Source organism: Emys orbicularis, chromosome 9, assembly GCF_028017835.1.
Source record: "Emys orbicularis isolate rEmyOrb1 chromosome 9, rEmyOrb1.hap1, whole genome shotgun sequence".
Taxonomy (NCBI): domain Eukaryota; kingdom Metazoa; phylum Chordata; order Testudines; family Emydidae; genus Emys; species Emys orbicularis.
Genome location: NC_088691.1, coordinates 58,477,210 through 59,053,925, shown reverse-complemented (window position 1 = coordinate 59,053,925; position 576,716 = coordinate 58,477,210). Strand labels below are relative to the sequence as shown.

Sequence of the window (576,716 nt, the reverse complement as noted above, 5' to 3'; positions counted from 1 at the left end):
ACCCCAAAACCCTCATCCCCAGCCAGAGCCCTCATCCCCCCACACCCTAACCCTCTGCCCCAGCCCTGGGGCCCCTCCTGCATCGTGAACCCTTCATCGCTGGCCCCACCCCACAACCCTCACCCCTGCACCCCAACCCTCTGCCTGAGCTGCTCCCGCACCCCAAACCCCTCATTACCAGCCCCACCGAAGCCCTCACATTTTTACATTATTTTTAAAAATATCGGCTTACAAGGCGGAGGCGGGGCAGGACTTGGACCTGTTCTGGGCATCACCAAAAATTATACAAACCTGCCGCCCCTGTGCCCGGGGACACTGCAAAATGGGAAGTGAATTTGATCTAGAGGGTAGAACTTTGCTTTGTAGGGTGTTGTGGCGGGATGAGGACTCACCGGCGTGGCGCCTCCTGCTGGTCATCTTGGGAATTAGCTCTTCCAGCCCAGCGCGCCCTCTGCAAGCCAGTGTCTCGCCTGCCGCTGGCCCCATGTCCCTCCCAGATCCCGGTGCCTTTTTGCCCAGGGGTTCTGCCCACCACAATACCCCCTTGCTCTGGGTCTCCCCTCCCAGGGGAAACCCCAACCCACTATCCCCACCTTGCCTCATTGGCTACTGCCAGTCATCATCTAGCCCCTGCTCCCTGGGGTGGACTGCAGTCTATAAACCACTCATCATCTGCAAGGGGGGTTGGACCAGCTGCCTCTGCCTATATCTGAGCTGCCCCCTGCAGCCCTAGTACCCTTTTGTGGGCCCTTAGCTTGGCCTGCAGCCTGGGGCTTTGCTAGGCTGGAGCTCCCCAGCTCTCTCTGCCCTTCCCCAGCACTGCTCCACCCTAGATACCCTTCTCAGCTTCCCAGGCAGCCAAGTCCTTCTCTCTCAAGAGGCTACAGAGAGAATCTGTCTCCTAGCCTCTGGCCCTTAGCGCTCTTATAGGATCAGCTGTGGCCTGATTGGGGCATGGCCCCACCTGTGGCTGCTTCCCCCAATCAGCCTGGCTTTTCCCTGCTACAGCCCTCTCCCAGGGCTGTTTTATGCCCTTCAGGGCAGGAGCAGGGTGACCACCCCGCTACAGGTGTATATTAGTATTGTGATGTAAAAGTATAGTTCTAGGTCCCTGTGGTTTACTGAGGGCTAGACCGTGTCCTGGACTGCACAGCTGGGGAAGAAGGTGTCAGAACACCCCTGATGCCTCATGGCAGTCTTGCTGGACCTCGGCGTTGGGCCTTCAGTAGCGCACAGGCCCATGCACATACTATTCCCCCTTGTACTCTACAGTCAGTGGGTAGACTGGGCAAGGCAGTGGGCAGTGGGCAAGGCAGAGCTAAGCCTGTGCAGAGGGGAAGTTAATTTGCTACTGGTCTATAACAGCAGCAAGTTAGCTACTTTCCCGTGGAGCAAAGTGGGGGGATGATCAGGGAGGGATTTTTGTCTGAGGAACAATTCCCTCATGCACAGCGCTTGTGGCAAAGCCATAGCTGTTTACATATAGCATAAGGGGTAGACTGTGCAGTCCTTGAATGTTGGTAAGCGCTTGGACACATGAGTAGTCCCACTGTGGGTTTACTCTTGTGGTCACATGCTCACCAGATCGAGTCAACACCGCACTATCTAGGCCTAAGAAACCATAGGCAGTGAACATCCAGACTATTTGGCCTGGGAACATAGGAAAGGGGAACTCACTTCAGATATCACAGGGGCTCAGTCATCTCCTAAAGATCCATTGCCTGGAGAATCTTGTTGTAATTATTGACTTAAAAGGTACTTAAATAAAAAGCAGCATCGTGTATTTGTTGGGCATTGACATAGGCACATGATCAATGAGACCCCACAGGAAATCCAGTCTATGTCTTCTATCATCTACAGGTCTTTTGACATCAGCGGGAATTGTGAGTGCACTGTGCCTCGTAGGGCCTGATCCTATAAACATCAAAGCACAAGTCACTTTACTCACACGAGTACAGTGTTTGTAGAACTGGGGTCAAAGGGCTTAACGGGTGGGCAGATTAAAGAGCCACAGGCATATAGTCATGCCCACATGGCTATTAATTCTAGAGTTCAGTATGTTGAAAGGAAGCGTGCTGTCATTTTGATGTACAGGGATAGTCATATTTTACCTCCATTTTAATACCAACAGGATCTGGTCTGATTAAATAAACTCCTTAAATCGAGGGGGAGACATACTGCAAGGTCTATCCTGCTGAGGACTGTGTTGGAGTAAAAATCCCAACCTGCCAGGGTTTTAACTTATCGCTTTGTCCAACTGCTTGAGTTGGATCTTCTTCTGAAATGTGCTGCTGAATTACTGGCAGTGTGATCAATTACAGGCAGACTCCATGTGCTTGTGATTTGATTAGGAGGGTTTAAGTAGTGTGGGGTTTACTACCAGAGGCTCTCTTGTCAAACTTTAAGCCCATTAAAAGCACTCGAAAATTATCTTTGCATTCTTACCAAATGGCAAATTAGATTTTATTTAGCTGCTTTTAAATCACTTTCAACTTCTTGATTTAATAAAAACTGGAGTGCTGCCATGTTCATAAACACGGTGGGAAAGAAATCAGAGCAAACGGCCAAATCCCTACAAATGTGCGGCAATTATTCCTTTTGGAGAGTTAGCAGCACCTCTTAAGTTTCACTTCACTGCTAACGCTAAAATTCTGCCTGATTTACGGCTGAAAAAACATGAAGCAGGTCCTGTCTCTACTAGGTCGTTTGTGTACAAAGAAATTTCCAGTCATTGCTAAACACGAGTTCAGGTCCACCAGGATTAGTAGCGGGGAGAGCCCTAGAACAGACAAAGTTCCCATCACTGCCAGCACAGTGTCATTTAGACCGGCTCTGAGCAGCATTACTAGCAATAGTAAGGGCACATTTTAGACATCGCCGCTGGAATTTCAAAACTGTACCACAGTCTGCAACTCTGGGACATTTTTATTAGTGCTAGGGAACACAGTGCTGTGGCAAGTGCAGTTTCAAAAAAAAAAAAATCAGAAACTGTGGTCCTCACCAGCATGATCATAAAATACTATTGCATGTTTCACAAGGGTAGGCAAGTCCTGGCCAGTGTCTAATGTGAGCCATTGCATCCTGCTTACCTAAGTCCCCCTGCAATTGCCATTGGCTACTTCAGTTCCTGACCTAAACTCTAATAATGCTGTAGCATTCAACTCCACATACAGTGACACTTCAATGGCCGGGGAAGCACTTACTGTATGTCCAATTGGTATCAATTACTTTGGGAAGAGAGGCATAATGGCAGGTAAGAGGATTCAGACTTTCTGAATAGATAAAAGTGTAGAACTACTGGATTATAAGGAGTTTAATCGCAACCCATCATTTAAAATTCACTTTCCCTCAAGTTTGCATTATGTTTTTCACTAATCAGGAGATATTATTGATCTCCTTAAATATCACTGATAACCTAGTCACAATGTAGTTTGTGATTCCATGGCAGGAACTTGCCCTTTGTTAGACAACTGTGCTGCAGGATCTCAGCAGGGCCGGATTAACCTCTTGTGGGCCTGGCGCCAAACATATTTGTGGGCCCCCATTGAGGCAATGGAACATGGCGCAGCGAGGTCAGTCCCCAGACCGAGGGGCCAGCCAGGGGCATGGCATAGAATCATAGAATATCAGGGTTGGAAGAGACCTCAGGAGGGCATCTAGTCCAACCCCCTGCTCAAAGCAGGACCAATCCCCAACTAAATCATCCCAGCCAGGGGCATGGCATGGCGTGGCAGGAGCGGCCCTGCTCCACCCAGCCCAGGCACTATTTACAAACCGGCAGTTGCCAGACGCACAGTGACCCTGTGATGCCAGCATGCCCCTTCCCCTCGGGGGGCAGGCCCATGCCACACCACAAAGCCCCCCCACCCAACTCTCCCCCGGACTCCCTATGACCAGAGGCCCCCCCCAGACCCACTATGCCCAGCGCCCCCCCAGACCTCCTCCAGAAATGCACAGCTCCCTGTACAACACCACAACTGCCCAGGACCTCCCACAGAACCCTCATTATCTATTGCCCCAACACACACATCTTCCCAGCCCCCCTCACAGCCCAGCACCCCCCCCAGACTCCCCAGAGACCCACTCCCCCACGCCCTGCCTCCTGGCTGCACTCACCGGCTCTGCTGAGAGGTGACTGTGTCTACCGGACTGAGCCGGCAGCGCAGCCAGGGCTGATCCCAGGGCCGGGAATTGCTCTGGCCCCTCAGGAGTGGTGCGATCAGCCAGGTTAAGGCCTGCCCCGGCCGGGGACCCTCAAAACGCACTTGCCTGGAGGAGCCCAGCCCAGCCCCCCACACTGTGCCCCTCCTCTCCTCCCCCCAGGCTGATACTGGCCAGGTTTCTACACCAGTCCCAGGTGGCTCAGCTCCGGGGAGACAGGTGGGGCCCCACCCCTCCCGCACCCTGAAATCCTCATTTCTGGCCCCACCCTGAAGCCCTCACGCCAACCTGGAGCCCTCACCCCCTCCTGCACCCCAACTGCGGTGAAAATGAGCGAGTGAGTGAGGGTAGGGAGAGTGAGCCACAGAGGGAGGGGCGGGATGGAGTGAGTGGGGGGGTCAAGACCTCGGAGGAGGGCCAGGGCAGGGAGTGGGGCAAGGGTGTTCAGTTTTATGTGAGTAGAAAGTTGCCAGCCCTAGTACTATATCCCTTGCATTTGAAAGTTACTTAGGACTCTGGGGAAGTTAGAGACTTGATCATCAACCTAAAGGGCCACTTGGGTGCCTGAAGAGCTTCAAAAATTCTGGCCCCAGTTTTCAGTGGTCTAGGCATATTTTTTGAATGTCTTCATTTGCATCAGCAGTATTTTACTTTTCACTGCAATGTGATCTTGCATACATTCAGACCACTGATTATAACTTAGAGTCGCCTGGCTTTCAGTATCACTCTTGCCAAGTGGCTGAACTGTAATTTAATCATTTTGCAAATTGCAGACAAATATTAGTTTTGCCTTTGGTGGGATTGCAAGATACATGTTTCATTTTGAGAGAGTTCAAGAGCAAGACTGACATATAGAAACAAAGCAAGATAACTAAGCATGCTGCAAGGGCACATGTGAGTCTCCAAGAGCTCAGGCTGTCCCTTGCAAAGAGTCTATTGATAGATAACACACTGTGGCTGCACAGAATGCCTAATTCTCATGCTAATAAGTTACTTAAGCTGGTACTACAATGAAAGGTTAAAAATAGTTGAAATACCAGAGATGTCTCAGTGCAACTTAATCATTTCACAAATGAGGTGCAGAATGGACTTAATAGACATGCTGGTATTAAAAAAATATTAGCGATCTGTCTAATGTGGTAGAATGCACCTTTGATGGTATGTTCCTAGTTAGTATTTATGCCCATGGCACATGATAAGTGATAATGTATGACATTTGTGGTATCAGTGTATGTCACCTTTGCACTGGACCTTGAAGGATACTATTGAAGTGATTAGATAGAGAAATAGTAAGATGAGATAAGTTTCCACATTTATTTTCTTAATTCTTGCCTTGACAGTGACTATCACAAATGGATTAATGACTTCCAATGGTTTAAGTGCATAAACTTATTTACTAGTACAAATATGGCAACGCATTTTAATAAGATACTGTAATAAGATACAGAGAACAGGGGGAAAGATAGATTCCTGAACATGTTCACTAAATCCAGTTCGTAATCTGACCAGATACTGCTTCTATTTTGCTTTTCTATAGCTGTTTGGGGAAGAGCTTGTGTTTGCACAAATATAGGTGTTTTCATATGTGAACAGTGTATTCAAGCTGGGAGTGCTCATCTGGTCACCTCCGTACACTAGCTATATCTGATCAGGAGTGAGATCTTGTCTTTGTCTTCACTGCATGCTAACCTTGAGCTCAACCCCAGTTTTGCCCCTCAACACAGTACACAGTCACATATCCACACACCGCTATCAGTGCTGCCTGGTGAGGCAGCCACCACATTCTGAGTCATAGGGCAGACCATGAGTGTTGTTACCATGACGTTAATGCAGTTAGGGGCACCCACAACAATCAAGATATCATGGTCCCACAATCCCTTCCCAGGAACCCCCTCGGCACCCATTCGTGTCTACTACCTTGCCCTCTACCTGTGTTCTAGCGCCTGACCAGAAATGGTCTACCTTCATCTCTGTCTGGTCATCATACTTGCAGTTTTTCCAACTTCACCCATCTCTGGTATTCAAAATAGCAGAACAGCCCTTGATAAAGCCATGTATCAGTTATAGCCACTGGCTGAATGAAGACACCAGAATCTTGGTGCAGCTTTGGGCTGACCCCATGACTGGAAGAGTACAAAACGAGGACCGTTCAACTATACAAAGATATATCTGAGCAGCTGCTGGCTGGTCGCTTGGTCCAGTGGACTGGACAGCAGTGCAGTGAGAAGACAAAGGGGATCAAGACAAGCTACCAGTAGGGCAGGGATAAGAATAAGAAATCCAGTGGTATCACAACAACCTGTTTTATGATTAAATGGGCCATGTTCTGAGCAGCCACACACAATAATTTCAGGAAAATTTCCAACTTTGACAAGTCTCAGGAACAGCACTGCATTAGTTACCTTGCAAACCTCAGTGACCACTGCACCAATCATTTCTCAAGCCCAAAGTGACTGCTAGCAGATCTGCAACAGTCTGGGGTTGCCGGTTTCCACAAGGTGATAGCAATACATTTCTGGTTTGCTATTTGGTCTCTCCTCCAGGTGCTCTGCCGCTCAAGTGCCAGGGCAAGCTCCACACACAGCTCCAGGAACATCTGTCTCTTCACGTGAAAGTTCTGAGTCCTGCAGCGTGGTCCCACCAGGGTGTGGATGTGTTCCTGGTTCAGAAGCAGTGATCTGTGTAGGGATCATCTGCCATTAGAAACAGCATCATCTCAGTCCTTCCCTCCACGTCCACATGATTCCCTTCCACTGCTGTTGTTGTGCTACTCCTAACTACAGACCACTGGCCCCAAAACAGATTCTGAAACCACTGCCAATGTCCCAGGCAGCAGCATCTTGCAGAGGCCTGAAAAAGAAACCGTGCCACCATAAAAAGCAGCAGCCTGCAGTCCTGGTAATTAGGGAGTGCAGGATCTTTGGCAGGCAACAGCACACACCACCATACACCAACAGCATGGCTACTACCAGGAAGTGAATTTTGCTGGCTGGATCACCACAACCCCCACCCCCCATATCAAGAGCAAACAGACAAATTGCCCCACAACACCCTGCACATGTGAGCCTAGATCAGGGGTGGGCAAACTTTTTGCGCTGAGGGCCACATCTGGGTGGGGAAATTGTATGCAGGGCTGGGACAGGGGGTTGGGGTGTGGGGTGTGGGAGGGGGTGCAGTGTGCAGGAAGGGGCTCAGGGCAAGGGATTGGGGCAGAGGAGGAGTGCGGGGTGTATGAGGGGGCTGAGGGCAGGCAGTTGGAGTGCAGGAGGAGTGCAGAGTGCAGGAGGGGGCTCAGGGCAGGGGTGCAGGAGGGGTGCGGACTGCAGCAGGGGGCTCAGGGCAGGGGGTTGGGGTGCACAGGGGTGCAGGGTGCAGCAGGGGGCTCAGGGCAGGGGGTTGGGGTGCAGGAGGGGTGCGCAATACAGGCAGGGGGCTTAGGGCAGGGAGTTGTGGGGTGGGGTGCAGGAGGGGTTCGGGCGCAGGAGGGGTTCGGGCTCTGGGGTGGCAGCGGCATGCACCGGGGCCAGGGCAGGCTCCCTGCATGCCTGCCCTGTCCCCGGTCCCGCACCACTCCAGGAAGCGCTGCGGCTCCTGGGAGAGGGAGGCTGAGGGATCTGCGTGCACTGCCCTTGCCGCGCCTGCAGGTAGCTCCCCCGAAGTGCCCATTGGCCGTGGTTCCCCGTTCCCGGCCAATGGGAGCTGCGGGGGGCAGTGCCTGGAGGCAAGGGCCTGGGGGCCGCAGGGACGTTGGGCCAGCCGCTTCTGAGAGCGGCGCGGGGCCCGCAGCACCACGGGGGGCAATCCCGTGGGCCGGATCCAAAGCTCTGAGGGGCCGAATCCGGCCCGCAGGCCGTAGTTTGTCCACCCCTGGCCTAGAGCAACGCAGAGAGTTGTGGCACTATGAATCTTGGACTACGAGCTCAGATAGCTAGTCATGGCTACAAACAATACCAGTGCAGACATAGAGCATGACAGCAGCATGCTAACACCGACAATGCAGTCGCACAGTGCGGGGTAGGCTACCACACGCTGACAAGCAGCAATTACTTACCCTGCAGTTAGCATTCAGTGAAAACAAGGCCTTACAGGCAGGAAAATGACAGGAGAACAAGACAGTGAAAAGCTAAACACAACTCAGCATGAGTAGCAGTGAGGGAACGAGAAAGGGCAGAGATGCTGGATCAGCAAGTGATTTTTTTCCTGGAGACTCTGAACATGTTCTAGCCCCAGAACATGGCAAAATGTGGCAGCCATGTGACCAAATACCAAGGCAGGGCGGAACAATGCTAGGAGGCAAATACCCCATGCAACATCCTTTATACATGGCACAGGGCTACATATGGTTCTTTGGCCATTCAGCATAGCATTCGAGGGCTGATTGGAGAGAAAGGAGCAATAAGAAGCGGGATGGCATCAAGTAATAGCGATAGTGAGGGAGGAGGGGAGATAGCACAGCAACAACCGCCTTTGCTACTAGACAGACATGACAAGAGGTCACAGAAGCGAGAGCCATTGACTGTCTAGCCAACTCTACATTCAATTTTTCTCTACTCCCTTAGTCAGAAAGGAGGACTGCAGATTTTTAAGTCTGGGGTCCATAGATATATAGCCAAAGCAGTCTGTCATGCAGTAAAGCAGTGGTTCTCAAACTACGGCTGCCACTTATGCTGGGCGCCCTTCCTGCAGCCCCCATTGGCCTGGAGCAGTGAACCGCGGCCAGTGGGAGCCACGATCGGCCGAACCTGTGGACGCAGCAGGTAAACAAACCTGCCTGGCTTGCCGGGGGCTTTCCCTGAATAAGCAGCGGCCCTAGTTTGAGAACCACTGCAGTAAAGGAGAGGAAGAGTATTTAAGTGTCTTAACATTTCAGAGATCTCCCCCTCTTCTCCATTAGAGATTCAGTGGCCCAGTGATTTCTTTAGGCATTCTTCCTGTTTATGAATAGTAAATCATCAAATAAGAGGTGGGGGAAAACATACCATATGTCATAGGTAACTAGAGACCCCATATCAAAAATTCCGAATAGTCACTGTTAACAGTTCAGGAAAGTGACAGGGCCAAGTATTGTTTGTAAAGGTATTAATTGAAGATATAAAAATATTGGACTCCTATAGGTATAGTTTGAAGAAAATTCACAGGCAGAATAAGAGGACCATATCCAATGAATAAATTAGGGCAGTCGATTAATCGCAGTTAACTCACAGGATTAACTCAAAAAAATTAATCATGATTTTAAAAATTAATCGCCATTTTAACCACACTGTTAACAATAGAATACCAATTGAAATTTATTAACTATTTTGGATGTTTTTCTACATTTTCAAATATATTGACTTCAATTACAACACAGAATACAAAGTATACAGTGCTCACTTCATATTTTTTATTACAAATATTTGCACTATAAAAATGATAAACAAAAGAAATAGTATTTTTCAATTCACCTCATACAAGTATTGTAGTGCAATCTCTTTATCAAGAAAGTGCAACTTACAAATGTAGATTTTTTTTTGTTACACAACTGCACTCAAAAACAAAACAATGTAAAACTTTAGTGCCTACAAGTCCACTCAGTCCTATTTCTTGTTCAGCCAATCGCTAAGACAAACAAGTTGGTTTACATTTATGGGAGATAATGCTGCCCGCCTCTTATTTACAATATCACCCGAAAGTGAGAACAAGCATTCTCATGGCACTTTTGTAGCTGGCATTGCAAAGTATTTATGTGCCAGATATACTAAACATTTGTATGCCTCTTAATGCTTCGGCCACCATTTCAGAGGACATGCTTCCATACTGATGACGCTCATTAAAAAAAAATGTGTTAATTACATTTGTGACTGAACTCCTTGGCAGAGAATTGTATGTCTCCTACTCTGTTTTACCAGCATTCTGCCATATATTTCATGTTATAGCAATCTCGGGTGATGACCCACCACATGTTGTTCATCTTAAGAACACTTTCACTGCAGATTTGACAAAATACAAAGAAGGTACGAATGTGAAATTTCTAAAGGTAGCTACAGCACTTGGCCCAAGGTTTAAGAATCTGAAGTGCCTTCCAAAATCAGAGAGGGAGGAGGTGTGGAGCATGCTTTCAAAGTCTTAAAAGAGAAACACTCAAATGCGGAACCTACAGAATCTGAAACACCAAAAAAGAAAAATCAATCTTCTGCTGATGGTATCTGACTCAGATGATTAAAGTGAACATGCATCAGTTTGCACAGAACCCGTTGTCAGCATGGATGCATGTCCTCTGGAATGGTGGTTGAAGCATGAAAGGATAAATGAATCTTTAGCGCATCTGGCATGTAAATATCTTGCAACGCCAGCTTCAACAGTGCCATGCGAACTCCTGTTCTCACTTTCAGGTGACATTGTAAATAAGAAGTGGGCAGCATTATCTCCCATAACTGTAACCAAGCTTGTTTGTCTGAGCAATTGGTTGAACAAGAAGTAGGATTGAGTGGACTTGCAGGCTCTAAAGTTTTACATTGTTTTGTTTTTGAATGCAGTTATTTTTTGTACATAATTCTACATTTGTAAGTTCAACTTTCACGATAAAGAGATTGCACTACAGTACGTGTATTAGGTGAAATGAAAAATACTCTTGTTTTTTACAGTACAAATATTTGTAATCAAATATAAAGTGAGCACTGTACACTTTGTATTCTGTGTTGTAATTGAAATCAATATATTTCAAAATGTAGAAAATGTCTAAAATATTTCAATAAATGGAATTCTATTATTGTTTAACAGTGCCATTAATTGCGCGATTAATCATGATTCATTTTTTTAATCACTTGACAGCCCTAGAATAAATCCTTCTGTTGTCAGTTGGCTTGCTTGCGTGTGTGTGCGCATGTGTGTGTATATGTTCTTTCTGTGTGCTGTCCCAGCTCTGTGCAGATAGCTGGTTCAGCAAACCTTGATAGTGCTACACAATGTGGTAGAGTGCTGAAGTATCACTGCCTCGGTAGCACTGTTTAGGCTGCTCAGAGCTTCTGTCCTTGAAGCTTCAATGTTCTTAGTACATAGTGCAGTGTGTTAGTTCAGCCGACCTTGATGTTACTCAAGAAAAACCACAGGCACGGTTCGGTGGTGAAGGTGCTCACACAGATTTATTGTCAACGAAGCATGGTGCTAGCTCCCTGGATCAATGTCTACAGTTACACTAACATGTGTTGGCTCATTACAATGGACTCAGCTCAGTCAACGGTGGGACTTTCCGCTTCCCCCTAGGCTGGACAAAGTGTTAAGATGAAATACCCTGACATTTATAGGCTGAGGCAAACAACTGGGATACACAACTTACACACCACCTTACGTATTTTAAACATCTATTTCTTATCTCCCCTTGTTCCGGATATCTGGGACAAAACATCCCTATGCATTACTTTGTCAAACCATCTTATCTTGTACTAGATTGGAATGTATCTGTACTAGCTAAAATATATTTATGTAAATATCTAATACACTAGCAACAACTTCGCCAAGTTCATATACCAGACAGTGAATTTGTAAGCATCTACTTTACTACATGGCCTGACTTTGGTTCACAGCCTCTGGTTCAGGCCTCAAATCTTGCACCAGGCCCAGTGCTCCAGGCTCTCTCTACTAAACCTTCAAGCAGCTCTACACCAGTGGATTAACAATAAAGTCTACGTTCTCCATCTACCAATTGCAAACTATAAGAATAAAGAAACATAGCTCATCATCTTACTGCAAAACCTCTTTTCTTACACATTCTGCAGTGTCCATCTAACAACAAAAATCTAGGTACAGGTAGTTATGTTGTCAACATTTTCTCCAGTTGTTTATCTGCAAGGACCTGGATTCATGAATTCTAACTTCAAGTCTTACATATACTGCTGCAGTTGACCTTTTGTCACAACTAAGAATCTCATGACAAGCGTCTCTGATGTTAGACTGACGACCAAGTGTCAGTGAAAGGTGAGTGAGTGGCAGGAAGAGCTGATATGGTAAAAAGCAGCACATAAGGAAAATGAAATGTTGACAAGGATTAAAGCCACTTGCTTCATCTCATTCTGAGGCCAAGTGCATGTGTTTAGCTTTGAAGCAGTTGCGTGATATAGTTCTATATTGTTGGGTTTGATGCTGCCCGGCACAGATGTGGAGCATTGTGCGTGTATAAACACAAGATAAAAAGCAAAGAGCAGACAGGGGGTGAAGGGGGAAATGGATCCAGCATTAATTAGCGTATTGCTAGGGAGCTCCTCAGCTACAGCTACATATAGGAAGACTTGGCCAAAGGAGTACCTGTCACTAAGAACCTCATCTACATTATTAGTTACAGGTTGACAGGAACACCCACAACGTGCATAGTGAAGAGATAATCCCTGCAAGAAGGAGCTATGCCAAGGATCATGTTAGCCTCTGGCTCCTTAGATACTTTTTCTCCACCCACACCCTATCCCCCCCCTTTTTTTTTTTAAAATGCACTCTACTTGTGTAAGGTGCTAGAGGCTTCCTACCATGTGCATCAAAGCTGACTGCATACCTTTAGTTTTGCCTTAGGCAACAGCCAACTTTCACTCCCTACTGTGCACAACACAAGGAGTTGCAAAAGCAAGGTGTTTGGGGGGGTGGTGTGTCTACTCTCTAATGTATATATGTAGTAGCCATTACTGTTCACAGGAGACAGGTGTGTATACGGACTGGGGAAGAAACCTCTCTTGCAGATGGGCAGTGAATTTTAATGAAAAGAAGTTTAGCCCAGATGACACTGGGGAGGGCAGCTCTCAAATTCTCTGGAGCCATTCTCCTTTTTTTGTGTACAAGTCACAAACCCCTGGATAGTGTAAGTGATCCCAAGTTTGTGTAAATACACAAGTTTTACAGTGAAAATCCAGCACGGTACATTCCCCAGCAGAAAGTTTTCCATGGATTCCTTAGTGGTCATGAACCACATTTTGAATTTTTAATCTAAAATAACATTTTCCTTCTAACTTCCAATTTCTGCAGCACTTTCCATGGTGGAAAAACACTTACTGGCTAAATTCTATCTTGATTACTCACCACCCTAACATGGCATTTAAATACTCCAGTGTCACAACAGCTATTTGCCTTTTCATAGTGGTTCCAAGTGTGGATAGTGGCTCAGTGTTGCCAGTTCAGAGGGTTATTCAGTCAGAGACACTGCAAGCAAAGTTCTGCAGTTCAAAGGAATATTTATCACTCTCAATAGCAGGTATGAATTTGTTAATTCCATTACCTAGTAATGGAATGATGTCAGATTGGAGGGAGGTCTCAAGTGGAGCTCCACAGGGATCTGTTCTGGGTCCGGTGTTATTTAACATCTTTATTAATGATCTGGATGTAAGATTAGAGAGCCTACTCATCAGATCTGCAGATGACACAAAGCTGTGGGTGGGAGATGCCAATACTTTGGAGGATAGAACTAAAATTCAAAGGGATCTTGATAAATTGGAGAACTGGGCTATAGACAAAAAAATGAAATTCAACAAAGACAAATGTAAGGTGCTACACTTGGGGAAGAAAAACCAAATACACAAATACAAAATGGAGGATAACCGGTTTGGCAGCAGCACTGCTGAGAAGGATCTGGGAGTTGTGGTGGATCAGCAATGCGATGCTGTTGCAAAAAAAGCAAATGCAATTTCAGGTTGCATTAACAGAGGCATAGCATGCAAGTCATAGGAGGTAATAGGATCACTCTACTCAGTGCTGGGTAGGCCTCAGCTGGAGTACTGTGTCCAATTTCGGTCACCAATGTATAGAAAGGATAGAGAGAAATTGGAAAGGATCCAGAGGCGAGTGACAAAGATGATCAAAAGGATGAAATCCAAGCCATATGAGCAAAGGCTGAAGGAACTGGGTATGTTTAGTTTTGAAAAGAAGAAATTAAGGGGGGGGGACATGATAATGGTCTTCAAACACTTGAAAGGCTGCCATAAAAAACGTGGGGGAAAGTTGTTCTCTCTTGCCACAGACGGCAGGACAAGAGGCAATGGGTTCCAACTACAGCATAGCAGCTTTAGATTAAATCTCAGGAAAAACTTCCAAACTGTAAGAACAGTAGGACAATGGAAGTGACTGCCAAGAGGTTGTGGAAGCTCCTTCACTGGAGGTTTTCAAAAGGAGGCTGGATAGCCATTGTTCCTGGATGGTTTAGACACAACAAATCCTGCATCTTGGCAGGGGGTTAGACTAGAAGACCTTTGTGGTTTCTTCTAACCCTGTGGTTCTATGATCTCTTTTGGAATGAGTCACAGCTTTGATGGATGCCCTTCCAGAGCATCTGTCAATCAGCAGGTCTACTTCTCGGAAACTTCACTTTTTACTCTTTCGCTTATCAACTAACAGGAGAACACAAGCCCAACAGGCACCATGGCCTAACAGACTTGGTGCAGGATTTGGAGTCAGGGAATTTCTGAGTTCTAATCCCAGCCCTTCCAATGGCTCACTGAGGGCCTTGAAGACAATCACTTACCCAGTCTGTTTTCCCATCTATAAAATGGAAATAATAAACATGATTCCGTAGGCAGTTGAGTAGTATCATGCATAAAACTCTATATACCAGTAAGTACCTGTCCACTCCCAGGACCGTACTTGGGGAGTTTCTCTGGGAGATTAAGCCCAAAATGAAACCCTCCTCCTCTCAGCCCTGTGTGGCTCTAACTCCCTAGTCACTTTCTGTATGTAGAGGGCCCTTGGAGAAAGGAGACAGCAGCGGGGGAAGCCAGCATGGTGGGGGGATTGGCCCAGGCAGGGCCTACACTCATCCTATCCACCCTCCTCAAAGACACTAATAGACTTAGGTCCCAGAGCCATTCTCTAGGCCCTCCCCAAGAACTTCAAGAGGTTGGACCTCCTTAGTCACCAGTGTGGTGAGCAATGAACTTTCACAGCCCAATGGAAGTTCCCTGTGATGGCAGATGAAACTTCCTGAATGGCTGATATTTGCAATGGTGACTTGGAGTGGGGGAAGGATGTGGCAAGGTGACTAGAAGAGTGGCTAGGGTGTTGTGAGGGGAATACAGGCACAGGAATTTGGGGTGAAAGGAAACCTGGGGCTATGTTGTAGGGGGGGACACTTTCACTAGGGTATGATGAGTGTTTAATAAAGAGTAGTTGCAGACTAAAAACAAGGCTTTTGAGTAATAGGTAAATGGCAGAGGGCTGGGAGTTAGGATTAGGCCATGGTTGAGAGCTGGCAGGAATATTACAAAAGCAAATGGACTAGGGAGGGAAAGCATGTGAAATATTATCTCTCCTGTCTCTCTCTGCCTGCCTGCCAATGACCTCCATATTTTTGGGCCTGCAGTGGGGGCAGACAGCCCCCTCCCCCCTGCCGCCCAGCAGCCAGACCAGGGATAAATAACTCCTGGGATTGCAATCAGCCCCCACCTAGGTACTAGTGAGGCTTGTAAGGGAGCCCTTATAAAAAAAAAAAAAAAAAAAAAAAAAAAAAAAAAAAAAAAAAAAAAAGGAGGAAAACAGTGCTGTTGGAGTGGCACTCAGAAGCAAGCCGACCCGGGCTCAGAGCTCCCAGACTGGGGGCCCTATGGCACTAACTGACCTGTGGCTGCCCAAGCCCTCTGAGTAGGAGCATGGGATGGGCTGGTTTCCTTTGCTGAAATACCCCCCTAATTAAGCCCCAAGCTGTACTCATACGGAGGAGCAGGAACTGATGCTGCCTGTGGGGCCAGAGAGAGACTGCTCCCTCTCCCTTGCACAGGGAAGGGGCTCAGGGAAGTATTTTCCTTTGGTTGGACTGCTTTATATCCCCCCACAGGGTGTGGCCTCACTAAGAGGCCCAGCCAGAGGGCTCTATCCCAGGTCCCAGAATCATATCACAGGGTTGCAGCTGCCCAGAGAATGACATGGGCTAAGAACAGGCATCTTGCTGACCTTAAGGGGGCGACCTCGAGACATTAGTCTTTGACAAGGTGATTTTTAGATATAATTGTAATAATCAAATGCCACATCTTTAAATTGCCTTATTTCTATATAAACTCTCTCTGGGAACCTTCTGTGGCTAATACTGCCCAGGTTCAGGAGAACCTAGCTAATAGCAACATGGCATCTGCTGGAGCACAGGTGATTTTTTCAGATCTGGAGCATGGGGGTGAGGAACCCCTCCCCCTCGTATATCCCTAAATCTTTCCCCCTTCAGGGGATACTTCATGGAAGTGCCAGCATCTCAACTTCTGAGATTTCCCAACCTCTGGCCCCTTCTTATCTTCATGGGAGGGGCCATTTGCAACCAATGCAGAAGCAGGGCAGAAAGAGCAAAGGCCTCTCTCTCCAGACCCAACTCTATTTGTAATTAAGGTTTTGTATTTTTTCTTTCCAAAAGTGGAAGTGAGGAGATAAAGCTATCTTCTACCCAGAGCCGGTGCTTCCATTTAGGCAACCTAGGCGGTCGCCTAGGGCACCAGGATTTGGGGAGGCGGCAATTCGGCAGCGGGGGGTCCTTCCGCGCTCCGGATCTTCAGCGGCAATTCTGCGGCGGGTCACTGTCTCAATTCTCCGGGACCCGCCGCCGAAGTGCCCCGAAGACCGGGAGCGCGGAAGGACCCCCCTGCCGCAGAATTGCCGCCGACGACCGGGAGCACGGAAGGACCCCCGCCTAGGGCGCCAAAAACCTTGGCGCCAAAAACCCTGGCTCCGCTTATGCTTCTACCAAGGTCCGTTTGTGCAAATAACAGTTACCCAACCTCTGAAATGCTTGTAGAAACTATACAAGGTAATAAAGAGTTCAGAAGTGATGCAGTGGGTAACTAAGGGTATGTCTACACTACGAGAGTAGTTCGATTTTAGTTAAATCGAATATGTGGAATCGATATTACAAAGTCGAACGTGTGTGTCCACACTAAGGACAGTAATTCGACTTTGTCAGTCCACACTAACGGGGCAAGCGTCGACATTGGAAGCGGTGCACTGTGGGCAGCTATCCCACAGTTCCCGCAGTCCCCGCTGCCCATTGGAATTCTGGGTCGAGCCGCCATTGCCTTCTGGGTAAAAAAATGTGTCGAGGGTGCTTTTGGGTAACTGTCGTCATCCAACCGTCACTCCCGCCCTCCCTCCCTGAAAGCGCCGGCGGGAAATCAGTTCGCGCACTTTTCTGGTCAGTGACAGCGCGGACGCCACAGCACTGCGAGCATGGATCCCGCTGTGACCATCGCTGCAGTTGTGGCCGTTGTCAACGCATCGCAGCTCATCATCGACCTTTCACTGAGGCAGATAGAGAGAAATCAGGCGAGGAGGCTACGGCACCGGGGTCAGGACCTGAACTCCGAGAGTAGCACACGCCTGTCTGAAACCACGACACCCAGTGCCGAGGACATCACGGTGGCAATGGGTCTTGTGGATACTGTGGAACGGCGATTCTGGGCCCGTGAAACAAGCACGGACTGGTGGGACCGCATAGTGCTTCAGGTCTGGGATGAATCCCAGTGGCTGCGAAACTTTCGCATGCGGAAGGGGACTTTCCTCGAACTTTGTGAGTTGCTGTCCCCTGCCCTGAAGCGCAAGGACACCCGGATGCGAGCAGCCCTGACTGTCCAGAAGCGAGTGGCCATAGCCCTCTGGAAGCTCGCAACGCCGGACAGCTACCGGTCAGTCGCGAACCAGTTTGGCGTGGGCAAGTCTACCGTGGGGGTTGTTGTCATGCAAGTAGCCAAGGCAATCGTGAAGGTACTGCTGTCAAAGGTAGTGACCCTGGGAAACGCGCAGGCCATCATAGATGGCTTCGCCGCGATGGGATTCCCAAACTGCGGTGGGGCTATAGATGGGACTCACATCCCTATCCTGGGACCGGACCACCAGGCCAGCCAGTACATCAACCGAAAGGGCTACTTTTCAATGGTGCTGCAAGCACTGGTGGACCATAAGGGACGTTTTACTAACATCAACGTCGGATGGCCGGGCAAGGTTCATGACGCTCGCGTGTTCAGGAACTCTGGTCTGTTTAGAAGGCTGCAGGAAGGTATTTACTTCCCGGACCACAAAATAACTCTTGGGGATGTGGAGATGCCTACAGTGATCCTCGGGGACCCAGCATACCCGCTAATGCCCTGGCTCATGAAGCCCTATACTGGCGCCCTGGACACAGAAAAAGAACTGTTCAACTACCGGCTCAGCAAGTGCAGAATGGTGGTGGAGTGTGCTTTTGGCCGTCTCAAGGGGAGATGGAGAAGCTTACTGACTCGCTGTGATCTCAGCGAAACCAATATCCCCATTGTTATTGCAGCTTGCTGTGTGCTCCACAATCTGTGTGAGAGCAAGGGGGAGACCTTTATGGCGGGGTGGGAGGTTGAGGCAAATCGCCTGGCTGCTGATTACTCCCAGCCAGACAGCCGGGAGATTAGAAGAGCCCAGCGGGACGCACTGTGCATCCGGGAGGCTTTGAAAGACAGTTTCCAGACTGAGCAGGGTCACCAGTGAATTTTAAGTTTGTGGACTCAGAACCTGAACTTGCCACCGTTTCTTTACCCAGTTACCGTTGACTATCCTCTCCAGTTACATACCCCCTTCACCCCCTTCCCAAAAAATAAAATCTGTTCTGTTTTGTTAATGAACACCGTTGTCTTTATTACTGTTTTCGCGGGAATGTTTTAAACCTGGGACGCAGACTGTGGCGGGGTGCGGGTTTACTGTTGTGATGCAAATGATGCTTCTAAACTCCAGGAATGACGGGTTCCGCAGTGGTGGACTGGTTGTTTCAACAGAGCCTGCCAGCCCTCCTGGGCGGGACAGCGTGTATGTGTCGGCTATGTGACTGTCTGGCAGGGGGAGGAGGGTTACAGCTCCCCTGCTGCGGGGCTCTGTGATGCATTAGATCTGTAACTGCCCTCCCCCGCCACAAAGTCACAGAGCAACACCCCCCCCCCCCCCCACAGAACATGAAAACCACCTCCCAGGTTGAACAGGGTCACTAGTCACTGCACTGGGTATGTGTCCTGATCCTGGACCTGACCCCGCCTCTGTACCCTGGTAAAGGTGACTGTCCTGTCCAATTACCATGCCCCTTCCCCTCGTTCAGACAGACTCTCCTCCAAAATAAAATCATGGAAACAGTAATTAACAGAAACGAATATTTTATTATGAACCAGACATGAAACGTGGGGGTTGAAACTTGCACGGGGGCTTCTGTGAGGTGTGTAGGAAAGGACTTTTAAAATTTTGGGGAATGAGAGCCTTCTAGTGCTAGAGCAGTCTGCAGGGGTTGACTGAAAGTTTTAACGGCCCTTGCCGCCCCTCCTTCTTTGTACTTTGGGTGAGGGGGGTGTGGGACTTGGTGGCGGGGGAGGGCGGTTAGAGATAGACTGCAGCGGGGCTCTGTCCTCCTGCCTCCGGTCTTGCAGAACATCCACAAGGCGCCGGAGCGTGTCCGTTTGCTCCCTCAGAAGTCCAAGCAGCTTTTCAGTAGCCTGCTGGTCCTCCTGACGCCACCTCTCCTCCCGTTCCATGACTGCTCGGTGCATTTGGGACAAGTTCTCCCTCCACTGTGTCTGCTGGGCTGCCTGGGCTCGGGAACAGCTCATTAGTTCTGAGAACATGTCCTCCCGCGTCTTCTTCTTCCTCCTCCTAATCTGCGCTAGCCTCTGGGACTGTGCTGACAGGCTGGGTTGGGAGACAGTCGCAGATGTGTCTGTGTGAATGGGAAAAATGGAGTGAATTCCTGAGACAGATAAATGAAGTTGTGTACAAAGAACCTAGTCTTTCTCTGTGAACAAGACCATGCACTGCACCTCTCACATGCGCACTCAGGACAAGGTCGAATTTTCGGCCATCGCCTTCAGTGCCTGGGGTCCTGCAGTGGTCTTGCAGTTATCTGAGAAGCGTGGCAGGACACCTGAACTTCTGTAGCGTGCAATCATGGTAAGCCGTAGACTTCTGGCTGCTTAAAACTGTACTAGTAGCACTGGCCTCCTTTCACATTGAAAGCAATGCCAGTCTCTGCTGCCAGCAATCAGGACAGCATGAACTATGCCCCTGTCCCACCCCCTCGCGGCTGTTCCAGGGAAAGATCCCTGTATGCTGCCCCTCTCCCTCCACCGCGTGGCTGTAAAGCAGTCCCAATACTAACATTCCCCTCCCTAATTCAAAGCAGGGCGTAATGAGCGACATCACCCTGCTGAGGATCTCGGAGTCCCAGAGGGAAAGGATGTTTCGAGAAAGCCTTCAGAAACCAGGGCCGTTTGCCGCTATGCTCTGCAGGGCGATGATACCAGAGTATCTGATGGTGTCGTGGCGCGGTAACGTGTCCTACCACGGAGGGCCCACTAAGATCGCCCTACCCAGGAACCTGATGAACAGGCTGGAAATTTACCTTCATGAGACCTACGAGGAGTTCTCCTATGAGGATTTCGCCTCCATCCCCAGCCATATTGACCGGATTTTCGCGTAGGTGCACTGGGACTAAAGAGTGGAGCGTCTTGGGCAGCATAATCATGACTTACCGGACATTGTAAAAAAAATTTTAAATACTTGGGACTAAATTGTGAAGAGCCTAAGGCAGACAAATCATGAAAAACCCTTTGTTACTATTGTAAATATTCCAGTTTTTTTGCAGATAATTGTTTACATGTTTAAGCACTTTAATAAACAGCCATTGTTAATATTATAAATATTCCAGTTCTTGTAAAAATAAATGTTTAGATATTTAAAGCACTCACTGCTTGATCCTTCCCCTGATTCTGTCTCCGGGGTAAGGGATGGGGACGGTTGGTAGGGGATCTCGGTAAGGGTGATGAAGAGCTCCTGGCTGTCGGGGAAATCAGCGGTGCCAGCGCTGTCGACTGCCTCGTCCTCCTCATCTCCTTCTTCATCTTCCCCGTCCGCTAACATGTCCGACGAGGAACCTGCCGCGGACAATATCCCATCCTCAGAGTCCACGGTCAGTGGTGGGGTAGTGGTGGCGGCCGCACCTAGGATGGAATGCAGTGCCTCGTAGAAACGGGATGTGTGGGGATGGGATCCGGAGCGTCCGTTTGCCTCTTTGGTTTTTTGGTAGCCTTGTCTCAGCTCCTTGATTTTCACGCGGCACTGCGTTGCATCCCGGCTGTATCCTCTCTCTGCCATGGCTTTAGAGATCTTCTCGTAGATCTTTGCATTCCGTCTTTTGGAGCGCAGCTCTGAAAGCACGGACTCATCGCCCCACACAGCGATGAGATCCAAGACTTCCCGATCAGTCCATGCTGGGGCCCTCCTTCTATTAGATTGCACGGCCATCTCTGCTGGAGAGCTCTGCATCGTTGCCAGTGCTGCTGAGCTCGCCACGCTGTCCAAACAGGGAATGAGATTCAAACTGCTCAGACAGGAAAAGGAATTCAAATTTTCCCGGGGCTTTTCCTGTGTGGCTGATCAGAGCATCCGAGCTCGGACTGCTGTCCAGAGCGTCAACAGAGTGGTGCACTGTGGGATAGCTCCCGGAGCTATTACCGTCGATTTCCATCCACACCTAGCCTAATTCGATATGGCCATTTCGAATTTAGCGCTACTCCTCTCGTTTTGGAGGAGTACAGAAGTCGAATTTAAGAGAGCTCTATGTCGAACTAAATAGCTTCGTGGTGTGGACGGGTGCAGGGTTAATTCGATGTAACGGCGCTAAATTCGACATAAAAGCCTAGTGTAGACCAGGCCTAAGGTTATTCTACCACTCTTATCAATGGTCTGCAAAGGCAGGGAAAATGGCTCATATATCACAAATGGCTCATACTAAAACTACTTTGGTGGTATGATACCACCAGTGCAAGCCATTAATTGCCACTGCAATATCACTATGTTCCCATTACGAATATTTTTATAATGGAAGCTGGCATTTAGAATCCTCTATCTATTTGTAACCTTGTGTCTTCTGCATACAGATATCCCTTGTTTGGTACATACAGAACTGAGACCCGACTCTACAGCTCACAATGTTAACTGAAAGCTTTACCCAAGACCTAACTATAGTTCTTGACAAAAAAGTTTCTAAAGGAGAACGAATAAGTAAAATTAACAACATCTAAACTCTGAGTATAACCCAATTTAATTCAATGGCTTTGTTTCAGAACGCACATTAAGTCACTTTCAAGAGGATAACATACCGACAACCAATTTTATTTAGTTAGATTAATTCCATTTTAATATTTCCATTAGCCACTTAATTCATTTTAAACTTGGCATTGCAAAGTAATAAAATCCTTCAAATATTGACAGATAGAAAAGTAAATGTCACCCAGCCATGGCAATCTGTTTTTCAGCCTACCTCCTGGAGACAGAATGGCCACTATCATAATTTATTTATATATTAATAAAAGGCCGGGTTTTATCACCAGTTTTTCCTTCTAGCAATTAAGGCAAAAATGATAAAATTTCCACTAAGTCAACATCTTTGTTTGTTAACTTTTTAAAATTAATAGCTAAAATCTTGATCCTCTTCTTTCTAGTTAGCAGACCATAAAATTTCTCTTGTAGAACATGAGAAGGAAGCAAAAAGGCAAACAAAAGAAATGGATTTATTTTAAGTTACCCCAGAGCATTAACACTGGTGTAGAGCTCCACTCAATTACTGGAAGTACTTACAGGGACAGCCCACACTTTGGGGACTGTATTCTCTTTGCATCGCTGAATTAAAAGCGCCCCGTTTGAAGTGCTAGTGTAAAGCCCTGGAACAAGCCACAAAGTAACGCATGCTTTATCCCTCCCTCCCAATTAGACTTTGTTGTACCTCCTTGTCTCAGCTGATAGAGGCACTCCCAACTACAATTCCAAGAACTCTTGCTGGGATTTAACCCCCCAAAATGTAAGTCATTGTCAGGGAGTAATGGGACAGAGCTTCAGAACACACTCCATGGAGCACCAACTGGCCACACTTCCTCACATCCAGCATGGCCTTTTCAATAAGCTTAATTGACAAGGGGCAATAGTTAGTGAGAATGCCAGTGTCAAGTAGTAGTAGGGACTACACCACTCGTCACCCAGACAGTGGGAATATTGTATCCTGCACTGTAAAAGGTTGGCACTGATAATGACCCCAATCAACTAATAATGGCCCCAACATCTGGCTCCTAGAGCTTCTGTCGGTGCATCGAATTTAAATATCTACTATTTTAATATTTTTTGTATTTCTTACAATTGTAGAGATTTTATTAATCATACATATTTGAAATATGGAACATGCTCCTGAATGCCTAACACTTCCCTGGAATTGCCCAACTATCCATTTAGGACCAGATCCTCAGCAGGTGTAAGTCAGTTTATCAACTGATGCCAGTGAAGCTACACCAATTTACACCAGCTAAATATCTACTTTTATGATGCTTGCACCCAAGTATTGTAAAGTAAAATGATTGTTACTGCATGTGAATCCAGAGAAAAACAGCTGCTCCTTGGTGTAGGTACACCTACCCCAGACCTACCTAGACAGCCTACACCTATAAAGCACTCAGTTCTGGGATTCCTAGCCTGTGCCATTCGCCCTTTCAGCAGCCCTATGAATGCAACCAGTCATTTTTAATGTTTACATATACAGTACTGCTCAATACATGGCTCTTTGCTCACAACATGCCATTGTCTGCAGAAGTAGATATGCCATTATTCTTAATGATTGCAAAGACAGCAGATGCAGCAAGATATACGTATCTAACCTTGTGCTAATAAAATATCCTGGTGAAGCATTTAAAACCTGCTAGTCATTATTGGTAAAACTCAAAAATTCAGTATGATTTGGATGAGCATCCAAAGGAAAAGATACTTTTCCGAAGCTCTTGAGTCTGCAAAATTGGGCCATAAACCTTATGGGAATAGGGTTCCCTGAGAGATTTCTGGGATTGTGGCTTCCACTCACTCTGGTACATCCCAAATGCTCCTGTTCTTACGGCACCACCGGATAAGACACGTCTTTGTGGTATTTCAGTTTCTGGTCCAGACTCGAAACAAAAGGCACATAAATGCATCATCATGAAATCTAAGGGTGGGGACAAAAGACTTAACCAAAATGTATTGAAAAGTTTTGTTTGAATTTGGGAAAAGACTCAGGGTAGTTCTTGTTTTGTTGGAACTAGTTCACCCACAAACACAATACACTTTTGCTGAACCCATGTTAGATTTGGGTAGTAATGGCAGTGTGCCAGATTATGTTTTTTTTAATTGGGCTCAGATATCAAGCATTGCCAACCCTTTTGATTACAAGTCCTGTTATCATATTTCCCATTGGAGGTGTATTTATTTTGAAGCTGCTTTTTTGTATATTTGTTCTTTAGAAGGCTTACATACTTAAGGTCTGTCTACAGTTTGAGCTGGGGTTGAGATTCCCAGGAGACACTCGTGTTACCTCTCATTGAGCTAACATGCTAAAAATAGTAGTGTAGAGGTAGTGGCACAGGCAGCGGTGAGCTGTGGGAGGGACTAGCCAAATACAAACCTGTCCAGACCCTGGGGGCTAACAGAAGTGTGTCTCCCCAAACTGGGAATCAAACCCCCACCTCCAAGTGTACACATACTATTAACAGCTAGCTGTTAAGGGTCCAGTGGATTCATGTACACTGTGAAGGAAAGGCATTAAAGTGCAGACTCATTGCTCTAATAGCAATTTTCTAGATTTGTTATCTACACATTGGGTCCTTAAATTATCTCAACAGGCCCTGCTGACATCATCTTCAGAATTAATGTGGCTCTGTTTAACCTGCAAGAGTTGCAACTAGCAAAAAAAGTAGAGATTTTTTTAGCCAAAAAAGAAGTTCATAAATTTTCATTAAACTACTCCATGGTTGTAATTTATGATTAAGCCACAATGGTTCAAGCTGCTGTAGAACTATGAAATACCGTGTGGAATAGGCTCAATAAAACAAAGAGTGACTAAAGTGTTACTTTGATAATTGTGTGATTCATCTGAGCACTAAGACAATAGGGCTTGCATTATTCCATCATAATAGGCTACCTCTGGGGTGTTATGATGGCCTTGTGCTTTCAACCACCCAAGCAGCACATTAATGGTACAATAAAGCATGCCCTGAAGGACACTGCTTCAATTGTAATGTGGGTTTTTGTTGGGATTGTTTTCATTTTGAGATACACTATGTTACTTTAGTGAAAACATTGCTCAGGGAACAATTAGGCACAAATATCATTAAATACAGCCTTATATGAAGCCAGCCTTAAGAAAGGCCATGGGAGAAATAAAAAAAGTAGAAATGTTTTACTCATCTCTGACATGTATACCTTTTTAAAAACTGATTTATTCAATTGCAAAACCAAAAAAATACTGTGCAAGTCATTTACATTAACCCCAATATCAGGATAAAAGAATTATGCATGTAAAAATGTGCTAGGCATTTGACAAACATTTCATCATAGAAGTCCCAAAGAACTTAACCTATATGTGGGGTTTTTGCACCAGTGTGGCTATACCAGAATAGCTACACTTGTGCACATTTCCCTAGTAGGTAGGCTCTGAAGCCCTGATCCTCCAAGGACACCCATGTGGGCAGATACCTGCATCCACACAGTTTCATTGACCTCTGTGGGGCTCCATGCAAACTGTATTGTAGGATAGGGCCCCAAGGCCCATTGGGTTAAATAGGTCTTCCTGCATGCATAATATTAGATGTGTTTGTAGGATCAGGGCCTGATCAGTTATCATCTACTTTGCACCTGCCAACATCTGTCCCCACTTTCTGTTCATTTTACATTGTCAGTATCAGTTTGTGATTTAACGTTCTATTTTCCACTTTCTTGTTCCCCTCCTCAAGTGTTCACCATCCCCCAGGCCTTTCACATAGCGAATCCATAGCCCTTGGCTCTTCCCTTTCTGCAGGTGAAACCCTCAAAGTCAGCTTCTACCTTTCCTTCTCTACTGATTCCCTTTCCCTGTGGAGATGAGCTAACAGCAATCGGCTGTGGAGGCAAACTGCTGCTCCTACTAACCCCCAGGGAGTCTGTCTCCCACATGACAGCGTTCACCCCAAGGGGAAGGCTAGTGTGGCTCCTGCTCCACACAGTGCCAGCCATGGGGGAAGGCAGAAGGCTATTAGGGACACCAGCATCTTGCAGCTCTCTCTGGGATCCAGAATGGTGGCTGTTATCCCAAGGGCAGGAAAGGAGTGGCTGGCCTGCTCTCACCTCTCCAACACTGCAGTTTCTACCAGGAAATCCTTTCCTTCCATCAGTATTTCTGGGGCCAGACCCAAGGAGATATGTTGGGCAACTCTCCCGAGGCTGTGTGTACTATTTAAATCTGTAGCAGGAAGTCTGGGAAGATTCTAGGCTGATGCTCTGCAGTGAAGCAGAGTGAGCATCAGACAGTTTTAGGGTTGATACGGTTTCCATAGTCCAACAAAGTTCCTTGTGTTAGAAGAAACTGATATTGAGTCTACCATTATCACATGACACCTCCCTCACCTGATGCTGGGGAGGGAGGGGAGCCTGATGTTCCAAAGCTGTGCCCAACTCCAGCTAGGATTTGAGTGGTGGTGGCTGGCAGAGAGCTTGTTTGGAATGCAAACATACATATCTGTTGCTCTGTGCAACTGGTATTCCATAGGCTTCAGCACAATGCTGGAATCTAAAGCATGCAGCAGCCTTATGGTTTCAGGACCTCTCTCCCCAGTATCGGTGTTGCTGTTGGCAGCATTTCACTTATAGCTGCCCCAAAGATTTTTTAATTTATGGTGCTAAATTTGGAAGTTGGCCTATTATGACATAACAGTATGATTGCTGTACCATAATTGCACAGCTATTACTTGCCATCAGCCATGCATATTGCTCAGCTTTGCTAATGGCATTTTATAATTGAATAACAAGGTACAGCAAAGTTAGTCATGTGCTCTTGAGCTATAAAAGCTATGATCTCATGATCATCATAATCTCATGATAAACACTCCTTTAGAAGTTCTTACTGTTATAAAAAAAAAAAGACATAATTGTGGGGAAAAGACTCCTGGCAAGAGATGAATTTGCAGTTCACGCTGCTGAACAGTGAAATCAGCAGGCAATTGCATAGATTAATCTCTCTTGAGAAATCTGTTTCCTACCAAGATTTTGTGGTGATAAAAAAAAGTGACATTTTGGGGGGATTTTAGGGAGGGAGCAATGGTGGAACTGCAGACTGGTCGTTGGTGCTCCATCAATTGGTGGTTGACTTCAAAAATTCATGCTCAACTTGTAGGAGGAGATTTACCAGGATACATGAGGTCTTCAGTGCACTGGGGACAGAGTCCCTGATCTTGCTAATGACTCCAGATGGGTGGATCTCTCTGCCATTCCTGGAGCCCCACTGACTTTAGTGGGGGGAGCCCCACACACAAACAGCTGAGCACAGATAAGTAGTAATTTATACACCCCTCCACCCCCCCCCAACACCATCTGGCAGCAAGGAGCCAACATGAGAAGAACTGTGTATGAGAGGGATGTCTTGAGGCAGAATGCCTGCTACATGATCCTCTCCACAGCCCACCTGGGCCGCCTTCTTGCTGCCCAGCCCCATTCTGCCCTCATCTCTTCTTCCCTCAAGCCCACCTCCAATTCTGCTGCCTCTCCTGTCATCATACCCAGTTCTACCACCTCCTTTTGCATAGCACACAAACTGAGCCCAGGACTCTAAATACGGCTGCTAGCTCTGAGCTGTGAGCCAACATAGGCTGGGCCCAAGTTTTGCCCACTTCTGCTCACTTTTGGAAACAGGGGATATCAGGACATCCCAGAGCTCTGCTCCCTTCCATTCAGGGGTAGGAAAAGGCAAGCTGAGAACCAGCCTCTCAAACCCCCAAACAGTTTGAAGCCAGCTACCCTGCTTGCAGGCCACCTTCTGAAATAGTAGTACTGTGGTTACCCCTGGAGGCCCCTACAAAGGATCAGGGTCTCATTGCACTAGATACTGTAAAAACACAATGATGAGATGCTCCCTGCCCCAAGTCTGATAATACGAGACAATAGGAGGATACTGAGATGGGGGAGCACAAAATAGACAGTCCTGACTGAGGTAGTAAGCAGCAGCCAGTGTGTACTAATCATTAATAGCATTAGATTGAAGAATCTGTGCCTTGGTAGCACAGAGGTGGAGCAATGAATCCCAAGAGTCCTCAGAGCCCCCTCGAGACTCCACGTTGAGGACACACCCTGAGTTAAGCCTTCAGTTGACTTTTATTTTTATGCAGGCTAAGGCTTCCATTCCGACACACTGGAAAAATCCAAGTGTCATTAAAATAATCTAAAACAGAAAATCCTAAAGACTCAGAAACAATCTGGAACTACAGTAAACCTGGCCAGGCCTTTATTTTTTATCACTGTACATCATTAACTAAAACTGTTTGCTGTCCCAAAACTCCCATGCAGCTATCCAATTGCATTACATTTGAGCTCCCTGAAAGCTTTTTGCAAAGTGAAGTCTTTTCTAAACAGACATTTCAGAAGACTTAATCAGGCAGTTTAGAAGGCCTAAATCAAGAGTGTTTTATGACAAAGATGGATCTGAGCAGCATGTTCTCAAGTGTTCCCCATAAATCATCCCAATGGAAAGTCGCAGTTATTCTTGAGAGAGAGGGAGAGGGATTTACAGTGCTGGGGGTGGGGGTGGGGGATCACAATACTTGGCCTTTCCATTGCTGTGCTTTTGATATGATTCTCAATCTAGGCCATTCATTATCAATGCTGGATTATTCCTTTAGAAATATTGTCTTCTAGGTAAGTGGCTTCTCAGTTTCTCAATTGCCTATAGATTATAGCAAGTGCCTTACAGGACATTGTGAATCAGTGGAATTATTATCCAGGAACAAGTTGTGCCTGGCACTGGGTGGGTGCACAAAGGAGGAGGGGTCTCAAGGAGCCACCCCTCGCACCCTCCGCAGTACAAGCCTGCCCAAGGCTACTGGTGCTGCTGTGACACTTGCCTTAGCTATTGTCTGCCTGAGTCTGCAGACAACTTGATACATCCATTTGTGCTATGTTCCTGTGTGTGGAACAGTTTCTTCCTAACAAGAAGAGCTACAAAAATGGAATCTTAGATTCTGGAGCATAATTCTATGGCAAGAGAGAGTCATGCAGTAAAACCTGCAGCCATGGCATCAGTGACAAGACTCCAATTGTTAAATTATTAGTGTCGTGCACCGTATTGGAATTTTGCTCTCATGAGAGTGAGGAGGCCTCATAACTCTCATTGTGAGACGTATTTGCAGCCTTCTTGGACTAGAAGGGGTCAGAACTAGAATAATTCCTATCCCACTAGTTCCTCTTGGAGGTGGACAGTAAAACTGTAGCCACAGTGGCTAAGTAGACTTCCATGGCTATCACCGACACCTGGGACAAGACAGGAATGCCAAGTATAGAGAAGTGAACTCATTGCTTTTCCGACTGAAAAAAAAATCAAACTCCTTTTCAAGATTTCCATTACAATAATCTGTTTAGTGTGAGAGTTAGCTTAACCTTGGGTAGACTACTTTGGAATTACTCCTGGAGTGAGTTTGGTCTCTTCACTGTATATCAGTGTTTTCTAGAAATATTTGTGTGTCATCAGTTATGGAGAAAAAATCCTTTTAAAATAAAAAGGATAAAATAAGGGACATGTGGATTCATTTCTCCTCTCTTCTTCTCACCAGAAACTCCAAGTCATATTCCAGTGGCAGCTATCAAGTTACTCTACAACCTCACATACTGCTCTAGTCCAGGAAAATGAAGATTGAATCCAACTTCACTTACACCAGCGAACACCAAGATTAATTCTATTGATAGTATAAAACCAGCATAACTGAACAGAACCAAGCCCCAGGTGTCAATACCATCCAGTTGGCACTGCAGCACTCTTACTTCTTAACCAGAAGAACAGAAGATTGATGGTAAGACCTCAGCTCATATTGAATGCCAGTGTCCCAGTGCATTACTGGAGGCAGGTGTGGGCTGCACAGTTAGAGACACTGTCTGGGAGAGATTCTAAGCCAGGATCTGTCTGGACAGCCACCCCAGATGTCAGAATAGACATCAACAAATAAATCCTCCTTGACCATTTTGAAAGATGTAAAGAATAACTCTAGTGAGCTGGTCAGCTTTGCCTCTCTCGCTAAAACAAGAGCTAGTGTCCAAGACCGTGCGTGAGCTATTACTACGTGCACAATGGCTGCATGCATGACTTGTCTCCAGTGTTACTGCTCTGCCAGTATTTAAATTCTTTGCTTTATAAAAAGCCTTGACCACCCAAGTACGGAAGGTCCCATGTGAAACATTATTTTAGCATTGCCACTGTAAACAGCTGATAATTTGACTGAAAGATTTTCGTTTAGATTGTTTCTCTCACTTATCACCCTGGCACATTCCTTTGTTCTGTTTTAGATATGCAAACAGCCTTCCAGAGGTTATAAACTTAGCATGGTTCCCACTGGCTTGGCCAAAGGAAGGCTCCTTTTAGGATTCTAGTCCCTACTAACTGGTTAAGCCTGCCCTAGGGTTGGGCCCCCAGTTAGTAGAAACAATAGGCAGGATATTAAAGGAACACAGTCAAAACAAACATTGTATTAGAAAAGAAAATCCTCATCCTGCTAGTCTGTTCAAGGGGTTTAAAAGAGTGCTGTGTACATGATGTTTATTGCAGGAGCACGTAGGAGTATTGGTGAGGGATCAGGGTCCCATTATGACAGGCACTGTACAGACAGACGTTACAAAAGAGAAACGCCACACAAACGGGGACCAGGGTAAGAGCAAGACAACTAACACTGGTGTAGTAAGCAGCAGGCAGTGCACTAAATGCCTAGTCAGTGTTGCAAGCAGTAATGAGACCTGTTCCTAACACCACCTTGCAACATTAAAAGTGAAATTTGAAAAGATATTTATGCTGTTTATGTTTTCACTCAGCTTAAACAACAAAGCTAGCCAAGGGACATAGGAATTGATATACCAGAGTGGACCAATGGAACATCTAAATCCAGTATCTGTTTGGCAGTAGCCAGAATCAGTTGCTTTAAAGGAAAGTGCAAGAAGCCACATCATGGACAATTATTGAAAAATTTGCCCACAAGGAAAGCTTTTTCCAAACCCTCAGGCAGTTAGTGGTTGGCTTATGTCCTCGAGCATAAGGATTTAGATCTCTTATAAATGTTTTATCCTGTCCAATATAACTGGATGTCCTGATTTCTCATAAACTGTTTCTTTTTTTAATCCTGCTAAGGTCTTGGCATCAGTAATTTAGCCACAAATCCCTAAGAGAGGTGGGGGTGGTTTCTGGTCCCTGACTGAATAAGCACATCTCCTAGAACCAAGTTTCTGGTTCACCTACTTGCACCAACAAGTTCATAGTTAACTTTAAAACTGATAAAAGTTATTACCTGTCTATAGTTTGTTGCCTTTTCATCGGGTCTTAGTTGTAACGTTATTGGGATGCCCTTGTGTTCTGGTTTCCAGCACTTAAGAAGAATAATTAAATCAAACAAGCCCTCTTTTCCTAAAAAGTTTAAATATTAAGAGAAAAATTCTATTATTTTATATTAAGTTTTGTAAGCCTCTAAGTGAGATTTTTCAAAGCCACCTTGGATGACCAATTCCTATTCAAATTAGTAAAAAGTGGGTGTCTAATTCCCTTAGGCAGTTTTAAGTGCTACAGGGATTACTACCTGGGTAGAAGCACAAAGGTGACTTTAATCTCGTGAGACCAGCATGAAATTACTACTAATGCATTTTCCTAGCAGAAATCTCCATGGCTAAGGGGAGAAGGCCACAGAGCAGCTGTGCTCCAGTGTTAGCCCACTACAGAACTAGACTGTATCCCAGACCCACAAGATAGCTTCTGCAGACACCTGGGATGGGCAGGAGAGCACACCATGAGGTCACTGCTCTCCCTCATCATGAGTTTTAGGAACTTCCTTCTCCCCTCTATGGTGCAGAACAGAACAAAACATTGGGTCCTATCTCACTAAACTTAAAGAAATAAATCTAGCTGCCAGAGGGACTGTATATTAAAGGGTAGCCAATCACTAAAGTTGCATTGAGGCAGAGATGACCCATAGCTGCCGATAGTCACGGGGCGGGGGAGGGGGGGGCACAGTGAGGACAGCTGCTTCAGCAGATGTTACTGAGCATGTTCAGGACAAGCCAAGCGCAATGCTCAGGAGGGCACATAATCCAGCATGGGACACACACACACACACACACACAACCTCTGCCCTGAGGTATGAATAGCATCTCATTATAACACTTCAGTAAGGGCTTGACTAAGGCCTTGTCTACACTGGCAAGTTTCTGAACAGTAAATCAGTTTTCTACATTGTAACTCCTGAGGTGTACACACTGCCAAGCCACTTAGTGCGCAGAAACTGCACAGTTGTAGAGCTCTAAAAAACCCACCACGATGAGAGGCGTAGAGCTTTCTGCACCAGGGCTACAGCACTGTGGTGCTAGTGTAGACACCGGGGTGATTACAGCACTGCGGTTGGCCTCTGGGAGGTGTCCCACAATGCCTGTTCTTACACCTCTGGCCATCGGTTTGAACTCTACAGCCTTGCCCTCAGGTGATCAACTGTCAGCCCCACCCCTTAAATTCCTTGGGAATTTTGAAAGTCCCCTTCCTGTTTGCTCGCTGATGTGCGCTGTGGTCTCAGCACATCTTTCCAGGTGACCATGCCTGCTCCACGCACCAGGCAATCCCCCGCTTGGAGCAATGCTGAGCCGCTGGACCTCATCAGCATTTGGGGAGAGGAGGTTGTCCAGTCCCAGCTGCGCTCCAGCCGTAGGAATTATGATACCTACGGACAGATTTCACAATGCATGACAGAAAGAGGCCATGACCAGGACACACTGCAGTGCAGGGTCAAAGTGAAGGAGCTGAGAACACCTACCACAAGGCGCGGGAGGCAAACCGCCACTCCGGTGCTGTGCCCACAAGCTGCCGGTTCTACCAAGAGCTGGACGCGATACTCGGCGGCAATCCCACCTCCACTGTGAAGACCACTGTGGATACTTCAGTGGCTTGCGTGCCAGTCTAGAGTGGACCAAGCCAGGAGGAGGAAATCTTGGACAAGGATGTGGAGGGGGAGGGGGACCCAGAGGCAGAGGATGACTCGGAGGTCAGAGATGCATGCAGCCAGGAGCTCTTCTCTACCCCAGAGGAGGCTAGCCAGTCACAGCTGTCGGAGCTTGGCAAAGCGCAAATAGGACAGGAGGCCCCTGGTAAGTGGCTCTGATTTTGGGAATCACTGAAGCGAGTTGTTGGGGCATGAGCATTGCAGAAAGCAGGTTTGCGGTATGATGCGCATACCACCACATGCCTAGTCTGAGCGGTGGAACAGGGTGTTGACTCCCTCACTTCATGGGAATCTGCCTCAGATTTCCAGGAAACTCTCATGGAGACACTGGACAATCCGCTGCCACAGGTTCTTTGGCAGAGCTGCTTTGTTTCTTGCCCCATTAAGGGTAACTTTCCTGCGCAACTCTGCAGTTACTGGTGGAGGGGGACCATTGCTGCACACAGGTAAGCCGCATAAGGGCCATGGCAGAAACTGCAGTCTTGGAGAAGACCCTCCCATGATTCACTGCTCACCCTCAGCGGCGAGATATCTTCCATAATGAACACAGCCTGTGGAAATGTGGAGATAGGAATGATTATAAGGCCCACCCTACAGTGCTGGCTCTCCCCAAGAGCCATGTGCCCAGTGTACAGTAGGGTCTGGGAACACTGATTTCCCCTGCCCCTGTGGCTACTCACCATTTTGGGGGTCTTATGGCTCATGTGTGCTTGCCTGGGGTCAGCCAGTTAGTGACAAGTATGTGAATAGTGGCTGTGTTTTAAATCACTGAATCAGTGGTCTGTGTGTTGTAAACAATATTGCTTCTGTAAAATGCTGCATTTTGGCTTCACAGATATGATCTTGGGAGCCCAGCCTCCCTCTTTATTGCCAGCTGAATGGCTGCACAGAATTAGAAAGCAGCCACGAAGAACTAAAGAGGACTTTCTGTGTGAGGTTTGATGCACTCCGCCACCAAGAAACAGGAATTGAAGGAGTGGTGGAACAGCAAGAAGAGGGACTGAAAGGAGAACGCGGTGCGCCAGAACGAAGTGACTCTTAAAGGTTATGGAGCACCAAGCAGACACGTTCCTAGCACTGCAAACTGAGCAGCTCCATGCCTGCCCTCCCCGGCAGCTGCTGTCACAAAACTCTTTCCCATGCGCCCCCCAGATATCACCAATACACTCTTATCAACCTCCTGGCTCCAGTCTGTACCCGATGCATTCCACACCTGTCCCGTCACAGTCCAGCACTGCAGACTCCCAGTACCCACTGCACCCAACACCCGTCCCTCTGCAGTTTAGCCCTGCTGAAGAACAGTACACGCTGCACTGTACTTCAAAGGAGAAGGTTGGATATGATACCTGGACATACACAAATCTTTAACCATCCCAGGACCCCACCTCCTCCTGGGACCCTCCCTTCCCCCATCCCCCTCAGTGCTGATGTGTTTTTTTGTTTGTCTCTCTCTGGTTGTTTTTTAATAAAAGAATTGTTTTGGTTTGAAAGCAATCTTTATTCCATTAATTGAAAAGAAACAGAGCCCTGCAAAGCAACAGGCAATTTTCTTACACCTTCATAATGCATCATCTGCACCAATCACAATCGCCTCCTAGCATTATAAGCACTGCACTCCCGAGCATAGCAACAAATATTAGTGTCTTTCAGGTTCAAATTGCTGCCTCAAGGCATCCCTGATCCTTATGGCCCCGCACTGCGCCCCTCTAATAGCTCTGGTCTATGGCTGTTCAAATTCAGCTTCCAGGCGCTGAGCCTCAACGGTCCAGCCCTGAGTGAAGCTTTCACCCTTCCCTTCACAAATATTATGGAGCGTACAGCACGCAGCTATAAGCATAGGAATATTGTCATCAGCCATGTCCAGCTTCCCATACAGGTATCGCCAGTGGGCTTTTAAACGGCCAAATGCACACAAAGCAATTATTCTGCACTTGCTCAGCCTGTTGTTGAACCGCTCCTTGCTGCTGTCAAGGTGCCCCATGTATGGCTTCATAAGCCATGGCATTAAGGGGTAGGCGGGGTCTCCCAGGATCACAATGGGCATTTCGACTTCCCCTACGGTGATCTTCTGGTCCGGGAAGAAAGTCCCTGCTTGCAGCTTCTTGAACAGGCCAGTGTTCCGAAAGATGCGTTCGTCATGCACCCTTCCGGACCAGCCTGCGTTAATGTCAGTGAAACGCCCACGGTGATCCACAAGCATTTGGAGAATCATTGAGAAATACCACTTCAGATAAATGTACTTGGTGGCTAGATGGTCTGTGTTGCAGGAGCACCTGTGATCTGTATGCTATGTATAACCTGTATGCTCAAAAGGTCTGTTACACTTTCCTCCCCTTTTGTCTCCTCTCCCTCTCTGAATACCTGTGAAGTGGCTTTCCCCCTTCCCCCTCCCTCCTGGAATGCTTGTGGGATGAATGGGCTGGTTGAACAGATGGAAGATCAGAAGAGCTTCCAGGTAGACAAGGTGTCTGGGACTCTAATTAGGCAGCACTCACACACCCAATGCATGGACGCTGCATGGACACTGCCCGAGGTGGAGTGTGACCAACCATATGCGGCCAAGTCATCTCTAGTCACAGGCCATGAGAAGCAGGTCCTTAAAAGGGGAAGGGGCCATGTACTCAGGAGTGCACTCACAAGCTTGTACCTCCCGTGAAGGCCCTTTGCCTGGACCGCCTGGCCAGTGGTTCTCTGCATTGCATTTCATCTTGCCTCGGGAAGACTTACCTTCATCACACCGTCCATCACTGCACTGTGGGACACTTACCTTCAAGGATCCTGACATCTTCAGTGCCGTGCCTGTCCTGGGAGCGTGAGTATACGGGTGTGAGTGTTACCCCCCCCCCTTCTTTTGAGCTTAGCTATCAGTATAATAAACATGCTGCCTTCTGCCAAACTCTGGTGGGTCATTAGTCCTCCCTAAGCTTACTAGCTGGCCCAATTTTGGGTAACAGTCTGGTGCCAGAATTGGAATATGCGTGCCATCTATCGCCCCTCCGCAGTTAGGGAAGCCCATTTGCGCAAAGCCATCCACAATGTCACGCACATTGCCCAGAGTCACGGTCTTTTGGAACAGGATGCCATTAATGGCCCTGCACACTTCCATCAACACGACTCCAACAGTCGACTTTACCACTCCAAACTGGTTAGCAACCGATCGGTAGCAGTCTGGAGTAGCCTGCTTCCACAGTGCAACTGCCACATGCTTCTCCAACGACAGGGCAGCTCTCATTCTCATGTCCTTGCACAGTAGGGCTGGGGCAAGCTCATCACACAGTCCCATGAATGTGGCTTTCCTCATCTGAAAGTTCTGCACCCACTGCTCGTCATCCCAGATGTGCATGATCATGTGATCCCACCACTCAGTGCTTGTTTCCCCGAGCCCAGTAGCAGCGTTCCACTGTGGTCAGCACCTCCGTGAATGCCACAAGCAATCTCCTGTCATAGCTAGTACGTGTGGTGAGATCAGTGTCCAACTCCTCTTGCCTTTGTAGTTTAAGGAATAACTCCACTGCCACTCGTGATGTTTTAGTGAGAGCGAGCAGCATATTGGTCAACAGTGCAGGATCCAGTCCTGCAGACCGAAGAGGCAGAGCACGCAGTACACAAACCATTGAAAGATGGCGCCAAATGCGGACAGAAGCACAGGGATTGCTGGGATGCGAAGCAATGCATCACTGGGCATTGAGACAGGACCCAGGATGCCCCATAACCCCCTCTGCCTTCCCACAACTCTTAGCAGCAGAAGAAGAGATGCTGTGGGATAGCTGCCCAGAGTGCACCGCTCTGAATACCACTGCAAGTGCCGCAAGTGTGAACACACTGTTGCGTAGGCACCTGACAGTGTGAACACACAACAGCGGTTTCCCTGCAGCGCTCTCTGAGTGGCGCTGTAACTGCTGGCTCTGTAACTCTGTCAGCATAGACATACCCTGCCTAAGCCATATTCAGTGGTAGTGCTTCATTTATATAGTGCTTTCACCCAAGCCTTCCAAATAACCTGACCAACATTAATTAAGCCTCAGAATTCCCCTGAGGTAGGTAGGTATTTTATAATCATTTTAGGCAAGAGTGAACTAAGAGCACACAGTAAGGGTATGTCTACACTACGAAATTAGGTAGATTTAATAGAAGTCGATTTTTTAGAAATCGATTTGATACAGTCGATTGTGTGTGTCCCCACTAAGCGCATTAAGTCGGTGGTGTGCATCCACAGTATCGAGGCTAGCGTTGACTTTCGGAGCGTTGCACTGTGGTAGCTATCCCACAGTTCCCGCAGTCTCCGCAACCTATTGGAATTCTGGGTTGAGCTCCCAATGCCTGATGGGGCAAAAACATTGTCGCGGGTGGTTCTGGGTACATGTCGTCAGGCCCCCCCTCCCTCCCTCCATGAAACCAACGGCAAAAAATCATTTCTCACCTTTTTTCCTGGGTTACCCGTGCAGACGACATACCACGGCAAGCATGGAGCCCACTCAGCTCACTGTATGTCTCCTGGGTGCTGCTGGCAGATGCGGTACTGCAGTGCTATACAGCAGCATCCCCTTGCCTTGCGGACGGCAGATGGTGCAATACGACTGCTAACCGTTGTCGTCATCCCGTGGGTGCTCCTGGCCAACCTCGGTTAGGTTGGTCGGGGGCACCTGGACAAAAATGGGAATGACTCCAGGTCATTCTCTTCTTTAAGTTTCATCTAATGGAGATTCAATCCTGCCTGGAGTATCATGCCAGCTGGAGGCTTCTGCCTCAGGCTGCTCTCCCAGTCGGCAGCACCACGCGGTCGCACCTACCCCAGCCTACCCCTTGTTCCCATGGCTCATGAAGCCTGGACAGTAGTAAGAAGCAGTTCAACTATAAGCTGAGCAAGTGCATAATGGTGGTAGAATGTGCCTTTGGACCTTTAAGAGCTCACTGGCGCAGTTTACTGACTCGGTTAGACCTCAGCAAAACCAATATTACCATCGTTATTACTGCTTGCTGTGTGCTCCACAATATCTGTGAGAGTAAGGGGGAGACGTTTATGGCGGGGTGGGAGGTTGAGGCAAATCACCTGGCCGCTGATTATGCGCAGCCAGACACCAGGGTGGTTAGAAGAGCACAGCAGGGCACACTGTGCATCAGAGAAGCTTTGAAAACCAGTTTCATGACTGGCCAGGCTACGGTGTGAAAGTTCTGTTTGTTTCTCCTTGATGAAAACCCACTCCCTTGGTTCACTCTACTTCCCTGTAAGCCAACTGCCCTCCCCTCCCCCCTTTGATCTCCACTTGCAGAGGCAATAAAGTCATTGTTGTTTCAAATTCATGCATTCTTTATTAATTCGTCACACAAATGGGGGGATAACTGCCAAGGTAGCCCAGGAGGGGTGGGGGAGGAGGGAAGCACAGGGGTGGGGTAGTTGTAGGGGCACCCCCTAGAATGGCATGCAGCTCATCATAGAAGCGGCATGTCTGGGGCTCTGACCCGGAGCGTCCGTTTGCCTCTCTGGTTCTTTGGTAGGCTTCACGCGGCACTGCTGCAGGTCCTGTTATAACCTCTGTCCTTCATGCCCTTGGAGATTTTTTCAAATATTCCGGCATTTCGTCTTTTGGAACAGAGTTCGGATAGCACGGATTCGTCTCCCCATACAGCGATCAGATGCAGTACCTCCCGTTTGCTCCATGCTGGAGCTCTTTTGCGATTCTGGGACTCCATGGTCACCTGTGCTGATCAGCTCGCCACGCTAGCCAAACAGGAAATTAAATTCAAAAGTTTGTGGGACTTTTCCTGTCTACCTGGTCAGTGCATCTGAGTTGAGTGCTGTCCAGAGCGTCACAATGGAGCACTCTGGGATAGCTCCCGGAGGCCAATACCGTCGAATTGCATCCACAATACCCTAAATTCGACCCAGCAGGGTCGATTTCAGTGCTAATCCCCTCATCAGGGAGGAGTACAGAAATCGATTTTAAGAGCCCTTTAAGTCAACAAAAATGCCTTCGTCGTGTGGACTGGTGCAGGGTTAAATCTATCTAACGCTGCTAAATTTGACCTAAACTCGTAGTGTAAACCAGGGCTAAGTCAGTGGCAGAGCTGGGAACAGCACTCGGGATTCCTGGCTCCCCATCTAACCATTAATCAACATCACCTTTTTATGTGTTCTATGAAGAGGCAAGTTTTCAATCAGCCTCCAAAAATGCACATACAAGACATTAAAACTAACAGCTTACATTGCACCTGGAAGCCAGGGTAGGTCATGGAACTTTGCTGAAGCAGGCTTCCTAAGAGAAGCACCGCATGTCAAAGGGGCTGCAGTTTCCAGGTGGTTGTAAGGTTTTACCCCACATAGAGCAGACTGCAATAATCTAGTCTTAAGGTGAAATAGGCATAGAAAACCTCTTAGCCAAGCACAGATAACAGAACACTTGTAGCCACTGTTACTACTTGGATTTCCAGGATCAGCTGTGAATACAAGAGTTACACAGATTTGTAACTGGTTGGAGAGCTGAGAAGGGTAATGAAAGAAAAACACATCCTTCCCCTAAACTGAGAGCGCATATTTCCCACAGCCTACCAGGATATCTTCAGACTTGTCTCCAATGAGTTGCAGCCAGTCTGCCTCCATCGCAACACTGATCTTGACAAAGCACTGAGTAAGTCCAGCATTACGACCAGATCCTCATCTGGTGTAAATCAATGTAGCTCCAATGAAGTCAGTAGAGCTCCACTGATTTATACCAGCTGAGGATCTCTCTCATCTGGGGTAAATATTTATTCTAGCAGGGAGGGGGAAAAGCTGACACAATAGTGATCAGTAATTGCAGGCAGGGAAAACGTGAGAAGGGACATTAAACTGGAGAATTCATCCATCCACAGAAGGATAGGACAACCTATTTCTCTACTCTCCAGGGTCCAGGCAGACCCACCAGCTAGCACAATTTTTAAAAAGTGATTTTTAAACACACATTGGGCTACGTTCATCCTTGGCATAACTCCTTGACCTCAGTGGAGTTACAATAGCGATACTTTTCACCCATTTTTCTACTGATTAGATGCTTCTAAAATCTGCTGACTCTAGCTATATCCTAACTGGCAACCACAGAGTAAAACAGTGTATACCACCACCCTGCAATGCTAGCCAACAAATTCCATGAAACCCTACTGCATCAGCTAGCCATAAGAACAACTGTGCTACCACTATATGGTGACTTCTCCCCCTGCCCTTCCCCTCCCCCACCCCACCCCCTTTTTTTTTTTTTGGAAGGGAGAAGACCCATTTAGCTACCTCAGTGGCCATTTTAACTAATTGCACTAGTCAATGGCTGCAGTACTGCTGCAGAACAGAGTGATAAGCGGAGCTGAGAAATCCCAACACAAGCAGAGTAACTCGGCTAGAAATAATTGTTATTGCATTCCTAGTACATTTGGGGGAAGGAAACGATAACCCAGATGTGTGTAGTTCTCTAGTATCTATAGAATGAAGCTGTAACTCCTGAGCTGAACAGCTTCTTTTTTTTTTCTGATGAGATCCTTGCCTGCCAAATGTTTGTAACTTGTTTCCTACTGTATTCAAAATGATTGGTGTGAAACTATTTTCATAGCAACGAAGTCATTTGCTTGTCACACATCCAGCCTTTCAACTAGAGACTTATGACTCTAGGGGCATCTCAGTGTGACTATAACTGCCACCAGGAATCCTGGTTGCAAATAATTTTGGCAGCAACTGTTCAAGCATTAAGCTCTCACGTGACAACAAACCCCTCAGTGTCATTGTCAGAGCTCCTTCCAATCACTGAAGCACCAAGAATACAGTCTGTCTTTGTGATAAATTGCATTCTATTCATAACACATGAGCCAGTGTCTGCCTCCAAATTTTGCATTTCAACAGTTAAGGTTTGTCCAGCATCAATCCAGCCCAATCTGATGAAGTGGTCTTGTGTTTAACGCACTGGATAGAGATTCAAGTGAACTGGAATCAATTCCCACCTCTGCCACCCTCTTCCAGGGCAAATTCCTCATCTGCAAAATGGCGATCATTGCTTCTCTCACCCCCTTTGCTTTCAGTATTTGGATTGTGAACACTCTGAGGAGGCACTTCCTCTTTCTGTGCTTTCCATTGCCTAGCACAATGGGGACCCAGTCTTTAGTTGGGGTTTCCGAGAACTACTGTAATACAGATGGTGTGCTACTACAAGCCATCCACCCGCTTCTTAAAAACAGCAACACTGGACTGTCTCTTTCTTTTTGGTTTAGTTCAATTTATTGTTCATGCAAGTGGAGACTAACAGTGGCTACAAGCAGAAAATGACTGCTGAGTTTTATTATTATTACTTTTGGAAAGACATCATTGGGAACACTTTAACACCTATCAGTGGAATATCAGATTCTAATATAAACACTAGGAACTTTGTCTCTAGATTTTCAGTTGCACCTAACCCAATTCCACTTCCCCCCAAAAATGGATTGTTCATGCCATTTTGCATGTTAGTCACTATCAGGTGCAGAATAGGAATAATTTTGATTCTAGAGCATATTAGCAGTGTCCTATTGAACTAAAAAACAATAAAATAAAAATGGGGAAATAGCCCTGAAAGCGCAGGGGAAAGGTGTTAAACTCCAGTTTCAAAACTATCCCAGGTCTGAGAGTCTTATTAACTTAGTATCCAAAAAAAACCCAAACCAAACTCTTTTACAAGCCCTATTGCCACTTAGTCCTTTTGGAGCACACCAAACTCTGTTGCTGCACCCCGTCCCCCTCCCACCCGCTGTCCCCTTTGACCTCCTCAGTAGACCTTCACTCCTTAAAAGCACAGGTAAATAACACCTTGGCATTCCCTTATGAGTGCTACAAAGGCGCTAACATTGAAGAGAATTAGTTGAATATTGGCCAGCCTATGAGACTGGTGCTATTTCCTCCCATCCTCTCTGCTCCTGTAAGGAGCGAGGACAGAGACATGAAGCACTCCTGCAATTCCTTCCTTACGACACTTCTCAGCAGGGTGGATAAAAAAAATCAATGATTTTTAAAAAAATAAAATAAAATAAATCAGATTTTTTTTTATTTAAATCGGATTTTTTTGATAAAATGCTTTTTGAGGAAAAAACCTATCTAAAGATAGTTTTAATTAAGATCCATGATGAGATATTTTTGAGCTATAATATAATAGGGATTATACATTCTAATTCTATAGTATGAGACAACATATTCATGTAATGTTTAAGAAAAGTTTTGTAAATGAGTTCCAATAGTTCATGGATTAGGGACCCAATCTTATGGGGTTCCACAGGCTTCTGTATAGATTATTTAGGTTAATCTTTCTATCTACCCAATGGGACTCTGTATCTTCTAGACTGAGCACCATCAGAGATGCTTAGTTTTGCAGTTCTCAAACTGTGGATTTGTGTCTCCATAGGTAACATTCCTGTTAACAGCAAAAATGTTTTAAATAAATAAATAATATATAGAGGAGAGAAATATCAGACCTCAACTCTATTGTCCCTCTGCAAATTTGTGTACACAGAGTCAATCCCTTACCTCTCTCTAAAAGTGCAAAGTTTCAAAAAGTTCAATGAATAGAAGATTGGGGGGGCGCAGAATAGAACTGGACAAGGAGAAGAAGTCTGGAGATAAATGTGAGAAGCGAGGGACATATGCTTTTTTGTTAAAATATTATATGTTTGCGGTTGAAGAAAAAAATCCAGAATACTTAACGTTGTTGTTTTAGTTAAATAAAACAATTTAAATGTCTATCTGGTGATGTTCCCCTCCTAATACAGCATGGCAAGAAAATCCTCCAAATATTAATGATTAACCTGTTGAATTGGAGATAGTTCACCTCCCAATGACTTCATAAATATCTGCTTCAATTACTTTTGGTAAATGATATAACCAAACAATCATTCATTTGCTGATATAGCTGTAAAACTAATCTGAAAAGTTTTCAAAATAAATCACTGTTTAAAAATGTATAGTGTGTACCTTCTAAAAATGAAACCTACATCTCTGAGTTGTGAAGAATATGTATTAAGTTTATAACAACCAACAAGAATGCACTTTTATGTAGAAAACCATGATTAAATCGAGTCTTCCTGACTAGTGATTTAAATCAAAGCCACCCTGCTTCTCAGGCTCTGCCAATGAGCGAGGTCAGTCTCTCTAACGGTGCAAACTCACTGATCTCACATTTGACTTATGCCAGCAGATAATCCAAGCCAACACAATTTTGTAACAGAGTCCCTCATGCTATTAGGCCCCCATCCAAACCCCATTGAAGACACTGGGACACTTTCCATTGAAGTGAATGGGTTTTGGATTGGGGCCCTGATGGGAAGTATTTTTAAAGAGTATATTTCCATGCAACCTGCAGGATTGTGCTATGCTATAGACTGTGGCACTAGCCCAACACTGCAGTTATTAACTCCTCTTCAGAACTACTTGGTGTACTATTTAACAAGGGGGGAAATCTTTCGTATGCTAGTTGCATTATTGTTAGATGCTAAGGGCCTGATCAAAAGCCTGTGGAAGTTAATGGGAGTCTTTCCACCAGCAAATGAGTTTTGGATCAGGCTGTAGAAGTACTTAAATATAACTCAGTATGGAGAAAGACGATGACAAAAGGGAGGGCATGAGAGATCTGGATCCTGATATTTCATTCCTGATGGGATACACACCCATCTAGAAAAAGTTCTGCAAGGAGCTCTGCCCACAAAAACACACCAAGGACTCAGGCCAACCAGTGAGAGATGTACCAGGTGTAAGCCAGCCATAAATAGTCTCTGCAAAATATGTTCCCTCTTTGCCATCTGCTTTTCATATCTTTGTAAGGAAAATGTTCCGCAGAGGCTAAGCATAAGTATCAAACAGAGTGCACAGGGATGTAGTATTTTACTGCAAGCATTGGCAAGTTTGCCCCATGTTTTATAAATAATCTAGTTCCCAGCGTGTTGTGATAGTTCAGAAAGACACCAAGGGCTAAATCCTGCTCTCCATAATGCGTGCAAATCCCACCACAGTCCAGGGGAATTGCACCTATATAACAGAGTACCCAAGTCTGGAAAGTAATTCAAACCCTTTGACACTTGCGCTCAAAACCTGGCCAATACTCCACACCTCACAGTAGATGCAGACACAGATCTGGCATTACTGCTGCTAAAAGAATCATTAGCATTTTTGTGAGTATCCACCTGGCCTCATGAAGAGCAGTTGTTCCCCAGCCAAACCATCAGAACACTCTCATTGCCTAAGTAGATTGTATGGAGCTGCAGTGGTGGGGGGGTTGTGGCCTCCTCCCACTTTTTCGTGCTTTAAACTTTTTCTGCATGCTTTTAGCTCCCCTCTAGCCAAGTAAGGCAGGCATCAGGCGTTTATAATGGAAAGCACTCACAGCTGCATGCCCTATATTGCCTCCCACCCTGAATGTAAATTCTAATGCAGATCTCACACTCCTCCTGCTTAGTTTAGGGTATTAGGTGTACTGAACAGTGTTTCACTGAAGAGGCTGCTTCCCTTCCCACTGAAGACCTACATTCCTGTATGAAGTTACACATACCTCATTTCCATAATACACAGTGTGTAAGGGTACGTCTTCACTTACATCCAGGTCCGGATGTAAGCAATCGGTTTTCTGAGTTCGATTTATCGCGTCTGGTTAAGACGCGATAAATCGATCCCGGAAGTGCCCCGGATCGATCCCGGAAGTGCTCGCCTTCGACGCTGTTACTCCAGCTCGGCGAGCGGAGTACGCAGCATCGACGGGGGAGCCTTCCTGCCGCGTCTGGACCGCGGTAACTTCGGACTAAGGTACTTCGAATTCAGCTACGTTATTAACGTAGCTGAATTTGCGTACCTTAGTCCGAAGTGGGGGGGTTAGTGTAGACCTGGCCTAGGTTTCACAGGTCCACTCACCACTAGGGCAGCATCTAGGGATTAGCTTCACTCCGGTTCAACACACCCTACTACTGCCTGCTGTATGGTCTGCCGCCGCTCTCTCTCTCAGACTCAGGCTGCTTGCTCTGTCTTCATGGCTTGATCCACCAGCCAGGTCACTGTGTCTTCCCCCCATTTGGCATATCACAGTCTCTTTCTCCAAGAGGGCACTGCTGCCCAAACCATGCCACTTCCCCAGCAACTGGTAGGGGAACCCAAGCCCACCCTCTACTCTGGGTTCCAACTCAGGGACCCTCTAATAAGCAGCCAAGGCTTGTATCACCTTAAACCTTGCCACCTTTTCCTTAAGCCTTTTCCTACACCCTCTCTACCTAGTTTCCCTTCTTTCCCGCTCTACTGTCCAGAGAGTAGCGACAGGCTCCCTCGCTCCAGTCCCATTCTTCTGCCAGCTTCCTGGCTTGATCCTAGCTCCGCCTATTCCTTCTCAGCGGGTTTTATCATTATCCAGGGGTTTCTTAGGCTAATTCCCCTTAACTGCAGCCTATCCAGTTAATTGGCCTCTCCTCCGCCTCATTAACCCCTTCTACGCTGGTGCGAGGTGAACACCCCTATCACAATAAACTATGTATAAAAGAAAGGGGTTGGTCTTTTTTATCTTGATTTAGGCAGAATAATGGGTAAGAAAGTGTTGTGATAGAATAAAGTATTGCATGCATCAAAAGTGCTTGGTATTGCAGTAGTCTGGATTCTAAGAGGGGTTTGAAGAACATGCCCATGTTTACTTAACCAGTTAATTTAGCAATTACATGGAGAAACATGGAAAAAGGCAACTTTTGCTGTGTTACATAATTTTGCACAAACTTCTGGCAAATACACTTGGAGGTAACACGCCTTTGAGAGAAGAGGTTAAATTGTGTATTCCTTCAACTGGCTTTCTATAGATACATCAGGCACATCTGCTATGGAATCTCACTGTTCACCTGAGATGTTATCACAGTTCCATGGCTTGATATCAGTTCTGCTGGTTCTTAAGATTTGCATAGGCTAGCACTGGATCTCAACATCTTAATACAATGATATTCTTTCTCTTATTTGTTGCTCCTATAGGGGTTTGTTGTGGTTTTGATGGCCAATATAGTGTGTGGGTTCAAATTGGTTCTAGTTACAAAAGACTCTTTGCACACAATGCTCTTGCAAATTGGTATAATACTTTTTTCAAATGTTAACACTTTCCTTAGCACTAATGGAAAAGTGTTGAGATGAGGTCATCAATACAGTTCAGTACATGAGCAGTTTGGTGCACAGATCATTCATTAGCAGATCTTTCCTTGCCTAAGTATTACATTATACTTAAATATTATACTTTGCCTCCCTTAGGGAAGGAGTGTTTTCATCATAAGTTCCAAATAATGACAACCTTGGAACCCACAGAAGAGTTAGTACCAACACTAGTTTCTAAACAAATCTAGTGAAATACAGTATCAGCTTTCCGCTGCGGCACCTCTCCCAGGGCTATGCCATTGATTTCAGAGCAAATAGTTTACAGTATACTGTGGATGCACTTTGTGCAGATGTAGAAAGCCATTTGTACTGTGTCAAAGAGTTTGCACTGCACTGCTATATACTTCTTATTAGTAAAATCAGCTTCAATGCATGCTGGGATATATGGTGAAATATGGCCAGCCCCCAATCCAGCCAGAGTAAATGGGCTTTTTACAGATGTTCTGCAGAGGGCCTCAGGGAGACAAAATCCACTTTCACATCCTGGTGCATACCATACAGTTGCAGCACAGACTACATTCTACTCCAGCCTATAAACTAGAGAAGGAGCTGCTGTACTTCCAAAGCCACTGTGCAAGTGTCCCCTCACAGTCTAGATCTGCTTAAGTGCAGAGGCTCCCTACACTGCCACGCCAACCCATCCCCATACAAGTGGGGTTACTGCAGGGCTTCTTCCACAGCACAATTCTACAGGGGAGTGAATTTCACCCAGTATAACATTCCGCCCTGTTCAGACAGCTTTGCACCACTTAAGCCCTCAAAATAGTCCTTGAGCTGACCCCTCTGCAGACGGGCAATTTTCACCCATAGGTAGCACAGTGTGAGGCCCAAGCCTCTTTAACACCATGCACTTCACATCAAGAGAACTCAGGCCCAGGCTTTTCACAGTGGTGTTTTGTTGGATGCTGTACAAATCATAAGGCTCAGAAAAGGTTAAACATTCTCCTGTTCCTCGACTAAATTCTCTGGCTGAAATGAAAGATTTTTTCTTAATTTCTATTCCTTCTTCTCCATCACTAATTGAGTCATAATTTTATGGCTGTGGCCTTTAAATTGACCACAATATTTAAATTAATCAAGATAAGGAACAGAAAAAAATTAACACAACATTGAAGCTTTTCGTATTTCTGCTATGAACATATTCCTTAGGACATGAATTATAGGATGTGATGAGAATCATAACAAGATCCCATTTTAAGGCTACAAGTGACCAGATATTTCATAAAACTATGAAAAATGCATCACAGACAGTCAAGATTTTTAACCTACACAGCGGGCAGAATTACTGCTGCGTCAAGAAAAATGCAAGTGGCTTGAAATATGCAGATTTATTTTGAATTAGTGTTACAAAAACTGCCGATCAGATAAAAAGTAGAATAGACTGTAAAATTAGAGATAGCAGGTGTACAGCATAGACAGCTCTTATTGTGAGAGCAGGTGTGCAGTAGATCTATTGTGAGGATAGTGTTTGAAATCACACTGAATGGCGATTTGCAACACATTAGAAAAACTGAAACAATTAAGTATAATCATTTTTGCTAATAATGTGTGGGAGCTGGGACACTCAGTCTTACACATTTAACTCAGTCTGTTTTATGTCTTAATTCTTGTATAGAAATTAAGGATCTAAGCGTGAGGTTTCCAAAAACGACTAAAGGATTTAGAAGCATAAGTCCATGGAAAGTCAATGAAACTGTGGAAATCTCACTATAGGATCTAGGAACAGGAGGAGCTGGCCAAGCACTACACCTCACCAGGTCTGATCCAAAGTACACTGAAGTCAACAGAAAGATTCCCATTAACTTCAATGGGCTTTGGATCAGTCCCATAGCAACACACTGGAAGCCTAATGCAACACCCTGTCTCACAAGACTTGCACAAGTGCAGAGCTCAGCTCTGACACAGAATCTGGGAGTGCACAGCTTAGAACAATGGCAGAAATCCCCAGGGTAACAACAATAGTCATTAGAAACCCATTTGTGCACTTCACAAAGGTCATAATGCTTTGTAGCACCCAGTGAAGCTTTCAGCTCTATTTGTGAAATATATTCAGGGCCAAATCTTGATCCTTCATCTGAAGCTGAGTATCCCGGCCTTTCAGCCAACAGCTATGCAGGGACACAGACAGGGTTGCCAAGCCTCCCGGATTGGCCAAGAGTCTCCCGGATTCAGAATCAATCTCCCACTATTGAAAGCAATCCAGGAGATTTTAATAGGCCGCTAAAAGTCCGGCCGGCAGCACACCGGGGCTAAGGCAGGCTCCAGACCTGCCCTGGCTCCGCGTGGCTCCTGGAAGTGGCCGGCATGTCCGGTTCCTAGGCACATGGGTGGCCAGGGGGTCTCTGTGTGCTGGCCCAGCACCAACTCCGGAGCTCCCATTGGTGGGAATCATGGCCAATGGGAGCTGCGTAGGCGGTGCCTGCAGGCAGAGCGCAGAGCCGCCTGGCTGCCTGTGAGTCTAGGAGCTGGACATGCCGGCCACTTCTGGAAGCTGCCCAAGGTAAGCGCCACCTGGCAGGCTCCTGCACCCCTCACCCCCTCCTGCACCCCAACCCCCTGCTCCAGCCCTGAGCCCCATCCTGCACCAAAACTTCCTCCGAGAGCCCGCACCCTGAGCCTCCTTCTGCACCCCAACCCCCTGCCCCAGGCTCAGCCTGGAGCCCCTCCCACATTCTGAACCCCTCAGCACCCCCCCCCCCAGCCCAGAGCCCACACCCCCTCCCGCACTCCAACCCCCTGACCCAGCCTGGTGAAAGTGAGTGAGGGTGGGAGAGAACGAGCAACAGAGGGAGGGGGAATAGAGTGAGCAGAGGGCGGGGCCTTGGAGAAGGGGCAGGGAAGGGCCTCGGAAGGGGCGGGGCAAGGGTGTTTGTGTTTGTGCGATTAGACAGTTGGCAACTCTAGACATGGATGGGGGACAGAATCCTCACTCCAAACCAGCAGGGCACATAAAACACATGCAGCTCCTCTGCAGAATCTAGTGCAGCCTATAGAATACAGTTGTTGCTGCAACTCTCTCATAAATAGGTTTTGTCAGTGAATCTGCATAGTCCATTCAGACCCCATCCCTCACTCTAAGCCCCCCTTGATGCACCAACACCACGGAGGTCAGTTGTATATGTCCGGGGAGTGCAATCTACCTATACAGTCTTTCCATGTCCTGCTCCCTACATTCAGCAGATGTGTGGCATGTCCACTGCATCTCAGGCCCTGTGCAGCTGCAGAGGTGGGGAGAAGAACTAGGTCCTGTGTTGCAATGTTGCCAACTCACGATTTTATCATGAGTATTGCAACACATGGAGTTTGTCTTAAAGGCCCAGCTCCTGGAGTCATGTGATTACATTTCATTTTAAATGAGTTTCTAACCTTTGTGGCTGCAGAGAAAAGCTTGAAACCACGAACCCTCCTAAGGACTCAAAAACCAGAAGGCAAGTAAGAACCCAATATTATTTAAAGTCTCATGATTTTTAAGCTAATCTCATGACTTTTGGGGGGCGGTCTCATGATTTTTTTCAACACTGGCAATAGTGTGTTGCCAGTCAGGATTATTTTAGCCAACATTGACTCTCTTTGCCATAATAGGTTAAGAAGAGAAAGATTAAATAAACCAAAATAACTTTGAAATAAAAAAAAGATTTAATAAAAGATTTGAAGATCCAGGATGAGTACTAATCTATTGCTCTGTTACTAAAGCCTTGTCTACACTACCCGGCTAAATCGGCACCACTGCAATTGATACAGCAGTGTCAATTTAGGAGGTCTCGTGAAGACATGCTAAGTTGATAGGAGAGTGCTCTCCCATCAATGTCTGTAATCTACCTCAATAAGAGGTGGAAGCAATCTTGCCGGCAGCACATCTCCTGTCGACATAGCGTAGTGTGGACACAGCTGTAAGTCAATCGAAGGTACATCGATTTAAGTTACGTTACTTACGTAACTTAACTAGCATAATTTACATCAATTTACAGCGTTAGCATAGACCAGATCTAACTGGCTAATTTAATAGGAGGAAGAGTTTATCTAATGTTTGCTGGAGCCTGTGTGCATTATAGGCTCAAACAATGAGGAGGTTAGGATCCTGTGAACTGGAAAGAGATATTAGCACTATGTAAAAAGGTCTTAGAGCATGTGCAGTAGACACTGTACTCTCCACTGAAAAGCCATATGTTACTCTAGAGGATCAAGCAACGTATTTGGTATCTCAGGGACAAGAGCAATCTAACTAGGAATTTGTGAGCAGACTTAAGAAGAGCTTCTGGAATCTACAACTCAGATCTAGATCTAGAGTCAGCAAAAATACACCTCCAAGTTCTGTGCAGAGACACAAACATCCTGGAAAAAGACCTGTCGCTCCAACCCTGCAGACACTTAAGCACTTTACTCATCTGAATAGACCCGTTAAATGTGACTCAGTGCAACTGCTTATGTAACTACATGTGTGCTGTGAGCCCCAGTCTTACAACTAGATCTGTACAGTTGGGTTCCTGCGTTGGGTGCTGCCAGTCACAGGATCAGGACCTACATACATGCTAGACTCGGGCCTATTTGCGTAGTAGTCTATAGTCTGGACTGGGTTTCCACAGCATGGAAGGGGGGCATACTATATTGTATTTGTTAGTAGTAGTAGTTTTCCTTTGATTGGATATTAGTTTTTCCATTATCAGATATAGTGTTACATGTATTCCAGGCAAAGCCCACTTGATATCTAACTCACACATATTTCTAACATTTCTATAGAAGTGTTTCCACAATAAATCCAGAACAAACCTTCAGGGGGAAAAAATTTATAACCAAAGTCATAGCCAACAATATCTCAGACAGGATATTAATCAGATATTAATCAGGTTGGAGAAGCAGAAAAATAAACTAAGCATCATCTCAGTGCCTGGAAGTTGTTAAAGCAAAGAAGACACTGTGAACATGAAGTCTTGACAGACTAGATCACAAACGGAGAGATGATACACAAAGGCTCCTGTACAGTGGCTGCTAAAACCTTATTGAGGGAATGATGCACATGCAGTGTATTTGATTAGTTGTGAAGTGGAAGACCAGGACTCCCTGAGGAGGGATAAGCCAGACAAAAATTGTGCGTATGTTTGCATGAAATGTGAAAATGACAGCTATTGCAACCATGCACAGCAACTTTGGGAACTATATTGTATTTTATGTTTAAAGCATGAAAACCTCAAAAAGCTATTATATTGAGATGGGACAGATTGTATGAGTTGTAGAATAGTCACAGTCCTTTGTATCGATACAGGTGATGTGTATTTGTCTGTTCCTGGCTTGGGCTGGGTGGGTGGGTGATCCTGCAGAATCTGGAATCCTTAGGGGGTGATTAATGTAAAATCCCATGGGCTGCTGTGTAAATTCCCAGCTTGATCTCCTGGGGAATAGGAGGAGGGACTGGTTTTACCAGTTTTCAGGAGGCTGAGGCTGGGAGACAAAGAACTTTTGATAGAAAAGGCTCAGTTTAAACAGACCTGGGGTTCTTCCTTCGGATCAGCAAATGGACAGGGCATTGGTCCTTAAGAGACCCCGTCTCTTGCTGAAGAGTCGGAAGGGATGTTTGCTTACCAGACTCCCCATGGGAGATTGCTGTGTGCATGTATGAATGATTATTGTTTTTATAGGTTTTCTCTGGGATGCTTTTGCCCTAAGAATAAATGAACTTTGCTTTGTGAAGGTTGGTTGGAAACTGGTGTGCACTGTTGTAGCCCCTGGAGAAAGAGCAACCCAGGCGTGCTGGCCCCCAGCAGACCTGTTGTAGAAATCAGGTGCAGATCTCCACCCAAGAGAGGTGGTGGCTGGAAGCCTGAAACTTTAAGTGAGTGCCCTGGAAGGAGACCAAGTGGGGGAATGGGGGAGGAGAGGGGAAGGTCAAAACTGCAGCTAACCATGTAACTGTGACAGACAGATCTTATCATCACACCATTCTGATTAGCATCTTGCCTTTCCCTCACTTATTTTAGTGCTGCCAGTGCTACAATTGTTAGAGTCAGTGCTGTCCACTATGTGAAAGCTTCAGTTTACATTGTATAAAGCATTAGACACAAGATTAATGCTAAGATTTCGGCAGAGCTCTTGGGTTGGCACAAGGATCACCGCTGTGCTTGGATGGGGAGGTCCCAGGCACCTGCACAGGGATGAGCAACAGTTCCTCCCCCTCCCCTCCCAATATGCTGTGACCAGTGACTTCCACACCCATTTCCTATTTACTGCTTTCCTGGTTACTCCCTCCCATTGAGTAACCCATTGTTTCAGATTATTTTCCTCACAAGTATTAACTTGTATTTTCCCCAAGCTGAATGCCATTTGCCTATTTCCTGGTTGTATTTCCAACCTTTCTAGGACCCTTCATATTCCTCTCTCATTGGAGGTCAAAACAAAACTGACTTTTGTATTGTCAAGCTGTCCTGCAGTGGCTCAAGAGTGAGGGTACCAAGCTCAGGGAACACTGTTAGGAACCAGGGCACAAACCCCAAATTGGTAGTGAGTTCTATACTTAGATTTCACCAACCAATTATCAAGTGTAAATTTCTCAGGCACTATAACAGCCTAGCCATGGAGTCACAGACAGTCCACTTGGGTACTCTGATCTGTCTTGTCACCTAGGCAAGCTTGCCTTTGTGACAGATGGCCCCTTACACCAAAGATCACAGCAATATTCACATTTCTCCCAGTCGCAAGGGACCAGTCACTTACCCCAAGTCATTCAGATCTCACACCAAAGACAATACTTCTAGCCAATCCTGTATATATATAAAAAAGAGAGAGTTATTTACTAGGTTAAAACAGGTAAACACAGAAACACAAAAATGAGTTCTAGTCTTAAATTGCAAAAAGTACTAGAAGCTTCTGTAATATGCAAGTTCTATATGTCTTTTAAGCCTAACCCAGGATAAGGACTGGGAATCTTTTGCTTATGCTTAGTAATCCTTACTCCTCGGAGTCTAAGCAGCTAAAAGTTACAGTTCCTCCTTGATAGGGCTTTTTATTCCCTTCTCCCCTTGTGCTTTGAGCTGCAAACTCTGCTCATGGAAGGAATTCACTTACACAGCTTCTCTTCATGGAGGGGAGGGAGAGAACAATCAGCAAAGGCCTTTGGCATCTTTGATGTTCCACAATAGTTCATCTGGTGCCAATGGGCCTTCCCTGTGGCGCAGGATGTGACACCTTCTGTTGGAGATCAGCACTTTACACTAATTAATGTCTCTTTCCTGTCTGATGATTTACACAGTCACAGAGGTGTATAATCCAAACGCTTAAATATTACCTTTCAATATGGGATACAGATGTTATAAATGAGATTAATGCTCAATTTACAAGCATTCAACAAAGTCTGAACACTAAGCACATTTTTATAATTCTAATACCTATTTTAACAATGCTAACACTCAGGTGAGCCAGACTGGTTCCATCTGTGTATTTGTAAGTGTTCTACTGAGGCATGGGGTCCTTGGTATGAGCTGGCACCTGGTCTGCCAGCATCACATGTATCATCTGCAAATTTCATTATGGTGAAGAAAAGCAGAGAGCCTTCTACTACATATGTTGTATGCAGTGCAGCTATAGCCATGTCTGTCCCAGAATACTAGAGTGACAAGCTGGGTGTGGTAATATTTTTTATTGGACCAACTTCTGTTGTCTCTCTCACCAACAGAAGTTGGTCCAATAAAAGATAGCCTCACCCACCTTGAGACTACATATGTCAATTCATTTAGTGCTCTGCCTTCTCTCCCAAGCTGTTTTGGGGCTCCTCCCCTCCCTTTAACCTAACAACATTCTCATTGGGGGCAAAAATGCTTCTCTGCATTTTTTGTACCTCAAGGCAAAATTAAACCCAGCACTATACCGTAGTTTTTGCACACTTCTGTAGAAAAAGATTTTGTGTCCCTACCTATCAACATTATTTTTGCTGTGTGTGTCTCCACCCACTACAGTATTCTGTTTTATTTAGATAATATTTATTTATGCTCATTGACAGAGTATCAAAATTACAGTAATATTCAGTGTCTTTTAATCTATGTGGTTGCTACCCTAACAACACACACAAATCTTGGTTATACTGGGGTAAATAAACCCTTCATATACAGTCAGTTTCTACTGCTGCCGACAGACCGAGCACAACGGCAGTGGCGTGGGCTGACTGGTGAAAGCTCTATCAAAGGAACTGCAACATTTGACAGGAAAAACTTTACCTATCCTTTTCCAGGGCCTTTAAACCACCCTTTTAAACATCAGCTTCTCTCTTAATTGGTTTGACCTCTGATTCACCTGTTCATTAAGGGAGTTCATCTCTTTGCACAATCTGAAGAGTAAAAAGCTATATGGTATGATGCCTGAGCTCTCACTTGGGGATGGTTTTACTCTATGTGAATTGGGCTTCGTTTTAATTCCTGGACAGCATGCTGTTATAGCCAATGCAAAAGCCTCTACAATACCATTATTAAAGGGGTTTTTTAGATCCTTACAAATTAGAAATAGAATTTGACTTTCTACAATATTTAAGGGCAAGTCAAAGATATTAAAGCATCACAGAAGATAACTATTAAAAAAAAAGAAAGAAAGTACTGTGCTAGATAATCCATTTAAAGACGTTCAGAAAGGATTGATAATTATCCTGGCATTATAATAGCTTAGTTTCTACAAGCTTTGCAGCTCTTAATTTTACATTACCTTTGCAGCTACTACTTTGCGGTATTTATTTTAGAGTACTTTTTCTACAAGACTTCAAAGTCTTGTGCCTGATAACCAGCCTCTGTGAATCTACATGGGGATGCAATTCCCAATGAGAGGCTTATTCTAACAGACTCCGCATAGTACTGTCTTAGCCAGGATGTTTCACTTCATCTGCATAAAAATCTGGGAGTATCAAGCCTGTACCTCACTTTAACCAGTTCACTGGCCTGGCGAGTGAAGGAATTAACTATTGAGCGATAAATACCTTTTTCAGGAAGATCTACATTGGGTAGTGTGAGCCAAAGGGCTACCTGTTGAGTGAATCAAAAGCTGCTTTGATGTCAATATATGTCACATGAAGTGGGTGGTTAAATTCTTGGTGCAGCTCAGTCAGAAGCTGGAGGGTAAGGACATTGTCCATTGTTGACCACCCATCAGTGAAACCTGATTGCTGTGTATAATGAAGTCCGTTAAGGAGTATCCTACCAAATGGAATATGAGCAAAGACCTTTAAAGGGACCGATGATAATGAGATCATCCTGTAGTTGCCACACTCACCCCTCTTCCTGGATGCAGTAATAGTAGAAGCTTTAATCCTGGTGCTGTTGTCTCACTCCAGATGTTCTGCTAACTCTGGTGCATAATCTTCACACCGGTACCGATGCAAGTGGGCATACTGGTTCAAAGCTTTTGCTGCATTTCTACACAACCTCAGGTGCGCAGCAGGGATGCATTCTTGCTCCAGCATTTTTCTGTTGAGCTATTGACTGGATATTAGGACTTGCCTCTCCACACATCAGAATCCAGGTTGATCAAGAAGTGTTCACCGACCAAGATGATGCCAACAATGCTGCCTTGCTTGTAGAGAAATCAGAGAATTTCAGCCCCGCCCTCCAAGATGCTGCCCACTCAATGGAGTTGAATGTCTCATGGCAGAAGACCAAGGTCCAGAACCCTGGAGTTGGGCCACAAGAACCCCCACTGCAAGTGGACTTGAGTACCGTGGAGAGTACTGACAAGTTCATCTACCTAGGCTGCAAGCGGAGTTCAAACAGTCACAGGAAACCAGATGTTCTTCAACAAAAAGGTTTTGCCATCTCATGCATTAAGTCCATGTCTCACTGATGGACACAAAAACATCTTCGTGCTGAGACAAAGTTCAGGAGCTATCAAATCTGTGTACTAGCTCTATTGCTATATGGGTCAGAAACCTGGACCCTCTCACAGGCAGACTTGGAGTTGCTAGTGGCATTCTATATGCACCATCAGCACCAAATCCTGATCATATAGTGGTTTGACTTTGTACAAAACGTCATAATCTCTCAGATCTGGCCTTCCTCCAATCGCTCATTATATTCAAAAGTGGCATTGCATGCTTTTTGGCCATGTCACCAGGATGGACAAAAACACCCCAGCACACTGTGCTCACAAGCTCTCCATTGATGCTCAAGGGGTTCACAACCTGACCCTTCCTGGGGCTGCACATGGGAGCACCCTAGAGATCTGTGGATTCACAGGATTGAGCCAGATCTGGTAACTTCACAACACAATGCCTGGTGTGATGCCATCAACCGTGGCCACTCTGGCTGTCATAATGGTCCTCAGTAGGCTGTGTTTGAGATGCATGTTTGATATATTGGCTAGGACAGCAATACAATTTGACACTAAGCTTGCAAGAGCAGACCTTGGATATGATGAAAGGTCAATGTCTTGCAACACTGGAGTGTGACTGTTGGATTAAGAGTCATGTGTGTGAGCTCATAAAATGGAATCAAAATGAAAAGTGTGCTAGATGGTCTGGAAACAGGGTCCCAATGCTATTTTTCATTTTCCATTCTCCCTCAATGGTACAATTGTGCAGAGAAACTATACACTTATTTCACGCAGGGGTAAACAAAGTAAAGTTTGCCTTATCTTTCCAGACCCAGAGTTAAGGACTAATAAATGCAGGATTAGTTTGTGTGCAGCCTACAATATCAAAAACTGGAAAGGTATGGAGGAGAGCAATAGAGATTCAAAAGGTGGCAAATCTGTGGGCCTGACACTTTCGTACAGCTTTTCAGCTTAAAATTCATTTTATTTGACCTTTGGTAGGCCTAAAAGTTCCCAAGGCCCAATTACGTTTCTTTGCCACTCAAAAAGAAATGAAAAGCCCCTTCTTGTCTCCTAGCTCACTTCTAATGGGACTGGATAGCTCAGGGAATGGTAACAAAGATAGCCTTTTATCGCCTGTTTTTCATTTCCAATATAAAACAGGTCACTGCCATTTGTACCTTTGGAAATCTCACCCATTATTAAATGTTTATATTACAGGAAAGCCACATCAAGGCCCCATTGTGCTCGGCACTGTACAAATGTAGTAAATTACTGCCTCCCCCAGGGAGCTTGCGGTAGTAATCACAAGTGGCTTATCTGATGGTTCGCCCATAGCAAGTCCCTTTCCTAGTGGACAAGTGCTAACAACACAAAAGTCCCAAACACAAGGACATTTTTCTGGGCTGCTTGAGAGGAGAGGGAAAGGGCTGAGTGTGTACAAAAAGGGGAAAGATGCTCTGTGGCATTAATACACTAAACTGGACTCTTCCCACCCCTGCTGTTGGTCCAATATGGAATAGCCTCTGAACAGAGTTCCACACCACCACTAGCATGACTGGAACAAAGAACTCTGATAGTGGCTGTCAGGAGTAGGACTATATAAACTGGTATCAGGGTTCTGCTCATGTTATGCCAGGGATCCCTTATCACATTTGCTCTGATTATAGGAAAAGTGGCTCTAACAGCCAGATCTGCAGACTCAAGCTGGGATCTGAAAGTCAAGATAGGGCGTTTCCTCCTTATGCATCATCCCCAGTAAGGAAGATTGGGCAGCCCAAGTAGAACTTGAGCTACGCCCACTATCGAAGCTATGTCCTCAATTTCACCTATGCCATAGTTTACACCCTAGGGCATAATTTATAGACATTAAAGCAGGGGTCGGCAAAGTTCGGCACGCGGCTCGCCAGGGTAAGCACCCTAGCGGGCCGGGCCAGTTTATTTACCTGCTGACGCAGCAGGTTTGGCCGATCGCGGCCCCCACTGGCCGCGGTTCGCCGTCCCGGGCCAATGGGGGCGGCGGGAAGCCGCAGCCAGCACATCCCTCAGCCCGCGCCGCTTCCCGCCACCCTCATTGGCCCGGGATGGCGAACCGCGGCGAGTGGGGGCCGCGATCGGCCGAACCTGCCGCGTCAGCAGGTAAATAAACTGGCCCGGCCCGCCAGGGTGCTTACCCTGGCGAGCCACATGCCGAACGTTGCCGACCCCTGCATTAAAGTGTAATTGAGGACATACTGTAATCTCCAGGCTCTCCGATCGCATACAAGAACCACCCTGATTCACTGTTAGATCCCAGGCAGAGTTTGCACAGTTGCAGTTAGGGATTAAAACTGGGTTATTAGTAAACTGCACAGGGCATTCAACTGACATTACTTCAAGACCCACTCTGAGATCAGGGCCCCCCTTGTGCTGTAAACTGTACAGACACCACATAAGAGAGATTTCCTGGCCTGAAGTGCCTTAAGTGTTAACATAGCACTGGTCTTATTGAATTGAAACACCATCCCATTAGGGTGGTAATTCATGACCACCATCGCTCGTAAGATGCTCTGGACATTAACTTATTCAACGCTGAAGAAGTTTTGTCCATTATCATTCATTCAATGACTCCAAAAGCAGCAGAAAGCCAGTAGGGTGCAGCATTTCAATGAGGGCCTTATTCACTTGGAGAATCTTAGCTAAGTGAATGTATAGTTAGTTTGACATGATAGTAGTTCATGAGTGCTCTGTGATAAAAGCATGATAGCTATTTTCATTCCCTTTCAGGGCTGGCCTTACCATGAGGCGAACTGAGGCGGCCGCCTCAGGTGCCAGACTGTGGCTGGGGGAGGGGGGGGGGGCGGGGAGGGGGGGACACCACTAGGGACCCAGAGTGTAGAAAATTGTGTCTTCTGCTGGTGCATCTGCATTCTCTCGGCTCCAGATGCACAGAGATGGTGGAGTGCTGTGCTGGGGGAAGGAGAGCACAAGAGACATAACAGGCAGGCAGAAGAAAAGGTGAGAGGGAATAACAGAAAGCAGCAGGAGCTGCAGGGAGAGAGAGGAGAAGGAGCCTCTTACGTACCTCTCTAGCACCCCCAGGAGATTGGACCGATTAACAACAGCTTCTCAGGGAGCTTCCTGTTTCCTGCTGCTTCCCTGAACCCACTTGAGGAGAACAGGTAGTCAGCTGAAGTAGTAGGAGCCAGTTAGGCCCTTAAGACACTGATATCTTCCCTCACTCAGGCCCTGCTACCAGCCTGCTTATTTGTCCCCTTAAATTGAGAGTTGAGAGCCACTATAGCTGGCACAGAACAGCAGTCATAAGTGAAAGAAGAAAACGCCCCTCTGGGGCAGCATTCAGAAAAAGCAAGCAAGCAAAGGAAGCTTTTCTATCTAAGCAGGAAGGAGCTCTCCTGAGATACATAGACACAAATGTTCACGGTGAGCCTTCCTGCCCCAGTGAGGATGTGAGTGGTGAGGAGATGCCTGATCTTCCAGTTAGTCAGAGTGTAGGTGACCTGGCAGCTACTGCAGCATCCATATCTCCATCTCAAATGGATGTAACCATGCACATTCCTGAAGAAAAGTGTAGATCAGAGAAGAGTGTGGTGGAGGCGCAAGAAATAGCTGCTGCTGAGTTTAGTTCCTTAAGTCTAGATGATCCAGGACTGTGGAGCCATTTGAGCAGTAGCCTGAGGAACTTCCTTGTACTGCATGGGCCACAGCAAGTGAAAAATTTCATGTTCCCCAAAGACAATGAAAATAGAAGTTTCCATCCAACACATTACTGGCGTGACAACCCCAATGGGGACAAAGTGGAGAGGCCATGGCTTATGTACTCAAAAACCCAGAATGCTGCATACTATTTTTGTTGCAAACTCTTCCAGTCTAATGTTCCAGCCACATTGGGTTCTACAGGAACAAAGGACTGGAAAAATCTGGCTAGAAATCTGGCTTGCCATGAGAAGGCAGCAAATCACCAGAGAGCATTCCATAGGTGGAAAGAGCTTGAGATGAGACTAAGGTTAAAGGCCACTATAGATGATCAGCATCAAGAGAAGATTGCATCAGAGTCTCTTTACTGGCAAAATGTTCTGAAAAGGCTCATTGGCATTGTGAGAATGCTTGCTACCCAAAACCTAGCACTGCGTGGCACTTCAGATCAGCTGTATGTACCAAACAATGGAAACTTCGTTAAAATTGTGGCGTTAACGGCTGAGTTTGATGCTGTACTCCAGGAGCATCTAAGAAGAGTCACCACCCAAGAAATGTACACACACCACCACTACCTTGGAAAAACAATTCAAAATGAGATCATACAGTTACTGGCAACAAAAGTCAAACAGAAGATTGTGGCAGATCTGAAGTCAGCAAGATATTACTCTGTTATTCTCGACTGCACACCTGACATCAGCCTTACGGAACAAATGACTTTAATGGTGCATTTTGTAACAACAACAGTACCTAGTGAAAATGTCCCTGCAATGGTGACTGTCAGAGAGCATTTTCTAGAATTTATTGACATTGATGATACTGCAGGAGCTGGTATGACAAATGTGCTTGTAATAGTCCGGTGAGGGGGTTTGCGCCCTCTTAAGGGCCGTCGGGCACCAGGCCGCTTCACTGTACGGCCAAGTCAGACCTCGTATCCGGGAGGTCTAAGGGTTCCGCCCCTTAGGCAGGGGCTAAACAAAAGGCTCCCTGCGGCTGCAAGGAGCTCCAGCCCTCAGACAGGGCTGGGCAGTATACCGGTCCTAAGCTCTGGTTCAGGCAGCCGGAGCTGAACACTTGCCCGGTCAAATAAGCCCGTGTGCTAGCTCAGGGCGGGGTGATACCCCTGGGGTTCAAGGGGCTCCGGTCCTGGTCGCGGGAGCGGAGCACTCACAAAGTCTGTAAGCCCAGTCCCTTAGTCAGGGAGTGAGCAGGCCGGTAACCGCAACCCAGGCCCTGGGTCAGGGTGGGCTGCAAACAATCAGTCTCTCTCTGGGGCCCAGGCCCTTAACCAGGGACTGGGTCAGTTGGGGTCAGCCCAGGCCCTAAGTCAGGGCGGGGCAGCAACCAGCAGTGCTAGACTCAGGCCCTCAGGTAGGGGCTGAGCAAACACACAGGAACAAAGTCAGTAAGTTACGCCCAGGCCCTCAATCAGGGCGGGGCAGCAAACAGCAGTTCTAGGCTCAGGCCCTCAGGTAGGGGCTGAGCAAACACACAGGACCAAGGTCAGTGAATTAAGCCCAGGCCCTCAATCAGGGCGGGGCAGCAAGTAGCAGTCCTAGGCTCAGGCCCTCAGGTAGGGGCTGAGCAAACACACAGTACCAAAGTCAGTAAATTAAGCCCAGGCCCTCAATCAGGGCGGGGCAGCAAACACACAGTACTTCAGGGCTCAGGCCCTCATGCAGGGAGGAGGAGAGACTGCCACCCAGCGTGGGGTGGCAGGGGGGAACACAGGCCCACCCACTCCACTGTGTTCCAGCCCGGGGCCCTATCCGCAGCAGTCCGTCTGCCGCGGGGTCAGTGGGGATCCTGCCCGCAACACACTGACATAGGCTCGGGGTCTGCTATCCCCGGGCTACTTCCCATCTCCTCCTCCATGGGTACCTGCTCCTCGCTGGGCTCGGCAGCGGGGTCCCACACCATGGGCTCCTCGGGTTGCTGGGGGTCGTCTAGGTCGGGCCGCTCCTCCGGTCTCGGGTCCGGCTCAGGTCCGGGTGGCCCCTCGGGGTACCGTGCTCGGGGCAGGCTCGGCCAGTCCACCTCAGGGTACCTTCCTCGGGGCAATCTCGGCCGGTCCCCCTCGGGGTACCGCGCTCGGGGCAGGTTGGGCCAGTCCACCTCGGGGTACCTTCCTCGGGGCAATCTCGGCCGGTCCACCTCGGGGTACCGCGCTCGGGGCAGGCTGGGCCGGTCCACCTCGGGGTACCTGCCGAGCGGGAGGTTGGAGCGGCGCTGGGTGGTTGGGTGCCTGGCTCTGGGGAGGCTCGGTCCGTCGGCGTCCAAGTACCGGGCTCGGGGCAGGCTCCGTCTCGCAGGAGCCCGAGCAGGAGCGTCTGTCCTCTCCGGCCGCTCGGCTCCAACTGAGTGTTGGGGCCGGGCTTTTATACTTCCTGTCCCGCCCCTTGACTTCCGGGGGGCGGGAACAGGGGGTGGTGGCTCCGCCCCTTGAGTGGCGGTTCTAATTCCTCCCTCTCTGGGGTTGGCTCCGCCCACGGGGGTGGCTGTTCTGGCTCCTCTCCCTCTGGGGCCGTCGGGAGCCAGGCCGCTTCACTACAGTGCTTCTTAAAAAGTTGGAAGATACGGGAATTGCGATAGCTGACATGAGAGGTCAGGGCTACAATAATGGTGCCAACATGAGAGGAAAGAACAGAGGAGTGCAGACATGAATCCGAGAGTTAAGCCCTTGAGCTTTTTTTGTCCCGTGCAGTTCTCATTCATTGAACTTGGTGGTCAGTGATGCAGCATCAGCTTCTAGTGAGACTGCTGAATTTTTTAATGTAATTCAAAGAATCTATGTATTTTTCTCTGCATCAACTCATCGATGGCAAATTTTGAAGCAACATTTGGGAACATCCTCTCTGACACTGAAACCAATGAGTGCTACACAATGGGAAAGTCGAGTGGAGGCAATAAAGCCTATCAAACACCAAATTGGGAAGATAGATGATGCCATAGTTGTCATTATGGAGGATAATGCTATGACAGGAACTGTTCGTGGGAGAACAGTGGCAGAGGGAAATGGAATTAACAGAAACATACATAACTTCAAATCTCTGTGTGGCTTAGTGTTGTGGCATGACATACTGTTTGAAATAAATGTTGTAAGCAAGAGACTCCAAGGTGTTGACCTTGATATATCTGGAGCAATGGAACAACTGGACAAAGCAAAGTCATACCTACAGTCTTACCGGTCAGATGAGGGATTTCAAAATGTTCTGAAGAGTGCACAAAAGTTGGCAGAGGAACTTCACACTGAAGCTATTTTCCCACCCATTCAAGAATACAAGAGTCACTGAAGAAGAAGACATTTTGATTACGAGGCACAGGATAATCCCGTAAGAGACCCCAAACAACAATTCAAAGTTGAATTCTTTAACCAGTTGCTAGATTGTGCAACACAGTCAGTTGAAGAACGTTTCATGCAGCTCAAGGAACACAGCAGTATATTTGGGATGTTGTATGATATTCCAAAACTCCTCACTATACCTGAAGAAGACCTACACCAGCAATGCAGGGCACTAGAGACAGTGTTGACACATGATGACATGCGCGATATTGATGTGAGTGATTTAGGTGATGAACTGAAAGCCCTTTCAAGATACATTTCAGCAGGATCAACTCCAAAGGCTGTTCTGGAATATATGTGCACAAATAAGATGACCACCCTCTTTCCAAATGCTTTTGTAACTCTGCACATACTTCTAACACTTCCTGTAACAGTTGCCAGTGGAGAACGCAGCTTCTCCAAGCTGAAGTTAATAAAAACACATCTACACTCCACAATGACACAGGAGAGGTTGGTCGGCCTTGCAACCATTTCAATAGAGCATGAGCTGGCCCAGGCTGTGGACCTTCAGGAAGCAGTTCAAATCTTTGCAACCAAGAAGGCACAGAAAGCACCACTTTGATTATTCAAACAGATAAAAATGCCAGTGTTTACTATGCAGACAAAAAAAGTTACATTTGCTGTTCAGGCATTTAAAAATTAAGTGTTACTTAAAATTTTTGAACAAGGCATTTTAAGTTGTTAGTTCTCCTTTATTGGGGTAGGTAGCAGAGCAGTACCATGAGAGAAGTAGAACAGGAAGAAGGCAAAATTGAGACCTTTCAAAGTTTTGGCCCAAGCGAGGGGGCATGGGGGCGTCATTTGAGCTCCCTGCCTCAGGTGCCAAAATGTTGTGGGCCGGCCCTGCCTTCTTTCCTCCCTTCACAGGCGGCCTAAAGTCCTTGTCGCTTGGTTGTATCAGCACTGAAATTAAAGTTCAAAGTTTTCCTGGGGAGGCCAGGTCCTTTCCTTTTAGATAAACCAGATTTTGCTATTTTAAATATATCGCATGAGTAGAGAAGGAGCGGAAGATGCTGGTCATATGCCATCTGAGGCACGTTGTGCATACGCAAAGAAGTAGAAAAGGCAGAAGTTTCTCCCCCCTCCCCAACATCTGGAATTATCATTTTTTGTAAACCACTCTTATTAAATATTGCCTCTGCCTTTTTATGGGTGGCAAATAATCTTCATCCAATAACTTAATGGAATTAATGGATACTATTTTTACTAGGGGAATACAGCTCACCTGAGCTGAAGCATTTCAGGATTCAATCAGATATTTTCGAAAGCAGGCAAAGGTTTATGTGTAAAGAAGAGACCCTATCATTTCAGTGTTTGCAGGAGCCACTATGCATTAAAAGCTCAGAGGCCTTCAACTCAGGGCAGAATTAATAAGTGGCTGCAGTAATGGGCTTGCAAATGTAGATGAGACTCATGTTGATTTATGGGTTAAAAAAGAAAAAGAGAAGTAAAAGGAATGTTGGCAAAAGCCCAAGGAAATAGTCAAGCACAAGATGCATTTAGAAGCACATTTTCATTCTGCCGACTTGCAAACTCTCTCTCTAAACATGTGTTCAGTCACTTTTTACACAGAGTAATTAAAGGATAAATTTACCATGCAGCAATGCCACTTGATTTTAAGCCAATTACTGCAGTCTTCATCACAATCACCTCACTCTGCTTTCTCTCTCTGCATGAGAAATCCATCTAAAGTTGGGCACAAGTCTGAAGTCAGGAACTTAGCTTATTAATAGTCATCTGTGTGAAAGTCCCAGGTAAGCCACAAACTTGCTTTTCTATCTGACCACTAAAGGAATGTTCCTGGGTATTTTGTCTGGCACCAGCAAGAAAGGAACCTGAGCTAGGTTCCTGGTCCTGCCTGCCCCAGCTGAAGGGTGGTGCGCCCTCTCAATGCATATAACTCTCTCTCTCTCTCTCCTCTTAAGGCCTTCTGATAGCCATCCTTTTACGGAATGGTTTTCCTCCACGCCTCCCAAGTTTACCACCCCAGTAATCTGGGCCCATAGTGCTCTGTGCTTATGCACTTGCAGGTAATCTTGCTTCATTGTCTGCCACAGAATATAGTCCCACAACACAATTCATCCATGGGGCCAGCTCCTCCATTGAGAGAAGCAAGGTCACCAGGAAGCTTAGGGCAGCCAGCTCCTTGCTCTTCCTTGGAAGCAGCACAATGTTAGGGCTAGGAAAGCCAGTTGTACACCACTGCCTTCTCTCCAGTCACTTTAATGCCATCTCCAGGGGAGCTGATGGTGGCTTGCTGCCTCCTTTCTCTGGAGGTGGGGAGGGGTCTATGGTAGGGTTTCCAGATAGAAACTGTGAAAAAACGGGACAGAGGGTGGGGTGTAATAGGCGCCTATATAAGGAAAAAGTCCCCCAAAACGACTGTCCCTTTAAAAATGGGACGGATGGTCACCCTAGTCTATGGGAGACTGCTCCCTCCCTCTCACTCAAGTGGCAGCATGTTTGCAGGTAGTGGGTGATGGTGGGCTGCTTCTCCACTCCATCTGTAGAGCACACGGATGTTTGGGCAAAGCCTATTCCCATAGTACTCTCCAGAGAAGGAGATAAGGGAAGGAGAGGCTGTCAGTCTTCTCTCGCTTCCTGAGGCTCCTGCTGCTAGAGAAGGGGGTGACTGGCCGATGGGCAACCTCAACCCCTTCCCTCCTCCAGAGCAGTGAGATCTTTAAGAAGGACCAAGCCTCTTCTCTTGCTGTTTGAAACGGGGTAGGCCCATGGCAGCATCCTCTGTCGGCAGTAGCAAGATCATTGAGAGGGGTCTGGCTGACAGCCGCTGGATCCTGACTTCCTTCCTGAACACCACTTTTTTGCAAAGGGGTGGCTTTATAGCAACATGCAACCCATTCACTCCCTTCATTGCTGTGGAATTCACTGGTGTATGCAGTAAACTTGATCTCAACCTCAATAAGCCCAGAGATGCCGTGCAGCACTATGAACCCTAGTATATAGAGCATGACAATAGAGAAGAGATATCAAGGTATTAATAGGAGAGTTGGAGAAGAAGCCCTTCTCCATCACCTTTTCCAGTCTAGCCAGCTCATCCATTCCCCCTGCCTCATGCAGCTCCGTACTCTGCAAAGAGTCCATGGAGGTTTATTTTGATTCAAGTATTCACTTTGCTGTGCTCTGGCTGCTCATCCAGTTTTGTATGCACTTGGGGTTTCCCCAGAATCCATTGCCCTGACCCCACAAGAGATGAAACTCACCAAATCTGAGGGAAGCAGCTGGTCTAGAAGAGATCCCCAGACCTGCTGAGAGGGAAGATCTATTAGGGTAAAGGGAGTTGGGCACTTACCTGAATCTTTTCCAACTCTTAAGAAGAGGGTATTTTTCTGCATCCCTATGGAAATGCAGTGCCCGAGTAGTGACACAGACAGCGTGCTATTCATCCATTGAACAAACTGCTGAAGTGCACATAACCAAGATGAAGACAGCTGTGGTAACGCTTCAGACAGCAAGAGCTTGGCAGATGGCACTTGGTTTCACACCTAACTCCAGTTCAAACACTTTCAGCACTAGCTGTGGATAAGACTGAAGAATGTAACAGTGACTTTCATGTGCTGGATGCAGGGAGTAAACGTAGAAGCTTTTTCCTAAATGACTGAGATAGTTCAAATGCTCTGTGCCACCCACAGCTATGTGCCAGTGCTTGTAGCCAGTCTCCCTTTTTCTACCTGAAGGAACTTGCATGAAACTACTGCCCAAAATGTATTAGCCAACAAGTTTAGGCTCCTCTGTGCCAGGTATGGAGAGCCACTTTGCACGGCATGTCATAGGCCTGTTGACTGCCATGGGAGGGCTTCAGAAGAGGATTTTTTATAACGAGACAATTCCCCATCGAGTAAAGCACTTCTAACTCCCCATTGCTCTCCTTATCTCTGCCCCAGCATTTTAATTATGCATCATCCATCTACTGACACCAATGGAGCCATACCAGGGATGAATTTGGTCACAAAACCTTAACTACCACCTGTCAAAGTCATCTTCTATTAAAGGGCTACATTTGCTAATGTAAGCCCACTCCGTTGGTTTCAGATAGTTTGGCCCAGTAAGTCCTTATATATTTCACACAGACAATGGGAAGTAATTTGGGTTACCCGATTACTTGGACAGTATTTTAAAATATACCAAGTGTGGGCTGACTCTTACTATCCATTTACTATTGCTCCATATCAGCTTATTTCTTATGATCGCCTTCCCCCTCCTCTCTCTGGCAGTGAGATAATAGATTTGCTAGCATGACAGGTTGAGTTAATGGGAAGCTTTTCAAAACACTGTAAAGAGAAAAAATTTCCTCTCTTGTAAGTTTATAACCCCCCTCAGAGGTCATCTCCAGCGGAATTAAATGATGTCACCTCCTAAGCAGTTCAGACGTTGGGTTATAGACAGGCTGCAAAGCAAGAGTGAATGGCATTCTCCTGTTGTCTGAACTGTCAATGAGGCTGCCAGTGACCCAGATGGAGCTGAATAGCAGCATAGTTTATAAACTTATTATGAAGTTCACCAAGAAGAACCAACTTTTGAAGAAGTTTTTCATGGTGAATAACAACATTCCACTGTGCAAGGCCCCCCTCTGACATCTGAGGGCATCAAGCCCAATAGGAGAGTCGACTGGCTGAATGCTCCTTCATGATTTATACTTTGATTTATTATAGGCTGTGGCTACCCTTTAACTTGTGACCACTAAAGCCATCATCCAGGATACAGGCTGTGTTTGTGTTGTTGTGCTGCCAAATGTGGTAGCCAAGTGAAGCCTAAGCACACTGAATTTGGCAATGCCTTTAACCACACATCCATCCCTGGTGTTTGTAATTGGATTACTGTTCCTTCACAAACACTCTCCGGAAATATTTACCTCTGCCATTCATAAGAACTTTCACTTTGGCATCTGCAACAATGAAGAAGAATGGGCTTGCAGGAAAATCCATTTTTATAATGAGAGGAAGGATACCTATGCACAGGAAACTGCAGGGTCTATGGTGTTCACTTTGGACTTCCCTAACCCGCAAAACCTGGCAGCAATGAAGTGGGAAGATTTTGCACCTGGGCAGCTTTAGGTTGTTTGTTTGGGGCCCAGGTCACTACTATGATGACAGACTACCAAGAAAAGCTAGAGGAAGTGGTGTTGGTGGATCAGTAGCTAGGATTCTTCTCTCAGAGAGACAGTTCAATTTAACCCCAGGGAACAGCAGACAGAATGGGAACCCTAAGAACCTCAAGTCACTGCACTCTTGGCTTTTTCTTAGGCCAGCCTGGGTCTGTGGTGCCCTAGGAAATGCCAGTCTGTTTCCATATATTCAGGCTAAGAGGCAATTTCCTGTGTGCAACCCCGTATGCATGCTGCCTTCTCAGTACTTTAGTGTAAGGAAAGCAGAAGAGTGAGACTGACTTTTTAAGCTCAAGGTCACACATTGTACTGGGCAGAATGCAGTAGACTAGCCAGAATCCAATCTATATGGAGTGATTTATAAATATCAGAGACCTGTCAAACCTATCCAAAAACAAAACTCAGGCTCCAGCCAAGAGTGAAATGCATGCACAGGCCTCCAAGCTGTGCAGATGCTTATCCCAGTCTCCCTGCTTCAGCTAACAGCCCCCATCACTCACACCAAAGGGTATTCTGTGGCAGATGGGAGAACATTTTTGATGTTTGTCACACCCCATCCCAAATACCAGGCACTGTTCCCCCACATTCTCTCATTGGAAATCTAGGTAACAAATGGTTACTCCAAGAACAGATAAACTGAGGATGGCGCTGGTGAAGAGGGAGGAGGTCTGATAAGGACCACTCCCTCTAAAGGGCAAGAATGAAGGGACTTGTTGACAGTTTAATGCCACTCTAGATGTCCCTCCCCTCCCAGCTTCCCTCTTTGCAGGCAAGCAGACTTCACTTTTGTGCAAGATATATTATGCACATACATAGCAACTTTCATCCAAGAAGCTCAAAGTGCTGTGAAGCAGGCAAGGTTTATATAAGCCACCTGCGGAATGCAGCACAGCAGCTGTGTAATTGTTGCATAGTATTGCTGTGCGCTGTTCATTGTAGGATATGAAGGATACTGTAGCCATCTGAATTGCAAGGGAGATTTAGTAGGCAGAAAGATTTCCTAAGCTAGAAGTGGACCACGACACCATGGCATCATACTGTTACTAAAGGTACCATGGCACTTCTGTAACCTCAGGTGGTCAGGACCTAAGTTCCTACTTCTCATGACAGCAGAGGCCCTCAATAACATGCTGGGGCATGGGTTCACTATTGAACCAAGAGGAGGAATGCCGCATACTATACTACCAACACTACTTCCTGCATCACTTAAAGGTTCCTCCCCCAAGTACCTAGAAGCCCAAGGCTGCTTACCTTGCAAAAATCTATTGGATGCACAAAATAGCCAATTTCCAGGCAACATATAGCTATGCAGTAGTAAGATGTATTTAATGTTCCTTACATGTGCTACAACTTTGAAAGGCTATAATTAGAGCAGCCTATGGACTTCCATCTCTGCTTAGATGATTGTGGACAGCTGCATGGGTTGCCTTAATGAAACTACGTAAGCCACAGGGTGTGTTTCATATGCATGTCAGGTATGATCAGCTAATCAAGTAGTACAATGATCTGAACCCCCCCCCCACAGTTTTGTTTTGGTTTTTTTAAACATACAGTGGACACTGGAAGACTTCTTTGGAGAGGGAAGAGCACATAAGCAGTTTGTTGAATATTTTACCTCTCAGCCCAAGGATTGGGGATTTCCAGCTAATCACTTACACTGTAGAGTTCACAAAGTCCCTGGGAAGCTTTAAGAGGAGGGAAAAAATAGTTTTGGAAAGTTGTGTAGCATTTAGAGTCTCAGATCATCAGGAACTGTCTGCTGCCAATTTTCACTGCACTGCCCACACAGAGCTATTTGTTTTGTAGGGCTAAATCCCATGCTGGGATACATAAACATTCCTTCTGTATCTCTGTAGGGATAAGGCAGATACAGCACTTCCAGCAAAGAACCTATGTACTCCCATGAGCAAACTCCAGTTCACGTTCCATACCAGCCTGTGCATCCATTGCCAGACCCAGGCACAGCCTAAGCCAGCAGTAACAGCTGCAGCATGGGAGTGGGTGTTTGGGGAGAGAGGGATTGTGTCTGGGCTCAAGGGCGCCCACTCTGCATCCTGAGCAGGACCAAGCACCTGCGTACTAGCCATATTGAGTGACTGAAGATATTCCTGTGCTGATGCTGGGAGTATGTCTGGAGACATACCACCTGTAACGAGGGATCCAACAGATCCAAAAACCCCTCAGAGCCCAAAGATGAGGCAAACCTACCTGGTGGAAGCCCTATTTGGGACTACACCTCAAGTAGGGCTCAACCCTCTGGCAAACTAGAGACACTCTCTGAGAGAGAGCTCACCCTCCTAGACCCAAGAGCCTCCTCTTCCAGGGTCAGAAGTGTCCTGTTCTACTCTGCAAGAGGGAATAGACTGACAGGAGGCATTTGGGGGACTCTGTCAGAGATCCTGGGCATCACTTTCAGGGGAGACAGTGTAGGGGGCGTGATAGGAGGGAGGTAATAGACACTGGATAGGGAAGAGTGGATAGGGTTGCAGGCGTAGTTAGCTCGGACGGCATGCCTGAGCTGTACACCATTATTCCAAAGGTAGCCCTGTTCTGGGACTCGCACTCAAAGGAGTCCAGGTTTGTTTGGTGGAGCACCTCTGACATCTGAAGTCAGATGTAACCAGTACAGCTATACTACCACCAACCTACTTTGGCTCCTACTCAATGCAGACTCATCTGGAGAAAGTGGCGCTAGTAAAACACACACGCACAGAGCTGGTCTCAGTAGTACAAGCAAAATCAGTGTCCTCATCCATGAGGAAGTCATGGGTGCTGGCAGCCTTACAGCTTGTCAGATTTATTCCCTGCAAACGGTTGGTCTGATGATTTTCTCTCATGTTTTCCATTAGTTGTTCATAGTATTTGCAAGTGTGTCAAAGTTATTCAGTTAGTTTTTACAAGTGTATTTGAGTTACAGATGATTTTTGTAAATTGTGCATAATGAATATTCAGCCAACATTAGGGGTTTGAAATTTGGTATTCAAGTTTTGCATGTTCTTGTTTAAGTTGCTTGATTGGATGACCTAATTTCATAAAGCTACTTCTACTTCCACCTGAAGATAGTTTAGTTTCACCATGAAATGAATTGAACTTCTTAATTAAATTGATCTCGGTTACAGGCCTGAAGTTTGAACACCCAGTACATGTGAGCAAAATATCAGTTTTATGAGTGTTTACAAACAGCAAATAAAAGGATACAAACAAGCCAACTTAAACCCAGTTCCAAATGTGATGCAAGCGGTTCACATTATCCTAACAACTCCATTAGGGACTGGTAATAAAGATCAGTTGGCAAACAACCAACATTAAGTTTGCAGCAGGGCACACTCAATCCACCCCAAACCTTGAAAGCATGGAAATAAGGTAGGGGAAAGACCTGTGCATTTCTTTTCACCTTTAGATTGCCTGCAACCACGTCAGTATCATTCCAGTGCTCCATAATGCTCTCTCTTCCATCTCCTACCTATAAGCAGTACATATCCCAACTTCAGACTTGCACTCTAACATGAAACCTTGACAGTGACGTTGTATGCTTTTATATCAATTATATCAACAGATCAGCACAAATGACTGTCACAAATTCCAGATATTTGTGAAGTTATGTACCACAAAGGTCATAGTTAAGGTTAAGCCTCTCAGAAGTGCATGATGGCATTCACACAACAGCAGATTTGTCATCAAATTAATGTTTGTTAGGATGGGTTTGCTTTGGCACACACTTCATAATGGCTAAAAAGATAGTTCTATAGATGACCACCACCTATAATATTCTAGGAATTAGCATGTGAGGAGCAACAATGTGCCCAAAAGATAAGTCCCAAACGTTTTAAGTCTGGCAAATGCAGTTCAAAGAAAAGTAAGATCACACAGAGGAGAAAAACAAAAAACAAACACCAAAAGGAGTGATTTTTTAATTTTTATTTATTTATTTATTTATTTATTTATTTATTTATTTATTTTTGGAACTTACAAAGAATAAATAAGTTCATATTTCATCAAGCCATCACAAAAAACTCAATCAGTGCTTAACATTTACATTCTTTATGTTTCAACTTTTGCCATTTCAATGAGCTTTTTACAAAATAAAAAGTGCCTTTTAAAGTTGAACTCTAAAAACCCTAATTATGGTGAAGTTATTGCTTCACCATAATTATCAGAGTTATGTTTGAAAAATACTCTTCCTGCCTGAATGCTTTAGGAAAGTTACAACTGGGATAGAAGAATTCCCATTCTTACACCTATTCTTGCTCTTCCACTAGTGCATCTCAAATCCAGAATGGAGTATCTACCATTGAGAATCAGATACGTCTATGACAGGGGTAGAATTTTTCAGCCGAGTTTGGATTGAGTCAGACAAGCAGTCGGTTATGACACATTTAGATACAGGGGACAAATTCTCAAAGTCAAACTTATCATTTGATTCTGTTGTGTTTGTTTGTATTTTATCTGTTAGGACAGGCTTCTATATTCTCTTATCTGCTCCCTGCTCTATGTGTGGTGGCAGAAGACAGAGAAAAGGTGGTTTTACTGCGTAGATTTAAATTTGTCTATTTAAACTGTATGAAATCCTTTTGTCATGGGAGACAAACTGAACTTGCAGTGCTCACATTAGCTTTTTTATTAATCAAGTGTGTGTAGTTTGTATTGTTTCAGTCAGGGCAGCCAGCATTTTTCCCACAATCCAGGGGCATTATGGTATTCTGCAAGGGAATGGCTCAACACACTTAACACATGAACAGTTTTTCAATATTTCCCTTTTGCATGAGCTGCAGTCACAAGATGCTCACAGCAGACAGGAATGCTATTTTCTTGGCTGCACTCTGCTTTCTTTTTTTGAGCTGCATGCCCTGCAAGAACTGAAGCGCAGGTTTGGGGAAATTAGCAGATGGTGGCTTCAAATATTGTGAATTCAAAACATGTTGGCCCCCTGTTCACTAAGCAAGCTTCCAGTACTTTTTCCATTCAATATTGGCTCTCTGCTCACTTCTCCATTAGTTAGGAAGAGTAGTGTTACAGGAAAATTGGCTCACTCTTACTTCAAGAGGGACTGAACTTTGCTCTGTAAGTCAATGTCTGATTAAGATTCTCTCTCCCACCCCCTGACAGCTGTTTAGTATTTCAGTTGGAAAGTACAACTTAGGCCCTTCTTCAGAAGTCATTTTCAATATGCCATACTATTAGCATTTTACAAGTCATTAAAACTGCCTTTTAGAACTCTTGAACAAAGTCTAGCCACAGAAGTTTGCATTAGTAGTAGTAGTAGTAGTAAACTGTAGCATCTAGAGGTCCCCATGGAGCTCAGGGCCTCCATTGTGCTAGGCATTAGATAAACACATTAAAGACAGTCTCTGCTCCCAAAGAAGTGTGTGTGAGTCTAAGTGGACAAGACAGACAAGACTAGGGTTACCGTATTTTAAGTTCCCAAATAAAGAACACTGCCAGGGGGAGGAAGAACTGGGGGGGTTTCAATGAGGGGTGCTGGAGGGAGTATTTGGAGGGTGCTGGAGGGGGGGTGTACTGGGATGGGAGGGGCCATTTGGGGGATGCTGGAGGGGATACCTGCAGCCTCACACTCAAGGTGGGGGGCAGTGACGCATTCCCTGTCAGAATGGCAGGGCGACTAGTGCTGGCTGGGGTGACAGCAACAGCCCATCAGTCACTGCCTCCCTGTGGGCCTTTCCCCTTCCCCAGGGCTGGGAGTCAGGACCTGGCCCTGTGATCCCTCCCGAACAGGCTCTGAGGCTCCACAGCAGGGCAGGCGGCCCAGCCGAGAGGTGCTTGGCAGGTCCGCTTACCTGGCAGGCCGGGCGGGGGGATCTGGCAGTTGTGGATGCAGGGGAGGATGGAGATGCACAGCCGTAATCAGGATGGGGCAAGCGAGGCATCTGCCCAGGGCACAAAGCCACAGGGGCAAAGAAATGACGGGGACTCAACCGCAGGGGGCACAAGTATGCTTGCTCGACCCAGGTGCTGAAGAGCCTAGTTACGCCTCTGTGTAGACGGCTCTTTCTGATTTGCAACAAGCAAGGAAAAATCCCAGACATGTCTTCACATTTCAAAAATCCACCCTGGTGGAGATCAGAGAACCAAAAAAAGAGGTCATGTCTGGGAAAACCTGGACGTATAGTAACCCTAACGGAAACACAGGTTAAGTGATTTCCTCAAGGTCCCAGGAAGTATGTGGCAGAGCCAGGTACTGAATTCCAGTATGCCACGTCCCAGTCTTAACCACAAGACTTCACTTCCATTAAGCTACTGGATCCCTCTAAACTTGGCCTTGTGTTTCTAAAGATGCCAGTCAGATGCTCCGAAATCACACAGCTCATGTTCCATGACTAGGATTCATGCCACAGGAGCATGAAGAAGTTAGATCAAATACACAAAATAAATTTGTACGAACGAATACAACTTTGTAGCTGAAGACACAAATAGGGCCCTAAGAGGGGAGTGTGTGGCTAAGGGCCTTCTGTGCACATTGAAAATAGGATTTACATCTATATTACTGTGTCTGTTGATGCAATAGAAACCCTTGTTTTTAAGATATTGCTCTCTCTTTCCTTCTTTATCCAATTTGTATCACCCTATTTCTGTGGAGGCCAGGGCATCCTGACTTATTGCTGTGGCCAATAATGGTATCAGAGGACCTGTGAAAATATTTTGTACTGACCAGTCAAAGTATGCATAGATAACTTTGGACTCTGCTCTAAACTCCCACCTACTTCAGTGGCATTGCACCGGCTGATACTTAAGTTTGGCCCTATTGGGCAGATTCACCAGTACACTCTGACTTCTTCCTGCCAGAGCAGCTGTAAACCCCGCTTTTAACTGGCCATTTATGATGATTTTATGGCTGTTGTGTTACAAGAGCCGCATAAAGTGGCAGACTCCTACGGGTGTGTCTAGTGCTATGTTTTAATGTCTGTATGATAATTATATTTTCCTTCTAATTTGACCTGTGTAACCATGAGATTTTTTCATATAGTATGCGCTAACTCTGAGTGGCATGATAACTGAGCGTTGGTAACCGATGCTAAAATGTAGTCCTTGTCGTTATTAGAATCTCTCTCTGGTCCTCCAAGAAGTCAAAATCCATGGCAACTACACACTGCATCTCAACATCTTTGGCCTTCTTGTTAGATTAACTGGTACTTTGGTATATAAGCAAGTGATTAAAGAGACAACTAGAGAATTCATTATGTTCTGCAGCTACTGCAAGAGCGTGTCCAAAGGTCAGATGTAAAACGGGAGCTCTCTCACGAGAATTCTCATCTATGTTTGCTATTTTGATGTGATGCCTGTGCATCTCTAATTGTTAAGGTAACAAGGTGGTGGATATTTTCATGCTTGTGAAAGAAAATCTTTTCTAAAAGTGTTCAGACATCCAGGGCCGGCACTAGTCACCAGCAAACCAAGCACGTGCTTGGGGCGGCACAATTTCAGGGGCGGCATTCGGCCACCTTTTTTTTGTTGTTGTTTCGGCAGTTGCGCTCCCGGAGGTGGGGGTTTTTTGCTTCGGCAGTTGCGCTCCCGAAGGTTTTTTTTTTTTTTTTTTTGCTTGGGGCAGCAAAAAACCTAGAGCCGGCCCTGCAGCCATCAATAAAACTTTATATAAAAGCGGACTGATCCTGAAAGTCAGTGGCAGGGCTACAATCAACTTCATTCATGCAGGATCGAGTTTTAACTGGCAAAAGTAAAAAAAAAAAATGTTACCATATAAGTTTGCCATAAGTGTCCCCTTCACTTTGGGCTACATCTAGAGAAGCCAAAGCAACATTAAACTATTCTACCAAACAACCATAAAGATATCTGACAGGTAGCTATTAATACATGCTATGAAGATGAGAGTAGTGTTGAAATGATTTTTTCCAAGCCAGTTAATCCTTCCCTCCCTAATTCTGAATGTGAAAAATATCAGATGTTTAAAGGGTTATGACCTCTCCAATATACAAAGCTCTCTGTATAAACTATATTGAAGCTTTGATTCATGATTGCCAGGATGTTATTTCAGTCCCCTGCTGTGTGAATGTTCTGACAAGCATGCAAAGACTGGTATCTTAGTTAGCTCAATAAACTGCTAGCCTTTTTTTTTTCATTGTACTTCACATCTCCAAAGTAGATAGGAAGGATTAATATTTGTAACATCCTTGTGAGGTAAGTTATTACCATTTTATGGATGGAAAAATGAGAGGTCATGTGACTTGCCCAAGACAACAGGAGTTGGGTAGTAGAATCAAGGAGTCTTTGCTCATAGTTCTGTGCTCAGACCACAAGCATTCCCCTCTCTTTTTGTTATGTTGAAGAATTAATGGCAAAAGTGCATATCTTTTAATGGCATTGAAAATATTTCTATTGCAGTTTCCAAACAGACATTTTCTATGTGTATGTACTGTAGAATAGATCTGAATATGAGTTTTGGAAAAAACTTTGTCCATGTTGGACAGTTAGTCCTTGGTAATATTTAAAATGGCAAATCTTCTGCCAAAAGACAGAGAAATAACACTCAAAGCAGTAATACTAAAGTAGCAGTTCCTCAGGCTTCGGGATGTATTCAAGCTTCCAAATCCTTTGCTATTTTCCTGTGCTTGCCAGCAGAACTAGAATCTGTCTTGCAGCCCAGAATTGGAGATGGGCTCCAGCTGTAGAATTCTGATCTTTATCTGGATTTTTGACAAACCAGAGTGCTGGGGTGTCTGTGTTCAGCCCAGGGCTTCCCACAATAGGTGTTCTTTCCTGACATATTTGTTCAGCATAGTACAGAATTTGTGCTTTCATTTGTAAATCCATAAACATCTGCCAGGTGGATGAAAACCTGACATGGGTCAGTATCTGGCAAGAAGGCAATCCAGTTGTTGTATAGGTTCCCTTTTATTTCCTTGCAGCATTAAGGGTACTACACCTCTACCTCGATATAACGCTGTCCTCGGGAGCCAAAAAATCTTACCACATTATAGGTGAAACCGCGTTATATCGAACTTGCTTTGATCCACCGGAGTGCGCAGCCCCACCCCCCTGGTGCACTGCTTTACCGCGTTATCTCCGAATTCGTGTCATATCGGGTAGCGTTATATCAAGGGAGAGGTGCACCTTTTTTTTGTACAGATCAAAGACTTTGGAAGGAGGTGAATGTTGCCATCTGAGTTTGCAGCCTGAAAAGGATGCAGTGTGTTAGCATGATCTTATGTTCTCATGAGGGTCGCTGGTAGCATCTATCTCTAGCACTCGAAGCATATGTTACTCAAGAATGCAGTCAGATCTGACCTCCAGCATTCCTAAAAGCTGAGCACTGTAGTTGTGTACCTGATTTTGATGCATTCCTTGCACACTGCTTGGCGACTGATTCATTGACCTTGGTAACTACTGTAGGGATAGTGAAGCCTGCTAACCCAGTGTGTTTTCATGGGCAGTTGCAATCTGTTCCCACTTGAGCAGCACCCTGCTCAGAAGCATTATTTTTTGCCTTTCAAGACATGTATGCAAGGTGGCAGTCAATCTAGATTTCTCATTCACCCATGAGCCACTCCTTAAGGAGCGGACTTTTTCTTATAAAGTTTCCCCATAAGGAAAGAACTACTAGAAGGCTAGAGCCTTAGCTACTGTAATTTGACACTATGACACTGCTTTTGTTGGTGCTCTAATGACTTGCATCAGCTGAGGCTCTGACCCATAAAACCCTGAAAGATTTTCAGAGGAGAGGATGAGCAAGTCACAAAGATCAATAGCATCCCTGTGTGCAGGAGGATTTTGGCTTTAGTTCCTTGTCAAATAACATTGTAAAGAGTCCTTGCATGAGGACCTAGGACACTGTCAAAGTCACCTATGTACCTTCACAGCTACTGCAGTCTTCTAGGAACAGTAAACTGGCCTATTTCATAATGAAAAATGGACTAACAGCTGAGTTCACTTAGGAGCTTTGAGTGAGTCTGTTCATCTTGCCAGCTCCACAGGTCTGAATAGTGTGCACTACATATGGCACAGCTTCACACACTGAGCAATGAGGTTAAAACAAGATATTGAATAGCTGCTCACTCAGTGAGCACCATCCATTCTGTGCAGGAGTCCTGTGGAAAGACTGTGATGTAATTACTGTGTCACAGCGCATATGCACAAGGGGGCCAAATTAAGGTTGTATAGGCAACCTGAATTCTGGAATTTCCTAACTTGTGAGTGCTTGACTTTCCCACCTTGGTGTTTTTTTAATGTTATCTTGGGTGTGTAATTTCCTAGGTTTTAAAAAAGCAAAATGAAAACACAGAAATTCCATCACGTGACATTGACACATGGGTCATCAGCAGGGTTGGAACCTTTAGGCCCAATGCAGAGACCTCAGCCACTGAGGTACCGGGGTATCTGACAGCAATAGGAGGTGGTCATCCTCTTTGTGAATTTGTGCTAGAGGAGGGTGAGGTACACACTTGAACAGAGGGTTCCACAGACATTTGCTGACAGCACACTATAGGCGCTACAGCAGCACAGCTCCAGTGCTGATGGGGTGCCGCGCTGGTGCCATAGTGTGGATGCTTGCTAGAGCGACAGAAGGGGTTTCAGTGTTGCTGTAGGCAATCCACCTCTCTGAACAGCAGCAGCTAGGTCGACAGCAGAATTCTTCCATTGACCTAGCCATGTACCCGGTCCCAGAATGGGTTAGGTCAGCATAGCTACAGCTCTCAGAGGTGTGTAAAATTTGTGCTATAGCTACGTCAACCTAACTTTTAAGTGTAGGCCAGGCCTCAGAGACCTTCGGTTCCATTCAAGGCTCTGGAGGGGAGTATTCTCTAGTGGTCATAAGTTCTTCTGCCCATTCCCCCTCACTAACCTTGACCCTTTCTGCCCCATCCCCTCCAACCTGTCCTGTCTCTTCCCCATCCTAGGTTCCTCATCCCAGTCTCCTGGTTTACCCTGTCCCAGTCTCCACTCCTCAGGCTTATCCCAGTGCCAGCCTCCTTGCCCAGCCAGTCCCTGTTCCCCAAACACACACCTCTCTCCCCTGGAACTCCTTGTCCCCAGTCTTTGCCCAGCCAGCCTCAATTATGCCCCTAGCTCCTCATCTAATCTGTCTCTCCCCTCTTTATCCACTGGTTTCCACTCCCAATCTCCCCCTTCCAAGCTCCTTGTTTCCAGTCTATTTCTCCCCTGGCACTCCAGGTCATTGCCAGCTCTGTCTTTCATTCCCCACAACTGGTCCTAGTCCCAGTCTGTTTGTCCAGTAAGTCCTAGTCTACCCCTTCCTTCCAGCTCATCTGATCTCAGTGCTCCCCTCCAGCTCCTAACATACAGGACAGTTTCTCTGGAGGAGCACTATCTAAGCAGGGGCCCCTAGGGGCATTATGCCTATATAGGGGATGTGTACACTGGGGTGTTGGGACAAACACATTTGGGAGACAAAGTAACACTATCTGTCCCACAGGTGCAGCCTGTTTTCACCCCAGCTGTGAAGAGAATGAAACCTTTATCGGCATTTGGGCCTTACTATAAAAGTCATCAAGAAAACGCTACCTTTTTTAGAACTCAGATGTTATGTAACTTTTCTCCATCTAGACTGATATTTCAGAAGTCAAGCTGCAAGAACACAGTTCTGAAGTAGAAAGGCTACTGTCATTGTTTGCCAAAAGAATAAGAACATTTCTGTGCGCTTAGAATAAGAAGGGGGACTGGTCAAATCTATTGTAGGGGGAATGTTTGATGGGTCTAGTTGTTAGCCATCTTCTTGTGCTTCTAGAATTCATATTAGAACTGACAGAACCACAGTCACCCCTGTGCTAACTAAACACATCCCTTTGGGGACCTGGAGAGCTGCAGTGGAAGCCATAGTGCAGGCAAGGCAAACTAAAGAAAAGGGGTTCCCGTTCCCTCTCTAGCACACCCCTGCACAGAAACCATCATTCAGCCTTCAGTAAGTAGACATATGAATGCAAGTAAACAACTATATAACGGCCATTATTAAATAGTCAGCCAGGATAACTCTGTGGTACCATTAAATAAGGACTTTTTACCCATGTTACACACTCAGCACCATTAATCTGTAAGTGTGGGTGCACTGTTTCAGGAATGACAGTTCATCCCCACCAGAAGATCTTCCTCTGGGTAATTCACATAGTAACATAATCCATTGTACAAATAAGGAAGTTAAACTAGCCCATGAGCCGTTTGTTTGCAATGGGAGGTAACATCCTATTACTAATATAACTTAAGGAAGTTCAGTATATACAAAAACTTTACTAGGAAAAACACCTCCCAAAATGGTTTCACCCAGGGCATCCTTATTCAAAGAGGGCATTAAATAGGGATGGTGAAAAGTGGTGAGCTTTCTCCTGCCACATCTGCAGCAATTTATGCTTGTAAAGTGTTGTACATTGGTCTTATTTCTTCTCTTCTAGCAACCTTCCAGCTGCAGCTTTATTGGATTGTCTCCCATTATTAGTACTTGATAACATAACTCAAAATCCCTAGTGCTAAAATGCAGTGTTACAGACCACTGTACTGTGAGCTGGTCCAAATTATGCAAACGCAACAGCTGTTGCTGAACAGTTAGCTTGGCATTGGAGCCCAATTAAATACTTATGCCCATGTAAAACACCTCCCAAAATTCTGACTTTTGTGTACAAAAAAGGCTTTCATTTAAACCAGAAATACTCTTGGAAGGGAAGGCTGATGTGGGATGAGGGAAAAGACTTGCATGCAGATGCTGGCTTGAGCCTAAGGAAACCCTTTGCTCTTAAAATTGCCACTAAGTTCTGAGCACTCCCACTGATGGGGACTTCATCACCTTTTTTGTGGTAACATTATCTAATGTTAGGGAAGTGGCAGCGTGGAAGGGTTGACTCACCACTGATGCACCCTCTCATGACTTGGTGTGGCAGCTCTTTCCTCATCGAGTGGCCCCTGCCAACAGTCTTTCCAGCCCTGCAAACGGTCTCTTTTTCCCATGACTTGGCCCTCTGGCCAGATTACTTTAAAGTCTCTTCCCTTCTGGGGCATCAGTGTCCCCAACAGACAGCTTCCTATGCACCCCTGGTCATCAATATGACATCTTCCACCCCTCCAGGGCTCCTCTTCCATTCCACTCTTCTCTCAGAGTAGCAGCCCCAGGGCTTCTCCCTGAAGTCTTTAAACCAAACTCAAAGCAGAACACGAACTACAGCAAACGCAATTTCTGCCCCCTCCCGGAGGCAGAAACTTTGAATCAATCCTGAGGGTTCCCCTCCAGCTTTCTCATCTTCTGCAGAACGCTGGCTCTCATGAGTTACCTCCTTAGAGTCTTGCCTGTACTCCGCCTGCTCCACTCCAGTCTACCCCAGAGGCCACCTGCCTGCGGGTTGCTCTTCTCTCAGGTCTGCTGCCTTTTCCCATCAAGCCCCAGAGAGCAAACTACCTGCTGAAGCACCTCTTTAGAACACTTCCATGGGCTTCCTCCCTGGAGGCCCATGTCCTGCCCTTTTGTCAGGGCTTATAGCCAGAGCATGCTCCAACCCCTCGAGTAGTTGTCCAGGTTCACTACTGAGCGAGGGGCAGCTGAATTATTTTCTTCTCACCCTACAGCCATATTCTACTTTGCTTCCCTTTTTTATAATCACCACCCAGCTCCTTCCCCAGCTGGGGCTCATCTTTATTTAGGCCTGGCCCACTCTCCAAGTGCCTTAAGTAAGCCCTCCAGTTAACCCTTTTCATGCCAGTGTCTGACAGCCACTTACCAACCAGAAAGGATTGCTGGTGCTGGAAGGTTCCCTGCAGGTTGGGCATGATAACTGGGAGAAAGTCCCTGGAAAAACGAAGGAGAAGACAAAAGATGGAGTGATAGCAATGCGGCTTCCTTGAATGGAGAAAAACAGCGATCAATGGCATTGAATGTCTCTGTGCTTTGGTCCCCTATTTGTAAAATCGGAATAGCACTCACTTTGTTTTCTCTACTGAGTGTGTAAGTGCTTTGTGGCCTGGAACAATAGAGCCCTTGATCTCAGCTAAGGCCTCAAAATGATACTGTCATCCTACTAATACATGAGGAAAAGTGAATATGACAGCAATATGTAAGAATACAAGGGAAAGAGTGAGTTAAAGAAGAGACGGAGTAGACAAGTAGAGAGAGGAATTGAGAGAGAAACTAAATGATAAGTGTTATATCTGGAAGCAGGGGACTAATCTGAACCATTGCATCCTACCTTTGTGTAAACTACTTCTCCAGGATGGAGGCAGGGCAAGGGAACCCAGAGAAGTGGGGGGACAGTGTAATCAAAGATTGTAGCATAACATGAATTGTTTTAGGTGACAAAATGCAATTAAAGAAAGGATACTGGATTTTCTCTTATTATTGTAGTGTTTAGGAATTTTGTGGTATCCCTTTAAGCAGCTTGTGAGTCCTCTAGTGCCCTTACCAAGGGTTGTCTACATGGGAAAGGTATACCAATATAAAGGTAAAGTGTGAATTTAAACTGATATTGTGATACTGGTATAACCCCCATGTGGATATTCTTACTACAGTATAAGAACAGATTTTTTCAATTTAGTTTATATCACTTGAGATGAGATTTAAACTAAACTGAAAAAAGTTATTCTTACATGAGAGTAAGTGTCCACATGGAAGTTTATACCAGTATGACAATATCACTTTAACTATACTTCTATAATTATACCCGTAGATCTGATCAAACTTTTTTCTGTAGGCAAGCCCTCAGAAGCCGCCAGAGCAGCAGCGTAGATGTAAAAGGAGACCTTGCATGTTGTGCATATTTAGTAAAAACACTGTTATTTGGAGCCCACCATGCCTGTGTAGGTGCTTCGTGCTACTATTGTTATATAAAGGGCAAAAGACATAACACGTGTCTTCATTTAAGCATTGAGTTATTATTGGTCAGCTCTTAAATACTAGTTTAATATAAACTTAACTACATGGCTTTAGTGAAGTGCTGATGAAAGTTGGTCTTATGGATAAGGTGTTGGACTTAGAGTCTGAAAATCTGCATTCAATTTCTCATTCTGCCAAAGACTCAATAATGCGTTGTCTCTGCACCTTCTGTAAGATAGGGAATGCTCCCTTTCTTCCCACCCTTTGTCCATCTTTTCTATTTAGATAGTGAGCTCTACAGGACAGGGACTCACTTACCAGGAGTTTGTATAGTATCTAGCACAACTGAGCCCCAATCTCAGGGCCTCTAGGTGCTTCTAGAATACAAGTAGCTACAGCTTTTCTACTTTTGAAAGTGAGGAGAGCGATCAGTTTCTTCTATGTGGGTAGATGAAGACAGCCAGTCTGTAAATCCTGTAGCTGTGACACTTTTTCACTAATGGGGAGGTACCTGGTTGACTCACGTAACCCAATTCACGGCACCAGAATTCACCTTCCTTAGAAGCTAAACTGAGGATCATGTATATTTTGAGGTAATTGCCATTAGTGGCTGCCACTGAAGAAAGGTCTCAATCTTGAGAGGAAACAGTGAAGTCTTCAAATGCATACTGAGCAGAGCAATGCATGCTGAGGAATGTCTAGTGAGAGGGAGCCTCTCTACAGTATTTGAAGGGTGCGAATGTGGAGGGAGAGGACTGGATTGCCTTTTTCCCCCAAAAGGTTATAACTAGGAGTAATGGGATGTCATTCAGGGAAGAATATTGGGTATTTCAAACACTATACTTGAACCACTCAGCCACTGCTAACTGGCATCTTATTGCCATGTTAGCCAATATCCCAAACTGCTACCTCCTAAATTACCTCCACTGTGGAATTCAAGTCATATTCCACTGGCAACCTGGCCAATCCACCACTAAAACATAAGCTTAAAATTAGAGCTGGTCAGAAAAGTTCTAAAGAAACAAAGTTTCATCAGAACTTGCTGATTCAGTGAAATCAACATGTTTTTCGGAGCCTGTCCAATGTTCACTGAAATTCCAATGGAACCTAGCTGGGGGGGGGGGGGGGGGGGAGGAGGTTAGGGTTGGTATTCTGGCTGGTATTCTGCCAGCTCACCTACTTGACTCCTCAGAAGCCCTCCCGGTCAGCTGTGGGGGTCCCCAGGACTTCCAGAGTCCATGGCAGCCAGACAGTCCGGCTGCCCCAGGGCCAGGGTCCCCAGGGCTTCCAGGATCCACCTAACCCACTAGGCAGGCTATGTTGGAGCTCTGTTCACTTTCATGGATAATTTCAAAACTTTTTGTTTTCATTCCTAATGGAACAAAACCAATTTTGAAATATCATAATCTGTGAAATGGCATTATCTTTCCCCACCCAGCTCTACTGAAAATAATGAAGTACTCCCTTGCGTGACAATTTCACAATACTGCTAGTTCACTTTTTGTGATGTTCAGCCTACATTTTCCCTTGCTTAATTTCATCCTGTACACCTAGTTTAAACTTGGGTTACCCTGATACATTCATCACTCTGTTTACACCCTTCAAATACTTGTCAGATAGTTAACATATCCACCGAGCTCAGAAATTACATAGCTCTACAAACTTGACATTAAACTCTACCATCCATGGCAAAGAGCAGTGCAGAGGCAAACTACCCCAGCAGGAGCTCCTTTCTCTAATTCCAGCAGGATTTGGTGCCATATGTAACAGTTGTTTTCTCAGTATATTAATGTGTATATTATCATTATTTTTGACAGTCATGGGCTAGTCATATATTCCACAATCATATGGGCTTTGTCAGGCCCTTTAAAACATCAATAGGCAGACTGAAAATGTTAAGAATCAAAATATACTGTCATCTTGTTTATGCTAAAATGCTACTGAGTTGGCAGGTGATATCTGTTGTTTTCAGGAATGGTGGTCTGACTTTTTCTTCTAGAGGAGTGCGACTCTTTGAGGAAGCGAGGAGCTACATGAGAAATGAGTCACAAGAGAAACAAGCAAAAGAGAAAGCAAGAGTGACACCCACAAGTAACCAGGTTGCAACTAAACTTATATTTGTCTCATACCTAGGTTAATTAAACCTAGGGCTTGTCTACACTTAAAATGCTGCAGCAGCGCAGTGATAGTGCTTCAGTGAAGATGCTACCTACACTGATACCTACGGAGAATTCTTCTGTCGACCTAGTGCCGTCTACACTGGGGTTTAGGTCGGCATAGCTACATCTCGTAGGGGCGTGGATTTCTCTCACCCTTGAGACATAGCTATACTGATGTAAAAGTCTAGTATAGACCACGCTACAGCTAAATACAAGGTGGAACAGATTGTTTAGCATAAGAAGTGAACATATATTTCAAGGGACCATTCTGATGGTGAAGTGGCCAGTTAACACCTCTCCACTCATGGGGAGAATAGTCTATAACCCCCTCACACTTTCCCTCCCCAAACCCTGATACTTATGTGAGTAGAGACTACTGACTGGGGTTGCAGGATCAGGCTGGAAGTGGCGTAAATAACATTCTCTTTGATTTTGTGTTTCTAGTACAGACACACCACTGAGGTTTTCCCCCTTTCATTTCAGTGGCTGAAGGGCCGTCCCATAATGCACTCATTTGAGGCCTAGTTACTATCTTTCCTTGTAATTTATTAGTTAAATGGTCTGAATATCTAATTACCAAAAAATGCTCCTTTTTAAAAAGGGTTTTACTGATCATCTGGGTGGGTGGGGAAGAGGACCCACATCTTCTGGTATAGTAACGATCTTCTTGGATGTGTAAATTGCCCATCACAGGCTAGATTTTCAGCATTACATTGAACAGTATGTAATGGAAAGAAAAGGAAGAGACACCTACTGTAGAAATATGTTATTCAGCCAAATCGCAAACTAGGAGCATGTTCCATTGAGAAACTCAGGGCTAAATGTTCAAATGATGTCAATCTGCCTATTTTCCTTTTTTTAAATAGCTATGTCTGTTTCCACCAGTTGAGAATTTAGCTCTAAATCTTATCTATAGTATGTGGGAATTAAAACAATTTCACACATTCACTTCCAATTCTAGAGTGTCATTCCTTACTGAGGACTGTAGTAGAAAAATCTAAAAATTTCTTAACTTCAGGCAAAACATGGTTAAAAAAAATACATTCAAGAGGCTGATCACAGAACAGTGACTTTTGAGGTGTCCTCAGATCTATCATCCAAATCAGCCAAGTTGATAAAGACATTAGATGGAAAATTAACTGACTTTGTCATGAGCTGAATTTAATCTGCAAACAGTATGTATCTTCAAAAGTTAATTACGATAAAAAAAATCAAGATAACAAAAGAGAATTATCTGTTTTTCTAAGGGCATATTGTTGAAAGATAAAACAGAACAAGATCAAAACGTGAAGAGATCTTAAGAAATGAAATGTTAATACTTGAAAGGAGGTATAATACAAAATAAACTTACTACCAATCCATGTTACAGAAACAGCCAAAAAATGTAACAGTCAAGCAATCTAGTACTGAAATGCATGTGCTTTCCTTATTTCAGTGGCCATAATCACTAAAGATCTCTTAACCAGAATTGCCATGGATTTCTTTTTGGAAAGGGAAAACAATGATTAATGAGGCTTTACCAAAACACAATTGCCTTAGACCATTTCTGTTCTATTACAAGAATTAAACAGAGGATACTAGAATGAACATCGGTTAGCCAGTTTACCAGGAGATCCCACAGTCAGTTATTTGGGCCCTGCATCTATTAATACAGAGGGAAATACTGACCTTTGTAGACAGGCAGATGCAAGGAGCACATCTAGTGACAACTGACGAGTAGAGTTGTACCATCTTCAGGGGTAATGAAGCCTATAGGACCAGTGTAAGGATGACAATTTACCTTACTTCTTAAAGTAACAATCCCCCCTCCCCCCAGCACTTAAGGCTTAATCCATTTCAATTCCTCCAAGCCACAAAGTTCAAAGCCCAGATCTGGTCTCAAACATGCAAGGTCTGGAGCTGTTTGGCTCCAAGGCTTTGGTTCAGCACATTACACAGATAAAAACCATTTACAAAACTCTCATCTGGACTGAGCATCCCAAATTTCAGGAATGTTTGGATCAAATTTGGCTCAGGCTCATCTCTAATTTTAATGGAGTTAAGAGGTGTGGCCATATTTTTCTCCACAAATGCCCCTGTGTATAGTTTTCGAGTTAGCTGGCAAGTATGGACTGTCACCTTCAGGATATTTCAGTAGAGTCTACACTTAAATTAAGCCGACATACAGACATTGCAGTAATTAATTTGATTTTTAACGTCCACACTATGCTCCTTCTGTCAACAGTGTGAATCCTCAGCAGGAACGCTTGCACTAATTTAACTGACAGCGTGGGGCACTGTGGGGTGCTGACAGCTGGAGCCCCGCCACCTGGGCTCGGGCTCTCCTCCCTGCCTCAATCCCTCACCATGAGGAACCCTGGCTCTCCTACCCCCCACCAAATCCCTCACTCAGCAGAGCTCCGGTTGTCAGCCCCAGGTGGCAACAGGTGATGTAACAATGCAGTGTCTACACAGTCACTGTGTCGACCTAACTACATTGACTGAAGCACTACCCCTCTCACAGAGGTGGAGTTATTAAGTCAGTGTAATGGACAACTTACATCAGTGGGAGCGACATTGTAGTGTAGACACTTAGAGTCAGGTCGACGTGAGCTGCCTTAGGTCGACCTAACTTGGTAGCTTTAACCAGGCCTATGTCTCAGTTCACTTGGTTATAGAAGCTCCCTTGTCAAATCAGGCTGCAGGTGAGTTGGTGGGGGGAAGTACTTCTTGACCACTTTGGTAACTAACTGGCACGCTGAAATATGAGAGCTGGCTCATGGCTCACCTCCATGGGCTCTTGTACTTCCACAGGCTTATGTCCAACTCATGCTTGGCCTTAAAATTCTCCAGCCTCTCTTTTAAACCTAGCTACAGTGTTTGATTCAATGACCAGCTGCAGGAGTGAGTTCCACAGGCTGGAAATGTAGGTGTCTAAATATGGCAAAGTACCTAACTTCAGGTACCCGAGTTTGAAATTTTTGAAGAGTGAAGAAATTTCCTCTTATTTAGTTTAAATGCACTTGTCACAAATGTCAAGTGGCTACCTATTCTAACATTCTAGGAGAGGTTAAACGGGAGAGTCTGATCAGTTCTTGCGGTAGCTCTCCAAACACCAGTTCCTGCCAGCTGAGTGACTGAACCCATCACAATTCCACTAGAATGCAATTGCATCGCACTGAAGGCTGGACTTGAGATGGTTTTTAGATATTTGTCTGTGTGGTGTATAGCTGGTGTGAAGAGTGGTAGGATGAACCATAACCTTCCAACCCATCAGCTGTGCTAGTGAATTAGTATGCAATAATGTAGCTCTACATACCACAAGACCTTGTATTCTTCCAGTACTTTTTCTTGCCTTCCCTGTTACTATGGGCACGTCTAGACTTGCAAAGTTACAGTGCCAGCAGTTACAGCGCTGCTCAGACAGCGCCAAAAGAAAACTGGTGTTGTGTGTTCATACTGACAGCTGCCTGCACAATAGCGTGTTCACACTTGCAGCACAATTCAGAGCGGTGCGCTCTGGGCAGCTATCCCACAGAACACCTCTTTCTCTTTTGCCGCTAAGACTTGTGGGAAGGCGGAGGGGGTCGCGGGGCATCCTGGGTCCTGTCCCAATGCCCCGTGGTGCATCGCTTTGCATCCCAGCAATCCCTGTGCTTCCGTCCACATTTGGCGCCATCTTTCAACAGTTTGTATACTGCGCACCCTACTCTGCCTCTTTCTGGCTGCAGGAATGGATCCTGAGCTGTTGACCAGAATGCTGCTCGCACTGACCAACACGTCACGAGTGGCAGTGGAATTATTCCTTAAACTACAAAGGCAAGAGGAGTGCAACATTGATCTTGCCACACATACTAGCTATGACACGAGAATGCTTATGGCATTCATGGAGGTGCTGACCACAGTGGAAAGCCACTTTTGGGCTTGGAAAACAAGCACTGAGTGGTGGGATCACATCATGATGCACATCTGGGATGACGAGCAGTGGCTGCAGAACTTTCGGATGAGGAAAGCCACATTCATGGGACTGTGTGATGAGCTCGCCCCAGCCCTGCGGCGCAAGGACACAATAATGAGAGCTGCCCTGTCACTGGAGAAGCGCGTGGCGATTGCACTGTGGAAGCTGGCTACTCCAAACTGCTACCGATCGGTCACTAACCAGTTCAGAGTGGGAAAGTCGAAGGTTGGAGCCGTGTTGATGGAAGTGTGCAGGGCCATTAATTGCACCCTGCTCCAAAAGACGGTGACTTTGGACAACGTGCATGAGATTGTGGATGGCTTGGCACAGATGGGCTCCCTAATTGTGGAGGGGCGATCGATGGCACACACATTCCAATTCTGGCACCAGACCACCTAGCCACCGAGTACATTAATAGCAAGGGGTATTTCTCAATGGTTCTCCAGGCGCTTGTGGATCAACGTGGGCGTTTCACAGACATTAACACAGGCTGGTCCGGAAAGGTGAATGACGCATGCATGTTTCGGAACACTGGCCTGTTCAAGAAGCTGCAAGCAGGGACTTTCTTCCTGGACCAGAAGATCACCGTAGGGGAAATTGAAATGCCCATTGTGATCATGGGAGACCCCGCCTACCCCTTAATGCCCTGGCTCGTGAAGCCATACCTGGGGCAACTTGACAGCAGCAAGGACTTTGGGGAAGGGCTGGAATGGGGGCGGGGCAAGGGCGGTGCAGGGGCGGGAAGAAGCGGAGAAGGGGCGGGGCCAGGGAAGGGGGGGGTCGAGCACCCACCAGGCAGAGGGGAAGTTGGCACCTATGCTCCGGGGTAGAAAAGAGCTCCTGACTGCATGCATCTCTGCCCTCCGAGCCATCCTCTGCCTCTGGGTCCCTCTCCCCCTCTTTGGCCAAGATTTCCTCCTCCTGACTCGGTCCACTCTTGACTGGCACGTGAGCCAACGAAATATCCACAGGGGCCTTCACAGTGGAGGTGGGGTCGCCGCCGAGTATCGCATCCAGCTCTTTGTTGAACCAGCAGCTTGTGGGCGCAGCACCGGAGCGGCGGTTTGCCTCCCGCGCCTTGTCGTAGGTATTCCGCAGCTCCTTCACTTTTACCCTACACTGTAATGTGTCCCGGTCATGGCCCCTTTCTGTCATGCATCATGAAATCTGTCCATAGGTATCATAATTCCTATGGCTGGAGAGCAGCTGGGACAGGACAGCTTCCTCTCCCCAAATGCCGATGAGGTCCAGCAGCTCGGCATTGCTCCAAGCAGGGGATCACCTGGTGTGTGGAGCAGGCATGGCCACTTGGAAAGATGCACTGAGACCACTGCACGCGTCACCGAGAAAACAGGAAGGGGATTTTCAAATTTGCAATGGAATGTACGGGGTGGGGATGACGATTGGTCACCTGAGGGCAAGGCAGTAGAGTTCAAACTGATGGGCAGAGGGGTAAGAACAGGCATTGTGGGACACCTCCCAGAGGCCAATCGCAGCACTGTAATCACCCCGGTGTCTACACTAGCACCGCAGCACTGCAGCCCTGGCACAGAAAGCTCTACACCTCTCGTCGGGTGGCTGTTTTAGAATGCTACAACTGCGCAGTTTCTGCACACTAAGTGGCTTGGCAGTGTGTACACCTCAGGAGTTACAGCGCAGAAAGCCGCTTTATTGCTCAGAAACTTGCCAGTGTAGACGGGGCCTAAGGGCTAGTCTACACTGGCAACGTTAAAGTGCTGCCACTTTTGTTCACTACTCAAAGCACAGAGAACTGGAGGAGGATCATATTATGAAGATATGTTAAATCTACTGTGAATGTCTAATTCTGGCACCATGAGTAGGTATGTGACAAATCCTCTGCCCGCCCCTCTTCCTGGGGCCCACTGGCTGCCCCAATAAAGCTCAGAGAGGCTTCTAGTTATGCAGCACCCGTGGCTTTATTGACACAACGTTCTCCCACACCAGTGTTATGCTATATACAGAGCTTGCAGGCCTGATAATCTCCTCTCCTAAACAGAGTCTGCCCTCAGCCTGGAGACGGACCTTCAAGGTAGACAAGGAAATACCACCCAGGAAAGGGGGAATCAATGCCAAAGAGACTAGTGGAGCTTGGAGAGGTATCCAGACTCCACCAAAGAGGGAGCATAACCCAAGGAGTTTGGTAGAGCCCATTCTAACTCCACAGAGGAGCCAACCTCAAGGAGCCTACTGGAGCATATACTGAACATCTGCACAGTCTGCTGTGAGAGGAGTCTCCTTTTGGTATCTTGAGTGGGGACAGGTTGGAAGAGTAATACGACCATTGTCATTCCCCAATCTGGCCTCTCCTCTGTCAACAGCTTATAGCTTCAGCGATGCGAGATAACCAAAACCCACGTTTGTTGTCCATTCTCTGGCTGACGCCAGAAAGTGTTGCTAGACAATGTGCATTTACACTGCCTATCAACTGCTACTGGGTCTGCCTCTGACTGGAAATTAGCCTTGCATAGCTGTTTTCAACACAATTTCTATTTAAATCTGCTCAAGATTGAAAATGGCTACCAAAAACCAGAGAGACTTCTATGTTCTGGCTCCCAAAGTTGCTAACACCAATGCTTACAATGGCAGGTACACCTCTACCTCGATATAACACTGTCCTCGGGAGCCATAAAATCTTTCCGCGTTATAGGTGAAACCGCGTTATATCGAACTTGCTTTGATCTGCCGGAGTGCGCAGCCCCGCCCCCCCCGGAGCACTGCTTTACCACGTTATATCAGAATTCGTGTTATATCGGGTCGCGTTATATCGGGGTAGAGGTGTATTTCCTAGTGCAGAAAGGAACCTGTCTGCCCACTGTCTCTGCTATCCAGTCTGGTACTGGGTGATAGAGCCATCCCGTCCATAGGATGGACCAGGGCAACCGCGCTTTGTGGGGGGGCCATGCTTCGGGATGCAGGGTCCAGGGTGGCCAGGGAGGGGTTAGCGGGAGGCCTGGTGATGGCAGCAACGAGCGACCCGGCCCCAGCCTGCCCGGCCCTGCCCCGCTCCGCCAGCTCCTGGCGTCGCTCGGGGGAGGGGGCGGAAGCCGGAAAGAGGTGGGGCGGCGATGGGGTGGAATGGGGGCGGGAAGGGGGCAGAGCAGGGGGGAGAGGTGGGGCAGGGCAGGGCCCAGAGCGGGGAAGGGGGGTGTCCCAGACCCCACACCCTCCTAGGGACGGCCCTGTTGGGTGATAAGCGTTTCTAGAATGCTTTGCTGAATTTTTCCTGTGGAATATTTGACATTCCTCAAACAAATTGAGAATAATTATCTAAAACAATTTTTTGCTAACCCTTGATCGTTTTGTCTGCAGAAGTTTGTGTGCTACTTTGGGCCACAAAGAATAAGCATCAACCACAACTTGCTCACTCTCTTCTGAAAAATCAATATGTAGTCTTTGCCAAGATTTAGTGGCTCATTTCCATCGATGACGTGGAGCATTTTATAGCATGTTTTGATAGCTGTATGGACATAGTTCACCTTTTCTAATTTCGCTTTCTATATCATGGGCTGTCTGGCCACTAAACCCAATTTGTCCAAAAATAACTTTCACTATGGCTTGGAATTCAACTAGCATCTTTGCATGTAAGTTTTAGTATTACTACTCTTATACACCATAGTAAGTAATCCTTAACTGCTGGAAATTCCAATTTCAGTCCATAGAGAACTAAGGACAAAGAGTCAGATCCTCTGCTGGTGTAAACTGGCACAGCTCCAAATCTGGCACCACCTCTTTAACTTAAAAAAAAATCATTTTACTCTCACAGTAACCAGTTTTCATGACACTTATTTAGCCCTGATGCCTCTGTCTCTATTTGAGAGGAACTTTTCATAATGTTCTGCAAGAAATCAGTATATTTTCACTTATCAGTCTTTACATACACCTCTACCTCGATATAACGCTGTCCTCGAGAGCCAAAAAATCTTATCGCGTTATAGGTGAAACCGCGTTATATCGAACCTGCTTTGATCCGCCGGAGTGCGCAGCCCCGCCCCCCCGGAGCACTGCTTTACCGCGTTATATCAGAATTCATGTTATATCAGGTCGCATTATATCGGGGTAGAGGTGTACATGTTAAATGATGACTCTCACCTCTAGCAATGAGGCATTACAAATCAACAGCAGGGGAAGAGAAAGCTATGAATTAAAATGCACCAACACACAACAATTTCCAAGCTTTGCTTTTGCTTCCATAAAAGTCCTAATTTTGCCTGGTTTGAATTTTAATGTTTAGTAATGCTAGCATCTAGCTGATTGACAATCTGTTGGCATTTAACTTCTGTAATAGTTTGACATTAGCAAAAAGCCCTAACTCGGACACATGCTTAAAAACAGAAAACAGGCACCATCAAAGATGTGGCTCTCTTCCAAAAGTAGCTCCCCCTCTACATCTCTGCTATTCCCCAGATAAACTAAGGGCTTGTCTACACAGGGTAATTGACCTGAATAGCAAGAGGTATTCCAGAATAGTGCCCTGTATGGACATTCTGTCTGGGAATTAGCCTTGCATAGCTGTTTTCCGAATAAAACTGATTTTATTCCAGAATAACTATTCTGCTTTGGAAGTGCACTAATTATTCTGGAATAGCGTCCATCTGGGGTTATTCTGAAATAGCCATTATGGATTAAGAGATTCCACAATAGCTATTCCACCATACTAAATTCTGCAATGGCTAGTCCAATCAATATCCCATTTAAATGAGCCCTAATTCCACCTGGAAAGAAGAATGCTTCTGTTTAAAACCATATCCCATATTTCTGCAGCTTTTGTGGACCTGAATAAAAGTAGTTTCTGGGGTCACTTTAGTTGTAAGAATAGCACTAAACAGTCTTTCTCAATTCAGGGATTCTTGTCCTAGACATCTCCAAAGTCTTCTTGAAGCCAGTTACTAAAATAACAGATAATTGGAAAGTATTAGTCATCAGTAGAAACAGAGGTATCTCCTCTCAGTTCTTTAGAAGTGTACCTTTCAACTAAGTTTGTGTTTGGTGCATAACAGAATCTTAAGCATCTCTCACAAGTCCTAGCTTTCCTGCTTGACTAGTTCCTCTGGAAAACACAGGTCTATAAATATCCATTTCAAGCAGGTAGGAAAACTGATCTCTTACCACTGGCTTCAATCGTATTTGTATGAAAATTCTGATCAAGTCTATGAACCTAAGTTGAAACTTATCATATTTTCCATTCAAATGGACACATTCCATAAGTGACTGTTCAACCTTTTCTCTTATTTTAAGCAGGACATTTCTTTTCTGCCTTTTCCACTTTCGTGTTTGTAAAAACATCTGTGTCACCAGAACTCCTGTGACACTTTTCCATATACAAGGGCAACCACATCCTTTTAGTCGAAAGTTGTTTCATTTTAGATGAAGGAAAACAACAAAACAGAGTTATGTCTGTGGTAGAGAGCACTGCATGTGCATCAGCTCCCCCTCACAAAATGCTGCCTCCACAGACAACAAATTTAAAAGTCTAGCATACAGACCAGAACTACATACTCCATAACATGAATGAGGAAAGATGCTAGAGCAAAGACTCAGTAAGCATGGCACTACTGGCCCTTGTTTGTTCTGTTACTGAGTAATAGATCAGACCGATATGAAAATGAACGATAATTAATATCTTGTATTGCTGCAGGATCTAGAACATCCCCTCCTCCCCCAGTCATTGATCAGGACCCCACTGTGCTGGACACTGTGCAAAGCGAAAACAAAGAGGCTGTCCTTTCCCTAAAGAGTTTACAAGCTAAGTAGGGAAGTTTATTTGCAATGGAGTAAATTGCTACCAATAATGATGTAAGCAGAGTCAGGATGGGCTCTACCCTGACGTCTGGTGGTGAACTGTGGTGAGTTGTGGAAAAGAACTTCAGGGGCTGATCTTGTTTGCATAGGCACACCCATCCCACCTAGCATGAACCCCAGCAGCCCAAATGGTCACTTTGGCTGCTGTGGGATCCCCAGTTTCTCTGTTATTGGGGCAGGAAGAATAAAGTGTTGTTACCCTGATTATGTGAATCAAGGACAATGAAACTTTTTATGACAGAGGGACTCGCCGTCAACTAAGTAGCACTTGCTAGACAAGGGACGTGGGTTCCAAAATGTAGTGAATTGAGAGAGGCTGGGGACAGGCATTTGTACCTGATGGTATGGGCCCCTTTTGAGGGCCTGAAATGCTAATTACACCTCTTGCTCTCTCTACTGTGGAATATCAGAGCTAATTTTAATTCTATTAGGAGTCTCGTTACAGGCTGCTGGGCTGAATTCATGTTGAGCTAATGGTGCCTCAGCATTGAGACTCCCCTACTATGAGCTTAAAATCACTAAGAGCTGAAATCACTGAGTGCTGCGGGAGGGCCTGAAGCTATGTTAGGACAGCTGGTGGAGCGGCTGGCGGAGTGGAGCAGTTTGTAGAATGGCTGGAGCGGCTCATGGGATAGCTGGTGGAGCGGAGCGGCTGGTGGAGTGGGTCGTGGTGAAGGCTGCAGCAGAACCCCCTGGAGAGGTGGGGCAGTTGGCCTTGGATCACATAAGGTGCCCCTTAACACCGTTGTGCGCCCCCCCCCCCCCCAGGCTGGGAGGTAAAACTCTGCAGGTAAACTTTTGAACTCTGGGGCTGCACTGACCAGGGACAGAGACTTTTGGGTTGTTGGACTTTTGGGTGATTTTTGGGTTGCTGGACTCAAGAGACTTTTGGGGTATTGGACTTTTGAGACTTTGGGTGATCTTTTGGGTGGCTGGACTTAAAACCCTGAGGGGAAAAGGATACTGCAAACTTACTAGGGGGTGGGTCTTTTGCTCATGGTTTGTGTTATGAATCCTGTTTGTGGTATTTCCCCAACATAATGCCGCATTGTTTCCCTCCTTTATTAAAAGGATTTTGCTACACTCAGACTCCGTGCGTGCGAGAGGGGAAGTATTGCCTCTTAGAGGCGCCCAGGGGGGTGGTATGTAATTGTCCCAGGTCACTGGGTGGGGACTCGAGCCAATTTTGCATTGTGTTATTGACACGGAACCCCTAGATACTGAACCCAGCCCTTGTTGCTGCCAACTCAGACTGGCAGAAGGGTTACAATGAGGAAACTCAAGGGACAGACCTGTTAAAGGGTTAATGTAAAAAAGTATTTTAGTTGTATTAAAGCCCTTTATTGTACAATCAAAGTCTCAAAGGGGATGGTGGAGACTTGATTACCTCAGTCACAAGGTGAAAACTCTAGAGCTAGTTTATTATTCACTAGCTGTCCACATTAGAGGAAATAAACCTGGGTCCTTTTACTTCAGGGTACTATTGTTTTTCTTTAAAAACAGGATTAGTCAGCGCTAATTACTGGTGATTGTTGGGCTCCATTTTGCACCACATGACAGGCTGGGGTTTGGAAATTTGGAAGGGCTACTGTTTACATTTTTATACAGCACCATCTAGTGCTAGGAATACAGTTCTTCAAGAAAGGTTGCACAGCAATTTCCCAATGGGGAATGAGTGGGAAACTACTCAGTGTTATGTGATATATATAATAGTGGCTTCTTAGTTTATGCTCATATGAAATAGCTGTTGATTGTGTCCCTACCTTCCTCCTGTGCTAGCAGAGTAAGATGGGAAAGTGTCTTACTATAACAAAAACATCAAAGAAGGGGAAAAGTGAAAGCAGCTGGTGGAATGAAGCCAAAAGGAGGATGGAGCCAAAGGGTTAAAGTGTGTCCTAGCCCGTAGGAACTTAGTCCAGGTCAGGATTCAGCAGCTTAGGTTTTCTAAGCAGATGCTTTCATACATGTCAAACTAAGGCTTACAAGGGGGTGATTTTCACTTGTTAGTGGGAAGTTCATAGGTCAAATGAAGGTATTTTATGGTGTTTTAAAATAAAGCCCACTATTTCTCATATTTACAGTGCACTCAATACTTCTTTCTGTCTCTCCTCTCCTCAGTGTTCTCATGAGTCTTCAACCTCTGTCTCTCAGGCTACAATTGTAGTGTGACACTAATACATATTATCTTATTTCTAGAACTTTTTTTAAAAAGCAAGAGGTGGAAGTCCATGTCACAACATATCACTGATGTCAAGAACATGGTACATATCAAAAAAAGAATTAGCCACTTGCACAGTATAGATAGTGCCTACAGTTACATAAACCAGGTAAAATGTCTGAGGGTTGTAAAGTGTTATGCTTCAGTTAGAAGCCAGCCACCTGGGGCAAGGATGTAATTTACCCTTATGTGGGAGGATTGCAGAACTGTTCATTGTGGGGTTTCTTGCACCTTCACTTGAAACAATTACCATTCGGCACTCTCAAAGACATGATATTGGATTTACATAGGCCACTGAACGGATCTGGTTAGGCAGTTACTATGCAAAGTTCAAAAAGCAAGACTGAAATAATAGCAAGGTTCAAACAACCCGCAAAACCAAATAAATTTGGAGTGCACTTTGAAAAGCAATCTAATGGTACAACCTTAACTCACTCCACTGGACTCTCTCTCATCCCCTTTTGAATTCCAATCAAAGTTAGCTAGTCAGCCTGCGTTTCCTGCCTTCTCTCTTCATTTCCTTGCTTGTGTGGCTTTAAACTAAACTCTTAAGGCTCCTTTAAGGTAGCTTTCTTGGGTTAATTTAATTATGAATTATCAGGATTTAATTTTGATCTTGCAATCCTCTTAAAATTCCTTTTTCCTAGTGTCACTTTCTTAATCCTCACGTTTTGATTTTACATCTTTTATAAAGAATGTTGTGATAAGATGCTGACAATCACAATCACCCTGAGAAAACAAAGTGTGGAAAATCCCATAATTTCGTAATGTCAACTGGGTTGTAAATGTATCTGTGCTACTATTGACAGTGCTGCCCCCACGCTCCCTAAACTAACATTACACACCTTTTTGAAGTTTGAGGAAGCCTCTGAGATTGATCTTCTGTTTCTCAGACAGGCAGTTTTTATTACAAAGAGGAAGCTGGCAGTCAGATTTTTTTCAGTCTTTTTCCATGAGGTACTTTTAGGGGTCATACTAAAGATACAACACACAGATTTTATTACTGAGGCTTCTATCATTTATAGGAACATCTATATCTTAAATCCAAGTAAGCAGGGTATATTTGTTCTTGAAATAACCCAAGATTCTAAACTGCTCTTAAATATCAAGGCTGCAGCCTCTATGCTAAAATGCACATAGAATGAGCATTGTTGAAAGGACTCTGATCAGGACACAAAGGCAGAGATGTTACAGGCTGCTGGTTTCCTAAGTTGGGATGCACTAGTCAATTGTTATTGCAGCTAAACTGGATATTAGCACAGTTCAGGTGACTTACTGCATATTCATGACTTATTGCATCTGAGCTGTACTGATATCCAGTTTAGCTGCACACCTAGTAATGTGCAATTGCTTATATAGTCAAAGTTTATTATACTGCTTTCAGGTTAATTTCATTACATATTTTCCTAGCTTTTAGTAAATAAAGAGAAAACCTCCTGAGTAGCTCTCTAACCTGCAACTCCAGTGGTCCTCTGCTCACTCAGTTCACTCTTTTCAGCTTACCATTAAAAGCCACAAACAAGGGTGAGTGCTTTTCTAATTAGCTTTTATTTCAGAGAGTCAGATGTACAAGTCAAAATCCTGTGAATGCATCTACCTTAGTATACAAGCCCTGAGCCAGTTCTTCTGTCAGGACCAAGAAGTTCATTGGGTAAAACACTAAGACCTACTGTACACAGCAATGAGCACTCCTGGTCCCAAATAGCCATTATAGCCTCACCACCTGCATGGGTCACCAGCATTCTCTAAACACAGTTGAAAAGGAAGGCAGCAGACTGGAGTCACCAGTGGAAAAAGACCCTTTCTAATCTGACCAGCTGGCAAAAGGACTCTATGAACCTATGCTTCAGAAGTGAAGAGGACAATAATCCTTCTCAAAGATTATGTCATCTTCCGAACACAATTAAAGGAACTTCCTCAGTTGCAAGTCACCTACAAAACTTGGAATGATTCATCTCTGCCACAGATGGCACTCGATATCAGCAACTTTGACTATCGCCCACCTCTAACCTCGCTTCCTAGGCAAGGTTACCAAGCAGTTGGTAGTGAATTGTCACCAGCAACATTTCCTGACATTCTAGAACTTACTGAATATGGCTGCAGACCAGATCGAGGCACAGAAATGATGCTAGCTACAGTGATCCCTTCCAGAGGCTGGACAGAAATGAAATTACTATACTGATGTTTTTAGATTCTTCACCCACCTATGATACCATCAGTTAAGAGGTACTGCTGATCCCTCCTTTATGTCATAACTAGATATTACTGAACTGTGATGGTTACACTCATTCCTTTCTAATGGCTCTGTCATATTAGGCAGCTGCTTCTCTGTGCCTAAGAAGACTTGGGGAGGAGTCCTACACAGCACAATCCTCTCACTGCTCTTACTTAATCTCCATGTACAAATGGGTGATAATGCCAGCAATATGCTGATGACACACAGCTCTGTCCTTTTCATCAAGCCCAGACAGCATGGACTCGCAGCTGTTGCAATGCATGAGCTTGGATGAAGAACAGCTGGCCCCCTGCCCTCTCTGTGGACTAACAAACCCCTCCCCTAAAAGGGGTACCGCCTCAGGATCTCCACATGTTTCAACCACAATCCCAAACCATGTTAAAACCTGTAAGATTTTGCATGCTTCAAGAGCTCAGTTATCCACTACAAAACAAATCAGTGTTGTAACTGGGTTGAGAGATACCCGTGTTTTATCTGTCCCCTGACTTGGTTATAACTGTAGTATAGACTGGCCCTTATAAAACTAGGAAATAAAGGACTGAGTCCTGACCATAATCTTTTTTTTTTTCTGCTTTGCGGCATGATGTCATTACACAGAAGCCCATAAATGCTGCTTTGGTGAGCTGAACTTTGTGCAAGTGTATAGATTTATGTGTATCTGCAGGATGCCCCGGGGGATTAACTAAGGTGGTTTTCCTCTGTTTGAATCCTGCCTAGACTTGCAGTGCTTGAAAGATAACAAGGACACACCTAGCACTTCCTAGTGGCCCTGTGAAACTGTTTCAGGGCAAAAGCCTAAAAATGTAGCTGCAGCCTATCCATGGGGCTGGCCTAACCTTGTAGGCTTTAGCATGGTTCTAGACATGGCTCAAGTGTTGTCTGCACTACAAATGGAACCATGCTGTAACAAGGTCAGGGAACAACAGGGTTAATTATGTCAATTGGCCCTTAGACATGGGCCATTCCAAAGCTAGCTGCTGAATGCCAGGCCTTGTGACTCAGTACCACTCCCTTGTCATGTGTTAATACAGTTACGTAGATAGTAGCAGCAAGAGACTGAGAAACAAAATTCCAAATATGAATAAGCAGAAAAAAGTCTCCTGCCAGCCTAGGTAGAAAATTCCACTCTGAAGAACAGGTAAACAAACAGCTCCTTCCCAAAATGGGGGGCAGAAGAACTTTTTTAAAAGTGCCTTTCCTGATGCTGAGGATATTTTAGGACTTGTCAAAATACAAAGTTGCATCAGTTTAACTAAAATTATGATTTAAAATCAATATAAATAACTGGTGCAAAAGGCTGTGGATGCTCTTCAACTGATCTGGCTAAAGTGTGTTAGGAACAGAAACAAGCCAGTCTTAAACCAAAATGTATGTTCACAGATGACTTTGTGCTGGCTCAGCTAAATAGTTAACTGATTTTGGTGCAACTTCTGCGTGGTAGACAAATCTTTAGAATACCCTGCTTAATAAAGCTAATATTTAAATGATCCCAATTAAGCTTTGAAATTAACACCTCACTGAGGAGTGCGCGTTTCAGGGGGTGATGCGGTATAGTTCACACATCTCCTTTTGCTGTCTGACTGCTGTTTTCTCAAGGGCAGGTTAGTAGGATTGCAATGATGTACATTGTATTCTGCTGGCATCTTTGGCTTTTTCTTCACTGCAGAGTTCACTTGAGCTTCCATCACAAGAACCTCTCACCTGAGTATGGTGGTGCTTTACACCCGAACTAGCTGGCCTGACCTGGGCCATAGGCTTAAGTTTGAGTGCTACTTGCACTCAGGCCAGTAACCCACCCATTTCGCAGTGGGGATGCAGACTAACAGTCCTCCAATGCATTCCCACAATACCCCCTATGTACCCCCGAAGGACAAATTCCCCCACAATTCACTGGGAAAGAATCATAGAGTGGCTCATCTTACTGCAGTGCTAAGAACCATGGGATATGGCCCCAAAAGTCCTAGCACCTCACATGGATGGGTGCAGCACCAATATGGCTGCTCTCACTCTCACTCACTCATGCCCATCACCCCAATCGGGGTATGGGCCGCCAACCACAGATCTCCAGAGTCCTTTATCCTGGGCCATTTGCTCTAGCTGGTTCCAGGTATAGCCCATTTTTATGCTATCAGCCTGAAGGTCGCGTCGCCAGGTGTTTCTTGGACGGCCTCTTTTCTGCGACCTGCGCCGTCTTTCTTGACTCGTACATGGTCCTCACGTTCCATGTACTGATGGTAATCCTCCTGGTTGCAAGAAGGGTAATCGGCTTAGTGGCTTCCTCACGACTTTCACCACCCAGCGTCATGCGTCTTCGAGTTGAAGACCCTTCTTTTTCCAGGCTAAAAGTCTCTGTTATCTCTATTGGAGTTTCTGTAGCAAGTTAATTTTTTACGGGTGGAGTTGCTAGCCCCACGCCCAACCCTCCTCCTTTATCCTGACTTGGGACAGGCAGATGGCCCCAAAGGACCTCTCTGGTGGAGTTAATATGGCTGCACTTGAGTATAACTCTGTAGTGTGGCTGCTCACACCCACGCTAGGCCAACCTAGATGCTTGCGGTCACGTGCCGATCACTTGAGTTAACTCTGCAGCAAAGCCCTACCCTCACTGGTGGGAAAAGCAAAACATGCAATTGCTTTTTTAAAAATAACAACTAAGAATTTGCAGACGGCAGCAAGAAATGATGAAGTGCTTTCCCACTGCATTTGGGAACATTTTATTACTCCTTGCTGTCATCTGCAAAAAGATCTCTCCTCTTCCTGGTTTGACCCCACCACTGTCTTTTATCCTGAATAACTCATGAGAGGCTTACCCTCCTTGGTGTATCCTGAGTAATTAAAGTGGTTGAGTTTAAGTCAAAATTAGGTAACACTTGATCTAAACTCAACCATTCTTCCTAGTCAAGAGAACCCCCCGATCTCCTTACTGATGAAAACCAACAGCATATCACACTTAAGGGGACACTATTGATTTTAAGACGCTATGTCTGTCTGAAAATCTTGCCCAGTTTAGGGCCACTGACCAGGGCCAGTGCAACCCATTAGGCGACCTAGGCGGTTGCCTAGGGCACTACAATTTGGGGGGCAGCGACCGCGGCAGTATTTCAGCGGTGGGACCTTCCGCTGCCTCTGTGGGGGGCAGCATTTCGGGGCGGGACCTTCCGCCGCCTAGGGCGGCAGAAAAGCTGGCAGTGCTCCTGCCACTGACCTTGTACTTGTGTCAGATTTGATGGCATAATATAGCTCATCATAAGAAGTAACACCTAAAATCTCAAACTGAAAAACACTGGAAGAAAACATTTTTCTCTTGCAGTTCACTTTGTACATTTGAAAGCACTTTGATTTTACAGTGAAACTACATGTCCAGTCAGCCACTTTCCCCCAGTCTGCGTGTCTCTTTTGCAGCAATAGGGAGGAAACTTTTTTTTTTTTTTAATGGGAAAAATTTTGCAAAACCCAGAAAAAATGGGCAAAAAATGTGTTTTGTAAAATTGACTAGATGTCAGTATTGCCAACCTGAAGCATTCAAAAATCATGAAATTTGCAGAAAAACACCAAACGTAGCAAGATTCAGGATACAATATACAATTTTGAGTTTTTCCTGTATTTGTCAGTTATTTTTCTTTTCTTTTTATCACTTTTATGATTAAACAAGGAATAAATACATCTTGCCCTCTGTGAAATGGAATACCTCTTGGATGTTGTGAGGCTTAATTTTGGTGAGGGATGTGCCCATGGGACAGAGCTGGAAATAACACTCAATAAAATGCTTAGTCCTTACTCATTCAAAGCACTGCGCAAGCGCCCCATGCATATGTTCCAAGGTCACCTAATTTCCAGTCATGTGCTTTATCAGCTTAGACCACGCGTTCTCGTGCCGTATGCCTTGAGACCATGAAGTTTTGGTACCTGTTACAATTTGATTTATACTATGTCATATACATGCTGCTGGCTTAAATGTGTTTGTGGCAAACGATAACATGTAATTATAGTAAACAAAACAGATTAATTACATCAATGATCACAAATATGGGTTTATATGAGGAAAGCTACAAAAAAGGATAGACTTTTCAACTGTGATTCAGAAACTCAAGTCTCATTGAAAAATCAATGGAATTTTTGTTCCTAAGTCAACTGGGTTCTTTTGAAAATCCCAACTACAATCTCTGTGCTTGCATGGATTGGGCCAAATTCTTCTCTGTTACACTGGCATAAATCAGGAGTGACAAATAATTAGATATTCCAGATTCACACCATGTAACTGATAACAGTTTGGCCCAGTGCTTAGCCTGTTCATGCTGTCCTAGTTATGAGGACACCGTCAATGTAGTTCTTCTTTTCAAACAAAAATTATACCCTCGTCCCATGTGCAAGATTTAACCTCCCAGAATCCAAGGATGTGGTGGGTTTTGTGTGTTTTTTCCCCTCCAGCCAATATACAATCCTGGCCAAATGTGCTGCAGATTTAACCCAGTATATGATCCTTGCTTGGGGAAACTCCCATTGATGTTGGGGCTTTTGGCCCAGGCCCGCCAAGATATTTAAGTGCCTAACTCACATTGATTTCAATGCAGTGTAGTTGAGTGTCAGTCCCAGGATATTAGAGAGACAAGGTGGGTAAGGTAATATCTTTTATTGGACCAACTTCTGTTGGTGAGAGAGACAAGCTTTCGAGCTCTTCTTCAGGTACTCTTCTCACCAACAGAAGTTGGTCCAATAAAAGATAATACCTCACCCACCTTGCCCATTGATTTCAATGGAAGTTAGGCACCTAAATACCTTTGAGGATTTCAGCCTCTGTGCTTCACTGGGTCCCATCTTTGGCATGAGACTTAAAACTAAGATCTTGAATACATGTGATGATTAACTTTCTACATGATTCATAACACATCTGTGACAGAGATGGAGCTGATATGTAATATTATGAATACTGAGATGTGACCATTTTACGATACCATGTGACCTGATTAGCAAGGGGAAGTTATGGTATATTGGGGTGATTAGAATTTCCTGAGCTATCTGAATAGGGGGCTGTGGGAAGAGGTAACAGAGAAGCAACACAACAGATGTAGATAAGGACTCCCCAATGCACACTTGGAAGATAAACAGTCAAGTTGTTAGTTTCAATGTCTCCTTATTTTACCAAAGCTAGGAAGCTAGAGATCAAAGAACATTAAAGAGTTAAAAAAGCCTTTCTTAAGGGGAGAAGGGGAGTCACTGGTCAGAAGCTGTCTAGGGAGACAGGCTCTCTGAGAGGAGAGACAGAGAGAGAAATGCACTCTGTGGAGGGAGTGTAAAGAAGCGGGCCTCCCAGATCCAGGGCATGGTAAACCTTAGGGAAAAGCTAGCTATGCATACAATCTGGTGTATTGTTTTTTAAGACATGTTTTCTCTGAAATGCTGTTGTTCTAAATAAATACTTTGCTTTAAGGAAGTATTTGGCCACTGATTACCACAGTCATTGTAACAGAGAGAATAGCAGGGTCTGGACTTAAGTCAGAGCTGCTGAAGTAATCACACAGGGGATTGCAGACCAGGCCTGGTCTGAGAATGAGAGAATCATATGATTCAACCTGGAAAAACAGGTGATTATTCAAGGATGGAGTGCTAAAGGGGGTGTACTTGGAAAGACCAGGAGGGGTCAGATGTGCAGTTCACTAGGTCACTGTGACAATCTGTATCGCCCCTAGATTTCTTTTCTCAACACTTCTGACTGTTGTTATCAATGGTGCACCTCCAAAGGAAGTAACAGTGAATATAGTATTGACTAACCAATGGTGCTGACAAGCCAATGGTGTTCTAACTCTGCTCAGAGCAGGTCTAGATCAGTGGCTCTCAATCTTTCCAGGCTACTTTCAGGAGTCTGATTTGTCTTGCATATCCTAAGTTTCACCTCACTTAAAACTACTTGCTTACAAAATCAGACATAAGAATACAAAAGTGTCACAGCACACTATTACTGAAAAATTGCTGACTTTCTCAATATTACCATATAATTACAAAACAAATCAATTAGAATATAAATATTGTACTTACGTTTCTGTCTATAGTATATAGAGCAGTATAAACAAGTCATTGTCCGTAAAAAAATTTAGTTTGTACTGACTTTGCTAGTGCTTTTTATGTAGCCTGTTGTAAAACGAGGCAAATATCTAGATGAGTTGATGTACCCCGTGGAAGACCTCTGTATACCCCTGGTTGAGAACCACTGGTCTAGAAGACTACAGTGGTTAAAATGCTCTGGCCTGTCTACACTAGCACTCCCACTGTTGTTTAGTGTATACAAAGCCACAGTACTTCCTCCCTTGGATCCTAGTTCAGCAAGGTAGTTAAGCATGTGCTTAATTATCATTGACTTTAGCAGGAATTTAAACTTTAACATAAATAGAGATGGATTTAAGCATGTGTTGAAGTGTTCTGAGGAAGTGGGGCCATACCTGTACTCAGCTTTGAAATATCAGCATTTCAGGGCAAGATTCCAAGGCACGGGAAAAAAAATAAGGGTGTTGATCCAGAGCTTTGGTCATACAGGGTAGTGACATACACGCAGAATATCTTACATCTTCCACTCCAGAGGTGACTGCGTATTCATAAATGATCTGGAAAAACAAGTGAACAGTGAGGTGGCAAAGTTTGCAGGCGACACAAAATTATTCAAGATAGTTAAGTCCAAAGCTGACTGTGAAAAGTTACTGAGAGATCTCACTAAACTGAGTGATTGGGCAACAAAATGACAGATGAAATTCAATGTTGATAAATGCAAAATAATGTACACTGGAAAACATAATTCCAACTATACATACAAAATGATGGGGTCTAAATTAGTTGTTACCTCTCAAAAAAGAGATCTTGGAGTCATCGTGGATAGTTCTCTGAAAACATCCACTCAATGTGCAGTGGCACTGCGGCAGTCAAAAAAGCTAACAAAATGTTAGGAACGATTAGGAAAGGAATAGATAATAAGACAGAAAATAGCATAATGCCACTATATAAATTCATAGTACACCCACACCTTGAATACTGCATGCAGTTCTGGTTGCCCCATCTCAAAAAAGATGTATTAGAATTGGAAAAAATACAGAGAAGGGCAACAAAAATGATTAGGGGAATGGAACAGCTTCCATATGAGGAGAGATTAAAAAGACTTTGAATGTTCAGTTTAGAAAAGAGACAACTAAGGGGATTATGACAGAGGTCTATAAAATCATGAATGGGGTGGAGAAAGTGAATAGGGATGTGTTATTTATCGCTATACATAACACAAGAACCAGAGGTCACCCAATGAATAATAGGCAGCAGGTTTAGAACAAACATAAGGAAGTACTTCTTCACACAACATACAGTCAAACTCTGGAACTTGTGCATGAGGATGTTGTGAAGGCCAAAAGTATGACTGGGTTCAAACAAGAATCAGATAAGTTCATGGAAGACAGATCCATCAATGGCTATTAGCCAAGATGGTCAGGGACACAACTGCATGCTCTGGGTGTCCTTAAACCTCTGACTGCCAGAAGCTGGGACTGGAGGACAGGGGTAAATCACTTGTTAATTGCCTTGTTCTATTCATTCCCTCTGAAGCATCTGGCACCATCCACTGTCAGAAGGCAGGACACTGGGCTAGATAGACCATTGGTCTGACCCAGCATGGTTAGTTTTATGTTCTTATGCATTTGAGAAGTGTACAATAATTCCTTATACTTCCAATATGTTAACCATTCTGCAATCCTTCTGGATGAAAGGTGCTATAGTACAGAAAACATTAGATTTTCAACTGTATTTCTGAATTTTCTTCTGTGGTTGGGTTTATGTTCTGTAAATTATATTTTAGTGTATTCTATCACAAAATAACATATGGTATGCTCACCACAAATAAAAACTAGTAATGGAATCTAACGGAACATCTCCACCTTTACAACTTTTCATGAATCTATCATAGCTAAACAAAAATTCTAAAATATTCTCTATCTTGGAGTTACCATCAAGTCATTAACAATAAATAACCCATGTAACTGGAATTAACACAATCGGCTATTTCTACTGGTTATAGTCTTTTACAACCAGAGACAAACATCAATACCAAGAACTGCTTTGTAGTTTTTATGATACAGCATATAGTCCAACCACTTATATAAACCATCACATAAATGCCCATACTTCCAAATCAAAATATAAATTTCAGACCTTAAACTGATTTTATACCTCATTTGCAGATGCTGCTAAGCACTGCATATAACAATGACATCATTGTTTCTGGAGTTTCTAACATACATGAAAAGGGAAAAATCAGAAGCAGATTTTTAAAAGGAATATATCAAACAAAATAAATGCATAAACACAATATATGAAGCATTGGGGTGCTATAAAGATTTTATTGTTACTTGTTTGGGAAGAGCTACATAACTCACTGTGGCTCTGCAACTAGTGAGTAATGCAGTCATCTCAAAATCCAGCAGATTTATTGGTAATACTGTTCAGGCTAAGTTTTTGTATCTCATTTTCTCCTAACCCCTTATAAATAGGACTCAGCTCTTTGCAAGAGGTAACCTACATTTTATTTCTTTACACTTTATATAAATGTGGTGACTATTTTTGGTGGAGGAAAAGAACTAGTGACTCTTTGAAATTTAGTCACAACATAGTTAAATTAAATGATCAGTGGAAATGCATGAAAACGGTAGAGCATAGAAATAATTACAGAAAATAAAATATTTAGGAGAGGTAGATCTGGTAGACTTGAGGCATTTGCTCATATCCTGGACTCTGCTTAGAGAATAACCTATTCCTAGGTTGGGTACTTACATGATTCCCATCACATTAGTATCTAAGTGTCTTACAATCGTTGATGTATTTATCCACACAACACCCCCTGAGTTGAGGAAGTACTTTCATCCCCATTTTACAGATGGGAAACTGAGGCACTGATACTAACTGCATGAGGTCATCCAGGAAGTCTGTGGCACAGGAGGGAATTAAACCTGGGTCTCCCAAGCAAACACCCTAACCACTGGACCATCCTTCCTCTGGGATGGGAAGGAACTCCAAAGGTTTTCAAGTAGTTTATTTTATTTACTTAGACCCTGCTTTAGTAAGGTGTTTAAGCATTTGCCTAGCTATAAACACAATCCTACTTTAGTCACTGAAGATTATTTGCTTATTGAGGAGCTTCCTGCATCTTCCTCTCGAGCATCTAGTGCTGCCCACTGTCATATACAGAATTTTGCACTAGGTGGGCCACGTGTTTGATCCAGCATAGCAATTCCTATGTTCCCTGAGCATCTTTTAACCATGCTGGGAACTATTATGTTGTAACTGGACTCCCTGGCAGGGTTAATTTTGAGCAGAAGTCTTTGCTGATAACTTTGCAAAAGCATTCTCCTTAGAAATGCTTTTCTGTCGATATCACATCCACTGACCTTGTTTTTAGGCCAACCACCTGTTCCCTTATTTTTAAAATTACACAGCTCACACATGAAAACATCTTTTTTTCCCCTATAAAGTTTATCACACATGCTTGCTCTTTCCTTCCCACCCACAGCCATCATAAGCCTCATTGTGTCATCAGAATAAAGTCTGCGGCACCCAGTTGTGTGTAGAGTGACCAGATGTCCCGATTTTATAGGGATAGTCCAGATATTTGGGGCTTTTTCTTATATAGACACTGATTACCCCCTACCCCCTGTCCCGATTTTTCACATTTGCCATCTTGTGTGACATCAGAACAAGAGGCATACAGTGTCCCCTGGGGAACGAGCAGATATATTTGGAAAGCACTACTCTGTTTTCATGCAAATGCCCTACGGTGCTAATAATTTTGCAGGGGTGCTGGGAACCACTGAACCAAAGTTTAATCCCTGTATATGATGGAATCCACTTTAAGCCAGGGCACCCCCGTTCCAGCAGCACCTGTGTAATTTTGTTTCAAAAAGGGAGGAGAAATAAACTCAGCTGTGCCGAAGCTCTCTCATTGCAGGTGATTTTCAAGGCTGCATGCAAAGACTCTCCCTGAAGGGATGGTTGCATTGCAGAGTGTTTCCACGAGACCTTTACGGCGTCCCCCAATTTTTCCCTCCTGGCTTTGAAATCTTCCTTATTTAAATGGCCACAGCTTAGCAGCTCTGCACCTTGGCAACCTGGGGGGGGGGGGCGGGGGCAAAGGGGTCCGTCCTGCTGCTCTCTGAGGACAACTGTAAAAGTCTGGGAGCCTGGAGAGCTCCCCAAGCGGAGCCAGCGGCTGTGAGTAGGAAGTGGGAAAGGGGAGGGGGAAAAAAAGGCTGCGGGCGGGTGCTTGCAACCTCAGAGCTGAAAGGGCTGCGGGGCTTTGCCGTCTCTCTCTCTCTCTGTCTCTCTCTGCCTCGCGCTGCTGCTGTCGGCGCGAGGCTGCCGCCGAGAGCGGAGCAGAGCGAGCGGCGCCGGCGCTGTGCATGCTGGGCTCCGATCATGGTGGGCTCGCGCTAGAGGCAGGAAGGGCTCGAGCCAGTCCCCCCCGCCCCCGGCAGCCGCGCGCCTCCCGGTCGGCGAGTCCCGGGGAGAGAAGACACCGACCGGGAAGGGGGCTGGTACCCGCCGGGCGCTCGCTCTGTCCCGCACCGCAGCGCCCCGGGACCGCTCGCCGGAGGAGGAGGAGGAAGGGGGGATTGCCCCGGGTGCCAGCCGCTGTGGGGGGACGGGACCGGACCGTGCCCCCCGCCGCTGCCCCCCGCGTGCCCAGCCCCGGGAGATGGTGACACATGAGGCGCGCTGGCAGGAGCATGGTTGAAAGGACCAGCAAGTTCTTGCTGATCGTGGCCGGCTCGGTGTGCTTCATGCTCATCCTGTACCAGTACGTGGGGCCGGGGCTGAGCCTGGGGGCGCCCAGCGGCCGCGCCCCGGCTGAGGAGCTGGACCTCTTCCCCACGCCGGACCCGCACTATGTCAAGAAGTACTACTTCCCCGTGCGGGCGCTGGAGCGGGCGCTCGCCTTCGACATGAAGGGCGAGGACGTGATCGTCTTCCTGCACATCCAGAAGACGGGCGGCACCACCTTCGGCCGCCACCTGGTGCAGAACGTGCGGCTCGAGGTGCCCTGCGACTGCCGGCCCGGGCAGAAGAAGTGCACCTGCTACCGGCCCAACCGCCGGGAGACCTGGCTCTTCTCGCGCTTCTCCACCGGCTGGAGCTGCGGGCTGCACGCCGACTGGACCGAGCTCACCAGCTGCGTGCCCGGCGTGCTGGACAAGAGGGAGAGCGCCGCGCTCAAAGCCCCCAGGTGAGCGGCATCCCTAACCCACCCCGCGGGCATGCCTGGCATCCCCAGCAAGGGAAACAACCCCCCCGCACCCTCATGGTGTGCACTGCACTCCCCTGCACCCCCAGCCCGGGAACTCCCCTCTTCACCCTCACAGCGTGCAGTGTATTTCCTTCTGCATCCCCAGCCCGTAGCATGCTCTGCACCCCCAGCATGGGAATGCCCCCTGCACCCTCATGGCGTGCACTGCATCCCTCTGGGCATCCCCCTCTGCATCCCCAGCCCATGGGTATGCACTGCACTCCCCTGCACCCCCAGCCTGGGAACCCCCTCTGCACACCCATGGCTTGCACTGTACTCCTCTCTGCATCCGCAGCCCAGCCCACAGCATTCTTTGCACTTCTCTACACCCTCAGCACCCCCTCTTCACTTCCACAGCATGCACTGCACCCCCTCGCCACCTCTCTCTTCATTCCCACTGCACTTCTCTGCACCCTGAGCCTGGGCACCTCATCTGTGCCTCCACGGTGTGCATTGCACCCCCAGTCCAGGTACTCCCTTTGCATGCACTGGACTCCTCTCTACCCCCAACCTGGGCACCCCTCACTACACCCCCATCTGCACGCTCACTCAGGGCACTGGACTCTGCACCACCAGCCCAGGCACCTCCTCTGCACCTCCACAGTGTGTGTTGCACCCCTAGCTCAGGCACTCCCTTTTCATGTGCTGCACCCCTCTCTCTACTCTCAGCCCAGGCACCCTCTTCTGTACCCCCACAGCATACACTGCACTTCTCTAGGCACCCCCAGCCCATGGCATGCACTGCAGTTCTCTCAGCACCTCCAGCCTACCACACTGCATACACTGCAATCTTGTCTGCACCCCCAGCTCACCCTACTGCATGCATGCCCCTGCCCTCTGCACCCCAGCCTGGCCACCCACTTCTGCACCCCACAGCATACACTGGGTTGAGGGGGCAGAGGAGAGTGCAAACATCCCCTCTGCCACCCCCATGGCGTGCACTGCATCTTCTCTCTGTACCCCCAGCTCAGATGACCTGCCCTCTGTACCCCCACAGCATTCATCCATCTGCACCCCCAGCCCTCGCCACAACATACACTGCACCTGCCCTCTGCATCCCTAGCCCAGGCACCCCCTCTGTCCACACCATTACAGGCACTGCACCTCTTTTCTGCACTCTAGCTCACCCCATTGCATTCATTGAACCTCCCCTCTGCACCCCCACATCCCATCTTGTGCACCCTCCACTCCTCAGCCCAGCCTTATTCTTGCCTGTGTAGCCTATATGCCTACCCTACTCTGTGCATCCCTAATCCTCCTGTATCCCAGCTAAACCTGTACACCCTCAATCGCAGGCAAGAGAGACCCAAGACAACCAATCCCCTGCACACTTAAACCCCCCCCCCCCGCACGTACGTGCACAATTGCCCCATATTCCACTTTGCATACCCCTATACAGCCCTACACCCACTCTATATCCCCCCTTCAGTTCCTATCCTTTTCCGTGCACAGTGAGTGGTGCTTCGAAAGCCTTAGCTGAAAACTGTACGTTTCTCCTGCAAACCTCAACCTACATCCCCTTTATCTCTCTGTCTTCCACTTGGGCAAGAGAGAGAGCATCACCCCAAAATCCCAGGCAAGACAACTCACTCAAAATTTCATCCTTACACACGCCCAGTCCGACCCCCAGTCCCTCTCACACAGACACCAAATCCCACTGCATTCCTGTCTTGCATCCTATCCTTCATTCCACTGCCCCAATCTTAACTTGCTCTCAAACTAATAATTTACAATAATCTATGTAAATTTAAATTGGCTTGTTTAAAAGCATCTCCAGTTGTTCTTATTCCTGCTTCCCTAATTTAACATATTTTTATGTCTTTGAGTCCAAGAGGTCTGGTAGGGATCAGCTAAAAAACTATGATTGGAAATACCATGCACAATCTCTTTAGTGAATGTAAATCACTGTTGTTGTTATTACTATCCCTTGTATCATTTTTTTCGGTAAGTTTCATTCTCAGAGCTATGCAACATTTTATGCAATCATTTGTTAATGCCATGTGCTGTATATATCTCGTTAATAGCATACGTAATAATCCCTTTAGTGAACGGCAGCTTTAGAGCAAGTCTATGTTTTAGCATCGCTGTTCTTCTTTCTTCCGTATTTTAAACCATTTTAGTTGGTCTTGTCCTAGGAACAGTATGCAGTTATTAGTGTATTAGTTATTAGTATTCTTTATTGCCTCTGTTATGATTACTGCTCTTTTCAACGGAACTCAGTGGGTTTCAGTGTTAGTCATCCTAATACTATACTTGAGTCACTGTCATGCTGGCTGACCCGGGAGCAGCAAACCAGGCTTTCCTTGTGATCTTTTATTTTTAAGGCACTTGTAAACATTTTATAAACAAAATACCCTTCACCTGTCCTGTTGCTGATGTGGTTTAGTGAAGTGCTGCAATGAAAACTGCTCAAAGTTCAAATCCGGTAAAAACCCAGTCTGTGAACCTTGGCACCCAGCTAGCAAACTCTTAACCTGCCATAAAGGCAGATTTATGGATAGATCCAGACCCCCACGTGCTCAGGATCCTCAGTTGTACTTAAACCTACTCTACCTTCAGTATTTAACCCTACCCTCCTTGTTTTTTTCATACAGTTACTACAGAATAGCATAATGCTGTTGTAATGAAGCTCCAGATTGTGAACCTATAGCAAGAGTCCTGTTACATAGTTGCTCAGTTACCTTTAACCTTAAAGGCTTAATAATTAGTTCTTTCCACTTTGGGGAATGGATTCTGTGTGTATTTGTAGGCATTTCAGAACCAGCTACTAAGTATTGCACCTTTTCAATAATTTTTAAATGAGGTTGTTTTCTCTCTAGTATTTGTTTTTTGGGATTTAAGGCATTTGACACTTTTTAAACTATCTATCTGTGCTCAAAATATATTGAAAAAATAATCTAGTCCCCCAGTGCATCCAGGAGCAGATTTATCGTGAAACAAACCATGTGGTGGCACGGGACCCCCATTGACGGACAAATCCCCAAAATGCAGGACAAATCTCATCTGACAACCTGCCCCTGATTCCCAGCCGGCAGCACAGAAGGGCTCAGGCAGGAAGGCTGCCTGCCTGCCGTGGCCGGTGGCCCCACGCTGCTCTTGGAAGTGGCTGGCTGCTGGCATGTCTCTGCGTGCCTCGGGGGGGGGGGGGGGGAGAGGCGGCTCTGTGTGCTACCCCCTCCCTGGGCAGTTCATGGAGACCCGATGCCTCTCTCCCCCCAAGGGGTGCGCAGAGACGTGCCAGCAGCAGGGTTAAGGCGGCTCCCTGCCCGCTCTGCCTCCCTCCGCGCCGCCTGGGGGTGTGTGTTTCTCCGCACGCTGCCCCTGCCATGAGTGCCGACTCCACAGCTCCCATTGGCTGGAAACTGTGGCCAATGGGAGCTGTGGGGGCGGCGCCTGCAGTCAGCGGTGTGCGGAGACCTCTTGCGCCCCCCCCGCCTAGGAGCTGCTGCCGGGGGTGTATGTGTGTGCTGATCGCTTTGGGAGCCGTGCCGCCCGAGGTAAGTGCTGCCCCCCCCCACACACAACCCCCAGCCCAGAGCCCACACCCAGCACCGAAACTCCGTCCCAGAGCCTGACCCCCGCACTCCCTCCCACATCCCTGCCCCAGCTCAGCACCCACACCCAGCGCCCAACTCCCTGCCTCAGCCCAGAGCCCACGTCCAGCACCCAAACTCTCCCAGAGCCTGACCCCCGCATCCCCTCCTGTACCCCAACCCCCTGCCCCAATCAAGGTACCTCACTTTATTTTCATTTACTTCCCATTACTTATAGGAGGAGGATGAAGGAAAAAAAGAATGAAAAATGTGGGGGAGATAAGAGAGAATGTTCTTTTTCTTGGCTGGGTCCCGGGGGGGTCGGGGCGGGAGGGGTGGCCTGAAAATGAAGCTGCGCACAGGGCCCACTAACTCTAAATCCGCCACTGTGTGTATCCTAATATTAGTTTTGCTAATATTAGTGCTGTGGTCTCTTTGTTTCTGTTACCCCACAGATTAGGTTGGATTAGGACTTGATTTTCAGAAATGTGGGGGCTCTGATGTGGAGGTTTAGGTAATCTGATTATAGTAATCTCGGTTTGTTTACACACACTGTGCTTGGCCTTTCATTAATTTTGAACTGGGGATGATTTTGTACAATAAACAGCTGCCAGTTGACTTTGTAATATTGTCCTAGCACAGTGCTCTCTCTATTGTAACAAAGTACAGTTCATTGTGTTCGTAAGGCATCTTCACAAAAAGATAACATTGCTCTGGCTTGTAATGAAATCAGGATTCATAAATGAGAGATGTTTGTTTAAAATCAGTGATGTAGTGAATTTCATTTGTTCAGATGAAAAAGGATACCTTCTTGCATTATTTCCAGTACACTAGCAATCATATCACTTCATTTCCCCGCTCTGAATAATGTATCTTGGTCATCAAAACAGTGCTTGTTTTTTATGCGACCTGTGCATTTGAGAGAGGCTAGTGTTGAAATAGGATTTGACTACGAAATTCTCATTTGAACAAGCTCCAGACAGAACCATCTGGGTCTCCTTGAACCCAGTAAGACTTCAGAATTCTGAAGTTACTTTTACAGCTCTTCTGCAGTGGAGACATGAAATCCACCTTTCAGAACATTCAGTTCCTTCCTTTATATTCAGTACGTACAGTGACGGGGCTGGATTAATGCAGGTGTTTTAGGGGCTGCAGCCCAGGGCCTCAGTCTAAGGGCAGCCCCGTGGGTGGGATGCGGCCTGCGGCAATTCTCCCTGCCGCAGGCCGGACAAGTGTTCCTGAGCCTCCGCACCGCTGCCCCCGCCCCCCTGCGTCTGGAGCCGCTAGTGCCAGCTTGCCAATGTGACCCTGCGGCCCCTACGCAAGGGGCATTCAGGGAATATCTGTGCACTGCTCCCACCCCCAGCGCCAGCTCCGCAGCTCCCATTGGCTGGGTACATGCCGGCCACCTCAGGGAGCAGAGCAGCTTGGAGCCAGGGCTGGCATGGATCCTGCCTTAGCCCTGCTGCGCCGCTGACCAGGAGCCGCCTGAGGTAAGTGCCTCCCGGCTGGAGCCTGCACCTCACACCCCCTCCTGCACCCCAACCCCCTGTCCCATCTCTGTGTCTACCCGAAAGCCCACCCCCCTAGCTGGAGCTGCACCCCCTCCTGCATCACAGTCCCAGCCCTGAGCCCACTCCAAACCCCCAAGGGCCCCACAAAATCTAAGAGCCCTGGGCCCACAGGAGAGTTAATCTGGCCCTGTACAGTGAAGTTTGACAATGTTGCTCTTTCCAGCTATTGCATCAGCATTAGAAGAGTGGGAAAGCGATGTTTGTTGCCCAAAACACAACTTCTTTCATCTGATTAAAAATCTAACATTGTGCCTTCCAGTAGGTCTTGGAAAGCGAAGGTCATTCAGAAATGCCCACATGTACAAATCATGAGTTAAAAGCTTTTAACCTTGAAAAGAATGCAGCTTTATCACTGCATAGTGCCCTATTGCTCTACATTCCGTAACCTAGGCATGGTACATAAATTTACAAGGCACTTGGCTCTTTTTATTGTTCTGCTGCTCTGAGTTGGCCTTAATGATGGGGAGTGCTAGAATGTCCAAAGACTGCAAATTCCTGGGGTTTTGTTTTTGTTTTGTTTGGGTTTTTTGCATTGATACGGTAAACAAGAGAGACATTTTTAGCTCTAGTGGGTCAGTGTGCTTAAAGTTTATGCTGTTTTGTTGTCTTTGAGTGATGTTTACCATGCTTTGTATATAGAAGACACTTGTAAATTATTTTTGGGCAAGCATTTCTTGAAGTAAATGTTATGTTTTGTTCACATGCAATAAAAGGAATAGATTGTCGTCTTCTGTGCTTGTAACATTTGGAACTAAAGCGAGCTCCATTGTGAACCAAAAGCGTACATTATCTACAATCTCTGCAGGATGATTCTGTTAGGTGATAGACTGCAAGTCTTTTGAGAACAGAACCCTGTTCTCTGTTTTTCACAGTTAGTACTTAATACATATTGATCAAGATTTTCAAAACTGGCTAGTGATTTTGGGTGCCCTATTTAAGACCCCTTAAAGGGGCCTGATTTTCAGAAGGCAGGAGCTCAGTGCTTTCTATAAATTTGAGTTTCTTTCATTTGTCTCAAGTTAAGCATCTAAAATTGAGATGCCCAAAATCTTGAGTTGCTTTTCAAAATCTTCACACCATTATATTTTGCATCAACTCAGTTCTTTAGCTTAATTGTCACTATTAATAGATTGTGCAAAGTAAGCCAGTCTTACTTTGGCTTTCTCCACTCAGGGCTTGATCTAAATCAGTGGTTTTCAACCAGTGGTCCGCGGACCACTGGGAGGCTACAGACTATGTCTAAGATTTCCAAAGGGGTCTGCACCTCCATTTGAAATTATTTTAGGGCCTGCAAATGGGAAAAAAAGGTTGAAAACCACTGATCTAAAGCCCTTGAAGTGAATGGAAAGGTTCTTGGACCAGCCCTTAATGCAGTGGCGCCCAAACTTTTCCTGTCACACCCCCCCTTACCAGTAATGGAATCTGTCTGTGGCTCTCCCTTCCCCCTCTCCCTCATTACTGCACAGTTGGATCAGCAGAGGAGCTGGGGGCAGAACTGGGGATGGGGCAGAGGCGGAGCTGGCCTGGGGACGGAGAGGGAATGAGGGCAGAGCAGGGGGCGGAGCTGCGTTGGGGCAGAGTGGAGCTGGGTGGCGTTCCGTCCCCACCCCCATTGGAGGCTGGCCTGCCCCCTCCCGCCCCCACTGCGTGCCCTGCCAGATGTTCCTCCGTGCCTCCCTTGAGAGGCGTGTCCCACAGTTTGGGGACCACTGCCCTAATGACACTGTGGTGTTTCACTCTGCCTGCTGCGCCTATCACCCTCTGGGCCAAGGACTGTGAAGAGCTAGAAGCTCTCAAGACCTTCTTATAGGGCACTTCACTTATGAGCCCGATGCCTCCCCCTTTTAATTGTGTTCTGTGGGAACAATAAGGACATAAATAAATTTAAGCTAAGGGAGATCCATTCCCTTATTCTCCCCACTTCTCCTCACTGAAAACAATCTTTATAGCTAGCCCTACTGGTTCATTCTTCTTTGTATCAAAACAAGAGCATGTAAACTGGTTATTTTCCTGAAGATTGATTGTTCACATGGAGATAGTTCATAAGGCATGTAGCAGTTTTAAATATCCATTCGGCTCAAGCTGCTAGTTGCTTTAGGATAGGCTGCATATTTGGCAGAACACTGGAACTGTGTTGCTCTCCACCCCCATTTAATTTCTGTTTCAAACTCTGTGTAGCTTGCTTCTTTTATTTTCTTTTTTAATGAGCCTCCTCAAGAGGCTAACTTAATCTTGGCTTTGTGTATGTGTTTATATGCGAGTCTGTCACAGAAGTTCACCTGCTGAGCTTTTAATCTACATTTAACATGATGCTCAAGAAACTGACAGGAACATTTTTTTTCTGATCACAAATACAAAAACAAAACAAAAAAAACCCTCCCAACCCTCATCTGGACTTGAATTCTTTATAAACAATAAAATACCATATATGAACATTAAAAGGCAAAATCTCAGATGTCTGTTTTAGGTTTTCAGTAACACCCATAGTTAAGCAAATCCGTTTGCCTGGATTCTGGAGTCTCTCTGGCGTGCTATTTACAGTGTTTGTTTTGTGCAGGTTTTTATTTTATTAAAAGGAAACAATTAGCAGAGCCCAGCAATATGGAGGGTTTTTGCCAGTTTGATTTTTCTAAAGCGTGAACTTTCACAGTTTCATATGGGAAGTGTGTGTGCAGAGAGCTAAGGGCATTGTTCACAAGTCAGCTACACCAGTGTGGCTCTGGAGTAATTCTGCTGAAGGCAGTTGAATGGTAACAGGGTAAAACTATGGAAAGTGAGAGGAGAGTTAAGGCCTTTGGGATGTGGAAAACTGAATTCCTTTTGCCCCCCAGGTATGTTACAGCCAGTTGGCCATATATGGAACCCCCTACACATTGCATCCAGTTGCCCTGATTTCTACAGCCAAGAGTAAGGTGACCATATATCCTGTTTTGCCAGGGACAGTCCCTTATTTAAGCCCTGTCCCAGCCATCCTGACTTTTTGGCAAAGCTAGGCATTTGTCCCGTTTGCTCTTGCCAATTTGATCAGTTGGCAAGAGCAAATGGGACAAATGCCCACTTTTGTCAAAAAATGGGGTATGGAGGAATATGCAGGGGGGGTGAATGGAGATGCCAGCCCTGTGCAGGGGGGAGGAGGAGATCGGATTGGTGGGGGAGGCAGCGTTCCAGCATGCGGGAGATGGCACAGGGTTCCAGCAACCGGGCAACAGCCTCGCGGATGGTGGTGGTGGGGCTCGGGTGAGTGACTGGGGATGTCCCATTTTCCCTTTGGGAAATATGGTCGCCCTAGCCAAGATAGAAGGATCTTAAATATAGTCAGTTCTCCACAGCTGAGACCGTTTTTTTTTTAGTTTGGTGGATTGTAAATCATTGAATTAGGTTAGTCATTGAGGTCAGGCTTTTTGGCTAATTTAAAAAAAAAACAAACAGCTGTCTTAGAATTAAGGTGTTCACCTGAGTCACCTAGGGCCCTTCTAATGTTATATATCAGGCTTAATTACTATTGAAATGTCTGTCCTTTGCTGGCAAAGTGGGAAAGATGACTCCTTAGGTTTGTCCCTGCTTTAGCGTCTACTTGTGTTTAACCTGATTTTGAAACACTTTAGTCCTTTAATTAAAACTTGTGTAAGAGCTATGATTTCTCCCCCCACCCCCATTACATTATTAGTTTATTTCGATTCTGCCCCTCACCTTTTCAGAGCCAGCAAGCGGTACAACCTGTAGGCATGTGATATTAGAAACAAGACACCGGGCAATCTCAAATCTTTTAACATGAAAAAGGAGTGACAAATCCTGCAATATATACTACCACCCAAAATGATGCATGCATACCTATTGCAAGCTAGTGCGGATCTGATCAATACTAGCTTCAGATCTTCCTATGCACGCTTGGGGGGGATCTATGACTAAGAAGCTTTGTGAGCCACCAGCCCTTCAGAGGGATGCTGCAGTGGCTTCAGGTTAACCTTTAATAAACAAAGTGCATGCGCCCAAAGTGACTAAGGCCTGGTAAGGCAGCTACACACTTACCTGGCATGACCAAGCAGGGCATGTTTGCTGTGTATCCTGAGGAGTCTCTCCCTGAAGGGGAAGAATGAAGGATTTTTGTTGTATGCTAGCATGGGAGCTGGAAGCATTCGTAATTACCTTCGTTCTTCTCTTTAGGAAAGCATTGCTGGAGAAGTCTCCCCTTGTAACCTAGAGGTTCCTGTGACTCCCTCTTTGGGCAATCCAATCACCCCCATCCCAAACTCAGGAGAGACTGGACACCTTTTCCTGTGAAACTTCCACTGATTTGCAGGATTGGGCTCTTGCAGGCTCTGTACAAGTGCACTGGGGACAGTTTAAAGCCTTTGCTGGCACACATACAACGTAATGCAGGATTTCTGCGATTCGCTCTGGAAGGATGTTTGTAGCCGAACAAAGCTGAGTGGAGACCCAGTCCTCTAAAAACATAGTTTTGTGTTCTCTGTGAGTTTGACTTATCGCTTTGATCACTTCGCTTTCTGTGATAGGGCAAATGGTCAGCAGAATGGGACTATCTGAACCTTGTTTGTGGCTGCCGCACATGGTCATGGGTGATTGCTTGTTAATCTGTTTCTAATACATTTGTTCACAACGGTGACTAGGTTTGTGATATTAGAGAGACAAGGTGGGGGAGGTAATGTCTTTTATTGGACCAACTTCTGTTGGTGAGAGAGACAACCTTTTGAGCTTACACAGAGGTTTGTGATAGATGTTAGTCAATAGTTGTGTGGTTGTGGTATGACAGCTGTTTTGGCCTGGAAGCAGTTTGACTGTACACCTGTGGTTTGATGAATAAACAGGAAATAGCTGGTTCAAGTTTAGGTAGGCATATCTGTTTGGTTTAGTGCAGTGGTTTTCAAACTTTTTTTCTGGCAACCCAGTTGAAGAAAATTGTTGATGCCTGCAACCCAGTGGGGCTGGGGATAAGGGGTTTGGAGTGTGGGAGGGGCTTAGGGCTGGGGCAAAGGGTTGGGGTGTGGGGGTGAGGCCGGTGATGAGGGGTTTTGGGTGCAGGAGGGGCTCTGGCTTGGGGGAGGGGGGCTCAGTGCTGGGGCAGGGGGTTGGTTGCGGGAGGGGGTCAGCACTCTGGGCTGGGCGTGCGGGATGAGGGGTTGGGGGTTCAGGAAGGGGTTCCAGGCCAATGGGAGTGCGGAGCCAGTGCTCGGGGTGGGGACAGCGCGCAGAGCCCCGTGCGCCCCCCCCCCCCCCCCCGCCTAGGAGCAGGAGCTGCTGCTGGCCGCTTCTGGGGCACAACGCAGTGTCGAACTAGCCTGCCTTAGCTGGGCAGCACTGCCGAAGGGACTTTTTTACAGCCGTATTGGCAGTGCTGACCAGAGCCGCCAAGACCCAGTGCCTTACGTTCTGCGACCCGGTACTGTTGCGACCCGCAGTTTGAAAACCACTGTTTTACTGTGTCCTATCCATTGTGTTTGGTGTGTTTGCCTGCTATACATCTTACTATTGGATTACCTTTAATGGGGACTGTGGTGCTTGTGGAATGGCATCATAAGGCCATTGGCTTCAAACGCTTGCAGAATCAGGGCTGTTTGTCTCTTCTTCCATTTCCCATGGGAGGTCACTTGTTTCAAAGTACTAGTAATATTACCATACTCATGGCAAAAATTGTAGTTGAATGTTCTAGGAGTAAATAGAACTCCATAGGGTGTGTGTGGTTACTTCAAAAAGCCAAATGGCATATTTCTCTTGCCCCAAACTTTGTGTTTCCATAAAATTGAGCCCTGGTTGCACTTAAATTCGTTAGAAATATTAGGATTCAGGGAGGGGGATTTTCCTTAGTTAATTTAGAATTGTTGTTCATGGAGCAAGGCTACTTGTCATGTTTTCCACTGTTAATAGTCGCAGTGGATATAGCTGTTGAGTCAGGATTCTTTAGTGGAATTTTGTTTGGGGTTGGGATGGAAGGAAATGATACTGATGTTTTTGATTCAATAGAAAAGTGTGTGTGTGGGGGGGGGGGGTATAGAAATGAAGGAATCCATTGCAGATTGTGTTGGCTCTAAGATGGTGGCTGTCTGTAAGGGCTTTTTTGTTTTGTTTTCCATCATTCCTAATGAACTTAGAACTATTGATTGATCAGTGGAATTTCTGATTAGTGCAGTTCTAAGGTGACACAGACCCTGTAATTGCATTTTATTGCTTTTTGTGCATTTCTCCCTTCCCGCTATCCCCTCAGTACAGAAATTGGATTCTATACAGAGTGCTCTCTATCCCTGTGCATAATCCTTAGGGAATTATTGCCATCAAGAGACCAGGGCCTTAATCAGTCTATTCTGCAGCACTTCAGGTTTCGGGTGTGAATTGATGCTGCACTTGGTCTGTTTATGATATCGCCAAAGGAGGGAGCACTCAGCAGCTCCTAGTCCTTGTCATTTGTCTCCTAACAATCTAGGGTACGTCTACACTTACCGGAGGGTCCGGCGGCAGGCAATCGATGTTCTGGGATCGATTTATCGTGTCTGGTTTAGATGCGATAAATCGATCCCGGATCGATCCCGGAAGTGCTCGCCGTCGACGCCGGTACTCCAGCTCGGCGAGAGGAGTACGCGGCATCGACGGGGGAGCCTGCCTGCCGCGTCTGGACCCGCGGTAAGTTCGGACTAAGGTACTTCGAATTCAGCTACGTTATTAACGTAGCTGAATTTGCGTACCTTAGTCCGAAGTGGGGGGTTAGTGGGGACCAGGCCCTAGTCTCTGCTGAAAATAAACAGCCTATGTTAAGAAATGGTGGTGCACACTAAACATGAATTTTAAAAAATCCACCCTTAATGGGGTTTGGTTGTGATTATTTGCATTATATGCTGCACATAAGGGGTAGGGCATGAGGTTGTGCTCTGTATGCTGTCCTGCTGCTGGGAACTTCTGATTAGAGGTGTGAGACAGGCAGACTTTCTAGCCCTTACCCTAAAAAGAAGTTAGAGGGCTTCTGTCTTACATCTCTAGCCCTAAGGTGAAGTCATTGATCATAGCAATTGTATAGTGCTTTCACTATACACAAGGCACCCACAAAGGTTGGTCAGCATTATCCTGTGGAGGGTCAGACAGCTGCTGGTATTAACCTGAAATAAGTCTTGAGTGGGAACTGTCTGACACCTCTACCCTAAATCTCAAGATTATATTTTTCATATATATTCCCTACCTGTGCAGCCATTCTGTTGCCTCCAGAATCGGCTGATGTGTCTTTATACAGATGATTTCTTAAATGCATCTGAACATATTTTTCCTGCTGCTTTGTCCTCTACCCTTGGTTAATGATAAGCCTTTCATAATACTTGTCTGCCTTTTTATAGAGGAAATATTTGGCAATTTACTGCCATTTTAAACAAGAAATTGGTGATTTGCAATTAATTTTTTTTTTTTTTGTGGTCTGATGCTACATTTTGTTGCATAACTCTTCTCCGGCTTATTAACTGGAAAGTCTTTGATTACACTTCATCGCAGAGTACAGCATTAGCATTTCTTTTGCTGCACAGTGATTTATTAAAAAACCCTGTCGTATTTTGGGTTAGATTTTACTAGAACTTTTTGGGCCTTCTTTGTGTTTTTGTTTTTATAGTCTTTTCAGGAAAATTAGTAATGCTAATTTTGAAGTATTAACTAAAACTTCTAAACTCTTCTGCCAAATAAAATAGACAGTATGGTCTACATTTTCAAAAGTGACTAGTGATCTTTGGATGCCTAACTTGAGACCCCTTTCGAGGGTCTGATTTTCAGAAAGTGCTGAACACCCACCCTCCTTTTTGGAAATCAACTTTGTCTCAAGTTAGGCACTTAATATCATTGGTTACTCTTGTTAATTTAAGGCCTATAGCTCTAACATCATTAGGAGTAAACAGGTGTAAGACAGGTGACTCCAGTAAAATCCTCAAAAATATTTGTTGCAAGTTTCCTTGTAAAACCTGCAAGATTCTTTTTTTAAGTCTGTGTTCCATTGTGTCTGTTCTCTGTGCAGTCTCGCTCACTCTCTCAAAAGAGAGTCATTTTTGTGTTTTCCCCTCATGCCTCTTGGGAGGTGGGGGGAGGGATAGCTCAGTGGTTTGAGCATTAGCCTGCTAAACCCAGGGTTGTGAGTTCAATCCTTGAGGGGGCCATTTAGGGATCTGGGGCAAAAAATTGGTCCTGCTAGTGACAGCAGGGGACTGGACTCAATGACCTTTCAAGGTCCCTTCCAGTTCTATGAGATAGGATATCTCCATATATTATATTATATTAAATACTATAAAAGTTGAATTGACTTTTTTTTATGTTTAAACTAGAAGCTCTTGCTGTGTGACCCTCTCACTTTCAGTAAAGATTTCAGTTAGGGTAACAACAACCCTGTACTGCAAGTATTCGGGGGGAAAAAATCAATGCTCCCTAGGGCAGACCAACAGCAGTAGCTTGCTGACTCATCAATTCCCTGAGATCCTTTGCTTTACATGTGGAGATGCTGGAAGAATTAGAAGCACAAGAATCATAAACTGTAATCATAATCGGTAAACCATCCCTCCTGTTAACATGCTTTAAATTGGAAAAGACAGGATTACTCTTGTGCTACTTTTTTTTTCATCTCCCTTAACTAGGTCTCTCCAAAGCAAAGAGACAGATGTAACTCATGTTGCTGCACAAGAGGTAAAAATGAATAGATTTATCCTGTCTACTTTGGCTTAATCAAGTATAGTACAGTCTACTTAAATGAAAATCTGTGTAAAGGAAAATACTCCACACTCCAGGCCCCATACCAAAGCTCATACGCAAATGCAGAGAAGCCCTTTCAGAGTAGATGGCCTTCATGTAGGTCTTTGAAACCTCTCCTTTCCCACTCCATCCAAACAGTGATGACTCCACTACACTGAGCGCACATCACTGTGCACATGGTTGACTGTAGGATATTTAGGGTGGTGTCAGCGAGTTCTTTGCAGTATCCCCAAAATGAGCTGCCTCAGGCTTGTCTACATTGAAGGTTTGCCCCAATTTTACTGGAGTTTGTACCGATTTCAGCCAGTTACGACCAGCTACTAGTATAGGTTTAAAAATACACTTTTTTTCCTAGTGTAGATATGGCCTAAGGCAGTGTCTGCACTAAGCTTTTTTGCCGCAAAATCCTCACTCTTGCTACCACCAGTTCAACCCCACCTGTGGTAGCAATGGTGGAGCACTAGTACAAGTGGTATTTGCAACAGAGGTGGGGTGAGGAACTGCTGGAGTTTAAACAGCCGTGTTGTCTGACCGGCTCAGAGTCGGTGTATCTGGGGTGATTACAATGCCAGCAGCACCTTGGCTATAACAGGGCTCTTGCTGAACCAGTGTTGCTGAACAAGTGGTAGGGATGGTAATACCCTCTCTGATCCAGATTCAACCCTGGCACTCCATGGAGACCGTTCTCACCAAAGCATCTAAAGATTCGTTCCTAGCCATTCCTCTGAACCAGTCCTACATCCTCCTCGTCCTCAAGCTGTCAGCTGCATTTGATACTGGGTACCATGCTTTCCTCCTTCTTACCTTGTCCATCCTTGGCTTTTGTGACTCTGGTTCTCTTCTTACCTCTCCAACTGCTCCTCCAGCATGTTCACCCCCCCACACACACTCCATCTTTCTGGTGGGGCAGGGTTCCCCTCAGGGTTCTGTCTGTGGTTCCCTTTTCTTCTCCCTCTGCACTTTGTCTCTGGGTAATCATCTCTGTAAACACAAATTCAACAACCATTGCTGTGCTGGCAAATCACAGATCTACCTCTCTTCTCCAGATCTGTCTCCATCTGTCCAAACTATAATCTCGGCCTGTAACTCTGACATCTCCTCATGGTTGTCCAGCCATCAGCTTTAGCTCAACATGGCCAAAACAGAGCTCCTAATGTTTCCCCCTCAAACCTCTCCCCCACCTCCTTCTCCATCACTGTGGACAACACCAGCATCCTGCCTGTCACTCGGGTCCATAACCTGGACATTACCTTCAATGCTGACTTCTTTCTAGGGCCTCACACCCAGGCTGTGTCTAAATCTTGCCAGTTCTTTCTGCATAACATCTCTATGAGCTGCCTGAGGCCTTGTCTTTCCTTTCCATCCACAGAGCTAAAACTCTTGTCCAGGTTTTCGTCATCTTGTGTCTCAGATACTGCAACATCTGCTTCTCTGGCCTTGACAAATGCAATCTTGCTTTCCTCATGTCTATGCAGAATACTGCTGCAAAGAGTTTTTCTTAGCTTATTGTTTTGACCACATCACCCGCTCTTTGCATCCTTCCACTGGTTCCCCATTCTCCGTTGCATTAAACAATAAGCAACTAGTCTTCAATTTCACGGTTCTTCATGACCAAACCTAACCCCGCCTATCTCTCATAAATTATTGAGGTATCGACTTCCACCTCTGGTCCACCAACAAGGCCAACTTCCATCACCCACTGATTTGAAAATTTAACAAGCACCAACATACTTTGTCCCAGGCTTCTACTTATGTATAGGAGACGCTTCCCTTAAACATCTGCAAAGCTACCTCGTTGTCCTTCATCTCCCTCCTTAAAACTTGTCTTTGCTGTGATGCCTAAAAAACAATCTGACGGTTAGGCCGCTGGTGCGCTGAGATCTCTGCCTAGCATGCTGACCAGTAGTGTCTCATTGTTTCCTTATCCTCTCCCATCTGTATCCATCTGGTTCTCTTCTCCTATACTTAGCTTGTAAGCGCCTTAGGGCAGGGATCCTCTTTTTATCCTGCTCCATGACTAGGGCTCTTATGTAATAAAAATGATTAATAGTAATGGTGGAAATGTTTGGCAAAGAAGCTTAATATAGGTAAAATAAGTAACTTGACTCAGCCTTCAGAAAGAGTCAGTGTCAGAGCTGGGATTAGAATACAGGAATCCTACTCTCTGCCCAGTGCTTAGTCCACTAGAGTAGGCTGCCTCTCATGTTTGCTGAGCTGCCTGCCCCCTCATTGCAATGGATCTGGGCCAGATTCAAACTAGTCACCTAGAGGTGACAATTTCTACAACTCATTAGAGGTACTAAGCACCTGAACCGTTCAGCCCCCCTCTAGGGGCTTGTACAGCAAATGCGTATTTGAGAGAGTTCTTGGGGGAAATATTGTGCCACAAGATTCGGCAATGAGCCGTGTGAGACGGTGAATCCTTTATTCCCTCTCAAGAAAGTCAGGTGCCTTGTTAATTTGGGTTAAGCCAGGAATCGAACACCAAGAAGCAATTTATGAGAGGAGAGCCAGGTGATTACTTCTCTCCCCGCCTCTCTTGTCTGTTCAGCTTTCATGTGAATTGTTTTTAAAAGCTGCCAGACAAGCAGCCTGGGGGCCTGACGTGCTATAGGTAACTAAACAAGGGGTGTGGGGGGAAGACAGCAGTGCCAACTTTCCCCACCCTCACTCACTGTTGGGCTGGTCTTGGAAGGGGTCGCCTTATCCCAGTATTATCAACCCAAAGGGATCAAAAATCATGAGTCCGAACCTATTACATTTAAAAAAATAAATAGATCTGGGGTTGGTTTTAGTTGTCATCTGTGTTTTAAGCTTTTGGGGTGCATGTTTTCAATATTTGCTTCACTGCCATGAGGGCTAGAATCTTTTTTTTTTTTTTCCCCCTTTTAAATGAAAGCTGATGTTTTTTTTTTCTCATGTAATCCCCCAACCCAGGAGCTAGGGCTTTAAGAAGACCACCAAACATTGTAAGACTCGTGATTTTAAAAAAAATAAAATCCTGTGTTGTAATCCACTTTGTGCTAGCTGTGGTGATGGAGTTTTATGTGTGGTGGGTGGCTCTTGACTTGAGACCGTCAAACTAATAACCGTTGGGTTTTTAAAAACAAAATCTGCAATGGATTTCTAATAGTGGGCTAAACCTGGCTTGTGATCCTGTGTCATAACATGTGGTGTGGCCTTCATCAGAAAGGGAAAGACAGGAGGAATTTTAATATGAAGCCGGGGCAGAGCTTAACTGCTGTTTGTTATAAGCAGAGCTTTTGAAAATGGGGCCAGGAAAGGAGCGATTTGATCTGTCCATCGTTTGGAGGACAATGCATACGTGAGCACATACATGCATCTTGGATTGGGTTATAAACACTATAGTTAGCATTTTGCCAAGTTGCTTGCGTAAGTGTAAGTTTCTGTGGTCTTATTAGGGAGAAAAGAGTATTTTGAATGTGTTAGCTAATACGTGTTATAATCCTGTTCATAATGCAAGTTATGGCTTTAACACATTAACCAGTTGAGATAAACGTTAGCTCCCTTGACCCGCTAACCAGTGTTAAAACCATACACTAGGCTTTTGACACCTGCTCACGTGTATTTTAACACGTTAGTCAACACCTTTCTTCCTAATGTAGACCTGGCCTGAGTTTCTTGTCCTGAACATAGCAAGACTTGAGCTTTTCACAGTTTCCTTTCCTTGGGAGTTCTGTAGCTCAGGACTTGCCTTTGAGGCCTTGCCTATTTACTATTTAAAGGTTGGTATTATAGCAGGGGTGGGCAAACTTTTTGGCCCAAGGGCCACATCTGGGTATGGAAATTGTATGGCAGGCCATGAATGCTCACGAAATTGGGGTGGGGGTGAGGACTCTCTCTGGGGGTGGGGCCAGAAATTAGGAGTTCAGGGTGCAGGAGGGGTCTCCAGGCTGGGCAGAGGGTTGGGGTGTGAGTGGGGGGGTGAGGGCTCTGGGGTTGAGGGATTTGGGGTGTAGGAGAGTGCTCCGGGTTGGGACCGAGGTGTTTGGAGGGCAGGAGGGGGATCAGGGTTGGGGCATGGAGAGAGGGGGGGTGAGGGCTATGGGGTGGGGCCAGAAATGAGGAGTTCAGGGTGCAGGAGGGGGATCAGGGCTGGGATCGAAGGGTTCGGAGGGCGGGAGAGGTATCAGGGCTGGGGCAGGAGGTTGGGGTGCAGGCTCTGGGCGGCGCTTACCTCAAGCAGCTCCCGGAAGCAGAGGCATGTTCCCCATCCTGGTCCTATGCGGAGGCATGGCCTGGCGGCTCTCCGCTGCCCCATCCACAGGCAGCTCCCATTGGTCGCAGCTCCCATTGGTCGCAGCTCCCATTGGTCGCAGCTCCCATTGGTCGCAGCTCCCATTGGTCGCAGCTCCCATTGGTCGCAGCTCCCATTGGTCGCAGCTCCCGGCCGATGGGACCTGTGAGAGCGGCACTTGGGGTGGGGGCAGCTTGCGGAGCCCCCTGGCTGCCCCTAAACGTAGGAGCCGGAGGGGGGACATGCTGCTGCTTCCGGGAGCTGTGCGGAGCAGCCGCCGACCCTGCTCCCCGGCTGGAGCATGGGAGCGGGGCAAGCCCCAGACTCCACTCCCCAGCGGGAGCTCAAGAGCTGGATTAAATCGGCTGGTTGGCCGGATGTGGCCCACAGGCCGTAGTTTGCCCACCCCTGTACGGAACTAACATGTTTGAAAAGTCTTTAGTATGGACTAGGCAGTTTAATGTCAAGTATCAGAGGAGTAGCCATGTTAGTCTGGATCTGTAAAAAGCGACAGTCCTTTGGCACCTTATAGACTAACAGACGTATTGGAGCATAACCTTTCGTGGGTGAATACCCACTTCGTCAGACGCAGTCTACAGGTTAATGTGTAGACTTTAACTGGACCAGCTTAACGTGTCAGAGGCAGGGTGTCTTATCTGCATTTGACTTCTAAAATGTGTTAGCTAACAACATACTTCTAAATCCGAGCTTACGCAGAATGAGCCCAAGGTGTAAACCACAAATGTCTGTATCTTGGAACAAACATTGAGGAGTGTCAGGCCTTGTCTACACTGGCACTTTACAGCGCTGTAACTTTCTCGCTCAGGGGTATGAAAAAAACACGCCCTGAGCGCTGCAAGTTTCAGTACTGTAAAGTGCCATTGTAGACCGTGCACCAGCGCTGGGAGCCGTGATCCCAGCACTGGTAGCTATTCCCCTCGTGGAGGTGGTGTGTGGTATTTTTTGTTTTTTGTTTTTGTTTGTTTGTTTTTTACCAGCAGCACTTTAATGTTGCTAGTGAAGACATGCCTTATGTCTACACTTAAAATGCTACAGTGGCACAGGTGCACAGCTGTAATGCTTTAGTGTAGACACTGCCCTTGCTGTAGTTAATACATATACCTGAGAAGAGGTAGCTAAGTCGACTGAAGAAGTCTTCTGTCTGCCTAGTGCTGTCTGCACCAAGGATGAGGTCAGTGTAGTTATGCCGATGTAAATTTTTAGCATGGACTGGCTTTGAGTATTGTGGCAGGGTCAGTTTCTACAGCTCCCTTCTGGCCAGCTCCCTCATAGAATGCTGATCCTCTGGACTTTGTCCCTGGAAGCCCAGTTCCTACCTGTGCCACTGACCTGGAGTCAGAGGGACTATCAAACCTGTGCTAAATAGCTGGATGCAGTGCCGGCTGGATGCAGTGCCGGCTTTAGCAGGTGCGGGGCCCCACGCCAGGACGCGAATTGTCTCGCGCCCTCCGCCCCCTCCCTGCCCCATTGGATCCCTCCCCAAATCCCTGCCCTGGCCCCGCCTCTTCCCCAAGTATGCCACATTCCTCCTCCTCCTCTTCACCCCTCCCTCCCAGGCTTGCGCTGATCAGCTGTATGGCGGCGCAAGCGCTGGAGGGAGGGGGGAGAAGCAGGACGCGGCGCCTTTTTTTTTTTCCCGCTCCGCCAACAGCCCCGGTCGTTGCGGGGCCCTCTTAGGCGCGGGGCCCCATTCCGGGGAATCGGCCGACTCGGCTTAAAGCTGGCCCTGGCTGGATGTTAAATGGCAGCTGCTGGCAGGATAAGAGCCTTTGGGGAGGAAGAGCAGTTGTCCTGCATGAGCCTTTGAGGTCTGGTGTGTAAAGCAACCCTGTCTATGCTGGCAGGTCTCTCAGCTCAGCATAAATGTTCCACCTTTCTCTCTGACCAAGAGTACGTGGTTCAGTGCACCTCTCCCTGTTTCTATCTCATGACCTTCTATAGAGCCCAACCATGAAGTGCCTAGAATATCTATGGATTTCTGGGGTTGCAGAAGTTCGATTGCTGCCCTCATTGACTACGTGAGAGAGGTGAAGACAAAATCCTGTTAACCAGCAGTCTGTCCTGACTTGCTCATCCAGGTTGCTAGGGTGCTGTATTTTGAGTGTGGTGAGGCTGGGTTGTTCATGCTATTTGCGCAGCCAGCTCTTGTGTTCCTAAAACAATGCCAGGTAATATGTGAGTGGGTGCTTGTTTTCTTTAGCTGTTTAGTGCAAATTTTATAAACTGTCTGAACTGCCGTTCTGTGGAGTGTAGGGACTGCTTCAGGCCTCGGGAACACAGCACACCCCAAAGAGAGGGAGCAGGAGGAGTAGGGTGACCAAATGTCCTGATTTTATAGGGACAGTCCCGATTTTTGGGTCTTTTTCTTATATAGCCTCCTATTACCCCCCGCCCCCTGTCCCGATTTTTCACATTTGCTGTCTGGTCCCCTAAGGAGGAGCCCCAGTCTTCTGTGTACCAGGCAGCATGGACTTGGAATGGAACAGCCCTTCTTTTGTGTGACTGGCAGGTGTGGAGGGGAAGCAGGGCTGTAGCTCTGCTCATTTCCCACCCCTTTTCAGTGCACCAAGGGAAGAGGCCATGCATCCCAAGAGTGCAGGCACTGCAGATGTTACAGGCCTGTGCATCAGCTGTGCAAAGCCTCTTGGGTGCATCCCACCTGAGGGCTTCTTGCAGTCTGACCTTAAATGCTATGAGTAGAATTCTCTTTGCTTGCATCATCGGTAAGATGTATTGTCTTAGAGCTCCTGCAGATGTGTTGCCTGCACAGTAGGGACAAAACTTTTCTGACCCTATTAGCTTGACAGCGTGTGAGCCACAGATTTCAAAGCAGATACTTAGTGTGCATGAGTGTGCACTGTATGTCACGTGTGTATACATCTGCCATATATTTTTCATATAATAATCCTCATGTAGGATAGTAAGTATTCTTTTTATAGATAAGGAAACCAAGGCAGAGGTTCAACAATTTGCCTGAGGTCACAGAGGGGGCAATGTGATTAGAAATCAGGACTGCTTGGCTCCAAGTCCAGTGCCCCATCTGCTAGATTATGCTTCATCCCCAAACCAATTGGGTGGTAACGGGAGGGCAGGACTGTACCTTAGGGAGCAACAAGGTGTCCTTTATTGCCTCTGGCTCTGTCACGTGGGTGAGCCTTGAATGGGCCCTGTAGTGAGGGGACTGGGAGAAGAATCACTCTGATACTATAAATAGTTTTCCCAATCAGTTTTCCAAGTATCCTCAAACAAATGCAGAATTAAATCCCTTGGTGCAAGCTGCTGTCCACTGTGACACCATTTCTATTTGGAAATGCCTCCCCGCCCCCCCGGCTTTCCAGTGTGTGTGTTTCCTGATCCGAGTCATTTTCCTTATTGTCCTCTTGCTGCTGGTACAGGAGGGGTTGACACTTGAGGTGTAGTTGGGCAGTAATGACATCATAAATCACAATAGAAAAGAATACAGCTGTAATTTATAAAACTCTAGCACCTTTCTGAATGATGAATAGTTCCTCCCTTCTACTGCAGAATGCTGTGTTTGGACAGTAGTTGGCTGTGAAGAAAGAACACTGACAACAGATGCAACACTTCAATGGAAACCTTTATAGACTTTGAAGGATGGAATCCTTAAACATTACGGAGTTGTAAGTGAGACGCTTGCTCCTCCAAACATTTCAGGCAGCTTGGATCCCCTCACCCTTCCCTCCTAGGATATTTCCTAGTTCTATAGACTATTAGGGATTGTCATGAGAGGTCTCTTTTCTGGCTGAGTGTCTAGGCAGTCCTAAACCTGCAAGTGAGTGCTGATGGAAGCAGGGGGAAAAGGGGCTACTGTACTGGGCTGTGCATGTTGATTTTGGGATTTGGTGGACTACTGCCTACTGCTGGCAGGACCAGAGAGCGCCTCTTTTTTTCCTATGGAAGTCAGTGGAGCTACTCAGGTACTGAGCTATTCAAGTATCTGAGGACATCTGACCTTTTTGCTATATTTAAAATGTTGCTCACTGGGCTAGCTTCATAAGCATTGCCTCATTTTCATGGGGAACCTGTAAGGTGTTTTGTGCTAATATTTAAACGGTTTGACACTGTTTGATGCATTAAATCCAAACAGATTTCCATGCTATTGTTAGTAATAGCACCTGGTTTATTCTGAAATTGACTTTACATGGTCCCTTTAAAGCCACAAGTACCCTCACATAAAATAGTTATATGGTTCAAAACAACTAAGGATTCCAAAGGTATCTTCTGTTAAATCCTCATGAGCATCAGGATCTGCTGCATAGATTCTGCAGAGAAGCATTTGTATAAACAAACTCCTCTTCGGTTCCTAGAGGAAAGGGAAACTTCTCTAAATGATATGGTCTCTGTGATGCCACTGGGCAGGTCATATGGGTGGGAGAGAGCATTAATCGCCGGTGGATTGGAGAGCAAACAAACCCAGCTGCAGGGTTTCAGCAGTGTCTCCAAGTTCGAATCCTGGTGGATTTCTGCAGATAAGGATACAGACTTGCTGCTTAAGGAGATGCTCTGCATTTCAGCAAGTTTTTAAAAGAAGTCTGTTCAGAACAGGAGCTGGTTACTCCAGTTAACACTGGTTATTGGCCTTCCCCCACCCCTTCCCATTCATAACCCTCTTAAATGCGTGACTAACAACAAAAGCCAAAACTACAGTGCAAGGAAGTACAGTATTTTACACCCTGGAGGATGATGCAAGTCGAAACAAAGTTGTTTTGGCTCCCCTTGAATGCCATAAAAGCTCACTTGCTTCGAAGCCATGCTTTTAAATCACACCTCTGAGCCTGGAGGGGTGTGTGTGTGGGGGGGAAGTTATGGGCAAGTTTTGAAAAGTTTGTTCCCTAATTCTTCTCAGCATGGGGCTGGTGAGACTCAATGGGGGGTGGGGGGAATACAAACAAGTGGTAGTTGAAGATGAGTGCTACATATAGGTAGGGGGTGGAGAAGCTAGGGTAGCTGAAGATGAGTGCTACACAAAGCCAGGACTGGTGCCTCAGTGGATATGGAGCATTTCACCCCCCAGGTCATTGGATCTAGGCAGACCAAGTTAGTAGTGACTGAAAGCTTTTAACCATCTGGTGGGTAATATCAGTCCCATTCTCAGAGGACGGATGTCCGTTCCACAAGTGTAACCATCCAATATGGCACTTACTGGCATCCCTATTTTTTTTTCTCACTCTCAACAGAGTGCCTGAAGGTTGAATAGTTACGGAGAATGAGCCACCTGATGGCACACTGCTTTATGATATAATACAGATCCCTTGACTGAGTTCTGATTTGATCAGCCAGCCCCTGTATCTGTGTCCAACATACTCTCTTGCTCTTTATAGATAAAGCAGTGGAGGTGGTGGGAGGACATGTACAGGATGCATAATCTCCATTGTGACACTTCCTATTTTAGATAGCAGTGTGGGAAAATAATGGTCTGCAATTCTGGTTTCCACTAATCAAACCCCTCTGGCTCTATAACAGAAGACATGTAAAATGCTGCTGCTCAGCTTCTTGTCACTTATAATCGGTGTCTCAATCAGACACAGAGTGGCAGTAGTGTGACCTGACTTTCAAAGTGAAAATTCAGGACACAGGTAGCAGGGGACAGCTGTGTGTTGTTACCTGGCCTTCCCTTCCCCTCCCAGGAGCAGCCTAGTAGGGCTAGTAGTATCTATGAAGAGAGTTTACAAAGACAGTTGTTTTTGTAAACCAGTCCAGGGAGCTAGAGCAGCCCTCAAAACCTGTGAGATTCTTGTATTTCTGGGTCATCTTGCTACCATCTTCCTATTCCTAGTGGGGAAGGTTTCAGAAGTTCTGGGAGTCTTTCTAGTTAAAACCAGAACTCTACAGTGTGGCATGAGATGTATTGTCAGAGCAACAGAGGAAGAGCAGGTGAAAACTTTGTATGGAGCCTAAACCAATATTCATCAACTTGGTTTCCTTTCTCGTAGAGCAGAGAACTTTTTTGGACTAGTTTCCCTCTTCCCCTCCCCAGTTCTTCACACCAATAATAATAAGAATTGCTAATACAGACGCAATCTTGTAAAATCAGCCTGACTCACAACCTGCGAGAGAGAGAATTGGTTTACTTGGCTTAAAGCCACGGACGCTAAGTGAACCTATCATAGGATTCTTAGCCACATAGGAGGAAAGTCTGGTTTAGTTTCAGTGTTTTATTAATAAAACCCAAGCATGAATAACAGTTGCAGCATCTGCTCTCAGGAGAGGCCAACTAAAGGACTTTCTTTTCTAGTCCTCTCTTCCCAGCTCAGGCAGTGTTAGAGCTGCTCAAAGCCAAGACAGTTAATTGTCTCTCTCTCAGCCAGCTGTCCAAGAGATCAGATGTCAAACTGAACATGGCTATTGTAACATTGATCTGATTCCGGGTGGCCAGAAGCACTCCTATCGCTGCAGTGGAAAAGAGGGTTGGCAACCCACAATATGGAACAGCTGGCTCCACTGGTAAAGGATGGATGTTCCTGTGCAATCTTTGTCTGACCTTGTGTGAGTATGTCAGGTTTATGTCATGCATCAGGTTGCATCCTAGTAATAAAGAACCACTGAGAGGGCACCAGCCACGTGGCACGTAGCTCAGTGCCTTGGTTGAGAGTCTCCATTGTCCTTGGACTTGCTGTGGATTAGTGTTGCATGTTTCCAGTAAAGTTGCAGTGTTTTTCAATTACATTTTTGTGATGCAACCTCAGACATGTTATTTCCTGGATTTTGCTGGTCTGTGTCCAACTTTCACGCTATTTATTTAAACAAAGAGGTGCCAGAAGTTTGGTATTTGTGAAATTCTGATGGATGCTGTTCACATGCCAAAAGTTTGGAGGAAATAAAAATCTGAATTAAGTGTGAGCATCGTTTTGAGCAAAACCCTCTTGGTTGCAGCCGAGCTAGAATCTTTCTGTTCTGAGAGGCAGCTGGGAAAGACCTTGCAAGGCACTGAGCTCCTATCACTTGGTAATGGAGAGGGGTGGCTCAACATTTTGCAGAATCTAGTCCAGAAGGCCCTGGTGATAGACAGATAACTATGTAATTGCTAGCAAGAAGCAGAAAATGTACCCTTGAGTGCTTTAAGAGTCAGTGTAGGTTTTGAATAGCGAATGAGGCAGGTGCATGACAAGCAGGTAGTGACGACACATTCATAAACGCAGCAAAGAGTCCTGTGGCACCTTATAGACTAACAAACGTATAGGAGCATAAGCTTTCGTGGGTGAATACCCACTTCTGACATGCATCCGAAGAAGTGGGTATTCACCCACGAAAGCTCATGCTCCTATACGTCTGTTAGTCTATAAGAGCCACAGGACTCTTTGCTGCTTTTACAGATCCAGACTAACACGGCTACCCCTTTGATACTTGACATTCATAAACGAGATTTTTTTGCTTTCTTTTTTAAATGGAAACTGGGGAGGAGGGAAAGAGTTTGTGGGTTTTTTGCTTCAAAACACGTAAGCTGGAGTCATGTTTATGTGATTCAAATAGCTAGATACTTCATTTAAGCAATAGTATTATGCAAAGAAGGGCTGTATCCCATTTAAAAAAGTGTATTAATTACTGGAGAATGCTGACTTGAATTTCTAAACTTTGGTGGCAAATGAGGCATGAAATGTATTGTTATAAATGTGTTGTCCAAAGTATCTGTAATAGCAGCATTTAATTATGCTGGTAGAATGCTCTGAAAGGTTTCTGAAGATTCAGTCAAACACAGACAGCAGATCTATTGGATTGTCAAATGTGAACATAGTTGCTCTCCTGCACAAACTGACGTTTTGGGAAAATACGGAGTGTGTTGGATGGGGGCGAGTGGGTGGAATTGAAATGAACAGCAGTTTATAGACACCATCTAAGTCTATTTCAGGGTGTAGCATGCCACCTTTTTCATAGGGATTTGCTTATGGCATAATGTGAGAGGGTATCACATATTGACAGAAACTAAGCGGATACAGAAGTATTGTTAAAAGGTGTGTGTGTGTGTGTGTGTGTGTGTGTGTGTGTGTGTGTGTGTGATGACTGAGATGGGTTTAAATGTGATCTGTGTGCTGCTGCCTACGAACAATTCAAATAGGCAGTTGTCTACATAGAGCAGCTGTCCACGCAGGGTTAGTGGACACATTCTTCTGTTTAGTGACTCCCTGTATCATCTGCTCTTTCAAAAGCTTGATGGGATAAAGTGCTTCAAAGAAACCTCAGCTGAGATTGGCAGGGGTCTGGTAGATTGGGAGCTCAATGCTGACTGCTACCACAGTATAAAGACTTTTTTTTATTTCTGTTGGTGTTAGATTTTAGTAAACCCAAATTTGGCGCCTAATTTCAACAAGCAGCCTCTTTCCACACTGCATACAAGCCCTAGGTATGAAGCCTACTATGCCAGGACTTCCCGATGGGATAAGCAAAAGTCCGATGTGTATTCCCCACACAGGTGTCACTCCACTTGTGCATGAATGCACCACATTCTCCTTTCTGCAGGGAGCTCATCGGTCTGGAATCTGGGCCTCTGCTCCCTGTTCCCTTCTTAAAGGTTGCTCCCCTCCTTGCCTGGTTTCTAGGATTTTGTCAGTCAACATTGCCCTCCTACCTGCAGTCATTTCTCTTGCTCTGGTTGGTTGTTACCTCATGCTGCGACAGAAGCTCTGCTGAAGCACACCTGTGGTGACGGCAAAGGCAGTGGGGTTAGAGTGGAGCATATGTCACAAAAGAGCAGGCCTGATCCATTCTGTGACTGTCCCCTCCTGCTTAGCTAATCCCATGGGACCTGAGAGGGATCCCTCAAAGCAAACCCTAAGACACCTGCACTAAAGGCAGGTAAGGAGATCCCTGCTTTCCTCCAAGCTATAGTGCCCTTGGTGGACCTTCTCAAATGCATGTTTAAGGAGTCTAGATGGGAGGTGACCCATGCTCTAGTTCACCAGTTGGCTTCACCACATCTGGCTAGGGCCTAGGTAGATAGACTGGCCAACATGGGAAGCACCTATCCGGGACAAAACCTGAAGCAAGGCACTGTTGGGGGTAGCGGCCTGAAAGCCCCCTGTTTTGCTATGGCTTTAGCATTCCCTCATTACTCTCTGAAAGGGAGAGTGCCTCCTCCATCTCATGAATGAGCTAGAGAGTTCTAGAAAACTGAGGGAAAGTACTGCCTTTGGCCAGAGAAGACACAAAGGAGGCGTACAGGTCTGAGGTCCGAGATCATGCTTACTCTTACAATCCAGCACTCCCTCCTCTGCAAGTCTGTGGTGGTTGGGAACTCGTTTGGTCTCCTGGGCTGATTCCCTGGTGAACTTGCACATCCAAGTGTGCAAGTGGTGGAAGGTATCATTGGCCCTCACAGCCTCCAGATCATGGTCCTCCAGCAGTGTTGGACCATTCAGACAACACAGTGGTGTCTGAAACACACAAGCAGGATGATGCCAGGAGCAAGAAGCTAGCATGAGAAGCCATGATGATGATGGACTGGCCAGAAGACTACTTACTATCCCTCAGGACTCCCCTGGCTGGCATGCTCAATCCTCAAGCAGACAGCCTAAGTCCAAAGGCCCTCCCAGAGGAATGGGAGGTGAATGGAGAAGTGTTACATCAAGTCTACAAACCTTGGGGCAAATTGTCATTGAATCTGTTTGCGACAGCCAAGAGTGCTAAGTGCAATGACTAGAAAGCCAGAGAAAAGAGGACCTGATGACCACTATGTTCCTTGTTCCTCTATTATGGTAGCTTATAGAGCCCTAAGCTGAGATCAGGTTCCCATCGTACTGCGCACTTTACAAGCACAGGGCAAGTCCCTAACAGACAAGAAGTAGAGAATATATACTCGGGATCCAAAGAAATTCAAGGCAAAGCTGACGTGCTAGGAAGCTCCAGAACTGGTACAAACGGTTAATGTTACCTCTGCCTTTCTGTAGACTTATAATGTCTGTTTGCAAACAATCACCAGTACTTTGTATTTAAAAATAATTGTCCTCAGTCAGCACTGGCACATTTATGATTCTAATCTAGCGTACAGCAGTGCAAATGAGGCATGGGTCTATTGAAGCGAATGGAGTAACATCTCTATAAGTGAGGAAAATCAGGCCCAATGTAAGTGGAGTTCATCTTTCTCAGACATTTAATCATGCTAACCTTCTTTGCCCTATTTAAATTTCATGGCATTCAGTCCTGTTTCAGTCCCTTTCTGTGCACCTAGTTTAAAAGGCAATAAGGAGCTTGACTGCCCAGCTCGAAACAGTCAAACAGCTGCCACTCGTTTATTTAGCATTTTTGGTCACCGTGTCCAACAAAGTAATTTGATATTCAGTGATCAGTGCAAGTACATAGTAAAAGTGCACTAAATTTGTTTTTACTTCTGAGTGTATATTACAGGTGTTCTATAAAAACACAGATGATATACCTATTTTTCTTTTTATGACTCCTGCTGTAGGTCTTGTATTTAAATGGAACAGCAGCTGCTCCTTCCTTCCCCTCCTGCCCAGCATTATTTTACAATCATTTTGCTCCTTGCTGGCAGAAAGATGACAGTCCTGAAATGGAAGGGGGTGGGAGGACATAGTCCAAGCTAACAGAAGCAGCAGCAGCATTTGGTGCCTGCAGCCATGTCTTGTTTTAAATTAAATCCATTCATTGGTGTTGGAACAAAATTATCGTATCACCCTTGGCTCATATTCAAAAGGTTAGAATTTTCTTTCAGTATCCAGATGAGTGGAGATATGCAAACTATGTAATGCGTGGAAAAACATACACTCTTATCATGAGATATTGGAAACGAGGGTCCTGATCCAAAGCCCATTAAAAAAAACAATGGTAATCTTGGGTGGGTGGGTTGGTTGGTTGGTTGGTTTTTAACCAGAACTATTGTTGATAATAGGTCCTGTCTTGTTCCATTGAAGTCATTGGGAGTTTATGGCACCTCGCTGCTTAGTCATCGAAAAAGCTGCATACCTTGGTGATCTTTTTCCTTCTTTGCTTTCATTTTCTTTTTTTCCCTATGAGAACTTGCAGTGTGAGGTTGTTGCTATTTCTGATTTCTTCGCCTCTCTCACTTATTAATTTCCCATCCAAAATAGGAGAGAAACTGACTCCCAGAGGCAGAAGAATCAAGAGCAGCAGGGCTAGCTGACAAATTACCTTCCTACCCCAAACAAAACTCTCTGTGGCAAGTGTTGAATGCTTTACTGGATCCCTGCTAGGCTGAATGTATTAGTCAATGGTTAATACAAAATGTTAAGGTGAAGGAGCAGTGCTAGAAACCTAGCACCATGCTCCCAGCTCTGACGGGCAGCTCATGCTTGATCCCTACTTGAGCAATATATCCTTCCTATAGGCTTCTGTGTTAGTAGGAATCTGCTCACATTGATCCCTCAGTCTCTGGAAGAGGGAATCTCTCTAGCCCTACCTTCTATTTCTGCACCTCCTGGCTTCTGTGATGGAGGTGGGCACACCCATCTTTCCCAAGCCTCTGTTTTTTTTGGTTCATCTCCTTCATGCCCAACTGCAGTGCTTACCTGTGCTCCTACTCATAGTTTCCCCAAAGCAGCAGCACGAATCCGTAGTTCTTAGGCATTGTCTACATGATTACGGGTGAGGAGAGATTGACTGGCATAGCAGTATAATTTAGCTATTCTGGAAAAACTCCATCACATGGACACTCTATTCTGGAATAACAGTGATCTTATTCTGGAACAACTAGTCTGCTTTGTGAATTGAGTAATTATTCTGTAATAAAGTCCCTCTTCTTGGTGACTTATTCCCCTTCAATAAGGGGAACTATTCTAGAATAGCTATCATGGAATAGCTTTGTCTAGGATTGGGCATTTCACCAGTCCAAAAATAATTAGTCAATTGACTGGTTAAATATTGTCAAAAATGGTCCAATAGTTCAAAGCAGTTACTTATTAGAAAAGTAAAAAGAGTAAAACAGTAAATGTTTGATTTCTAGTAGGTTTAGTCTGAGATACTTGTGCCTAATTTAAAAAAAAAAAAGTCAATTAACGTGTGTTTTTTGCATTTTTTCTTACGTTCTAAAAAATGAAAGAATGGCACCATGATGCAATTAAAATGGTAGGCTGCTGCTTACATCAGGGCATTCTTGCTGGAATATTTGACAATGGTCAAATAATAAGCTGTCACTTCAGTGGTCAGTTGACATTATTTGATTTGTCAATTGATTGGCTTACCAAGTCTAGCTTAGGCTTTGTCTACACTGGAACTCCGTCGGCAACACTTTTGTCATTCAGGTGTGTTAACCCCCCACCCCCCCCAAACAACAAAAGTTTTACTGACGAAAAGCACTGGTGGCTGACACAGCTGCTGCCATTGGGGGTGGAAGTTTTTTGTCAGCAGGAGAGCTTTCTCCTGCTGACAAACAGCAGCTACACTGCACGCCTTTTTGCAGCACGGCTATAGCGGCACAGCCGTGTCGCCAAAAGCTGCATAGTATAGACAAAGCCTTAGTCTGCAGCAGGGGTAGGCAACCACTGATTTTCAGTGGCACTCTCACTGCCCGGGTCCTGGCCACTGGTCTGGGGGGCTCTGCATTTTAATTTAATTTTAAATGAAGCTTCTTAAACATTTTAAAAACCTTATTTACTTTACATACAATAATAGTTTAGTTATATATTATAGACTTATAGAAAGAGACCTTCTGAAAACGTTAAAATGTATTACTGGCACACGAAACCTTAAATTAGAGTGAATAAATGAAGACTTGGCACACCACTTCTGAAAGGTTGCCGACCCCTGGTCTACAGTAATTATGCTGGTCAATTTCCTCATATAGAGAAGCCCCTAGTAACTTGGTTCTGAACAGTAGCGATTAAAACTGACCAGAGGCTTGTTACTTTCATTCTGCATCTTTTCAGGAAATCTGTGAGCAGCAGCAAGGTCATTGGAGGATCAGCAGACTCAGAAAGGCAACACTGCATTGATCTGCATTGGGTTCACATTTAGACAGTTACTGTGGGAATTATAAGGGCTAGAAACTGAAACTTTGTTTGTAAATTAAAGTTTCACTTCCGCAGAAACTTGTTGCTTGAGTTCTTATGCTCACTGAGGAAAGCTTTCTGCTTGCTCCTGGTAAATGGAGTATTCAAGCCCTGCTTTGAGGAAAGATGCTGAGAAATCGCTTTTGGTTATTTATGGGAGTCGTGTATCGAATGTTAATATTTCTGAATGTGTCCCTTTTTAAAATAAGATTAGAGTTGCAGTAAGGGAGTTCTGCCAATAGGGTTGCAAGGGGTGGGAGGAGGGAAATGTGTGGAATTGAAAAGTAAAGCAAGGGGAGGGGGAGAAAGGACTGAATCACTAAATGTGGGTGTCTCATATCTCACATACCAAATGTTCTCAGACCTTCATCCCGCATGGCAGCAACCTGTGTGTCTGACTCTTTTATTTCTTCTTAGCAACTGTTACCAGGGAAGTCTGCATACTGAAAAGAAGTTCCAAGAACTTTTAATCACAACATTTTAAAGCAATGGATAAAGTTCATGTAAACACCGTCAAAACACTGCATCTATTGTAGTTAGGTGGGAAAAAAGGAAGCACATTAGAGCAATTTTGCTTCACTGCTGCAGCTGACTATAAAATTATACATAAGTATGGATATACAGTTACACTCCAAAAATAAATCCATGGTAATTCACGTTTGTTCTAATTAAAGAATTATAAAAGCAATATATGTATTACCAAATACGTAGTTACTTGATTCAAAATTCTGTACTAAATTCTTTACAGTTGTTGTAGATTCCACAGGCCAGACTCGTGAAGCTGCTTTCTAAACTGTGCCCACAAAATGTGTGCACATCCGCTTAGAGGACATGAGGACAGGCCTGGCTATGCTGGTGTCAAATTATATATTCCAAAATAGGGGCACGGACCCATTTTACAGGCATTTTTTATGTTGCTTTGAAAATTTGGTCTCTAAGCTCCTATTTTGAGTTAAAAGTTGCCTACTCTATGGGCCAGACGCTCAACTGTGTCTAGTGTCAGCTGGGTGCAGCTGAGAAGGGAAAATGCAAAGGCACCACTTGTGATTCCTTAATTTGGGGGGCAGGTCTCCTCCCCTAGACTGGAGGCTAGTACACCAGCAGAGCATAACTGGAGTGCAGTAGTGCTCTGTTCACATCTCTTTTCCTCAACACAACCCCTGTGCCGGGATAATATGGGGGAAGTGCAACAGCTATGTTTGCATTTCCTAACTTTTGGATGTTTCACTGTAATATCATTGTTCTCATGATGTTGTAGTTTGCATATAGAATGTAGCGTGCAATATAATCATTATGTATTTGTTTTGGTCTCTCTCAAACGTTTTCCAGCATTAGTCACAACTCTAGTTCTATGCGTTAAGTTCAGCTGCAACTATGAAGTCAAAACCACTGGTTGAATGGTCTTCATGACAGATGTTGGAGATTGGCACAAAGTTAGGGAAAGTAACATTCATTGCCACTCAAGGTAGCTAATATATCTGCTCTGCACACACAAAGCAGCTGGTTAGGGAATTGCAAAGGGACAGCATCAGACCCACATTCACTAAATTGGAGGAGGCGATTATTACAACAAAATAACCACAAGTATATAGCGAGTTTACTGTGTGCTTGCAACCTCTCAGGAAGTGTGGTTTATCTTCTATAACCGCATGACTGCGAATGATTAAAAAATATAAACAAGAAAGGAAACACCCCTTTGGCTTAAACATTATTTACTTCTGCACAGTACGTATTTTCCAAGTGTAATGAAAACTTTGAAAAGGTTCTGACGCACTGTAATCTGCACTATCCCATCTGCTCTTTTGCTCCATTGCTGCGTGTCTCTCTGTTAAAGCAGCATGAAACGAGCTTCTCCATATTTTCCCAGTGTTTTCCAAAGAACGGTTTCGTTAACAAGGTGATGCTTTGTTTCCCAGCTTCTCTTATGGAATGCTTGATTATTTTTTTTTGGAGAGAAGAAAAGCAGGTTTGCTTGGTGAAAACTGGCTTTCACTTATGGTCCATGCATACAAAACTACTGGCAAAAAATCTTAGGGCCAAATCCTTGGCAGGTGTAAATTGGCATAGCTCCAATGGATGGAGCTGTGCTGACTTACACCAGCTGAGGATCTGGCACTGTGTGTGGGCTGTGAATATTACCTAAAAAAAAAAACGATTTTTAGAACTATGCATCATATAACATGGTAGAATCTATAGATTTGTTGGGAGTTGAGGCTTTGTTTACAGTGTGGTGAAAATTACATGTTTCCCGGCTAAGTGCCCTTTCCAGCCAAAAATACCCACAGCCTGCTGGGCTGTTCTACCCCCAAAGGGAACAGATGCTGACTAAGAAGTGTGCTAATCTATCTAGAGGAAAGGTCAGGGCACTGCACAGGGCTAAAAAAAGGTGAGGGGGAGAAATATTTACAACGGAGAATTGAAGAGCGGAGCTCATGAAAACTAACTTCCAGCTTTCCCATGCCTTGCAGCACAACTAATCACAATATTCAGTATAGTTGTGGGGAGATGCATAGATCCTGGATCTAACTTCCATACATCCATATCGATCACTTCTGGGGACTGGGGGATGGACATCCTCCCTCTTCTCTGTGAGGGGAGCAGGTGGGGTGCCCCCTTTTGCAAATACTGTATAGTGGGACCCCCATTTCTGTTAGTCTTCATTCTTTCCTCCTCCATCACTGTTGGTGTGCTAGTGAATCATTGGCCAGTGGGCTACTTCACTTCTCCTGAGTTGAGCTCCAGAATGGGAGTTCTTAGCCAACATGACTTTGCTCTTTGGAGTTCTACAGCCTCTTTAAAACTTGGTGGCTATTTTGTCTCTTAGTCAAGGAGAACTCACTCCTGCTTTCAGCTATTGGGGACACATTGAACAGGACTAAAGACAATGAAATTTCCTGGTTTTAATTAACTTGTGTCCCTAGAGACATGTGATTTATAAGTTCAGGTAGCAAGGAAACTGAGAGTGGCTAAGGTGAAACAATTATCTGTGCTGTGACTCTTGTCCGCCAATTAAAATCTCTCGCTCTCTCCACTTTTGTTTGCAGTACTGTGTGAATGCAGTGCACTCCTGTTGTGAAATCTACGAGTAGAAGAACAGGCGACCTCTCGCTGTAAGGCAGCTTCCTGTTTACAGCGCACAACACTTTGATGAAATGATTAGTGGACCCTTAAGCAGCCTGTTCATCTGAGTTTAGAATAAAGTTGGAGGAAAGGCAGAAAATAATCAACCTAAGTCTAAATGAAAACAAACCATTATTTCTTTAATCATGGTGGCAGTGCGGGAGCCATAAATCAGGGAGACAGGTAACAGAGCGGCTACAGGAAACACAGATGAATAGAAAAGGTTAGATTTTTCTTTAATGATATTTTAGCTGCTCAGTGACCCTGAATGTGCTAAACTTTCACACAGGAGGGATAAAAATCAAAAAGATTACCCAAGAAGGAAATCACCATCTTATAAAACCACACACAGAGATTCTTCTAACTGTGTGCAGGACACTCCGTCTCAGCTGCTTCCTTCTCCTCCATGCATGCCCTCCCCTTGCTACCTCTCAGGAATTGAAAACAGACTGTCTGAAGTGTTAATGGAGCAGAGTTCTTGTTCCATAGGAGATGTCAATGGAGTTTGGAGAGAGACAGAGACGAGTAGCTTTTATGTTCGTAGTAGATACAGTGTAGGTACCTTTTCGTTTCTTACGTGGGCAAGTAGGATCAAAGAAAAAATCAGAAACCTGATTGTTGAATTCCCAGATACTTTTCTTTAGACACAGATTTGAGCTCAGCAGCCACGTCCAAGAGATAATTGGTGGGAGAGGACTGAACCACAAAAATGTTTTTAAATGTAGGAAGAACACTCTCAATGCTTTTTTACAATCACTTTTTTTTTTTTTATTGTTAGAGAGGGAAATGTGATCTGGAATTATTACAGTAGGCAGCTGGGAGTTGATGATTCCTAGGTTCTATTCTCTGCTCTGTCACATCTGTCTGTGTGAGATCTTGGGCCACTAACAGAGCCGTGTATTTTCAAGTGTCCTCATTCTGGGCGTGTCCATTTTTGAGTGCTCTGCTTGGGACACCTAGGGCCTTGTTTGCAGGGATGTTAAATACTCAGAGTTCTCAGAGATCACTGGGAGCAGTGTCTGCTCAGCGCTTTCAGATCCAAGGCATGTCTCCTTTAGAGCATCCGGAAAGGGAACATTCTAAATGTTGGCCTTAATTTCTGTCTGCCTCAATTCCGCAGTCTGTAAAATATGGACAATAATACTGTTGTTCCCAATTTCCAGAGTTGTTGATGAGAGGCTTTTAAGGTCTTTGGAGGGTAAGTGCTATAAAAGGGCAATGTATTATTAATGATTAATTTTTAAAAATTCAAATCTTTCATTACCAAGTGGGTTGATTACCATGCCCCCACCTTCCCCAAGCTTGTCCATTACATGCATATAATTGTGGGTGAGCTGTCGGTGCTGGGCTGCAGTGTGTATGTTTTGGCCCTTTCTTTTTGAAAAAGTATTGAAGCAAAAGGGTGATGTGATTAGCATTTTTTTAATTAAATAAAAGAATTGTCTGGAATCTGGGCTTGATCCAAAACCTACTGACTTCTGGGCTTTGAATTAGGCCATTTGTGAACAAATAGAAGAAGGAGAGTTGTCCAAATTTAGGGCCTACCAACCATGGCAGTGAAATGCTTGGTATTTGGATCCAGTCCCTAGATTTTAATCCAGCAGCTATCATGTGTTGAATTATGTTAGAATCCATTTTGATTAACTCGGGGGTTCTCAAACTGGGGGTTGGGGCCCCACTGGGGATCGTGAGGTTATTACGGGGGGGTCATGAGTTGTCAGCCTCCACCCCAAACCCCGCTTTGCCTCCAGCATTTATAATGGTGTTAAATTAAAAACACTTTTTTATATATTTATAAGGGGGGGTCGCCCTCGGAGACTTGCTATGTTAAAGGGGTCACCAGTACAAAAGTTTGAGAACCACTGGATTAACTAAACTAACTTTATTCTGTCTGATTCCTGTATTCAGAAAGAGTTGGAAGCAGTTGGGTTTTTCATTCTTTCTGCCTTTCTATTCATAAATCTGGTGAGTAGGTGAAAAAGTTAACTTACAATAAAAGAAAAGCGGGCAAAACGTTAACACAAGGAAACCTTTGAGGAGTTCTAGCTGTTAGGCCTTGTCTACATGGGAAAGTTGCACCAGTGTAACCTAATGTGTGAATTTAATTTGACATAGTTAAACTGGCACAAACCCCTGTGTGGACACTCCTCCCTCTGTATAAGTGGGGGTTTTGGTTTAGTTTGTTGATTAGCAACAGGTTTATATTAAACCTAAATATTCCACTCTTAAAATTGTCCACACGGATGTGCACCAGTTAACGCTGTTAAAAAACTGCTAAACCCGTGCAACTTTCTTTTGTAGACAAGGCCTTGGAGAATGTGCTCTCTGTATGTACATTTACACTGCAGTTAGACACCTGCGGCTGGCCCTTGCTAGCAGACTTGGCCTTTTGGGGTTGGGTGAAGGGGGCTGTTTAATTGCGGAGTAGACGTTCGGTATTGGGCTGGAGCCCAAGCTCTGGGATCCTTCCACTTCACGGGGTCTCTCAGCCCAAACTCCAGACCGAGACCAAACCTCTACACTGCAATTTTATAGTCCAACAGCCCTGCCCCGTGAGCCTGAGTTAGCTGACACGGGCCAGCTGCATGAGTTTTATTGCAGTGTAGACGTACCCTTAAGCTTTTATGAAATCCAGCTGTGGATCTCAGCAGATCTGATAATCCTTTTGGCTGTCGTCTTCAAATCTCATAAGTTCCATTGCTTCCCCAGGAGTAGGGAGGAATGCATTTTAGAGGTGCTCTGACCCCCAAAGAAGCCCTGGAACGTGTGAGATTCTGAACAGAGCAGCAGGCCATCCTGTTGGAGTGTGCCAAAACTAGGGAGTGCCTTCCTATTCCAGTGAAATCTCATCCTGTGGTGGGAGATGGAGGAAATGGAGTGGGGAAGGAAATAGTCCAGTGTGTGCGCGCACGTGTGCATGGGAAAATTTCAGTAAGTTCAAATAAGCACTATGGAACTGAACTTCCACTGAGACACAGGCATGAAATCAGTGTAACTTCACTGAAATCCATAGGAGTTAGTTATACCAGGTAAAACTGATAGAGCGGAGAATCAGGCTTCAACCCTGCCAACAGTTACGCATTTACTTATTTTTAAGCATATGAGTAGCCCCATTAAAGCCGATGCACTGGTCTGCAGAATTGGGATCTAACCTTTGAGGGGGGTTGAACCAACCCTTTGTCCATCAGTAGCTCCAGTGAGAAGTTTGGAATCTGGTGAGTACAGGGTTGCAATCATAAGGTTTCTCCAGTCTTTTTTTCTCAGTACATTTCCTCTGTAAACATCATATAAGTGCTGCTTGAGTGAAGGTTGTATTTTTTCCTTTAAAGCCATTTGATTTCCTGTCTTCTGTTTCAAAGATTCTGCCTTAATGCTGGCAGGTGACCTGTTAATATTCTGAAAACTGGATTTTTTATTTTATTATTTTATTTTTTTAAGGATTGATGCTTTCAACATTTTTTTTAAAAATTCCTTCACATTAGTCCGTTTTAACGGCCAAGGCAATTTTCCACATGGTGGCTTTATGGAAATGGGCTGCAGCTCTTGCCAACCATGACCAGAACATTATAGGAAATGTATTTTCATGGAAGATTTGCTGCAACTGCCAAATGGGAAAAGGGGGAGGGGGTTTGTTCTGTTAATGGACAACTGCATGTCATGATGTGAATCCCTTCTATTAAATTAAATTGGCTGCATTTCCCATCATTGCCAACTCCTTGCTGAAGCAAATGGTCACTGACACACTGTTCCCCGCTATAAAGGCCCTGTGGATTGACATGGCAAGACATCCTATGCTGGCACGGAGTGAGCAGCAAGCATACGTTTAGCTTGCTGGCTGAGATAAACTTATCAGGTACAAACAATTGGAATATTTCTGTGGGGTGCCTTGTTCAAACATGGAGCTAATGGAAATCAGCTTTTCAGATTGAAAACATGTGAGCAGTGATATTTTATATAATACATAAATAAAAATACAGATTAAGGCCCTGATTCTGTAAACATTTTTGCATGTACCTAGCTTTAAGCCACGATTTAAAGAGAAGAATATGCGTAAGTCATGGCCAGTTCAGGTGCCTTTCATGCATGAAGGTATATTCTGGGTTTACATCCTCCACGGCAGTATTACTACAGATCAAGGTCTAATATTCCTTCACTATAAATAGCAGTGTTCAGTGCCTCACCTGTGAAAATGTGATCCATGTTGAGACTTTGCCTCCCTCACAGAACCATACCACTGCATGACTATTATTCTACAGTGGCAGAATACCTCCTTGCCAATAGATAGATACACCAGATATGATATTTGGTGTTCAAATTCCACTGTTTAGTGGCAATGAGAATAGGGTAGTGAGCAGCATGAGGGTGCCAAGATGAGAAAAGCAAACACATTATCCCACCTCCCCCTCAACAGACCCCAGGCTCCTATCCTGCAAAAAGATCCTTCAATATAGATTCTTAATTCCCATGCAGAGTCCCACTGACTTCAGTGGACCTACAGCTGCTATAATTTAGTTTGCCTGCAACTCGACTGCAAATCTCTGTTTTCAGGAATTTAAAGCTGGACTATACAGATTTACATTGGCCTGACACTAGCCATGTGCAATTTTTTTTTTTTTTTTTTTTTTTTTACTGTGTCGGCAAATATGACTGAATTATTTAGGGGGAGAAAATAGAAGGTGGAATCTTCAGAAGCACTTAGCGTTGGCCTGGCACTGCTCTCATTGAAGTCGATGAGTTTTGGGAATCCCACCCCAAATGTGTAAATCGTTGTTTGTGTTTTTTAAATGATTTTTGGAGTTTAGCTTAGAAAAGTGATAATTAAGGGGGGAAATGATAGCAGTCTGTAAAATCCTGAAAAAAACAGGGTCACGCAATGAAATTAGTAAGTAGAATGTTTAATGCAAACAAACAAAATGACTTTTTCTCACAACACACAAGTAACCTGTGGAACTCTTTGCCAGGGGATGTTGTGATGGCCAAAAGTATAACTGGGTTTAAAAAAAGAACTGGGTAAGTTCATGGAGGCTAGGTCCTGAATGGCTATTTGCCAAAATGGTCAGGTCGGTGTAACCCTATGCCCCGTGGTGACCCTAAACCTCTGACTGCCAGATGCCAGGAGGGGAAGATGGGTATATCACACCGGAATTGCCCTGTTCTGTACACTCCCCCTGAAGTGCTGGTATGGGCCGCTGTTGGAGACAGGATGTTGGGCAAGATGAACCATGGTCTGAACCAGTATGGCAGCTTTTGTGTTCTTACAGAGTTCTGTTTTTTGGTTTAATTTCATTCTAATAACCAGCCTGCTAGTTTTTAATTGGACCTAGGTAATGCTGATAAGTAACTGAGTATAGGAGAGAGGGGAATAGGAATGGCTAAGTAATACTAATTTAATACAATTAGCTCTGAGTGTACCATAGATGCAACACTTGACAAGTTGCCAAACTATTTCTCTAAGAAAAGTCTCTCTTTATGAGTCCCTTAATTCCTCACGCTGTACAGGAAAAGATTGTCCTAGTCCTGTTTGCTTACCAAGCAGAAAAACTGAGATGATCAATTAAAGTTGCACACTTTTGGACAGATGGCTGCATCATTTTTGATTAAGTGTGAATATTGGACTAATGGAGTTGGTATAGCTGATCGGGTATTATGTTGTGTCTAAAATGTATTTGTTTTTTAATCTTGCTCTTAGCATCATTCTGACAATGTTGCAATCTGGTACTGAGTACTCTCCTAGCCATCTCCTATTTTAATGTGAGGCTCACCATGTTAGATACATATTACAATAAAATCGGCAAACTACCATGAAGGGCTCTCTGCCTCAGGGGATAGGGCACCTGACTGGCACTCAGAAGAGCTGGGTTCTATTTTGGGTGGCTTTGGGCAAATTGTTTCACTCCTGTAACTCAGTTTGTAAAATGGTGATGAAGATACCTATTTCCTTTGTAAAGTACTTGGTGATTTGAACTTGAGAAGTGCTATATGTGCTGGTGACATAATTATTTTATGTGGCACTCTTTTCAACAGCTGGCCTTCACCTGGGAATTTGGAGACTGGTGGCAAAATCCTGACCCTGTTGAAGTCAGTGGCAAAATTTCAATTGCTGTCAGTGGAGCCACAATTTAGAAACTCAGGAACAACGTTCTGTCATGGCCTTTTATTGATAGTTATGTCCCGAAGGGGTGTGGTGAGACTGTCTATTTGCAGTGGGATAAAAACAAGCAAACAGGTAAACAAAAAACCCATGTGCCCTTTAAGGGTTGTGTACAGTAACTCCTCGCTTAACGTTGTAGTTATGTTCCTGAAAAATGCAACTTTAAGCAAAACGATGTTAAGCGAATCCAATTTCCCCATAAGAATTAATGTAAATAGGGGGGGTTAGGTTCCAGGGAAACTTTTTTCACCAGACAAAAAACTACGTATTATATAGATATACACACAGTATACGTTTTAAACAAACAATTTAATACTGCTCACAGCTATGATAATTGTGAAGCTTGGTTGAGGTGGTGAAGTTAGAGGGTGGAAGAGGGAGGGATATTTCCCAGGGAATGCCTTGCTGCTAAATGATGAACTAGCACTCGGCTGAGCCCTCAAGGGTTAACACGTTGTTAATGTAGCCTCTCACACAAGGCAGCACGAACACGAGGGAAGGGAAACAGCACAGCAGACAGAGACAGACACACAACTTGTGTGTGGGAGAGAGAGAGAGAGATGCACACTACCCCTTTAAGAAAGCTGCCCCACTCTTAAATGCATTGTCTTTTTAAGTGGATCAGGAAGTTGAGGCAGCAGCTGCTGCCCCAGGCGTGCGCGCTCGCGCTCGCTCTCTCTCTCTCTCTCTCTGTCCGTGTCCCCTCCCTGCTCTCTATGGAGAAGAGAGTGGGGTGCAGGAGCAGGGGGGAGGGGGACACCCTGACATTAGCCTCCCCCATTCCCGCCCCCTGCACAGCAAGCAGGAGTCTCTGGGAGCAGCTCCATGGCAGTGGGGGGAGGGACAGCTGAACTGCCTGGCAATTGATACCTGCTGGGTGGCTGCAGCACAGGGAATTTAGGGGAGCGGGGAGCTGATTGATAGGGGGGCTGCCGGTCCATCCTGGTTACAAGCCCCCACCAGCTAGCTGCAACAGGCTGCTCTTCCTGCAAGCAGTGGACAAAGCAGGCGGCTGCCAAATGACGTTAGAAGGGAGCATTGCACAACTTTAAACGAGCATGTTCCCTAATTGATCAGCAACGTAACAATGAAACGACGTTAACTGGGACGACTTTAAGTGAGGAGTTACTGAATTTAGTAAATATTTGCAATGAATGACACCACCAAATGTATGCTATGTGATTTCCCACCAGTGCTTTGACTTTTTTCTTATTGATGGGTAGCCACTCTCCTCAGTATAGATGTTTAGAGTCCAAACCACTTGCTTTAAAACCAGGAGCTCGATAAAGCAGTCATTTGAGAGACAGTGAAATTGTGCAGTCATTTTACAAATCACCCTTCCTATTGATGAGTGTGTCCATCTGACTGAAGAGACCAGTTTGCTAGATTGAGTATGACAGACCAGCTTGTAACCCAAAGACAGTCATCAAACAAACTTAGCACACCTGCTATTTGTCCTGAGTTTTTAAGAAGTTATTGCCAGAGTCACTAGATATTGACTAGGACAGGAAAAAATACAGACATTTGTTAAAAGTCCTGCCTTTCTGTGCAGGGTGGCTATTAAACACCTGTTAAATGTCACCTTCTTAAAATTATGATTCAGCACAATCACATCATAATACTTACTGTGCACTGTCAAGCAACTATAGATCTCTCCTTTCTAAATCCTGTTCTGTTGGGGACTGGAGCTGCCAGTGAAAGGCCTTGGCTAACTTGCGAGTTACAGCGCAATAAAGCTGCTCAGAGCGCTGTACCTCACTCCCTGTCCACACTGGCTACAGCGCTGCAGGTACTCCACCTCCCCGAGAGGAATAAGAGATGCAGCGTAGTGACTACAACTCCCAGGTGTCAGTGTGAACGAGGAGTTAACTTGCTGCCCTGTGATTATCCCCTTATCAAGTGGCCACTCTTCTCATTGTTGTGATCCGCTCCAGGAATGCGGAAGTGCCGTTTCAAAGCTCTGTACCAGAGAGAAAAAGCAAACATTTTGCTGTTTGCTTTGAGTGAGTGAATGAGAAGCAGGGAGGGCAGGGGGGTCAGAACTTGCAAGGCAGGGTGCTGACACACTCTCAGCACCCCAAAAACCATCCGAAGAAGTGGGATGTAGCCCATGAAAGCTTATGCTCAAATAAATTTGTTAGTCTCTAAGGTGCCACAAGTACTCCTGTTCTTTTCTCTCTCCCCCCACACTCCCTGTCACACTCCACCCCACCCTTTTTGAAAAGCACGTTGCAGCCACATGAATGCTGGGATAGCTGCCCATAATGCACCGCTCCCAATGCAGCTGCAAATGTGGCCACGCCAGTGCGCTGTCAGCTGTCAGTGTGGACAGACTGCAGCGCTTTCCCTATTCAGCTGTATGAAGGCGGGTTTAACTCACAGCGCTGTACAGCTGCAAGAGTAGCCATACCCAAAGAGAGAATATTCCATCCAACAAGACTAAAATGATGTATTCCTTTGTCCTGTGATAGACTAAGGCCATTTTCCTCTAAGCATCTTAATCACATGGTCAATGCCCCGCCTTGAGTAACTCTGTCAGAGGTAAGTGAGCAACATGCATCTGATGTTTGAGACAGTGATCAAAATGACAGGACAGAAATCCTCCCAGCCAGCAGCTCATTCAGGTGATGACTGACTGTGTTTATACATGTCTAGGGAGGTTGTGGAATCTCCATCTCTGGAGATATTTAAGAGTAGGTTAGATAAATGTCTATCAGGGATGGTCTAGACAGTATTTGGTCCTGCCGTGCGGGCAGGGGACTGGACTGGACCCTTCCAGTCCTAGAATCTATGAATCTATGTCGACATACTTTTTGTGGGCGACAGTCTTGCAACCCATGTTCTGGGACTAAATAAATTTGAGACTTAGTAAACCTCGCATAACATAACAGAAATGACATCAAAAGCTTGATGTAAGCTCACAAGCAGGAAATTCAGAGTTAAAGGTGGAGTCTCAGGTTATCCCTTTGCCTCAGATAGTACAATATCTAAAATGTATAGAATATTCTCACTTTGTAAGAGAGATGCATTCACATGTAACAGAAGCCATGAAAATCGCAGCTACGGAGTAAATCTCCATACTTGACTTGTGTGGATATTGCAGGTCTTCAAAGAGTGGGATACACTGATATTTTGCATGTGTGACACACTCTAAGATTACCCCCACTGAGAGACCAATAATACACGGACAAAAGGGATGATCAAGAATGGAGCTGTACCATGTATCCTGAAATGCCCTGGCTCTTGTGGCTTATACTAGATATTTACTGTATAGTATTGTTGCCTTGTCTTACTTTCTTGTTTATTCACTCCGTCTGCCATGTAGATGGGGCATCTAACCATAGACCTAACATGCTTTGTTGATAGGCTTGCTAATGGGACTTTACAATGAGGCTTTTTCAGTGGGTTGGGATTTGCTATCATTGGACCCACCCTCTTGGGAGGGAGGGCGGGTAAATAATAGTAAGAGCTGTAATAGAAAAGTTACTGAGTTGGGCTTCCTGTTTATTGGCATGTCACAAAGAATGTAAGCTATAAAATAAACCTGCATTGATTCAAAAAAATCCCTGCTTGCTCCTTGCCTCTTAAATTATAAGAAATAATTCAACAAGCGGATTCTTTAGGTATAAAGTAGCCAGCCCATGTGTCTGGTGTGAACGGACCTCAAACACCCTTAAAGTGGTTTGCGAAGGATCAATAATGGTTCTGACTTGTGCACAGAGTCTCTATGGTGAGTTATTAGCGGACGTGGCTGTATTTTATCCTGTGTGTCTGGTTGATTTTGTGTTTTGTGATTAACTCTGTCGATAAGGAATCTTGCTAAGGCCACTGAGAAGAGGCTGCTGTGAAGAGGAAATCTTTCATGCTGGTGGTCTTTGAAATCTTGACAGCTGTAAAATCCCATGGTTTATAGTGTTGCTGTTCAGTCCTTCTGCAGGCAATGGAGAAATCTGGAGATGAGCCTTTGCAGTTTATGACTTCTCATAAAATAAAACAAACAAAAAAATCTCCAGTAAGAGGGAGTGTGGCACTTTCTCAGGGATAAGTGTTAGCTGATGCTGGAAAATAAGGCCATGGAATGATCATGTGATATTGGGCAGGTACGCTTTCAGACCTGTCAGATACTAAATTGAATTGAGTGCACAGAAAAGCTGGTTCCCTTTAGCCACATTTGGTCTGTTGCATGGTCACAGATGGTCTTTAGTCAGCTGTTGTGTAGGAGGAGAGAAGCATCACACTTCCCTGAAGCGGCTGAATGTCATTGGAAGCTAGAAGAACAGGAGTACTTGTGGCACCTTAGAGACCAACAAATTTATTAGAGCATAAGCTTTCGTGGGCTACAACCCACTTCTTCGGATGCATCCGAAGAAGTGGGTTGTAGCCCACGAAAGCTTATGCTCTAATAAATTTGTTAGTCTCTAAGGTGCCACAAGTACTCCTGTTCTTTTTGCGGATACAGACTAACACGGCTGCTACTCTGAAACCTGTCATTGGAAGCTAGGTTGAAGTGGGGCTATTTCAAAGGTCTATTGGTTTTTCCCTTTGCTCATAGTCACCATGCTTTTTGAGCTGGGTACGTGTGATGGCAGCTGAAAAGGAGCTGGTTCTGCTGCTTTGACTTTATAGGAAATCCAATGTGCAGTATCTCAGGCGGGAACGATGTTTGGCACAAGAGCAGGATGCAATCTGCTGAGACATAAATTCAGCCTTCCTCTGCCTGTGTCAGTAGAAGAGGTTTAAACTGATCAGCTACAGATTAATGAAAGGTGCTGCACACGCCTATGACTAGAGTGTGCACCCAGGGAATTTTTTTTTAAAGGCGAACATCATAAAGGTTGGGGTGTGGGAGGGAGTGCGGGGTGTGGAAGGGGTGTGTGGTGTGCAGGAAGGGGCTCAGGGCAGGGGATTGGGGCAGAGGAGGGGTACGGGGTGTATGAGGGGGCTCAGGGCAGGGGGTTGGGGTGCAGGAGGGGTGCGGAGTGCAGGAGGGGGCTCAGGGCAGAGGGTTGGGGTGCAGGAGGGGTGCAGGGTGCAGCAGGGGGCTCAGGGCTGGGGGTTGGGGTGCAGGAGGGGTACAAGGTGCAGGCAGGGGGCTTAGGGCAGGGAGTTGGGGTGCATGGTGCAGCAGGGGGCTCAGGGCAGGGGGCTGGGGTGCAAGGTGCAGGCAGGAGGCTTAGGGCAGGGAGTTGGGGGGCGGGGTGCAGGAGGGGGCTAAGGGCAGGGGGTTGGGGTGCAGGAGGGGTGCAGCAGGGGGCTCAGGACGGAGTTGGGGTGCAGGAGGGGTATGGGGTGCAGTGCAGGGGGCTCAGGGCAGGGAGTTGGGGGGCAGGGTGCAAGAGGGGTTCGGGCTCCGGCCCGGTGCCGCTTACCTGCAGCGGCGCACTCACTGCCCGCCTGCTGGCCCTGGCCCCACACTGTGCCACTGACCACATCCCTGTGCGGCCCCGGGGGGTGGGGGGCACAGGGTTCCGCGCGCTGCCCTTGCCTTGCCTTGCCTTGCCTTGCCTTGCCTCCAGGTACCTCCCCCGAAGCTCCCATTGGCCGCGGTTCCCCGTTCCCGGCCAATGGGAGCTGCGGGGGGCGGTGCCTGGGGGAGGGATAGCTCAGTGGTTTGAGCATTGGCCTGCTAAACCCAGGGTTGTGAGTTCCAATCCTTGAGGGGGCCGTTTGGGGATTTAGTTGGGGATTGGTCCTGCTTTGAGCAGGGGGTTGGACTAGATGACCTCCTGAGGTCCCTTCCAACCCTGATATTCTATGAACGCACGGAGCCCTCTACCCTCTCCTCCCCCGGGGCTGCAGGGATGTGGTGCCGGCCGCTTCTGAGAGCGGCGCGGGGCCTGCGGCACCACGGGGGGCAAATCCTGTGGCCCGGATCCAAATCCCTGAGGAGCCGGATCTGGCCCGCGGGCGTTAGGGTGTGCCTGGGCACACCCTGTGCGCACGCCTATGAGATTAGTATTGTGGCTGAACAAACCTGATCATCGGTAAAGGCAGGTAGAAGGATGAATGTGTTTTGCTTTGGGTGCTTCAGAGTAAAAGGGCTAGTTCCTCATCTGTTGTAAATTGGAGTCGTTCCATTGCCATCAGCAGCTATGCCAGTTTACACCAGCTCAGGATCAAGCCCATTCATTTTATAATCAAATTAGGTGCTACTCTTGGCAAGAGGCAACGTTCCAAAAGTAACTCTCATTACTGCAAAGGTTGAGCATTCCTGTACTACATATTCAATGGCTACTTTGGGCGGCATATTGCATGAATGAAGACTAGCATGGGTCATTTGTATGTATATGATTATTAGCATGAGAGTAGGCAGTAATTTTTGCTTTAGCACACATTTATTGTTGCAACTCAAATATGAACAGAAAGTGGCAGGTTCCATATTAGAAGTACAGGGGGTTACAGTCTGTCCCCTGTAAATAATGCTTTCAGCGCTACTTAGCGGGATGCAATGCAGCCTTGACTTATTCTGCCTACTTATGCTAATGTAAATAAAATAGTGGGAAATAGCACTTGCGTATCTTGCAATTTCAGTAGCTGCTACTGTTTTAAGGAAATGTCAATTATGGTTCAGTGAAGCTGCTTTGGTGCTAGGGTTGTAGTGACTTGGAGCTAAAGTCAGATTTCACAAAATCCCCACCTCCTTCTGTTTCAATAACTGTTACCTTTGCAGCTGTTGAAGGGTATTAAACTAGTGTTCGCAACAACTGCAGGGGATATTGGTAAAGAGATAGGCGTGGTCAGGTTTATCATACTGAGCAATATCCTTTCTCTTTGAAACTGCTTATAGGCATTTGATTACTGACCAAGATACCTATTCTACCCAGAACCCTACTGAGGCAGTTGGAACCAAAGTTCTCAGCGGGGTGTCTGTATTTCATGGTTCTGAATCCACATGCCAAGTAGGGCAGGCTTCAGGGAAACAGGACTGGTGAATCAGACTCTACCATTATTGCAGTGACCCCTCCGAACTGGGCACTTTCCCTTGGTAGGGCAGAGAAACATGGATGGACCAACTGCCGCTTCTTATGGGAGAACCCTTTTTATCTCTTTCCCCAAACAATAAATACAATAAAAAACTTCATTGGTTGTTTTTCTTCCTCCGGGCAGCAGTTGAATGCAATGACTTTTACTTTTTTCATTAGAAAGGGGGGGGGAAGCATTCCCCCCCCCCCATTTCGATGTTACTGATTTCATGCATGTAAATTACGATGTTTGTTTACTTTTGTTATAAGGGCCTGTGCCTAATCCTGTTCCCACTGAAGTCAGTGGCAAAGCTCTCACTGTTTTAAAATGGGAACAGGGCTGTTCGCTAGAAGTGAACAGCAGCTCCTGTAACACTGTTCTACAGCCAAAATGCTTCTGAAATAAATGTAGTCAAACTTTACTAATTCTGGGTCACTGAGAACGAAAATGATGCTTAAAATTGTTGATTGGCTCTAGTTTTCAAGATATGCTATTGGGTCAGTATATACGACCCTTGACTTGCGAATGGCGGAGGATAAGTGAGTTATAAAGGGAAGTGATCTCAATTTAAACCAGAAATGACTAAAATACATCTTGGACTGGATCTATGAATAAATCTATGACTGGGTTTGGACAGTACTTGCTTTTTAGGGAAAACAATGAATGATGCAGTCTGAAGCTGGTATTGCATCATACATGATATGAATTGCATCATGTTATTCCTAGAAGTCATGGATGATGCAATCATAACGAAGCTTGCATCACTGTGCTGAACAATTTGCCCTATATCAGCTCTAGAAATCATACAGTGTCGTGCTCTCTTATTTGTCAGTGTTTGATTTTGCAAAGGGACACATTTCTGTTTAGCCAAAGTGAGCAGAGATGCCTCGTACTTGTGTGAACAGTGCAGATAACTTCTGCTATGTTTGTGGTGAAGTGACTTTTGCATCACAAAAGCGCAGTATAACCACTATGGTTAAGAAAGCCTATCACCTTTATTTTGGCTGCAAAATTGGAGATCAGGACAAGAGGTGGGCCCCACACATATGCTGCAACACTTGTGCAACAAATCTTCGCCAGTGGTTGAAGAGGAAAAGGAAATCTATGCCTTTTGCAGTGCCAATGATTTGGAGAGAGCCAACAGATCATACCAGCAATTGTTACTTCTGCATGGTGCCTCCAGTTGGGAAAGGTGTGTCAAAGAAGAAAAAGTGGACTGTGCATTATCCAAACATTCCATCAGCTATACGCCCAGTACCCCACGGAGAAGGACTGCCGGTTCCTGATGCACCAGAATCATTCTCACTTGAGTCAGACGAGGAAGAGGATGAAACTTCTGGTCCTGAACCATCAATGTCACAGGACCCACATTTTCTCCCATCCTCCTCCTCTGAACCACACCTCATAACACAAGGTGAACTGAATGACCTTGTCAGGGATTTGGAACTACCTAAGACTAAGGCAGAGCTGTTGGGCTCCAGACTACAGCAGTGGAATCTCCTGGCAGGTGATGTTAGGGTTTCCATGTTCCGTGACCGTCAAAAGGATCTTGTCCCATTCTTCTTCATGGAAGGTGATCTTGTAGCCTGCAACATGGATGGTGTGATGGCAGCCCTCAACATCGTTCACGATCCAGATGAGTGGAGACTGTTCATTGATTCATCGAAGACGAGTCTTAAAGCTGTTTTACTGCATAATGGCAATGTTTTGCCATCAATTCCAGTTGGTCATGCAGTCCATATGAAGGAAACCTTTGACAACATGAAACAACTTTTGAGGAGCATAAACTATGACCAACATCAGTGGCAGCTTTGTGGCGATTTGAAGGTTGTTGCTCTCTTGCTTGGTCTGCAGACTGGATACACAAAGTACTGCTGTTTTCTCTGAGAATGGGATAGTTGTGCAAGAGATTCCCACTACATCAAGAAAGATTGGCCACTCCGACAGTCATTGGAGCCTGGGAGGAAAAGTGTTCAGCATCCACCACTTGTTGAATCAAGGAAGATTGTGTTACCACCCTTACACATCAAGCTGGGTCTGATGAAGAACTTTGTCAAGGCCATTGACAAAACACAAGCAGCTTTCAAGTACCTCCGTGGAAAATTTCCAAGGTAAAGTGAAGCTAAGATAAAGGAAGGTGTCTTTGTTGGTCCTCAGATTCGTGAACTTCTTTGAGATGATGCATTTGACCATGCACTGCGTGGCAAGGAAAAGACGGCATGGAAAGCCTTCCAGTTAGTGGCAATAAATTTTCTCGGAAACAACAAGGCAGACAACTACAGGTTGTTGGTGGAAAACCTCCTCAAGGCATACAAAAGCCTTGGTTGCAACATGTCACTAAAGATACATTTTTTGCACTCTCATCTAGATTTTTTTCCACCGAACTGCGGAGCAGTGAGTGATGAGCACAGCGAGCGATTTCACCAGGACATTGCAACAATGGAGAAACGCTATCAGGGCAAATGGAGCCCATCAATGCTTGCAGACTATTGCTGGACAGTGACAAGAGATGCTCCATTTAATGAATACAAGAGACAAGCCAAGAAGCGCCGAGTAGACACTGAATAGGACTAAACTATGTACATAATAATAGTTTTTTGCCTTTTGTTTCATAATAAATTTTATTTATATAACCCTTTTGCTGATTTTTAAAGTGTTGCATAAACAGGACAGGTGAAATATTATCATGTAAAGCAACCATAAACACATGAAAAGACCTAGGTTTACAATTTATGATTAAAACTCTACTATCTACACAATATACATAGATTCATAGATTCTAGGACTGGAAGGGACCTCGAGAGGTCATCGAGTCCAGTCCCCTGCCCACATGGCAGGACCAAATACTGTCTAGACCATCCCTGATAGACATTTATCTAACCTACTCTTAAATATCTCCAGAGATGGAGATTCCACAACCTCCCTAGGCAATTTATTCCAGTGTTTAACCACCCTGACAGTTAGGAACTTTTTCCTAATGTCCAACCTAGACCTCCCTTGCTGCAGTTTAAGCCCATTGCTTCTTGTTCTATCCTCAGAGGCTAAGGTGAACAAGTTTTCTCCCTCCTCCTTATGACACCCTTTTAGATACCTGAAAACTGCTATCATGTCCCCTCTCAGTCTTCTCTTTTCCAAACTAAACAAACCCAATTCTTTCAGCCTTCCTTCATAGGTCATGTTCTCAAGACCTTTCATAGAATCATAGAATATCAGGGTTGGAAGGGACCTCAGGAGGTCATCTAGTCCAACCCCCTGCTCAAAGCAGGACCAATTCCCAACTAAATCATCCCAGCCAGGGCTGTCAAGCCGGGCCTTAAAAACCTCCAAGGAAGGAGACTCCACCACCTCCCTAGGTAAAGCATTCCAGTGCTTCACCACCCTCCTAGTGAAATAGTGTTTCCTAATATCCAACCTAGACCTCCCCCACTGCAACTTGAGACCATTGCTCCTTGTTCTGTCATCTGCCACCTCTGAGAACAGCCGAGCTCCATCCTCTTTGGAACCCCCCTTCAGGTAGTTGAAGGTTGCTATCAAATCCCCCCTCATTCTTCTCTTCTGGAGACTAAACAATCCCAGTTCCCTCAGCCTCTCCTCATAAGTCATGCGCTCCAGACCCCTAATCATTTTTGTTGCCCTCCGCTGGACTCTTTCCAATTTTTCCACATCCTTCTTGTAGTGTGGGGCCCAAAACTGGACACAGTACTCCAGATGAGGCCTCACCAATGTCGAATAAAGGGGAACGATCACGTCCCTCGATCTGCTGGCAATGCCCCTACTTATACAGCCCAAAATGCCGTTAGCCTTCTTGGCAACAAGGGCACACTGTTGACTCATATCCAGCTTCTCGTCCACTGTGACCCCTAGGTCCTTTTCTGCAGAACTGCTACCTAGCCATTCGGTCCCTAGTCTGTAGCTGTGCATGGGATTCTTCCGTCCTAAGTGCAGGACTCTGCACTTGTTCTTGTTGAACCTCATCAGGTTTCTTTTGGCCCAATCCTCTAATTTGTCTAGGTCCCTCTGTATCCGATCCCTACCCTCTAGTGTATCTACCACACCTCCTAGTTTAGTGTCATCGGCAAACTTGCTGAGAGTGCAGTCCACACCATCCTCCAGATCATTAATAAAGATATTAAACAAAACCGGCCCCAGGACCGACCCTTGGGGCACTCCGCTTGAAACCGACTGCCAACTAGACATGGAGCCATTGATCACTACCCGTTGAGCCCGACGATCTAGCCAGCTTTCTATCCACCTTACAGTCCATTCATCCAGCCCATACTTCTTTAACTTGGCAGCAAGAATACTGTGGGAGACCGTATCAAAAGCTTTGCTAAAGTCAAGGAATAACACATCCACTGCTTTCCCCTCATCCACAGAGCCAGTTATCTCATCATAGAAGGCAATTAGGTTAGTCAGGCACGACTTCCCCTTGGTGAATCCATGCTGACTGTTCCTGATCACTTTCCTCTCCTCTAAGTGTTTCATAATTGATTCCTTGAGGACCTGCTCCATGATTTTTCCAGGGACTTTAATCATTCTTGTTGCTCTTCTCTGGACCCTTTCCAATTTCTCCACATCTTTCTTGAAATGCGGTGCCCAGAACTGGACACAATACTCCAGCTGAGGCCTAACCAGAGCAGAGTAGAGCGGAATAGACATAAAATGTAAAAACTTAAATATCTTAGAAACAGTAGCCAGTTGTTTTAATTGTCATATTTGAATTCAGCACATCAAAATACATAATAAATAGCACATTTTATCTCTGAAGCAGATGACTTCTCAAAAATTGTAGACCAGTGTAATCAGACTGGTCTGTGACAGTGAAAAGAATGCACACAGCCAAGGAAGTAAAAACAACCCACAGGAGTGTGGAAAAGCAGATTACAAAAGCACCCTAATATTAGAGCAGTGCTGCCTGGAAATAATTTTAAGGGGAAGTAACAATAGTAGTTGACTTTCAAAACACGTAGCAATCAGTGAAAAATACCAAAGGCCATGAAAATATCCCTCACTGTGGAAGGAACAACTTCCTTTAAAATAATAACAACCCCAACCCCCAAATTTGACAAGCATCTTGAAACCTTCTAGTGTGATCTGAGAAATGATACAAGCACAGGCGCTCGACCCACACTCCACCCCTTCCCCCAGGACCCCATCCCTTCTCCGCCCCCTCCCTGAGCACGCCCTGCCCTTGCTCCGCCCCCTCCCCCAAGCACTGGGCAGGAGACACTGGGAAGGAGGGGGAGGAGCTGATCAGCGGGGCTGCCAGCGTGCGGGAGGTGCTGGAGGGGAGAGGGTGGAGCTGACTGGTAGGGCCCACCGGGGTTTTTTTACATGGGTGCTCCAGCCCCACAGAGTCCCCAGAGTCCTTGCCTATGGATACAAGTGCTGCAGCATCAGCATGATGTAAATGGGAGGAGGTGTGGTCTCTAGATCAGTTGCATTTTCTTGGAGGAGAACGTTCTTTTCCCTTCCCATCTGCTCATTTGTGTGTCAAGATCAGTAGCTGCCCAATTGGGCAAAGCTGGCTGTCTTTAGGTGGCTGCAGTCCTGCAGTGTGTCTCTGAAGTCAACACAGCTCCAGGCAGGCACAGGAGACCACATGTTTGGCCCAGATCCTGCAAACACACACGTGTACATGCTTAGCTTTACTCGTGCAAATAGTCCTATTGATGTCAATGGGACTACTCACCTGAGTAAAGTTAAGATGTGTTCAAGTGTCTGCAGGATTTGGGCCTAAGTCCCTCCACACCCCTCCCCCCAAAATCCCTCCCCCCAAATTTATATGTTTCTTTAAAAGCAAAACAATAGCCATTGTGAGTAATAACACATGAGGTTGTATGTACGTTAGGGGACAATGTTGGTAAATTTCAAAAATTCAAAGCGGTTGTGCTATATGGTAGTGAGTTGAAAGGAAAGGTTAAAAAAAATTATGAAAAATAACTGAAACGTGCCCTGTATTCTAAAGCTTTTGATACATTCACTTACCCTTGGGAATAACCTGAGCACAGAAAAGAAGAACGACAGCTCCACTGGAGCATAACTCATATTTCATGCCTAAAGTCTAGACTTACAAATCCAAACCCTTGGTGCTTCCTCGAGATTGGACTAGAGCAGCCCCACTTGCGTGTTATCAGTACATTAGCACGTTGAGGAAGGGATTTGTTTTATTAAGGCTGTAAACAGGCTGCTTGCTTGGCCGAGCAATGGCTATTGGAGCACTAAGCGCCCCCAGGAAGGGAAAGCTTATGAATCCCATGTGGGCTGCAATTTCTTTCTGTATCTGGCTGGAGCCCAGTGGAAGTATTAGTTCCGCAAATCTGAGAGACTTCCCACTCTTGTACCAGAAGAATAAACAGAAGGAAACGAGAGGTGAAGTGACACTCTGGGCCGAGGATGGTGGACTGTGAAAGGGGAACTAATGGTATAAGTCAGGGGTAGGCAACCTATGGCACGCATGCCGAAGGCAGCACGCAAACTGATTTTCAGTGGCACTCACATTGCCCGGGTCCTGGCCACCGGTCCAGGGGGCTCTGCATTTTAATTTAATTTTAAACGAAGCTTCTTAAACATTTTAAAAATCTTATTTACTTTACATACAACAATAGTTTAGTTATATATTATAGACTTATAGAAAGAGACCTTCTAAAAAGGTTAAAATGCATTACTGGCAAGCGAAACCTTAAATTAGAGTGAATAAATGAAGACTTGGCACCCCACTTCTGAAAAGTTGCCGACCCCTTCTATAAGTGGTATCCCTTTCTGTATGAGGGCGGGGATATGTGGGAGTGCTGGGAAGAAAACAATTGACCTGGGTCAGAGTTACAAAATTCTATGCCCAGTCCACATGGCAAGGGCCAGTGTCCACAGACTCCAGTGGGTGCGGTAACTGTTTCCTTGAAGGCGGCCAAGATTCTTGTCCCTTCCACGACATGAAGTTCCAAACTATTGAGCAGTTGGGGGTTCCTTGCTACTTGATTCATCACACTGAGCTGTCTGCACTCCTGTGCAAGTGGGAGTGCAGTGGCTCTCTGCCTACCCCATTCCTGGAGCAGAAGGGGAGAGGTGGAGGAAGAGGAGGAGGAAGGTTGTTAGAACAGAAATTCTCAAACCAGCTTCTGATGCCTGCTAGGATGATGTGGCCCTTAGATTTATGGAAACGTCTGTTTTGATTTTAAGGGCTGATACTGGAGCCTTTTATATATTTTTTCCACACACTGGGACTCTGGGTCCTGGACACTCTGTCTTGAGGAATTGATTATGGTGGCAGGAAACACAGCCACAGCACCTTAATCCAGATTCAGGATCTTACTCAGTTTCTCAAATGGCAGAGCCCTATAAGAGAGCTGTATTTATATAGTTAAGTCATATGCCATGTAATTTGGGCTGTGTTTTTGCCAGTAGACACTGGAATAAATCTGCTTCTGATCTGAATGCATTTTGTTGCTTGTGTGCACAGGATTTCTTTTTTAGATGCTTGATGGCCTCTAACATTAGGAGATTAGGCTTTTGCCCAGCTCTTCATTCTTGAATGTTTGTGCATGGAATTTGTACAGATGGAAAAAGACCTATGGGATCATCCGGTTGAGATCCCTGGCAATGTAGGATTGTTCCCAGACTGATTCTTAAAGTCCTAGGCTATGCCACAAGTTGATACATGATCAGGAGTTTGCTTCCTCATATTCTGTCTAAATTTCTCCTTAGTTTCACCCTATTCATCTTGGTTATATCCCTACGTATCACACTACATAATTCTTCTCCCCACAATATTTGGCTCATTCCTTCCCCCCTTCCTTCCATTACCACAGCTGTGTGGGGAAGAGAAGAACCTGTATCAGCCCACATAACTACTGGTTGTATTGTGGACTGATTGGAAAAGAAAGGTGATACCAGAGAAGAGAGCAATTGGCATTCTTCCCAGCGGTGGAGACAAAGATCATCACTTCTGCATTGCACGCAGTCATGTCCTCGCTCTTTCTTTTCTCCCCATCTCATGTGGTAGTAGGACTTCCACAGGTCACTCCGTTGACATGGGAGCACCATGGCTACATAGAACTTAAAGCCCTCAAATTGCCAGTTAAGTTTCTTTAGAGAAAAACATACCCATTGCAGTTGACAACCTAGATAGTTTTATCTTCACCTGACCATTCACAGTATCATGTTGAGGAGTGTCTCTGACTGCCCACCCCGCCTGTGGTCTTGTTCCACAAACCTGGTTCGGTTCTGGTCTCATCAAGGTCTGGTTGGAAGAATTCAGAAAGCAAAGTGGGTTGCTTGGCATGTTGTTTCCCTGGAATGTTTTTCTGCCTTACAGCTCTTTTGTCTTTCTGCTGGTTGAAAGTGCTGGTGGAGGAGGGGAATAACCTGGAAGTTTTGTCCTTGGCTTCGACAAGTGAGAAATGGCACCAAATATTTGCCTTATTTTAATTTGCTTTTTACAGGAACATTTCTAGAAACAGAACGGATCTTCAGCTCTTAGATTTGTGCTTCTGCAATGTTCAAATGAAATCATCCGGCCCTGACATCTGTAATTGAATTTAGAGGGTCAGGGAATTTCAGACTCCCATCCCTTTCCCCCCACCCTTATTATAGTTGTTATTTTTAAAAGATGTGTATTGTCCAATTATTGCATTAAGTCTGTAAAAACTAACGTGATTAATGCTGAAGTCTTTCCTTTGCTTCCTTCACTTCCTTTCGGTCTAATTACATGCTCTCATACCCTTGGAGTGAGGGCAAGTTAATATCTGGGTGAGTTAGTCCTTAAGACGCCAAGGATGAGCCATTATGCACTGTGTGGAAGACAAGGCAGTAAGGACCAGGGAATCGAGGAGTTTTGCAAGCTCCAATCAATTTTTCCCCCCAGAATGATTTTTATGTAACAGTGAGCTGGATGCTGTAAGCCGAGGATTAGAAATCACATGCACAGTGTGTGAGTTTTTGTCTTGGGGAGTTTTGATATATTTTCTTCTTTAAGGGGCAAATCCAGCCTTCCATTGAGGGCCCCTGTGCCGTGCAACTGTTGTCCTTCTGCTACACTGGGAGACCATGTTGGGGTTGCATAAGCCGTATGAAGTGCAGGCCCCATGCAGCTGGGGTTGGGAGCAGACTGAGAGAAGGGATGGGAGCAGGGCTGCTAGTAGCCTATTGGCTGTTTCGCTTTGCAGATGTAGGGGTTCATGTTGCATTGGAACTATTGCTCACTTGAGGCTCCCATAGTAATTTATAGAGTGACACCTGAGCTACTCTGTTGGCTTGATGGGAAGGATTCCTTCCTTCTGGTGCCCTTTGGCAATCATGATTGCCTAGCCCACTACTTGGACGATGGGTACTAATTCCCAGGGTTCAGGTCTGATCCCCAGTGCTACACTGATAGCTCTGAAGATTTAAAGCCTCTCTTTTTATCCACTAAGCCAGGGCATCAGCAAAACAAGCTTCCTTAGCAATGTTTTGGAGGAACCACTTGTATAGGTGAGAGGATTTCCTTTTATGTGCCCATTCAGTCCCTGGAGCCTCTAGTCATTTGGGGTGCTGTTGTAAACAAAGAACTAGCCTGAGCCCACAAACTGAGCAATTGTTGTTAATGACTACTACAGTGTGGGGGAGCTGTATGCAATAGAAAAGCACAGTTCTGCAAGGCTGCACCTTACCATGTCCCAGAAAAGCTGAATTTGCACGGTATGTTCTTGGATTTGCACTTTCCTGTTCTCAGCCCTCATTAGAAATTGGCTGAACCAGATCTCTGAGTTCAGCGATGCCTGGCAAGCTGTTGGTGCCCTAGATGGGTATTTTGTCTATCTTTCCAACCTCCATATAATCTGCCTTTGCAACAGCAGGTAGTACCATGATGGTGGCTGTCATTCCTGGAAATACTGCTTTTTCTTTTATCCGTCTCCCCATGCGATTTGAAATTGATTCACACTGGCCAATGTGTTGTGTTCTCTCTCCTTCCCCCCCGCCTGCAGCGTGATCCATAACCTCCCAAGGTAAATCTGTCGTTGCATACAATGTGATCATTAGCACAGCAAGTGAAATTAAATAGTGATTTTTCACAGTGTGGTAACATAAAGGGGCTGATGAACAACATCCCAAAGTTGCCAGTGCACCAGAAGGAACATTGACTTCCAGAATTGTGTTAAATCTGCATGTTGTTATGTAGATGGCATATCTGCCTACAACAGTCACGCTGTTCCAAGCAAAAAATGAGTAGATTGGTTTCTATAGAGTTCTTTCTTTAGAAGGAGCTCCCATGTAACATTGCATGTATTCTTTCTTCCTTTGCAAGCAGAAAGAGTCACGAATTCTGACTTGTATGAAGCACTATAGTACGGAAGATCACTGTATTCCATGGCTTTGTGTTCTGTAAATGAAAGATATAAAATATTGGCTGAAGTCCTGTTTGAAACCAGACATTTTTCTTATTGACCCTGTAAACTCTTTCTAACCTTTCCTTGAGTAGCCCTGAGATGTCCTGTCATTTGAGAGCTATTTATTTAAAATTTAATGTGTTAGGTTTTATCCATTCTGGCATGTTTTCATCTTCAGTGTCCATCTCTGTTGAGACTAAATTCAGTGGTGTACGTACTGCCCATTCCAGTGTTAAAGGAGAGCTGGAATGATCAATGGTGCTGTAAAAGAATAATTAGTCATCTTTTCCCTCTTACCTTAAATTGAATTTTCATTCTGTGTAATATTGACTTTAAACAGTTTATTGAGAGAGAGATTTGAGAAAGTCTGACTCTGGTCAGACAGGCTAATCAGTCAATTGCTAATAGACCTGTGATGCTCCACAGCCACTAGCTGATAGATTTTCTATTGTTGTTTCATTCCTGTTGATCAGATAAGATCTTTTGGTGGCTGAGCTAAGGCATGGACAAATGGGGGCTCACAGCTCATCAAGATTCTACTGTCTTCTCACAGGATGTGTTCACTTCATTCCTGTGTTCACTCTTGTAGCACTCTGCTCCCCACTTGCCTTAAAACTAGTGCTTAGGGAGCATAGTGATCATGGAAGGTGCTGATCTGACTGCAGATTGAACTCCTCTCTTACCCATAAAACAGTTTAGAGGTTGGGAAATAATAGGGCATGTTTCCTCACCCCATCGCACCAGTGTGCCTCAACCCTGACCTGAGAGGAACGTTATGGGGATGAGAGTCCACTTCTCTGCCAACCTTCACCCTAGATATGGCTGCATTTTCAGTGACGGCTGAAAGGATTCATGCCTATTCCTTCCTATTTAGGACCCAAAGATACAAAAAGATTTGTTCTTGTGGATGCTTGCTCCTGTTCAGGGTGCTGTTGACTTCGATAGGACTCTGAACAGGAGTAAGGGTCCATATAGGCAGATCTTTTTGCAATATTGGGCCCATAGTTTGTAAAGCATTTTGAGATCCTGTAATGTGGCAGGTACCATATGACCATAAAAATAGTCTGTTCATCGATGGATGTTATTAACAAATGAGTTACTGTTAGTAGGGCATGAAAGCAAAGCAAAAAGGGAGTGGTTGGTAATGCCTCCCAATAAATAGGCCTCTGAAAATAAGTGTGTGTGTTTAAGAAGGTAATAGTTAAAAGTATCTTGTTGGGGGTTCTTTCTCCTAAAATATTGAGAGAAAAATGACTTTTCTTCCTTTTTCTGAGTTACAGACAATTTTCTATCAAAACCCACAGTTTTTTCTTTGGGGAATGAAAGTTTTTAAAGGGGTTATGAATGCTACATTCCCTTTGATCTTTTGGTGCTATTCACATGTGTCTGTGAAAGCAGGTTTTGCATAGTAATTAACTGGTGCTTACTTCACATATTCCTGAAATGTGGCAAAATGTGATTTTTTTTTTACCTTAATTTCCAGTGCATATATTATAAGAAAGAAAATATGCCACTTTTCCAAATAATGTTTTCAGTTACCTACATAAGGGGAGCAAAGCTTGCTATTTTTCATAATTATAAAAATCTAAACAAAATAATAATAAAGGGCATTAAAAGAATGTGAAAATTGTCAAGTGAAGCATTAATGACAGTTAAGGTTACCTGCCCACTCTTAATTCTGCCCTCTGTGTGTATGAATTATGATAGTCTTTAATTGCTATACATGATCACATATACACCTCTACCTCGATATAACGCGACCCGATATAACACGAATTCGGATATAACGCGGTAAAGCAGTGCTCCGGGCGGGTGGGGCTGTGTACTTGGTGGATCAAAGCAACTTCAATATAACACGGTTTCACCTATAACGCGGTAAGATTTTTTTGGCTCCCGAGGACAGCGTTATATCGAGGTAGAGGTGTAATACTCTTCCTCATCTGCTCTTTCGTAGATTTCTACCCCAATAACCCCCCTGTTTTCACCCAGCCTGAGGCTGAGTACCCCAAACCTAACTGTTTATTCTCTATGGACCTGATCCAGTTCCCAATGAAGTCCATGGTTTTAACCATTGAGTTATGGTGCAGTGAAGCTGTGGGCCACCAGGAAAGCATTTGAGAACCAAGCGACTGTGAGTTGGGATATTGAGAAGGGTCATGAGCCCATGAGGTGATTGTTCTCTTAACTAACATGAGAGAGTTGGAGAAACACTGCTCTAGGTGAGGAACCTTCCCCTGCTGGAGTCTAGTCTCATTACAACGAGGACTGCAGAGATGAAATGAGGACCAAACCCTCCTTAAGAAGATAGATATAACCTCCCAATATATGAAGGGGAGGGAGGCAGCTTATATACCATATCAAGATCTTTTTCAAACTGATATCACCACACAACTTTGCACAGAGGTGCTGTTGGGAATTGAGATTGATCAAGTTTGGAGCATTACTAATCCTGGAATGTTGAAGGCTTTATTACCACTTCACTCTCCTGAAGAATGAAATTTGCAGGTGGGCTTTGTTGAGATGCTAGCTCTTTGGAGAGTGGTATCTCCCACTTGCCCTGCAGCTGGGCTTTCTCTTTCTATTGTTATTTGAGTTAATAACTTGAAATGGATACATAAGAACATAATTCTCCCTCAATAAAGTATTTGGGCGTGAGGGTAAGGGGGAGGCGGGGACTTCTTCCAAAGGGCTGTTACTTTTAAAAGCAGGAAAATCGCTGAAATCTGATGGAGACGTTTATGTGCAATGTTCAGTGCACATGATTGATCTTGTTAATTTGGGGATTGTGATATTATTTAAACATCTGGTCCGGGATTCTTTGGTGTTAGTAGAAATCCATTATTCTTCTGTAGTTAAAAAGTGGAGGATTCTCATGCACTCTTGTAGCACTTCTGATGGAATGCGTTACCTGAGGGGGACATACCAAAAAAGACACTGGGAAAGGAACCTGATCTAAAGGAAAGGTGCTATGGTGCAGTGAGGGGAGTGGAGATAGTCACTCAGGATTAGAAACCTCTTAATGTTACTCCTAATCCTCTTCTTTGCTCACTTCCCTTTCATATTTTAAAATGTTCTTTTCTTAAAGGCGTTCAGACAGTTTAGTTTTGTATATTAGAGAGCATGTGATATGGGGTCATCATGTAATATGGACCCTTTATTACCACATTTTATGAAGCCTTGTGTTAACCAAATATTGAGGAAGAAAAAACCTTTTGTAACCAACTATCATCTTTCCTACTTATTTGGAATCCATTGTGTGTGTTTAAAGTCTTGTTGATACCTCATGAGAAAATGTTGAAAAACATTCCAGTCAGAGATAATTGTGTTACTTTTATCATATTTCTCTCCTTTCTCTGTGTCTCTGCACCTCCCCTTCAAGTTATTGGACAGATTTTTTTTTGAAAGTCATCCTCTGTTGCTGACATCACAGCTGTGTTTTGGTGATTATTATCGTTGTCAAAAAGAATATGAGCTTATGTAGGGAGAAAAAAAATCTGCAAGGAGCAACCTTTTTTTATGGAAATGTTCCTGATAATGAAAAAAGGGAGCTGGCAAAGGTGAAAACCAGAGAGATGTCAAAAGAACTGTCTTTAAATAGGATGTTTTTCCAAAGTGTTCTTTAAGATATCAACAGCCTTGTGAGGCCATAGGCATACAATGTACAGGCTGTTCTGCCCAGTCTGACCCTTGAAAAATCATCACAGCACACCTCAAGTGAGTGAAGAGAGGAGAATTTTAGTGTGAAACTCCCAATGCTGTGCATATGCAATTCATGAATGTTTCCTAATGCAATGTGCCTAAACATGGATTCACATTTTTAATGTTTGAGGGTTGTTTTGAGTGTCTGTACATCTTTCTACTTAAGAAGACCAGGATAGTTTTGTGCTTAAGACACAGAACTGGTTGTGTAGAGATCTGGATTCTATTTCCAGCTGTGCCCACACTTAGCCCCAGATTTCCAAAACACGGATGCTTAAAAGATTTTGAAAACTCCTGAGCACTAGTATGTCTCATTCTTGTCAGTGGTACTCAGCACCTTTGAAACTCAAGCCACTTATTTAGTTGCCTAAATATTGTTTTAGGTGCCTTTTATTAAAAAAAAAAAAAAGCTCTGTTCCTCAGTTGAATCCCTATTGTTCTAATGGGGACTGTGAGGATTCCTTCATTCATGGTTTTAAATCACTTTGAGATCTCCAGGTGGAAAGCACTATGTTTAAGTGCAAAGTATTTTTTATCTATTACTAAGCCAGGCTAGGTTGTTGTAAACTGTACTGATGGACTGTACCAAGCAAAATCCAGGTTGCACATCTGGGCCTCAGTCTTTTTTCCCTATTGAGCTCAATGGGACTACTGGTGTGTGTAAATTTATCCAGGTATGTGAATATTTTCTGGGTGTGCCCAAAGTCTGGGAACTCTGTTGTGTTTAAACAAATCTCTTTGTTGTGGCACAGTAGATCTGGGAGCTCAGAAGAATTTATATGTTCACTTCTGACCTGAGAGATGGCTGTTGTGCCAGAAACCTGCATTTGCAAACGCCCCCTGTGTGTGTGATTGACGCTACCGGCTCCTGACATAGGCTCTTACTGTTGGCTGTGTAGATGTGGTAGTCTGAACTCTAAGGGCAAATCCGAAGCCTGTTGAAGTCCAAAGGGAATCATTCCATTGACTTCAGTGGACTTTGGATCAGGTGCAGAGGGTATGGCTACAACACAATTGGAGGTGTGATTTCACTATTTGTAGACATAGCCAAGTTAGCTTAAATCTAGCTAGTTCAAGTACCAATAGCAATGTAGCCACAGCAGCATGGGCTTAAGTGCTGGTTGTACACAAGCTCACCTGAGCTGGGTTGGGCAGTTAGCCCACAATTGAAATCTGGGCTGCTACTGCTCTTGGTACACACAGTAGCTAGATTAAAGCTAGCTGAGGTTTGTCTACGCCTGCTGAAATCATACCTCCAGTTTCAGTGCAGACATACCCTAAGTGTGTGGGGGGGACGGTCTTTTCTTTTTCTTCCAACACATTGCTTTTTTTTTTTTTTTAAACTGCATTTCTTTTCTCCTGTTGAACCCAGTGATAACCTGGCACTTTTGATACATGAAGGAGAAAGAAACGTGTTGATTAGTTAATACCCAGTCTTTCAAAAGCCTGCAAATCAAATGCGATCGCTCATTTTCACTGCTTGTAGGTATTTGTTTGGTCATTTTTGTAGTGTAGTTTAAAAAGAAAAGTTTACTTCGAGCTTAGCTTTATTGAAAAGAGAAAACACTTCAGAGACCAGTACTTCATAGCACCTGATGATAAATCAGCTTCAACCACAAGATGTTGACATAAGTTAGATAAGACCCACTCCATGGTCAGAGCCTGGAGTCAAAAGGAAGAGAAAATAAAGGGATTCCGATAGGCCTGCTCCCAGAAAGATGACTGATAAGGGGAAAATAAGAAGCAAAAGCTTCTAGGGATCTTGGAGAGAAACAGTTTTATGGCTAAGGGATGCCTCAAAGAGGCTCTAAAAGTTCAGGAAGGAAAAATAGCTGTGTCCCTGGGTGTGCATTCTCTGGATATGTTATAAGGCAAAGATCTGTAACAAGTAAACCCAGATGTTAGGTAGCAGTGCAGATATAGGACTAGAAAACAAAGGTCAAAAAGAGCCAAAGGGTTGGCTCTGATTTTATTTTTTATTTTTATCATTGTTTTCATGGGTCAGACTTGCAAAAGAGCTTGGCACCTACCAGCTCCCATTGTGACACTTTTATGAAAATCTAGCCACTTAACTTGGCACCACAATGCCACAGTGGGAGCTGTGTTTTCTTGAAAATCTGGCCATATGTGCTCTGGATAGAAAATAAAGCCCTTTGACTTCTTCAGTCAGACTGCTCCGTGTTTAAAGTTAAGCACCAGCACAAATCGTTTTGCAGGACTGAGTTGTTTCTTAGCTAAGTATTATTGCTATCCTATCTGAGAATAGGGATTGTAACCACTTCGATGAGTGACCAGAAAAGTAATCCAGTTTCACTGTACCTTCTCACGTTTCTTCTGTAGAGCCTGCTGCAGGGGTCCTTATGGCTCTTACAGCCAGAGTAGGAGGTCAGTGCCTGCCCTGCTCAAGTGTTGAAAGTGAACTATGGATCCAAGCGGTGGGACAAAGCCCTAATTCTGCAGCTGCCTGGATAGGTGCAGATGAAGCTCTGTGCTGAGCTGTGGGACTCTGTCTGGGCTCAGGAGTCTGCCTGTGTAGATCCGATTGGAGCCCAAGTGACTAAGAGGCAGGAATTCACAGAGGGAAACCCTTCATTGCCCCTTCAGGCTCAGTAGTAAGCTAGCTTGCTTTCTCAGCTCTTTCTTCAACCCCCTGAGGGGAATGTCTGAGCTACAAACCTAATTTATGATTGGGCAAATGAAAAATATTAAGAAAATGGTTGGTGTGTGGGGGAAATCAATTAGAAAATGTTACAAAATATACCCGCACCCTGGAAACAGGCAGTTGCATTTTATATGTCAGCCATAATCTTTTCCTGAAAGCTTTTTTTGTAGTCTGAGAATTTCCTTTGTAAACCTCACTTTTTGGACACAGTTGAACTCCTATTGAAATGAATGGAAAGGCTCCAGTAGCACCGAGATGGCTTTTGTATAAGAACCTAAATAGAGGGGAGTAGGATCGGGCCCTTTATATTATGATGACTGTTGTCACTAGAGGCAAGAGCAGAAAAGGAAATACAAATGTACAGATAGATCATAATAAAGGCAGGTTTTGTGCCAAACAGACAAATGTTGCCAGATTAATGAAAGAGGAAGGGGCTCCCAGCCTATGGCACAAAGCAGTTCATGAGGGCTCCAGCAACTGCTAATATTCAGGTTGGTGCTGTCCCATCAAACACTGAATGTGGTCTTGAGGGCACCTAAATCTTTATGGCCCCAGCCTCCTTGCTCTGTCTTTCTACACAGCAACTGGTTGAAGGAGTGAGGGGTGGGAAGTGAAAACAGAGAGCTTATTGTTAAAATTCTGATCAGAGGACTCTTAGCCATGGTAGGAAAGATAAGAAAGTTAGCAGCATGGGAAAATCATTGGAACAGTGTTTTCAAGGTTATTGGCTTGTAAGGAAATGACTAATTTGAACCTAAGTATATATACACATATTTTTATTCCGAAAAGACCATCTGGAGAAAGGATAGTATTGATCTGTGTACAGGTTTATTGTCTACCTCCAGATAATGTCAGCGTCATGAGCTGCACATTGGTAAATTACATTGGAAAGTCTTAAAGCTACATTTTTAGAGATTTTATTGCAGGGTCTTTTTACGTATTTATTTATTTGCATGAGAAGCACTGAAATATTTTTAATAGTAGCTGACCTATGATAATGTGTATCAGTTCTTCTAAGGTGTGTAGTTGTATAGCATGTGTATGTGTGCTTATGTAGTAGTAATAGGTCAGATTTTCATAAGAACATAAATGGCCATACTGGGTCACAAAAAGTGGTCCATCTAACCCAGTATCCTGTCTTCTGACAGTGGATGGTGCCAGATGCTTCAGAGGGAATGAACAGAACAGGGCAATTATTGAGTGATCCATCCCCTGTTGTCCAGTCCAAGTTTATGGCAGAGGTTTAAGGACACATAGAGCACGGGGTTGCATCCCTGACCATCTTACCTAATAGCCATTGATGACCTATCCTCCATAAATTTGCCTAATTCTTTTTTGAATCTAGTTATACTTTTGGCCTTCACATCATCCCCTGGCAATGAGTTCCATAGGTTGACTGTGCATTGTGAGAAGATATATTTCCTTATGTTTGTTTGTTTTGTTTTAAACCTGCTGCATATTAATTTCATTGGGTGACCCTCTTGTTACGAGAAAGGGTTAAATAACGCTTCCTTACTCACTTTGTGCACACCATTCATGATTTGATTGACCTCTTATCGTATCCTCCCTTAGTCATCTCCTTTTCCAAGTTGAACATTCCCAGTCTTTTTAATCTGTCCTCATATGGAAGCTGTTCCAGAACCTTAATAATTTTTGTTGCCCTTCGTCATACCTTTTTCCAATTTTATTACGTCTTTTTTTTAGAGATGAGGTGACCAGAACTGCTCACATTCAAAGTGTGGGCATACCATGGATTTAGATAGTGACATTATATTTTTTTGTTTTATTATCTATCCCTTTCCTAATGTTTCCTAACGTTCTGTTAGCTTTTTTGACTGCCACTGTACATTGAGCAGATGTTCTCAGAGAACTATCCACAATGACCCAAGGTATAGTTGGGATTATTTTTCCAATGTGCATTACTTTGCATTTATCAACATTGAATTTATCTGTCATTTTGTGACCCTGTCCCCCAGTTTTGTGAGATCCTATGTAACTTTTCACAGTCAGCTTTGGACTTAACTATTGTGAGTAATTTTGCCAACTTTACCCCCTTCTCCAGATCATTTATGAATATGTTGACTAGCGCTGGTCCCAGTACAGATCCTTGGGGGACCCTGCTGTATGCCACTTTCCTTTGTGAAAACTGACCATTTGTTCCTACCCTTTGTTTTCTATCTTTTAACCAGTTACTGATCCATGAGAGGACCTTCCCTCTTATCCTATGACTGCTTACTTTGCTTAAGAGCTTTTGGTGTGGGACATTGTGAAAGGCTTTCTGAAAGTCCAGGTATACTGTATCAACTGAATCACCCTTATCTACATGGTTGTTGACACTATCAAAGAATTCTAATAGATTGGTGAGGTGTGATTTCCCTTTACAAAAGCTGTGTTGACTCTTCCCCAACATATTGTGTTTGTCTATGTGTCTGATGCTTCTGTTCTTTTCTGTAGTTTCAACCAGTTTGCCTGGTACTGCAGTTAGGGCTTATTGGCCTGTAATTGCCAGGATCACCTCTGGATCCTTTCTTTAAAAATCAGCATTACGATAGCTATCCTCCAGTCACCTGGTACAGAGGCTGATTTAAGCGATAGTTACATACCGCAATTAATAGTTCTGCAGTTTCATATTTGATTTCCTTCAGAACTCTTGGGTAAATACTATCTAGTCCTGATGAGGTATTACTGTTTAATTTATCCGTTTGTTCCAAAAATCTTCTCTATTGACACCGCCATCTGGTACAGTGCCTCAGATTTGTCACCTAGATTCCAACACCTTAGCCATTCTTTTTAACTCCTATCTTCTGCAGTGTTAAGACCAATGCAAAGAATTCATTTAACTTCTCTGCAACAACCTCATTCCACGAGTGCTCCTTTAGCACCTCAGTCGTCCAGTGGCATCACTGGTTGTTTGGCAGGCTTACTGCTTCTGATGAACTTAAGGAAAAATATGCTGTTAGTTTTTGTGTGTTTTGCTACTTGCTCTTCAAATTCATTTTTTGGCGTGACTTTTTATACTTTTACACGTGACTTGCCAGAGTTTATTCTGCTTTCTATTTTCCTCAGTAGGGTTTGACTTCCAATTTTTAAAGGATGCCTTTTTGCTTTTAACTGCCTTTGTTACTCTGCGGTTTTGCTGTGGCCGCTTTTTCTTTTGTTCCTCTTACTGTTGTGTGTATATACATTTAGTTTGAGCCGATTACTCACAACATGAGCTTAAGTGTCACAACGAAAGCTGTTGGGTACTGAGCCCTTTTTAAATATCTGGTCCATAATGTATAGAAGTGAGGTCTGCATCTATATTTGTAGATATAGTTCTGATCTTAGGGGAGGTAATGGAACAAAGAGATGTGAAAAATTCAAGGTCAAAAAAGGATAATTTTAAGTACAAATAGGGAGTGATTTGCGTGAAGAGGGAATGGGGTGGGAAGTATACTTTGTCCACTAGGAGGCTTTAGGACACACTACCTACCCCTCAAACAGAAATACAGGTGAGTCTCATCTTACGTGGGGGTTCCGTTCCGTGGTTAGCGCGTAAAGCGAAAACCGCATATAGTCAAAATTACATTGAGTTGAATGGTGGGCAAAATCGCCCGCACTACAGGTACAGTATTAAAATTGTGGTTTTTTTTTTTCCTTTTTGCCGACCACGTAAAGCTGAAATCGCGCATGTTAAATGCGCGTAAGATGCGACAGACCTGTACCACCCTCTTTCCATCATGTCTGGCCCAATTCAGAAGCATTAGTGATGGGAGCTAGTGTGCGTGCAGCACTGTTCTTCTCCTCCCCGCCCACTCGACAGCTTCTATAAATTTAGAATCCACAGGAAAGCGTCAGGGCTGAACATCCCATTTCCTTTCTATCTTGGAAAAACTTCCCCCTCCACAATATCTGGAAATAATGCCTTTTTAAAAAAAAGTGTTCTGGGTAGGTCTGGGTTTTGGCAGTGTGGAAATGTGAAGTTTAAGTCGGGAATTCTTGTTTGTGTGCGTGCCGAATGCATTCTTGCTTTTGGGAAGATGAGCTGGAGTCTTAAACTTCATTAAGGAATAAGAAAAGTGAGGCTAAATAGACTCATAGTAGGCAAAATTTAATGCAGGTTTTTTAAAATAAGAAAACACCAGAATTATTGCTACGTTCTTCTTTCACAGCATGTCAGCATTAAATAATAATTATGCAACGGTGGCCTCAAACCCATTGATCTGAAATTTCACATGCCACGTTTTATCCCAGGGTACAGCTGTCTTAAGGTTTGACCTAATCAGAAAAGGCATTTTGAAGATAAGGGTGTTCATTTCAGAACTGTTTCCCTAAGCGGTTTTTTTGGTTCTCTGTGGGCCTAATCCACATCTTGTTAAGATCAATAGAAAGGTTCCCGTTGACTTCAGTGAGCACCGGATCAGGCCCATTTCTCCAAAATTGCTTCAGTGACTCTCTTCAAAATGCACCACTCTTAAGTAGGGACCTTTAAAAATGGAAGAGGAAAGAATTTCAGAAAGATGACAGAGTGGGAGCAGAGCATCTACCTGTAACCCCACTTGAGAGATGATGACAAAACAGGGGGAGCCAGGGCTAACTGGACACAGGGTTGGTTGTCTGAGTCGCAGGGCCTAGGAGGACCCCTCCTTAGATACAGACAGGCATCCAGACTTCAGGATGCTTCCTTGAAACAATGCCATACTCGGACCCAAGTTGGGAGATTTGACTGCTTTGCTTTGTTTTTTTTGCAATACTACATTGTGATGAGACACCACCATGTATTGTTACAATGGTATGATGCAGTACATTGGGCAGAGAATGCAGGTGTTTGTAGGGATTTGGTCTGGTAGGAGAGCAGACTTCTAAGAATAAACTGAAAACTTTCTGTTTTGAGATCCCGATTGTCATAAAAATATAAGCTGAAACTCCGCAGATACACACAACCCTTCAGCAGCTTGTCCGTGATCATTACCCTCTTTAGACACCGGCAGAGTTGTCAGATGTTCACATGGAGTGACCAGGGAGTACTATCTGTGCCTCTGTGTTTGAGATCAACCACCCGCTTTATCCCAGTGCAAAGAGATGATGCATGTGTTGTAGTGGATGGAGTTCTGGACTAGGACCCAGTACAAATAAATTTGGCTAACTCTGGGCAAGTCACTTCCTATCTCTGAACGTGACTTCCCTCCCACCATTTGTCTCTCTGTCTTGTTTATTTTGACTGTAAGCTCTTCAGGGGCTCTCTTTTACTGCGTCTCTAGTTTAGTGGGGTCCTGATCTTGACTGGTGCCCCTATGTATTACTGTAATAAAAATTATTAATAATATTTAAGGTGTGATTGGAGAAGGTGAGAAATGTTTAGCTCTGAATGTAAGTAGGAATCATTTTAGCATTCTGTAGCTATATAAAAATCTATATGCTCTGTTAGAACATAAAAGTAGCTTTTTATGAGCTTTTTGTTAATAACTTTGTTTTTTAAGACCGATCAGACAAGATATTTCACTGATGTTGGACTTTGAAAAATGAGTTGTAATTGTCTTTTGTAGAAGTCCAATGCTCTTGAAAGTTGTATCGCAAGAAGTTTGTCATTGAAACTTGTTTTATTCTGGTCTCTGACATTATCTAATGGATAGGGCTGTTTTTCAAAAGGGAAGATGAAGACAATCGTATAGTTATACCGAAGGATTTTTGAATCTCAAAATGCTCTGTTAGGTCCTGGCAGGCTTTATGAAGTTTGACAGATGGAACTTACTTATGAATGCCACCAGTGGTACATCAGCCAAACCCTTAGAGTTGTAGAAGATACAAATTCTGCTGCGAGACTATTTGATTTTAATATTCCGGTGTCTTTTTTGTTCAATTAAACAGCATATATCATCTTTACTCCCCATAATTATAACAAAAATAGTACTATTGAAAAGACGTTCGTGAAACTTTGCCATAAGTTGTAATGCACGTGTTTCTAAATTGTTTCTAACAAAACGAAGAAAATTCCTCCTAAAAAACTCAAAACGTAAAGATACAGTTCAACAGGTAGACTTAATTATTCTTTCCTTATTGTATACTCTTCCATAATCAGTCTTAGTTTTTGATCCCTTATTAATGCCCGTCCACTAACAATCCCTTCTCGTGTGATCGCTATATTGCCAAATTCCTGTCCCTCATCTGTAGTTCCAACAGAAGCCCCAAAGTGCTAAACTATCTTACTCTAATTACAACAAAGATGCAAAGAAAACAGGGGGAGTGCACTTTCAAAGGCACAATTGGGATTTAGATGCCCAATTCTTTTAGTGGGGGGCTGTTGTTGCATAATTAGGGCCATAATTCAGGCTGTCTACACTAGCATTTTTGTTGGTATAACTTATGTCGCTCAGGGGTGTGAAAACACCCCTCTGAGCGACATAAGTTACATCGACAGAAGCGCCTATCAGAGCTACTGCCGCTTGTTTAGGTGGCTTTATTATGTTGATGAGAGCCCGTTCGCACAGCGCTGCTGTATGAGTGATCTTGCAGCAGCACAGCTGCATCGATACAGCTGTGCCGCTGTAAGCTTGCTAGTGTAAACATGGTCTCAGATGTCTCCCCATCATGCTAGCGGACAGTAGGCTGTTGTAAAGACTGAATGCTGATGCTGTCTGAGAAACCTCAGCTGTGAACTTCTTAACTTTGAGCTTCCATGTTTTCAGATATTTACAAGTTTAGGGTTACATTTGAAAAACACTTAAAGAAGACAATATCTTAGTAGGATTTAATTTGTCCATAAGGTTCAGCCTGGCATGGCAATATTGCAGGTCTGTGCTGCCCTGGGGAAGCATTAAAGAGGCATTCTGCCTTGGTATGGAGAATGCCTCCTGGAGCTCCCAGAGGTATGGGATAAGTGCACCTGGTGCAATACCCCTTTCAGAGATGTATCTTCTTTATCCCTCCCTCTGAGAGGCCAGCTAGCTCTGTTGCCCAGTGCTGGGGGGAGCCATTACCCCGCCTCCTCCATGTCCCTATGGAGGAACTGGGCATCCTCAAAATATAGAGAAGGAAACAGGGACTGAAATTGTGCCTGATCCTTATGTGGACTGCACAAGGCCAGGGAGAAAAGGCTCCTTGCAACTTTTTAAGATCCAGACGCAATCAGTCTCATTATGTTTTAATAGACCTGATATCTGTTTCCAACTTTAACTGCATCTTAACGACATTATTTTTCTGGCTTGAGAATAAAACTGTGCTGAAACCCGGTAAATAAACACATAGAAAGCCCATGCATTGCAAGACCTTGTTTGCAGCAGAGAGAAATGTTTCTTTAAATAAACTCTTTTGTGATATTATTGTGGTGTTCACTGATCAGCCTAGCCCCTTAAGCTTAAAATTGATTTTTTTTTTCTTTACAGTTCCCTGCCTCCCCTTTTCTGCACATACATTGGTTTGTTACTGTAGGGTTGTTGATTTATCAATCTAAATCTAATCTATGGAGGCACTTATACCACACTCAGCACCATGGTATCTGAGTGCCGTTGAATACTGGAATGTGTTAGTTCTTATTTCATTTTGAAAATTTGAATTAAAGCCTTTGGTTGTGGGTCCCCCCCCCCCCCCCCAAGAACAAAAGAACTATATGGACTCTGCAGACAGATTAAAGCTAAAGTAGGTCAACATTTGACTCCTCAAATCTTGGACAGCGCCCCTTTTTATTAACTATGAGTATTCAAACCCTGTAAGAGACACCCAGAATGGGAACATAGTATGTTTGAGCACTTATTTCATTTTAAACCTGTGGAACTGAAGAACTAGTTTTTGATAACAGTCTTTACCCAGATTGCATTATTCCATATCAATGTAGTCACAGTAACTGGTTTCAGCAGCTAACATGTCACATGACCACATCCCAAAATGCAAAGCTGCCCATCTGCCTTTCATTTTACCTGCCCTCTCCGTACATCATCAAACCACATCCATGAGGATGGCACCCTATGTAATAACCAAGTTGGTGATGGTAAATCTAAAATTTCTCACAGAAGAGAGGCAGAATTTTAAGCTAGTTTGGAAGCTTGGCTTCAAGTTCCTTTGGTTCAGTGTTTAGAAAACGGATTTCTAGAGAACTCTCATTGACATTTCTCTGTACAGGGAAAACTGCTGCAGGAAATTGTTGGATAGGGTAAACTGGACATGGGGAAATGTTTTATGGAAGAAATTCCTTGGAGTTTTCCAGGTCAGCCCATTGGGGAAAAGTTAAGAAAGGTCCCTAGACCCATATGTCAGAGGCTTCTGGTGAAGTCATCAGTTTGCTAATACTTGTTTATGAGCAGGGGTCAATCAAAGAAGCTGCTGGCTGACACTCGGAATAGCACTGCTGTGAAGGCTAAGGGATTCTTTATTTTTATCAGGGAAGGGTGGACTACTCTCATATTCCAGCCCTCCTCCTTATGGTAGTTGAGAGAGGTTGGCTCTTCTGGGAACCACGGTTTTAGATTTCATCCCTTAGTCTGGGAAACAAGGAAACTATTATTTCATTAATCATCTATCCAGATATTTCTGCACATTATATGGATGCCATTGTTTATAAAAGGAAATTACCCACTAAATGGGTAATAGCAAAAAAGGGGATGGGAATCAACACTCCTGTGTCCATTAAAGTAGATTTTCTTTTAAAAAATAAAATAATAATAATAATAATAATAATAAAAAGCTTTCATTTTCCTTAATGAGTTTCTCTACAAAGAAAAATGAATACTGAGTGCTCCTGCTGTGCTTCTGTTGGGGGATGTGTGTGTTGGAAGGGGAGTTGTGGGCAATGCAACTTTGAGATAGTTCATTAGTTCTTTCTCATCTGGAATGTGGGAAAAGTCTAGCACAGAAGACGTTTGTCACCTGAACCTTAGTTAATTTGGTCAGATTTGGTACAAGGCCCTCATGGAGTCTGACAATTCCCTTTATTTCTGGCCCTCTTATTCTTTAAACAAATTAGCTTCTCTAACTCAATTATTTCTAATTGCTATGAACCCAGCTATGAGCATGCTGGCCCTTTAAAGTGTGAGATAACTAAATGTGAAAAAGCAAGACTCTCTATGTGAAGGGCCAGTCTGGTTTTCTGAAAAGGCAATGTTTGCCTTTTCTTACTGTTGTAATCAACAACACTAAATAGATACACATAGTAACGCGCTTGGACCCAGAATGTGGTGCGTGCCTTCATATGCCGATTAATTGTTGAAAATCAGAGGGCTATGTTTCTTAAAACAACAAGGTTTGTTTCTTCAAAGCAGGGGCTGTGAGCCATTCCATTAATGCTGTGGTTCTCAAACTGTGGGTTGGGACCCCAAAGTGGGTCACGCCCAATGGTACCTCTAATTTTTTACATCCATGTGCAGAATGAATTTTGTTGTGTGTGCCAATATGGAGGTGATGTATGGCGGGGGTGGGACTGAGGGGGTTGGAGTGTGGGAGGGGGGTCAGGGCTGGGGCAGAGGGTTGGGATGCGGGGGGGGTTTGAGGGCTCTGGCTGAGGGTGTGGGCTCTGGGTGGGGATGTGGGGTGCAGGAGGGGGCTCAAAGCTAGGGCAGAGGGTTGGGGGGAAGGACTCTGGGGATGCGGGCTCTGGGGTGGGGCTGGGGATGAGGGATTTGGGATACAGGCTAACCCAGGGCTGCGGTGGGGAGAGAGGACTCCCCACCCACCCTCTCTCCCCACCGCAGACCAGGGCTGGGGGAGAGGTGCCTTTCCCCCAGCCCCAGCGGAGCTGCCCCATCCGGGGGGAGAGAGACACCTGCACAGCCCTTAATTGCCTGCTGCGCAGCTGTGTGGCCTCACAGCTTAGAGGGAACTTAAGTCACGACCCTGTTTTAATTAGGTTGCGAGGATTGGGTTAGACTTGCTGGGGCCCGGGGCCAAAGCCCAAGGACTTCAGACCTAGGCTGCGAGGCTGAGGTTGGGCTTTGGCTTTGGTCCCCCTACCTGAGGCAGTGGGGCTCAGGCTTTGGCTTCCCTTCCCACCCCCCACCTGGGGCAGCAGTGCTTGAGTGGGCTCAGGCTTTGGTCCCCCCTCCTGGGGTCGTGTAGTAATTTTTATTGTCAGAAGGGGGTCACGGTGCAATAACGTTTGAGAACCCCTGCATTAATGGATCCTGGTGTACTTGTGGCTGGCTCTTGTACACCCTTTTGAAAATGTAAGCCAACATGTCCAACTAACACATCCCATTGTGGCTTGTAAGGCTTTGTCTTCACTACCCGCCGATCCGGCGGGTAGCAATCGGTCTATCGGGGATCGACTTACCGCGTCTAGTGAAGACGCGGTAAAATCGATCCCTGATCGCTCTGCCGTCGACTCCGGAAATCCACCTCGGCAGGAGGCGGCAGCGGAGTCAGCGGCAGCGCGGCAGCGGTCGACTTTCCCGCGTCCTCACCGCTAGGTAAGCCGACCTAAAATACGCAACTTCAGCTACGGTATTCACGTAGCTGAAGTTGCGTATCTTAGGTCGGACCCCCGCTGCAGTGTAGACCTAGCCTAAGAAAAATATACCATTTCCCACTGTCCAATTCTGTTATGAATGTGCCTTATGGATCCCTTGAATAACTGTTATCCACACGATCCAGAATCTTTTCTAGAGAAGGAAGGGATTGAGGGATAAAGTGAGACAGAAAACAGAAAGGGACTTGGAATGGACCAAAGTGACACAAACATATTGGACCTTGTATGCTTTTTGTAGTTCTTCAAATGTATTTTCATTGCATTGCCTGACTGTAACATGCAAACCACTTTCCTCCCAAGCCGAGGATCACAGAAGCCCTGTATTGGCAGAGAGCTGCCTTGAATTTTTGTATGGTCCCTTGAGACCAAGCCTTTTGTGGTTTGTACTTCCTGCACATTCACCTGTGGGTAATTAGGCCAGAGATCACTTAGGGGAATTTTGCCTACTGAAGAAATGATGAAATGCAACCTGCTGGGAAAGTACTGTTTATGTTGGATAGTCTTAAAAACTCACCACTTGGCTGTCAGGGCCACAGCTGCATGGTGAGGAAAATCTGAGGCGCCTCAGTGATTTGTGGAATATACTTTCAAGTGATTTAATTGGTTGATCTCTTATTTTAGCCCTTTTGACTCTACTGCAATTGTTACATGTATCCTCCAATTGTAGATTACTTTAGAATCAAGTCTGTCATTTTAATTACAACCAGAAGCTCCAGTGTTGACTTGGAGTTTGTTCTAAAACTTTGGAAGTGGCAGAGAGGAGAGAAGAGGGCTTTTTAAAATAACTCCAGTTGGCTTAATTGGATTTGGACACAAATTTAGCACTCACTGGGTTTTTTTCCCACACCAGCCCCCAATGTTAATGGAGTTTTGTTATGTTCCAGCATTGGAGAATAGAAAGCATTGCTTAAGAGAGGAGGCACTTGGTCAATTACATTTTTACAGAATTACCAAAAAGTACTGGTCCAAACTGAGGACCAAGTTTTAACAAGCATTGTAAATTGACTGTCTCTCTTGTTATATTCGTTCTGTGTAGTCTGTGCATTTATATTCATGTATATTCAGTAAAGTTACATGCTGACATGATACTTTGTAATGGCCTTTTAATGAGCAAAAACAAGTGGCTATGCTTCAGAACTTCATATGTATTGCTCATTCTATGTATAACAGCTCCAGAGTCATCTTGTTAGGATTTATCAGGTTCTGGCTAAGGACTGTTACAAAGCAAACTGAATAAACTCTGAGGAAAGGAACAGCTCTTTTTGTTCTGTGTACGGTGCCTAGCTTCAAACTAAAGGTTTGAAATTGCATCAGGAGGTTGCTCTGTTGTACATCACATTTTATCCCAGCTTTTCTCTCATTTTGTCTCTGTCTCTGACCTTGCTCTATGGCATTGGGTGAGACTACTCCACCTGCAGGCCTCTTCCCCCCACCCCGCCCCCGTTGTCTTGTCTGTTTAGACTATAAGCTCTTTGGAGGCAGGGAAGTGTGTGTGTGTGTGTGTGTGTGTGTACGGGTCCCAGCCCAATGTGGAGCCAGTCTTGGGTTGGGGCCTCTAGGGGCTACTGTAATACCAATAATAAATAATAATCCTGTAAATGTTCACTGGCTTCCCATGAGGTGGCTTTTGTTCTTAATGTAAAACCTTTTCTATGAATTGAAACATGTAAAACCAAGATACAAATACAAGAGTACTCAGATACAAATAAAAGAAATTAGCTCTCTGTAAGGAATGCTGAACATTTGAGTTACTGTAAAGAAAAAAGAGGCTAGAATTAGATTAGGTTCCCTGAAATCACTGTCTAGATAGAAAACATGTCGAATATGCACAAAAAGCTCTCAGCCTAGGGGTCGGGGGAGGTTGGGAATTGGAATGCATTTTTTTTTTTTTTACCAACTAGGAGAGACCATTTGCTTTCAGCCTCACCTCTAATCCTCATACAAGAGTTTATTGAACTCAGATGCTTTTCAAAGTGAATTGAAGGGCATGCTCTAATTTTATTTCTCGGAGAAAGTCAAAATGATGATGGTGCCTTCACGATCTCAATTTCCTCCTCAGAGTTTCAAAAAAGCCCCCCAAAACCAAGTGACAGGGTATTTTTATTAGCTGTGTTTGTACTTCCATGCCCTCTAGTAAAGTAACAAGGAATTCAACACAAGTCTGTTATATGTCTACAGTTGCTCAAAAGCATGAGGGAAGGACATATTCTGCTCCCCCCTCGCATCTCATGCAGAAATTAGAGCCAAAGGGCCGGTGAAAGGTGTAAGTGTGAAAGGGAGTAATAGAGACCGAAAGCTGCACATTTATTCACTGGATTGTGAATAATGAAATTGATTTAAAACAAAAATACAGCTGTTTTTTAAATGCTTACATTTATCCTTTGGTTGTTTCTTCTTTTATAATCACAGGCTGCTAATGAGCAACAAATACCAGAACCAGGAGAAACAATCAGAATTTTGGGACACTAAAAAACAACAACAAAAAATGGTTACATCCCATCACAGGGATGGAGTAGGGGTGTGGGTCTGCCTGGACAGTGTAGTGCAGGGTAGAACCTTATCTCCTTGCTCCCACACACCCCTTTCGATGAATGCCTGCTGACTGGGTTCAGCAGTGGCCTAAAAGAACTGCATCGCGCCACTGAAAATGCCATCTCTTAGCTAGACCACTATGCACGCACTAAATAAATAAACCCCTTTCAGCACCCCATGAAAACCAAATAAGACAGAATGGGATTTGGGCATGGCTATAGCTCTTAGTTTGCTGAATTTGTTTATTAACCAGCTCTGTAAGGTAAGCGGTGTGTGATTTTGGGGGAGATAAGTGGGGGCATTAGCACATTTTTTGCTGCTGCCACTTCAGGCAAGAAAAGAGTCATTTTCTCCCTCCTCTGGAACTTGTATGGAAAAGCTTTGCCATGAATATGATTTTTTTTCTTTTAACGTGCTGGGAATGCTTTTATTTATATTTGTTCTTCCTTCCCATAACCATCCCCATAAAAACTCAGTGGAGGATTCAAGGAAGTGTCACCACAAAACTCAGATTTGTTGCCTTGGTCAAACCAAGGGGGTACGTTCTTTGTTGTGTTAGCTTATTGTTTGAAATAACACTGGTGGAAATAGAATTACAAATAATTACATGCATGCAGTAAAGTGGCCTGTGTGTGTTACGGTCGTGTAGAGGATTTTAACGATTGGAAGTCCTATGCCCCTTTCTCTTTAACCTTTACAGACAGCACTGAACACACACTCGCTTTGCCAGTCACCCCGTACATACTGCAGTATTTTTGTTTTAATAGAGGAAAGGGGTCAGGAGAGAGAAGAGGCTGTGATATCAGCTGTCCTTGGTAGCAGAGTCTATTTTTGTGTAGACAGGAACAAGAACACAGGTCTGTGGGTTTGGTTTGTTTTTTCCCTCCGTTTCTCTGCCTGTCACTTCTGAAGGAAATCGTGCTGCTTCCATGTTTACTCTCCCTGCCTTACACTCAGCTGCCTATTGACAAAGCTGACCAAAGGGCTTGTCTACACAGAAACCGCTACAGTGGTACCACCGCAGCTACCCGACTGTAGTGCTTCAGTGAAGATGCTACCTACGCCAATGGGAGGGGGTTCTCCTGTCAGCAAAGGCAATCTACCTCCCCGAGAGGGAGTAGCTAGGTCGATGGGAGAATTTTCCTGTTGACCTAGCGCTGTCTACACCAGATATTAGGTTTGCTTAACTGCATTGCTCAGAGGTGTGGATTTTTCATACCCCTGAGACACATACAGTAACTCCTCACTTTAAGTCGTCCCGGTTAATGTTGTTTCGTTGTTATGTTGCTGATCAATTAGTGAACCTGCTCATTTAAAGTTGTGCAATGCTCACTCTTACGTTGTTTGGCTGCCTGCTTTCTCCACAGCTGGCAGCCTCCCTATGGCCCCTCCCCCCCCAGCGCCTCCCGCCCGCCTGCAGACCCCGCGGATCAGCGCTGCCCCCCCCCCCGCCCGCCCGCAGCAATCAGCTGGCTTAGGGCGTTTTGGGGGCAGGAGGGAGGGGGGAGGAGCGAGGACTCGGCGCACAGGCTCCCCCTGCCGCCCCAACGCTGCAAGCCAGCTGATTGCCCTGGGCAGGAGGTGGAGGGGGAGCCTGCGCGCTGAGTCCTTGCTCCTCCCTCCTGCCCCCTAAACACCGCAAGCCAGCTGATTGCACCAGGGAGGGGGGAGGAGCGGGGACTCTGCGTGCAGGCTCCTCCTCCCTCCCCTGCCTCCCGCCGGTGGCAATCAGCTGGCTTGCGGCGTTTAGAAGGGAGGGGAGGGAGGAGGGAGGAGCGAGGACGCAGCATGGGAAGTAAAGTGGGAGGAGGTGGGGGGGAGAAGAGGCTGGTCAAGGATGGGGACTTGGGGGAAGGGGGGAGTGGGCGGGCTGAGGGTTGAGCCCCCCCCTCCCATCCCACCCCTGGTGCTTGCAGAGTAGGGGAAGCTGCCGCTGCTGCGCAATGTGCTTCTCCTAGCCTACAGCACCTTCAGCCTCCTTGCCTGCCTCCTCTCCAGTGCCAGTGTGCTGTGCCTGTGTAGGGTAAGGCAGGGGCATCTCCCAACTATAGTATTGTACTGTATGTTTGTAAACACACAGCACGTGCACACTACTCCCCCCCCCCCCCCCGTAGTATTAAATTGCTTGTTTAAAATGTATATAATGCCTTTTGTCTGGCACAAAAAAAATTTCCCTGGAACCTAACCCCCCCTATTTACGTTAATTCTTATGGGGAAATTGGATTTGCTTAACGTTGTAGTTATGTTCCTGAAAAATGTGACTTAACGATGTTAAGTGAGGAGTTACTGTAGTTATACTGACCTAATTTCCTAGTGTAGACCAGGCCTAAGTGGTAAACTTGTTATGTGTAATGCTAAATATGGATTAGTTCTTTTCATTGGCTGACTGAAGTAGGAAATGTAGAAATGACCTGGGTGTTGGAGGTGTTTTTTGTTTTTTTTTGTTTTTTTTTGTTTTTTGGAGTGTAGGGGGAGTGCGGGGGCCCTGCCCCACCCCACCCCCTTTCCCAAGGCCCTGCCTCTTCTCCGCCTCCTCCCCTGAGCGTGCTGCGGCTCCGCTCCTCCCCCTCCCTCCAGGAGCGCTGGCAAACAGCTGTTCGGCAGCAGGGGAAGCGCTGGGAGGGGAAGGGGCGGGAAAGCGGCATGCTTGGGGGAGGAGGCGGGGAAGAGGTGGGGGGGTGGAGAAGAGCTGGCGGGGCATTGGACTGCAGCTCAAGCAGAGCGGGCCGGGCTGGGGCCCCTTTGGAGCCTGGGCCCGATGCCATGGTGCCATTGTAAACCCGGTATTGGGCATGAGTGATTTCTGGGTGGTCTTTTACTCTGAACAATTATTGCTGGTCCATCTTTCTTTGTTCACTGGCTAAACTTTAAGAATTGCTGCTTGCTTCTCTGTAGAGTTACTTCTGATTATTATTTTTTTAGTTCCTGCAGGAGAGGATGGCGCAGTTCAAGTTTCTGCCAGTGAGAAAAGGGTAATTTAATTAATCAGCTAATAATTGGCAATAGAAAATGTCATTACCCCACTTTAATGTATTTAGGTTACCTACCCTAACATTTGTCTCCCATCCGGTATTCGTGACTTGTGAATCATCCCTTTTCTCCTAATGGGTTTTCTGCCTCACAGTTCAGTTGGCCTATGCAGTAAATTCCTCTTTTGCACTGCAAGTTCCCTTTCTGTATTATGCATGAATCTTCCTTCTTTTCAAGGCCTTGAGGTCTCCAGCTCCATAAATATTCCATGAATCGAAAGGCCTTGATTCTGTCCCCTTGGAATAGAAGTGATTGGGGAGGGGAGGTGACAGAAGGAAAGAGATGGGCCAAACACTCAACGAATGATCAATAAAATATCAATCCGATCCTAGTGTCCTTTCCGCCTCCATCCTGCTTCATTTATTTCATGGCCAGAGCAGTTTTCAAACTGTGTTTTGGGGTGGAGTGGGAGTTATCTAGTTGCTTACACTTCTGATTTCCTTGGAACAATTTTGGGGACAGTTGCCCAGGAATGGAACAAGGAGATGGAGTGAAGTATGATCTTGTTTTTAATGTAACACTATTGTTTGTGTAATTAGCCAATGGAGATTTGTTAATGAGATGACAAAGAAAATGATCTCACAATGATAGAGCATCAGCGATAGTAGGGGTGAAATGTTTATGCCTTATCCTTCCCTAGTTGGTGGTTGTGGTTTTAAGTGTTTTTACATGTCCGCATGTTATTTGGTTGATAATTTTTAAGTGGCTCAGTTGTTTTCTCGCAGCCTTTATAACTCGTAATCTCTGTTCCTATTGCCAGAGCAGCACCTGCTGGCTAAAATTGATATAATTGGCTTCTTTAGCTGGCAGATAAATTCTGATTGGCTTGTTTTCTTTCAGTTCATCACTCTACCTTTTCTTTCTCTTCAGTTTAAGTTGATGTGTCAGTTGCCAAAGCAGATGCACATCACCATACCCTTCAGAGTGAACCTTACCTCCCTATATCAGTTGTAAACCAGGCTACAGATATGGGGACACATCTTACACTGTTATCTGCTCTGAATTACAAGTGTTCACTACTCCACCCTTAGGTTCAGATTCTGTCTTGGGTCTTAAGTGAAAAAATGACTTCGGTGTCCATTTGTAGTCCTAAATGAAAATGAGCCCATGTCTCCAAACCGATGCACAGTTTGACACTGATGTTGGTGTCTGCTCAAGAGTTGCCACTGGAAACAAAGGGATGGGGCTGCTGGAAAGTTGTTCAATGGGAAAGGTGTGTGCAGGGAATTTGGACAGCTGTTGGCTACGTCATTGTGCAATCAAGCTTCTAACAAGGGGCTTGCACTAAAATTTCCCTCAGCATACTTGCTGGCAGAGAAGAGGAGTGAGGGACTTCAGACTGTTCATTTTTCATATATAAACAAAAAACAGGGAAGGCGGCAATGCCACTTTTTCAAGCAAACTTTTATTGAGCTCTGTTTGCTGGAAATATGAATACTTGACAACATTTGCAGAGTATATTGATAGGGCAGTGTCCAGCTGGAGTTTTAAATGGTGAGCGTGAGTGTGAACGTTTTGTTGCAGGGTAGGGTATAGACTCCCTACAGACACTTGAAATAAAGCAACAACAAAAAGCCCCAAACCCAACCTGTCACTTGGTGCGATCCAACACATTGCAAAAGAGAAAAATGCTCTTCAGGAGTAGTTTTATAAGCCACAGGGAAAAGTCTTTTATGGCAGGAATGATTTAACAGTTTCCACAGAGAGAGAATGAACTCCATTAGAGGCCAGAAATCACCCCAGCCCTCCCTTAACCTGGGCAGTGGAATTTTAACAAGAGGCTAAGATTAGGCCTCAAGGGACCCCTCCAGCACATCATTCCATTACCTCCACAGTGCCCTGTTCAACCCAGGGCAATTGCTCACTAAATTGACTCAACAATTAAAGATTAATAAAACAATGATTTACAGGCTGCTGCTTTAGTGAGCTTGGCACTCACTATTGAATCATCATTTGTACTGCCTAGAGATTGGGACCCCATCATGCTGGACATTATGCAGATGTAGCGAGACACAGCCCTTACCCCAAAGGGCTTCCTATTTAATTAGACCAGACAGGATGGGAAACTGAGGCAGCAGTATAGTGGCTTGCTCAAGGTCACACAGCAGGTCAGCAGCAGAGCTGAGACTGGAACCAGGGTCTCCTGACTGTCAGTCCAATGTGCTATCCAGTGTAGACCACATTCACTGCCTCTCTCAAATCACAGGTGGCTGCACTACAGCTGTTAAACACTGGCAGCATTTGAATGGATGGTTAATAGTTTTCAAATAAAAACTAGATATTAGAAACAACTCTGCTCACAATCCCCATCGTGAGATTATTGGCCAGGGTATTGTGGGTGGACAGGAATTGAATCTTGCGCAGAGAGATGGGTCTTTACTTGTAGAGACTCCAAATCTTTGCCTTGCTCTTCCTCTCCCAAAAGTCTCCTTTGTTTTCAAGTGAGCTTAAGGTAACCACTTCCTGTTACTCTTGAGTCTAAAACATCAAATCTCTACAACGCGGCTTTTCACATTTTAGAGTTGTGTGGGTTTGAACCCGCAGTGACTGAAAAGTGGCGCCTGAGAGTCTAGAAATGAGTTTGTCATTCCACATCGGGGTCTGGCAAATTTGCTGTTCAGCTGTTTAACAGCCTGGAATTAAAACAAACAAAGCAAAGTAATGTATTATTATTCATCTATATCACTTTAAGAACAAAAAGAAGCAGTGCTATGAGTAAACTAAAAACTCCCTCTCCCATGAATTAAACAAATATTCTTTAACTTCCTTGGCATACGAGTTGATTTGTTTAAAGTGATGCTTAACAATTTGTGGACATAACTGCACTCTACAATATATGTATTGTATTTTGCAACATAGGTGCCTGTTCACAGAATGGGAAGGAAGGGTCTGACACTGGGTTTTTACAGTTCATATCTTGTTACTCTTTAATTTTAAATTATTCTGTCCATCTGCACTCTGGGGACAGGGAGCTTCTTCAGAGGCGAGCTGTGGAGTAAGGGAGGGGGAGAGGAAGGAGAAAAGTATTCTTCGTTAGGAATGCAGGGTTAAAACCTCTTTCTTCCCAGCTTTGTCTGGCATGGCCCAGACCTCTGTAAATTCTAGTGGCGTTCAGGAATGTTGCGGAATTTGCTCCATTTGAAAATTCAGATTTTGAGTTGGGAATAATTTGCTTGTGCACGCGCCATCTGCCAGCTGAGCAACCTTCAGGAACCGTTTGTGGCATTTAAAATAGAATTAAAGGGGAGATTTTAATACGGCTGTGAGCAGGCTCATTTGCTTTGGAATTCATACGTCCAGCAGCTATGTACACACATATGAGGGCTGTTAGGTCTCATGAACAGGATACAACAGGCTGTCCTGGGTAACTAAATCATTCAATTAAGCTGTCATAGCTGGAATGCTAGTGATAGCTATAGGTTGTGTGAATGTTTTCATTATAGCCCCCTGTTTTCAGTTCCTTGTAACTTTCTGAATGTTTTACCTGCAAGGATGCAGTTTTCTAGTGCTGTTACCTATCTGTAGCTAACATTTATTTGGAAAATCTAAGCAAAATACAGTTGTTCTTTTTGAGTGAGGAATTAACTTTTCCCTGTGGGAAGAGGAGAATTGCAACTTATTCTAATACCTTTTAAGCATTCTGGTTCTAATTAGCTGTGAATTGGCTGAGTTACGAGGATTTGAAAGTTACATTCCCTGTCCACAGTATGATTTTTTTATATCATTTCTTTTCAGTGTCGACAGTGCAGGTAGGCTATGATGTGCATGCCTATGTGGCTAATATAGCAGCACAGTTGCTCACTTTGTACAGTGTGGTACATACTTTTACATTAAAACAAAGTAAAGATTGCATGGTGAGTCACTTGGAAATCGGGAAATGCCAAAGTTCAGTTGCAATGTGCACATTCATTCTGCATACAATCCTGGTTGACATGCTAACCTACTATTTCTCAATTGATATGAGAGATACTTTCTATGACATTGCATGGTGAAGGACGCAGGATTCTCTGCGCTCCTCAGTGAATGAGGCAAACAAGGCCTCTGCAGAACAAAAGCTCTGTTTAAAAAAAAAAAAAAAAAAAAAAAAAGCCTATTGAGCATGCTCAGATGTCATTTCCCCCAGTATCTTTCACCTTGCTCTTTCCAATGTGACCATAGGCGTCTTCCAAAAGGAGCACTTGATTTATATGCCCAGTTTCAAATCAGAGTTATATGTATCTGGCCTTGCATAATTCAGAAAAGGCTGAACAGATTGTCCTCAAAATTTAACATGCCCCCCCAAAATCCTCCTTTCAGCTGAGACCAAGTATAGAAAATTTCAGCCCAAATGGAGAATTTTAAGACATGAGAGAGAAGAAATAGGGATTTATAACTGGAACTCGTTTGCAACCTGATACATTTGCTCCTATGCAACCACAGTAGTATTGTGCACAGTACAAAAATAAACAATAAAATAATGGCAACTACTACTTTTAAAAAAAGGTCTAAATGTTACTTGTCATAAATAGCACTGCGCTGAGCCAAGCACAGTGTACACATGTAGATTATAAAATCTCCTCTCCCACGGCTCTGGCAGAACACCTTCATCCTGACCTGCTGCACTCTTCTTGGTCCCTCTCGGAGCAGAGATTGCCAATTGTGCCAAACTGGTGTGGTTTTGTAGGAGCTAGGAAGCGAGAGGGACTCGTCAAATTCTTTTATGCTTGTGACTGAAGCCAGAACTAATACTTCTAAAACACAGAAGCTGTGTCCTTGTTATGGAAAACATTGCTTTTGTAGACTTTTCTTCTTCTCTTTTGTTTTGATTTCCCCATCCTAAACAGCAGCCTCTAGCTGTCCAGATACCTGCAGACTTTTTGTGTTCTACAGTCTATAGTAGAAAGCAAGTTTTATTGATGCAGAAATCCAAACTCTTTTTTTCTTTAGTGGAAGGGGAAAGCCATGTTAAAGATTTGTCAGTCTTAGGAATTTTATGCTCTCTGCCATTTCCTTTGGGATATCAGCAAGGAGAGCATTTGGCTTCTAGGACTACATAATTTCACTCCTGCTTTTGAGCTGTCCCCTTTAATTTTAAGCAGAGTGCGGAAAGAATCTGATTAAATTAGTACAACATCAATCTCCTGTGTTTTCTTCACTCTCTCGCTTTCCTTTCCTGGTTTTTAGTTCTGGTTTTTTCCTTGGATTCCTATTGACTGGCTTCTTTAATATTTCTTTGCATACAAGCAATGCTGTGGCTGGCAACTTGGGACCAAGTGCAATAATAAATCACACCCACTGCTGTGAACTGTGAAGAAGGCTGCTTTCAGTGAGCTTGGGGCTTGTGATGCAGATTAACAGTTTCAGGGTCTCTTGGGAATGCTGGAGAGAAAAGGGGGGAGGGAGGGAGAGCTGTCTCTCCATTCAGGAGCCCTCTAGCTGTTTGTAGCTCTCTTTTGTTAAGTTTCAGCGTGTTGATTAGGTCACACATTTGCACTTGTTCTGAATAATGTAGAAGCACCCTTGAGAAATTCCATTACCAGAAAGGGGGTGGGGGGTGGAGGAGAACTTGGGGGAAGAAGTGTTCTGGGTTTTAGGAAAGCAGAGAGAGTAAAAACTATAGCTCACTGAGTATGGAAATTGAAGGTCAAAGGTCTCCTGTGACCTTGGTCTGCCTGATTGACCTTTTAAACCAGTTGACTGTGATGATTTCGCTGCCTGCTGCTGCCACCAGTGGATCACTAGCATCGGAGAACATTCCAAGAGCAGTTAGGCACCTGTTCATTTGCTACTGACATTTCATTAGACAGTTTGTAGATTGAGGCCAAACAGCATGGCTAGTGTACTAAATGGCTTCCTCCCATTTCCAGTCCTCCTCCTGATTGGTCCAGGGAGAAAGCAGTGGTGGGAAGTTGTGGACTGTCTCCTGGCTAGCCTCATCCACATACAATGAAATAACTCTCTCTTCCTTCAGCCTCCTTGAGAACGGAACAGGAACAAAACACAGTTCTCTACTTACTTTGCTGCTGGCAGTGTGGTGATCAACTGCAAGCTGTTGTTTAATGTTTCCAGCCTCATTCTGCACACTGCGTGGCCGCAGTCTCACCATGCTGTTGCCAAGCATAATCCTGACCTGGGTCATACCCTGTGACCATCCAGCCTTCTAAACGTTTGTGGTTACACCTCCTACTACCATCTCTGATCCTTTCTGGCTCTAAGAAGCAGGTTCTTTGGGGGATAATATGAAGTCAAGAAAAGGTCCCTTTTGATGAATTCACCATCTAGCTTGGTGCTGACTGTCAAAAAAGCATTACTTTGTTCTACTGTCTCACGCCATGGCAGATATAAAAGAGGGAAAGGATTGGCTCAAGAGAATGGCTGGCTGTGTGGCAGTCCAGGCTAGAAGTGAAAGTTGACACCTATGCCGGGGACATGGCTGCCCTCATCCAGGAGACAAGGGTGCCATACTGGGTAGATTTTTGTGGACTGGCAGTACATAACAATCTCCTGTCTCCAAAATCCTCTAGAACCCAGTTAAATTCAAATGGGTAAATATCCCTCCGCTTTAGTGTTATTTGTCTAGGGTTTGTATGCCTTTCACATTTTCTTACATAAGTGGGGGGGAAACGTCAGAAACGTAGTCTGCTTCAACCCCTAGTAAATATCAGAACTCAATGAAAAAATAGGCTCACTTTACTTAGGAAGTTTGTAAGGTGTAAAAAAAAAAATGTCTGTACAGGGCCAGATGACAGTCGTAGTATCTTATGATTCAGGTTTTCTGGGGATTCCTCCTTCATATATAGGGGTTTCTACTGACTTTTAGATTCTGTAAGAAACTGGGATACCAAATCTAGATCTCACTGTATTCCTAAAAGAGCAAGTGGGATTATCGGAATGGCAGCTGAAGAGACAGGAGCAAAGGAGCTCCTGGCCACCTATATCTTGTATTTAACTGATGAAAAGCACCTCTAGTTGGATGCCTTTGACAACCTCTTCCAAACAAAAAATCAAAATGTTATCAATTTAGAGTTTTGCTGGAAGATGAGCTGCTGAGTTGCATCTTGCGTTTAGAGAAGCGTGACCTTTTTGTATATATAATGGCATAGGCGTACCCTGTGCTTTTCAGCCAATGAATAAATGACCGGTCTCTGCACTGAGGAGTTGAGTCCAAGACATTTCAAACATGCTTAGTGATTTTGGGTGGCCAGTTTGAGACACCTTAAAGGGGCCTGAATTTCTAAAGGTGCTGAGCTCTAGCCCTCTGAAAACCAAGACCCTTTTAGACCTCTGAAGTTTGGTACCAAAATCACAAGTAACTTCTGAAAATGTTGGCTTTCCAGTGTAAAAGGCTGACTGAAAGCCCACTGAAATGAATAGGTCTCTTTATATTAACTTCAATGGGTTTGGGATAAGGCCCTAAAAGACCTGCTTGTCACTGATAGAAAATGGAGAGCAAAGTCTGTGCCCCTTGACCCTGCGTTGTTCGATTGTATTGGTGTAGCGTGTTCAAAAAGAGTTTAAAACAAAATGAAAAGGCCCTTGGCTGGAAAACTATTTCAGCCCTAGGGAAACAGTTGTAAGAAGCTATTATTCCTTTCATCCCTGATACAAAGGGCAGTATTTTTATATGAGCAGCATTTTCATTTCTGTCTGTGACTGGACCATAAATCACTTTGACATAAAAATGGTATTTGGTCTGTTACCAGATTTGCCTGTTACTTTGGGGTACATTCATTTATTAGGGTTACTCTTCGTGGGGTGGGGTGGGGGGGTGTTTCTGTAATTCTATCAATGTACTCCTTGTGTTTCCATACACAGCTCTACTTCTCCCTTTTGCAAGTTCCCTCCCAATGGAACTATCCTGCAGGACCTGGTCAATCAGCACTCCCAAGCTGACCCCTTATATGCCCCTGGACTCAGTAGTCTGGGTCGAGCAGCACTTCCAAGCTGCCACTCTCCTATGCCACAGGTTCAGCACGTCCCTAATCCCACTTTCACATTACAATTGTTCGAGTAGTAACCCACATGATGAGCAAACCCCACAGGATTTTTGGGTGCTACAGGGATCTTTAGCTTAGGTAAGAGGAGTGTTGCTGCAGAGCAAATGGGGAAGCCAAAATCACGAGAGGGAGGGAGGGAAGCAACCATCTTAACCATAGAAGTTATTTATTGCCAGGTAATAACCATACAAGGAGAGCCAAACAAAATAGTTACAGTATTAAATCTATCTTAAATTTGATTACAAAAGTCAGGTTTAGAAAACTATAACTGATCACATTGGTCAGGGTTAGAAAGCTATACCTAGAGTGGTGGGGAGGGGAGGAGAGGGGGGGGGAGGGAGAGTTGGGTTCTCACCACTCCGTGAAGCTTGAACCGGTCGGGGTTCCCAGGTAGTGGTGGTAGCTGGGGGTCCGGAGTGCTGGAGACAGGCAGAGCCCCCCAGAATGATCAGTCAGGAGAAGATGAAGTCCCAATGGAACTGATGCAGATTTTGGATCCAGGCATCAGAACACTTACTTGAGCATGAGTAGGCGTTTTTTGTAGGGAAAGAACAATGGTTCAAGGGAGAACACTAGATTTGTTTTATGGGTAAACTGATGGCTCAAGGAAGTAGTTTTGTTGGCTGAGTTGTTTTGTTCAGGTTAGACAATAGGAACTCATCATTCCTGGGGTGTGAAAAAGCCGTCCCTCTGAGTGACGTAAGTTACTTTGACCTAAGCGCCAGCGTGGACAGTGCTATGTCAGTGGGAGAAGCTCTCCCACTGACACAGCTACCGCCACTCAGGGCGGTGGAGTAATTATGCCGACGGGAGAGCTCTCTCCCATGGGCATAGAGCGTCAGCACTACAGCGGCACAGCTACATCGGTACAGCTGCACCGCTGAAGCGATTCAAGTGTAGACTAGCCCTTAGTTGCATTAACATGATGCTGACCCTTTAGCGAAACGGGAAAACTATAGCCTTAAATGAAGTTGTTCTGTATTTTACAGCCAACCACCAGAGGCTGTTAGATAGTAACTTTCACAGAACTAGCCTCCCTCCTTCCCTGAGTCGATTATGATTATTTCCTATCCTCAGAGCTCCTGCTGTCTTGTGGTTCAAGCAGGAGGCAGGCTTACTGTGCTACTCATGGTTCAAGTTTCCTTTTTTCTGAAGATACCCATTTCCCCCCTGTAAAAATAGTGAGCCAAACTCAGAATACTACAAAGATCTGTGATCGCATTTGAGACACAAGAAGAAGTGAACTGCTCGTCTGCCATAGGTCTCCTTTGGGGATGACTTTCTGCTCATTACCATGAGAGAACATTCAGAGATTGTTTCCAACAAACTCTTTCCCACTGAGTGATCAAATGACCAAGTCAAAAAATATCATAGCAGACTAATACTGTTATATGATGACAGCGTGCATTGAACACAAGCTCCTCCTTTCCCAATAAATAGCCTTTGGAGCAGCTTACCCAGTGTTGTGGTAGATTCTCCATTAATAGGGGATCTTTAAGTTGAGGGTGTACGTCTAAGGCCTGGTCTACGCTAGGTGGGGGGATGTACTTAGATCTACTCACCGCGGTGTCTTCACTGCGGTGAGTCGACTGCTGACGCTCTCCCATCGACTCCACCTGCGCCTCTCGCTCCGGTGGAGTACAGGAGTCGACGGGAGAGCGCTGGGGGTCGATTTATCGCATCTAGATTAGACACAATAAATTGACCCCCGCTGGATCAATTGCTGCCCACCGATCCGGCGGGTAGTATAGACATATCCTAAAATGGGTATTAGTTCATGGAGTCTCAATCTGATCGTATCAAGTAGGTATCAGGGTCGCAAGTACCTTGCCTTTCCTATATGGCTAAATAGGAATGGGTCCCAGCGAGATTTGAGGAAGGGGTCCAGTGTTGAAATAATAATTGAGCCTCATTGCTCTAGTTCAAGTACAAGTTATGGAGCTGGATGCAAAAATCACAGGCTGAAAGTGTGTGGTCAGGCTAGATTATTATAGCTGGTACCATCTGCCCTTAAAAACTGTCAAGCTACTTTATTCTTGATATGCTAGTAAGTATAGGGGAGTTAGCTTAATTGTTGTCTGTGTCTGACTGGCAATTAGTTACATCACTGAAGTGTTTTCAGAAGTGAAGACAGGAGGAGGAGGAGAACCTGGGATAAAGCTTTTGAGGAAGTGTGGCAAGAGTTTGATAACTTCAGACTCCAGAGATTGAACTTGGAATTGCATTTTTTAATTTATATATATTTTGTTAGAGCTGGGGTAGCCTTTGTTGTTAAAAGGATCTTAATACTCTTACTCTTTTGGGGGTGGGGGAGGAAAGGGGGAAGGAGACGGTTAAGGTTGCTTCATTGCATGAATAACAGGAGTACTTGTGGCACCTTAGAGACTAACAAATTTATTAGAGCATAAGCTTTCGTGGGCTACAACCCACTTCTTCGGATGCATTGCATGAGTTTCTGTGGGGAAATCCAGAGCGGGAATCGAGCTGCTCTGGTGAATGGGAGGCCTGTGAGAACAGTCAGAGTTATTCTGTGCTCAGCCCATGAGTGAAGAGCTATATTTTAGGATGTTTTTTCCCTGCCCTTGTGGCTGTAATGAATGTATCCATGTGTGTATTCTTTGTGCATTATTTTAAGAAAGATCTGTTTGATGTACAAGTCAGTGCTCCCAGGGGCTCTCTATGGCCCTTTTGTTGTGTTGGTGTGGTTTTTTTTTTTGGTGGTTGCTGTTCCTCAATGGGTTTTTATGTCTTGTTACATGTTGGCAAGTCTGTCACCAAAATTTGGATTCAGCACAGAGAACTGAGGGAAAGAAAATGCAGCCTGTCGGCTTTGAACATTGACCGTGTTGACCTCTTGAATTTGTAACAGCAGACAGCAAGTCGCTCTAGTTGGACCACAGCAGAGAAGCTTTTTTTTTTCCTCTCTGAAAGTTCACCTTCATCCTTTCTATCAACATCAATGGTCTTTCCAAGCCACAGAGGAGCATATGTAGGGCAGAAGCATTTACTTCCATTTGAAATAAGAGCTGCTATTGACAGCTTTTGTGTGGAACAGTGACTGATTCTCAGGAAAAGGCAGCTCTATGGGCATTAAGACAGTCTTACCTCATTTTAATTTTGCCGGTCCAAGGCTGTCACCTCAATCATAGAGATTCCAGGAAGAAATATATGGTGATGATCCCATAAATTGTATTAGTGGCATAAAGAGGCCATAACCAAGATCAGGGTCCTTTTGTGCTAAGCATGTACAAAACATATATTGGGAGACAGTCCCTGCACTGAAAAGAGCAGAGGGGACAAGAGGACACTGAGGCACAGAGAGGTGTCTGGTGTCATAGGTGTCGACTTCCTCTCTACCCAGGGGTGCTCGCCCCCACTCCACCTCTTCCCGCAAGTCCCCATCCCCGCTCGACCTCTTCCCACCCCCACTCCACCCCTTTCTCCCAGGCCTCTTTCCACCCCCTCCCCCAAGTGTGCCCTGTCCCCACTCCTCCCCCTCCCTTCCAGCGCTTCCTGCATGCTGTGGAACAGCTGATCGCAGCAGGCAAGAGGTGCTGGGAGGGGGAGGAGTTAATCAGTGGGGGCTGCTGGTGGGTGAGAGGCACTGGGAGGAGGGGGGAAGCTTGACTGCCAGTGGGTGCTAAGCACCCGCTAATTTTTTTTCGTGGGTGCTCCAGCCCTGGAGCACTCATGGAGTCGGCGCCTATGTCCGGTGTCACACAACAGGACAATGGCAGAACTGGCAACAGAACCATGGTCTCTTGATTCCCAGTCCAGTGTCCTATCCACTAAGCTATGCTGCTTCTTCATACATGTCACTTTGTTTTCATTCAAAACGATTGCATTGGCCACGGTTCCCATCACAGTGGCATTGCTGTAACATTTTAAGTGTAGACAAGCCCTTAGTTTCAGAGACCTCATGGAATAGCTGGAATATCAGAGGGCTGAGTTTTTGGAGACCTGAGTTCTGCTCCCAGTTCTCAAGAACAAACTTTGTGTTCCACTATATAAATAAACTAACAACAAAAACCTAACAAAAATTCTTTAGTGTAGAAGGTGCTATGCTAACTAGTTAAAGCCAAAAATATGTGCTGTGATTACAGATCAAAAAAGGGGCTTGGTAGTAGCACACCTATATAGAATTACTCCATCTAGAAAACTATGGGTAAAGACAAAACAATATATCCTTAATTTATTGCCCTGACATTTTGGGAGGAAAATCTGATTTTTTTTGCAGCTTACAAAATATCCTAAAGTTTTGATAAGTCTCAAAGCCTAACACCAAATGCCTTTTAAATGTGTAGGAGAGAGGAAACTGTGATTATCACAACAGCCTATAAAAAGAAAATGTGAACCTAATTAGCTTCATACAATAAGGGAGAATGAAGACTCTTTAGTGATAATTAGCATCAGTACTGTTTCATTCTACGCAATCCTTTTTATGGGGTATACAGAAGAATGTAAGATCTACCATATGGATTAGTCTCACTAAAATGTTAGTTGCTTTTGGAAGCTGTGAAAGTCATCAACGCTTTTGTAAAATGTCATTTTTTAGGAACAAAAAGTAAGAATGTTATTTCTTTCTCTCTTCCTATTCTGAATATAAAATGGATTGTTTGAAATAATGCTTCTGAGGTGTACTTCTGTGATCCATCATTTATTGGTTTATATTCCTGGCTTTGTTTTTGGTGCACTGCGGGGCTTTGAACAAATCACTTAATCGCATTCTGCACCAGTTTTTGCCATCTATAAAATGGGGATAATACCTCTGCAAAGTGCTTTAAGTTGTGAGAAAAAGCACTGCCTAAAAGCAAAGTGGTGGTATTCTTTCCCAAAACAATTTAAACTAAAATAATTATTCTAGTTGTATTTCTGCGTCAGCCAGTGCCCCAAGGCGTCTAATTAAAAATATGTTGTTTAAAAGCCAAAACAGTGAACTGTCATCTCGCCACACGCAACTAATCCCTGAACACAGAAAATAGTAGGTTGCCTGTTGCTAGATTCCAAAAGAAGTACTTTGGACTATCACATTCATACCCAGTGAGATGATTCACACTAATACTTAATGAATCAATCAAACTAAGAAGTTGGCCAGATCTCAAAAGACTTTTTGGAAATTCCAGGTTCAGCAAAAAGGAGTTTCTTACTCACTGCAAATGCTGTCACATCCCACATGGCCTCACATAGAACTTGGATAAGCCTATCAGCTGTGCGGTCAAAACTGAGGTTACAGAGGAGTGGCAGGCTCCTAGTGTGGATTCAAACCTGATGGCCCTTTTATCAGGGAAGGAGCTGGGCCAGGCCATAAAGCGTATGAAAACAGGAAAGGCTCCAGGCCTGGATTATACACACACATGAACTTCCTACTTCACCTAGGCCCAAAGGCAAAAAGTTGGGTGCTTCGGTTCCTCAATTGACTTTTTACAGGACAACTGTATCCCAAAAATCTGGTGCAGGGCAAAGATTGTACCAATTACAAAACCAGGAAAATGCCTGGCAGATCCCAAGAACTATCTGCCCAACTCTCTCCGTTCTATCACAAAAAAGCTTGCAGAGAGGCTGATTCTGATGGGTATCTACAAGGTTCTCAAGCCACAGTTCCCCTTTCTTCAGGCTGGCTTCCGATGAGGTTGATGTATCCAAGATGAAGTCAGTTAATCAGGCTGAATGTGCGTAAATAATAGTGTAGCTAATGAGTGGCATAGTCTTACTTTCCTTAATTTGGGATGGATTTAATATCCATTGTATTAGGCTGGCGGTGGTTGCCTGAAACCCCAACATTTTGAGCAGGTGTTGAACCTATGGGGGAGTGTTAAGAGGGAGCATTTGCTATGTACTAGAACAGTTAACGCACAGTTGGCTCATCTGGATGTGAGGTGTGGGTAGCTCTTCAGCAGAGGGAATGCAGAGTGGGGCAGATAAGAGGAGATGGTTTAGGCTGACATTTCAGGTAGTACTATTTGGGGGACTACGTTTTTGTTAATAAGCCAGGTGCTAGGAGGGAGGATTTCTTTTTATTGGAGGTGTATGGTTTTCTTTAGCTCTGGGTGAGGATTCCACCCACTGACACCTATCCAAATGAGTGACCCAACACAGGCCCCTTAGCTCCGCCAAGACACCCTAATCTTAACTAATGGTATCCCCTGCTATCCAGTGCTGGGATCCTACAGAGTTTTGTCGAATGCACCTAAATCCCGGCCATCAACAATCCCAGGCTGTTCCATTCCTGAAACCCTTCACTGCACTGGTGGTGCACAGTCCTGACTTAGGAAGATTGAGCTGCATCGACAATCTTTATGGGGACCCAGGTCCAGAATAGCTGCAGTGCCAGAGGTCAATACGGAGGTATAGTAGCAAAGCTGTTTAGGGTGTCAGGACTGAAACAGCTAGGGATATTGCTGGTCAAGAGTAAGGTACCTTGGCAGAACCAAGTGAGGGGACATTTGTGAGTAACTTGCCTGCACTGCTGTGTTCTGGCCTGTGCTCAAGAGTCGCTCATTTTATCTGGTATTAAATTATTTCAAAGTTATGAAAAAGTAAAGAAAACATTGTTGCGCTGCATGCAGCTTGAGGCAGAGATTGCTTTCCATGATCCTTCATAGCTTCCTGTCCCACATTTTTCTCCTTCCCCTAATGTTCTCCTTCTCTGCTATACCACATACCGCTGCCCCTCTCCTCAGTCTGCCTCCTGCTTCCCACCTATCCCTACTGCAGGTCCTCAGCTACCTATAGTCCCCTGTCTAGCCCTCTAACCATAGAGTGGCAGCCATTTTCTCTGAGTGCAGCTTGACTTCAGTCACACTGAAAACAGTGAGAGTTGGGGGCCATTTTGAATAGGGAAATTTCACTGGATATTTCACTCCCAGGTATAGGGAGATAATGTGAAAGTATTATATATATTGTGAGATTGATGATAAAATCGTGGTCTGATTTGGCATGCAGTGGAGGCATGGTGTAAACACAGCATGTCCACTTCCATTCACCATTGATTGCAATGGAAATGGTGGGATCTAAGTGACCATGGCTGGTGCTGCCAAGCACTAATTATTCACTGAAAAAGGCTTTAAGTTTGCTGCCATGCAACAACATTAATGAATGGGGCTCCATTATATTAAGTGAATCACTTCATGCTGCAGGAACCTGGCTAAGAAGGAACCAGTGCAAAATAAACAAGGTATTTTGAAGATTTCCACTTTTTTAAAGACCTAGGTTTTTTCCCCCTTTGTGATTGTCTCCTCTTGAAATTTGCTTCTGCCTTAGCATATCCCAAAACCAAGGGGCCCAGCAGGGAATCAAGTTGTGAAAACTGCTCAGTTGAAATCAATGGGCATTGAGGGCACTTAGTATCTGGCATGGTCAAACCTTTAGCAGTTTCACCACAGATTTTATATTGAACCCCTCACCTCAGGCAAGCAACTCCACAGAACCCTGCAGGAATGATTATATTTTGCCCCCAATGCGTTGTTTTCTTTACATGCCATTCTCCCTTCAGGTTGACAAGCCCTCTCCACCTTCCTCCTCCTCATCTACTCACCATGTTGCTAAAGGTAGAAAGCAACAACGCTGACAAAGGCAGTGCGGAATGGAATTCACATTGTTAAATCCACAACACAGCTTTTAAGATCCCTGGGTCCTACACATGCCTCTCAGAACATGTGATGTACCTCATCCAGTGCATTAAATGCTCTAATAACCACTATGTGGGTGAAACTCAGACAACTGCTACACTCTGGAATGAACTCTTACAGAAAAATAAGACAAAAAACCCCTACCATATAACCTGTGGGTGAACACTTTTCACAAAACCATCACTCCTCTGATCTCTGTCTTCATTCTCAAAGGAAATCTGCACAACACCTTCAAAAGACGAGCCTGGGAGTTTAAGTTCATAACTTTGCTAGATGCTAAACATCATGGACTGAATAGAATGATGCTGGATTTATGGTTTATTACAATAGTCTGTAATGCACTCATCACCCTTCTTTGACCCATAGCTGCAGAGGTGTTGATTGGCCAACTTCACCTTGAGTGGTCTCTTACAATATGTGTGTGTTGCTTATGCTAAACAATCTTTCCCCTTGGTTTTTAGCTGTGACACTGAGTACCTTTCCCAAACCTGAAGAAGAGCTCTGTGTAGCTCAAAAGCTTGTCTCTCTCACCAACAGAGGTTGGTCTGATAAAAGATATCACCTCACCCACCTTATGTGAAACCCAGCTCATATGCATTATATAGTAAAGATAGTGGCTGACCAGTTTGCCATACAAAAAGCAAGCAGTACAGCTACTTATCCAACAGTCCCTAAGGGAGCTTTAGCCCTTTATCTTTTTTTTCTTTTTAGCTAATTGGAATTACATATCTTTGAACTAATGTATTTCTTCTTTCTTTTCCTTTTCATGTTTTCTTGATGACTTCCCCCCGAACTTGTCTTACCATTTGATGCATTTAGGTAAGTCTGTATGCTCTGTTGTTGTCCCTTTTTGTTTATCATTCAGTGTTCCCAAGATGTTTTCCCCAGTGGTTAGAAAGCAGTTGTTACAATCTGTCACTTCAGTGGTCATGGGCTTTGATGCTGAGCCCTCTGGGTCCCTTCAGCTCCTGCTTGGAAACAGATGATCTCATACTCTTCTGCGACTATGTTATCATCAGTTGTCCAGGCTCACTGGGGTTATCAGTTCTTCGCTAGGGACTTACTAAATGCGACATTCAGTATAGTTGCAAAGTGATATCCTGTGGGGCTGACACATTTACAGTATATAAGAGAAACTCCGCTTGGGTTGTTACCAAAGTGACAGTCTTCAAGGTCCAAATTTTCTTAACTGAGCCTCAGTTTTTAATTTGCACCTATAAAATCAGGGACCACAATCTATGGTGGGGTTTTCAGAAGTACTCAGCATGGATGTCAATGGGAGCACAGTTAAATGGGTGCTGTGGAGCGCCTTTGAAAATCCCAGCCATGGGCCTACATTTGTAAGAAATTACTTGTGATTTTTATTGCCACAATTTGATGCCTAATTCAAGACCGGTTTAAAAAAAAAAATCCTTATTTTTGAGAGGTTGGATTCTCCGCTCTTTCTGAAAATCAGGCCCCTTTATGATGACTCAATTTGGCCACCAAAATCCATTAATCACTTCTGAAAGGCCTATGTGATCTAAGCCAGCATTTCTCAATGACTGGTCCGTGGACCGCCAGTCCCTGAGATCTCCCTGACTCAGTTTCGGAAGGCAGCAAGCCAGTCCCTGCTATCAAGAAGGTTGAATTACACTGATCTAAGCTGCTGGTAAAAACCATCACCCTATCTAAGAAACTGTCTATCAAACATTTTTATATAGATATAAGGGCTGTTAAGCGATTAAAAAAATTGATCGCATGATTAATCGCACTGTTAAACAATCATAGACTACCATTTATTTAAATATTTGTGGATGTTTTCTACATTTTCAAAGATTGATTTCAATTACAACACAGAATACAAAGTGTACAGTGCTCACTTTGTTTATTTTTGATTACAAGTATTTGCACTGTAAAAAAAAGAAATAGTATTTTTCAATTCATCTGATACAAGTACTGTAGAGCAATCTCCTTATCATGAAAGTTGATCTTACAAATGTAGAATTTAAAAAAAAATACTGCATTCAAAAAATAAAACAATGTAAAATTTTAGAGCCTGCAAGTCCACTCAGTCCTACTTCTTGTTCAGCCAATCACTCAGACAAACAAGTTTGTTTACATTTGCTGGAGATAATGCTGCCCACTTCTTGTTTACAATGACACCTGAAAGTGAGAACAGGTGTTCTCATGGCACCGTTGTAAATATCTTGCGACGCCAGCTACGTGCCCGATGTGCTAAAGATTCACATGTCCCTTTGTGCTTCAACCACCATTCCAGGGGACATGCGTCCGTGCTGAGAACTGGTTCTGCTTGATAATGATCCAAAGCAGTGCAGATCAACGCATGTTCATTTTCATTATCTGAGTAAGATGCCACCAGCAGAAGGTTGATTTTCTTTTTTGGTGGTTCGGGTTCTGCGGTTTCCTCATCGGAGTGTTGCTCTTTTAAGACTTCTGAAAGCATGCTCCACACCTCATTCCTCTCAGATTTTGGAAGGTACTTCAGATCCTTAAACCTTGAGTCAAGTGCTGTAGCTATCTTTAGAAATCTCATATTGGTACCTTCTTTGCATTTTGTCAAATCTGCAGTGAAAGTGTTCTTAAAACGAACAACATGTGCTGGGTCATCATCCGAGACTGCTATAACATGAAATATATGGCAGAATGTGGGTAAAACAGAGCAGGGGACATACTATTCTCCCCCTAGGATTTCAGTCACAAACTGAATTAACGCGCTTTTTTTTTTTTTTTTTTTTTTTTTTTAAAATGAGCAACATTAGCATGGAAGCATGTCCTCTGGAATGGCAGCCAAAGTATGAAGGGGCATACAAATGTCTAGCATATCTGGCATGTAAGTACCTTGCAATGCCAGCTACAAAAGTGCCATGTAGATGCTTGTTCTCACTTTATAATGACACTATAAATAAGAAGAGGGCAGCATTATCTCCTGTAAATATTAAACAAACTTGTTTGTCTTAGCGATTGGCTGTACAAGAAGTAGGACTGAGTGGATTTGTAGGCGCTGAAGTTTTACATTGTTTTATTTTTGAGTGCAGTTATGTAACAAAAAAAATGACATTTGTAAATTGCACTTTCACGCCAAAGCGATTGCACTATTTCTTTTATTTGTCATTTTTACAGTGCACATATTTATAATAAAAAATAATATACACTTTGATTTCAATTATAACACAGAATACAATATATATGAAAATTAGAAAACATCCAAAAATATTTAATAAATTTCAATTGATATTCAGTTGTTTACTAGCACGATTAATCACGATTAATTTTTTTGAGTTAATTGTATGAGTTAACTGCGATTGACAGCCCTTTTATATATATATATATATATAAAACAAAATTCATCTTTTGTTTTTATTAACCCACTAAGATTTTTCTTTATGGATGCAAGTATATTCCTCGTTTATATATGCTTTGTGTGTAAATATGTTTGTGTATTTATGATGATTGGGGAACACTGAGCTCTTGGAATGTATGGGGCTTGAATCCTTCAGAGACTTTAACCTTTTAGAATGTGGGAGTTTTTCACCAGTGAAATAACAGATATGTGTTTTTTTTAACCTAGAAGAAAACAGAATACAGAAATATATCCATATAAAGGGAAACATTTTGCTCCATTACACTGAGCTCCAAATTTTGCTTCAGTTCCAGTGTAAATCCAAATTAACTCCAGTGAATTCACTGCTCTAGACTTTCACTAATGTATGTGAAACAGAATCTTCCTGCATATATACATTGGAAAGATATCACCTTACTTTATATAGAGTTTTAGAGAGACTGCACGCGTATTATGGGATTTAAAGTACAATCCCACATATTTATAAAGAGGAATGTATAAAGTATGGCCCACTTGTTAAGTTTGCTGTTTAGGTAACAGACACTTGTGGATTTAAAGTTGGGACCTTCTGCAGACTCCAAAGATCAGTAATTATCCAGTTTGCTCATGGTAGGCTGAGAGTGAAAAGCAAGTAGGAAAAGAAAGCATTCCCATGTGGGCTAGCCCCCAGACAGTCAGATGCTTTCTTTGTGGGATAGACTAGTTTGGAATACACTCCTGAGAAATCCCAGCCTATCAACAGAGTCGCTGCTCACAAAAACAGATGGCAGAGCTGCCCCAAACCTGCAGCTCAAGGCATTTCCCACTCCAGTGCTGCAGTCTCATCAGTGCTGTTCCCTGATGTGCACGTCTGGAGAAGTGTGTATGTGTTCTGGCAGAGGCAACCAACAATGTGTTCATGCTCTCCTCACCCTTTCTGCAATCTTCCATTTAGCACCTTGGCCAGCGCCAAACCTCTGGGCTCCATTGGAAGGATGTGTCAGTGTCAGTGCCAGTGCACTTGCAGAAGAAAGGAAGTAGCGTAGTCTGCTTTCCTGCACAGACTAAGCTGGGAAACCAAAAACGAACTAGCAGACCAGCTGCCTCTAAACAAACAGATAAATCTTTAATCAGCTGGGTGTTCATAGTGTCTCAGGGAAGAACCAAGACTAATTCCAATTACATAGAACATTTTTGCACAGACTATGCCACTTAAACACTTACATTTTATCTTGCATCTGTGCTCAAATTAAAACAAGGAAAGGAGAATGGCCTTGTCTTCACTAGATAAATTTTGCATCCTAGCTGCCATTTGGACCCTAACATGTCTGACACATCACGCATCCATGCATAAAAGTTCCCCTAGTTACACAGATGGATCATAGTTCCGTGGGGATTGCACTTGCTTTGAATAAGGCTAACCTTTGTATCATACATCACCATGTCACACTCCACCAGTACAGACGCAGCCAGGGCTGGTATGCTAACCCTGATGATTCAGATAGTCCGCTGTCTCATTGGCACACCAATCACAGCGTAGATGACCAGGTTTGTCTAGATTCTGTACTCTACTGGTCCGGAAGCCTCTTGCCTGGACACGCAGTATTGCGCACACAGAATATCTCATTACATGCTTTTTGTGCCCATAGCCACTTTTTAGTCATCACTGTGTACTTTTTAGCAAGCCTGTTTTGGGGAGTGTGTTTCTCAGAAGCCATCTTACAAGCATGCTGCCAGGTAGCCCGAGGTAGTTATGTTGAATGCTTGTGGATAACGTCTGAGGAGAAGGCGATTCAGTCACAGCTGAGCTCTGTAATTGGCAAAACCCTGGTCTACAACAGGAAGTCTGGACGCCCATCTAATTATCACCCGTCCCAGGAAGCAGGGCCAGCAGGAAATAAAAGGGCTGAAGCGCCATTACAATGGGGCCGGGAACAGAAGCCACTCCGGGGCATGGAGGAGAATCTCTTTATAGGTTAACTGGATCATATTTTTGGTGCTTGGTCGTCTGTGGAGCCCAGCATACTCTTGAGCAGTACTGAGGTACCCAGCACCCAGCTGGTGAGGGACCAGAAAGAAAACACTGACCACACTGTCTAGTCCAAGACCCACTGTGCCAGGATCCAACATCACCATTCAGGAATTCCAAGCTCCAGAGACAGAAGCAGGGGACTCTAGGCAGAGAATGCCTTTGGAGAAGTTTATTCTTATTACTTATTTTTATTGTGGTAATACCTGAAGAGCTCACCCAGATTGGATACCATTGTGCTAGGTGCCTAACAAACATATAATAAATAACAGTCCAGGCAGCTCACCTTCTAAAAGACAAGATGTAACAGGTAGATGAGACAAACAAGCAGGAAGGGGTTTGGTTGGGGAGACAGAAGAGCAAATACAATAAGATTCTTGGCAGTCAGTAGTAGTGATCCGCCCTCTACCAGTGACTGGCCCTCTACCCAAGGGATATAGCTTCTTGTTGTTGGTGCTCTGGTGGGATGGTTTTGCATGCCTATATGTGGGAACAGCCTCTTCCCTGCACACCCTTTGCCAAATTCCACACCCGTCCCCTTATCTCCAGCTCTGAATCCACAGCACAACCCTTCCCTGCCTGCCTAGGAAAGCCAACTCCACCATGTTTGTCAGTCCCCGCTGAAAAGACAAGACCAATTAAGGAAGCAAAGAAACATTGTTTAGCATAACAAATGTTGTCTTGGGGCAGGAGGAAGAGTTGAGTAGGACTATCTGAGAGAACATATGTAGGAGCAGACACCTAGCCCTCTTATACCATCAACAAACCCCCTGCACCCGTTCAGGGTGTACCACCTCTTCAGTAGACTGCCATGGTACAGATCTATAGCTGTTCTTATTGAACTTCCTCATAGTCACCTCCTCCCTCCTGTGCATTTCCATGGTGCTCCGCCCCCACTCCCCACCCCGATCCATGAGGGAAGCCAGGAGAACTGGAACCCCAGGATGTGTATTTCACATCCCTGTAGTCTGCAAACAAAATTTGTTTCATGTTTTGTTATTTTGCAGCTGGCCAGCATGTTTGTATGTTTAATAAAGTTGATTTGCAGCATTTATCTCTGGGTTAAGAGCCCATTCGCCAGCTTTAATGTACTCTCAATACATCACCACTTCACTACTCCATAAACTCCCGCACCCCACCAGACTCGTATACATTGAAATAAATTATCATACAAAGAAAATCACACCTGTTTCTACCCTGCTGAAACCCAACACCAGCACGGGAAACAGCTACACTTAACAGAAGCAAATGCTAACATTTAATACTCCCCATTTCAGACCGTGGTTTCTTCTATTCCCCCCCCCAAGCACCCATGCATTGACAGAATATGCACACTAAGCATAGCCAGTTTGGCTCACACACCTAATGCAGGCTGCGTTCACATAGGTCACAGCCTTAGGTGGCATTGCTTGTAATTCTAGCTCTACATTACCTAGCTTGCTACAAGGCCCAGGGCCACAGTCCAGAGTCTATTAGATACCTCATCCTTGCTTCCATAAATGTTGCGCAGAAAACAGGCAGAGATTATGACACATACACCCCTGGCTGATTGTGGGTCATTAAGTACCTTCCCCTTGCTTTGAGCCTTCCAAATGCACACTTCATTGCCATTCCGCACCTGCCAGACCATAGACAAATCACCATCTGTTGTGTGATCAGAATATAGTTTTGTGACCCAGAGAAATAGTACGTGTTCTGGATCTCTGAGAATCCTGAAGGGTGTAGAGGCCTATTGATCCCTCTATCCACTGTGGAGTTCCCAGCTGCCCAGTAATTACCCTGAGTAACCAGCTTTTCTACAGGGTGATTCAGTCTGTCTTTTTCCCCGTGGGGCAGTCACCACTCCCTTTCTTAGTGTGAGCAGACTCTCATCCTGGATTGAACGGTCGAGCAAGTGATGCTATATCTTCATAGCACCACATGGGGCTGGTTACTCCAGGAATGGGGAGGCATTTGAATGCCTCTTGCAGACCTGAAGCATGAGTTCCAATACCTGTATTCCCCCTCAGTGCTCCTTCAAGGGTACCCATGTAGGGTTTCTGGCTCCCAGCAGTCACCTCTCTTGGGCAGAAACCTGCATCTCTCCCGCTCCTGACTAGGTTTTTTTTTTTTTAAGGCTGCACAGCTCCCTGCCTTACACTTTGGTATCCCTAGCAAGCCAGATTACCTAAAGGCCAATGCCTGTACTTTGCTTTCTCCCCAAGGACCATGAACAGTATATTGCCAGAAGGCCCAAGTTACCACACAGCTTTTTCTAAGCAAGCACATTTTTCTTAAAGGAAAAGCATTACAGAAAAAAAAAAATACAAACAATAAACAGATTTAAACGTGCACTAAACACACCAGGAGTCACCCATCAGTCTTATGGGGCCCTGGTAGGCCAGCGTCTTTCCAGCGCTTTCACAAGGGTGGTTGTCCTCTTGGACAGACGGTTCTGCCTGTTGCATCAGAAGGAAACCACTGCATCAGTTTAAACTCAGTCTTTTTCCATCAAAAGCCCTTTCTTTGATCTTTGAAACCCCAGTTTGAACCACTATATGCAAGTCTCCCCAAGGGGTGGTGTCTTTGTGGTGGTGTTTACTACTTGAGTGATTCACTTTAATCACCCTCCACTGTTTTTAGTTCCTGGAGGAGTTGTGGGAATCTTCCCCACTGGCATTGCATTCCATTCCTGGCCCATAGTGGTACATACATTTAATATTATGTGGTCCCCAATGATATTGGACGGGATTACAGTATAGGCATTGGTTGCTTTCTGTCTGTGTGTACTGCCAGCATACCCTCAACCAGTTCTCCTAGGCTATCTGAGATCCTTGGTGATTACCCTTCAGAAGCTTCAGCAGAAAATGTTTGAGACCAGTGAAGGCCCTCTAGCTGCTTCGTTTTGGCCTTCATTTTCAATGAAGAATGTCATGCAAGTGGGTGTAGATACTAGGCAATTGTAGGAGTTTGACCCCTTCTTGCATGATCTCCTTGTGCTACTAGAAGGCCATGCTAAATATTCCACAAGGCACAGCTTCAAGGAGCAGTGCTGGGAACTGTTGGGTATATACCTAGAAGACAATGCCAGTCCAATGGATGAGTTAAGAGCTGTGTATGGAGGCAGGGCAGAACAGCATCAGAAACTGGCTGGCTAGTGAGGACAGACAGCATCATTGCTATTTACATTGCTGTTGTCCAGAGGGTGCAGTTCTTTAGTATAGACTCACCTTGAGAGAACTTACAAAGAGGTGTCCAAGGGAATGATGAATGTGCAAGAGCAGGTCCAAAACAGACTTTGAACCAACAGTTTTTTGGAATAATTTTTCTATCTCCCTCTCTAATTTTTTGTTTTTACTAGTTATGTTCTCCTGTCTCTCAGTGGAACAATTAAGAAAATCTTGTATTTGTAACAGAGGTGAAAGGGGCTGTTTGTTCAGCTCATGCTGCTATAGTAATACCGGGTCTGCCCTCTCCAGCCTCCCAGATAATGTGTTCTTTCCTACTACAGTCACTGCCGGAATGTTTGAGTCAAGTACCGATACAAAATCGATAAAAGCTCATTGCTGCACATGTAATCACATTGAGATGCTGGTGGAAAAGATCTCTATGTAGTTTTATATCTAGGTACCCTCTTCAGTGATTTGGTTTGGGGGCTCGCACCCCAAGACACAATGAAAAGTAGTGTTCTGTTAGCAGCCATGGAATTAAAATTGTTAAAAATATATATATATAGATGCTCCCTTTGAGTCATAATAGAATATTAATCTTACTGTTATATAGGCAAATCTGTCCTTTAAAAATCAAGCAAGCCAGGCTTTGGAAATCTCAGCATTAGTGTTCCAGTTGGCTAGTCATGCTGCATGCTAATGGCAATAAATGAGTGATCCCGTCAAATGCACTACATGTGTATAGTGTAAAGAGAAGACCATTTCCCCTGTCTGCTGTATCCTACCCTTTATCCTGCAGATTGTCAAGTGGTTGTCAGGCACTGTCACAATTCTTCAGGTACCCAGGACTGTGAGTTATCTTGTTACCCTCCAGCCTAGCACCCTAACACCACCAGCCTGTTAGCCAGTCAAGCACTTGTCTCTGGGCTATGCCATGTCTTTGCCTTGCAGGTTAACAATAGGTGCACCCCAGACCAGTGTTCCCTCTAATTTTTTACATCCATGTGCGGAATGAATTTTGTTATGTGCATCAATATGGAGGTGATGTGTGACACATCAGCTTCATATTGGTGCACATAACAAAATTCATATGGTGGGGGTGGGGCCGAGGGGTTCGGAGTGTGGTAGGGGCTCAGGGCTGGGGCAGAGGGTTGGGGTGCCGGGGGGTGTGGGCTCTGGGATGGGGCTGGGGATCAGGGGTTTGGGGTGCAGGCTGCCCTGGGGCTGTGGTGAGTAGAGGGGACTCCCCCCACCCCTCCCCCCCAGTCCTCTCTCACTGCAGCAGGTGCCTCTCCCCGGCCATGGCAGCTCTGGTGGGGCTGGGCTGGGCCCTTGATTTGTTCCCCTGTGGTATCCAGCTGCTGACGCTGGCTACTCAGAGGAATCCTGGATCTTCTGACCCCGAAGGTGGGGTGTGCCCAGTGATGAGCTCCCAAAATCCTAAGAACCGGTTCCCTACCGGGTCCACTCACTCCGGGTTTTTGGCGGCAGGTCCTTCACCGGGAGCAAATGAAGGACCTGCTGCGGAAGACCCGGTAGGGAACCGCGCGGTAAGTACAAGCCCCACGTGCCTGTCTCACCACCACCACCACCACCCATCCAACCCCAACCCACGTCCTGCCCCCGACTGCCCCCCCCCAGAACCCGCAAGTTTCTTCCCCCCCCCCCCCCCCACCGCCGGGGTAGCAGCAGCAGCCCGGGGCTCCGGCGGTTATTTAAAGGACCGGGGCAACAGAGGCAGCCAGAGCCTCCCGCTACCCCAAGGCTCTGGGGGCTATTTAAAGGGCCGGGGCTCCCCTGCTTCTACCGCCCCGGTCCTTTAAATAGCCGCCGGAGCTCTGGGGAAGCAGCACGGTTCCAGCCCCCAGAGCCCCACAGCCCTACCCCAGGGCTCCAGCAGTGGGGCTCTGGTGGCAATTTAAAGGGCCTGGGGCTCCAGCCCCTAGTGGGAGCCCCAGGCCCTTTAAATTGCCCCCCTGGGGAAGCCGGGCCGCCCCGGTACGGTGCACTGGCTCTCCCCTTTAAGTCTGACCCTATGAAAAAGTCCACATGCATTTGGGTGAAATTAGAAGCAAAATAAATATAATACTGATTCTACAATGCCTACTCCTGGCCCCCTTTTCAGCTTTTGTGTAAGAGAAAAGAAAAATGTTATAAATAAAAAGTAAGATCATTTATTTGTTTTTTCAGAAAGGACTGAAGGAAAGAGAATGACTCCCAGCCCCCAAATAAACTCAGTCACCTTTTAATGTTTTGGTTTTGCTGGAAGGGGAAGGGGGTTTCCCTGTAAAAGAGTTCAGAGCCCTCAATGCTGATCACTTAAGACCTGTGCCTGTGACAAAAAGGCCCCTTTGCAAAGGGTCCCCTGTTCTTTGCAAACTACTCATCTCAGACCTGACAAACTCATTACACCAAACGAGTCTTGCAGGGTATTTATCTCTAAGGGGTAACATGTCACCAGGCAGCCAATGAGTGCAGCTGGGCCACAGCAGAACCACCTGACTGGCTATGGCAGTCAGTGGCTGGCCCTTAAGCCCAGCAGCTGCAGAGGACCAGAGGCTGCTCAACACACACGGCCACAGATTCTCTGCCTCCCTGTGCTCACCTCACTCGAAGCCTTGCTCCTGCCTTACTTCTGCACTGCTCCAGCCTAGACCCTACCTTGTGCCCAGCCTTGTTCAGTCCTGTCCCAGCCCTGTTGCTGCCTTACCTGACTCCACATAATCTGGTTCTGACGCTTGGCTTCAATCCCTGACTCTGACTTGACTCTGGGAGTCGGACTCCAACCACTAGGCATGACCACCTACAACCCAGTCTCCTGCCACCAGGGGATAATGTGTCAGGGTGTGACAGATTTATGTTACCAATTTGCCTGGGGCTTCAGGTGATTAGGCTGAGGCCGCAGGATTTTTAGGAGCACACCAAGTGACTAAGTTTAAAGCTTTTTTAACCAAATAACAGTGGTGAATGCTGGGTGCCCCCTACGTTACTTAGAGGGAAGAAGAAAGCGTTAGTACCCAAGCCCTAACCCACTTTTATACTTACACACGCACAACCAAAGGCTGGCCAAGCCTGGGTGTAACGTACGGAGAAGAGGGGGAGGGGTAGACGAGAGTTCTGGCCGGTGCACAGGTTATTTAGCCTTTGCTGTAAATTTTTGACTTGCTTTAGCTTTTGGGAGGGTTTTAAGCCCTGGGTTTTTTGGAGGGCATTTTTGTTTAGGGATCTTTGCCCCCCGTGCTTTTGGTACCAGTTTGAACCTTTTTTTGCGGCTTCCTTAGTTTTTTTAAAACATACCGGTTTTAGGGTTGCAAAACTGTTGTTTTTTAACTTACTGGCCTTTGCAATTTTACTGGTTTTGCACCCCTTTAGTTTTGTTTGGCTTAGTTTTTTTTTACGGCTGGCTGGGGTTGAGATTTAGGCTTTTGGCTGTTTGGCAGCAGAGAGCTTGTTTGTGTGCGCTGGTCTTGGGCTGCAGTTTTGTTTTTTATTTTTGGGCCCAGCTGGATTGTCGAGTTAACCCGTTCCTTTCTCCCTTCCTCCCCCTTCGGCCTCCTATAACCTGCAAAGGAATCTTCCATTCCACACTCACACCTTCAACCCTTCCCAAGATACTTTCTTGGATATAAAGGCGTTAGCAATATACAATGCTGGTGCTTACCCAGGGGACCCCATGGAGGGAGGGGGACATTTTATTGTGAGAAGGATAAGGGCCCATTCAAACAGGAGGGAGTTGTCACCCTCCCACGTTAGCCAGCAATGCAATGCAAGGCTCAGTTGTCTAGCCTTGCTCCATCCCTATATCCAAACTATATCATCTGTTTTTTCCCCCACACAACAGAAATATTTATTAAACACTTCTGCCTTTTCTGTATTATTCATAATACCATCTAGCAATGGACTAATACCATTGTCAGGATTATGTTTGTCCCTAATATATTTTAAGGACAATAAGGAGCAGTTTCTTACTCTGTTGGCCATAGATTTCTCCTTGTCCCCCTCTTCCTCCCTTCTCAATTTTCTACAATTCCTAACTTCTGATTTATATTCCTCACTATCAAATTCACACAATTGGAATGTTACAATCACTGTTATAACCTGTTTAGGAAGGATCGAGTGGGCAAAGGGGGAGGGGGAATGGCATGCTAATATCTGTTTCCAAGTCACTGATAACTTCAAAGAAATTGATCTTGAATGCTTGTGGATCAGTGTCCTAACAGACACAGCACAAGATGGGGTATTAGTTGGTACCTGCTACAGACCACCAAATCACGCTAGGGAACAGGATGACTGCCTCCTTACGCAACTGTCTACAATCTATAGGAAAAAAGTTGCATGATCATGGGGGACTTTAGCTTGAGTGACATATGCTGGAGGTTCTCATGCTGCCAGTACTAAAACATCCTTGGAATTCCTAAACATACTACTTGACCATTTGCTAACTCAAAAGTATTGCAACCAACACGGGACAATTCTATATTCGGCCTTGTCTGAACAGATCAAGAGGAACTGATCACACAACTAAAATTAATGGTAGTTTAGGTACAAGTGATCTTGACTTGATCACATTTACAATGTGCAAGCAAAATAAAATCCATACCAGAATTATATATATACTTGGTGCTTTTAATAGGCCTGTTTCAACAGCTGAAAACAATTACGAGCCAAATCAGTTCAGAGGAAAAATGTATTAAAAAATGTGAATGATAATTGGGAATCATTTAAAAACATCTTACTAGATGCCCAAAAAGCCACAGTCAAGAAAGAAAACTGACCTTGTTTAGAGGGGAAGTGAAGGCAGCCCTAAAAAATAAAAACAACCTTAAATAACTAATGAATCGGCGGTTAGAAATCGATCTCTCGGGGATCGAATTATCGCGTCTCGTCGGGACGCGACAATCGATCCCCGAATCGACGCTTCTACTCCACCAGCGGAGGTAGAAGTAAGCGCCGTCGACGGGGGAGCCGCGGAGGTCGATTTGCTGCCGTCCTCACAGCGGGGTAAGTCGTCTCCGATACGTCGAATTCAGCTACGCTATTCGCGTAGCTGAATTTGCATATCTTACATCGCCCCCCCCCCCCCCCGTAGTGAGGACGTAGCCTTAAACAGGGAAGATTTCCTCATTGGAAGGCTTTGTTTCGATGTATATTTCCTAGAAGAATGCCCCAGACACCTATCTTTCAAATGCACCCGTTGCAGGAGGCTCTTCCCATGACCAGCATTTCAGATGTCCAGTGCCCCAGACTGAGATCTGCGGGATTCTGTATTGCCTAGAAAATGGTAAATAAAGAAGGAATGCTGATTACACAACAGAAGTTGAATAAATAGGATAGGTGGGGGAGGCATTTTTGTGAGACCATCTGCTACTGTGATCTGGAGTCTCAATATAAAACTGTGGCCCAAGCTCCTACTACAGTTTAACAAAAGCCTTTAAATAGGGTAACTAATGGGTCAAACGTATCCTTGTAAGGTTAAGATCCACAAGTCTTCATTTGTAAGAAGCTGGGGGGTGAATTGGTCACTGGAAGGGAGAGACATTAAATCAAATGTGATGTAGTTGCCACATGGGACCCCTTAACTGTGCCTCAGTATTATTTTTTCTTAATGAAATGCAAGTTAATGCAGTCCCACCCCTTCCCGCTAGCAAACCTTGACTGTGGCTTTTTGAAGGTCTGTCATGTCTCCACTGCCTTATAAATGATTCCCCGCATCTTCTGCTCTCTGCAGCTTTCTTGTCATTGAATGCCCATGATTTTTGACATAAACAAGGGAGCGTGTCAGTGGGAAGCAGGGGCTGTCATGGGCTTCACTTCTGGTTCTCACTTCATTGCTTTTCTACGACCAAAAAATGGTGTATATGAGGTGGGGAGGGAGCCAGCAGTGCATTAAAAATGGAGATGGCAGAAGTGGAAAAATCTGTGGAGTATAAAATATGAATGGGGATCTGGGCTGCTGGAGTTCACGCTCGGATGGTTAGGGTTGTACTTGGGGAACTTGATTGAGCTTCGCCCTGGGTTCATCTACTGGTCAAGAACCACTTATCCTGAGAGAGAAGGCTGCTATTTTGGGAGCAATAAGAAGAAGTAGGTCAAATACAGGGTACCTCGGTTGTCTTACAATGCCATACTGGGGTGACTGGAAGGGTTCGGAGTTTAATTATGGCTCTTTTGTGAGACTGAAAACCGCAGAGCATCCTAATAATCTTTGTAGGGATGTATGTTTTAAGCATTGTGGAAGCAGTGAGTGTCACAAATACCCATCTATGACTTCTGACAGTGAAGCCCTACTTACTTTCTGTGGTGTGAGCAGTTGATACCGTTATCCTGACTGCTTTGTTTCAGACTTAGTCTCAGTTTCTATTAAAACTGTCTCATTTATGTTTAATCAGACTCTTTTTTTTTTTTAAAGCCCTCCCCACCTGATAGCTTCCCTCTCTTTCTCTCCCTCTACTCTTTCTATCCTAGAGATCCTCCATTTCCCCCATTCTGTCCTGTTGAGGGGGAAAAAGCTGTTCCCCTTCCCATCCCCTCCTATTCATCAAACCAAGAGATAAAACAGAGCATAAAGAGAAGCCGTGAACCAGTAAGTAGTCCCTTCCCCAGATCTGCCCAACTTTTGGGAGGCATTTACATGCGGCTTTTAATATTGCCAGAGCTGCTGCCCCTACTGGTTGGAGAGATCCCGTGGCTATTGTCAGTTCTCTTCAGCTAGGCCCTTATCTGTAGGAGCTGACTATATAATCTATCTATGGCCCCCCATCACTGTAATATCTAGGCACCTAAGCTCCTCCCACTTCCACCATCATTCTCTCTTCACACAAGCCACACGTGTTTTCTTTATGCTGCTGTTGGAGCTGCCCCTTGTGCAGCCCTGTGAATGGTTCCTTCTCCTAGGTGGAGGAGCTTGTGCCGTAACCTTAAAAAGATTCAAAATAGAGAGAGAAAAATTAAACCCAAGAAATGGTGTGATTAATACAGCTAGTTTGTTTACTTGGCAAAAGTGAAGCTAGGCCGGCACACCTTGTAGCTGCAGCACCGAAGCAAAGTCTTGCATTCCTAGAGAGCGTTTTCTTTCCCCCCCCCATTACTTGTTCCGATCACCAGTCTGTGAGTCTGTGTAGCTGGCAGCATGTCAGACATAGCCTCTGGTTTCTGGACTAAGCAGCCTCTGCTTCTGCCTTTCTAAGTGTCATGTGTTCTCCCAATTATAGTCTCAGATCCTTTTGATCTTAAAAGTGAATAGCTTGCTGAATAAGATACCTGGAATCTCCCTCCCCTCCCCCTGAGGTGTTTGCATAGATGGCCTCTCTGAGATTCAGTGTTTTATGAAACGTCATCATTATCTGCATTATAATAGCAACTACAGGCACTAACCTAGATCAGGGCCCCATTGTGCTAGATGAAGTACATGTACATAGGGAGAACCTCAAAGGACTAAGAATCAAATGGACAAAGGGCAGAAGAAAAGAAGTAGTATCATCCCCATTTTACTGGTAGGAAACTGAGGCACAGAGATTGAGTGACTTGCCCAGGATCACATGTGAAGTCTGTGGCATAATAGCACTTGTTTTGAACACCCTTTATTGTTTCATTTTCTTTCTCTATTCTTATTCTCTTTAATTAGACTATGTGAATGTTAGATTGTTTTGAGGCAAAGTGCCTTTAGTTTGAATGTTCTTTTAAAGGAAAGAGAACAATATTTACCTCTAGTCGGAAGCATTCTGGGAGAAAATAGTATCTAAGCTGTGTCACCCAGAGAGTGGTTGTACTCATAGGAGCATGAGGAAAGTTGGTTGGCAAGGGGGAGTGCCAAGAAGAGAGGAGCAGAGCTGACACCATAGCTTGAAAGATTTTTTTTTTGTTTTTTTTTTGTTACCACATAAGTATGTGTGGAGGAAAGTCAAGGAATCTGACACTTAAACAAAAGGAAAAATGTCTCAATGTGAATACTACTAAATGTCCCATTATATAGAAGTCTACATTGCCACCTGTACTGCTGTCTTGCTGGACTACTTTGCTTCTCTGCTGATCACATGCACTCATTTTGCATGCACATAACATGTTTAATTAGGTGAGCACCTGACAGACCATAAATTGGGGAAACTATCATCATAGTAGTGGAGAGCACGGCAGAAGATATGGAAAAGATGTGAGACTTTAAATAGGTCTCGGATTCTTTCACATATCTCACATGCTATGTATGTTTAAGTCTTAAGAAAACATCTGGAAGTTTCCCCCCTCTTCACTGAGACTTTAAAGTAACAAGTAGCTTCTGAGGACTAGTCATTTAATTTGTATGTCCATATCCAACACTGGAACTGATTTTTTTTACCCTAGCTGGCACCTTAGCAGATTGAATGGAGATGAAGATCTTCTTAGCCGTGAAGGTGGTCCTTTCACACCATGATTGAGGCGTGGGGGATAAGGAGGGTTGCACGGTCGCTGTTCTGGGGATAGGGTATATCAATGTGGCACCATTCACAAGCAGTGAATTCATGTGAATAGTGGCCTGCACGCTAAAATAGTAAAGGGAGTCCAATTAAATCGTTTGGAATGCTAAAGGGTTATATGCCAGTCATCGAAAGAATTAAATAGCCACCAGACATACGATATGGAACAATAAAACTGTTTATGGGGGCTGTGTGTGTGTGTTAAATGAAAATATCTTTTATAGTTAGCGGAATGATCAGGCATGAATATCTATTCCTGGAGCCCTGATTAAGTAGTGGAAGAAAAGTGAATTTTTTTGTCACTTTGTCAATTTGGACAATTCCTTCCAGTGGTTTTGGTAGGGTTTTGTTTTTATTTCCGCCAGCAAGGGTACTTGGAACAGCTGCAAAATGTGAATTTCCATGTTTCACCGGCAGCCTCAGCTGCGTCCTTTAAAGATCTATCTCCATAGCTCTCCTTAGGGGAAGTTGTTTTTAGGCTCCATGTGGGGTCCCACTAAATGGAGGCTCCTGCTTATGGCAGTTAATAATAAATTGATTTCTCTGGAGAGACCCCTGAGGCTGTGGACCCTCTGGTCGGTCCTATATTGGTAACTTAAAGGTGAAAGGGCAGTGAATTAATCCATTTAAGCATCCTCTCTCAGGAAACAGAATGTGTCATATGTGATTAAATAACAGTCCCATTCAAGGTTTCCAAGGATAACGAGCAGCAGTTAAAAGAGGAAGCTTCAATAAAGATTAATAATCCACCTTGCTTCACTCATAATGTAGCATGTTAAAGAAGGGCAAAAGTCCTCAAGGTTACGGTGAACATGTTTTAACTCCAACATCTCTTTGCTGAAAGGTGGCTGTTAGTCTAGGTCAGTGGTCCCCAACCTTTCAGTGTGGCGGGCGCCAGACGACTAGCCGTCGAAATGCCGCCGAGGAGCATCATCATCAAGAGGCGTCGCCGCCGAAATGCTGCTGAGAAGCAGTGGCATTTCGGCGGCGACACTTCTTGACGTTGCCGCTTCTCGGCGGCATTTTGGCGGCTGCTTGTCCGGCGAACGCGTTCCTCGGCGGCGGGGCGCTCCCTTGTCAGTAGGCGGGCGCACATAGATGCCCCGGCGGGCGCCATGGCGCTCACGGGCACCATGTTGGGGACCACTCGTCTAGGTGGTAGTGATAGGTCTTGAGTGCAATAGCCCTAGAGTACAGATAGAAAACATATTGCAACCTTATACATGAGCTTTTTTTTTAAAGCTAACCCATTTGTGCATAACTTACAAGCAGCCTAAAGGGGGATTTTCATACTAGGGTAAACAAGAAGATAATTTATACAAAAAGTAAACTAATTTGCAACAAATTCTCTGTACTATCTGTTTGCATTAGATCTTAACTTCCTCAACCCAAAACTAATCCTTGTTGAATGGGTAGTGAAGTCATGATCGGGTGTTTGATGTCACCATCTGTTGCCATGGAAGCAGCTGTGATGTTGCAAATTAGAGATCATGACTTTGGTGCTAGATAAAAACATGCATCTCTGACCACTGCAAAAATAGTAAGGAAAATTCCAAACAAAGGGCATAACAGGTAATTGGTTTTATATTTTGTCTAAAACTAATATTAGAAATGTTTTGTTCAGAGTAAATGTGCCTCCTTCATGGATGGAAAGGAGAGTTTAGTAAAAAGAGTGGTGTTGCATCAGCCGACTGTATGAAAGGTAAAAGAATCAAAAGGTGGATATCAAATATGAACTGAAAATAGAACAGAAGCTTAGCAATGACATTTTTATTTGGCAGGAACTCTTTATGAAAAGGTTAGTATGGTTATGGACAAGATTGATGTACAGTGGAAACCATTTAAAAATTAACCATTGGCCAGCTATTACTATTCTATTAGCATAGATATCTCCTATTCTGAAAGTAGGAGAAGCTGTTGTAATCTCAGATAGCAATCTGTGATAATGATTGACAATGACTGTTAATAGTGGCAGTTGTTTCGATTGCAGTAGCACTGACGGATTGCAGTCAGGAATTAGAGACACTCATACTGGGCCTTTTGGGTAAAGTGACTTAGCTGCTTTTCAAAAATCTTCCCCTTCCCAGACAGGTAGAATGCTCCCTGCCTCAGTGAGCTTGCAATCTGGATTTTGGCTCCATAACAGGAGAATAAACACACACATGTGGGGGCATGGGAGGAAAGGTAATGCAAAAACAGATGCATTTGCACAAGTTAGCCACCCTGGTCTCAGGACTTACAAATAGCTTCTAATACAATAGTGGTGACTGCAGTATCACACCAGCAGAAAGAGGTTTTACGGAACGCTAGTCAGGAAGCAGGAAGGGGTTTATCTTCCTCTGATAGTGCAGGGCAAATACGTAGATTTAGGTACATAATTTCCATGTGCACCAGTAGGGAAAATAGCTGCACAGAGTCTTAAACTAGGAAAATATTTTTTTAAATTGGTCCCATTGGCCCCAATGGGTTTCCTGTCCCACTGTCAATCATTTCTTTAAGATATGCTCTTCTAGTTGTTTGTTTGCTGTTTATTCCCCTCCTCCTTAAAAAAATACATTGAATTTCAATGCAGTGTTCTGTCCCCTCCATCTCTGAGTGCCCTAGACCCCTCATTTCACCTTCACATGGAACTTTTGGCTGTTGCAAGCAAATCTTTTTACCAGATCAGTCCTGAGTGACCTAGCGATGCTAAAGAGGACTCTGAAAAGTACTGATAATCTGATCCAACAAAACCCTCCTCGTAGGAAAAGTAAAGGTTCCAAGCTGACTTTCAAATATCAGAAAACTCAGGCTTCTTGAAGCTTTTCATTCCTAAAGCCACCCTAAACTGGTTCCCTTCCTCTTTGGTGTGAGGTGTCTTCTACATCTCTGTTGGAGCCTTGACAATCCTTTCTCTTCCATATTTAATAGACAGGTGCAGGCCAGAGTGACTACAGGTCCCAGCCTGCAGTGCTCCCTGAGCTGAGCAGGCTGCATTGGGACTGTCTCCATGGAGAACACTGACATGTATTCTGCAAGGCATCCCCCTCAACTTCAACACAGAGTTCCCAACTGTGGCCTACAGGCCAAATGCATCCCTGTTGTGATGGTTGGTCCCTTGTGTGATATATTGCAACCCCATGCAATAATTTTGGGAATCATATTGTATTAAGTTTGTGTGTCACTTTGGGCCAGGCATTGTGTGCAACTTCAGTGAGCAGGGTTACCGCAGCTCTAGGAACCAAAACCAGTGAGGAGTGACTACCCCCAGAGAGGTACTAACTACTCCCAGAGAGGTACCACCCGTAGGAAGGCTTGTGTATACTGACTCAGAGACCGATAGACAAAGAAAGGGCTTTTGGTATAAAAAGGCTGGGTTTAAATTGACTCAGGGCCTTACTGATCCAGAAAACAGACAGGACCTTCTGTCCGGGCGGTACCCCAACCCTTATGAAAGGGTTGGAAAGTCTTTCTCATTTGGCCTACTAGGGCCCCATGAGACTGATGGGTGTCTCTTGGTGTATTTAGTGTGTGTTTAAATATGTTTCTTGTGTTTTGTATGTTTTCTCTCTAGTGCTTTTCCCTTAAGGATAAATGTGCTTGGTTAGAAAGACCTGGGTGGTTCTGATTGCTGGCACTACACTGTGCCTAGCCCTCGTGGAGAAAGCAAAGCACAGGCTGGCTTGCTGGGGATATCACCGTGTAAGGGCTTGTCTACGCTGGCACTTAACAGCACTGCAACTTTCTCACTCAGGGGTGTGAAAAAACACCCCCCTGAGCGTTGCAAGTTTCAGCGCTGTAATGTGGCAGTGTAGATAGTGCACCAGCGCTGGGAGCCGCACTCCCAGTGCTGGTGGCTACACCCCTCGTGGAGGTGGTTTTTTTAGAACGCTGGGGGAGCTCTCTCCCAGCGCTGTGCCGCGACTACACAAGCCATGGCAGCACTTTAACGTTGCCAGTGAAGACATGTCCTAAGGCAGGGAGATGTGCAGCCTTAAACCCCCATTCAGAAGGAGTGGCACAGGATCCTTACCCAGGGACAGATGGTGGCTGCAATCCTACTGGGAACTCCTGGAGCAGACCATGGAGCAGGAGGATACAGGTGCAGTTAGCCTGAAACTGTGACATGCAGTGTGGAGCAATATTCTAGACTTAGTGTAACCGTTAGGCATACTGGTGATGGCAGCTTTCATAGCAGTGTTTGTGTTTGAATGAGTGCATGGCACCATTCTGCACCCCAGCTAGCCTGAATATGTCAGGGAGACAAGCATTGGGGGGGTGGGTACCTACACCCCCCAGAGACTATTAGGATATCAGTGGATCACAGCTGGCTTTTCCCAAATACACACTTTTCAGAGTTTTGGAAGCAGTATGAGCAGACATTGTGGTGTTTAGGGTGAAAACAACAGTCTATTGCAGTTTTTTCAATAGAGCCCTCTCAAAAAAGTCCCAGAATCATGGGAAAGAATAAACTATTAGTCTACCTATTTCAGTGGTTCTCAACCGGGGTACGCGTCCCCCTGGGGTATGCAGAGGTCTTCAAACTCATCTGGGTATTTGCCTAGTTTTACAACAGGCTACATAAAAAGCACTAGCGAAGTCAGTACAAACTAAAATTTCGTAGACGATGACTAGTGTACGCTGCTCTGTATGCTATACACTGAAATGTAAACAGTGTTTATATTCCAGTCAATTTATTTTATAATTATATGGTACAAATGAGAAAATCAGCAATTTTTCAGTAATAGTGTGCTGTGAATTTTTTGTATTTTTACTTCTGATTTTGTAAGCAAGTAGTTTTGAAGTGAGGTGAAACTTAGGGGTATACAAGACAAATCAGACTCCTGAAAGGGGTACAATAGTCTGGAAAGGTTGAGAGCCACTGATCTAGTTCACCTCACTCAGCCAGTGCAGGATTGTTCCCCCCAGTGTATTTGTCACGAAGGTATTTAGCAAACACATTTCTGGGTGATAAATGTTGTGCTCGGATAAATGATCATATAGGCAACTGGACTTATTTTAACATAAGAATGGGGTGATCTTTTCATTAAGGCACTAATTTTGGATTCCCCTGCCACCTCCTCTCGCACCTCCACCTCTGAATATCTCTATAGGTGCTTAAAGTCAAAAATGTCATCCCTGGCTCCCAAGTGGAATTAGATTCACTCTAAATGTGACACATGCTGTATTTCCCTGGAGCAGGTCCCTAATTTTGCAGCTTTTTCAGACTTTTATGTCACAGTGATTGATTTGGTGGAGGTGGAGCTGCCTCAGTCATTATTTAAAAGGCCTGATAAAGCTGCACAAACATATTAAGCTGATATCAATCATCCGTGTCTTTCTCCCCCAGGCCCCATGTAAAAAAAGGAGGCTGCGTCTCGCCTGCAGTCTGTCAGTGTTTTAGGGCCCCACTCCTCTGTCAGGGCTACTGTCGGTACCCGAATTCTGACCAGATGATTAATGGGGAGAAGCATCCCATCTGGCTGAAATGTCCATCCTATGCTTTGACTCTCGAGTCTCAAACCAAAATCACCGTAGCCCTTATGGAGGCACGGTTGGGTCAAAAAGTAGCTCCTTTGCTTTTCCGTACGAGCGGCACAGCACATTGTCCCTTCTCACCTTCCCTTGTCTATTTTTAGTGGCTGTCTCCACAGATCCATCATTTCACACTGTTCACATTGATGGCAGAGTTTCAGGGTGTTAGTTTCCCCTACTTCTCCAACCTGTTCTTCTCCTTTCCCTCTGGTAGGACTTAATTGGTTTTTGGAAATCGCTTCGGTGTATGAATGGCAGTTCAAATCCCTGTGTCATTCAGTGAGTCTGCCAGAAGCAGGCACAAATGTCTCTTGCCTTGATTGCTTCAGGTTCTCCCAATATTTTTTATTTTATTTTTAAAAAAATTAACACAGGCCCTTTTCCAGCTTTCTAGTGCTCGCTTTCCTGCATGGCTTCCACGGGCTGCATACTGATTTAGTGCTCTGGGCTCATTTTTTATCCTTATCATTCACAGCTAAAGAATGGGCTCTGAAATACTCTCTCACTAAAAAACTGTAGCGATACCAGTAGATTGATCCTATGGTATCGAGTTCTGAAGCCTCTTTCAGCCAAACTCTGAAACCTTGGAGGGTATCCTAACACCACAGTAAGTAAAGGGGAACTGCAAAACATTTATGACTAATATCTCCATGTAGGTGATGACAAATTGGAGTTCTATATTATATCTACCCTATATACATATCACAACAAGAAGAAGATTGTTGCGCAACGTCATGGGGTGCTCGTGCTCCAGCTTTGCGGATGTCAGCTCTTGCCACCTCGTATTCGGTGGCAGAGTACTGCGCACCAGTTTGGAGTCGATTGTCACACACCAAACTGGTGGATACATAGTTACATGCCGCTATACGTATCATCTCCGGTACCCTGCATCTGACTCCACTCCCGTGGCTTCTAGTTCTGAGCTATATTGCTGCTCCTCATATCAGATGAGAGGTTGCCATTGGCAAGTTATTGGAGAAAGTACACGCCAACCCAAGCCTGCTGCTGCACAATGACCTTTTTAAACCACCAGCTGCACATTTGCTGTCACGTTGCCCATTACGGTCTCATCCGCCATACCAGGATGTTAGGGCGGAAACCTTCTGGCGAGAGGAATGGATATCTATTATAATCCCCAACCAGTCCCTCATCGCCAACCCCAGAATTTGCCCGCCTGGTTTTGACCTGCCCGTCGCCAATGGTCCTTGTTGAACAGGTTCCAGACCATGCAAGGTCTCTGTGCAGCCAACCAGTATTGCTGGGGCCTTCGTGACAGCCCTTTGTGCAGCTGCGGCGCAACACAGACGATGACGCACATTGTCGATGAATGCCTGCTGACTAGGTTCAGTGGTGGCCTAGAAGAACTGTATCATGCCACTGAAGATGCCATCGCTAGATGACTATGCACTCGCTAAATAAATAAATCATAAACATGATTGTCTTCCAATTTGGCTGTCGCTAAGCTGCTATTCACAGTACTGTGCTGATGTGTACTAGTTCCATTAATATGGAGTGGCCCTTGTCTTAACTAAGCTTTCCTGGTTTTCTGAGGTTTGAATTTTGCCTTTTGTAGTGTATAGGAATAGGGTAGTACCCCATTAAATAATCTGAGCCCTCTAGGGGTGTTCACTGTGTTCTATATTTTACAAACTATTTTACAAGCCAGTATGTATGGAGCCAGGCCTTGCATATTTGGCCCATGTGGTTTCTTCTCCTCCTTTTTGCAAAAAAATGAAAAAACCACTCCTTTGCTGCCCCAAAACGGGGCTAATTGAAGGGCATGTGGGTGTGGTTGAAAGCTCTACCTTAGCTGTGTATTTGCTGGTTTTTAGAGATTTTGGTTTCAGGCTGTCCACGTTCACATTCTGGAGGGGGATGGTGAGACAAGGCATCTGCAAGCAACCAGAACTCCTGCTTGACAAAATTTTTGGTTTGAGTACTGTTCTTATGTCTGTCTTGGGGTCAGACTCTCCCCTAGATCCATAGCCCATACTTGGGAAGGTGTTGAGATACTCGGTGAAATGGGGCTGAAAGCACAAAGGGTCTAAGAATTCAGATGTGCTGGCAGAGTAAGGGTTAATTTTGTTCCTCACACAAGACCTAGATATTAAAGGAATCTCAGTTTTCAAATAGCCTGCTGTTTAGTTTTATTCTATACAGGTTATTAAGGGCGCAAACAAACTGATGTGTTGGAATAAGATACCTCTGTACATCTCCTACTCCTTTGTCCTGCTGGGGTTTTTTTGTACCGCATTCACGGTTTCACAGTCATGTACCATTTTAGTCATGGATTGGAAAATGTGAACAGCCTATGTCAAGGTGCTGTACTAAATTTAATTTAAAAATTCCCTTGAATTGGTTACTGTTAGTTAAACTGCTATAGAACAGCAAATATTTCCAGGGATGACATTGTCAAGGTTTTTTTTTTTTCAAATTTCTCAATCTATTTTATAATCTTCTTGCAGTTGAAAACTGAAATTTGAATGCTTTTTTCACAAGATTCACATGCACACTGGCTAGTTTATTGTAGGGTTGCTCAGGAGTAGGTCTGGCCCAGCTACTTGTTGCTAATCATATGAATTCTTGTTGTAAATTTCACCCTTTTTAGAGTTTATCAATCAGTCATTAACTGATCCTGACTTCTGCAAACATATTCCTTATTCACAATATAGTTTGGACAGTTTTCATCCTATGGGTTGTATGAGAATTGTTCATTTTGATTCTTTTCTGCTCAGTATTCATCATGGGTGATTGGTCTCTCTAAATCATATGGTATTGTTTAAATCATCCAGTCAGGGAGAAGGATCTTTTAAAGAGGAGAATGAGCAATAGCGAACAATGAATGACTGACCAATAATGAATAGTCTTGTTTGTGCACGTATACCCTATCAACTCTGGGAAAAGCAGCCATTCCCCAAACATTTGTGCAAACAAAAAAAACCCTGTTCACTTAAAAGTTAATGAATAATAAGGGGTCATGAACATCGTTGTATCGAAGAGCTGTTTGGTGTGAGGAATTGTTTGCAGATGCTGTTCTGCAATGTTTCCCCAAGAGAAAGGAACATTGAAACGCTTCTGACTGGGAATATACAATCCATTAAAAAAAAATTACAAAGGCTTTGGGCACAGAGATAAGGTGGGAGATGTAGGCTAAGTATTTAAATATCCGTATTTAACTGCTTATATTCTAACACACACGCACAATGTAGTGCTTAATTCAGTAGAGCACAGATCTCTTAACAATTCCTGTTTGGTGAAGTTCTTAGAACAAAAAGGGGAGGCTTCATAAAATGTCAGTGTAGTTAAAGCAATTCATGATAGGCTAGTGAGATAATCCTTAGGACATGACTGTCAGGTGCTTGCAAAACAGCCCAAAGACTGTGTAGATGAGTGAGACAAAGTAACAGCTGGTTGAGACATTAGAAATAGTACTCACAAATGCCCCTAAGTTTAAGAAAATCTTTAGGCAGCCCACATGGGATGTGGTAACTGATGTTGGAGCAAATATTTGCAAATCTTTACATTAAGCAGCTGTGGAGCATATCACTGGGTCTTTGGTGGAATTTTGATTAATAGAATTGGATGTGGTTTCTTGGGTAACAAATGAGAGCCACCTGAAATGAGTAATGAGCAAGTGGACTATTGGGAAAACATGGCTGAGTGAGTGTTAGAAATGCCAGTGGACAGTGCTTTAAATGTTGACATTTGTGTGTGTGTAACAAATCTGACTATTTCAATGACCCATTACTTATTCCTCAAAATACCTATTCCCAGGATGGCCAAAGTGTGACCCAGATAGTTCTGCAGTGAAACCCATCGCCACCCTCATCTTGAACACAGAGGTGCGAACCGCAGAAACTTCAGGTCCCACCATGCAATGCTCCATCTTGACCTGAATGGTCCTTCAGATCAAGGTTGAGCTTTGCATAATGGGATCTGTAGTCTCCTCGCCTCTCTATTTAAGTTGAGGGAAGAAGCTGTCTGCTTCATTTTTTGCAAATTGCCCCTCTGTTTCCTGGCACGTTGCCAGTGCAGTGTTTGATTTGGCAAAGTAAGACTGTCCCTGGCCTAGTGTAATAATAGTAGAGTATCTGCATATAGGTAGCTTCTCTTGGAAAGGTTAATTCAGAAGTTTCGTCACTGGCCGATAACTTGGAACTCCTTCCCCATTCATTACTCTGTGCAGTTAAAGTTTGTTACCTCACCATGTAATCTGCTCATTTTGCCTTGTCGGGAGGTGCTCGCAAGTCTGTGTTTATAGCAAGGGGATTAGGTTGGCAGCTCTCCAGTGATGCTGAAAACCGCCACAGCGAGCCTTGTTTCAGCTGGGGTTGTCAGTGCTGATTGATTTTCACGGTCGACAGAATTCTAAATGCTTTCAGATCGCGATTTCTCACAGAGGCTGATTGGGAAGGGCGAGAGATTTTTTTTTATCATTGTTAATAGCATAAGTAGTATTTTCTGGTTACTAATGCAGATCTAGATTATGGGTGCAGAGTGCTATGAGCAGTGGGCGTCAATCGTAACGCCTGGCAGGGAATAATCCCATTAGGAGTTGCTTTGCAAAATGTAACCTGTCCGTGGCCCTTCTGTAGGCTAGATGAAAATTCTGCAGAGGGGATTTTTTTTGATAGACATTGAGTCTTTTTATTAAAAAAAAAAAAAAAACAGCACTCCAAAGTAGGCACTCTTTTGGGGGGACTCACTGCCTTTTGTAAATGTATTTTATAAAATTGATATGTCCTGGTTCTGATGGGGCAGGTGCAGCGCCATTAGGAGATGGGTGTTTTATTGCGGTGTTTGCAGGGAGGAGGGTTGGTTTGGCATTTGAGCTCAATAGCTTGTGTTGCCCAGGTTGGGTAGCTGGGGTCTGAAGGACAGCGTCACTCTTGGCAGGTGTAGCACCTTTGCCTGTTTTCTTCTGCAGGTGAAGGGAGTGGATGGAAAGTTCAAATGCTCTCTCCGCAGGGCAGACACTGCTGCTTGATTGTGTGTGTTCATTGTAGGGCTTCTTTTAAAATTGTATATTTTTGCTGAGATCAGTCCCGCCCTGAGCACCGCTGGGTGGGTTTGACCCTGCTTTATTCACTTACCCGGAGGTGAACCAGATAGATGGCCTTTCTCCCACTGTGCTTGAGGGTAGGATTTACTGTCATGCCTGCCAACCACCAAATGAGACCAGAACGGCAGATGCCAGGTTAGCCTTCATCTTTCCAGTACATATTCATTTAGCCCTTCATGCACAAGAGAAGCCTCCTGAGTCCAACTCATTGACACAACTGAGGTCATGTGCATATATTGTTGGGGTAGAGGAGGACATGTCCTACATCTAGGACTAGGGATTCTCTCTGACTCAGCCAACAGTCTTTCACTGAGCTCCCAAGCAGTCCACACTGCCATACTTGCCGTGTGCCTTTTGGAAAAAGTACAGCATACTCTGTCTTATGCATGCAGCCAGACCACTAGATGGCAAAGTGGAATGGGCAGGAGCCATGACCCTGCCCTTAGCCTAACTCTTTACAGGCACCTAGCACCGCTAGGACCACTAAGAGGGAGCAGAGACCATGCTCCCTGCTGTGTTTTTGGCCAGAGACTATAGGGAAGCAAGGGAGAACCTTGCACTTTCCCTGTCCCCTTCCACACCAGTGCAGGGACTGGCCAGAGTCTAACCCATAGAGAGAGCAGCATTCCAACCTCCACCTTGCCAGACCTGACTGAGTGATTGTCTTCAATAAAACACCCAGAAAGGGCCTTACTAGTACCTGTATTCTTAAGTTAGACCATCTTGAGCCCCAGCAATATGTTGATAGGTTGCTGTGTATGGCATGTCTCTCAGTTCTTTCAAAGGTGACAATCCCAGGTGGGAGACGTTTTTGTAACAGCAAAGATAGAAGCATTTGACTCATGATGTTGTCTGCAGCATTGTGTTGTATGGTATCCTGCTGCCCCGCCAGATATCACAAGGGGTAAAACAGCATATTATCTGCCACTTTGAGCCTACTGCATTATCTGTTGCATCTTTCCGAACACATAGGCAAGCTTTCTGTACATGCTGATGTACTCACTCTTGAGAACAGGCAACTCTTTTACTATCATGTTTCACTTTCATATTTCAATTTCTGAGATTTCAATTCACTTGACAGATGTTTGTCTAGCTCCCTCTTCAGTGAGTCACTAATACATTGCTCCTCAAGCATTCCTAGCTCAAAAGCATATCCAGACAAGATTTATATAGAGTATGAAAAGAAGCGATGACAACTCCTCCAACTGCTGAGTGCGCTGAAGCTGCCCAATGACCCAGCTTTGTTCCCTGCCACACGAAAAACCCTACTTATCCTAGTTTATTTCTTCCATAAATACTGTAACCTCAATTAAATAGAAAAAATCCACCACACGCTCTAGTGTGATACAAAAGCATAGAGTTAAGGTTTTATTTAACACATGAACATCTGTTAGCTTTGTGCTATAAAAGACAGCATATACTAATGCTTTGAAATGAGCTCGGTTTCTGTTAGGTATAACAATAAAAAAAACAAAGGATGTCTGATAATAGCACTGATCTCAAAAACAGTCTGGTGTCTGTGGGAAATAGATAACTCATGGAAGTAGGAAATCACAACTGCTAATGAGAGGAAATCTTAGAGTTGAAGGTGGCTTGGCTGATCCACTTAAACAGATCACTTCCTTTATTTGTCAGAAGGTCCTTTTGAGTTCAAGGCTGAACTAGGCTACCATTCATACTACAGGGATGTTTTTCTGCTGTACAAGCAGTAAGGAAAAATAATTGCTTATGGACCTTTTAATTTAGAGCTGCAGCCTTGCAAACACACACAAAGTATGCACTGTATTCCCCCTGAGGTCAACTGGTGACATCTGTGAATTTACTACACTCACAGGTGTAGCTAGATGGGTATTAAAATCCAAGGCAAAATTTTACCTGTGATGGTCACGAGTGACTAGTGTTTGCTAACAAAGTCCGTACTAATGCCAGACAGTTTTGTCAGCCCCTTTAGAGCATTTTGTGTGGGGAGACACACAATCAACCTTATAAAAACGATTTCTAAACAACCGACTTCTATAAATTCAACCTAATTTCGTAGTGTAGGCATACCCTCAGACACCAGGCTCCAGCCCAAGCGGGAACATCTACACTGCTATTTTTAGCCCCGTAGTGCGAGCTACACTCCATTATAAACCAGGGTCTGTGGGTCCATGCCATGATCAGGCTCTGACCCACCCCCCTCACAGGGTCTACACTGCATTATAAACCAGGGTCTGTGGGTCCATGCCATGATTAGGCTCTGACCCACCCCCCTCACAGGGTCCTAGGACCAGGATCCTGAGTGCTTGCTGACCTGAGTCAGGCTGATTTGTGCGTGGACAGAAAGAGGGCTTGGGCTGGAGACTGGGGTTAGTGTGCAACATAGAGAGTATGGGTACACCTGTGCTGAAAGAAAACCACCTGCAGCAGTGAGTCTGAGTCGACTGACTCAGGCTCGCACTACGGGGCTAAAAATAGCAGTGTAGATGTTCCCGCTTGGGCTGGAGCCTGGTGTCTGAGGGTATGTCTACACTACGAAATTAGGTTGAATTTATAGAAGTCGGTTGTTTAGAAATCGTTTTTATAAGGTTGATTGTGTGTGTCCTCACACAAAATGCTCTAAGTGCATTAAGTCGGCGGACTGCGTCCACAGTACCGAGGCTAGCGTCGACTTCCGGAGCGTTGCACTGTGGTAGCTATCCCACAGTTCCCGCAGTCTCTGCCGCCCATTGGAATTCTGGGTTGAGATCCCAATGCCTGATGGGGCAAAAACAGTGTCGCGGGTGATTCTGGGTACATGTCGTCAGGCCCCACCCTCCCTCCCTCCCTGCCGTGTCTGCCGTTGCTTTCAATCGTTTTGCGCCTTTTTTCAGCCCAGACGCCATAGCACTGGGATCATGGAGCCCGCTGAGATCACCGCGGCAATTATGAGCACTTTAAACACCACGCGCATTATCCTGGAGTATATGCAGGACCAGAACCTGCCAAGGCAAAACCAGGCGAGGAGGCGACGGCAGCACGGCGAGGAGAGTGATGAGGAAATAGACATGGACATAGACCTTGTTGGGTCCCCAAGTTATCCTTGGGGACCCAACCTACCCCTTAATGCCATGGCTCATGAAGCCATACACAGGCAGCCTGGACAGTAGTCAGGACCTGTTCAACATCTCTGAAGATGTTTAAGAGTAGGTTAGATAAATGTCTATCAGGGATGGTCTAGACAGTATTTGGTCCTGCCATGCGGGCAGGGGACTGGACTCGATGACCTCTCGAGGTCTCTTCCAGTCCTAGAATCTATGAATCTATGAACTATAGGCTGAGCAAGTGCAGAATGGTGGTAGAATGTGCATTTGGACGTTTAAAAGCGCGTTGGCACAGTTTACTGACTCGGATAGACTTCAGCGAAACCAATATTCCCTTTGTTATTACTGCTTGCTGTGTGCTCCACAATATCTGTGAGAGTAAGGGGGAGACATTTATGGTAGGGTGGGAGGTTGAGGCAAATCGCCTGGCCGCTGATTAGGCGCAGCCAGACACCAGGGCAGTTAGAAGAGCACAGCAGGGCGCGGTGTGCATCAGAGAAGCTTTGAAAACCAGTTTCATGACTGGCCAGGCTACAGTGTGAAAGTTCTGTTTGTTTCTCCTTGATTGAAACCCCCCCCCCCCCGGTTCACTCTACTTCCCTGTAAGCTAACCACCCTCCCCTCCCCCCTTCGATCACCGCTTGCAGAGGCAATAAAGTCATTGTTACTTCACATTCATGCATTCTTTATTAATTCATCACACAAATAGGGGGATAACTGCCAAGGTAGCCCGGGAGGGGTGGAGGAGGAGGGAAGCGCCGGGTGGGGTGGGGGAGGAGATAAGGACAAGGACACATTGCACTTTAAAACTTATTGAAGGCCAGCCTTCTGTTGTTTGGGCAATCCTCTGGGGTGGAGTGGCTGGTTGGCCGGAGGCCCCCCCACCGCGTTCTTGGGCGCCTGGGTGAGGAGGCAATGGAACTTGGGGAGGAGGGCTGTTGGTTACACAGGGGCTGTAGCGACGGTCTGTGCTCCTGCTGCCTTTCCTGCAGCTCAACCATACGCTGGAGCATATCAGTTTGATGCTCCAGCAGCCAGAGCATCGACTCTTGCCTTCTGTCAGCAAGCTGACGCCACCTATCAACTTCAGCCCGCCACTTGCTCTGTTCATCCCGCGATTCAGCCTGCCACCTCTCCTCGCGTTCATATTGTGCTTTTCTGCACTCTGACATTGTCTGCCTCCACGCATTCTGCTGTGCTCTGTCAGCGTGGGAGGACATCTGGAGCTCCGAGAACATGTCATCCCGAGTGCGCCTTTTTCGCCTTCTAATCTTCACTAGCCTCTTCGAAGGAGAAACATTTGCAGCAGGTGGAGGAGAAGGGAGAGGTGGTAGTTAAAAAGACACATTTTAGAGAACAATGGGTACACTCTTTCACGTTAAATCTTGCTGTTCACATTACACAGCATATGTGCTTTCGTTAGAAGATCGCATTTTTCCTCTTATATTGAGGGCCTGCCAGTTTGGTGTGAGAGATCACTCACGCAGTGCCAGGCAACAGAATTCAGCTTGCAGGCAGCCATGGTAAGCCACAGTCTTTTGGCTTTTTTAACCTTCATAACGTGGGAATGGTTTCAAACAGCAGCACCCTCATTTCCCATACCAAGCGGCCGTTGGGTTGGCCATTTAAAATGGGTTTGCAATTTAAAAGGAGGGACTGCGGTTTCCGGATTAACGTGCAGCACAAACCCAACTAACCCCCCTCCCCTCCACCCCACACCCAATTCTCTGGGATGATCACTAACAGCGGGGAACATTTCTGTTCAGCAGAGCAGGAACGGGCACCTCTGAACGTCCCCTTAATAAAATCACCCTATTTCAACCAGGTGACCGTGAATGATATCACTCTCCTGAGGATAACAAAGAGCGATAAGGAATGGATGTTGTCTGCATGCCAGCAAACACCGGGACCATATGCTGCCATGCTTTGTTATGCAATGATTCCAGACTACATGCTACTGGCCTGGCGTGGTAAAGTGTCCTACCATGGAGGACGGAATAAGGCAGCCCTCCCCAGAAACCTTTTGCAAAGGCTTTGGGAGTGCATCAAGGAGAGCTTTTTGGAGATGTCCCTGAAGGATTTCCGCTCCATCTCCATACACATTAACAGACTTTTCCAGTAGCTGTACTGGCCGCAAATGCCAGGGCAAATTAATCATTAAACATGCTTGCTTTTAAACCATGTGTAATATTTATAAAGGTACACTCATCAGAGGTGCCTTGTGTGCCCTCGGGGTCTGGGAGCATGCCTTGGGTGGGTTCGGGGGTTACTGGTTCCAGGTCCAGGGTGAAAAATGTATCCTGGCTGTTGGGGAAACCGGTTTCTCCGCTTCCTTGCTGTGAGCTATCTTCCATGTCTTCATCATCATCTTCCTTGTCCCCAAAACCCGCTTCCGTGTTTCGTGATTCTCCATTGACGGAGTCAAAGCACAGGGTTGGGGTAGTGGTGGCTGCACCCCCTAGCATGGCATGCAGTTCAGTGTAGAAGCAGCATGTCTGCAGCTCTGCCCTGGACCTTCCGTTTGCCTCTCTGGCTTTGTGGTAGGCTTGCCTTAGCTCCTTAATTTTCACGCGGCACTGCTGTGCGTCCCTGTTATGGCCTCTGTCCTTCATGCCCTTTGAGACTTTTTCTAATGTTTTGGCATTTCGTTTACTGCTATGAAGTTCAGCTAGCACTGATTCGTCTCCCCATATGGCGAGCAGATCCCGTACCTCCCATTCGGTCCATGCTGGAGCTCTTTTGCGATCCTGGGACTCCATCATGGTTACCTGTACTGATGAGCTCTGCGTGGTCACCTGTGCTCTCCACGCTGGGCAAACAGGAAATTCAAAATTTTGCAGGCCTTTTCCTGTCTACCTGGCCAGTGCATCTGAGTTGAGAGTGCTGTCCAAAGCGGTCACAATGGAGCACTCTGGGATAGCTCTCGGAGGCCAATACCGTCGAATTGCGTCCCCACTACCCCAAATCCGACCCAGAAAGGCTGGTTTCAGCGCTAATCCCCTCGTCGGAGGTGGATTAAAGAAATCGATTTAAAGAACCCTTTAAGTCGAAAAAAAGGGCTTCGTCGTGTGGACGGGTCCAGACTTAAATCGAGGTGACGCTGCTAAATTCGACCTAAAATCGTAGTGTAGACCAGGCCTTAGGCATGCACCCACATCCACCCACAAGCTCCCCCCCAGGTTTCAGAGCGCAGCCTCCAGCCTGAGGGGAACATCTGCACCATCTGCACTACTATTTTAGTCCCATAATGTGAGCCCAAGTCAGGTAACCCAGGCGCTGAGATTCGCTGCTCTGTTGGTGGTGGTGGTGTTTTTTTCCAGTGTAGACGTACCCCCATTCTACACAACATATGAAGCCCAGGCTCTGACTTAGGTTTGAGCCCAAGTTCCCCTTCCATCCACACACAAATCACTCTGACTCAGGTCAGCAAGTACTCCTAAGACCCTGCTAGGAGCCCAAGTCCTGCTGTAACTCGGGTCCAGTCCCTGTCATTTTGCAGTATAGATGCAGCTCAAGCCATAGACCTGAGTCAGAAGGTCTGTGCAGGACACACTAGAAGTGGTGAGACCTGGGTACAGCAATTGTAAGCCCAGATTTACAGTGCAGTGTGGCTGCTTAAATGCAGGCTAGGAAACCATGTCTGCAAGCACAGACCCAGGTTTACAATGCAGCGTAGACATACCTTTAGTCTACTTGAAATAAAAAGGAGATGATCCATGACTTGGATTTCTGTTCTCTGCCTTCATGAAACTGACTTTGTCTAATCCCTTGGCTATATTTTTTTCAGTTTAACATTGTTGTTGATACCATATCATGCTGGGTTTATGGGGGACTTTGTTAAAATATCCATCAGCCACTCTTTGGCTGCAAGTGGAATGCTGACCTATAGTAATAGCAGTTAATGATGGAGAATATTTCATTGGTTATCTATAAGGCTATGTTTTAGTCCTGGGTATTTTTTAGTAAAAGCCATGGACAAATCACAGGCTATAAACAAAAATTCATGGCCCGTGACTTGTCCATAACTTGTACTATTTACCCCTGACTAAATCTTAGCTGAAAGGTGGGGGAGGGGGCGCTGCTCTAGGGGTGTGGAGGGGGCCCAGGGACCAGAGGCATGGGTTGCTGGAGGCCACCAAGGCCAGCAGCACCAGCTGCCAGGGGCCACTGAGACCAGCAGCTGCTCCAGCCGCCCCCATGGCTGCCCGCTGCCTGGGCGGTCCCCGGGGCCAACTGAGCAGCTGGCTGTGCAGCTGCTCCAGCAGCAGCCGGTGTGGCTGGCCCTGGGGTTCCCTGAGCAGCCAGCTCCCAGGGCTAGCTGCTTGGGCAGCCCTGGTGTCAGCCACACCCGCCACTGCAGAAGTCACGGAAAGTCACGGACTCCATGACTTCTGCAACATCAGACACGGAGCCCTAGTTATCTAGTCCATCTCCCTGAAACAGACATAGTCATCAGACAATCCAGAGGTGGAAAAAGGTGTTAGTATTATCACTGCTTGATTATCAAGGAATAGTGATGACTGTCATATCCCAAGGCTATACAGTGTATACTCTTTTGACAAATGGCGGTAAATGCCTTCAGTGCAGCTTCAGGTTCTTAGTTAACTTCTTGAAATGTTTCCTTCTTCGTGCCGGAACAACTTCTGTCTTCCCTGGGTTGAACTTCAGCCAACTTTTTCATACTAGTACCCATCTTTCGCAAGGGATGGGTGTAGTTGCATCATCATGCTGTAGTTGCAGAGCTGAATGCTGTAACCATGATGGAATCAGAGATGGGGTGGTAGTTTGCCAGATCATAACCACCTGGTGTTCATTTCTTGAAACCTTTGGACTTTTGCATGCTTCAAAGAGATAGGTAGGTTGCCTTCTTCAAAGGAAATATTTATGGATTCTGGTCTGTTTGGTTTTCACCAAGCATATTTGGCAGGACTCTGAATTGTAGAGCTTGGCCAAGATGTCCGTCAGACCTTCTGCTTTTGTGGTTGGTCTAAACTCTGTCAGGGAAGGCAAGTTGGTTCTTGATCTTTCCTCTAGCTTAGAATTTTCTCCTTGAGAGACTTGCTTGTAGTGGGTTAATGTGTTCGGCAAAGTAATCAGTTCTTTGTGATAAATGGTGGTCGTCTCTGAGATTTGGATAATACAGTTTGGGTTTGTTAATCAGCTGACTATTCAGGATAGTTCAACTAGTCATGACTTAGTAGAGTTCTTAATGAAGGAATAGAGGGCTCTCATGGCTTCCTTCACTGCTCTAGCCTATTTCTGTATTCTCTATTGTTGCGCTGCTGCTGTAGGGGATGATGCCATCAACGTTCTGCATTATTATTCTGATATGTCCGCATAGCTATTCATAGGACCTAACCACATCAGGGACTCGTTCACCTGCACAGCTACCAATGTGATATATGCCATCATGTGCCAGCAATGCCCCTCTGCCATGTACATTGGCCAAACCGGACCGTCTCTACGCAAAAGAATAAATGGACACAAATCCGACATCAGGAATTATAACATTCAAAAAACACGAGGAGAGCACTTCAATCTCCCTGGTCACTCAATAACAGATTTAAAAGTGGCAATTCTTCAACAAAAAAACTTCAAAAACAGACTCCAATGAGAAACTGCAGAACTGGAATTAATTTGCAAACTGGACACCATCAAATTAGGCCTGAATAGAGACTGGGAGTGGATGGGACACTACAGAAATTAAATCAATATGTTAGTCAACAACTCCTTGTTGTTTTTACAAAAACTAATTTCCCCTTGCTAAATACTCACACCTTCTTGTCAACGACCACCTTGTTTACCCTGGCCTCATTAACACTACAAAAGTGATTTCACTCCTTCTTGTCAACTGTTGAGAATTGCCTACTTCCAACTTAAATTGAATTGGCTTGTTAGCACTGACCCCCCCCCCCCACTTGGTAAGGCAACTCCCATCTTTTCATATGCTGTGTGTTTATACCTCCCTACTGTATGTTGCACTCCATGCATCTGATGAAGTGGGTTTTAGCCCACGAAAGCTTATGCCCAAATAAATTTGTTAGTCTCTAAAGGACTCCTCGTTGTTTTTGCTGATACATACTAACACGGCTACCACTCTGAAACCTGCCACCTTTACAGTTTATTGGATGTAATTCAGTGAACAAGTGTGATTGGTGCAGAAGCTGCAGGGGGTCTTGATTGCAAGTGATTGTTTTGTTCCATTAGGTCATGGGGCTCTGGTCTTTTTAGTTATATTGTCTGTAGACTTCTAAGGGAGATACAGTTTCATAAGTATTTGGGAGGTGATTGAATCTGTATCTGGGACTGGCTACCCACAATGTGTGACCATGTCTTATTGCATCATGACTGACTGGAAACGCACAAATCAGAGGGACTGGGGAACAGAAGTCCCATCTGTCAGGGAGACAACATTATTTTTTCTAGAAATAAATATCAAAATGTATTTTTGACAGAGTAGGGTGTACGGTAAATGTTTTAACAAAAAAAGGTGGTCACATCACATGTAGGAGAGCCTCTTTCATCTCTGAGGCTAGCAGTTGTCTTTCTTTCATGGAGCAGTCTGTGAATATAGGTATTGCCATGTAGGCACAGAACAGTGCTCATTGTGGTCATGTATCCTGTCTCAAACTGTGGGAAATGCTGAATGTTTCGGACAAAGGAATAAACCCACATTATGTACTTACTTGTGCAGTGCTTTGGAGTGGGAGATATTTAAGACCCCAGAGAGTCATGAGTTCATGCTCTGAACCAAAGGCGATGCGTGGGGAAGGGGGGCATGTGGGGTCACATCCCTCCCCCCAATTTGCTGCTTGGCTTGTACTGAGCATGCTCACTAACATCTGCTGAAGCCACTGCCCTCACTCTGCCCCCCCCCCCCCCACTATGGGCAGGTACGGGTTGTCTCTGCTCTGAACCAAGCAGATCGATATCCTCTATAATTGAATTCTTACTAGAACAGCAGCAAATATTAATTCATCTAAGAGAAGTCCCTCAATAATATCCCTATGGCAGTGAGTTCCACAAGTTAATTATATTGCATAAGAAAATATTTACCTTTTTTGTAAGCCTGTTGCCTTTTAATTTAATCAAATGCCCTCTTTGTCCTCTTTTGAGATGGTAAAGTGTCTAGTTAGTTTTTTCTACACCATTCATTAATTCATGTAACTATTGAGTCTCCTTTTACTCTTCTCTTCCAAATTAATTAGTCTTTTAATTAATCTCTCCTCGTATGGAAGCCCCTCTCTAGTGTCCCTTGCACTAGAGAAGAGACAGGAGTCAGGGGTGGTGAACTATATTCATTCTTGAAACGCGCGGCACTCTCAGATTCTGTAGCTCTCCCTGGATCTCTGGCTTGCCTATTAAACTGCACAGCCTTTTTGCACACTTGTTACCACAGGGCCTGCCTAAGTCCTGGGGTGGATCCAGTAACCATGGAATGGATTGTTGACTACACTTACTCACATGCCTCTAAATAATTTTATTTTTTTTTGCTTTTCTCCAGGACCTTTTCTACTATGCTTTTTTAGATGAGGAGACCAAACTAGATGGCAATATTCATGTATAGGAAATATCACTGATTTACCCAATAAAAATATAATACATTCTATATTATTCTTTATCCACTTCTTAGTACAAGCTGATACTTTAATTGCATTTTGCCTGTCTCTGCACGCTGGCCAGTAAGCTGCCCATAATGATGCCTAGATCTTTTTTCTGAGAGATTACAAGAAAGAACCCATCAGATCATAAGATAATCTTAATTCCTTCCCATTACCTTATACTTTTCTATGTTGAAATTCATCTACTAGCGTTTTGTCTAATGACCTATTTTTGTTAGGTTCTTCTGGAGTTCCTCAAAATCCCTCCCAGTTTGGGATACCACCTAAATAAATTGAGCATCAGCAAACTATCTCACTATTCACTCTTCCTTTCAAATCCTTAAAGGCCTGATGCTATATCATAAGTGGCAAAGTTCCCAATGACTTCTGCTTCAAAGAATGCGCTGCTACAATAAATATACTCAACTGTACTAGTCCTGTTCAACAGCACTGATCTCTCAGACATCACATTATTAATCTCTTCCAACACTGAGAAATGAACATGTAATGCTTGGCTTCCAGTTTATTAACCATTCTTTAATCCATGACAAAACTTTACCTCTTAACTCCTGTTTTCCTTTATAGCCTTTTGTGAGGGTACTTCAATTTTATTTGCACTTTCAGAAGTGTCTTCATATAGTCTCTGGTGGCTCTTCATCTATTGTTGGGTATACAAAAATATTGTAGTATAAATATATACAGAGAATACTCACATATTGCAACTGAAAATACAAGCAGAGTATTACACAGAGACATTTCATAACAAATTATTATCCAAGAACTCTCACTTGCTGTTACTGATCGATAGAGGTACCAATTTGGTGCTCTGATACCATTAATGAATAGAGAGGAAAGCAGAGGAAGAGTTTTGTCTCTGTACACTATTGCAATTCCACAAGTACGAAAGTGACAAGATCAGTAGAATAAAACCCACTTCAAAACAATTGCTCACAGTATAAGGCTTGAAAATAACCTCCATATTAGATTAAATCTGTCAATTTTGTCCTAACGTCCAAAGGGAACTTCCGCACATTGTGCAATGTCCAGTAAAGCGTATATCCACATTTCCTCACGTGGTATAGATTTCCGTTTCTAGTTCCTCAGGATTATTGTTTTGGCAGCACTTGTAACCATGAAGAACCAATTATTTTTCCTACTGGCTCAGAGAATATAGAGATAGGAATGGAGATAAGCTGGTGTCTGTGGTGGTCTCCAGCGGCAAAGCAATTTATCTTATCTTTGCACTCCAGAAGACCAGTCTCAAATTTTATGCGGGATTATTGCAAATCTACTCTACATCTCCAACATCTATGCAGATAATGCGTAAAGGTGGCATACCAATGCATCTTGTGAGCCAGCTTGTACTGAATTACCCTGATCAAAGCGTGATCCATTGGGCAACACTAGCTATTATGACTGTCTTTACACAAACCTCCTGGGTACTTGCATTATAAGGCAAAATTCTTGGGATATCTTTAAACCAACATTTGGATTCTGTTGTCTTTTCAACAATTTATAAATCTGAGGCTAAATACAGAAGTTTTGAAAATCCGTGGAACATTCATTTCCCTCAAAAACACTACGTAGCAACTCTGCAGTTGCAAAACATAATGTAAAATAAAATCATTGTTGAGAATTTAAATGCATTAAAGGCAGGATATTTTAAATAGGTGGTTTCTATATTACCCTTACTATTACCAGGCTTCCTTGAGCATGTTGTATGTTGTGTTGCTGCATATGGTGTTAACTTAGTTAGATTGCACATACATTGAAGTTGGAATAACCAAAAGAAATGTGTCTACTTTTTTGGATGAAAAATGCCTTTTTGAACTATACGGTTTTTTTGCATAATTACATTTCCCAATTTTCAACAATGACTCAAAACTTTTTGTTTGTGTTCTGTCGAAAAATCTGAATGTCGGGAAAATTTTTGATACAGAAAGGCTGTTCTAGAGAGAGATTTTTGAAATGCTGCTTTCTTCCTAACATTGTCAGTTCAGTCTTGCCAGGGTGCAGCTTCAGCCGACTACTCTTCATCCAGATTCTGATTTTGGCTAGATATTGAGAAAGCTGGGAGATGGTGCTGGATGTTGTCTGGGTACTGCTAGCACATCAGCCCATGTTGTCTCACAAGCTCTCCCAGTGGTTTCATATGGATGTTGGATAGAAGAGTCTTGTGGGGCTCCCAATACCCCTAGAGAGCAGCAGGAATCATGAGCAGCCAACAGCAGGAGTTCACGTAGAATAAACCTTGCCAGACCAATCCTATTGCTTTGTTTGCTAGAATTACAGAATCAGTGGATGAGGAAAATGCAGTTAGATGTAAGGGTGTAAAATGACAAGGAAGGAGAGTAATTATTTAGAGTGGAGCCAGGGGCTAATGAGATGAAACTAAGAAAAGAAAAATTCTGATAGAATATCAGGAAAAATATCCTGATGATGGGATGGTTTCAGCTGTGGAGCAGTCAGTCTCCCAAGAGAAGTGGGAGACTTAAATTGGGACTTAAAGGGAAGACTGTACAAATCATAGTGAATGTACTGTAAAGAACAGTCCTACAGAGGCAGAGAGATGGACAGAATGACCTAACAGGCCTGTTTCATCTGTAGTTAATCACAGAAAAATAGAAGCTAATTTTCCAAACACATTTGCAGGCCATCTTTTAAGGCTGTGAGAGTCCAGTTATGGACCTAACGAATGTTATCTACTTTTCCTTCTGATGATCATGACTTTTAGCTTTCATCTTGCCAAATCAAGCACCTGTAACTTGAAGGGGTACCTCTGAAGGACTATTGCATTCCTGTGTTGCTGGATTAGCTGTGTGTGTGTCTTAGTACTGTCCACTTTTAAAAGCAGTGTAAAATGGGGGGCAGGGGAGTGTTATGTTTTAATCCAAGGCGGTATTGCTATAATAACCAGAGCAGTCTTCCAAAATGCTGAGAGGAAAGCACTACAAAGCTCACATGAGGAAACTTAGATTGACAGCTGCCTGGTCTGGCTTTGAACCTAGCAAGTTCAAACCTTGCAATCTCCCAAACTGCAGCCAGAGGCATTTACTAATAAGCCTCAGGTGTGCATCATCCTGTTACAGCATAAATGTGTGACTTCTAAAGGCCATGATAAATATGAGTCCGTATTTCATTCTTCCCCTAGTGCACTGTTAGAGTGATACATCTGTATTATTAATTGGGCGGTATGATTTTTTGTTACTAGTAGTTTGAGTGATATTTAAGTGTGTGAATGTATGATCCTTAAAGACATACACACATCTTAAGGAGTAATTTTTTTTAAACCTGGGTCAGATTTTCAAAAGCTCTTGGCACCCAAGAGCTCCCGTAGTTTTGTCTTTGTAAATTTGGTCCTCTCTAAATTAATGTATATGATATGTCAGATTTACTGTGTTTTTTATTACATAGGGGCACACACATTTCTGTTTTGGGTGGTGGTGGTTGTTTTTGTACTACATAGGGACATACATTAAGAACAGATTTATAATTTCTGTAAAGTTCATTAGCCTCGGATGCTTATTTCCTACATGATGACATAATCTGTTTGACATCACAGTTGGTTGACACAGAAACGTATTCTGATGTCATGGAGAATTCTGACTGCAGCTGAGGAATAAGCAGATGAGCTTTTCAGTTATTGTAGGTTCATGCTGATGTCATTCATTGTACAGCAGGAAGACAGTACACTGAAACACATTCTCTTTAGAATTTACTTAATCTATGCAGTGTATAGATAATCTTTCCATGTATTCTGTGAGGTGTCAGGAGCTCTTAAATACCTCTGTTAGAATGTGTTTAAAGTGGCAAATGAGAGTGATGATTCATCAGTGCTCTTGCCACAAGAAAAGTTGGTGAGCATTATTCTAGACTTGTTCATGCATCTGGGAGACGGGTTTGAAAGGCTGCTCCTGTGATCACTCACCATTATGCTCATTTTTGTCTGAGTGTTGGGTTCAGAACCTCGTTGGAACTTTCCGATCGTCCTGGAGCCTGTATCTGGACATTTGAATCCTGGCTGTGGACATTTACAATCCTCCTGGCATGATGTGGACATTTGAAATTGATGGATAGACCCACCAGGAACATGGTATTTTATATATATGCAAGCAATTGCCCTCCCCAGCCACAGATCCCCACAATGCCCTCCTATGTTTGGCCTGTCCCTTACTATCATGCAGTATGTGGTATGAGTCAGCTGCCAAATGCATTTCCCCAGTGTGACAACAGGATGCATAGTGTGTTCCTGGCTAGGGAATTTACTTGGCTGTATTTCTGTGTTATTACAAGGGCTCCTGCTGTGGAGTCTATGGCAGGAGAGCGGCAAAGTCTCTCAGGGAAGACTGTTTAGCATCTGATAAACAATGGCATGATTAGTAACAACTTATAACATACAGGTGATGCTTTTTCCTCTCCTCAAATGTAGTTCGTCCTAAATAGAAAATTTGAGAGACCTTGTTTTTTGTGGGTTTTTCCCCCTAAATAATCAGCCCAGTATCAATGAGGGGATGTTTCACTGAATACACGGGCCTTGTTTTAGATTTCCACATTTGTGCAACATATGAGTATTCAATCCCAGAAGGTCCTTTAGCTTGGAAATTGTGCTGACCTGTTGTCATTAAGATTAGAATGACAATAGGGAAAGTGATTTTTATTAACTTGAAGTGGGACATTTTGAGCTCATCGAAATCCCTAAGCTCCTCACTCTTCACCTTGACATCTTAAATGGACACAGCCAATGCGGAATTTAGTCAGCTTCAAAAACTGTGTTTTAAAAACAGGTTTCAAATACTACCTCTCCCTCTCTCTGCTAGTATTTGCAGTCCATTTCCTATTTTAAACCAACTTTTTTCTCTCACCTATTTTTGTGTGAAAGACCTGCACAAACAAAGGAAACTGACTGTGCACAAAGAGCTGCCCAGGGGAGACAGGTTGAAAATCAGCCCTGTGCAGAGGCTCTGCAAAAGGCCTGCGCACCACTTAACTTCCTCTTACATTCTCTCAGTAGTATGTAGTGTAGATGTAGCCATGTCGGTCCAGAGTATTAACAAGACAAGATGGGTGAGGTGATATCTTTTATTGGACCAACTTCGTCTGGTGAGAGAGAAAAGTTTTCAAGCTAGACAAAGCTATTTTTCAAGTCTGGGAAAGGTACTCATAGTGTCACAGCTGGATCACCTTCATAGATCCAGTAACCATCCCTGAAAAACACCAAGCAGTCTGTTATCTACAGCCAGGCATTCAGGTACCACAGAATATGCTCCAAGGAGAAAGTCTGGGATATACACCTTAACGCACTCAAAACCACCTTCACCAAACAAGGACACTCCACCAGAGAAATAGATGGCATCATGGAACGGGCCACCCAAATACCCCGAGAGAACTTGCTTCAATACAGAAATAAAGACTCCTCTGGCCGCACAGCCCTACTTGTCACCTACCATCCCACACTGGAGCCCATACAGGGTATCATCAAACAACTACAACCCATACTCAATGGGGACCCCGTCCTGAAAGAAATTTCATCAGAAGTAAGTTCCCCACAGACCAGGATGCACCAACACAAAGCAGCACCAGGCCCTGCCAGAACAACAGATGCAAAACCTGCAGACATATCTCTGCTGCTACAATGATCAAAACACCTCACAACACACCTTTCAAGATCCATGAGTTCTCCACATGCCTATCATAACATGTGGTGTACCTCATCCGGTGCACTGAATGCCCCAGTAACACCTATGTGGGTGAAACCAGACAATCACTGCACTTTCGAATGAACTCACACAGGACAAATAAGACAAAAACACCACATCACCTGTGGGTGAACACTTTTCACAAAGCAATCACTCTGTCTAATCTATCAGTCCTCATCCTCAATGGAAACCTGCACAACACTTTCAAAAGACGAGCCTGGGAGCTTAAATTCATAACTTTGCTAGACACTAAAAATCATGGTCTTAATAAAGACATTGGATTTATGGCTTATTACGATAATCTGTAACCCACTGATCCCCCTTTTTGTCCTATGACTGCAGAGTTGTTAACGGCCATTTTACCTTGAATGTTCTGTTAGAATGTGCGCTAACTACTTATGCTAAACTCTCTGTTCAGATTTGTACTTAGCTGTGACACTCTGAGGGCAGGTCTGCACTTAAAACGCTGCATCAGCGCAGCTGCAGTGCTTAAGTGAAGACGCTCCCATGCTGATGGGAGAGCTGCTCCTATCGGCATAGTTAATCCACCTCCTCAAGAGGCGTTAGCTATGTTGACAGGAGAAGCTCTCCCACTGACACAGTGCTGTCTACACCAGGGGTTAGGTTGGTGTACCTATGTCACTCAGGGTACGTCTATACTTACCCGCTGGTTCGGCGGCAAGCAATCGATCTTCTGGGATCGATTTATCGCGTCTTGTCTAGACGCGATAAATCGATCCCGGAAGTGCTCGCCATCGACACCGGTAATCCTGCTCCGCGAGAGGAGTAGGCGGAGTTGACGGGGGAGCCTGCCTGCCGTGTGTGGACCCGCGGTAAGTACCTTTAAGTTCGAACTAAGATACTTCGACTTCAGCTACGTTATTCACGTAGCTGAAGTTGCGTATCTTAGTTCGAACTGGGGGCTTAGTGTGGACCAGCCCTCAGGAGTGTGAACAATCCACAGCCTGAGCGACCGTAGTTATACCAATATGTCTGTAGTGTAGACCTGGGCTGAGTGCCTTTCCCAGATCTGAAGAAGAGCTCTGTGTAGCTTGAAAGCTTGTCTCTCTCACCAAGTTGGCCCAATAAAAAATATTACCTCATACACCTTGTCTGTCTAATCCTCTCAGTAGGGTGTAAGTGGGACTTCATTAATGGATTGGCCTTGTGCTAATGGGCATCAGTACACTGGTGAATTTCACCCAACATAAACAAACCAGAGAAAATGCAGAAAAAATCTTTGTTTCCCTCTGCTCTTTCACTTACAGCAGTCCTAAGCAGTTGTTGTAATTGTAGGTTAAAAGAAAAGAAGTTGTGGTATTTTTAGCTGATGTCCTTTTTAAATCTGCGTACAATTTGCCATGGAGTTGCTTTGTTGCTATGATATCCATTACCCCCTAGAGGATAAACTAAAAACTACCAGCACTGAAAAATAAATTAACTTCCTGTATTTGCATAATTCGTGTGATCTGTGGATGACGGGATAGAGAAAAAGGGAGGGAAGAGGTCCCCTTCTCATCTCACTGGATTTTAGCCAATATGACTGGCAGGGAAAGGATTGCTCACCAACCTGAGAGCCCAACAGGCCCAACCTCTGTGAAAAATGGTGGTTGGCCAAAATTGCCAGCATTTCCCCAATCTGTGGTGCTAATGAGGGTGAAAGACAACAGCATCCCCCTATAGTTTTCATCGTTTCTCGGTCTCATAAAGCAAAAGTAATGCTCTATAAACTAACGAGAATTTGTCTTTAACCTCAGCAGATGCCTACTTAGAATGCACTGGGGTCTCTTTGGCCCTTTCCGCACTATTGCTTGTAATCATGTTTGAAACATTTTTAAAATACGGTTACTACCAAATACAATTGTAACACGGTTTGTGTTCCACACTTAACATAATTGGAGAGTTACAACCATGTTCTCAAGCTTGTAGACATGCTAGGAGGGGAATTTAGAGTATGCTAGCTTTGTTGTTTCAAAATAATAATTTCCCTGCCCACAATAGGCAGCAGAACCAATTTATCTTGCAGAACTGCCCTATGCAATTGCTTTTGAATCCAGTTATAATGTGGTTCTGTTCTCATGGTTTCTGGTTCTGTCACTTTCTTGTCTCACTCTGCACAGAGAGATGATTTTCTCTCCCTAGTTAGTTGTTGCATCCCACCATGTACTTTTCTTTCTGAACTTTAATACAGTTGAACAGACAAAGGGCGTAGTTCTGATACTAACATTATCTTCCGAGCTTTAACTGTCCCAGTTTCCTTTTATTTTCCAAAGACCAGATCTTGATGTTAGGAATTCATCTCTCTCTAAAACTAGGGATGAATCTTGCCAATTGTCTCACTGTTCATCTCCTCCCCACCCCTCACTCCCATTCTTGGTTTACTGTTGTCAGCTGCTATTGTGTAATATTTCCATTCTAAACTAGCTCTTTATATAACTCTATCTTTCACATTCACAATTTCCATGAAAGATGATATTGAATTGGAACAACTTTCAGTTATAGGCACAGTAGAGGGATTTTCCCTTGGGCTACTTATGTTTTTCTAAATTAAATTGAATTATATCAAATTAATTAAGGACAGTCACTCCTAAGCCTGAGCTGATCCAGCTGCTTAATGGAAAGGCAAGTTACTTTTGTTATACCAAAAAGCAAAAAAGCAATGAGTGCAGAGGTTAATGATTTGGGTGGTGCTGATATGAGGGGGCAGTTCAAGTCCCTCTGTAGTACAGTGTTCAGAAATGAAGTCCATAAGGTAAAAATTGTCGAGGGGAGTTGAACAGAGAGGACCAGCCAGATGGCGATGTAAGGTTGCAAACTTTCTAATCGCACAAAACCGAACACCCTGTCCCGCCCCTTCCCCAAGGCCCCACCCATGCTCATTCCACCCCCACCCCCCCGTCGCTCACTCTCCCCCACCCTCACTCATTTTCACCAGGCTGGGGCAGGGGTTTGGGGTGCAGGAGGGGGTGAGGGTGCGGGCTCTGGGGTGGGGCCAGAACTGAGGGGTTCAGGGTGTGGGAGGGGGCTCTGGGCTGGGGCAGGGTTTGGGGTGCCGCCTCTGGGGTGGGCCTGGGAATGAGGGGTTTGGGGTGCAGGAGAGGGCTCCGGGCTCAGGAGTGGAGCCGAGGGTTTTAGAGTGTGGGAGGGGGCTCCAGGCTGAGGCAGGGGGTTGAGGTGTGGGAGGGGGTGTGGGCTCTGGGCTGGGGTTGCAGGTTCCAGGGTGGGGCCATAAATGAGGGGTTCGGGGTGCACGATGGGTCTCCAGGCTGGGGCAGGGGGTTGGAGTACGGGAGGGGGTGTAGGGAACAGGCTCTGGGCAGCGTTTACCTCTGGGGGGCTCCCTGGAAGCGGCAACATGTTCCCGGACAGTGGGAGCTGTGGAGCTGGCACATGGGGCAGGGGCAGCGCATGGAGCCCCTCTGGCCACCCCTATGGCTTAGAGCCAAAGGGACATGTCTCTGCTTCCGGGAGCTGCGTGGAGCCAGGTAGGGAGCCTGCCAGCCCCGCCAACTGGACTTTTAATGGCCCGGTCAGTGGTGCTGACCGGAGCCACCAGGGTCCCTTTTCGACTGGACATTCCAGTCGAAAACCAGACCTCTGGCAACCCTATCATGATGAGTAGTAGGCTGGCTGGAGTTGGAAATAACTGAGAGTCAGCATCTGACAGCTGTTTCGTAGGATGCCTGAAATTTGGTGAGTGATTTCAAGCCAATTCATAGGAGACAGGTGTCCACATCCCAAAGTCCACCTCCACATTTGGGATTTATGACCTCCTCAGGCCTCAGTTTCATTGCAAAAAATGGCCAAGTTTAAACACAGTTGTGAAATGTGATTGTGAGTGGGGTTTTTTAGGGCACTGCATTTTTACCCATGGTTCCTTAATATAGTTATTACGTGTTTTCTTCCTGCCCACACATGGGCAAGGAAAAAAAACCTGATTAGTCCAACTGTCTGTCTATATTGTAAAAACAGCCTTTGACCTCATGACTCTTAAGTCACCGTTGTCCCCTGAGAGGGCTAAAATGCAGTTACATCTCACAGCCTGGAATTGGGACCCTAACTGGAGTTTAATCATGTCTCTGAAATATGCTTCAGCCCTGGTCTGTCCAAGGCTACAGCATGGTTCTGGGGCAGGTTTGAAGCATGGTAATAGTCCCAGGCTGTACTCCATAAAGCACAGCACTGCTTTAGCCATGTTTGGGAAAGGTGTGTGGTAACCAGCTCCCCCAGCACAGGTTTTTTTGAGGTGTAGTTAAGTCTCGTGCTTCACAACTGTGTTCAGGGCCGGTGCAAGGAAGTTTCACGCCCTAAGCGAAACTTCCACCTTGCGCCACCCCCACCCCCAGCTAACCCCGCCCCCCTCGTGGCAGCTAACCCAGCCCCCCGCCCGGGGAGCCCGCCACCCCCCCCCCCTCGCGGCAGCTAACCCCGCCTGGGGAGCCCGCCCCAGCTCACCTCAGCTCCGCCTCCTCCGCTGAGCACTTCGGTGCCGCTCTAATTCTCCTCCCCTCGCAGGCTTGTGGCGCCGATTGGAGGAGACAGAGTGGAGGTGATCTGGGGCAGGGAGCAGTTCCCCTGTATGCCCCCGCCACCGTTACTGCGGGCGGCCCTCCCCGCGCCCCCCCGCCTCAGCTCACCTCCACTCCACCTCCTCGCCTGAGCAGGCTTTTAGGCGCCCCCAACCACTAGGCGCCCTAGGCAGCCGCCTAGTTTGCCTAAATGGTTGCACCGGCCCTGAGTGTGTTTAAATGCAGTTATTTAGACTTGAAGCTCTGTGGGGCAGGGGCAGTCTTTTGTTACGTCTGTGCAGTGCTTAACTATGAGGGTCTCTGAGGCGTTGGGCTTTAATCTCGGCAAAGAGGCCAACAACTGAGCCTCAACTGAACATGGTGACTGTGGTAATCTCATTTGAATGGTGGCCCCTGGCAGATGGCATCAAAGCACTTCGGGGCATTTTGAAGACGTCTGCTGCTGCTGTAGTCTTTACTGAATCTGTCCTGTGGATGAACAGGGGACTTTAGCCTACAGAGCTATCAATCCAGCACCTTTCATAACCACTCCACTTGAATTTAAGCTTTAAAAGTGACTTTCTGTAAAAATGTTAAGGTTGTTAAAAGAGAATCCAAAATAAAATGACACGTTGGGTGCTGCAGGAGTAGCTTATTCTCTCATGTAAGAATTATATCACTTATCAGACCAATTGATCCACTGTACATCAGTATGTCTCAGGCCTGGTCCACACTAACCCCCCACTTCGGACTAAGGTACGCAAATTCAGCTACGTTAATAACGTAGCTGAATTCGAAGTACCTTTGTCCGAACTTACCGCGGGTCCAGACGCGGCAGGCAGGCTCCCCCGTCGATGCCGCGTACTCCTCTCGCTGAGCTGGAGTACCGGCGTCGACGGCGAGCACTTCCGGGATCGATTTATCGCGTCTAGACAAGACGCGATAAATCGATCCCAGAAGATCGATTGCCTGCCGCCGAACCAGGAAGTAAGTGTAGACGTACCCTTATTATTATTGATAAATTGAAATCTCTTTGAAGGTTGGTGGCTTTGGAAGCTCTCCCTAGGCTGTCGGGGTGCTAGTGCTGTGGAGATAATCTGCCATGATTGCAGGAGTCAGGGCGTGGTGTGACATAAAGACAGAATCCTTTTGAGAGTCATTGGGCACATCAGGGATCCACTAAGGGGGAGTGGGAGGAGTCTTTTATAAATGGTCTCCTAGCTGTATATTAGGAAAATATTCTCTACCAGGTGTTTTACAGATGAATATCTACAGTAGACGGGATCAGTCATTCTTAAGGCCCTACCAAATTCATGGCCATGAAAAATGCATCACAGACAATGAAATCTGGTCTCCCCCGTGAAATCTTCATGGGGGAGACCAGCGTTTCTCAAACTGGGGGTCCCAAACCAAAAGAGGCTTGGGGGTGGGGTCGTGAGGTTATTGTAGAGGGGGTGCAGTATTGCTACCCTTCTGCACGGCTGCCTTCAGAGCTGGGTGGCTGGAGAGTGGTGGCTGCTGGCTGTTCTGAAGGAAGTGCCCACCTATGCCACCCTTACTTCTGTGCTGCTGCTTTCAGAGTTGGGTCAGGACCCCTACAGTTACCAACACATGAAATTTCCAATTTAAATATCTGAAATCATGAAATTTACTATTTTAAAAATCCTATGACTGTGAAATTGACCAAAATGGGCCGTGAATTTGGTAGGGCCCTAGTTGTTCTGTATAGGCAATGTTCAGATTCCATTGCAATGGGCAAGTATATGAAAATAGATCATGAAGCAAAGGGACCGGGGGGGGGGGGGGGGGGGAAGGGTAGGATGCAGCCATAAGCAAGGATTTGATTAGTGAAAGTGAGCACACAATGTTTCCTCCTAGCTGCCCCCTCCTATTTTTCTCGTCTCCTGTTTAACACTTCTTTAAAGTTAGGAATCTGTCTGTATAGGCCTCCTGGCTGAAACAAGAGTGTTCTAAGTAGGGAGTGAAGGTAAGTTGTGTGGGGACTGAGAGGTAGAAGAAGGAAGCATCCCCATTGGTAAAGTAGTCAGAAGGAAGGATTAAACTTCAACAAATCAAACTGTTCTCATTCCCTCGACCTAATAGAATAGGGTATTTCATGCAGGGTTATGTTTTCATCTGCGAATACCATGTAAGAGCTATGACTGGGTACTACTTTATGGGACAAAATAAGTGTCAGTCTCTTGTTTGTAAGCTTCAGCAGTTAACACCTCTGCATTAAGCCTGGAAGCCATGTCACACTTCACAGTTGCTAAACAAGGGAGGCTTTCACTGTCCAGTGGCAGTGGGATGCCTGAGGCAGGAGGATGGGAAGCTGCTGTGAAGAGAGCTCCTGGCAGGAATAGAAGAGCTTATGGGTAGCCTGCACTGAAGAATGGAGAAGGCTCTTGGGTCAGTGAGTAGCATATCATGGAGGCTTTGCAGTGTAGAAGGGGCTGAGGCTGTCTGACTGGGAATGCTTGAACTAGCAGTAGGAGACAGCTGTAAAGGGGAGAGGGAATCCAAAGGCAGCAATCTGACAAAATTTTGCTGATGGAACAGTATAGTTGTGGGCGATCTGCGTGTTTTCCCAGCTGACTGGGAGGAGTGCATCCAGCCCCCCCTAGAATCCTTGTTAGAAGTCCACACACACACAGAGTCAAGGGTCAACTGAAATCAGGGACCTGGGGGACAGCACCATGGATTCATGGAATGCTTGTAGGAAGGTCTGAAATATGATGCATGATTTTTCATTAAGAAAAGTAACTAGCAGCCCCCCCCCCCATTCCTCCCCATCCTTTCCTCTTGCACTTCAAGGCAAGACTAAAATAGAGATACCAGCCCATGCTTCTTCAAACTGTTATTTCATTCACATTTCATCCTGCCCTACTCAGCTTTTGTTATCCATGCTATCATATAGAGAGGACAGAAATTTTCTGTGTGTTCTGTCTGCATTGCAACACAGATTCTTAAAGGGCAGTTTTGTTTACCCTTCCAATAACAGCTACTGAAAGTGCTCTCTTTAAAATCATTCTCGGAGGTTTTGAAGGTGGTGATAGGGTGCTCAGGAGAGTGAGGAGAGGAGAAAAGAAGGCACTGGCATCTGTTGCCTGGTAAGCCAATTAATTGAAAACAAAATACTGCTGGTGCCAGAATGAACAGCCCTGCTCCTAATTAAACTTGGGGAAGCAATGGGCTGGTTTTAATTGAGAACAGCGTCCCTCTTAATGGGGCCAGCAGCTAAAAAACGCAAATAGATTCAAAGCATGAAGAACATGCAAGACAGTAGTGACTCTTCATTATGGGGTTAGAGTCATCGCGCCACATCTCAAAATCCCAACATGTAGCTTTGAGGAATAATTGGATCCCCATTACAGGCAGAGTCTGTATGTCCTGAGTTTAGGAAGCTGGCTATTGAGACAGATTAACAGCCATGCCTTCCAGGAATGGTCCAGGGGGAAAAAGAGGTTCCCAGTGCCTTTAGGGGCAAGAGGAAGAGCTGGAGTGCTTTGCCTATGGCAGTATGGTTCCAATTAGCCTGGCTTTCATATTTGAAATGCTTTCTGTCCAGGTTGCACAGAAGTTCAGATTTCTGGTGTGGGCAGGTTATTTCAATCCCAGTTCCATTAATTATCCATACTTCTCAAAATAATAAAGAAGAAATCTTTGCATTGAAATGCTCAGAAACCACAAGGCTTTGGGCAAAAAAACCCAACAAACCCTACACCACAGTGTTTCTGCATCAAATTTTGTCTTGTTCACGCTGAAAAAAATCATTTAATTTCCCCAAACTTGTAGTCACGAGGTTTGTCATCTGCCCAGCCTTCTATTTCTGCACCAAGGGGGGGTTGGATGGGGCAGGAGTCCCGGGGGAGGGGAGCAGATAGAAGGTGGGGGCCAGGCCACAAGCACCTCCCCTAACCGGCCCTCCATACAATTTACGAAATCCGATGCGGCCCTCGGGCCAAAAAGTTTGCCTGCCCCTGCTCTAGAGCCTAGCTCTTTACCTCAGGCTGTAGACAGATTCCTGCTTTCTGCTCTGGAGGTCCCTGGTTCAATCCCTGGTGTTAGTCAGAAAAGTAGTTGTCACAGTTCCAGGTGTAACTTCATTTCTTCACCCTCCATGGTCTGCTCAAGGGTGCTTCTTTAGGTCGCAGGCCTCCAGCTATTAATGTCCCTCTCCCTACAGACTACGAATCGAGGCTTGCTGTCCCCCTGCAATTTGCAGCACAAGGCAGTGCTCACCTAGTACTGCTTTCCAGCAGTGTAGTGTAGGGGGCAGCCCTACGTACCTGACGTGAGCCTACACTGATCTGCTACTGGTAAAGAATCATCAGGTAACTGGGTGACCCCATACTCTGCTGGCTGAATCATTCTTGTAAGTTTGTAATGCATAGCAGTGCCTTGTTTGGGATTACATTTGATTTTTTTTGTTGGAGTGAAGCACTCTGGGATGCTCACAGGGAAGGGTGCTGGAAAGAGTGGAAATGATTCATTAAATAATGAAATGAATTAAAATGAAATTAGCGCCTCTGGTAACATTGACTTTTAATTTTCAGCATTATCTAAATTACCTCCCTAAACACACAACCATTGACAGGCTTTAAAGTGAGGAAAAAAGTAAGCATGGGCATTGACTGATGGAGAATTTTCCCTTCTTTATGTGTATATATATTCTTTATATTCCTTCTTTATCTGTAAAATAAAAATAAATTCGGGGGAGGTGGTGTGATCTATGAATAGAGCAAAGGACTGGCACTCAAGAGATAGGACTCCTGTTCCTTGCTCTGCCACTGACCTGCTGAGTGACCTTGGTAAATCACTTCACTTCTCTGTGCCTCAGTTTCCTCTCCCACACTTTGTCTGTCTTGTCTAATTAGAATGAAAGCTCTGTGGGAGAGGGACTGTCTCTTACTCTGAACAGTGGCTAGCACAGTGGGGCCCTGATCTCAGTTGGAGCTTCTAGGTTCTACTGAAATCACAATAATTGTAAAACATAATATAAAAAATCTTTGGCGTGCTTTCAAGCCTATGACTGGCATTGTAGCGAGCAACATTGCAAGGTGTAACCATTCTGTATGTGAGAAGCTAGATTGCACAGCATCGCCCTTTCAGTCGCATTCTGTTTATTTCTAGTTGACCTAGAGCAACACTCTCTTTTAAGACAGGCCATGATGCTGAATTGAAAATCTGCTAGCCCATAATCGTTTGGTATGCTGCAACAAGAGCAGGGCAGTCCCTTTGTTGTCTGTTCTCATTTTTCTTCTCTTCTCCAGGGCAAAACCACACCTCTCTCCTCCTCAACCTTTCTCTCCTCCCTTCCCCAGCTAATACACCTGAGCTGTTTGTTCAGATGCACTGTATGAAATGACTATAACCCAATCACCACCACTGCCAAATCTCCCAGCCCTCCAGTGTGCTTTTTAATGGAGTTCTCAGAAAGTGAATTCTTTCTATTTGGGGCTTCGATGGACAATAGGCTTTCTGCACTCTCCTCAAGGGGACAAGCTTGTCAGTCACATTGTCACAGACAATAATTACCCCTGCTTTATTCACTCTGTCTGTCTTCAGAGCAGTCAATTAGGGCTATTGATACAGACAAGCTATTCTTACCAAGTTAGTTTTCAACCTAATTAAAAGAACCCTGTCACTGCTTTTCCCCTACCCCTCAGGCCTCTAATGGCTTCTTTTTGTTTACAGAATGTGAGGGACTAAAATTCAGACTCAGCCTTGGAGAGAGAGTGCTCCGTTAAAGAGGATTCTTTCATCATGTAGACATTGTTCCAGAGTTACGTTGAAGTGGAGTGGTAGAAGTGGGGCTTCTAGTACAGATATTCCCTACAGTGGTTTTAACCGGTGTTTAAAGTGAATGCCATTTGGGGAAATGCAGCAGGTGTTACACATGGTTCTTTCCTTGGGACGATGGATGCTCTAGCGACACCGAAAGTTATTTTTATCCCAGTACCACACAGCATTCACGACGGCTTAAACATCAATTTTGTTCCCCCACCACTGGGGTGGTGCTCCAAAGGCGGTCTCACTGCTGCCTTCGTTATCACTGCTCACAGTACCACTGTTTCTATTAGTCACGATTACTTAAAAGGTGAATTCCATCTCCTTTTATCTTGTTTGAGTTAAAATATCTGGTTAACAAAATGCTGTAAAACCGAACAGTAGCCCAAACATTGAAAAATTCTGGTTTTAACAGCTCTTTAGCCACTTAAGTGAGGAACTGTGCAAAGGTTAAATACACATGTAAAATGCATTTATGTAAACTCTCATTACATTGTGTGTGTTACCGTTTTTAAAAGCACAAAGGTTAACAAAATACAATCAGTACATCATATAAAGCATGTTACAGGTCCAACTATCCCAGCTATAACTCTGAAGTATTCCTGTACACTGTATTGGGATCCTATAATGGCAGGATTTGTATTGCTCCGTGGGGGTGGGGGGGGGGCATAGTCTTAGATTAAAAACTACATTAAACTGGTGTTGCGGTTGAGTACTTATCAGCAACATAAAGGTACACGGATGTGGTAACTATCCCAGAAACAAGCATTACAAAGGCTAAGGTTAAATGTAAAAGAAATGTAGACATGCTATGATCTGAAGATGCAGAGCTAAGGCACCTAAGTAACCCTAGCTCTGCCTTCTAGTGATCACCTCTAATTGCTTCGTTCCCCAGCTGCTTCATCCAGCCACGTGGTTCATAAAGGCTCCCTTTCTGCATATCTCCTTAGCCTCTCAGCAGCAGTACTCCTGGGCTAGAGTGAAATAAACATGCATTGGTTATATAGGTTCACTTTATGGAGTACATTTAGAATTACTTCCACGTCACCAAAGGTTATCGAAAGAATTTGTAATCATTGCTGCATAATTCAAAGCAGCTCTGCCCCCACCAAGCTTGGAGGCTTTCTCCTGCCTCATAGAGCTATCCGAGGGCTCTTGCTGTAAGGTCGCTGCTTCCCCTTTCTGCTGGTTGTCAAATGTGATATTTCTAACTTAGCTCTTGCAGTATCTTTTGAAGGTTAATGAGATCTGTATCCTTTTTTTCCTAGGTTATATGGATCAGTTGATTTCTCTATCTATATCAAAGTCTTGGTGGCTACAAATTACTTATGTAACTTCAGAAGTGAATCTCATTGGAATGTCCCCTGGAGGTCCTTTCCCATGCAGCAGGGGTGTTGTAAGCCCTAGTTTGGTCATACCATGCCAGTAGTTATCAAACACATAGCCCATGTGAACAGCTGTCTTTAGCTGCTATGCCAACCATGCCATCGCTTTTTCTTATAAAAAAAGCTGTAATCGTTTTGAAATAACTTATTTCAGACTGACCCTATTGCCCTGACACTTTATATACCACATCCCCTCTTGTTACAAATTGTAACATTGCAAAACATGGTTAAAGGCAGATATTCAGTAAGTCTCAATGGTAGAGTGGAAATTCCAGTATAAGGACTTCTGAGAGAGTGGAAGAATTGGGCAAGTAAAGTCAGAAATCTATCTCGCCCTCTCCTTCTCTATAAGAGTCTTATCTCACACGGGCTTTGCCTTCCCTCTGCCAGGTCACAGTGGAGATTGCTGATTTACATAGAACTTCCTGAAAAGCAGGTATTTTTTCTTTCAACTTAATTCTGCTTGAAAATGGAAAGGACAGTGTTTCAGATGGAGTCGTTTAGAGACTTACTCTTGTACAGGCAGGGTTCACTTAATGGTGAGTGCAGGAAGGCTTCCCTCAGGGAAGAAGAAAAGAGAAACTCAAATGAATCCTTTGGTGTGGGAGAAGTGAGGTAATGTTGATGGTACCATACTTCCCCTTATACAACACACGCACACATTGAAACCCGGGGAGGTAATCCTTTAGAAAGGAAAAGCCAAATTCTAGTTGACATTTGAATTCAAATTTATTATGTCAAGTTCTATAATGAGATATGAACTCTTTATTGTCCAGCCTGGCCTAATGTACTGCTCAAAGGACTTCCAGAATTCTGTATGCCATTTTTGGCAAACTCTGCCTTTGTGATCTTAGTAGTCACGCCCTGTCATATACAATAATTGTCCTATTTGGAATGGAAAGTCCACATTTTTAGCAAAAATGTGCACAGTTTTCCCTATTCTGCCTCACCAAAAATCCATTTGCTCCTCCATATTTTTAAGGATTTTAAAGGCGTCTCCTCTCTGTCTTCTCCTTCATTTGTCGCTCTTCAGCCTTCAGCAGCTGGCACCCAACACACATGAAGCCAAATTTAATTGAAGCAAACTTTCCTGTGCCTCTGTAAGGTAGTACCCTATGCAATAGAGCAGTAGTTCTCAAACTTTTGTACTGGTGACCCCTTTCACATAGCAAGCTTCTGAGTGCGACCCCCCCTTATATAAAAAAGTGTTTTTAATTTATATTTAATACCATTATAAATGCTGGATGCAAAGCGGGGTTTGGGGTGGAGGCTGACAGCTCATGACCCCCCATGTAATAATCTTGTGACCCCCTGATGGGTCCCAACCCCCAGTTTGAGAACCCCTGCAATAGAGGGACTATGGTCCTTCAGATGTGTAAAAGCCACAGATGCTGACGCACACTGGGGTGGGTAGGGGTGGGGAAGGTGGGTGGTGGGGGGAATTAAGTCAGATTTAGCAAGATGAGCTGAGCAAGGCCTGTCTGAATCCTGTGGATCTGAGTTAAATTTAGCATAAAAGACAGGGATAAAATAGATCAAAGATGTTTACTCCCTGCTTTATTTATTTAACTTTTCATTTTTCTTCTTTTGTTCTAAGCAATTCTAGTCTCCCCCCTCTAGCATCTTACTTTATTGAGATTTAGAGTGCATTTGCTACAGTAATACAGGAGCACAGTATCATCTGTCTTGGTTTCAAGGCATATCAAAAGGTACTGACATCTCTTTGAAGTGAAATACTTGACTTGCCAACTCAGATGCTAAACTATGTGTGTCTGTGTGTGTTAAGTACCTCAAAAAATTAGTTTATAACTTTTCACATGAAAATTTATTGAGTTACAGTTTTCTTTATATTCCCTTGTATATGTCTGATGTTAAACCTGGTTGATGATAAACTTGAAAGATAAACTGAATATTCTGCGGCTTGTCAAGTTATTTTAGCATAGCTGCTTTAAGTTTCTGGGTAGATGTAAGATAGTAAGGGGAAAGAGTATGACAATTAAAGAGGAACATCAGATTCTCTTCAATTCCTGGTTTGTTTCTTTTTCTTTTTCCTCCCCCTTTACTCAAAAGCTATATATAAGTTCCGCATACAACATTCCATACTGATTTGGGGGGTGACCAGTCAAGCCATCTTTACGCTTTCTAATTTATTTTTTTCACTCTGATTGGAATTACCGTTTCCATGTTCAGTAATTAAGGCTGAGCTTTTCAAAAATGCCAAAGGGTTTTAAACACACAGTTCCCATTAAATTAATGCAAACTGAGCATCCAGACGCTGAGTCTTTGAAAATCTCTGCATACAACAATTTGGAATTTTAATTTTGCTTCACTAGAAACCACATGTCACTGTATCAGAGGAATTCACTTTAAGTGGGTTCCACTATACTCTGTCTCAATGCCTCAGGATTTGTGTCTAATTCCTTTTAAGTTTGAGATGACAATATATCATTAATAATAGGTTTTCTTCTGAGCTTAGTCCAGTGTGCTTATCTGCTGATTATATATCCTAAATTCAGAATGCTGAAATGTGTGTGGTGAGTGGTCTGTAGGAGAGAAATATGTTTCTACAATGGTTACATTCTAAGTTTCAGTGCAGCAGAATATTGCTTTGTGTGCACCAACTAGCTGAATTGGCATATTTTTACTTGAAGATGTCAGTCATCTCCATGTCAGAAGTAATGGGTTTCTCCCTGATGTCTTGGTTCTATATAGCATTCTTGTGACAAGCAACTTAAGGGTTCTGCTTTTAGTCACTTGAATGAAAATAAAATTGCCAGTGTTTGGCTCCTTGGAAAACAAACTTAGGTAGAAGTTAACTTTCTTCCTCTTTTTGTTTTTAAAGAAGATGAATGGGTCATAAGCCTCCTCATGCCTGCTTAAGACTGAAAGACACAAATGGGTCAGCTTCATTTGAGAGGTTATCTGACCATAAAAAAAGGAAACCCTATAAATTAATGGTTCCTATTATTTTCAGGCAACTTGCACCCATTGGAACAATCAGGAAATAAAAAGAGAAGAAAAAAACAATAAAATGATGATCTGTATACAGTATTTGCAGGGAAGCTGAGGCAGGATATCTTTAGTTTCTCTGCAGTTGTTCCATGAATTCAAATGATAAAGGAATTGGAGGATTGGTTTCCCTTTCACACTGTTATCCCCTTCCTTGTCCCCTTCCCCATAGGGAAATATCGGAGACTTTCCATTGATTTCCTTGTGCTTTGGATCAGGCCCCTGATGACTGTAGCTTAGACACACTTCCCCCTAGCTTAGTTTTTTTTTCTCAATGGTAAATAAATTGTAGCCCTTTTTGAAATAAAATGTAACACTGGGGAAAACGTGTGAGGGACAGAAATGTAGGGCACTGGGGCCATAGGATGGAGAACGGCTGTTCTGCATTAGAGAGACAGGGACCATATTCTCCCCATTTCTTAATCCTTTCTTCCAGTGTTTGCTGTGGCTACAAGCTGCAGAGATGATAACACACACAGGAGCAAACAGCCTTGCAGTTTGTGTTGCTTGAGAAGTGGGGGAAAGGGAGATAATTAAATCTGTTGAACAGATGCTTAAATAAACAGAATAAGCTTTCTTTATAAGCCTATTTCCCTTAGGAGCTGAGTGGCTCAATATGGCTCCAGAGACACCGGGCAAATCACCCCTCCCATTTTGCTAGCAGACAAGGTGTTTAGCTGGAGGACTTTGGTCCTTTCATCCTCATAATGTAGTAGCAGAGGGGAAGTAGGAAGGGTTGCATCCCCTCTGAATGTTTTGGCATATGTTTGAAATATACAGTGTAAAAACAGCATGGTGTTTTTGGCTTTGTAATTACATAACACAAATGCTTTATTAGGTCAAATGAAAATTGTGACACTGCAAAGTAACTAGTATCAGAGTAGCAGCCGTGTTAGTCTGTATCCGCAAAAAGAACAGGAGTACTTCTGGCACCTTAGAGACTAACACATTTATTAGAGCATAAGCTTTCGTGGGCTACAGCCCACTTCTTCGGCTGCATATAGAATGGAACATACATTGAGGAGATATATATACACACACACATACAGAGAGCATGAACAGGTGGGAGTTGTCTTACCAACTCTGAGAGGCCAATTAAGTAAGAGAAAAGAAAAAAAAAACTTTTGAAGTGATATCAAAATAGCCCAGTACAGACAGTTTGATAAGAAGTGTGAGAATACTTACAAGGGGAGATAGATTCAATGTTTGTAATGACTCAGCCATTCCCAGTCCTTATTCAATCCTAAGTTGATTGTATCTAGTTTGCATATCAATTCCAGCTCAGCAGTCTCTCGTTGGAGTCTGTTTTTGAAGTTTTTCTGTTGTAAAATAGCCACCTGCAGGCCTGTCATTGAATGACCAGACTGGTTAAAGTGTTCTCCCACTGGTTTTTGGCTTTTTTTTTTTCTCCTCTTACTTAATTGGCTTCTCAGAGTTGGTAAGACAACTCCCACCTGTTCATGCTCTCTGTATGTGTGTATATATATATCTCCTCAATATATGTTCCATTCTATATGCATCTGAAGAAGTGGGCTGTAGCCCACGAAAGCTTATGCTCTAATAAATTTGTTAGTCTCTAAGGTGCCACAAGTACTCCTGTTTTTTTAGTAACGAGTAGTAGTTACTGCTAGACAACTCTAGCTTCTGTTTCGTTTTTCTAGGCTGCCCTACTTTTAGTTCAGTGCTTGTAGCCCTTGCATAGAGTAGCACTTCGTCCCTCTTGCTGGAGACCAGTGCATGCCCACACAGTAGCATAAAAGGAGAGAACCATGTGCTCTGTGTCCTGGGTTATCTCTTTGCCTCTCCAAAATGAGGCTTCTCTGTTTCCACAAACCTCATTGTGGAAAGTTTTAAAACCAGAGAAAGTGCAAGCTGAGTAAAGTTGCCTAGTTATAGATCGATGTGGTTCTGCTCTTCTTCCACGAGCACTTCCTGGTGAAGATAATGTCATGCAAAGCCTTGAAAGTTCAACTCCTGGAGGGTTTTGTACTGTCTTGGAAGGCCCAGTTTAAAAATAAAGCACTGATCCATCAGCCAAAACCCCAGGATATCCCAATGCTAAGGTAACTTTGTCTTTGGGAATATTTATTTTGTGAACCAAAAGTGCTGCCCACGAGCCAGGTTAAGTCTCAGTGGATGCAGGATTGGACAACACACAGCACTCTGGTTACCATGCTGTGTTATTTTTCAGTACTTAAAGACATTGCCCTTGGTAAAGAAGAAGGGAAAGGATGTAGTTTATCCTGTTTTCTTTCTCCTCATTTCTCCTCAGATCCCAAACTCAACAAAAGGAGACTTGAGGCTCACCCTAGGTCAGAGAAATTAAATGTATCCATGGACAAAAATACAAAATGACTTCAGACTTCCATCAATGAATTTAGTAGTCCTTAATAACAGATGAAAGAGCAATGGGCTTAAATGACTCTGGTTTACATTTACATTTACCTCCTAGAGAGAAACTTGCAGAACCAGAATCTCATTTCCAATTTAAATTGGAATCGTCCCCATTCTATGTTTTTGTGGTCCTAAAGGTGGTGACTGAGATCAGGAAGCTCCTGGCAGAGTAGTGGCTAGAAGAGAAAATCCACATCTGGTCATATTTAAACTATTCCTGTTACTTCTGGAATAATTTTTTTTTTTTGCACAAATCGATGTTCCAAGCCTAAATTAGGGCAATCAAATGGGTGTATTTTCATGCAACAGATTCAATACTTTGTTCAGCTGTTTATAGTATTTCTTCCAAAGTGCTAATGACTGGCAAGCGTCCTCTTCAGATTTAGGACTCTACTGTCTCAGCAAGTGCACAAGCAAAATTATTACACACAGATGTGCAGTTCACCAATATGGAATGCAGTCTCCCAAAATTGCAAATGGCTGATCCCACTGGGCAGCCAAGTAGTGGCCAATCTTTCCCCGTCACTTTCTCTTGCTCCAAAAACATATAACAGAGTCTGGAGTTTCTGCCCAGATTTGTTGGCAGCTCAAAAAATGTCCAGAACAGAAGTGGGGATCAATATAAACCATCCACATTAAAATCAATGGGCCTGATTCTCTGCTCATTACCCCAGTGTAACTCCATTGACTTCAACTGAGTTATACTGGTGTAAAGCTGTTGTAACACAGTGGAGAATCACACCCATTACTTTTAATTTTTGAAGACTTATATTGGTCTTATATTTGATGTTTCTAGCACATGCATTCTCCCTCTGGAGATCGTGACTCCCAGAGGGTGCCAAGCAGATGTCAGGAGGTCACTCACCCTACCCGTTCCATACTGCTAAATGAAAGGAGATGCCCAGCTGTTTAGGAAATGTTGAGCACCACTGCTCTAAGCACCAGTGCATTATTACAGTTCTCACACTGATCAGATTCTAAAAACATATGCTTTTTCAATCATGTGATCCTCTAGTCTCTTGTAAAGCCTCCTTTTCTCTTCCTATTGCAGCCACCATAATCAAGCAAATAAAACCAAGCCATGTTTTTGCAATTTTCATAGCCCCGTACAGGAAGAAGATCGTAATTTGACCTGGTTCTCCTTGCTCCAGAGACCCAGGATCACCTCCTCTCTTCTCCCCATCCTCTTTCCTGAAGTGTTTACTGCCTTGGGGTGGATGGCTTGTCTTCCAGGGCTAATGTGAATTAATGAAAAGAGGAGTGCTATAACTTACCAACTGTCACCAGGGTCCTTAGTAGCAAACATGGCTGACACGACAGTGAGTCTTTATGGTTCTATTTAGCTGTATTCTACAGTGGTTAGGTCTATCAGTAAAGACTGGAAGTTTGAAAATGAGTAAAACCATCCAGTGAGTTACTCTGTTGAATTTTACTGTGTGTTGCAGTTCCATGCAGGCTGGTAATTATAAGCTTCCCTGGGTGAAACGGGCACAGATAAAGATAATCTGGAAGATACAGAAGTCCATTCAGTGCAGAGGGAGATTTACTATGTGGCCTGAAATTGTTCTGGTAGCCGTTACCACACTTCATAGACTAGTACAATTGACTGATATTAAAATAAATTGTTTGTTTTTTTTAAAGGAAGGAAAACCTGATTAGCTAGACCTTTTTACATCTTTGGCAGAAGTAGAATTTGGCAGTGTTGCCAGCGGTTCCTGTTTTGCAGGGAATTTCTATTTAATGACTTAATTAAGACACTACTGAATTTGGGTGCAGACGGCCTTTCCTGCAGCACTTATTTCTGCAATTTTTATATCCTTTTATTGAACCTTGACTTTTTTTTATGATAAAAGTCAAATAGTTTCTTGCATCCAATCTGTTCTGTTCTCCTGGGCAACTCCTAACTTAAGCATATTTCATAGATGATCTAACCAGGTATAAGCCTATTTCAGCACTTACTAACTAGAAGACAATAACAGTGTCAGTTCACAGCATATTTGTCAGGGGTCTGGCTCCAGAGTTTAAATCAGGCTACATTTACAATGAGTCTAAAGCCGAGCTGTATTTTGTTCAGGTCACCATTTTGGCCTTAGGAGAATAGCTCCATGCCCACTGAAAGCATGAGCATTTCCTCTTTAAAAATTACAAATCAGTGTGGACCAAATCTTATCTGACAAAAAGAGAGAATTATGAAACTTAATTCCTATGGCTGATTGGGTGAAAGATTCTCTGCTTTGTACTGAATTGCTTTCTGTTCTCTGAGGTGCAAAACTGTTGCACTGGTACTATCTATAGCAAAACCAGGATAACTCCAATCATAGTTTGCAGCACCTCTTTTCAAAATTACAAATGTTGGTTGCTATACAGCATTACTGTGAGACTTGGGTTGTCATGATTAGGTGACAGAAGCTTGCAATCAGGTCAGTGCATTCATCCAAAGCAAGTCTCTGTCCATAGTTTCAGCCAGTAAGGGCTGAGAAGTGACATGGGAAGGAATAAAGGGAATGAAAAGCTGAAATCTCCCAAACAGAAGTTTGGGAGGATTCCCCTTTTAAAAGTCAAGTCACTGTGCATTTTTATTTCCTAAACAAACTTAATCAACTTTACAGATGAAACTTAGAAGGTAACAGATAAGAAAAGATATTTCTTCCTGAATGTCTCTTGAATTGGTATTTAAAGAATAGCAAGTTTTCTCTTTTAATTGGGAGGTGATTGGACTAAGTTAGAAGAATGGTGGAGGATAAAGGTGAAAGACAATTTCAACTGGCTCTTTCAGTTAGATTCAACTGCCAGTTAAATAAGGTACAACTGTCATGGAAATCACAATGTCTACTTGAGAGAGAGAGACGCACAGACACTCACTTTTGGGGTTTGGGGCCATTCTGTTCAGCATAGGGTAACATTTACAAGGGACACACATTTTCTGTAATTTCCTTACCGTTCTTAGAATAGATTCGGAGATATTGTCAGACTCTGCATTTCCTTTGTATCTGGTTCTGAAAAGCCACCAGAGAAAATGTTCTGAATGGAGCAAGGACAGAGGTCAATGATTAAAATAAGCTCTGAGGAAAATCTATTTTATTAAAAAAAAAAAAAATACAGCATTTTTTCTTTCAAAAGTACTATTTTTCTACCTGATGGGCACTGGATTTAGTATTTTGGTGTAACTCCACTGTCCTTATCCCAGTGGTGAATTGGGCTCTGCATTGTGAGAGAATTTGCCATGAAATTTTCTTTCCAGAACACTGTGTAAGTTAGCTACATCCGGTCATTCAATACACAGGTAGAAACTGCAGTGTTCTGACAGGGTTTGCTTGTTAGCTATTCCAATTTAGTTTTAATCAGACATACTAAAGAAGGTTTAGGTTCCACAGGTGCTGTGGTGGAGGGAAAGAAAAGAGAATACACATTGCTAAGAGACTATATTAGAATTAGTGATAGACCCAAAATATGCTGTAGACCTTTTATTTTAGTTACAGGATTCATTAATGGAAGAAATTTTGTGGCCTCAGCACTGTTCCCATACTCAGAATCTGAAAAGATTTTGAGGAGCGTGAGAACAGCTGCTGAGTAAAGTTTTTGGTAAGACCACGAACTGAGGGGAAATGTGGAAGGACTTTTTTTTGTCCCAGTGACTAGACTATTTACTTTATCTTGGGATTCTAGGCAGCGTATGTATGGTGTGACAAAGTTCCTCCTCTATCTTGCTGGGTCCTGCGCTTATTGGCGGATTTTCTTGCCTCAGAGATTCACCATGTGGGTTGGGGAACAGCCCAGAGACCTTCCCCTCTGGAAGAACCCACAGTCCAGGTCAATTGGGAGGTTTGGGGGGAACCCGGGCCCGCCCTCTACTCCAGGTTCCAGCCCAGGGCCCTGTGGACTGCAGCTGTCTATAGTGCCTCCTGTAACAGCTGCATGACAGCTACAACTCCCTGGGCTACTTCCCCATGGCCTCCTCCAAACACCTTCCTTATTCTCACCACAGGACCTTCCTCCTGGTGTCTGATAATGCTTGTGCTCCTCAGTCCTCCAGCAGCACACCCTCTCAGCTCCTTGCGCCTCTTGCTCCCAGCTCCTCACACTCACACCGTAAACTGAAGTGAGCTCCTTTTAAAACCCAGGTGCCCTGATTAGCCTGCCTTAATTGATTCTAGCAGCTTCTTCTTAATTGGCTCCAGGTGTCCTAATTAGCCTGCCTGCCTTAACTGGTTCTAGCGGGTTCCTGATTACTCTAGTGCAGCCCCTGCTCTGGTCACTCAGGGAACAGAAAACTACTCATCCAGTGACCAGTATATTTGCCCTCTACCAGACTCCTGTACCCCACTGGTCTGGGTCTGTCACAATGGTTATGTACGGTCAGTTTGAGCTACTTTCCTTTCCTCCAAAGTGCACTGCTACTTTTATCCAGCAGAAAAGCCTATCCCCCTGCCAGCCTGATCACACCCAAAATCTGCTGCTGTGTACAAAGGTGCGGAATTTGTCTGCAGCAAAGAACTTCAGGTTGCACTTCAAACCAGATAGTTCATCCTGGGATTAGTCCAGGCTCAGTTTTCAAGAGAACAGCTAATCCCTGCTGGGTGAGTTCTTGTTGCTAGAAGTGGAGAGAAACTGGGTCACCCTCTGTGAGGATTTCCAATGACTTTTTAAAAACCAAATAAACTGTGTTTTAAAACAACCAGGGGTTGGAAGATCCTAAAATGTCAAGCTAGCAGCAAGAAGCAGTAATAATCTAAGACTGCAAGATGGTGTCCATTAATGTTACTTTTGGGATCTTCCAAATAAGCCACTGTGTTCTGCTGATGAACAAACTCCTTTTACAAGTGGGCATAGGAAGAGTTCACTGCATGGCTTGAAACTAGACCTTCACCACCTTTGTGCTGGATACACAAAGAAGAAAGAAGACGCATTTTGGGGCACACAATGGGGTTTCAGTCTGTGAGAGCTGAAGCCTGCAGGGTTGGTACATTGTGTAAATTGGAGTACTAATGCGTTGGACGCCATGTGGGCTAACACTTAGAGCACAGGTACTCAAACTTTCTTCAGTCCCGCTGGCAGCTTTCTAGGAGCCTGACCACTGTGCCGGACTTCGGTCAAATGGAGTAGAAATTGCAGCCCCACACCAATGTTGAACATTCAGGTGTGGCCCTAATAGACTGCAGATTGGGCACTTTAACTTGTGAATTTAGGCAAGTCAGTTGATCTTGAGCAATCAGAGACTAGCACCAGATCTACAAATAGGTTATTTGCCCTTTCCTTTTCTCGGTGGATTTTTTTTTCCTGTTTGGTGGTTGTTTTGATTATTTGTTAACACAATATGGCTTAGTTCAGATGCAGTATCTCTTTCTAACTGAGGCATGCCAAATGTTTACCCACTATTTGCCTCAGCTGATTATCTGTTACTACTTTGGTAGCATTGTGTACTTACAAACCTCAGAAACACAATTGTTCCCCAAGAGTTCCAGCCCATTTCAACCGGTACCAACATGAGAAATGAGCTGGTGGAAACAAATGTATTTGGGGAGTGGGGTTGCTGAAGAGGGGAACAGGCCAGTCACCTGTTAGGACCCAAGTATCTTAAATTCTCATGAGTAATTTGCTGTATTGGAGATTTTGATGTCTTTCCCCATCCACACACACACACACTCCTGCAAGTCCAGTACAAATTAGCAGGTGATTTTCATCCAGGATACTCTAGTGCTTTTTCCTGTCTGACATGTAACAAAGGCAGCCAGATAGGTACATCACAGAGAATGGAGAGGTACTCTAGTAGGAGGGGGAAATTTTTATTGATCTGCCTGTAAACTGTGCACTGGAGCAAGATTGCGGTACTAATAATGCTAACACTAGCATACAGTAACATCTGTTTTGAGGGCAGCAAAACATGCAGTATGGAGGGTCCCTTAACAGTACCACAGTTTTAGGTGTATTTTTATGTACATATTTCTAAATCCTTTACAGATATTGCTTTAGGATGTTTTTTTTTTTTAAATTACTTTTTACATAACTGTGTAACTACTAAACCGATATCTAATAGGCCTCTATTTCATTTACAGTGGATTTCCGTGTATAACAACATTAAAAATTGGTGCATATAATTGCTTATATTATGGCAGTGCCTAGAAGTCCAAAACAATTTCCAGTGTAAATAGAGAGATGACAGATAAGTAGGAGGGGAAACAAAGAGGTGAAGTGATTTCCACAAGGCCCTACAGTAAATCAGGAGCAGAGTTGGGAATAGATCCCAGGTCTCCTGACTCCCAGTCAGTCATCAAACCACTAGACCATTCTGCCTATTCTCAATGTTTCATGTGCCTATTCTCAGTGTTCAGCTAAAGTTCTTACAGCACTGAAAATGTATGCAATTGCTGGCCTATACAATGCTTTGCTTACGGTGGAATGTAACAGAAGAAAGACCATGTAATTTGAAAGTTCTGTGAAACTGAAGCACTCTGCTCACAGGTAGCGAGGCTGGGTAAAACTGGAGATATGTCTGTGCTGCAGGGTTGGGGTATGATTCTCAATTCAAGGAAACATACCTGCACTAACTTTGATCTAGCTAGCATGCTATAGAGAGAGCCTCTCCTGTGCTGCCGTGGCTCAAGTACACTGTGTGCCTCAAGTATGTGCCTATAGCCTCGGACAGGTGTGTACTTGGGGTGGCTATCCCCACCCACTGCTGAAGCTGCCTCAGCTATGCTGTTTTTAGTGCACTAGCTCAATCAGAGCTATCAGGAGGATGTCTCCTTGAGTTGGGAATCATACCCCTAGCTCAGAGAGTGAGGACTGAGCTGCTGTCTGCCCTCCATTGAATTTGCCTATTCATTGATTACTGCTTGTGTTGCATCCTAGAGTTCTTCCAAAAGGAACCAGCTAATTGTTCGCTTGAAACATGACTACACGGAATGATGGAGGGACTGGGTCTATTTTTGGCTCTCTGTTGGAATGATTTTGGACTTCCTTCTAAGGATTTAAAAGGTCCAGGAAGAGGAACTAGTCTAGATCTCAACAGTTGTTTGCTTGGGTCTTTATTATTTGAACCATCTTAACTTTCTGTTCTTGCAGCATTTTCCCCATCATCCTCTTCAATGCCTCCTTTACCCCACCCCTACTGCTTCCCCATGCTTATCATGAAGAGCCTCTCATCATGTAGATTTGTTTCCTTAAGGATGCTGACTGTGCCATGCCTTCAAGCATTGTTACTCTCAGACCGGCCAAAAGGAAAGACTGTTATAAATCTGAAAACTTCCCTCCAGACTAACTTCTTAGAGTAGCTGGAGCCACAAAACGTGTTTTGTTTTTGTTCCCCCTCCCTGCTTTTTGCTACAATTCAACCCATCAACGTTGGGATTTTTTCCTTCTCGATTGAGTGTCAGATAGTAAATTCACCGTGAAGATGGTGTAGCTTTTCTAAAACACTTTCCTCTTCACATACTTACTGCTACTTTTATGGAGGAGGAGGCAAAAGAAACCAATAAGCTTTTTTTTTTTTTTTTTTTTTTTTACCCTCCTGAGCCTTCATCCCAGGCAGCTGTCATTCACTCCCATTCACTGTGAGCACACTGGCAGAGAACGGATAGTAATTATGAACACTTAAACTACAGTACCTTTCTTGTGTTGAAGCTAGAACACCTGATGCACTTAGACAAGCTTCACATATTCTCCCAAAACCCCAGGCAAACTATTTACCTTTCTTTTTCTCTCATTGTTGATTACAGAAATACTCATGTCTAAATAAAACTCTCCTTTCTGCTGTTTTCTCCTCCCGCTTGGCTCATACGCATGGCTGTGATGTTGGTGAGTTCTTAAGCAAGTAGGCATGGGGGAAGTGACCTACCCCTGAGATAATAATACTTAACTATCTTTGTAAAGGCCTGTGCAAACCTGTGGATGGGCTGAGTGTTATAATTAGCAAAGATGAGAAGAGAAATATAGGAAAGATACATGACGGTTCCGATAAAGTTTAGGAAGTGACTTGACTATAATGGGAAATCTGTAAGGTGTGGCTATTAGAACAGTATCCAGGAACTTCCAATAGATTTGTGGGGCTATCCTATAGGGGTTGAATCATCCCACGAAAGATTCCCAGGAACGTATTTTACCTAAACTGGAAATTGGGATTGAAAAGTGTAATTTAAAGATAATGGACCCAAACATTAGTGGAGCTCTGTGATTTACATAAGCTGAGAATCTGGCCCACAGTAGTTAAAAATGTCATCTCTTATGACCTTCTACCACTCTGAGTGGAGGTCTTGAGGATATCAGAGTGGTTGAGGTCATGGAATGGACCCATGTGAAGAAAACAAGGCTCTATTTTTATGTATTTTTAATATACATGTGCTTTTCCAAAGATGCATTTATTTGGGACATTGTATAAAACTGAATTTATCTTAATTTTACCTGATTTGATTGCCTTGTGCAGAGCTGTTAGTTCCCTCATTTAGTCTGCCACAAAGCATTTGGACTCATTAATTGATAACTAGCTACCAAGCAACAGGAATAGATCTCTTGCAAGGCTGGAGTCTGAAAAGCCCATTTGACCCTTTACAAAACTCTGTTAACTCATTTAATGAGTTAACAATAAATTGAGATTTCTTCAGGTTCAGTGGGAGCTCTTTCTAATGAATAGTCAGCTATGGTGGTGCCCCTCCCCATTCGGGGAATGTAGCGAGACGGGTTGGGGGGTGGGAGAGAATCTGTGTTAGTGGGCTTCATTAGTCCATAGATACAGATCCTTTATAAACCATTTTCACTCATGCTGTATCATGAGGCTAGATTGAGGCTCACACCCAAATTTCAAAGGGCCAGCAGCTGAAACACATTATTCAGAGTTCCTGTAATTTTATTTACAAGAGGATTGGGGTCCAAATGGCAAAGTATTAAATTTCAGCAAAGGCTTTAATTTATTCTCTGGCTTTAAAAACAATAAGGTAGTTGCTGTGTTGGGGGGAGGGGGGCAGGAGAAGACAGAAACATGACTGTAATTAGCTATGGACAAGAGGTTGGCTGATTGGGTTTGATGCCTACCCAAATCTCTCTGATCGGCAAATTGGGCTGGTAATCTTGACAGCCGCCTTTCTTTTGTGATATCCAATGGACCTTGAGTGATTTCTTGCCTCTTTCGTGGAATCTTGGTATTTCCACGTCCAACAGGAAGTGCATATTTTAGATTTAAGTTTAAGATTTAAAACTTTTAGATTTAAGTTGCTTTCATCTGCAGTTTCTCACCTGTAGAATGGTGGCAATAAAACATCACATGGCAGTAGAGGATTAATTAGTCAATATTTGTAAAGCATTTCAAAGATTTAAAATGCAACTCAAATGGGAAATGTTTGTTTTGTTTTTGTTGTCGTTAAACAAACTTAGTCAAACCTTTAAAGAAAAATTCTAGCTCTGAGTATTGGGTGATGGTGTTGGGATCAGTTCTTATTTTATCTATGCTTGTTTACTCATCCCTCTCTGTGTTAGCCCTCGTGATCGTGAGTACAGTGCAGAGCTGGTCACGAAAAGCCCAAGCTCTGTGTCACCCTGTCTATTAATCCTTTTTAAACCTATTAAACTCTGCCTTTTAATACACTTTCCACCTTGTTTTGTATTGCATGATGTTAGAGACAAAGCAGGAGTTGAGCCCAGCAAAATTTTCAAAAGTGCCTAAGTCACTTTGGAACCTAACTCACATGGGTACTTTTGAAAATTTTTCCCATTGTAACTACTAGTGGTTGTTTTAAAATTCTACAGTCTAGCACTTTTACCTGTATAACTGAGCAATAGGTACGTAATGATAAGGAATCCTCATTGCTTTCCTTGAAAATACTGTGGGACGGCTCCTCACCTGATGAAAATCAGCATAGCCCCATTGACTTCAATGGCACTAGTTGAGGATTTGGCGCTGTAGGAGTGGAATGATGAATAAGGAAATTTGGGGTGGGGGAGAGTTCCAGGTTATATATATATATATGCCCTGTATATCAAGAATGACCCTGTTTAGAAGGTCTGTTCCTGTGGGGTTATGTCCCATTTTATGTATAGCACAGACAGCCCCAGGAGACTTCCTTCATTCTGCAGAAGTTTCTTTATATATGTAACACATCTGAATTACAAACAACACCATGATACCCACATATATATAGATGTGTGCCATGGTGCTGTTTTGTAATTCAGATGCATACATGAAGACATAGCTGCATTTGAATTACAAACAGCACAAAGTGGGGCTGACTTGCTTACTTTTCAGTCACCCACAGGAATAGATGTCTCTTCTACTTTGAGAGGGAAGTTGCAGACTCTAGCCTTGAAATATCCCCCTCCCATCTCAATAGCGGCACAAGATTAATTTGCCTGACTCACTGAAACCAGTTATGTATCTTTTCCCTTTTTTCAGCCTCCTATGGGCACAAAATCTTATAAAGGACTTTAGTTTAAAAATAGCATCTTTGTGCTGACATCTGTTCTGAATGCAAAGAGGATATTCCACCTTGTCTTAGACTTTAGCATTAGGTTGACCAATATAATCAGAGCATTTCCAGCAGGACCTCTTCTGTGCATAGCAAAGGCTTTGTCACGCTGTCTGCAGAAAGCTGTACTATTCCATGCCAGCGCTGAGTCCTTGTCTCTGATGTGTGTATTACATTTTTAGACTAGGTGGAGGAATATGCTGTGCTGAGGTCTCTGCAAATGTCACATCTTGCCATTGTCATGGGAAACTTGTCAAAAATCATAATCTTAAGAAAGTAGAGAAATCCAGTCTGGGATTTATCTGGGATTTGTCGGAGACAATGATACTTTGCATAAATGTCAGACAGGTGCTGGGGGTGGGTGGATGACTAAGGCCTTGTCTACACTGCCACTTAACAGCGCTGCGACATTCTCGCTCAGGGGTTTGAAAAAACACACCCCTGAGCGCTTCAAGTTTCCGTGCTGTAAAGTGGCAGTGTAGACAGTGCACCAGCACTGGGAGCAGCTACTCCCCTCATGGGGGTGATTTTTTCACAGTGCTGGGAGACCTCTCTCCCAGCGCTGGTGCCGTGACTACACAGCCACGTTAAAGTGCTGCTGGGGCAGAGCTAGTGAAGATATACCCTAAGTCTCTTCCACTTGGACTAATGTATTAGCGAACATTTGATCTGTGACTCAGCGGTAAAACCCAGGATGATTTTTTTTGTCCTGGTCCCACTTTCTCCACCATTTCCCTTCCACCCCCAACCCACCTCCTGAATGGACTCTGCCACCTCCTGTGAACAGAGTCAGAAAAACTCAGCTACCGCTGTTAAAATTCTGAGTCAGATTCAGTGATTGGGGGTCGCTCTCTTCCTTACCTGAGCATGAAAGGGAAGGGCTCATTTCATTTGAGGGGGGGAGTTAAGAAATGGTTACTGGTCCGCAGCTTTCAGAATAAGTTCTCTGCCTTCCTTACAGTCATAAAAAGATTTTCAGAACACCAAACAATGTCCTTTCCTTGCACAGTCTTATGTAGTCTTTCAATGCTTGAAGAAATGAGGCACTTTCACACGCAGCTGTGCTACTGCCCTTCGAGGGGGCAATGCCTTTGGACACAAGTGCTACCATCCATACTCCATAACAAGTTCTGGTAACATTAACATGATCGCTGTAGACAGGGCCGGCTTTAGGAAGTGCGGGGCCCAATTCAAACATTTTCGGCGGGGCCCCGGCAGGGATGACTAAAAACAAACAAAAAACACGTAAAAAAAACCCCTTTCATTTCTTCCATGTATTATTTACTTTCCATAACTATATAAATAATAATAAAATTATCTATTACGTACATTGCTGGCTGGAGGCAGGGCAGGGGCAGGGCAGGGGCTGACTGGAGGTAGGATTTGGCTGGAGGCAGGGCAAGGGGTGCAGGGCTGGCTGCGGGCAGGACAGGGGGTGCGGGGCTGGCTGGAGATGGGCTAGCTGCAGGCAGGGGATGCAGGGCTGGCTGCTTGCAGGGGCTGGCTGCAGGCAGGGCAGTGGGTGCGGGGCTGGCTGGAGACGGGCTGGTGCGGGCAGGGCAGGGGGTGCGGGGCTGGCTGGAGACGGGCTGGTGCGGGCAGGGCAGGGGGTGCAGGGCTGGCTGTAGGCAGGGCAGGGGGTGCGGGGCTGGTGCGGGCAGGGGGTGCAGCAGGGGCTGGCTGCGGGCAGGGGGTGCAGGGCTGCCTGGAGACAGGGGCTGGCTGCGGGCAGGGCAAGGGGTGCAGGGCTGGTGCGGGCAGGGGCTCCCCTGCTTCTACCGCCCTGGCCCTTTAAATAGCTGCCGGAGCCCTGGGGAAGCAGCAGGGCTCCCGCGGCTATTTAAAGGACCGGGGCGGCAGAGGCAGCTGGAGCCCCGGCCCTTTAAATAGCCGCCGGAGCCCCCCGCTAGCCCAGGGCTCTGGGGGCTATTTAAAGGGCCCCGGGCTCCCCTGCTTCTACTGCCCCGTCCCTTTAAATAGCCGAGGGAGCCCTGGGGAAGTGGTGGGGCTCCAGCGGCTATTTAAAGGGCCGGGGCGGTAGAAGAAACGGGAGCCCTGGACTTTTTAAATAGCCCCCAGAGCCCCGCAGCCCTACCCCAGGGCTCCAGAAGTGGGGCTCTGGTGGCAATTTAAAGGGCCTGGGGCTCTAGCCCCTGCTGGGAATCCCAGGCGATTTAAATTGCCCCCTGGGGAAGCCGGGCCGCCCCGGTATGGCGTACCAGCAGCGGCAAGGGCGCGGGGCCCTCTTAGGCGCGGGGCCCGATTCAGGGGAATCGGCCTAAAGCCGGCCCTGGCTGTAGATAGACGTGGTGTGGTCCAGTTATAAGGGTGCAAGGCTGAGACTCAGGAGACCCGGCCACCCAGCTTCTGTTTGCAGCTCTGCTACTGACTAGCTTGCTATGACCTTGGGTAGATCATGCCACCTCCCTGTGCTGCTGTTTCCCCTCCCATTCTCTGTCTGTCTTGCCTCTTTAGACTAGAAGCTCTTCAGGGCAGGGACTGTCTTACTCTGTCTGTACAGTGCCCAGAACATTGTGGCCTCGATCTTGTGAGGGACTTGGAGGTGCTGCCCTAGTACAAATAAGCAATAATAATAAATGAGGGTGCCCAGCGTGAACTTGGTAGCCAGAGGCTCTGAGTTCTACCAGCCGTTCCCAGTGATTTCATTTGGAGTTGCAACTGCTCAGCACTCCAGAAAATCAGGTCTAAGGTGTCTCCAGTTGGGCACCAAAAAATGATATCCTCAAAATTAGTGGGCTCTTTATAAAAAGGGCCCTGCTTTCTTATCCTCTCAATGCAGTAGAGCCCGAGGGGAGGGCACGTGGACAAGAGAGTTGAAAACCCCAAACATGATCAAGTACATTGAGAATTGTAACAAGACAGGCTACCGGGCATCAAGATACACCTGTCAGGCAGAATGACAGATTGAACGCACTCTGTGAAATGCAGGGGAGAGTTTTAAATATGTAAAAAAGGTTTTTTTCAACCCAGTTTTTATGCGGCAGGAGCAGAGCAAAAAGGGCCCGTTTCAGCGTGAAATGGTCATGAAAATACGTTCATTCAGATGTGAAGAATTTTTAATTGTGGGGGGAGGGATTTGAATAGCTCGCCTTTCAGAAAACACAGGAGTGAAGCAGCCCAGAGAGTGAGGAGGTGTGAGAGAGAGAGAGAGAGAACACAAGTGATGTAATGACAGCCCTTAAAGATGCATTAAACTGCAGGGATTCTAAAGTAGGCTTAAAGATGAGCCTAAGTAACTGGGACAAAGTCTGCTCAGCAGCCACAGATGGGCCATGGCTTTCACTATTATCTGCTTGGAATCACAAAGGGGGGGAGTTTAAGGTGCTTTTCTGCCCCCTCCCCATTTGCAGCGAGAGAAAACTATTGTTCATTTCCACTTCCACAGGAGAGGTAAGGGGGGCGGGGGAATAAGAGAACAGCCGCTGTGGGGATCAGCCTGTACTGCATTCTTCTATTCTGCCTTTGCCAGGCAGGGTGTTAATGTGGCGTGAAAGCAGTTTAAAGCCCTGGGCCTCTCTCTGAGCCAGCAGGGTGTCCCTTGCAGGCCAAAGTCCCCAGTGGGTGGCTGTCAGCGGAAGTTTGGTCGGTTAGGCAGAAATTTATTAGTATTATATTTTCCCCCCTTTTTGTTCGAGCGGCAGAGAGAGTGCAAGTGACAGCTGTATTAGGAGCTGAAATGCCTCCGAATGGGATCAGAAGACCTCAGCAGAGGGGTTTCTGACAAACCCTTTTTGATGTGCTTTAGTAGCTTCTAAAGATATCATGGGGGAAAATAAAAGAAGGGAGGCCTTACTGTTTCTGTGGGGTTTAGTCTCTTACATCTTTTTATTTGTCTGTTTGTTTATACAGCTCTCGTTCTTTTCCATCCCGCAAACAATTCAGGGAGCCCTTTTAGTTGGAGCCACAACCCAAGTGAGCGGAGTGACCCCTGTTCTCCCTTTTGTGGCTGCGCCCCTACCCCTTTTGTCTAATTTCCAAACAGCATGGAGTGGAGGCTTGGAGGGGAAAAGAGTCTGAGTCATGTCTCAAGGCAAATCTCCCACATGGCATTGCTTAGCTCTGCTGCCACCAATGCTATCAGGCCAGCCAGAGATACTTTAAGAAGCCAAAATGTCTTTGTATTTTTTAATCTCTGCCTCCCCTGACCATCCGTCCCCCAGATCCCATCGTGTTCAGCTGCGTGGCTTGGGAGAAAAATAATGCAATAGCTTTTATCATTAACCTGCTCGGCTTCAAATCCTCGCCCGCCCCCCCAGCAAATTCGCACATATATTTGCATATGCAATAGACTGTATTCTTTATTTCTATAGTACCTTTCTTGTTAGCATCTCTCAAAGGGGCTTTCCAGGAAATAAAATCAATAGAGATTAAACATGAAAGGTCTGCCTTCCATGTTAGAATACTACATTTTTGGGAGGGCTGGGGAGCTAAGTTAGCATTTTGTCTCATCACTAAAGCTGCTAGTTTTCACATCTGCTACCCCTTTGAGATGGGGCATTTGAAGACAACTCATCGGGTTCTGTGTGAGTAGCTGCAGGCAGCCACGGTGTATTCCTGATCCTAATCCTTCATTATCTTAAAGGGTTTTACTATCTCAGACTTCTGATTTTTTTTTCAGGCTTTGAAGTAATGTAAAGGCCGAAATATATCCATATATTTTAAATAAATGTTTCAGGAGGCTTCACCCCCCCTCCCTCCAGTTCTATTTATTTTATTTCTTAAAGGAACCAGCACATAGAGCCCTGCCGTACCTGACAGTATAAGAGTGATGCCTGCTGGTAGGTTACTCATCTACATATATGTTTCTTGTTGCCAAATTTGGCAGCTGTTCCATCACTTGCACAGTCAGCCTGGGATGGATGATGTGTTTATCTGTATCTGTAATGTATACTACTTTGACTTAAAACACAGACTTTTTGAGAATTTGGATAAAAAAGAAAAGGTCTGGAATGAATGATAGGGCTAAAATCGGCTCCCATTTTCACCTGTCCTGTCCCAGCAGAAATTGGCCTATTTGGCTAAAAACATTTTTCATACTCATTAGTCCCTGTGTTGCATTGTCCTGGATACACACCTTCATTTGCTGATATTCTGTTTTCAAATCTGTGCTGATTAAATTTGGAGCTTTAAGTGAAATCTTATAACAGAAAAATTCTGAGCTATAAAGGCTTTTGTATCCGTTACAAGTGAATTTATACCAAGTTTTAATGAAATGGAGAAGCAAGAACTACCTTTCCACAGGAGCATAGGTAGGTGGAACCGATTGTATTTCATATTCCGTAATCTGCATCCAGTATATTGAACATAATGTATGCCAAATGTTTACAAAGTGGGCAAGTGGAATTCAAAATTGTGATTGGCCTGTAAAAAACGTCAGTGATCTCAAAGTGCATATACAAGGAACTGGCCAGAAAGATCACTGCTCTCAAATAATTTCTCATTTAAATTCCAAACCTCAGTGTTCAACTGCAAAATCAAATGGCATGATTTTGTGCCTAATCAATACTGGGCTACAATCATGTACTACGGTAAGAGCTCACTGTGATGCCAACAAGAAACTCAGCACTAATCTTTATTCACTTTCTCTGTAAACTAAAATAAGCTGTGTGCATAAACACATGCAGTGATCTGCTGAGGCAAACTCCTCAGACCCTAGAAGGCATTAGGAATTTGTTTAAAATTGCCCTGTGCATATTTTGAAGATTTAAATTGCAGTAAAAATCACAAGACCTCAAAATGGTTTGGAAAGTTTATGGAATTAAGGGTTAAGAAAAGTTAAAGATGAATGAAAAGGGGTATTGTGAAGAAGTCCACTCTTTCTCTTGGGCTGTTTTTGTAACCTAGTATGTACTGTGCCTACCAGTTTATTTCTCTGTAATCTGCATCTAAGAATAAACTAATGCCCGTTAGTCGGTCCCAGTGAGAGTTAATACTGAAACAGTGAGAGAGTGAATACCAGGTTCTTAGTAGTAATGAGATGAAAGTTAAATAGTTCACTATTTTAAATTAGTCAATTTAAATTAAAACATAAAAAGATTAAGATTTGAGAGTGTATATTTAAATAAAAACTGTTTCGTGCTATCATCAGACACAGGAGCGGCGTCAGGGTTTTTCCCGTCCTAGGCGGCATCGCTCCTCCTCTGAGCATTCGGCGGCGGGGGTCCTTCCGCTCCGTGTCTTTGGGGTACTTTGGCGGCGGGTCCTGGAGCGAGTGAAGGACCCGCCACCGAATTTCCGCTGAAGACCCGGAGCGAAAGGACCCCCCGCCGCCGAATTTCCGCCGAGGACGGCAAAATGCCGCCCCCCCAAATCCGGTCGCCTAGTGGAAGCGCCGGCCCTGATCAGACACAACTGAGCAAGTTACAATCTTCTGTTTACTTTGGGTCCATCTGTTCTCTTACTTATTGCAACACGTTTTATGATGGGGGGGTTGTTTGTTTGGTAAAGGGAGGTATTTACATTTGAATTTTATGGCAAAAGTGATAAAGAAATCAGCTAAATTAATTTGAAATAAAATAGTTGAAATGGGATTAGCAGAAGTCAGCAACCCCTGTAGCTACTCCTTCACTGGTCGTTTAGGTACCTTGACAGCCCTTGCTACCTACTCTTCCAAGGGCAAAGGCCTTTTTGGATTCTAGGTCTCTGACAGCCTTTCAACACAAAGGCTCTTTAATGTGTTCAGAGGTAAGAGGTAGACAAACCACAGGTTTGGGAATGATGATTAGGGGAGGCAGCAAAAGGAGCAACTGCGACTGGCTGGAGGGAGGTGTTTAAACACAGCTGCTTTTGCTGGAGTGCTAAAAGTGGGGCTGCATCAGTGAACTGTAATCTTTGCACTTGCATTTGTCATCAAAATCTTTCTTTCACAAGTATAAAGACCAGTGAGGAATACAGTATTCTGAATCTCCATCCACTCCTTTCTCTCCCTGCAACTGAATAATCCATCATTAGTGTCCATTCTTTCGCAACCACTCAGCGCCATGACAATATTATTGTCTGCAGACTATTTTTCAGTCTTTACAAATTACCAAGTGCAGGCAATCCCAGCCGTATGGAGCTTACAATGTAAATCAATTATAGGGAAGGTGGCTGCAACATGTGCCTTTGATTTTGGTGATGGGATAGTAAAGAGGGGAATCCCTATGACCTCTGCCATGCTCCACCCCAAATGATGATTTCATCATTAAAGAAGATGGTTCTCTGATCAGGTAGCCTTCAGTTTTGTAACAAACATGGGAATTGCATGTAATTCCCTCCCCACCTGCCATTATCACCATTGCTGCTGTCATTTGAGAGATCAAGGACTGAATAGATCTGGAGCCTGGACTACTGTCTCCTCCTTAAATAGGATCCCTCTAGGTCAAGCTAGGGTACATCAGCAGGGCAGTGCTGTGGAGACTGTTCTGCAGTTGCCCGTGTTGTACCTGTTCAGTGGATGAACAGAGGAGCACAGACTTCAGGGCTGTCAGTCTGGGACTTTTTACAAGCACTAAATTCAATTAAAAAAACCAAGATGATGTCCTTTCTCATGCTTTCCCTGGAGTATGATAAGCAGCCTATGGCTGGATCTGCTCCAAAAAGGTCAGAAGAGAGAGTGAGAGAGAGAGAGAGAGAGAGAGAGTGTGTGTGTGTGTGTGTGTGTGTGTGTGTGTGTGTGTGTGTGTGTGTGTGTGTGTGTGTGTGTGTGTGTTTAAAAAAAAAAAAAGTCTCAGACTACTGAAAGCTAAGCATCATTATTTTGATACCTTCTTTTAAGCCCTTCTAAATTTTAACTGGTACACACTATTTCTTATAATTTACAGACTCAGGCTGTGTCTGAAGAACAGCTTATGTGGATATAACTTATGTCACGCCGGGGTGTGAGTAAACCACCCCTCTGAGCAACATAAGTTACACCGACATAAGTGCCGATGTGGACAGCGCGATGTTGGTGGGAGAGCTTCTCCTGCCGACATAGCTACCGCCTCTCACGGAGGTGGTTTTATTATGCCAACAGGAGAAAGCTCTCTCCCATCAGCATAGAGCGTCTTTACCAGATGCGCTGCAACAGCGCTGCTACATCGGTGCAGCTACAGTGCTGTATGTGTACACAAGCCCTGAAGCTGCACCATTATACCATCCAAGGAAGCTAATTATATTGATTGTTTAAAAAGGGGGCGAGGTAGGGGAGTTATTATGAAAGTTGCTATAAGTAGGGCTTAGCTGTAGCAGTGCTTTTAGTACAGAGTGTTTGAGCAGAGTCCCCTAACAAAGAGGTAGTAGATTTATTTTTCAAGACTGTCGGCCTTTCTCTGGAAGATTAGTTGATGCTGTGCCAATATGTTCAGTTTAATTCTCTAATGCTTCTGCAAGTCCTTTTTGCCTAAGACTTCCTATATTCATAAATCATTCTTTGCATTTCAATACAGAGAGTGCCAGGTATTCTCTAGCCGCGCAGGCGTTCTCAGGACAAATTTTTGGTGGCCTTAGAGTGTGGCCACCAACTCTAGCGGGTGGTCGCTCTCACACTTTTCCCTAAAATACTTAATTAGCTTTAGGGAAAAATAAATATGCACATATACACATCCAAATCATTGTAATTTATTTATTGCTAGCTAATAAGCCTCTTGTGAAAAGTGATATTAACAAACATACAAGTATCACTTCACAGCAGACTTACTCAGCCCCAGGCAAGCCTGGGGACAAATTAAGCACTGTATTCATAGAATCATAGAATCATAGAATATCAGGGTTGGAAGGGACCTCAAGAGGTCATCTAGTCCAACCCCCTGCTCAAAGCAGGACCAATTCCCAACTAAATCATCCCAGCCAGGGCTTTGTCAAGCCGGGCCTTAAAAACCTCCAAGGAAGGAGACTCCACCACCTCCCTAGGTAACGCATTCCAGTGCTTCACCACCCTCCTAGTGAAATAGTGTTTCCTAATATCCAACCTGGACCTCCCCCACTGCAACTTGAGACCATTTCTCCTTGTTCTGTCATCTGCCACCACTGAGAACAGCCGAACTCCATCCTCTTTGGAACCTCCCTTCAGGTAGTTGAAGGCTGCTATCAAATCCCCCCTCATTCTTCTCTTCTGGAGACTAAACAATCCCAGTTCCCTCAGCCTCTCCTCATAAGTCATGTGCTCCAGACCCCTAATCATTTTTGTTGCCCTCTGCTGGACTCTTTCCAATTTTTCCACATCCTTCTTGTAGTGTGGGGCCCAAAATTGGACACAGTATTCCAGATGAGGCCTCACCAATGTCGAATAAAGGGGAACGATCACGTTCCTCGATCTGCTGGCAATGCCCCTACTTATACAGCCCAAAATGCCGTTAGCCTTCTTGGCAACAAGAGCACACTGTTGACTCATATCCAGCTTCTCGTCCACTTTGACCCCTAGGTCCTTTTCTGCAGAACTGCTACCTAGCCATTCGGTCCCTAGTCTGTAGCAGTGCATGGGATTCTTCCGTCCTAAGTGCAGGACTCTGCACTTATCCTTGTTGAACCTCATCAGGTTTTTTTTGGCCCAATCCTCTAATTTGTCTAGGTCCCTCTGTATCCGATCCCTACCCTCTAGTGTATCTACCACGCCTCCTAGTTTAGTGTCATCTGCAAACTTGCTGAGAGTGCAGTCCACACCATCCTCCAGATCATTAATAAAGATATTAAACAAAACCGGCCCCAGGACCGACCCTTGGGGCACTCCGCTTGAAACCGGCTGCCAACTAGACATGGAGCCATTGATCACTACCCGTTGAGCCCGACGATCTAGCCAGCTTTCTATCCACCTTACAGTCCATTCATCCAGCCCATATTTCTTTAACTTGGCGGCAAGAATACTGTGGGAGACTGTGTCAAAAGCTTTGCTAAAGTCAAGGAATAACACATCCACTGCTTTCCCCTCATCCACAGAGCCAGTTATCTCATCATAGAAGGCAATTAGGTTAGTCAGGCACGACTTCCCTTTGGTGAATCCATGCTGACTGTTCCTGATCACTTTCCTCTCCTCTAAGGCCTTGTCTACACTACGAGAGTACTTCGATTTTAGTTAATTCGACTATGTGGAATCGATATTACTAAGTCGAACGTGTGTGTCCACACTAAGGACAGTAATTCGACTTTGTGAGACTTTGTGAGTCCACACTAACGGGGCAAGCGTCGACATTGGAAGCGGTGCACTGTGGGCAGCTATCCCACAGTTCCCGCAGTCCCCGCTGCCCATTGGAATTCTGGGTCGAGCCCCAAATGCCTTCTGGGTAAAAAAATGTGTCGAGGGTGCTTTTGGGCGCCTGTCGTCATCCGTCCGTCACTCACGCCCTCCCTCCCTCCCTCCCTGAAAGCGCCGGTGGGAAATCAGTTCGCGCGCTTTTCTGATTACTGACAGCGCGGACGCCACAGCAGTGCGAGCATGGATCCCGCTGCGACCATCGCTGCAGTTGTGGCAGTTCTCAACGCCTCGCAGCTTCTCCTCCACCTGTACCAGAGGCAGCTGCAGATCAATCATGAGAGGAGGCTACGGCACCACCGTGACGGCATGAAGTCGGACACTAGCTCCGACCTCTCTGAGAACATGAGACCCAGCGCCCAGGACATCTCGCTGTCACTGGGTCTTGTTGATACTGTTGAACGGCGATTCTGGGCCCGTGAAACAAGCACAGAATGGTGGGACCACATAGTGCTGCAGGTCTGGGATGAATCCCAGTGGCTGCGCAACTTTCGCATGCGGAAGGGGACTTTCCTCGAACTGTGTGAGTTGCTGTCCCCTGCCCTGAAGCGAAAGGACACCCGGATGCGGGCAGCCCTGACTGTCCAGAAGCGAGTGGCCATAGCCCTCTGGAAGCTCGCAACGCCAGACAGCTACCGGTCCGTCGCTAACCACTTTGGTGTGGGCAAGTCTACCGTGGGGGTTGCTGTTATGCAAGTAGCCAGGGCAATCGTCAAGCTACTGCTATCTAAGGTAGTGACCCTGGGAAACGTGGAGCTCATCAGAGATGGCTTTGCCGAGATGGGATTCCCAAACTGCGGTGGGGCTATAGATGGGACTCACATCCCTATCCTGGCACCGGACCAACAGGCCAGCCAGTACATCAACAGAAAGGGGTACTTTTCCATGGTGCTGCAAGCACTGGTGGACCATCGGGGACGTTTTACCAATATCTACGTTGGATGGCCTGGCAAGGTTCATGACGCTAGGGTGTTCAGGAACTCTGGTCTGTATAGACGGCTGCAGGAAGGTCTTTACTTCCCGGACCACAAAGTAACTGTTGGGGATGTGGAGATGCCTACAGTCATCCTCGGGGACCCTGCATACCCGCTAATGCCCTGGCTCATGAAGCCCTACACTGGCGCACTGGACTCAGGGAAAGAACTATTCAACTACCGGCTCAGCAAGTGCAGAATGGTGGTGGAGTGTGCTTTTGGCCGTCTCAAGGGGAGATGGAGAAGCCTACTCACTCGCTGTGATCTCAGCGAGACCAATATCCCCATTGTGATAGCTGCTTGCTGTGTGCTCCACAATTTGTGTGAGAGCAAGGGGGAGACCTTTATGGCGGGGTGGGAGCTTGAGGCAAATAGCCTGGCTTCTGATTACGTCCAGCCAGACAGCCGGGCGATTAGAAGATCCCAGCGGGACGCGCTGTGCATCAGGGAGGCTTTGAAAGCCAGGTTCCTGACTGAGCAGGGTCTCCAGTGACTGTTCACTTTGTGGACACAGATACTGAACCTGCCCCCGTTTCTTTACCCAGTTACTGTTGACTATCCTTCCAAGTTACATACCCCCTTCCCCACCTTCCCAACAAATAAAATCTGTTCCGTTTTGTTACTGAACAAGGTTCTCTTTCTTACTGTTTTCGCGGGAATGTTTTAAACCGGGGACGCAGACTGTGGCGGGGGGCTGGTTTATTGTTTTGATGCAAATGATGCTTCTAAACTCCGGGAATGACAGGCTCCGCAGTGCTGGATTGGTTGTTTCAACGCAGCCTGCCAGCAGTCCTGGGCGGGACTGCATGTATGTGTCGGCCAAGTGACTTTCTGGCAGGGGGCGGAGGGTAACAGATCCCCTGCTGCGTGGCTCTGTGATCCAGGATAAGGACCGCGGCAGAAGATCTGTAACTGCCCTCCCCCGCCACAAAGTCACAGATCAACCCCCTCGCACCCCAGAACATGAAAACCGCCTCCCAGACTGACCAGGGTAACTGGTGACTGTACTGTGTATGTGTCCTGATGCTGGACCTGCCCCCGCCTCTGTAGCCTGCTACAGGTGACTGTCCTGTCCAAGTAACAAACCCCTTCCCCCCCTTCAGACAGAATCCCCTCTAAAAGACACTCTCGGAAACAGTACTTAACAGAAACAGATGTTTTATTATGAACCGCACATGAAAAGGGGGGGAGGAAACTTGGACGTGGGCTATTGTGAGATGGGTAGGAAAGGGCTTTTCAAACTTTGGAACGAGAGCCTTCCATTGCTGCAGCAGTGTGCAGGGGCCGACTGAAAGTTTTAACGGCCCTTGCCGCCCCTCCTTCTTTGGACTTTTGGTGAGGGGGGTGTGGGACTTGGTGGCGGGGGAGGGCGGTTAGAGATAGACAGCAGCAGGGCTCTGTCCTCCTGCCTCCGGTCTTGCAGAACATCCACTAGGCGCCGGAGCGTCTCCGTTTGCTCCCTCATTAGTCCAAGCAGGGTTCGAGTAGCCTGCTGGTCCTCCTGGCGCCACCTCTCCTCCCGTTCCATGACTGCTCTGTGCATTTGTGACAAGTTCTCCCTCCACTGTGTCGTCTGGGCTGCCTGCTCTCGTGAGCACTCCATAAGTTCATAAAACATGTCTTCACGCGTCTTTCTCTTCCTTCTCCTAATCTGCGCTAGCCTCTGGGAGTGTGATGCCAGGCTGGGTTGGGAGACAGTCGCAGATGTGTCTGTGGGAATGGGAAAAAGGGAGTAAATTCCTGAGACAGATAAATGAAGTTGCTAACAAAGAACATAGTCTTTCTCTGTGAACAACACCATGCACTGGACCTTTCACATGCGCACACAGGACAAGGTCGAATTTTCGGCCCTCGCCTTCAGTGCCTGGGGTCTTGCAGTTGCGATCAGAGAAGCGTGGCAGGACACCTCTACTTTTGTTGCAGGAAAACATGGTAAGCCGTAGACTTGTGGCAGCTTAAAAATGTAATAGTAGCACTGGGCTCCTTTCGCACTGAATGCAAGGCCACTCTCTGCTGGCAGCAATCAGGGAAGCATGAGCTCTGCCCCTGTCCCACCACCTCGCGGCTGTCCCCGGGAAAGATCACTGTATGCTGCCCCTCTGCCGCCTCCACCGCGTGGCTGTAAAGCAGTCCCAATACTAACATTCCCCTCCCTAATTTAAAGCAGGGCGTCATGTGCGATATAACTCTAATGAGGATCTCGGAGAGCGAGAGGGGAAGAATGCTTCGGGAGACCATGCAGAGGCCAGGGCCGTATGCCGCCATGCTGTGCCGTGCCATGATCCCAGACTACTTACTGGACTCATGGCGTGGGAACGTGTGTTACCACGGTGGACCAGTTATGTTAAAATTACATGTTTAGATGTTTAAAGCACTCACTGCTTGATCCTTCCCCTGATTCGGTGTCCGGGGTAACGGCTGTGGATGGTTGGTAGGGGATCTCGGTAAGGGTGATGAAGAGCTCCTGGCTGTCGGGGAAATCAGTGGTGCAAGCGCTGTCGACTGCCTCGTCCTCCTCATCTCCTTCCTCATCTTCCCCGTCCGCTAACATTTCCGACGAGGAACCGGCCGTGGACAGTATCCCATCCTCTGAGTCCACGGTCACTGGTGGGGTAGTGGTGGCGGCCGCACCTAGGATGGAATGCAGTGCCTCGTAGAAACGTGATGTGTGGGGCTGGGATCCGGAGCGTCGGTTTGCCTCTTTGGTTTTTTGGTAGCCTTGTCTCAGCTCCTTGATTTTCACGCGGCACTGCGTTGCATCCCGGCTGTATCCTCTCTCTGCCATGGCTTTAGAGATCTTCTCGTAGATCTTTGCATTCCTTCTTTTGGAGCGCAGCTCTGAAAGCACGGACTCATCGCCCCACACAGCGATGAGATCCAAGACTTCCCGATCAGTCCATGCTGGGGCCCTCTTTCTATTAGATTGCACGGCCATCTCTGCTGGAGAGCTCTGCATCGTTGCCAGTGCTGCTGAGCTCTCCACGCTGTCCAAACAGAAAATGAGATTCAAACTGCCCAGACAGGAAAAGGAATTCAAATTTTCCCGGGGCTTTTCCTGTGTGGCTGGTCAGAGCATCCGAGCTCGAAGTGCTGTCCAGAGCGTCAACAGAGTGGTGCACTGTGGGATAGCTCCCGGAGCTATTACCGTCGATTTCCATCCACACCTAGCCTAATTCGATATTGCCATTTCGAATTTAGCGCTACTCCTCTCGTTTTCGAGGAGTACAGAAGTCGAATTTAAGACAGCTCTATGTCGAATTAAATAGCTTCGTGGTGTGGACGGGTGCGGGGTTAATTCGATGTAACGGCGCTAAATTCGATATAAACTCCTAGTGTAGACCAGGCCTAAGTGTTTCATAATTGATTCCTTGAGGACCTGTTCCATGATTTTTCCAGGGACTGAGGTGAGGCTGACTGGCCTGTAGTTCCCCGGATCCTCCTTCTTCCCTTTTTTAAAGATGGGCACTACATTAGCCTTTTTCCAGTCATCCGGGACCTCCCCCGATCGCCATGAGTTTTCAAAAATAATGGCTAATGGCTCTGCAATCTCATCCGCCAACTCCTTTAGCACCCTCGGATGCAGCGCATCCGGCCCCATGGACTTGTGCACATCCAGTTTTTCTAAATAGTCCCGAACCACTTCTTTCTCCACATAGGGCTGGTCACCTTCTCCCCATATTGTGCTGCCCAGTGCAGCAGTCTGGGAGCTGACCTTGTTTGTGAAGACAGAGGCAAAAAAATCATTGAGTACATTAGCTTTTTCCACATCCTCGGTCACTAGGTTGCCTCCCACATTCAGTAAGGGGCCCACACTTTCCTTGACTTTCTTCTTGTTGCTAACATACCTGAAGAAACCTTTCTTGTTACTCTTAACATCTCTTGCTAGCTGCAACTCCAAGTGTGATTTGGCCTTCCTGATTTCATTCCTGCATGCCTGAGCAATAGTTTTATACTCCTCCCTGGTCATTTGTCCAATCTTCCACTTCTTGTAAGCTTCTTTTTTGCGTTTAAGTTCAGCAAGGATTTCACTGTTTAGCCAAGCTGGTCGCCTGCCATATTTACTATTCTTTCTACACATCGGGATGTTTTTTTCCTGCAACCGCAATAAGGATTCTTTAAAATACAGCCAGCTCTCCTGGACCCCTTTGCCCTTCATGTTATTCTCCCAGGGGATCCTGCCCATCTGTTCCCTGAGGGAGTCAAAGTCTGCTTTTCTGAAGTCCAGGGTCCGTATTCTGCTGCTCTCCTTTCTTCCTTGTGTCAGGATCCTGAACTCGACCATCTCATGGTCACTGCCTCCCAGGTTCCCATCCACTTTTGCTTCCCCTACTAATTCTTCCCTGTTTGTGAGCAGCAGGTCAAGAAAAGCTCTGCCCCTAGTTGGTTCCTCCAGGACTTGCACCAGGAAATTGTCCCCTACACTTTCCAAAAACTTCCTGGATTGTCTGTGCACCGCTGTATTGCTCTCCCAGCAGATATCAGGGTGATTAAAGTCTCCCATGAGAACCAGGGCCTGCGATCTAGCAACTTCTGCTAGTTGCCAGAAGAAAGCCTCATCCACCTCATCCCCCTGGTCTGGTGGTCTATAGCAGACTCCAACCACGACATCACCCTTGTTGCTCACACTTCTCAACTTTATCCAGAGACTCTCAGGTTTTTCTGCAGTTTCATATCGGAGCTCTGAGCAGTCATACTTCTCTCTTACATACAACGCAACTCCCCCACCTTTTCTGCCCTGCCTGTCCTTCCTGAACAGTTTATATCCATCCATGACAGTACTCCAGTCATGTGAGTTATCCCACCAAGTCTCTGTTATTCCAATCGCATCATAGTTCCCTGATTGTGCCAGGACTTCCAGTTCTCCCTGCTTGTTTCCCAGGCTTCTTGCATTTGTGTATAGGCACTTAAGATAACTCATCGATCGTCCCTCTTTCTCAGCATGAGACAGGAGTCCTCCCCTCTTGCGCTCTCCTGCTTGTGCTTCCTCCCAGGATCCCATTTCCCCACTTACCTCAGGGCTTTGGTCTCCTTCCCCCGGTGAACCTAGTTTAAAGCCCTCCTCACTAGGTTAGCCAGCCTGCTGGCGAAGATGCTCTTCCCTCTCTTCGTTAGGTGGAGCCCGTCTCTGCCCAGCACTCCTCCTTCTTGGAACACCATCCCATGGTCGAAGAATCCAAAGCCTTCTCTCCGACACCACCTGCGTAGCCATTCATTGACTTCCACGATTCGACGGTCTCTACCCAGGCCTTTTCCTTGCACAGGGAGGATGGACGAGAACACCACTTGCGCCTCAAACTCCTTTATCCTTCTTCCCAGAGCCATGTAGTCTGCAGTGATCCGCTCAAGGTCATTCTTGGCAGTATCATTGTATTGGGGCGGGAGGGCGGAGAAAGGCCAAAGGAGGCGGCAGGGGGCTACAGCTTGAAGCCCAGTGGACGAAGGATGGAGTCTGAAGCTCCACAGCTGGAGCCCAAAGCCCTGTGACCAGAGCCTGCCACTCCGCCACCCCAGGGCTGAAGTCCAAAGCCTGAGCCCCACCGCCCCTGGGAAGGCGGGGAACTCGCCGGCTGCCTGGTTCTCCAGCATTGTGCCCCAGGTGTCTCCGGGGAGGGGAGGCAGGGTCCAACCCTTATTCGTAGCCCCAGCAACCAACACCAAGGCAATGTATCCAGGAGCACCAGGGTGGGGAAGGGGGCGCTGCTTTGCTCCCCCTCCCTGCCTCCATAACAGCCCAGGAGGATGTGGCCACAAGAAAAGCCCCTGGTGGCCACATGTGGCCATGGTGACCACATTTGAGAAATGCTTAGTGGAGCTCAGCAATTCAATTTGGGGAAATGGTGCACCCGAATTGTGGGTCAACTTATCTCTTGATCATAAACTCTGTGTGAACCAAAGCCTAGTCTAAGCGTGTCCATCCCCACTGCCCATCAGATTGTCTTGTGGGAATGGCGGTAAAGAGGAATGAACATGGTACAGGTAGAACCGGGTAAAGAAACACATGGCAAAGATCTTACTTCCATCATTTGAGAAATCACGTTTGATCTAATTGTTTCTGGGTTAGCTGTTGCAAACAGTAACAAAGCACTGAATTATAGAGCCTGGAATGTCATAGTGTATGATCTGTCTGATCATCCTCTCTTCCCCATTTCCCTCTCTCTCTCTCTCTTTCTCCATTTCTATGGGGCAGTCATTTGGGGTCTGATCACTAGTCAGTGGAAAGGCTCCATTAACTTCAGTGGGCTTTGGATTAGGCCCTGGGAGGATAAATAGCACAGATACAGTAACAGACATACATAAATGAGCAGAGGTAGGGTTTTTTTGTTTGTTTTTTCTTGCTTCAGGTGCATTTGCACCAAAACCTAACTCTCTCTCTCTGGATTTATGAAGCCCCTTTCTCACATTCCTTTTGTCAGAAAGGAGCCAGGATTAGATTACTAATGCTCCTTTTTGTTTTCCCCTGCAGCAGAAGGAAGAGCCTGAAGGTCAGCATTGAACAACACTAATAGGGCAGAATCCCAAAGGTCCCACTCTAAAGCTCCCATTAGCCTCATCCCTGAAGGTCAGAGTGAAGAGTGCTAAAAAGGCAGTCTTGAAAGAGGGCCATTGTTAACATCCCTTCCTCCTCAGCATCCCATGCCCCCAGTACACAAACCACAATCCCAAAGACAGTTTGAGATCCTCACACATCCCTTTTTAAGAGTAAAATTACTCACGACTGTGTCAAATATGTTGCTGGCAGATGCCGCGACTATTTGCACTCAAAGTAGATTCATGTCACAGGCCGTCTCTAACCATGAGGAATATAAAAGTGATTCCATTTTAAAATTAGGATGGATGGCAGCAGTTCAAATATCCCTTGAATAAATGTTATTGTACAGAGCAGCCATAAATCTCATCAACACGTTGGTCCTGAAAGGCCCCACTTACACAGAGAGAAACCAGTTGCGCTTCTTGTTTTGAATGTAAAAGGCAAACAGTTCAAAGGTGTTTTTCAAGAGAAAACAACCATAATGCAACAGCAGGAGTGTGTGTGGGGGGGGCGTTTGTTGGCATTCCCTCTGTGTGAAATGCTGTTAAGGGGTGCTCAGTGGAAAGCAAAAATATGCCCTCTACTGCTAGAGCCCAGCCATATGTGACAAATGACACTCTGGGCACCAAAGCCAGGGGTGCCAGAAAATAAGAGAGGGAATCCTAATGAATTACAGATATTGGAAGGCATGTTCCATTTTTTTTAACTGGTGTGAGGAGGGAGAAGAGAATTTTATTTCCTTTGTTTATTTTTAGGGCTGTCAAGCTATTAAAAAGATTAATCGCGATAAATTGTGCTGTTAATAATGGAATACCATTTATTTAAATATTTTTGGATGTTTTCTACATTTTCAAATATATTGATTTCAATTACAAAACAGAATACAAAGGCCTGGTCTACACTAGGAGTTTATGTCGAATTTAGCACCGTTACATCGAATTAACTCTGCACCCGTCCACACAACGAAGCTATTTAGTTCGACATAGAGGTCTCTTAAATTCGACTTCTGTACTCCTCCCCAATGAGGGGAGTAGCGCTAAATTCGACATGGCCATGTCGAATTAGGCTAGGTGTGGATGGAAATCGACGGTAATAGCTCCGGGAGCTATCCCACAGTGCACCACTCTGTTGACGCTCTGGACAGCAGTCCGAGCTCGGATGCTATGACCAGCCACACAGGAAATGCCCCGGGAAAATTTGAATTCCTTTTCCTGTCTGGGCAGTTTGAATCTCATTTCCTGTTTGGACATCGTGGCGAGCTCAGCAGCACTGGCAACGATGCAGAGCTCTCCAGCAGAGATGGCCATGCAATCTCAGAATAGAAAGAGGGCCCCAGCATGGACTGATCGGGAAGTCTTGGATCTGATCGCTGTGTGGGGCGATGAGTCCCTGCTTTCCGAGCTGCGATCGAAAAGACAGAATGCAAAGATCTATGAGAAGATCTCTAAAGCCATGGCAGAGAGAGGATACAGCCGGGATGCAACGCAGTGCCGCGTGAAAATCAAGGAGCTGAGACAAGGCTACCAGAAGACCAAAGAGGCAAACGGACGCTCCGGATCCCAGCCCCAGACATCCCGTTTCTACGAGGCACTGCATTCCATCCTAGGTGCGGCCGCCACCACTACCCCACCACTGACCGTGGACTCTGAGGATGGGATATTGTCGACGGCCGGTTCCTCGGAGATGTTAGCGGACGGGGAAGATGAGGAAGGAGATGAGGAGGACGAGGCAGTCGACAGCGCTTACAACGCTGATTTCCCTGACAGCCAGGATCTCTTCATCACCCTTACAGAGATCCCCTACCAACCGTCCCCAGACGTTAACCCGGACACAGAATCAGGGGAAGGATCAGTCAGTAAGTGTTTTAAACATGTAAACATTTATTTTTAACAGAACAGGAATATTAACAATATTAACAATGGGTTTTTCATGATTAGTTTGCCCTAGGCGCTTAACATTTCAGTCCTTGGCAGTGCAACTACTGAAAAAAAATCTAACAATGTCCGGTTTAGCCTGATTGTTTTGCCCTAGGCGCTCTACTGTTTAGTCCCTGCCAGTGCAGCTACAGTAAAATCTGGTCTATATATCCGGGGATAGAGCAGAAATCCTCCTGGGACATCTCCACGAAGCTCTCCTGGAGGTAATTGGAAAGCCTTTGCATCAGGTTCCTGGGGAGAGTGGCCTTATTGGGTCCTCCGTGGTAGGAAACGTTTCCGCGCCAGGAGACAATCAAGTACTCGGGTATCATTGCCTTGCAGAGCATGGCGGCATACGGCCCTGGTCTTTGCAGGCTTTCCCGAAGCATCCTTTCTTTCTCCGTCTCTGAAATCCTCATCAGAGTGATGTCGCTCATGGTGACCTGCTTTGAATTAGGTAGGGGAATGTTAGTATTGGGACTGCTTGCCTGTTCCTTTACAGAACTGCAACCGGCGGTTTACAGCCATGCGGTGGAGGCGGGAGAGGAGCAGCATACAGGGATCTTCCCCTGGTACAGCCGCGAGGGGGTGGGACAGGGGCAGAGTTCATGCTTGCCGGATTGCTGGCAGCAGGGACTGGCATTGCTTTGAACGTGAAAGGAGGCCAGTGCTATTATTAAAGTTTTAAGCAGCCACAAGTCTACAGCTTACCATGTCAGCCTGTTACCCAAATTCCGCTGTCCTGTCCCGCTTGTCTGATCTGCACTGCAAGACCCCAGGCACTGAATGCGAAGGCCGAAAATTTGACCTTGTCCTGAGTGCGCATGTGATAGGTGCTGTGCATGGTCTTGTTCACAGAGAAAGACTATGTTCTTTGTTCACAAAAAAATTTATCTTTCTGAGGAATTCACTCCCTTTTTCCCATCCCACAGCTGCGACTGTCTCCCGACCTACCCTGGCATCACACTCCCAGAGGCTAGCGCAGATTAGGCGTAGGAAGAAGAGGACACGGGAGGACATGTTCTCGGAACTTATGGGCTGCTCCCGAGCCCAGGCAGCCCAGCAGACCCAGTGGAGGGAGAACTTGTCCCAAATCCACCGATCACACATGGAACGGGAGGAGAGGTGGCGGCAGGAAGACCAGCAGGCGACTCAAACGCTGCTTGGACTAATGAGGGAGCAAACGGACACGCTCCGGCGCCTTGTGGATGTTCTGCAGGACCGGAGGCAGGAGGACAGAGCCCCGCTACAGTCTATCTCTAACCGCCCTCCCCCGCCACAAAGTCCCATACCCCCCTCACCCAAAGTCCCAAGAAGGAGGGGCGGCAGAGTCCGTGAAAACTCTCACTCCACCCCTGCAGACTGCTCAAGTACCAGAAGGCTCTCATTCCCCCAAATTTGATAAGTCCTTTCCTTCCCGCCTCACCCAAGCCCCTGTCCCAGTTTCATCCCCCAGTTTCATGTGTAGTTGCTAATAAAAAATACGTTTCTGTTAATTACTGTTTCCATCATGTTCTTTTAGAGGAGAGTCTGTTTGAAGGGGGGGAAGGGGGTTGGTAATTGGACAGGTCAGTCACCTTTACCAGGGTACAGACGCGGGGGCAGGTTCAGCAGCAGGGCACACACACATTGCAGTCACTAGTTACCCTGGTCAGTCTGGGAGGTGGTTTTCATGTTCTGTGGGGGGGGGGGGGGGGCTATGTGACTTTGTGGCGGGGGAGGGCGGTTAGAGATCTTATGCAGCGGTCCTTATCCTGGATCACAGAGCCACGCAGCAAGGGATCTGTAACCGTCCTCCCCCTGCCACAAAGTCACATAGCCCCCACACACAGAGTCCCGAACAGGAGGGGTGGCAGGCTCCGTTGAAACAACCAGTCCACCAGTGCGGAGCCTGTCATTCCTGGAGTTTAGAAGCGTCCTTTGCATCACTACACTACACCCGCTCCCCACCACAGTCTGCGTCCCAGGTTCAACACTTTACCGCGAAAACAGTAATAAAGAAAACGGTGTTCATTAACAAATTTCAAGTGATTTTATTTTTAAACGTGTGTTGGAAGGGGGGGAACGGGGTGAACGGGGTATGTAACTGGAGAGGATAGTGAACATTTACTGGGTAATGAAACGGGGGCAGGTTCAGCTTCTCTGTAAACAAACTTAATAGTCACAGGTTACCCTGCTCACTCAGGAACCTAGCTTTCAAAGCATCCCGCTGGGCTCTTCTAATCGCCCGGCTGTCTGGCTGGGCGTAATCAGCAGCCGGGCTATTTGCCTCAACCTCCCACCCCGCCATAAAGGTCTCCCCCTTGCTCTCACACAGATTGTGGAGCACACAGCAAGCTGCAATAACAATGGGGATATTGGTTTCGCTGAGATCAGAGCGAGTCAGTAAGGTTCTCCATCTCCCCTTGAGACGTCCAAAAGCACACTCCACCACCATTCTGCACTTGCTCAGCCGTAGTTGAAGAGTTCTTTTTCAGTGTCCAGGGCGCCTGTATAGGGCTTCATGAGCCAGGGCATTAGCGGGTAGGCTGGGTCCCCGAGGATCACTATAGGCATCTCCACATCCCCAACAGTTATTTTGTGGTCCTGGAAGTAAATACCTTCCTGCAGCCATCTAAACAGACCAGAGTTCCTGAAAACACGAGCGTCATGAACCTTGCCCGGCCATCCGACGTTGATGTTTGTAAAACGTCCCCTATGGTCCACCAGTGCTTGCAGCACCATTGAAAAGTAGCCCTTTCGGTTAATGTACTGGCTGGCCTGGTGGTCCGGTCCCAGGATAGGGATGTGAGTTCCATCTATAGCCCCACCGCAGTTTGGGAATCCCATCGCGGCGAAGCCATCTATGATGACCTGCATGTTTCCCAGGGTCACTACCTTTGACAGCAGTACCTCAACGATTGCGTTGGCTACTTGCATCACAACAACCCCCACGGTAGATTTGCCCACGCCAAAGTGGTTTGCGACTGACTGGCGTTGCAAGCTTCCAGAGGGCTATGGCCACTCGCTTCTGGACAGTCAGGGCTGCTCGCATCCGGGTGTCCTTGCGCTTCAGGGCAGGGGACAGCAACTCACAAAGTTCCAGGAAAGTCCCCTTCCGCATGCGAAAGTTTCGCAGCCACTGTGATTCATCCCAGACCTGCAGCACTATGCGGTCCCACCAGTCCGTGCTTGTTTCCCGGGCCCAGAATCGCCGTTCCACAGCATCAACATGACCAATTGCCACCATGATGTCCTCGGCGCGGGTCCCGTGCTTTGTGACAGGTCTGTGCCACTCTCAGACTTCAGGTCCTCACCGCGCTGCCGTAGCCTCCTCGCCCGATTTCTCAGCATCTGCCTCTGGGAAAGGTGGATGATAAGGTGCGAGGTGTTGACAACGGCCATAACTGCAGCGATGGTCGCAGCGGGCTCCATGCTCGCAGTGCTGTGGCGTCCGCGCTGTCACTGACCAGAAAAGTGCGCGAACTGATTTCCCGCCGGCGCTTTCAGGGAGGGAGGGCGGGAGTGCCGGTTGGATGACGACAGTTACCCAAAACCACCCTCGACACATTTTTTTCCCCAGAAGGCATTGGGGGCTCGACCCAGAATTCCAATGGGCAGCGGGGACTGCGGGAACTGTGGGATAGCTGCCCACAGTGCACTGCTTCCAATATCGACGCTTGCCCCGTTAGTGTGGACTCACAAAGTCGAATTACTGTCCTTAGTCTGGACACACACGTTCGACTTTGTAATATCGATTCCACATATTCGATTTAAGTAAAATCGAACTACTCTCGTAGTGTAGACATACCCAAAGTGTACTGTGCTCACTTTATATTTTTATTACAAATATTTGCACTATAAAAAACAAAAGAAATAGTATTTTTCAGTTAACCTAATACAAATACTGTAGTGCAGGCTCTTTATCCTGAAAGTTGAACTTACAAATGTAGAATTATGTACCAAAAATAACTGCATTCAAAAATAAAACAATGTAAAACTTTAAAGCCTGCAAGTCTACTCTGTCCTACTTCAGCCAATCGCTCAGACAAACAAGTTTGTTTATATTTGCAGGAGATAATGCTGCCGGCTTCTCTTTTACAATGTTACCTGAAAGTGAGAACAGGCATTCGCATGGCACTGTTGTAGCCGGCGTCGCAAGATATTTACGTGCCAGATGCGCTAAAGATTCATATGTCCCTTCATGCTTCAACCACCATTCCAGAGAACATGTGTCCATGCTGATGATGGGTTCTACTCGATAACGATCCAAAGCAGAGCGGACCGACGCATGTTTATTTTCATCATCTGAGTCAGATGCCACCAGCAGAAGGTTGATTTTCTTTTTTGGTAGCGTGGGTTCTGTAGTTTCTACATTTGAGTGTTGCTCTTTTAAGACTTCTGAAAGCAGCTCCACACTTTGTCCCTCTCAGATTTTGGACGGCACTTCAGATTCTTAAACCTTGGGTCGAGTGCTGTAGCTACTTTTAGAAATCTCACATTGGTACCTTCTTTGCGTTTTGTCAAATCTGCTGTGAAAGTGTTCTTAAAGCAAACATGTGCTAGGTCATCATCCAAGACTGCTATAACATGAAATATATGGCAGAATGCAGGTAAAACAGAACAGGAGACATACAATTCTCCCCCAAGGAATTCAGTCACAAATTTAATTAATGCATTATTTTTATTAACGAGCATCATCAGCATGGATGCATGTCCTCTGGAATGGTGGCTGAAGCATGAAGGGGCATACGAATGTTTAGTATATCTGGCACGTAAATACCTTGCAACGCCGGTTACAAAAGTGCCATGCAAACTCCTGTTCTCAATTTCAGGTGACACTGTAAATAAGAAGCAGGCAGCAGTATCTGCCGTAAATGTAAACAAACTTGTTTCTCGTAGCGATTGGCTGAACAAGAAGTAGGACTGAGTGGACTTGTAGGCTCTAAAGTTTTACATTGTTTTGTTTTTGAGTGCAGTTATGTAACAAAATATCTACATTTGTAAGTTACACTTGTTTGAGGTGAATTGAAAAATACTATTTCTTTTGTTTATCATTTTTACAGTGCAAATATTTGTAATAAAAATAATATAAGGTAAGCACTGTACACTTTGTATTCTCTGTTGTAATAGAAATCAATATATTTGAAAATGTAGAAAAAATCCAAAAATGTTTAATAAATTTCAATTGGTATTCTATTGTTTAACAGTGTGATTAATCGTGATTAATTTTTTTAATCGTGATTAATTTTTTTGAGTTAATCGTATGAGTTAACTGCAGTTAATCAACAGCTCTATTTATTTTTCTATTGTTTTCTTTTTAGCGTATTTCCCAACAGCAGCATCCAGGAAAGATGCAAATGCTTCTCTTTGGCTTGCTGCATTAGGCTAATTGGGAGGGGGAGACAGCTGTGTATTACTTCAGTAGATATGGGGAGAAAATCAGAAGTTCATCCTAGAGCAGACACTGCCGTCAATCATAACGCATCAGTGAGCAAGATGAAACCCCCCTCCTCCTGCTGGCAAACATCGTAGTGGGGTTCATTGTTACAAAACCTGTTATCAGAACAGACATGCTGCAAAGACGTACTTAATCCACAGGAAGCTTTAACAACACTGTATGTATTGATCACACCAGCTTAATCGAGGAATAATTATGGATGAATGTGCTGGTAATAGTAAAGAGAGACTGCCTACGAAGACCTAGAAGTATTTTGTTTTATTTAGATTTCTAGAACGTTTGCCAATCATATTTGCTGGGTGCATTTACAAAATGTTACAGATATAATTGAATATAGTTGACATATCATGCAAAGAAAAGAGCTCTCCCGTCTTCTTAATATTGACTTGCCTTGACAGTCCAGTGGGCCATGCCATTTTGGGTTGTAATCTCATCAGATTTTACAAGTTTAAGCAAAGTCAACCCATATCAGATCTGCCAAGAAACCAGACTGCTCCAAGAATGTGGTGGTGATGATTCTGTAGGGGGCAGTCTTTCTGAGTAAGTATTAAATCAATGCATTAGCACAGTGCAATGTGGTACTGAGCTATTCGAGGTGTCATTTTTTCAGATCAAGTCTTGAGATGGAGTTCCTGACCACTTGTGGTCATTAATGTTTCTGTGGCACTTTTTTGCAAGTGTGTCCTGGCGAAATTCTAGGAAGATGCGATAACTGGTCTAGACCCTGGAAGCTTTGCCTACAATGGGACTCCCACTGTTTTAACTGAATGGTGGTTATATTAATGAGAATTTCTTTAATAAACAGTTTTCCTGTCTACATGGACAGGGGATGGGGCCCTTAGCTCTGAGTTTATAGTCTAATTTTTTTTTAATTCAATCTCTATAATAATTGAAGCCACCAAAATTCTCTTGTACCAGTGGCATGGAGGGGCTGCAGGGGACTGCCTCACAGTTGTCATGTAAGCTGCAGCAGGTTGATTACCACAGCTATATTCCCCCTCCTTCTTCTTTTCTAGGAATACCATCTGTTTAGTCATTAGCCCCATCAGCTCTCATTAATTGTGTCATGTCTCATTTAGGCTGCTGTATTAGCTTCTCATTGTTCCCCAGATAGGGAGTCACAAGCTTTTTGCAGATGTCTTGCTTCCTGTTGAGCTCTGTCCAAAGTCAGGTGTCAGCTGGAGAACAAGCATTGGATCCAGATCCAGATTCAGTTTATCTTTCAAACCCTCATGCCAAAATGCCAGCCTGTTCCTTCAGGGCACCAAGTGCCAACTTGTCTATGCTGGCCCAGCTTTGGAGAGTCATGTGGAATATACAATTGCCTTGACTAAAGAGAGGAAGCCTTCTGTCTCTGCTACTCCCTTCCCTTTTATTTCTCCACTTTTCATCATCTGTTTCAGCTAATCTTCCCCCACCCCGACCCCTCCAAAGGGTACATCTAAGTACCAAAACCCTGATGCAGAACTGATATTAAGAAGAAATTGCCTGGAAGGGAATAACCAGGTTGCATTTCACTTAGTGCACTTTGGTTACACACAATTAGTCCTGTGACAAAACTGTATCAAGAAAGCCTTTAGAAAAAGAGGGATGGCACGTGAGGGAGAAAAGGAGCCCTCCAGTGATGTTAAATTTGAACATGGGAGAGTTTAGGGTTTGTTTTAAAATCTTCTGTTTCACTCTGTTGTTCCAGACTTACAGTTACTACTGTTAATTTTGTGGCACTTGCTGAGAGTTTTTAAGGGTGAATGGACGGGTCATAGTGCAACCCTTTAATTTTTTTTTAAAGCCATGTTTGAGTGGGAGGATGTGTTGGAGATTAGCTGGCTCTCTGTGAGATGAATGATTGTTCAGACAACAAAATGTGGGTGTGAGTTTGCAAAAGCTGCCTTCCAGCGGTATTAGGAAGGTGCTGAAATAATGAAGGCTATTCGGACTGATTTATAGAGAAATGAATTAATTAGAGCAAGTGGTGAGCTCACACTTCTCCCCCGTGACCTGCTTGAGTTATGCACTTTGGGGGCTTTACATAGTATTCCATCCTTAGCCATTTTAAAATCCTTCTGCCCTACAGAGGAAGGGGAGGAAGGAGAACAGCAGGAGGAGGAGCTTTACACAAGCTTCTGATTGCATCTGTTTATTTTACAGAAATATTTTGATGAATTACCTCTGAGCATTTTTCCCATCTAACTTAGCTCCAAATAATTAAAAACCAACAGCAAATTCTGCTTCCATCCCTTAACATCTCTTCTTTCTCCCACCTTCTTTCATTTCATTTTCAGTTTGCTGCAGTGATATGCATGCAGTCCCTAGGACTTCCCCTACATCCCATCTGGGGCTCATGTCTGCCTCCAGCTCCCCAGCTAAATAAGTGTATGTTTTGCAGTAGAAAACCTTCGGGAAATTTTAGCTTCTGCCTGTGTATTATTGACCTCCAGTGGTGGATAAATATGGATTTGATTGGTTAATTCTGGTATGACTTAGGCCAGGGCTGAATTTGGCCCAAGGCTGGGAAAACCAAATGAATTTCACTGGAGACCTAAACCAGCTTTGGACCCGTTGCACCGCCACATCCCCTTTCCCCTACACGCCTAGCTAAGTACAGTGTTTGCTTTGTCCTGACATCGTATGCATTCTTGGCCAAATCTAGAGGAGGGTTTACTAAGCAATAGGAAGTTTTAAGCCTAGACAGTGTGACGTAAGCGATATAGCCCTTCAGTTTACTTGTTACTCCTTGCTTCCTGACCCGCATGCTATAGCTGGGATAGAAAAGCTATGCCTTTTCCCTCCCAGTTGCTTCTCCCTGTTTCCTGCCACAACCTCTTTATACTGCTGCCCTAGTTAACCTGCCTACCCTAATGTGGAACAGTCACAACTTATTACAAGCTGTTCGTATTCTGTATCTTTGTACCACCTCCCTTCCGACATCAGGAGGAAAAACACACAGAAAGTCACTCTTCCTCAGCAATGACAAAATATGATTGGCATTCTGTATAGTGGCGAAGGGTCCCATTGTGGTAGGCATTGTATAGATATGTAACAAGAAGATAGTCCCTGCCCCAAAGAGTTTACAGCCTAAATCAGGGGTGGGCAAACTACGGCCTGGGGGCCAGATCTGCCCCCCCCCCAGATGTTTTAATTTGTTTCTCGAGCTCCCGCTGGGAAGTGGGGTCCGGGGCTTGCCCCGCTCTGGCGCTCCAGCCGGGGAGTGGGGTCGGGGGGTTGCCCCACTCCACACGGCTCCTGGAAGCAGCAGCATGTCCCCGCCCCAAGCGTCGCCCCCGCAGCTCCCATTGGCCGGGAACCACGGCCAATGGGAGCTGCAGGAGCAGAGCCTGCAGATGGGGCAGCACGGAGAGTTGCCTGGCCGCGTTTCTGCATAGGAGCCGGATGGGGGACATACCACTGCTTCTGGGAGCTGCCTGAGGTAAGCGCCACCTGGAGCCTGCACCCATGACCCCCTCCCGTGCCCCAACCCCCTGCCCCAGCCCTAATCCCCCCTCCTACCCTCCGAACCCCTCAGTCCCAGCCTGGAGCACCCTCCCGCACCCCCAACCCCGCATCCCCAGCCCCACCCCAGAGCCCGCACCCCAAGCCGGAACCCTCACCCCCTCCCGCACCCCAACCCCCAATTTTGTGAGCATTCATGCCCTGCCATACAATTTCCATACCCAGATGTGGCCCTCGGGCCAAAAAGTTTGCCCACCCCTGGCCTAAATAAAGAAAACAAATATGGAGTTTGTAAGCCAAGATTGAGTTTGGAGACATGAGCCGCTAAAAAATGGGGGGAGGGGGTTAAAAAGTCTTCATTGATGACATTCAACCTGTGTAATAAGGAAGCTAGCTTCAGACTTAATGGTGGAGAGGGTACTGGCTCCCCGTAATACAAGACACCCAGAGCATAGGATGGCCATCTATGTGCAGCTTTACAAATAAAATAAAGAAATTAATAATTGACATACTGAAGTGGTGGTGGACAGCACATGTTATTCCCCAGGGAGGGAAAGGAGCTGAGGCCCAGAACCGCAAAGGTATTTAGGCTCCTAACTCCCAAGCATCAAAATACCTTTAAGGATCTAGGCCTGAGTGACCATGTAAGGTCCTTATATGGCTGGCTCAGGGGCCCCGCATGAAGTCTGCAGGTGCCCATGGAGCCCTAGTATGGTGTGGGAAGTGCTCAAGATTTGCTCCTTTGAGCCGTGCACGTTAGCCCCTCTGCGTAGGTCCTGCTGTGTTTTTCCCGCCTAGTGATGACATTTGAAAGCAGTGAGGCTGGCAGCAGTTATCCAGGGAGCCAGCAAAGCTCATGCTCCATCCGAGGTTTAAAATCAGCTTGTCAGAGTGAGCCAGATACAGGCATTTTTGCAAGAATCGTTTGAGAAGGAGAATGACTTAGGCTGGGCGTTTGCCTCTGAGTATCATTTCTGGGAGCTGAGCGGCTTAGTGGATTAATCTTCCTTCTGGTACTGTGGATCAAGCCGAAGTGCAGGGCAGGATGATTATTAAGACTGAAATTCTCTGTCAGTTTGTTGGCAGAGATGGTTCCTCTGCATCAAAGCGGTGGCGATCAGAGTGTCTGTGGCAGTGCCTGGCCTCGGAGGGGGCAGAGGGAGTGGGATTGTCTGTGGTGGAAGCAGGCATGCGAACGTGTGTGACACGCTGCATTCTCGAGGCACAGGGCCGGCTCTAGGTTTTTTGCTGCCCCAAGCAACTGCCGAAGGGGGGAGGAAAAAAAAAAGGTGGCCAGAGTGCCGCCCCTGGAATTGTGCCACCCCAAGCACGTGCTTGGTTTGCTGGTGCCTAGAGCCGGTCCTATCGAGGCGTCTGTAGTGTGCCATCGCATCCAGTCTTCCCTATTATGTTTTCACTTTGTTCTTCTTCATAAGATCTCTGAGCAAATCCCTTGTCAGATACCCCTTGTAACAAGGAGTTGTGTTGGATGGATCATGTCTGACATGTTTGAAGGCCTGAATCTTTTGTTTTTGTTTTTCCTGAAGCCTGGGAGAGGGAGGAGAGTCCTCTGTATTCCTGTTGGGAGCCCTGAGATTCTGTCTCTGTTAAGGCTCCATATCAGAATGGTACTAGCAATTAGCTATTGAGCAATTCAAGGTATCTTCTCTTCTTCCTCAGGGACATGAGCACAGCCTGACTACCATTCTGATTCCTGGCCTCTCTTCAGCAGGGAGACCAAGGAATCAGGCCTGAGAGTTGAATGTGGGTCTCCCACATAGCAAGTGCAGAGGATATAAACTGGCCCAGGACTTGAATTTTTGATTTTATGTTTGCCATAGTTAGTTTTCATACCAACTGAGGCCCTGAGTCAGGGGGTCACTTGAGTATGTGCTTAAGTCCATTCCTATTTAGCAACATTTACTTAAGTGCTTTGCTGAATAAGGATGTTTTCCTTATTTATGATTTGTATTATCATAGCGCCTAGGAACCCCAGTCATGGACCTGGACCCCATTGGGCTAGGTGCTGTACAAACACAACAGAAAGATGTTTCCTGCCCTGAAGAGCTTACAGTGTAAATGTAAGACAAAAGGTGGTTACTGACATACAGGGGAGCCCAAAGAGACAATATTGGTTATTATGATAACCACAAATTGCATTAACTCTTGATTTGGGGCCTGAGTTGCTAACAGAATTAAATTAAAACAGACCTTCCTGCTTCTGTGATGCTATAAAAATGCCCCTTTGATTGTGTTTAGACTTTCATTGTGATTGCAATGGGCCACATTCATTTTTTACTACTTTTATTCTTGAAACAAGTGGCCTGCTGAATTCTCGGCTGCGTGGAATATTTTTAAAAAGGATCTTTTCAAACATGAATTCACGATGGATCAAACAGGCTGAAGGTGTGAGTCTCTTGACAGGCCGGGGAGATCTGCATAGCAGCTTGTCAGTAGGTATGTTTGTGTCTTCGGGCAAAAAAAATTCTTTGTGTGAAAAATTTAAAAAAAAAAAAAGTTGTAAAGATAAATATTTTTTTAAAAAATGAAGCCACAGGCATTTATTTTCAGAAATGTCTTTGCCAGGCCGGGCCTGTTTCTACGTGTTTGTCTTCTTTTAATAAGGGTAAATTAAGCTTCTCAATGGGGCTGGTCTTTCTTTTATTTTGAAGCACATGATCAGCAGATTGCCAATGCTCCAGGGGTGCATCTGTTTTGCATGCATTTTTAATGCAAGTTTTGTTTTGAGGGATTTTTTTTATTGATTAATCAGTTCTGTCTGCTGCTTCTGTTCACCCTCAGCTAGGTCTTCTCCGTTGGGCACTGTGGGGAAGAGAGATGTGTGTCTGAGTGACCTTGGATGAGCCCTACTACAAAGCTTTTTTAGTCAGGGGATGTAATCCTTTTTATGCCTCACCTCTGTGTAATCAGGGCCAGCCTTTTGGAAGGGGGTATAAGTAATTATTTACAGGCAAAAAAAAGGGCCTCTATTTAAATTGACATGTTCTGGGGGGTTGCTTGGGTTCCCCGCATCCATAGGCTCCTTAATATAATTTGAGCAGTCCCTTGAAATTTTTCTGGGGATGATAGTTGGGGGTGCCACCTATGGATGGACGTGACACAGAAGTCTGCAGATACTCAGTGCCAGATTTAAAAAAAAACAGTGGTTGAAAACACTGATGCTGACTGTGGCTCCAGACGATGCATTTAAATGGCCATGTGGCACTGAAAGTGTGAAACTGGGGACCCTTTCTGCAGTTTCCTTGTGTTCCCCATTTAAGCTGTTCTTCGTATTTTTGATTTCCCCGACAGTTTTTTTTTTTTTAATCTTAGTAGCCAGTTTTGAAAATGTAAGTAACTAACACACAAATTCACCTCAGAATCCTTTGTGCCAGTTCCTTTGGCACTTCAAAGGAGGCACCAGTCTCCTCCCCCCCCCCAACCCCCCCAGCACTTTATAAGAGGACTCAAGGGAATGGACACAATGGTTTATGGGGTGTTTATATCATCTAAGGAAGACTGGTTGCAAGCAGATGAGCAAATCCACTTCAGTAAGGCACAGGGAATGAGAACAGCAGGTTTGCAACCCTCCAGTCAGCTACTCTCTTTCTACCTTAATAGATTTATCTTCCAACTCTTGGTTTTTCCTGGTGATGAGAGTCAGGTATTTTAAATCTTTCGGTGCTGAAGGAGCTAGCCAAAATAAGGGAGAATTGGCTGAAATCCATGTTGTTTTTGTTCAGAGTGCACCAAGTCTTTGGGCCGTGGAGTGCCCTGCTAAGCATTTTGGTGAGGACTCCCTTGGGCGAAGAGTTGCTGAAGATCCCAGCACTTACCAGTGAACTGTAACCTGGCAAACCCTGGGGCGCAAGCCCTCGCACATAAAGCAGAAAATGATTAAAATTTTAGGCCGAGGCGTGTGTCACATCTCAAATGTTTTCAGCCTCAGCCATTAAACCCTTAACATTGGGCTTTGGAATGTGGCCACAAGTCATAAAATGTCTGAACAGGCAAGAGTGTTAGTAATGTCATAAATAATAATGACACTGCTCTCAAAACATGCATGAGGGAAGAGAGAGAGAGAGAGAGAGAAATAAGGAGCAGAACAGACACAGTGAGATTTATTAACCTTAGCAGATGTAAGACTGGAAATTTCCTGACAAAAGAAAAGCAAATATGGTAGGGTCTCCTGAAAGTGGAAGAGAAAAGAGAAGGCTCTGGTAAAGATATTTGATGTTGCAGGCATAAAAAAGAACAACAGTGATGCAGAAAGAATTATGCTGTGTGTCAAAACAAAACATTACGGTATGTTGTTATAGTTTAAAGTTTATATTTTTAAAGTGCAATGTTAGGCAGAGCAGTTGCACCATTTTTGTGAAGTTCAGCTCCAAGGAAAAGATGCTGCAGTGAAGGTCCATTCATTAATTTTCTTTCTTTGTCACAAAGATGCACTGAAACGTTGTTCTATTCAGAAGGATCCATGGGTATCATCATTAGAAGATGTTGTGTTGTTGTATATAAAAAAGATCCATTCCCAACCTCTATATCCTTTTGCCATAAATTAAAAATAAAGCAGCAAAAAAGATAAGATTAGTGTCCCAAACAAAAAGAAAATCAGTGATGAAATCAGACCTGAGCAATACTACAGCCATGCCCACAATCACCAGTCCTTATGCTCCTTCCTCCACAACAGCCTGAGTAAATAGGTATGCCGCAAGGCATATCCTGTAGGCAAAAATCTGGATTATTTCAGATGCAGGTGGGGAGTAAACTCCAAAGTTGAGGACCATTCATGGAAGCTGACCTACTGGTAGCCCTCTTTCTGTTATGCTGAGGGAGCATTAGCTTGAATGCCTGTGCAAGACTTTGGGGGTTTTCTAGGACAAAACCAGTGCCTTAAATTCCACTTGAAAACCAATAGGCAGCCAGTGTTGACTATGCTGCACTAGTGTTATGTGCTGCTAGTGAGATGTACAGTTTAGTAAGTGAGGCGCTGCAGTCTGCATCAGGAGTTTCATTATAAAAACAACAAAGGCATGGATGGATTTTATGGTAGTGAGGATCTGCATCCAAAGAAGGAGGTCACACTCTCCAGACAAGACAAAGATGGGGGGATGGGGAAAAGCCTTCCTGGTCACTATTACCTATTATCCAATAGCATCTGAGGATGCCAGATTGAAAGCTCTAGTAAGCAATGATGGGCACACACCCTCAGGAAGAGGAGGAGGTGGTATTTTTGCTATATCCTCCATTTGCTTTCCCCAAACTACCAATATTATCTCAGTCCTACCCAGGATTAAGCTTCTGCCAGCTAGTTCTCATTCATGCCCCAATTTCACCCAGCCACCGGATAAAGCATTCAACTACACTGGCTGGATTAGATGAGAGAGAAAGCTACGTCACCAACATACTGCATGCCATACTTCTTCATTAACCCTCCTTATAGCACCATCCAAAACCAACCTCTGGGAAGGCTCAGCAAAGAAGGAACAGAGCCACCCAGGAATGACCCTCTCATGTCCCACTACAGCCCTCCAGAAGCGTCACCAACACCTCATGATCCAGGGCCGCCCAGAGGGGGGGGACAAGTGGGGCAATTTGCCCCAGGCCCCGCAGGGGCCCCCACGAGAATATAGTATTCTATAGTATTGCAACTTTTTTTTATGGAAGGGGCCCCCAAAATTGCTTTGTCCCAGGCCCCCTGAATCCTCTGGGCGGCCCTGTCATGATCAGTGGTAATGAAGGCAGCTGATAGATCTATCAGTATCTGCATGGACATCTGATCTTCATCTATAGCTAGAAGATTGTCATTTAACATCATCAGGGCATTCTCTGTGCTATATCTAGGTCTGTACTTGGATTGGGGTGGACCAAGGAGGCTTTTGGATTGCTACATCACTTTGGGATGTCCCATCTCTCCAGGCTTAGGTATTAAGACCAAGAGAGGGTTTAGTGTGATGCCTGTATCACTGTGACCAGGGTCCCAATGGGGAGCCAGCTGTGGTCACTCAATTAAGGTGAACTGCAAAGAATGGGGCAGACAATCCCCATAAAGCTGGTGGATATTCCAATACTTAGATTCACCAAGACAGCATAAAACAGCTTCTTTATTACCTCACTGGTTACTCAGAAGTCCAAACAACACAGTTCCCTTAAAGTGATCCAGCCTCAGGCCTCCAACCAGGTACCCACGTCAAATATGATGAACATTTCTGTAAATCTTATTTTATCACCTAAAAGAACAAGTTCTACCAATCCCAAAGGATCAGACACATTACCTCCCAGGTTAATGAATGTTTCAGATCTTACCCAAATACACGCTACAGCCAATTCTTATTAACTACACTAAAATTTATTAAAAAACAAAAGAGAGAGTATGGTTAAAAGATCATTATCCATACAGACGTGAGTTCAGTTCATTGAGTTTCAGATTCATAGCAGAGATGGTGAGCTTCGTAGTTGCAAAGAGTTCCTTTAGAATTCAGTTCATAGGTCATAGTCCAATGTCCAAATCTCATATTCCGGGGATACCAGCATAACTGGGACCTCAGTCTTGCGACTCAAACTTCCCCTGATGAAGTCTAAGCAGATCTGAGATAACAGAATCAGGAGCCAATGATCTTTTATACAATTTCATGTCCTCTTTGACAAGTTGGGATTTCCTTGGGGAACAAAAGGTAATTAGGATGACTTTGAAGGAGGTCCATCACCTGTACTTAGCTATAGGAATTAACATAAAGGTCATTTGCTTGTTCCTCCACCATTCACAGTACCTTTCAAAGAGAGATGAATACCAAGATATCCCGTGTTTACAATTCATTTAAATGATAGGATGTTCTTTTGACCTCTGAATTATCAGAATACAGCATAAACAGGGAGTGTTGATTACATTGTCCACCCTACTCATACATATGTAAATACACAAAAACACAAACATTATCTCCCCACGTGTCTTTTGAGGGTATTTATTTTGCAGGATGTTTAACCCTTTCTAGCCATGCATCACAATCACTCAGCAACACTGAACTATCTGAATCTTAGGGTGCTCTTTGCTAAGGATATAGTTTGTCTTTCAGGCTGAGATGACCACATACCACGTTCACGGCATGTGTGTGTAGTGAGAGAGTGCACAGCAAGCTGAGGCGTACATCTACAGGGTGCTGCCCAGAGGAATAGGTCAAGGGGCTCTAGGGAACTTTTAGTGTGCAGCAGCAGGGTCCACATGGCCAGTTAGTGTGCAGCACCTTGGAGCATTGTAGATTTACACCACAGCTTGCTGTGCACTATCTCACCACATAGACAAGCTCTAAGAAAGGTTGGACTTGCAGAATGCTGATGTTTTGTTTAACTCGTTTATGTCAAACAACATGCCAGATGTACCCATGAATCCATTGCTCGAGTTGTGCTGTCTGTCATTTTTGATAGTGTTCTGGCTGTTCACTGGAATGAATGATCAGTGGAAAACTGAGCTGTACATGTAAGCAGGCAGCAGCAAAGAACACAAAGAAAGCTAATCCAAGGAGTATGGTCCCAAATGGGTCACTGTGGAATACATTGCAATGCCTGTTATACCGAACATTGGGAACTGTTTTGAAAGATGCATACTTCCACGGAGGGAGATGTAGCTCTGGACTTAAATTGAAGAGAGCTTGGACTTCTTTGCATTACAGTATTGATAAAAGCCACTTCCCTTCCCAGAGCTGTAGCAAACAAAGTGGAGCTTCTTGGCTCCCTCTCTGGAATAGAAATGGACAGCAGAAGCAGCATGTAGAATAACCAAACCAATATACAATTGCAAACTCAGATAATCTCTTTAGCCTGGTTTCCTCCAGGAAGCATTGGCTCTTTGAATCACTACTGAGAGATATAGAAAGCACCCCCCGGAGCTATGCTGCAGGAAGCTCGCTTTTCCTGACTTCCAGGCTGCATTTCTTTTTGGGGGGGTTTATTCTTCTCTCCCCCACATTCTCCCCTCCCCCCGTCTTTGCCTCTTTCACTATTTTTGTCCATGCAAACATTATAAAAGGCCTAATAGTGGATATATGTCTGCTTCTAGTGTAGTTAAGTGGGAATACCATGCAGAGAATCCCCCAAGACAGCTGCTTTGGTGACAGGCCAAGCCTGCATTAGTATTAGAGAGAATTAATTATAATATATTAATATATAATTAACTATATATATTGATTTATTCCCATTCATTGATGTTATGTTTACTAATCATAATGCTTTGCACTTAAAACACTTTCATGTGAGGATCTTAAAGCACTTTGGCTACCTTAATTAATTTATGTACAAAATACCCTGTGAGGAAGGGAAGCTTTATGATGCCCATTTTATAACACCCACTACAAGAGTACTTACTTGGGAACCTACTATACAGTGTATCCTGATCTGACTGTGAGTACAGAACATTCAGAAAGATGGTTAGTGCTTGTAAGCTTCAGGAATTACTTCTTGGTAAGCATTTCATTCTGGCATTCTGATGAGAAGATAGGAAAGTGGAGTGGCAGAAACTTTATCCTATAACATCAGAATACAGGATAGAACGGATACCTTACTGGGAAAATAGAACAAATGGATATAAACTGGCCATCAGGAAGTTTACACCTGAAATTAGACGAAGGTTTCTAACCATCAGAGGAGTGAAGTTCTGGAACAGCCTTCCAAGGGGAGTAATGGGGGCAAAAGACATATCTGGCTTCAAGACTAAGCTTGATAAGTTTATGGAGAGGATAATATGATGGGATCTTTGACTATTAGCGGTAAATATGCCCAATGGTCTGTGATGGGATGTTAGATGGGGTGGGATCTGAGTCACTACAGAGAATTCCTTCCTGGGTGTCTGGCTGGTGAGTCTTGCCCACATGCTCAGGGTTTAGCTGATTGCCATATTTGGGGTCGGGAAGGAATTTTCCTCCAGGGTAGATTGGCTGAGGCCCTGGGGGGTTTTCGCCTTCCTCTGCAGCATGGGGCACGGGTCACTTGCTGGAGGATTCTCTGCACCTTGAAGTCTTTAAACCATGATTTGAGGACTTCAGTGGCTCAGACATAGGTTAGGGGTTTGTTGCAGGAGTGGGTGGGTGAGATTCTGTGGCCAGTGTTGTGCAGGAGGTCAGACTAGACAATCATAATGGTCCCTTCTGACCTTAAAGTCTATGATTCTAATATGGAAATGGTTTAGGGAGTCTCTTAATCCTTAATGTAATAAAAAAGAGAGGAAATTTAGACCAACCCCTTTTATTCTCTTTTTCTGTTATCTGATTATGGAAATTAATTTTAATACAACAGATCGTCTAAGATTCTAACAGTGTACCTTCCTCTTCAATTGAATCTGCTAATTAAGGGCCATCTCAACCCCTGCATTGGAAATAACAGTGTAAGCTCCCGAACCTTCCAGTTTTCTGTTCAGTTTCCTGCAGTTTCGTTTCTTGAGAGCTGCGGTGTTTGTGTAACCCACCATGCCCCTGGATACAGTGAGATCCACAAATTTCAGAATGCTTACAGATGCCTAGTGCTTCTGCCACCACCTCTCGCATTGCAGCATGGGAGTCCTTCCTTTTCTACCAGCAGCCCCTTCAAAATACTGTCCTAGATTGAGGAATGCACACTCCCTTGATAATTTATTACTCATTTAATGCACAGTCTGTCGTGGCCGCCCCCTAGCTTGCTGAACTCTCTCTCAGATCTTCATTGATAGACCTATGTCTTCATGCAGCAGTTGAAATTAGATTGCTGGCAAAGTGTTAGATAAAACTGCTCTGCTAGAGAAGCTGTTTGGAGATGCCTATTCATTCATATAATAACCTCTAGGAAATATTTATGGCTGGATAGGCAGCGCTCTAATCTACATAAGAAAGGAATGTATTTGAGTCCCACCTCAGAATTTAGGCTAATATTCAGTGATGACACTGCAGTATGGTGCTATTGGAAGGCATTACAGGTAAGCCAAGTTCCCTATGGCACATCTCTGATGGAAGATTAAGATCCTTCCCCTACCTATCATTCCTACTTGCATCCCTCTTCCAATTATAACCGCTAATACCAATGGCTCTATGTGAAGAGTTTTTGAGTTCATAAGTACAGCTTTATTGGCCTCAAATACTTGCATTGCCCCTATTTAAGCCATTGCTTTATAAAATGCTGATTCACCCACATTATGTAAACTGCTACATAAAACCAAATTCTGTTCCATCTTGAACTCACGTGGGCTGTTGGTGATTGGAAACTCCATTATAACTATCCTAGTTATAACAAACCCTCTTTGGTAGCGCTCAAAACAGCTGGGATTCGAGGAAGAATGAGAATTTGCACTTTCCAGTACCTGTGAAATCCAACCATTGTTCAAGCAGTTGAATTATGCAGATTTTTTTTCATTAAAAAAAACCTCAAAATAGTCCAAAATTCAGCCCTGCTATATTCCCAGCTCCCACTCTCTGTGCAAGGAAAATTGTTGCCACAGTATCTTCTAGGTAGTCACTCTTTCTAATGGATGGCATTATTATGGGATTCTTTTCATTGCAGGCAAAAAGAGCAGACTCTTCCCCTAACTCCAAATAAATAAAATCTAAGACCCCAGGCAAGTCAATTAAGCATTGTGTGGGCATGTCAGACAGATAAGAAAAAGGCTCTTAAGCCAAGATGAAGCTAAAAGAAGGGAATGAATCCCAGAAAGTCTCTTAAGTGGACTTTATCTGGAAGGTGTGTCTGTGTGTGTGTTTTTAAGGAGATGATGGCAACCTCCCAGACTTGCAATCTTTGGACAATCACTCAGTTTAATTAAAAACAGCCTCAAAAGGAATGTTAATTGGCATAGGGTAAAAATGGATCCGTACTACATCATCTTTTCCTACCCACGTATATGCACACACGTGTGCACAAATACACACAATTTCTTCTACAGAGTGGAAAGGAAGCAACAGCTTCTTTGCTGCCAAGGCCTTGTTCGCCCAAGGTGGCTCTATTTGCATGTCACAGTCTGGCAAAGGAACAACAAATAAACGTGGTGCTTTGTTTTGTTCTTTTTGTGGAGGAGAGAGGGGAAGACCAGCCAGATACTTGTAAATTTTGTTACACTGGCCTGCTGTGTGAGAACCCTGCAGTCCTTTCCTTTGCTTCGCCAATCATCAGACCCTTGGAGGTGGGGTGGAACTAAAAGCAAGTCCAACAAAAATGGCTTCTTTTTACAAGCATGGGGGGAACTCAAATCTATTTGACAAATACAACCTCATTTTCTCAGCTTTCTTCCTTTGACCGCTCTGTTTTCCATTGCTTCATTTTACTGAACTCAATAATTTTGACCCAAACTTAGATGTTTGAAAACTGACAGATAACTACCCAGTCTGAGTGGGCTGGTGCCTCCCTAGTCCAAAAAAACTTTTGCTTATTTTTTTTCTTCTTTGCAGAGGTTCCAGGATGAATGGCAAACAGCCCTTGCCACTTCCATATTTGTTTGTTGTGTTATCACAGTGTAAAGTAATATCTTCTCATTATGTCCTATTTTCTACTTTACATTGTCACTCAGAGAAATAACTTCACATTCACAAGACCACACTTTATTGAAGACAATTGTTTGATTGTTTTCTGATTGTCCTGGCCTGAGAAAACCATTTCTCTGTTGCAGAAATATAATTTTCTGAAAGCCTTAAAATCTTCTTTCTAAACGCAGAGAGATCAGGTTGCAGCCAATCATTCTTGTCTGAGGACTTGCTGTATGGCTTTAAACTGCTTTGGGTCTTTCCGCCCTCATCCTCTTAAGTTATCTGCTCTGATAGTTTATAGAGGCAAACCCCAAAATGCAGATAATAGTTTATGTGAAGATAAACTACCCCACCCAAACCCCCAATATCACAAATTGGATTTCTCCCTAACCGTCACCCTTTTAATAATTCTGGAGCAGAGAAGTAAATAGCAGCTCTTGAACTACTGTTATTTTTTTATTATTTATTTTATTTTATTAATGTATTGAGTTAAACAAGATGTCAAGTGTTGGGGTGGGGGGGGGTAATAAGTAACAAGGAAACACTTTTGCCTGGAGTAGGCATTATTAAAATCAAAATAAACAAAATATTTGCAGTAGCAGCTAGGATCTTACTTACTAAAGAGGGGGAAAATATAATTTGCATAAAGCCTTTCCTGCTGCCCACAGAAATATTAGCAACCATGTTAACATTTTGTCAGGAATTAAAAAAAAATATTTGGGGGGGAAAAAAGCTAAGTCAAGAGCTCAATAGACTTGGGCTCTGGGAGATTGTCAAGGTGAGTGAATGCCAGAGGCAGGCGCTCACAGCTGATAGCCCTGCACCAGTCCTAGACAGTTTATAACCAGTGCTAGTTCCTGGAGTTGACACATGAGAGGTGGTCCCTCAGATACAGAGCCGTTCCTTAGGTAGGGCGAATCGGGGCAACCGCTCTGGGCCCCGCGCTTCAACATCACGGTGTCAGATGCAATACTTCACACGCACCCATCAGAGTGTGCGTGTGTGTTGCTCGGAGGGGCGAGGGATCTGGGGATTGGTGGTTATCCATGGGGGTATCCTGGCGGTGGTTCTCAGGTTCGCCCCGCATTGCTGGAGGCAGCAGCGATTGTCCCTGCATGGGCCCCGTGGCCGGGCTGCAGCGGTTGTAGGATCAGAGGCAGGAGGCGGCGCGGAGGGGAGCGCGCGCTGAGTGCGGGGGGGAGGGAGTGCAGCTGGGTGGGGACGTCCCATAGGCTGGGACCTCCCAACCCCATCTCGCAAGAGTCAATGCTGCACTCCCGGCGTCCCCAGCCCAGCCCGCTGGCAGCAGAGTCGCAGGAAGGCCCCGGCTCCGGGAGCCTGAGAGGCCCCTTCGTGGCTGGTTATTTCTGTGCGGGGCAGGGGGCTGGTCTGGCATGCCGGGCCCTGGCCCATGAACTCCCCGTAGGGGTGCGGAGCAGCTCGGACACTGGCCCCCAGCTAGAGGGTCCATGCACCGCTCAGTCTTGGGACAGGGCTGCCTCACGGTGAGTTTTTTTTTTTTTAATTATATGAACTTCATTATAATTATACATAAGAACTACAATATAATATAACTACATTATAATTATACAACTGGGCGCTATCAATATTTAACCTGCAGCCTGCAGCTGTCCTTGAAGTTCACTGCAACCAGTTTTCACCTGTATAAAAAATGTTAAGGGGGGGGGCCCATACAGGTTTATTTGTCCCAGGCCCCGCATCCAGCTAGCGACAACCCTGCTCAGATAACTAAGTCCGAAGCTGCCCGGGGCTTTTCAAAATCACCACCAACACCTTAAATTGCATTCACACACAAACGAGACAATGAAGGGATCACAGGTATTGTTTTTAAAAAAATCACGTAAATAATACCCTAATATATGTAAATACTTTATAAAATGCCCCCATCTTGCAAACACTTGAATTCAGTGAGATTAGTTGAATACATAAAGTTACTCACATGAGTAAGTGTCTGCAGGATTGGGGTCCTTTGCGCCCAAAAGCACATAGAACAGGAGTTGTGACATGCTGGGCACTGGGGGAAGATGAACAGTTGCCATGCATTATTCTCGCTGATGTCTATTGGAAGTGACCTTCAAAGGATTTTTTTAAATTGGGTTTGTGCCCATTTTTGTTTCTTTATGAGGAATAAAGAAAAGATTATTTTAAAAAAATTGGTTTTACTTCACCTTAGACATGTCAGGTATTTTATATTCTGGTCTTCCCAGGTTTCATTGAAGGACCTCCAAGGTATCTCAGCAATGAGTATTGTGAGCTCCCATGAATTCATTGAAAGAGTGGGGCTGCTGAATCTTCAACAAAGACGTCCTTTCTCAAAAATGCTCAATAAGCATTGAAGTTAAAGAAAAGTACCAAAGAGTTTTAATTAGTTTGACTTACAGGTATCTTCTCCTCTCAGTTGCTCAGCATTCATTCTCTTGGCTCTTTTGATGTCATAATTTCATTGGTTTTCCAATCACCATAGTCTTCCAGGCTAGCCAAAAGCTGAATTTCTAATGTAAAAAAGCAGGAAAGAAAACCTTAAACAAAATCCTTCCCATATACTCACCCTTTCAGGCTTTATTTATAAAATTTAAAAGGTCTAAAGAAAGCACAAGCCCAATGTTTTCTCTTTACAAATCACCTGTAAAACAAAGAACACAACCTCTGGCAGGGTGAGCCAGCCAGCCAGCCCTGTAAATTCCTCACTGACACAAGTATAAAATAAATAGGATTGGGTCCCTCAATTCCAGTTATTTACCAAAGTTACATTGTCATGAGGCAGAGGACAAAGCAATACTGAAGAGAGATTAAAGAAACTACTAAAACATTCTAACCAGAAAACAGGCCTAGCTAAACTTAGCCTTAGAAATTAATTATCAGCAATATTTTGAAATTATTTTATATTGATTGGGTACGTGGGGCATCTCTGTGTGCTCTAGCAGTGTCTTATGGATGCCTCTGATTCTTGTCTGTCAGACTGCAAAGTTACAGCAAGCAATTCTGTCCCAGAGAAACAGGGTATCAATTAAAAGTGAAAGCATATTTAAGACTGTCTGGTTATACAGCATAAGGAACAGTGCAGAATTATAGGGTGACGAAAGTTCAGCCAATTGAGCATCTTGATCTGCTGATAGATGGTGTGGTGTAATGCAATGGGGTACTAGTCTCTTCTCCAATAAACAACAGAGGTAAAATCCTTTAGCTCACAAGTCAGATTGACTGGATAGATCTTGGTTCCCATTGGATAGTTATCCACCTGGCACAACTTACCACTCATTTTGGCACAATTAGGCGTCCTTAACTCAATGGAGGCCCAGAGTTAGAACAGCAGAGGGTCTTGCAGGTTGAGACTGAGGTATGTTGGCAGGTGTTGCATGAGGAAAGTTTGCACAGAACCAATTGTCTGTGTGATGATTTCAAGCCAGTGATGTTAGTCCTTACCTCATGTAAACTCAAGGCTGGTCTACACTAGAAGCGCTACATTGGCACAGCTGCATTGGCTGTAGCCCATCTGGTGAAGAGAGCTCTTCCATCAGCATAATAAATCCACCTCCGCAAGAGGTGGGAGAAGCTCTTCCTCCAACATAGTGCTGCTCACACCAACACTTAGGTTGGTGTAACTTAGGTTGGTACACCCCTGAGCGATGTATGTTATACCGAAGTAAGTGGTAGTGTAGACCTGGCCTCAGTACAATTACAATACTTGCAAGGGAGGAGGAGCTTGCCTAGTGTTACATTATTGCTGTTTTCCCACCAATAACTAGATGTTGACTGTTCATGTGGCAGGACAAATAAGACAATCTGTCAAATGAGACCTTCAGCATGTATGTCAGTGTAACTAAAAAGGAACACCAGTAAATTGGAGGGGTGCAGCTTGAGCGCATACTTAGTAAAAGTGAAAATGGCCTGGAATCATTCTAGGGACTTGTTAGACAATCTGTAGTCTACTTGTGCTTTCAAAAGTATATTTTTGTAAAATACAAGAGTTAACAGAAAATGATCCTAATGACTTAAATCTGCCATTTTCCCTTTCATATTCCTTTCAGGAGAAGCCATCATACACCAATAATTCTAATCTTTTACAAGTGCCTAATGGCTCCCAGCCAAGAAGGGTTTTAAGAAATAAATAGGAGCTCTTAATACAATGAATTTCAGTTTTTCATAATCTGTGCAAATTGATGACTTAAATCCCTTTGCATCTCAAACCCACTTTGGTGATTTGCATGGCAATTACTTCAGTTTTCATAATTTCCCCTCCACCCCCAATTTCCTGTCATTTCTGAGGAACAAAAGCCTAATCTCTCCAGCTGCTGTCCAAAGTGTGTATGTGTGATAGGTGTTGCAGTTTTAAAAACTTATGTCATTACATATTTAGATATTTCACCATCACAGATAATTTATGTAGATGAACACAGGAGACCAAACTTTTCAACTGGCCTTGATGAGTCTCCTCTTATATTTGTGGACACATCCACTTCCAGGAGCAAAAATCCACAAGCCTGATTCAACAAGCAAATGTGAGATTTGCTCCCTTGAATTTTGCAGACGTCTTAATTGAGGCTGGTTGAAAATTTGAGCAATACTGTATTTATTTTTATATGTTCATATGTAAATTGCATGTTTCTAAAAATAGATTTTAGCTATAAGATGCACACAGCGTATATACTATTATATTTTATAGGTTAAGACTCTGTGTGTGTAGTATAGTTATGTATTAGCGTGGTGCATACTGTAGTGAAACCTGAATGGAGAAACAGTTTCAGTAAACATCTTTCTGTCTTAAAACAACTACTTCAGAGTGTGTCCAAGGCTCACTGTTCAGACTTTAAGTTAAAGACCATCTTCTAAGAGGCAACTTTTTTCCCCCTGATCTCTTATGTGGCTGAGTAATTGAGGTTTTGGTGTATAGATCTCTCTCCCAAACACACTCACGATATGATAGGACATATGTAATATTCATTTATTTTTGAGTTTACACTGGCCACATTAGTTATGAGAGTTAAGCACTTGGAATGTACATTAATAACCTAAAATTTCCAGGAAAGAGCATACTGTTTTGGAATGCTACACTGTACCACACTCTCTAGTTATGTGGTTTTGGCTTCGTGAGGTTTAATCACTCATTTGTGTTATGTATATGATTTTGACTAGTGTAACATTCAGTACTATCCCTGCTTTAAAAATAGCAGCGATGACTAGCAACTGTGGAGCTGCTCTCGTTACTATATCTTAAGCCTTAATGCAGTTTTTTAATTTTCATTTTCATCTACTTTTTCATCATAGCTTTGTACTAGGCTAGTAGATAGACATATGTACTATGAGTACCCATGTACATAATATGAATAAATGGTTATTTATATAGGCTCTTTACAAATAGTTATGAATTAGGTAAATACCTTAATCCCTATGCTACAGAAAGAAAAGCTGTCTGAAAGACTAAATTCAGTGGTAGCCGTGTTAGTCTGTATCAGCAAAAAGAACGAGGGGTACTCGTGGCACCTTAGAGACTAACAAATTTATTTGGGCATAAGCTTTCGTGGGCTAAAAGAAGTGGGTTTTAGCCCACAGAAGCTTATGCCCAAATAAATTTTAGTCTCTAAGGTGCCACAAGTACTCCTTGTTCTTTTTGAAAGACTAAACAAATTGCACAAGGACAAATAACAAGTCGTTGTCAGAGCCAGGATTAGAACTCCCTATGATATGTTTACTCACAGTGTATTGTTCGGTCACTACATGTCTGTGTGTATAGAATTCTATATAAGGTCCCTAGGAACCAATAGACAATGCAGGAACTCAAGCTCTATGGAAATCTGTTGTTTGTGCCTGTGTTTGTAGCTGTTTTCTTTAATAAACTTCTCCTAAGAGGAACTATGATACCATATATTGTGACAATTCCACTTGTCTACTTGACCAGAATGCTTCCTGGGGAGCCACTTAACATTTCTGAGCCTCAGTGTATGAATCTGGAAAAGGGGCATAATACTGTGACAAGCTGGTAGCGTTTGCTTGAAACACCCCACTCTCTTTGCAGATGTTTATCTTGCTGAACAAGTGTTGTTAAGAGGGGTTACTGGCTGACATGTGCAGCTGAGTTATTGGGTCACCCAGGTATAAGAGAGGTGGGAATAGCCATTTGAAAGAGCTGGGCTGGGATTTGGGACAGACAGTTTCTGGGGGCAGGAATCCTAGGAGCAGCCCAGCCTAGGGCGAAGTCTTAAACTGGGGTTTCGTGTGATATTCTTTTGGAAGACCTTGTGGTTAATAAATCAGACCCCAGGAAAGATGTGTTTTTTTGTTTGTTTTTTTACTTGCAACATATAGTTTGGTTTGGAGCTAGCTGTGGATTCTGCCCGTTCACACATGCCCATGCACTACCTACTGCAGTGGATGTCTTTAAATACTGTGGGTGGGATTCTCCAGTCTTCTGAGGCCACTTGCTTCCATTTAAATAACACATGGTGGGCTTAAAGAGCCCAGTGGAGAGTTCTCCTGTGCAGAAGAATGCTCTGCTGGCAGAAAGCTCATGGAGGCAGCTTCTGTACCAACTGTCCCACGCCAGGCAGAAAAGGAAGGAGAGGGCATCTCAAGGGCATTGTGGGCAATATGGAGAGGGGGCACGGTGGAGCAGAGCTGTGCTATGCCCAATTGGCCCCTGATAAGCCAGCGGTGTAAATCAGAGTTGCCCAGCAGCTTTAATTTACGCTGGGATCAAGTGGCTGAAGGTCAAACTCCCCTGGGCCCCCCCTCTGTTTCACCCATGCTCCAGAATGGGGAATTTGCCCCCGTCTATTTGGAGATTGCATGCATGTGAAATACCAGTTGTACAGGTAGAAAAACACAGGCAAAGAGAGGGCATATGACTTGCTTGCGAGGCTTTGTGTCCTAGCAGTTCAGGCATGCAGCTAGAATTCAGGAGGTCTGAGTTCTAATCCTGACTCTGACACAGAATTGCTTAGTGACCTTTGACACTTCAGTTATCTTCTCAGTTTCTGCATTTGTAAATAACACTGCTCTACAGCCAAAATGCTTCTGAAATAAATGTAGTCAAACTTTACTAATTCTGGGTCACTGAGAACGAAAATGATGCTTAAAATTGTTGATTGGCTCTAGTTTTCAAGATATGCTATTGGGTCAGTATATACGACCCTTGACTTGGGAATGGCGGAGGATAAGTGAGTTATAAAGGGAAGGGATCTCAATTTAAACCAGAAATGACTAAAATACATCTTTGACTGGATCTATGAATAAATCTATGACTGGGTTTGGACAGTACTTGCTTTTTAGGCAAAACAATGAATGATGCAATCTGAAGCTGGTATTGCGTCATACATGATATGAATTGCATCATGTTATTCCTAGAAGTCATGGATGATGCAATCATAACGAAGCTTACATCACTCTGCTGAACAAATTGCCCTATATCAGCTCTAGAAATCATACAGTGCTCTCTTATTTGTCAGTGTTTGATTTTGCAAAGGGACACATTTTTTTTGCTATGTTTGTGGTGAAGTGACTTTTGCATCACAAAAGCGCAGTATAACCACTATGGTTAAGAAAGCCTATCACCTTTATTTTGGCTGCAAAATTGGAGATCAGGACAAGAGGTGGGCCCCACACATATGCTGCAACACTTGTGCAACAAATCTTCGCCAGTGGTTGAACAGGAAAAGGAAATCTATGCCTTTTGCAGTGCCAATGATTTGGAGAGAGCCAACAGATCATACCAGCAATTATTACTTCTGCATGGTGCCTGCAGTTGGGAAAGGTGTGTCAAAGAAGAAAAAGTGGACTGTGCATTATCCAAACATTCCATCAGCTATACACCCAGTACCCCACGGAGAAGGACTGCCGGTTCCTGATGCACCAGAATCATTCTCACTTGAGTCAGACGAGGAAGAGGATGAAACTTCTGGTCCTGAACCATCAATGTCACAGGACCCACATTTTCTCCCATCCTCCTCCTCTGAACCACACCTCATAACACAAGGTGAACTGAATGACCTTTTCAGGGATTTGGAACTACCCAAGAGTAAGGCAGAGCTGTTGGGCTCCAGACTACAGCAGTGGAATCTCCTGGCAGGTGATGTTAGGGTTTCCATGTTCCGTGACCGTCCAAAGGATCTTGACCCATTCTTCTTCATGGAAGGTGATCTTGTAGCCTGCAACAACATTGATGGTGTGATGGCAGCCCTCAACATCGTTCACGATCCAGATGAGTGGAGACTGTTCATTGATTCATCGAAGACGAGTCTTAAAGCTGTTTTACTGCATAATGGCAATGTTTTGCCATCAATTCCAGTTGGTCATGCAGTCCATATGAAGGAAACCTATGACAACATGAAACAACTTTTGAGGTGCATAAACTATGACCAACATCAGTGGCAGCTTTGTGGCGATTTGAAGGTTGTTGCTCTCTTGCTTGGTCTGCAGACTGGATACACAAAGTACTGCTGTTTTCTCTGCGAATGGGATAGTCGTGCAAGAGATTCCCACTACATCAAGAAAGATTGGCCACTCCGACAGTCATTGGAGCCTGGGAGGAAAAGTGTTCAGCATCCACCACTTGTTGAATCAAGGAAGATTTTGTTACCACCCTTACACATCAAGCTGGGTGTGATGAAGAACCTTGTCAAGGCCATTGACAAAACACAAGCAGCTTTCAAGTACCTCCATGGAAAATTTCCAAGGTTAAGTGAAGCTAAGATAAAGGAAGGTGTCTTTGTTGGTCCTCAGATTCGTGAACTTCTTCGAGATGATGCATTTGACCATGCACTGCGTGGCAAGGAAAAGACGGCATGGAAAGCCTTCCAGTTAGTGGCAATAAATTTTCTCGGAAACAACAAGGCAGACAACTACAGGTTGTTGGTGGAAAACCTCCTCAAGGCATACAAAAGCCTTGGTTGCAACATGTCACTAAAGATACATTTTTTGCACTCTCATCTAGATTTTTTTCCACCGAACTGCGGAGCAGTGAGCGACGAGCACGGCGAGCGATTTCACCAGGACATTGAAACAATGGAGAAACGCTATCAGGGCAAATAGAGCCCATCAATGCTTGCAGACTATTGCTGGACAGTGACAAGAGATGCTCCATTTAATGAATACAAGAGACAAGCCAAGAAGCGCCGAGTAGACACTGAATAGGTCTAAACTATGTACATAATAGTTTTTTGCCTTTTGTTTCATAATAAATTTTATTTCTATAACCCTTTTGCTGATTTTTAAAGTGTTACATAAACAGGACAGGTGAAATATTATCATGTAAAGCAACCATAAACACATGAAAAGACCTAGGTTTACAATTTATGATTAAAACTCTACTATCTACACAATATACATAGACATAAAATGTAAAAACTTAAATATCTTAGAAACCATAGCCAATCAGTTGTTTTAATTGTCATATTTGAATTCAGCACATCAAAATACATAATAAATAGCACATTTTATCTCTGAAGCAGACGACTTCTCAAAAATTGTAGACCAGTGATATCAGAGCGGGTCGGGGGGAGTAAAGTTAATATAGCACTGTTGGGAGGTCCTGGATTGAGAACACTTGGGGATGAACATCTCTGTTTAGCTAAAGAATAGGTACAGCACCGTGAGTGGAAGAGCAATGTTTACACACACGCGTGCGTACACACACAGCCCTGCCATTGTGCCTTTGTTCTTGATCTGTATGCACCCGACGTGGTAACTGAGTGAATGCCCTAAAAAGGGGCCTCTCCAGACCAAGAGAGTAATTCAGTCACATGCCTCTTCAGTTCTTAGCCTCTCCGCTGGCTCTGCCAATTACTGTATACAGTTGTGTTTTTTTTAATGTGGGCACCTGTTAACTAGGACCTGGATTAAGATGGCATCATATTATATAGGGCACTGAACAGCTGTTAGATGGAAACATCTTTCAGGGCTTGATGTAAGGCCATGACCTTGGGGTGAAAGACGTTGTATCTCATTACCTAGACCCTGAGCTACATAACTTTCCCCATGTGTGTAATGCTAGAGTTCCCGTATTTTCCATAGAAGAGATTCCAGTCAGCCTTTGAAGTTACTTCACAAATATTTACATAGCACATGACTCAATTCTTTTATATTGTAGACATTACATGCACTCGAAGTCATGTATAATTGTATCTCTAAATGTGTGTGTACCGTATTCTATGTTACAGCTTGCCTTAAAATACTTTGCCATTATGCAGTTCATTACCAACATTATTTAATTACTGAAGTCAGTAAATGTCATTTTATAGTTAGACTTTTAAAACCTACATACTAGGAGTCCCTATCCACTACTCATGGTGCCCCCTCCAAAATTTAAAATAACACAATATCAACAATGACATGGAACCAGTGGAGTCCAGCCGTACAGTCATCATCCATTCCCAGACCATACCACAGTTAACAAATTAACCTGTAGAGACTCGTATTCTAAATGACACAAGGGAGGTGGAAATATGCATACAGACATTTTTAAATGGACTTCCCATTTGCCTGAATAACATACAAGTTATTGAGTTACTTGACTGATAGGTCTTAAATTGTAACTGTAAATGGAGAATCATCATCAAGCAGGTGTATTTACAGTTGAGCCCTGCAGGAATTGGTTCTTGGTCCTGCGCTATTTAACATTTTTATCAATTACCTAGAAGAAAACAAAATCATCACTGATAAAGTTTTCAGATTACACAAAAATTGGGGGAGTGGTAAATAATGACAAGGACAAGTCACTGATTCAGAATGATTCAGAATGAACTGGATCGCTTGGTAAACTGAGTGCACCTATGTTACTTTCCCCCTGTAAACTGAAGAAATATGGTAAAATTGTCATTTTCTACACATTTTTTATTTCTCATTCTTAGATTAAGAGGTAAGAAGTTAAGAAAAACTGACTTCCATAATCAGGGAAGTAAAAGTGGCATATGCACATATGACATCTCCATGGTACTATACAACCCCTTTCAGACAACATTATCAAATTGGTAGCCTAATTGTTATGCATATTATATATATATTGCTAAAGCAGTCCATTTAATTATAGCTTCTAAACCCCATGTGTTTCTCGACAGCGCTGAAGCAGGAGAGTTTCTTTATGTAATAAATGTGTTTCACAACTTGTAAGGAGCAGAATCTCTCTCTCGCTCTCTCTCTGTCTCTCATATGATTATTATCCCAGGTTAGTAATTAGTATAGTGCAGCTTTTAACTTGACAGTGGGGAGGATTTTCTCCCAGTTGAAACACTGCTCTGTCTGTCAGTGCATCTGGTGGAAAGCTACTACTTAGTTTCATTTGAGAGATTTCCCCAGTTTAGCTGCTTAAAAGCATTACTTTGCAAGGCTGGAAGATTTCATAAAGCCATTTGTCTGGCATTTTTCAAGCAGCTTGCTTCCTGTTGATAGTAAATTGATGTAAAATGCTGGGGTTGTAATAAACTGTATCCGCTCGTCCACAGCAGATTGGCACAGTTGTGGCTGGTTACTGGGACTGCATGCCAAGCAAGTTACGATAGTTTATTTTATTTTATTTATTTATTATTGTTGTTTTATTATTTTAAACAACAAAGGGCAAAGCCAGACAAGCGGTCAGTTTATTCCTTCCCAGAAAAAAGTGGTCTCTCACTTTTATGCTTGCCAATGTTTAGTTAAGGGGTAAACATGCGAAGAAGTCAGCATGACATGGAAGTCTATGCAGCTGCCCTGCAGGCATTGTGACCCTCAAAACTGCTTGGCTAGAAATAGTTAAGCACAGATTTTATATATATATATATATATATATATCACACTTATACTTGTCAACATTTAGTTAGGGGCTAAATGTATGAAGGAGTAAACTTGAACTTGCCCTGGAGGTCTATACATAACTTGCCTAACTTAAATGCTGGGAAGTACAAAAGTGATTATTTAAGTATTTACATCTACGTAGCTTACATCTGTGCTTGACTACTTCTTGCCAAATAGTTTTGCAGACCAGCTGCTTTAAAAGATTGTCTGGGAGGAAAGGACAGCATGGTGGTCTGTGGCTCCACACTGCCTTATTGGTGATCCAAACTTCATTCCTGGAGTTGCTCCCTAAGGCCTGCAAGGGCCAGGAGGAACATTTGACTGCAAAAGAGAGTCTCTAACTCCACCTTTAGAATGGTGCAATAGTGTTCACCTTCTTTGGTGGTGTGTGGATGTGAAGGGGAGTGGAGGAAGAGATTAAAACAAAGCCATGTCAGGGATGTACAGTAGCTTTCCCATCCTATTTGACCTAAAAGAAATGAATTGAGTACAATATCAGCAGCTATATATATGCAACTGTACAATTGGATACCAGTGATAACTACTTAGCGGTTTCAGGAAATGTTTGGTTTGACTGTACTTAGGACAGGGCACATGAATTAGAGGCTACCCATAAAATGAGAAGTGAAGTAAACCACATTAGCTGCTGGGGGCTTTTAGAGACCTTGTCTGTGAGTATGTCTACTCTACTGCTGTAAGTCGACCTACGCTACGCAACTCCAGTTACATGAATAACGTAGCTAGAGTTGACATACCTTAGGTCGAGTTACCGTGGGGTCTCTCCTCGACTTACCTTACTCTTCTCGTCGGGGGTAGAGTACAGAGGTCGCCTGGAGAGCAATCTGGTGTCGATTTGGCGGGTCTTCACTAGACCTGCTAAATCGACTGCCGGTGGATCGATCTCAGGGGGTCGATCCTGGCTGTAGTGTAGATGTAGCCAGAGTAATGTAGCCCAGCTGTTGAAGCAGAAGTTTCATTATCAGATATTTGGGAAGGAGATACTTGTGAAAGGCTAAAGGACCCCACACATGTGTGCGTGTACACACACACACACACACACACACACAGAGCTTTGGAGGCAACTGTTATGGAAAGAGGTAAAGAGCATCTATTGGAAGTCTTTCTGCAACAACAGCTCTTCAGAAGCCCTCTCTACAAGATGCTTGGAAAAATGCATTACTAAACTCCAGTACAGCACCGATGAGTCCAGAGGAATCTGGAATCTGACCTGTGGAAAATGCTTCTGTTCAGTTCCTCCTTATGCCCATTGTCCAGATTCTCTTCAGCATAATTTCTTCTGCTGGGAGATAGGTACGAGGAGGTGAATAGTGGGAGCAAAAACCAACAAAATATTTTTTATAAACTTCAGTTTACTAAAAACCCTCTTACTGTGTACATAGCTAGTCCATCTAACCAAGTGTTTCTTATTACTGACACTCTGTCATCCTTCCGCCCTCATTCCTGCCAATTGTTTATTTACCTCAATTTATGATGACTTGTCTTGTGTTAGTTGGTAAGCTGTTTGGGCTAGGGAATGTCTTAACTATGTGTTTGTACAGGGCTTTTGGTTGGGGCAAATGAGTGCTACTGTCATATAAATAAAAAGAATGCAGGGATTCATATGCAGAAACAAGTATTAATACCATCATTTTCGATCCCTGTGGTAATGGTCTAATACATGTGCTAGGAGGGGTTAATGGTGGCCATCAATCACAGACCTGGTAAAACTCAGTGGATGTACTAAGCACCATTTATTCAAGCTAAATGCGGAAGCAATTAAATGCCCCTTTGTTTAGTGATCACTGAAACAATATAAGCCATCACCCAAGGTGATTACAAGGCCTGAGCAGAAGCTAAGCCATGTGGTTTCCTTGGAGGCTGATTGCAAATATAGGAGATGAGATATTGTTTGGTTGAAGCTGTTTGTGTCTGTGAGCAAGAGAAAGCAACCAGAAAGCAAGAAAGACAACAGGAGAAGCAGTGCAATATGGCCCTGGGAGGAAGGCAAGAGACATAGCTTCTTGTGGGCAGAGTACTTGCTGAAAAGGCAGACTTGGTTTCTGAATGAAGAAACTGCCTCCGAGTGTTTGTTTCCACTACGCTCAGGGAAACAGGACTTTGTGAACATTCTTTGTAAATAAACAGGATTGTATGGAAGAATAAACTGATTCATGTAATCAATTTCTTCTCCTAACAGAAACAATCTAGCGAGGCCCCAAATACTGGCTAACTGTTAGGCTAAAAGGGGCAACAATATGATTAATTTTAATGAGTTTGAATTTCTCTGTATGAATAAAACTGAGGAAGCAGCTTAAAAGAGCATTAGGGTTACCTCTGAAGCTTTCAAAAGAGATAAAAGCAAAGAATTTAAAATATTTCATTAAAAATCAATCCAAAAGTTGTTTGAAGCTCAACGTTTTGTCCTGCAAGCTCAGCAATATTCATTAACTTCTCCCTGAAGATCGTTGAACAGCTGGATCCAATTTCTAAGGAGATAATCGTGAAGAAATTAGATTAATAGTGTTCAAGTGGAACAATTGAAGATCAGTTGTGGCAAGCTCTTTTATATGTAGGATGTTGTTAGCTATTTTCCATGTGAAGATAGTTGCTGCAGTCCTGAGAGGAGTGGGGCCTGTTTCTCAGTGATACAGTTATCATTTCTCTTGGACTGTGAACATAGTAAGTCATAGATAAGCGAGATTGCTGCAGCTCCCCATCTTTCTTATCTTCCGGGTCTAAACACATCACCTCTGTGACATATACGCATATTTCCTGGGAGGAATCACTGCCTTTTAGGTTTCAAATACAGTGTGCTTGTGACAGGCCAGTCAGAGCAGGAAAGAATTTCACTGGCGTAGGTGAAGATTGAGTGCCTTTGTGATGTGCTTTTTAATATAATACGGAAAAGTAACTGTAAAGAATGACCTGTCCCCGTGGCACAATCACAAATACTGGCAGTATGATTTTCAGAAGCACTCAGCATTGGCCTAACTCTCTCTTTTTTCCATTGAATTCAGTGGTAAAACTTCCATTCTCTTCGGTAACAGCTGAATTACGCCAATGCTGAGCACTTCTGACAATCCCACTCGAGGATTTCCCTCTGCCAAAGTCTGCAATTTGGTTTGCTTCGACCAGGTTCTTCTACAGTGAAGAGACGCAGACCCTCCTTCATCCTCTCACCTCTAGCTCTCTGTCTACAGATCCTGACTCTTGCTGTTAGTCCTCAGTTCCCCACAGCATGTCCTTCTAATGTTCTGTTGGAGGGAATTTCTCACAGCTGGTACACCCTGCTATCTTGCACATCCCTGTTCTGTGAGCAGACATCTATAGTCCATACTCTAGCTAGAAGGGCAGTTTAACCTCTTCCCTAGCCAATCTCTGAACATAGTCTATACACCATGTCACAATGCTGCTTAGTAAAATGGGTTAGAATCACCACATATTTTAGCTCTGTAATGTGTGTCTAGCAAATGAATACTTTTCAGAAAGTAGATGTAAAATCTGCATGTCTGATTTCTATGCATGGTACATGTTCTGGCAAGAGTTCCTTCTACACAGAACAGACTAACAAAATTCTAAACGTAAAGCAGAATTGAAATTACAAATGCACATTTATTGGTACGGATGCAATCATTCTTATGTGTTAGGGGTGTGTCTTGGTACATCCTTGGTAGCCTGAATGCACTCAGCTTTGCTCCGCGGCTTTCTCATTGTAAGGAAACATGAGAGTCATTCTCAGACCCAGAAGTGTGTTCCTATTAATGCATATATATATGTAGAATAAGCAAATAAACCTTTGAACTTCAGGTTTTTGGGTTCTATGACCAGAAGTAGTTTGTGCCATTGTTCCCAAATTGGTTCATAGTCAGTTTACCAGCAGTCTAAAAGTAAATCCTCAGAACCACTTCCTTCCCTCATCCTTTTCCATTCTACAGTCAACAAAATAGCAGACTAGTTCTTACTAACTTTTATATGGAGATATACCTATCTCATAGAACTAGAAGGGACCCTGAAAGGTCATCAAGTCCAGCCCCCTGCCTTCACTAGCAGGACCAAGTACTGATTTTGCCCCTGATCCCTAAGTGACCCCCTCAAGGATTGAACTCACAACCCTGGGTTTAGCAGGCCACTGAGCTATCCCTCCCCCCAACTTCATCTTCATCATTCTTAAGCAAGTGTCTCCTTTATACTGGACAGTACTTTCTCATTCTGTCTGTAGCAGCTGTTCACCAGTGCCCCGATTCAGGATTCAGTAGTCCCTCCCTTTTCAGCAAATGGCTTAAACCTGTGCCTAAATTTAAGTATATGCTTACATGCTGGAAAGGGATGGGCTTAAGCACATGCTTAAATGCTTTGCTGAACAGGGGTCCAGGAGAATTCCGTTCAAGTGCATCCTTCGCTGATCGGAAGGCCCCTCAGTTTGGGGTAAGTATTGTAGCAGAATGGGACGGGCCTGGCACGACTTTTGACAATGATGTAGGACAACCTAATACCTGGAAGCGTTGCTCTTTGCCTTTCCAGTCCTGTGGGGGATATTTGAATATACTGACAGAGAAAATTGGGCTACTTTTTTTTCATTAAATAAAGTTTAAGTACATGTTTAAAAATGTGGAACTATTGTCTGGATTTTTTAAAGAGAAACATAATTGCCTCTGGGATTGAAGGATTGACTTCCAGAGGGAGATAATTCTCTAGCCTAGGTAGCTTCTGGCACAGTGTATTTGGATATGATTTCACCCAGAGACCAGGCCCACTGTATATTATCTATGTTCATGCATGTATTTCTCATTAATTTTATTATAACTTTAAAAAAATCCAATTTCCACATAAATAAATTCTCTTTGAACATTTTCTGCAATATAATTATTAATTAACCCCTGAATCCTCCCCAAAAGAAAAAAACAACAGAATGCCAGATTCTCCCTCCATCTCTCCATGACTATCTGTTGCAAAGGGGAGAAGAATGGGGCCTAATTGTGCAGAAGTGGGAAGCTGCACCTCCTTTGTATGGAACAGCTTTTAATGCCCTAATCCTGCTAGTATATCTTCTCCTCGCTGCAAAAACAACTCCTATCCTCTCTCTATGGGAAATAAAATCTGAGAATCAAAAGCATTCAGATACCACAATGGTGGGCATGGTGTGAGAACCTAGACATTGGCTTGCTCATGCCGTCCCCCTCTTTGTTACAGTTTAGCATCCAATCAGGGAGGAGAAATAATAGCATGTGACTAAGGTGACTAATCCTACATCAGCAGTTACAAACATGCACAGTAAACAGTATGTGAGCAATCTATTTTGAAATTTCTTTGCATGAAGCACCTGTTGAATAATTTCAAATAATGAATAAATTAATAAAAATCCAATTCTGTTCATGGACAATTTGCAAACAGAAAAAGAGGTGAAATTCATTAGTTAAATTGTTCACCACAGATAGCCCATTTTCAAGGGGTAGTGTTTGTATTTTGTATGTTGGAATTTTGTACACACAGTGATTTTTATGGTGCTGGATTTCAGTAAACATTAAGCCAGAGTAGTTGAAACATATAGAAAAAGCAAGAACTACGGAGTGCGTTGCTTATTCTTGTGATTTGATCATGAATGTTGCAATATTTGCTGTTTTGTTTCTTATAGCCCCAGCTGCTGGCATCATTTTATTACCTGTAAATCTCAGTTTTCATGTAATAAAATAAAAGCACATTTCTAGCCCTCGTGGTTACAAAGAAAAACTTGAAAATGTGACCCCTAGAGGGCTCCAACAAAGGAAGGCATATAACAAGAATCCAACAATTACTATTGTTAAAATCTTGTGATTTGAGAAAGGGGTGTGACTCATTTATTACCAACCACAAGTGTTTAAAAATAAACACTTGTAGTTGGTAATACTGTTGGTTTGTGTGAGACAGGGGTCTAATCAGCCTAAATTCTCATTGAAGTCAGTGGGAATATATGATATAACTGAAGGCAAAATTTGACCCAGTGCTTATAATGCCACTGTACCAGATTATGTACAGTGGCACAAAACCAGCCTATCGTATTTGTATCTTGTCCTCTGCTTTGTAAAATTAAGAGGTTTGGAGGGTTAAAGTGACAAAGCTCCTTAACACACAATGTAATAGTAGCAGCATTATTGTTAGCACTATTATCTACAGCAAACTCAGCCTTACAGGCTTCTGAGAGGAGATTAACAGCAGTGCAAGGGACAGTGAAACAATAAACTCAGCAGGAGGGGAACCCTAACCCATAAAACACCCACCAGTTCCTGGTCTTCTTTGGCAATGGACCACTTCCTCATTTCTGGGGGACTTGCGACATCTGACTGGGATACCAGAAGCAAAGCTATTGTATAAGTGAAGGTTGGAAGGCAACCAGAGAGAAGGCGGCAAATGTAGGCACAAGGACTTTGAACATAGTAGGGTTTACACATTCTCTGTTTTTCCCCTTTCCCCGTTCTCTCCCTCACATTTCTACCTAGCAAGGGAGGACCAAGTCATGTCAGACATGGTTATTTTTATTTATATAGCGCCTGAGATGGGCTAAGTACTTAACAGAGCATGTAGAAGACACAGTCCCTGCCTCAGAAAGCCTGCCATCTAAAGAGAGGCCTGAGCCAGAACAATGCTGCTGCCCCAGCACGCAGCATAGGGTGTCCAGGTGGGGAAGGATGTGTAGCTGCAATACTGCTGCACACCAGTGATTTCTGGCTGCCAGTAACTGCTCTTTATGGTTTTGATTGTTAGAGGAGCTCAATTGCTCTAACATGCACCAGGGCCAAACTAGCCCTAGGATTGAAGGGTCGTAAAGGTGGGTCACAGCCATTTTTGCCTCCCCACCCTCAGGTCTTTGGCTGAAGGCAGCTTGGCCTGACTCAGGGATTTAGCCCATTGCTTTCTATGGGGTTTGCCTATGGTTGTCAACCAACCAGGATTGGCTGGGAATGTCCTGGAATCGGCATCCATCTCCTAGTGAGCTTTGAAAGCAATCCAGGACATTTTAATAGGATATTTTAAGAAAATGACACTGTCATGTTGGGAAAAAAAGTCTCCCGGAATAGCTTTCATCAGAGTTGGCAACCCTAGTTATGCCTAACATATGACTGAGCTGAATATGTCCCATAATCTTTATTTTTCTTTTTAAAAATGCTATCCTCTTGCCTCTAACTCCCATCTATGTGGACAAAGCCACATGAAATCACAGCACTGAGTCCAGCTTCAGATTCCTGTTGGTGCCTTTTTATTTATTCTTTTTACTATTTAGCTTTTCTTGGCACTCCTCAGCATGGCAAAGGTTACTGCAATGGCAGCTCTTGTCACAGCCATTACAGTTAAAAGTCTGTCATTGTTGGGCTTCCCCCCCCCCCCCCCCCCATCATCCATCTAGGGTTCAAATCTGGTTTACAGCAAAATGTGTATTCCATCAGTCCAGCTCTTCATTTTGTTTTAAGTTAGCAGCCAAAATGAATAGTGTGTGTGTGTAGCAGGGGTGAAATTTAGATGGGTTGTTCCTTTCCTTTTATTTTATTTTTTTAATTTTATAAGTGATTCCCCCCCCCCCCATGCTTCTAAAAGTGGGGGATCTATAATCCTAGCCTGAGCCAGATGTAGAACATGACAAATGATTCAAAATTCCTCCTCTCCTTCCTTTCCTCTGTCAGAATGTCTCCATTCTCATCTTTATGCCCCCTGCTAATCCCACCTTCGGCCCCAACAGGTCTGTCTCAGTGCACAATTGAGGTGCACCATTCCTGTTGTTCCAATCCTACTGGTGGTTGGGCCATTCTTACTTGGGGAACTCTCAATAAAGTCAACAAGAACTTCAGAATCTAAGCTTCTGTGAACTGTGTGGCAGGCAGATATCCCCACTAGACGAGATTGAAATGGCAAAAACTCATCAGCTGTGACGTAAATTAGGGCTTTAAGAGAAGAGGCTAATGTGGTATTTTGTCTCCTACTCTCTAGCTGGAAAAGGCTTGAATGTTAAAGATGAAAGGCTTCAGAATGGGTTTCGCGCTAGAGCTAGGTGGAGCTTATGGGGGAGGTGTGTGTATTGGTTTAAAAAAGTAATTCTTTTGTACAGCAGTCTATAGCAAGCAATTGTGTTGGGTTGAGCATATTTGTTTGCATCACAGATGTCAAGCCAGTCACATTTCAGGTCTACAGAAACATTTGGGTATGTGCTATTGTGAGTTCATTCATTTGTATTAAAGTAGCTCCAAAAGACCCTGATCAAGGTCCTGTTGTGCTGTGCACTGTCCAAACAGGAAGATGTGGCCATTGTCCCCAAAATATCCCATGTAGACCACAAGTTCTCAAACTTTTTTTTTTTTTTTTTAACTAGGTTGTCTCCCCACCCTGATAGCAAGAAGGATACTGCCTGGCACACAGGGTAGCAAAGCTACTCAAATTTGGCTCAGCCACCCTTCCGCCATGGTGGGCAGGTGTATGTAGGGAGAAGTGCCCTCGAGGCAGAAGTGTGGTGAGGTTGCAGGCAGGAGCCCTTCGGGACAGAAGTGTGGGGGCACCTCTCGGCAGGGAGGGCAGGTGTATGGGAGGGAGGTTGAGGGTGGGTATAAACTCAACTCTTGTGTTTTAACTGACTAGATGTCAAGATGGCAGCAGGGTCCTTTATCCTCCAACAGGGGCTGGATATGGTGCCCCCACTACATTCCTTCAATCCCCAAGGCGAGGCGGGGCCTGAGCCCCTGTATCCTAGAGCCAGCCTCAGCTCAGAGACCCCTTGAGGCCCTATGGGGGCTGGCACTGCCAGGGCTCCCCATCTCAGCCCCATGCCCTGCAGGAGACACAAGCCCCAGCAACCCCCGTCCCCCTGGCCTCAGTCCCTGGGGCCTCCCTGAACCCGGCCCTCAGGCAGCTGTGGAAAATGAAGTCCTGGGGTTATGCAGAAATCACTGCTGCTCAGCAGGCCCAGGCCGGACCACTCAGAGAAGGTGAAACTGTACTGGCTGAAGGACAGCACTAGCAAGGACAAATGCAGGTGACAGCATGGAGCCAGGGCAGTGAGTGGAACAAGACTCAAAGGAAGCCCACCCCCATCATCCTCCTTGTCCACCTCCACTCACCCTGGGTCATGATGGAGGGACAGCTGGGTCAAATATGAGCAGTGTTGCAACCCCGTGTACCATATCGCAATGCCACTCACTCATAACAAAATGTTAGATTTCATTATGGGCTGTTTGCAGTCTTGTGAGCACAAGTAATTGCAGTAATTTTAGCCTGTCATCATCATCTACAGCAGTGCTTCTCAAAGTCGGGCTGCCGCTTGTTCAGGGAAAGCCCCTGGCGGTCTGGGCCGGTTTGTTTACCTGCCGCTTCCGCAGATTCGGCCGATTGTGGCTCCCACTGGCCGCGGTTCGCCACTGCAGGCCAATGGGGGCTGCGGGAAGCGGCACGGGCCGAGGGATGTGCTGGCCGCCTTTCCCGCAGCCCCCATTGGCCTGGAGCGGCGAACCGCGGCCAGTGGGAGCCGCGATCGGCCGAACCTGCGGACGCGACAGGTAAACAAACCGGCCCGGACCGCCAGGGGCTTTCCCTGAACAAGTGGTGAACTGGCTTTGAGAAGCACTGATCTACAATTTAGGGCCCCATTCCTACAAATACTTGTGCAAGTAAGTAATTTTACTCATGATCATAGTCCCACTGAATCCATTTGTGTGAATAAAGTTACTCACCTGCATAACTGTTTGCAGGACCAGAGCTCTTGTCATGTGTACATTTGAGTCTCTGACAGTGCCTGCAAATCTGGGATTTAGACACCTGAGAGATCTAAATTGCCCACTCAGTTGAGTCTGTAACCACATTTTAGAAACTGAAGACTAGTGTTTGGAAAAACTGGCTCATAGTGCATAATATAACACACCTCAGACTGTGGCACCTTAAGGATTGAAGGATGAGTTGCAAATGTCTTTATATCAATTTCGTGCTTTTGTCTGATTAAGTCAAAACTTCAGCACCAAATTCTGCCCCATTTTGGACTCAATGGAAGCAACACAGGTCTATCAGAGAGCAGAATTGTCCCCTTAATGAAGTTTGGATATATATTTTTAATGGCATCCTTTCCTTCTTTCCTCTTAACCTGAGGACTCTGTGTGTCTCTGATGTCTCCCTAGAGCAGTGGTTCTCAACCTTTCCAGACTACTGTATACCTTTCAGGAGTCTGAAGCCCGAGCCCTGCCATCTAGGACTGAGGCATGTAACTTAGCTTCACGGGGGTCCCCTGTGGCATGGAGCTCCAGGCAGTTGCCTTGCTTGCCACCCCCTAACACCAGCCCTGCACTTGCGATCCCCCTAAACCCAGGTTGAGAAAAACTGATCTAGATGAGTTGATATATCCTCTGGAAGACCTCTGCGTACCCCCCGTGGTATGTGTACTCCTGGTTGAGAACCACTGCCCTAGGGATCCCTCTAAACTTAAAGGCCCAGCACTGTTTTGGGCTCAGAAGGACTGAATGAAGACTCTCTTTAGAGCCACATAGCTTTCTCCTCATTGAATGCAAACAAACAAAACATCAGTGTACTGATGGTGAAGGGATGTGTTGGAAGGGGTGGGGGGGGGGGGTAATGGGCAACCTCTCTTGGTTTTCACCTCCTCTTCAGGTACAAAGATCAATGTGCCATTGTTAGGATTCCAAAAATTGCTGTGTTTAAGAAAGACAAACCCCTCACTTGTTCATCTTGCATGCTGGGGCACATCTAGACATATTTTTCACAGGCACATGCATCTGGTGCAGGGGTCGGCAACCTTTCAGAAGTGGGGTGCCGAGTCTTCATTTATTCACTCTAATTTAAAGTTTCACGTGCCAGTAATACATTTTAACGTTTTTAGAAGGTCTTTTTCTATGTCTATAATGTATAACTAAACTGTTGTTGTATGTAAAGTAAATAAGGTTTTTAAAATGTTTAAGAAGCTTCTTTTAAAATTAAATTAAAATGCAGAGCCCCCCGAACCGGTGGCCAGGACCCGGGCAGTGTGAGTGCCACTGAAAATCAGCTCGTGTGCCGCCTTTGGCACCCGTGCCATAGGTTGCCTACCCCTGATCTAGTGTTCTCCTCCTCTCTATGCCCAAGGCTGGAATCTAGCATGCTATCCTAGTGATAAAACATCCCTGACCATCCTTTCACACACACCCCCAACCCAATATGGCCTGTGGTGTGGTTCAATCTGTCCTTTGTGCACTAGCGTGGAAGACCGGGACAAATGGGAATAGCCTAATGTTGCACATGCACAACTCCTCCTGATTAGAAAATGCAAAAGGCATTGTGGATCAGAACTCTGTATTAACAACCAGATGTAGGAATTTTAAAGCAATGCAGCCAATAGATTGATCACAGCACTGTTACCATCAGTGGTGTATTAAGTATTAACTGCAGCTGTGTTGAATTATTCATTATTGCATAAACACAGTGAGGTTTCAGAGGGCAGCTGTGAGATGCATTTGAAAACTGAAATGAAAGCCCTTGCAATTAAAAATAATTAGTAAACTTCATTTATTTTACTTAGTTTCAATTTCTCCCAGTGTGATTATTATTAAAATTTGTTATTTTTATTGATTTTTCCCCTCCCTCCCTCTTCTCCTGCCAGCTAATGAGAAATAAGTGGTTTTGAATTAACAAGCAATCCTATTCTCCTTAGACAATTGGACCATAGTCTCATCCTGACCCACTGGAAGAGGATTTGTTGGAGTAGCTCATAGTGCTGGCAGGAGTTCAGCATGCACATATGTACACGCTAAAAGGAAATAAGCTAAAAGGAAATCTGGTTTTTGACACACTTGTATCTCAGACAAACTCCTCAAATCTGCAAGTGGTTTTGGAATCTAGCACATGCCCAGCAGGCTAGTCACTGGAGATATGCTTTGACATTGAAGGACAAAATCTCAAATCAAACAGATGAAGTTTAATTCCATACAACCAACGTTTTTTGTAACCATTCCAGGTAACAGTACTCATTTTTATCATTGTGTTGGGCTTTATTTGCCAGTTGATTGTAGAAAACAGCGTTAGTATTGGATCTCAATCAGAGCATCTTGGAAACTCAGAGGGTACCAGTTTCCTTATTTTTGCACATGGTGTCGTGTGTGCTGACCCCCCATTAACAGCAATGAGATGCATGCTTTGTAGTTCCTATCAGCCCTCAGTTTGAAATGCAACTCCAAATGTCTACTTAGGAGACAATAACATAAGGAAATCTTGCAGCAGCTCTTGCAAAACCTTATGGTTTCCAATGGCCCGACCCCCTTTCCTCTATCCCAAAGAAAATTGGTTTTCCAGGATTTGACTTAAGACAGAATTGAGGAGCTCCCAAATTAACCCTGTGCACAAATCCCCATATCCTCTTGGGTTATCCCACCTTACAAAGCTTTTATTTCCATTTACAACAGTTGTTGTTTTCTCTTTCAGTCTCACCCTCTTTCCCTCTCAGTGGGCAATTCATGAGTTACCCCGTACCAGTGAATCTGATATGTCAGACAAAGACAAGAGGTTAGCAGGCACCCTATTAACAGGTTCACGTGTTTTCTGGGAAGACTCATGAGGTAGTTTATGGTCCTTTTTACTCTGGCGACCCTGTGAACCCAACAAAATGTGTATTTCATTACAGCCCCTTTTTCTTATATCTCACTCATCCGTTTTTTGAAATAGTTCTGCTAGAATGAGATCATAACTGGAGTTTATTTAATGACTGTGTGTTCTCCACTCTTTTGGCTACTTTCAGAGACTGACCTTATCCAAGATTTCTCTCCCTCCACTGTTTCAGCATGTGCCGTAGTATTAGCAGAAAGAATGGATAAAGGAACCCCACCCAGTCTGAGGTTTGCTTTCACAAATGCATCACTGGAAAGGTCTAGGTCAAGGGTCGGCAACCTTTCAGAAGCGGTGTGCCGAGTCTTCATTTATTCACTCTAATTTAAGGTTTCGCATGCCAGTAATACATTTTAACGTTTTTAGAAGGTCTCTTTCTATAAGTCTATAATATATAACTAAACTATTGTTGTATGTAAAGTAAATAAGGTTTTTAAAATGATTAAGAAGCTTCATTTAAAATTAAATTAAAATGCACAGCCCCCCGGACCGGTGGCCAGGACCCAGGCAGTGTAAATTACTTACTTGCACAAGTATTTGTAGGAATGGGGCCCTAAACTGTAGATCAGTGCTTCTCAAAGCCAGACCGCCGCTTGTTCAGGGAAAGCCCCTGGCGGTCTGGGCCAGGTTGTTTACCTGCCGCGTCCGCAGATTTGGCCGATCGCGGCTCCCACTGGCCGCAGTTCGCCGCTGCAGGCAAGAAGCAAGGCATGCTTCATCTGTGATGTTGAAGGTCTGCAAACTTCTTATGCCTTAAATGTGAGTTTCTTGGCACTAGAGCCACAGTAGATTGGAACAGGAGAAGAGTTTTACACTGTAATTCACTGTTAGGATTCTCAGCCACCTTGTAGTTGCTCCATCCATTTGTTGTGTCCATCTGTCATCCTCTCCTCTGGGGTAAATAGCATTTCTCTCCGTGTGTGGCGGGGTTGGGTAGTGCTAGCACAATAGGGCCTACCAGCGCTATAGCAATACAAATATGTATAAACAATAAAGAAATCATATAATATTCTTGTTATGATTGCTTACTCATGTATTGCAGTTGTTCACACAAAGCCAGACTGATGATTTATGATTTCTGTTAAAAAAGACTAGGGGAAGGGAGAGGAGATATTTTTGTGATTTTTCTGTTTATCATCAACAAAAATGAAAATTATTGTGAAACACTAGTAAAATTCACAGAACAATTTTAACATTCTTTCAACAATAGCAAATCCCTGAAAACTATTTGTGAGCGTGTATGTAAGTTTCCAGTTTATTTAGTTTTTTTCTTATTTATAATAATTTCTTTAGCAGTCTTCACCACAGTATGATGACACCTGTGAAAAGAACCCTAAAGGAATCAAGTTCGCTGCTCAACCTTCAGTAGCAATAGAAATCTTTCAGTTCCTCTAATGGGTTCCCTGGGCAGATCTCAGAGTTTTCCAAATCAAGTCTTGCTTTCTTTTCTTTTAAGTAATCGTTAAATCCTCACCCATTCATTTCAATGATGCTTTTGGTGTTAACAGATGTTTGTTTTAGTTTTAACAGCCTTTGTCTTTGGTTTGAGGGTAAGAAGTAATGGTAATGGGAAAGAATAGTTACTGAATATTAAAATGACACTTTGGATTCTGAGAAAACACGCCAACTTCATCAATGGCCTGGTCTTGCACCATTGAAGTTTTGCCAAAGGGAAATATTGTTTGTGTGTGTAGACAAATATATTGATACATGGCATTCCTATTGTGTATATCTGCACTCATTTCTTCCCATTTCTTTCTGTTTTTCCTTTGATGACAGCAGGCAAATGTCGCAAAAGAATGTTAATGAAAAATTTTTGGGAAATTTTTTTTGAAATTTTTATCCACTCACAAAAGCTCTTTACATCACTCTCTTTCATTTGTGCTATTATTTCACTGTTTTATTTGATTGAAGAAAGCAAAATAAATCTGATTTAAACTTTTTTTTCCTGTTTAGTTGGCATGCTCATAATGAAATATAAAGCTAATTATATTTTTTTTTCTTTTTCCTTCCTTCATCTGACCTGCTTTTGTCTTTCCGATGACTTTGATCTCCTTGCGTGTGCCTTTATTATCCTCTGGATTAAAGGTAAGATCGTTATTTTCCTAGTCAATATGATACGGATGTCTCAGGTCTTTCTCGTGATGTGGAAATACCACCTGAAAGCCACGTTGAAGAAGAGGTCTGTAGGGAGGCAAAATGGTTAGTGACCAGTTGACAAGTAAGCATTCAGATGAGGTAGCCAGTTTTATATTCTAGACTTCACTAACCATTGATTGTGTGAGGTGATGCACCCAAAAGAGAAGAATCTTACACCCTTCGGAAAGTGTTTTCCTTGGGAACCCCCTTTGAATCGGTTCCAAGTTTTGCCAGGTTGTGCCAAGTGTCTCTCCTGCCATTCAGCGTCTCCTGTCCATCTCTGTATGCAACAGAGTGGCAAGCAAGCATTGAGATGGGGCAATCCAGCAGCCAGTTCAGGACTCCAGTAAGCAAAACAAGCTCTAGAAGGTTTGAAGGTGCCCAAACAACTTGGTAACCACCCACCTCAGATTGTGGTAGGGAGTACATCATCTCTGCTTACACAGGATTCAATGAATTAAGCTTCTATAATTATTTATAGATTTAAATTACAGTAGTGCCCAGAGATTGCAGTCAAGATCAGGGCCCCATTCTGCTAGGCACTGAACAAACAAAGACATTGTCGCTACCCTAAAGAGCTCACGGCATTTTCACTCTAACACAGAGCTACAAATAGACTGCACTTCTTTGCCTCTCTCCAGGTGCTCCCAAGTCCGAGGCAGAATTGTTCCAGATGCTCTTTACCGGAGCATATGCTTTCTAGGATCTTTTAAATGCTTTTTTGCCACTGATTTCTTCCTCAGAAATCAAGGTGTTTTCATAGAGGAGCCATTCTGTCCCACCTTGCCCAGCCAGAATTCAGAAGCACTGGTGGGTGGAGATATTCTTAGGTAGGGTCTACGTCCTCATGTATTTCAGACAATTTCCAGGGTTACTTTAGAGTCTGAAATGTACAAAGCTTTGCTGAAAATAATTATAAAAAAATCTAAAATGGGACTATATTAAAATAAACACCTATTATGTGAACAAATAAGGGATACATGTGGTGTAGTTCTGTCTCTCCCTGTCCTTCCCTGAGATGCTTTGGGTCCCTTCCAGAGCCCTGAAGATCCTGTTTTTTTCCTGCACTTTGTCTCCCAACCTTGGGTTGCAACACTGTTTGTGATAGGGCACAAGCCCCCTCGTCAATCCTGCTAAAGTTTGGCTGTATTCCAGAGTGTGACTGAATGGATTGGTACTATAACCTTGTGCTTCTCAATAGAAGGCTGTTTTGTGCATTTACATAGTGACAGTGGAGTCACAGAAGACTTGATGAATATAATTAGTAGGAGTGAAAAATGTGTGTACTCATTATGTAAAACATGTAAATTTAACCCTTGAAATGAAATAGTCAGGGACGCACTGGCATGCAGGATGCCAGTGTTATAGGCAGAATTACAGCAACTGTAAGTGTGTTACAAGAAATTCATCCAAATATGCTACATTTGTTGTTTTTTTTCACACCATGTTATAGAATAGAGCCCTGTTATAAACATTGATTTTCCCATAGAAAACTGCCCTTTTAAGCAAGATGTGTACATATAAGAAAGTTAATTGATAGAAGCCTAACGAAACATGCAAGGAGGCAGATTGGAATTGTACCAAAGTGCATGTACAGAGTAAAAGGTTATAATAAACATTGCACAGTGTGTGGCAACCACTGGAATTTGCCAGCCTCTGATGTGCTTTACAGTGCCAAAAATGGCTGTGGGGAAAGCTTACCTACCCAGTTACTGAAAATGTTAATCTACAAACCCTCAGGCAAATTACATGATGGTAGATTATCGCTGTGGGACACCCTGGAGTCTCATTCGGCCTCATTGTGCAGAGTGTGTGACAAAGAGTCTCACAATGAGCTTTAGACTATTATTTTCAATAGGAAGGGAAGGGACTTAACCCTTCTGGACCCCGTCCAGAAATGGGTGTATAACGGCAGCCTAAGGACGGTACGCACAAAGAATTTTTAAGAGTCTTTTTGAACTGTTGCCTCTGTTGAAGAGCAAGAGAAGCATCTCTAACAGCTCTGAATATTACATCTGTCATGTGGTAAGTGAACCTGAAAAACTTGTATCCCTGTGGTCAGCATGGTGCTTGAATGTAATCAGCAATGGTGCCTCCAGTTCTAGATGAATGGCACACCAGTTCAGTGGGGCTGGGATGTACCTGGCACAGCTTCTGTTTGCATGGATAAAACTGTTGTCAATAAATATGTTTGTGATAGCAGTGAATAGGTTAACAAGGTCTGGCAGCACAGAGAGTACTGATAGGGAATGTCAAATGGGCTAATCAGCTGAAATAGAATTTAAAAGAGAAATGTTCCAGCAGTGAAGGAAATAGGAAGACGGGACAGGCTGCCTTGATTTAAAGGAAACACATTCCGCTGTCATTTATTTTTTTCCAACTTTGTCTATGGCTTTAGTTTATTTACTGATGGATTCCAGATTTATTATTTTTTATTATTATTCATTCAAGAGCTGCTGCTATTAAGCCAGGACTTCCTTGTGTTCTCTGGGGATTGCTTTTGCGTGTAACACAGTTAGTTCTTCTTGGTGACTGACTCTCATGCTGTGATTCTGTACTAGAACATGCCTCAGCAGCCTGCTTCCAAACGGGGCTATATGCTCTGGGGCCCGCAGAAACTGTCTTTTTTCTCAGCCCTGTTTGAATGTGACTGTCCAGGGCCCACCCACTGTGACACGGTGTGCCCCAGGAGAGCCTGAGCCATGATGCTCCCAGGCTAAAAAGATCAGAAAGTTGCAGTGAAGGGGGTGAAAGCCCAGGAAACTGCAGCTAGATCTGTAGACACTGAAGGGAGCAAGGCTCCTGCAGGGCTCTGAGTCAGCTGGGGGGGAAAGCTGAAGAAGCAGGAGAGAGTGGGAGAAAGCTCTCCAGGGAAGGAGTCCTGGAAGAGCCCACACCCCCCACTCTCCCCTGGCATACAAGCAGGAGAGAGACTGTAAAGGCCAGCTGGGGCGAAGACTGTCTGAGTTTGTGTTTTGTGGGTTTGGGGGGTTAATTGGGAGAGAGCCTCTGAACTGCTTGGTGCCTAGAAGACCAATATGTATCAGAGGAGTAAATAAATGGGATTTGTGGGGATTGCGTGAGCCATCTTTGAGCGGAGAGTTTTTAAAAGGCCCTGAAGAGAGGGAAACAGAGGCAGGGTGCCGCACAGTGACCTCTGGCCATGAGGGAGCACTCGGGAGGCAGCTGCACAATATTACACCCACACATTCCCCAGAAAGAGCTCCTGGAAGAGGCAGGGCCAGAGAAAAGTCTGAGATTCCCCTGTTCAGTGGCTGACAGTTGGCTTTTTTAAGGTGACACTGAACGCTGTGAAACTAGGGCCAGATTAAACATTAGGCACAGTCCTAAATATTCTTTGCTGACTGGAGTATCCAACCCTAGGTTGTTAAGAAGGTGGTGAGGGAATATGTCCTCTTTTGCTCTTTAATTTGAGGATAGAACTTGTCAAAATGTCAAGAAACATTTCTACCACATTCCCACAGTCTCACAAGGTAAAAATGAGCAAGGGGTCAGGAGAGCAGCACGTACAAAGGGAACCAAGAAATGAAAGCTGTGGCACATCTGCAGTACTTCAGTGTAGACACCCATTACAGTGATGGGAGGGGTTCCACCTCCCCGAGAGGCAATAGCTAGGTCAAGGGAAGAATTCTTCCATCGACCTAGCGCTGTCTACACCAGGGGTTAGGTCGGTTAAACTACATCCTCAGAGGTGTACATTTTTCACACCCCTGAGTGTGACGTAGCAGGGTTGACCTAACTTTTCAGTGTAGACAGACCCTAAATTGCCTCTTCTCTATTGGTATCATCCAGTCTACCTCTTCCCTCAGGAACCATGAGATTGGCACAAAAATTACACGATTTTTAAATAAAAAATCATAAATCTGAGTTTCTTTTTATTGGCCTTCTGGTTGCCGAAACTTTAGTATACATCTAGGTCATGTTCTCATCTCTCTTCTCTGCAACCTAAAAACTTTTCAAAATTGAAAGCTGAGATTTTCGTGCAATGTCTTGATTCCAGCAATTAGGGGACCTAAGAAAAACACCAAATATCGCAAGACCCATGATAAAATCACGAGAATTGGCAACACTGATATCACTCCTCCTCCTCAGCTCTATCTCCCTTCAGCTCCTCCCAAGAAAAGTACACTTTTCAATAGAAGTACATTAAAGTGCTGTGACTGAAATAAACCCTCCCCCCCCCCCCCCCAAAAAAAAAATTACTTGACAGGGCATACACAACGGGGTAAATAAAAGCATTGAGAGAGAGAGACAAAGCTGGCAGAGACCAACTGGCTCCTGACAATAGGAGATCAGCTTCAGTCTAAAGCAGGGGTGGGCAAACTTTTTGGCCTGAGGGCCACATCTTGGTATGGAAATTGCATGGAGGGCCGGCTGGGGCAGGGGATTGGGGTGCACGGGGGGATGAGGGCTCTGGCTGGGAGTGCAGCCTCTGGGGTGGGGCTGGGGATGAGGGGTTTGGGGTGCAGGAGGGTGCTCCGGGCTGGGATGGAGGGGTTCGGAGGGCAGGGGGGCTCTCAGCTGGGGCAGGGGATTGGGGCGCATGGTGGGGTGAGACTCCACTGGGGGTGCAGACCCTGGGGTGGGGCTGGGGATGAGGGGTTTGCGGTTCAGGAGGGTGCTCCGGGCTGGAATCAAAGGGTTTGGAGGACAATCTGGGCTGGGGCAGGGGCTTGGGGTGCAGGGGGAGGCTCAGGGGTGCAGGATCCGGGCAGTGCTTACCTGAAGCAGCTCCTGGAAATAGTGGCCCATCCCCTCTCCGCCTCCCATGCGGAGGCGAGTCTACGCCGCTCTGCACGCTCTTTGGTTCCCGGCCAATGAGAGCTGCAGAGCCGGCGCTTGGGTCAGGGGCAGTGTGCGGATCCCCCTGGCTTCCCCTGCTTCCGGGAGCCGGCCGGAGCTGCTGGATGTGCAGAGCGGAGCAAGGCAAGCCCCCAACCCCACTCCCTGGCTGGAGCACCAGAGTGGAGAAAGCTGCTCCCCATTGGGAGCTCAAGGACCGGATTAAAAGGTCCAACAGCCCGGATATGGCCCGCGGGCCATAGTTTGCCCACCCCTGGTCTAAAGTAAACGATAGTCTGAATGGTTTATCCATTCATTATATCTCTCCCTACCCATCTATATGTTCCGTCAACTCCATGTTGGAGAGGATTCCGACACAGAAATGTCACATGCGTACAATTTTATTTTATTTTTAGTTTAATATTGCTTTATTTTCACCATTCTTGCTGTCTGTGTGAAAGCCTGAGGCTGTTACAGGTCAGAGATATTTAACTAGATCCGAGGTCAGGATTATTCCAGTCTCAGGTCACCATGTCAAGTGCTGCTGTTTGCAACAATAGTTTGAAGGGTTTAGTTTCTTAAAGTCTTCAGTTACCTAGGGAATGAGCATGGCTTACAGCAAGACAGTCTGGCTCATTCAGAGCTGCATGGAATCATACTGTAATGTAACTTGCATTGTAACTCAGGAGGAGTGAAGAAGGACATCAGTGAAAGTTAAACCAAGTAGGACTGCTCCCTGCTAGTTGTACCTTCCTTCGGGATGGGGGCAATAGAGGGTTCATACGGCGCTTACTTATTGCCATGTGACAGCCTGCTTCTTCTTCAATTAATTCCGGTGCCCCACCAGAATTATGCAGACTGTGGCACTTTTCTGTACTCTGCCTTCAGTTTCCATTGCATGCATCCTGTCACAGTTCTTTCCTGTCCACAAACAAATCTCACCCACACGCTTCCTTTCTGGGGCTTTTCTGCCCGAGAATTGTCCTGACTCCACTCTCCTGGTTTACCACTGCTGCCAACAGGCAGCTATGGCACAACAGTGGAATGTGCAGTCCCTTCCATCATTAATCATATGGCAGAGCTTGTAATATGGGGGAGCGACTTGCCCTTCTTCCCACAAACCAACTATGGTATTTCTTCACAACACATCTGGTCTGGGGCATGTGGATTTCAAGGTCACTGAGTGTACTTCAGAGGCCAAAGATTTGGTGGGGGGGACTGGCTCAGCCAAGATGACATATTTTCTAAATGAGTCTTGAATTTGTGAAAAGTATCAGATCTGACAGCACTACAGACTAGGGATGAGCAAGATCATTTTGTCAAAATTTTAACCAGCTTGGACATTGTGGGTTTGAGAGTTGTCTTGTACTTGAACGTTATTGGGCTTATGCTCTACTTAGGAGAGATAAGGAGAAAAGTGGGAAAATGCCACTGAAAAGTAGAGTGAAAACCTAGCTGGCAAACAGATACTGCATTGGGGAGAGCAAACAAGCTGGGTGGAAAAACTGACTAGAGAGGGAGAGTACACACTCTTACATCTTATATAGGGCACTACCACATGCAAGCCAAGCTTTTGAGGGGATTCTTTCTCATTCCTACCTCAGACTTCCCTTTGGTTTGAAAAATGTTTTTAATTTATTAAACTAAATCTCCCTTTTAAAAAAACGGAGGGGAGGGATTATCCCCCCAAGAGTAGTACAGGGAGGGGACTCTGCATGTCGTGCTCCCCAGTCCCATGCAAAAAGAAGTCAGCCCCTCTTCCTCCTCCCCCTTCCCCCCTGGCCAAAAGTTGACATTTGCAAAACCCTGAACTCCAGGGGCAGGGCCATCCTTAGGATTTTGGGGGGCCTACACAGTATTATGAAACTGGTGCCCCTATGCCCGACTTGCTCTTAGCAACACAAACATAAGCTTACAGTATTGGAAAACTTGCCACATGGACTTTGTTAAAAACAGTTTAATTGTGCCACCTTCACCCCTAACCCCTGCACTTCCCTCCCACCTGCACCCCCAGCCCTGCACTGCCAGCATGCCCTGTCACACCGCCCCCCTGTCCAGTATCCCCCACCCCCTTATGCTCAGCAACCCCCATGCCCAGTGGCCCTCACCCAGAGATCTCCACCACAGATCTCTATGCCCAGCGATCTCCCATCCACAGACCCCCCACATTGCCCAGCGCCCCTCTCACAACCCCCACCCCAACTGCCCAGCACCCCATATTCCTGAGGGAATTCAGCACCAAAAAATTAAATTCTGTGCACAATATTTTAAAATTCTGCAAAATTCTGCAAATTTCGTCAATAAATAAATGTGGAGGCTCCAGCATGGCAGTGGCAAGCATAGGCCACTGGCTGCATGGAGATGGGAGATCACCCTGCAGCCTTTTACATGATGGCTGGGATGTCAGCCATGACCCAAAAGCCATTTGAATGACAAAAAAGAAATAGCTGATATCAATGGCTGAGTCCAGCCCTCATCCAGGCCCTTGCTGCCACTGCTCTGGGCCATCAACTCCCAAATAGCCTTTCATTCCCCCTAAAATAGAGCATTTCCCTCAAATCCTGAAAAGTAAAGAGGTGCTTGGAATGTGCAGTTTAATAAGAAAAGGAATTATATTCAGGCACCAGTCTTTTTTTCTGCCCTGATTTACACACCTGGCTCAGTGGTATTGTATTGGGTATAACTCAGCACGCAGTTTCAACAATGCTTCAACAGTGGGGCTGGAGCCATAACCAGCCAAGTCTCATTTGAACAGTGGCTCTTGTTTTGGATTATTTAAGGCTGTTTTTAAAGGTCTTTCCCACGGGTGAGGAAGAAAGTGTTGCATTCTTGAAGGGACCTTTAAAATCCCACTCAACTCTGCACTGTTTAGAACTCTCCCTCATTCAAAATGCTACCAGCTTGAGAGACAGCCCTAGAGATACTTGGATCCACAAGAAAAAAAATCATGTCCCTTTTCCCTAAATAAAAGTTTTCAGCTACTCCAGCCTTGTCAAGTGCAAGTCCATCTTCCTCCCCAGCTAAGAGATCACTCCCACCCTTGCATTCTGTAGCCTTGATTGCTGCTTTTCTGCTCCAGGTACATCCCCCTCCTCCTTTTGTTTTAGTGTCAATTTCCTCCTGTTGACACTGGGATATTGTGAATGGGCAGGAAAAGCAAACGCCACCTTCTTTTATTTTCCTTTAACTTTCCCTCCTCCCCAGCTAGGTTGTGTGTGTGCCTCTCCCTCCTCCCAGCCCGCATCTGCTGCTGATCCCTGCTGGGGAAGAGAGGAGAGGAAAGGTGACCCTCCAAAGGGGATCCTCTGCATCTGGGCTTAAACTTCAGAGAAGAGGGAGGCAGAGTGAAAAGGAGACTAGGACCATAGGCGCCGACTCTGTGGGTGCTCCGGGGCTGGAGCACCCATGGGGAAAAATTAGCAGGTGCTCCGTACCCACCGGCAGCCAAGCTCGCCCCTCCTCACCTCCTTCCCTCCCCCCCCGAGCACTCCGCGTCCCCACTCCTCCCCCTCCCTCCCAGCGCTTCGCGCCCCCCTGCCGCCTAACAGTTGTTTGACGTCGCTTAGAACTTTCCATGAGGGAGAGGGAGGAGCGGGGATGTTGCACACTCAAGGGAGGGGGCAGGGACTTAGGGGCAGGGGTAGAATGGGGACGGGAAGGGGGTGGGGACTTGGGGGGAGGAACGAGGGCAGTGCAGGGGCGGGGAGGGTGTCGAGCACCCACTGGGCAGAGTGGAAGTTGGCGCCTATGACTAAGAGAGAGATTGCAGGGAGTTGCCGGCAGGGCAGGGCACGTGGGCAGATGAGGGTGCAGGTACAATGTGGGGCTGCTCAGAACAGCTGCTCTCCCCTGGGGCCACCAGCCTGCTCCCAGGAGGCCCTAACTCGTTCGCTGCTCACTCACTGAGCCAGACAAAGAACCCCCCTGCTCTTTTCACTTCCCAGCCCAGCTCCCCCTAGCCATCCCCAGCCCACTTCCTCCTCTGCCCCCCCGCTCCCCAAAGTCCCAGGCCTGGCTCTACCCCCCCAAGCACGGCTCCCCCCTCTCTTCCCAGCCTCCAGGTATCCCCCCCGCTCTGTTCCCTGCCTGGCTCCTCCCCTGCCTGGCCTGGCTCCCCCTGCTCACTCTCATGCAAACTTTCGCTCCTGGCCCCGTGAGGCCCTGCTTGAGCCAGAGCCCTCAGCCAGCCGCAGAAGGGAGGGGCCAGGGGGTCAGGTCGGGGAAAGGCCTGCCGGTCCAGCACGGGGGAGGGACCGGAGAGAAGAGGAGTTCACATCACAGCCAGCGAGGATGGTGCCCCAAATTTTCGGGTGCCCTTGGCAGCTGCGTATGCCTAAGTACGGCCCTGTCCAGGGGCTCACTAAGTCCAAAGGGAGACTGAACTCTGTCCACAGAGCAGATACAGCATTGGCAGTTGCTGTGTAAGCTTCCCTAGCCTGCCCCACTGATGTGCCTCAGCTCTGACCCAAAGAAAACATGCCTAGGGACAAGGGGTGTTGAATCTATGTGCATCCCTGACTCTCTTTTTGAGACTGCCAGTTGTGGTGGTGGTGGCTTTTGTGATATGGACACTTGCCCTCTGGACTGAGGCAATGTCCTACTTCTGCACAGCCTGCTAAACAGTCTGTAACTGCTTTCAGTCACGACTCATCCAGGCCACATTTAAACAACTTGACCTAAATGTGAACATCGCTGTCTCTCATTGCCTGTCCGGTAAGCCATTCTGTTCCCCAGGGTTATCTGATTTTAAAGTTTTGACTTGGCATTCCAGAGCCTGTTTCAAAGCTGGCCTTCTTGCTGAAGTGACAGTTTTAACGCTAATAATGTGGGATCCCAGTGACAGAGAGCAGAAACCAGTATCAGTGTTCCCAACTCTCATGATTTTGTCACGAGTCTGATAATTATTGTTTTCCTTAAAGCCCCAGCTCCTGGAGTCAAGTGGATATGTGATGATTTCAGCCTTCATTCTTAAAGAAAAAGTAAGTTTCTAGCCCTGGTGGCTGGGGAGAAAGCTTCAAAATGTGACCTCAGTGCACCCTAAAGGCTCCAAAAGCAGATGGCAAATAAAAAGAATATCAAATCTATTATTTTCACAAAATCTCATTATTTTAAAGCCAATCTCATGATTTTTGGTGAGCCTGACTCACGATTAAGGCTACGATTCAGTCATGGGTATTTTTAGTAAAAGTCATAGACACAGGCAATAAACAAAAAGTTACGGCCCATGACCTGTCCATGACTTGTACTATATAAATACCCCTGACTAAAACGTGGGCGCTCCAGTGGACGCTGCTGCTGCTCTGCCGGGGGGGCCTCCGGCGGCCACCGTTGTTGCTCTGGGGAAAAGGAGGCGGATTGACCCGGGGCCCCGCTGCTTCTCCCAGATTGCTGCTCCGTGGCAGCGCCTGGGATCGGCTGCCTGAGCAGTGGCCAGTGCGGCTTGCCCCGAGGCCACCCCAGCGGGGTGTTCCCATATGTTTCAGTTAATGCAAAACATAATTGGCTCTTGGGATGGAGACATTTTTCTTATACGATTTATCCATTAATTGGGTGTGGAGGAGAGCCCATTTCACTAGAAATAATTTCCTTTCCACTTTTGCCATGAACTCGCAATTCAGAAGCTCCTTCCTCTTAAATCCTTTCTCCCAACTTTGTTCTTTCTGCAAAGAGAGAACCCAGCTGAACCATTTCAAACATGAGGTAAAAATAATCTGTCCTAAACTACCCACCGGTTTGTGCACACTCTGGGCTTGATTTGGTGAACAGATCACACTGCACATGAAGCTGCCAAATCAGAAACTTTTTTTTTTCCTGCCTCAGAGTCAGAATTTCTGATTTTCATTTTAGGACCTTAGAGTAACAGTGATAGATTGTGCTTGACATTAATTACCTCGTTCTGCTTTTATTAGTGTTATCCCTCAGTATTACATTGTGGGGATGGTTTTTTTCTGCACAACATACAAGATTTTTAAGCAAAAAAAAAAAGTGAAAGCGACTGTATTAAAATTTATCCCCACGAATCACCAATAAATCCTGACCACAAACCGAATATTCTTTTCCTTATTGTTATTATTTATTAAACAAACAAACAACTTGATGGAAGAAAAGTCCATGGAGTGTTCTGGGTATTTACTTCCTTTTCCTTTTCCTCTTGCTAACCTTCCACTAGTTTGCTTGCTCGGTTTGCTTTTGGAAACCTACTGTTGGGAGTGCTGGTACGACAGAGAGACTGAGATTAGTCAGCTGAAAGAGAGATTTCAGTAAGGAGATGAAAAAACAGGGAAATTAGATTTTTGTCTGTTGGGGGGGGCGTGTAGAAAAAAAGGGAATATCCGTTCAAAAGCAAAACAGTAGAGCATGCAATAAACATGAAGCTCAGGGATGTTATGTGTTATAATGAGAATGATAGATATTGCATGATATTTCAGCACCAGATGGGCAGTGCATTCTGTTCCAACCTTCTACCTTGTTTGCCCACGGACGCAGATCTTCTTGTGTGGTGCAATCACTTTGCACTGCACCAATGGCAGATTGTGGACTTAAAGCTGGCATAATTGGCCACAGGACTGTTTTCGTAGTGTAGGGGGAATCCTCTGGCATCACAGAACCTACATGGTGGCTCCTGTGCCATGCCCTTTCCTGGGTGTGGAGTGTGGTTGGGTTTCCTCATATCCCACAGATCCCTGACTGTTGTACTGACTCCTTGGCGCTACTGACAGGGAATGTAACTTTCAGCTTTCATACTGCCCAGGCAGCTGGACTTGTTTAGAGCAGGCTCAGGACCAGTGGAGCTCAAGGGCCACCTTAGCCCACCCTGAACTGTGCTGTGCACTCTTTGGCCATAGCAGCAGATATTATTATTACACATTTATATAACTGTGGTTCCTAGAGGTGAATGCCCCATTGTGCCAGGCACTGTCCAAATATACAGTAAATGGCAGATCTATGGGCCATTGCCTTCCTGGACTTTGTGAACCAGAAGTTTATCAATGGGTCAAGATTGGTTCCAGCTGCAAGAAATAAACCCTGTAACGTCGGAGAGATGTTTAGTTGCACTTCATTAGTGCTTGTATTGAGCTTTGGATGCCAGTAAGAGTCTCTGCCCACCCCATCAGGCACATGCACAACAGTCTCTTTTTTGGCGTATGAGCTGTTCATATGCGGGTGGTCAGTGGCATTGGTTGACATTATAAGCCACGTGATCTAGTCCATTGGTTCAGAAATGTTTTTACTTCCTAAAATAGAGGTCCTTCCGTGGACACCTCCCTTTCCAACCACCCATTCTCAGTTCCACACTTACATTAGAAAATCATGTTAGGTTAGTAGTAAAGTGTGGATCTACTCAGATTACAGGTAAAACCTTTTGTGTGTCCTGCAAATACAGCCTGGGGTCTGAAAATCAAACCAGGTACCTTCCAGCTTGTGTATCATTGCCGGTTGTAAAGATTCTGCAGGCCAAATTATGCCCCAGTTTCACCTGTTCAAACCATTGTCTTTAAATAAGGCCCTCAGTTAGACCTGTGCAATCTTACTATGGCCACACAGATGCAATTAGGGACAAAATTTGGCTCTGAATTTGGAACTTAATTAACAATTCTGTTGATGATGCACAAGTCAGGATAGAATCCAGCTCACATTCTCATAGTAGTGGTGGCTCTCCAGTGCTAACAGGAGTAAAAAGTACTTAAATAGCCTATGTTAAAGTTAGCAAACGCGACACTAAATGCACTCAGAGAGCAAATCTGTTGAGTAATAAACTGCTGCTTTTACAGAGAACTGCAGTCTAAGGAGTCTAGATCACACTAAGCTTGCTTTAATGCTGTGAGTGCTGTTGCATGGTTGTCCCCTTATTTTTGGGTCTCTGTTGTTTGTTTCCTCTCCCTACAGGGCCGGCTCCAGCTTTTTTGCCACCTCAAGTGGTGAAGCGGGGGGGGGGGGGGGGGGGAAATGCCACGATCGGCGGCACTTCAGCAGCAGCCCTACCGCACCGCTTCATTCTTCGGCGGCAATTCAGCGGCGGGTCCTTCGCTCTGAGAGGGACTGAGGGACCCGCTGCCGAAGACCCGGACGTGCCGCCCCTTTCCATTGGCTTCCCCAAGCACCTGCTTCCTTTGCTGGTGCCTGGAGCCGGCCCTGTCTCCCTAGGCATAGGACTCTGTTTTAGTAGCAAATCTCCCTCTTTATAGGAGTCCCAATTACTTGAATCCCTCCAAGTTACTTAGTAGTTTGCTTCTATCACCCTGTGTGTTTGCAGACCCTCTGGATCATCCAAAAATTGATCACATCAAAGAAACAATCAGACAAGAGAGAGACTGTGCATGGAGCTGAGAGATTGGGATTCTGGGGTGAAGCAGGGGGTGGGAATTACTTTTAAAATACCTCTAGAAACCCTCCAGTAGTCCTGGACTGGGCTCCAACCAACAGGACACATGATTGCTTGGTAATGGACACACGTTTCACCACTGTGACAGAAGCAGCCTCCAGTTTGAAATGCAGTAGGCAAGTGGTTAGAAAAAGTGACTTGGAGCCAGGAGGACCCCAAGTTCTAAGGCCTGTATGCTCAGAGAGAATTGAGTGGCCTAAGATCCATTTCATGGGATGTGATTTTTGTAGCTGTGCTCATGATTTTCAGGGGACTGACTCATGGTTTTTGAATGCTCAGGGTTGGTTTTGAATGCTACAGAGCTATTTGGCTTTCATAAACTTCAGCCACAAAGATATGAAACCAACACCAGGGTGTGTGGAATGGAGGGAAATTAAGGTCAATAGGTACCACATATTGGAGGGCAGACTAAGAGGCTCTGGTGGGGACATCATGAGAGGGAAGTGACTGAAATAAGGAAGCTGAGCTGCATACTAAGATTTTTATTTTCTACATTTTGTTTTTTGGTAAATAACCAGTGAGAATTATTTAACTCGCTTGCCTGGCTACTGAGTCACTGGGAGCCCCCAACTGCATTTATCTACTGTTTGGGATGAGATCATCTGACTGAGTCCAAGTTGGCAAACTGGGTACAGAAGGTTGACATGGTAATAATGGCACATAAGACATTACTACAGAGAGGACACAGTATTTTGTTCTCTAACCAGATTTTGAGGGTGTTTTTTTCCAAAAGGTTGTCCTTTCAAAGAATTTGGGTCACTCAGAGAATTGGCGGCACCATAAAAGCCTTTTGTCACTAGATTACTGTTCAAATCCAGCTCAGGTAGGTAATTTTCAAATGTCACTATCATAGGCTTAGAGGGTGAGATGAAGCTGTGAGTTCTCAGTAAACACACCTGCACTTTGCAAAAAAGCACCATCACAGTTAGGCTCCTCAATGTCAGTGTTGGCAGAAATGCCCGGCACTGAAATAGCATGGAGACTAAAATACTCTGTCCTCCCTAAAGATGGTCCCTCCAGGTTAGGATTGAGGCACACTAGCGGGCAGGTCTGGAAAATCTCGCTGACTGAGTCATACCTTTGAGCAAAATCCCTGTTTAAAAATGAGTCAAACACAAGTCCCTCAACACCAGTTATGGCTTGATTCCACCTAATCTGGTGTACAGGTTTGGAAAGTAAATTGGATCACCGTTTGGTCTGGTCCATGCCAGCCTACGGACACTTTCTGAAGGAGAGATGGGAACAAGAGATAGTAAATTCCCGGTGTGTAGCACTGATGTATGCTTTTTCCATTTCTTATGGCAAACTGTGATCTGAGATGGCAATAGCCAACTGTGGGGGGAAAATGATATTGCAACGTGTGATGTATAAGCATCTTGAAAGTCTAGATGTGGCATTTGCTTTGGCTTCAGGGAAAGCAGTTGGTAGATGGGGAGACAGGGCCTGATCCAAAGCCCGTTGAAGTCAGTGGGAGTCTTTTTTGTTGACTTCATTGAGCTTTGGATCATGCCCAGAAAGGGGAAAAAATTGGCAAAACAATGTGAGAAAGTGGGTGTGACTTGGGAATCAGACAGGCAAGAGGCTATAGCAGAAAAACAGAAAGGGCTGGAAAATGCACGTGCATCATGTGATCAGTTCTAAGATCAGTGCAAGAGGTTGAGCAATGAAGAATGGAAAAGAGTGGGGGGAGGTCAATATCACTTATAGGGAAAATATTCACAATTACTGCATTGCTACGTATGGTGTAGGCTTGTGCAGTGTATTAGAGATGATGATGACTAGTGAAGTGTTCAGCCTTTAGATCAGAACACAGTGGAGTGTTTAAAATTCAGCCATATGAATCGTGGTAATTTGAAAAGTCTTTGTTTTTCATTTCAGAGGGGGAAAGAATCTTTTATGCAAGGCCTGTGAAGCTTTATCCAAATAAACAAAAATACAAGATAAGATTGAAGTAGATACAGATCTAAAAATAAGCCCTTTGGGTCTTAACTGTAGCTATTGTATATGCGGACTACCTCACCCCAATTAAACAACAAAAGGGAAATTAATTTTGTCACTTGCAACCAGAACATATTCTTCTGCAGAAATTGTTTTTAAGGGGGAAAATGACTAATATTTTCAAAGCCAACCCTTTGTTTCAGAATCAGATTTACCTGCTTCCCACTGGGACTGTTTATCTTCACTCTCATTCACTATAAAATAAACTGCAGAAAACCCAACACTGGTGAATTCTAGGATCTGCATATTTTTGTTAAAGAAATATAATCCCAGCTCACCTTCAGCTTTTCTCCCCTTTCTCCCTCTGCTCCCCACACCTCCGTGTGGTTGGTTTTATCCCTCATTCTGAATCTTTGTCCACTATTGTTTTTAAAAGCCTTTGTTACACATTCAGGCTTCAGCAGGTGTAGGTCTTTGTTAGGGAAAGCGTGTGTCTCGATTGGGGTTAAATACTAGCTGAGGTGCTAGGTATCGGTTGTCAAGAGTGAAATGTGAGAATTAAACATACCTGCAGTAGTTCCCCACCATCATCCTGAGAATGCTCAGCCGAGGGGGAATAGTTGGCAGAGGGCTGTAAGCCGCTCACTGAGGTGTAAAATTGAATGTGGTTAGTAAACCGGACATCCATCAGGCACGATGGCAAATCTCAAGGGTGTGTCATGGCAGCCCTTGTGATTTCTAGGGGATGGTAGAAATGTAAAGAACAGCTTACTCTCCCCTCAATAGAACACTTAGAGTAGGATTTGGGCACCTAACTCCATGAGGCTGCTTAGAAAATCTCCGTCTTAGAGTGGTCCCAGTTTAAAACACTGGGGGGACCTCCACCTATTTGTACACAAAGAATTTCCCTTCAGTTTGAGACAGAGTCAGGAAGATAGCTCACCACCACTCAAGTTTCATACAAATTCCCCACAAAGAGCAAGCCCTTTCTTTTCTATCTCAGACACTTCATCTACTAGCTAGAAAACATTACTCAGCTCTGAGTTAGCCTGCAGGTTGTGGGCATTATTTCACCGTTTCAATAACATTTCCATTTGGCAGTATTTTACAATTACTGACCTTCAAATCAAACCTTTTGTTATGGTATTAAAAATCACAGCCCTAAGGGAAATGTATTATTTAGAATTGTTAATTCCTGTATTGAATATTGTTAGTTTGTAAACAGAAAAGCTGAGTATTCACGTATACTGAGCCCACCTCTTGCTATGAGCACTGAATGGGCACCCTGGTAGCTATACATTGAGCTGAAACTATACACCTCTACCTCGATATAACGCTGTCCTTGGACGCCAAAAAATCTTACCGCGTTATAGGTGAAACCGCGTTATATCGAACTTGCTTTGATCTGCCAGAGTGCGCAGCCCCGCCCCCCCGGAGCACTGCTTTACCGCGTTATATCCGAATTCGTGTTATATCGGGTTGCGTTATATCGGGGTAGAGGTGTACTATGTAAGCACCTATAGATAGCCAGTTAATGGAGAGACACTCTGGCAAACATCCTGGGGACAGACTTGTTTTTGGCCAGTGGTTAGCACTGTGCATCTTGATCTTCCAAGGAAGAAACCCTGTCAAACAGTCTGGTCCCGCCTCTCTTTTGTCACTTTGACTTAAAAAAGAAGCAATACAGGATGAGTTGGGTGTAATTCTAGTAGTTGTGAGTGAATTCAGTTCAGCTTGGCTGATACACAGCAATGGCAAAACTCCAGTGCTGTCTCAGAAACCTCTTTCATGTCAAAGGAAGCACAGACCTTGGAGCTATAACTATCTTTTCCCCAAACTGATGTGTCTAGTCTTCAGAAAGTATGTGTGGGTTTAACTCACCAGTCCCTCCCCCAGATGGAGGAGACAGGCTGATTACCAAGCAGGGGACACCTGCTTGGTAAAGGTACCAATGGATAGCTAGTTTTTTGAGACTGATGGTACGGTACAGTATTTGCGATGAGAAGAGGTTACATTGGACATTCTGTCCCAAGCCAGAGTGTGTGCGCATGTGTACGTAGTGATGGCTGCAGCAGAAGCAGCAGTAGCAATGAGGAGGGAAGACCCTGCCATCTGTTTACATTCATTCTGCACCTTTGGACTGTCCTTTTGTACCAGTGCATAATGATCTCACATCATTGTGTCTTGATGCCATCACCACCACTTACTGATGCAGCATGGTGACCGGAAAATACAATGTCATTGCAAGAGGAATGCACAATATCATCACAGTGTGACATTCCATCATGACCTATCACTTTCAGTGTTGCATTAAATATATTTGGGATAGTGTAAATCAGTTTGGAAAAGACCCAGTTCAGGTCTCCTGTTCAAGAAAGCATCCCTATGCAGAAAAACATTTAAACATACTTAAGTCCTTTCCCGTATGAGGGCAAGTTTTTCTGTCCCACAGATTTCGGGATAAGAGGAAACTTTTCCTGCTGCAGCTGGGGAACAGTGGTGTTAGTAGCTGCCAGAATGGGGAGCTGAGGTTTCCCTTTATTCTGATTACAGAGAGAACTTTTTTTAAGGTAGGTAGATGACTATAAAATCTTTATTTTCATAGCTGCGTGTTTGGGGTTAGGGTTTCATAACCAATATGACCTCAAAGATTCCCCATTTCCCCCCCCCCAACTTTTCCCCTCCTAATTTCCTCCTGCCAAGTGTTGCAATCACATTTCTAAGCTTGTGAACATGTCCTTATTCGCCAGAGGGATTGCTGATGAGTCTCATAACAGTTCTGTCCTCCAGTCTCAGCAGGAACCATCGCCACCGTACTCCCAGCTGTGGGGACTGAGTGAGTAGGACTCAAATGCAGAGAACATTCTGAAGCAATAATTTTGAAATGTGAATTGTTCTTGGCTTTTGGTTTTTTGAAAGGGAGCCAGCTGCCTTATGTTGCTTTTAAAAATAAAATAAAATGTATTAAATCATCCCAGTATTTTAGTTACTAAGGAAAATAAGAGTTTAAGGGGTCACCTCCACTGCAGATGGATCCAAATCTCCATTGACTTCATTTGGATGAAGGCCTGATTATGAGACATAGGCATCAAGGGGTCTCTTTGATGCCTGCACAGAATCTAGTAATACAAACAGGAGTTGCATATTTATATGGGAGGGAACAGACACGTAGGAAATAGCAATGATGTGGTGTTACTTTGTTTGGGGTTAGATAGCGGGAAGCTGAAGTTGCCATTTTTAGACACTTTAATGCAGAATAAATAAAACCTTATGTCACTGCGATGCAGTGTCTGTTTGACACAGGCCAGCCAGCATGCAGATCGGAACGAATGGTTCATTTCTTATTCTAGCCAAGTTAAAGTCCTGCATGATGGTGTTACAGGATACCGAATGGATGCTGGGAGATTGGAGTGGTTCCGCACCTAAGAAAAAAAATTCTGACATGGCTCTTGTAAACCTCTCAGTCTGTCTGTCTTCTGGAACCTGGGGGCATTTGGAACCATCACTCTACAAGGGCTGTGGTCCTTCAACTCTCCATGCTTTTGAACAGGGGAATCACGGGAGAGAAGCAGGGAATGTTTAAGGAATTTTTAGATCTACTCTTTCCCTGAAGAAAAGAGAACATTAAAGTAAGTCTTCAGAGTGAGAGGCTTGATGTGCGGTCGGCTAAATTTCTGATACAGTCCCTAATGGGAGCATGCCCCATGGACTTCCTAGGAAGCTTCAGAACTTGAAAGATGTCTCCATATCTGAGCAGCATTTACAACTGGAGTGATGGGTTCCCCCCCCACACCATCATCAAACACACACACAGAGCTACCAAAATATTTTAATGATCTACTTGAAGTAGAGCCATCTACCTAGGGGAGGTGGGCTTTGAAAATCTGCCCTGTGAAACACAGGGGAGACCGGCAGGCATAGCATATATGTCCAGAGAGAGATACTTCAGAGAAGGCCAAATCTGCGTCAGACCCAGCAAAAAAACAGTTATTCTCTGTCGTTAATTAACCCTTTTCCTGCCCTGACAATGGAAAATAGGCCCCATGATCTCAGGAAAAGGAAGTGAATGCAGGGAGTCCCAGCTTCTGCTGCACTGTTCCTGTGTATCCACCATGTGAGAAGGTGTTGAGCCTGCTGGGAGATTCTGGGTTCTGCTGATTCACTGTTGCAGGTGCCTCGTTAACTCCACCTAGATATAAGAAAAAGAAGAATCTGGCAAGTGAGAGGACCTGAGTGGTCCTGAGATAAAGCTAAGAGCAGCCATGCCAAGTGAAGAGTGCAGGAGGGGTGTATGTTTGGACTGTGCTCGCGGGGGGGGGGGGGGGGAGGGGAGGCACCTGGTCATTCTCTAACCCTTGGTGCTCTAATTCCACAAATCAGCTACTGTACATTGCTGAAAACCAGATAGGCATCAGTTTCCAGAGCAGGATCATGCTAATGAGCAGCAGTATGAGCTGGACTGAATCTTCCAGATGAGGTGTGTATTGCAGGAGGTTATCCCAGTGAGGAAAATCCAAGATGAATCGTTTACACACAGATGGGCCTTGGCTAATTTCTGACATGCACAGGCAAGATATGTTTCTGTTTGAAAACAGCCATGCTTACTCCTCTATCTTTCACATAATACGGAAATAACAAACTGTTTCCAAAGCAAAAGGCTCCACTGTTTGTTTCCACAGAGCATTTTCTCTCCCAAACAAAGTTTGCTGCCCCTAGAGTCTAATTATCACCTAAGAGACGTTAACAGCCCGATCATTGAAACTTCCAAAAGGTTTTGATCAAATACGAGTAAGATATAGTTTGTATTTTGCTGCCCCATATTCCAGGAGCAGCTGGTCTCCCGAGGTAGCAAGTGTGGACCAAATTAATGAATTTAAATATGCTTCTGTTAGATCTTTTAATCATGAATGTAATTGCAACTGGTAGTCTTTTTAATTTTTAAATACAGAGTCTGTGATTGGATTTTTTTTTTAATGTGGTGATGCTGCTTCTTCCTGCAGGGAGTCCTCTAGCATGAGGACCTTGTTCTCATGAACTGTGCATTGTGAATCTCTGCTGTACTGATGCTGTTAATACTAATTTCTATATTAACTTCCCCCTTTCCGTCCCTCCCAATCTCTGCTTGTACTTCCCTGTTACCTCTGGGCTGAGAATATACATGCAGTGACAGGCACACCCAGCTCCAAGCACTGATTGGGAGATATTTACCTTTGTTTTCATCTCAGGCTCAGACACATGCATTTCTTGCCAGCACTGGTACTTGTCTGTAGGCTGACTGGAATAGCAGGAGGCATCCAACCCAGCTTTTCACTGACAGAAGGAAGCACTAGTAAGGAGAATTCCACCACTCCCAAATCCTACAATTGACTAGTCAGATGGCACTTTTCTCTGCTTGAGTTAATTGCTGCAAAGGGGAAACATCACATCAAGCTAAATGAAGCAAACCAAGGGAGTGCCGCCTACATATTCTGTGATGTTAAACATTTTCCAGGTTCCCTCCTTTAATACATATTCCTTGTTTGAGATGAGAAAATTGAGATGTGGGGGTCTAAGAGCCTATACAAATATTCAGAGAAATGGATGTTAATGATCCTGCTATCGCTCAACTTCCATTGGCCTAAAACTCAAAGACAAATTCCTATACAGAACAGACAATTAGGGGATTGGATGACTCAGGGAATTAGTGACGTAGCAGATGTAGAGCTTCTTATAACAAGATCATCAGCTCATAGCCAGCCCAGGCTGGTAGGGACTGAAATCCATTACACTCTCAGCAATTTGGTGATATATGTGAAAGGGTTGATGATCATAGCCCACTAGGACCCAATAGGCATGTATTCACATCACAGAAAGGGCTATGGATGTTAACCATTATATTATGACAAAAACCACCAATTCAGGGAGGACTAGTTGTTGCCTTTCTTCATGGTTTCAGCAGAGAGACTAAGAATGGAGCCCATACTCTGTCACTTCTGGAGGTGATCTTTCTAGGTCAAGGTTGAGTCAGAAGACTAAGGTACAAGACACTGTAGAAATAGAACCCAGCTCTCTGAACTTTTGGATCAGCATGCTCTAATTATTTATATACTATATTTACTGCAGGACAATAGGCATTTTGCATGTTATGTTTCAGCAAGCACTGACTGTGTCCCATTAAACTGGAAATGTTAACATAACTTGAATCACAGTGGCATGTACTAGAAGTTATACTGGAAAGGAGACTATGCACAGAGAATCACCCTAGGAGGATGCTCTTGTCTTGATTGCAGTGCCTTGTCTTGTCAGCAAAGCGTGCTGTTGGTTCCCAGCTGTGCTGTGACTCCGGATGAGTCTGCATGCTGATCTCTGTCGGATGGCACTCTTGCATTGCTATCCTGCAGCTGAGACCAAGAGAGGAAATGGAGACATTCAAAATTGTTTTTTTTCCCCTGCATCCAATTAAATTAAATCCCACTTGTGACCTTAATATGTAAGACACATAGCAAATCCCATGAGAAGTGAAGTAAATGTATTGTAATAATGAGAGATTCTACTCTCTCTTGCTCTGTATTGAGTGCTACAGTGTTGTCAGCTTCAAGAATTCAAAGAAACAAAGTGCCCTCTAGTGGATGTCTGGTGAATAATAGCATCGCTGACCAATGCTTCAATTTTAGATCTGTACTTTACATGCACTGTTCATTGTATCTGTGTGGAAGAGCTAGGTTTTCAATTTATGCTGTAACACTGGTGTGCTTCTACCATTGTAGAAGCAGGAAAAATAGTTCCCTGTGCACTTTTTCTGGAGGAGGCAGAGGGCTGTCTGCAGTGAGTCACTGAGGGGAATTTCTTTGTGGAATTGCAAAATTAACTTTTAAGCACAGGATTCAGAGGCACTTAATGGAGATCCAGGGGAGCTAGATGATCTTTCAGTCAAAGTATCAAAGCACCTACAGTTCCCATTTGAACAGCAGGTTAAACCATAATGTGTGTTTTTAATAATAATTTAAAAAAAAAAAAAAAAAAAAAAAGGTTAATCTGTTTCCAGGACATTTATTGATTACAAAGTTATTTTTTTAAATCATGCAGACCCCATCAGGCATGCAGCTGCTTTCCGTGGTAATCACGGTGAAACGTTCACAGCAATACTGAATCTTGAATTCCGTCAAACTGAGTCAGACTTCCAGGACCCATGTGTGTTCTGAACCCAGAAAGAGGTGTTCGTTCACCCTGCAGGGAAATTCTATTGGAATATCTCCTCCCTGCTGTGCAACTAGCCAGTTGGCTCTCCCTTCCCAATTGCTGACCACCAACAGGTTCTGGGCTCCTTGCTGACTGATGCCTTTTTTTCTCTCATCAGCGGTTGTCCAGCACACGACTCTTCCCCACTCTTGCAGCCTCCTGCAGTGTGTTGCCCACTCCCATGATTTTATCACAAGTCTCAAGTTTTATGGTGTTTTTCTTAAAGCCTCAACTCCTGGAGGCAAGTGAGAACATGAGAATCTCAGCTTTCATTTTTTTAAAAGTGAGTTTCTAGCCCACATGGTTGGAGAGAGAAGTTTGGGAAATGGCTCCGAAACCAGAAGGCAAAGAAAAAACACTCACCAAGTATAATTTTTCAATAATCTCATGACACTTGAACACATGAGGATGGCAACGCTGCTCCTGAGGCCCAAAGGAGGGAGGATATTTGGTCCCTTCCTGAGTCTTTAGCTCCCAGTCCCAAGAATTACTACAGTACCAGAAAGCAGAATGGACCTGCCCACCAAAGGGCAGTGGTAGTGGCCCTTCCCTGCTACAACAGCTCTGAATAATCTACACCGGATCAGGGAACTCCCCAGAAATCCTAGAGAGGGAGCTAAGATATCTCACAGCTTCCATGCCACCTGTATGCAAGGCATTGTGGGGCTTCATGTCATAGCACATAGTTCCTAGGGAGCCTCTGAAACATCTAGTAAGGTCCAGGCCTAATGATGTGCCGGCCTGCCCCTGCAGCTTAGTGCTCAGCTCTTGCAGCAGGTAGTGGGGAGTATGCTGCTCCTAGTTCCCACCTGTCAGGGCATTGGGTGTCAGCAAGGTGAACATTGAGCATGCAGGAGAGACAGGCTACAGAGAGATGGGGGAAATCACGATCATCCCCAGATGCTGAGGTCTGAAGCATGTTCCAGGCAAGTGGAGTCTCTGAAGAATTTAGCTGCCAAAGTCTCTACTCAGTTTGTACAAACTGAGATATTTCAAAAGTTTACAACTTGGCCAAATTTGGGCAGTTTGTCACAGAAACAACAAAAGGCACATCACTGGCACCAGGGAAATTACCTGCCAAATTTCAAGTCTCTTCTCCAAAGCATGGAGCTTCTCAATGAAACAACTGGAAGATTTCTTTTTAACCTGGGCAAAGCAATGTATTTCAGCCAGTCTCAGAAATAGCTGAACCATTTTTGCTGAAACTTTCAAAAAAAAATCCAGCATTAGACTTCGTTCAGTTAAAGTGCAAATTGCACAAAATTACTAACACAACATAGGTCCTTTACCCAGGTGGTTACAAAGGGCTTTGAAAATACGCATATAAAGAAATTAAAACCTTACTTAAAATTAAAAGAAACATACAGATAAATGCAATTGCACAATATATTTGTGCTGACTAATTTACGGAGATTTTCAGAAGTGAAGATAGAAAGAAAGAAAGAAAGAAAGTGGAGAGCATCTTAAGAGGGATGTGACAATACAGGCTTCTGCCTTCTTGTCACCCTAATGTCCCAACTAAAGGTGGGATAACCGCATCTTTTATATTCCACCCACCTTTGTCTGTGACCATATCTGACCAAGTTTGAGCCCTTTGCTCATGTGTGGTATTTTGGTTTACCATAATTAGATTTCCCACCGTTGACACAAGCCAATCATTTGCATCAATCATTTTCCCAGTAGTTTTGATACATCAATGCGGTTAGCTCCATGGTTACCTTGTTGCAAAACATACCTAAAATCTGTTATTTTCAACTTATTTATGCAATTCTGCAGTGTACTTATTCGTTTGTGGTTTATTTGTTTATTCCAAAGCACATATTGCTACATTTCATGAATTTAGGCCAAGCACTTATGCCAACTTAAGCTAACAACCAGGTCTCGCTAGGCCTTATGCTAATTCTTAAACCTTAATACCTATACCAAAGCCTAATATACTTAGTCTTTAGCTTCTTCTACTTGTATTAGAGCTTCTATTAAATTCCTATAAGCATTCTTAACATTTGTAGCATAGAGATGATAGGTCAGTCAGAAACATACCCTTTGGGTGTGGCACTTACACACTTATTAGAGATATGCCCCTTCCGAGATCAGGTCAGGGGTTACAGGTTGATGAGCCTGAAGCAGAAACCCAGCATGGAAAATTGCAAACTGAAAGATTTAAATTTTGGCAAAGGTATACGCAACTGAAAACAGGGTCTTATAATGGAAAGTGTTGGGCAACCTTGAAAATAGGCAACACTATCCACACGCCTATAATATATCCCTGCTATGGAATCCTGTAGGGTGGTTCTAAACCGCAGCAGAAAAGAGGTGATCATCTATTAAATTCTATTGGGCCTGAGTTTTATTTATATTCAGGTCCCTTTGCACCATTCTGGCAGTGCAAAGGGACCTTGACATGGATTTAAATGTAACATACTCCCATTTTAACCTTTATGCTGGCAGAGTTGTGTAAAGGGGCCTTCGCCTTCACACAATTTGAAAGCTTGCTAGACCTGATTCTGGGTGATTTTCTATAGAACTCTATTGTGGAGTAATATTAAACAGCAGTCAGTATTTCCTGGTCTTGTAGATTTCTTCATGCAGCTGAAATGGGTGAGATCTGGGCAAAGCCTATAGTCTTAATATGAAAGATTGTGAGGTTTCAGATGTGGAGCAGGAGAGTTCAGTTTGGCCAGCCTGGGAATCAAATGTAAATTCACAAAGAAGCGAACAAATTCATTTCCGCGCATCCCTTCAAAAATGTGCGTTCTAGCGTTTAGAGACCCATATTCAGGTAAAAGATCCCATCTCCCAGATTCCTTTTGGGCATGTGTGCGGGCAGGGAAAACAGGGTTTGTGTTACTCTACAGCAATCCCTGTGACTGATTTAGGGCTGGATTGTGACTAACACTAATGTGTCTGCACAGGGGAGTCGGTTCCTCCAACACACACACACACACACACACACACACGCAGCCTCTCCTCACGTCATGTCACAGGTGCAGGAGGAAGAGCAGTGGTGAGGAGTGGGCAGAGCCAAGGCGCCACCTCTCCAAAATGTGCTGCCCAGCGGAGCTGAGACAGAATGAGGGGGCAATAGTCTATGATAAAAGCCTGTAGCAAAGTATTTTCCGCTTCAACTCCAGGAGCAATGCGGAACAGGGGAAGAATTGTGACGCCTTCATTCACAGTCCCTCCCTGGGTTTCCTCACAGAGCACCACAACTACACTCCACCCCACACTCAAGGCTTTAAGCTTCAATCTAGTCCTCCTGGAGCAGCATTGACAATCTTAGAAGAAAATCCCATGCGATCTTCACATGGAAAAATGGTGGCAGCAATGCAGGGTGTTCACAGATGGGCGAGGGATGTAGGGATCCTGCATGGGTGCAGAGAATTCTTCAACAAAGAAACAAGGTCAGAATCCAACCCAGCACAGGTTCTTCGAGAAGTCCTATGGAGGCACACAAATCCAGTGCGAATTTGATTGTTGATTGCCTCAGGTGAGCCGAGGAAGAAACTTCCTAAGGGCTAGTATCCTGTAAGTGCTTACTGCAGGGTTTCTTTCACTTTCTTTTGAAGCATTGAGTTCTGCCCCTGTCAGGTGCTGGGATAGATGGATCACTTGTCTGATTTAGAATGGTTTATTCCAATTTTCCTAGAATTGTGTAGCTAATGAATTTAGCAGTCATGTTAGACAGTTCCCTCAATGTGGTGATTCACTCACTGGAATGATTGTTTTTTGTTACCTAGTTAGTTACTGTGATAGTTTCTGCTGGCCGGCTTGAAATGGACTGTGGCTCCCCAAGTTGGCAGACAGAAATAATCCTATTTGCTGTAAAGTAATTATACCTCGTGTGCTCCATATTTTTTTTTTTAAAGTAATTAAAACCTTAATTTCCCATTCAAATCATGCTGTGGTGTTTTCAGGCTAAAGCAAAAGAAGTTGAAACCAGGAATTGACCACCTGTTTCCACATCAGCAATTTGTGAAAAATAAGTAATGATGCCCATAAAGTCTCCAGTTGTGTTTTCAGAAAGAAATGGGTATTAGTTGCTCTAATAGAATAATTAACAGTCTGACTGCAATCAATCCACGGTCCTTCCTGTGTGCCTAGCAATCCCATTTACAGTTTTAAGAACAAATTGTGAAGCACACTTTCACCATCTCTGTAAATGTTGTGCCTCATACTGTCCTGATGTAGGATCAGATGTTGTACAGTTCATGTTCACTGATGGATCATTTATATAAGGCCTGGGAATGGTGAGGAGGGGAGTGTTCCTTCATCCTAGGAAATAGTACCTTTTAGACAGAAGTTGTCCATTTTCCTACTCCTGCCACTGCAAGGAAAAATATTTTCTTACTATTAAAGACTTGGACAGGGGCACACCATAGCTGTCTTTAAGACAGGGTATTGTTACGGCAACATAGGGATGTTTTATTGTGCTGGAGACAGATTTCTTTCCCCAACTAATCCTGGTGCCTACAGCTGCTGTCTAGCTATCACTCCCTAAAAGACAGGGAAGGAACTTCTGAACATCTGTAACAGCTACATTAAGTGGTATGGTTTATTGTAGAATTATGGATGATGATGGCTGGATTACTAAATTGTAAATCAATCAACGGCATGCTGACAATATCCTAAACCATGAAAGTGAAACAGACGCACACAGTGATTTGCTGCACCAACTGGTGACCTCTACATTCCCGTCATTTTTATTTATCATTATTTTGAGACGATTTCAACCCTACATAAAAATGAATTTTAAAAAAATTGATGTAAAGATCAAGTTTTGTTGCCATGAATAGTGACACTGTGATGTTCTGGGGTGCAATTCAGACCAGTGAGTGGTTGTGTCACCGCCTGCCTCGTAACCTAGGGTGCCTCACAAAGCTTTGGTGTCGTAGCTCACAACCTGGGCCTACCAGCATGCAGGTCACACCCTGACCCCAGCAGCCTGCCCACAGCTCCACTCTGGCTTCTACTTGCAGGATGCCTCCAACACACCCCCATTCCCGAATTTCCCCAAAACGGCATGCTCTGCACTGTCCTGCCCTCTCCTGGACAGCTCAGAGAAATAATATGGTTAGTTTGTTCCTCTAAAGCAGGGGTGGGCAAACTTTTTGGCCTGAGGGCCACATCGGGGTTGCAAAACTGTATGGAGGGTCGGGTAGGGAAGGCTGTGCCTCCCCAAACAGCCTGGCCCTCACCCCCTCCCACTTCCCACCCCCTGACGACCCCCCTCAGAACTCCCAACCCATCCAACCCCCCCTGCTCCTTGTCCCCTGACCGCCCCCTCCTGGGACCCCCACCCCAACTGCCCCCCAGGATACTGCCCCCCGGGACCCCACCCCCTTTCAACACCCCCTGCTCCCTGTCCCCTGACTGCCCCGCCCCCTATCCACACCCCCGCCCCCTGACAGGCCCCCGGGACTCCCACGCCTATCCAACCCCCCCGTTCCCAGTCCCCTGACCGCCCTCCCCAGAACCTCTGCCCCATCCAACTGCTCCCTGTCCCCTAAGTGCTCCCCTGTGACCCCTACCCCTTATCCAACACCCACACACACACACACCATGCCGCTCAGAGCGGCAGAAGCTCGCATCACCGCCGCCCAGCTGGAGCCAGCTGCACTACCCGCGCGACGGTGTTGCTGCAGGGGGACGGGACAGCAGGGGGCTAGCCTCCCCGGAAGGGAGCTCAGGGGCCAGGCAGGACGGTCCCGCGGGCTGGATGTGGCCCGCAGGCCATAGTTTGCCCACCTCTGCTCTAAAGACACAGAACACATCACAGCTTATTAACTTAACTGGGCATAAACAGACCTTCCCTTTAAACTTAGCACTGTGTTGGTTTGTGGTAAAAAGGAAATAAATGTATTAACAACAGGACATAGGTTAAGTGATGCTAAGGAAAAGGAACAAAGTTAAAAAGGGTTACACTCAAAAGTCTAAAACTTAATATAGCAAGATCCAGGCTTGTTCAAGATACTGTCTCTCACCAGTCATTTTTCTTCCCAGCCATGGCTGACTTTCCCTCAGTCAGGACCTTCACGAAAGCACCAGGTGCTGGCTTCCCTTTCTTCTTAGATGAAAGGTCTTTTCCTAAACAGGTTTTTTACGTATATTCCATTCCGGCGACTTCAGCCACCCACTCCATTGAAAGGATCACACAGCCGTCTGTTGTTTTAAACCACTGGTACCCAGGATTTTGCACACCTAATAATCAATCCAGTTCCAGTTCCAAGGTTGTAGCTGCACAGACAGGATTTAGTTCAAGCTGTACAGTTGATTCTTTTGATCTGGTGTTTAAGTGCTTTCCCGTGCAATTAATTAGAGGAACAGTATTAGACAGTGGCAGCTCAAAGTGATCTTAAAAGTAAAAGTGATTGACTAGTGGCTCTGCTTCCTTTGGGATTATCTGGTGTCCGTTTGTCGGCATCAGCTGCTCCCGAGCTGGCAAGCATTAATGAATTGAGAAGAAGGTGCTCTGATCCTCTCCCTAGGCCACACCATCATTGTGTGCAAGAAAAGTGAACAACATTGCAGGCACCTCTCCCTGCACTGATTTAGACAAGGGATCTGTCTGAGGGAAGGAGGGACCAGGTGTCTTGCTTGTTGTTAATAGGTGCCTTTAATTTGCACCATTTGGGAAGTTAGTTCAACTGTAAATTGCATTGCCGATCTGGGGTTGTTCTGTCTCACTAGCAGTCCAATGCTGCTTGCAGGTGTTGTGCAGCTGAGCTCTTTGGGTTTGGGTTCTCCTAGTAGATTGCACTGTATGTGGTCTCTGAATGGGTTGCACTGCTCATTGTGGTCTCTGTATTGAGAATACATTGGTTTTGTGTTACTCTGTCTGGCTGGGAGTTGTAGTCCATTGAGGGTGATGGATGCTTGGTGCTTTTTATTCTTATTTTTCAAAGCAGTGTCAGCATTTTGATTCTGTTTCTCGAGTTTTTTTCCAGCACTGTCACCTGGGAGAATGGGATTTGGATTTGAAGCACCTTGCATTTTTCTTCCTACTTAGAGCTCTTTCTTATATGGTGGTAACTTCCTTGATTGTCCCTGTCCCCCCGAGATTAAGAGCCCGATTCAGCTTTCACTGAAATCAATAGACAGTCTCCCATTGACTTAGAGGGGAGTTGAAACAGTCTCCAAACAACTCTAAGAAGATGCAAAAATTTGAGGCATTTGCATTGAAGCTCCTGATACAAAAACTGTATCCCTTCAAGTTCTGACAGGCAGACTGCTGAACAATTATCCTAAGTGGTAGCTCTGCATTGCCTAGTCTTCCAGCCTATCTTACTACCCCCTTTCCTCTTTCTCCCTCCCACCCAAATATTTCATCATGGTTTATCCATAACACTTCATGCAGAAACTTTTCTTACCCATTGCACTGTTGCTCTAGAAACATTCCTTGAGTGTCTCTGCCTGTGATCCATAAGTCACTCAGAGAGAAGGGCTAACTTGCAGTTCAAAGGAGAATGGAATTTCCAGTGTAGCAGCTTTGTTTGTCACTCATCTAGACAAGATACCTTTGCATATTGCATGGCTTCTGCTTCCTCTTCATTTTTGCATTATTTCAGCTTGCTGCTAATGTGCCTTCTCTGTGTCAGACTCTAGAATGTGCATCCTTCTCATAGACTCATAGGCCAGAAGGGACCATTGTGATCGTCTGTCATCTAGTCTGACCTGCTGTGTAACACAGGCCATAGAACTTCCCCAAAATAATTCCTAGAGCAGATGTTTTACAAAAACATCCAATTTTTATTTTAAAATTGCCAATGATGGAGAATCAACCACAACCCTTGGTAAATTGTTCCAATGGTTAATTACTCTCACTGTTAAAAATGTACATCTTATATCCAGTCTGAATTTGTCTAGCTTCAGCTTCCAGCCATTGGATTGTGTTATATCTTTCTCTGCTATATTGAATAGCCTGTTATTAAATATTTGTTCCCCAAATAGATGGTTACAGACTGCGATCAAGTCTCACCCCTTAACATTATTTTTGTTAAACTAAATAGACTGAACTCCTTGAATCTATCACTATAAGCTGAGTTTTCTAACCCTTTAATCATTCTCCTGGCTCTTCTCTGAACCCTCTCCAATTTTTCAACATCCTTTTTGAATTGTGGACACCAGAACTGGATGCAGTATTCCAGAAATGGTCGCACCAGTGCCAAATACAGAGACAAAATAAACTCTCTACTCCTAACTGAGATTCCCCTGTGTCACACTGGGAGCTCATGTTCAGCCAGCAGTCCTCCAAGACCCCCATATCTTTTTCAGTCACTGCTTCCCAGGATAGATTCCCCCATTGTATAAGTATGGCCTATGTTTTTTGTTCCTAGATGTGTACATTTACATTTAGTCATATTAAAACACATATTGTTTGCTTGCACACAAAGCGAACTACCTTGCTCTGTATCAGTGACCTGTCCTCTTCATTATTTACCACTCCCCCAATTTTTGTGTAATCTGCAAACTTTATCTGTGATTATTTTGTTTTATTCCAGGTCATTAAAATAATGTTAAATAGCATGGGGCCAAGAACAGATCCATGTTGGAGTCCACTCGAAACACATCTGTTCAGTGATGATTCCCCATCTACAATTACATTTTGAGACCTATCATTTAGCCAGCTTTTAATCCATTTAAAATTTCCCATGCTTATTTTATATCTTTCTAGTTTTTTAATCAAAATGTGGTGTGGTACCAAATCAAAAGCCATACAGAAGTCTTAAGTATATTAAGTCTTAAGTGATATTACTTTTATCACCCAAACTTGTAATCTCATCAAAAATATTTCAAGTTAATTTGAGAATTTTATTAATTTTATTTTCAATAAATCCACATTGATTGACATTAATTGTATTACTCTACTTTAATTCTTTATTAAATGAGTCCTGTATCAGTTGTGCCATTTTCTTGCCAGCAATCAATGTCAAACTGATAGGCCTATAATTACCCGGATCATCCCATTTATCCTCTTTAAATATTAGCACAACATTAGCTTTCTCCAATCTTCGGAACTTCCCAGTGTTCCAAGATTTCTTGAAAATCTATATTAATGGTCTGGCCAGATTCTCAGCCAACTCTTTTAAAACTCTTAGATGTAAGTTATCTGGACCTGCTGATTTAAAAGTTTCTGACTCTAGTAGCTGCTGATTATTATCCTTCTGTGATACTAATGGAATGGAAAGAGTGTTGTTATCATATGAAGAGACTACATCATCTGTAAGATACCCCACGATGCAGTGCTGATATGTAGGATCACCTATGGATGCTTGCCCATTGACTTCAGAAGCCTATACAATCTTAGAGTGACGTCTTGTGTCTTGGCTCCAGAAAGACAGCAGACCATCCTATTGTCCACTTGTTCCTTGCAGAATGTTCTTTCTAGTTTTCTGAGTATTGAATCCCCAGTAAGGATCATCTGTCCTCCCTGGATGGTAGGAACACTCTTTGTGGGCAAGCTTGCTTTTCTTACAAGTTTGGCCAAGCTGCCATCCATGCCTGTACATCTCTCCATTCCCTTGAACTAGCTGGATTTTGAGGGGTATCTTCCACAGTTTCCGCATTGAGGACCTGGTCTCATTTGGAAACTTATAGATATCAAGAATTCATCCTCTTCTCTCTGATGGCCGCAGCCTGCCCATCCTTATGTATCTTCAGCTGTGAAGAATGCCACTGTGACCTCTTCTTTCTGGTAGTTACAAACTGCCAGGCCTCCTTTCTGATTTCTCTCTCTCTCTCTGACTCCTTGGCGGACAGCTCTTTTCTTTCTTGAGTCAGAGGTATTGGTGTTTTCTGAATCAGGCAGTCTGGGAGCTTCTCTGATTCTCAGTATTGTCTCTACCTAGCCCTCCAATCCAAGAATCTTTTCTTCCAGCACAGCCACCAACTTGCACTTCATGCACAGGAAAGGAAACATGGCACATCTGTTGCAGGCATTGTTCCATCTCAGGTCATCTTAAAATCACATGTAGAGCTGAACTTATAAGGAAAGCCTCTCACACGTCCTCCAAAACTCTTGTTTCTGTTCTTCTGTTTGCAGCTCTTCTTTCTGAAATGTTCCAGTATTAAATGCAAAAGACTGTTTCGGCACACAGAGGGTTAATTTTATTTGTCCAATGTGTATTTATATGTTTAAATGTATCTAGATCTGGCTTGACAGCCCTGGAAGCTGGAGCCCTAAAGTTGTTGTTCTTTAGAACGGATATAGCATGGTTGACAGTGCAGATTTCCCTGCAGTACCCTTCCAGTGTGACTCTGTCCTGATGGAGAGGAGAAGAGAGTAGTTCAGCCCTTCTGCAGGGACTGCAGCTTGCAATGGCATTTTCTGTATATGGACACTTGCCTCCTAGGCACTAGAAATGAGATCCTCAACAGATTCCATATACAGGATGCCACTGTACAGATGGTAACTACTTTCATCCACTACCAATCCAGTGTGAATTCAAATCGCTGTCACAGAGGTTGAAAAGCTCTGTGGCTCATTACCAGTCATCCAAGCCATACAGTGCTCTTCGGGGGTTGATTTATTTTTTAAATAAGTCTAATATAGAAAAAATATATATACACAAGCCTGGTAAACCCCTGGTCATGCTGGTTTAGAACTAGCAGGGCTGTCATTTGTTTGTAAAAATGTTAATACCGTCACTTTTTATAGTGCTAAAATTGACAAAAATGAAAGCCTCTGTTTATACAGCCACTTAAGTGAAGGCAGTGAAAATATTTTTTCAGAGAATGTAAACATTTTCCCCCCTGAAATTTCCCATCTTATGATAGGGAGGGTATAATAAAAGCTGAAGAATGCAAAGAATGGAAAAAGAATTCCCACATTCCCACAATCTGTCCTATGCCCAAATAGATGAGATTCTTCTGGTGATGAAACTTTCTCTTGCAATCTGTCAACATTCAGATGTGCTATTGATCAGCTAGTTTACTATAGTCATTCAGAGATCACATCAAACTTCTTGAGACCTCCGAAATGTAATAAAAAGAATGCAGTTGGGTATTTGATTTTTAACTTGCCCTCATCTTTGGTGCCTAGCTTGAGTAGAAGACACCATTTCCTAAGTGTGTGACAGTGAAGGGTTATGATAAGCACTTGCTCAGAAACATTACGGGTAACATTAGCTTTTAGTGGGTTCTGAAGCTCCAGAGGGTTTTGAAATGCCCTCTCCCCCCCCCCCCTTTGTGTGTGTGTGCGTGCGTGCGTGCGCACTTGTCTTTTGCCAATTCTGATCACATCTGTCACTTTGACAAATGAACTTGCAATTCACTCCTAAGGTTCATAACAACTCATGTGTGTTTTTGAAATGAACTCCTTTTAGATAGATCATGCAAAAGGAACTCCTGTGCTTTCATAGCAATTGAATTCACATTTTCAAAATATTTTTGTTTTTTTTAAACCACCTATCCATGTCTATTTGGTGTAGATAAATTAATTGAATTGTACTAACTGAGTTATAAAATAGTCATACAATGCTAGGATAGTGAGAACATCAAATAGATAGATAGATAGATATTAGTATACTCTTAGCAAATCGAAACTAGAGATGTATGTAGGACAGTATATTACCTACAAGAGCTCATTAATACTCCATTGAAGTATAGGCATTGAAATCCTAGGTAAAGCTGTATTCTTACTTCATATATAGTGGAAATTACTTTTCAAGCTTCCATTCCTGATAGCTTAGGAGGAATTAATATCCAGCCATTCCTGTATTCAGGATGCTCCAACTAGAGTAATATTCTGCAGTGTTATCAGATGTTCTGCCTTTTGAAGGAGTCTCACTTTTGCCCCACAACCCTGAAGGGTGCAATGCCTCCTGGATGTCAAGACTGGCTAGATATGTTCTCCCTCCCCTCCAGTAGAAGCCCATGTTCCAGCCACCTGTTTCCGGGCTCACTCCAGCTCCTACACTGCAATTCTTCAGCCCTTATGAGTGCTGCTGAACAGGAAGGAGGAAGTGTAGAATTGGGTACCTTCAGTTTAATCTGAGAGAGAAGTAGAGACTGTTGGCCTGCAGCACCATCAGCCTCCCCAACACACACCTTTAATACTGCAGAGGGTGAGGTAAGGACAGGGCCGTACGCGGGAATTTAAATGTGACTACTTTTGGGGGGGCACATTAGAGCAGCCGCCAGGGGCTGGAGCAGGGGCTGGGGCCAGGCCTGGACCAGAAATACATATTTTTAGATTAATATTGAGGAGCCCAGTGCCCCTGCTAGTCCCCCCTTGTGCAGGCCCCTGGGTAGGGACCTATCGGGGGAGAGCACGTGAAAGACGGGAGTGAGGAGGAGGAAGAGAGAGCAAAGTGGGGACAGACACATGAGCAAAGGCAGAATTCCAGGCTTTCTTTATTATACATGTTAGATGAGCAAAAAGAGGCACAACCCAATGTTTTTTTCCTTTGCAGATCAGCTTGCAATAGGATCGCTCACTCTGAGCAGTTATGATAATGTAACAACTGTATATGCAGATACAAGGAATGTATCATGCTCAGATGCACATTTTTCCTACTGCCAGATTCAAAATTCAACATTTGATTATTCCAAGTTACTGCGACCCTCTCCCTCACTTTGGTTGGAACTGAATACTTATGGCAGTTGGCCCTCTCTAGATCTGTACAAAGTCACATGGAGGTTTCTGTTGGTTTGGTTTGTGTTGAGTTCTCGCCATAGCCATTACAGTCTTCTTTGAACCAGCCTGACCTATTTTAAACTGTGGCGAGGTGCCTGTGTGTCCTTTCTCATGCGGACATCACAGGAGGAGTCAATTTGGAGCAATTTGTGTGGGTTCATGGGTAGCTGAGACGGATGAAAAAATGCTTTTTACAAAATAATGTATTCTTTCTTTCCTTCTTTCCTTCCTTCCTTGTTTAAAAAAAAAAAAAAAACACTAAATTGTGGATGCTTTTTTGCCTCCTTCCTCGTGCTCTCAGTATCTGGTATCCTTTCTGCAATATTTGAAAGAGGAAGCCTTGTCACACACACACACACACACACACACACACACACACACACACACCTACCTACCTACCTGGCATTCCAAAGTGACTTCTCATGTTACAATGAAGTGCTGAGTCAGTAAGGGCCATGATGCATTGATCATACCTCAGACTTTGTGAAATAAACAGAAAAAAACAGCTGAAGGTGTATGCCCTTCCTTTTGTGGTTTCTGTGGTTAGCCAGAGATAAATTCTCGTTCAGCCCAGTGTTAAATATTTCTGGTTATTACAGAGTCATAGGTAACTGAAACATCTGTGGTATTAGATAACAGATTTTAATTTGTTGTAAAATAAGAAAATACAAGTCATGGATACTCACTGTAATAAGCAACTACAGTTGTTTAAAAATCCCAAACATCAGACCCAAATAATATAAGATCAATTTCTGCCCTAAAACCCAGTGCTATTGTATTTCAGCCTTTACTATCTGTTAAGATAATGCTGTTACACTTGCTGCTCTCGTTAAAGTTGAGTCAGCTCTTCCATTTTTAACTCTGTTCCTTCACTCAGTTTTTACATGTCCATAGCAATTAAAATGTGTGCCGAGTGGTGGCATCTATGCAAGGTCACAGCCCCAGGATCCAGATATACGTATACTCTGCCAACTGTACAGCCAATCCATTTTCAGGAACTACAGTGCTCAACCTGTTGCCTTCTAGAAGAGTACAAATCCAGACAAGGGACCTGATGCAACTGTCTATGCTAAATCTGTTCTGTGACTAAATAGAATCTCTGTCTCCAGGGCTGGCAGATCTGGGCCATTCACAGACTCTAAAATTCACTTTTTAAAACATTTACAAAAAATCAGCTTGTTTTTAAATTCTGTTTAACCATTACACTGGAAAAAAGTCACTGTGACAGAATCCTTTTATTGTCCCTCTGTTAGCAGGTTAATTTCTCATTGGGGCAGGTCTGGCTCATTAGACTCTGCTCTGAATGGACCAGAGGTAAGAGAAGTTTTATGGCAGGAGCAGCTATGATCTGGGATAGACAGGTCCTAGGGAAAGGAGTCTTTGGAGCAGCCAAGCCAAGGCTGGAGTTTGTGATTCTTTTTGAGTCACCCCTTTTGATGGTAAAACCCAGCTCCAGAAGGTGATTTTTCAACTCTTTACGGGTGGGAAGTTAGTTTGAAACTAGGGGGATGGATTCTACCTGCTTTATGTCACCATTTTGTATTTATAAAACTATGAAATGTCTCTAATTTTAAAAAGCATACTTGTGAACCTGATTTTACTCAGGTGATTATTCCATAATAGTCCAATTTCTTGTTATTTTGACAGGAATTTTTTTTTAATTACTATATTATGAGAGCATTATTTTCACCATTCCAGCTTCCCCAAAACTGAAATGTTCCTAAGAGCATTAGATCAGGTGCACACATAAGCACCAAATCAATGGACCAGTGTATCTGCTGGATTAGTGTACAGTATGTAATGGGATGCTAGCAAGCATCATTGAGTCAGTGACCTGTAAGCTCAGAAGAGTGGACATGACGGTACTGAGTAGGTTGCATCACAAAGAATTCTACCTTTTTTAAAATTAAGGTCCCAAGAGCGCAGGCCAACAGGCAAAAGAAATCCAGCTATGCAAAATGAATGCAGGTATCACAGCATGCATTGGCTTGATATCTAGATATTGTGGTCTACTGAAAAAATAATAAAGCTATAAGTATGTATTTGCATGAGATGAGGACAGAGTATTGGCCTTAATACTGAATTTCCTGGCTTTGGTAGATGTGTCACAATTTTTATTTAAACATAGGAGGGGTTGTTTGTTTTTGTTTGTTTGTTTTTCTTTTTGACTATGACTTTAAAAGGGCTCGAGGAGGTTATTGTGTGTGAAATGCAGGAAGTTTAAATGAACACCATATGAGAGGAAATAGACTGAGGAAAATTAGACCTATTTGCTACCAAAGGAAGTGATCATTATACATATATTAAATTACAGTCTCTACCAGAGAAAGTATGTTGTTATGTAAGAGGGCTGATTGTAGAAGAAAAATAGAAATTGAACAATGTGGAGCTGGAGAGAGCCCTAAAATAGATGGGTAGAGATTCCATTTCATGATATTAAATAAATTGTAAAGCACTCAGGAACTTTCATTGAATCAAGTGCTTTAATTGGCTAAACAGAGAGCATTCTCCAGTTAAATGCTTTCCACAACAAGAGACAGTTCCATTATGGCTCTAGGGGGAGGAGCAGAATACAACTTAAATCATTATTTTTTAAAAGTTACCTCTAGTATCACTTCATAATAAATGTATAAAGCACTTAGATATTCAACTCCATTCAACTCCATTTAAATTGCTTGCTACCTCATTCCCGGCTCAGGGATCACCAGAGAACCACCACGCAGTCCAGTAACCTCATTGCCTGAACTGCTCATTAGGAGCCATTCTGTTTTAGAGAGGCAACCTTGGCAAACGAAAAGTAATACTTACACAGTAATTCCCTTAATTGCCTCTGTGAGGTGAGAGTTTAAATGGTTGCTGTATGGAACAAGAGTTTTTCTTTCTTTTTTTATAAACAAACACTTCTTTTTGCAGGATAAACAGCAGTGCAAACAAATTTGTTCTGTAAGCTCCAAGCCCAGTCTCCTTTTCGTTTGACAGATGGGAGGCAGGCTCACATAGGCCGTTTACAGCAAGAACTGACAAACATTATGGATTGAGGAACCACCATAAAAGTCTTTTAACTAAAGTGAGGATACACACAACACACGGGCTTCGCTTACGTAGCTGCCTTCTCCCCCGCCACATGTTCCACACTGTACTAGCATTTCATTTAAACCAAGCAAAGCATTCTCAGTCTTCTAAGCCGGCAGGCTCCCTGTTCAGTTCAGTTAGTTCATCAAGAACACAGGGGGGCTGGAGCCTGTTTTGTTTTGCTTCAAGGGAGAAATTGTAGCCCTAAGGCATGTTGCCCTGACAGATTGAGGTTATACAGCTGAAGTAGACCCCTGCAGCTTCCTTTTCCTCCCCCTTCTCTGGCAGGCAAGATGAAGCACTTATGAGTGGAAGCAGCTAGGCCTGGTGTTTACCTGGCTGAGGGCCACCAAAGGAAACAAGAAGGGCTTGCAGTAGTTTTGTGGGTTTAGCACAAGACCATTTTCCTGTGAGGACTCTTGAATGTTAAGTGAGAAACAGCAGAAAAAAATAATAAAGTGCCGTTTTCAGCTAGATGGGGGAAGTGGTTAATCTCAACAGCAAAGAGGGGATTGTACTGAAGAAGGTCAACATAAATGCTTCACTGAAATAAGATTAGAAACTTCCAGCACATTTTAATGACCAGCAGTGGGAAGCAAGAGGTCTGTATCAAAGGGGGCAGGGAATAAATGTAAATAAAATGAATAGAGAGAACAAGTGCCATACACAAAAGCTATTACTCTGTCACTAAGAGTCGTGTTGGCTGGTAGATAGCAAGAGTGAGGCAGGAAAGTGTCGTTTATAAGACAAAGGTTTTCACTTCCCATTAATGGCACAAGGGGTTTCTCGACAAGATTGGCCCAAGGAATTATTTAACTCTTATTTCTGCTATAGCAGCACGTAGAGGCCCCATCCAAGATCAGGGCCCCTTTGTGCTAGGAGGCTGCACATACCCATGGTCAGAGACAGTCCTAGCCCACAAGATAAATAGACAAGATGGACAAAGGAAGCATTGTTCCCACCTTGCAGATGGCGAACTGAGGCACAGAGAGACTGACTTGCCTGAGGGCAGATAGGAAGCCTGCAGCAGAACCAAGAGTTGAACCCAGGTTTTCTGAGCTCAGTACAATGAGTTAACCTTCCTCTGGTGTAATGATGATTCTTTGTTTTCTCAAATTGCAGTTATAAAACTTGGTTGTTTTACCAAAACCATGAAAATTCAGGTTATTTTCATTTTTTTCAAACCTCTTTCCTCAGGGCTAGATAATCCAGCTTGCACACAGATCAGTGTAAGAGGTGGTGTTGAAGTTGCAATGCCCCTGGGCGGGACTGAGGCTGGATTGTAGCTCAGGACTGGGTGGAAAGGGATGGAGGGGAAGGGAGAGAGGCAACCAGGGCTCAGCCTCTTTTTGCCCTCTTTGGGGTCCTGTGCCCCCAAGGAGGTGCATAGAAGGGGAGCCCCCAAGAATAGGGACTGTGATTTTGCCTTATCTGCCTCTGACATGGGGGGGAGGGAAACGAACTACCTTACCAAATATGGCTTCCATTTTTTTTGCTGGAGCTGTTAACTCCAGGAAGGTCAGCGAAACCTGGCATGGCATCACCAAAATGAGATGGGGTTTTTTATGAGGCAGTGTTGAATAGGACTATCTGGGTTAGAAGAAGACCACAATTCTGAAGTGAGCAGTGCAGTCTTTAGGCATATTTGAATTAAGTAGCTGCATAGGGCACCCTGCTGAAAGGAAGGGGCATTCACAGGTGCATGTATGGTATGGGTTTATTTTATCTGATGATAAAAGAGAAGTTCACTAATCAAGTGTTTCTTCATAAATTTCAAACTGCTGCTGACAAGTGGCAATGCCTGTGTTTTTAATCACACGGAAGAAAAATTCTAGGCTTCGGACTTTCTTATACATTGTTGCTATGTTAATAAAAATACCTCTGCCTACTGTTGCTAAAAGATGAGGCTTGCTCTATGGCTAACTTTTCTTTGAAGTTAGGCATAACTCTAAAACTTCTGTTTGGAGAATTTGAAAATCTTGGATTAAAATGTTCACACTTGGGTGCCTAAAGTTAGGCCCCTAAATCCATCATTATTCACCTAGATCAGGGGTTCCCAAACTTGGTTCACGGCTTGTTCAGGGTAATCCCCTGGCAGGCTGCGAGACACTTTGTTTACCTGAGTGTCCACAGGCATGGCCGCTCCCAGTGGCCGTGGTTCGCCGTTCCCAGCCACAGAGCACCGCTTCCCGCAGCTCCCATTGGCAGGGAACAGCGAACCGTGGCCACTGGGAGCTGCGAGCGGCTGTACCTGAGGACGCTCAGGTAAACAAAGTGTCTCGCGACCCGCCAGGGGCTTACCCTGAACAAGCCGTGAACCAAGTTTGGGACCCCCTGACCTACATAGTGGTGACCTGCCTTTCAGAGTTGCTTGTACACCCAGCAGCTCCCATCAACTTAATGTCCTTCCATTGATTTCTTGAGAGTGGAGGATTCTCTGTGCCTCTGAAAATCAGACCACTTGTTTCAATGTTTAAATATGGATTTGGGAGCATAACTTCAGGCACACAGTCAGTTTTCAAACTGTTGTGTGTCAAAACATAGGCACCTATGTTCATATATTAATACCTAATTTCCAGAGTAGCTGAGCACCTACAACTCCCATTGAAGCCAATGGGAAATGCAGACCTTCAGCCCGTTTGCAAGGCAAGCAGCTTATTTAGGTGATATGATGTTGATGTAGGTGCCTTAATATCAGCATTCATATTTGAAAATATTGGTCTTTCCTTATAATTCTCATTGTCTCTCTGTACCCTGTGTGGCTTTTTTTCAAGCTCCCTTTGGTGGCCTCGCCGCTTCTAAGACTTTGTCCTTAGCTCAGCATAGTTTCTGAATGCATCACCAAATACCTAGTCCTGCTGCTGGTATTCCAGTCCCCAGATGTGCATCCTCCTTCCTCACCAGCAGATCAGTTTCTATCTTTTGAGGAGAAGTGGTTGCTACTTCAATCTTCTGCTGTGCTGGAAAGTGAGCCCTCCAAATCTTCCAGTATCATCGGTCTCCTGTGCCCACCATACCCACGATGCCACCCATTGCTGGAATCTTAGCGAGAGACCACACATTGTAAAATATTTGCTAATACTCCCCCTCCATTAAAATAGCTTTTGCAGTCATCCTGGGGAGAAGGGGATATTGCTTTTTAATCCTTTCACTTCTGTGCCCTACTGCAGCTTTTGCACGATACCAGGATGTAGCATAGTAATGCTGAAGTGCTGGTTTTCTCGGTTTTAATGGAACGTTGGCATTTCAAGACATTATATGGGGAATCATCTGGAATCTTAGTTTTTCTTCGTATACTAGGTACATTTTATCTCTGCAGTTAAGAAGTCGGCCAGTAGATGGTCTTGTGGTTAAGGCACTGGACAGTGGCTCAGGATATTCAGATTCAGTTCCTAGCTCTGCCATAGACTTCCTGTGTGACTTTGCCCAAGTCACTTAATCTCTCTGGGCCACACTTCTCCATATGTAAAATGGGCATACTAATACTTCCTTTTTCCCCACCCTTGCTTACTTAGGGCAGGTCTTCACTACGGGGGGGAGGGGTCGATTTAAGATACGCAAATTCAGCTACGCGAATAACGTAGCTGAATTCGACGTATCGGAGCCGACTTACCCCGCTGTGAGGACGGCGGCAAAATTGACCTCCGCGGCTCCCAGTCGACGGCGCTTACTCCCACCTCCGCTGGTGGAGTAAGAGCGTCGATTCAGGGATCGATTGTCGCGTCCCGACGAGACGCGATAATTCGATCCCCGAGAGATCGATTTTCTACCCGCCGATTCAGGCGGGTAGTGTAGACCTAGCCTTAGATTATAAGCTCTTCAGAGCAGGGACTATATCTTCCTATGTATTTGTATGGTACCTAGCACAATGAGACCCAGAACTTGATTGAAGCTTCTAAGTGCTACCATTATCCGCATAAGATACAGTTTTATAACTACTTCATGAAAAATGCCCTTTGGATTCCATGGGACTAAATTAAAAAAATAAATAAAAAGTCCACTATAGTTCACACGTCAAAAAATGTGAGCTGTGTTTAGTGTCCGGGTCTGTCACTTGAACATCTGCCATCCATTGGGGCTTTCCTGGTCTTTCCACTGTCATATTTTATCCCCATCTGTTACAGGTTTCTTAGCACTGCTTATATAAACCATAGCTGCATCCCAGTCAGGGGAGATGAATCATTGTTATGGGTTGCAATGTAAAAGGAAGAGAAAGAAACTTAAGGGAGGTTCCTTCTCCCCCTTCCTCCCCCCTCCCCCTCCCCCCCCCCCCAATGTTTCTCTATTAGACAATGCAATTATTCTGGAGCGGGGTGAGATTGAAAACCTCCCATGAATTGCAGACTTTCTTACCAGCTGAGGTCACAAAAACAGAAAGTGAAAGAGTAATTGGGGCCTGATCCAACACCCACTGAAGTTGATAGACTCTGACTCACTGTTGTGGGCTTTAGATGTGGCTCTTAGAGAATTAATAGGAAAGTGTAAAGAATGTTTTTTTTTCCCAATTAGATTTCCTGGGCAAGGTCTTTGATGCATTTTCTTTAATTTAAATTGCTCCATCTCATACAGCAATGTGCGTGACCATTAGGAAGCATAATATTGAGGGCGTTGGGAAAGTATGAGTGTGCGCTAACTTTAGCCAAGACAGAATTTTTTACTTTGCATTTTTATTTTCTCTAAAAACAGGGCAGTGCCCTCATAACCTGCTTAATGTCCGTCACATTTATATCTATCTAGCCATCCCAGTAATGCAGCAAGCCGTAGCAGCATTCCACAGACACTTGTTTAGCAAGAAAAGAATTCTGCTCCTGTCCTCACACTACATCCTTCTTGAAGGACAAGATACAAAGTATCCCGTGTCTCGTGTTATTCCAGTAAAGCTCCTTGTGCTCCTACCTGGAGATGACATCACACAGCCGGATAAGCCTGGGGCACCTCGGTGGATCTAATACCCTGCCTACTTTAGCAGCTAGAAGCCTTTCACACCAAAGGTCTGATCCAGTGCCCACTGAATTCAGTGAAAGAACTCCAGTGGGCCTTGCGGTCAGGCTCCAGTTGGAACTGGTAATTGGCTACCCTTATTATGAGAGATGAAGAACATTTGGGTAGCCACACACACCATGAACTGAGGCTGCAGTGACTCTTTGCACACCATAGGGTATCAGACGTACAGTTTAAGGTGCCATTTGCATTTTAATACACTCCACTACACTCGGAGCTTTGAAAATATATTCTATCTCTATGTATGTTGTTCTTGACTGCCTTGCCTTTGTACCCATCCCACTTGCATATCAGAATTTTTCTCATGTTTCGTTTTCATTTGTATGGATCAACAGAAATGGGAGCTAGCAGGTGCTGGGGGTAGAATCTCACTCTCTCTGCTTATCTGTTTCTACAGAGAGTTTTTTCTTCCTGATTTCCCATTTTAAAAAAAAGTGTTGCTGCTCCATTTCTCAATGCAGACTTCTGTGTTTCAGTTCAGCAGTGAGATAAACAAAGTGCTAGGTGGTCTACTCAATAGATCGGTGCGGTGATAGTGATTGGGTAGTTTATAAATAAATCAGTTATTGGCCAGTGCTACAGAGTGAGTCTTGGCTGACCCTGGAGGTGCGTGTTAGTGTGAAAGGCCAGTCAGACCCTAAAGCCAAAGTTGGTCTATGAGGCTGGTAGATCAGTTGAATCTTGATGATTTGTTCTGACATTGCAGTCTGTTGCTGGAAAGTGATATCCCCGAGAGAGAGAGAGAGAGTTCTGACTTGGTGTGACTAAAATGGAAAAGACGAGTTATGAGGAGAACATAGTCCTGGTATCACTCAGATTGCTTAGCAGTACAGATTCGAGGAAGAAAAGAATCTGTGAGAGGTAAATTAAATGAATGCTGAGACACTGACTGTTGCTGTTCTGTGCCATAAATCCCAGCTTACCACATAACAGTTTGTCACATGCTGAATATTTTTTTTCTTCTTCTTGTAGAAAATTTTACTACATCACGCTGCTGAGAGACCCTGTGTCCCGTTACCTCAGTGAATGGAGGCATGTCCAACGAGGAGCTACCTGGAAAACTTCCTTGCATATGTGTGATGGTCGGACACCAACCCCTGAAGAGCTGCCATCATGCTATGAAGGCACAGACTGGTCAGGATGCACGCTGCAGGAGTTCATGGATTGCCCGTATAACTTGGCAAACAACCGCCAAGTGAGGATGTTGGCTGACTTGAGCTTGGTGGGCTGCTACAACATGTCTTTTATCCCTGAGAACAAGCGAGCACAGATCCTGCTAGAGAGCGCAAAGAAGAACCTTAGAGACATGGCCTTTTTTGGCTTGACAGAGTTCCAGAGGAAGACTCAATACCTGTTTGAGAGAACTTTTAATCTGAAATTCATCAGGCCCTTCATGCAGTACAACAGTACAAGGGCAGGCGGAGTGGAGGTGGATAACAACACCATACGGAGGATTGAGGAGCTCAATGACTTGGACATGCAGCTCTATGACTATGCAAAGGACCTTTTCCAACAGCGCTACCAGTACAAGCGGCAGCTGGAGAGGATGGAGCAAAGGATAAAGAATCGGGAAGAGAGGCTTCTTCACCGGTCCAACGAGGCACTTCCCAAGGAAGAGACAGAAGAGCAAGGACGCTTGCCCACTGAGGACTACATGAGCCATATTATAGAGAAATGGTAGCCTAGGCAGACTTTTATACTGAATGGGATTCTAGGGTTTCCTGTTAAAAGATCATGGAAGTAAAAATACAAAATCACCCCCAACAAATCTTTTATTTAAAAGCAAGTCTGTAAAACAGAAGGTATCATTCTTCTTTAAACAATGGGTCTTTTTACTGTTTCTTACAAGACCAATGAGATTCTTAAAAAAATAAATAAATACCTAAAAAATAAAAAAGGGTCAACATTAAAACTCAGATTTAAAAATGCACAAATTCAGCCACCCACTTTTGAGGCCAAATACAATGTAATGTTTCTTATCCTCCCAAATTCAGAAACAGATGGCAGAGGTAGGATCTTTTATTAATCTGTTTTTCCCCTGAGTATAAAGACAGATATACAAACACACACATGTATATAGATAATTTTTTTAATCAAGGTTTCCCTTTGTTTCCCTTCTTTTTTGTGGGGGAGGGTAATGGGGGGGTTATTTTTGTTTTGCTAAAGTAAGGATAGTAGTGGCAAGGTTGATTGCATGCTAAGCTATTAGGGTATGATCTAGCCACAGGGGCAGCTGCTTAGACTCAAATGGCAACCACTGTCAAGAAAATGGAGCAGAATAAAAATAAAAGAAGAAAGACAGCAGAGGATGAGAAACATTAAAGCAAATTGACTGTGGCCTAGAATATATACTTAGCACAATGGTTTTGATACATTGCACTGGTGTCGCACATGTACGCCACTTTACCATAGTAACAATAGTTAGTGAATTCATGCACAAACATCTCCAGCTTCTGCTTCACAAAGAAGTTCCAAAAGCCAAATAAAAGCCAACCAAATTCCATGTAGAATCACACACGTACACACAGATGGAAGCTTGTCACCCCTTCCCATGTGCAGTACATTCCTTAATCAATGTAACTTGTAAACAGCACATGAAAATCCTTTTCTGTACATGAAACAAGCCAAGCCGAGAGAGAGAATAGCATCACTCCCGCATGGACCTGCATCAGGTAGAGGTCTAGTACTACCCTGCAAGTACTCAGTTATGAATGGAGACATGTGTATTTTGCTGGGGGGGGGGGTGTGAAATGAGATCTTAATTACAGAGAACACATACTTGCACATACCTAAATTTCAAAAATGCTGGTTTTTTTAAGATAAATTATGTTCCCAATCCTGCTCCCACCAAAGTCAATAGCAAAACTTCCACTGATTCCAAAGGGAGCAGTCTGGGACCTTGTTCCAGAACAATACGATTTCCTGCTACTGGTCTGAATTAATCTGGTGACAGTGCATGCTGTATTTTGGCAGAATGGCCTTTTCTGTAGATCTTATTTTAAACAAGGTGCACTCATAAACCTGGAAAGGGAAATCAATGGTAATGGTTTTCAGTCTCAGGCCCTGATCAGACCAGCACCCTTCTCATTTTGAGAGAGTCTGGTAACTTTCATTCCCCAGTCTGGTGGCAGTCTAACCAGCTTCTGCCTACTCAAATCGATTCAGAGAACAGCAATGGATTGTCACATTTCCCCCACACTCTGTTCAAATCCGTCTATTTTTTGTCGTTGCTATTGCTATTCTAAGCACTTCTGCGTTGGTCTGAAACATGCAAAAGAAGCAGGTTTTGTAAGGAGCAGACATCACCCATTATTACTTGGCCCCTAGGACCTGAACTGGCTACTGTTTAGGGTGAAGTCTGAATCAACTGGGAGACACCTTGATTTTCAGAGGCTGTGTTAACTGCAGATCAAATATGACAGTGAAATCACAGGAGGAGAGGCAGAGAGATGATATATTCAGCTCCAGCATGTCCTTTTTACAGAGCTGTCTTTCCCTTTACAGGAATGTACTGAAGTGTTGCTCGCTTTGTATTTTAATTCTCTCTCTGCCTTTGCATGCTGTTACCAACACTGTAGAATTCAAATTGAGTTTTGCAGGGGAGGTGGATGCCTGCTGCAGGAGCTGCCTGATTTCCACGACATAAACTGTGAGCAACACAGCTTGCTTTTGTAGGTGCTCTTCCCTAAAAGAGAGGAAAGATGACAGAGCATCTGGACAGAAAACCTGAGCAACACTTGGGGTTAAAACATAACCCGATTATGGGTCTGATCCAAAGCCCATTGAAGTCAGTGGGAGTCTTTTGTTTGATTTCAGTGGGGTTTGGATCAGGCCCTCACAGCCTGGGCCAGCAGAGAACTTTAACCATAGTGAGACATGCTGAAGTGCTGTGTTACATCAGGCTTATCAATCAACACCTGCTAGTGTTGTTCTCTTTAAGGGTCTGTCAGGGTTTCCATTAAGAACCGCTCCCGGTTTTCAGAGGTGTATAACATGGCCATAAATATTTGTTCCAGGCTGAAATGTGGAAAGCAAAACCTCCCCCTCAAAGGAATTTGGTTTGGGGGCAGAGGGTGTTACAAACCCATTCCTTCACCTCTAAATTCCAGGATTAGGAATAACAATGCTTGCTAGTTCCCAGTGCTCGTGTGTGTTGCTGTAACTAAAGAAAACATTGATTTTTACAAAATGCAATTTTACAGGCTGTTTATCCACAAAACTATACACGAGCTATAAAAAGCAACTGTTTTATGTGCACACTATCAAACTTTACCCGAAGGCTTCTCACTGTGCATTCAGTGTTATGGATCCATAATGCACAAATAGTTACTAAACTAATCCATATTCAAAGTACGCATCCAAACAGCTCCACAAGAGAGCATGCTGTGCAGTACTACATACACTGGTACTGAGTTCTGAGAACAATTATTATACTGAGGGCCAAATTCTGCCTTCATTTACACAAAGGTTGACAATGAATGGAGCTGCCCGAGCAAGGCTGGCAGTAGAATTTGGCCCAGTCTGGCTAGGTTATTTCTGCATTATGGGCTCTAAATAACTGGCTGAATTTTAGTGGATCTGTCTACATGGTTCAAAATTAGAAGGAACCTCTGACCTCAAGAGCGTGTCAGTGGTAGACTTCTTTTCAACATTTGCTTTGTAATATATTACAGTAACCAACAAATGAAATGAAACTACAGAGTATTGTTAACAGTTCACTTAAACCCACAAAAGGAAGAAGAGAGAGGTATGATGATTTCTAGTGGTCTGAGCTCAGTCCAGAGAGTCAGAAATTTCCATGTTCAAATCCTGGCTCGGACACATCCCTTCAGCTCTGCCTCAGTTTCCCCATCTGCTCATTGGGAATAACAATACTTACTGCAAAGAAGTGTTGTGAGGGTTAACTAGTGCAAAGTGGTGCAAAGGTAAATGCTAAGTGTGATTAAAGGAAACAAAGGATACCCAGCCCGCTATGGCCAGTTGTTTGGCCAAAGACCTTACACTCATTTACTCTTAAGGGCTGGGTGCCAGGCAGTAGTAAGCTGTAGAATACATCACTTGTCTGACACAGAATTTTCTTGCTTTAGTGGGCTTAAAGGAGCTTCTTTGACATAATGTGAATGTAGTTTATTGTGATTTATATGTACTACAATTTGGAGTGGTACCAGTTTTTAGGAGCAGATTATTTGATGCTACAATAACATGAAAAATGTATGTGTAGTTTTAAAATTAATAGACACCATCTGCTTTAAGAAACTCCAGTGGAATTATTGGCCAGATATTTTGTTGTTGTTAAATATGTGCCCCTCTCTTCCAATACATCTCCCCTGCTGCTCCCTGAGCTTTCTATACATTTAGAGCTTCTTATATACAATGCTTCTTCATTAAGCAAGGAAATATTTCATAACAGCAATAGGTGTAGTGAAGACAATTGCAAGATTCTGACAAAGACTCCCATTGAATTCAATGGGAGTTGAATCCGGTCCCAAGTCAATACAACACTCGCTATTACATTGTTTTCCTGCTATGATTGCAGGGAGCTTCCAGGGAAAGTCTTCACTGCAGTTGGGATCTTTATGGGGTGTTAATGAGAATTTATCCAAGCATTAATGCTTAGTGTGAGTGGTTACATTGGAGCTGCATTGTTGGCACCAGTGAAAGACCATGGCCTGACTCTCCATTTTCTTAGAGTTTATGTTGTCATTACACCTGTGCAAAAAGAGGTGTGACATGCTCCCACCAGTGTGCAGAGAATTCTGATCCAGTAGCACGTCGCTTTCACTTTGCACAGCTATAAGTGCAAGAACCAGGCCACCGTGTGCTTTTAGACTCCTGAAAAGAGAAACTTCACTGCTTGAAGTGTGTTGTTGCTAATGAGCCTGAATCTGAATGGTTATACTGAATGAGATTCCTGCCCACACAAACACTAGCCAGCCAATTAGATGCCCCTTTTTGCCATGCCCATTGAAGAATGTGCAGTATTGACTGGAAAGGATGCTGTGTCCTGTAACTTTTTGCCCAGTCAGTTGTATCTTACATTGTAGAGGTAGGCAAAACATCTCACAACAAAGGATTCTTTGTGAATGAAATACCATTTAGCACAGGTCATTTTTCTGGTCTTTATTTCCTTTCTTCTCAGGCTGCTCTCTTCCATAGCATCCCTGCCCAAGTTTTTGTTAGAACACTTTGAAAGCAAAATTTTGGAGTAAATTTAGTGTGATTCAGACTGTGTCACTCCTGCAAGCTGCAGTCCCATGCAGGGGTGCTGGAACAATTTGTGAAGTGGGGATGCTGAGAGCCACTGAACCAAACTGAAAACCCTGTATATGATGGAAACCACTTCAAGCCAGGGCATGCAGCAGCACCTCCAGTACCCCTAGTTCCAGCACCTATAGTCCCATGTCTATCCACAAAAGGACAGCATAGGCAGTAGCATCAAAAGCCTCCTGTGTGCTTTTTGAACCTTTCTTACAATTCAGACTCCATGGTCATTCGCTTCTTAGCTTTGTTCCTCTGCTGGCATCACAAGCAAGAAAGTACAGCTGTCAACAGCGATGCAGACACTTGTCCATTAGAAACTAGATTGAGGCACAGAGATCACCTGCTCACTTGACCACTGAACAGCTATCAGATGGTATTGACCGTGTTATTACTGAGCAAGGTATGACTTTAATTTGTGACAAAGTTAAAAGGCTCCATTGCCCTTCATTACCAATTCTTTGAGCCAGCCTCCCCCTCTGGAATTTTTTGAAGGTAACAAATAGGTAGCACTACAGTAATCTGCACACAGGCTTACTAAATGTAGTATTTCAAAGGATATGTTTCAGTATGCAGTCCACATAATTTGCTGCATTCAAATCACAGTGCTACTGGGTTAGCTTTTGTTCTCGTTTTTGTTAATATTAGCATATCATGTTCCAGTAGCAGAAATGAACACGAGATTTGCTGGCTGAATGCTACTAGAGCCAGGCCTTTAAAGCACAGCTCAGTTAGCAGTAGTTCCTGTTAAAGCAATGATCAGTGGGTCCCTCACACACAATCAGAGTTATCTGTGGCTGCCTGTTTGTCCTATCTACAGGAACTCTGGCAAGGGGAATGTGGTCCTTATAACCACCTGGGTATTAAAGCTTGCTTTGCCCACCCTAAGGGTGGTGGTTTTCAGTACAATTCTTAGCCATCCAAGATGAAAAGCATGATTTGCAATCAAGCCTTTTTCTTCCCCCAAGTCCCCACTTCCTCAGCCCTCCCAGGGGTCCCTTCTACATACTGGATTGAGAGAGCTGTACTATAATTAATTTTATATTAAAATGGTTTCTGAGCATGATTTGTTTTGTACATATTGGAATATGTTTTTAACTTATTTTTATTGCCCCTTTTCATTCATTTTATTTGCTTTTTTTTAAAAAACAACTCAAATGTGAAGTTTGTGTGTGTATAGTCTGCCAGGCAAATGAACAGCAGCCACAGGATTTACCACCAGTTTTATTGGTAATGGATCTGATTTTGTGTTGTCATTTGCTTTTGTCTGAGGTTTCACTTGTGTTCTCTTTAATTTCCACTCTGCTGTACAAGGAGTACCGCAGAGGTAATGGACAATGGAGACGGAGCATTCATTTCCTTCCCCTTTCTTGTGTGTTTTATCTACCAAGGAACTCAGTTCTTATCTCTAGGAGTTGTGTGACTGAGGGTAAAAACTAAAATTAAAATAAAACCCTTCACTCCTGTTTTCCCCCCAGTTGTAGATCAAACAGATTCAGCTTCTTTTAAAAAGAATAGTGGCTGAGGCCATCCACCTAAGTGTTTCCATTGGGCTGAATCTGTATGGTTTGCACTTTCATTTTGGGAACTAAAAAAAACTGTTTAACTTAAGCCAAGTACCACTTAAAGCTTTATATATTTATTTATAGCATCCTACAAAAAGAAGTGTTAAGGTTTGTTTGTTTTCTTTCCACACACAAAAAATTGATTCAAAATAATAATCTAATTGTTTTTGTCTAAATCAAGAATGAATGTTAGCAGATGAAATAAACCCTAAAACCGAGCCTTTGTTGTGTGTGTTATCCTTACCATTGTCCTTTTGGAACCTGTATTCTCCAGTGATTTGGCTGCCATTTTGACAATGTGATATGTCTCACTCTGCTGTATTACATGGTAATAAAGCTGCCAGTGGGCCTGATAGAGGGGCCTTGGTTTCAGATGTTCTGCACAGAAAACTTACACTCCTACTAAGGAAACAGAAGCAGTACAGCCCATTTATCCTTAGTGTCACACAAAATGTAGCAAAAAAATCCTGCCACTGGTCATTCAACTTTCTAAATGAGTTTACTTTAACTCTGAAAATTCATGCGCCCCTCCCGCCATCCTGTTTGCTTTTCACACATATTCTGGTGTACAAATTTATAGGCAGGAATGTTCAGCAAAACAGTGAATGTTATGCAAGTATTGAACATTCACAGGAAATTGTCTTATATTCGAAAATATTCCCAAAAAACTATTCTGAGAGTTACTTTTCCAAGCAGGAAATAAAACTATACTGTGCAAAATAGCACAGCAACCATTTTAAAAATATTTTATTTTATTTATTTATTGGGAAACCAGTTGTAAGGTTTAAGAGTAAGGGGGGAAATGATGATATTCTACACAAGCTCCTTCCACAGTCCCAAACTCCACTTACAATCAGAGAGTAGTCAGATGTTTCTCAAATTGCCACTGGTGCAATAATTAATAATCCTGACATTTATACAAGCATCACTAGACTTCAGAGTTAACATCGCATACAAAGGAATATAGCTTTATACCTTAAGAACGATAATGTCTGATTTTCCTCTCACACCACAGGTAAATCAAGACTTCAAAACTGATGGGAGTGAGTGGAAAAATCAGGCCCTTAATTTATTTTTGTAGGGTCAGGAAGGACAGCATTGCCCCAGTTCCCATTCAGAAGGACTTACCCCTCCCCCTCCCCCTCCCCCCAAAAAGCTAGATTTCAAGTTATGTTCTGCAGACACTGATGGAGTTACCAGATAAGCACCAATATGGAAGTACCATCTCAGTTTGCTCTCTGGGGAAGCTGAAGTAAACAGAGGATAAATAATTTACTCTCAGTCATGAAGAGAATCTACTGCACATCTTGGGCTAGAGTCCAGCTCTCTGTCCCATGCTCTAACCACAAACTCATACTGCTCCCTGATGGAGATGATTAGGTTTAACCCTTCACCTTTTTTCCCCCCCTTGCGTTAGTAAATGGTTGAAAAAATCAGCAACGTCCACACCCTTCCTGCAGATTAAACCAATATTACAAATGTGAGTGGTGCAAGTTTTACAAGTGTTACAGGTGCCATCTGTAGCCAAAGGATGTTAAGCAATAAAGTCTATTTATCTGTACATGTCAGTAAGAAAATGATCTACTGAGGTATCATCTAAGCAAATTTTTATGGTACAGAGAAAAAGTTAAATAAACACCATCCCAAGTGTTTTGACCATCAAATCATTTTGAAACGCAGTAACTACAACATTTCAGAGTTTGCTATCTAGTCTCCCATAGGATTCAAAACCTCATCAGTATGAAAGCACCAATTGGCTTCTGCCCCTCCCCCACCCCTCTAATGTATGGTCACAGCTCATTGCACAGAAGTTTGCCTGAAGTTCCTTCATTGATATTGGGATGCAAGTAGCACGAGTAACAGGAGGAATGGGCTACATGTACATACTGCAAGTTGCTGCAGAACTATCCCTGGTATCTGAGGTCATCATTCTGTTTCTACTGAGCCGAATGGAAAAGTACAGTCCAGCTGATACAATTCTCACTCAACCTGAGGAATAGCTCTGCTGCTTTGTATAGATAGGAAGATTTTGCTTGCTGCTATCATGCTGATTGATTGGCCAAGCAAACTTGAAGTAGGTAGAGTAGAACCTCAGAGTTATGGACATCTTGGGAATAGAGGTGGTCCATAACTCAGAAATGTTTGTAACTCTGAACAAAATTTTATGGTTGTTCTTTCAAAAGTTTACAACTGAACATTGACGTAATACAGCTTTGAAACTTTACTGCAGAAGAAAAATGCTTTTAACCATCTTAATTTAAATGAAACAAGCACAGAAACTGTTTCCTTACCTTGTCAAGTCTTTTTTTAACCTTCCCTTTATTTTGAGTAGGTTGTTTAACACAGTACTGTACAGTATTTGCTTTTTTGTTTGTTTTGGTTTTTTGTTGTGTCTGCTGCCTGAAGGCGTACTTCCAGTTCCAAATGAGGTGTGTGATTGACTGGTCAGTTCGTAACTCTGGTGTTCTACCCTATAGGGAACTGGTCATGTTGTGTCTGCTGCCTGAAGGCGTACTTCCAGTTCCAAATGAGGTGTGTGATTGACTGGTCAGTTCGTAACTCTGGTGTTCTACCCTATAGGGAACTGGTCATGTATGGCTGGGCTTTCAACCTTAACAGTGAATAGCTGTGTCCATGCACCAAGTGTTCTGGATATGGGAAGGGATTAAGTATTGGCCTACTAAACCCAGGGTTATGAGCTCAATCCTTGAGGGTGCCATGTAGGGAAGTGGGGTAAAAAATCTGTCTGGGGATTGGGCCTGTTTTGAGCAGGGGGACTAGATGACCTCCTGAGGTCCCTTCCAACATATTTTTGGGGGGGAGGGATAACATAGTGGTTTGAGCATTGGCCTGCTAAACCCAGGGTTGTGAGTTCAATCCTTGAGGGGGCCATTTAGGGATCTGGGGCAAAAATCTGTCTGGGGATTGGTCCTGCTTTGAGCAGGGGGGTGGACTAGAGTGACCTCCTGAGGTCCCTTCCAACCCTGATATTCTATGTTGGTATTGTCTTCTACTCAATCAGGCAGAAGAGAAGCACAAGGGATTGGATTGTTGTCACTCCATAGCTTTTGTTTGAAAAGGGAGGAATGACGAGAGAGAGCTGCATTTGGGCACAAGTACAAATCTGTGTTAATTTCATGTGGCATATCAGTGCCTCCCTTAGAAATGCTGGAAAGAGACAACTGGGGGGGAGTGGTCTGTCATGCAACAGTTTAGTATGGGTCATGGATTCACAAATACAGTGAGGAGAGTGAAGGCAGGTGTAATCAGAAATAGAGTGTAAGGATATAAAAAAAGACTTAATTTGAAATCCAATAAAAGTACACTTTGAATTAGAGTTCCAACAGTAGCTTTCAAATGAAATAAAATCTACCTTTAGGGACAAAAAATGTGGCAAAACCCCTAAAAGACTGACTCTAACCAACACTGAATTCCCATCTCTGCTGAGCTCCTAACCTGGATTGACCTCTGGGCCCCTGAACTGGCATGAACCCTTTAGCTTTATAGTCACTTGGTTCTGCTTACTGATTTGATTTAGCCAATCAGTTGCCACCACCTCCTTCTCCTCCTCCATGCAAATATCCTTTTTCTTCTATGTATATTTTCCCCATTAAAACACTTGCTCACCTTTTTTACTTCCTTCTGGGCAGAAAAAAGATACCAGCAAAAAAAAACCACCCCTATAAACAAACCAAGCAAAACTGATAAAGTTGTCTCTCTTCTTTATAGTGGTGTCAACCCCAAGCAGTCAAAAATCCTGTTTAAAAACAATCAGTTTGCCTTTCTTTTTATTTGCCTTCTGGCTTTTGCACCTGGAGGGGTTAGGGGAGGGTGTCTCATATTCAAGCATTTTTCCACACCCATGATAGCTAGAAAGTTGAGATACTATTGTATTCACCTGTCTCCAGGGTCTAGGGCTTCAAGAATACTATAAAAAACAATGGGACTCTCAATAAAATTATGAGAATTGTCAAACCTATGGCTTAGGCTTTCCACTCAGTGGGAAGCAGCAGTGCTGTCTCCCTTCAGTACTGCATTCCTAACAGCAGGAGGTGCTGTATGAGGGTATAAATAGCATCCTGCACACAGCTGCTAGCCCATTCTCACTCACTTTGGTCCAAAATGGAGTCTAGCTCTCAGCAGCAAACATTGTGGATTCCCCTGGTTCCAGAGAAAATGGTGGCAATAGAGCTGCCCCCAGGTAAGAATGGCCAAGTGGCTACTCTCCCAGCTGGAAGAAGCCAATTGTATAATGTGTACCCTGTGGCTGCCCTCCCTGGAAACTGTAATTCAGTAGAGGGCAATTAGTGCAAGTACTATTCCTTGTTACATGGATACTCCCCAAAGCTGCCTTGTGGCTGTCTGCATTGCCTGTGGCCGATTGCTCCATCACAGGTTCACCCCACTCTTTCCTGCATTATTTTTTTTTTAGCTACTCCGGAGTAGGGTGCAAAGGCAGGAGGAGAAAGAAACCTGCCTTCTCTCTGGGAAGCAATGATGCAAAGGAAGCAAATGGGAGGAGGCGGGTTGCTTTCAGTGGCATAAATCCAGGTATAGGCCCCTGACGAAATGAGTTTGGCTGGGCTTCGGTTTATAGGGTGCCACAGAACCCAAAGAGCAAAATAGGAACTGTGCTATTTCACAGGCTCTGATCAGGAGGGACCCAGGAATGCTGTATGGGGCAGGGACTGTCTTTTGTTCTTGTTTGTGCAGAGTGGGATCCTGGTCTGTGAATGAAGCTCCTGGGCACTACAGTAATACACATAATAATAGGTAACAGTCTCTATAGTAACTATCAGCTCTGTATTCTTGGGGAACCAGGGTGCAGTACCCAGCCTGTCTGAATCACGAAAGACCTCCCCCCCCCCCCTCTGCTTGAACCAAAGCTGATCAGAAGATGGACTTATGAAAAGGCAGGGAGAGACACACCTAAACCTCTCTGGACAAGGGTGATAGGATTCAGGAAACTCCCCTAGCCTCATTTGCATTTGAGATTGGACTGGGAGGCATCCCCATTAGCATACAGCATGGAGAACAGAGATTCCAAGGCATGAACCGCACGGAACTCTGGGACCAGGAAAGCACTGCATGGTGGGGAATCATTGCTCCAGATGTTAATGAACCCATGCGTGCATACACCCAGCTCAGTAGTTATCAGACCAATTCTAGTAATAAATCCTTTATTAGCATCCAAAATACTGAAGCTGCCTAATTGTATTGTGAGCTCCCTGGAAGGAACACGGCCCATAGTCAGGAATGAGCAGTTCCTATTGTCTAGCCTGAACAAAACAACTTTGGTATACTCCCTTGAGCCATCAGTTTACCCATAAACAAATCTAGTGTTCTCCCTGGAATCATTGTTTCTTTCCCTACAAAAACCCCTATCCTTCTCAAGTAAGTGTTCTGAGGCCTGTATCCAACATCTGCATCAGTTCCATTGAGACTTCATCTTCTCCTGACTGATAATGCTGGGGGCTCTGCCAGACTCCAGCACTCCGGACCCCCAGCTACCACCACCACCTGGGACCCTTGATCGATTCAAGTTCACGGAGTGGTGAGAACCCAGTGTGCTCGCTCTCTCGGTATAGCCTTCTGACCCTGACTTGTGTGATCAGTTATAGTTTTCTAAACCTGACTTTTATAATCAAATTTAAGTGAGATATAATATTATAACTGTTTTGTTTGTTTGGCTCCCCTTGTATGGTTATTACCTGGCAATAAATAACTTTCATGGTTAAGCTGGTTGCTTCTCTCTCTCTCTCCCACCCCCACCCCCTGTGGGTGTTTTTTGGCTTCCTCATTCGCTCTGCAGCAACGTTCTTCATACCTAAGCTAAAGATTCCTGCAGCACCCAAAAATCCTGTGGGGTTTGTTAATCAAGTGGGTTACTACCAGAACAATTGTAACGTGAAAGTGGGGATAGGGACGTGCTGAACCTGGGACATATGAGGGTGGCAGCTTGGAAGTGCTGCTCGACCCAGCCTGCTGAGTCCAGGGGCATATAAGGGGTCAGCTTGGGAGTGCTGATTAACCTGGTCCTCTCAGATGCGCTCTGTTAGTGTGTGTGTGTGTGTGTGTGTGTGTGTGTGTGTGTGTGTGTGTGTGTGTGTGTGTGTGTGTTCGTTCAGCTGATTCTGGGGCTGGAAGAACCCAGCCCTGGGAAACCTAGGTCCTGCAGGATAACTCCATTGGGAGGGAACTTGCAGAAGGGAGAAGTGCGCTTCATATAAGAACACAAATGACACAAGCAGTACATTGATAGAATTACAGAATCTCCCCTCCCCCCCCCGTACAGAAGAGTAACCCTAATAAATGAGCATACCCCAAAATAACGGGCAAATCTGGTAACAAGACTTGGACTGTTTATCATCTTATGGACGGTGCAGGGGGTTGAATTGTTTGTGGGTTCTTCTGTGGTGCTGGAGAAGGCTGGTGTGAGGGGATGTATTAGCCATTCCCTTCATAGACTGGTGCATAATCAGAATGGGGGCTACCCATTTGAAAGGGGTTTGGCTGCACTGTTTTCTGTCAGAACATCAGGTTTGGGTTTGAGAATCCTTCATGTGGTGTTGATTGAACTAAGGGCTTCCCAATGCCTTTGAAAGTTACTTTATATATGTAGTATATTGGATTCTGCACACACGGTTCCTCAGAGGCATTGATTGTGTCATTGGGCACCAGGCAGTGGGGCTGTGGTCTCCTGCTGTTACAAAAATGTTTGGGATGGACTGGAGACTGGGTTCTTTTCTCTCCCCCTGCCCCCTCAGCAAGGAATATTTTTCCACAGATGTTGCTTGTTCAGCAAGAAGAATACATAGCAGAGAAGAGACAGGCTTGCCGAGGCTAGGGTAAGAGAGGCAGCCGTTGTGCTATGATTCTTGGCATATCCATTGTCACTCTTGCTGCGTTTGGACGCTGCCTTTGCTATGGCTGAGTTGTAAATCACTCAGCAGCCCACAGTGCTGATTCGGAGTAGTTCCATAGCCTGTTGCATAGATCTATAGGCTGCCAAGGAATATGTCTGGGAGCTGCAGACAATGCCCACAAAAGCTGGTGTCCGCAATCTTTGTTTTACTGATTTTTAGAGAAACTAAAATAAAATCTTAGTAAACTTACAACTCTGCCCACTTTGCTCTAAAATATGGCTTAGCGAATTTTCTGCAGGAAAATCACATTTCTTTAACAACTGCATTCCCCTCCGTATTAGAAGACTCTGATAAGAGTACTTCTAAGGTCTGTAGCTAGGGTGACCAGACATCCCATTTTGGCAGGGACAGTCCTTTTTTACGCCCTGTCCCGGCCATCCCGACTCTTTTTTGTGTGTGTGTGCAAATGTGGGCATTTGTCCCGTTTGCCCTTGCCAGCTTGATCAGTTGGGCAAGAACAAACAGGACAAATGCCCACTTTTGTCAGAAAAGTGCGGTGCCGTGCAGAGGAACATGCAGGGAGGGGGGAGGCGAGCAGAGATGCCAGACGGCAGGGTTCCCGCAACTAGCAACAGCCTCGTGGAGGGGCAGAGGGGAAGGCAGCAGTGTTCCAGCGACCAGTAACAGCCTGGGGTGGGGGAGGAGCGCTCAGGTGAGTGGCTGGGGGTCCCATTTTCCCTTTTGAAACTAACTACTGGAAGAGAAGGGCTGAGGAATATTTGAAACCTAATGGCTGTATTCTGGCTGCCCATCCATGAAGGAGCTTTGCTGCCTGTATACAAGCAGGAATGGCTAGCATAGTACTTCACAATGCTAAGGTGGCATAACTGACTAGGTTGGGGTTATGGCCACAGCCCTGTCTGCTGTACAACCACAAGCTCTTGGATGTAGTAGGGTGCACATGCTGCACTTTTTTAATGTCATAACTAAGGCTATGTTTATGTCACGGAGGTCATGGAAGTCACAGAATAGACCTCCGTGACATTCTCTGCTTCAGCCCCAGGGGCTGCAGGTCTCTGGAGCTGGCAGCCAGCAGGGCCCTGGCAGGGTTCTGACAGACTCCTGAGGAGGGCTTCCTCAGGGTTCCAGCGACGGGCGACAGCCTCGCGTGGGGCGGGAAAGGGGGATGCTTCAGGCAAGCGGCTGGGGGTGTCCCATTTTCTGTTTGGGAAATATGGTCACCCTGCAGCTCCCAGCCGCCCTGGGCAGAGAGGGAACCCCACAGCTCCCAGCCACCACAGTGGTGAGAGAAACTCTGAAGCCGCAGCAGCAAAAATCACAGACAGGTCATGGCTTCTGTGAATTTTTGTTTATTGGCAGTGACCTGTCCATGACTTTTACTAAAAATATCCATGACAAAACCTTAGCCTTAGTCATAACATCTGCCACCTGTGGACACGCTCCCCTTTGCACCCCTGAGGCACTATCCCTCCCATTCCTCTCTGCTTCTGCACCATCTCCAGTGTGGTTCCGGCTTGCAGGCAGAATGCAGGCTTTAAGGCGCGGAGCTGGAAAGGGAAAGCTCTCTGTGACGGAGAAAGCAAGACAGGTATAAAAATCAAGTAGAGCTAAGGAAGAAAAGGGTTGGGGAGGGGAGGGGAGGGGAAGGGAGCAGAAGTAGGGAAAGTAGTTACCAAGGTAAGGGAGGGATGGGCTCCTGAGGGGTTTTTCTGTTTTGGGACCTTTGGTCCCACTGCAGATTATTCAATACCCATATGTGTCCTTATCCTTCAGGCCAGAATGTTGGCAGATATCCTGGTCCTATAATACTTTGTCCTATTACGCTATCCAGTGCCTGGTCTGGGGAATTTGCTGCCTCAGGTTAATTGGAAAGTGCCTCCCCCCTCCCTTCCATATCCTGCCATTATTCTAACAATAAACAGTCCCTGACTGTGGTGCCTCAGGTGACAGCCTGCTCTTCCTGTATGGAAAAGCTGACCCTGACAACACCATCTCAGAAGAGGTGCTGATGAGCTGCTGTCAAGGGCTTGGTTCTGTCTCTGCCATGGGCTGCTTTAACCCTGTCTTTACTTTCCAGTCCCTTTCTATCTTTCCCCTTTGTATCTATGATCAGACTGAGCAGTCTGTTTCAACACCCTGACGCCAGCGTTGCTCTATTAAAAACGGACTCTCTATGAACAGTGCAGTCCCCCCTTCCACCGAGATACAAGTGAGGCAAGTACCCAGTCAGGGAGTTAGATATGGACCTAAATCACACCTTGCTCTGTGAATAGACCCACTGACTCCAATGAGGCTACAGGTGTAGTTAGATACTTACCAGTGTGAGTCAGGGTGACAGAATTATCCCTATGGAATTTATAAAAGGAACAAGAGGCATTTGATGGAGAGCCTGGCATTCTGTTTCATTGTACCACACCACCCTTTACTTCAGTGGCTTAGTTAGAGATGCGTCCACATCAGAATCTTGGATCTGAATGCAACTGAGCCTTGGGGATATTCATATCAGATCCAAACACAACAGCTCGGGCCCTTATCTAGCTACAACAGAGGAAAACATGAATGCTACACTGAAGCAAGAAATACTTTGCAACCCCTAATCATAGAGTCATTTGGGTTTGTGGTCATTAATATTTCATGAAATTTCATATACAGGCGAGCTCACACCATGAGATAACAATCATGAATTAAATCAAGTAGAATATTATTGCACATCATCATACATGGGTTAAGGCAGCCAAAGGCTCTGCAAAGTTGGCCGGTGACTGGGGTGAACAAGAGTTTCAGGCAGCACTTTCCTCTCAGTGACAGATCTTGGAAATAATGAGTTTTGGGATCAATCAATACATGCTAAATGGGTTTCTATTGTACATGTATTATCTACACATAAAATGGGGGAAATAAACTGTCCCTAATAATATTTAGGCCAGTCTTTATATGAAGATTTGAGTGTTTTGCTCTGTAGTATTGTTGCTTAGATCTGTGATTTTTCTGCATGTGCTTTTGATAATGTCTCTTTTTGAGAGTGCTGTTTTTGAAAGCCTTCATACCATGGCACTCTTGCTGTGAGTGCAGGGGACTGGACTAGATGACCTCTCTAGGTCCCTTCCAGTCCTATGATTCTACACTTTGTTGAGAATGACTTCTGATACCCCCGCGCCTGAATCTAGCTCATGTTATTGGTCATGTTATTCAGAAGGCACAGTACCAATCATTGAGAGGGACTACCATGTTGCCAGAAGTGACCTCACTGTATTCTTTAGATGGGCCACAAAGTTATCTTGGCACTGTACCAAAAACTGCTAAAGCAATAATCCAACTGGCTATCATAGAGAAAAGATGAGTAACTATCGTCCTGCAGCCAAGAAGAGCTGAGTGATAGCAAATGCTTCCAAAATGTTTAACAAGCAAAATTTTTCCTCTTCATTCTTCTCACTGACAGCATTCTTCCCTCAGCCTGTGGTTATGGAATCCAGATGTTTGGTTAGCAACTGAATATTAATGTTAAAAAATTGACATGCAACTCATGCGGCTTTAAATGTCCCAGTTATTACTAGATCCCAATTAAAATATCCTTCTTTCTAGCAACCTAATCCAAACAGTATACTCAGTGGTGCCATAAACAGTAAAAAAAATTCCATGTGGCCTATCCTAGTTAATTCATGCTGGATACCTGATAGCTGAAATGAGTAAGTGGTAACCAGTCATCAATTTTCTGGCATGTGTAATGACACCACATGTAAATCATGTGCCCTTTGCAAGAGCATGAATGACTTCCCCTGGAGTCCTCAAGGTTGGGGGCATGTTATTACTGCCAGCCATTGTTTTCAGAAACAACAGCTTGCAGCCAAATTAATGAATGGTCAGATATACTGCATAATAGAATAGTCCCCATTAATACATGTTACCACCAAACATACGTTCTTGTGATTTCTTAATCTGAAATATTTTGACACTAAATAGGAGTTGTTTATAAACTGATTACAATTGGCATGTCTTCTTGCAGGCTATTAAATATTTCAAGATAGTGCTATCATCCAACCTCCAGGTAAAATTGCAGAATTTGGCCCTCAGTGATTACAAAAAAGAATGTGTTTTGGAGAGAAACAACTTTCTGTATAGTAAATTCGGCCACTGTCCGGGGAGTGAGTTTTAATTGAGAATGGCTAGGAAATAGCCACCAGAGGGAAATAAACCACAGAAATCAAAGCTGTCTGCCAGGTAGGCTCCTTGAGGCACATCTAAACTTTGAGAAACTGCCTCTGACTAAGGGGGTCATGTGCAAATTAAGGAGTCAGCAAGTTTGTCAGTGCCTAAAAACCTGATCTTTCAATGAAGAAATTGTGTAGTTTTAATAGGAGCCTAGAGTTGTTCCCAGGCCAGGGTTATCACACTTGCTGAAATCTGTCTGTCTTAGGTACTTGTATGGCCGCTGTCACCATAGTATTTGATTGTCTCACAATCTTTAGTGTATTTCTCATCAAAACACTGCAGTGAGGTAGGGCAGTGGTATTATCCCCAGTGTATAAATGGGAAACTGAGGCACAGAGAGTTTAAGTGACTTGCCCAAGTCTGTGGTAAACCCAGGTCTCCCAAGTCCCAGGCTAGTGCCCTAAACATTGGACCATCCTGCCTCTTCGCGAGAGGCTAGGCTGGAACCTGTTGTTCTCGTGTCTGGCAGTCAGTTTTTGGTAAATATTATGGCTTGTCAATCTACTTTGGTAGCTTAAACAGATTACTTCATCCTCCTCTGTGAAGGACAGGGAGGGCTCATGCTGTTTGATTGTAAATTCATGCTAGGCATGTTCCAGGTACTGAGGGATGTACAGCAGCAAAATGCACATCTGTGTCATGTCATCAGAGAGGAGACTCGAGTGGTTGTATCTGCAGTGGGGTGGTGAAACAGGCTGCAGGGTTGTTTTCATCATCTTTGTGGGCCATATGGAACTTGGATGGGTGGAATGGAAGTGCCGGCCATTTCATGTGTGCTGGCAGCTTAGATTGGGGGTTGTTGAGTGTATGTTCAAGAAGTTTGTGGTCTGTGATTATGGTGAGTGATGCTCGATATAAAGGACAGTGTTCACAGCTTTGGATAATGAAAGAGCTGCTTTCTCCATCTGACACTTTTCCTCTCTGTTTGGGTTTAATGGTGACAATGTTTGATTTAAGGGGCTGTAGCCCTTTAAGGCCAACTCCACACTCAGCATGGCTGCTGGAGGAGGCCTGCCTTGTTTGCAGTGCTCTGGCAGTTTTAAGATGGCAGATAGCTGACTTCCTGTGCTGGTGTAGAGGTCCCTGCCACTTACCCAAGGGCTGGTCTACACTAACCCCCCCACTTCGGACTAAGGTACGCAAATTCAGCTACGTTAATAACGTAGCTGAATTCGAAGTACCTTAGTCCGAAGTTACCGCGGTCCAGACGCGGCAGGAAGGCTCCCCCGTCGATGCTGCGTACTCCGCTCGCCGAGCTGGAGTACCAGCGTCGACGGCGAGCACTTCCGGGATCGATCCGGGGCACTTCCGGAATCGATCCCGGATCGATTTATCGCGTCTTAACCAGACGCGATAAATCGAACTCAGAAAACCGATTGCTTACATCCGGACCCGGATGTAAGTGAAGACGTACCCCAAGGGTGGCTTGGGTGGGAGAATGGCCTTGCCTTTTGTTGCAAAGGGGTTCATGACATGACTCGTTTCCTGTTGTGAGGCTCAGGGCTCCATCTGCGGAGGGCAAGCAAAGCACAGAAGATGTGGTGAGCCTGGGAAAAGCAAACACTGCCTGTGCATCACAAGTGAAGCACTGGGAGTGCCACTGGGCTGAGCTGGTTTGTACGCATGTTTTTCACCAGCATTTCTGCTTTGAACCCAAATGACTTCAACAGGCAGATTTTAAATCCCCTTCCCCTCTCAGCTAGGCCTGTTAGAGCATGTGTTTACATACAGCTTCTTGGGTCTCAGTATTCTGGTTTACCATTTTTATTTTCCTCTGGCAACTGTTGTGCTGGCTCTGAGATTGTTTTTTGTGTTTGTTGCTGCTGCATCTATGTGGCTTTGTTGCTAGTGTAGTGTCGCTTGTGGTAGAGAACAGAGGGGATTTGGGTATAATAAACAAAAAGAGGATTGTGCCAGTACTCGCGATGCTGGACTCTGAGACCTTGTAGCTCCCTGGCACCTTACTTTGCAGAATAACACAGTTTGTACTGCAGCATTGCAACATAGGCTCTGCCTAAAGGCTTGTCTATGTTAGAGACTGCTGCATCAGTGCAAATCCTTGGTGTAGATGCACTGCATTATGGTAAAAACAAGACCTGCACAACATTGCTAAACAGGGATAGATCATGTTGGTGCAGTGAATGCCCAGGGTGTGTGTGCCAGTGGAGTGCAGCTGGGGGGTTTGTACCAATGGGCAAAAATCCCTAACAGACAAGTGCTAAATCCTGGCACAAATTAAGCACTCATGGAATGGATTGCTGACTACACCACAGGTCCCCCCAGCAAGGGTCTCTGCTGATCGGCACAGTGATCAGTCAATTTTGCAGATGTCATGCATGTGATCTCATAGTAAGTCCAAAGAGGATTCCCCTGTCTGAGAATTGTAGTATAAAGGTGGCTATGTATTTCATATTCCATCCATCCTCATGGGTGGAATAGAAAATAATGCTTTAGAGTTAATCTTGCAGCCTTGGTGTGCATACTAGACCCATGCCAAGATTTTTTTACTCTTTTATGGTTTACACAGAGCATAGACTTTAACTTTTTATTTGCACATTTAAGGGCTTCTGCAAGAAAATCAGAAGCCATAAATCTTCCGGGACAGTTTATTGGGAAAAACAATTATTTTGATAAATAAAGCTCTCTGCATGCATGTCAACTAACGGCCCTTACCATCACCTCATCAAATGTTATTTCACTAGTTAACAGTTGCTTGTTAGAATCTGTCTCCTTTGGGCTCCTACTTGTTTTTATGTATGCAGATATTTTAGTCTCTCTCAGCATGGGAGAAGAACTATATTAAATATAAGCACTTTAATTCATAACGTCAGTAACATCTGTTGGAGGATCAGAACTAGAAGCTAAATCAACATATGTTACTGATTATTTTTCCCCTTTCCCCAGCCCCCATTTGGGAATCTCGTTAGCTGAGGTATGTTGTTTTCAGTGGCTTCTTTATAAAGGTTAATTGATGGCTAGGTGTTTCTCCACTAGTTCTGTGTGATTCTTCCTCCTTCTCTATATAGGGAATCTAAGAGTATGTCTACACTACAATGTAAGCCCAGGTTTCAAACTCAGGGTATGTCTACACTACGAAATTAGGTCGAATTTATAGAAGCCAGTTTTATAGAAATCGGTTGTATACAGCCGATTGTGTGTGTCCCCACATAAAATGCTCTAAGTGCATTAAATCGGCGGACTGCATCCACAGTACCGAGGCTAGCGTCGACTTCCGGAGCGTTGCACTGTGGGTAGCTATCCCACAGTTCCCGCAGTCTCCGCCGCCCATTGGAATTCTGGGTTGAGATCCCAATGCCTGAATGATGCAAAACAGTGTCGCGGGGGGTTCTGGGTACATGTCGTCAGGCACCTCCCCCTCCGTCAGAGCAACAGCAGACAATTGATTCGCGCCTTTTTACCTGGGTTACCTGTGCAGACAACATACCACGCCAAGCATGGAGCCCGCCCAGCTCAGCTCAGCTCACCGTCACCGTATGTCCTCTGGGTGCCGGCAGATGTGGTACTGCATTGCTACACAGCAGCAGCTAATTGCCTTTTGGCAGTAGACGGTGCAGTATGACTGGTAGCCTTCATCGGCGATCTGGGTGCTGGCAGACGTGGGGCTGGCAGACGTGGGGCTGCATTGCACACAGCAGCAGCCCCTTGCCTTTTGGTAGAAGATGGTATATTACGACTGGTATCCGTCGTCATCGTACTGCAGTGGCTGTCAATCATGGGCACCTGGGCAGACATGCTCAGTCCTATTGAACTGTCTTGACGATGATGGCTATCAGTCGTAGTATGCTATTTTCTGCCAAGCGCCCAGTATTTTCTGCCAAGCACCCAGAAGATGCCGAGGGCTATCAGTCATGCTGCACCGTCATCTGCCAGCTTAAGATGTAAAAAATAGATTTGTTCTGTATTCATTTGCTTCCCCCTCCCTCCGTGAAATCAACCGCCTGCTAAACGCAGGGTTTTGAGTTCAATCTTTGGGGGGGGCCATTCTGTGTGACAGTTGTTTGTGTTTCTCCCTGATGCACAGCCACCTTTGTTGATTTTAATTCCCTGTACCTGTACGCCATGTCGTCACTTGCCCCTCCCTCCCTCCCTCCGTCAGATACTAGTTTCGCGCCTTTTTTCAGACCAGACGCCATAGCACTGGGATCATGGAGCCCGCTCACATCACCGCGGCCATTATGAGCACTATGAACACCACGTGCATTGTCCTGGAGTATATGCAGAACCAGGACATGCCAAAGCAAAACCAGGACCCAGCCGAGGAGGCGATTGCAGCGCGGCGATGAGAGTGATGAGGAAATTGACATGGACATAGACCTCTCACAAGGCACAGGCCCCAGCAATGTGCAAATCATGGTGTTACTGGGGCAGGTTCATGCCGTGGAACGCCGATTCTGGGCACGGGAAACAAGCACAGACTGGTGGGACCGCATCGTGCTGCAGGTGTGGGACGATTCCCAGTGGCTGCGAAACTTTCGCATGCATAAGGGCACTTTCATGGAACTTTGTGACTTGCTTTCCCCTGCCCTGAAGCGCCAGAATATCAGGATGAGAGCAGCCCTCACAGTTGAGAAGCGAGTGGCGATAGCCCTGTGGAAGCTTGCAACGCCAGACAGCTACCGGTCAGTCGGGAATCAATTTGGAGTGGGCAAATCTACTGTGGGGGCTGCTGTGATCCAAGTTGCCAGGGCAATGAAAGACCTGGTGATATCAAGGGTAGTGACTCTGGGAAACGTGCAGGCCATAGTGGATGGCTTTGCTGCAATGGGATTCCCAAACTGTGGTGGGGCCATAGACGGAACCCATATCCCTATCTTGTCACCGGAGCACCAAGCCAGCGAGTACATAAACCGCAAGGGGTATTTTTCAATGCTGCTGCAAGCCCTGGTGGATCACAAGGGACGTTTCACCAACATCAACGTGGGATGGCCGGGAAAGGTACATGATGCTCGCGTCTTCAGGCACTCTGGTCTGTTTCGAAAGCTGGAGGAAGGGACTTCCTTCCCGGACCAGAAAATAACCGTTGGGGATGTTGAAATGCCTATAGTTATCCTTGGGGACCCAGCCTACCCCTTAATGCCATGGCTCATGAAGCCGTACACAGGCAGCCTGGACAGTAGTCAGGACCTGTTCAACTACAGGCTGAGCAAGTGCCGAATGGTGGTGGAATGTGCATTTGGACGTTTAAAAGCGCGCTGGCGCAGCTTACTGACTCGCTCAGACCTCAGCGAAAAGAATATCCCCATTGTTATTGCTGCTTGCTGTGCGTTCCACAATATCTGTGAGAGTAAGGGGGAGACATTTATGGCAGGGTGGGAGGTTGAGGCAAATCGCCTGGCCGCTGATTACGCGCAGCCAGACACCAGGGCGGTTGGAAGAGCACAGCAGGGCGCGGTGCACATCAGAGAAGCTTTGAAAACGAGTTTTGTGACTGGCCAGGCTACGGTGTGAAACTTCTGTTTGTTTCTCCTTGATGAACCCTCCGCCCCCCCCCCCACCCGGTTCACTCTACTTCCCTGTAAACCAACCACCCCACCCTCCCCTCCCCCCTTCGAGCACCACTTGCAGAGGCAATAAAGTCATTGTTACTTCACATTCATGCATTCTTTATTAATTCATCACACAACTAGGGGGATAATTGCCAAGGTAGCCCGGGATGGGTGGGGGAGGAGGGAAGGAAAAGGACACACTGCAGTTTAAAACTTTAACTCTTATTGAAGGCCAGCCTTCTGATGCTCGGGCAATCATCTGGGGTGGAGTGACTGGGTGGCCGGAGGCCCCCCCACCATGTTCTTGGGTGTCTGGGTGAGGAGGTTATGGAACTTGGGGAGGAGGGCTGTTGCTTACACAGGGGCTGTAGCGGCGGTCTCTGCTCCTGCTGCCTTTCCTGCAGCTCAACCATATGCTGGAGCATATCAGTTTGATGCTCCAGCAGCCGGAGCATCGACTCTTGCCTTCTGTCTGCAAGCTGATGCCACCTATCAACTTCAGCCCGCCACTTGCTCTGTTCATCCCGCGATTCAGCCCGCCACCTCTCCTCTCGTTCATACTGTGCTTTTCTGTAGTCTGACATTGACTGCCTCCATGCATTCTGCTGTGCTCTGTCAGCGTGGGAGGACATCTGGAGCTCCGTGAACATATCATCCCGAGTCCGTCGTTTTCTCCTTCTAATCTTCACTAGCTTCTGTGAAGGAGAAACATTTGCAGCTGGTGGAGGAGAAGGGAGAGGTGGTTAAAAAAGACACATTTTAGAGAACAATGGGTACACTCTTTCACGTTAAATTTTGCTGTTCACATTACACAGCACATGTGCTTTCGTTACAAGGTCGCATTTTTCCTCTTATATTGAGGGCCTGCCGGTTTGGTGTGAGAGATCACTCACGCAGCGCCAGGCAACAGATTTCGGCTTGCAGGCAGCCATGGTAAGCTACAGTCTTTTGGCTTTTTTAACCTTCTTAACATGTGGGAATGGTTTCAAACAGTAGTGCCCTCATTTCCCATACCAAGCACCCGTTGGGTTGGCCATTTAAAATGGGTTTGCAATGTAAAAGGAGGGGCTGCGGTTTCCGGGTTAACATGCAGCACAAACCCAAGTAACTCCCTCCCCCCCCACACCCAATTATCGGGGATGATCACTTCACCCCTCCCCCCCACCGCGTGGCTAACAGCGGGTAACATTTCTGTTCAGCAGAGCAGGAAGGGGCACCTCTGAATGTCCCCTTAATAAAATCGCCCCGTTTCAACCAGGTGACCGTGAATGATATCACTCTCCTGAGGATAACAAAGAGCGATAAGGAATGGATGTTGTCTGCATGCCAGCAAACACCGGGACCATACGCTGCCATGCTTTGTTATGCAATGATTCCAGACTACGTGCTACTGGCCTGGCGTGGTAAAGTGTCCTACCATGGCGGACGGGATAAGGCAGCCCTCCCCAGAAACCTTTTGCAAAGGCTTTGGGAGTACATGAAGGAGAGCTTTCTGGAGATGTCCCTGGAGGATTTCCGTTCCATCCCCATACACGTTAACAGACTTTTCCAGTAGCTGTACTGGCCGCAATTGCCAGGGCAAATTAATCATTAATCATTAAACACGCTTGCTTTTAAACCATGTGTAATATTTACAAAGGTACACTCACCAGAGGTCCCCTGTGTGCCCTCAGGGTCTGGGAGCACGCCTTGGGTGAGTTCGGGGGTTACTGGTTCCAGGTCCAGGGTGATAAACATATCCTGGCTGTTGGGGAAACCGGTTTCTCCGCTTCCTTGCTGCTGTGAGCTATCTACATTATCTTCATCCTCATCTTCCTCGTACCCCGAACCCGCTTCCCTGTGTGTTTCTCCAGTGAGGGAGTCATAGCACACGGTTGGGGTAGTGGTGGCTGCACCCCCTAGCATGGCATGCAGCTCCGCGTAGAAGCGGCATGTTTGCGGCTCTGCCCCGGACCTTCCGTTTGCCTCTCTGGCTTTGTGGTAGGCTTGCCTTAGCTCCTTAATTTTCACGCGGCACTGCTGTGCGTCCCTGTTATGGCCTCTGTCCTTCATGGCCTTGGAGACCTTTTCTAATATTTTGCCATTTCGTTTACTGCTACGGAGTTCAGCTAGCACTGATTCATCTCCCCATATGGCGAGCAGATCCCGTACCTCCCGTTCGGTCCATGATGGAGCTCTTTTGCGATCCTGGGACTCCATCACGGTTACCTGTGCTGATGAGCTCTGCGTGGTCACCTGTGCTCTCCACGCTGAGCAAACAGGAAATGAAATTCAAACGTTTGCGGGGCTTTTCCTGTCTACCTGGTCAGTGCATCTGAGTTGAGAGTGCTGTCCAGAGCGGTCACAATGAAGCACTGTGGGATAGCTCCCGGAGGCCAATAACGTCGAATTCCGTCCACACTACCCCAATTCCGACCCGCTAAGGCCGATTTTATCGCTAATCCCCTCGTCGGAGATGGAGTAAAGAAACCAGTTTAAAGGGCCCTTTAAGTCGAAAGAAAGGGCTTCGTCGTGTGAACGTGTCCAGGCTTAATTCGATTTAACGCTGCTAAAGTCGACCTAAACTCGTAGTGTAGACCAGGCCAAGCCTAACTCCCTTCCGTTTACACTCAAATCACGCTAACCCAGGGCTCAGACGCAGGGTCCCTGGACCCCATGGGAGTGGAGGGTCTGAACCTGAATCAAGCTGGGACCCAGGGTTCAAGCCCTATTTCTTTGCGGTATAGGCACAGCTCCACTGGACTAGTGCTCTGGGAGTCTGCCAAAAGTATCCCATAATCCTATGGGCTGACTTTCCTTGTCCTCTGGACAGTCAGCTTTGGTGGACCATCAGGTTCTCCCACACTGCACCACGAACAAAGGATTAGAGCGACCACATTTTGGGAGGGTGCTTGGAAGTCTGAGATATGGGTGGTTGGACTCAGGCCTGCATAATGCAGAGTAGACGCTGGAGCCCCAGGGTTCAACAATTCCTAACCTGGAATTACAAATGAGTGTAGATGCTCAAATCCTAGATTAACAAACCCAGGGTCTGCAAAGTTCTATCAGCCCTGGGCTTACAATGCACTGTAGACGTATTCAGTTAGCTGGACATTACAGTTACTGCAACATGAATCCAAAGAGATGGTTTGCAGTGTTCTCACTGCAGGTTGAGGAGTGAGTATGAAATGCATCTTCCCCCATAGCATCTCTTGTCTGGTATTAGCTGCTTGACAAGGGAGTCTAGTGTTGTCTTTTGTGTATTACAGTCTTCTCTGTGCCAGAAACAATATTTTAAAAGGTTTTATTTCTTCTAATGCCAGAAGTATTCCTGAGGCAGGGTGGGTGAGGTAATATCTTCTATTGGACCAACTTCTGTTGCTGAGAGAGGCAAACTTTCATGCTTAAACAAAGCTCCTCCTCTTCAGAGCTCAGTGTAAACTCGGAAGCTTGTCTCTCTCACTAGCAGAAGATGATCCGATAAAAGAGATTATCTCACGCACCTTGTCTCTCTAATATTCTGGGACCAACACAGCTACAACAACACTACATACAATAGTATTCCTAGTTATTAAAAATGTAGACCTATTACACTGCTCTACAGCCAAAATGCTTCTGAAATAAATGTAGTCAAACTTTACTAATTCTGGGTCACTGAGAACGAAAATGATACTTAAAATTGTTGATTGGCTCTAGTTTTCAAGATATGCTATTGGGTCAGTATATACGACCCTTGACTTGGGAATGGCGGAGGATAAGTGAGTTATAAAGGGAAGGGATCTCAATTTAAACCAGAAATGACTAAAATACATCTTTGACTGGATCTATGAATAAATCTATGACTGGGTTTGGACAGTACTTGCTTTTTAGGCAAAACAATGAATGATGCAATCTGAAGCTGGTATTGCGTCATACATGATATGAATTGCATCATGTTATTCCTAGAAGTCATGGATGATGCAATCATAACGAAGCTTACATCACTCTGCTGAACAAATTGCCCTATATCAGCTCTAGAAATCATACAGTGTCGTTCTCTCTTATTTGTCAGTGTTTGATTTTGCAAAGGGACACATTTCTGTTTAGCCAAAGTGAGCAGAGATGCCTCGTACTTGTGTGAACAGTGCAGATAACTTCTGCTATGTTTGTGGTGAAGTGACTTTCGCATCACAAAAGCGCAGTATAACCATTATGGTTAAGAAAGCCTATCACCTTTATTTTTGCTGCAAAATTGGAGATCAGGACAAGAGGTGGGCCCCACACATATGCTGCAACACTTGTGCAACAAATCTTTGCCAGTGGTTGAACAGGAAAAGGAAATCTATGCCTTTTGCAGTGCCAATGATTTGGAGAGAGCCAACAGATCATACCAGCAATTGTTACTTCTGCATGGTGCCTCCAGTTGGGAAAGGTGTGTCAAAGAAGAAAAAGTGGACTGTGCATTATCCAAACATTCCATCAGCTATACGCCCAGTACCCCACGGAGAAGGACTGCCGGTTCCTGATGCACCAGAATCATTCTCACTTGAGTCAGACAAGAAAGAGGATGAAACTTCTGGTCCTGAACCATCAATGTCACAGGACCCACATTTTCTCCCATCCTCCTCCTCTGAACCACACCTCATAACACAAGGTGAACTGAATGACCTTGTCAGGGATTTGGAACTACCCAAGAGTAAGGCAGAGCTGTTGGGCTCCAGACTACAGCAGTGGAATCTCCTGGCAGGTGATGTTAGGGTTTCCATGTTCCGTGACCGTCCAAAGGATCTTGTCCCATTCTTCTTCATGGAAGGTGATCTTGTAGCCTGCAACAACATCGACGGTGTGATGGCAGCCCTCAACATCGTTCACGATCCAGATGAGTGGAGACTGTTCATTGATTCATCGAAGACGAGTCTTAAAGCTGTTTTACTGCATAATGGCAATGTTTTGCCATCAATTCCAGTTGGTCATGCAGTCCATATGAAGGAAACCTATGACAACATGAAACAACTTTTGAGGAGCATAAACTATGACCAACATCAGTGGCAGCTTTGTGGCGATTTGAAGGTTGTTGCTCTCTTGCTTGGTCTGCAGACTGGATACACAAAGTACTGCTGTTTTCTCTGCGAATGGGATAGTCGTGCAAGAGATTCCCACTACATCAAGAAAGATTGGCCACTCCGACAGTCATTGGAGCCTGGGAGGAAAAGTGTTCAGCATCCACCACTTGTTGAATCAAGGAAGATTTTGTTACCACCCTTACACATCAAGCTGGGTCTGATGAAGAACTTTGTCAAGGTCATTGACAAAACACAAGCAGCTTTCAAGTACCTCCGTGGAAAATTTCCAAGGTTAAGTGAAGCTAAGATAAAGGAAGGTGTCTTTGTTGGTCCTCAGATTCGTGAACTTCTTCGAGATGATGCATTTGACCATGCACTGCGTGGCAAGGAAAAGATGGCATGGAAAGCCTTCCAGTTAGTGGCAATAAATTTTCTCGGAAACAACAAGGCAGACAACTACAGGTTGTTGGTGGAAAACCTCCTCAAGGCATACAAAAGCCTTGGTTGCAACATGTCACTAAAGATACATTTTTTGCACTCTCATCTAGATTTTTTTCCACCGAACTGCGGAGCAGTGAGCGACGAACACGGCGAGCGATTTCACCAGGACATTGCAACACTGGAGAAACGCTTTCAGGGCAAATGGAGCCCATCAATGCTTGCAGACTATTGCTGGACAGTGACAAGAGATGCTCCATTTAATGAATACAAGAGACAAGCCAAGAAGCGCTGAGTAGACACTGAATAGGACTAAACTATGTACAGAATAGTTTTTTGCCTTTTGTTTCATAATAAATTTTATTTCTATAACCCTTTTGCTGATTTTTAAAGTGTTACATAAACAGGACAGGTGAAATATTATCATGTAAAGCAACCATAAACACATGAAAAGACCTAGGTTTACAATTTATGATTAAAACTCTACTATCTACACAATATACATAGACATAAAATGTAAAAACTTAAATATCTTAGAAACAGTAGCCAATCAGTTGTTTTAATTGTCATATTTGAATTCAGCACATCAAAATACATAATAAATAGCACATTTTATCTCTGAAGCAGACGACTTCTCAAAAATTGTAGACCAGTGTTATAAGAGGAGCTGCTAGCACGGCCTATGCTTAAGGTTGCCTGACCCTGCTCAATATAAGACCCTGTTTTTACATTGCTCATAGTTTTGCCAAACTTTAACTGCTCAGAATAAAATTTCCCATTCTGTGTGTCTGCCTGGTGCTGATATTTCTTTTTTTTTTTTTTTTTTTTTTTTTTTAAGTTTCAGCTGAAATGGTTCAGGGACTTCTGAGAATGAGGTTAGGGGGGAAAGCATTGCTTTGTTCATGTAAAAAAAAAATCTTACAACCATTTCATTGAAAAGTTCTAGAACCCCCATGATTTGGAACATAGCATTGAAATTTGGTGGGGGGAGGGTAACCCTTGTATCAGAGATGCCCCTTTTGCCACCCCTGTGAAAATTAGCCCTAATTTGGCCAAGTTATAAAACTTTGAAACAAAATCTGTTTGCATATTATCAGTAGATGCTTGTTAGGATTTCACAGTTAAATTCTCTGAAGATTCTCTCTGTATGAAGAAAGCTCCAACCCAGTACTACAGGGAAAAGAGACAGGACTGGGACACACTGGAGCAGATGAGCAAAAGCGGGGAGGCAGCAAGAGCAGAAGATTCTGTGCTCCCTAGACGAGTTGTTTTCAATCTGTGGTCCATGGACCCCTGGAGGTCCGCAGACTGTGCCTAAGATTTCCAAAGGGGTCCACACGTTCATTTGAAATTTTAAGGGGTCAGCAAATGAAAAAAGGTTGAAAACCAGTGCCCTAGAGCATACTCTTCTCCAGAACTTGAAATGGAATTCAAAATTCCTGTGTCTCACCATTCCTCTACTGCAAAATATCTGTGAAATCCACCGGTGAAGTGTCCCTTCCCGCTCTAGAGCTGGTTCACATTGAGGATGACAACCTACTACTGCAACCAGTTCCTCCATAACCCCAAGTGGCAGAGTTCTGTGTGGTGGAACTGAAGGTTCCAACCCTGCTGATGACTTGTGTGGTGGTCAATATGATGCCATGTGATAGAATTTTGTTTTGTTTTTTTCCAGTTTCCTTTTTAAAAAACCTAGAAAATTAAAAACAAAAATACTATCAAGACTGCTAAGGCTGCAAAGTCAATCACTCAAACTTTAGGAAATGCCACTATGTTCAATGTGTGGCCCCTATGCCTTAGTTACTGCACACTGTTCAAACCCTAAACCGAATACAGAATGATTGCTTTCTCATGTGCTGTTCTATGATGCTCATCAGTATAGTATGAGTGCTTCACAAACAATAATGAATTTATTTGTACAACACTCTGTGAAATGAAGAGGTGTTACCACAAGGAGGTACAATATGTAGTAATAAATAAATTGCCAGCAGTCTCAATTTATAGACAACTGCCAGGTACGATGTAAGAGAACAATTAAAAAATGTTTCCCAGAAAATCAGTTATTTTGTTTTTAAATTTCTCTTGAGTTTTAATAAATAGGATTCACTGATGTATTTTAAAAATTGGAGAATAGAAAAATATCTACTATTGCCTCTAATAGTATGTATCATGGCCTAATGAAGTGTACTGGGAATAAGGGGAGCTGGGCCAAGATTTTAAAGAACGACTAGTGCTTCAATTTTTGTGTCCAATTTCAGACTCCTTAAAGGCCTGATTGGCAGAGGGTGGGTGCTCAACATTGAAAATCGATCCCCTGAACAGTGTCTCAAGTTGGGTGTCCAAAACTGAGGCACCTGAAAGAACTAGTCATTTTAAAAAATCTTGACATTAAATTTTATTCCTTGTTCTGCATTAACTTGTGTAACTTTGTCCACATCACTTCACTTCTCTGGGCCTTGGTTTCCCCCTCTGTAAAATGCGGAAGCTGGTTCTTAACCAAATACTTTTGGAGAATTTGAGATCTGTGGATGAAAAATGCTGTGTGACACCTAAGAACTGTTATGAATCTAAGCCTTGTACTCAGGAAAGATCATGAAAGGTACATTAGGCAATCACCTAATGTTCTGTCTATTTGAGGAAGATCCCATGCTCGTGATTGTGGTACATTGTAGTTTAATTAGCTGTTCTATTTCAAAGTAGTGGGCACTCCTTCTTTTATCGGTCTCTGGGCCTAATCCTGTGAGCTTGCCTTGACGAATTGGACAATTGGTCTGAAGTCAATAAGATGAAATTCAGTAAAGACAAGTGCAAAGTACTACACTTAGGAAGGAAAAATCCAATGCACAACTACAAAATAGCTGGCTAGGTGGCTGTACTGCTGAAAAGGATCTGGGGCTTATAGTGGATCACAAATTGAATATGAGTTAATAATGTGATGTGATGTATTTGCATAAAAGGCAAATATCCTGGGGTTTATGATGTACATGGGAGTGTTGTATGCAAGAGTTAATTGTCCATCTCTACTTGGCACTAAAGTATTGTGTCCAGTTCTGAGCACCACACTTTAAGAAAGATGTGGGCAAATTGGAGAGTCCACAGGAGAGCAACAAAAAATATAAAAAATTTAGCAAACCTGACCTCTGAGGAAATATTTAAAAAAACTGGTTCTGTTTAGACTTGAGAAAAGAAGACCAAGGGAGAACCTGATAACAGTCTTCAAATGTGTTAAGGGCTGTTAGAAAGAGAGAGGTGATCAATTATTCTCCATGTCCACTGAAGGTAGGGCAAAAAGTAATGGGCTTAATCTGCAGCAAGGGAGATTTAGGTCAGATCACTTGATGATTACCTGTTCTTCTTTGAGGGCTTGCTCATATCTATTCCAGTTAGGTGTGCGCGTGCGCCGCGTGCATGGATGTCGGAACTTTTTCCCTAGCAGCTACCTGTCGGGCCGGCTGGGGAGCCCCCTGGAGTGGCACCGATATGGTGCTCTATATATGACCCTGCCGGCCCGACCCCCCCTTCAGTTCCTTCTTACCGCCAGTGACGGTTGTTGGAATAGTGGTCTCTTGTTCACAAATGCTCCACTACTCCCTAGCTACTCTACTTATTTCTGTATATAGTTACTCTATTGTTAGTTAAGTGTTAGTTATTTGTTATCTTTAGTGTTAAGTATAGACGTTAATACTTGAAGGGGGTTTCCCCTTCAACGAGGGCTCCGGGGCATGCCGTCCCTTGCACCTCCTGCGGCAAGCCTATGCCCATGGGCGACCCCCATTGACCAGAAACCACAACCAATAGGAGCTGTGGGGGCGGTGCCTGTGGGCGGAGGCAGCATGCACTGCGCAGAGCTGCCTGGCCGTCCATACACCTAGGAGCCGAGGGACATGTCACCGCTTCCAAGGAGCCCCCTGAGGTAAGCACTGTCCGGAGCCTGCACCCCCTCCCACACCCCAACCCCCTGCCTCAGCCCTGAGCCCCCTCCCGCACCCAAACTCCCTCCCGGACCCCACACTTCCTCCCACACCCCAACCTCTGCCTCAGCCCTGAGCCCCCTCCTGCACTCAAACTGCCTCCCAGAGCCTGCATCCCACACCCCTGCCCCAGCCCTGAGCCTCCTCCCACACTCAAACTGCCTCCCACACACACACACACACACACACACACACACACACAGGCACTCCAACCCCCTGCCCCAGCCCAGGGCCCACTCGTGGACCCTGAACCCCTCATTTTTGGCCCCACCCTGGAACCCACACCTCCAGATTTGTACCTCCTCCCACACCCCTGCCCCAGCTTGGAGCCCCCTTCCTCCCTGCATCCCAAACCCCCCATTCCAGGCCCTACCCCAGAGTTCACACCCCAGCCCAGAGCCCCTCCTGCAGCCTGAACCCCTCAGTTCTGGCCCCACCCAGGAGCCCACACCCCCAGCTTGAGCCTCACCCCTCCCGCACCCCTACCCCAGCCCGGTGAAAATGAGTGAGTGAGTGTGGGGGAGAGTGAGTGACAGAGGGAGGGGGGGTGGGGCCTTGGAGGCGGGGCAGAGGCGGGGCAAGGGTGTTCAGTTTTGTGCAATTAGAAAGTTGGCAACTCTACCCATGAACCATTGGTGACAGTTCCTAGGGATACCCAGAGATGTGAGGCACCTCATTACCCTCTACCCATAGCATGAGGAAGCCTTGTCTGGGCCTGGCGGGGGTCCGCTCCACAACTCCACCAGCCACACGAGCACTCCCTGATAGGCCTCACTGTAGCTCTGCAGGTTAGTGATAGGCACCCTCCAGCCCCTGAGCTCTCCGAGCATCTCACTGGTGCATCCAGCCCCTGGCCCACTGGACACTCACGATATTCACACCTGTGGCTGCTTCCAAAGAAACAGCAAAGCCCAGTTTACCAGTTCCACCTCGGATCACGGCTCTGCTTAACTCACAGCACTTAGATGTGTTCATAGTGAAATCAAGTGTAACTTTATTTAACAAAGCAGAGCAATTTGAGTAATAGCTGGTAGCAATGTTGGAAACAAGTGGTTACGTATGTACTAAAGTCATAACATTCATTCTAGAGCCTAGACTTAATTAACAAGATAGTCTCATGTCTAACCAAGTATTGTTCCCCCAACATCCTTGTAGTGATTTACAGCCAGGTTGGCTGGGACCCCCCTTTCATGAGAGAGACACTCTGTCATCTTGCTTCCCAGGTGAGGGATTCTGTGTGTTTCTTTGCCTTCCAAATTCTATCAGTCCCATCTTTTGTCTTTATTCATAAGCAGGATGAATATGCTTATGTATTTTCCTCTCTTGTAGATTTTTCCTATTGCTCTGTGTCCAAATAGTAGGCCTACACTGTGAGGTGTACAATATACAGATGACCAGACAGGGTAATAGGTGTCTGCTACTTCCTTCCTGAAAGGAACACTTCTGATGTATATCACCTCCTGGTGACCCACCTTAATTCCAAGCTGATACATTTTAGTATAGATACATAAGTCCTTAAATATTATCTGTACATACATTTTGTAATGATTATGACAACCAGCGGGCTACTGGCTCTCAGTAGAGACCTCCCATGGCCCCCTTTGGTGAACTGTTATCTATATACCTGACCCCTGTGTAAAACCCTATGCACCTCCTGTGCCCATAGACGCCAACTTTCCCCAGCGCCGGTGAGTGCTCGTGCCCCCCGCCCTGACTCCACCCTTTCCTGCCCCTTCCCCGCCCCCATTCCAACCCCTTCCCCAAAGTCTCCGCCCCCTCCCTGCCCCTATTGGACCTCTTCCCCAAATCCCTGCCCTGGCCCCGCCTCCTCCCCTGAGTGCTCTGCGTTCCTCCTCCCTCCCAGCACTTACCATGCGAAACAGCTGGTTCACGGCGCAAGTGCTGGGAGCTGGGGGGGGAAGCGGGCATGCTCAGGGGAGGAGGCGGAGGTGAGCTGGGGTGGCGGGGCGGGGAGCTGCTGGTGGGTGCAGAGCACCCACCAATTTTTTCCCAGGGGTGCTCCAGCCCCAGAGCACCCACAGAGTCGGTGCCTATGCCTGTGCCCTCTGTTATTTGGCACCAAGAGGTCCCTTGGTTGCACCATCCTAGCTCATATTTTTGATGGCTGTGAACTGGAATACTCATTGTAGGAACCTTAATATTTTGCTCATGGAAGTATTTGTGGGGACTTACATTCTCCAAGGACTGTGTGTTCAGTGATGTTATAGTTAATGAATGTAAGATCAGAGCGAACTTAGAAGCATACCCAATCCACTTCACTTACTGTGATTGATGGTGAGTGACATGAAATCATAACTAGTAAGAGACTGGTACATCCTAATGGCAGAAAAAACTGCCTCTGAAAAGGGCATCTGTGGCCTGAATGACAAATTGAATACTAAGGATGAGAAGTTCCAATTTCTCTCCTACACTGCAAACTGCCTGCTCTTGCCCGGACACATGGCTGGTGGCCAGGACTTCTCATACTACCTATGAGTAAGACTCTCTCAAACTATGATGTACCAATGAATTCTGGCTACGGTGCCCTATACCATACTGTGGCTTCCTATCCGCTATCCTTGTCTCCTAAATACTTTGACCTTACCCACCCTTCATCTAAATACTGTCTCCAGGAACCATCCTAGACCCCAGTCCTTCAAGCTACTCCACCTGAAGTCAACGGGACTGATATGGAGCAGTTAGAACAGGGACTCTAGTCTTTAACCTCCTCTTTCCATATGCCCTTGCAGAGAAGTACACTAATACCTCTGAATCTTGGACCTGCATCAGAGACTGCACTAGTACCTTGTGAAGAGAAAGTTCCGGATAAAAAAAATACCATCACAAGTGCCCACGTATGCTTTTCAACGGACTTTTCCTTGCTCCTTCTAAATGAAAGGGAAAGTTATATCTGCATGTTATACTCCCGTTACGACCCTATTACTGAGTACAACAAGAATGTGAGAAAAATAGCATGTTATCCAGTCATAGTTACATAAGAGGATCCGTCATACACCGTAATCCTCTACTTCTTTTCCTATGATTTTCTTCTGCAGATTCCTTGGTGTATGATTATGCCATGTGAACATGCTGACATCTGTATATAACCCAATATGGATTATGAACACACAATGCTGGGGAGAGGAGGACTGAAACCAAATGATATCCGTAGTTACTATGATCCAAACCATGCTGCCTATAAAACTAGTAATATAAAGTGCCATAAAGGAGAGTAGTTGGACACATCTGTTGCTAATTTGGAGATATTAAGAAGCAGACTGTTATATGTATCAAATGTGGAGGTGAAATCCCTGTGATGAATTGGAGAGCTTTTTAATTAATTGTACTTTTATGTGCTTTTCACCATCTCACCTGCACTTTAACCATTGATCTCTCTGTCCCCTGGGACTATTTCTAACAGTCCGAATTTCTGAGCCACTTCAAACAACTGACATTTTTAAAAGCATGTGAGAGTGAGTGTAAGCCAAACCTTTGTTCCTGTTTACTTCTCTCTTATGATACTTTAAACCTGCTAAGGTGTGTTGTCCTGTGGTAGTGGTAAAGTCACAGAAAGAGGCTTTCTTCTAACACTGAACAAGGAACTTGCTTAGAATAAGGAAAACAGTGTTATCCTTAGAACTTCTCTGTCGCTTGTTGCACTGTAGAGCTTCTGCCTAGGACCTCTCAAGAGCCATGCTGCCTGGCAACTTGATACATATTTAAAGAAACAGTACACATATCCTCACATGTAGCAGTGGGAGTTGATTCTGCCCCGCCAGAAGGCTACATTATAGACCATTATCATTAAGGGTAAAGCTAAGAGTTTCTGGCTCATAACATTTCAAAGGCTGGCAAATTTTCCTCTTTACAAATGAAGTTGAATGTAAATCCAGGCTAAAGGAAGCAGATCCCCCAAAAGCTAGTGTTAATTACCTCAAAAGAGTTTTCTTAAGCACTTTTAAAAATCTGGTTCCATTTCATTTGTGAATGTCAAATGTAGACTTCATTAAAATTATCTTCAGTCTGCTTAAATACCTAATTAATCTATCATGCTCTCCTAAACTACAGAGCAGAGAATGAGTTATAATTTGTGAGGGACAATGATTTCATGACACTGATGAAGAAGACTGAACTCTCAAACTCCATTAGGGTGAATGAATCACAAAGGTTTTCCTCATGAGTTAATTAGAAAGTCATTTTTCCTAATGTAATGAAGTTCTGTCTTTGATTCTGAGATTGCTGCCGGTTGTCAGATTTATTATATCTCCAGATGGTCTGTTTTTTCTCCAAAGTTTTCTTATCATGTTATAAGGTGGGTTTTATAAGTATATAAACTATTAGCTGCTTTACTTTGATTAGCAAATTTCCCAGGATTACATTTCACTTTCTTTTAAAAAAGAAAAAAAGTTGAAATTCTCCAACTTGAAAATGATGGGCTGTGATTTATAGTCTGACAAGAAGCTATTAATTAATATGGCCAGAGGATATTACAGAGATAACCCTGACTAAATATTAGAATTACTGACTTAAAAATGACAAATTCTTTGTAGGCAGCTGATCAGTGTTCAGACCGTTCTCTTTACATCTGTTGCCGATGTACTGTAGTATGGCAGCAGCATGGTATTTTGGGCTCAATTCTGCTGTCTGGAATGTATTTGTAGGGTGTCCAATGGCCATCACTGGATGTCAGTTTGAGTGTCTGGGTCATGCCCTCTGCTATTATGCATGGAGAGCTGGAAAAATGGCCCAGCTTTTGTCAGAGGTTTGTGGAGAGAGTTGAGCCAAAGCCAAAATCTCACCCCCTTCCTTCCCTCAGATCCAATGGAAGCCCCTATTCAGGACCTTTGTGTGTTTCGCACTCTGTAGATTTTAATGAGGTGTAGCTGGAGAGGAGGGTGGCTTCTCAGGAGAGCTGCTTTTCACAGCGTAATCCCCCTCCAAGTGCACAGGGATTTCCCCCATTAGATAATACTGACTCTCTCAACATTATCTTCAGCAGCCTCCCATGCTGTACTCTTAAAATCTCTTTTCTTGGAGATCTAGACCTGGGACTTGTTGGGAGCCTGATCATGGTAGGCAGTTTTATAACAACATAATGAGGGGGGTGGGAGAGAGGGTGTCTGTTTGCATTGTTGCCAACTCCTGTGATTTTATTGCAAGTCCTGCAATATTTGGTGCTTTTTCTGAAAGCCCCAGTACCTGGAGTTGTGGGATTCCACAAGAGTCATATTTTTTTTGTTTTGTTTTGTTTTTTAAGTTCAATTTTTAGCCCTCAAGTTTGCAGAGAAAATCTTGAAAATGTGAACCCTAAAGGCTCAAAAACTAGAAGACAAATAAAAATCTGAATGATGTCTGAACACTTGGGGGTTGTAAATACTGCTTGAGTGCATGGTAGCTAGATTCTTTGCCACAATCCATCAGACCCTCCCTTGTACATCTTGGTAGAAGTACATCTTTAAGAGACATTTGAATGTGGACCAGCTCAGGAAGAGGTATGCCCTGGATAATAACAGTGGACAATGGCACTGAGAAGCTTGTGAAAGGAGCAGATCATTAGCAGAGCAGAGGATACGGTGTGACGTGAAAAGAGGCAAAGGAGGATAAGCAAGGAGTCAGAATTATGCTTGGCCTTAAAGGCAAGAAGAAGTAGTAGCTTGAATTTGGTACAGTGGAGAAGGGAGAGAGATGGCTGGGAGATTGAAGGGGGTTGATGTGGTCAGATTGATTGAGAGAGCTGATCTTTGCAGCAGCCTTGGAGAGGAGGAAGAGGTGGTTTCGCTAATCAAACTGGGAAGTGATTCAGGCCTGAACATCAAGTGTTTTAGCTGAGGGGCTAGAGAGGAGTGGATGGATCTTGGAAAGGAGGTAGAAGGAGAAGATACGTTAAGTCACCCTCTATTTCTTTTGTAAACACAGACTAATTGGCATTTAATACATGACTATTCACTAGTGACAACTGCTAAAGACTCAGGATAGCTCCGCTTATAGGTTTGGTTTGCAAAGGATGACACCTAACGGGGAGAGTATAGCTGTGGTGTACGTGCACCTTGTTAATGAGATGACTGTGAGAACTCTGTGAGCCTTTCAAAGGTAGCCAGTCCTATAGCTTGTTTATGTACCATGGTGACATCATTAATTTTCAGTCTCTTCCCGTCAAATAGCATGTGAGAGGGTATCTCTAATGCTCATTTCTTTACACCTTCAGAATCCTGGGTTTGGTTGTCTACTGCCCTAGATTCTGGGCATATCTCAGAATTATCCCACAATTTATCATGACTGGCAGGCTCCTCAGGACTCCCAAGAGTGCTGCAGGTCAGGTTTGAGGTTTATAAACACAGTTCTGTGGGGGCAGGAGAAGTTTGAGCAACACCTGCATGTGACTAGCTCAAGGCGATGCTATTAGAATCTCACTTTACTGAACAAGAAACTCCCTAAAGGCCAGACCTTGCCTGCTCCCTGAGCAGAGGGGGGGGGGGGGGGGAAGAGGGAGGAAAGGCTGTGTAAGGATCAGGCACAGTTGCAGATCTTGCATTCAGTGGAGTGCATGGACCACTCCATCTGTATACCCTGGGGGTGCACGGCACCCCTAAACTGTCAGAGATATGGCCTTGTCCCACCACCCCTCCTCATTACATTGGCCCATGGAGCATGTCTGGTGTGCAGGGGTGTTATGTAAATAAATAGTATAGCAGCAAGGATGTGCCAGGGGGAGCTCTGGGAGGCATTTCTGACACCTGTGCTATTTACTTCAGCAGGAACAGGACCTTAGGCCAAGATTTTCAAAAGTAACTAGTGATTATAGTTGTCTGGTTGAAGACCTTAAAGGAACCTGATTTTCAACAAGTGCTGAGCACCTGCCTGTCTGAGAACCAGGCCCCTTTCAGGCAACTCAAGATGCAAAAATTGGGGCACCTCAAATCACTTCTGATCATTTTGGCCCTACTGGCATAACTGCGACATAAATAACTAAATTAAAAAGGGAAACTAGAGCTTGCAAACTGATCATGCCTGACTGGATTCAACTTGTGGGGCAGGAAGGAAGGAAGACTCTTCATTCGGAGCCCCAGGAAAAAGCTACTTTGATGTTTTTGCTAGAAACACCTCTATCGAGTGGCAGTGAATTTGTTGACTGCTGATGAGGTGATGCTGGAGAGGGCTCACTGTTAAGTAGTGAGCCCTTAGGTAAGTCACAGTCTGGATCAAAGCCCATCATCTGTCTCCTCAAAAGTCTGATGGAGAATCTACATATGACCCCAGGGAAAATGAATTGGCTTTCATCTTGGCCTGTTGTCAGAAAATGGCCGGAGCAAGGGGTAAAAAATCAAGAAGGGTGATGGATCATTGGTGATGAATATTCCTTGTTTTTCTATTTCAAAGGGACCCAGTATAGGTATCCAAATCCTCCCCATCGTGATATCTCATACATAAAAATGGCCAATCCTTGACAGAGCTGCCACGGAATGATGCAGTTAGCTGCTAGATGTTTGCATGCATGACTTCCCCTTGCCCTTCAGTCTGAAAGGGAAAAAAGCAGGTTTGTTGAAGAGGGTGGGGGGAAAGACAACCCCAATACCTTAATAGCTTACTACTTTATGACTGTCTGTGTACCCACAGACTGCTGTATAACTGTGATATGGTTCCCTTCTCATCCTAACTTAGACTTCCTTATAACCTGGCCCAAGAGTAAGGGGAAAGAGTAGCAGAGTCAAATACTCTGGAACTAAGAACCTCAACCTGGCTATATAGCTGACTCTAAGTAAGTGCCCAAGTAGTCCCATGATTGTATATGCCACGTAATAAGGTGCCACTCAGCAAGGCAGAATAGAGCCTTAAATGTATAGTGTGTGCCAGATTAGGGTTGTTGTATCTTTTTACTTTCTCTGTAGCCCATTTGGAAATGTTCCTGATATATTGTGTAAGTTCTTAGACTGAGCTAGAGCATTGGGAAAGTTTAGATCCCTCTTCTGGTTCCCCTTTTAACTGGGTTCCATTTTACTGAAGAGGCTGCATCAGCTGTGTGTATACATTTGGTCTGGACACTAAGACCATGTCGACACTACCGAGCTTACAGCGGCACAGCTGTTCCGATGCAGCTGTGCCACTGTGAGATCACTTGTGTAGCTGCTCTGTGCCCACAGAAAAGAGCTTTTCCATCGACGACATAAAATCACCTAAGATGCAGCGATAGCTGTGCTGGCGGGAGAAACTCTCCTGCAGATACAGCACTGTGCACACAAGTGCTTATGCCAGTGAAACTTATGTTGCTCAGGGGCAGGGGTGCTGGAACAGGGGAGGTCAGGGGGCCATGGCCCTTCCACTTTTTGACATGGACTCCTCCTCTCCCCCCACCCACCCCCGAGGCCCCACCCCTGGCCAGACCAGCAGCTGGTAAAGCCCAACTTGGCAGTCGGGGCAGCTGTGGGGAGCCGCAGACCCTCCACCTGCCCTGGGCGGGAGGCCCGCAAGGCAGCGCATGGGCTGGGGGCTGCTCTTGGGACCCCCCCACCCCAGGCAGGTGGGGGCCGGGCTCCCCAGTTTTATGGTGAAATTCCTCTGGGCAGAGACACAGCACGAGGCCTGTACACCAGTCAAGCCCTCAAAATAGGACTGAAAAGTAGTGATGGGTCTGTGCTAGCATCCTACACAGTGGAGAAGAAATTCACTCTCAGGGAAGAAATCATGTTTTCATTCTTTATCTGATTAACTCAGACTTTAAAGTGAGAAGGGACCATCATGATCATCTAGTCTGCCCTCCTGCCCATCGCAGGCCACAGAACCTCACCCACTTACTCCTGCAATAGACCCATAATCTCTGGCTGAGTTACTGAAGTCCTCAAATAATGATTTAAAGACTTCAAGTTACAGAGAATCCACCATCTACTCTAGTTTGAACCTGCAAGTGACCTGTGCCCCATGCTGCAGAGGAAGGCAAAACAACAACACAACCCCAGAGTTTCTGCCATTCTGACCCAGGGAGAAATTCCTTCCCAACCCCAAACATGGTGATCGGTTAGACCCTGAGCATGTGGGCAAGACTCACCAGCCAGACACCTGGGAAAGAATTCTCTGTAGTAACTCAGAGGCCTCCCCATCTAATGTCCCATCACCGGTCGCTGGAGATGTTTGCTGCTAGGAGTCGCAGATTGGCTACATGCCACTGTAGCCGGTCTCATCATATCATCCTCTGCATAAACTTATCAAGAGCTGCTTCAGTGGATTGATTTGGATCATTACATTGCAGCTCTTGGTTAGACTACACTCCATCCTTTATGACAGCCTTTTTGATAATGAAGGAAACCATGCAAACCAAGATCTTTTTTTAGATTCGTTCCTCGATAATGCCTGAAAACTGATGCCTGTTAATGCCAGTAGCATCTGTCCATGTAGTTCCTCTGTGTTCTGGTGCAAAACCTTTAGCTCAAAACCAAATTGCTCCTTTGTTGACCTTTGACAGATGGCAGGACCCTGAAGTCCTCTTTAGGATTCTCCTTTGCACGTGAATTCTTAACTGTAGATATTGAATGTTGGACTCAGCTCAAACAGTGGCCATGTGCGCATGCAGCAGTTTGTCACAATCCTTTTTAGTTCAAAATTTGCTGACAATACTGTGCTTAATCTTATCATTTGCTGTGCTCTTCATTAATTAGCTCACAATTCAACAAGTACCTGAGGAGCCTTCCAATCTTTGCATTACGTTGCAAAAGGATGATGCTGTTATGGAAGATCCTTACATTTTGCTATCGTGTATTTAAAGGTGCTTAGATAATAGACAGTGAATGCTCAGTAAATACTCAGGTTAAGAATACATTTTAATGAGCGCTAGGAATGTGCAGGGAACTGTTCTAAATGACTTATCCCTGGACTTTAATGGAACTAATGACTTAAAGTGTGGTTCAGCTCCGATCCATGATTCAGCTTCGGCATCTTGGGGTTGCATGGTTATTTTCCCAATAACAACCACGTGGTCATTTTACAAATAAAAGTATGGCTTTAACTAACTGGCAGACTCTAATCGAGATGGGACAACCAGCAGGGGTTATTCTTTACTTCTCACAGTTCCCTAAATAAAAATCTATTCCGCAGACCAGAGTAAGCCCTCAGCTGTGCAAATCCCTATGCACCCTGAGCTGTAAATCCACACCATGGAATGCCATTTCCAAGAATGTAACAATAAGATTCACAGATAGAAATGTGCTATATTACTCCAGATTGCACAATATAAAAGCCTAGTGCTGCAAACTCTTCTGACAGGAATAGTCCATATGTTTATATCCTCATGTCAATCAGTAGTGTCTATTCACCTGAGCAAGGCTTGCATGGTCAGGCCTTTAAGTTGCTTCTTGGAGAGATATTGATAAGGGGAGGGGGAAATTGTGGGACTTTTTTTGTTTTTTGTTACCCTTTAGATAAATGTTCTTCAGTTGAACTTACTTGGTCATCCAGTGACTGATTGTTATAGTTATAGATGTATTCTTTATGGAATTTCCAGCAGAGAGATTCTACATCCTTTGTTCCACTTTAAATGGGAGTAGTTAGAATTTAAATTGGTTATTGACTACCTTTCATGTTTGGTACTTCTCCAGAAATGCTGAGCTGCAAAATTTTATTTAATTTCCAAATATATTATTAGATGTTGTATACATTGTTCTGTTACCATTCACAAATGCCTTACTCATAATAAATACCCACCACAGCATGCAGACAGGCGGACACCGATATAGAATTCCATTGGGCTGACTGCAGATACATTATTCATTTCCATGAGTTATTAATGACCTCGTAATTCACCAGTGACACAGCAAATCAGAGCCACAAGTGAATTATGAAAGGACATAAATAAAGAGTCAAAATAATGAATGTATCCCCCCATCAGCCTATGCTTATTTTGTTTAAACTGTAGTGTTTTTCTTTGCTTCCCCATTCCTATTTCAGGGATTTTCTCCCTCTCCCCCCCCCCCTTAATTGGTCACTCTGCATCCTGCCACTTGATTAGTTGCAGCGGTTTCTGAAGTATGTTCTGTAATTAGATGGTGCATTCATTCTTTCCTGTCCTTTCCATTCTGCTATAGATATCTATTATCAGATAGAAACAGCTACTGATTTTAACAAGGCTTTGTTTATTTGATTATTGTTTTCATGTCATGTATAGACTGAGAATATACAACAGATTAGTTTTGGAGATTGGATTCATATTTATGACTTTAGATACAAACTTTTACTGGAGAGAAAAGGTGGTGGAGTGGGATTGTTTCAGTTTGTAAAACCACCTTCTGTAGGTTGGTCCAGATCCAGATTATATTTCCCCACGCCCCCAGAATGTGTGTTGAAGGAAAGATTTGGAAGCCTGGATCTGTTTCTGGCCCCTCTGTGATTGATGCGTAATGGGGTTTTGTTTTTCAAAACCACGAACCCAAGCGAGGTGGGTTTGGATGCAAATCTCATCTGCCTGATAACCATATCCCTAATATCCATGTTGGGATTCTATAAAAGGTTCCAGTTTGGGTTTATCTCAGTATCATGCTATTAAAAAAGGAAAGGAAAAAATAGAGAAGTGTTTTCAGGACTTGGCTTTGGTTCTCTCCAGCTGCCACATGTACAGTGACTTTTGCTGTCTGTTCTCTGACTTTTGCCAGAAAAGAGAGTGCCTGGAGTCCTGTTCTTTCGTGAGCAAAATTGGTGCTTGTAATTACTATAGAAATTAACAACCCCCTCCCTGACTCTTACACTCCTGCCACATTGCAGATGGGACCATGAGTCTGCAACTACTTAGGGGCTCAGTCGGTTAAACCAGTTAGAAGTTCCGTGATTTTGTTTGTGTCCCTGCATGCAGCAGCTTTTCTGCCACATGTTTTATGTGCTCACTTAGTATCCAGTCTAACTGTGTCTTTAGGAGCGTATTATGGGATACGCTGAGCAACCCCCATAGGGCCCCAGCAGCAACTGTTTGCACCAAGGACTGTAATTTTGCAGGGTCCTCCCCTCCGTCTCCCACATAAGATTGAGATTTCTGACACAAAACCCATAATCCTCTGCATCGGGAGTCACAGTGGTAATTTCATTTTATGGAAGCTGCATCCTCTAGATTTTAATGCTTCCAGGGAGAAGTGGGGAAGGTGTTACATATTTTGTTAAACAAGAGTAGGGGGGGAAATGGGCCAGGTGGTGCCCCAAAAGTCTCCTACAGAGGAGGACATCTGCTGAGAGATCTCGCTCCACACACAGCACCACACCCTTCTTCCTGTGATGCCCAGAAGGAGTCTCCAGGGAGATAGGATGTGTGTGAGGGTGGGCACTGGGCAGCACTGCATTGGGTATGAGTGGGTTGTGAAAATGGCCAGGTGCTGTATTGCCTGCCCCTCACAAGGGGTGCCACAGGTGACTGGAACCAGAAGGAGTCACTGGCCTCTGAGTTCCATTGGAGACAAGCTGCCAGGGGCACAATGCTGGTGCGTGTACATAGGACCTCTGTGCAGCCGATGGATATCAGCATGGATCTATCTAAGCTTCTTCTGTGGCCCTCATTACCACTGGTGGAACTCCTGCGCTCACTGCATTTCGTGGTGTGAGACCTGTCACAATTCAAACATTTGGCACAAGACCATTTGGCTTGTCTACATGTAGAGTTGCACCGGTTAAGGTTTGGTGTTTAAGCCAGTTTAGTGAAACTGGTGTGAAAAATTGTGTGGATATTCCTATTTTTGGTATAGTTTTCAGTCAGTTCGGAACAGGTAGGTTTTGTTAACTGAAATAAGCTACTCAGACTGAAATAAAGAGTATTTACATTGGTTTAACTGAACCAGTTTAACTAAAAAGATGTAAGTTTGTGTGTAGATAAGGCCTCACATATCAGCCTATCTATCTTGGGTACTTACATGGCTGCCATTATTGTACTGTCTGAGTGCCTCACAATCTCTGATGTGGTTACTCAGACACACCACCCCTGTGAGGAAGGGCAGTGCTGTTATGCCCATTGTACAGATGGGGAACTGAGGCACAGAGAGGCAAAGTGACTTGTCCAAGATTGCACAGGATGTCTGTAGCAGAGCAGGGAGTCTCCTAATTCTCAGATTAGCGCCCTAACCATTGGACCATCCTTCCTCATGGAGAAAAACCCTGAGGCTGTCCTGGGTTTGGGATGGGCCACGTGGCTCATTGTTTTGGGGAACAGTAGAACAATCTGGAAGAAACTTTCCAAGGGAGTGCCTCCTCTCAAAGTCCTTGTCCTTCTTGGCTCCCTTCTGTGAATTTTACCTCCACTCCAGTCCACAGGCTTTAAAAACTAGGAACATTTCTCAGGATGCTTTCAACTCCAGTGACGTGAGGTTTGGTTACACAGGCAGGCCTTGTTCCCTTAATCTAGGCTGGGCCTGAATGACAGACGCCCTTCCACCCTGCCTTGCCTGATTCTGTCATTCTCCAGTTTAGCACCTCACTTGTCTACTGCTCCTGGCAGCTTCCAGCATGCTCATTACCACACCAGCTCTGGTGGTAACACCAGAAGCTGATGGAGCCTTGTCTCTACCAGGTGCTGAGCACTGGTGGGGGGATTTTTTGCTAAATTTCTCTGATGTAGGCAAGGCTTAGATGATTAGAAAGGAAGAAAGAGACTTTTACATTGAGTTTAGCTGAATATGGTGGTAGCTCTCTCAGGACATCACTATGAAAAGACATCACCCCTTTTCTTCCCTCCCCCCCCCCCCCCAGGCAGATCTGACACCCACCAGAACTGACCGTTTTAAAATGTGGGCCACTGTTACAGTTATGCCTCTGAGCCCCATGCAAACGTGTACAGGGCCACTGTTTTGGTTAATGGGCCATGCAACCATTCTGATTTGAAACGCCTGCAAGAGAGCAGCCCCTGTCAAACTTTTTGCTGCATTAAACTTTACAACCTTAAAATAAATGAACAAGTGAATGAACACATCGGACAGCTTTTAAGTGGTTGCAAGGTCAGGCCTTTCTGCAATGAGACTTTGAAAAAGTGAAGTGAAGCTGTCTAATATCTCCTTCCCCATCCCCTGCTTCCCAAAATACCTGTGGTTTGCTGAGACAGCTTTAAACCCCCCTCCCAAAGATTACAATATTCGGCTTGTGCTTGATGGGGCTGAAGCTGTTTTGAAATCACTTTTCCGCTTTTAGAACACAGTTCTTGCTTTGATCAGCAACACAAAGTGATCAGGGGCATTTATTATTCCACAGATATGAGCTGGCAAAGGGCTCCTCATGCATCAGCTCTCCAGCAAATGCAGAGTGAAAGCAGACAAGGCCAGAACTTCAGAGATCAGGGGAGGGAAAGATAGCATCTTAGCTTAGCTTAATGTTTTCCCCTTTCCAAATTCCCTGTCTCTGGGGCTTTTTTGTCCCCAGTGTATCCAACCATGGAACTAAGCAGAAAGAGACTTAAAGACACTCTGTAAAGGCACGTCTTTACTACCCGCCGGATCAGCGGGTAGCAATCAATCTATTGGGGATTGACTTATCGCGTCTAGTGAAGACGCGATAAAATCGATCCCTGATGGCTCTGCCGTCGACTCCGGAAATCCACCGCGGCAAGAGGCGGAAGCGGAGTCGACTGCGGCGCAGCCGCGGTCGACTCGCCGCCGTCCTCACAGCCAGGTAAGTCGACCTAAAATACGCAACTTCAGCTACGCTATTCATGTAGCTGAAGTTGCGTATCTTAGGTCGACACCCCCTCCCCCCCCCAAGAGAGCCTCTGAAGGCAAAGTGGGAGCATAGTTTTAGCTCAAGAAAGCTCAGCAGACATGTTGCAGTAATATAAATCAGGACTAAATTAAAAAAAAAAATTAAACCAAAATCAATCTGTGCTGGGGGTGGGGACTTCATGAAACTTCTGGTGTTAGCCAAACAAAAAAAGAAAGCAAAAGCTTCCTTCAAATCAGTGAATGGAATTAGTCTTTAAAATAAATGTGAGTGGTTCAAAGAAACACTTTTTAGGAGCCTGTTTCGGTTAATATTAGCCAGACAATTGTGCTTCACCAAGTGGAAGGTAATGAGAACTGCTGCTTTAGATGGCAGCTTTATCCTGTAAATGAAAGGGATGTAAAACTCATGCTTAAAGACATAATTCAGTCTCTCAGTGGCAGAGGTCAGGAAGAAATATTGTCTTTGGGCTGGTTCTTATTGTCCTCTGAATTGTCCTCTACATTGTTTCTTGCATCTTTCTCCAAAAGAGCTTGTCGTACTTACTGTCAGAGACAGGGTAGTGAGCTAGGGGGACCTCTGGTATAGCAATTCCTGAGTTCATGGGCGGCATATGAGCCCCCACTTCAGGGAGGCTAGCCACGCAGCTCTGCCTCTTCTGCCCAGTCAATTTTGGTAAAAAAGGGCCAAATTCTGCTGTTACACTAGGATGTATTCAATTCCCCCACTGAAGTCAATGGAGTAACTCTGGAGAGTCAAGAGTAAAGAGTAGAATGGGGTCCAAGACCACTGATTTAAAAAAATGCTGCAGTGATGTTACCTGGATCTGATTTTTGCCCCCCTCTTTCCCAGAGAGCAGAAATAAGAACTCTCTGGGCAGCTACTTTTAAACCTAATTGGCTGGCCTTTAATCTTCCTTTAATATTTAACAGCAGATCTATAGGGTGCAGTGAACTTTGATTGAGGTGATACTTAGCTGCATGTTTTCCGCAGGCATGCAACGCAAGTGGTACAGCGACAGGGCTGAGAACGTGCACTTCCAGTCCTAGGTTGATTTGGGAAAAGATTGCTACGTTCCAATTGCCTTTTTTTTTGTTTTTTGATGGGGTTTTTTTTAGCTGAATATCACATCAGACCACATGGAACAAATACCCGTTTAAACACTGCTGGGAATTATAGTGCAAAAGGAAGCTTAGTAGTAAGCGCACACAGTGACTTCAACAGTGCAACTGCTCCATCTACAGGTCAGAAAATCTAGTAAAACAATGCCCATGGATAACCAAGTCAGTGTGCACTGTAGGGTTGCCAATTTTGGTTGGCTGTATTCCTGGAGATTTTATCACATGACATAATCTTTAATTAAAGATTAATCTTTAATTCCTGGAGACTCCATGCCAATCCTGGAGGCTTGGCAATCGTATGCACTAAATGTGCCCTGCCAATGGTTATGTTGATAGGAGCTGCTGTGGTTCTAATCTAGCTCAAATGTTCAGCCGATCTAAATGGGAGTAAGTTGTTTCAGTTAGAAAACCACGGCCTTTGCCTTTTTGGGTTAGATTTTAATTTGTGCACATTCAGCCATGTTTAATTTGGTTTCATGGCTTCCAAAAGCCCCACGCAACTTTGAAAGCTGGCAGAGCTCAGGATCAGGACCTGCGCTAGATGGCAAATAGGTAACTTCTCAGAAAACTGTTGATGCAAACTCTTGCCCTGTGTCACATCCTAAAGCTTGAAAGGACAAAGGTGTATAGTCTTATTTTGGTTTTGAAGCGAATTTAATGCTCATGAAAGGAGTCAGATTGACAGGCCCTTAAACAGAATATTTTTGCTTTCATCCACAGATAAAAATAGTCAATAGCAGTGCAGATTCTTCCAATGCAACCCCACCAATGTGCCTCAGCACTCAGTTGGAAAGACCCCTTTGGGATGAGGAAGCAGTTCAGTCTCTGTCCATCCATTAAATGGCCTCTGCCAAGGGTGGAGGCCGATAAGGCCTTGATTACCCTGGGGGGGGAATGAAATGTTTGAACTGGTTTTAAATGCAATTCAGGGCTAAGAACAATAAGGAGCTGGAGTTGGTAAAATTGTTGATGATGATGCAGAACAGGCAGAAGTGTTCTCTAAATATGTATTAATATAAATATGTATTTGGAAAGAAGCAGGATGATGTGCTTGTATCACATGAGGATGGCTAAGTACCTTCCAGTCCATTAGTAACTAAGGACAATGTTAAACAACATCTGCTAGGGATAGTCATGTTTAAATTAGCAGGCCTGGATAAGTTGCACCCAAGAATCCTAAAAGAGTTGGTTGAGGAGATCTCTGGCCTGTTGTTGTTAATATTTATCTTGTAATACCAGGGAAATTTCAGAAGACTAGAAGAGTGCTAGTATGTGCCAATAGTCTTATTGTTTGTTTGTATTGCCATAGTGCCTTTGATACTCAGTCTCAGATCAGGACCCCATTGTGCTAGGCACTGTACAAACACAGAACAAAAAACGGCCCCTGGCTCAGGGGGCTTTCGGTCTAAGGCAAGAGACAACAGATGGATACACACAGATGTGGGAGTACAAATAAACAGTGAGACAATCAATGGTCAGAAAGAGCAAGCAGGATGATCTGGTTAACTATAGGTTGGTTCTATTTTATATAGGTTCTTACTCTTGTATTTGAGTGCATTAAGGAACAGTTAGCATGACATTGGTCCTGGCCAAATAATGGAAAGTTGATATGAGATTAAATGGAAAGTTGATATTAAAGGATGGGAATGTGCTACATGGCAGTCAATGTGGTTTTAGGGAACATAGGACTTGTCAAACCAAACTGATTTCATTCTTTGAGGAAACTGTTGTTAAAGGTAACTGAGTAGCAGCTTTCACTGTCTACACTGAAAATTTATATCTGCATAGCTACGTCTCAAGGGTGTGAAAAATCCACACCCCGAAAGATGTAGCTACGCCGAGCTAACCCTCCGTGTAGACAGTGCTAGGTCGACGGACACATTCTTCCATTGACCTAGCAACCGCCTCTCAGGGGCGGTGGATTAACTACAGTGTGGGAGAATCCCTCCTGTCGCTGTAGCAAGCGTGTCTGCGCTGAGTGCTACAGCGATGAAGTGCTGCTGCAGCTGTGCCGTTGTAGCAGTTTAATGTTAGACAGACCCTGCATGTCATCTGCTTCGATTTTTGTAAGTTATTTGATTTAGTACCACAGGATAGTCTGATTAAAAAAATTAGCACTGTACACTATTGAGAAAGCACATGTCAAATGAATTAAGACTGGTTAACGGACAGATCTCAAACCATAGTAGTCAATGGGGAATCATCACTGAATGGAGGTGTGTCTAATGGGGTACCATAGGCAGGACTGGCTCCAGGCACCAGCCCAGCAAGCAGGTGCTTGGGGCGGCCAAGGGGAAGGGGTGGCACATTGGGCTGTTCCCTCTTGGAGGGAAGCACCTGCTGCCGAATTCCCGCCGAAGAAGAAAGTGGCGCGGTGGAGCTGCCGCCGGAGTGCCGCTGATCGCAATTGTGATCGCAGCTTTGCTTTTTTTTTTTTTTTTTTTTTCCCCCCCGCTACTTGGGGCGGCAAAAACCCTGGAGCCAGTCCTGACCATAGGGATCGGTGCTAGGGCCACTAGTCAACATATTTATCAATGGCAGTAAATATAAAATCACCGCTGATAAATTTTGTGGATGTCTCAAAAATTGGTGGAGTGGTAAATAGTGATGACATGGCAGTCCTAGAGTAATTTGGATCCCTTGGTAAGCTGGGCCCATTCCAACAAAATGTATTTTTAAGATGGCGAAATCCAGAGTTCTACAGCTAGGAGCAAGGAATGCAGGCCATACCTACAGAATGGGGGACTGTCTCCTGGGAAGCAGTGACTCTGAAAAGGATTCAGGGGTCATAGTGGACAAGGAGCTCCCAGTGCCAATGCTGTGGCCAAAAGGGCTAATGCGTCCTTGGATGACTAAACAGGGGATTAGTGAGTAAGAGCAGGGAGGTAAAGTTGTGATATCCACATTTTATAAAAGGATGTTGAAAAATTGGAGAGAGCAGAAAAAAAGCCACAAAAATGATTAGAGAGCTGGACAAAATGCCTTATAGTAAGAGACGTTAAACAGCTCAGTCTGTTTAGCTCAGCAGTTCTCAAACTGTGGGTCGGGACCCCAAAGTGGGTCATGACCCCATTTTAATGGGGTCACTAGGGCTGGTGTTAGACTTGCTGGGGACCGGGGCTGAAGCATGAGCCCCACCGCATGGGCCAAAGCCCAAAGACTTTAGCTTTGCCCCCCTCCCGTCGCCCGGGGCGGTGGGGCTCAGGAAGGGTCAGGCTTCAGTCCCCCCTCCTGGGGTCATGTAGTAATTTTTGTTGTCAGAAGGCGGTTTCAGTGCAGTGATGTTTGAGAACCCCTGGAACTAGCTTATGCAAAAGATTGAGATGTCACTTGATACCTTGAGGGGGGAAAATACCAGGAAATAAAAGGCTCTCTAGTTGAACAGAGAAAGGCAGAACCAGACCCGGTGATTGGAAGCTGAAGCCAGACAAATTCAAATTGGAAATAAAGCATAATTTTTTTTAACAATGAGACTGATTGATTGGAACAAACTAACAAGAGAAGTGGTGGATTCTCCATCTGCTGATGTTTTCAAATCAAGACTGGATGCCTTTCTGGAAGATATGCTTTAGTAGATAAACAAGTTACTGGGCTCAATACAGGGGTAACTGGTGAAATTTAATGGCCTGTGACATATAGAAGGTCAGAATAGGTCAGTGGTTCTCAACCCGGGGCCGCTTGCAGCCCAATCAGTACACAGGGCCGTAACTAGGGCAGGGCAGGAGTGGCACGTGCCCCAGGCATAGAGCTGGCAGGAGGAGTATGTGCGCAACGAGATCAGGTTCATCATCAGCCCACCCTCAGCAGGATTGGGCCGAGAAGCATTGGCAGGAGGCCAGGGTACTCGGTGCCTCCCCAGGATCATGGGTCTAGTGAGCCTGGCTTGAGCAGACTCCCCAGCACTAGGACTGCAGCAGCAGGTGGGCAGGGCAGGCTGCACGGCTGAGCTACCTGCAGCTGAGGTAGGAAACCAGCGGGCATGGGGAGAGGGGTGCAGGGGGCTTGGGCCACGGGGAGGGGGTGCAGCAGGTGCATGGGGGACATACTGTAGATGGAGGGACTGGTGGCTGGGGGCAGTCCCTGGATGGGGGTCTAGATATTGGGGCACAGTCCCAGGATGGGGGGCTTGAGTGCTAGGGGGCAGTTCTTCGGGGGAGCTGGGGGAAGTTGCTGGTGGGAAGACCCTAGGTGGGGGGCTGGAGGGGACAGTCCCTGGGGCAACCATTCTGCCCTGGACAAGGCACCCTGTCTCTGCCAGCCCCGTGTTGGGGGCGGGGGCAGGAGGGTCTAGATGCAGGGGGGACAGTCCCAGGGGGGTTGGGTAATGGGGGACAGTCCCTGGCTGGGGAGGTGCCCTGCACCGCGCAGGGCTCCCCATCTTTACAGGCAGGCTCTGCAGCTGCGTTCCCCAGGTTCTCAGTCAAGCCATATCACCAGCAGCAGCATAGAAATCAAGGTGGCAATACACCCTGCCATGCCACCCCTACAGTAAATTAATTAATCTGAACAGTTATTTTGCTAATTTAAAATGCTCTTGGTAGACATTTGCCAGTGTTGAAATGAAACGTACTCCATCGATTTTAATTGTATTGTTGTCATATAACAAATACTAAACCTTATTTTTTGGTAGATGTACAGGTAGTATATATCTTGTGTGGATGCGGCCCACATAACACATACAGATCTGCATGTGCGGCCCACAATGGTAAGTAGGTTGAGAACCACTGCACTAGATAATCTAATGGTTCCGTCTGGCCTTAAACTTTATGAATCTTCGAAAACCAGGAACATATTTCAAAAACTGGGTTTGGATAGATGGATGGAGGTCTAGGCAAAACAGTTTAAAGAGAGTTATGCCCTGATCACAATGGCCAGGCAAATCATATGTGCCTGAATAATTAAAAAAAAAAAAAAAAAAAAAGTCTGTTTTCCTCCCAAATGATGTAGGTAGGGTCCTATTGCCAGTAGTAACTAATGGTAGCTTCCCAGATGGTGGACACTTGTTATCTGAGCACAGAGTTTTGCACTGAACTGGTCACTATTTTCAGTCAAAAGTTGTTTGGTCTTTTAAAGAGTTGTAATGAGAGCACTGGATAATGAAATGGGAAGACCATGCACTAGTTTCCAAAGATACCAGACATCTCTGTGCTTGTGCTTATTTTTTGGAAGCCTGTTTGGTTACCATCTGCCTTTGGGGCTCCCCCAGGTGAGATGGCTGGCTGGCCCCAACTGTAGTTTATAAAATATATTTGAGATTATTTATTACTGGCCCTTACACAGAGGAAATATTTTTCATTTCCCCACATCCCCAAAGTTAGGTTAGTAGGGAACAACTTCACTGTGTTCAAAGCACAGAGCAATATGCCTGAGCAATGATCCTAATAAAGTCCAGTCAACAATAAACCCCAGTAGTCAGAAACAATTTTGCTTGAGTTTCCTGATTGGAATCCGGATAATTCAAAGGAATTTGTCAATGAGCAGCTGGCAAACATGCAGCAGACAGAAGCGGGGGAGAGGGGAACTTCTTTAATTATCTTCAAGTCAGCAAAGATCAAAACAGATGGAGTGCATAATCTGCCAGCAATACTTGTGATTGGATAAATACAGCTATATGGCTGAGAACATGAGGGCAAAACAAATGCTAATAGAAGAGAGAATTTTCCCATGGGTTGGCCATGTGGACACTGGAATAGTTATACTGTAGCTGCTAGCTAATATGGAAATGGGAAAATTAAATGTAGAATAAGTGATCAGACACCCTTTGTCTTTTAACTGTCAGACTACCATAGCAACAGAGGGTCCTGTGGCACCTTTAAGACTAACAGAAGTATTGGGAGCATAAGCTTTCGTGGGTAAGAACCTCACTTCTTCAGATGCAAGACACTTGCATCTGAAGAAGTGAGGTTCTTACCCACGAAAGCTTATGCTCCCAATACTTCTGTTAGTCTTAAAGGTGCCACAGGACCCTCTGTTGCTTTTTACAGATTCAGACTAACACGGCTACCCCTCTGATACTTGACTACCATAGCAGTTATATGTTGAGGGGCTGGTTCTTGTGTAACTCTGCCTTACTTACAGTGTTGCTCTCTATCCACCCCTAGTGGCTAAATCACACAGAGGATTGAGTCTGTACAGCCTTCGAGCTTTAATTCAGATCTAGAGGTCCTGGGTTTGATTCCCTCTACCCATCCTAGGGCATTGTATTACACTTGGAACCCCACTACCGTGAATGCAAATCACTCTAGAGAGGTTAGGCAATGCAACAAAGGAAGGAAATCAGAAAATCTGAGCAGGAATTCAGACCAGAATGAACAAGTTGAGCAATGGATAGGTTTTGGTTTTGAGATGTTAAAAGAAATAAGAATTTAGAAAGGGTGAAGAGTGGAATCAGCTGTGAAGTCGGCTATGGACCTGGTCATGTAGCTCTAATTTACCTGTTCAGGCCCACAGCCCCAATCTTGCAAACTGATCGATGGGGATGAATCGGTATGCACACATGAAGTCCTGTTGAAATAATGGGGCTTCACATAGCACAGATCTGCTCCCAGTGGATCAGGGTGCAAGACTAGAGCCTTAAATGCTGTGGTAATGGATGTTATAGAATATGCAATAGGTAAGTAACACATTCAGATGAGTTCTAATGCTCTTAACCAGCAAAGAGGATTTCTGCTTCTGTAGCTCATTTCAGTTGCTGTATCTATTCTATATACTTATATATTCTACATAGGTTCTTCTGCTGGCTCCTAGCAGTTTATCAAGCAACAAGACTAACATCTGTTATGTGTGGGTTGTTCTTTCACCCTCATCCTCTTCCCACAGAGAGTTGTGTGTGCAGTGTAATTTTTTTATTTTGGTAGGATTTTGCTGTTGGGGTTTTTTAAAATTACATACAGTCTGCTCCGTTGCAGGAGGCAAATCGAAAAAGTGCACCTTGCGCTTAGAGCCAAAGTGATGAGGTTCATGATGGTACGTAGGCCTGGACTACATCTAAAACTAAGGTCGACCTAGCTATGTTGCTCAGGGGTGTGAAAAATTCACACCTCAGAGATGTAGTTAAGCTTACCTAAGCCCAGGTGTAGACAGTGCCAGGTTGACAGAATTCTTCCATTGACCTAGCTACTGCCTCTTGAGTGTGTGGATTTACTTGTAGTGATAGAAAAACCCCTTCTGGCGCTGTATCAAGTGTCTACACTGCAACGCTGCAGCTTTAGCACTTGTAGTGTAGATGAGTGACTCTCAACCTTTCCAGACTACTGTACTCCTTTCAGGAGTCTGATTTGTCTTGCATACCCCCAAGTTTCATTTAAAAACTACAAAATCAGACAAAAATACAGACATGTCACAGCCACACTATTACTGAAAAATTGCTGACTTTCTCATGTTTACCATATAATTATAAAATAAATCAATTGTAATATAAATATTGTACTTTCATTTCAGTGTATAGTATATAGAGCAGTATAAACAAGTCATTGTCTGTATGAAATTTTAGTTTGTACTGAGTTCGCTAGTTTTTTTTATGTAGTCTGTTGTAAAACTAGGCAAATATCTAGATGAGTTGATGTACCCCTCTGGAAGACCTCTGCGCGTACCCCCAGTGGTACACCTTCCCCTGGTTGAGAACCACTGGTGTAGACATACCTTTAGTTCCTGGGAGATTTAATTCCACAGCCTCAGACCAACTTCTGAGAGAGCTCTGTTTCCTGCACAGATGAGATTTATCCTTATTGCAAAGAATTCCATTGTGCCAGTGGAGCAGAGTTGTTGACCACTGTCCTCATGCTGGAGCTTTAGGCTAACTTTTATAGCGCCTGAGCCCAGGCCACTGAGAACCTTGGCTTCATATTCTATGGAAAGACAGTGTAAAAAGTGGAGGACAGGCATGATGGGCTCGCAGTAGCCTATGTTGCTGAGGAGAGACACTGTGGTGGTGCGTATTAAGTGTGGGCAGTGACAAATGTATGGGTAACTGCAAGTTCTTTTGGATGATAGGGTTGGGGAGAAGGTAGTGTTACTGCTTCTTCTAGATCTTAGCTTCTGTTCCATCACTAAGGCGTACAGGCGTGGCTCTTCTGCAGCTGCCTTCAATGGCATCAATCCTTGTTCACCTTTCTGTGGAGCGAGAAAAAGCTCAGCCAAATGACGCTAGCAATTTTTACCTGAGATGACATTTTTTTACTGTGCACTTTACATAGCAACTTTCACCCTAATATCTGAAAGTCCCTTACAAGCACAACCTCTCACAATATCTTCCCCTGAGGCAGGTGTTACTGCACCCATTTTACAGCCGGTTAACTTGAGGTGTACAGGTTAAATGACTTGCCTAAAGGTGTGAATGAGCCAGTGGCAGAACTATCTCTGGAAACAGAAGGTGCAATTCTGAGACCTGCTTCTTTGCCGTGTCTCCCTCCTCTGTAATTCCAAATTCAGTAAACAGACTTTTCTACAGTGTGGGGTAGGAGGGGAGAGGTACAAACTTGGTATGGGGAAACTGGTAGAGCCAGTTTGGGGAATCAAATGGAACATGGTGTACCTAGGATGGGAGTTTGAAAATGTGATGTGTTCACAGTCACAACGTTTTAAAGGCTAGGGCATAGCAGTTGCAGTGGGTTTTAATCCAGAGGATGGGGAAGTAATGTGCCCTAAACCTATCCTGCAGAGACAACCTCTGGGGTGAGACCATAGGTGGATCTGCTCTCCCATTCTACCCTTCATCTAACTGATGACACTAAAGCCAAGGTGCCAGCTGTGGGGGTCTCATGCTGAAGACATAGGACTGGGAGTCAGGAGTGCAGAGTCCTTTTTGACTGTTGCCAAGTCCCCCATTCTCTCTCTCTCTGCTTCCCTGCCTGAAAAACAGGGAAAATACCTACCTCTCAGAGGTGTGGTGAGGAATGAATCAGTCCTCATTTTGCAACGCCCAGTGAAGCTCTCCCATAGAAGGTGCTATGGATTATTATTCGTGCCAATTGTTGACACTACCTGTGGGCTAGGAACAGGACTGAAAGCACTAACTCCTGCTACATAAGACACCAAACAGCCATCAGATGGTATCAATGTGGCCTGGCAGCTGTCAGCATTCCATCATGGTAGATTTAGAATAAACAGGTTATCCTGGCTTGCTGTGTGCTAACATGACAGGAAACTTGCACCATCCAGAAACCACAGTGAGGATTTATACGTATTCTGTTTTGTTTCCAGATTCTTAAATGCCGGTATGGACTCACAGCAGTGTCTATCCCTGTTGGAGACTCAGTCCAAGATGATGACCTTCATGAAATTTCTTAAAATTTGTCTGAGAAGATTGACTCGCAAGGGATCTTTCCACCTCCAGTTCTGTGAGTCCTGCTTTCAAGGGCACCCTGAGTATTGTCATTTGTCTATATTTGGGATTAGTTCATTTTAACCCTTCAGTGATTCTCGTAATACGGTTAATTAATTGACTGATTATTCATTCTGTCTTGTTAATGATGTGCTATTGAGTAATGATGCACTAATGGTAAATAGGATAAAGGCACATTTTAGGGAGACTTGATAGGATCAAGAAACAAAGGCAATGCCTACATAAGGGGGTTTAACAAAAACAATCGCCACTCGTGTGTGTGTCCTAGAATAGAGGGTTCTCTGGTTCCATCAGCTGTTTTCAGCACTGTTAGCAATGGTGGGAATTTTTTTAACAGCATTCCCTAAAGCCCTAAATGGTCCAAGGAAGTGGGGAAAGAAGAAGAATGTACAGTATGTTAGGAAGCTTCTGTCTGCTACTGTATCTATTTCATGTGAATGGGAGTTGGTTTGGTATTATGTGCCAAATACACCAGCTGGTGCATTAAGTGTAGGGTTTTGGGGTGGGTTTGTTTTAATTATCAGAGGGGTAGCCGTGTTAGTCTGTATCCACAAAAACAACGAGGAGGCCGATGGCACCTTAAAAACTAACAGATTTGTTTGGGCATAAGCTTTCGTGGGTAAAAAAAACACTTCTTCAGATGCATGGAGTGAAAATTACAGATGCAGGCATAAATATACTGACACATGAAGAGAAAGGAGTTACCCTACAAGTGGAGAACCAGTATTGACAGGGCCAATTCAATCAGGGACCAACCACATGAGCCACACCATCAGGGGCTCATTCACTTGCATATCTACTAATGTGATATATGCCATCATGTGCCAGCAATGCCCCTCTGCCATGTATATTGGCCAAACCAGACAGTCTCTACTTAAAAGAATAAATGGACACAAATCAGACATCAGGAATGGTAACATACAAAAGCCAGTAAGAGAACGCTTCAGTCTCCCTGGACATTCTATAACAGATTTAAAAGTAGCCATACTTGAACAAAAAAAAAACAACGTAAAAAATAGACTTCAAAGAGAAACTGCTGAGCTACAATTCATTTGCAAATTTAACACCATTAATTTGGGCTTGAATAGGGACTGGGAGTGGCTGGCTCACTACAAAAGCAATTTTCCCTCTCTTGGTATTGACACCTCCTCATCAATTATTGGGAGTGGACCACATCCACCCTGATTGAATTTGCCCTGTCAGCACTGGTTCTCCACTTGTAGGGTAACTCCCTTCTCTTCATGTGTCAGTATATTTATGCCTGTATCTGTAATTTTCACTCCATGCATCTGAAGAAGTGGGGTTTTTACCCACGAAAGCTTATGCCCAAACAAATCGGTTAGTCTTTAAGCTGCCACCGGACTCCTTATTGTTTTTGTTTTAATGTTACTTCCTTGATAGATATATACAATATGAAAGTCATAAGAGATAGATGGAACTTCTCACGCATCTAAGGCTAATGCTATGGAGGACCTGGAATATCAGAAGAGAGTGCTTAACCTGGGCTCATTATGAGGAGCAGAGAGATGACATCTTCATGGCAACCTGTGTTATGAATACTAGTCAGAGATTTTGGTACCAGTGGTAGCTTCTTCAGAATGTGTGGCTTTGTTTATAAATTCCAGAGGTTACAAGTTGTGAATACTGTGGCTAGAAAGGGATGCAATATAGGCAGGTGTGGATGGAAGGTGGTCTATTTTTGCATCTAACAGCATTGCAGAGTTCAAAAGAACCCATAGGTGCTGGAACTAGGGGTGCTACTGCACCCCCTGGCTGGAAGTGGATTCCATTACATACAGGGTTTACAGTTTGGTTCATTGGCTTTCAGCACACTGACTATACAAATTGTTCCAGAACCCCTGGAAGATCCCCAAGACTTTAGGCTGAATTAAGGGCAACTGACCTCAATAGTGAGGGATGTTACAGAGAAATGTGAATAACCCTTTCCTATTAATGGTTACAAGAGGTCAGAGCCTGATTTCCTAGTCCTCTGCTGCAGCTGCTGTACATCAGCATCTTTTTGAAGTTCTGACTTCTATTAACTTCCCAGTGGAAAGACTGAGCAAATTTGGAAATGTTCTCTGCCCACACCGAGCAGCACATTATGCAGCAAAGAGGTTAAAGTGGCAAATTCTAATGTTTAAAGCAGTGTAAAGCCAAATCCTCTGGTGTTACTCCAAGCTTACAGCAGTGTAACTGAGCAGAATTTCAGCCAAGAGGTATCAAGATGTAGTATAAGCTGCATTGTCAAACTGACCTTTTGAGTCTACCATAGGCTTGTGCTGCAGTTGTATTTATTCCATGCCATGAGACATCAAAACATGACCCCAGGTGATGGTCCATTACGCCTTTCACTGTTTCCCTGCCCATGTTTAATGTTGACACTCCCATATTAATGTGAAGTAGACAGAGAAATCCTCTAATGGAAGGATTGGCTCTGATTATTGATGGGAGCTGGAGGCCTTGCTGGAAATTCCTTTTGCGATTGTGCACTTTCTGGCACTGAATGCATTCAGAGTTATTCATACCCATGTAGGTGCCACATCACTGCGCTCACTGTTCTGTCTGCTGGTTTAAATGACACATACATGACCTTTTATATATAGACAGATAGATAGGTCACTTGTAATCAAGATCTGCCTGCCAGTTACCTTAGACAATACAATAAACTGTGAATGTTGGGTGTCTTAATATAAAGCAGTGCACAGTGCTCTGTTGTGCATACACAACTGTCTGTATATACAATCAATCATGGGGCATATAATATATGGCCAGAAGTTTAAAACTGGGGTGCCTAAAGTTAGGCATCTAAATAAATGGTCTAATTTTTCAAAGATGAGCACCGAGTGTTCCTTTGGAAGTTAATGACAGCTGCGGATGCTCAGCATCTTCTGAGGGAATAAAGTCAGACTACTTATATAGGTGTCTAACTTTAAGCAACTAAATAGATATAAAAACCTGTAAAGCCAGGTTCCTTGACTTCACCTGCTTAGGCCTGGATGTGACGGAAGTTATAACCATTACAATTTAGAAGCCTCTAAAAATTACCAAATATTTTCCACAACAACACTCAAATATGAAAACCAAAATAAATGACTTAAACAAGCAGTACATATATGTACTTCTATACATCTATGTACTTCAGTAGCCCTATTAATGAACTCAAGAAACAGGGAGATCTGACATAAGAGACAGGCATTATTACAGAAGAGAGGAAAAACATTTATTGTGTTGAACAGATCTTTTTTTTAATCACAGTACTGGGAAAGTCATTGTAATTTCAGTTCAGGTAACATTTAAAACTCCCGCACTCACATCAATAAGTATCACCATCTTTACTCTGCATGGTGTTGAACAGGATTACAGGAAATTGAATATGGAAAAAGATTAGAAAAGGTATCTAGGTTTCTTAAAAACTTAGCCCTGGTCTACACTGGGGGGGGAGGGTGGGGGATCGATCTAAGTTACGCAACTTCAGCTACATGAATAATGTAGCTGAAGTCAACGTACTTAGATCAACTTACCGTGGTGTCTTCACCGCGGTGAGTCGACTGCTGCCATTCCCCCGTCGACTCTGCTTGCGCCTCTTGCGGTGCTGGAGTACAGGAGTCGACAGGAGAGCGCTCAGGGATCGATCGCTGCCTGCCGATCCGGCAGGTAGTGTAGATATACCCTTAGATGGATTCTTCCCTTTGTTAATGTCCTTTCTCGTACTTCCCCCTCCCCACCCAAGTCCCAATAGCAGAGTGCAAAAGCTCGTCAAGAAGTTTTTTTACACTTCTCCACCATTTCTATTTTTGTATTTTGGAATAGGAGGGTAGTCGAAGCTTCCTTTAAAAGAAAACTGTAACCCATTTTTCACTGATGTCCGTAGGGCAAGGGTCATAGAAATAAACATCACAATTGTGTTTTAGAGGTTGCATAGTGGCTTTTTTCGTGCCTTTAGCAGCATGGGGACCCAGAATTTGATACCAGTTTCAATCGCATTTTAGCAACATCACAATTATCCCTGTATAACTGATGTCACTTTCCAGGAGTACAGTCCCAGCCAATCACCTCAGAAATAGCTCTACTTAAATACAATTAAGATTCTGTTGTAGGAGTTCAGAGGGTGAGACATGTTTCCCTGGATGCAGCTTTCTTTGAAACAAAACATTTTGCAAAAAAGCAGTTCCATCAGAGGATATTGTTACTTGTAGTTCTGAGAGAAGGTGAATACTTTGCTCTACTTTGTCTCACCTGCAACAACTATAGTTATGGAGAGAGGCAGGGTGGTATTCTAAATATAGCTGGAAAATTTCATTATTCAGACTGTGGCTGGCACACATACTTCATGTATTGTAACTATCAGAATAGGTACAGAACTTTTGAAATGTACTGCAAAAGAATTGCAGAATCTCTCATATTAAGAGTAGTTTCTCAGTCAGCTCATTCCTGATTATGACTTGTTTCCAGGTGATTGACAAGTTTTCCCTCTAAATCAGACCCAGAATAAAGACAGCTGAATGGAAGAGAATAATCTTTATCAAGCAGAAGGAACGTAAAACTATCTCAATAGCTTTGGCCAATTTAATAGCTTTCCAAGTTACTAAATTCTGAAGAACAAGTTGATTTATATAGCAATTTTACACTTCACACCTCATTAACTAAACTATTTCAAGAATTTACTGTTTTTTTTACTTCAAATCATGCTCCTAGGGCACTCACCTCGAACAACATTGGACAGCCTAAGTCTGTAATTGAAGAGTGCGTGGTTCAAAAATAAATATCCAGCTTGACTGTGAACAAGACTTCATTAATAGTACCTGCACACAAACAGACTCACATACTGGACTACATGTAATACATTTCCTTTATCATTTACCCTCAAGCCTCTGATTATATTCACAGAATTTGCACAGCATGGACATCAGTCATTTACAGAATGTGCGCTCTCCTATTGCCTCCTTGGAATCTTGGATGGATTTTTTTTTAACAGCACACTAAATCTTTCTTCTTCTGTCCCAGTCGCTGTTGTGCCAGTCTGTGTACATTTAATGTCACGAGTGTCAGTAGCTAAAACTGGGTAATTCTTGCAAGAGTCAGGCTTAGATTTTGTATTAAATGTTATATAAAGGCTTTTACAAGCAAAAGTTTGAAGTTGCTGGAGGTTCCTATTAGCACCTGTAGTACTTGGGTTTCTGATCTTTTTATTGGAAAAACTAATGTCAATGTATAAAACTAGATTAAATTTACACTGGAATGAGTTTAAAAACCATCTCATTTCCCAGCCTTGATTAGTATAGCTCTGACGATCATTTAAGTGTCTGAGTAGTGCATTAAGAGCTGCTGGATAGAAGATACATATGCCTACAGGCATGATGGAATCTGAACTGAATATCTGGTTGATGAAACCCTGTCCCCCACACCTGCAGAGCATGGCTTTGGTCATGAGAGAGGGGTTTCCTCTATTTTGCTAGTGCTAAGCTGCCACTTTGGGGATTGGAGATCTGCTAAAAGTGCCTGTGAAATATAACCATCTGCCATGTAAGCCACACCCATTGTATCAATTAGTAGTAGGCTGTTTTAAAATGTAAGTGAAAGTACTGGGATACAAAGGGCTCAAGGGAGATACACACACTAATTTTTACATCTGTATTTTCTGTGTCTGTTAGCGTAGGGACCTTTCATAGCAAATGTCTGTAAAACTCTATCCCCCTTATACAATGCAACAGCCCTTGGGGCTGAATCCTGCTGTGTGCAGATGGAAAGGAGACATAGGGAGCCATTTCCCCCTCTGTCCAGCACCCACGAGAATGCTATGAACAACTTCCCTGGTTCTAAAGGTGATAGGATGCATGAGGTGGTGGTCAAAATGAATCAATGAGGAAGGCATACTGCTCTCTGTATCTTCTCTGAACAGACACCACCCATCCAGTTGCCATTGCTCCATTTTATTTCCAAAAAGGATACAGTGGTGGGGAAAAAGTGGACACTTTTTTTAAAAAGTAAGCAAAACTAAAAACCTCTTCCCTCCAAAAATAAATCTGTCCCATCAGTCACAAAACACTACAGTGAGTTCTATACACAAATTTAGGGTTATTTGAGCCAATTTCTTCTTTAAAGTGGATTTCAGAGAATTACCTACCTCAAATGTTGACATTTGGCGTAGGCTTACATCATATACAGCTTTAAAAAGAAAATGCTGAAAGCTAAACTAAGACTAATGCAGAAACCCATCATCTGGGCCAGAATGCTAGGGGCCTGTTTCTTAAAAAAAAAAAGAGAGAGAGACTGAATACCATATTTTTGAAAATGAAGACCTAGCTCTTTCATCCAAGGTGAGGAAAAGTCTCCATATTTTATATTTCAACAGCATTGAAAGGCTTGGATTTCCATCTCCAGAGTGTTCTGGATAAAGGTATAGTGCTATCTGATTACAAAACAAATTGCTCAATTTATCTCACCAAAACTCTCTTAAAGAAACTTCTGTTTTGATAATGTATTTCACAGTTACCTGCAGTGGTAAAATGTACACACATTATACCTGAGTAGACAGAAATTGACTTTATAAGTGTGCTCTTGTGGCAGAACTACTGCCATGGCTTGTTTTAAAATTAATATGTGAAAGAGATTTATTAGAAAATTTACAGCTGAAGAAACTAAGGACACTAATCCTCAGAAGACACAGTTACTCGGAGAAAAATGTTTTCTGTTCTGCGCACTTGAATTAAACTTATTGCATCAAAGCAACTAAAAAATGTGTGCAAATGAGGACTCCGTTATTGTGTTCCACAGTAAGGAGGACCAAGAAGATCAAAGGTGGGAACTAACACAAAGCCCTAAGAACTCCAAGGTTTTATTGATGTGACATCTTGTTTTTGAAGAAAAATGAAATTTACATGATCAAAAACTTCCACAGATTTTCATAAACAGCAAAAACATTTATAAAACAATGAACCACAGCAGTATTAATGCCCTACAGATTTGCTTAAAAATTTTGAAGAGTGTAGAAGGAGAAACAGGGCACTTTTAAATAAATTTAGGAGGAAGGGGCAAGTCAGAAAAAAAATCCTGATTTTTGTATATCAGTTGCAAAGTATTGTTAACCTTGTTAGCATATACAGCTGCAAGTGAATGTTTGTTTTTAAATGATGTGGGTAGCTTTGCACTGAGCCAACTCTTCAAAAGTGAGGAAACAGATACTATGTCTCAATTTAAATAATGAAACTGCTGTTCTGTAACAGAATCAGTGGCATAATGAACAGAGCCTTGTAGAAGATGGACTATCTGAAAATTGCAGTTGCAACATTAGACCAGTTCAAAGCATGGTTCCAAGCTTAGCCTGGAAAATCTAGCTCCATCTCAAAACACTCATTTGAGGTAAAGACTCATGCTATTGCTGTCCCACCGCTCACTGAGTATGCATTTTCCATGTGCTCTTGAGTAAGATATCTGTGGCTAACAGAATCATGGCCAGCAGTGGTTGTATGTGGCAACAGCTAGATGAACAGACCTGCTGCTTTTCAATGTACTTTGAATTTCTGTTACTGAAATTCTACACTCCACTGTGAGCACTTTCATTTCCCCCACCCAGGTGCAAAAACAGTAACCTTGATCCTATTTCATATGCAGAAATCAACCCAAAGGCAAGTAATAAACGCATACATCATCCCATTCAATTATTCAGCAGTTTTGCAGACATACTGGAAAAAAACTAGCATTTGATATAAAAATTGTCTATGGAACAGTCTAACTTCATTTTTCCCCATGGATCATAATTCCACATGTGCGCCTAGATCTGTAGAAAAGAAAAAAAATAGGATGAAAATCACATTTCCAGGTTGGGTTTGAGCTGTGTGTGTTTATGTGAAACTGGCTTTACAAGCCCCAGGATTGTTCTCTCAGAACAGAATTACACAAATGAATCCCTTATGAATTGAAAGGACAGTCTGTACACAGTAATCCTGTTGACTTTTGTATTGAATTACATTTTTCTTCAATTGTTGAAAAATTGAGAGGCCCAAATTTGTGAACCTTCACCCAGCCTTAAGCTCTGTGCTTATGGTAATGAATCCCCACCAAACAATTCTCTTCATATATGCTCTTGTTTTTTGGGTCAAAGTGATGCCCAAATTTTAAATCTGCTCTCAAGTACATTTAACTAATATTTGCAAAGTGCTAATGATGACTTGAAATGTACTGTATAAACTGTATATTACCACTATTCAAAATACATTCCAAAGCAAGTACAGACGTATTGTAGATAGGCTTCACAAATAATTTAGTTAAAATGGAGAGAGATGAAGGCCTTTTTGACAGTGTTGAAAATGGTTTAGTTCTGCCTACATGAGCGCTTAAGCCATTGTCTACACTGTGCAAGTGCACCTATTGCTGAAAACTGAGACTGTGCAATGGTAGACTGAAGTCTGTGTTCAGCCAAACATTCCCCCATAGTAAGGATGATATTCAACTTCTGAAAAATTCCCATTCTGTTCAGTTCACTTCAGAAAGGCACTTTGTTTAGCCTGGATTCTGTAAAGGCATTTGTCAAGGAATGGGCCAATAAACTTCTCTTCTCATCTACAATGGACTCTTCCACTAAACCCAAATAAAAAAAGATAGTCACGCCAGCATGCGGTGGCATAGTTATCTTTTGCATGGTATGAGGTAATACATTTGCATTAAAATGGTCAAGCATGAACTATTTTCCAACACCTGGGAAGAAATTCACCAGAATACCATTACATACTATGTATATGCACTGTGAGGGCAGCAAACTTTTAGTTTCAATAAAAGCCATTTTTTTAAATGGGAGATTACAATTTACCTTTTCTGTTTTGCTGTTTCATCCCATCTGTTGTAGTAAGGGTTCCTGATTCTTTCTCTTTCTGGAAACGACTGTATAGCTGTTTAACTTCTTGATCATAGTCCTGCCACTCTGGGACAATGCGCACGGCTGCCTGAAGCTTGGGCTCTTTCGTCATTGGATTATTACACTGCAAATGAAACAATTCATTTTTGAGACAGATGACCTTTGCATACATGCAGAAAAGATAAGTCTGTGTTCACTCAGGTATTTTCAAGCTTCAAATTTGCCTGACCTTAAAAGAAAACTGAATATGGGGGAACACTTCCTACTGAATTAGAGTAGTTTTAATTCCACTATCATCAACAACCAATTGAAAGGAAAGCCCTTGTTGCTGCAGCATGTCTCAGTTGCTGGAGGGAGTACAGGCTAAAGTCTATTCCTAACTCATGCTAAAATTGCTGCTGTGGTTAGCCATGAAATCAATACAGGAGGAAGGGGAAAATCAATGCTTGCAAAATGCAAAAAAACCAAAACTGCTAGTTAGTAAGACATGGAGAATCTATGTAAGGTACATATATGGCCCTCATCACCATAGTATCTGACAGCCTGACACAACATTCCTGGGAGGTAGGGAAGTGCTATTATCTCCATCTTCTGGGGTCAGTTGGTCATGCACGCTATCTGCCATCTTCGCCTGTTCAAGACAGCATTATAATCCACCTGTTTGCCCTCTATAATGCAATCCATTACTTCCTCGGCTTTCCTTGGGGTCTCTTTCTTACTGGCCTCTCCCACCATAGCTTCATTAATCTTCTGCTTGTGTCTGAAGTAGTGCTTCCTGGATTTTGTCAGTCACATCACAGACTGACTTCCATCCTAATGGTTTCATTTCAAAATCTGTCCTTTGTGTAAGTCTTTTTAGTGCTCAGATACCCATAGGACCCCCCTAAAAGGTTGTTATGGCCAAGGATGAGCTCCCAACATCTATAAAATGTCTAGAAATGGCCAGTGTCTGTTAGCCTCCCGCAGTCAAACTTCCCATCACTTGCCTTCATGTGGCAGAGGTGTTTTTACCGAAAGATGGTGTGATAAATGAAAGGGGGGGGGGGAGGTAGCTCCCTTTTAGTGGCTGTTCTCTATTTGCTTTACCTGTAAAGGGTTAACAAGCCCACAGGTAAAAGGAAAGGGAGTGGGCACCTGACCAAAAGAACCAATGGGAGGGCTAGAACTTTTTAAAATTGGGATAAAACTTCCCTTTGTCTGTGTGTTGTGGCTCTCCAGGAAAGAGGGGAACAGGGAGCAGTTATGCTATGAGAAGCTTTAAGCCAGGTATGATCATAGATCATATACAGAACTACTTATTTGGAATCCCCAAATGTTAGAGTAGATCAGGAATGTTTAGAAAGATGCGATTAGGTTTATTTCTGTTTCTTTCTTATGGCTAGTGGACTCCTCTGTGCTAATCCCAGATGCTTTTGTTTGCTTGTAACCTTTAAGTGAACCCCCAAGAAAAGCTATTTTGGGTGCTTAATTTTTGGAATTGTTCTTTTACAATCTAGCAAAAGCCTAAGTTCCAGATGTATTGTCTTTCTTTTTTGTTTTAATAAAATTTACCTGTTTTAAGAACAGGATTGGATTTTTGGTGTCCTAAGAGGTTTGTGCATATGTTGTTAAATTAGCTGATGGCAACAGCTGATTTCCTTTGGGTTTTTTTTCTCCGCTGTTCCCCGGAGTGAGGGGTGAAATGGCTTGAGGGTACCCCACAGGAAGGAATTCCCAAGTGTGCCTTTCTGGTTTCAAAAAGGGGTTTTGCATTTGGGTGGTGGCAGCGTTTATCTTGGGAGTAATACAAGCCTGGAGTGGCAAGTATTAATTTTTAAAAATCCTTGAGGGCCCCCACCTTCTGTACTCGAAGTGCCAGAGTGGGGAATGAGCCTTGACAGGTGGGTATCTGGCACCTTTTAAAAATAACCAGACAGCTCAGGGGAGGTGGAACTCTTCAGTCTGGGAGGGCAGCCTATCTAGGAGAAGGAAAACTTTGATCCCCCCTGCCCACAATCCTCAGGTTAAATTTAGCCTGGCCCAACAGGTCTATGGAAAGAAGGTGGGAAGAGAGAGGGCACGTACTCAGTTCAACTGGGGAAAGGCCCCTCTCCCTGCTGTGTGTGACTCAGGGATGCAACCAATACATTTTGGTGAAAGGTGAATATGTCAGCCCAAGTGCTTTCTACTTTTTGTCAGTTACCAAAGGGTAATGCTAATAGCTCTGTTTCACAACAATGCGCTAATGTATAAACCGATTTAAATCTACTTATGAGCCATAATGGCCTTACCAGATCAATAGTTTTTGCTCTCTTCTTTGAAGAATCATCACACCATGTTTCACACCAAAGCCACTCCTGGGGTAGTGATTTAATGGGCACCTGATGGATCATGTTGTTGGGCAAATCCTGTTTGAAGGACAAAATTTATTAGCGGTATTTACAACAGTGAGAGGAAAAAATCATTTACCTTTAGAACTCCCAAGAAATACCCTCTGAGAAATCCTAACCTGTAGAGCAAAATGTATTTTACACCCAAGCAGAAAAACAGGGGTTTTCTAGTGAGTGAAAGATAAATGATAATGTTACCTAAACAAAATCTATAAAAGTTAGATTCTCTGGAGAAAACCAGAACCCCAGACTGTTTCAACAAACAACTCTAAAATTGGTAACTGTTTCAGTATTCAAAATTAAATTTCAGTTCACTTATTGTTTTGTGAAGTCAGCATATGTGAGGTTTTAACTCCATTTGATAACGGGATTTGAATCCAGCTATCAAATGCTCATTGTCGCACTAGACTAGCTCAAATGGCTATTTTCTTAAGAGATATTAACAAGAGATTCCTACTTGGTACCACGACCACAGGCCACACCCACAGCCTCCTGCCCTGACTCCTGCACCCACCCCACACACACCCAGCTCCCCGCACCCTCTCACACACATCCAGACCCCCGTCCTGACTCCTGCACCCCCCACACCTCCCCAGACCCTGGCCCTGACTCCTGCATCCACCCCTCACGCTCCCCCCAGCCCCTGCCCTGAAACCTGCACCCCCCCACATTCCCACCCCCATCCTGAGAACCAAACAGGAGCTGCCCCAGGTAAGCGCTCCACACGCCAACCTCCTGCCCCAACCCTGAGCCCCCTCCTTCACCCTAGCTCCTGGCCAGACCCCGCACCCGAACATTTTTTTACAATATTTGGAAAGATCATTAAGTGGTCCGTCGAGACCCTCCGTGATTTTCAAGTGGTCTGTGGAAAAATAAGTTAGACTACAAGAACAGTCAAGGTACCTCACTTTATTTTCATTTACTTGCTATTACTTATAGGAGGAGGATGAAGAAAAAAGAATGAAAAACGGGGGCAGGGGGAGATAAGAGAGAATGTTCTTTTTCTTGACTGGGTCCCAAGAAGGAGCCCCAAAAATGAAGCTGAGCACAGGGCTGGGGGGCCCCCACTAACTCTAAATCCACCACTGGCTGTCACGTCACCTGGGCTGGGGATACTGTCAGGGCCGGTGTAACCACTAGGTGAACTAGGCGACTGCCCAGGGCGCCAAGATTTGGGGGTGCCAAAAAGCGGTGCCCTAATTTTTTTTTTTTTTACACTACAGTGGAGTCACATCTTACATGGGGGTTAGGTTCTAAAGTCACCGCGTAAGAGGAAAATTGTGTCTAGTGAAAATTACCATAAAGTACAGTATACACAGTATACACTAGAACAGGGGTCCTCAACCTACGGTACGCATGCCAAAGGTGGCATGCAAGCCGATTTTTTTTTTTTAATGACAGGCTGCGGGTCCCGGCCGCCGCTGAGCCTGCAGCCGACCTGGGGTTCTGTTCACTCAGCCGGCAGCGGGCTGAGCAGGGCCGGCAGTGGGCCGGCTCCTGCCAGCCGGGATCTCAGCCACCAGCCCCGCTCAGCCCGCTGGGGTCCCAGCCAGCTCCGCTCAACCTCCTGCCGGCCTGGGTGAACAGCCTGGGGTTCCGTTCACCCAGGCCGGCAGGAGGCTGAGCGGAGCCGGCGGCTGGGACCACAGCGGGCTGAGGTCCCAGCCGCCGACCCCGCTGCCGATCTGGGGTTCCGGCTGCCGGCTCCTTGCCAGTCGGGGTCCCGGCCACCGGCCCACTCAGCCTCCTGCTGGCCTGGGGTTCCATCCACCCAGGCCGCCAGGAGGCTGAACGGATCCAGCGGCCAGGACCCTGGCTGGCAGCAGTGGACGGAACCCCAGACTGGCAGCGGACTGAGCAGCTCAGCCCGCTGCTGGTCTGGGGTCCCGGCTGCCGGCCCTGCTCAGCCCGCTGATGATCTGGGGTTCCGGCTGCCGGCCCCTTGCCAGCCAGGGTCTTGGCCACCGGCCCCGCTCAGCCTCCAGCCGGCCTGGGTGAATGGCAGGAGGCTGAGCAGAGTCGCCGGCTGGGACCCCGGCTGGCAGCTGAGTGAACGGAACCCCAGGCCGGCAGCAGGCTCAGTGGTGGCCGGGACCCACAGCCTGCCATTAAAAAAAAAAAAAAAATCAGCTTGCGTGCCGTAGGTTGAGGACTCCTGTTCTAGTGTATACTGTAGTTTATGGTAATTTTCACTATACGCGATTTTCCTCTTATGCGCTGACCTTAGAACCTAACCCCCGCGTAAGATGTGACTCCACTGTATTCATTTTTGAAAATTTATAATAAGTGATGCTCCGGGGGGGGGGGGTGGGGGGGTGCAAGGTGGAAGTTTCGCCTAGGGTGCAAAATATCCTTGCACCGGCCCTGGATACTGTGTCAGCTGATTCCCACAGTCTCCAACCTATCTGGGCAGTACAGCAGACATGGCCCTGCCCACTAGCTCCTCTCCACTCCCACCCACCACTTGCCCCCCGCTTAAGGCTTAGCCCTCTTACTTTTAAAAAATGATTGCTTGCCCCTCTCCCCCGCTCAGGCTTTTCTGGCAGCCCTGTTGCCAGGTATCCAGTTTTAGACTGGAAACTCCAGTAGAAAACGGGACCTGAGTGTCCGGTTAGCAGTGCTGACTGGAAACTAAATGTCCTATTATAGGAGTAACCACATTAGTCTCCACTCCTCCCACTCCCAACACTCACCCCAGAGGGCTGGAAGAGAACCTGTCCTGCTGCTGTGGGAAGAGGGGCAGCTCAGTGCCGAGAGAGACAAAGAGAATGGGCTAGAACCAGGTAGGTACCCGCTCTATGTGGGCAGGGGTGGGGGGGATCCTGTTTACCCCCTCCCCAGCCCTGCTGCTCTTGCAGTTTACCCCTGACCCCTTCCTTGCTCCAGAGACCAACCCTAGCTCCTGCCCCACTGTGCTTTTACCCCCGGCCCCTTTTACAATCATTCCCCGGGGAGCCCACAAATATGTTTGGCACTGGGCCCACAAAAAGTTAATCTGGCCCTGCACCCCCTGCTCTGTGGAAATGGGGTAAAGTAGCAGGGGACAGGAGTGGGGGGCAAAGGGACACCCTGACATTAGCACCCCTCTTCCCTCTCCCCCCCCGAAGCAGGAGGCTCCCCGGAGCAGCTCCAAGGCAGAGGGCAGGAACAGCACACGGCAATGGGGGAGGGACAGCTGAACTGCTGGCAATTGATAGCCTGCTGGGCAGCTGCCGCACAGGGAACTTAGGGGAGCGGGGAGCTGATGGGGGGGCTGCCAGTCCACCCTGGTCCCAATCCCCTGCCAGTTAGCTCCAATGGGCTGCTCTTTCTGCAAGCAGTGGACAAAGCAGGCAGCTGCCAAACAACGTTATAAGGGATCATTGCGCAACTTTGAACGAGCATGTTCTCTAATTGATCAGCAACGTAACACTGTTAACAGGGACGACTAAGTGAGGAGTTACTGTATTGTATAAAGCTCAGATGCATAAAGTCAATGCACTAACATACATACAGTTTATGTTATGTTATATTATGTTACATTATAAAGAAAGATGAGTATTTGAAGATACATAAAGCTTTCTTTGGCCTATAACTAGGAAAACCAAGGGCAGACTGGACTGCTCAAGAAATTGGTAATGGGTTAGAGAGACTTTCACCTCCACAACCCTAATTCCAATCTGGTCAATGCTAGTGGTACACACATTATGATCTAAACTTTTCATTGTCTTATAAAATATTAACTGAATTGGTGGTCTTAGGACACTTCCTAAGAGAAAGATGTCCATACCAAAGAAGCCTCCATAACACTTGGTATTGTCTTGTTGACTGTATCAACTGAGAGGCCAAGGAGCGAACAGACACTGAGATTTAATTGTCAGACCCAGAGATGTGTCTTAAACTTGTACTGAGAGCCACCTGCAAGGCAGTGAGGAAACTTGAATTGTGTGATTGTTTGTTTGGTTTTTTAATAATGGAGGACTTCAGTGGGAAACCAAAGTTTTAAGAATCAACAGAGTCTCTGAAGAAGTAAAGCACTCAGTACAGAATGACTACAGTGTTCCTCTTGGGGACTCTTCCATAATGCCATTTCATGAGGCGTAGTATTGTTTTTTTGAAACCTTAGTAAAATCTCTACCAAATATTGAAAGCTAATAGTCAATGAAAATAATGTTAACGATTAAACACAATTGACCAGAAGAAAAACGCATGTAAAGCTAAAATAGTATTCTGCCTTGAAATCACCTCACGTCTAACTTCTATAGAACTCAGAATCCAATGTACTGTATATGCTGCAGCCTAATAGTAACGCTCATTATTGCTGCTGAAAGTTGTCACTGTCTGATGAAGCCAAGTAAAGGCGTGGGATTGGTTCAAGGCTTCAGAACAACATTGGCTTAAAACTACCATGTGATAGGCAATGAAGAAATAAAGCAAGCAAATGTCAACTCTGAATTAAGCATCAGATTACAGTGCAAACTTTAAACAGAGCTGCCTTAAGAAGAAAAGGTATATGACCTTGATAGGAATTAAAGACAAGAGAGTCTTAAGTATCTGAAAGCTACAATCTAACTGCAAAAATTAAAAATCAAAGTACACATACCTGATCAAGGTTGGAAAGACTGTTAGGATCTTGACTCAGACCTTGATATTGTCCCCTTAGCCGGTCTCCAGCAGCTATCTTCCTAAACTTTTTCAGATCCACAACATATAGAGCACTAAACACAAATAACACAGTTGTTAATAACATGAAGCCTGACTGATGTATCCATTTACAAAATTCAAAAACAATATAATCTTGGACCCTCCCAGACAAAATAGGTTGTGATGGATAAATTCAAAGATTCTTCAGAAACAATATCTTAGTATTGCTGTCTCATTATCCATTTTTTCATTACTTTCAAAATTTAACCCAGATATATCTACTGGCAACTAACGTCAGTTCAGTTAATCTGTAAAAGCTACAGCAAATGCTCTAGCTTAATATGTCAAGTGGAAATTCAGAGGCTGCCCAAGTTTACATGATGGAGTCCAGAAAAAGAAAGCATTGAGCAAACCCTCCAAACACATAGCAGACACAGATTTCATTGCATACACATGCACTTCAACCAAAGTTTGCCAGCAACAATGGCAAGTGTTGTTTCACGTTTTCCACAAGTTGTTTTTTTTTTAATCCAAACAATAGCTCTACAATCTATCTGGTAAAACTGAATTCTTCAGTACCTGATGTGATATTTTCTTCCAGCCAAGTGACTTGCCCAGTATCCTGACTTCCAGAACCTGTAGCCATCCATCTCTCTACGGCTTTCACAGAATGGAGTATAGCCATATGGTGCACCTTCCAAATTGAAGTCTCTTAACTCTTTGAGGTCTGTGCGCACAATCTAGCAAAGAGAAATGGAAATGTATTTTATTTAGCATGGACACAGCCACTTCGGAAAGCTAGCATAGGGGGTTATTTTTGAGGTGTGGGTTAGGACTCCACAGCTGAAGTTGAATAAGCATTTAGAGAAAGGTTACTTATTATTGGTGCATTCTACATTGTACTAGTGGATCAAGATAAAGTCCCTGCCCCAAGCAAATCAGAATAGGATAATGCTCATTATCATTCTTCAAGTAACAGAGATATAAAGAATCCAAAATAGACTGTTATTAGAGTTAAAGCTATTAAAGGAGAATCTGGTATCTAGGTCATGGTACCTACAAATAACTTAACTTAGGATATGTCTACACTGCAATTAAAAACCTGTGTCTGGCCCATGCCAGCTGACTCTGGCGCAGGCTGGAGCCTGGGCTGTCAGACCCAGAGAGATGGGATGGATCTAGTATGCGGGCTCCAGCATAAGCCCAAGTCAGCGGGCACAGGCCAGCTGCAGGTGTCTAATTGCAGTGTACACATACCCAGAGCCATCACTCTATATCTGACCTCTCAGTCCTCATCCTCAAAGGAAACCTGTACAACATTTTCAACAGATGAGTCTGGGAATTTAAAATCATAAGTTTGCTAAAAAACATTGACTTAAAAAAAAAGACACTGGTTTTGTGGCTTATTACAACAATTTGTACCACACCCTGCAGCCTATTAACCCTCCATTTTCCTACAACTGCAGAGGCATTAATTGCCCACTTCGTTTTAAGTGATGCAAACTTCTTATGCTTAATCTGTTCCACCTTGTATCTAGTTTGGCCACTCTGGTTACCTTCTCCAGACATGAGAAAGCTTGTCCCTTCTACCAACAGAAGTTGGTCCAATAAAAGATATTACTTCGCCCACCTTGTCTCTTGACAAAGGCAGGCCCCTGGGGTGCTGTGATGGCTGCTTATCTTGCTGATAGGATTTGTGCTGTCCTCTTCTATTTGTTATATCCACATTTTCTAACTTTTGAGTGCTTTACTTTGCAACCTTCATAATGTTCTTTTAACAAAGGTGTTTTTGTATTTAACTCCATTTACTACATGTACGCTGACCTAGTAATTCCTGCCAATGACCCCAAAGCCATCAGGTAGCTTACCTGATCAGCATCCACAAACAGGAATTTATCAACCACCAGTGGGAACAGCACATCCAGAAAAAGGATCTTGTAACCCCAGATAATGCGCTGTTTCTCTGTTTGCTGGTGAAGCCATCGGGGCCATTTGTATTGGACAAGCTCATACTGGAAATTGTATTTCTCTGCCATGTATGGAATGAACTCCTGGGGAGGGAAAAATCATTTGTCTCTACGGCATTTCTGGGTTTGTCCCATCATAGCAAAACCAGGTAGAAGCAAAGACAATTTTAAAAAAGAAGAAAAGGCCCAAGAGACTTTGCAGCTTTTGGGTAAAGCACAATTTTTTTTTTCTAAATAGGTTTTTTGTTCTAAGCAAATGTAAATGTAACTGCAAACAAACTGACTGCATAAAGTGGTCCCAACTTTGTGTGACAGTCACACATCAGAAATGTAACTGTCAGAATGTAGTCTTTGAAATCCATCTAAACATCTTGGGATCCCTTCAATCCCCACAGTTATGACACTGATCCAGGAGTGAAGGGTTTGATTTACAGGAAGAGATTACTTGAGTTTAATATGAAATACTGGAATAAACCTAAAAGGGAAAAAGGTAAGATAAACATCAGGAAAAGATTCCCAACAACAAGATCCACTTGGCTGTGCAAGTTTCCCCAAATGAAGTGGGAGAAGTCCCAACTCTTGAACAATTAATGTAAGCCCTGAAAAAATTCTAATAAGTGTACATCAGAGTAATAATCCTGTATCAGCAGAGAACTGGGACTAGAGAACCTAAGAAATTTTCCCCTGCTATCCCCCTCTAACTCATTTGATAATTGCAATAAAGTACTTCAGGGACTGTCGTATTTTAACATAAATCCAATACTCAAACAATATAATGGCACAAATTCATGCCTAGTTTTTAATACCATTAAAGTCCAATAAATGATTTCGCTGACTGACTGTGGCTTTGTATTGCTCCCAAGATGCCACAATGCTCCCCCTGAAAATGTGTATTAGAAAAGAAAAGGTAACCAGAAGTCTTAATGATACTAAAATAATCCTAATTTAGGGAAAAGATGCTGGTTAAACCAAGATTGTTACTTGTCCAACAAATCGATGATGTGGAGTCTGCACTGAGTGGGAAATAATCTACTGCTAGTCAAAGGTAGCACATTAGTTCCCCACTGGAACAAGGAGGGACAAGAGGCAGCACAGACTGTAAAGTCACAGAATCTAGCCCTTAGTTGATTTCTCTTCGTATAAACAGACTCTTTATTTAGAATGAACTGCCAAACCAGATCAGACCCATGGCCCACCAAGGCCAGTGTTATGTCTCTGACAGTAGCCAATGCCAGATAAATCAGAGGAAAGTATAAAACCGCTTTAGTAGACAGTCATGCATTAACATGCCCATGGAGGATGTTTTTTCCTAGGCATTTAAGGTTGTCTCATCTTCTGAAGTATCAGGGTTGATGTGTCATATACGTATATACCCCATCTTATTCATATACATGTGTAATCCTTTTTTGAATCCTACTAAGCACTCTGCCTCTATAAATCGTTGCCACGGGTTAATTGTGTTATGTAAAAAAGTATTTCCATACATTAGTTTTTTATTTGCTGCCTTCTGATTCCCCTTGTTCTTGGTTTAGTATGTGTGCACAACTGGCCTCCTCTATAGCCCTGTTGATTTTATATACATCTTTCATACCACCTATTCTCCTCTCAAAAATTAAAGGTCCTAATATTTTTAGTGTTTCTTCATATGGAACTTTTTCCATGCCTCCTATCATTGGCATTGCCTATCTCTGGGCTGTGTCTCTTTCTGCTCTGTCCTCTCCCCCCCGCCCCCCGCCCACAGGTCACGCACAGCTTCCTCATGCAATTTAAAAAGAAGCCTCTATTTAACAGCCACACCTTTATTTATCATGAACATTGCCATGCAAACCACAGGGAAAAGCAGTTCAAACTTAATAAAAGCAAAGGAATCTAAACAAAGATATGAAGAATTCTCTTACTCCAATTTGCTACTGTGTGCAACTCCCTCCTTATATACCCCCTTACAAAGTTAACCCACTGTCAAACTGATCTTCACTTACAAAACCACCTTAATCAGAAGAATAAGACTGCAATTATACTTCTTGTGTGTCAAAATAAAGAGATATCAATAGATTATACATAGCTTTTCATGTTGATTAGTATGAGACATCTACCTGTTCAAAGAACAGATGTGTAAAAAAATGAGGTAAGAAGATGACAAATGTAATAACCCTTAGAAAAGATTTTCACTTTTATCTGTGCCCCAAATAAAAGATTTAGTAACAAACCTTGAACGTAGGTGACAAATAGTTCTTCAAGAACCAAAATTTCACTGGAGTCTTAGTGTGTTTCAGCACAGATAACATCATTATACTGTTAAAAGCAAAAAATAACAACGTTTTTGTACATTTAATCAACAGGAAAAACTCCCCCAATTGTAAAGGCCACTAGTGTTATCGCTAAGCCAAAGTTCATACAGCCCAGCTCTGCAGAAAGCTCTCAGTGTAACGGTTAGATTACAGATGGCTATTTTCCTACATTATTCTAGTGAATGTAGTTTGTGCCAGATTACTGACCTTTATGCACCAAAAAGAAAATATACAGCTGCAGCCTATTAAAATCAGCTTAAACACCTAAGTACAAAATAATTTTTTTAAAATACTGAATTATTTATGCATGAATATACAAAGTAGGTCGTTCTTTAATCCAATATACAGTAAATCAAATATTAGGACAGTGATCAATTGCCCTATTATCTATTAGATAAACGGCTTAAATCTATTTTAGCTATTTGTAAAGAGCAAAATAGCGTAAGTGTAGCGGGGCAAGCACCCCGCTCTGAGAAAAAGGGGTTAAAACCAGCTCTGGGAAAGGGCTGCCCCAAGGAGCCAATCAGGGGCAGGCAGGTAGCAGCCAATCCAGGCCCGGTATAAAGAGGACTGTGAGCTAGGAGGCAGGCAGTCTCACTCCAGCCTTGGAGGGGGAAGGACCGGGCTGCTTGGGAGCAAAGGGTACCTTCAACAGAGCAATGCTGGGGAAGGGGTAGGCTAAGCTGGGGAGCCCAGGCCTGGCGACCTCCCAGGCTGAGGCCTGACAGGAAGGCCTAAGGAGGTACTGGGGCTGCAGGGAAAGGCAGCAGGTCCAACCCCCTAACCAATGATGAGTGGCCATTGCAGACTGCAGTTTGCCCCTGAGTAAAGGGGCTAGATGAGGACTGGCAGTGGGTCACTGAGGCGAGGTGGGCTCAGGGGAGTGGAGTTCCCTGGGTGAGGGGCAGCACCACAAAATAAGGAGCACTGTCGTCCGGGAGGGACGTGGGGCCTACATATGGGGGAGATAAAGGGACTGCAGAGGGGTAGGTAACAGAGAGCAAGACACCAGCCCATAGAGGGCACTCCAGGGCTGAGAGAGCTAATTCCCGGATGATCAGCAGGAGGTGCCGTGCCGGTGAGTCGGCAGATCTACTACAGTAAGAATACAAATAAAAGTCATAGAATAAATATCTTGTGCTTTTAAAATCAACTTTTTATCTTTGCCTTAAGGTTTGTTCTATGAATATAGGTTTGTAGCAGTGGGAAACCTACAATGATATTGTATCTCAGTGACAACTACTAAACAAAGCTTGCCTTAACAGTTCACTTCCTGTAAACTTCATAAACAGAAACGTTTATAAAATACACTAAAGTTTCCAATTGCTTTGAATCTAATGGGAGTTTTACCACTGGATTTCACTTTTGTCAGTATTACCCTTAACATTAAGTAAGACCTATGCCAAGTGAAATAGCCAGTGTTTAACAACTCTGCACCAAACTATTCATATGTAACATATCAGAGGGGTAGCCTGGATCTGTAAAAAGCGACAAAGAGTCCTGTGGCACCTTATAGACTATCAGACCTATGGAGCATAAGCTTTCGTGGGTGAATACCCACTTTGTCACACGCAAGGTAATTTATGTAACATAAATTGTCAGATTATTATTTAAAAGGAGATTTGTAGCTTCCAACTACTTTTTTAAGTAGATAGCAATAGCAGTACATCTGCCAACTGAGAAACAAAAATTACAGACTCTATACTAACCGGAGGAATCTTTCATACAGGTGTCCTGAAGCCACAGAGAATATATTAATCACGTCATCTTTATCCTGTTTCACTTCGTCATTCTTCTGCCCACCTGTAAATCCCCTAAAATCAGGAAAAATATAGTCCTCATTAGAATACTTATACCTGTTTACAATGTCATGTAGAAAACTGGGCTTTTCCCCCAGGCCAAATCTCTCACTTCCCAGTCTGGCAGGGGTCGAGTGTGCTGCAGACACAATGTGCTCAGACCTGGGAGGGAAGGCGTGCTTGGTGTTGCCAGCTGATTTATATTATTGATGAGCTCTGAAAAGAGTCCTGTTAATGAAACCTCTTCAGCCCTAAGGGCTGCCTGTGATGTGGGGCCTTTACAAAATGTACAATGATCCAGGGCACCAAGAAAGGCACACTCTAACCTTTCATAGAAGGGAGAAGGAGAACATAGTTACAAAGCAATGCCCATCTTGTTCTGCACAGCTGAATAAAGTGGACTCTCAGGAATTACTGATAGCATAGTTTTAAAAATTAAATCCTCAAACCCAGTACCTTTTATAACAGGATGGCTATAGATTATTGGTACTTTAGGTCCATCATTAAAATACCAGACAATATTTCAGTTTCTAGACACTTGCATGATTTTAGTGAACAGAGAACTGTTTTTACCACTTAAGAGACTCCCAAAATCCAGACTCATTCTCACTGGTTCCATCACTTAGTAAATCTTCATTCATCATGTCTAGTTTCTTCTGAACCTGCAAATGTATAACACTGCATTAGCCAACAAATTTTATTAATAGCTGAGAAAATAGCTACATGATACTGAGCAGTTTACCACTCCATGTTTTTGTTTATCAGTTTGAATACAGGTCTGTCGCATCTTACGCGCATTTAACATGCGTGATTTCAGCTTTACGCGGTCGGCAAAAACAAAAAACAAAACAAAAAAGAGAAAAACAACAATTTTAATACTATATCTGTAGTGTGGGTGATTCCGCCCGCCATTACACTCAATGTATTTTTGACTATACGCGATTTTCGCTTTACGCGCTGACTGCGGAACATAACCCCAGCGTAAGATGCAACAGACCTGTAATGTCCATCTACACACAACTTAGGCCACATTAAGATACTTATCAGAAGGGACAATAACTCAGTTTTCACTAGTGAATTTTAACACAAAATCTAAACTAGTTCCAGAGGCCTAAAGACCTTTGACTTTAGAAGGCTAAAACTTATCAAAATGCATTTTTGTCGTCCTCTTCAATGATGGAAACTGGAGGAAAAAATTAACACTACTCTCTATATTGGCCAAAAGGAGTCAGCTAAGACATTAGGAGTGCAGCACCAGAGCTAAGCAACTTAATCACAGTAGATTTAATAGGCAAGAAGGCCACATCCAAAAACCAGAGCCAAATAGAAACGCAAAATAGAAATTCTGGGAGGAAGAGAGGAGAAGGTTATGCTGCAACCATCACCACCAATGGATTAATCCGGTTTCATTTTGTAGCTACACTTCCATCTGCTGTGTGCCCTCTGAGGGAGAGACAGTATCAGATAACCACAGAGCTGATGATAGAAGGTAGGTAAGCACAGGTCTTTAATAATGTATAGGATAGCCAGTGGGCAAAAACATATCCATAATGGTAGTTACACTACTGGCTGGCTGGCTATTTATTTGTTATATAATCATTACTAGGAGTGGAGGAGGAAGCATATTAAACATGATTAAGGGATATATTTTTAAGATTTTGCACTCAGTTGAGCCTGTAAAAAGTGAGCACAATTGTGTTGCTAATTTGCATGCAAATTAGAGCAACCATATGTCAAATCCCTCATTCTGCACATACAATCACTAATTACATGCACGACACACTAAATATATTTAAGCCCTTTTTTATTAAGTGCTACTATAATACTGCTAGCACCACACAGATACTCTTCCAAACTTAGCACCTCATTGATAAAATTCTCTTCCAATTTACATTCACATGATTGCTTCCTTTTCAATTTTATAATTCAACTCACTTTTCTTATATAATTGATATTGTGCTCTTGTATATTAATATTATTCTACTGTGTGCTGGAAGTGAACAGTGTTTTATAAATAATTAAACCATTTATTATTACTATTTATAACCCAGGAGATAGGATAAATGGACCCCATGAATGAGATTGCGCCCCCCCCCCCCCTCCCCGCCAATGTACTGTTGGCATAAGACTTGAGAGGGACCTTCATGCCAACAATACAAACATCAAATAGGTAATATGTTCCAAGAGATAGGCTATAGACTGGCTGTCTGGAGACCTGGATTTTAATCTAAACTCTGCCATTGACCTGCCCCTTAATCTACACAATCACTTCACCTCTCTGTTTGTGCCTCTGTTTCCCCTCTGTAAAACTGGGATAATGATACTTATACTTCTTTGTAAAGTGCTTTAAGGTCTACAGATGAAATGCATTGTTAGGGACCTGATACACAGCCCATTGAAATCAATGGGGGGGAGTCCTATTTACTTCAGTGAGTTTCTCCCATTGATTTCAATAGGCTTTGGATCAGGCTGTATAAGGCTTACGTATTGTTATAAACAGCTTAGTAACAGTACAGTGCCATCCCTTTCCCCAAAAAGTGCATGCATAATCTAAGTATCTTGAGGCTTCTACTTTATTTTGCACACACTGCCTCTGGTGTAAGTTTATAGGAGGGATAATTAGTTCTTAAAAAAAAACAAAAAAAACAACAACCTTGTTCACTGCCATTGTCCAAGCCCTCAAACCAACCACCCTACTTCAAGAGGAGCTCTTGCAGTACAGTTTTCAAACTCACCTTCACTTTAATAATTTTGCTCTTGAAGTTGTTGAGAACAACAGTAACTTCACTGGCGTCAGGTGGAGAATCTGTACCATCATGGCTAAAAATTTAAAAAAAATTTAGTTTTGTAACCATCATCACAGAACAGGGGCCATTTTGTTTCCTATTTCTTCTTCATGAGCACTTTTCTTAAAGATCTTCTTCATAACAGCCTTGTTCCCTCCCTGACTAAACCTTACCACCATAAAACATACAAACCTATCCAATAAATACAAAAGTGAACATACTCATACAAGATCACAAAGGGGATTTATTGGATTTAATTTCATGGAACAAATAGTGTGTCTGGCAGGGCATTCAATTTTCATTTAACAATTAGTTGCTATTTGTAAAGGAACTGTTAGATCCATAGATACCAATATTATGTGTGTCCAGTTCAAAATGTTCACAAGAACAAAAACAAAAAGATATCATATAGCCTCACCTGTAGATTCTATAGATGTCCTCAGACCTCCCCTTTCTGAGTCTCAAAACCCAAGCCCCAGGATTGGCTTTTAATTGGAAGTAGCCCTATAAAGGAAAAAAGTGACACGCTGTTTTAGCTGAAAACAGAAATTTCTTTTGCTATTGTTTCCTAGCAGTATACAGTTTGACCATTTTTCCTTATCAGCCATTTTAGATTTGTATATATTTGCTCATAAATCAGCTGATTAAAACGTCTTTAATCTTCAAAACCCAGATACAAACAGGAAAGGTTCTACCACTTCCAATGAAATTTCCCATTTCAAAGTAAGGAATACCCATGGAACAGGTAGAATCTTTCAAACAGATGAAGTTTTTTCAAGTAGTTGCTGTCAGAGCAGAAACCAAACACAGACTTTCAGCCTGTTTTTCTGAAAAGATGACCCAGAATGTCTAACTTGCGGGCTTCCCTCAATGGGAGAAAAAAAAAAAAAAATCTTTCAAGCCACCACCAGCTAACCACTGTAATGATCCATAAAAGATCCAGCTTCAGTACACGTTTGATTCATTCTGATGCTACACTGATTGGGACTTCAACTAATGTTCTTTGGAGCAGAGTCACTGCTAAAGCAGGAAGATTTAACATCCTACACTTGGTGCAACACACCACTCTGGTACAACTTTTAAAAAATTACTATGCAGAACATATACACAAAAGTATATTATTGCAACATCAAGTTTTAGATTTTAATTGCAGAAGAATCAGAAAATTCATTGTTAAGGTGACAAAATCTGATGAGGGTCTAAATATTTGTGCTGATGCATCATATAAGCTCAAGTTCTTTCATTCTGCCACCAAATGTGTAATTATGATTGCACAGTCAAAGAGATGCACGTGCAAGTATTTGGAGAAAAAGCACAACAGTCCAAGTTTCTGAAGTTAAGGAAAATGATGCAGTGTGCAAGCTTAGTAGGCTATTTCCAAATCTCTTCAGATTCAGTTGTTCAGAGACCAAACTTATAAGAAGGAAAAGACAGTAAAGTGAAATAAGTCTATACCCATTAAAAAACAAACAAATGCAGCATGTAGTTTTCCCCACAACGTGGCTAATTAACAACTGTTTTACAAAAATCTGAGCCACTCCCCACCTGTGGGCATGCACAGTCCAATACCCACTGCTCATCTTACAGCAAAATTATGGAAGTTGTCAGCTAAAGAGGTGGGAATTGTGCAATACAGAAAAATCAACTGTGAAAATCTCGCTCCTTATTAGTTCTTCCATCAGGCCTATATTCACCTTAGTAGACACTGAGGCTATTTCTACACTACCACATATGTCGATATAACTTATGTCGCTCAGGGGTGTGAATAAGCCACCCCTGTGAGCGACATAAGTTACACCAACCTAAGTGCCGGTGTGGACAGCGCTGTCGGTGGGAGAGCTTCTCCTGACAACACAACAACCGCCGCTCGTTGGGGATGGATTAATTAAACCAACAGGAGAACTATCCCCCGTCCCTTTAGAGCGGCTACACTAGAGAGCTTGCAGCTGCACTATTGTAAGCTCTCTAGTGTAGCCATAGCCTCAGGTAATTACAGAAAAGGCTTACAGTCTGGGAGCATGTGTAATGCCTTGGGCAAGTTAATGATGGGAAGCAAAGGGAATGTCAGCTGATTTGTTTAAAAAAAATAATCCTAATTTCAATGTGTCACCCTCTGTGGTGTGGTAGCGGGGGAACTCGCTGCCCCTCAGCTCCCAGCTTCAGGTCCTCCAGTTGATAAAAATTTTGGTAATACGTCATCGGAAATGGGTCAAGTTGGGTATCATTTGGGTATCATATCAAGTTGGGTTTGTTTCTCCCACAGACACATGGTACCAAACATGACAAACCTAGAACAATTATGTAGATATGTATTTGAGAAAATGTTTTTTTTTTAAATCAATTTTTTAAAATAATATTTTAACACAGCAATGTCAAACATTCAGCCCTCACAAATTTAAATTGTGGCCCTCAACTGACAGTACTGTTTTGTCACTTAATGCTCAGAACATGTTACCCGATTCCTTTTTTTAATCTTACAGATTACTATAAATGGAAGGAGTGGGGCAAAAAAACAATTCAGTGGTATTGAGTATCGGCTTTGTTTATTATGCCAAAAGAATTGTGATGAGGCACTGGTTAGGATGTCAGCGTCCAGCCAGAAGGTACTGGAATCCATGTCCAAATGGGATGTACACCTCTACCTTGATATAGCGCTGTCCTCGGGAGCCAAAAAATCTTACCGCGTTATAGGTGAAACCGCGTTATATCGAACTTGCTTTGATCCGCCGGAGTGCGCAGCCCCGCCCCCCTGGAGCACTGCTTTACTGCGTTATATCAGAATTCGTGTTATATCGGGTAGCGTTATATCGGGGTAGAGGTGTATATAGCTACATAACATAATTAAGTACAATCCCGCAGTAATTTATTACAAAATCCTTGTGTTTACTTTTGTCTTGATCATTTTTAGGCATCAGTGGGGAGACAAAGAGACCATGGAAGACCCAGTTAAACACAATGCTTGGTGGCACCTTATATACTATAGGGAGTGCACCCATAAACTGTATTTGGCAAGGTTGGAAAGGAAGTACTTCAAGCATCAGGAAAAAGTTGAAGAAACTGGAACAACACCACCTGCTCTTTCTGCAGTAAGCCCGAAGGCATCCATCAAGCAGTTTCAACATGTGAGATGTCATAATGAAGCTACTGCCTTGCACTGTTCAATGGAATTTCTTTGTAGTTCCCAAAAGGAGGCTAACACTAAAATTATCTTGCATACTATCTACCCCAGAGAGAGGTGCTAGTAAAGTCTGAGTTTTTATACAGGACACTAACGTTCTAGTGCTCCTCTGAGATGCTATTCCAGACTTTTTTGCAAGATTCTGTTTTTGTGCCTGCTGCTGGGGAACAGAATCACTGTATATCCCTCAAAAATGTGTTCTTACCACTAGGATCATTAAAAGCCACCACACTTCCAGGTTTCTACGCCCTCTCAGGGTCTGACACTACTAGAAGACTGGCTGGAAAGACCAAATTGTCTTTCTGGAAGGCATTGGATTTAGTCTCTGAAGACCACTCTCCTTAGAATCATAGAATATCAGGGTTGGAAGGGACCTCAGGAGGTCATCTAGTCCAACACCCTGCTCAATGCAGGACCAATCCCCAACTAAATCATCCCAGCCAGGGCTTTGTCAAGCCTGACCTTAAAAACCTCTAAGGAAGGAGATTCCACCACCTCCCTAGGTAACCCATTCCAGTGCTTCTTCACCCTCCTAGTGAAAAAGTTTTTCCTAATATCCAACCTAAACCTCCCCCAGTCAACTTGAGACCATTACTCCTTGTTCTGTCATCTGCTACCACTGAGAACAGTCTAGATCCATCCTCTTTGGAAACCCCTTTCAGGTAGTTGAAAGCAGCTATCAAATCCCCCCTTCATTCTTCTCTTTTGCAGACTAAATAATCCCAGTTCCCTCAGCCTCTCCTCATAAGTCATGTGCTCCAGCCCCCTAATCATTTTTGTTGCCCTCCACTGGACTCTCCAATTTTTCCACATCCTTTTTGTAGTGTGGGGCTCAAAACTGGACACAGTACTCCAGATGAGGCCTCACCAATGCCGAATAGAGGGGAATGATCACGTACCTCAATCTGCTGGCAATGCTCCTACTTATATAGCCCAAAATGCTGTTAGCCTTCTTGGCAACAAGGGCACACTGTTGACTCATATCCAGCTTCCACTGTAACCCTTAGGTCCTTTTCTGCAGAACTGCTGCCTAGCCACTCGGTCCCTAGTCTGTAGCAGTGCATGGGATTCTTCCGTCCAAAGTGCAGGACTCTGCACTTGTCCTTGTTGAACCTCATCAGATTTCTTTTGGCCCAATCCTCTAATTTGTCTAGGTCCCTCTGTATCCTATCCCTACCCTCCAGCATATCTACCACTCCTCCCAGTTTAGTGTCATCTGCAAACTTGCTGAGGGTGCAATCCACGCCATCCTCCAGATCACTAATGAAGATATTGAACAAAACCGGCCCCAGGACCGACCCTTGCGGCACTCCGCTTGATTCCGGCTTGCTCTGAAGGTGCTTGGAACAGCTGAGATAGTTACTGGTGAGGTCATAAATGCACTGGAAGCATTCATATGTTGAGTTTACCATTTGAAGACCAACATTATGCTACTTACAGAGCTATGTTCATGGATGTTTTCCAAGAACCAGACAAATGGAGAAAAACTGCCACCGACAAGGGGTGCATTTATACCTGCTATCAAGAGGGCAAATTATCAATCAATGGAATGGCTCTGGGATGATCGAGCACATCCAAAACCACCCTCCCCTATTGGGGATGGATGGGTCTTGGAAGATGGACTTATCACACCAGTGATACATGAAATACCACACTCCCAAATCAATCCTTCAGTTAAACAAATGCTTGTGTGTAAAGATCAGATGTTCACCAGCCTGCAAACGTGTGGCCAGCAGCCTGCCTGGAGAAGTGCAAGTGTGGTGCAGAGGAGAATCAGTGTGATAACATGTCTAGCAGTGTTGCCCTAGACAGAGATGACACTGATGATGACTTTGATGAATAGGTTTTCAGTCCTACATGTCAAGGGTAACATCCATAGGATGTCTATTTTTATGTAAGCAATGCATCCCTGTGTTAAAGTACAATTTTTAAACATTTTCTTGCATATATAGCTACATAATTGTTCTAGGTTTGTCCTCTTTGATACATTGTATTCATGGGTATCAGGCAAGAGTTCTTTCTCCCAACTTGACCCATTTCCGATGATATTGTATTACCAAAATGTCCACCAACCTGGAGCTGGAGCTGGAAGTGAGGGGGCAGAGAGAGACACACTCACCCACTCTGCAGAGGGTGACCCCATTGAAATTATGATTCTATAGATTTTTACAGAACAAATGACATCTCTTCCCTTTCTATCACTCACTTGCCTGCAGAATAAGATTTTACTACCTTGAACTCCCAGACTATAAAGGAGTGTACTATATTTCCTGTTTTTTAAATGGGAGAATAAACTGAGACAAGTGTCAAGAAGGAACTACTTCCACTCCTGGGACCCACTTTAGCAAAGCTATGGAGGTCTGCTGACCTAAGACATTATGAGGGAATCCTGAAAAATGGATGGCTTCAAAGACCTCTCTGGACAAGGCTCAAGTTGGTGTTGAACATAGCCAGGGCAGCATGATTAACTATCAACAAGGTCAATTTCAGATCAGGTCACACTCCCCAGGTAGCCAATGGAAATAATAAAATCAGTGAGCAATCATGTTACTGTATTCTGAACAGAATGTGATGAAGAAGCCATGCTAGGAAGGAATTAAAATGACAGCCTCATGAGTGTGAGGATGTGAGTTGCTATTACAAGGTTATTTTGGAGACAAGGGCCAGCCTACACAAATTACACAACTGATTGGTTTTCCATGGGAAGAGTTTGTTCAAGGTGATGCCAATATTCTTAAAATGGCACACTACTACCTGCAAGAATCCTCTCAGTAAGCTGGGATATGGAGGGACCAACAGCATCGTGATAACGACAACTGACAGCCCTCTCCAAAAGCAAGACTTCTGCCTTGACGGTGTTAGGAATAAAGTGCTCTGACACATCTCGCCAGCAACCTAATCCAACCATTCTTCCACAACTGAAACCAAACTTGCAAGATCCACTGGGGTGCAAGCAATATTCACATGTGTATTGTCAACATATTAAAAGGCAATCTGTACTTATTAATGATCTTGCCAATAGACTTGCATATATCATGAGCAACAGAGTATAGAACCTTGAGGAATGTAGTTTGGTGCCTGTATGAAACCAGTCACTTACTAAGTTGGCCATCACAATGGTATCAACAATGACAGGATTGGCTGAAGTTCCCAGTGTGAACTGGAGTCCTCGAGGTGGCTGTCCTGTAGTGATGTCATAGCAGTGTCCTTCCAGAAGCAGATACTCCAATTCATATTCTGCAGCTACTCTATTATCCACCTGCCAAAAAAAAAAAAAAAAAAGAGCCATTGCTGCATTTAGAAATAACTCAGTTATTCTGACTACATTTCCTAGTGGCTGGATTATGCTCTAAAATCTTTAACTCATTCTCTTATCATTCAATTTTTGTTTTTAAATAAAAGCACTTTTATTTTGGTTCAGGGGATGGTGTTTTGGGTGGATTATTATTAATTGGTATTAAAGTAATCCCTAAAGACCCCAAAGGAGATCAGGACCCCACTGAGCTGGACACTGTATTTATACATAGTATGAGACAGTCCCTACCCTGAAGAGCTTACAGACAAGAGAAAGGGTGGGAGAACAGAAGCATTTAGGGCTTGTCTACGCTACCATGCGGGGTCGATCTAAGATACGCAACTTCAGCTATGTGAATAACGTAGCTGAAGATGACATACTTAGATCTACTTACCGCGGTGTCGTCACTGCGGTAAATCGACAACTGACACTCTCCTGCCGACTCCGCTTGGCGCTCCTCATTCTGGTGGAGTACCAGAGTCAACAGGAGAGCATTCAGCGGTCGATTTATCGTGTCTATACTAGACGCGATAAATCGACCCCCGCTGGATCGATCGCTGCCCACTGATCCGGCGGGTAGTGTAGACAAGCCCTTAAAAATGGAGAATTTAGGCAAAGAGAGTTCAAGTGACTTGCCTGATGTCACACAAAGAGGCTGTGACAGAGCTGGAAACTGAACCCAGATTTGTTGAGTTCTGTCCAGTCCAAGACCATCCTTCATTCCCAATTACTTTATATACATAGACATATTAGCATACTGTGGGCATTGTGAAAAGTGCTGTCTGAAAGAGACTGATGCAATCAGCTGCAAATAATGCAGGACAAATCTGCAGAGAAAAATTACCCACCCAGAGTTCTCAATGCATCTCAATCCTAATCCTCTGCTATCTTGGTCTTGGACCTTCTCCTGAGGAGACTATCAATTGTGAAGAATGTTACGATATTTTGTGAGATGGTCCAACCTCCCTGCTGCTCCAGAATGCTCAGTTTAATTGTTAGCTTCAGTGATCTGCATCTCAGAGATCTCACACACAAAAACACTGCCAGTATTGTTTAATGACTTGGGATGATGATTAGATTAGAAAAGTCTCAGATACATTCAGAATCTTTCCATGTGTTCAGGTACAGAAAAGTAAAATACAATTGGTAAAAATAAATTTAGAGGTCTAAAATTTTTAGTATTGTCCCTTTCGTTGCCCATTTATAATTTAATTGTTTAAGACAATAAATTAACAGTGATACAAATACAATTTGCTTTACAATTAGTACAGGATCATTGATGCTAGAGCCAACCATTGGTCTATGTAATGCATTGTACTGCATCTGGCTCTGGGCTTTACCAGATACATTAGAGGGAGACAAAAATAAAGGTGAATTGGTAATAGGTTAAAGATTTTCAGTCTGAATGTTATCTAGGTTGGCAGTGGCCAAAAGTTATTACCAACTGTTGGCTTTTGAGTGGCCTATCTGAAGTTAGGGAGGAGGGATAGCTCAGTGGTTTGAGCATTGGCCTACTAAACCCAGGGTTGTGAGTTCAATCCTTGAGGAGGCCATTTAGGGATTTGGGGCAAAAATTTGTCTGGGGATTGGGTCCTGCTTTGAGCAGGGGGTTGGACTAGATGATCTCCTGAGGTCCCTTTCAACCCTGATATTCTAATCTAAGTGATTTTGGTGGTCTTGCTCCACTTTGCAGTGGACAGAAGTCCATATCACAAGAGCCACCCTCTCAGTTGGCACTACTGTTGACAATCTCAGCAGACAAAGCCAAGGACTGAATGATTCTGGAGACTGAACTACCCTCTCACCTCTAGAGGTGGTTCCTCCAGGTCAGGGTTGAGGCACATTGGTGGGGAAGCTTGCACTGCCACTGCCCATGCCAAACCTGTTCTGTGGATAAATAGAGGACTTCAGCCTCCAGGGCACTCAATCTGGCATCTTGCACATACACTAGATACACACACACACAATTATTTTTTAAAATAAAATCTAATTATTTCTCGTCACCAGGGCAATGGCTTAATCCAAGGGGGGAAAATGATACTTTCAGACCTACTCAGGCTTATCAGCTTGCGCTCTGAAGCAAGAAAGAGATGTTCACTTTACATCAGTTTGCAATTTCCTAAGCTTAGTGTAGGTGAGTGTGGTATACCTCATAGTGCAGGTAATGAGACCCCAACACTAATATCTATGACCTGATTAGCTAATGTCAGTCATTAGACTAGCAAGTCAGAAAGTTGTGACTGCCAACAGTAATTGGTTTATTCACTCCATGCCGTAAAGCTTTTCTAAATGCCAACCAGTGACACTACAGACAGATATACTTCCTTTATTTTACTATCAGCATTCTTGGATTAAACATGGAGTCCTCTTTTGATTTCACTTCTTTCCTTTTTTCTTTTTATTTCCCCCCCTCCAGATTTTTCTGATAGCATATAAAGTTTTAAAGGATCACCATCAAATTGAAAAATCCCCTTTCCATCTGAAAATGGTGGAACTATTATTATGACAACTAACTCCTCAAGTTACTATAAAGGAAAGATAAGAGAACATTTATTTTCCAGTTTCTTTTGTATGTTGTCAGTTTACCTATTTGGTGGTGGTGCATGCTCTACCCTAGCCCCTGAAAGTGGGTATCTACCAGTAACAGCAGCAGCAGAACTGAAAATGAACAGGGAGCAAACAGCAGGACAAGTGTGTGTTCAGAGAGAAAGGGGAGGGAGGAGGGGGGGGGGGCCTGAACATTGAGGTGATAGTCTCAGGCCTACCCAAAAAATCCCTTTAAACAAACAGGGGTTGAAAAACCCTTCAATTCTGAACGAATTATTTTTTAAAAAATTCAAGACACTATATGGAGCATTATCAGAAAAACTCATTTAAAAAAAAAAAGTTAGGGGGCCACATAATAAGGTTTCTTCTTTTCTAGTTCAGTACCATTTCTATGAAATGCTGTACACATGTGATGCAGTTTTTTCTGTGGAACCTGCAGTAAGCCTGGAATGGGTAAATGTGGCATTCCCCTCATCTGTCTAGAGCATTGCATTGTTTTGAGCTTCCAAATTCCAAAGATAAGCCCCAGAAAAATCATATACAAGCACATTAAACAAATAGGAAATGCTGAAGTCTCTTACCTCCTCTAAATAAATGTTATCAAGGTCATATGGAGTTCTGACAGACTCCACCATCCAGCTCTCAGGGGTGTTTAGGTTCAGAGTGAACAGTGGAGTCTGAGGCATATCCAAGAATTTGGCAATTGGACCAGGAGCAAAGTTGTCGTCTGCTGTGAAAGAAATCTCTGGCTCCAAAACGTAGCGATAAAAGCTGAAATTTCAAAAGGAAAATCCTAGAATATTTGGCTGCCATGTTTCATGCCTTTTAACTTTCACTGACAGTCATCTTTCCAAAGGATAGTCTCAGAGCCTCTGAAAGCCCATTACTGGACCTTTGTTCCCTTCTATGTATGGGCTCTTTGCTTAAGAAATCACACTTAACATAGGTCAAATTTCATCTTGACTAATTAAATATTTTACTTTACCAGAAGGATCTAGACTCAAATTAAATTCTGAAGTGTCTTATTGAGTAGCTACAATATCTTAATATTGCATTTGAACCACTATAGTTAAAGTCACAGCAGGGATTCCAGAGACTGAAGTGGGCAAATATGCTGAGACATACTGACTTTGATAAAGTTTTCATGGGGGAGGGGAGGAGAGGGGGGGGGGGAAAGAGGAGAGAGACTCATTCTACAGGCTAGCAGTTAAGACAGTGGGATGCGAGAAATCCATGTTCAGGTCCCTGCTCTGCCCAGTTCAGAGTGGTCAAAACTCTGCTCTGAATCAGGCAGAGCAGGGAACTGAATCTGGATCTCCCACATCCCATGCCAGTGCCGTACCCACCAGTTTCTAGACGCAGACAGATATATACACCCCCTTCCTGAACTGAAAAGCTCATGTTTTAATCCCAAAGAGGACATTTCAGCACAACTCTGTTTTTGCAAAAACATTCAAAACGGTTAGTTTTTATTCCATTGTGGAACGAAAACAAATTTTGAAACCTCCAAAGTTGCCATGAAACAGAACTGTTGCCCTCAGGGGCCTTTTCTGACTTCAGAATTGCATGTTTATCTCCTGTAAATGATCCCCACAAATGTTTTAACACTGCTGTTTACACTAAGGTGTTTTCCCCCAACATGGTATTCCTTACCTTTTCAGAGGCATGTCAGAAAGTTTGGACTGGCAGTTCATAAAAACTCTTAGATTCATGTTTATCAGTTGGTTCAAAACCTAAAAATATGAGAGACACATATACCCTAAAATTCCTACTAAAGAGATGAGTACTGTTTTTGCAGATTAAGCCTTAGTGAGCATTTAACAATCTCCCTTCTCGCCCTGCCTTCCATTTTGATTGAATTGGTGAAGTTAATTAGTTACCTGCTGTACCATGATTTTAAATAGGACTTGGGGGATATTCTAAGTAGTAGACAAGATGCGGACAGATTCTCCCTCAAAAATATTGTCTGTGGAACTGAACTTGTATAAAATGATCCAATGAAAAATTATTTGAGAGTGGCCTTACCCAGGGCCGGATTAACTCTCCTGTGGGCTCGGGGCTATTAGATTTTGTGGGGCCCCTGTATACAAGTCTTTTTCCTAATTTAAAACAAAATTATCACAATTATGGCATCAAGGCTATTAACGCTATGCTAAACTTGCCTTTTAATTAACATAAAGTCGTTCTGTGGTTACATTTCAGTCTTAAAACATGTAGAATATAGTTAATTCAAAATAGCCTACTTCTTACCTTAGAACAGCTGTTATATTAGTTTCTTTCTGGGAGGGAGTTTGGGTGCAGGAGGGGGCTCCAGGCTGGGGCAGTGTTGGGGTGCAGGTGAGGGCTCTGGGAGGGAGTTTAGTGCAGGAGGGGATTCTGACCTGGGGCAGGGGGTTGGGGTGCAGGAAGGGGTGCGAGGTGCAAGCTCTGTCCAGGAGGCGCTTACCACAGGCGGCTCCTGGCCAGTGGCGCAGAAGAGCTCAGGCTCCTGGAAATTGCCAGCTGCTGGCACGTCTCTGTGCGCCCCTGGCGGGAGAGGAAGTGTGTCTCCGTGTGCTGCCCGTGCCCGCAAGCACCACCCCCGCAACTCCCATTGGCTGGCTGCAGGGACGGTGCTGGGGGTGGGAGCAGCGTGCTGAGCTGCCCCCCCCCCCGGCCACGTGCCACCAAGACGTGCCAGCAGCTGGATGCTTCCGGGAGCGGTGTGGGGCCACAGCACGCAGGCAGCCTGCCTGAGCCATGCTGCGCCACTGGACTTTTAGTGGCCCGGAGATCGCGATCAACTGGCTGAGGCTCTAGGATCGACCAGTCGATCATGATCAACGGGTTGGTGACCACTGAATTGTATATAATTATGGATTTATTTTTACAGGGCCCCCCTTAGCCTGAGACCTTGGGCTGCAGTCCCTAAACCCCCTGCGTTAATCCGGCCCTGGCCTTACCATGCCTTTTAAATTATTTATTACATAGTATACTGTAATTAGCATTTCACTGACATGCTGAAGTTAGTTATCTGATATAGTCTATCCGAATGAATCTCTCACAAATATGTGAGACGCGAGTCTAATTTTACCCATGTCAAAACAGAAAAATACTGTAAAATATGGAGTCATCTAGGACTACGTCTACACTAGTCTTCTTCTGGCATAGCTATGTCAGTCAGGGGCGTAAAGAGGGGTAATCCCTGAGTGACATAGCTGTGCCAGCAGAAGACTAGTGTAGACACAGCTATTCAGGCAAAGCTGCACTTTTACCAGTGTAGTTGGTTTTGCTCATGGGGGACGGTTTTACTGTACCAATATAAAGCTCATCTTTGCCAGTCCACACTAGGAGCACTTTGTATACCAGTATTGCTATATTAGTAGTGTAGACATAGCCTGAGGCAGGGGTCGGCAACCTCTGGCACGCGTGCCAAAGATGGCACACGAGCTGATTTTTAGTGGCACTCTGCTGCCAGCAGAGGTCCCGGCTGCCCGGCCCCACTCAGCCCGCTGCCAGCTTGGATGGACGGAATCCCGGGCCAGCAGCGGGCTGAGCAGGGCTGGCAGCCGGGACCCTGCCTGGCAGGGGCCAGCGGACGGAACCCCAGACTGGCAGCGGGCTTCCGTCCACCGGCCCCTGCCAGCCGGGGTCCCGGCCGCCAGCCCCGCTCAGCCCGCTGCCAGTCTGAGGTTCCATCCGCCGGCCCCTGTAAATGTAAAATGTATTACTGGCACGCAAAACCTTAAATTACAGTAAATAAATGAAGACTTAGCACACCACTTCTCAAAGGTTGCCGACCCCTGGCCTACGGCCTGGTCTACACTACAGAGTTATGCCAGCATTGTTATTCATAGATTCTAGGGCTGGAAGGGACCTCAACAGGACATTGAGTCCAGTCCCCTGCCCTCATGGCAGGACCAAATACTGTTATGTTGCCTAGGTGTGAGTCACACCCTCTAGCTGACATAGCTATACTGACAAATACCTCAGTGTAGACGAAACTGTGATGATAGAAGAGGGTCTTTATCAGTTTAGCTAATGTTGTTTGGGCAAGTGGTTTACTATGCTAGCAAAACTCCTATGCTACATCGCCACTAGGGGGCTATGCCAGCATAGGCTCTGTAATATGGACATGCCCTAAGTTTTCGATGTTAGGCTTTCATGTGAAGACTGGTTTTAAAACATTAAAGAAATATCCTAGTGATCTAATTATTACCCCGTGAAGTATTTTATTTTAACAATTCTATGCTTTGTATTTCTAGAGAGCCTTCCAATCCTTGAATTCAAAGCACTTTAATTTTGTAAAGCCCAGAGCCCTTCTGAGAAATTGATCATAACTCAAATAAACAAAGCCCCCCACTAGGGCGACCAGATGTCCCGATTTTATAGGGACAGTCCTGATTTTTGGGTCTTTTTCTTATATAGGCTCCTATTACCCCCCACCCCCGTCCCGATTTTTCACATTTGCTGTCTGGTCACCCTACCCCCACTCTCCCAGCCTCTCTCTCCAGTTTAATTAATAATCCCACTACCATGATTTTCAACTCTATTTATTCTATTTTTTCAAACGCAAGATGGGATTTCAAATAAGTAATAATTTTACTAACAAGAGATGTCAAGGAGTATCAAACGTTACATTCCAACAAGACTAACAAATGCTCTGCACATCACATAATTGAAGCTTTTCTCATATCAGCAACCTAATCTTGTCTCTCTCATGATACCCGTAAATTTCTCTAATGCTTTTTTACTGTACTGTAGGCTTCAACCAGGCCATTACACGATTCCTATCCACCATCCATTTAAGAGGAAAGAGAAACAATCCATAACTACAGAACAAACTATATTATAAAAGTTTTAAACTATTTTACTGTCTTTTAACTGCTGATTAATGCATTACAATGCTTTATATATACCATAAGTAATGGAGCAAGTCTTTGAGCATCTCTGGTAGCTGGATCAACAATAGCCACCACATCAAAGTAGGTCTCTCCCTCCTTTGGTCTCAGTTTAACTGCACTAAACAAAAAGAAAAGAGGACAAAATCAAGAATTAAAAAAGCCATTTTAAATTAACAGATTTAGCCGTGTTAGTCTGTATCAGCAAAAACGAGGAGTCCTTGTGGCACCTCAGAGACTAATTTATAGTTATGCACATACTTAAGTACATTCCTGAACTGGGGCCAAAGAGCCTAAGAATCTGTAGGTTGGGTGGTAATTTTGATGGAATAAATTGGCCCAAAGAATCAAAGGTGTTAACATGACTGTCGTGGTCCAACATTAAACAAATTTTAAATAAGGTTTGGGGTTTGGTATAGAGACCTGACCCTGATTAGTCCCATGGCAAATACACCGTTAAAAGTTTTTTAACCTTTTATTAAAGATACAGAAGAGAAGGAAAAAACAGTTAATAGTCTACATTTCAAATGCTTTTAAGTGAGCCTTTTGTCTTAACAATATCCCTTCTTCCCTTTCCCTCTAGTTGTAGAGTCTTCAGAAGGAAAAGCCTTTGTTTGACCATTTCTTAGATGATACTAAAGATGGTAGTAAGTGTCCCTTTTGGGGGAAAAGAGAAAAAGTTAGCTAAAATAGGGTGGAGCTGTTGTTTTTGCTGTTGCTATTGAAGTCCTGGAACAATCTACCAAGGGTTGTGGTGGATTCTCCATACTGACAATTTGCAAATAAAGACTGGATGTTTTTCTAAAAAGATCTGCTCTAAGAATAATTTTGGGGAAGCTCTCTGGCCTGTGTTACACAGAAGGTCAGATTAGATTATCACAATGGTCCTTTCTGGCCTTAGAATCTATGAAGAAGTCTGATCCCTTTTCCTAGATGACAAAACAAACATACAGGAGATGGAAAGACAGAAAATGCAGACTATCGCTGGTGTTGACTTTCACTTGCAACTGTACTGCTGGAAAAGCACATGGTCTTATTAGCCACTCTGAGACTGGGCAAACTCGTACCTGCATGGGCTGTTTAGGGCATTGCTTTAAACTGCCTCTTTGGCCACACAGGTTTACGGCAGTGTTATAAAATATACTACCTTGTGAGGAAGAAAAGGACACAGGGGTGGGTTTTTTTTTTTTTTTTGAGGGGTGGGGGGGGTGAAGGGGAGAAAGCAGAAACCAACGTCTCAGAGCTGGTGGAGGTGACAATGTCATCTGGGTACCTTTCTTTGGCCTGGTCTGGTCAGGACATCTCTCCGGATCAGGATGACAAAGGCCCAATGGTGTTATGGTAGATCCCAGGACACAATAGGGGTGGCAGCCATGATGGTAATGCTTGCTCCTCCCAGTCCACCCATCTCCCAGCCAGCAGTTGTCAGAGAAGCTTCTGCTCTTTTTTTTTTTTTAATCTTTTCTTTTAAGGGCCCCAAAAGGGAGTGATGAGCAGAATGGCCCAAAGACTCATTATTTTTCTACCAATTAGGTCTAGTTTCTGACATAGCAATTTACGTCTATTGATTTCTGGCTCCACTCTTTTCTTGTTTACGAAGCATGATCTTAACACAGTCCTTGAGTTATATCCATAAGCCTTTTTGTTTGTACTAATTCAGTCTGTCTCCCTCTTGCACCTTTTCTCTTCAACATTTATTGCTACAGATTGTGACATTTTATGAACTTTTATTCACTTTGTATAACTGAGCTTACAGTTAGGACAAATTTGTAAGCCCAATTATTACAATAGTGACTCAGTAGATAAGCGCACTAGCCATTTGCTCTTGCACTCAAACAATTTCATTAAATGTTTTATTTTATTATGTTTTGTGAAACACAAAACTTCTCTGAAACATTACTGTGCCCTGAGACTATTCTATTGCTACACCTATATAGCAACAGAAAAATAAATGTGCAAGGAGGCTACGTGGGATTTGCCATGATGATGATAATGTCGATTCAAAGTTTAACGAGATATAGAGCTAATATACATCAAAGACAAGGAAGAAGAAATACATAGGTCAACAAATGTACTCTGAATTTAACATTAGCCCGATACCTGTATCGGTCTTCAAAAAATTGATATTCAATCCTTGCCTCTCCTTTTGGCTGAGCAGACAGAAGAGCATCCACCTTCATTACCAAGTCACTTGCACTGGAAGAGAGAAGGTTTTCAAGTACTCTGAAATATTTATGTATTTCCCCCAGTATTACTGAAGATTATATACAAAATAAGAGGCCCAGGTTCTAATCTCAGATGCATGAACTATATGTTTTACTCCTCTCAAAAACAACCCCTTCATTGTTAACGTATATGTGCAGTAGTGCAATTTTTGAGACAACAGTGTGAAAATAGATGGTGCAAACTTCTGAAATTAAAATCTAACCCAGAGTATAGGAGCTATTATCCTCCTTTCTCCCGTCACCCAAAGATCCCACGATTTCTCTGAGGTAACTCTGAAGATTTATCTGAAGATCTAAGCACTCATAAGGCATGATCACCAGTGGACTCTCTCTGGAAAAAATCACTCCATTATATACAAGAGGGGTTAATTGTTGAGCAATGCAAAGCAGATTGCATTTGTAGTGACTGAATATGCTGCCTCCAGAACTCTTCCTGCCTCTGCCAGACCAGTAAGAGATTAATTGAACCCAGCTCTCTTAACTTTGCAGAGCACTCTTCCTGGGCAGCTCCAGAAGTTTTTTTTAAAAACTACAATTCTCTTTAGAGCACTGGAAAGCAATTCCATGCATCGAGCAAATTTGAATGCAACATGGTGCCAAAGAAATTCACTGTTGACAATTACTTCCCTCTTATTATTCCCTGAATATTTAATCTAGTATTTTAAGTATCATTTACATTTTCCAGATTAAAGAAAAACACCTTTTGTAAGCTCCAATTCTGTGACAGCATAATAAATCTGAAGAATGAAACACTAAACAATAAAAATTGGGTTGCATGGTATAGCAGTGCTAGCTAGTGATGCCGTAGTTAAGGATCTGTCAGCTTTCCCCATAATTAACTCCTAGTGTCATGGGTTTATAGCGACAATTGTGCAAGCCTTTCATAACAAAACTATATACCTGATGAAATCTGCTAAATTCTGGCATGTTTTCTAATCCAGAGCTCAGTCCAAAGCTGGGCCTGCATCTGCTAGAACCTTGGCTCAGCTGTGCCCAAAATTCAGCACAAGTTCAAACCATATCCTCCTTCCCGTCCCTTCCCTTCCCTCCAGCCCCTTTCCTGGAGCAGGCCTTAAGCATTCTCCCTTTCCTTCTACTGGCTATGGGTATAAAGGGATCTATGGCACTGTTAATACTCACTCTGATAGAATTGTGGTGTGCAAGGTCTCAGCACAATAGTGAATGTCTTTACACTTAAAAATCTGTTTGACTATGTTAAAAAATGCACACTGCTGGCTTTTAAAAGGTAGCAGGAGGTCACAGGAAAGCGAGGGTGAGTTTTGCAGGCTGTATAAGCTAAATGAACGGGATACTCAAGAGATCCTACAAACTCAAACTGTAAATAGATGGCAGTGTACAGGAATCAGTGTCTTTTGGAAACTTTTATATGTTCCTTAGAACTTGAACATGACTAGATTTTTAAAATACATTTTGTGGAACCCATAATAAGGATCTGTGTGTCTCTCCACCCCTTTTTTGCCTCCTCCATTCATTTTTTCCTCCTGTGTCCCATGAAATGAAATGCTGATAAATTAAGAATGAAGTTTTAAAAGAAGCTTATGTGCTTATATAGGTCACTGTTATTGATACAGAAATGTATTTTGGATCTATAATACTCAAATAAATATTAAAGGCTAATCAGCAAACATAAGCTAAACCCCAATATGTCCACAAAACGTATTCTTTGCGGCATCCTGATAGCATGTTCTCTTTCTCATTTTCTTCCTCCTTCTCTGTTTGTAAGTAAATATTGTAGTGATCCAACATCTGCATATACTGTAAAACCCAAGCACCCAGGAGCAGGTGGGTTAAAACACTTTCAAATCTAATCTTATATGGCCAAAAAAAAAAAAGGGGTTGCCAAGCCCTTAGCATTATGTTGATTTGTGTGTAGAAATGTAAGAGATTTCATTCTAAACATAGGCCACAGTAGGGAGTAGCAACCATATTTTTCCCCCCATTTAAAATGTTATTTTTCTCTTAGTACATGGAGGTGTTCTGTAGTCAGGGTGAGCTAAAGCAGGGTTTTAACTGTACCTGGCTTGAAAGAAGAGTGAGTGCAGAGAGCACCTCTGTCTTTTCTTTTTTGGGGTGCCACCCTTATTCCTCTTCATATTTCTTCCCATTTTGCATGACTGTTGCTATACTAGCCCCTTTCCCCTAGCCAAGAGACCACAACCTGAACCCCATGACTAACAGAACAATGTTAGGGGGGAGGGATAGCTCAGTGGTTTGAGCATTGGCCTGCTAAACCCAGGGTTGTGAGTTCAATCCTTGAGGGGGCCACTTAGGGATCTGGGGCAAAATCAGTACTTGGTCCTGCTAGTGAAGGCAGGGGGCTGGACTCAATGACCTTTCAAGGTCCCTTCCAGTTCTAGGAGATGGGATATCTCCATTAATTTTTTTATTTATTTTATTTTTTAATGTTCTGCATCCATGCCATTAAGCTTGCTGTACAGAGGATTATTTTAATGATATAGACCAGTGGTTTTCAACCTTTTTCATATGCAGACCCTTAAAAAAATTTAAATGAAGGTGCGTCCCTCTTTGAAAATCTTAGACATAGTCTGCAGACCCCCAGCGTTCCCCGGACCACAAGTTGAAAACCACTGATACAGACAACATGTTTCTTGGTTTTCCAGTCACTTCAATAATTTATTTCTGAAGGAGAGTGTGTGGGCTGCAGAAGGCCATCAAAGCTGATTCAACTCAATACAGCAACTTAAAATGTCTTTTTCCCCTTATCCCCTCTAAATATTTTATTATTGGCAAGATGAATACATGACTGTTTGTTTATAGTATAGTGTGCACTTTATACAAACTGAGACAACAGTCTGCTTCCTCTCCCCTCTTCCCATTGCAGAAGGCCATGTTACTGACTTAAGCCCTGCTTTCAACCAGTCCACTTAGTTCCTGTTCATATTTACTTACAGATCTTCCTCTACTCCCAACTGCTGAATATGGGATTTGATTTTCTGTCCTGATGTCTTTAGTATAATATTCTCGAGGAGGTGGAAATCATCCTGATTGAACAGCTCATTGTCTTCTAATGGGCCAATAATCTACAAAGAAAATGGAGTCAGACTTATTAGGTAAGTGCTGTACTGAAACAAACGTCAAAGACATTTTAAAGATACATACTTTGGGCCCAATCCTGCAGGTGCCAAGTGCCCTTGAGTCATATTAATATCAATGGGAGTTGAAGGTACTAATCACCTCTCAAAGGGTGCTCAGCAATGTGGAGGATCAGACCTGTCACTATGTAAAATATATACTTTCTCAGCATCCACTGAGTACTTGGAGACTGAGATGCATCGTATTATGTAGATCAAACTCTTGAGGGTGCAATGGAATTCCAGACCAGAATCCCGCTGCTCAGCAAATATCAAATCATATTTCTCAAACGTCAGATATATTAGAGTTGCCAGTGAATTCTCAATGACAGGAATAAAACACTTACAATGTATAACTACATGACAGGGAATGTACGGTAACTCCTCACTTAACGTTGTAGTTATGTTCCTGAAAAATGCGACTTTATGCGAAACGATGTTAAGCGAATCCAATTTCCCCATAAGAATTAATGTAAATAGGGGGAGTTAGGTTCCATGGAAATTTTTTTCACCAGACAAAAGACATTATATACATATACAGTATAAGTTTTAAACAATTTTAAACAAACAGTTTAATATTGTACACAGCAATGAATGATTGTGAAGCTTGGCTGAGGTGGTAGAGTAAGAGGGTGGGATATTTCCCAGGGAATGCCATGCTGCTAAATGATGAACTAGCACTCGGCTGAGCCCTCAAGGGTTAATACGCTGTTGTTAATGTAGCCTCACACTCTACAAGGCAGCATGGACTGAGGCAGGAGGGAGGAAACACAATAGATGCAGGTCAGTAGCTGCAAACACTTCCCTGCAAAAACTGAACATGATGATGAGCCCACGCTATCCAGCTGGAGCGCACCACTCCCACCTCCTGACAGCACATGCATGGCTGCACAGGTGCTGACTTTCCAAAGTGCTGGGGGGTGCGTGCATAAGTGATAGAGAGAGACTTGCATTGCCCCTTTAAGTACGCTGACTGCGCTTCAAGTATGTTGCCCTTTTAAGCAGATCAGACAGGAAGCACCAGCTTCCAGCAAGCTCCCGCCATTCTGTCCCTGAGCCCTGTCCCCCTCCTCCACTTTGTGGAGGGGGGAGGGTACAGAGTGGGGGGCAGGAGCAGGGGGACATCCTGATATCAGCAACCCTCTCCTTCCCTCCCCCAGCAAGCAGGAAGCTCCCGGGAGCAGCTCCAAGGCAGAGGGCAGATCAGGAGCAGCACAGCAGTGGGGGGAGGGACAGCTGAACTGCTGCTGGGCAGCTGCCGAGCCACATACCTTACAGGGAATTCAGGGGCGCTGCTGGCCCCTCCTTGTTCTAATCCCCTCGAGGAGGGGCTGCTTTTCCAGATAATCCTGCAAACAGTGGACAAAGCAGGCAGCTGCCAAATGACATTAGAAGGGAGCATTGCGCAACTTTAAACGAGCCTGTTCCCTAATAGATCAGCAACGTAACAACGAGACAACATTAAGTGAGGAGTTACTGTAGTTAGCACTGAAAAAAAACCAATGCTCAGTGGCACCTGTTTTGGTTTGTTGATATAGTTGTTTGAAGTCAGGAGAAAAAATAAAGTTAATTGCTGTGGACAAAAGGGTTTCATTGTTTGGAGTGGAATTTTACAGTGAAATGATTTATTTAAAAAGTTGAATAGTGGAAGGTGCTGGATGTGGAGCTCTGGGCACTGACAGTAGCAACACAACTTTGTCTCACTGCCCAATGAATCTGCCTCAGCCTTGAATTGGAATTAGCATCTCTGGGGTAAGAGGCCCTTGTGCTTCAAGTTGTGCTAATCACAACTCACATTTTTGTTACTTGGACATTTGTCCAGTTGAAACTGTATTGAGAGTAGCCCCTAATTTCACACACAACAAAGAGCCATCAGATGGTAACAACCTTTGGCCACAGTCAACCTGGGCTGGATTTGAACCGGTGACCTAAAGAAGAAAGGTTCTGCATCTCATTCTTAGATTCCCATTGTCACTCAGGTCTTCCTTATTTGCTACATATTGAATATGTCTGTCTCCCCCTTTGGGAAGTGACCTCACCCTTCCATTGCTGATCACTGCCCTCTGTCCTTTCTGCAACTTAAGAACATCCCTGCAGTACATGGCATGAGACAGTATAAAATCCACTTTGGGGGATTCAAAGGCCTCTTTAAAAGTATTGACATCCATACCCTGAAAGAAAAAAAGAAAACATTCTCATTCAAATGAGAACCATAATAGAGACTCTGCATAAATGCCCTGTGATAGATGGACACTACCTCTACAAACCTCTTCATAGTTTGCTACACCTAGCCCACAAACCCTTTTTCTCTTTATTCCCTTTCTCCTGTTCGCTGTTTGATCCCTGGCCTCTTTCTGTCCTTTTCAAACAATCAATCTCACAACTTTTGATGTGAAAACCTTGTTGTCTGCCATTCCTGCTACTTGGAATAGTCATAATGAATTTCTTTATTCTTAATGACTTGGTATCACTTTTTCAAGTTTAATTTGAAAACATTTTCTCCTTTTCCTGTACTTATTAAAGTGACACCATCAAACTGAAACATAGCTAATTTCGAAAAGTGACTCAGCAATAGTTTCAGGTACTCCCTGCCTGGAAGCCCCATTGCTAATTTTTCCAGTTCTAAGAATCTTATTCTTCTAATATTTTCTCTCCCCATTTGTTGTTTGAAGAATTCATATGCACAGAAAATGGAAGCTGAATATGCACAATTAACAAATGCGCAAAGTAATTAAATTCAAAAACAGTGGGCCTGTCATTCCTCAGTCCTTTTTGACTTATAATAGGAGGGTTTAATTTTAACTATTGTTTTCTGTCTTGTATGTAATGATCGAAAGCATTTTTGGAACACAATTTTTAAAAAAGAAAATCTAAACAATGTTTTACTAGACTTGCATGGAAAAAGGTATTTTTTAAAAATCAAGACCCCACTGGGTTTCAAAGCCATAAAAATAAAGTAAATAATCCTCTCTCTCAATTGTGAAACCATGCTGAGTTTGGTGAAATTAATCCATTAAGGACAAGAATTAGAATTTTTGTGTGAACATATTGCATCAACAGTTACAACCTGCATTTACCCTAAGAAATTCATCAGAAGAGCGAGCAAAGCATCCCACCACCGGTAAAAGCCATCACAAGTACTTACACCAACTGCGAATTCTGTGATGTCAGCTCCTGCCTCCAGTGCCTTTGCTGTCTCTTCTTTAGCCATTTTAGTGATGAAGTTCTTGGCATTGTTTGACGTTTGTGTCTGTAAAGCTGCCCATATGGCCCTGGTGATGACTGTGTTCTCGTTAGTTGGATCTTCACTAGGGTTATTAATCATGCTAATTCGGACATGATTACTGGATTTCTGTGTTTTAATAAAGTGCTAGTTAGAACGCATTTAGAATTCTAGTCTGTTTTTAGATAAGTGGGATAAATCCATTATAATAAAAAGCAAAAGGAAACTGCTCTGTATAGCCTAATGGGAAATATTGATTCCAAATCAGGTAGTCAGCAGCTCAAGGCTAACAGGACTAATGATAATGAATGACTTTAAACTAACTTATTTATTATTTGCACAGCACCAGCATGCTTAGAATATTAGAGACAAGTATGAAGCCAAGGTTCCTGCCACAAAGAGCTTACAATCCAAATACTAAATAGACCCCAAAGCACTGTGCAAACCAATTGCCATATATATTGTGTGTCTGCTTTGTACTATTGCCTTGCTTTATACTGAAGTGTAGCCACTGCAGGAATAAAACCTGGCAATACTACATGACTATTTTGGACAAAAACATGAAAAATATATTTTCCACTCTTAAAGGATAATTTAGGTAGGTAGAATGTAATTACTAAAGCTGAAATTTACCCAGGATAAACAGGAGTTAACACTCTACTTTTACAACAAGCACTACAGGGTATTAATGAGCCCAAGGGGTCAAGACCTTAAAGCTGGCATATCAGGTAGCACTGCCCCTGCACACCTGACACCCTTGTGTGGCACTGGTTCAAATACTGAGAGGGAACAGCACCCCCTATTCAACATCATCATTTCCCACAGTATCTGTTTTCTTTTAGAGAGTAATTATCCGGCTTGAGCATGACAAGATCTGACAAAATCCCAGCTTTAGGTGGCATGGCTGCAGAAATTCAAGGTACTTGCCAGACACTTGCAACTTATTTAGAAGCCAGAAAATTTAAAATTGCTAATGAAAGAAAATTGGCCATGCTGTTTTAATTAAGTGACTCACAACTATGTAATATTAAATACAAAATCTAAGTTAATACAGAAACGGTATTGAGAGAGTAAGTGAACAGTAGTCAAGCAATTCAAAAGCACGATTCCCACCACAACTATAACAAACCTCCCCTCCGATTCCTGGTTTGTATTGAATTACTATGTAGTCGTAACTAGAACCCTTACTGAGAACTGGCAATGTGTCTGAGTTAGATAAAATTGTAAGTTTCTTAATATTTATGTTAAAGTGCTCAATTGTCACAATGCAGGAACTTATTTTTTTTTCTCACTCTCTAAAAAGAAAATTCAGTGACTTGCAGGGCAAGGTGTAAGGCTCAGCTGTTTACTCAGGCTTTTGCCTGAGGAGGGAATTGGAGAGAGACATTAAAGTAGCACTCTGAGCAGAGTTCGTATTTCTCAAGAGAGTGTTTTTTGTGCAGGGTACAAGTTAATGTCCCAGAGATTGAAAGGGACAAAGAAAAGAGAAAAAAAGAAAGTAATTACACAATACTGATGTTTATTTGAATGTGTAATTAATTTTGTGAGCAGGTACTGCATTGAAATACATCAGAATTATTTTGTCCAAAACACTGGACGAGAAAAATTCCTATGTTACAATCAGTGCAGATGAGAGAGACAAAGCAGAGGTTATGGTACAATGCTCACATGTATGCCCAAGTCAAAACACAGCAGTGTCATTCTAATATTAGGTCTGTCAGCCTGAACTGTGTCCATTATTATTTGTATTAGGGTAAGTGCCTACAGGCCTCAACTGAGATTGGGTGCCCCATTGTGCTAGGCCCCATACAAAACATATGGTAAGAGAGTGTCTCTACCACCAAAAAGCTCACAATATAGATAGAAAAGACAGAGGGTGGAAGGGAAATGCTGGAACAGAGAGGGGAAGTGAGTCCCAGTCCAGTGCTCTAGCCACTGAAGCACACTGCCTCTCCTTTTAAATTGAAGTGCTACCACCTACCTGATGTTTGATAGCATCATATAACAATTGTCTCCCAGAAGGTTTATCAAAATCTCCAACAATCCAAAAAGTAACTGGTCTAACAAAAGAATCATCTGTGGAAGAATAAAAATGCAACACTTGGGGAAAAAAGGCAGCTTCTGAATATTATCACATTGGCATTATACTGGGAAACACGCACATGCAGGGGTTTGACAAAAGCAAAGGGCCATAAGGAAAGATGCAGATGATGTTAAACAGTGATACATGATATATGTATCATGAAAAGTGGTGTTACTATTAGATTAGGATTGATTTTCTACTTAACAGATTGGAGGGACATGCATCATTATGCTTCTAAACTGAATTATTATTTGACTACTTGGTAAATTTAAAAATTATAAAGGAACCCACGAACCTGCAAGTAACCTATAATTTCTCACTAGGGTACAAACATGCTTTTTCACCCTTCTTTAAGTGGTAGCTTACAGAATCAGTTTTGTACAAAGAGAGATTATAAAGAAATAAAACACATGCATCAGACAGTTTTTCGATTACCTGCAGGTTCTAGGCCAGCATTATACAGATATCAGAAAGTTCCCAAAGAACCTAAACATATTAAAGTAATAACCCAAGAAAGAGAAAGTGCTAAAGTTTGAGTTACCATAGATCTCCTTGGAGGACATTCCTGGACACAAGTAAAAAGGAAAGAGTGGAAGAAAAGGTAAATGTCATTATTAATTTCTATAACAAACTCCACAAGTAAAAAGGAGTTAGCTGTACAGCATAGTATACGCAGGGATCATGTTACTAAACCGCTAAAATTGAGAGTAAATGAGCAAGCATTGTTTGCCAGCAACACACATAAAGACTTGGGTTTTCTTTTGTTTAAATGAGTGCAAAATATTATATACAACAGTGACCCTACAACAGAATTTGAGGAAGGCACTGGAGCCAAAACTCCTATTTTTGCAAGAAGTGGCATATTATGATCTAGATGTGGCCAACTATTGCTTTTATGTCTCACTTAGGGTATGTCTACACAGATGATGTGAGGGTAATTCCCAGCTCAGTTTGACATACACCTGCTAGCTCTGCTCAAGTTAGAGTGCTAAAAATAGCAGTGTGAAAATGGAAGGCAGCTCAGTCTCACCCCGCCTGAGTATGCATCCAGGAGGTCAGGTGGGATTGTACTCAAGTGGCTAGCCTGAGCCACCACCCATGCCCCCCCATTGCTATGCTGATGTTTGTAACATGCTAACTCAAGCAGAGCTAGCACTTTCATGTCTACCTGAGCTGGGAATCACCCTTGTAGCTGCTGTGTAGACACCCTTAGCACGAGTTCAGTACCACTGCAGAGGGAAGAATACCAACTGGTGAGTCAGCAAAACCTAAGCTTTTCCACTATTTAGAAAAACGAAACATGCCACATTATTCGGTGTAATCAGATACTAGCTATCCAGTACCCTGAATAACTTCAGAGGCAGCAAGCCAAAAGCTGTAAATTAAGCAGGGGCAGCTCAAAAACAACATGCCTCCATAAGCAGAAGGAGTCCAGTTAGGTGCTGAGATCAGCAGACAACAGGAATGTGGATACTAGGTGAAACTAAACAGATCTAAAGAAATTCTAGCTGTGAAGGGGCAACTGATCCTCCAGCTGGTTAGTAAATATTCATGCTGCCATCCACTTTCCACAGAAATGTCTGCTTCTGTGCTGACCTAAACTGTACACTACCATAGAAAAGGTACTTTCAAATGAGAGTTTGGAGATGTATTGTCTATTTTAAGTGCTACAAAGAAAAATAAGGAACAGCTCTAATTGGCTGCACATGAACAAAGGGCTAAGCAGAGGACAGGGAGCAATGGAAACATTTACAGCAGTACAGAAAGGAGGCAATGCCTGGGGACAACGTCAGGAGAAACTCGGAAGAGTCACTTAAAGAACAACATGAATAGTCCCAAAGATAGGAAGGAAAAAGAAAAAGAAAAAAAAATTAAGTACTGGTGAGTCAGGAAGTTTAAATAGCCAAGATGGGAACATATTCATGGCTGATTGAGTATGAACTTTTCATGTCAGGGACCATATCTGGTTGTGTGTGTTTGTACATCATGTAGCACAATGAAGTCCTAATCTTGATAAGGGCTTTTGAGTACAACTGTAATATAAGTAATACAATATTTGACCATGCAGTTCATGCACAAAGTGCAAGAATTGCAAGATCAGACCAGATTAATGGTCATTCTGATTATTGGACAATTATGCAAACTTCTGAAGCTCAGGCAACTATTGTTTAGCTTAGGTCACAAAGCAGAGGGTTCTGATCCCTTGTACATTTTTATCTTAGGCAATGTAACTGCGGATTATGTTTTTTCATAAGGATATCTAATCCTTTTCTATATTCATCTAGGCTCTTTGATTCAATAATATCACATGGCAGTGAGATCCATTGGTTAATGGAGGGGGGGGAGTGGGAGTTGGTGGGACTGGCAGACTCCCTACCTGGCTCCACGTCTCCCCGGAAGGGGCGACATCAACCTCCCTCAGCTCCTGGGTGAAGGCATGGCCAGACAGCTCTGCACACTGCCTCTGCCTGCAGGCACCACCCCTGTAGCTCCCATTGGCCATGGTTCCCGGCCAATGGGAGCTGTGGAGCCGGCACTTGGGGCAGAGGCAGCATGCAGAGCTGCCTGGCCATGCCTCCACCTAGGAGCTGAGGGAGGGGGTTGTCGCCACTTCTGGGGAGCCCCCCCGAGGTAAGCGCCACCCAGGGCCCTCACCCCATCCTGTGCCCCAACCTCTTCCCCCCTCCCACATTCAAACTCCTGCTGCTGCAGGGGGAGAAGGCGCGGTGGCCCGAGACTGCCTCAGCAGCAGCTGGTGTGACTGGCCAAGGGGCTGCCTGAGCTGCTCAGGTGGCCCCCAGACCAGGCGCACCAGCCGCTGCAGAAGTCACAGAAAGTCACTGAATCCGTGACTTCCGTGACAAACTTGCAGCCTTAATCATAGAAGGTTACAGGTGGTTCCGGAGGGACAGGAGAGGAAGACCCAGGGAAAAAGGAGGACAAGTAGTTCTAGATATCTGAGAAGGATGTTAGTGACTGATTCTCTTTGCCAAAGAGCTCAGTTACTACGGTGGCAAGGCCATACAGGAACCTAGAGAAACTAATGGACTCTAATAGAATCCACCAACTCAGTGCCTAACCTTTTCTGAATTGGCTCTCTGCCTTACTACTCCCACTTCATCTTTTACAGTCTCTTGGCTTTGCACCTACTGTGCTGCTACCGATGCCTGACAGTCTCCCATTTCCTGCCAAGCCTCAACCTCTTCCTGCCTTCAGACCAGTTCTTACAAAAGGCTTTCCTTTGATGTCCTCCTCACCAGTTTTCTGCTTATTCTTCCTTCCCTGAAAAGATCCTCTCTTCAAATAAGATTGCTTTTCTGCCCTTAAGTGCTTGCAGTCTGTTTGTAAAGCTCTGACTAAGTAGAGTGTGTTATTAAAATTTACATCGTTGTACTGCCCCAGAGGTCCCAATCAGGATCAAGACTTAGTTGTATTAGGAGCTACACAAACACAGAAGTAGATTTCAGTTTATATTTTATCATGATTATTACCTTTCTTTGTTAAGTAGGTCATACTATTGGCTACAGCAGCTGTTTTATCTTTGGAATTCAAGACAGTAAATCTAGCATAATCATCCACAAAAAAGTTATCTGCAGGAAAAAGATAAAATATTATAGGAGCAGAAACTGACGATACCATTAGAAGAAATAAATCAATAACATTCACTGATATTTAAGCCACACATTACCCTCATATCTTGACGCTGTTTTTGCATTTGATTTCTGCTGTTTATGGCTAATATATCAATGAATGTTACTGTTATACAAGGCATACCAAAACCAACATATCATTCTCGCAATACAAAGTTCAACTGAAATCACTAGTGCAAGGTCCCATTCAACTCAACTGCATCTCTGTGTAAAGAAATATGTATTTAAAATCCATTGCGTTACTACTCTCCAAACCATTCAAGTAAGATCACACATGTGCATCTGTAACTCTATTATTATTCCATATAGTCTTTCTGCATGGAGTATAACTTCTTAATATTTTAACCCTGCAAAGTTTCACTGAAATCTGTACTACAGCAAATCCTAAGTATTTCATCAATTTCTGTTCAAGTGGGGTTTAGGGATAGAGCAGCACTGACTGATGCGTCTCACATAGTACATAGTATTAGTCTTGGCTTTTGCTAGTTTTGTTAATGTCTCAGTTTCATGAGTCACTAAATTCCCCTAAAAAAGGTAGAAAGAAGAAAATAGAAAATGCGTAATTACTATGAAAAATCTGACATAGATATAAATGTTTATGCGGTTACTGGGCACAGCCTGACTCTCTTAGCACCAAGTGGGCTGGAATCTCTCCTCTTAGACTATTGATGATAATAAATTTTGACACTGTGCGTTCCACTAGGAAATTCCAATTCTTGTAAATAAATATTTATACAGATCGGGTTTATTGAGTTGAAAGTGTCCCTTACTCGTGGCAGTTAGATCTAAGTACTCTCTGTCAGACATCAAGATCCTTGAGTTGATTCTTGGAACAACATTAGGCTGGTTCATGATATATTCAACCACATCTTGATCACTGGACAATTCACCCTGAAGAAAAGAAGGAAGAAAAGCTGCTGCATAAGCTACTGTTTTTACAAACACATTTTTATTAAATTGCTTGAAAACAAAGTAATCATGTGAATTAAGGTGGCTGGTGATCTTGCTTATAAGATTTTTTTTTTTTTTTTTTTTTTAAGGCACTTGCTTGACTTCAGCTTTCAGAAAGCTAGGTCTTCCCTTGAAATCCTCAGTTTAGAAACATCACATACCAAGTACACAGCTCTCTGGAAGAGGCTGGTGGTTTCCAGGATTTTTTGCATTGTTATGGTTTCTAGGTCATCAGGATCCAGCTGCTCTTTTTGAAAAGGCATTCCATTAAACAGCACAATAGGTAGAGGTCCCACACCTGTCTGCTCATAGTACCCTCTGCCTTCCTGATATAAAAGGAAAGAACAAACGTAAGTACATTATCTCATTACTGCATAGAAGAATTATGGCCTTCACTGTAACATACTCTAACTCCGCTGAAATCTATTCTGAACATTCTCCCAAATAGGGTAACATAAGCTTTACTACGATATTCAATACAGAAAACATAAGTTTATAATACCTCTTATATAGAAGACTCTATTGTCTAGCAATCAGAAGTTCAAAACAAAAAAAAATTAAGAGTACTTCTTTATATTATGAAATAATAAAACAACTTGACAACCACTGGTTCCATTAAACCAGTATGAGGAATTTATGATTTATTGTGCATGTGGGTGCACAATTTTAAAAGCTACATATAAATGGTTACATAGCTGCATTTGAGCCAAAATCTCATGTAGAATTAATGACAAGAAGAGAACGCACATTATGAAGAACAAGTATAAATCAGTTCAACAGTGATGGCACATATGACATAAAGCAAAGCCTTTTTAAAACACTGTTCTTCGCAATTCTATGAAAACACATTAGCGGGTATTTATTGTTACGACAACAAGTCTCTCCATTGCATGTATCCATCTTATGGTCAATTTTTATTATATTCAGTAATCTAAAAACTAATTCAGTACTAAGCAACAGAGGGTCCTGTGGCACCTTTAAGACTAACAGAAGTATTGGGAGCATAAGCTTTCGTGGGTAAGAACCTCACTTCTTCAGATGCAAGTAATGGAAATCTCCAGAGGCAGGTATAAATCAGTATGGAGATAACGAGGTTAGTTCAATCAGGGAGGGTGAGGTGCTCTGCTAGCAGTTGAGGTCTGAACACCAAGGGAGGAGAAACTCCTCCCTTGGTGTTCAGACCTCAACTGCTAGCAGAGCACCTCACCCTCCCTGATTGAACTAACCTCGTTATCTCCATACTGATTTATACCTGCCTCTGGAGATTTCCATTACTTGCATCTGAAGAAGTGAGGTTCTTACCCACGAAAGCTTATGCTCCCAATACTTCTGTTAGTCTTAAAGGTGCCACAGGACCCTCTGTTGCTTTTTACAGATTCAGACTAACACGGCTACCCCTCTGATACTAATTCAGTACTGTGACCTTAGAACCCCTCAATGCCAACTGGCAAGGGGGTTCCAAGAATATCCTGATCCTGATATGTACATTCTGGTTCACAAATGAATATCACGTGCGGTCTTAAATGAAAGCCGGAGTCATGCTGGGCATTAATATTATTGTGAAATGTATGTACAGATACTATGTAAGGAGCTATGCGTATACACTGAAAATATGTGCCTAAAGTCTGTATCAAGGCAGGGATGACAAACAGGTTTTTTGCTAGAAATATGGGAGCGGTATATTCACCTCTCTGTCAACATGTAAATTAAGCATTGTAAGACAACACAATAGAAGCCCAATTTACATACAAGTCAATGGGGGGGGGGGGGAGGGAGAGATGTGAAATCAACAGGGGGGCAACACAGTGGACAATAAGCTAGAAGGGGTTATCCTGACACTGGGTTACAGACAAACTTTGGGGGATATAAGGTGAAAGCAAGGAAGACATGCCTTTATCCTGCACCTATGAAGTAATCAGAAGTGTGATTACATTCATTTAAGCAGGATCATAACCTGCCCTGGCTGAAATGTTGTGAAGGACATTTGGGGTGAGATAATCTTCCTTAGACAGAAGGTTAACCTGTTAAAGTTAGTCTCTAGAAATCATGTTATGATTTTATTTTATATGTAACCCTTTTGTTTCCATTATCCTTTCTCTGGTATCCTGAACCTTTGATAATAAACGTATGTGATTTTCACTATAAATATATCTCAATGCTGGGCTGAATCATTCAAGCTGGTGTGTACACTGTTACATTAAGGACAGCAGACCCAGTATTACTGTGAATGTCCAGTGGATAAGAGGCTAGACACTTCAGGGGAATAGTTCTAAAGGGCTTGGGGATTGGGATGCACCTACTGTTAGCCTGCAAGGCAAAGTAAGGGCATAGCCCAGAGGAGATTGTTTGGGTGGCTAACAGGCTGGTGGTGTTAGGGGGCTGACACCCAGTTAGGCATAAGCAAGCGTCCCTCTTACTGGAGCAAAGTGAGTAACAAGATGACACTCAGGCTTGGGTACTCTGAGAACTGTCACGAGCTGTCACTGTCACTCCCCCAAAATAGGATCTTCTCTATGCAATACCCTCAGCATTGCCAGATAGAGCAGATATTTACAAAAAACATCTTAGTGTTTCATCCCTTTATAACAGGCTGATCAAGGTTAAAAGTTAGGACATTATATCCTTTGAGCAGAAGCTCTCGCAACTTTTAAGATTTGGCCACAATCTCTAGTATCAGGTAAAACCACTTGTAATGATCCCTTCAGTATTTTCTCTCTCTCTCAACCAACCTTTCAGGGACTAACACTTTTGTACATAAAAGGGCTTTGTTTGAACATCCAAGTCCAGTAATTAAGTATCTTATTGGGGGGGCGGGGGGGTTCAATGGGTCAGGAGCACCTAGTCCAGAAGGGATACAAGAGCAGCCCAGTTTCATGCCCTAGCCTGATTTAGCATCATCTCTGCACTCAAGTTTCAGACAGCAACTTGGTAGGGCCTTCCTTTCCTTTACCATCTCCCCCCCCCCCCCCCCCCAATGCTTCCACTTTAAGCCTCAGAACTTTCAAAGCACCATTCCAACCTGCCAAAAGAGGCATCTCAAATATGGAGATTAGCTGATACCATGTACTTGTTTTAGGGCCATCTTCCCAGCATGCAGCATGAATTACTTGGGGTAAGCCATCAGAGCATGTTATAGGATGGGATAGGGGAAGAAAGCTACCCACATTCCAGAATATGGGTTGAAGCAGCCTCCATGGTCCCAGTGTTCCCTGTTTGGGTAGAGGAAGAAAGCCTAAAGGATCTACATATCAGCAGAGCCTCTCATTCTCACCCCAATTTCCAGTGACTGCACACAGCGAGGAGGCCCCACCAGACCTGGGTTCCTCAGCGTGCCAGGTTCCTCCTCAAATCTTGCCCCTCTACAGTGAAATAGCACCAGTTTGATTGCCGAAGGGCTCTCTGCCTCAGCACAAGGAGGGGTGGGATTTGCCCTGTCAATATACTGGCTGAAATAATATTCGGTAATTGGTATATTAAACAGTGAACTACCAGGATAACAATACTTTATTTCACAAAATTCTTACCTTCCTGTTTTGATCATAAACAGAATCAATCCCCAGAATGCTGTTCACTTCTACATAAGGATACTGCTTCTCGAGAACGCTAACCACATGTTCAACCTGCAGCTGATCTCCAGTTTTTACTTTGTTATATATCTGAGGAGGGGATGCAAATGCAGATTTATAGCCATGACTGATTTTTCCCCCTCTTTCCCAAACATAACATAGCCGCTACATTCCAACTTCTAATATAGAACATTTATGGCAACTTAGTTATTATGTGTGATAATAGACTATACACAAATATAAGCCAAATGATAAACATTGCTAGTCTTGAAAATTAGCCTGCTATGCCTCAGTATAAGAGTTCTTATGCTGAGAAGACTATTGCTGTATTCTCTAACCTCGATGTTGGCCAGAATGGCAAACATTTCTTGTGATTCAAATGTTTTCAGAAAGATGTGCAGCAAACCAAATCTCAAATTAAACAAATCAAAAGGGCCGCATGTTTTTCTGCAGAATAGTCCCAGGATTTTTGCTTACAACCATGATCTAGGAGGCTGACATTCCCCTTGTAAATTAGGAAACATCTTTGTTTCACTTTTTTTAACATGCTAGATATTATTTCTTTGATTTGCAACTAATCATTAGTATATCAAAACAAATCGGAGGAAGAACAAAAGCAAAGTTTTCAAACCACTAGCAATTTAACTGAATTAAAAAATTGTGCATCTTGTAACCATTTTAAGTTAACATGATTGCACACCGTAAGCTGCAAATGAAAATGAGTTTGCTTTTCTTATCCTAGTACCCATCACAAAATTATCTGGCAGGATTGGCAGTCTCTACTAAAGACAAGCCCAGAACTACAATAGTAAGTGACATAGCAGGTTAGGACTGAGATGCGTGGGCAGAACTAGGGAATGGGAGGTAAGGTGACACAGAAAACTTGCACAGTGCTGTCAATTCTATTTGATCCTTGTTTTCATCATCAAAAATTTTACCAACAAAATTTTAAAAGAGAAAAAGTGTTTGAAGTGCACTTCATCAGATACTAGAGATTCAGAGTTGCAGAAGTAATACAGATTTCTCTTATTACCTATTATCCCATTAACACAGACAGTCTCTCTCATACATCAGATATTAAACATGCATTTATGAACACTTACAGATATAACAGTCTGGAAGGCATAATTATTATCCACTTCTTGCGCAACATAATTAAATGCTCTAAGAAGGGCAACCCCAGCATCTTGTAGCCCATCAACATCTTCTGAGTCATTAACCACAAAGACCAGACCAATCCTGTAAAGAAAACAATCCCAAAGAACATGAGCCTGTTATGCAAATAAAATCTTAGTGAAGATTTTATTAGCATAACAAATAATGCAGAATAGCCAATGATTATAAAGATCTTAAATAAGGGTTCTTGCTAGGTATGTTAATAAGCAGACTTGAATAACTCTGGTTCAGGGTCTCTACAAAACATTCCCTAGGGTTCACCCACTCAAATCCCTTCATGTCTTTGAGGCTTTGAGTCAATCATGTTTTTGCCCTCCTTTTTCCTACTGTATCTTGCTTTCTCCATTTTCTTTTGTTATGTTGGAGGGATTGGCTTTCCTGGGCCACTTTTAACTGTTGAAAGTTTATACAACATCCCACGTGGCTAATGATGAACACTTTGTAATAATCATGAAAGCCACAAAAGCTAAACTAATGCCCTCCCATAAAAATGTAGCATTACCTCAATGGGATGTGGTTGCTGAAGAACATCTCCGCCACGTTAAGCAATTCTGCTGTACTCTCATGGGAAGGATCCACTATAAGAACCTTTGGGCAATTACAAAATAAAGGTTTTTACATGAGTTTGTTCCATTAAAAGGCCAAAACAGTGGTTCATGGTTAAGAGGACAGGTTTATCCATGTTTCACTGCAGAGGTATTATTATCGACATTTTACCCACTGTGGCACAAACAGACTAAGGGCTTGTCTACACTGGCAATTAACAGCGCTGCAACTTTCTGGCTCAGGCATGTGAAAAAACACCCCCCTGAGTGCAGCAAGTTGCAGCACTGTAAAGTGCCAGTGTAAACGGTGCCCAACACTGGGAGCTATGCCCCTCGTTGAGGTGGGTTTTTTTAGAGCGCTGCGCCACGACCACACAAGGCACGTTAAAGTGCTGCCGCGGCAGCGCTTCAGCATTGCCAGTGTAGACTAGCCTTAAGCGATTTCCCTAGGGTCACAAAGGAAGCTTATGGTAGAGCGGGGAACTGAACATGATTTTCCTGAGTGCCAGCCCAGTGTCATCCTGCAAGGTGTTCCAGATGAGTTTAACCTTTTACATGTGGCAAAGTGATATTCCAATGACAAGTTCAAGAAACTTCATTAGCCATCATCAAATATTAGCAGGTTATGAAACTGGCATTCACACAACTTCACACTCACCCCATCAATAGAAAAGCATTGTTACATTAATTAATAGATTTTCAGATCAGAAGGGATCATTATGATCATCTAGTCTGACCTCATGCATAATATACGCACTAGAATTTCACCCAGTGATTCTTGCATCTAACCCATAATTTTTGGCTGAGTTTGAGCTTCTCTCTTAGAAAAGCACCCAGCCTCAGTTTAAAATGTTCAAGTGATTTCACCACCACTGAGAATTCACCACACTTGTATGAAAGTAGTTCCAGTGCTTAAATTTCCCTCACTATTACAAATGTGCATCTTATTTCTATTCAGGTTATTACTTACAAAGTTGTGGAAGTTTTTTCTGATTTGTCTGATTACTCCAGGAAAGGTGGGGCGCAGCAGTTCCTGCACACTGGAAGGCCAGGAATTGTACCTGCTGTCAACTTCAAGGTTGTTGATCCACTAAGAAAAAATAAATAATTGCTTGTTAAACTAATATAACCTGCAATTAGTTAAAGTGAGATGTTTGAAATAATATAAAACAAGCATTGCATTTAAGCATTCTAGTTTAATAAAACACCAATTGAATTTGATCTGTTAGAAGTTACATTATGAATCTGTTTTCCCCTCTGATGCCATGTCTTCTACCATGCACAATTTCAGATTTTCACTCCTCTTAGCACTTCCATTTTTTCCTCTACAATGATGCAAGGCCCCCTCCCAAAGACATGACAATGGGATGAACACAAATGTGAAAGAAAAAGCAATAAAAGTCAAGCCTGAGGGAAAATAACAGCAGAGAAGTGTTAGATGTTTTTGATCTTTTAAAAGAAAGTTATCTATAGTTAATATTGCTCCATAGTGCTGCACAAAGCTATGAATCGTATTTAGTATTTTAATGCTTTCTGATTCTAAAGACTACCTAAGCAAAGGCCGGAAAGTCTTTACTACACGATGATGTGTAACTCATTTCTCAGGTATTAAAATGAGGCTGTATCAACCCTGTGATTTTCGGGAGGTGGGTTTTTGGACGATCCATTTCTCATCACATCACTGTGATGCACAATCTATTTTTTGTCTAGTTTTTGTGGCTTGGTTAGTCTCCCATTTAAGTTCCTGCAACAAAAATCTTACTAAATATCCAGTGCCTCTAATATTTCCCTTCACTTGTTTCTTATGCCTCTGTACAGTAACAGGAGCACCATCTTAAGAGTTATACAGCATTTCTTAGCTGGCCAGCCTCTGATACCATGTTTATAGCTGGCCAGTCTCCCTCCACCAAATTTATATTTTCTTAGACAATCCAGTAACATGAAGAAGCTAAGCACAGTACTCTCAAAGGAATTCCAAACATTGTTTGTTTCCAAGAAGTTTGCTCTTTTATTGCTGAACATGTTCGAGATGTTACAGATCACAGAGTAATTAAATGCAGTTTAGACCACTTAATTTTATTCAGGGGCTTGAAAAGGTTATAGATCTTTACAGCAGTAAACTGAAATTCATGTTAAATCAGAAGGAATCCAACCAGCAATGACACTATCTACCCTGAAGGAGAGGGAAGCTGTCTAAAAACATTCTCATCTAAATTTCTTACAACATGAGGTAACCCTCAGAAATGAAATAAAATATTAACATCAGACAGTTGTCAACAGCAAGAAGAGCCAGGCTCACTATTTCATCATCTCATTTCTGCCCAAGAGTATTTTTTTAAACAATGCAGAGAGCCTGCTTTAGGCCGATCCACATATTCAGCAAAAAAATTTAAAATTACATATTTATACAGGGACAGCCCTGAGGTACAGGTCAGGAAACCCCAAAGTTCTGAGCTAGGAGGCAAGAGTTACGGGTAGGGATAAGAGGCATCTGGAATCGTAAGACTTCCAGGAAACATCCTAGAATATAAGAGGAGAGGAAATCAGGAATGGCTGCTTGGAGCGAGAGCTGTCCCTTGGGTAGGACGAATCGGGGTGACCACTCCAGGCCCCGTGCTTCTGAAATACTGTCTTTAAAGATACTGAAGTTCACCTTTTAGATTGAAGAGGTAAGTCTTGGACTCCAACTTTGTCCTTATACTTTAACGTAACTGTATTACAGTATCTTGCTGGTAATCTAGATGCTTTTTCCAAAGTAAAGGATTCTCTTCTATATTGCTTTGCAATGTAACATGTAAACATTTTTTCCAAAAAAAAAAAAAAAAAAAAATCATAACATTTTCTTTTGCTCCTTTCTCCTGAAGGCCAAGTACACAGAGTGTTCCTAATTTTATTCTCTAATTACTCCATCTAGTTAGAAAGCAATTTATTTTAAATTAAAAGTAGTAGGTGGTTCCATGCTGGATCCAATCTCTATTTTGCTTTTTCAATTTTGCACAAGTCTGACTGTTCCAATCTTCTCATGCGCTTGTTTGCTTGTTTTTTTGTCCAGATTCACTAATTAGATTTTTATTCAGTTGAATTTACTGTCCATAGAAATAACAACAAAGTTGGAGAACTGCACATAAAAAGGGGCATTGTATAATCTCTATTTATATCCTCCAACTAAGATGTCAAAGACAGTTCTGCTTTCAACTGTGCTGCTGTAGGCAAGTCTGGTCAGAAGCTGGTTATCTTCTCAGTTACATGAGCTGTTTTTCAGACATGGAAGTATTGCACTGGATTATTTGGGTTTATTTTCCCCCACTTGCTATGCTCTACTGGATACCTTATATTTTGTAGTTATAATTTCTTTCACAAGGCACAATCATGAAGCCTCTGTCTAAAGCTAACCCTGCACCACTTCATCATCTCGTCCTGCCCGATCCCCAGTATCTTATTCAAACCCTTTTTCCACACACACCCCTCTCATTCAAGGGCCTCCATAACCTCACTCCCACCTAATCTCTGCTATTACTTCCTCTCTAATCTCCTCAATCTCCTTCCTCTCCTCATTGCTCCCTTAATCTCATTTTCCCGTCTCAACTACATGTTTTCCTTCATTTTGGGCTCTACAAGTTAAAGAACTGTATACCACTTGTCTGCCCACACTCTCTCTTCCTTTAAACCCAAGGAACACATGTGTTTCTTGAACACATGAATCCTTCCCATATTAACTTTCTTACCAATTATGCTTTCTCACCTATCTGCACTCCATTATTAGGTAACACGAGCTGCATACCTACAGTCTGTATCCCAAAGAGTTTACAATCTAGTATATTTTGCCATGTGTTGTCAATTAAATTGTAAATTCTTTGCAGTGCAGACTCTTATTCTGCATTCTAGCTATTCATATAAATATGACACATTGCACTTGTACGATATGCTAAAAAGGTCTATTTAAGTGCAACTAAAAGCCCCAGGCTCAAATAAGATTTTTGCTGGACAGCCTGGCTCATAAGAAAATGTACTCACTGAAATAGCAGGGCTTCTGATATCCACAGCATAGTCTGAATCTGATGGCTGGATGTTTAGCTTTAGAACATTATGCAAGGAAAGGCCCTCAATTCCTAAACTGTGAAGTCCCTCCATAACACGAGCTTCATTGCGCAACACGTCAAACAAGCTAGAAAGAATACAAATCATTCAATATCACACACATATTAAGATACAAATACTGATTTGCTCTAGCCTAAACATTACCAGATTATATTAAGGTACAATCATCATTATAAGAGTCTACAAATATTTACATTAGCATCTCAGTAATTTCAAATTGCCTCAAGAGGATTTTCTCCCAGAAAAGTTATTTAAATCCCGTGTTAAATAGCACTAGGAACGCGCGCGCACACACACACACACACACACACACACACACAAACTCAGACTGCCCCAATATGGCAGTTTTCAGATGGACATTTTTTCAGGGATTTAACCTTTAAGAACTAATATTTTGCTCTTTGCTTAAAATGTGTGTGAGTGAGTGAGTGAGAGAGAGAGAGAGGCCTGATGGATAGCACTGTAGCCCAAAATTGTTTCACAGAACAGGCTAAACCAATGGGCAGCAGTAGAGTGACCAGACAGGAAGTGTGCAAAATCAGGACGGGGGTGGGGGGTAGTAGGCGCCTATATAAGATAAAGTCCTAAATATCGGGACTGTCCCTATAAAATCAGGACATCTGGTCACCCTAGGCAGCAGCAGGGAAGGGTTGCCCTTGCGTTGATTAAGATAAATTTTGTCTCCGTAGCTTAGCCTTTCTGCTGAAACTGCCAACAAGGATGTCAATTGTAATGTGGATTTTAGGAAATGAACTGTGACCATAATTTACTAACAACCAGCCATCAGAAGGGAATACTTTGTCACCAATGACCTGCACCAACTTTAAAATACTAGCTAATGGCTGATATAAGAAATAATAAATTAACTAGAAAACTAGTGACTAGGTCTCAACTATATGCAAAAGGAATTTGTGCTCAGAGAATAATTTGTCTTTTGCTCACGCCCTGGTGTCAAGTATTGCAATATACATAGAGTTCAGGTAGAAATCTTGGGAAAATGGAAAAATCTTGGAATACTTCAGTATATTCTCAGCAGGGTGCACCAGTGATGTCACAACAACTTTAACTCTGTATTTCACTTGTTGAGGGGATAAGTATGACTTACCTTTATCATTATTGTATTTTAAAAAAATAATAATTTACATTTAGTCTTTCACTCTGCTGAATTTATAAGAAATACACACTTCTCCATAAACAAGCTTAAGATCTATATACACATGCAGTAACACTTCCAAGATTCTAAACCAGAACAGTTTTTTGAAGAAATTATACAAGTTCATACCTAAATATGTCCTGTGTGTCTAGATCAATGTGCAGTCCATTGATGAACAAGGAGGAATCACCAGATTGTAATCCTAATGTTCCTTTGAAGTACTAAAGGAAAGTGTAACAAAGTCATTAGACAAATGCTACAAACTAAGTAAAAATCAATGTTAAGCGTAAAAAAACTTCCATAGCATTTATTCTGTAGTGTTTCAAATCTATTAATGTCCCTGCATTTATATATTAACTCCAATAAATTCACCATATTAGTTCTCCACAGCAGCCTTTGGGTGACTTTGAATACAACATACATGGTTTAAGTTAAAACAATCAACTACATATAGCTTGGAAGAGAAATAGTTATGGGAGAACATGACAGCCACTTACAAGTATTTGATAGGTCGGAATGTATTATGTAAAAGGGTAAACAACACTTCCTCATTCACTCCATCATATTCCCTCTTAGTTGTCTCTTCTTAAATGAAAGATGTTCTTAATCTCTCCTCATATGGAAGCTGTTCCATACCACTAATCATTTTTGTTGCCCTTTTCTGCCCCTTTTTTTCAATTCTAGTATATCTTTTTGAGATGGGGCAACCAGAACTGCATATAGTATTCAAGATGTGGGCATACCAGGGATTTATATAGTAGCATGATATTTTCTGTCTTTTTATCTATCCCTTTCCTAAATGATTCCTAACATTGTTTGCTTTTTTGACTGGTGCTGCACACTGAGCTGATGTTTTCAGAGAGCTATCCACAATGACGCCAAGATCTTTCTTGAGTGGTAACAGCTAGTTTAGACCCCATCATTTTGTATGTATAGTTGGGCTTATGTATTCCAATGTGCATTACTTTGCATTTATCAACACTGAATTTCATCTGCCATTTTGTTGCCCAGTCACTCAGTTTTGTGAGAGCCCTTTGTAACTCTTTGCAGTCAGCTGTGAACTTTACTATCTTGAGTAAGTTTGTATTGTCTGCAAACTTTGCCACCTCCTTTTCCAGATCATTTATGAATATGTTGAAAAACACTGGCCCCAGTACAGATCCTTGGGGAACCCTGCTACTTACCTCTTTCCACTGTGAACACTGACCATTTATTCCTACCCTTTGTTTCCTATTTTTTTTAACCATTTCTGATCTATGAGCGGACTTTCCCTCTTATCCCAGGACTGCTTACTTTGCTTAAAAGCCTTTGGTGAGGAACCTTGTGAAAGGCCTTCTGAAAGTCCACGTACACTATATCCACTGGTTCACACTTGTCCATATGCTAGTTGACCCCTTAAAAAATTCTAATGGATTGGTGAGGCATGATTTCCCTTTACAAAAGCTGTGTTGACTCTTCCCCAACATATCACATTCATTTATGTATCTGATAATTCTGTTCTTTACTAAAGTTTCAACTAATTTGCCTGGTACTGAAGTTAGGCTTACCACGCTATAATTGTTAGAATCACCTCTGGAGACTTTTTTTTAAAAATTGGTATCTCATTAGCTATCCTCCAGTCATCTGGTACAGAAGCTGATTTAAGTGATGTTACATACCATAATGGGAATTTGCAGAAGGCTTAAGTAAGCTTCCTGGCAGCTCTGTACTGCCAGAGTGGCTAAAAGCAGCTGGAATGTACTGAGTAACTGGATCTATAAATCTGAGCAGCTGCTGCTCATATTTTAATGCTAGAAATAATACAGGCTTGTACATGGCTCTTCCTATAAACATGGAGCCAGCATGAAATTCAGATCTTGTACAGAAAGATACTATTACAAATTGTTTTTATTTGATTACTGTTTCAAACCTGTATTTTCTACTCTATCTGAACAGTCATAATGGGTACATTGTCAATGTATTGTACAACTCCTGCCACTGTTAATTGGCATGGTTTGCCTAATTCCCAATGCACTGCATCAGAGCCACTTAACTATTATTTTCTTACATCAAACACTGGCACACTGGAGCCTATTTAGAAGTACAGATGACAAAACACATACACAAGACCATATATTGATATTTGATAAATAGCTATTAAACAATTGGCAAATGAACAAAAACTGCAAACTTCTGTTCAGCCTCAAAATAATTAGATCAATAATCAAGCAATCATTTACTGCACTGAGGCCCACAATCTCCTTCTCCACTCGGGCCTGGTCTACACTAGGGGGGGTGTCAATGTAAGATACGCAACTTCAGCTACGGGAATACCGTAGCTGAAGTCGACTTATCTTATTCTGACTTACCTCCTGTCCTCACGGCGCAGGATCGACGGCCGCGGCTCCCCCGTCGACTCCGCTACCGCCGCTTGCTCTGGTGGAGTTCCGGAGTCGATGGGGAGCGGGTTCGGGGATTGATATATCGCGTCTCAACGAGATGCGATATATCGATCCCTGATAAATCGATCGCTACCCGCCGATACGGCGGGTAGTCTGGACGTACCCTTGGTAACAAAAGCGGAAGTCAAGAGTTTCACAGGCATAGAAATGCTGTGTAAGAGAAAAGAGTCAGGCCCTATGTTTAAAGTGCAGTTTTACTGATTATATATATATATATATATATATATATATATATATATATATATATATATATATATATATATATATATATATAAAGTGCTTCTGCATAAATGAGATCAGGAGGTATTTCCCTATCCAGAAATGATGTTCCTAATTGCCAGTTCAACCTGGGGATTTGACAATCAGGCAGAGTCCTTTCTGCCTTTTATATCATTTCCCAACAAAGCTCTATTAAAGGCTCCCTATTTTCTACTCCCTAAACCCTATCTTTCCTAAAGGCCACACTTCCCCAACAACTCAAACATCTTTTGAATATAATCCAGAAATATGCCTAAGCAATTTTTGTGTCTAAACTTCTGATGGCTTGTCTTCAACTGTTCTTTACAAACCCAGATGGTTACCAAAACATACAAAGCCAGAAACTCAGCCTCAACTTCCATTCCTGTTTCCTTAAAAAAAATCTAACAATTAACCAGGATGACTTATTGACTAAGGGCACTGACAAGGGGATACAGAGCTTTCCCCTGCTATCGCTTTGGTCAAATCTAATTCAGGTCAATGGTGACTGAAAGCAGTATGTGTGTTCAAGGGTCTACATGAGTTAATTAGTTATTTGTTTCAGTCCTGTCCCTAGTGGACAAGCAATCACCACAAAAGTCACTACCAAAATTGAAACTTGTTGGCAGTCTTAGTAGAGAAGCTAAGGACTGAACTGGCGTGGAGACCAAGTTACCACTGCTCCCGTGGATGTAATCCCTAGTTTATAGAATAACATTGAGACACTTCACCGGGGCACTGTAAGAAAGTTTGAGCTGCCGCTTGTGCTATATCCGTTCCAGGAATGAAAAGAGCTTTTCTTTCTCCAGAGCTGTCAATTCAGCATCTCCATCAAACTTAAATTAATTTTACAAAGACAAACAAGTACAGTTAGAAGATCTCCTGAGTTCAGATTATTGTATTCTTAAATCACACACTTAATATCCTTAATGTACGTGAGGATTAAATGACAAGCATCTGACAAGCAGACACTCTTCACCATTGGGAACACCTGTTATGGATCTGTGAAGAAAAGAGCCTGATACCATCATTCCACAATGACATCCCTCATTCTTGCTCTCTCTTTATTTTAAGGCATCCTGGCCAATATTTTCATATGTGAGTGAGCAAAGTTAAGCTCCTTCATTCATATTTGAAATGCCAGACACTTTTATTCTGTACCCTAATATAGATTTAGGAACCTATGTACTCAAGTACAAAAATTTTGGCTTCTACTTTCCAGCACCAAAAAAAAAAAAAAAAAAAAAAAAAAGTGTTGACATTTTTAAAGGTTATTTCAAAGCTTAAAGCTATGTGAAGTGTACAAATGTACTGAATAATTTTCTATAAGCATTACCTTTTGGTTCTCTTCAATTTCTGTCCTGAGTTCCGAGGAAACAACTGTTTTCGTTATTGCTCTAAGGAAACAAAACATCACATGTGATGGATGCTGCCAGTCCTCTTTCCCACATCCCCCTACATCTGCTGTCTTGAAACCCCACTCTGCATGCTTTGTCTGAAATATATCTGTAAGCTCCTCAGGGCAGAAGTCTGGTATTATCTGCAACAGGAAGCACTTAACACATATTTGGGCACCATTAAAATAGTAATAAGAAGATAGGCCAAGTATCAGCTTTCAAAACTTACTCTTCTGTGCAATGCTACCCTGACACCCCTACCCCAGGCAGCAACTACCACTTAAAAGACTAAACTTCAACTCTGGAATGTACCAAGCCTTAAATTCAACACAGGAAGTCATAGTAAAGTGAGCGCTACCACCATTTCTCTACTCCAGCATTTTAAATTTTAATTGGTGAATAGGGACCTTCTCTAGTATAAACTCATTTGTACACAAGAACAACTTGTAAGAGGCAACTAAGGATTATTTTAGCATAACAACTTTAAGCTTCATAGTGTGGTAATTAAGAGTCAGAACACTGCACACCTGATCCTTGCCAGAAAGCCACAGGTGCTGGAACTAGGGGTGCGGGTGTGGGAGGAGGGTGTGCTGCAGCACCCCCTGGCTTGAAGTAGTTTCCATCACATACAAGGTTTACAGTTGGTTTAATGGCTCTCAGCACTCCCATTATAAAAATTGTTCCAGCTCCCCTGCTTTCAGCAGAACAGCAAAGATTTCATCAATGGAATCCAAGAACCTGTGAAACTTTTCATATTAAAAACACAAACTCAAAACAATGGTGGAGTCAGCCAACATTTAATGGCTAAGCTAAAAGGCAGTTTGTGAAAGTCAATACAAAGCTAAGGATATAGATTCATAGATTCTAGGACTGGAAAGGACCTCGAGAGGTCATCGAGTCCAGTCCCCTGCCCTCATGGCAGGACCAAATACTGTCTAGACCATCCCTGATAGACATTTATCTAACCTACTCTTAAATATCTCCAGAGATGGAGATTCCACAACCTCCCTAGGCAATTTATTCTAGTGTTTAACCACCCTGACAGTTAGGAACTTTTTCCTAATGTTCAACCTAAACCTCCCTTGCTGCAGTTTAAGCCCATTGCTTCTTGTTCTATCCTTAGAGACTAAGGTGAACAAGTTTTCTCCCTCCTTCTCATGACACCCTTTTAGATACCTGAAAACTGCTATCATGTCCCCTCTCAGTCTTCTCTTTTTCAAACTAAACAAACCCAATTCTTTCAGCCTTCCTTCATAGGTCATGTTCTCAAGACCTTTAATCATTCTTGTTGCTCTTCTCTGGACCCTCTCCAATTTCTCCACATCTTTCTTGAAATGCGGTGCTCAGAACTGGACACAATACTCCAGTTGAGGCCTAACCAGCGCAGAGTAGAGCGGAAGAATGACTTCTCGTGTCTTGCTCACAACACACCTGTTAATACATCCCAGAATCACGTTTGCTTTTTTTGCAACAGCATCACACTGTTGACTCATATTTAGCTTCTGGTCCACTATAACCCCTAGATCCCTTTCTGCCATACTCCTTCCTAGACAGTCTCTTCCCATTCTGTATGTGTGAAACTGATTGTTCCTTCCTAAGTGGAGCACTTTGCATTTGTCTTTATTAAACTTCATCCTGTTTACCTCAGACCATTTCTCCAGATCATTTTGAATTATGACCCTGTCCTCCAAAGCAGTTGCAATCCCTCCCAGTTTGGTATCATCTGCAAACTTAATAAGCGTACTTTCTATGCCAATATCTAAGTCGTTAATGAAGATATTGAACAGAGTCAGTCCCAAAACAGATCCCTGCGGAACCCCACTTGTTATGCCTTTCCAGCAGGATTGGGAACCATTAATAACAACTCTCTGAGTACGGTTATCCAGCCAGTTATGCACCCACCTTATAGTAGCTTCATCTAAATTGTATTTGCCTAGTTTATCGATAAGAGACTGTATCAAATGCCTTACTAAAGTCTAGGTGTACCACACCCACAGCTTCTCCCTTATCCACAAGACTCGTTATCCTATCAAAGAAAGCTATCAGATTGGTTTGACACGATTTGTTCTTTACAAATCCATGCTGGCTATTCCCTATCACCTTACCACCTTCCAAGTGTTTGCAGATGATTTCCTTAATTACTTGCTCCATTATCTTCCCCTGGCACAGAAGTTAAACTAACTGGTCTGTAGTTTCCTGGGTTGTTTTTATTTCCCTTTTTATAGATGGGCACTATATTTGCCCTTTTCCAGTCTTCTGGAATCTCTCCCGTCTCCCATGATTTTCCAAAGATAATAGCTAGAGGCTCAGATACCTCCTCTATTCGCTCCTTGAGTATTCTAGGATGCATTTCATCAGGCCCTGGTGAATTGCAGGCATCTAACTTTTCTAAGTGATTTTTAACTTGTTCTTTTTTTATTTTATCTGCTAAACCTACCCCCTTCCCATTAGCATTCACTATGTTAGGCATTCCTTCAGACTTCTCTGTGAAGACCGAAACAAAGTAGTCATTAAGCATCTCTGCCATTTCCAAGTTTCCTGTTACTGTTTCTCCCTCTTCTCTGAGCAGTATGTGTACATGTACATAATTGTATGTCTGAGCATCTCCCTTTCTGCCATGCTTTGGATTTTGCTAGTTCTCAGACTGTAAGCTCTTTAGTATCTACCTCTATGTCAGTACAGAGACCAACACAATGAGGCCCCAATTCTGATCAAAGTTTATGAGCACTACCATAACACAAATATTAGATTACATACAAAAAGCTATGTTAAAAGAATGTTAAAATTGAAAAGTCAAATACTCAAAAGCTGGGAAATGTAACTTTAATTCAGCCTCCTTGTGAGTATGCAATAGTCTTGGCCAACATTATATGGGAAGCCTGTGACGGAGCCAGGAATAGAATCCAGTTCTCTGGGATCTCAATCCAATGCCTTAAACACAAGAGAACATGAATTCCCTTCTTGCAGCCCTCTGCCTCATTCCTTGCCCATTCTGTGAATGGAACAAATAGCATATGAGAATATAATCAAGTCTGTACCATGTGCATACAGGGAGACTGAATTAAGACATACCCCTACCTCAGGAGCCAAAATATGTGCCGGGGGGAGGGGAAGAGGGTATGAGACTTTGTTCAGTAATACTTGCTGTGAAGTGCACAAAATTATTAACACCAGACAATGGAAGAGATAAGACTAGAACACGTGGCCTCCTTATGGTGCCCAGCATACCTCCCACTACATCAAAGGAGCAGCAGTCCTGCTGCATCATTCCTGCCATCCAAATCAGAAGAGTTTTCAAAATAAATCTTTCTCCCCATTAGCCAGGGAAACCAAGCTAGCAACCTTGTTTAAACACATTTCCAATCACAGCATGGATGTTGTCTGTCTCCAGATTTTTACAGAACTGTATATTTGCCAGGAACTGAACAAACACTCATCCTCTGACACCAGACGTGCCTCCTTAAACACCTTGCCAATTACCAAGACACCTCCCCTGGACCATAGTGCGAACTGGTGCAAAAAAAATAAATCTAATATGCATTTGAGGACCACAAGTGAGATCACAATATGAAAAAGGCTTGTAGAGCACAGAAATCATGCAGGTAACAGTGTTAGCGTTCCAGTGATTAACTCCAGCTTCCACTGAAGGACAACTTCGTACACTCATCTAACTTCATGCTAAAGATCTTTACTAGGGACATGCTCTCACATGAAAGACTTGTACTTGTTTACTTTCAGCTACATGAGCCTCAAGAAACATTTAACAGGCCTACTTCAGCTTTAATCATGCTGAAGAGAGGAGAAAATATGGTTAGGAAAGTTATTAAATGGAAAGTCTCCCTGATCTTCTGCAGTGAATTACCTGGCCTTTGTAGGGAAGTTCTGACTGAGGTCTTTCATGACCATCAAAGCATCCACAGTGGGAGCAGCCAGGATGCGAGCAGCGGTTTGAAAACTTAGATCTAAAAATGAGAACAGTTAAGTCAAGGATTGTAAACTAAACACAGCAATGCATTTAGTGCAAAACCAACTTAATTCATACAATTGCCATCTTCACATCACACAAGGACTTCGGACACAAACATTTCAGAGGATGATCTGTTGCGTGTGGAAATCTTGAAAGCTTAATTTTCTGTCTGTCCCTATTAGGTGCTCACTTTGGTCTTCTTTCTGATCTATAGCCTTTAGTAGCCAACCTTGTGTAAATGGCTTCCTGAAACTGAAACCCTGAATCGTCTCTGCAGACAGTGCCAAGAATTCTAGTTCACCACAGACATGAGGAGCCTTGGCTGGCTCTGGCTAAATAAATCTACTTTGGGGTGGGGTCTAGATGCTTGCTTCATGGATCTAGGACCCCTACAAAAGGACCTGACAATGACATGATTTAAGTAGATATTTCATTGCATATTTATCATTATCATTTTGCTGTAACTTTCTGAAATAGTTCATGATTTCAGTTCTTCTCCAGGAGCATTGGTAGAGCAGGTTCTGTGCAACTAGAATATTGTACATGCAATAGCCTTAGCTATTTCTTTTTCAGGGGCCGTCAGCATCCCTCTCATAGGCCTGTTTAACAAACTACAACTATTCTTGGGACTGAAGCACAGAGCAGAATATGGAAAGCTTTTGAAATATGGATCGAACAAGGGAGGGAAAATGAAAAGTTCACTTGATGTCTTTTGCAGGAACTCTAAATTAGTTTACATTTTGCGGCAGCAGAAGGAAGGAAAAATGGTGAATATAAAAAAAACTAAGCTGAAAAGCCCAGGAAACATTTATGCTACAATAACAAGGTGTTTACATTTGGCTGCATTGGTGGTATTTTTATTTATTTTTCTCTTTTTTAAACTTAAATCTATTGACTTGGTAACTTGTACAATATGACAGCACCATAAATATACAGGATTTTTCTGCTGACCACAATGAAAATTGAGAGCAGTGCTAAGAAACTTGCAGGATTGGAGTCCTACATTCACTCCTTCCTATGCGTTATCTATATTTCTCCCTAGAAAAGAGACTATAATGGGAATTGAGGGTACTTCATTCACATCACATAGGAATGAGTCCTTAGGCCCCAATCCTGCAAACACTATGCACATCCTTAACTCTACCTATGGGAGTAGTCCCATTGTAGACAGTGGGATTACTTACATTAGTAAAGTTAAATAAATGCCTAAGCAGTGGCAGCATCGGGGCCTTAAAGAGTAAAGTTGTCCAAGGTGAGTGCAAAGAAAACTTTGACCTCAGAACATAGGTGCTGGAACTAGAGGTGCTGCCACGCCCTTTGGCTTGAAAGGGTTTCCATCATATACAGGGTTTACAATTTGGCTCTCAGCACCCCACTATAAAAATTGTTCCAGCACCCCAGCCTCAGGATCAACAACATCTTGAGTTTAGTCCTTCAGTGGCTTGGAGAAAACAGAACCTTCTGAGGTAGGGTGGGGCCATGACAAAAGATGTCATTCAGTTTTCCTCACTCTCTTTTCTATACTTTGCAGATACTATAAGCTGGCACCCTACACTTCCAGAAGATAAGCCAGGGTGCTGAACATCAAGAGTGTTTGAGTACCAACAATGTAGTCATTGTGTAGAAGGAAAACTTCATGGGTCCCTTAGTTGGTATGGAAACTTACTAAAACTACTTCTATTACTACTTCCCAAGAAGGTTTAGATTGAAAGCTGCTGGACATTCCAAGAATTTAGTTAAGGTCTCCCTCGAGAATACCCTCCTATAAGCAAATATCACTTTCATGGACAGACCATGCAAGGGACATATTTTTACATAAATTTAATTTCAGTACAACTAGGAAGAAGCTTTTCCACATATAAATTACCTTGTAACTGCCATACTTTTAAAGGTGCCATTTCATTGGTACTTTCAATAAGATGCTTTCTAAGCTCCTTCAGTTCTTCCTTCAAGTCAGGATACAACTGCCTGAAAGAAAAAAAAAAACAAACTTTCCTTAGTGCCAGATCAGTGAAACTGTAGCTAATCCAAAGAAATTAGCACACCAAAAATGTCTGCATCTGCCATTACACATAGTTTCTGCTCTCTTATGGCCTTTAGGCTATTTGAGTGCATTGCTAAAACTCTAACTGCCTACATAGTTTTGGGGTTTGTTTGGTTATTTTTGCAAAAACAAAGAAAGTAGGTTTTACCATGCTACAATAGATTTTTACCAAACGAATGTCTTACCTTAGCTTTCCAAAGAGAAATCCTTGCACTTCATCAATAGGGTCATTTTCACCTATCATTGTAGCATTCACCTCTGTACCTATAAATACAAAGCAACACTACTATTACAGCACTATTCAGACGGTAGTTTCTTACATATATTCTTTGGTTAGTTTTACATAATAGCAGTAAGCAGTAATGCTGAATACTTACTTTGAGATCTACAAATGAGTGATGTGTACTTTACAGAAAGTGAGTAAGCAGTGTCGTCTCCATATTTTACAGATGGGGCAAACGAGGACAACTGAGGAGTGACAGCCCATGGTCATATGGCAAGTCATTGTGAAAACTGGAAATAGAAGCCAGTTCTTGTGACACCCAGCCCCGTGATCAGTTCACTGGATCACAGCTGCCATGACTATCTAGCAAAAGTTCATTAAAAAATTAAACCAGCTAAAAACAGGATGCTGTATTTGCCGCCAAATACAAGAAACAGAGCTGCAGAAGTGAATCTGGAAATTATACTCCTCTTCCCAAGGGATGTTAAGAGCTCCAAAGGAGAGCACAGCCTTTGTGTTAACTGTAGAGATGACTCAGCAACAGTAGGAAGAAAAGGGGGGTTGGATCAGAAAAGGAAAAATAGAGGAATAGTGGGATTCGCTAGGGTAGGAGGATTTTTCAGTGTAACAGATATGTCAATGCTACAAAATACTCTATTATTATTTATTATTAATGAAACAATGTGTATATATTGACTAACACAAAAGGATCTTCCCACAGATTCAGTTTTATCCAGAATGAGGGGGTTTTCTTTAAAACAAAAAAAGGGGGGGCTTCTATTCCATAAACCAATACACAAAGGTCTTGCTGAAGTTGTAATGATAAATTAATTAAATTGCTCACACACTAATGCAACAAGAATAAAAGCTTCCTAAATTGAAATTAATCAGATGCTCCAGTATGCCGGTTATTCTCAAAATGATAATTAACTAGTAATTTAGGCTAAAAAAAGGCATTTGAATGAAATCTGCTCAATCTAGAATAATTTGAGGGATAATTTTTGTACATTGCAAAGCATTTTATTGTAAGAGTCTCAAAGAGAATATTGACAAAGCACAGAGTTACGAACACCAGAGTTACGAACTGACCGGTCAACCACACGCTTCATTTGGACCCAAAAGTACACAATCAGGCAGCAGCAGAGACCAAAAAAAAGAAGGCGATGATGGGAGTGGGGAAAATATAGTAGAGTACTGTGTTAAATGTAAACTACTAAAAAACGTTAAGGGAAAGCTTAAAGATTTGACAAGGTAGGGAAACTGATTCTGTGCTTGTTTCATTTAAATTAAGATGGCTAAAAGCAGCATTTTTCTTCTGCATAGTGAAGTTTTAAAGTTGTATTATGTCAATGTTCAGTTGTAAACATTTGAAAGAACCACCATAATGTTTTGTTCACAGTTATGAACATTTCAGAGTTAAGAACAACCTCCATTACTGAGGAGTTCGTAAGACTATGGTTCTACTGTATTTAGAAAAAGGTCACACTGCAACCCCTAAAACATCTTGCATGAAGTGTAAGTTTTATTCTACTCAATAATGATCTATATTTACTCTGGATGAAAGGAAATGTATTTAAATACAGTATGGCTACTGCTAACTTTCTACTGAGTTTACCGCCATATAGGCTGAAACAGTATCAAAGTTAGTATATATGTGATCAAGTCAATGCTAATATTTTAAAACAGATTAGAAGAGCAGGACTTGCTTTTGATAGTAGCTATTTCTTTTCAAAAATCCAGAACTATCGGATGTCTGCTAAATGGACACAAATATAAAATTATTAAATGCAATTCTATAAAATTCATATATACACATGAACTTAACTAATATGCAGTTTAGCCAGTCTATGTCAGATTTCCAGAAATGGGGATTGCCCCTATTCTTGCTCCAGAGATGGTAAGAGGGACAAAACTAATTTTAAATATTTTAGTCTCCATCTCCCTGTATGGCTTGGAAGGCTGATGGAGGAACCATACTATGCTCTGGAGAGGGGTAAGGAAGAAGTAATGCCTTGGTGGTGCACAATAGTAATCTGTCTAATTAAAGAATGGCATCAATATGCTCTGAAGAGAGTAAACCTGCTCCCAAAATTAGAGGAGGAGGAGGACACCACGGAGAGTAGGAAGGAAGAGATGGTGGCTCTTCAGAACTCAGACAGGGAAGAAGAGCACCATCTCCTGCCCTCTGGGAAAAAAACTATTCATGTGAAAAAAAAATATGAAACCATTTTATTATAACACAAATTATTTTAAGTAGGAATTCACCTTTCACCTGGGTATCATCCTTGGCCTTATATTCTGTGCTTTTAATAGCCAGTTCCACACCATAGCCTGACAGGTAGACTTTTTCTTTACTTGGATTCTGGAAGAAAAGGTAAAAAACCAACAGCACATAGCATGTCTTTGTATGGATATACAACACACTAAGCTAGTGTTTCCCATAGCAAAATAGCTCGTATTGCCACATATTTAAAGGGGTTGGAGTGCCAGAGCAGGAATGTCTGTCATTTTAGCATTCAGACACAACTTGTACAGTATAAAATACATAAGAAGTAGCCCCAGGATGAGTTATTTTGCAGGAGTACAGCATAATCGTTTAATGTCTTATTCCTACTAGGCTCTTTGCAGTTAGTCTAGCTGAAGAGGAGGACAAAGAATCATAGGAAAGAGCAGATCACACTAGGGCTGGTGAATGGTCCTGTGATGGAATCCCTGGCTGCGTCCAAAATAAAGCTTGTGAATACTGAATAGAACCAAACAAAAAATGATGCTGCATAAGCCAGTATTTGAACCAACTTTAGATGGATACATTTCTTTAATCAAAATGAACAGCAGGGAAAAAAGTGGTTCTTTTTTGCTGAGAAGCAAGGGAATGAAAATACTCCAGCCTCCAGCATTCACTGAATGGTAAAAATAAATAGGGAATACCACAGAAATGATCAAACCAATTAACACTTCAGGACAGGAGATCATATATTTATGTTTCATGATTTTAAGATGACACCTCTGAGCACTTCATAAAAGTCTTAACAACATATTATAATCAAATGGCTATTCTAACCAACGCCCAGAATTAAGCATTTTATGGAAATAATGGGAATTCTGTCACATGGAATTGTGTTATTTTTAAAAAGAAGAGGGTGGTATACAGCCTTATTCTTTTTGCTATGTCTCACCGAAAGTACAAATATCACTAAAGCTGAGCCAATTGATGCCTTTTCACATATAGCAAATTTGGCTGTCAGCCCAAGTACTACATTTATGGCTTTTATCAACACTATCACACCATCAGGAAGGGAAACTAAACAGATCAAAACTCCTGTAAGCCACTAAAATGTACAATTAAACATTGATTCTACAACTATTCCTTTTGAGCTCCAGTATAGAAAGTAAATGTGGGGTGTCGTCGTCCCCCTCCGGATTGATGGGATGGAGGGAGAAACAAGAGCAGATCACAGTAGGACTGGTGAATGGTTCAGCAATGGAATTCAATCCTGTTCCAAATAAAAGGAATGGCCTCCATTTGGAAAATACCTCTCACTCTTTACTCACCCAACTTATGCTACAAATGTTTTGTGCTTCACCACACCACATTTAAATGATACAAGTAATTTTCATAATTAGATTGTATAGATATGTCAGAATCCAGAAATGCAGTCTGAATATTCAGAATATAATGCAAAGAAAATATTCCTGTAACAGGAAATATGGGCCTAGATTTTCAAAACGGGTGCCTAAAATCACGGGTGCCTATAGCCAGATTCACACCTCTCAAAAGTTAGGCCACTCATTTAAGTATCTGAGCGTGGATGTCAGAGCCTCACCTTAGGCACCCATTTTTAAAAGTCTTAGCAAGAGGTTCTTCCTAATTCCAAAGAAATTGGTTCAAAATAGTATCAGTACTTACAGCAACATAGTGTCTGAGGACGTAAGTGATTTCTCCTGCATTGGCTTTCGAAACAAGCAGGTTGTGGAATTTGGAAAACTCCTCAGTGCCAATCTCAGCATAGAGTATGACAACAGGACTTTCCGGGTTTGAGAGGGGGAATCTGTGATCTCCTTTGAACAAAAATGGCTTCAGCCTAAGAACAAACATCAAGAATGTGGTGGTTTTAACATACACTTGAAAGAGGAAACTGAGCAAGATGCATCCAAATCTCTTTTCCCTCCCTGTGTAACCGTCAGGTGTCTTTTCACAAGGACAAAGTCTCAGACTATTCTCTATTCATTATTAAGCTTGTCAGTCATTCGTGTGTGGTGGCAAAACTTTGATAAAATGGAAAAACAGGGCTCCAAAGGGTCAACCGTAAAACTGGATGGGTGGAGGTTGGAAAGCACCTAACCATGATCCTTATATAAATGAGCAACAACTTGCTTAATGTTTTCAATAAACTATTTATTGGGGCATGAGTCCTATCTCAAAAATAAAATAAGCTAAACACAACAGACATTAAGGAGACATTGCCAACCTCCTATAGGTTTAATTTTCCTGTTCTGTATTCTTGTGTGTATTTTCTCCTCTTCTTTTCAAGTCTTGCCCCTAATATAAGGTTCAAAATATTCCCAAATGGGATTTACCAACAGAATGCATCTGCAGTGCATGAGCAAAATGATGCGATGCACCTGCACATGAACCAGAAGTAAAAGATGCCAACCTTTATATTTACAAAAAATCAAGCTGCAAAACAGAGAAAGAGGAATCCGAAGACAGATGGTAGTTTAAGTTTCTAAGATGTTAATAATTACTTTTTGTAAAGTCTCTCACTTTTTAGTTTTGTTACCAGGATTTACTGCCAATTTCAACTCAATTATTTCCTTGCATAATCCTGTTAGTTATGATGGAAAATAAATTTATTACTATTGTGTGTCATTTTAAATAATATCTGAATGAAAATAAAATAAATCTGAGACTCATGTATTTGTCAGCATAAGCTCTTAGTTTTTGTTGTCCTCGACTTAAAATGTGCAACACTTACAACAGAACCACTCTCAGAAATAGTTTTTAAGCATTCTGCTGTCCAGAATTTTACTGTCCATGGAAAATGACAATATGGTAGCACTGACTCTAGTATTTATAGTACAAATATCTAAATTTAAAGTATTTTACATGTTCAAAGGATTACTGTCTTACTATACTAACACATCAATGCCCTAGGAACACATGAACCACATCTAGATTCTGGAGTGGTTGGAGAGTTCATGGTCCTCCACAGTTAGCAGAGACAGGTTGCAGTGTAGGGCTTAATAAACGTGGGAACTTTCTGTCAAGGGAGTTCTCTAGTTTCTGCTTAAAGCATAAAGGCTCTGTGTGTTTGTCCTCATACTACACAGATGTGACCACTGGTGTGCATCTACTCCACTATCCTTCCTCTAACAGAGGTCAGCACCATAGTGCAGAGGAAGATGTGAACCCTCATAATGGACAGTTATGCAGTCGGGATTACCTGGGGAAAGTTTCTGCCTAACCTCAGGTAGTTTTTGTCCAAAACATTATCTCATACATTTTTGTACTGTCAGTAATCTACTCCACAACTGATTAATTTGGAGCAACATTTAGCAGACCCTGTGTAGTAACATTGTGCAGTCCAACCATGTTCCTTTTAAGACAAATTCAGTCCAGCAAACCAAATAAAGAATCCTCTCTGTTTATTATACCCAAATTCTGTTCCTTCTCTCATGAGGGACACTAGAACTTTTATACTCATTAATTTAACTGTGGCTCTTCTGATTATTCATATTAAATGCCTAATTACTGTTTTTAATCCTAAAATGCTTGCCCCCAATAATATCCAGCAGCAAACTCCAAAGATTAATAATGTTGTGAAACAGTCAGCTGTCACATGGGGATGGGGGGGGGGAGCAGCTGACTCCAATTAAGCAGTCCTCTCAGAGGCTGCTGGGAGTGGGAAGGGTCTGGCCCTATATAAATCAGGCCCAGCTCATCCCAAGGAGAAAGATGAATGAAGCAGCTCTCAAGAAGATGGGGGAAGGAGAAGGAACAGCTCCAGAAAAGGGGCAAACACCTTGGGATAACAATTCTGAGTTTAGGGAGAATGAGGCACCAACTGCGGCCTACCTCCCTAGAAAACTTTGGACTTACTCTAGAGGTAAGAGAACTATGGGGAAACAGCACTAAAAGCTTTCAGTGTAGATGAGGATGAAATAATACTTATAAAAGTGTATTACTACTACACTTTCTCTGGCTCTATATTCCCTCTTTTCTCCCTCTTCTCCCCCCCCTCCACCCCACATACCTCCTTCCTCCACTCCACATTTTTCTGTGGTGTTCATATCATCCTGGTCCACCAGAAATAGCTTGGTAACAAATGCATTTTGGAGGAGTGGGAGAGGAACTACCAGTTTTAGATGTGTGGCCTTTTATTTTTGATTTTCCCTTTGCTCTCTTATTTTAAGAAAAGAGAAACAGGAGCATCTGACTGACCTCTCCTTAACCATTCATTAACTTTTATATCTTTATTATGTCAGCTCTTCCTCATCTCTTCTTTTTAAGTTACCTTGTTTTTTTGTTTTTGTTCTAACTCTTTACCTGGACACTTTCCCACATTTCTAAGAATTACTGCTGCCCTTCTACAGACCTCTTCCTCTTCTACTAGTTCCTTTTAGAATATCCTTACTTTATGGTACAATTTTTGAGAGTGAGAAGGATAAGAGACAATTATTCCTGACTGGCTTGACACCAAAGAATAAATTGCAAATATGTGTTTACTACTCTGCCTAAGAAAGGGCAAATACAGACGGGAAACAGAGTATGTAGAAAGTAGGAATTCAATAAAACTTCCCCACCTTAATAAGTCTAACAAAGTTACGGTTTGGGCTAGATCTTGTATAAAAAGACTACCTTTCTGAAGCTGTTTGTAAAAGGATTTCAAGGGTGTCAAATTCACAAGTCTTCTTCCCATGCACAGCAAAAAATGAGTTACAACCCACTGGTGGAGGTTCGTCTGCTGCTATCTGTATTAAAATATCTGTGTTACAATATAGTTTATAAAATTTTCTTAGAACAAAAATAATAGAAATCACTACATTAAATTACAAAATGAAACTGAAAATAGGACTTTTAGGCAATAATAATACTAGGCTCCCAATCAAGGACCTCAAGGTGATGTACAACTCCAATTACTAATGTAATTAAAAGCTACTTGCTAAACAAACGTTCTTTCTTTAATTTTTTTTAACACTTAAATTTCACGAATGATATGGTTTGCAGAGGGTATTTACAATGATAGGGCTTTTCCCCCCAACTTCAAAATTGTTTTATTTTACATATGTAACTACACAGAACATTTTATGCATACCAGGAAATTCCTTATGCTTAAGCACCAAAAAGTCAATCTCTCTAAACATGATCAAATCAAGATGAAAAGGAAAACCTCCTCCGAAAAGAACACAAATCTATTACTAAAATAAAGTACATTACAGAATGGTGTATATTTTATAACAAACTATAAAATGTACTAGATTTGTAAAATAAAGGTGCAAAGAATACAATTTCCATTTAAGGATTCTGATATCCCCATGCATGTGGAACTGGAGTTAATATCTTTAGAGTCCCATAACAGAACTACTGAAGAACTAGTAAGTTTATGATGTCACAGATGCCATGGAAATGAAACCTGATAATTATACAAATAGAAAAACTCTTTGATTAAGGTTGCTAAGAGGCAACTATACACTTATCTACCCCTTTACTTACAAAGCCCAAATATTTAAAAAGGAATTAGATACCAAAATCAAAAGAAAAACAAAAACCCTGGGTCACAGTTAAGTTTGTGTTATGATAAAAATATATATTCTCAATACATGAGACTGTGAGTATTGTGAGATGCATCTTTGAGGCCTTGCAGAGACACTTCTGGCAAAAAGTGAAAATTTACATTAATTTTTCTAAAGTAAAAGTAAGCGGCAAATTTTTAAAAAGTTAAACCACCTGAAAGAAGCTAAACAAAGTATAAACCCCTTTTTCCCCCTCTTCAGGTCTCCATTAATTTTGCATCAAAATATTTAAAGTGGATTAATTACTTTTATACCTCAGAATAACTTTTTGTTTTTCAAAACAAGCTAGGGTTTGACTATGACATGGAATAGAGGCCTTTACTAGTTTGAAAACAAATGTCAAACTACTTCGTCATTTTTATTTGAGCCACAAACTTAATATCTGTAGGTAGCTGAAGCAGCTACTTCCTTCCTGGATCCTATGAAACAGTGTCATTGGATGGCTTCCATTGCTTTGTACTAACCTGCTGAAAGGCTTGAATCGTAGCAGAATAGGAACGTAAAGACAGGGCAAACTTCAACAAGTTCTGCTGCAGCAGTGACAGATTCTGGCAGGCTGCTTTCAGCATTGCATGGTAAGAGGAATAATTGGTACCTGCAAAGCCAGAGCACAAGCAATTAACCTCCATGTGAGACTATTGCAGAAGAGGGCCATTTAACTGTAAATCTTGGGTTTTCACAATAATCTATACTATGAAAAGTGCAGGGGACCATTATGTAGTTAAAACCTGAAATAATAAGGGCCAATCTCACTAAACAATATGAAGCATTACTCCTGTCCTTTTTTTCTTTAAGAGCCCAGTTCTACAGTTGGATCTGCACTAAGTTCCATGTAACTTTAGATGCAACTGCAGGATCAGGGCCTAAACATGAGGAGTGTGGGAATATAGTTAAAAATTGCTCGCTACTTACTATTTACAAAATGACTTTTCCCAATAAACACAAAAAGAAAATATTTACAGTATTTTCTTGTCATGGCACAACCTGACAGATCAGTTTTAGCACATATAGACTGGCTTTAATCAACTGGCTGTTTGTTTGCCCTGTTCAGCTCACAGTTCCCATCACAATCTAAGTTATATAGATAGAGTTTGTTCCATTTTTCTGTGATTGCATACATTGTAAAACATTTTGCTTCTTATCTATGCTGATTAATATTAAGCAAGGAAAAGGGTTTACAGAATCTTACCACCATGATCTGATGATCTAATATCTTGACTGGCCTCGACAAAAGTCCAGAATTTCTCTTGACCTTCTTCTGCTAAAAATTCACTGAACAGAGAGGGGGAGGGGGAAATCTTCAGGAGAACTTGTTTTATGATTATCTCAAATTACAGTGCTTTATGAAATTGTTAGCTTTTACAACACATTTTAATCCCTAGCATATGTCTGCCCATATAAGAAAAACAAACATCTTTACTAGGAAAGAAACTAGAAATAGCAGGAATGCTGCAAGTAAGGCTGATTGATAAAATGCAGAGGTCTTCCAGGGAGTAGGTACTCAACTCATCTAGATCAGTGTTTCTCAACCTGGGGGCTGCAAAATGGGTTTAGGGGGACTGCAAGTGCAGGGTTGGCATTAGGGGGTGGCAAGCAGGACAAATGCCCAATGCCCCACACCATAGGGGACTCTGTGAAGCTAAGTTACACTCTTCAGCCCGCCATCTGGGGCTTGGGCTTCAGACAAGGCTCATAAGTGGAAAAACAGGCTCAAGCATCACACTGAAATGTAAATACACTATTTATATTCCAATCTATTTATTTTATAATTATGATAAAAGTGAGAGTCAGCAATTTTTCAGTAATGGTGTCCTGTGACATTTGTATTTTTAATGTCTGATTTTTTTCTAAGCATGTAGTTTTTAAGTGAGGTGAAACTTGGGGTATGCAAGACAAATCAGACTCCTGAAAGGGGTATAGTAGTCTGAAAAGGTTGAGAATCTCTAGTGTAGAGGATGCTTGTAAAGCACTTATTAATCCCTCACAATCATAAGCACTAAAATGCACAAGTGTACATAACTTGAGGTTTCAGTCTATCCCTTTTATGTCTGAGCTAGCAATATTTGTGGGGAAAACCATTTATACAATGAATTACAGGACATTTTTATGTGAAATTTGTTTCACGTAACAAAAATCCCTTATTTCAATAGCCCTGTAACCATTCCTAACAGTAATGATCGATAAAGTAGCTAGATTTTTCTAATATGAAAAGTTTATTATATGCTTCAAACACCAGGGGTTTGTTTATTTTGACTATGAAATCAAGTAGTAACAGGATAAGGTAAAAAGCAAGTTAACCATGATAGCAATTTGTGTCCGGGTTTTCATCTATTTTGAGCTAATCCTGATTTGAACTTCTTGAGAACTGTGCAGCAAATTACTATACTAGTTTCAGTAAATCAAACTGGAGGGAGGATTCAGCACTAAAGTTTCACCCACATTCACATCATTCCATAGCTCACTGCAGATAAATGCAGAAGCCTGCTCATCAAACATTTAAGATATAATGATCACTTTTCCTGAAGGTGTTCATTAGTGTTTGAAATATTTATTTTTGGTTCTTTGTCTGTTTCCCACTTAATCTCTTATCTCAAGGGGAGGCCTATGCTTAAAACACTGCCACTGTAGCACTTCAGTGAAGACACTACCTCTGCTGATGGGAGGGCTTCTCCTGTCGGTGTAGGTACTCCATCTCTGCGAGGCAGGAACTATGTCAACAGGAAAAGTCCTCCCGTCAACATAGCGCTGTCTACAACCAGGGTTAGGTCAGTTTAACTGCATCACTCAGGGGTGTGGATTTTTCCAATGTACTTATACTGACCTAATTTCCTACTGTAAACCTGGTGCAAACATGGTCTTTTGTACAAGTGTTGTCATGCAGCCACATCACACGGTTGAGGCTCATCTGTACCTTTTGAGATGTGTCTCTCCATGGACATGCTTTCTAAGGCTTTGTCTACACTGGAACCTGAATGACAAAACTCTTGTTGTTTGGGGGTGTGGAAAAAAAAAAAAAACACACACACCCACGAACAACAAAACTTTGGCGCTTTTCATCGGCAAGTGTGAATAGTGCTTTGTCAGCAAGAGAGCGCTCTCCTGCAGACAAAGCTACCGCCACTCGTTGGGAATGGAAGTTTTTTGTTGGCGGGAGAGCTCTCTCTCCTGACACCAAACAGCGGCTACACTGCGCGCCTTTTAGCGGCACGGCTGTAGCGGCAAAGATGTATTGCTAAAAGGTGTGTAGTGTAGACATAGCCCTAGTGACAGGGCCAGCACCTGCTCTTAAGAGTGAAATCTCACAATTCACCTCCCCCACACCTTTAGATGGGCTCCTGGTTATGGCACCGTTTACCAACCAGGCCCAACTGGTTTTGATGTCAGCCAAAGACTTTCCTTTGGGAGCTATGATCAGTATAAAAATGCATGGACAACAGAGAGCTTCTTCAAAACAACATACTAAATCAATGGCAGTAGGGATCATTTTCCATCCTATTTTTAGCAACCTGAATAGCAAAAGGTGTCTAAAACAAACTCTTAAATACTTATTTAGGAATCTAACTTCAGGTACTTTTTAAAAAAAGAAATCTTGGCCAGAAAATCAGGAACAGCTTCCTGACAAGAGACCTATTAAGCTGTGGAATAATCTATCAAGGATCCAATTTTGATGATTCTATTAAATCTTAAAGTGAGGTAATGAAGATCCTAACTTTACTATCTCCCACCTACAGAACACAGGTTTTTTAGTATCAAGAATATTTAATACCTACTTTACCATTGGGACTTTCTCCATAACCTCATTTTGCTTAGACTTTGAAGGGCTTAGTCTCAGTTTGACATGCACTGAGGCAGGAACATACTGTACCATCCTTTCTGTGTCATCTGCACTTAATCTTGTTTCCCTAAATGCCTTTGTCATGGTATTTCTCCTAATTTCAAGGCTCTCTCCACCCCCAGTGTTTTTAACAGCTCTTTAAAAGCTTTAAATTAATAACTTGTTTCCTTGCTTAAAATTGTTTTCCTGTTTTGATAGGCAAATTGATTTGTTATTGGAGAATTTCTCAGGAGCACTATACTCCTGGCATATTTCTTTTTAAACAGTTAGGCATTCCTAAATGTTATAAGGACTTTCACGTCCACAGATACCCTGGTGATAAATGTGCATTAAAAACTGACCTTGCATAAGAGAAAGGTGGTTAGATTTTGGGCCTACAGACCTGTATCATTTTCCTGTAAATGTTTCTATAAAGTTCCTATTCAAAATATTCTTTAAATAAAACATCATAAAAGTGAATTTTTTTTTTTTAAACATTGCTCCATACTTTTTTTAACAAATCTATTTCTTTGTTCTTGGTGACTTATTTAAAAGTCTTTGATCGTGTAAGATACAACAATCTTCTCTCCAGGCCAGGTTACTAATACCCCCAAACCTGCAAACACTTAGGCACTTAACTTTGTGCAGACTACAACTGGGCTACTCATGTTAGTAAAGTTACACATGCATTAAGTGCTTGAAGGACCAGAGCCTATACAAACAACATTACACATACAGGATACAATCCTGCTTCTGTCCAAGGGAATTTTACCATAGAACCCTCTGAGGGCATGACAGGGCCCCTACATGTGGACTTTATAAATAAAACCCTTGGGGATGGGGGGAGGAAATAAATTAGCACAGATATGTAATGCTCTGACCAAGTGTTGATTCATGACACAGAACTTATCCAAAAGAGTGTCTATCAAGTGTGTGGGAGTATTCCCCCGCTCTCACCTCCAAAAAGTGCAGTGATCATGTTTAATTTGCAAAGTTTGGTTAGAAGGACCTTAAACAGCACTGATGGCTTGAACCAAGATTGAGAGAGTTTGTGGTGCTTATGATCAGTGAATGGGTGGGTGTCTCTCTTCCCTTCACAAATTCTTCTAAACTAACATCCCTGCACTGTTTCCTTCATCTTTTTGATATCAAAATGCACTTGAATTAAATCCAACCTGTTAATCATTCAGCACATAATGTATGACACCTTTAATTCATTTACAGTAGAGACTATATAGGTATACCAGCATATTTTCAAATCAGAGCTACATGAGAATACATGGCATAGCTTCACTACTCAGATGGGGAGGCAGGTGCTCTCTGGACACATTTGAGGCTGAATGCTACAGTTGGCAAGAGCCCAGAAGTCAGAGGTGCTGACAAGCAGGCTGCCTCAACTGGCTGGAGCTCTCTAATGATGAAGTGGGAAACAGTGCAGGGATGGATAATCTAGCTAGAAGAGCAGCAGTGGGAGTGATGTGGCATGGGGTACTGATGTTATTCCCCTCTACTGTATACCAGCCTGTTAACATAGGCATAGGAAAAATGGGACATGAGAGCAGAACTGTGCATCAAGTCCACAATACTGTGGGGGGGGGGGGATGACTGAGTAAACCGTTTTAGACACAGCACATTAGTGCTTACATCTAGTTGCTAAAGTATGCTGACAAATACCATTTAATACTCTTCTAGGATTTACTATATTGTGTGTGTGATTTAGCCAACAAGCTAGCATTTTTATTCTTCTAAATTTCAGATTTGTGAATGAAAACTAACAGCCTGTATGCTTACCTTGCTTCCAGTAACAAAGGGGTTGACAACCACTTTGTAGTCAGGGATGTCGTCACTGCTTTAGAATCTGCCTTTGCTAGAGAAGAGCTGAACCAGATTCCAAGAAGTGCAATAAAAATTCCCATTTTATAGAAAATGCCTAGAGGGAGAAAAAAAAAAATCAAGTAAGTTTGTCTCTGAAACATTAAATTTATAAGGGGGGGGGGGGTGTGTACAGAGTCCTAGTCTAACTAAAATGTAAGTCCAGGTTCTATTTGAAATTAAATGGCCTGTATTATGCAGGAAGTCAGACTAGATCACAATAGTCCCTCCTGGGCTTAAAATCCAAGAACCTAAGAATATTAGGAGACAAGGATTGTAAGATTAGATGCCTCCGCTACAGTCAAAACTAAAACCATAGGAACACAAGGGCATGAGAACCAGTTTTTTTGCACATTTATTTCTAGATTCGAAGGTCAGAAGAGACCACTGTGATCATCTAGTCCAGGGGTCTCAAACTCAAATGACCACAAGGGCCACATGAGGACTAGTACATTGGCCTGAGGGCCGCATTTACTGACACCTCCCCCCGGCCTCCCTCGGCCCCGCCCCCACTCCACCCCTTCACTGCCCCCATTCAACCCCTTCCCTGAAATCCCCACCCAAACTCCGCTCCCTCCCTGCCCCCAGGGGGAGCAGGAGGGGTGTGGGGTGAGGCAGGGGCTCAGGGCAGGGAGTTGGGGTGTGGGGTGCAGGAGGGGGTCAGGGTGCAGCAGGGGGCTCAGGGCAGGGGGTTGGGGTGCAGGGTGCTGTGGGGGGGGTTCAGGGTACGGCAGGGGGCTCAGGGCAGGGGGTTGGCGTGCAGGAGGGGTGTGGGGTGCAGCAGGGGGTTCAGGGCAGGGGGTTGGGGTGCAGGGTGTGGCAGGGGTTCAGGGTGCAGCAGGGGGTTCAGGGGGTCAGGGTGCAGGGTGCAGCAGGGGGCTCAGGGTAGTGGGTTGGGGTGCAGGGTGCAGCAGAGGGTCAGGGTGCAGGAGGGGTGCGGCAGGGGGCTCAGGGCAGGGGGTTCGGCTGCAGGAGGGCTTCGGGGGGTGGGCTCTGGCCTGACGCGCACCGGGGGCAGGGCAGGCACCCTGCCTGCCCTGTGCCCACACTGCTCCAGGAAGCTGACGGAACCTGGGGAAGGAGGGGCGCAGGGGTGTGTGGCTGTTGCTTCAGGCACCGCTCCCAGCAGCTCCGATTGGCCGGGAACGGGGAACCGTGGCCAATGGGAGCTGCTGGGGGCAGTGCCTGAAGCAACACCAACACACACCCCTGCGCCTCTCCTTCCCCAGGTTCCGTCCTGGAGCGGCGCGGGGGCAGGGCAGGCAGGCAGCCTGCCCTGCCCCCGGTGCGCGTCGGGCCGGAGCTGCTCTAGGTAAACACTGGGGGAGGGCGGGGGGGCCCCGCAGAAAATAACCCCCGGGCTGCGTGTTTGAGACCCCTGATCTAGTCTGACCACCCGCATAAAATAGGCCACTGAACTTCCCCAAAATAATTGCTGTTTGAACTACAGCAGGGGTTCTCAACCTTTTTCTTTGAGGCCCGGGGGGGGGGCAAGATGCTATAAAAACTCCATGGTCCACATGTGCCACAACAACTGTTTATCTGCATGTAAAAGCCAGGCTGACATTAGGTGGTAGCAAGCAGGGCAACTGCCTAGGGCCCCACGCCACGGGGGGCCCACGAAGCTAAGCTTCTCAGACTTCAGTGTGAGACCTAGCTGGCAGGGCTCGGAGCATTGGGGCTTTGGCTTTCTGCCCTGGGCTCCAATGAGTCTATTGCTGGCCCTGCTTGGCAGACCCCCTGAAACCTGTTCTCAGCCCCCCAGGGGCCTCAGAACCATGGTTGAGAACCCTGCTGAACTACGGCATATGTTTTAGAAAAACTTCCAATCTTGATTTAAAAATTGTCAATGATGGCAAATCCACCACAACTCTAGCCATTAGAACAATTTACCAAATTATCTTCACTGTTAGAAACTTGTGCTTTATTTCCAGTATAAATTATGTCTAGCTCCAACTTCAAGCCACTGGATTTTGTTAGACTTCTGTCTGCTAGACTGAAGAGCCAATTATCAAATTTCTCTTTCCCCATGTAGATACATATAGCCTGATCAGTTCACCCTTTAACTTTTTGTCTGTTTACCTTGAGACTGTCACCATAAGGTATGTTTTCCAATCCTTTAATCTTGTGGCTCTTCTTTGAACCCTCTCCAATTTTAAAATCCTTCTTTAACTGTGGACAGCAGAACTGGACATAGTATTCCAGTAATTGTCACACCAGTGCCAAACACAAACTCAACTTAACCTCCCCACCCTACTCAAGATTCCTGTTTATGCATCCAAGGACTGCATTAGCCCTTCTGGCTATAGTGTCTCACTGGAGGATCATGGTGGATATTCATCTGGACATGGACTCCAAGTCTTTTCAGAGTCTCTATTTCCCAGGATAGAGTCCCCCATCCTGTGAGTCAGAGCTACATTCTTTGTTCCTAGATGTATACATTTACATTTGGCCACATTAAAATGCATTGTTTGCATCGAGAATACCAAGAGATCCAGAATGCTCTCAGACCTGTCCTCTTCATTATTTGCCACTCCCACCCACATCTGTGTAATCTACAAACTTCATCAGTGATATGTTTGTTCTCCATGAGCTAGAAGAAATGTCAAATAGCATAGGGCTAAGTAATGATCCCTGCAGGACCCCACTAGATACACACCTGCTTCATGATGATTCCCATTTACAATTACATTTGGAGACCTATCAGCCAGTTTTTAATCCATTTATTGTGTACCATGTTTTGTATGACAAGTAAAATGTCTTATGGGAGTCTAGGTGTATTATATAAACATATTACCTTTATCAACCAGTTGAAATCTCATCAAATGCACAAAAAATAGCTTGATAGGCTCTATCTTCCATAAACCACACTGATTGGTATTAATTATATTACCCACCCTCTAATTCTTTGAGTCATGTATCAGAGCTACATTTTTGCTGCCCGAGACCCCTCACATACAGTGTGCCCTAAAAAAGGCATACTACAAACTGGTCAAATTTAAATCAGGTGTAAGACTAAGTTCCTGACTATCTATGGTGATTAAAAATCCTATACCCATTTCATAACTAGAGATTTATTGCTAGTGGCCTGACCAAAGTCAGACTCTAGGGTGATGGGAGCCAGATAAGATTACATAGAAGGCCCTGTAGGTTCAGTTGGATTCAGTGGGTCCCTTCACTCAGGGATACTCTTTCCAAGGAGTCAAGAGCCCTCAATTCTCTCTAGAGGCTGACTTAAGGATGAGGGCCCTATGGACAAATGAACTGGGGACCCTAATGGAAGGCTGTGCTATAGTTTACAAGACATGTGCCATGGAAATGATGCCATTATATCCTCTCTTCTGCCCCATCCATTCACCATGTTGCAGCTAATGTTAACTTTCTTTTCCAGGATGACTGAGCCTCACCCCAAGTCTCAAATTCTTTGTCTCTTTCCTCAGAAGTTCAAACTCCTTGGCCTCATTTACTAAATGCGACATGGGGCCACCCCAACTCTGCTTACATCTTGGCTCTCACTCCTCTCCTCCTTTTGCAAAATTTAATTTTGTTTTAATTAAAATGTGCCCACCCATAACTCTGGGCACATAACACTCCACCCACCTCTCAGAATGTCATTTCTGCATCTTTTTCATGCTGCTGTCTGCCAGTAACAACTTTCCTTTTCCACTATGCCAAACCAGCTCACTCTGCTCCTTTAAAGTCACTTTTTTCCAGCTAACATTCCACAAATAACTACCCTCCCTCTGCTCTTACTTCATTATGTGATCCTTAACTTTGGTTAAGTTAAAAGAAATAAACCCTTAGAATAAATGTGTCCTGCTCAACTGCATAATCACTGTATATGTTGCCCCTGGGAAGTAGCCAAGTTGGCAGCATGTGAGATTGCTGCAGCACTTCACTTTGGGCTTTCTCCTCCCACACTGTAACAGTCAACATTGTTGTCTAACCCCCTACTTCCATGGACTTTAACAGAAGCTGAGGATGCTCAATGTCTCACATGATGGGCCTTTCCGATCCCAAACTATTACATATCATTGCAGTGTACTGTTAAACAGATCTCATTCCAGTGATGACTGTGTGGAAACAATGCTTAAAATCTCATTCAGGTCAACTCCTCCTTCCAAAGTCAATTTTAGTTCTGTGAAGTTTATTGTGTGGGAATCTTGTGAGTAGAACCTTGTCTTTTAAGGTTTCATTAACTGCACATGTACAATTAACGATCTCATGCCATTTGTTCTTTTGGTCAGGTGGAGGCCTGCCCTCATTTTCTTGAAATAAACCTCCCTATCCCTCATAAAGATGGGGCAGACCTCTTAGTTCATTTTTCTGTTACATATCAAAACTATAATATGTCCTGTCTAGTGAATATGTTGGCACAGCAGGAGACAATCTGTCATGGACAAAACAACCCCTGCTATGGAGATGCAGTACATGGCTAATCATAATTAAGACAATACATGGACAATGGCTGACAGCAGAACTCCTAGAAAACCAATCAATCTAGTCAGAAACATGAGGGGTGTCCTGAGAACGATGAAGGGGTTGAGCTCCATGAATATGGTAACAGCATGAATGACTGAGACACACAGACCTTGTCATGGTCTCTGTGAGATAACTGAAAGAATAGGCTGACCTCAGACACTAAAGTAGGTGTTTGTTTCATTTTAAAATCTTCTTACTCTACTCTTTTCTCTAATGCATAAATAGATTGTTTTTAACAAAGCTACTGAACTGTACTGGAAATTCAGCTTCCTCCTTAGAAAAAGACGCAAGCAGATACCCCATACCCAAGCGTCCGGTCAAATTAGAGGTCTGTGAACCTGCGCACTATACTCTGGAATCTGTCTAGAAATCAGATCACAGGATTACGCTCCAGGGAAAGGCTAATAGCCCCTCCCCCTGGGCAGCAACTTAAAGACCAAAAGAAGGAACAGAGGTATTTATTTAGAATTACTAACTAATAAGAGACTTATTCAAGATTATGGGAACCCTAAAACATTGACAATACAAATTAAGTCTCAGCAGCATTTAAATCAATTCAGCACAAGCTCAACCTGCCCCTTGCAAAGACTCCTCTCCACACCTTCACGTAGGAAGCACAACCTCAATCTTCTCCAAAAAGCCCACCAAACAGATGTCTTTTGCAGCATGGCCTGCACGTTACCAAATTCCAACTATTTTGGACTAAAGATCTTTGATGTTATAGGTCTATATAGGACCCAGTTTGGGAAACCTTTATTAATGTGAATAAGCACATTAGTAAAATGGGCTGTTATTTATAGTCTGTTTTAGAATCTGTGGGAAAGAAAAGCAATATATACAAGTCAAATACAAACTGTGTGGGAAGCAGAACCTGGCACGGGAGAGTTTGTTCCTGCGAAATCCACATTCTTGTGCATGGACCTGGCAGGATGTCAGCAGGTGAACAGATTCTGGAGCTTAGATAGAACACATTGGGCTAATAACAGATATGCCATAGGCTGTTGGTGTTATGACCTACTCCTGAACACTCTGCAAGAATAGCAAAGGCTGGGAGATAGCTGCAAGACGCATCCTATAGAAAGAACCAGGAGAAATTTACAGTCACTGACACATAACAAAAGTTGCAAAATAAAAAGGGTATCCAAATACAGGTGTGTCACAATCACTAATAGATACTGTTTAATTAAATATCATGTATTTGCTACTGTATACTTTCTCCATAACTTGTAGCTAAATTCCATGTAGCCTGAGGCACAGCTGATGGGAAGAACAGGCTAGGAACCATCAGTCTCCCTCATAACTGCTACTAAGCCTTCACAGTTAAGCCAGGACAACACAAACCCAGGTTTCTTTTCTGCATTGTACATCCATCACCACAGCCCCTCATTAAGTCCCGTAGAAATGGAGATCTAGATATTCACTTTAGTGACTGTATTTGTGTAAGTTCCAAAGGCACTGGTGAGACCACAAACCTAATAAATAAGGTGTCTGACTAGAACCACTACTTTGAACACAAATTATTTGCTTTAACAGGATGGAGATCCCTTTTAACAAATAACCTAGCACTTTTGAGTTCTAGATCCTAAAGAACTTTACAGAAGTAAGTATATCTCCATTTTATAGATATTAAAACAGAGGTTAAGTGACTTGTGTAAAGTCACACAATGAGCCACTGACAGTGTTGGAATTAGGACCCAGATGTTCTGAGTCCTAGTCTAGTACCCAAATTTGTTTCCACATAGTGCATTTTAAAATCAAACATAAATGAAGCATGCTCCTCCTGTAAATCATTTCTTCATTAATAATAAATGGGGAGATTTTCATACAGAAAGAGGAGGGAGATGCCTAACTCCAATTTACTTTCATTTGCAGTTAGATTGCTCAACTCCCCGGTGTGCCTTTGAAAATCTCCCCCAAATTGTTTCAAATATGTGAATAAAAAATAGGACAGCATTAGTATGGTTTGGAAAATAATATATTGCCACGGAAGCTAAAAAACCTGTAACCACGTTAAGTGTCACTGTACAAGACTGTCATTGCAGGAAAGCATGCTCTTTAGTCCATGTATTGTAACAGTAGCATCAAGGGCTGTTGGGGTGCATAGCTGCTCCCTCCCATAATGTGTTTTCTACACTATTGGGAATTTGTTCAAACAGAAATGAACTGTGATGTCATGAAATGCATGACTCACTACACCCCCCTGAGCCCTAAGCCACGCTAGTATCATGTAGCACTTCACATTCTGTATATGTGAAACAGACACGGCTTGCACAGGTAATACTCTCCCATTACAGCACAGTCCTTGTGCCAGACTCTCTGCTGGCCAGCCCCACTGATGCCAAGCTGAACAACGGCAAGCACAACAGATGGCAAATGACACAGAAGATGGTCAGCGGGAACCTGCGAGGTGTGAACCAGGGCAAAGTCCGGCCCGTCTGCCTGGGCAAAGCCTGCCCCCACAACTCCAGTCCATGCAGAAGGGCTGCAGGGACACAAGAGCTGTGACCTGTCAAACATCACGCTCCACCAGAGACCTGCCCTGCCTCAGGTCTCCCTCCCGCGACAAACCTAGATCCCCTCTCCACCCCCCACGGAAACAGCAGGCTCCCCCTGTTCATCACCCCAGCCCCCAGAGAGAAGAAGCTGCCCCATATGGCCAGCGACAGCCTGAGGACACGGACCGGCCGGCTCTGTGGGCGCCGAGGGGCCGCCTGGCCCAGTGCGTGACCCGCACTTCAGTGGAGGGGGTGCGCGCTGCCTAAAGCACCTGCTGTGCGAACGTCCCGAAACCACGAGCTCCTGCGGTTATTGCACCTGTGAGCGGCCGCCACGCTCCCTTCCGGCTCCAACCGCCGCCGCCGCTTCTCCGGGTAGGTTCCTTCCGGGCAGCCTGCTTCTGCTTCCGCTTCCGTCCTGAGGCCGGACACGTGGAGGACCGACTGCCATAGAGAGGGAAAAAAAGCAGGCTAGAGCGTCGCCCGACAGCCATCTTGAACGTGACCAAGGGAAGGCGATTGTTTTAGGTAATTTACCGCTGGTCCTCCCAGCCTGAGAGCCAGCGACGGCACAGGAGTTCACACCACGAGGGAGGGAAGGAAGCAGCCTAGGAATGTTCAAGAAAACTGCTCCGTTGGGGAGAGACACGTTACACTCTGCCTGGAAATGCCTCCCACCCCAAAACGTGGGGGGCTTTCCCCTCCCCCTCATTAAGTCAGCTTAGCCCCCTCAGTTCTGCTGCCCTGTGATCCGCACTGTTGGAGCTGTCTAGTTTAGGTGCCCAGTTTTAGACCCCTATAGTACAGCACAGCCTGCTTTGCTGAGGTGTGCCCCTCACAACTGCATGGGAACTTCATGGGAGCCCCCGTTGCACAGCATTTCTGAATAAAGTTTGCTCCTAGGTGGGAATTGATACCCACATCATTGTGCAGCCTCAGAGTTCGGGGTGGGGAGAGGGGGCTAATGGCAGCAGGCTGTTTGTGTAACAGCAAAACTAGGTGTGGGATTATAGAGCTCTTGAGATCTGTGTTACTATGTATTCTTATAATAATAGAAAAATTGCTTATTGGTATGTGGAGTGGAGGATGTTTTGCACCAAGCCAAGGAAATCAGAACTGTGCCTTTAAAAATCAAATACAAATGAACTGTGCTCCTCCTGTAAATCCTATTTATTCATTAATAATAAATGGGGAGATTTTCAAACGAAGAGGAGGGAGATGCCAGATCCCAGAAATTGAAGAGCTTTTTAGTGTTTTTCAGATGCATTAGCAGAAACATGAGGTCAGAAAGGATATTATCCAGGCCCAGATGGAAGTGAGCTGGACTGTATGCAGGTAAAAGCCAATAACAACAAGGCTGAACAGCCACCCAAGCAGACTTTGCAACAGAACAGGCTAAAGCCAAACTTGCCCATGCTCAGTTCAAATACACCAGAGTAACAGAAGTCTTGAAGAGCAGCCACACAGGATATATTGGGCCCCAACGCCGATGTTACTGTCCAGGCTGTCATTGCTGAGGACTCAGTAGCTATCCAGCAAATAGTGGATAGCAAGGACCCAAAGTCCACCCGGTCTGATAGAGGCTCAGCAGTTTAGGGGAAAAACCCAAACCCAACAATCAACATCCTCAGTAGCACCTCCGAATTGGTGGTAGAAGTGCCTATGTTGTCACTAAAATATATTCTAAGTAATCACCACTCTGCAGGACCAGAGACCTTCCCACCACAGGAGCAGCCATCTCTGCCCCTCAAAACCCCAGCCTGGTTCCCATCCCAATCTCTTAAATGGTGGTGTTGTTTTTTAAGCACCTTCAAAGTGCCCCCCAAGCTTCCAGACACTCCTCCACTACCCCAACATTCCCATATTACTAGGCTGAGCCTCAGGAGACCTGGGTTCTATTCCTGGCTCTGCCACTGGCCTGCTGAGTGACCTTGGGCAAGTCACTTCATCTCTATGCCTCAATTTCCTCATCTGTAAAATGGGCATAAGGACACTGACCACTTTGAGGTGTACTGATGAAAAGAGCTACGGTCCTATTATTTATTATCCACATCCCCATCTCCTCCAAACCCAACCTAACAAGCTCCCATTCTCACAGCCTTCCCCTATACATGCTATTGCAAGGTAGTTCACATTTTCTGAGTCCTAAAGGGTTTGTATAGTAGAATTAGGGATTATGCAGAGGTGATTGTTTTATTGAAATGCTATTTTGTTTATATCAAATTTTACAAGTGTTAATAAGGATATGAAAAATAACTGTTTGAGCAGCCGCTTACAGCTTGGTATCTGCCGGGCAAAATAAGAGCTCGCTTCAGGTATGAGGCTATATCCCCTGTGCCAGCCAAGGAGGTCTCGTCCACTTAGGGGAACCCGGGCGAACCACCGCACAGGCTCGAACTGGAGGCCAAAACCCCAGCGCCAGGCACAGGTCTGCAATGCTCAAGAAGGCTCAGCGATACAGGGAGCCTGTCTCTAGACTCTCTCCGCCCCCCGAAACGCACATCTCGCGAGATCGCCTCATTACCACCCTGGATCCAAAGTATATTTCCATCCGGCCCATCGTCGCCACTGTCTTGGCCAATCACTGCACAAAAGCAGGCCCCGCCTTCTTCCGCATTCTAGCAGGATTGTCGCTGCTGCCCCTCGGTTTGAACTACTTTTCCCAGAAGCCCCTTCGACGCCGCCATCTCAGCCTATCCCTGCGCAGACTAGGCGGTACCACGCCGCTGTGGGCGGGACCAACCGGAGCCAATCAGGTGGAGGGTGGCTGCGGCGGTGGAAGAAGAGCTTGGGTCTGATCATCGGTGTCAGCGGGAGAAACGGATCCGCAAGCGGCTGCGCGAGGCCCCACCGTGCGCGGGGCAGCAGGTAGGCCAGCTCAGGGACAACTCCGCGCGCGGCCGAAAAGGGGTTTCGGAGTCGGACTCCAGGCGACCGGAGCGGACCCGGCGGGAGAGGATCGCGGGAGGCTGAAAGGAGGAAAGGGGACCCGGCTGCGGTTTATCGGGGGCCAAGAGCTGCTTCCCCCGGGGGAGTTAGCGGGGGGAGCTACCCCGTTTGTTTCAAGCAGCCCTGCGGCGGCAAAGACTTCTTAGTGGTCGCTGCGCTTTATTGCTTGTGAACATCCGGGCTTTGCGCGTCCCTCACAGCAATAGGGGGCGGAATCTGGCGTGGAGACTTGCTCCCTATTGGTCCGTAGGTTCTTATCCCATTGGCTAGCTCTCTCGTGAGGTCATCAGTAGAACGGGCTTCCGATTGGTTAAGGGCACTAGCCTTGATCTGCGTTTAATTGGCTCATGGCCCAGCGTGACCCTGGATTGGCGCAGGACTAGTGTTGTTGACTGCTCTACTCTATCCAATCAGCGGAGGCCCGAGTAGCCGGTTTATGGGGGGTCCCTGGTGTGATGGCTCCCCGGCCCTGCGCGCAGGGCTGGTCCCCGCTGCAGGCCGGAGGGTGCCTGGGGACTCCCCCTCTCGGAGCTGGGGGCTGGGTAAAGCAGATGTTCCGAGCTGCTGCCGCACAGCCACGGGGTCACACTTGCTGTGCTGTGTATAGAGCGCTGCCCACGTTCCCCGGGTACTGCCCCTTTGAGAAACATCCCAAATCTGGTCTCTCTCTCAGCCACATCCCAACTGAACTCCGCGCTGCCGGGAATCAGACTGTGGAAGTGTCGGGCACCGCTGTCCGGCTTCCATTCCCAAGCGAGAACGTGTCTGCTTTCAAACCAGATTTTTTTTTTTTTTTTTTTTTTTTAAATTCATGGTCCTTCTTCTATGGGGCCGTGTTACAAATTGTCACCTTGGACCCTGGATGACATGGGAGGGATCAAATCTCATCCGTGTCAGCTCTAGCATTGGCCGTTGAACATATTGCTAGGATTATGTTGCTTTAAAATATTCTTCACGTTGTGCAGGTGGAAATGAGTTCTCAGCAGTTTTCCCGTTCTGGAGCCCCTCCTGCAGGACTAGGACAAGTTCCACCCCCAATTTCCACCAGTGGATCTACAGGGCTGATAAACCCAACGACTACAGGTAAGACAGCTATTGGAGTTTCATTCTTTCTACCCAGCAGCTTCATTCCGAGGAATTTTGAGACAATTTTCTGCATGGTCTGCAAATTTTATTGAGATGATTGTGGATATTTAAAAACATCAAGGACAGACATGATTCAAACTTTGATATAATTGGGTATATTAATTTGAAGAATTGTAAGAAGCTCTTCTTCCGCACCTCACATGTCATACAGGATCAGTGTGGGCTGGGAATGTGCAAGTTGCCTTAGGAAAACAATGTTAGCAAAAACATTTTGACCACAAGCTACTGTTTAGAAAGTATCTAAAAAGTAAATTCTAGTTGGTGTAGGACATACTAGTTGGGCTCTCCATTGGGGAGGGGAAAACTGCAAAGAAATCACAGGTAGGTGGGAACTATAGGGAGTGGCTTCAGTGCAAACCACACAGAAGTAAACATGGACCATGATCACCTATAAATAGAACTGTATGGTTAGCTGATGTATTAAAGGGACACTGTCAGAAAGTGGATTAAAAAAAAATGATTTGTCAATGTTCCTTTAATTATTTGCTAAATGAGACTATATGTCTGATAGTTTTCAAACCCACTTTAGAAATACCTGTTACTGTTTCATTATCTCCATAACTTTTGACTGGTGTTTGATGTCTTAGGTCCCAATTCTGCAATGAGGTCTGTGCTACCAGATGCCTGCCCCGACCTGGAGCTCATTGCAGGATCAGGGCCTGAGTAGTGAGAGTTACCACATTACTGATGCCTCCAGCAGTAAGTCAATCTGATCTTATAGAGTAAGATGGAAGGAAGTATGTTTTTAGTATTCAAATGCATAATTATGGTAGGAGATTCTGAGAGTTGTACAGTAAGTATAAAACAAATTCTACATAGGTTTTGATTGCCTAATAATAACTAGTGTTTAAATACAGTTTACAGCTCAGCTTCCTGTGCTCTTATGAAGTTAAGAGATGGAAATAAGACAGAAATTCCAATTTTAGTCTAATTATCACTGTCATTGTGGCAGCTTTGTGCTTTGATTGTTGTAGTTTTTTGCTTTGACACTTTATTCCTATTTTTAATTAGATTAAGTGGTTGGACAATCTTGCATTAAGTGAAGTCTTTAATAAAAAATTAAATTGAATCCATGCCTTAGTCATTTGCCTGATGGTCTCGATCAGCTTATTTTGTTCATTTAAATTTAATTATTCACTTTAAAGAGAGGTTACAGTTAGAGGTTTATTTTAAGAAGGATGATTGTTCCTTGTGAGTGACTTGGGTTAGACCATGATGTGTGGGGATAATCCTTAGGGCTCTAAGAGGAATGCATAGCACACTTTGCAGGAGGATTGATGACATTCTGGAGATGTTTGTTTTTCGAGCAGGTTTTTCATACCAGGAGTAGTGAATGTCTCTTGTTCAGGAGGTTTTAATCAAACTGCCTTTGTATGTATGTATGTATGTATGTATTTGGCACTCCATTTCTGGGCTTGTGGACAAGCGTGCATACTTCTTACCCATTTTTATCCTCTTCTTTATAGTTCCTTTTTTCTTTCCTCAGCAGTGAGTGATGAATCTAATCGAGAGTCAGAAGTTGCTCCCAGAGAGCACATGGGTCCTGGTGGCTCTCTACAGTCTCGTGAAGAGAAACAGGAACCAGTGGTTGTTCGGCCATACCCACAGGTTCAGATGTTGGCACAGCACCATACGGTCCAATCTGGTGCTGCGGTTACAGTGACAGCTCCGCCAGCACATCTGACTCCAGCAGTGCCACTTTCCTTTTCAGAGGGACTTATGAAGGTAACAAGGTGGCGCATGACTGAGTTGATAATGAAAATAAGCCACTAGAGGAGTTAATACTTTCCCAGTTCGATCAAACAGCTCTAGGCTAATTTCAGTTGTATTTCATTTACCTCCTCTTGACTAAAATGTTCTTTTCTATAAATTGCTTTATTTATTTATTGAGCTCTTTTCTGTGCTCTTCTTCTGTGAATATGTGCCTCTTCGGTGTGATGCCCCTACTCCAGATGGCAGGTTGGGAACCTTGCAGCCCTTAGGCAGCATTTTGTGGCTTTTCCACTTACTTTATTTCTTAGATTAAGGATGGTCTAAATCAATTTTACAACACCCCATTCATTCCTGGAAGAGGGAGGAAAGAATGTCAATGAGATACTCACTTGTGCATATAAATAGAGCATTAAAATGAAGTTATGGAGAATCATGCACAAACTAGGCAATTCCTACAGGTGGGCAGAATCCTTTTTGTGAGGATGGGGTTAAGAAGACACAAGAAGGAGACCTTTGTAAGGGATGGTTGTAACTTGAGCAAATGGTTGATTACAGCCATTTTCTCTTCTTTTTTTTCCCCCATCTAAGCCTTAACTAAACATGATCTAAGATCTAATTGGCAGAAGAGGAATTGTGCAGAAAATCTAAAGACTAAGAAGGGAAGAGAAAAGGGAAATTAAATTTTTTTTAAAAAGTAAATCAGGATACTAATGTCTTTCTTGTTTGGCTTTTTGTCTGTATTACTGATGTTTGTTTGTTCTGTAGTATCTAGACACTCTGGGAGATATGATTGGGGTTCTGTTGTGCTAAGTAATGTCCACAATGAGACCCCGCCCTAGCCAAAAGAGTTTCTTCCTTCCAGTTTCTCTCAGCTGAAAGGGACCTGTGCTTCTTCCCTTCCCGCCAAAACACACACATCCTGTTAGCACTATTGATGCAAACCTCACCAGGCTGTGATTTTTGAGGAGAGATCTCTACTTCCTTGTATTGAATTGTTACTATTTTTCTTGTTTCTTGCAGCCTCCTGTGAAGCCCCCCATGCCCAGCCGGCCCATTGCTCCTGCTCCACCCTCTGCAATGTCAGCTCCCACCAAGGTTCCTGGGCAGGTTACTGTAACCATGGAAAACAGTATCCCACAAGCCTCAGCTATTCCTGTGGCAACAATCAGTGGACAACAGGTTTCCTTTTCCCCTACCTTGCTATTTACTAAAGTGGGATGTTGGTTGAAAGTTCCTCTGTCCAGAAACCATCAGTAGAGCAGGGAGATCTTGAGAAGGGGGTGAACTAGTCCGTCATTTCTCCTCAAAGTATTAGTAACCACCAAGAGAATGTGGAGATGGGAGCAGACATCCCCACCAATGTATAAGAAAAATGCAGCTGAGTAGGGAGATGAAGCAAGGGCCATAGGGCCTCACCCTGTTAAAACCCTAGGCAAGTGGTGGGCAACCTGCGGCCCATCAGGGTAATCCACTGACGGGCTGCCAGTTTGTTTACATTTGCATGGTTGCCCGCAGCTCCCAGTGGCCACAGTTCGCCGTTCCCGGCCAATGGGAGCTGCGAGAAGCAGCAGCCAGCATGTCCCTGTGGCCCACACCACTTCCCACAGCTCCCATTGGCCAGGAACAGTGAACTGCAGCCACTGGGAGCTGCAGGCGGCCGTGCAAATGTAAACAAACTGGCGGCCCGCCAGTGGATTACCCTGATAGGCCGCAGGTTGCCCACCACTGCCCTAGGCAGATGACGGTTGCATCTCCATTGGTCCATCTGATAAGCTGGGGCCAGATAAATTTGAAGAAATCTGATTTAGGCTCATTCTTCAGAACATGGCACAATCCCTTCTTCTGCAAAGGTGAAGCTATCATTTTACTCTTTTAGAAAGCTACTAGTTTTAGTTTTGAGACGCCATTTGACAGAACATATAAGGTGGTAGCATACTGACCCACAAGCAGACTGAAATAATGAGCATTTTCTTAAACTCTCCCACTGTTGCTGCTCTACCAACAGACATGCTAGTGTAAATGGATGCTGTTTGTTTGTTTAATCACCTTGTTGTCTAGCTCTACTCAGAGCAAGTCCAGTTGATGTATTGGTAAGCAGCTGGTTTACACTAGTTCTGCTTTTTGTAGCCCCACCAGTGCTGTCCCACACCAGACCAATAGCGGAGAACTTATGAAAGCTCTGAGCGTAGGCAAGGCTTTGGTGTGAATGCCTGTCAAGGAGTTAACGCCAAAGCACGCTCCTGATTCTTGCGTTTCAAAGCTCGTTTGCCAAAAACAATACTCAGCTCTAGCAAGTGAAATACCATTAGGTTAACATAATGTAACATAAGTGTGATACCTACTAAATTTTATTTGTAACTGGTTAGCCAGTACTGTTCATGAATTTTTAGAGTAGGTGTTTCTACCTACTAGGGATTCACACCAATTATTGCTTTTTAAGTGACGTTCCTAAATATGCCTGGAAAGGCAGTTATAAGTGAAATATGGGGAGTTAATTTAATATGTTGCAGTTCTTCCCAGTCTCCCATATTTCTATTAATTCTGCTAAATGGTTTGATATGAACTGTCTAAAGAGATCACCGGATGCAGAAATGCCACCTGCCCAATTGAAATGGGACAGTGACTTGGAGGGAAAGAGAAATTGGTAACTGACACATACTTGCCTGAGTAGATATGTGTTTGAGAGTTTCCATTGAAAATGGAAGGAGGCTGCAGCTTCATCCTGCAGAAATGTTCGTCTGTACCCCCCTCTCATTTGTAATACCTCTGCATACTGGTGTATTTCCACAAAACTGTTAAATGTGGTTTGTTGCTGCCTTTGACGTTTTAACGTGGGCAATTACCTGTGAATGTGATCTTTCTGGGCAACATTTTTCATGGAATCCTCTTCTTTTTTTTTTTTTTTTTTTTTTTTTTCTGCAGGGACATGCCAGTAACTTGCACCATATCATGGCAACAAATGTTCAGATGTCTATCATCCGAAGTAGTGCTCCTGGCCCCCCTTTACACATTGGAGCTTCTCACTTACCCCGAGGTGAAGTCAACACGAGCTGTAAAAATGTCTCGTTTTCTCACTTGCTCAAGAAGGCTGCATCTACACTAGTTTATTTTTTCCCTTAAAATTTCCCACTATTGTTAATGCGGGTATCACTCCAGCGGTAAGAATGCTAGTGTAGACAGGGCTTCAGGGAGCTGCTGGCATTTTAAGTGTTATGTTTTCTGAAACTGCCTAGTGCAGGTGTACGTGATGGTGCCAGCACCATCTTCTAGTTCAGTGGTCTCCAAAGTGGGGTGCGCAAGACGATACCTTGGGGGGCGCGGGAGGAGGAGCGCCGCCAGAGGGAGGGGGAAGGAGGGGGCGGCCGGAGGAGGGAGGGAGGGAGCAAGCAGGGAAGCTGCCCCCCCAGCAGGCAGAGCCACACGGAACGCAGGGGCTTTAGGGGCCGCAGGGCCCTGGGCTAAGGGGGCCCCGGGGCCCTGGCCTGCAGCTCCAAAGGCCCTTTTGGAATGCAGCCCTGAGTCCTCCGGCCCGTGGAGGAGCAGGGGCAGCCGCGCAGCCAGCGGCCGGAAAGAAGCGGCGCTTTCCCCTTCAAAGCCGGCTGGAGAGAAGCGGCGCTTTGAAGGGGAAAGCGCTGCTTCTCTCCGGCCGCTGGCTGCACGGCTGCCCTTGCTACTCCACGGGCCGGAGGACTCAGGGCCGCATTCCGAAAGGGGCTTTAGAGCTGCAGGCCAGGGCACCGGGGCCCCCTTAGCCCAGGGCCCTGCAGCCTCTAAAGCCCCTGCGTTCCGGGTGGCCCTGCGGGGGGGGGCAGCTCCCAGAATCGTGGCCATGGGGGCGGTGCCGCGCTGCGCAGAGCCTCCTGCACACCCACTGCACCAAACAGGAGCTGCCCCAGGTAAGTGCTCTGCACCTCCTGCCTTCCCCAGCCTGATCCTCCTCCCGCACCCCCACCCTGAGCGCCCTCCCGCACCCTAACCCTAATCCAGACCTTCAAATCACTGTATCACAAAGAGTTAAACCAAGATTTTCAGAAATAATGAAGCATATTCAATCACATTGCTCTCACTAAAAAATATTATTAATAATAATTTTTTTTGTGAGAGCAAAAAGGTTTTTTGTACCGTTAAATAAAATACAATACAAATTTTAAAATTATTTCATCTTTATCTCATCCTTTTTTAATTTAATTTTTTTGTATGTTTTATAATGTACATAATATATTAGGATAGTAGTACATGTATATAATTTATACATAAATAAATATACATATATTGGGGGTGCATGCTCAAAAAAATTTTACTGATGGGGTGCGCGATCAAAAAAGTTTGGAGACCACTGTTCTAGTTGAACACTGTGCTGGCAAAACAGTGGGGTACTTTAGAAAACATGGCCTAGTTTAGGTAAGTCTATTGTGCAAAATGTCACAGCTTATTCACTGCTCGCTCCTGGTTGTTTACTATGCCTTGCAGTCTGTCTCCTATCCATCCGCCACAATATCATTCCTGTTCTGTAATAAGGTGTATTACTGTATCGAGTGGTGCACATTCAGACTTGTGTCTGAGATAACTTTGTTCTAGCTGTGTAGGCTTTTGTCTCTTCTCCCATGATTTTGGCTGTTGTGGTTTCAGCCTCTCTCTCTGTAGCTTGTAAAGCAGAACATCAGTCACTTTAAGAGGAGAGACCAGGTCAGCTAGCATGATTGCTGTTTGAGGGATAATTTAAGTCTGTCAGGCTTCTGATAGCAGGCTTATCTTTAAGGTCTATGAATTGGGCTTCCAGTCTTAGGTAAAATCAGATTGATACAAAAAAAAACACCTACCAAATTTTTGTTTCCATGTCCCTGTCCTCTGTACTTGCATGGAGAATTGGTATGTTTAGATCACAATATTATGCAGTTGCTCAAGAAAGAAATCTAAAACTTTTAAGCTAATTTTAAAAAAAATATTGCTCTATACTCTTAATAGTGATTTTCGTTCACAAACAGGTATAAAGCTCTAAAGAGCATGAACTCTGGGCATGCTGCGCTTTCAGTGATCCTATATTTGTGCATGCAATATGTTGCATGTGCAAAACTGTACTTCACCAAAGTATTTGGGAAAGAGTGTATAGCTGTATTTGTAGTCTTTTACAGCCCGTATGGAAGAATTTGCATGTACCCATTTTTGTCATTGTTTTTTGAGCATTTAATTTGTGTCTTTTTGAGCCTTTTGGGGAACCCACTTTAACATAAATTGCTCTTTGTATTTTCACTTAATACTTATTTTATTTTCAGTCTGTTTCCAACATCTTGTTCATATTTTCTTCCTGTTAAATTACTCACTCTAGGTAATATTGAGTGAAATCTGCAGAAATTATATGTTTCCCATCAAATTATTTGACTGCATACTATTTGGAGTGAATTATTATGTTTGTGATCCTCTTGCAAACACAAACAGTTGATTTTTCTATGAGCTAAAACTGCTGTTGAAATGCTTGATGATTTGGGTGATAAAATTGTTTTTCTGATTCTAGTTTTCACACTGTAGATGTCTGATCATTTTGGCACAGCAAACAGCAGATAGATTACTGAACTGATACCATGCATTTTGCTGTGGTGTTTTAAAAAATAGCTTCCATTTATTGTGCATCCATCTTTCCTCTGTACTTCAGCAGATGCAGATAGATAAACAAAATTGCTAGATCACTTTTTACACATTCATCTAATAGGCAAGCTATTTCAGTTACTCCTACTCACTTATTTCAATAGTTTGCAATTGAAAAAGATCAGATTTATGAAATAACATTATTAAATGTAAGAAGTTGGAAAAGGTCCAACAAAGCAGATTAGGATTTTTTGGCCTTTATTGCTAATTCCAAAAAAAACTTCTCTATCCCTTGAGTATCATTATTCTTAGCCCTAATTTTGAAGTTGCATCACTAGAATGAAAACTAGAAGTATAAAATAAGAACATAGGAATGGCCATAGTGGCTCAGACCAGTGGTCCATCTTGCCCAGTATCCTGTTTTCCGACAGTGGCTGGTGCCAGATGCTCTAGAACAGGGCAATTATCAAGTGATCCATTCCCTGTCATCTAGACCCAGCTTCTGGCAGTCAGAGGCTTGGGCACACCCAGAGCATGGAGTTGCATCCCTGACCATCTTGGCTAATTGCCATTGATGGACCTCTCCTCCATGAATTTATCTAATTCTTTTTTTAAATCAGTCTTCGTTTTGGCCTTCACAGCATCCCCAGCAATGAGTTCCACAGATTGGCTGTGCGTTATGTGAAGAAGAACTTCCTTATATTTGTTTAAACCTGCTGCCTATTAATTTAATTGGGCCACCCTTGGTTCTCGTGTTCTATGAAGAAGTAAAAACACTTTCTTTTTTACTTTCTCCACACCATTAATGATTTTATAGACCTCTAGCATATCCCCCCTTAGTTGTCTCTTTTCTAAGATGAACAATCCCAGAGTTTTTAATCTCCCCTCATATGGAAGTTATTCCATACCTCTGATCATTTTTGTTGCCCTTCTCTATACTTTTTCCAATTCTAATTTATCTTTTTTGAGATTAGGCAACCAGAACTGCATACAGTATTCAAGGTGTGAGCGTACTGTGGATTTATATAGTGGTATTATGATATTTTCTGTCTCGTTATCTCTGTTTCCTAACATCCTGTTAGCTTTTTTGACTGCTGCTGTATATTGAGCAAATGTTTTCAGAGAACTATCCACAATGACTCCAAGATCTCTTTCTTGAGTCGTAACAGCTGATTTAGACCCCATCGTTTTGTGTGTATAGTTGGGATTATGTTTTCCAGTGTGCATTATTGTGGATTTATCTGCATTGAATTTCATCTGCCATTTTGTTGCCCAGTCACCCAGTTTTGTGAGATCCCTTTGTAACTCTTAGTAAAGTCCACAGCTGATCTCTATCTTGAGTAATTTTATATCATCTGCAAACTTTGCCACTTCACTGTTTACCCCTTTTTCCAGATCATTTATGAATATGTTGAACAGCACAGGTCCCAGTACAAATCCTAGGGGAATTCTGCCTTTTACCTCTCTCCACTGTGAAAACTGACCATTTATTCCTATCCTTTGTTTCCTGTCTTTTAACCAGTTACTGATCCATGAGAGGACCTTCACTCTTATCCCATGTCTGCTTACTTTGCTTAAGAGCCTTTGGTGAGGAACCTTGTCAAAGGCTTTCTGAAAGTCCAAGTATATTCTATCCATTGGATCACTCTTGTCCACATGTTTGTTGCCCCCCCCCCCCCTCAAATAATTCTAATAGATGGTGAGGCATGATTTCCCTTCACAAAAGACGGGTTGACTCTTCCTTAACAAATTGTGTTCATCTACATGTCTGCTAATTCTGTTCTTTACTATAGCTTCAACCAATTTGCCTGGTACTGAAATTTCACTCACCAGCCTGTAATTGCCAGGATTGCCTCTGGAGCCTTTTTTTTTTTTTTTTTTAATTGGCATTACATTAGCTATCGTCCAGTCATCTGGTACAGAGGCTGATTTAATCAGTAGGTTACATACCACAATTAGTAGTTCTGCAATTTCATATCTGAGTTCCTTCAGAACTCTTGGGTGAATACCATCTGGTCCTGGTGACTTATTACTTCTTAATGTATCAATTTGTTACTCCAAAACCTCCTCTATTGACCCCTCCATCTGGGACAGTTCTCAGATTCATCACCTAAAAAGAAGGGCTCAGGTGTGGGAATCTCCCTTGCATCCTCTGCAGTGAAAACCGATGCAAGGAATTCATTTAGCTTCTCCTCAATGGCCTTGTCTTCCTTGTGTCCTGTTTTTTTAGCACTTCAATTGTCCAGTGGCCCCACTGATTGTTTGGCATGTTTCCTGCTTCTGATGTACTTGAAAAAAAAATTTTGCTGTTAGTTTTTGTGTCTTCTAGTCTGCTAGTTGCTTTTCAAATTCCTTTTCAGCCTGCCTAACTGGACATTTTAATTTTGCTTGCCAGAGTTTATACTGCTTTCTATTTTCTTCAGTAGGATTTGACATCAAATTTTTAAAGGATGTCTTTTTGTCTCTAACCGCCTCTTTTACTCTGTTTAGCCATGGTGACTTTTTTCCCTCTCCTCTTACTGGTTTTTTTTATTTGGGGTATACATATAGTTTGAACCTCTGTTTTTAAAGTTTCCATGCAGCTTACAGGCATGACTGTTTGTTTGTAACTGCTCCTTTTATTTCTGTTTAACTAGCTTTCTCATATTTGTGTAGTTCCCCTTTTTGAAGTTAAATGCTACTGAGGTGGGGTTCTTTGGTGTGTCGTCCCCGTCCCCCCCGCCCCCCAGGGATATTAAATTAAATTTATATTATGGTCGCTATTACTGAGCGGTTCAGTTATAATCACTTCTCGTCACTTAGGACAAAATCAAGAATTGCCTCTCCCCTTGTGGGTTCCAGAACTAGCTCTTCCAAGAAGCAGTCACAATTTCTAGACACCATTGATATCTCTTTATCTTGTTGTGAGGTGACATGTACCCAGTCAGTATAGGGATAGTTGAAATTCCCCGTTATTTTTGAGTTTTCTGTTTTTGTAGCCTTTCTAATCTCCCTGAGCATTTCACAATCACTGTCATCATCGTGTTCAGGTGGTCAGTAGTGTATTCTTAGTGCTATGCTCTTACTATTCAAGCATGCAATTTTTATCCATAGAGATTCTATGGTACAGTGTGATTCGTTTAACATTTTTACTATATTTGACTCTGTGCTTTCTTTCACATGTAGTGCCCTCCCCCCAGAAGCACAACCTACGCTGTCTTTCCTGTATATTTTATACCCTGGGTATTACTGTGTCCTATTGATTATCATTGTTTCACCAATTTTTTGTGATGCCTGTTAAATCAATATTCTCATTTAATACCAGTCACTCAAGTTCACCCATCTTAGTATTTAAACTTCTAGCATCTGTATACAAGCACTTACAAAATTTGTCTATATTTAGTTGTCTGCCTTCAAGTGATGTAAATGAATGGGACTTTTTTTCATTTGACTGTTTCTCTTCAGTTCCTATTTGTAGTTTATCAACTTCTGTCCTCTCTTCTTTACTAGGCTATAGAGACTCCCCTTTAGTAAATCCACTAAGGGATGTCTCTGTTCGAACCATGTGCTCCTCCGCACCTGTCATCTTTCTCCCAGCCCTTAGTTTAAAAACTCCTCTACAACCGTCTTAATTTTACATGCCTCTCTGTATATTGGTAAATCAATCATTTTGATATGTTTTGCAATAACACACGTGATTTGTTCCTTAGGTGCGGCAGCAGCTGCTGTGATGTCCAGCTCTAAAGTAACCACAGTTCTGAGGCCAGCTTCACAGTTGCCAAATGCAGCTACAGCTCAGCCAGCTGTTCAGCACATCATTCATCAACCAATCCAGGCAAGCCGCAATCATGCTGTATTGCAGACACTCTATTACTGTTCATTCAAAGATCTTCCTGACTTTTAGGGGGAATCCACCCAGAACATAACATTAGCATCCTTTATTTACTGGGCTGTTGGCATTGGCAGCATCATGCAGAAAGCTTTACAGGCTTTTTTGTAGGCTAACTATGAGCTGGAGATTACAGACCTTTAAACTGTCTACAAACTGATTAAACTCTGGAGAAGTCCTCATTCTGAATATGCTTGAAAACTTTATTTAAGTCCAAAAAGGCCTGGCTTGAGTTTGTGCTGTTACTTTATACTCAAACTTTAAATCAGTTTGATGGGGGTAATATAAAGCTAAATACTGGACCAGGAAATATATATATTTAAAATGAGATGGTGAGGGGATGCGTGCTCATGTGGATGTCTGATTCCACATAGTGTTGTGCATATTTTTATAGTTATGTCCAAATGTAACCACATTTGCATAACTGTCTGTCTATAGTATAGATTATGTTTGGTAGTCATGAATGGAATTCATCAAAATAAAAAACATATTTTCTAATAGCATATGGAAGCTCTGAATCATTGGAACAGTTTCTGTACATATCTGATCTTTTAACTGCTTTTGATCATCAACTACCTCTGATGCTTCTGCTCTGAAAACCAGGCCAGAACTTCACAAAAGAGTTTTATAGACTGGGAACATCTCCACGTGCCAGTATTTTATACTGAGATCTAGGAAATTTGGCTTTATCAAAGTATTTTCCAGCTACTTTCTCAATTGCATCATTGTGACTTACTTTTATTATTCTGTTGTCTTTACAGTCTCGTCCTCCTGTGACGACGTCAAGCACTATCCCTCCTGCTGTAATAGCAACAGTCTCCGCCACAAGAGCTCAGTCTCCAGTTATTACTACAACAGCAGCACATGCTACGGAATCAACCCTGAGGTACACACATAAGGAAAATGTCTTGAGGAGCCCCAAGATTCCTGACATTCACATAGACAGCATGAAGGGGAGTAGAGAAGGCTGATACCCCTGTGAATGTCAGAAATACTATATAGGAGATTTCTCTGCTGAGGTCCAATTGATACAGCACATGAGTGTGTCAGGCAACATGGGTTCTTTCCTCTGTTCTGCCAGTGACTTGCTGTGTGACTTTAGGCACATCACTTAACCTTTGTCTGAGTGGGTTCATCTGTCAGACAAGGAAAATAATGCTTACCCGTTTGTGTGAAATGCTTGCAACTCTGTGAAGGAAAAACACTGTAAATGCTAAATATTTTTTTACGTTCCCAGAGAGAAAAACAGCTAAACAGGAACTTGACCAATTTGTTTCCCAAGGAATTGGGTTTACTGGCCTGCCATGACAGCACCTGGCTAATTCAGTCCCATCCTCTTCTAGCAGAAGTTTCTGTAGAAAATGGCATATGAGTGTTGGAATATTCAAAATATCTCGGGGTGGGGGGAGGGGTAGAAATTGAAATTAGCTTGTTTTGCTCATGTTGGTATCTCTAGATACTGAGGAATCTGTTTGTTCCCACCTGTGGAAGACACAGAATAAGAATTATATAGCAGGCACTTCTGAAAATTCTGTCACTGTGTTAACATGGATTTGATAGTAGTGTAGCCCTCAAAGAGAAGACAAGTGGAGTCTGATGTCCCTACTTGCCAGTATGGGGGGAGCCAGTAATCCTTGTTTAACTGTCTGGATACTAAATAAAGATTAGTTCTCTGAACGTCCTTTCTTTCTTTTCCCAGTCGGCCCACTCTGTCTATCCAGCAGCACCCACCTTCTGCAGCTATTAGTATTCAGCGCCCTGCACAGCCGCGGGACACAGCAACTCGGATCACGCTGCCATCTCACCCAGCCATAGGAACACCAAAACAGCAGCTCCACACCATGGCTCAGGTAAATCCCATGAGATGAGATCAGTGTAGTTTCTTCCACAGTTCAGGCTGTGAGAAAGTTGTGATTTTTTGGGGGGTCAAAAGTTATGGACACAGTTGTTCACCTTTGTGGTTTTGGTGTGGTCAGTGCAAGTGGTGTATGGGCAAGGGGCAGGTGTGTCTGTGGGCAGTCAGCTGTGGGGGGAAAGGGTGTGTGTCGGGAGAAAATCGTGACCCACAATTATTTTTTACAGCCTTATCCCATATTTTTTTCTTACTTTGAACCACAACATCTTGATGACCCAGAGTAAGTGATGAACAGGGTTCAAAGTTAGGCTAGAAACCTGGTGTCCTGTTCTCTTAGGAATAGCTGCAATATGATTTTAAAGCAAATAAAAAGTAAAATGTATCTGTAAATTTCTCTTGATGTGAAACTTGCTTTTCTCTAGAAAACCATTTTTAGTACTGGTACGCCAGTGGCGGCAGCAACAGTGGCACCCATTTTGGCAACCAATACTATTGCCTCAGCAACCACGGCTGGTGAGTATTCACAGCTCAGTAGTGGGACCATCACGTCTCCATGATGTTGAGAGGTGACAAAGGGTGGCAGAACATCTTCGTTCTGCAAACAGTCATCAGAGATCCTGTCCCTAGTTAGGATGTGAACTGTTTTTGTTGGGGGCGGGGGGGAGTATGGGGGGCAGGGAATGCTTGGATAGAAAATTCCTGGTGCTTGTTCTCTAGTTCTCTCTGTGTGTTTAGGATATGGATATTAGGGTGATGTAGCTGTATAGAAATCTCTAGTGTCACTTTCTGTCTTTCAGGTTCTGTGTCTCATACCCAAGCTCCTACAAGTACAATTGTCACCATGACAATGCCCTCCCACTCTTCCCATGCCACTGCTGTGACCACCTCAAATATCCCAGTTGGTGAGTGATTTCAGCTTCTGATGGAATGGGTGTAATTCAGCTGACATCTCTTTACACATACATCCAGATGGTCTGGGGCATCTATGTATTACTAGCACATTAACAAGAGAAATAACAAAAAAATCAATCCAAGTTGGGAGAGACAAACAAGTAGATTTGATGAGCCCTAATATATTTTTAAATGATGCAGGGAGAGTTCTGGAAGCACTTGGTTAGTCTAGTTAACTATTGGCCTCCTCAAGTGCATCTTTATTCCAAACAAACATGAGCCTCCTGGAACTTCATACCATGTAGTATGATGTATTGAGGATATATCTACTAAGGGATATTAATCTGTCTTCCTTAGTGAAGGAGTAAGTTCTCCTTCAGTATTGCTAGAAGTTTTAGCTGGAGCCAGTCGCATCTGACTGTGTGTTTTGAGAGTAGGACGCTTAGTCCAGTTTATCTCCTCACTCACTGTTTTAGCACCTAGATGTGGAACCTGGCTGAGACATCTGTTTCCAACAGTGTTGCTCAGAAGCTCTTAAAATTGTTGCTGCTGACTAAAGGTAGTGTTGCTAACTTTCAGGTTAGAAAACTATCTTGAGTTAGGTGTTTTGTTTCATAGAGGAACTGTTGTAAAACTAGAGCACTGGCAGGTCTGTGGCTTTATTTCTGTTAGCCAGTTCTTTCATGAAATCCCTACTGAAATACAACCACTTGTTTTTCTGTGCAGGGATGGAGAATGGTAAATGAGGTATGCTTTGTCTCTAGGGGACCTCTATCATGGCTGGAGATAAACTCAACTTCTGACTAGCAGAAACTCCAATATCAAGTGTAAAATCTTTGGTTTGCCTTTGTGGTCAGTGTACCTTACCAAAGACTAAACTCCAGAACCTGTAAACAAAGCCAGTGATTAGCAAAAATATTATCAGCAAAGGCCAAGTACCAGACTTTCTGCATCTTCACCTGCCTGTTCCACACTCTGCATCCCAACTTTCAGTCTCTACAAACAATAAAGGTCTAAACTTTTGCCACATTGAATTTGCCTTTGCCTTTGAATGTATTCCAGCAAGCTGTGTCTGTCTTCAACCACTTCTCTGTGGAGGAGGTTGTAGTTTTCTTTAAAATCTTCCTGTAAGGCTTGGGAGGGAAGCATGGTCTCCATTCACCAGTTGCAACTGGAGAGTTCCATGGTCCTCCTGGGTTTTGCTTGCTCTCATTAAAACTTCTGTCCTTCTCTCCTTTTCCACCATATGGATTGGTCCCTGAAGATCTGTCCACTCAAGCTATTGGCAAGGGAAAAAAGGGCTGATCATGGAGAATTAAGATTATTCAGGGATTGAGGTCACTTAATTTGATATTATGTATTTTATATGTGCACTTAGAGCCCAAGGGTCACACATTACTAATGAATAAGAGTTTCCATTCCTTCTCTGATTCTGCCCTGTTGTTAGTGAAATAAAAAGACTTGTTCATTTTCACTGAGGAGAAGAAAGTTTAATCATCTGGATTTCAAACTCTCCTTTTCTGCATCTGCTCTCTTCTTTGTTTTGGTTGTTAATTGGCTACTTGTTTTTCATTATGCAGCTAAGGTGGTTCCTCAGCAAATCACACACACTTCTCCTCGGATCCAGTCTGATTATACAGGAGAGAGGAGTAATCTCATTCCCATATCTGGACACCGAGCATCGCCAAACCCAGTTGCCATGGAAACAAGAAGTGACAACAGGTAGGTGGGAAAGAATTCTTTAAGTAGAGCGCCTGGCTGCTTCTCTGCGAAAGGCTTATCATATGCATGAATTGACATGATAGCTAACGCTTAAGGGGGTTTAAGGTTTCTGAATTTAGCTAGCTGAAAGGGATCTCTAGAATAGTCAGGGCTAGTTGATACTCTTGCTTAGGGAGGTTGCAAAGATTAGAGGGTGGTCTGAGCACTGGGATTGAAGAGGTGGGTGCAAGTTGTAATGATTTGTCTGACACTTGCTGTATCTTCATATCTGTAGGCAGTCGGTGCCAGTCCAATTCCAGTACTTCTTACCAACGTACCCGCCTTCTGCCTACCCTTTGGCTGCACACACTTATACCCCCATCACCAGCTCTGTGTCCACCATCCGCCAATATCCTGGTAAGGAATTGCCATGCAAGTGACTTTTAGAGCAGTCTTGGAGCAGCAATAAGAGTATGCCAGGCCTGACTGGTAGAAGTGTTCAGTGCAGTTCAAGGTACTGGTTCACAGAGATTCTGCTAAACAAGTTTAGGCATTTATCCAGACCCAAACCTCCTTGATGGGTCTCCCATGATCCATGTTCTAATAAGCCAATTTAATTTTGTAATATTGTCACTCCTTTTACCTTACATACATACAGTTTTGCTGATGAAGTTGTGGGTCTCCATAACTGGGAGTTGTTCTGGCCTAAGATGTCACTAAGTACACTAGCCCCTGTGTTATTTATTGTGATATTACATTCAGTTTGCTGTCCACTGTCCCCCACTTCAGTTTTCAATGTGCTGTTGCATTTATGTATTGTTAACAATACATAAATGCATCATGGAAGATGAGGTGCAAGGGAGAATCCGGAGGCCTTTGCAGCAGGGTAGGGGACAATTAGGGTGTTTGGCATGAAATGATCAGTAGTGAAAGTTAACTGTATAAATTAGGGTTTAGGCTTCAGAGTTAACATTTCATTGAGGAGAATGGGGCAGTTCACATCTCTCTGACTATTGATTCAAGCAGCTGCAGACTCAAAAATACAACACTATATCAGTTCTTGTCATCATGGTTAACATCGCAATAATGAGGGCTAGAAATCTATATGTCTTTAAAAAGAGAGCTTATATTTTGGAGCTCCATTTTGCATAACGGTTAAATTCCACTGCATTGTGGGTGTTGGATAACTGGTTGGGCTTAAGAACAAACCAGTTCACCCAGTTGTAGTGTCAAGTATTTAGGATTAGAGAAAATTTAAACTAAGCCATATTTTAAAAGCTTTCCACACTTGGATTCTACTTCTCTCTCTTCTTTTGTAAACTATCACAGATATTTTTCTTTTTTAATTCACATTAGTAGGCTCAAAACTGTTACCAGTTTGCAAGCCTGTCTTTTTAAAATAAATGCTTCAGTGCTGCTCTTTCCTTTTTTCAAAAACTGAAAACATTTTGTATTTTGACACTCAAAAGACTCTCTTAAATAACATATCACTGGCAAAAGTAGAGACAAACTTTCAGGGGTAGTATACAGACTTCAGTTGCAGGATTCAAATGACTAATTTTTAAACTTGTGAGTTAAAGAACAACTTGACAGTATTCTTTCAAAAACACAGGCTTTGCTCCCTTCTTCCTGTTGTATCCCACTTTCTAACTGGTTTTGCAATTAAGTTATAGTATCTTGTGGCACCAGACAGACATTGTAAATGCAAAATTAAGGCATCTGAATTTGTTATGGCTCTCAGCAGTCTGGAGAGTTAGTTTGTGATGGGAAAAATCTTATTCAAATTCTGTTATCCTCAGCAGTAGCAAGGAGACTGCAGAATGTTAAGCAAATTGCTCCATCTTAAATAAAAATCCAAATAGTGTTTAGAACCCCTCTTTATGCACCATAGGAAAATGAAGTAGTCCATTGGGGTGGAAATAATCAATGTTCATGTTACTGTTCTCAGTTTCAGCTCAGGCCCCCAACTCTGCCATCACAGCTCAGACTGGTGTAGGAGTGGCCTCCACTGTGCACCTCAATCCCATGCAGCTGATGACTGTAGATGCATCTCATGCCCGTCACATCCAGGGGATCCAGCCAGCGCCTATCAGTGCACAGGGGATACAGCCAGCGCCTATCAGTGCACAGGGGATACAGCCAGCACCAATTGGAACACAGGGACTCCACCCAGCTGCACCAATTGGAACACAGGGACTCCAGCCTGCACCAATCAATGCTCAGCAGCCACAAACAGAAACAAAAACTTCAGGTAACTTCAGCCAACTAGGTCCATGCTATATATGGGCTCAGTTCAAGGGAGCGACGTAGCCTTGAATTCACCTCCAGCTTCTTGATCAACTGAAGTATCTTAGCTAGTCTAACTCTCTGGGAAGCCACACCCTGATGAGAAATAGTATTTATATAGTACAAACCTTTATAAAGCTACAGTGGTAATACAATAGCAGATATTAAATACACTAATATGCACTCTCTCAGTAGATTTGTTTTTGTTCCATTATTTACGAGCCAAAACTACATGATCAGGTTGCAAGTAGATTTTAGTGATTTGTTTTTTTAAGTTAGTGTTGGTCTGACGATGTTATGACTAAAGCTGGAAGTGCCACTGCAGCTGAAGAACTTGACAAACCTTCTCTGCATGTGGATGATTCTTCTCAGGAATGGCTAGCTCTTCTCAGAGATAGGATATGTTGCCTATAAATTGCCCAAGACATGAAACCCATTACAGTCACACTTTGAAAAATGACTGCAAAATACCTTGACCAGCTGGACTACCGCAGGAAAATCCCTCATGTGAGGAAAAACATCAGTCCAGCTATCCTGAAGACTTTCTGAGGAAAAGGCATCTAGCATCTCGGAGACCACTCTAGCCCCTCCCAGAGCTGGCTGGCAAGCAAATATTGTCCAGTATCTACTTCTCACCTATCTAAATATCCTGAATCAATGGTGAGCTGAGATGGCCAAACACACCTGGCAGAAGGTTAGGACACAGCACTATGAGACAGTGCCTTATTTACAAGTAATAAGCATTGCCAAAGACATGCAATTCTTATGCATATAGTGATACATTCTTCTCTGGGAAGCTCTGCCCCTTCCATTTCTCTTGGAATGCTAGTCTTACCTAGCAACAGTTGTTAGGCAGGTGATGCCCTCCATCTCCCCTAGAGAAGGTTGTTATTAAATTGCTTTGTACAGCACTACACTTCAAAACTAGGAGAGAGCTTGGGGAGCAAGTATACGAATACCTACTTTCCCATCAAGTGTTTCTTTTAATAACTGCTGCTTTTCCCATCTTCTCGTCGTTGTGTTCTGTCTCTCTCTCCTTTTCTTTCATGTCCCTTTTGTCCTTCCCAGCAGTGGTCTTGGCAGATGGAGCCACCATTGTGGCCAATCCTATTAGCAACACATTCAATGCAGCTCCAGCAGCGACCACAGTGGTACAAACTCACAGCCAGAGTGCCAGCGCCAGTTCACCAGCCCAGGGCTCATCCCCACGCCCAAGCATCCTCCGGAAGAAACCAGCTACAGATGGGTGAGTAGGACTTGACTTGGCAATTAATTGCTCTTCTGCTCAGGCTAGTCCAGGGGTGCCCAACCTGCAGGCCGTACATGGCCCACCAGAGCATTTCATAAGACTCGCAGCCTGCTTCAATGCTATATACTAATGATCGATTCATTAGCGTTTTGTCGTCATGATCACATCATTCTAGTTTACACAGCGTGTAAATAGACAATCCTGTACATAGGTTGTTTCTATCTAAACACATCTAAAACAAGCTGAACTTAAAATATAAATCAATACAGGTGACTTTAAATCTTATTAAAATATGTAGAATCTGTTTGGCCCGCACACGGTTGTGCTTAGGTTGATGGGGCCCTCCTGTGTAATAAGGTTGGGCACCAGTCGTCTAGTCCAAGTAGAAGAAACATCTGTGCTTCAATGAGGGTGGAAAATTTAACCAGTGCAGGATGCAAGTAAGATGCCCATCTCTATGAAAGACACACTTCATCCAGGTTGCATTTTTGTCCATCCTGTTTTAGAGCAGATGATTGAGTCATATCCTGTTGTCACTAATGGGGATGTGTAGGAGAATTTGACTCCAGCTCTTAAATGTGACCTGCAAGGGGAAACAAAATATTTGAGCCACTTCCTTTTTGCTTCATGGTTTGTTTGTTTGTTTTTTTTAATTAATTAAATTCAGGTTTTGTCTGCCCTGTTTTTTCTGGAACACTTTATGGACGACTGGAGAAGGAGTAAGATTATAACACACAAATGACATGAAAGTGAAACCTGATTAGCAAAGAGAGGAATGTAGCTTTAACTTAGCCTGTTTAAAACTCCTGCTTAATTCAAATGCTTGAATAAATAGGTAGGGGAAGAACTCTTAGATTCAATAACTCATTCCTGCCAATTAAGGGCTAAAAAAGTTTGCCTTCAACTTTTGAGACTTCCAATGAGTCCTCCAAGACTAGACTTGACATACTTGGTATTTAAGGTCAAATGCAAAGTAATGCACATTGGAAAACTTAATACTAACTATACATATAAAATGATGGGGTTTAGATTAGCTGTTACCACTCAAGAAAGAGATCTTGGAGTCATTGTGGATAGTTCCCTGAAAATATCCACTCAATGTGCAGCGGCAGTCAAAAAAACTAACAGAATGTTGGGAATCATTAGGAAAGGGATAGATAATAAGACAGAAAAATATCGTATTATCTCTATATAAATCCATGGTACGCCTACACCTTGAATACTGCGTGCAGATTGAGTCACCCCATCTCAAAAAAGATGTATTGGAATTGGAATAGGTACAGAAAAAGACAACAAAATTTATTAGGGCTATGGAACAGCTTCCACATGAGGAGAGATTATTAATACAGTAACTCCTCGCTTAACGTTGTAGTTGTGTTCCTGAAAAATGCGACTTTAAGCGAAACGATGTTAAGCGAATCCAATTTCCCCATCATAATTAATGTAAATAGGAGGGGTTAGGTTCCAGGGAAATTTTTTTCACCAGGCAAAAGACTATATTTTTATATGTGTGTGTGTGTGTGTGTGTGTGTGTGTGTGTGTGTGTGTGTGTGTGTACACACATATACACACACACCCACCCCTCTACCCCAATATAACGCTGTCCTCAGGAGTCAAAAAATCTTACCACGTTATATCGAACGTGCTTTGATCCGCCGGAGTGCGCAGCCCCGCCCCCCCGGAGCACTGCTTTACTGCGTTATATCCGTATTCGTGTTATATCGGGTCGCGTTATATCGGGATAGAGGTGTGTGTGTATATATACACACACACACACACACACACACAGTATAAGTTTTAAACAAACAGTTTAATACTGTACACAGCAATGATGATTGTGAAGCTTGTTTGAGATGGTGAAGTCAGAGGGTGGGATATTTCCCAGGGAATGCCTTACTGCTAAGTGATGAACAAGCACTTGGCTGAGCCCTCAAGGGTTAACAAATTGTTAATGTAGTCTCACACTCTACAAGGCAGCACAAATGGAGGGAGGGGAGACAGCACGGCAGACAGAGACACACACCCTCTGTGTGAGAGAGAGATGCGCATTGCCTCTTTAAGCACGCTGACCCCTCTAAGTACATTGCCTTTTTAAGTAGATCAGCAAGTTGAGACAGCAGCTGCTGCTAGCAAGCTCCCTCCGTCATGCCCCTTCACCCACCCCACCCCTCTGCTCTATTGAGATGGGGTAAGTGTGGGGGAGGGGGACACCCTGATATTAGGGCCTTCCCCCCCACCCTACACACAGCAAGCAGGAGGCACCCAGGAGCAGCTCCAAGGCAGAGGGCAGTAGCAGCACATGGCAGTGGGGGGAGGGACAGCCGAACTGCCGGCAATTGATAGCCTGCTGGGCGGCTGTTGCACAGGGAACTTAGGGGAGCGGGGAGCTGATGGGGGCTGCCAGTCCACCCTGGTTCCAAGCCCCCACCAGCTAGCTCCAATGGGCTGCTCTTTCTGCAAGCAGTGGACAAAGCAGGCGACTGCCAAACAACGTTATAAGGGAGCATTGTGAAACTTTAAACGAGTATGTTCTCTAATTGATCAGCAACGTAACAACGTTAACTGGGACGACTTTAAGTGAGGAGTTACTGTATTGGGACTCTTCAGCTTGGAAAAGAGACGACTAAGGGGGGCTATGATAGAGGTCTATAAAATCATGACTGGTGTGGAGAAAGTAAATAAGGAAGTGTTATTTAGTCCTTCTCATAACACAAAAACTAGGGGTCACCAAATGAAATTAATAGGCAGCAGGTTTAAAACAAACAAAAGGAAGTACAGTAGAACATCAAAGTTACAAACACCTTGGGAATGGAGGTTGTTCGTAACTCTGAAATGTTCATAACTGAACAAAACATTATGGTGGTTCTTTCCAAAATTTACAACTGAACATTGACTTAATACAGTTTTGAAACTTTACTATACGAAGAAAAATGCTGTTTTTCCATTATTTTGTAGTAGTTTACGTTTAACATAGTACTGTACCGTATTTGCTTTTTTGGGGGGGATGTCTTTGCTGCTGCCTGATTGCATACTTCTGGTTCCAAATGAGGTGTGTGGTTGACTGGTCAGTTTGTAACTCTTAGGATAGGTCCATCAATGGTTATTAGCGAGGATGGGCAGGAATGCAAAACCATGCTCTTGAAGTGTCCCTGGCCTCTGTTTGCGCGACGGGGGATGGATCACTTGATGATTACCTGTTCTGTTCATTCCCTCTGAAGCATCTGGCATTGGCCACTGTTGGAAGACAGGATACTGGGCTAGGTGGACCATTGGTCTGACCTACTATGGCCATTCTTATGTGTTTTATAAAACGGAGAAACTTCACACTTTTAAAAAAACATAAATCATAAACAAAAAAAGGGGGACAGTAGCCCAATTTTCTCTTTTTATGTAGATCACATTTAAAGGTCTATTGCTTCCTAGAATGGTCTGGGTTTTTTTTTTGTGGGGATTGGATAGTCTCAGAATTAAACCTTATGGGAATATTCAAGTATTTTATAGTGATAGACTCTCGTGTTTGCCAGATTCACTAGCTGACCAATATAGCATTATGCTGCCCTATGATAAACGCACATTCAGCCTGCAGGATTCTGCTTCGTAAGCTCATAGCTGAGAACCATGTCAGGTCATGGTGGTTTGCTGAGCCTTGGGACAGTGATGGAAGAATGGCTGGCACCACCCAGTGCTGGTAGATTGCCCATTCTCCACAGTTAGAGGCTGGTGGCCTCAACACAACCATGGGTGGGCAAGCTGAAAATAAAATTGGTAAGGATCCTTGGCGCTCTGTGGAGAAGTCCTCAAAATGGGTGAGAGGAGACTGATAGCTTGGACTTACCCTTTCAGGGAAATAAAATATGAAGCCTTGTTTGAAGAAATACTAGAAGCAAATCCTATTAGGGTACATCCAGACTACCCGCCGATTCGGCGGGTAGTTATCGATCTATCAGGGATCGATATATCGCGGCTCATCTAGGCGCAATATATCGATCCCCGAACGCGCTCCAGTCGACTCCAAAACTCCACCAGGGCAAGCGGCGGTAGCGGAATCGACGGGGGAGCCGCGGCCGTCGATCCCGCTCCGTGAGGACCCGAGGTAAGTCGAAATAAGATACGTTGACTTCAGCTACGCTATTCCCATAGCTGAAGTTGCGTATCTTACGTCGACAACCCCCCCCCCCCCCAGTGTAGACCAGCCCTTAGTGTATCTGATCATAAGTTTACTAATCCATCACCACCTTAGGAGTGCAATACAACTAGCACAGGAAGACAAAACCTATTCCACTTGTGGCAGCAAGAGATACAGTCTTTCTTCTGCCTTTGTTGGCGTTCAGGTTTCTAAAGGCAACGTACCTGAGCGACAGCAGTTCCAAGCTTATCTGTGTCTTCCAGACTGGCAGTCCGGAAAAGTCTGATTCCCCCTCAGCCTTCTGAAGTAGCTAGCACCCGCGTGGAGAGCTCTGTGCGGAGCACATCTGGATCACCCAGACCTGCTGGGTAAGGATTTCAAACAGCAAACTGCATGACAACACCTCCTGTATAATGGATCAAAGCCAATGGAATTTAGTTTAAGGAGAGAAGGGTGTGTAAAAGATGTTGTGTAAACATGACACAAATTCATTGTGAAGTAAAATAGAAATGTAAAGGAATGACTGTATTACACCAGAGTTGTATTTTTAACTGATGTAATTGTTCTGGTGCTTGCACGAGATCCTAATTCCTTAAAAGATCTCATTATCAGATCAATATCTTATTGCATTTACCCTTTTAGAGCATGGCAAGTTAATTATTTTAACATGGATTGCTTCATCAAATGTTTATTTAAAAGGAAGGGCTTCATAATATTTCTGTTTGGGTTTGATTAATAGAAAACTCATTCTTCACAGTTACTAAAGTGTTTTTCATTTGGCTAGCCAATTAAGTATCTGTTAGCTCCCTGCTGAAGGGAGTTGACTAGTGTTGGTATCATTATGCTTATAGAAGACAGGCTCAGCAATCACCATTGATAATTCACAAGGAAAAAAAATCCTGGCATTCTGTCTAAAAGTAAAGCAAAGGTTGTAGAGCTCGTAGTTCACAATACTTGGAAATGAATGCTGCTGCAGAGGGTTCAGCTAGAACCACCTTGTCAATTACATGATCCAGATCCGAGAAGAACGTGTGTCATCACCTCTTTCTATCACCTCCCCTGCCGTAGATTTATCTTTTTTAATTTGGACCTAGTCATGAGATAGCCATTGATATATATTTAGCAATTAGCCAGGATGGGCAGGGATGGTGTCCCTAGCCTCTGTTTGCCAGAAGCTCGGAATGGGCAACACGGGATGGATCACTTGATTACCTGCTCTGTTCATTCCCTCTGGGGCATCTGGCATTGGCCACTGTCAGAAGACAGGTTATTGGGCTATATAGACCTTTGGTCTGACCTAGTATAGCCATTCTTATGTTCTTATATTATGGGAAGGAGAAAGGTTTTCGTATCAATCTTCTAAGAAAGCGCTCTTGGTGAAACAGCACAAGAACTCAATCTCCTGATCACTTGTGAGATCAGTGTAAACTATCTGGATGTCACTGAGGGCATGTCTACACTTACCTCCGGAGCAATCAATCCAGCAGGAGTCGATTTATCGCACGCGATAAATCGACTGCTGAGCACTTTCCCGTCGACTCCAGTACTCCACTGGAGTGAGAGGCACAGGCGGAGTCGACGGGGGAGCGTCAGCAGTCGACTTACCGCAGTGAAGACACCGCAGTAAGTAGATCTAAGTACGTCGACTTAACCTACGTTATTCATGTAGCTGAAGTTGCGTAACTTAAATCGATTTCCCCCCACCCTCCCAGTGTAGACCAGGCCTGAGTTAGGGATGAACATTTTGAGGTAAACATTCCACAAAGTATTCCACATTACTGAGGTAAACATCATGTACTGGGGCAGAAAAAATGGGTTTTCTGAAGGAGCTAGCTCCAAAGCTCAGTTCATTAACTTTACAGACTTTGTCTGCGGTAGAAAGTCATGGCAGCAGCACTTAAGATGTTGAGTGGATTAACTAGTTTTTATGTTTTAGTGCCAAGCCTAAACCAGAAATCCATGTCTCTATGGCTACTCCAGTCACTGTGTCTATGGAGGCAGTGTCCAATCAAACCAGCGAGCAGCCCACCATTGCAGTCCCACCTACCTCTCAGCAGCCTCCATCTGCCATTCCAACAATTATTGCAGCAGCTAGTCCACCTTCTCAGCTGACAGCACCTCTGTCAACCATTCCAGGAGCAGTTCCAGCTGCTCCAGCCACTTCTACCACAATTATAGCTGCTCCTCCACCTCCATCAACTGTGAGTGGGGCCCTCTCCACAGTATTGGGACCCCCAGCACCAGAGATAAAAATCAAAGAGGAAGTGGAACCTATGGACATAATGCGACCAGTCTCAGGTAGGCTTCTGATTAAAGTAACTGCAGTCACTTCTTTTTGGGGGAGTGATGGTAAGGGCTTCACCAAAACCAACATGAAACTCCCTTGGATAGTGGTACAGCATGCCAATCATAGGGTTGCCATCAGAGTAATTTTAAATAATTCCTAAAGATTCTCTTGTTCCTGTTTTATTTCAGTGTAAGTCCAGAGTCTACAAACTTGTTTGAATCTTGTTTTCAGTGACATGAATGGGCATGAAGTTCTGATGGGCTGGTGTCCCAGTGACAACTGGAATGGAAAATGAGGGTTCTGTTGATTCCTAAGCAAGGAATCTTTCTAGATAAATGGGTTTGAGATCAGTTTTAGTCATAGCAGGGGAGGACATTGTAATGCCAGTGACTATGAACTGTCCATCTTAAACGTAAGAGTTTGCAGAGTGGCCACTGAACCCCTTCCATTTAAAAATTGAGCCTAGTTCCTAGAATTTTCTTGTACAATTGTTTGGATACCCCATATGCTTGGGGAGGAGTCGAGACTGAGGTAGCAGCAGAGCAGTAAAATCCGACTTCAGTCATACAAAACTGATATAAAAACCCTTAAGCATAGATTTCCTCCTCCTCCATACAAACAACGTTTAAGTTCCTTTTCCTTGGACAGCTAGTACGTACTGTTCTATTACCCCTTCTTTCCCCCAGTAAAATGTAATTATTTTCAGGATAGATATCACTGGGACAGCACTTAGACGGTATTAGCTTGTCACTTTCACACTAGCTGACATAAAGTTGCTCTCTCTTCTGGCTGTCAGGCTCTTAAACATTTCTCTTTCTGTTTCTATCTTAGCAGTTCCTCCGTTGACTACAAATACCATGTCTCCATCTCTTGCGTTGCTGGCCAACAACCTTTCCATGCCCCCGAACGACTTGCCACCTGGTGCCTCCCCAAGGAAAAAGCCCCGGAAGCAGCAGCATGTAATCTCCACAGAGGAAGGAGACATGATGGAGACTAATAGCACTGATGATGAGAAATCCACTGCCAAAAGTCTGCTGGTGAAAGCAGAGAAGCGCAAGTCTCCTCCAAAAGAGTATATAGGTAATGGCATCTCTGATGATAACTGCTTTCTCTGCTCAAATATCTGCTCTTCTCTTTTCCTCCAAATTAGCGTCCTTTGTTCCCTGCCTCTACAATAATGAGACTTCTGTTAAACAAGAAAACCGAGTTACGAATTAATAGTTAGCCCTTCCATTGTGCTTTTCAAAACATCTGTTTCTCACAAGTTCCATCTCAGTTTCACCATCTGTAAAATGTTAAGTGACTCATTCAATCCCAGAGAGGGAATTGGCACCTGAGCTGCTTCCTGGTCTTCTGCTTAAATCACTAGATAATGCCAGTCTCTTCTAGTTGAAACTGCTTGTTTCTCTTGGCTCTTTCTTAGATGAAGAAGGTGTCAGGTACGTCCCTGTGCGTCCAAGACCCCCTATCACACTGCTCCGTCACTATCGCAACCCCTGGAAAGCTGCCTATCACCACTTTCAGAGATACAGTGATGTCAGAGTGAAAGGTCAGTTTATTTTTTACAGGATTTCCTATTGCCCATATGTAATGCTGGGAACAGTTGTCTTATGAGTGGTTGTAGTCATATAGACAAAGGAGTTAAGTAACTGTAACGTGGCAAATAGAACTTGTTTCCTGTTCAGATATGTTCATCGTGTGAGCTAAAGGAAAACTTCTACTAGCTAGCAATGATGCTATCTCTTGTCAGACCTCCTGACAGTAGAGGGAGACAGTCACACTTAAACAGGCCTGACCTTCCACCCACCAGAGAGAAGTAATACACACCAAAAGTAGCCAGCATATTATACTTCTGGGGGAATTTTGTGCCACTGCGTATGCACAGAATTTATGTCCCCACAGATTTCTTTGCTTCCCCACAGAAAAATGACTTTCTGACGGGGAAGCAAAGAGAATCCACAAGAGCAGTCATGTGACCCTACCCAGCTGGCAGAGAGGTAAATCACTGGGGCAGGGGGAAGGACTGGGGAAGACCCAGCTGGTGGCTCCTACCCTGCGCCTCCTACCTCAGCTGCTAGTCCCAGCTGGGCTGGGGAGGACGGGACTTCCTCTTCCCCTGCATGGCATCCGGGGCCGTGTCAGACCCACCCCTAGATTTCTCCCCTGGCTCTAGGAAGCTCTGCAAACTCTCCTCCTCTCTCCTCCCCCCCCCCCCACTTCCTGCACCCATCGCACCTCAGCTCAAAGGGGAGGGATCACTGTACAGGGAGCTGCACCCCCATCCGCCCAACCCCGATGCATCCAGACCCTCCCACTGAGCCACACACACACACACACACACTCTCTCTCTCTCTCTCTCTCTTTTTCTCTCTCTCTCTCTCTCCACCCAGAACCTCCCCAACAAGCCCCACTCCCCCTGGACCACCCTGACAAGCCACCCGCACCCAGATCCCAACCGAGTTCCAACCAGCTGCACCTGGATCCCCACCCCATTGAGTCCCCCACATCCACACCCCCTGTGCTCAGCCCTAACCACCTTCACCTGGACTCCCCTGCAGAGTCCTATTACCGTTGCACCCAGAACCCCCCAACAAGCCCCTGTGCATCTAGATCTCCCCGCGCCCGGATCCCCCACTGAGCAGCCTGCACCCAGATGGCAGGCTGAGGAAGCAGCGCAGTCTGGGCAGGCACCCAGAGCAGCTGCCTGCCCAGCTCCCTGCCCTGAGTGCTGCTTTTACACAACTGGCTCCTGCCCTGAAGGGAAAACAGCCCTCCCGCAGCCCCAGAATTACATAACTCTGCCCCTTCCCCGCTCCGGCCGCCGCCTCCAGCTGCCCCCTCTCCCCAGCGCTGAGGGAGTTGGACAAGAGGAGGAGCAGGGCTGGGCTGCCCTGTCTTCTCCTCTGCAGGTACAGAGGAAATATTGTAGAGGCAGAAACATAGACCAGCCCCCACACTATGTCTATAGTGGGAGCACTAACCCTTACTGTTGTCCCGTCACCCCTCCTCCCCACCCCAGTTCTGCTGCCCCTACTTCCACATATGTCTGAAATCTTCAGATATCTGGTACATGAGTGGATATTGCTGTCCTGACCAACTGATCTGTGTTAGGTTCTTATTGGAGCATATGGAGGGGCGGGGGGGAAATCTTACAGTATCATAACTGTCCTTTGTTCCTATGTTAGACACATCAGATTTGTGTTCTTTGGTTTTAGAAGAGAAGAAGGCTATGCTGCAGGAGATTGCCAATCAGAAAGGAGTATCCTGCCGTGCGCAAGGTTGGAAAGTCCATCTCTGCGCAGCACAGTTACTGCAGTTGGTAAGTGAATGGGACTTACCAGATGAGCTTCCTACAACATGGGGAAAGTAGGAGTACTCCTAGATGAGCATTAGCTGTTTTGTAAGCATCACGAATTAGAAAAACACATCAGACACTGGAGTATCTCAGACTGTTTGGTCTGTAGGGAGTTGGCCATATGCTCTCCAGTTGTCAGGAATGTGTTGCGTGTGGTTCAGAAACTTCAGAGTGGTGGAGGTTTGGATCCAGACATAAAAGCTGATGCATTCTGTTCAGATGCTCAAAACTGGCAACTCCCTCCCTCTGATGCACAGGTCTGAAGATGTGTCTGTTTGGGATGGTGCTGCTGATAGGAGGAGGCAGCACTGCTCCACATTCTTGGATGTTTCTCTTTTGGGTTGGGGGTGAGGTAGGTGCTCTGCATTCTAGCATCAAATTCCCCCAAACCTCTGCATTCCCAGAATAGTATTGAGGAAAGAAGGGAAGCAGCTCTGCATTTCAGAAGGATCGGGGCTGCTCTGGATTCAGATGTGGGGATGCAATTTGTACTCCTCTGAATTCTTCAAAGCATCTGTTTCAGGGGCAAGAGTCAGAGCGCACTGGTGAGGATCCATGCTCGTTCAGAAGTGGAGCAATCCTTTTATAGGATGTTAGTATGAAGAATAACACTACATCGAAGGCTCCATCATGAATAAGCAACATGAGTAGCTGAGGGAGGAGCAGAATAGTCTGACTTGTTTGTGTATAATTTTCTTAATATGGAGGAATGTTGTGCATTCCAGTGATGGGCATTCTCACTAAGGTCTCATGTCTTCTAGACTAACCTGGAGCATGACGTGTATGAGCGCCTCACCTCCCTGCAGGAAGGAATAATCCCCAAGAAAAAGGCAGCAACTGATGACGACTTACATCGAATAAATGAACTGATACAGGTAAAAGTTGATGGCTCAGTATATCTACTTTACCCTTAATTACAAACTCATTCTATTGCTGGCTATGGTGCAGTTAGTAAGAACTACCAAGGGGGAAAAAATGTTAGTGTATTTCAAGAGTGATTATTCAAAGGTGACTTACAGACTTGGAAATGACAGAGAGAGAGAGTTCTGCTCTTAATGACAGTAGTGTGTGTATTTCAGGGGAATATGCAGAGGTGTAAACTTGTGATGGATCAGATCAGTGAGGCCCGAGACTCCATGCTGAAGGTCTTGGATCACAAGGAGCGTGTTCTGAAGCTCTTAAACAAGAATGGAACCGTCAAGAAAGTGTCCAAATTAAAGCGAAAGGAGAAGGTCTAGAGCCAGAAGAATAAGGACTCTGGAAATGGAGAACGTGTACAGAATGGAGTTGTTCAGTCTTCTTTTTTTGGGGGGGGCCGGGGGGGGGTTATTTTGAAGTAGAGCATCTGACTAAAAAGGATGAGTTCTAGAGAACACAGATGGATGTGTGGAGCCCATTGACCTGGAGGGATTGGCCTGGATCTGTCATAATGAACAAAGATTTTTCTCTCAGGTTCATCCCTTTTAAACTCTTTTGAAGTCACATTTGTTTAACCCTCCTGACGTGTCAGTGCCTACTAACTGGTACTCGTAATGCAGTGTGTGATGGACAGTCCCCTTTTCATTTTAGAGTTTAGAGGTAACTTACAGGTTTGTCCATGGATTCCTGCAGGAGACCTCAAGAATTTGATCTGAAAATATTGGCTCAGACTGCCAGGAGCTTTTCAAACCATTGAAAATGACACCACTTCCAGTTACCTATTTTCTCCCCCCCCCCCCCCCCCTCCGTTTTTCTGACTTTCCAGAGTCTGAAGTAACCTTCTTAAACCAGTGCCATTGCACTAGATCTGCCACATTTAGAATCTCCTGGTTCTGAAGTCCTAGCTGTCAACTTTTTTTTTTTTTTTTAAAGAACCATTTCAAAGTGATTTTGTAGTATCTGTTGTGTGTGTCCATGTTGGTGCTCTCGGATACTTGTTTTGAAGTACTTCTCTTCCAACACAGTACTTCTTGTAGCTGGTGTGATGCTGTTAATTGTATGTACCACATACATCCTGAAAACTTTAATAAAGGACTTGGAGACTTTTGTACCTGAGCTGTTTGTATATTTTTATGCTATAGAAAATACACAACCCATAAGCTCTAAAAGAAACTCATCCCCTGAAAGACATTGCAGGAATGAGGAGCTGGATTTTGGAAAAAGAAATCTACCTCTTCTGCTGCTGTCAGGAAAGATAGTTCATTGGGGTTTCAGCCTATATAGGTGCAAGTGTGGTTTTCAGTTTTATCCTGAGTTTCCATAAGGGTTCCCAAATTAGTCCACTAATGAAGAGTTATTAATTCTGAGTAAC

At 44.1% G+C, this 576,716-nt stretch overlaps 3 protein-coding genes across 13 annotated transcripts; 2 read left to right on the top strand and 1 right to left on the bottom strand.

Moving 5' to 3' along the window:
* The first annotated feature begins 110,083 nt into the window (after positions 1-110,083).
* Positions 110,084-389,492, top strand: HS6ST1 (heparan sulfate 6-O-sulfotransferase 1). The gene is made up of 2 exons (XM_065410925.1): positions 110,084-110,601; positions 388,274-389,492. Exons 1-2 carry the CDS (start codon positions 110,084-110,086, stop codon positions 388,980-388,982), a joined length of 1,227 nt encoding a protein of 408 aa, XP_065266997.1. The 3' UTR covers positions 388,983-389,492.
* Positions 389,493-453,118: 63,626 nt separating this feature from the next.
* Positions 453,119-541,911, bottom strand: UGGT1 (UDP-glucose glycoprotein glucosyltransferase 1). Its single transcript, XM_065410286.1, is given in 42 exon segments — positions 453,119-454,062; positions 455,092-455,260; positions 457,407-457,523; positions 462,088-462,202; positions 462,708-462,868; positions 463,997-464,179; positions 466,303-466,387; positions 468,093-468,197; positions 468,756-468,844; positions 470,918-471,002; positions 471,387-471,472; positions 477,247-477,405; positions 480,570-480,759; positions 481,642-481,721; positions 484,887-484,989; positions 486,969-487,064; positions 490,025-490,155; positions 492,246-492,377; positions 493,352-493,558; positions 495,411-495,505; positions 496,054-496,077; positions 499,004-499,102; positions 499,933-500,053; positions 500,275-500,439; positions 503,638-503,769; positions 504,783-504,918; positions 505,358-505,443; positions 506,371-506,490; positions 509,415-509,565; positions 510,781-510,872; positions 514,666-514,726; positions 518,589-518,688; positions 520,561-520,661; positions 520,923-521,001; positions 523,226-523,322; positions 524,868-525,042; positions 527,820-527,932; positions 529,219-529,349; positions 529,944-530,026; positions 534,360-534,498; positions 541,690-541,887; positions 541,890-541,911. Coding segments are annotated over 42 exon segments (4,839 nt in total). The 3' UTR covers positions 453,119-454,036.
* Positions 541,912-544,167: 2,256 nt separating this feature from the next.
* On the top strand, positions 544,168-576,455 carry SAP130 (Sin3A associated protein 130). 11 transcript variants are annotated; one of them, XM_065411304.1, is made up of 21 exons: positions 544,168-544,285; positions 545,332-545,449; positions 547,002-547,237; positions 548,246-548,404; positions 550,148-550,259; positions 556,498-556,622; positions 557,438-557,562; positions 558,376-558,526; positions 558,954-559,044; positions 559,329-559,433; positions 561,003-561,144; positions 561,419-561,540; positions 563,072-563,374; positions 564,478-564,655; positions 569,048-569,152; positions 570,721-571,082; positions 571,903-572,151; positions 572,495-572,620; positions 574,287-574,390; positions 575,188-575,301; positions 575,506-576,455. In XM_065411304.1, exons 2-21 carry the CDS (start codon positions 545,338-545,340, stop codon positions 575,662-575,664), a joined length of 3,180 nt encoding a protein of 1,059 aa, XP_065267376.1. In that variant the 5' UTR covers positions 544,168-544,285; positions 545,332-545,337; the 3' UTR covers positions 575,665-576,455. The 11 variants fall into 11 exon arrangements, with proteins under 11 accessions (XP_065267376.1, XP_065267375.1, XP_065267377.1 ...); XM_065411303.1 differs by having other exon boundaries at positions 546,999-547,237; XM_065411294.1 differs by lacking the exon at positions 544,168-544,285 and adding an exon at positions 544,896-544,994 and having other exon boundaries at positions 546,999-547,237.
* The last annotated feature ends 261 nt before the right edge of the window (positions 576,456-576,716 follow it).

Bases quoted from the DNA above. Each gene is read 5' to 3' on its own strand.
- HS6ST1 (XM_065410925.1), top strand. From the start codon at position 110,084: ATGAGGCGCGCTGGCAGGAGCATGGTTGAAAGGACCAGCAAGTTCTTG. The intron at 110,602-388,273 runs GTGAGCGGCATC...TTCTTCTTGTAG, and splicing joins GCCGCGCTCAAAGCCCCCAG to AAAATTTTACTACATCACGC.
- SAP130 (XM_065411303.1), top strand. From the start codon at position 545,338: ATGAGTTCTCAGCAGTTTTCCCGTTCTGGAGCCCCTCCTGCAGGACTA. The intron at 550,260-556,497 runs GTGAAGTCAACA...TTTGTTCCTTAG, and splicing joins AGCTTCTCACTTACCCCGAG to GTGCGGCAGCAGCTGCTGTG. The intron at 561,145-561,418 runs GTAGGTGGGAAA...TCATATCTGTAG, and splicing joins GAAACAAGAAGTGACAACAG to GCAGTCGGTGCCAGTCCAAT.